Source organism: Simochromis diagramma, unplaced genomic scaffold (genome assembly GCF_900408965.1).
Source record: "Simochromis diagramma unplaced genomic scaffold, fSimDia1.1 OVJJ01000320.1, whole genome shotgun sequence".
NCBI classification, from domain to species: Eukaryota; Metazoa; Chordata; class Actinopteri; order Cichliformes; family Cichlidae; genus Simochromis; species Simochromis diagramma.
Genome location: NW_024386773.1, coordinates 8186803 through 8652018, shown reverse-complemented (window position 1 = coordinate 8652018; position 465216 = coordinate 8186803). Strand labels below are relative to the sequence as shown.

Sequence of the window (465216 nt, the reverse complement as noted above, 5' to 3'; positions counted from 1 at the left end):
AATGGATAAATAAAATTATTCTGGTAGCAAAGTAATAAAAAAGGGAAAAGTGTTCAAAACCTACATCATAATGAGTGACCCAGCTAAAAAAGAAAAGGCAGCTTTATTCAGATTATTTGAGTGTGGCGCCCTCTAGTGCTTCAATTAAGTAATGACATCTAGAGGAACTAGAAATAAAAGGATAGACTGTCAAATGAAAACTATATCCATAAGTCACAATAAAACCCGCAAACATGACTTTTAGAGGTCAACAAAGATCAACACAGTCAAGTGTAATTTATATGTCTTTAAATAGATAGGCTCCATTGTTTCCTGACATTTTAAGGTACTTGCTTAATTTGCATAGTGCAGCTTTAACCTGTGGGCTATGAGCCATAATGGGTCTCAAGCCTACTTCTAGCTGTTCCCTGGATGCTGACATGCCGCAATAGGGTCATGGAGCAAGAGACTTCCTGTCTAATTTAGATCCTGCACTGAAAAGGTTTCCAGCTCCCAATGAAGGGCGTCATTATATCACAGATGGACTGTGTAAAAACATGCATTAAATAATATATTATATCCACCAAAAAATATATTAATAGTAGAGTGAGGATTACGGGTTTTTCTTCTACTTTGAGATCAAAACATTGCTGTAAGGCAAAAAATATATACTGCAGATATCCAGAAATTCTGTTAAAAAATTGTTAATGTAGTTTTTGGATATATTCCAAATAGCAGAAAGAACTCCCTAGAAGAAAGAGGTCCGTGGACAGCAGCCATCTGTCTCAAACAGTTACTCTGAGTGAGTGGAGGGAGCATTGAGGGAAACCACAAGGAAAAGCACTGGATATGTTGGTGAGGCCAGCAACTGCAGACCAAAAATGTGTGGTTACAAAGATACCTGTAGAAAGGTAGCAGGGAGACGTTTGGTTCAAAGCACAGCTGTTCATCCTCATAGTGCAGCTAACATCATTGTATTCTTTGTCTCGTTTCACTATTACATCTTCATTTTATATGTGAGCCTCATTAGACTCCCTGCTTCACCTTTATGAAACCAGACCTTCACAGCTGCTTCAGGCACATAGTCTGCCTCTAATCTCCATGTTGAATTACCACTGTGCCTCCCTTTCATCTATTCCAATTTATTGCTATAACATTCAGCAGGAGGCAATCACCAGATATCTTCTGGCTGAATAATTGGATTCTATCAAAACTTTTTTTTTCTCCATCATCCTCCCCTCTGATCAAGAATAGGAGCAAATCAGCACAGCAGAATGTAAAGTTCATAAAAAACCTGGATGCTTCAGTGATGCAGCATCTGTGACACATCTTGCGGTGTTGCTCTAATTGTGGGTAATGCGCCGAGCACTGCCCGGTCACTGCTACAGGATGTCAAGGGTAGCGCCAAAGGCAATGAAATGGTGAGTCGCTCTTGAAGGGTAGCCTGACTGCCATTTGCTGCAGAGTTTTGGCTATGGTCCCAGAAGGTTTAATAAGCGTAATGGTGAAACTGGCCGTCACAACAGTGTCCTGTCGTTGCTTTTCATTAACAAATGTTGCACCAGTAAATCAGCTGGATAGACTGTCTGAGCACACTTTTCATTTGCCAAAGATTTAGGCTGTTAAGGAGGAATGAGAAGTGGATACTGTTATGCGCAAACAAACACATTCCTCCTCATTTCTTTTAAACATTTACAGGTACTGTTTGGGGAAATTGGTGCCTCTGGAAATTGTGTATTTTTATGCTTCTCCCCGACCACACAGTACGTGGATTTTTCTGGAGGAAACTGCAGAGGAAGGCTGTCCAGCTACCATATTTCAAATTAAGATGGCAGAATGAGATTTCATTTAGTCAGTTTCATTATTTTAAAACCAAGATACTAAATAGATATGTGAAAAGTAAAAAAAAAGAAAACAAAAACAAAAAAACAGCCGTTTTAAAGCGTATGGTATATCACAAAACCTTAAAGAGATGGCCAGTAGACAAGTATACAGTAATATGCTGTCAAACCAAACTAGACATTTCTCTGCTGGCATCCTGCTGCATTAAAGCTCTACATATATCACCTTGACTCACTGACCTTTGCACTTTTTGTTGTTGAATACTATCTCCCATGTGAATGACACAGTTATGTGTCTCATCCTACTTTCTAAATTATTTACCAGTTACATGTTGGGTGCTTCTGTAGAGTGGGTGAACTACTTTGCCATTTCTGCTTCACATTAACTGCTTCAGAAAAAAACAACAAACTTCCCATCTGTGTTCTGCTCGCCTCTATACTGCAGCAAAAACAGCCCAAGTCACTCCCCCTCTCCCATCCTCTCTCTCCCTTTCACCTCCTCCCCCTTTTCCTCTATCCTCTCCGCTCACACCTCACTGCACTCAGGTCCCCATACAGTTCCTGCAGCAGGGAGGTACAACACCTTAAATCGAGCTCTGTTTTGAGAGGCACTGCAGACTGCTGGTTTCCACGTTCACCCTTCTTTTCATCACTCATCGATCCCCCTGTTTTTATACTCCCTCCTGCTCCTCTCTTTGTCCCCCCCTTTCTGGTTTTCCTCCTGCGTCTAATTCTCAAAGCTCAGCAGTCCCTGTCTGCTTGTACTGAGGGAAAAAGTGATAGAGTGAGGAAGAAAAGAGGAGGAGCACAGCTATTAGTGTGCCAAAGAAAATCTAGACCCCTCCCTATCCAACTGATGACGAGGAGAGGTTTTATTGAGTTGCTCCTTAGCCAATGAGCACGCAGTGCCGGGAAATACAGCAGTGGACCTGCACCGGCTCTGATGCTTGTGCTTATTTCACTGTGTTAGAACAATGTTAATGAGTGTATCCTCTCCTCCCTGCCCGATCTGAGCACGCATTAGCAACAAACTGAGTCTCGTTTATGTGTGTCTTCTAGGACAGAAACCTCCCCCAGGTGACACTGGGACCTGCTACTACTTTTTTTTCTTTTTTTGCAATGTATTTCAAGGGTGGGATGAGTCAAAGGGCAGACTATTAAGACTTCTCTCATCTCTTTAAGAACATATCTGACCCTGTTTTCCGCTCTCCTTGGTTAGGAGGAAGCACATCTCTCTGCAAGGTAAGCTGCATTTTCCCTCTATGTCCAAGCATTCTGTTACTGGTTCTTTTGCTGTGTGGCAAGTTGTCACAGAGGCACCTAGCCTCATTACACACATCCTGGATGAATGTAGAAAAAAAAAGCCCTGCACAGAGAAAAAGAGAGAATAAATGGCTCAGGGGTAATTAGAGCAGACAGTCTTAGCACTTCTCCTTTTAATGCAGGGTCTCGTATTAGAGAATCTGCTATAGTGGAACTTTTAAAGCATGCCAGTAAGTCCCTTAATGACTGGTGCGTAGCATCATGTAGCGCTGCAGTATAATGTTACATAATAAACAAAGCACGTATGAGTGAGATAGAACTTGAGAACTGAATTTTATTTCACTGTTAAACAAATATTAATTGACTTTCATTGGCTGATTATGACAAAGATGATTATAAACTGATTAACAGTGAGCGATGATTGATTTTTAGTGCGCAAACATTAAATTGTTATATGTAACAGATTTTCATTTGTTTCATTTTTTTTCATTTTCTCACTGTTTTGTTTTTGTTTCTGTTATATTATTGGTTTGTTTTAGTGTGCGAATGCTCTATAGGGATGATGGTACTCAGTTTAATGTTATACAGTAAAAATACACTGGGAGTGTGTGCAAAGTCAAATTTGCTGAGCCAGCAAGAGTGAAGGGCCCACATAGAGTCTGCAGAGCTCAGTGTTTCAAATGAATCTGAGTCATCTTATTAGTACTTAGATTGGTGAATTTAAGTACTCCATTGCAGCCTTTTCTTTAAAAAAGATTAGATTTGCTTGGCTGAAGGTGATTGAAGGTAAAGCTCTCTGCATTACAGCCTCTGATGGATACTGAGTTAGGAGGCACATTCTTCATGTCTCATCTCCAATATCTGTTTTTTCTGTTTTCTTTTTTAGTTTCTAATCAATTAAAAGTGACTCACGTTTTGCTGCAGAAGAGGGGGAATACTCTCTTTTGCATCGTTTGTTCCTGGGCTGATTATGATGCAAAGGTGTGAACAGGTCAGGTGATGCTGTAGTCTCTTTACTCCCCAGGGATATTATGAGTACATGACAGGAACACTCCTCAGAGTGTGTGCCAAATGAGGATTTTCTTTATGCATTAGCAGAGATGAATCAGTGCATGTGCAGGTGCAATATGTTAGCAGCTGCATACATATGGCGCATTTTGTGCTGCAATAGATGCTTAACAGAGTAACATCTTGTTTTTTGGTTTTTTGTTTGGTGATTTTTTTTTAAAACATGTAAACAGTATACCGAAAGCTGCATGAAACAAAATCAAGCAAAATATCACATTAACATTTGCTGATTAACTGTACATATCTTAAAAGCAGTGGAAGACATGTACTCTTGTTTAATCCTAAGCATTCTCAATAAAATATGCATTGCTTTTTATCCAGTTTCCTTAATGAAACCTCAATAACAACACTAAATATATTTCTGATTACACAGAATTTATACACCATGTAAAATAAAAAATATAATCGCATATAGTTTTGGCAACTTTATGACTTTACAGCCACACATCAATGCTGATTGCAAAATCTGAATAAACCTGGAAAACGAAATCTTGTAACTTTTATTATCCCAAGAAGTCTGTTTTTAATTTACTCTTTCAATATCAACTCCATTGATTTAAATCTGCACATGCATATTTCTGCTTTCATAATCATAATAACATTATTTTAGTTTTATTCAAATTGCATGATGCTTTTAAGATGTATTTTGTAGACCCTTTGTTATCCATGGACATTACATTTATATGCACCACTGACATCACATGTCATTTTTTTTCTATTCTCATCTTATTTCCACCCAGCTCTGTCATTCCATTGTTTTAAAAGCATTTAGACATTTGTCTCTTACACACCTGCATTGTTATTTTTTCTGTTCAGTTTATTAATTGTACAGTTCTTATCATAAACTATAAAAACTGGAAGATGGTCAATGATTTCATTTACCAGTTATCAAATATCAGCTATGCCAGTTAGAAGCTCTATCTTCATATATCATGGATGCATATATATCAGTACTGTGGCCTAACAGAGTCTAGAGTTCTTCTTCTTCTTCTTTTAAATAAACACAAATGACTAAATATTGATTTGTTTGCTTTCTCATATATTTTATACATCTCATCTGTAGGACTTTTAAGATGGTCCAGATGAAGTTGCTATGGTGACTAATCAAAAAAGAGTGACAGATTTTGAGATTAACAACAAGACTCCAAAGTTGTACGACACATTAAAAAATGGTTCAACTACATCAGTTGAGTCATTTCTAAAATGTCTAAAGAATCTTTGGACTATGAGAAGAAGAGGATAACATCAGTGTGTATTGTTTTGCACTGCACAGTTTTTGTTGCTGAAGTAGCAAAGAAGCTGCATACAAAGAGGACACACAAGGACTTGGTGTGTTGTGATGAAATCAGTATGGCATTTCACTGGGGGGGTGTCCAGCTGTAATTTGATGGACGTAACGTATCTATTAAATGGTTAAGTGTTCAGTGTGATTTCCTAGTGACAGTGTTTTGATCTTTTTTTTGTTTGAATATCAAATCAGTCTTACAGAATTTATCATAATTTCACACAAAATGAGGTAGCCCACTGGCATTTGTTGTTCCCAATAACATGTATCACAACAATGTTGGTTATTGTTTTAATTTTTCCCAGAGTATCACATGGGCTCCAACTTTGCAGATTAGTATGAAATGTTTGTCCTCAGTTATTGGATTACTATGGCATTCAAGTTGGCACCATCATGAGGAAAAGATCTACACTGTCCAAAATTTACTTTGTGACTAATTACTACAAATCCACCAAATATTAGAACGCAACTATCCTACTGATGGTTTCTATTTGAGGCCTTGTCTCACTTTTTAATGCTGATAGCAAATGGGATGCTAACCATGTAATTATGAACATTTCTGATAAATTTTGTCTTTGCAGTTCGTAGACTAAGTGATTTGCAATAAATAAATATATGATGGCTAAAAGTAATGCCATGACTTTTTCATGTCAGTATGCTGATGTTAGCATTAAGTTCCCAGCTGCTGTTAACATACTTTTATTGGCCCATTTCCACTCTTACCCGTACACACTCTTCCTCCACCACATTAAGTGCTTTTCAGGCCAAATAGCCTCAAATTAAAGTGTGATATGAAGCACTCCAAGAGCAGGTCTGCACCAATGGAAACTTATCAACCAGACTCAGTTAAGGAGTAGCGTTAATTGTCCAAACAAAATAGAAATTTTCTATAGGTTGGTAAATGGTTTTAAAAATTGCTTCATGCTTTATTCATTTTTAAATGTTTTTATTATGCTAATAATAAAGAACATGAAAGAAAAAAAATAATTAAAAAGCTGCAGCATTAAAAAAAAATATTGCCTGTCTGAATATAACTGGAACAGAATTTTTTCTTTTTTAGAATAGTTTAACATGATCTTAATTTTGCTGTATCCTAACTGGAGCTCCATTAGAGAAAGGTTGTGGGATCTTAAAACATGCTTCTATATTTCTGCCTTATCTCTTAATTCAGAGGACTCTTTAAAAGACACAACTCCACATGGAATTATAATTATCATACAGTGGGAGGTTGTAGGGGAATTAAAATATCCTTAATTAAATATATTAAAATATTAAAATAATATGGTTTTAAATTTGCACGTTTTTTAATTAATTTTTTTTTTTATTCGAATGACCCTACTGGTCTATAACCAAATAAACCAAACAAACCATATTTCGCTGCATGCCATAGCAACCTAATGACTGAGTAAAAGTGAAATTACCTAAACCAGAATATCACTAATGTTGTATTCCTGATTATAGACAGTTGTTTGTAGTCAGCTCCTGATACTCTGAGTTTCCACATTACATTTCCAGGTTTGCATGCCTGGGGCACTTCTGCTGCTTGATGGTTCATGAAATGGGAGGCTGTTCTGCAGTCTATAATCCCCCTCCTGTCAACCTATATCCTCATTCACAGCCTGTCAGGTGCATCAGTGTACATGAAGCACACTCAGAATGATGTTTTTCATTTACAGATAGCGACTTTTGTGTGTGTGTATGTGTAGAGTGCACATGGACCATTTACTGGTACAGTGAATATAAAGAGTGCCATGTCACAGCATGACCTTTGATGATTTTTTTTCATGTTGATAGGCAGCATTTTCACAGCATTTAAGTTAAGAGGAATGTTTTCCAGATATTGCTGTAGTTTTGCTGTGAAAGCTGCTGAATCAGTGTCTTTGCTGGTGCTGCAGTATATTTCCAGTTGAATTCCATCAGTTTAACAGATAACTGCTCAGGGATAATAGGCGAATGACTGGTCTGTAAGGATCTGTTCTGTGTGTCAATACACAGCGCCAATACTGAATCTGACTTCTTTTACTTGAACTTTCAGTCCGCTGGCAACACGGTCAAGAATACATCAGCTTCTTGTGGTCAGTTTAGGCGCTCAAATCAAGCTAAGCCAATCGATGCAGTAACAATGTAGAATACTGCAAGGAATGCAAAAAAGTAGCTCACAGCAGGGCATCCTTTTGTCAAACAAGATATTTATTATTTTTACTGCATTTACTATGGTCTGCTGGTCATTCAGTCTTACACTGGCCAGATGCAAAAGTCTGGAGCATTGCTGGAGCATTACCTCTACTATATCTATTACACTAAATATCTGATCATGCGAAAAAACAGAAGAATAAAAATGATCCTCATGTCTTTTCACATATTGAGGCAGAGTGCAGACCTGTTTGTGAGGATTTGCTGATGAGAATTTTTTTTAATGATGCCAGTTTGTCTTATCCTCTCTCAGCATCAAACCCTTGACAGATCTGGAAATTTGGTGGAGCAGAAAATGGGGGATGTTAAGATTGATATATGATGGTCTTTAAAGATATTCAGATCTTTTAGATTTTAGCAGACTTATATATCCTGTAAATATCATCCTGCAAAAATGGAAGCTCTGTTATGTATGTTTTTGAGGAAGAATAAGTGGGGAAATTATTGCTCTTTGTTTAATTAGCGAGAGTCTACAATGAAATCTGATGTAAAATGGTTTTGAGGCTAGAGGAAATGTAGAGAAGTCAGATGGATCATATAATTAGCTGCTTACTGAACTAGTGCTCCTCCTGGCTTCTCTTTACTCAGCACTGATTTGTCTTGTTGTCCCAGATCTATGCATTTGGACAACTCATCCTTCACTGGTGGTGGTGTGGTGTATTCTCTCTCTTTTTCTTCCTTCTTAGTCTCTAAATGGCGCGCCCCTCCTCCCTTCTACTCACAGCCTATATGTACTAGCGTAAAGTGCAGCATTTGATCCAGCTTAAACAATCTTAAATCTCAAACAATTGGAGCTAGAGATTGTGTGCTTGTTAGTTGTGATGATGGTCTCAGTTTTCCTTATGTACACACTGAATTTTTGTGCATTCATGGCACTTAAGCAATGAGAACTTACAGATCCAGTCTTAGATGGGCCGGACTTCCATCTAAAACACACGAGTCCTGTCTTGTATTCAACCATGTCCATGGACTTTTATTTTTGACTTTCTGTTTCCACTCAATATTTGTTCCAGTTAAAGACACCAAAATGACCCAGTTGAGTTTAGAAAATGTTTACAATGTAGATGCTAATACAAACTTTTTCTGTAACAGTCTCCTTCATCGTTTTCTTTAACACAGTGAAAAGTTTACATAAGGGCGACCACACCAACAGAAAACATTCAACTATGATTTTAATTTCTCCACAAGATTACACGCAGGCCCTCTATGGTTGGTTTCACACTGGACCAGCTGGAGGGCGGCTCAGCTGTGATCTGGTACTATGTTGTTAGCTGTACCTGACTTAAAATTCCCAAAAAAAGCAGATAAAGACAGATGTGTTGAAAAGGATCTAAAACACAGACCAGAGAATATGGCCAGCAAGGCTACAGATTATGACCACTTTGTCAATATTTGTACTATACTTGATTAATACCAGTTTTATATTGGCTTGCACAAAGAAGAGTGTTGGGATGTTGTCACTTTTAGGTGTGAGACTATTTTTTGAATGAAAAAACATACAAACAAGCAACTGAGTGCAAAACTTGCTGCTATGAGCTTTATAAAATTTCCAGAATATCATCAAAGACAAAAATAACTATAACAGTAGAAATACTATCCATCTGACTTATCTGATATATAAAAACTAACTTCTATATAAACCTATCAACTGAGTTGAAATATGGTCCTGAAACCCATTAAACTCTACTCTGCAATCTGTATCATGTAGCTTCCTTGTTTTCTAACTTCTTTAAAGAAAATAATCTATATTTTCTTTAAATGGCTTAAACTTACAAATGATTACATTTCATTATAACTAGGACATTAAGTGTAGATACAGCAATACTCTGTACTTTAAGTCTTCTATTTATTGTCCCCCACTGGGTATAATGGAGAGATGTTAAATTTAGATCATTTAATTTGGATCTTTACTGGGGCATTCCTTATCATTTGCCACGTAGCATTTGTCACCACCAGTTTTTCCATTATTTATTTATATTCTTACTTTTGAACTGAAAACAGCTTCCTGTTGCAGCTGTAACAATGCTGTAAAAGTGGTGAAAGAAGAGAAAAAGTTGCAGAAAGTTAAGAAAAGAAATGCTGCAGACTCTGGTGATAATTTTCAAAGTCTGTGAAATGTGAAAAGGCTTTTCAGTGACCCCTTTTATATTGTCACAGAGTTGTTTTTTTATTTTATTTTATTTTATTTTATTCATATTTACAGTTCAATATATGCTTAAAGTTCAGGTAAAACATGTCTTTATTTTTCTATGAAAAAAATGGAGATAGTGGGTTTATTGACACCTTTACTGACCTAACCATATTAGTGTCTGTAAAAGTATTATCAGTCAGAATTTCAATCATAATGCATTATCTACTCACAGTGGACACCATCAAAACAAAAGAAAGGAACTCAAAAGAACTAAAAAAAAAAAAAAGTATATTACTTAAATGTTTAACAGACAAACTTCCATAACAAGGCTTTACAAATTGCCCCTCCCAACTGAAGATCTGCAATCATTTTTTTGTCTATCATTTTTCTTTTATCCCCCAATAACTTCCCATCACAGAGAAATAGTCTGTGGGCGTGATAGTTGCAGTAGTTTGCCTGTAAGCTAATATACATGGATGCACACAGGGGAAATTTAGTGGAAAGATGCTTTGTGGTTAATAGCTTCTGTTAGCTTTGCCCATGTGAATAGAATTATTTTCCACTAGTAAGTGGATGGTAATATACTGCATTATAAAATGTGCCTTCTATTTATTCCGGACAGCCAAACTTGAAGTTTGATTTTGTTTGGCTGTTGCTGTTTAATCATTCAAAGGACACGTATATCTGTGAAGGTTCTCAGTCATCCAGGTCATTGTAGTCTAAGGAGCGTAGAAAAAGAAAAGTGTCTGGACTTCTTTAACCTCCTAAGACTCTTTCATGGCATGCATTTTTAATTTTTCTTTGCTATTTTGGTTGATTGCGACCTGATGAATTTAAAAACAAAGAATTGCCAGATTTTTTTTTTTTTTTAACCGAATTTTTGTTTCTGAGAAAAATTAGATCCACATATGAGGACATTCATTTTAAATTTTGATAGAACAGTGGCAGTATAATGCCCTTGTAAGCGTATATCAGGCCCTTGTAGAGGAAAAAATAAGTGTTTTGGTCCAGACATCCCAAAATGTGATGTCCACATATGTGGATGCCAGGTCCTAGGAGGTTAAACTTTAAACTTAAAGAAGTCCAGACGCTTTTCTTTTTCCAAGCTCCTTAGACTACGATGACCTGGATGACTGAGAACCTTCACAGACATATTGCCGTGCACTTTGGGAAGAATTCAAAGGACACACACATTTTTCCCAGAGATCAATTAGCTGTCCTCTCATTCAGCACCTTTATACCACACATATCCAACATTGTTTGGTTTAATTGCTCCCATGCTGAGTTTACTGTGCCGACATTTCTTTCATTAGAGCAAAAATAAACAAGTGGACATTTATTAATCACTGCTGAAAAAGTTGTTGTCCAGTGGGTGACCAGAAAGACTCCAAAGACATTTTTAAAAGCCCCAATAGAAAAGAAATCATAATAAAATAAAATAAAAATAATAAAATGAGTCATGGCTGAATTTTTCTCAGCTATATCAGTTTCTGTGTCCTGTTAAAGTGTACACTCACTTTATCATGAAAATTTCACTATCACAGTTTGAACATTTGAAGAAAGTGGTTATTATTAATCTTAATAGTTATGAGAACTGAAAATGCCTGCTGTGAAAATGTGCTGTTCTGATAACTTTGTACATAGATAAAAACAAAACACAGCCATTCTAGAAATTGGTACAGTCTTTGTGTTGTTTTCAGTCCTCCATTGTCAGTGTCCCCAAATCCACAAGAAACGTGTGGATCTGCCTTTGTTTGGGCCACATTTTATCGTACTGCTAGAAAATGCCAAGTACTTAGATCCTCCACAAATGTCAAATATGTATATGAAGCACAGGTGTAATTTATAATGTTTATGATGGCTGCTTTCCAGCAAATTGTGTTTGCAATCTATTGACTGCAAATAAATACTATGACTTGAACGTTCAAGCCAAAAAGGGGAAAACATGTTAAAGTATTTTGCAGACGGTCTTCTACTTGTTCTCTCTATCTGCAAACTTTGTAAAATCAGCTCAAGTGATTTCACTGGAGTGATGGAATACACACTGATATACTCTGTGCCATCTTTGCTTGATTATCATGACCTGCATTGCCATATGTAAGAAAATCAGTAAGTAAAGTCTAGAGACTCACAGTCCACTCATTTTCTCTTACACTTCCTAATCTATTCTCACTTCTGCATTGGCATGGACAAACAGGGCTTAATCTTTATCACATTATAGTCAGGTTTTCCACATCTCTGTGTGTGTGTGTATCTCAAACTTTTATTATTCTTGTTAGAACATGGTGTTAGCAGGACCTGCTGCCTATATGTGAAGCAGAGGAAAAATCAGCATGAATGAATCAAGGGGACCTTAAAATGTAAATGAGTTATTGTTAGACCTAGTCTTGTTCTCATGCAATATGTCAAAGTCAAAATGTCTGTCATAAACAGGGTCTGTACGAGTTGTGACGGCTGTGTAAATGGTAAATGACCTGTATTTATATAGCGCTTTACTAGTCCCTAAGGACCCCAAAGCGCTTTACACATCCAGTCATCCACCCATTCACACACTGGTGATGGCAAGCTACATTGTAGCCACAGCCACCCTGGGGCGCACTGACAGAGGCGAGGCTGCCGGACACTGGCGCCACCGGGCCCTCTGACCACCACCAGTAGGCAACGGGTGAAGTGTCTTGCCCAAGGACACAACGACTGAGACTGTCCAAGCCGGGGCTCGAACCGGCAACCTTCTGATTACAAGACGAACTCCCAACTCTTGAGCCACGATCGCCCATATTTAGACTGTTGTGTTGACAGTCTAAATATATGGTGCATACCCTAATAGCAACATTCCCGTTTCAAGTCTAGCTTCTGGCCTGCTTAATTATTTGGCTTTAAGACTTTGCCCAGCAGCCCTTTTGTTTTATTAATAAAGTGACTTTTTGTAACAAATTCATAAAAGTGCCCCAGTTTTCATCATCTTTTTTCACTTGCTCATGTTGACATTGATGGAGTTGTCAAGGCTTGCCCATCTTTCACTTAGATGAATGACATCATTCCAGCTACTCGGTGTAAAGTGTACACATACACGCGCACACACACGCACACGCACACACGCGCACACACACGCACACACACACACACACGCACACGCGCACACACGCGCACACACACACACACTGTCCCCATGCTGACCAACTGCTACTTCTGAGACACCCAAACACTGCAAGTGATATACAGAGCCAACTACAAGCATATGGTCTTTTCTGTTTATTGTTGCCTGTGCTGCAGTAATGACTGGCCAGAAGATGATGAGTGTGTGTGTGTGTGTGAGTGATAGAGAGAGAGAGAGAGGGAGAGAGGGAGCAGGATACAACGTATGCATGTGTGTATGAGTGGTACACAGAGACATGGCTAGAAGGAAAAATGCCACGACGACAGGCATAAAAGATGAAAGAAATTAGGAAACAAGAAACAAGGCAGGAAGTGGAGGAAGAGAGTTGCTAGCTGACTATTGGACAATCTGCCTTCTAGCTTCGTATTTCTCCATTACACCCCTGCATTGCAGCACTCCCTGCAGGAGCTGGAGAGGTGCAGTTTTTTCCACATCGTCTCTGCTGCCTCAGAGGAGATAAGTCATCTCAACAAAAATGTCCCAGCACAACTCAGCACGGGGAACACGTTGTCAGCAGCTGCCCTCTGCATATGTTTACTATGTGAGGCTTTGATAGTAGCTGTGTTGCTCTTATTGACCTCCTAATGTTGCACAGTGCTCAGGCCTGACTCATCCACTAGAGAGCAGGGATGGAGAGGGAGGGAAAAGTTTATTCATTCACAGGTGCTCATAAAAGAATGCAAGAACCAGGGAGAAGCTGAGTATCCCACAATGCAGTGGGAATTTCCGTAAACCATACTGTAAAAGCACAGTTTTTTGGGGAGGGGTTAAGGGCAGAGTGAGAATTTTGCAACAATCTAGTCACACTAACTGAAAAATATACTGTAACAATTTTAATAAATCTTTAACACCTATTTTAACATATAGCTTTAAAAAAATCCATCCACGATCTTTTAATCTGACTGGTATTATCTTATTGATTGAGCATTTTGTTTTTGTTTCATTGTTTGTTTTGGTTATTTTGCGGCCATCTTGCGATTTCTATTTCTTCATGTCTATGGGAGCTCTAATGCTAATATGCTGCTAATATCAAAAATAAATAATTTATTAAAAATAAATTTCATAAGAATAAAAAAGCAAAACAGTCACTGACTTCTCAGAAGAGGTTTTTACAGCTTACTCATATTTTTCCTGGTTTCGTTAAATTGCTCTGCCACGAGGTGTCAGGCCATATCGGGTCACTCCAGGGAACAACCAGAAATCAAGTAAGAAAAAAATAGAAGGACAACAGGCATATCAGTTTCATGAAGGAGCCCCATGCAATCTAGGGCCAGGCAAAAGAGTGTCTTAAATAAATAATTAAAGATGAGATAATAAAATAAGATATACTTTATCGTGAAGAAAAAATAGATTGTATAACATCTAACAGTCTGTTCATTTACAATCTCCTTTATTACAATGGCTTAACTTAAAAACCTTAAAAAGTGCAGACATCACTACTTAAGCAGTAGTAACTTAAATGCCCTATATCTTAAAATATCTTACACAAATCCATGAATTGGCCATATAACCCACCTAACCTCACCCAAGCTGCTTATTTTCTTCAAAGCCAGATCATTTCTGCTCCCATGGCCCCACTGCACAGCCATTTCACTCTACCAATCCATTAACTTCTAATTAAAGCATTAAGCTTTTAAGATGAATGCAGCATTTTTTAATTCACTCCTAGAGCGAAAATGTTAAAATAGTCTTTTGAAGGATAAGTCTTTTGATATTACGAGAAAATCACAAAAAAAAAAATCAGGAGAAAACATTAAGGCCTATTCAAGCATAATACCGTGGTGACTTATCCACAGTTTAATATTCTATCTAAAAAGAGGAACACTGTGTCATTTTTTTCCATAGCTAAATGCATTTAGCAGATCAAAACTGACCCTGCAAAGCAGAGAAGACAAATGTCTCTGGGCATAACTTTGCAGTTCTCAGAAAGAAAAAAAAAAAGAATATGCTCTGTGATGCAGCAGTTTTATATGAGATTCCTGCCCTCCTCTGGTAGAAGCAGCTAAATGCAATGCAACCTGACATACTGCAAGAATAGCCACATCAAGCCAGGCATCTAACAGATGACAGCTGAACTTAAGCCTTTAGAAAGGTATTTCCCCAAGGAGAGCACTGAAAGAAAAAGGTTTTCAGGCAAAAGCAAGAAAAAAAAAAAGGTTAAATGCCAGAATTGCAAAGAGTTCAAACATGTACAAACTGCTTTAGGGATGTTGAACATTTGAAACACATTTATCACGCAAGGTCGGCTACAGGCACCTAAAGTTTAATTTTTAAACCTCATATGTTTAGTTCTGCATCTGCGTAGGTCTCTGGCTCAAACAGCACGTTTCATTATGTAATAGTTTTAGCTCAATACAGTGGGATATGTTTTGTTTGTATTGTAACTCGAGAAGATACTTTTGTTATCTCCTCACTTCTAATCATCACTGACAAGTCTCCTGAGGGATCAGTGAACACCGGACAAATAGGAGGAATCACTCTTTGTTTCAATTGTTCACTCTGAATGACTTAACAGAGATGGTTTATTCAGACGGTTAAATCATACTTCTGAGATCAGTTGTTAGCAACCATTTAATTGCATGGAGTAGATCTGATTTATAAAACAACAACAAGCAAATAAAAAAACTGCACCGCCTTAAGACTTTTTCGGCTGTCCTAGTGCATACTTTTGCTTTTTATTCCTAACTTGTGCAGGCTGTGGCTTTATTAACATGAACCTCACCCTAGAGTCTGTGCATATTGATCTTTTACAACTGCCCTCCAATACTAGACCGTAGAGTGGCATGCTGCAATCAGCTGTGTGAGCAGCATCACAAATGAGGCTGGGGGAATGAGAAAGATGGAGAGAAAGAGGTAAAGAGGTTGCGTACATAAGTACATTGAACAGAGAGACAGAGAGGGTGTAGGGAAATATGTGATGGGAGGGTGGAAAATGGGGGCGATGGTGTGCATTGGACAGAGGAGGAGGAGGAAGAGGAGGGGGAGGAGGAGGGGTGTAGTGCTGCAGTGGAGAGAAGTGAGAGGAGACTGCAGTCTCTGCTTATGGGAGAGATCAGACTATGTTACCACAGCTCTGAGGAACTGTAACCCAAACACTTATTGATTGGATGGGCCACCCCACGAGGGGAATACCACATTTGACTGGTGAGTTTTGTCTTGAAGATCTTTGTAGATTAAAAATGAGTTAAGGTGCACAACTGGACCACAGTTATCTTAGAGGAATCTTCTCTGCATTTTAAACTGGGTAAACCATACCAACCAAACTGCTTTGGTTGCACTGTATTCTCCGGACCTGATCCTACTTATGAATGAGGATGTGTCAGAGCCTGTTTTTTGTGACTGAGTGATATCGGCCAGTGGTGAGCTGCCGAAATCCTAGGGAGATAAGGACTGAGTGCTAATGGCACAGAGGTAGAAGGTAGGCTAAAATAAGAGGGGAAGGTATGGGCATATGGTATTCTATTTCCATTCAGTCGCTTCTCTCATCACTGCTCTTCTCAGAGGAGACAGAATTAACTTAGGGAAGTTCGGGTAGTGGAGAAAATCATATCTGACTTAATGTTAGGATTTTTTTTTAACATTGCAGTCTCAGATGTGCTTCATTTTAGGGGTGAGGATGGGTTTAGAGACAAATGAAAGATATGGGGAGGCGATGAATAAAATGTTTTTGAAGAACCTTTGCTGGAGCAAAAACTTTATTCATAACCATTATACATTTCAGCTCAGTGGCAGCAGTCTGCATTCGTATCATGTCATGCCCACCACTTGGGCAGTGACTTGACACTGGCCTTGAGCCAACTGGTTATTTGATTGGTTGGTCACTTCAGCTATAGACGTTATCAGTATTGCTTAGCAACAATGATGTGCTTGCCCACAGCACATAGACCACCACTGTATGTGAACAGTGCACAGTCTACCTTACAGCAATAGAAAGTCTGTGCTACAGTGCACATGTTGAGATGCAATACTTATCGATCTGTGGGCTGCAAATCAATTAAGATTGGGTTTTATCATCATTATGTTTGCCATATTCTGACAGTTCACTTTTACTTTGAGGTACTGATATCCTTAGCTGCGGACCACTTCCTTTGATAATGACACATAAACTCGCTGTAGCAAATCTCTGTATGACTGGAGGGACTTTTGTGGATACAGTTGAATACTGTAAATGGTGATATCTATAGAAAAAAACATTAACATCTAGCTACTGTGCATTTATTTAGTGTTTTTAGACTATGATAGTTCTGTATGTGCATCTACTATTTGCATAGCTGAGAACAGCTAGCAATGAGCCACAATGGCTGAGACTCCTGAAGCAATTAATCACAGATGACCAGACCTCTTCTTTGTGCAAGCATTTCTCTAACCAGGTGTTGCAAAGAATTGTGGGGAGCTACCGTATAGTTCAAGAAAGACAATAAACTGGATTCACGTTATATGAGGAGGACATGTATGTACATTTTACAGCAATAAAAGTTTGATGATAATTACAGTAGAAACACTGTAAAATAACAGTGTAATAGCAAGCAAACAGCTGATAAAAAGCTGATAGTATCGTACTTTAAAGCTTACACAATAAAAAGTACCATTTTTTTTAGTTATTACATCTTTTATAGTAAGAAACTCGTGCAGATCACAGTAGATCAACTGAAAAAAAGGTGTAACGCTAGCAAACTTAGTTGCCAGTACTAATTCTATACTTGTCTTACATCCATAGCATGGATATAAAACATTATACCTAATGTGCTTAGCAATTTAAAAAAATATGTAAATCATGTTACATTTTCCTTAGTTGCTTGAACACATCTTAATTCCATGACCTTTTCTCTTAAATTGCTTTATTTCTTTGAATTCTTTACCCTGGAGTGAAAAACAAATAAACGTGGAAACATTAGCAGAGTGACAAAACGAATAAAAGGATGTCAAGCTGCCAGTTATTCTTAAGCACTATGCTGAGTTTGTGGGGCTCATGAAAGAGTAAAGGCAGCATCAAAATCATATTATTTAGTTTTAAAAAAACATATCAGTCAGAGCAGCAGCTCCTAGAAATATATCACACTGTGGTAAATAAGTAGTCTTACTGACACAATTTAAACCATTATGCTCCTGAGATATACGTAGTAATCAAATAAATGACTAAATGCAGTAGGAAACAATCCTGTCCCAGCACTATAATACAGTTATTCATAGTTAATTAAAACTAAAGCAGGTGTTTTCAAATTCATTTAGCGATCTGCAGCACTTTGACAAACAGCAAGCTTCAATTAGACCAGAGCATTGACATTTGTGCTCAGCAGTAAATGTTAGTGTTGTTGCTGCCACCAGCAGTCATGCAAAGAGCAAACAGAGAATACATAACATAATGCTCACTTGGGGCTGAGAGTTAAATTGGAGTTGTCATCTGTTAAAAGAGGGCCCTTCTGAGAAGACACTCATTTTATTAGAGTATGTTGGGAAGTGAAACTGATTTAGATGACTGCCTTCTTATGCTATTTAAAGTCACAGCTTAGATCTCCAGCTACCTCTAACCTGTTAAACATCAGTCTATAAAATTTCAGAATCTATTTTAAGATTGACCTTAAAACATTTGAACTCTTAAGGTGGAACCTTCAACTATTTATTGGTCTGATCATTGATTAGTCGGTTATAAATAATAAAAATAAATACAGATTAGTTGGTTGGAAGAAGAAAACCCCTATTACCAAAACTATTCAGTCATTTACCTTCAAATGACTGAACTTGAGTGACATACATTCTTCATCCATAGGGTTGTGTGATGGCGGCCCAACATTTGCAGCTAGAACAGCTTAAACTCTTCTGAGAAGGCTTTACACAAGTTTTACGAGTCTGATTTTTGTGGGAATTTTTGCCCATTATTCCAGAAGTGTATTTGTGAGATCAGACACTGATATTGGACAAGAAGGCTTGGCTCGAAATGTGAACTCTAATTCATCTCAGTGGTATTTTATTGGGCTGAGATCAAGGCTCTGTGCAGGCAAGTAAAGTTCTTCATCCATAATTCCCTTTCCACCAAACTTTATACTTGACACAATGCAGTTGGACAAGTATCGTTCTCCTGCCAACCATCAAACCCAGACTCACCCATCGGGTTGCCAGACAGAGAAGCGTGATTCGTCATGTCAGGGAAGGTGTTTCTGGTATTTTTCCAGAAAAATAGAAGCTTAGATATGGTTCTGTCACATATAATAAGGTCTATCTTAAGGACCTCTAAAGCTCACTCATCATATATATTTTAAGTAACAATACTGTGCGGTTTGACAAGCAACTGACATTTGCTAATTTTGAGTTAGCAGCTGTTTTCTTCTGGTTCAAGCAGTCATTGGGTTCAAGTCATTAAGATAAACTAATTATTCATCTTTAATGTCTCTCTTTATACTTACCTGACAAAATGATGCTGTTTATGTATTGATTATTCTATAAAATCATTTAACAATTGTGCCATCATGTACATGTACAGATACTCACGTATGCTTTAATTTTGGATAACTTTTTAGACTCTCCTTTAGGTCTGGAAGATCATTGTGTTTGAAGGTGGAGGTGTAATCATCTCAGGTCACAGTTTCACACACACACTAAATTCTCATATCATCAGCAACATCAAGGGCTTTCAACTTCTGTGACTTGTGTGATGAGGGTGATGAGTCCCAGATGAAGCATTGTTTTCATACTCCCCATCTTTCACAGAGTTGAGTTGCAGCTCTCAAGGTCATCATCACTCAAACATAAAATTAAAAATTATAATGGAAAGCTGAGGCAAGTCAGAATAAAATCAATTTAGCAGCTTTCTGGAGTTTTAGATTACTAACCAGTAGGGGTGCAACGATACTCGTATTGATATTGAACCGTTGGATACAGTGCTTTCGGTTCGGTAGGCATGTGTATCAAACAATACAAAATTTTTGATTTATTTTATCAACTTTTCTTCTGACGATGCTGTCTGTGTTGAGCGCTCAGTGGATCTGTGTTCGACTACTCCGCCCGCCTAGGCTGCACTGTCGAGTGCAGATCCACTGAGCGCAGGGCAAGCTAGCAAGACAGAAGCTAAGCTCGTTGCAACATGGCAACTGCCTCAACGCTACCCGAAATTGAACCTCTCCCACCCTCATTCAGATCTAACGTTTGGAACTATCTTGGTTTTCATGTGAAGCATGACCCTGATGGTAAGCGCATCCTGGACAAAAGTAAAACAGTATGTCGGATGTGCCACGCAATGCTCAATTGGTGGGAACTAGTGCATTAGGGCAGTTAGCTTGTTGACGCTGTCCAGCCCCACGCATGGGGCGATCCACGGTAACTCGTTAACGGAGATTTGCCGAGTTATGGCGTTAATGTCATTTTAACAAGATTAACGCTGACAGCACTAGTGGAAACACAGCGAATATGATTGCACATTTACGCCGATATCATCCTAGTGCAAAGACAAGTGGAAGCAGACAAAAACAACAATCACACATGCTACAAACTTTACCTGAGTCATTTAGACAGCGTTAGCACATGATTCTCCTTATGGGGACCTGATATGTTTAATATGCTGCTGAGAATATAGCCCAGAAGAAGCGTATAGTATAGCTTTTATTTTGGAAAGAGACATTTCTCTGTAATAAACTCTTTTTTTCCAAAGATGAGTGATTCCTCGATCAGATAGATTTTTTATTTTTTATTTTGTTGTTTCAGCAACATTAAATTTAAAAACTACTTTTGACTTAAATATATATTTATAATTTTAATAAATGACAAATTAAAAAGGCATGAACATTTTTTTGTATTGAAAAAATATCAAACCGTGACACCAAAGGATCTAACCAAACCGTGAATTTTGTGTATCGTTGCACCCCTAGTGAATAGGTAACCTAATGTATTTACCACCCCTCTTAAGAAGTTACTTCAATCTTTTGCCTCTGTTGTTGGTGCAGATGGCTAAATTTGATTGATGTTCCATTATGACTTCCTGAGTCATAATGAGTTTCAATATTTCAATAGTTTTTCAATATTTTTCACTTTCTTTGACAAATCTTCCATGATACCACTAAAGCAATTTTTGTTGCTTCATATCCGATCTCTTTGTGTTTCAGGGACGCTGTGCCTAGTCTTTGACAATGAAGTTCAACTTGTTCAGACGGCCACAGGCCATGGCAGCGGCCGAGCCCACCAGTGCCCCCACCATGACCATGGCTCCCACCTCAGCTGCCATGTCCACCTCAGCACCAGAAACTTCTGGCTCGAACAATACAGAGATCAGCAAGAATGACATGTTTGAGGAGATCAAGAGCAAATTCTTGAATGAAATTGATAAAATCCCATGTAAGTAATGCTGCAGAGCTTTTTACATCATTCCAAGCATTACAAAACATTAACATTTGGCAAACACCAAAGTTCCATTCAAACTCAACTTTTCCTCGTTTATTTTGAAATCAACAGTGCCTCCATGGGCTTTGATTGCCATTGCTGTAGTGGCAGCATTGCTAATCCTCACCTGCTGTTTCTGCATAATCAAAAAATGTTGCTGCAAGAAGAAGAAGAACAAGAAAGGAAAGAAGGGAAAGGATGGCTTCAACATGAAGAACATGCAGGGTGGTGAGGTATGATGCCTCGCGCTTCCTACATGCTAAAGAGTCAAGGTTATAAGATGCATTGGTGAAATTTTGTCGCTTCTTGTCAACAATAATTTATTATTCAAGTTGTTATTATTTATTATGATAGTTATTGCCCAGATTTTAACAATGTTGCTAACTAAATCTGATCTTTTACCAGCAGCTTTTTTAGCCCAGGCTGTAGAGGACACAAGGAGAGCTCTCTTCCCCTCAATTTGTGTTGTTGTTGTTGTTGTGGTTGTTTAAACGTGTGCTCCATTGTGCTCCATGGTGAAAAACGGCACACTTTATTGCAATGTGGCAAAGAATGAGCAGAGAATGTTTCGTCAACTTACAAAACAAAGCTTATCATATTAAAAGGTAATGAATGAAAGGATGAGGCCTGCAGAAAGATCAGGAAGTTGTGAATCAAAGTGCTATAAAGTTAAGGATAAATTCTTAATTTGATGGGCTAAACAGCTTATATTAACATAGACTGCCCCTGTGCTCCACTGACAGTTAATTAAAGCAATCAACTGCTTGTGTCCACAATGTGAAATTATCGCCCTGAGCCTAAAACAAGCGTGTCATTTCTCATCATGATTGTGGTGGTGGTGGTGTTGATTGCCTCTCTTTTTGAAGTGTGTTTGGTGTCTTGTGAGTTGAATCTCTTCCTCTCTCTGCTCTCCTCCTTTTCCGCTTTGTGTCTGTCTTGTGTGTGCCTCGTGTTTCTTGACTGTGGTGGACTCCTGCTCTACGGTAGGTGGATAGCTCATGTCGATGCTCTCTGGCCCCCAGGGCGGAGGGGGGTTTCATGGAATGAAAGTTGTAGCTTCCTTTGCTATTTTTTCTTTCTTTCTTTTTTTAATTTCCTCCCCATTATTTTGTAGTTTTTTGGTATGATAGCTTGAGAATGTAACAATGGAAAGCTATGATGTGCTCCATAAACCCCAGAGAGGAGAGTCTAACCATCTAACACATTGTTCTTGGGACAATGTTACTGTAAATCACACCAATATGGAAAGTATTGGATTAAAATATGATATGCAAGACTGTTAACACTGTTAATCTGTGCATGTGATAAAGGGCATGGCTGGTTGTTTGGGAGACATGGAAACGGTGATGATAAAACTGCATGGTGAGCCAAATATTTGCAAATCTCTTCGTTTTATGGTAATACTCAAGGAGGAGGTAGGATGTGACGACACTGGATGACCCAAAGAAAAGATTACAAAGTCAAGATCAGCTAAGTTACTTAATAAGAAAAATCATATTGAAGCAGTAAGGCTCTAACAAAATTCAAATAGCTGGCTGTGCCCTTTAATCCTGATTTAGTTTTGTAATAATGGTGAGGTGAAAGGAGAAACATTTATTTTGCCACATTAATTTAAAGAGATGCAGGTAAACAAATTTGAAGTCTTAAAAATAAATCCTATAAAATAAGATACATCCCCTTGCCCTGAATATTATGTCATATTTTTTATTGATTAATATGCATTTGTTCCTGCTGTTGTAAGCTAGTTCCTTAGGGGTCTATCCAAACCTATATCTCCTCGCTCATTTGTTAAGATCTAATGCCTTTAACAACAAGAAATTATTCTTATTTTCAGTTTCACTATTAGGACGTGGCATTTATTACCCTTCTTAGTGGAACTAGCATGCAATGCCTCCACTGATTCTGGCTGTCACTGTACTGCTGAAGCATGTCAGATTTAAGGACTTGCCCACTGATCCACAAACACTGAGACAATCATTTCTACAGTTTCTTAAAAAAAAGTAGGGATACCGATTACAGGCAGCTATGTCCTTGTAAATGATAAATTCCTGGTTTTTATCATCAGGTGCTGTGCAGGTAAGCAGTAACCAAAACATGTATCTCCCACATAAAAACTCCTGGAGCTCCAGTGTCTGTGGCATGCTGGCTGTTATGGGGAACCCTGTATCCTGACTTTTTGTACTCTTACCTTTAACATAGCTTTTTGTTTTGTTACCTTTACACTGCAGAAACATCAGGATGACGATGATGATGAGGGAGAGACTGGACTGACAGAGGAAGAGAAAGAGGAAGAGGAGAAAGAGCAGGAGAAACTGGGGAAGCTGCAATACTCTATAGATTATGACTTTGAGAATACAAAGGTCTGTGGTTATCACATTTTGTGAACTACAAAAAAAAGCTCTAGAAATAATTAACAATTTTGGAGGGAGTTTTTCATGTTTTCTGCTATATTTAAATTACCCATTTGAAATGTTTTAGTGTTTAAAGACATCCATCCATCCATCTTCATCCGCTTATCCGAGGTCGGGTCGCGGGGGTAGCAGCCTAAGCAAAGAGGTCCAGACCTCCCTCTCCCCAGCCACCTCCTCCAGCTTGTCCGGGGGAATACCAAGGCGTTCCCAGGCCAGCCGAGAGATATAATCTCTCCAGCGTGTCCTGGGTCTGCCCCGGGGCCTCCTCCCGGTGGGACATGCCTGGAACACCTCGCCCAGGAGGCGCCCAGGGGGCATCCTTGCCAGATGCCCGAACCACCTCAGCTGGCTCCTTTCGATGTGGAGCAGCAGCTGCTCTACTCTGAGCCCCTCCCGGATGGCCGAACTTCTCACCCTATCTCTAAGGGAGAGGCCAGCCACCCTTCGGAGGAAGCTCATTTCCGCCGCTTGTATCCGCGATCTCGTTCTTTCGGTCACTACCCACAGCTCGTGGCCATAGGTGAGGGTAGGGACGTAGATCGACCGGTAAATTGAGAGCTTCGCTTTTACACTCAGCTCCCTCTTCACCACGACTGACCGGTGCAGCGTCCGCATTACTGCAGCCGCAGCCCCAATCCGTCTGTCGATCTCCGGCTCCCTTCTCCCATCACTCGCGAACAAGACCCCGAGATACTTGAACTCCTCCACTTGGGGCAGGAACTCATCCCCGACCCGGAGTGGGCACTCCACCCTTTTCCGGCTGAGAACCATGGCCTCAGATTTGGAGGTGCTGATCCTCATTCCCGCTGCGTCACACTCGGCTGCGAACCGCTCCAGTGCGAGCTGGAGGCCCTCACCCGATGAAGCCAACAGAACCACATCATCCGCAAAAATCAGAGATGAGATTCTGAGGCCACCAAAGCGAAAGCCCTCCGCCACTTGGCTGTGCCTAGAAATCCTGTCCATAAAAATTATGAACAGAACCGGAGACAAAGGGCAGCCCTGGCGGAGCCCATCACCCACCGGGAACGAGTCCGACTTATTGCCGGCAATGCGAACCAAGCTCTTACAACGGTTGTATAGGGATTGAATGGCCCGTAGCAATGGGCCAGACACCCCATACTCCCGCAACACCTCCCACAGGACACCCCGAGGGACACGGTCGAATGCCTTCTCCAGGTCCACAAAACACATGTAGACTGGTTGGGCAAACTCCCATGCACCCTCAAGTATCCTGGAGAGGATAAAGAGCTGGTCCAGTGTTCCGCGACCAGGACGAAAACCGCATTGTTCCTCCTGTATCCGAGGTTCGACTAGCGGACGAACTCTCCTCTCCAGCACCCTGGCATAGACTTTCCCAGGGAGGCTGAGGAGTGTGATCCCCCTGTAGTTGGAACACACCCTCCGGTCCCCCTTCTTAAAGATGGGGACCACCACCCCGGTCTGCCAGTCCACAGGCACTGCCCCTGATCTCCACGCAACATTGCAGAGACGTGTCAACCAAGACAGCCCTACAACGTCCAGCGCCTTCAGGAACTCGGGGCGGACCTCATCAACACCAGGGGCTCTGCCACCAAGGAGTTGTTTAACTGCCTCAGTGACCTCGCCCCCGGAAATTGGCGGGTCATACCCCTCATCCCCAGACTCTGCTTCCTCCTCGGAAGACGTGTCAGTGGGATTAAGGAGGTCCTCGAAGTATTCCTTCCACCGCCCGACAATTTTTCTCAGTCGACGTCAACAGCGCTCCGCCAGCACTATACACAGCGCAGGTAGAGCACCGCTTTCCCCTCCTGAGACGCCTGACGGTTTGCCAGAATCTCTTCGAGGCAGTCCGAAAGTCTTTTTCCATGGCCTCTCCGAACTCCTCCCACACCCGAGTTTTTGCTTCAGCCACTGCCCGAGCCGCATTCCGCTTGGCCTGTCGATACCTGTCGGCTGCCTCCGGAGTCCCACAGGCTAACCAAGCCCGATAGGCCTCCTTCTTCAGCCTGGTGGCTCCCTTCACCTCTGGTGTCCACCATTTGGTTCGGGGATTACCACCACGGCAGGCACCAACCACCTTGCGGCCGCAGCTCAATGCAGCAGCTTCGGCAATGGAGACGCTGAACATGGTCCATTCGGACTCAATGTCCCCAGTCTCCCTCGGAATGCTGTTGAAGCTCTGCCGGAGGTGTGCGTTGAAGATCTCGCGGACTGGGGCCTCTGCTAGACGTTCCCAGCACACCCTCACTACGCGTTTAGGTGCACCAGGTCTGTCCAGCGTCCTCCCCCGCCACCTGATCCAACTCACCACCAGGTGGTGATCAGTTGACAGCTCAGCCCCTCTCTTTACCCGAGTGTCCAGAACATATGGTCGCAGGTCTGGTGATACGATTACAAAATCGATCATCGACCTACGGCCTAGAGCATCCTGGTGCCACGTGCACTTATGAACACTCTTATGTTCGAACAGGGTGTTCGTTATGGCCAAACTGTGATTAGCACAGAAGTCCAATAACAAAGCACCGCTCGGGTTCAGATCAGGGAGGCCGTTCCTCCCAATCACGCCCCTCCAGGTCTCGCTGTCGTTACCCCACGTGAGCATTGAAGTCTCCCAGCAGGACAACAGAGTCTCCAGGTGGAGCACCTTCCAGCACCCCCCCCCAGGGACTCTAAGAAGGCTGGGTACTCCGAACTGCCACCCGGCGCATAAGCGCAGATGACAGTCAGGACCCGTTCCCCGACCCTAAGGCGCAGGGAGCAAACCCTCTCGTCCACCGGGAAAAACCCCAACGTACCGGCAGCAAGCCGAGGGGATATAAGAATACCCACCCCAGCCCGCCGCCTCTCACCAGGGGCAACTCCAGACTGAGACAGAGTCCAGCCCCTCTCCAGGAGACTGGTTCCAGAGCCCAGACAATGCGTAGAGGTGAGCCCAACTATATCTAGCCGGTACCTCTCAACCTCACGCACCAACTCAGGCTCCTTCCCCACCAGAGAGGTGACATTCCATGTCCCTATTGCCAGTCTTGGCAGCCGGGGGTCGGTCCGCCAGGGCCTCCGCTCCTGGCCGCCACCCGGCTCACAATGCACCCGACCCCTATGGCGCCTCCTGCGGGTGGTGGGCCTGCGGGAGGATGGGCCCATGTCTCCTCTTCGGGCTGTGCCCGGCCGGGCCCCATGGACTAAGGCCCGGCCACCAGACGCTCGCCCTCGGGCACCCTCCCCGGGTCTGGCTCCAGGGCGGGGCCCCGGTAACCCTATCCCGGGCAGGGTAAACTGTTCCCTCGATATTCTCTTCATGGGGGTCTTCTGAATCGCTCTTTGTCTGGTCCCTCACCCAGGACCAGTTTGTCATGGGAGACCCTACCAGGGGGCAAAAGCCCCCAGACAACATAGCCCCTGGGATCCCTGGGACACACAAACCCCTCCACCACGATAAGGTAGCGATTCAAGGAGGAGTGTTTAAAGACATGTTTAAATTAAATAGGTAGATGACCCAATTCATGTCATCTTCAGTATGGAACTCGCTGTAGTAGCTTGGTTCTGTGCAAAGATAATAAAAAAATGTAAAGTTATAGTAATTAAATGAATGCTTTTTCTTGTTTATTTAACCCGAAGTGCAAAGAAAAAACAAGCTTTTTCTTTCATGGGTGTCATGAATGAAACATTTTCTTTACCTGGGAGATGCATAGTAGCAATAATACCACATAATGCCTCTGTGCTGAGTAATCCGGCTCATAATAAGGGACTCTAAAGGTGCCAAAACACTAAAGCAAACATTTTAATTGAAAGATAATACCTTAAGATTTCTCTAGTTCATTACTTACATTAATCCAATTCCCAGAAAGCTGAAACTGTTCGTCTGGACAGTGTTTTTAGTGGGAGAAACATTTTTTCACTCATCCAGGTCACTTCTTCAGTCGCATTCTTCCCACCGCCACCCATGAGCGGTATCAACTTTCTGGGATTTCCTTACCTGGATCCATCAAGACATTAATCAAATATTTGTATTTATTTATTTTTTGTAAAGTATTCTGAAATTTCACATTCAATTATGCAAATTAGGCGTCATTGCCAGTTTTGAAAACTTTTCTGGAACAGATATCTGAACATTGGTAAGAGTGAGATCAATGAGACTCGGAATTCTTCTTTCATTCTTTTGACGTATTAAAGTTTTTACAAAGGGGATATTGGATGGCTGTTTTTTTATTACTCCATAAATCAGAAATTACTGTCAGCAGCCAGAAAAAGAGTAATTTTCCATGACATTTTGAGGAATAGAGAGTTCCCTAATTCAGGCTTTGAATGTGAACAAACACCAAATATAAACTTCACAATTTTAATAGCAACAAAACAGGACAGTTAAGTTGATGTTACTCAAGGTTACATTTACATACTATACAAAACCTGAACAGGAGTATGCAGAAGATGAACATTGTCAGTAAGACCACAGTTATTTTTAGGGCTGAAAAGACAAAAGAGGCTAAACCTTAAAAGGGTAACTTGTTATTGTGGCTTGAGGTAAATAAAAAGACATTTATCTAACCGTGGTACTTCCAGCAGCTTAACTGATTACTCGACAGCATATGAGCAAACCTTCATGTGCTCAATTAAAATGCCAATAATTCACTAGATATGAAACACAGTAGAGGGTGAAATGGCTGTACTTTAAATGTATCTGTAAAATATAGACAGCTAAAATCTGTATTTTCTAGCACACGGTGTAATACATTTTTTAGAAGTTACCACACTGTGACAATTGGATGACACTGAGGAAAAGCTTCTGACATCCAGTATGTCTCCAGTCAGCTGAGACGCTTGTGGTGATGGATTGCGAGGCTTATATAACCAGTCTGAGGCAGTGACCCTCAAAGAAAAGTTGCATTTTTGCCTGATAAAATTCTGTTTTCACTGCTCCTGTTGCTTACATACACCCTCATTTTCTCCACACAGCTGACAATTGGTATCCTTCAAGCTGCAGATCTCATGTCCATGGACTCAGGTGGAACCTCAGACCCTTATGTTAAAGTCCTGCTCTTCCCTGACAAGAAGAAGAAGTTTGACACCAAAGTGCACAAAAAAACACTGAACCCTGTCTTCAATGAGACATTTGTTTTCAAGGTGAGTCTTGTTCTTATATGAAAACATGCAGCTGTAAAAAAAAAATAAAAGAAAAAAAGAAACATAAATCTTATTTGAGCAAGTTGTTTTTTTTTTTTTTAAATAACACAAATCATTATTGCAGCCTTTTATGTATGAAACTGACAGTATGTCAGGTTTGTCTGGCTCTGTGTGTGTACCCACTGGCCTATGCAGCCTACATGCTGCTCTTAGCTGCTCCTAGCTAATAAGCCCCGCTGGGACTTTGCAAGTCTCTCTGGGTCAAGCTGCAGGCGATACCAGTCTCCAAAATGTTAAAACTGCAGCAGAAAAATATCTTATTGTACAGGCTGCCCTTTATTGCCATCTCCAAATGCCTCCCATGAGAATTTCACTGTCAGATTTATTGTTTCTCCATCAAAATTTATTCCAGATATTTTCTTTCTTTTTAAAACAGAAGATGCTTTTTTTTAAATTTCATGGATACCTATGCAGTTTGTAGTAGAGGTGTCCTCATCTTCATTTTCACATAGATTTCTGTGGATTGGGGTGTAATAACTTATTTTTCCTAATATGTTTGTTGTTTGCATTTGAGAAAATAACCGTGCATTTCATTTAGTGCTTTTAGGGCGTATTATTTGTCTGGTTTCTCAGATTATTTTCTCTGATAATTTATAACTTAACATTTTTAGTTCACTTAGTTTTTTCCATTTAGTTTTGATTATTGACTGTTTTCTGTATAGCAGCTGCTAAACACTATAAATTTGTAAGTAAGTATTTGTATCATTTAATGAAGGTTTTTTTCAGTGGGACTAACTCGCCCTTTTCAAGAAATCCGGAGGCAGTTTATGTGAAGTTTAATGACATTAAAAATAAACCTATTTATCCTGTGACACAGATAAATACAATCGATAAGTGACATTGTGTTTCTTGGTCAGGTACCCTATGAGGAGCTTGGTGGAAAGACCTTGGTGATGTCTGTTTATGACTATGACCGATTTTCTAAACATGATGTCATTGGAGAGGTAAAGCTGCCCATGAACACCATTGACCTTGGACGGCCTATTGAGGAGTGGCGGGATCTCGAGAGTGCTGATCAAGAGGAGGTGCTTATTGAACTGATTCATTCTGTGCTTTTTAAATAATAGACCATTGAGATTCTAAACTTTCTGGGTGTCAACCCTAAGAAAAAGCCCCAAACCAATTATGAATTGATGCTACTATCAAGTATTGTCTGTTTAGACAGAGATCAATTATATCTTATTTTTCTGAGCCACAATGCTCCATTGTTGACCAAAAATCAATTAAGAACACATTCAGCTGCACCATTGCACCAGCTTACATGTTCCTTCATTATGATAAATGGTTCCACTATAGTTTGTTTCTCGTTAGTCTTTCATGCTGCTGCCCTGAATACTTATTTGAGCACTAACTGTGTATCAATTCAGGTTTAAACACAGTTAAATGTAGTTCACCAAAAAATTCTCCCTCTTTATTTATTTGCATTTAATTTTACTTGAAAACTACAGCAGGGCTGAGGGGCTTGATGTCGACTCGGTTGGAGGAGTCAGCAAGATTTTTATGACACTGGTTGATCATCCTATCTTTAATATTCAGAAATAATTCAGCTCATTGATTAGTTCGCATTTCTTAAAAGATGGAATTTCATAACAGTGCACAAACATTCAGACACATATAGAAATCAAAAATTTTATTTATGTCAGTGGAGCAACAAATTTCTCTCCTTGCATTTCTACACCTGCGAACAATGATGCTGAAATAGTTTGCTTGAATAATTAAGTAAACTATCTCACTTTTTTAAATTTATCACAACTGATTACACACATAACCTGCTAGTATCTCTAGTCTTTTCCAGTGTCTTTTTCGAGGTTATCCCTGCCCCCAGTCATCAAAGTAGATTTTCAAAGTCTAAAAGCTCAGAGCGATCATAAATCCAGATAGAGGGGTTTTATTCCAAATAATGTCACTGTTGCAGCAACAAAAAACCCTCAGTTTCAGTCTAAGAGTATAAATCTTGATAAATAAAAGCTATGTTTTGCACCCACCCATCACAGAAAATGCAATTTATGAACATCTGATGAGTATGTGTGCTTGTCATTTCTGTGTCTCTTACTGCTCAGCCTGAGAAACTTGGAGATATCTGCATCTCCCTTCGTTATGTCCCCACTGCTGGAAAACTCACTGTCTGCATCCTGGAGGCAAAGAATCTGAAGAAGATGGACGCCTGCGGTTTATCTGGTAGAAAAAAACCCACATAATACTCTCTTCCTTTGGCACATGCAAGAAAATTCAATTTGAAGAGAAAATTCAAAGAAAAACCATTTAAAATACAAACAAACAAACAAATTAAGAAACACTAAAGGTTGTGTCATTGACAGAATAAGTTTTTCTCTTTTGTTCATCATATTCATGTTTTTTCCAGATCCTTATGTAAAGATCCAGCTGCTCCAGGGTGGTAAGCGTCTGAAGAAAAAGAAGACTACAGTGAAGAAGAACACCCTAAACCCATATTACAATGAATCATTCAGCTTTGAAATCCCCCTGGAACAGATGCAGGTACAGTACAAGTCATACAACACCTTTTGGACTTCACTGATATGTTATAATAGCTCATGAATGAATCTCCACTGCAGTTTGAATGATGAAATGCCCAGAAAACAGATAATTGATTTAATTTTCTCTTGCTGCCTTCTCAGAAAATCTTGGTGGCAGTCACAGTGTTTGATTATGACAAGATAGGTAAGAATGATGCCATTGGAAAAATCTTCGTGGGCAGTAAGGCTACTGGCTTAGGTCTGAAGCACTGGTCTGACATGCTGGCTAATCCACGCCGTCCCATTGCCCAGTGGCACCCATTGCAGCCAGAGGAGGAAATTGATGGCCAGCTGGCATCCTTGAATGCAAAGAAGTAACACATCTCACCAACCAGCTAATGCACTAACTCAGAAATCCAATCTTCATCCCTACTTTGCATGAATTTCATGACTTCACACATGACTATTTGTCAAAAGTCCTGCTCAAAAAAAATATATTAAAAAAAAAGACATTGTAGAATATCTGAAACTCTTTTTGAGCATCACATTTCCCACATTAATGTATGCTGAGAAGAATGGTGTTGAGTTACCGGGTGACTGGTTAATGAACGATCGACTTTTAGTCTTTCCTTCATTTGAAGAATCTCATTCTTAGGGTGCTGACACTGAATGGAAGTATTGGTGAAGACAATGCTGGATATATATAAAAAAAAAGGCTTTAGTTTAGTTTATAGAGCATGCTTTACTTACCCCCCCACTGCTCTGCGTGCATCACGCCCAGTATTGTGTCTTGCTAATAACTGTGCTTTAACTTGCAATAGAAAGTACTCTAATTTGGGGTTATTTCCTGCATAAAGTTTGTCTTAAGTCTATCAATGCGAAGAGATTCAAGTGCAGATGATTCAGGTTGAGATCAATGAAAGCAACAATCAATTCTGGAATATGTATGACATTTTTCTTGATTTTATCAGCTCACATATGAGATGGTGCAAACAGTGCAGCAGAACCATATAGCAGGGATGATGCAGTTGTCTGACTTAAGTTGCTTGTTTTGTGTTGCCACGAAGGCCCATCTATGCATTTAGCTTCAACCCACATTTCTGTGTCTTCAGACAGGTGTAATGTAAGACAGGAATACAAGGGTGCCTTCCTGATATGACACTTTGAGAAGTAGTGCAGGTTTTATTGTTTATTTTAAAGTGGTTGAATATTGTTCAAAATGTGTCAGGGACACTGTGAATGTGCCATTTGAAATCTGGCTATGTTGACCACTTGGATGTAAAACCTTACTTATCCATTGTAGAAGTAAGGCACTAAAAAGGATTACCAATGATGCTGAAAACAGTACTGACTATGCTTCTTTGATTTCTGTTGTTTAGTAAAAGACAGTGCCATTTTGGTTATTATGTTTTGACATTCATTAAAACGATTCCACGTCATTGGCTGATGTTGTAGTTCTACTGTAATTCACTTCAATATTTCTGTAGTTTCTGCTGAAACAACATGAGGATTTCTGTCAAAGACGAAATGTTTTTATAGATTATTGAATTTGAAATGTAAGATGTAGCTTTGATTTTTAAAAGGAAGTATTAATGAGGTTTGTAGAATCTAAACATAGCAACTGTATCATCAAACATATACAATACACACATCCTGGACCATCTGCTTGAACCAAAAAGAGCTGCAGAATAGAGCATGTATCATGCCTCGCAGTATTTTGTCTTGTTTGAATCACTCGGTCGGGACACAAGCTTTTTGATCCTGGAGACAAAGTGCTGCAATATGGTGATGTTGAAACTTGTAGGCAAATTATTAGTGTAATGTTTAGTGGCTTGGAAGCAAAAAAGGACACAAAGAATTGATTATTATAAGGGAATGACTGAGGATAGAACATTTAAAATGTTGACATTTAAATTCCACTGAATTTACCAATGACCTGATCTTATTCCTGTAGCAGCTCCTCTTAACTGAAGAATCATGACTGTCCCCATATTGGTTTCTTTGAGTTAAATGTAGACATATGTAGGATTAAAATTGTCATTTATTGCAGGAACCTTAAAAAACCCCAAAAATAGCTTTAGAAAATGGATGACACTTTCTCTAATCACACGTGATGACAACCTGAACCTGAAAAATCTTCCGAATTTACTGGGAGGGAAAAGAGTCAGTATCACTTTCTTATAATTCAAATCATTGTAACTGAAATCATTATTAATGACAACTAATTTCTGGCTTCAAATACTGTCTAGAGCCTCTCTGTTGTTGAGTTTCACTGCTTACGTAGGTAATTTTGGATTCTGAACTGGCCATGAATTGATGGAACTGGACGCATGTCCAGGGTTTTACCCCATCTCTTGTGGATTATCTCCAGGGATTGGCTCCAGCCCACTCATCCACTCAACCCTAGTTGATACATCGATGTTATCAGTGAATTCTAAGTGAGACAAAATCAGGGAATCTGTGTTTTGTGAATTACTTTCTTTAAATCAAAAAATCCAAAATCAGATCTTGGGAGGCCAACACATTAAAATATTTTCTCAGAATTTCAGAAACTGGAAAAAATTAACTCATAGAAACTTGTGTCTACATTTAGTGCTTTTAAATGTCAACATAGATTTTTCAGGACATTTTTATAAGGGGGCAGTTTGTTTAAAAAAAATGTTAAGGCAGCCGTTCGTTTGCATCCACGTCGCCAGCAGAAGTATCCAATGGTGAGCAGCGGCACATTGACAGGTTCATCCACAGTACTTCTTTACAATTGTTAACATATGCATCCCGCAAAATTTGTTAATAGGCTACAGCATGTATTTACAAGATGATGTAAATAGCGGCATGTTTTAAAGAGGAACCATAATTATATTGTGTATGTGTGTTTGTGTTCTGTGTCATTTTTATAATAAAACAGAGTATAAAAAAGGATGCACTGACTGCAAAGTGTATGAATTTCTGCTGAATGTATGTCTGAACAATCCATGTTTGGCTTACCAGACTCCATGAATGCCTAAGTTAAAAACACAGCTGATTTTAGTGTCACATGGAAATCCATTGCGTTTTCATCAAACTGCATGATCGTCTGATTTTCCGTCATTGTTTTTATGTCTCTATGCTAGTGTGTTTTTTTTCCTCAGGCTACAAGTCATGTGATAATTGTTCGTTTCTGAGTGTATTAATACATAATCAGTTAATTGTATATATTTCAAAACAGGAGAATACTTGTTGTCTCCTTAATTTTCTATCTCAGTGTACCTAAGTGTTTCCTTCATGTACTCCTGCCAGACGGGTGTCAAGTCTTAGTTAATCAAATGTCAGTGCCGTACATTAGCTAACTGACTTGTAGCCCCTTTTTCGTCACACTTCATTAAATTGTACCTCCTCATCTTCTTGCTTTTCAAGCAAATTATCTTTTATTTAAATTGTAGGATAAATTAAACTGAATTCAGTTGTAAATTCATTATTCAGTAGTGTTTTCTTTGCTTCATAAGTAATTAAATATTATTACAGCATACCAGATTATTGATGCTGTTCTTTTAAGTAGCTACCATCTAACAATCAAGCAATCAATTTTTTTTTCATTACAAATGCCACTGTATGAACTGATATACTTTAACTAAGGGATTACAATAGGATGAGCTGGTGTTGTGTCGCTTGTGCATGCTCTGAGATACTGACGCTGTCTACCACATCATTTACAATGTGGGCCTTCATTTTTCTGCTTTTTGAGTCATTATCATTTACGTTTAGATAAAGCCTTATTTATAAGATGGAGTGCATGGAGATGAACGCGCCTAATCCTCTCTGCACTCTATCTTTCACTTTAAGACTGTGTTTCTGGTTTCGAGGAGATGAGCTGAATACAGAGGATTAATGTCTAATTCCAATATCTTTTTTGTGGAGAAGCACCTCATTACATCCTTTAGTACACTGTGTGTCAGCACATCCTCTACTCTTTGATATAGAACTTATATTTTACATGTGCTAGTTTATGTATTTTCAACAGGAGTTTAGAGCCGGCATTCGTTAAATGGTCTTCTGTTAAGGTATGTTAGCACTTCTCTGCGATGCAGGCAACAAAATCCCTGTCTTCCTGGGTCTCACAAGCTGTCTTGGGCACAGAGCAGACCCAAACAGTGCAGATTCAACATTCAACATTCGAAATGCAATACTGCCAACCTGCTGCTTCGGTAATGGTTCCTTTACAGTCATGATCCTGTTAAGTCAACATAGCCATATAACAGAACATCCAAAGACAGTCCAGCTCGCTTATATATTCACTTACCCAGCAACATAGACAAGGGAAATGCTTGAATGTCGTTCGTCATTCTTGTTTTGTCTTGTTGTAGAGGTGTGTCAATAGTTGTGCCTTTTTGTGAACTGCATGATTTAATTCTGTACAGAATCCATGTTTTTCCAGCAGAAAAGCAAACAAAAAAGACCAAAAAAGTTGTACTCATACATCATTCTGTGTAGAACTGAAGTACTCAAGGGAACCAAAATATGAGGATGTGATCAGAGCATATCTCTGTGTTGTTCATATGTAATAATAGGAAATAAAGGCATTTTAAGTAGCTTTGTCCCATGTGTTGTGTGAATGGATGTAGAGGATGCATTTCCACTTATGGTCAGCGGGTGGCGTCGCATGCATAAAATAAATGCCAAGAAACAGCTTAGTAGCTGAGTGTGACACATAGACGACAGCCCAGCGTTAAAAAAATGTAAAAAGACACAGTTTTATGCCTTTAAATAAAGGATATCATATTCACCATTTACTGATAAAGTCCATGTGATTTGATCAAAATCACCACAACTCCTACTTAATTGACGCTAATATGACAGATTAATAAGTGCATGAGATTGAGGCGATATTTTACAAGAAAGTTAAATTTGTTTTGACACTTTTATAGGGAAAACATAGATAAATACATAATTTTTTTAAACATTTTTTTCTATTTAAACTTGTAAGCCAAAGAACGTGTTACTTGCAATATCATCAGTCAAGGTAAAGCTCTTAAATCAGAGATGACACTCCTGCGTTCCTAAAAAATGTTTCTCATCCATCACCCACTGTCCCTGATAGTTCAGAGCCCATTTTCATGATCTGCATATGGAATAGGCCAACTATTGCTGTTTCCATGGCAATGCTTCTTTGGAAATACCTGCAATATTTTGTCCATTTTTGTGAAAGTGTCTACTCAGTAACAAAATTTCATATACTGTTTACTTGAAGACAATTTACTCACGTAAAGACAGTAATAAGAAACACGTAAACTGGCATTTGCCTTTATTTAGAAATATTTAGTGAGTTTACATTTTAAAATTTAAATTGATGTATTGTGCATTTACAGTTGGACAAATGTGTCTTCTTATATGTGAACAGGAGGATGGAAAATCAGTATTAAATCAACATCTCTTTCATCTTTCTAAACAATCAGTAGAAAGGGCTCAGTTTAATACATTCTGCTGACCAATGTACATATCTTTTCAGAGGATGGACTTATGCTTTCAGAAATTTAAAGGATACAGATTAAAATATGACTTCTTGAATCCTTTCTTCTTCTTCCCTCCTGTCTGCTTCCCTTCTCACTTGGAGAGTTTGGTGATGACACGGATTAAAGCCCCATTCTCATCCTTTAGTCTCTGGTTTTCCATCTTAAGCTCTGCTTTAATCTGAGGGAAAAGAGAGCATAAAAACATAAGGGTGGACAGAGTATCTAAAAAGTCCTACAACTCGTCCCAGGTAGAGCACTTCTGCTTACAGTGGCTAGTATAAGGATTTGCTTGTTCTTAATTTGTAGTTTAAAAGTAAGTTCATATTTTGGTAGTGTCTTCATGGGCTACACACCAAGGACTGGTTTTTATTTCTTTCATGTCAGCAATCTTTTCAGCCTTCACATCAAATGGGAGGTAGCAGATTCAGAGTACAACAGACCACCCGCAGAACACATGCTAATCTACCTCTTAAAACAAAGGCATAACCTTGGATTCTTGCAAAACCACAAGTAAACATTTTTTTGCTATAAACAATATTTACTTTGAGTACAAAATTTGTTTCACTAGATTTGATCGACAGTGACCACAACACCCCGTAACTGTCATAACATTTACATACAATATTAATAAATACAATGAATCTTGATCTGTGCAGAGACCACTTTTTAAAAGTTGTGCATAACACAGGAGAGAGAAACACAGGGATACAGAACGGTGTCTTCTAAGAGAAAAAAAATTCTTGCTCACAAAGTGGACAGTAACAAGGTCCTGCTTAAAGTGAAACTCAATACAAGTTTGCTGGTGTTTATAAATGATAGACGTAGCTTCAGGGTCTGAAAAGTGAAAGCAATGCAAAAGTGCCTTAAACCTACAGTCTGTCTTATCACCAGCATGAGATGGTTCCTGCATGTTCAGTTGTATAGTAATCTATGGGAAAAATGTTTTTTGGCTCCTTTGAGCTATGGCCAGGGTAAACACTCTCCTGTGGTCTTAGTCGCTACTTTTAAGTTCTCTTTTTAGATTCTGGACCCCATTCAAGTCAAATAGGATGGAAAAAACCAGGTATGCTGCAGAGAGGACCTACCTTGTGACTCATAGTTTGCTACTATATATGTGTTCAGTTCTTCTTGGTTTCTCAATCTGATCCATGGCCCGAGGCTTCTAAACCTATTTCTAACCAAACCTGATATCATACTGACTACGGTATGTCCATGTTTTATCTGCATTCTATGAAGGTTTCTGGTTCCTACTCTTATTAGTAACTGGTACAGAAAGAAAACTGGCCTAAAGAATAAAGGACAGACTGATCTTTATTAAACAAATACAATAATGTGTTCATACACACCGACAGACAGATGCTTTTAGACCAGTTTTGAATAATTTCTCTGTTGTAAAGGTATATTTTTAGACCAGCATCTTTGTTTAGGTCTCTCATTCACAGACAACAAGAGGTTTTTGTTTGCATTCACTTGTGCAGAACACAGCAGACATTTGTGGGCTTTACGCTGCAGATGAATACTGATTGCTCAGTCGCTGCAGTGCTCACACATTCCACAGCCAGCAGAGCATAATGGTGACAAATGATGTCAGCTAAAGCCACTGAAGACAAAACAGCTGAGACCACAGCACCAAGTTACAACCAAACACTTACTGTATATTCTCAAAAGAGACTTAATGTTCAAATTCAGTTTTAAGGCATTTATAAAACATTTACCTTCAGTTGTTCTTCCATATCTGATATCCTCTTTTTAAGGCTCCAGCTTTCCTTTAAGTATAATCATTAAAGGTAATTAAAATAAATGAGTAAAAATGCTTAAAAAACACTTCTCCTCTTGAGTCCATACCTTTTTTTCTGCTTCTAGCACATTGGCCCCACAGTCATCCTGTCTCCCCTTCTGCAGCAAAGAGAGATTACTATGAGAAAAGATTGCAATTTATGGAAAGAGCCTGGTTCTGCAGTCTCTGTTATCAATGTCTCATATTTATGTAAAAAGAATGGACTGTTGCCCTTTTCAAACAAATGGTTGATTTCTTTCTCAGTAGTGTTTCTGGATCATTACTTCACCCTTGCTTAGAGTACCTGTGCTCTCTCCAGCTGGTCTTGCATCATGGTGAGTTCCTGTTTACTTGTTTCCAGTCGGGACTTGAGCCTTTGATTTGTTGCCAGTGCCTTTTCATACATCTACAAAATACCCACATGTTAGGATTTCCACCACCAAACACTGCCACCAGGACACATTTTTGTGGTAGTTTCAGTTTTCATCATTTGCCATCAGGGTCAGATTTCTTCCTTAAAATATCTTGACAGACATTAGATGTTTGCTTCAACAAGTTTTGGATGAATCACTCATGGCACTTGTGTTTGTCAAGATAAGCTGTGCTATCTTTGGTGATCATATTACTTTCATAAAGCGACATAGAACCCATTAGCATCGTAGTATCTGTCCCCTTGAATATGTGATTCTGATTCATTTTCATATAATTTCATATGAATAAACTATTTTTCTCATCTGACAACATTAAAAAAATGCAGTGGTATTAAATTTACATACTTAATTTCTATTTGAAATTAGATTTGATTATTATCAGCAGTAGCTCCCATTCTATTCATCATTTTCATTAAATCCAAATGTTACAAATTATTGAGCCCACTGTATCTTCTGTGTGTTCTTTTTATTTTTGTTCTTTTATTACAGTACATAAGCATCTACAGTACTGTCAAAAAGTAGCACTCAGAATCTACATATTACAAATCTATAACAGTCGTGTATATTTGTATTTAAGGTGTATCGCATACCTTTTTATAATCATTATTTGCTGTCTCTTCTTGTGCCTTTTTCCTTGCAGATAGTCTGTTCTCTCTTTGTAAAAAGTAGGACTCAGCATGGTTTGTTGATGTGTCATTGGAGACATCAGATGATCCAGATGATCCCAATCTGAAGACACAGGCGATGTATTAACTATTAATTCAGATTTAGCACACTCTTTGCCCAATTGAATGGATATACTCCTGTCAGTAATGGATAGATTCCTGTTTTTGCTGTCATTCTGGTAATACGTGGTAATGCCTTTCTTACTGATGGTGTAAATCAAATTAGAAGAACCTTACCTAGACAGCCTCTCATGCTGAAATGAGAAGAAAATGTTTTAGAAAGGGGTGCAATCTGACCAAAGTTTAAAAAAAGAAAATACAGTATGACAACCACACTAAGCACTTTTAAAAACATTCCTGATTATCTTAACCAAGATATCAGCTGTGCTTAACCCCAACTTAACCCCTTACATTGCATAAGGAACCATTTCAACCCCATTTTTCAGCAAATGCACAAACATTTTCTTCTGCATAAGACTGTTACACTAAAATAAAGGTAATTTGGACTCAGAGTATGTTTTATTTCATGCGCAATGTCAACAAATATAGATACAGACTATATTATCAATATTCATGCAATTGCATGTCTGGGTTTCTGGAAAATTACTTGTTCAAGAATTATCTTGAAAGGGACTTTTAGTGGGGAAAAAAAGGTTTATGGCAGTCTGAAATTCTCAGCCAAGTTAAAGGGGGGGAGAGGAAATGATTCCTTAAATAAACTGACAAGCACAGATAGCTAAAACACATCCAAAAAAGGTAATAACTACTGCACCGACTACTGCTTACCTCTAACTTAGGAAATAATTTCCTTAGGAGATGACAAAGTATAGGATAATACATCAACTTATAAGGTTAGTAAATATAATAAAGTATGAAATATAAGGACTATATATATGGTACAAAGTCTTCCACACCAGTTCTGCTGAGTTGACAGTTGACATCCAGTGACTGGGAAGGCCATAGCATATTTTTTTAAAGTTTGTTTCCTTTTGTGATTTGAAATTTTAAAGTTAAGACCACTAGCAACAATAAGAAGAAAAAAGTGGATGTAAAATGTACACTTGTGCTGCCACATTCAACTGTAGTGAAACTGTAGACTGTATCTAAACAATGGACTTAGCTTTCTGTTCTGAAGACTATAGCCATTGTAAAAGTCCCTTGAGCCTCTATTCTTCCGTGGCCAGCAACTGGCAGTGCCTATGATGCAAATAGAAGTCAGACTCTATAGAAAACATCCACTGGCTCCTCTGATCCATGAGCTCAACAAACACTATTCTGCCCCCTGAATAGTCTCTAGCACTTGCTTGAAATATGTTTACCATTACTGCAAAACATTGAGGCTCAAATAGAGAATTGTTGAGAATAGGCATATCTTGTCTGATAAGGTAGGTCTTTCTCTGGGGAGCATGTTGTTATGTTGTCCCCGTGCCTGCATGTGTTTTTGTACTGACACTCAGGCTTTCTCTCAAGATATGTATTTGTGGTTTATCTGTTCATTTTAAATTGGCCATAAACATGAGGTAGATAAAGTACTTAGATTATATTTGCTTGTAGCTCGTAGCTTGTAGTCCAAAGCACTTTGAGTGGTCAGTAAGACTATAAAACATCACATGAGTTCCACTCCATTTCCATTTCCTACAAGCGCCATCAGTTAAATGTCACTCATGAAATTTGGTTTCAAAACAGCTAGCAGTGGCAAACATGCTCAGCTAGAAGTTTCACTGCAGGACCAGTTATAGAGGATGTCACAGTGGCTATATCCAGCTTTATCTACAATCTGTGAGTGTAACTCAGCACCATAGAGTATAGGAAATAAAGCTGTTTTTTAACATGTGTTTACTGCTTTTTTGTGTATTTTAACTCAGATTGCTCTTGTTATCTAATGCTAGTTTCTGTGTCTGAATTCAACCAAATAGCAGGAGGAAATGAAAAATAAACAGAGAGCCAAGGCAAAACTAAACAGTCATTTTAGAAAAAGGTCAGACTGGAGTCTTCGTTTCAACAGTTGGATGTGTTTGCAAATGCTGTTTCTTTTGCTCTCCATGCTGACTGCTTACTTGCATGCACCCAAACCTGCTAAATCATCGGTCAATAGCACTCAGACTACAAGCAGCCTATAAACAGAAACATTGTCACTACCAAACATTATGTCCCTTGCCTACAGATTATGGATATCCATATAAAGAATTTCTTTATTAAAATTAGTAGGAACAAATTAGCAACACTATTATGTGCTTGGAGGACTTCTTGGATACTTGTTATTGTTATACTTCAAAAATTTGTCTGCAATAGGTATAATCTGGTAAGATTTTATCATTTGATTAGCAAACGTTATGGCACAAACATCCTAACCTTAGAGAGCAAAAGAAAATATATGCCCAAGTCCTGTGGTGACATTAGCATTTAGCTGAAAGCACCGCTGTTCCTAAATACAGCCTTGTAAAGATACTCGCATGGCTGCCCACTTTTGTGTGATGTGAGAGATTAAAAGGCAAGAAAGCAAAATACAGCCTCCAGTAGACAAAAATAGCTTTGCCATGTTTCTTTTCTAAACCCACCTTTTAATCCTCAAGTGTGCTTTCTGTTTATTCTTCATAAGAAAAGCTCTTACTGTAACTCTTTTAGTGCAAACAATACGTTTGTTTAAAGCTTGTAAAAGTAATGATCTTGCTTTTTGCCTGTACTTCTGCATTTTGTCTTTTAGAAAATTCAAACAGAGAATTGACTTGTTAATATAAGACAGTCCACACAGTTACAGTTTACACTGCATCTTTATTCTTTCAGAGACCTTTGGTAGAGACTGTAGTATAAACTTCAGCCAAAAAGCAGATATGTATCCTTTGCCTGAGGGCTACATGTCACGTGAAACTGATAAAGTGAGCTAAATTCTCTAAAGAAGAGACGGGGTTTTAAGTTGAAGGCACATTGTGTAAACACAGTGATACGCTTCACTTCAGACATTTATGGGACCTTTAAAGAGATGACATCTAGTCATGTCTGCAAACCCTGCCATGCTATGTAAATGACAATGAACAATATACTGTATTCAGACCTGGAAAAAGCTCGGATTTATATTAAGCAGTATCGCACAGAAACAGATGCTGATCAAAAAGTTTTTGTGTCTTTGTCTCATGAAGGACTGACTCCATCTGAAATCTGTCCTCCAGCCTTCCCAGATTCTGTGAGGGACTTTTTGTCTAATGACCAGCTATTCCCAAATGGAAAATATGAGCTTCCCTTAGGACTAGCAGAGAGATAAACATCCATAAATACTGGGTTCCCACAAGTCAGTCCTCCAAGCACTCTGTCCCTCTTTCCTTCTGTTCCTCTTCATCCTGTCTTTCATCCCCCCTGCTCTGTCTCTCTTTCTCTCTATTTTTCTCTTGCCTCCTCCTCCTCCTTTCTTCCTGTTGCCCTTTCTCTCACAAACTTTTCTCTGCGTCACACCATATATTTTTCTCAAGAGGTTCTTGGTTTGCATAAACAGATAAGACTAACTGCTTATTACAACATTTCCTTCAAGTTTTCTGCTCCCTTGCTCACGAACATCAATGTGTAGCTTTATTTATCAGTTTATGTGTTACTATGGTCATTTGAACTATCCCCATATACAGTAATGAACAATATAAAACTGCACATTCTCCACATGGTTTATTACAAGTATCTAACAATCTAACTGCACAGACCCTAGAGTGCAATAAAATAAGTAATCCCAAAGATAAGCTATTCGAACTTAAAGGAAAACACACGATTTATTTAGAATGTAAAAATAGCACATTATTGGGTAAATATAACACTTTGGGCTGTATTGGACTAAATTACCACAAAATCACCTCTGCAGTGATAGAATGTCAAACTGGACTACCAAAATAAAACATTGTAATCATGTTGCAGAAACAGTTGAAGACACATGAAGTCCAGCATATTTTGAGAAATTCTACTTCCCTAATTTTTCCTAATTGTACTGCATAAATCATACAAAATGATTAGCTAATGCCACACAATTATGTCCAAAAAACAAAACAGACCAAAAAAATAGAATTGGATTGAAGGCAGTGATGAGTTATGTGTGTTCTAATGCTCAGAAATACCTCTGTGGCTTGTTTTCAACACATTTCTTCGACAATGACCGAACCTCAAAGTTAATGTTTTCCTTTTATGGCATTTCCTGCCACTAAACAAACACTTAAAAGATTAAAGACAATCAGGCCTTACCCGCAGGCTCTTAGTAGTGGCAACAGAAGAAACTGGACAAGAGTCAGAGAGCTGCTTTCTGATGCGTGACGGATCTTTGTTGTGAGAGGGTAGAGATGACATCGCTCCTGGGCAGCTGGAACCACTGCATGCAGCAGTATTGTCGTCAGAAGTATGTCCAATTTTTTTTATGTTCTTCTTAAACGAAAGAGAAGTAGAGAGATATGTATTTTTTTATCCAGTAAGATTAAAATCAGATTTGTTTTTTCTTTGGTTAAAGGACAATCCAAGCGTCTTCTTCACGTGATAGTGAGACATTGCATATCAGAAGAGAGTGAAACAATTGCACAAGTGTGAGATAGTGGGGGGAAGTGGTGGGAGAGGGGAGTAGGCGGGCTGCAATGTGTGTGCGTGTGCATGCGTGTGTGTGTGTGTGTGTACCAAAGGATTTATAGCAGCATTGTGTAAAGGAATTAACAAACCAGAGTAAAAATTACAAATACAAATACAATAAAAAGTCATATTAATAGTGTTTTAAAATGAATATACATTATTCTCTTTTTTTAAGAAAAGCCTGTTTTGTATATTATGGTGTAACTTTGATGTAATGTAAATTCTGTAAATGTGATGCTGTACGTAATGCAAAGGGAAGTAAAATTATTTCAAGGCAAAGAAGTATTTTTTTTCCTTGTGAATTAAAATGTGATTTACTATAGAGTCCTTTAAGCAAAAGGGAACCAAGGTTTTTACATTAAAATAAATAAATAAATGAAAACCTACCAGTTTAAATAACTAGTGGAAGACACATCTGAATGTACAGTAGTAAAGGAAGGAAAAGTAATAATAAAAACATATAGGGTGCCTGGCCATGGAGACATGTGTATACTATGTCTTACAGTATATTCTGTCGTTAAAGGTTAATCTTTTGACCGAGCGCCAAGTTGCATGTGTCTGTGGTTACATTAGTTGCAATGCAGTGTAACCAGCTCAAAGGCAGTTTTTGGCATTCATTTATCTAAAAAGGGTACATTTTCTGTGAGTTATTACCAAATAATGCACTGCTGTAAATGTGTGCCAGTGGTAAAGACACACTCAGCATTATGAGAGGTGAAAGTTTTAGGAATCTTAGTCATACCAAACTAGGGCTTGGTTTTATTTCTTTTTTCAGCCTCAATCAGTGTACACATCATCTCCATGTACTCTAATCACATTAAAAATCGAATAATTCTACAAATTTAAATTTTTACAGGAATGCTGATGGGAGCACATCGTACATGATGTAACTGCAACTAAAGAAGAATTCTGGATTATTCTATTTATTTCATGTTGGACAACAGCGAGACAGTACAGTTTACATAAAGTGCAACATCCTAACAATGTAGGAGTCAGTCACTCACTTAAAAAGGGCTTGCTGTGGCCTTTTAATCAGTTTCAGTTCAAAGACCAAGGAAAGATGACAGTAGTCCACTTAACATGAGAAATCTGAGGTATCTGAGGTTACATTTAACAGTAACTTGTAAATTGGCTACAAAAATAAAAGAATAAATAAAGATTAACGGCACATATCCACTAGTTACAAAGGTTTTGTTTTCTCCATATCCCCTTTATTCAGTATGCTTCATCATCATATGGCAGTAACCAGGCACCACCTGCTGGCAGAAAACAGTACCTTTCACAAAAGAACTTGACACTGAGAGAACTGTGTAAAGTGATTTCCCGTTTTTAAATTGCTATAACTGACTTGTTGGCCTATAATATGTGAAACATATGTTAAATGCATCCCTCACGAATGATATCAAGTCATCTTGAGCCACAAACATGACATTCTTGTCATAAGGTAGAACCCACAATATGGGAACCTGACATTTATGTATCCTTTATTTATCCAGTTAAAAAGTCTAATTGACATTAAAAATGTATTTTTTTAAAGAGAAATCGGACCAAGAGGATAGCAGAAATATAACCCCTTTGTAAATCCTGTTCACTAAAGTCTATTTAGTAATATAAGTAAAGACATTATAAAAAGCACATGGAAACATCAAGATTGGACACATTCACAGGGCTTCATCAAACCGTCATTAGGTATTAACAAACTAAAATGTGTTGAAAAGAACGGACACTGCAAAGCAAAGAAAAACACTGCTCCTGTAAACAGGCACTAGCTATCGTCTAGTAGCTTGAAGACCCAAATACTGTCAATACACACCTCAGCTTAGGCCTCTACAGGCTTGGCGTTCTGACTCAGACGCCCAAGCTCACCACAGCACTGAAGCTGCTCAGTGAGCAGCTCTTCAACAACTTTTACTGTTGGGTGGCTAATTGCTGAGTGAACCCAGCTGTGCACTGGCTACTCGGGGGAACTGGATGGCGGCCAAAGTCAGGTGAGAAGGAAAAGGGGACACACAACAAGTTTGCTAGGGCCGTAACAGTTACACGTTTATCTATGAAGTGAAACTGCAATGCTTCCATTATTTTATTTATATCTTGGTGCCTTGTTTTTAAACTCGTGTATATGACGTGCATGCGTGTGTGTGTTTTAATGCAACTTCCGAAGGATAGCGCTAAATGAAATAAGTAACTATATAAGTACTTAATGTTAATTAAGAGTCCGGTTGATTAGAGGCGATAAAGTTAGATAATTTGTGCTTCTGTGATCTCCATCACCTGCTGGAGGTATTGTTGTTGTAAAGACAGTTTCTTAAGATTGTGCTGATGTTACACATACATCCCTCTTCTCAGAGGCCTGACTGTAAAGGTACAAAGGACCAACACTAGCATTCACCACACTAGTTTCTCCAACAGGTGGAAGCTGCTTCTTGTTGCGGCCGGTATGATTTTTACTTCACAGTAGAAACAGCAAAGGGAATTAACCAGAGTTGGGTGTCTTCTGTGAACTAAATTCACTTAATAGCACTTTTTTTACTCTGCTGGAGCACTCAAAGTGCATTATACAACTTGCCTCATTCACACAGACACTTTTTTTCTATGCCTTTTTCTACTTGAGTGCTTTCTTTCTAACCTTCACACACATTCATACTCCAATGGATGCATCAGAGATCAACTTGGAATTAGGATCTTGCTCAAGGATATTTGGCATGCCACCAACCTTCCAATTAGTAGATGACCTGCTCTACCTCCTGAGCTACAGCAACATATGTTTTCCCTGATATCGCTTCTATTTGTAAACATAGATCTACCTATAAGTCATAAGCCTAAATAGCTTAATTACCACTAAATTACTACAAAATATGATTTTGAGGAATGTTTGAAACTACACATTTACATGGTCAATAAAAGAGGAAAGAGCTTGACTTGTAACATTTTGCTGCAGTTCAAACACTAATATATTAATACTAAAGCCTTTTGATTTTAAACATATAAAAGACTGCATTTCCATCTTACTTCATGTTTTCTGTACCTGGAAATATTTCCATCTCTCTGCCATCTGATGTGACTGTCTTTAACTCTGTTATTGTAGCATTCAGGTGTCACACTGCACATTCACCTCAAGAGAGAGCTGTTTCATCATAATTCATACTAGTTGCAGTACACAGTTAACCTGGATATTTTGTGATTTGCGGAAAATAAATAAATGTAATCTTAAGATACTAGCAATGGCACTAAACATTTGTGTTGAAATGTTCAAACTGTCTTTCTTTCAAAATGCTTTGGATCCCTTTCCAGAATTTTAAAAAAGAGCAATTTTTAAACTATTTTTGCAACATCTACCATTTAAACAAAAATGACCACATTTTCCATTACATTTTATTTATTGGTTATATTATTTCCACATAGGTGTTTGTTCAGCTTCTTCCCAGGAGCTGTGGCTTGTCTTCACTCTGCAAAAAAAGCAATATTGCTCTAAGGTTATTTAATCTACATACTGCAAACTCAAATGTTACAACAGGCAATCAAATTAGTAAAAACTTTATGATTGTTAAACCTTGTGAATACCTCTGACATTCAGCGTCATTGATGATTCCGCAGTGCCCAGTTTGTTCTGTATGGCAACTTTGTATTCCCCGTTGTCTTTGGGTCCCACTCTCAATATAAGCAAGGAGCAGACTCCACATACATTTGTGATGTGGTAGTTGGTGTTTGTGTTGAGGCTGATATTGTTCCAGTACCACGTAACACGTGGAGCTGGATCACCCTTAATGGCACAGCTCATGTAGCATTCATAACCTTGTGGGGCTGTACGCCTCTTCAGGGGAACAATAAATGAGGGAGGAGAATCGAAGATCCGGTGTTTTATCTCTGGCCTGTTTACTTGGAACTTTTCTGAAACAAAGAATTACAAAAAGTAATTATATTTTAACAAAAATAATAATTAAGTAGGGGAGACTGGGACACTTATGATAAGGGATGGTTAGTATTAATTAGTGACATTTAAACATTATGTTGATTTCAAATCTGATTTCTTAGATTGAAGTAAAGGTTGTGATAAATGTGTGTTATGCATTTATCTTTAATAACCATGGGTAATGAGCAGACACATTTAAGCTCACAGATGAGTCCATATTTATAGCTATCATCCACTTTCTTACTGTCAGTTTTGCCGTCTGTTATTGGCTGCCTGTGCATATTTTATTCTCGCTCACTCAGAGACCCCTGTTTCTTTCTTTGCTATTTTGTATTGAATACAGAAAAGGGCTTATTTAGTTTCTTAATTGACTGATCTGATTAATATTTTTATACATTTGTGGCTCAAGCCCCAGTCTAACAATGAATGAACGTCAGGGAAATCTAATAGTTTACTGTTTAAAGAAATCATCACTTTCTTGAGAACCTAGCTTAGCTTAGGAACAGTGATTTAGTTTGCCAGTTTGCAAAATGATTGCGAGTTTTGTATTGTTTTCATGATTAAACTTGAAACAAACCTTTTTCCTTTTTGGTTTCAAACGCAGGGGACTCGGAAGGTGGAGAAAGGCCCATGTCATTTTTAGCAAACACCCTGAAGTGATACTGCCGTCCAGGTAAAATGTTGACAACTGTGAATTTGTTGTTAAAGAGGTTGTCTGCCACTGTTCTCCAAGTCCGTTTGAAGGAGTCCCTCTTTGATACCATGTAGTGCAGCCTGTCATCCCTTTTCTCATCTGGAGAGGGAGTCCAGGACAGTGTCACTGTTCCTGGGATATTCTGTTCCAGCTCCACTGGACCTGGAGGTTTAGGATCATCTGGAGAAAAATTTAGAGATTTAAAAATACTGTTTACTGATATAGCAGGGCTAGGTTACCGGATAGGCTTTGAATTAGAACGATTTTCATTCAAGTAAAACTCCTAACACAGGTACAGCTAGCTGCAGCAATAAGCGTAGCTTGGGGAAAAAGGGATTTCTTGAAATAGGCAAAGTAAAAGGCAGAGAGAAAATTGGACTGGAGTATTTTGTTACAGTCACAGGATTATGGCTTTAAGCATTCCCTTATCTACAGTGTTGCATACCTTTAATGTGATCTTAAAGTAGTACAACCTATGTGGTACATTAAGTTATAAATACATGTATTCTGTTCCTACTTTAATCACATTGTATTTGCTAAAACATATGTTTCCATGGTAGTATGAATACAAATAGAATCCAGGTCACCAAATTAAGTTATTATTCTGTACTGCAATTACCATGCAACTGTTTCCAGCCAACTTACAGGATAAGTAGATTTCATAGTTTTACTATATGGTCTTATTTAGCCTAACAATGACAAACCATTGCTATGGCTCTTGGACAGTTACCTGTAACTCTGATTTCAACATTGAAGCTTTCCTGGCCAACCATGTTCTTGACAGTAATGGTATAAATGCCAGTGTCCGTCCTCTCAGATGTAGGAATTAAGAGTTGAGATCCTTTATCAGAGTTGGTAATGGTTACATGCTTTGGTACTGGAATACCATCCTTTAACCAAAATATTTCAGGCATGGGAGACGCCTGTAGATGACAGCATAGGAGTCAAATTAATATATTGCTATATTAACTAACAGCATTGATTAGATTCTCACACAGTGAACAGAGTAAAAGCCTGTGGAATAATACCTCAAAGTTGATGTTGAGGCGAACAGTGTTTCCAGATTTCACCACCACAAAGGTCTTCATGTTGCGGTCTTTAAACTTTGGTTTGACTGTGAGGGATAGATTTAGAATACAATACAATTAAATTTGTAATTCATAAAGCTGCTGAGGGAGTTCTGTATTTTGAATCTCTCTGTACTGTATTGTGAGGACATGCTCTGTGTATAGTTGACACAAAGGGTATAATTAACCTTAATTCCATTGTTAGACCTCCCGTTTTTAGTCATAATTCAACTACACAGAAATCCTGTACTAGTAGTGAGAATAAAACTAACAATTAATAAGATGTTAAATGCACTCATTAGTTTTTCTTTTACAATTCTTCTTTGAGTTTGAACTACAGATTTAAATTGCTATGCTTGGTGATATGATGCATTTGAAGTGCAGTTTTTTTGTCCATGCTGGGCTTTATAATCCTATCAGATGTGTTTTCAGTCATAACCTGTCTTGTCACAACAATTCTCACCCGCCGTCTCGTATATCTACAGATATTAAATGGGTGTATAGCACACAAACATTATTTTTTGACAGCTGTAAGCTTTTTCGAGACAATTGTTCCTCTCTGTAGGTGTGTTGTATTAGAAGAAAAACTGCATATTTTCTTTGGCATTTTGTGAAAAATAAATATAAATATATCTCATTTTAGAAATAACCAATAACCAAACTATAAAAACTGCATTTCTTACCAGGAGGAGGCATAGCAATGATATAATTATCAAAGCTCTGAGGTTCTCCATCACCTCCATAATTGGTGGCAATTACTCTCACCCAGTATGTGGCCATTGCCTTAAGGCCAAGCACAGTGTAGGATGTTAGAGTAATTGGGGTGGTATTACAGCGGGTCCATTCAAGGCTCTCTATTGGTCTGATCTCCACATAATACCCTTGGGCTTCATCTTCTACCCCTTGCACTTCCTTAGGTTTAGTCCAAGCCAGCGAAAATGTCGTGTAATTGGAAGATGTTAATTTAAGGTCTGTGACTTTGCCTGGGGGTTCTGCAATAACAGTAAGGTGAGAGTGAAGCTTTTATATTACACGACAGAGAGAATTATATTTACTTTAAAGAATGACTTTCATGACTGAAAAATCCCCCCAAATACAGTAAAACATAAGTCTGTGTGATTAACTTACTCATTGGATCTCTTGCAATAACTGTGTCACATGGAATGCTGGGATCTCCAGCACCAGACAGGTTGACAGCTGACACTCTAAATTCATATGCTGCTCCTTCAAATACGTCTTTAACTGCATACTTTGTATCTATAGACAATGGAAGGAGCAATTATATCAATACAAATCTGCACTGATGTGTGCAGGTACATCACAAGCATTTATTTTTACTCTTGAGCTAAATGTCCTGCACCTCAGCATTTAAGTTGTATACCTATAATTGGCCCCTTTTGATTTACAAGGCTCCAGTAATTGGTGCCTTTCTTGTTCTTTTCCAAATTGTATCCCACTATTTTGGTTCCTCCAGTGTCACATGGAGGACTCCATGCCAGATTAATGCAGTCTTTAAAGGCACTGACCACTTTGGGTACAGCTGGTGGTCCAGGATAACCTGCGGGGGATATATGACAGAGAAAAATGAAAGTGAAAGTGAGTTAATTAATCAATGTTGCCATGCCATGTTTCTCAACATTACTTTTATTATTTCCGTCATCCATAATTAGCAGGTGGCTGAAAACTAAAGAATGTGTAAATGGAAGGGTATTTATTAGACACATAAATTCAGAGACAGTGTTTTAATATATTTAACATAGCTTTGTATATATTCTTTATGGATTTCTTTTAACTTCTCCCAAAACATTTTATTAGCGGCTAGTCAGGGTTTTACTGCAATAAACAAAGTGTTTCCACCTGGATACTAAAAAGACATGCCTTGTAATACTTCCTTCTAAACTGAACAAAGAAAAAGTAATGAAGAAGAAGGCATTAACTGAAAACTTACGTAATACACCAGCTGGTATGTCCTCTGTCTGCAGGTAGTCACTGATACCTTCTGCAGTCTTTGCTCTGATCCGGTAGCAGTATCTCCTTCCAGGGTCCACATCTGAATCTTTGAAACTTGGGCTGTTGCCGGGTATCTCACCAAGACTTGTCCATTTATTTCGCCCTACTTGTTGTCGCTCTATGATGTAGTTTGCAATCGGACATCCGCCATTGTCTTTTGGTGGTTTCCATTTGAATTCAACAGATGTCACAGCACTTTCCATAATGTCCACAGGCCCTTGTGGAGGGGTTGGTTTGTCTGTTGACAACATGACAAGAAATGCGTCAGAGGCATTTATCTTTGCACATTCTACATTTTGCCATACCGTTTTTGTTCAAATAGCAACCAGGGCATTTTTTAAAATGTACTTAAGTTGCTTAAGGCAACAGGCCTTTATTTTACGCACGGTCATTTTACAAGCAGTCTTTTAAGATAATAAATGGATATTTTCATGTTGAAAGCCTCAATCCAGTACACTTCTGTTGGCCATGCTGGAATTCATGCATTATGGTAATTAGACTGTAGTGAATAATTGCACAGGTTTCTCTGTAGACAGGCTCTGCTCTTAAAGCAATATCTCCATTCTTGCATGGGGATGGGCCTCAAACCAGCTACCAACTAAATTATTCACTATTCACAGCACTACGAACAATATAATTTGTGCTTTATTTACTTAATTTATAAAGTAAATAAAGCACAACATAAGCAAACAAACTGTAAAGATAATAGAGAACCAACTTAGAACAGGTCATTATGCCAGATAATATGTAACAATTAAGCTAATGTCTGTAATTTTTGCTATTACAAAGTCATAATTTCCTAAACATACTCCACTAATTGCTGTATTCATCTCCGGAAAATTAAAAGCATTATCATTTCAGTGGCGATAAAAGCCTTTATTTATTTATTAATAGGGCTTTTTTGTGAAACATTTGCCAGTATACCACTTGTACGCTCAAGTAGAAAACATTATTTTTCCACAGCCTGTTTATGTCTAACATGTCCTCGGCTGTTATCACAGAAACTGCCAGATTATATCTGAGGAAAACTCACCCAGTACAATAAGTTTGGATATTGCCTCTGTTGTACCAAATTCATTTTTTATTTTGATTTTCACCTCTCCACTGTCTTTTCTTTGACACTTAATAAGGCGTAGTTGACTCTCAGAATCAGACGTTTCAATCTTCACATTGAGGGCTGGCAGCAGCTCATCGTCATTCTTGTACCACTGTATAGTCATTGGTGCTTGGCCTGAGAATGGCAGCTTCCATTCAGCATTTTCGCCTGCCTTTATAATGACTGGCTTTGTGAAATTTCCTAGTGCATCAGGGTCCATTTTTGGTGGATCTTTAGTATAGGAGAGACGGGAAAAAGTGTTTTATTTAAACATTGAGAACTTTTTTTAAAAGTGTTATTATATTATTTGTAGTGCTGTCGGTGTTAATCTTGTTAAAATGTCGTCAACGCCATAACCGCGTTGACACTGTGCAGCCCCCCTCTGTTAGCGGTAACTCGCTAACAGAGATTTGCCGTGTTAATGCGCTTTTGGTGTTAACGTCATTTTAACGAGATTAACACTGACAGCACTAATTATTTGATATGTTTTGCCGTGCTACAGCCATGTTACTCATTTTATTCTGACCTTGAATATTAAGTGTTGCTTCTGATTTACGTCCTTCAGCTTCAAAGCGGTACACAGCTGCATCATCTTTTTTACAGCAATCAACTATCAGCCTGTGAAAGGCTCCATCTTTGATAATTGTTACCCCATCTTCATTTGTTAGCTAGACAAATAAGTAAATAAACAGTGATTAACTATATAAAATGTTAGTTATTTGTAGAAAAAGAACAAAGTCGTAGTTATAGTAATTTCATATACAGTGAATTGTGGCAATTTGTTACACTCCTGTTTTACTCCTTTGACTTACCAGTTTCCCATTTTTGTACCAGCGCCCCTCTGACGTCTCACTGCTTAGTTTGCAAGACATCTCCACCCGTTCTCCAATATTGGCATTCGTATCTGATAGCCCACTGATAAATTGAACACCTCGATCTACATGTAAAAAATGCAAAATGTAAAAAATAATCACGTTATATAACAAATTATGTTTTGATTATTTTTAAAATGACACATCAGTAGCAAATTACAATAGAGATAAAACTGAAAGCACATAAGCGCACACTTTAATTTAAAAATCCTTATCATTACAGTATGCACTTTCTTGTGGACAGCAGATGGGATTGGGAAATATATATGATGATTATCTTTCACTAAAAATTGAACCACATTCACTTTTGTCCATTTTCTCCCTCTGGAATAGAAATGATACTTAAGCCTCAAACGTTATATCTGATCGAACCTCATCCTGAAACACTGATTGAAAATGGGCTGATATTGCCAAGTTACAAGTATTTGCAGACGCTAACCCTTGAGAATAGCTGAGCTGAACAGCTGAGCTAAAGCTTTGACATTATAATAATCTGTAATCTGAGAATACATTATTCAGTCTTTAAACCATGTTGTAAGGAGTTTTACCTAAGACAGTGTCAGGAACCAAAGGCCCAGTTCGTGATTGCTTCTTCTTACTCGCATCATCTTTTGTATCCTTATCATCTTCTTCGCTTCTTAAGTGGTTCTTATCATCTCCATCAGTTCCATCACCATCCCTGTCACCAGAACCATCGCCAATTTTACCACTGGAACCATCCCCAGCCCCTAAACCATCTCTTCCATCACCCCCATCTTTCGCATCTCCGAGTGTGTCTGCAGCTTTCTTTTCAGCAAGTGCTCGATCGACTGCCTCCAAGTCATCTTTCTCTTTTGAAATCTTTGCCTTGTCCAAGCCTTGGTTAGACAGGTTATCATGTCCAATGGTTTTGGTTCCCTTGCGACCTTTCCGACCATGTGGATCCTCTGAGTTACAGTTGACACACATAGAGAGAACAAATCAGTTATTTCAGTCAAAAGGTTTGACTAAAATGTAAATGATGAGCAAAACAGGTTCAATAATATCATGACTATCAAACATTCAAGACTATTTTTCTTAGTATTACACCATTTGCATTTTTATTTATTATTGTGCTTTGTGAGTACAAAAAAGAAAAATGTCCCACCTTCCACCATGAGAGAGGCCCTGCTGGAAGCAATACCAGCAATGGCATAATATGCTCCCTTATCTGCAATTTCACAATCTTTTACTCTTAATGTGTGAGTTAGTTTGTCCTCTGAGACAGTGATCTCATATTTGTCCCCATGTTCAAGTGAGGAGTCTTCTCTTGACCAAGTAATTCTGTTGAGTGGTGTTGACAAAACGCACTGAAATACAGCGTCCTCACTTTCAACAGCCTTAGCATCCTTAATCTTGTCTACAAACTCCACTGCAGGCACTAAGAGAGGAAAAAAGGTAGATTTTGAAACCCAAGATGATCTCATTTCCAAAATATAAATGTACTTGATTTGTTTTATAAACTTTAAGAGTAGTTTCACTTGCCTCTGAAGTCAGTTGTAAGAACATTTGCCTCTTCGACATCAACCTGGTAAAATCCAGCATCTTCTGGCTGAGGGTCTTTAATGCTAAAAATATAATTTGTTCCTTTTTTCCTAAGGCTATGTTTTGAATTTTCATCATCTGCATAAGGAACCATTACGCCATCCTTTTGAGACAGAAGTAGTAACATTATTATTTATGTATTTATTTTCATTATTAAATTATTATTTAGCAAGTTTAATTAAAAATTATTATTATTTTTGCTGTTTTAGAATGCTTTTAAATTCACCTTGTATAAGTTAACTGCACTATTGGGATCCCATAGCTGCATGTCAAATCCAAATTCAGCTTTTCCGTTTGGTTTCACTTCAATTTGTTTCACATTTTCCAGCTGCTCTACAACCTATAAAGGAAAGATAACAAGTTTTATCTAATGTATGTGTTTGCAAGTGTTGTTTTAAACTTTACTGCTTAAATAATCACGTTTTGAAAAAATGGAAGGAAGGAATTAAATCAGAAACATTTAAAATAACCAAGCAGACTTTAGCAGGATGAACTACCGGGGTTTAAAGTAAAGCTCAAGATGCAAGTCAACCTTCTTCCTTGTTTAAACTCAGTAACGTTGGTTCAGGATACAAAATCCAGAATTCATGTGTAACTGTTAATTTATACAGTACCTTTGCCTGTTCGTCTGCCCTTTCCTTCTTCATCTGGTTCAATCTCTTCAACATCCACCGAAAGTCAGTAACCCCAAATTCCAAGCAGATTTTTTCATAATCTTTCTTTGGTGCACTTATAAGCAGTTCCCAGAGTTTAGGATCAATTTCTCCCTCTTTCTGTGGTGGGAGTTGCTTTTTCCTAGTGACAACAACACTAAAAAAGGGCATTGGAGGCCATTACAACACGCAGAACACATTTTGAATAATTTGACTTTGATGCGAACTTACGTTTTCTTGAGCATTGATCTAAAATCCTGTGGTTCCTGCTGACTTCCTGAAAGACATTTTGACTTAAATTTAAAATAAAATTCTGCCATCTGGACACTTTTTTCACTTTGTGGTATTTTTTTCCAAATCTAATTGTGAAGGATTCTTATAAGGCTCTGTCAATTTTTTGTTTAAATTTTACTATTTTGCAATAAAAAAGAAACAAATTTTTGCTACCGAAGTAAAATTTTGCAAAGAATAAATATGCTAAAAGTCTGTAATTCTAAAAAGAAACTTGTGGATTGGACGCTATTAGAAAGAGTAAACCAGTTCATGTTAAAGTATGCTTTCTTACCTCCCTGGCTCTTCTTCTTGAAGCCGGCTTCATACATGCATGAAAACAACAATAGAACAAGAAGTCATTAATTACCAGACGTGGTATATTGTAAAGTTGTTTAACTCAGTTTTTATTGTTAACTATAAAGCTCACCTGCAATGACATTGAGAGTGGTGGTGCAGACAGCTTTTCCGTATTCATTGGTGGCAAAGCACTTGTAAGTGTCTGCTTGGTCTGGATTGATGTTGATTATCTGACAAAAAATGATTCTCACGTGAAATATGTAAATATTTGACAACAGTGGAATCAATATCTGAGTCTATCTCCCAAAAAAATGTAAACTTGGTTATGGAGCTTTAGCACCATATGTCATGGTTTGGGGTCTGTGACCAAGCTTTTTGGGTTTTCCTTTTGGTTCATGACCCTTTGCTTTATTTATTTCTTCTTTATTTCATTATGAAGATGTTTTAAGTTCGAGTTTATTATCAGTCTGTCATGTCTTCTGTGTATTTTCCCCCAGTTGTGTCTGTGTTTGGTCTCGCTCCCTCTCTTCCTCGCTTCCATGTTTCCCTCTTGTTGTCTCCTCCCTTCATCTTCCCAGTCCGTCTTGTTCCTATGTGCGTTCTTTCCTCCTGTGTCAAGTGCGTGTCTCAGTCTGCATCCTAGTGTGTTTCCTATTTTATTTTGACAGTCTCTCGTCCCGTGTTCAGTGTGTTTAGTGTTGCTTCCCCTGTGTGGTTATGTCTATTTCTCCCAGCCATGTTTCTGTTTCCACTCTCCTTAATCACCCTCTGTTTTTTCTTTGTACCCTGTCAGGTTGCCTGCATTTCACGCTCCATGTTCCAGGTTTCCATGTCCAGGTCTCATTTTCCGTAATCCCTGTGTTTAGTGTTTAGCTTTAGTTCGCTAAGTTTAGTTTATTAGTTAAGTCTTGGTTAAGTTTTCGTTTGACTTCTATTTGTATTTTCATTCAGCCTAAATAAAAGGCTCCCCTTTTGTTTAAACCCACTCATGTTTTCAAGTGTCCACGTTTGGGTCCTTATCCTCTCGCCACACAGTCTGCAGCTGCAGGCCCGTGACACCTACAATTACTACAAGTTTACCTCAATCTAAAAGTAAATGCATATTGTACACTTAGAGTTACAACTGTTGTTTTAATTGTTAATGAATATTCAAAAAAAGAATTTCATGACTTCAAAAATGTTTAGCTTGAAAAATTAAAGTTGGCAAATGATCATTAGCCCAATCCTTTTATTTTGTTCTTACCTCAAGAATGTGTTCTCGAGCTCTTTCATCATATCTAGTCTTGTACTTTTCTGGGTCATCTATTTCACCTTTATTACGCCCCCATGTCACAGTTGGTGCTGGCTCTCCACTAACCATAGCTTTGAAAAAGGTTTTTTTACCTGAAATAATCAAATCATGACAGTGATGCAGGTGTTAATAATTATGCTCTATGGTTATTGTCGGTTTCACTGGCTATGGTTGTTTTTCTACCTTCTTGGACAGTCACAGCAATTGGTTTGCGGGTAAAGTCGGGGGTCGATTTCCCTGGTGGCAGTTGCTCCACAGTCTGAGTGATCATAACCCCAGGAACCCTGGACCTTTTCTTGATAGCCACTGTCAAGGGAAGGTTTAGTGTTTAACAGCATAGCTGGTTGATGCTATGAATGTAAACATGAACAGGAAGCCCGCTACCAACAGAAAAACATAGATGTTACAAATGCATGTGTCTGCAGAGTATATATTATTTAGAACAGTTGCAGTTTCACACTGGAATTTCACAAGAGGTCACCATTTCCTTACTTTTCTTAACGTTACAGCTAGGTCATGGCAAGATCTTGAAATATGTTAAACTCTATTGACTAAGCTGAAGTTTGGATTAAATTCTACACATTTTTTTTGTTGTTTAATTAATTTAATGTATTAATTTAATGTAATTTTTTGGTTAAATGCTTAATTTATGTATAGATTTTTGGAGGACTTTGATTTTAAAATTAGACGGTTTTAACCTGTCAGCATGATACTTTTTCATTTCTTTTTATTTCTTTTTATTTTAACCAAAAAAGTGACATAAACCAGCAGGAATGCACGGAAAAACATAAATGCTGGGAAATTGTTATTGAAAAAATTGCAATAAAAATTATGTCTTGGACAAGTTGTAAGTGTGTCTATTTAAGAAGTCATTATAGAGTTGTAAAGTCAGTAGATCAAAACTAAGTTTTAGGATCTGTCACTGTATTGAACACTAACTGTGTTCTTTGTGAGAACAAAAAAGACACATAGCATATTATTCAGGGTTTTCTGTTTGTTTTTTTGCTCTTATCCAAAATTCCAATCATATAGACATGTTATAGAGCACTAAGTTTATTTAACTTATTGCTGGTTTTAGATAAATGCATGGTGTTCAGCTCAGCTGCATTAAGTACTCTGGGGCTTGTACATTTAGTATGTGTTTACTACTACATTTATATTAACATAATTCAGCATATATAATCCAATCTGTCTGAGCGTCATTGTAATATATTTTTGAAATATATTATATTAAACCAGAGTTAAATATGGAGATACCAATCATATTCAGATTTATTCAGCGAGGAGGAAATAAAAAAACAAAACAAAACTAAAAAACAAATCTGATCAGACATGGAGTATCCAGGGATAACTTCTTTGGTCATGCCTTCTGTGAGTCACTTTGAGATTGTCTACTCTGCATATTTTTTTTCTGTGGCCTTAACATAGTTTGAGGGCATTTATTTAATATTCATCAAACTGTATGTGTAATCTGTCAAGGGGTTGATGCACATGCTTATATCATCTGGACACAAGCAAGATTCTTATGACCTTGTTACTGAAGCATTGATTTAGACATAATCTAGCAGGAGAGCATTTTTGCTTTTTTTCTGCATAGCAATTACTACATGAAGAATTTTTTGGATTTTTGGCAGCAGGAACCTTGGCAGGAACACATTCGGTAAGAATTTGTTGACTGTATAAAGTAGATATTCCTGCTGTAAACCCAGCTAAACCATATGCTTACTTTTTATAATGTCCATTCATTTATTATTTTATTTTCATCTTTACAAGTAAAATCACAGTGAACGTGTATGTCAGTTTGTTTCAATACTGTAGACTCTGCAGATTATCCTCCTTGTGAAGAAGAAAACTAAAATATCTCATTTATGAGGCATCCTTTTTGATTTAATAATCCCTAAAATGTCTTTAGAGCTAGATAGGAGTCCAGCTGTGATGTAAACGGGTTATTATAGAGCCATAGGCCCTGGGCAGTGGACACCCCCCCCCCCCCCCACACACACACACACACACACAAACACAAATTATTCAGTGTGAGAATAGCAGACTGTACGGCAGTGCAGAAAGAATTATTAATCCTAATTGTTATTCATATAATTTTTCCAAAATTAAATATGTGTCATAACCATAGGGAATTCTGCATTAAACAGTAAATGCATAGCATTGGAGCGAACACAAAAATGGTCAGTTCAGTTCAGATACAGGTGACAATGAAGAATGACACCATGTTAAACATCAAAAGAGATAAATATATGCATAAAATAACGATAGACATCATTTACACGATTCTCCAGTTTTTTAGTGGATTTGCCTGCAGTTGCCATGAGAGAAAGTGTGCTCCGAGTCTTTTTTTTGCAACATTTGTTTTCTCAGTTCATTTTTATCCTGGATAGAAGCAGAAATGCCTGCTCTCTGTTATAGCTACCCACAGGCAGAATCAGCAACGACTGCAGCACAACAGTAATATTTGAAAACATTTATTGCAGTCTGTAGTTTAGAATTATCTTGAGTAATCCAGCTGGGGTTTTATTATCTCCAGGCTTGATGAATGATCTAAACTGAATTAGCTGATCACCCAAGGTGTGATGTAGGTCAGATGGATGTGCAGCCTACAAAATGTTGTAAGAACAGTGAGCTTGTCAACTGTGAAACACTGGTATACTACAAAGCTGGCCCATTAATGATTTCAGTCTCATCTGGCTCTGTTTTATTAGGGAATAGCTGTTCATAGTTTGTATTTGTATGTTTCACATTAGCAAGTCAACGAGAGTTAAGAAGTCTGATCCTGAATGATAGTTAATCCTACTTACGGGTACAAATAAAGGAACCTAAACCTCCATCCCTTTACTTCCCATGGTAGACTTGCTAGACTCAGCAGCTGTCGCTGTTTTTATAGAAGCTAGAAATATATAATATAATATATAATATCACATTTTTCATACTTACCGAAGGCTTTTGGGTCCTGGTTTGTTTTTGAACTCATGGCGATGTTTGATTGTTGATTATCAGATCAGAGGTGCGATCCTTGTGTGGCTAAAGTACAAAGAAAGACTGTCACTGTTAACTAATGCTGTCATTATAATCAAAGCTGATTTCATTAGTATTAAAAAGCCTTACATCTACTCACCAGCCACTTCATTACACTTCATTCGTTACACCTGTTCAACTGCTTGTTAATGGAAATATCTAATCAGCCAATCACATAGCAGGAAGCCAGTGCATTTAGGTATGTTGAAATGGTCAAGACAACCAAGTGAAGTTCAAACTAAGCATCAGAATGGGGAAAAAGGGTGACTGAAGTGACTTTGAATATGGCACGATTGTTGGTACCAGACACGCTGGTCTGAGTGTTTCAGAAATTATTTACAGAGAATGGTTCAAAAAAGAGAAAAGTGACCTTCGGTTTTCTAGGTGAAAATGCCTTTTGATGCTAGAGGTCAGAGGAGAATGGCCAGAGTGTTTCAAACAATTGAACATTGTATAAAAACACCCCATCCTTGCTGAGTATTGTCACTGAGCATATCCAGCCATTTATGGCCACCGTGTACACATCTTTTGGAAGCTACTTCTAGCCAGCTGTCGTGTCACAAAGCTTAAATGATTTCAAACTGGTTTCTTAAACATGACAATGAGTTCACTGTACTTAAATAGCTTCCACAGTCACCATATCTCAATCCAGCAGAGCAGGTTTAGGATGTGGTGGAATAGGAGATTTGCATGGATTTGCACCAACTCTGTGATGCTATCGTGTCAACATGAGCCAAACTCAGTTCTAGCAAGATGTAACTAATGATGTAATGGCTGAGTGGATGTTATGTTTTATGCATTTTATACAAATTTAGCCTTGAATAATAATGAAAGAAAATTGCTGCATGTTGACATGATAAAAAAGGTCCAGTTTTCAGTACTCATACTTCATATTGTCCATATATGACCAAATTCATCCTTTATGTATTTTATTATGTTTCCCTTATATCTACATAATCAGCAGTTTGCAGGAAACTCGAACAAAGTTTTGTTTATCAGTTATTTGTTTATCTATTTATTTTTTGCAGGTAAGTAGTTTCTTTAGCTGAGATTATTAAATACATTTCATAAAGGAAACATCTAGAAGAAAATATATTATTTCTTTACTGCAGCAAAAATCTTAATATTTTTTTTTCTTTTGCAGTCAGTTATAGTCAGTCTCACTTAACCATTCTTTTCTAGTAGCTGCTAGTGTTGCAAGAATCAAGGGCACCTAGAAACAGAGCCATGGGCAACTAGAGTTTGAGAAATCCTGCCTTCAAGCATCTTCTCATGTATCATTAAACTGGGAATTCCTTGACTTCCTTGACTTCCTTGACTTCCTTGACGCGTGACTTGTGCAGACAGTTGGAGACATGCTGGGACACTGTAAATGGGGAATGTGAAATCCCACCTAGTGACTCACTCCACCCAACTGCCCGTGGAGTCAGGTGGCTGTGCCAACAATTTAACTGCTCAGGATCCAAACATAGAAGAGAGCTCAGTGTGTTTATATCAAAGTGATAAGGCGATGAAGTAACCTGTATATCTTTTTTTTTTTTATTTTTTATGCCATCAATACTTAAAACTGCTCTTTAGCTTTATAATACTCCTTAGGGATATCTCTATGTAGGCTCTTAGTCATCCAGGTCATATTAGCTTCAAAAGAAAATGACTGCACTTCTTTAAGTCTAATTTAAAACTAAACTCCAGGTTCAGTACACTGAACTTTTCTTAAGTGAAAAGTGGAACCTTAAATAACAGTGGATAGTAAACCAAAGATATGTTTTGTATAGGTTATTTTTAATCTTTAAGTTAGTTCAGTAATTATTTTAATGGCTATAGAGCTGAGAGGCTTTTAATTAGAACAAAATGGACCTTATATCAAGATTATGGCCATAAGGCTTTTTTATGCAGTGTTTTATTTTTAGGACCATAAAAGAGACAATGAAAATGTGGAAAAAAAAAAAGCATATCTGACCTTCATCTACAACCTAGAAAAAAAGCTTAAGCTTTGATGTGTCACAGTGTCTGTAGTTCAGACCTAGTTTATAGGTTCAGTCTTTTGTAAGTCATGAGAAGCCAAATGGGAAAGTCACACAGTTAAATGTCATTCATTGTTGAGATCTTAAATGTTTGGACTGATCTCAAAAGGTCAATTAATGTTTCTCCTTTTCATAGAATTGTTGTAGAAATTAAGGTTGTACTACCACACAAGAAGATAACATTGCAGAAAGATATCACTTTGATATAGCAATTTTGGTAATATACAACCAAGTCATAAAATCTCCAGGATCTTTGTCTTCTGTTTTTTCTGTTTTCAGTATTATTTGACTTCTATAGCAACTGAAAATGTCTTGATGATTTTCTTTATTAAATTATGTTTGGGAAATTATTATAGGTGTAAATTTACAGGATAATCATTTACTAGAACTAGACTGCACTTTCAGTCCTAATATAGGTCTTATCAAATAATACCTTTTTGGTGTGCCATAGTTATAAAATAGCACTAAAAGTCTTACCGAATTTGCTTGGTTGTCAAAAGCACTGCATAAGAATTTCAGTCAAACCTCATGTTTAAAATATTAGTTTAGCAGTTCTTTTGGGACACTCATTAAAATTACTAACACACATTTTTTCTAATAACATAAGTTGTACTCACTTTTTGTTTTTTGTCGTCTCTGATCAGTTATCCGCCTTCAACTTGTGCTCTTCTCACTACCCAATATTTCAAAGGGGACACTCCTTTTTGTTCGGTGATAAACGTTTGGAGCACATAGAAACCCTTACATGGATAGTTGGTAAAAATCCATATTACAACGCTGGTAAAGGCTCGAGGCTCATCTTACGCATCTCTATGAAAGCGATCACCTTGCAGTTGTCACTGGAAATACATTATGACTGTTCATTCAATCTGGCATTGGAGATTCTGAGTCAACACTTTTCAAACGTTACTGTTGAGAACATAAAAATCCCATCAGCACTGTATATTAATATGAAGATTTAAATTGCACCAGATTGCACCATTTCAAATAAAACTAAGATGGATTCCAGCATATTCTCATTAATTACAATTACATTAGGAATGGTTATTACCATACTCCATGGTTCAAGGTTCAGACTTATAATGCCTATAATTTCATTTTATAGGCAAACTATCTAACTTAAAGGTTTTGACTGGCAGCTTCACGAGGTCTATAGTAATATGATCACTGTACTATGGACTTTATTGGTCAATAAACATTAACATGAGACATTTTATTTGGTAAAATAATCTCTAATTGAAATGAACAGATTGACTGTTCCAATAGGCCGCTAAATGTATCAGCAGAAATTCTCACAGCATGCCTTTGGTATTTGGGAGGTCACACTGTGTCTGCTTTGGCATTATAGAAAGGTGGTTGCTCGTGGTGTTGGTGGTATGTTGGACTCTGTGTACTGAGCAGTGGTTAGCAGTCAGAGGTTAAACAAGCATGGCATATCAGCGCAGTTAGAATAGTTACTCTGACCTTTTTAAAGTAAATGACTCAACTGCAAGAAAACTCTGATGACATCAGGAATATCACCACTGAGCTGACAATGGAAGGAAATGCGGTAAGGACTTTTACATAATCTAGTAGACATTTACACAATTTCCTTAGGGATTAATACAGTATTCTGATTGTGAGACTGTGTTAATATAAGATCATTGCTGCATTATTTTACTCTATTCAGTAACTATACACTGCTAAATGAACAGGTTAGATCTAGTACAGTAACTATTCTGATTGTCAACATGGACTTCTTTCATAGTAGCTTTACAACACTAGATAAAATGCAAATCGATGTCTTTTTATTTAGATCTACATGAATAAGTATGTAAAGGAAATGGATATGTGGGAATGAAATAAAATGCTCACTTGGATCATAGGTGCTTGATGTAGAACTGTGACGTGCATGTTGTCATGGGCTCATAAATTGGAGCCATGTGGTGCTTGAAACCCATGCAATGCTTTGTATCAGTGAAAAATAGAAAAAGTTCTCAATAAAACAAGAATAAGTGAGAAGGCAGAACACTGAGTACACATCAGTTTGTTGATTTATTGCGGTTACAATTTGACAGATGTTTTTATACTGAAGATTGCCACTTCACTCATTTTAATAGTTATTATTACCAGTGACAGGGTAACAATTGTAGATATTGCACTTCAGACACATCAAATGAGTTTGCATTAAAGCTCTTTTTTTTTTCTTCCCACACTTTGTATTGAAAGTATACTATTTCTGTTATATAGCAAACCAAAAAATTCATTTTATTTCTGTATTTTCCACAGGATCTCAGTAAGAAGAAAAGCTCCACAAAGGTTTGTTGCCAATTAATCTGTTCAGGAAAAAAAGCAAAACAATTATAAGAATAAACCCTTCATCACAAACTACAAAAATATAATAATAATCTTAAATAAAGCTTACCTCTGACAAAAATTTTAGCGGAACACTCTGCCTTGCCAAAAGAGTTAACTGCGACTACCTTATATTCCCCACTGTCCTTTGGCCGAACTCGGAGAATATACAGGGAGCAGACACCAAAAGAGTTGGTGATGTAGTAATTATTTTCTGAGTTGATGCAGATGTCATTCAGGTACCAGGATACAGCTGGGGCGGGATATCCTCTAACGGCACATGTCATAAAGAGTTGGTAACCTTTAGGTGGTGTGTGGACTTTCAGAGGGACCAAGATAGATGGAGGTCTCTCAAAGGAGACCTCTGTGGAAATAATTCCATTTGAAGTTACTGGAACTTAAAGAGAAGGAGCGTTCAAAGTTAGTATTTAAAGTCAGATTTTAATAATGTCAATAAAGGTCCAAGAATATTTGCAAAATTCCTTCGTACTAATCATATTTCAAATAGCAGCATTATAACAGTTTTACATATCCAGTGCAACCCTGAACTTTTCTTGATATGTGGTAGAGCTCAATGTGAGAATACATATCCTGTCAGCTCCCTAATGCAGTCTGTGCCTGTTTGTCTGGGAAATGTCAGTGTGAGCGAATGTAAGAATAATAATAATCATCTGGAGAATTTACAGTGACGCTGAAGAAGTTGTCATAATATGGCGTCCCACACATGATGCAGCTAAACAAAGCCTTTATATTGTGTGCTAAATTTGAGAAAGGACAACATCATAACTGTGATGACTCTGCCCAGTCTGCCTGATGTGTGCTTTTGAGGTTGGCAGGGAATGAGGTAAGGTAGTTTCTGAGCAGGAGCGCAACTGTTGGCTAATTGTTTTAAAGTGCATGGTAGCTATTGTTCTCTCTTGTCCCACCAGGTGAACATATGTTTTGCTTAAGTTTTATTTTGTTTTCTTTTTAAAGATGCAGGACTTTTGTTTTAGTTTAGAAAAATATATTTAATTAAATTAAACTCCTTTATCTATTAGGCTCAGGAAGCATAAGTATACATTGGCATATTTAATAAAATGTATCCCATTCTTTTAAGAAAACTGACAAAACACATCACACAAACAAATCAGAATAATGCAATCATTAACCAAGACATAGCAATAAAGAGAATGATGAGATGATTTCTGTTTTAAAAAAATGTATATACTGTACTTTTAGTTCTTAATACAGTGTATTGTCCACTTTTAACTTGCTGTCTTTTATAATATGTTGGCCTGGGTTAGCCAGGCAGGTTTTAAATACACGAGGAAAACCTCAGAATCATTCTAACAGTTTGATTGTTCTTGATTGTTCAAATTATGGTACCTCTTACATTATTATTATTATTAATGTAGGGTGTGCCTACAGTGATGACACTAGATTTTAAATGACACAAAATGTATTTCATGAAAATGTTTGTTTCTGACAAATTAGCTGTTATGGTCACTGGAAAGCACCTAAATTATCAAACTAATGCACCCTATAGTTTAGTTCACCGTTATGGCATAATCAAAATAACTAACCCACCTTTATTGATGTTGGTGCCCCATGTAGGTGACGGAGATGGATCTGACAGTCCCATATCATTCTTGGCATAGATTCGAAAATGATACTCTGTCCCAGGAAGTATGTTGCTAGCTGTGTATGTGTTAGTGAATAGACGGTCTGCTATAGTTTTCCAAACTCTGTTGAGGGAGTCATGTTGAGAAACAATGTAGTACAGGCGGTCATCAAGCTCCTGGTCTGGTGAGGGAGCCCATGATATCACTAGCTTCCCATGTACTGTTTGCTCTAGTTCCACAGGCCCTGGAACCTTGGGTTCATCTAGCAAAAAACAGAATAAGTTACAGAAAGTGGGATAATTATTTTGCTAATACTCTGGTTCAGTTCGGCAAATTGAATAACAATATAGTGTATTATATATTTCACAAAGTTCAGAAACTAGTAGTGATACAACCTGTTTTACATTAATCATAGGCTGATATCTATGTCCTTACCTGTGACTCTAAGGTCAATGTCAAATGAAGCCTCACCCACAGAGTTTTTGGCTTTAATAGTGTAGATGGCTGAATCCGAGCGCTTTGAATTGGGAATAACAAGCTGAGATGTTCCCTCTGTATTTATGATATTAATCCACGCAGATATTTTCTCGTCATCCTTCAGCCAAGTGATCTGAGGTGGAGGTTCAGCCTGAAGATATCAATATCAGATAAATTACCTTAAATGTGAGGCAAATCCTCCCTTGTCATGCTGTGGTGAACTTACAACTCAAAAAATATGACAAGGGAAGTAAATGCAGAAAATACTGGCACGACAGATTTAAGAGTTATTAAGGGATGAAAAAATACTTGGAAACCTGATTTTAGGTTCATTCATACCTCAAAGCAAATTTTGATACGAGCAGAATTTCCTGCTCTGACAACAATGAAGTCCTCTGGATCCTTAAAACAAGGTCTCACTGGATATAAAACACATAAAACATTCAAATTCATGCAGGAAAAAAAAATCACTGCTCTGGATAACTAAGGTAATCATTTATATTCACACTGAAGCATGTCACGACTTACTGTTGGGATTCTTTGCACACACCATCGCAGATGGAGGGCTTGGATCTCCAGATCCTGACTCATTGATTGCTGTAACCCTGAACTCGTACTCTGAACCCTCAGAGATATCTTTGACTGCATACTTTATGTCTGGAAAAATATGATTAATGTCAAGATAAAAGAGTCAATTTTCTTTAAAGAAAGGTGCTAATTGTTCTTTAGGAGTAGAAATTATTTTTGTTTTACAAACCTTCAATAGGTTCATTAACTGCATTTAGGGGAATCCACTGATTTGTGTCCTTCTTCCGTTTCTCTACTTGGTACCCAATGATCGGCACTCCTTTATCATCCCCTGGAGGGGTCCAGGTCAAGTTGATACAGGTTTTTGAGGCACTTACCACTTTAGGAGCACCAGGAGGACCGGCGAGTACTAAAAAATAGTGAGAAGTCTAATTAATTAAATACTCTCATCATTAATAATTAGGACATACTTAAATTAATCAAAGACATTTGCAAGCAGTTTCTCTTAAAGAGAGCATAAATTCCAGCCATGATAAAATGTTAGACTGCTATAGTAGCTGTTCCAGTGATAAAGTATTTAACGCAATCACAAAAGCTACATGAAGGCATTTTCATTTGGATTTGCTGAGAAACACTAAACACGACTTCATTTTTCTACACTCACTCATTATGCCAGCCATTATGCTTTCAGCTGTCTCCAGGGCATCACTAATACCCTCAGGGTTTTCTGCATAGATGCGATAGTTGTATTTCTTTCCATGTGTCACATTCCTGTCCCTGAAGGAGGTCTTGTCCGCTGAGACGTCTCCAAGTTTTGTCCACAGACTCTGTCCTGTCTGCTGCCGTTCTATAATGTAGTTGGTTACAGCAGAGCCGCCGTCGTCTTTGGGAGGGTCCCATTTAATCTCAATTATTGATGAGGTAGTTTCAACAGTCTTCACTGGACCCTCTGGTGGACCGGGTCGATCTAGATATCGTGTTAAATTTTAAACATAAGTATGGGAGTTAACAAATATTAGAAAGTTTATTGATTTACCCTTTAGAAAATCTCATTTTCACATATATTTATCTTTGTTTCCATACCAAGCACAATAAGCTTAGATGTGGCCTCTATGGCTCCAAATGGGTTTTTCAGCTGGATCTTTATTTCCCCTGTGTCTATCCGCAGGCAGTCTCTGAACAACAGGCGGCTGTGATTGCGCTCCCTCACAATCTTAACTCCTCCTCCATCTTTCAGCTCAGTGCCATCCTTGAACCAGTTGACCTCCAAAGACTCCTGAGGAGGAAAGGGCATCTTGAAAGCAGCATTTTGTCCCGCTCTTACTATCACAGGTTTAGAGAACTTGTGAAGGTCATCTGGATCAAACTCAGGTACATCTATGAAACACAAAGCACAAGTCCATTTTAAAGATCTGTGACTGTTTTGCCATTTAATAGAAGTGTAACAGCGAGAGAAAGTATATTATACCTCCAACTGTAACCTTCCCTTGTGTGCTGTGTTCCCCTGATGTAAACTGATAAATTCCAGAGCTGTCATCACTGCAGCTTTTAATTCTTAGCTCATGAGAATTTCCATCTTTGGTTATGGTGATCCCAGCACCTGAGTTTAACTAAAAAGGAAATTAAAAAAGCAAAGGCAAAGTACCTGATATGGCAATTTTGTTAACACAATTTGTTATATAAAATTAGTTAATGTTAGAAACATACTGTAGGTAGAGTTTTCTTGTTTTTCATAATACTGACTTATTCCAAATGCTATCTAAAATTGAAAAATATAGATTTAATAATACTTATTCATTGGCTTTACCTGCTTTCCATCTTTGAACCAGGTGCCATCACTGTCAATGTTCATCTTCACTTGCAATTCAGCTGATTTTCCTCGAAGGGCATAAATATTAGAAAGTCCAGAGGTAATTCCAGGCTTTGTCTTTAAAACTGCATGCATATTGAATAAAAACAGAAAACATACAGTATTTAAACGTTTCGTTTTTATTAATTTCAGTAAATAGCTGTTCAAATGAAGGTGAGAACTTTCTAGATGTTTTGGAAGGTTTTTCTGTAATTCTTCAATAGTTTAACAAGTTTGTGAAACAAACAAGTGGCCACATCTGGGGATGGCTGCAGTTACTGGCTCTAAAGACAAGAAAGTCCCTATAGACTCCCAACTTAAAATCCACTTTAGGCCTGAGTCTGTATAAGTCTGTATAACACAGACTGAAAATCACCAGTGAACCCCTGGTAACCACCAGTTGTTAGGGAAAATGTGTATTCCCTGACCAGCTTGTGAATAGTTGCTGCTAGATGAAATCACTCACAAAAGGGCTGCTGTACCAGATACCTTTTTGGAAATACTTTGGTTGCTAACAGATTCCTACGGTTGCCTATTGTTTATAGTAACTGTCTGCAAACACTAATGCTAAATAATCAGCAAGCGGTACTGAAAAACTTGAAAAAGTGCAACAGAAACTATAAGAAATATATGACCAGTGTACTTGTCAACAAGGGTTCCTCCACCAAGTTCTAAGTTTTTTTTGTTTTTTTTCTTGGGTATCAAATACTTATTTCACTCAATGAGTTCCAGACCGAGGGTGATTGGAGGCCATTTTTCTTCAATTTCCTAATAATTGCACCAACAGTTGTCACATTCTTACCAAGCTTCTTGTTGATGGTCTCATGGCACATTCTAGCCTTTAGCAGGTTTTATTGATTCACTGATTGAGTTGTAAGGGACCAAATATTATTTCGCTCAATGACATGAAAATCAGTTTATAACTTTTATGTCATTCCTTTTGGTTTTTTGGTTTTTTTGTGTGTTTTTTTTTTTTCCCCCCCTCTGGATTTTTGGTTGATATTCCGTCTAATTAAAATCTATCTGCATAAAAAAAGTAAGCAGGGTTTCGAATAAAACATACATTGATGTTAATGTGTTATTTTTTACACTTCTGTTAAAGTTGTGTAAGCTACTATGTAGATATTTTATTAGTCTTTCTATATTGTTAGTACTGTAGTGCTTTTTCAGTTTTAAATATCTGGCATGCCTGCATATGCAAGTGGTTGATTTAGCATTTCACTACCACTGGTTTCCTCAGGTGAGTGGCCTGATGGCAATAACAACAATAAGTGATTTAAACTTGTCTGTGGCAGCTTCTCGTTTTGATGTTTCACCTATGTGCGATCACAGACAGTATGACAATGCTATTATTATTATTCTGTGTTTATTGATGATTTCAATGACTTGCAACTCAGTTTCAGTACTTTTATTTTGTCATAATAAGAATAATGATTTTACAACATCAAAAAAAGGTAAAATCAGCTAAAATCTATCCTTGAAGAGGTAGTTACATAATGAACTGATTACATTATGAAGTTCAGCCAAAAAGTGATAGTGACCTCACTAGCAGTTTTATATTTATATTTTGGCAAATGTTTACATAAATAATACTTTTAAATAGTTAGATGTAAGAAGGAATTTAGGTCTCAAAGTAATTTTAGGATCTTACCAGTGGTTGTTGCCTCCACAACTGGTGGATGTGAACCTGTCATTGTTGGTTCATTTACCACTCCTCATCAACCATAAAAAAACAAGTCAGAGGTTGATAGATTAACACATTATAATTACCCACATAATAACAAAAGTTGACTAACCACATAAACAACATAATATTCATATGAAAAGGTGCATCACACTTATCTAAAATGACATTTTCTCTCTTGGTTAATGTGGTTAATGTTCATTTAAAACCACTTCTGGGCATTCTTACTTGGTTTGGAAGCTGCAGATCCAGCCACAACTGGAGTGTCCGTGGGTGCAGCAGGTGGAGGTGCAGCCTCTTCAGAAGCTTTCATTTGCTCTTTTCTTTCCTCTTTCTCCTTTTCTAGTTTTGCTTGTTGCTCTTTGGCAATTTTCTGTAAATCCTGCCCAGATCCCCCTGCCCTTGTTGTTTTCCTTGCTGTCTTTTTACCCTTTTGTGCATCTTTATCAGCTGAATTGGGAAAGACAATTAGATTTGTGACAGTGTGCACATACAAAAATGTATTTTATGTCATGAACTCAATAATAGATTAAATTAATCTAATCTTTCAAAAAATATTGTCAGTTAATTATATCATATATTATAAAATAGCCTTTTGGTGGGAGATAATATACCTTCAATGACAAGCCAAGCACTGCAAGATTTTATCCCTGCACAGGCACAATAAATTCCTTTATCTGCCACCATGCAGTCTTTAACCAGCAGCCTGTGAATGAGCTTGTCTTCTGAAACCTCAATGTCATATTTATCTCCCTGTTCCAGTGGCATATTTTTGCCAAACCACAAAATCTTGGCAAAGGGGTTTGACAAGACGCACTCAAATATGGCATCTTCTCTCTCTTTTGCCTTTACTTCCTGAATCTTCACCAAGAAATCCACCATGGGGACTAAAAAAATAAGACATTTGTTTATTATACTACATTATACATGAATTTATTTCAACATCCTTCATTTTGTTGTGTCATGTGCAATTGTAAAAATGCTTACTTTTAAAATCAGTGGAAAACATATTGACATCCTCGACATCCAACTGGTACAGCCCGGCATCCTCTGGCATTAGGTCTCTCATGCTGAAAATGTACTTTTTTCCAATTTTCTTAAGGCTGTGCTTGAGCTTATCACCCAGTTCTTTTGAGTAAGGGATCATTTCACCATCCTGTGGAGTGTGTATATACATAGATTGTTATTTTCATATGTTTTTGTACTTGCATAGCACAATGTAGCTGCAAGACAATAACAAAACAAAAAGTCTTATTTGATTAAATATTGATAACATTATAACAGGATTTCATCAAAAAAAAGTAAAAACTCATTAACAAAGCTGCATATCTAATGTTTAAACATAAAAAATGTATTCAAAGGTTGTTATCTGGTATATATCATCTAATTATCTTGATGTATCTTTGCAAGCACTGGTCATATTATGGCTGTGGTATTTTGGGGTGGTCCTAGATAATGACTCTATTCATTGTTTTCTACTATTAATGGTTTAGTAGCGTTAGGACTTCATTCTATCACTTACCTTGTACAGGAATATAGAGCTGCTTTGTTCAATGAGGTCCATGTCTATCTCAAAGGATGCAGTGCCATCTGCATTGACCTGAATAGGTCTCAGATTAGAGAGGCTTTTGATGAACTGGGACAAAAACAGAGGAAGTAATAAAAGGAAAGCAAACAGACATTTTTTTGCAACTAAATAGCTTTATTTATTTTTTCAAGAATAAACTTATAAACAAATTTAAGCTTGTATAGTCAACATCAAGCCTCATAAAGGAAGTAAAAAAAAAATCATGAACCGAATCACAGACCTGTGCTTGTTCTTCCTCCCTTTCTTTCTTCATTTCGTTTAATTTCTTGAGCATCCAACGATAGTTAGTTACCCCAAACTCTGCACAGATTCTCTCATAATCTTTCTTGTCAGCGCTAAGTAAAAGCTCCCAAAATTTTGGATCCATTTCTCCCTCTTTTTTCTCAGGTTGCTCAGATTTGGGACGAACCTTGCTGGAAATGGATATAGTAAACAATTTGTAAATCTATATATGACGCATGGTGATCAGTAGACTACCTCAATCCTACCTTTTCCTTTTTAGAACAGTCTTAAAATCCCCTTCTATTGCATCAGCTGCTTGCTTTTGGGCTTTGTCTTTTTTAAAACCCACTAGAAAGTAAAAAAAAAAGGATAATACATTATCAACTATGTAGGAAAAAGTGAAATGACAGAAATAGCCTTGAGCGGAGAAGTAACAAAGTATCAAATTTGGCAGAATCTGCATGCAGACTCAAATACGTGCAGATTTAATAACTCTATGATTGCTTTCATCACACTATCTCCATATCTATACAAAGCAATTAGTCCTTACCTTCAATCACATTTAAAACAACTGTGACCATGGCTTGTCCATATTCATTTGTGGCGAAGCATTTGTAGGTATCTGCTTGATCTGGGGCAACATTTGGCATCTGGACAGTAAAAGATATACTGAGTGTAATGGACCTAGATAATTAACAACCAAATGTGTTAAATTTCATTTTGATCTAATGTATCACAATTCGTGGTGTGGAAGTCAATAATGTGGTTATTATTGAAATTTGTATAACTGTACTTTTTGTAACAAATATTATTTACCTTTGATGTAATCAAATATCTTTGTCTTCTAGATTGTCTTTACATTATCTGCTTCTCCTTTATGTGAACATGTTGCTTTAGTTTTACTGTATCACTTGCCTCAAATGTATGCTCATTGGAAGGGGAATCGTATTTACTCTGGTACCGGGAAGTATCAGACACATCTCCGTTATTTCTGCTCCATGTTACAGTTGGTGTTGGGTCTCCAATGACAATAGCTTTAAAGAAAGCAAATTTCCCTGTAAAAAAAAGAAAAGAAAAAGAAAAAGACAGGGTCACTCCCTGGAGACAGTGAAGAGATCCAAATATATACGGTGACATTTAGTATGGATATTAAATTGAAATGGGTGAACAGTACCTGTTAATGCATTCACATTACAGAGGCAAAAAGATCATTTGTGTTATGCAGAATAGATTTGGTAACATTGTCACTTCTGCAGATGTTTAGTCACGGTTTTGCAATTCTACTGACACAGGCTTCTTGCTTTTGAAAGGCAGAGACTTTTTCTTTGGGCAAATTGAATTGATCTAATCCATTTAGCAGAATCACATATTTCCTTGGGATGTTTTTCCCCTGAATATTAATGTTTAAAATTATTATTTTTTTTGCTATGAAACATACCCTCTTGGATGGTCAAAGCAATTGGCTTGCGGGTGAAGTCTGGATGGCTCTTTCCCTCTGGCAGCGTCTCGATAAACTGTGTAATCATCACTCCAGGGACCTTAGATTTTTTCTTGATCCCAACTGTCAAGAATTGGAAAATGAAATGTCAGTGGCAATACAAGTGACACTCGGAGCAAGGAAAAGGATGAAAATCATAGCCGTAATTGTATTCACTGTCAAAATCTTTTGTTTTGTAAGCAAGCCCCCTTAAACCATTGCTGAAAACACATTCTATTACTTGATATTTTAAAATGTTAATGTTACTCACCTTATCACCACTCTGAGTTATATACTAAATGTAGCGTTTGTGTTTCAGTCAGATTTACCTCTTTTACATCTTCTGTATGAATCCATATTTAAAATTCAGCCTGAGAACAGATATTTAGTAATACATACATATTCACACAAATTACATGCATATCAAGAAATTCATTGCATATGAATTCTTGATGCCTTCATGAGCAGTAGGTAGATAAATGGCTAACATTTTTTTTCTGTTGCTTTCTTTACCTTCTTTACCACTGTAGTTCTCTGCAGCAGGAGCTCATAAGGCATATGTTAAGAAGAATGTACTGCATGGATCAGCATAGTAGTAACATTGGATTCGACTTAAAAGTTTAACTGACCCCAAAAAAAAACAAGCAAGCAAACAAAATAAATAAATTGACCTGCAGAATATTTAATGAATAGTTATGCTATATAACTATTTAAAAAGTAGTAACAATATATAATCTGCACTGTAATGGTTACAGTACACATTTCCTATTCTATATTGCTACAGCTTATCAATGAACGTGTGCTTGCTTAAACCTGTAATATTGTCTGCCTGATGTATGGTATAGTCTTAGTAATAGGAGGAATGTAATAGACAATGTACACTCATGACTAGCAGATAAATTCAGAATTATGCAAATATACCTAATTTAATAATTTTCTCTCTAGAGTCATAGTACTTATTTCATTTGGTTAACACTTGCATGTTGCAGATTGATGTTAAAATTAGAATAATAAAGCAAAAATCATTCGTTTAAATTTGTACAGACAGTGTTTTGCTAGTCGAGTATTCTGTAGTGCTGTAGACAGTTATATGTAGTGCTCACCTTGGCCAGCGGCTGTCCCGTCTGTCGCTTTTGATTTTCTAATCATCTTGGGTCTTTTGATTCCTGAATGGATTCAGCAAGAATTGGGGAGAAAAGTTAATTTATTTAGGAAACATAACACAATATTTTCAGTGTACTAATTTATTAAAATAGCAGGAGCATTTTTTAGTTTTGTATTACTGGATTATTGAGTATTATTAAGTATTATTGAAAGAAATTGTTTAAAGATTCAGTTGAAACTGAGACTCAAAAGTTATCTGGCACCGAACAGCTTAAGAGAGGCGTTGCGAGATGTGACCAACCTTTCATTAAATCATTATGTGCAGGAAAGTTTGGCCATGTTTGAAAATGTTCTTCTTTAGAAACTACAAAATTGTGAGTTTTTTGTTTTTGTTTTTTTCTGGGGGACTGATTAGTTGAGGACAAATTCAAAACAAAGAAGGGTTAAAAATGTAGAACCTGTTATGAGAGTTCTTAAGGGAAATACTGTGACTGGTGACAAATTCAGACTGTTAATACACGGCAAAAGACACAGAACATGGACATCTGTTTTTGCATGTCGTCTAACTCTTGCCCTATGCCAAGAGTAATTAAAGTAAGGAAATCAACTTTTTAAGAATAGCTGAGGGGAAAAGCCCATATTTCTTACCTCACTTTATGACATTATTGTGCAAACTATTATTAATTTGTAGTTTTCTTCTTGTGTCGTTAAGATACAGCAAGCTGACGTGTTGTTTAAATGATTACATGCTTAGCAAATTCACATTTTTATGATCTTAAAGATCCATTCACAGCAGGGATCTCTACATGGCTTTCATTACCCACATGATTGCTATACTTAGAATGACAAATGTCACTTGACTAAAATAGACTGAACATTAATTTTAATGGATTCAGTGTTGCTGGGGCTTAAGGGGATTTGCAGAAATGTTAATATTTCGTTAGAACATTAATGCATAATTGCAGGAATTAGATATTTTTATCAGTGCTGGTTTTAAGAAAGATGAGATTGTATGAAATGATACGAAAACTAACAAATTCTGTCAATAAATCCTTTTATAACCATCACTCTGGTTGAAATAAATGATAAGCTGATGTATTTATTTATTACTTTTATGGGTTTTTTCTTTTTTTTTTGTTTTTTTGGATTTTTTGTTTTTGTTTCCATATGTTGAGAAACATCAGCTTGATAGATTTTATAATGACAGGAAGAGATCTGGGATTATATACTGTTTAGTATTGTATGCTGAGATTGTCAAAGCTGTCAGTCAAAACAAAGTCTGATAGGGAAAAGAAAATAAGAGAAAAAAGGAAAAGAAAAACTGTACATGACTATAGGTTTAAACATGAAAACATTGCTTGGATCTCTAATTTTATATACTGTAAAAAATATCATTTGACAGAGAAATGCTAATGTTCCCAAATGTTAAATGTTCCCTCTTACACTTTAGCAGTTTCATCATCACACCTACATATACTGTAGTTTTTAGTTTGGTGGAGAGGGAATTTTTACAGAATTTGTAAATTCCTGTTGCTAGTGTTATGAAATGAGTTGCTTTGAGTGGATGTGAGTCACAGTCGATGAAAATTTGTTTCCTAAAACTCAGTGTTTCCAGAGCACTTTAGTTCGACCCATTTCCTGTGTCCCAGGACCAGTTAAAAGTTCTGTGGGCTGCGTTGAACTTTATGTCCAAATGAAATAACCTGTTTGATGTGTCAGTGCACAATGCAGTACACAGTACAGAGCTAATGTTCTGAATCATTGATCTAACAGCAGGGAAGGGTGTAAGACGTCTGCAGCCGTTATGTCAAAATCCACCAAACTGTGTAAAGCTCTTTCACATATGTGTGAACAAGAAAATAAACTGTTTCTGAATGCCTGAGTAACTTGACTAATCATCATAATTTTTCAGTCTGTATAGCTCTACATTGTTGCTGATTAATTAGATACACTGACTTTATATTTCAGATGCGTGCGACATCTTTCATTCTCATGTATAGTATTTGCACAAACCTAGCACATCCCGGTATATACATGTGATATTCTAGGGTTTCAGCGCTTCATGGCTGTTGGAAGATGAGAAAACTGGACTGTCATATGATAGGTCACATGCCACATAAAACTGTGAACATCCCATCTTGCACATCTTAATATGCTTGTAAATCACTTTTGACAGGATAATGTCAAACTGAGGTGAAACTTTTTCAGTCTAGCAAATTAAATCACTATAGATTACCACATTTTCTATCTATGGGCACCAAACGGATAACCTTCATAATCAGTCCTTTTTAATTTTTGGTGCATTTACTTATGATTATAGCAGTAACTAAATGGTGAAAAGCCTTTAACTATTTTAAAGTATTCAGTAAATATAACAGAAAATGGTTATTGCTAAGCACACTGTTGTATTCTTGTATTCTTAGGATAAATGGGATGAGATTAAGCCCGTAACTTCAGCTCCCATTATGGTTGTTCTGCAAAGTTCTTTTTTATGGTCAGAAAAGCCTTTGAGATTTAGATTTTTTTTTACTTTTTTTGCTCTAGAAATTATTTTTTTGTGTACTTGGCTTCCAACACACGCCTTACACAACCAGTTTAGGACTCCTTGCTGTGTGAGTTGTTTTTATAGGATATAATATCACCTTTGCTGATGTTAACTTGTCGATGTTAATGCCACCAGCTGCTTCTCTGACTGGAGATGAAATACAGTACGGGATAGTATACTCAGAGACTGAGAGCATCATAAAGATGATTAAAAGGGAGACACCGTGAGGGGCATATTCACAAAGCATGTGGCTATCTACGGAGATGACGCTGATGCCAGTAGCTTAGAGTGCCAGGTTTGCTTAAATTGAATTTTTCCAGAATTTCACCATAAGCTATTTTGTATTTTTATGCAGCTCATTTATCTATTTAAATCTTCATTTAAAACTTTTAGGGGCCATAAATTGACAAACTGATGGATGAAAAATTAATAGAGCAGATTAGAGTAACTATTCATGAAGAAAAATTAAAGTTAGGAGTTTTAAAAAAATAACATGCTCTCAAAAGGATGTTTCTTGGTTTTAGGTATGGCTGTGATATTTTTTCTACGTGCACGAACATAGGGCAAAGTTATGAGTAGTAAGGATTTTTTGCCAACTGGCTACAATTATATACAAGATCTGGAAATCACATAAAGTTCATTTTATTTGAACTCATGTAAGCAGTTACGTTTGTATACTGACGTGCATTATTGTTGCATTTTCAACATTTTTGAAAAACCTTTTGAAATGCATATTTAATGAAACATAGGAGCTGAGTAATTAGAAAACAACTTCACTGTACTTAAATAATGTGAATGATGGAAAATTAAACCACTTTCATGCGCACAACAAAGAACTTTTATTAAGTCAGCTCAGTTGTGTTTATAGGCAAATACTTTGCACAGTTTATCACATGGACTTACTGTTATCTTTAAGATTTAATATGGCCCAGAACTGAGTGTTAAAAACTAGAGCCATGTCTTAATACTTAACACCTTCATCTAAGACTGGTGATGTATATAAGATGAATGATGAACTCACCACAGTACTCCTGTGATCCTGTTCAGTGGTGCTGCTTCCCTGGCTGATATTCGAGTGTTGCCTTCCTGGTCTACAAGCTATTAAATCCTTACAGGAATGCCAGTGACTCTGCGACAAGCTCCCACGTTGTCAGACACAGTGCCTGCCAAGAAAGGGGATTGCTTTTTTGTTTTTGGCATAAATCACAACCTCTAGATAGGAAGACTGAAAGCCAAGGCTGCCTGCAAGCCTTGTGCTGAGATGACCATAACTGGGACTTCTTGTTGACAAATACATAAGCTTCCTCAGGACATATACTGTGAATGACACACCTAAAAATGAATCTTGTTATGATCACACATACCACTTTTACAAGACTTTACATTTTACATTCTCCCTGTTTCAGTTCCCTTATTCTGTCTCTTTCACACATTGTTACAGATCATTTAGAAATACTCAACTAAGCAAGTGTGTACACTAGTGTTAAAGTCTTCAGCCACCCCCATTACTTTATACTTAGCTTAAAAAATGGGAAATACAACTGTGACCACTACAGCCTTCTTACATGCAGCTGACAGCCTCACACCATCTAGTATATATTCTTCAGTATTTGAATGGGCTTAATTAGCCACATGACTTGGTAGTAATGCTCTGAGAGGACTATAGGTGAGCTTTCTTCTGGGATGGTTGAACTAAAAGGGCCAAATTATAACAAATATGCATGGAAAAACAATAATATATACCAAACTCTTTATATACGTTGCTGCACGGGAAAGGTGCGGGTCACTGACAGATTTTTTTTTCCCTCCTCATCTTTTGCCCCGAGAACCTTCTAGTGGACCCTGTGCTCTCTGTCTGGCACCATGGAGCCTGATTGGCATTTGCCATAGAATACCAGAACTGGCAGGTCCACCTCATACTGTTTACAGACATAAAAGGGTGTGGAGAAGCTGTTGAGAACATGCTGCCTGTAACATCATTCAGCATGACCTGTTTGAGAGTGGGTCAGTCATGGTCTGGGAAGTCATACTGTATCCTTTCAGGGATGCAAAGACCTCTACAGATCTGGATTTTTGGGGTGTCTTTGATTTCAGACCCCCATAGATTGATAATTCAGTGCAGTAAATTATGTAGGATCTTTTCATTTCTAATACATTACCCATTCCATAATGGGGGTCGGGATTCCTGCGATGAAGGTGATTCCTTTTAATTGAGCAGTGTATTAACCTACAAGGACAGCTTTTCTGTTCTGCTGTCATTAAAATTTCTTCTTTTTCTTTTTTAAATGAATCAGCTTTGAAAGGGTGGGAAATCCTCTGAGGAATTAAAGTACGGCTCTTTCCAAAGCAACTTTTCTTGAGCACAGGACAGCAATCATTCCCACGAATTAAGACTGTATTATTTCCATTGTTTCTGTATTTAGTAACAATGCAATTCTACATAGTTGAACTACACTGTTACCTCCAATTGATGTTATTTTATACATCCAAAAGAATGTTTAACAGGGTAATTTTGTATTGACCAAGAATTGTAAAACTACTTTTAACACATCACAGAAAATTAAAAAATGTATTTACTTTATTAGTAGAAATATCTTTTCTGTTTAACGCACTTACCACCTTGGGGCTGTTTACTTACATGTTAGGAGTCATTCAGACTTATCATGGACTTATCATTGTTGGCACTTTAGACCACTGCCCAGTTATTGTGGTACCATAATAACAGAGTTATGCTCAGTCTGAGCATGAACGTGTGTGTGTGTGTGTGTGTGTGTGTGTGTGTGTGTGTGTGTGTGTTCAAGATGTTTAATAAAAGTCGGATGTGTGACACAAGAACTATGAGGTTCTCAGACAGTGAAAGCTGATATGAGAGGCTTGATGGGCTTGACGGCATTTATTGCAAAAGGTCACAAAAGTCAAAAGCTTCAAATTCTACCCTCCAAAACAATGATGAAACAAGCTAAAATTGCACAAAGCAGTATAGTCTGAACTAAGGTAGTGTGTTATCTGTGTGTTACCATCACTTTTCAAAGGTTTTCTCCCTTTTTCGTTTAAATGCACAATACGTCAGTATACTTAGTATAATAGAACTACAGTTAAATGGCTGAAAGATGAATCATTTATGGCATATATTTCTATGTTCTCAAATGAGTGCTTATTTTAGGTTGTTAAATTAAGGGTATGCTTTTGTTCCTTACTGCATTACTACAGAGAATTTCTATATACCATTGGTATGTGGTTATAGGCTTCCAAATGTCAAAGCCTAATACAGGAAACTCCTACTAATGATGTGTGCCACTAATAATAGGATACAGTGTGGCTACTGATAATGTTTGTATGTCTTAGCACTTTATAAAAGATGCATAGTTATTTCACAGTTGTACTTTGTCATCCACATGAAATTGTATCACTTGTGACTTTCCTTAGCAACTTGCAACACCAGAGTAAAAGATAAATTTGAAGCCAGGCATGTATTTTCACACAGTATACACAGGTTTGTAGGAAAACTGAATGTTTTTGCCGTAAACAGTGTTTAAAAAACACATCTAATGTTATTGGTGGTTTAAAATAGCATATCTATATTGTCTTTGTTTTAAAATCCCATCCCACACCCACTCACATGCTGGGACATTTCACCTCAGGAAATCCCATGATAGGGTGAGGCTAGGTTTCACAGCGGGTTCACCCGAAGCCTTGGTTGATTATGACCCACACCCGTTTTCACACCTTGGCTCGTGTGATTAGGTGGAGGATCAATAGGGGATCCATGCCCCCCTTGGGGGACACTCCCATAGGGCTTAAAAAAATCTGGGTCTCCACCATCTGCTCTTAGAGCTGAAGAAGCTTCTTGAATGAGAGGTGAAATGTCTTGAAGAAAATTAAAGAAGTCCGGATGCTTTTCTTACAAAGCTCTTTAGATTGTTTGTGGGGGTTTTCACACCACTTTTGTTCAAATGCAGCATTTTGCGATGTTCTAGACTTCAAGTTTCTCAAGCGTATTAAATGAAAGTATTAAAACAATCCTTATATTATAATTGTAGCACAATTATTATTTTTTTGCACAGTGAACTCTGAGCCAATGTTTAAACATGAAAATCTAAAAAAGAATATTGGTAAACTATAAAAGATAAAAGCCTGAAATATTTACTGATCTGTCTTACCATCAGAATGAATCAGAATCTTTAATTTGGAACAAATACAATGAAAAATGTCTAAATACTGATTAGATAAAATTTGAAAAAAAAAAAAACACACAAAAAAAAATAACTTCACATTGCAAAAAAAGTTTCATGATTGGAGATGGAATGACGCAGATCTTGAAAATAAAAGAAAACATTAATATATTGAACTAAATTGTTCAGAGTACTATCAGGACTACTAATATTTTTGTTTTGTAGTTGTAGTTTGTAGTTTGTAGTGTGACAGTTGAATGAAAAATTGCATTTTCTTCATTTTTGTGTCTAAGAATTTCATGTTAAAAAGTATTTTACTTGCTTTATTTTACAATATTGTGTAATTCAACAAGATATCATTCAGAAGTTGACTTTTGCAATTTCAAGTTTTTGATGTATGTATCCTCAAATATGGGACTTTCAGTAGTGCTGATATAACCAATATTTAGACATTTTTGATACATTTGTCCGAAATTACAGATTCACATTGATGGTAAGAAAACACAGTAAAGATTCAAGCTATTATCTTTAATGCTTTTTGAAATATTCATGGTCAAGCATTGCCTTAGATTTCAGTGTGTGAAAAATGGGTCATTTATTTATTTGTATACTGGCTACGGATACTGACTACAGAAAGAAGCAATCATCACCCACCTCCTTTACATGGATGACATCAAGCTGTATCCCAATAGTGAACGAGACATCAATTCACTGAGCCAGACCACCAGGATATATACAGCAACGACATTGACATTTGAATTGGAGAAGTGTAGTCAGATGATAACGAAGAGAGGGAAGATAGTCAGAACTGAGGGGATTGAACTACCAGAAGGCAACATTGCAGACATAGAGGATAACTACAAGTACCAGGGGATCCCACAGGCAAATGGGAAGCATGAAGAGGCCGCTAGGAAAGCTTCAACCACCAAGTACCTGCAGAGGGTGAGTCAAATCCTGAGAAGTGAACGGTAAGAACAAGATCCAGGCTATCAACACCTACACCCTGCCTGTGATTAGGTACCCTGCTGGGATAATAACCTGGCCAAAGGAGGAAATAGAAGCCACTGACATCAACACAAGGAAGCTCCTGACCATGCATGGAGGGTTTCACCCAAGTCCAGCACCCTGATGCTGTATGCTTAGCGGAAGGAAGGAAGCCGAGGACTGGTGAGTGTCAATGCCACATTCCAGGGTGAGACAACGAACATCCACGAGTACATCAGGAAGAAGGCCACGACTGACCGCATGCTCAGTGAATACCTCAAGCAGCAGAAACCCAAAAAAGAGGAACAAGAGGAGGAACTGTCATGGAAGGACAAGCCCTGGACGGTATGTTCAACTGGCAGATGGAGGAAGTGGCTGACATCCACAAATCCTACCAGTGGCTGGACAAAGCTGGACTGAAAGATGTCTCAGAGGCACTAATCATGGCAGCACAGGAACAAGCTTTGAGCACAAGATCCATTTATACTGGTGTCCATCACACCAGGCAAGACCCCAGGTGTAAAGATGCCACTGAGCTAATCCAGCACATAACATCAGGGTGCAAGATGCTAGCAGGTAGGGCATACATAGAACATCATAACCAAGTGGCTGGCATAGTATTCAGAAACATATGTGGCCTGGCAGGTCTCCTGCCATCCCCTTGACATCAGAGACTGGCTGTGTGCACTATGTCCAGTATCTCTGGGTAAAGAGCTGTAAGCCATATCATCCTTCAAGCCTTCACTATAAATCTGTATAACACTGCCCACAGTTCCTAAGTGCTGACATGGTAAGGGAACAGTCTTGTAGTGTCGTCTTCTTGGGATGCTCAGTTTATGGCCTATCTTTGACATTCCCCATTATTTGAAACTTGGCCTTCAATTTGGATGCAGCCATCCAAAGGATGCAGGATGAACATTGTTATTGCTGACCACAAACTCCTGTCCCACTTTTTTGAACTGAGATTTGGTCTGTGTTATTTCGTTCATCCTGCTCAGTCACAAGCAGCCAGAAAAACAGTTTCAGTGTGTGAGTAGGATAGACTTTGAGTACTCTAATTTCACAAGTTCTAGATTTAGTTAAAAAAATAAATATCAAAAGTCAAACAAGAGAATGCTAAAAGGGTGCTGGGGTAACATTTCAATATCAAAGTCTGAAATGCTATCAGCTTTATTTTTATTTATTTATTTATTTATTTATTATATATTTTATCTTGCAAAATCTGTCAACAACCTATTTTTGTTGTAATCAGCAAAAGAAATGTCACAGTTAAAATATTTTTTCTTGTATGGCAACATTTTGCTATTGATGATATATAACTGTGCTTGCTTTGTATTTATATTTAAATGAACCTGAAATGTGCTTTCTTTCTTGCTCATGTAGTTTCCTTAGCATCCAGCAAAAATCAGTAGTTCAGAACAGATGCTCGTGTAATCTTTCTTGCCTGCACTCATAAACAGTTTGCAAAACTTGCCATTGATTTGTGGCTTTGTCTTTGTTTTCAATGTCAGCCATCCAAAAAGAGGAAAAAATGTCTTAGAAAATAAAATTGTATCTAAAAACATAAACCTGTCAAACCAAAACAGAACAACATTTCACCTGCTGTTGTACCTGCATGGTTCTGTTCTGCATAACTGAAATTGAGGGCATTTGCATTGTTATGTAGCAGAAGACGTAGCACCATACTTACAAATGAATGTAGAAAGAAAAATAAGATTTAGATTATAGATACTTTTGGCAATGTGTTTGCATATTTAGAAGATTCAAATTGATTGTTCTCATGTAATGTCAACAATATGCTGTATCACACTGTATCTCAGGGAAAAAGCAATGTCAAAGCTGCTGTTCTCAATATATTTATGCTCAGTCTTCCTTCATTTATATGGTTCAATAGTCCAATGACAGTATATTTGATAGCTACTTAAGCTTTCTCTATTAAATTTAATTAAAATTAATCATCTGGGCTCTGTCAGTTAATAAAAGGCCTACATATTTAATGGGTTTGTATGCTTGGTGTACTGTTGTGAAGCCATATTTATTAGAGTTGGCTTTTGAACGCTGTTATAAGTGAACTGATTGATTTATAACATGGACGTGCATATCATGTAATTTTCCCTTTTCTGTTTGAAAGAATTTTAAAGTTTCAGAAAAAAGGTGTAAAAATCTAAAGAGCAACATGGTAAATATAAGCATATAAATGAGTGAGCTTGTTCTGTGTAGTTTATCTGGTTCTTTTCTCTCATGAATACTATTAACCATAAATTTAGTCAATTTCTCTCCATAATGACATTAGCATGAGTAGCAATATGTTTGTTTGTTTTTCACAATTATGCTTTTATTAAATGGTGAATATAAATAACAGCAATGTGGTTAGTCTATAATAAATGAATAAATAAATAAATAATCTCTTAACAAACTGACTTGCCCAAATGAGATGGAGCCCAATCTATATACTAATGTTTTAAAGGATTTTAAACGAAAAAGGGGCAAACCCCAGAGTCAATAACTAAATTTAATACAAAGACACATATCACACAGAAAGCTCAAGAAATCTTAAATGTGAAAATAAGTTGGCAGCATTAAACCTTATTCTGTATCTGATTTATATGGTTGTGAAATATAATTAGTAATACTAGAGTTTTTCAATTGTGTGTTTGTGGACACGATCATCACAGTGTTCTTGGTCATTTTACTTACCGTATTTTCAATTTCCATTGTCTGTTGTCAGCTAGGTTTCAGATGATTCTTGAGTCTGGGCTTTCTTTTTGAGATGCAGTAAAGCCTTTTAAAGACCCTCAGAACAACCTTTAACCACTGTTTTTTTACTTTTGTTTGTTACCATAGTTCTTGGAGGTTACTGACATAAGCCTTGGTATTGGATTCCTATAAGTTCTTAAAAAGGTGACAGCAGATAAATTGCAGCATTAAGGCTCACTAATATAATCCTCAAAACTGGAAAGTCAACTTTAAAATGGCAGCAGGGTGCTTCTGTGCGGTCTTATAGGATCTGATACAGAGGGTTGTAGTGCCACTTGGCATTGTCTGATCTTACATGTAGGCTATCTGATATGTATCTGAACATATAAGAAAAGGAATACATTTTTACATTTTTACTTGTTCATCAAAACAAAGCAAGATAAACCTCATTCTAAAATTAAGGTACCAATGAGCGACAGTTATTTTATTGCAGGTTTAGGCTGAGCATGAATATGAGCAGATTTAGCATTTATATTAATTTCAGTGTTTGAAACTGAGCTGTGTCACCCTGCATTCAGAATTTATGTATGGCTCAGGGTTTACCTAAGCCTCTAGTTCTTATTGACTCTAAACTTGGAATGATGGCTGAGCCTTTCAAAATATGCTTAAAAATGTAATATAAGAAACACTAGACATAAGTTATTATTCAGAAAGTTTCATGAATGTGAACAACACACATGAATTTCAATACTTGTCTGCTATGCCGAGGCTTGACCCAGGGCCACAATAGTCTATAGTAACAAAAATCTGTCTGATACATTTTTATTATTATTTTCAGGTCAAAGTGACTTGCAGGTCACATTAAAAATTCATGTCACGATGCTGTTTGAAATGTTTATTTATATCAAACTCACACAATTTTCATATTGATGTCATTTTATGACAGCAGTGTCATTGTAATGTAAATATCCTGTCAGTTCATATATCTTCTCATATTAGTTTTATTCTGGGGTCTTCTACAAACACCTACTATACAAGCCAAAGATCCTTGCATCTAAAATTCTGTTAAGACACAAGTAAGTTGTTTCATCACCTTCAGACTAATGGCAACTAATCTAATAACAATCAGTGCTGTGCAGAGATAAAAACTGTATATAGTTTTCACAGTTATATTTCAGTATTTTATTTCATTACTGCTATACCCTTGAAATCAAAATAGACACATGTTTGTAACTTTTATTTAAGCAATTTTTGCAGGCCTAAGGCTTTATTGTTACTTTGACTTTAGATGATTTTTTTTGAATTTGTGAATCAAATAAGGAAGGCATCACTAGCATAATTTAAAAAACAACAACAAAGGTTTCATTCATGACAGTTCTCACTTAACTGCAAACAATGTGGCATTATCATGAGCTTGATTTATGCTGGCATTATAAAGGAATTCTGCCATCTTCGGTGTGTCCAATTATTCTGTGAAGAAAAGGTAAAGCAAAAATAAACACATTCTGGAAAGAAACTGTTCGAAACTGGTGAGAGCAGCCTGAAGTAAGCATTTTGCCCACAGGAATTATTTTTCCTTTATTATTTAAAACATGAAGAGATGATTTACATCATACTAGTATATACATCTGATATACTGAGATATATATATATATATATATATATATATATATATCAGTATATTACACTCATTATGACAGCAAATGAGGAAAGGCATAAAATGTCTCTTTGAAAGGCTTACCTCTGACTGTGAGTTTAGTTGCAGACTCTGCCCTTCCCAAAGAGTTTTCTGCAACAACCTTGTACTCCCCGGTGTCTTTCGAGCCAACCCTCAATATGAGCAGAGAGCATACTCCACAGGTGTTGGAGATTAGGTAGTTAGTGTTTGTATTCAGACTGACACTGTCGCGGAGCCATGTGACATGAGGTGTTGGATCCCCTTTTATAGCACAAGTCATATAGCATTCATACCCTTCAGGAGCTGTGTGGGTTTTCAGTGGGACAATGAACTTGGGAGGACACAGCAGATTGCACGTCTTTGATTCTGGCATTTTCACAGTGAACTTTTCTGGAAGAAAGGAAACATGCAGTGCATTCTAATTGTATTCATCTAACATTAGAAAATGTGTCAATACTGTCTTGATGATGGCGCTACAACAGAATAGGGCTGGGCCATATTATACCGTTCACGGTAATACCGGTATAATGTTAGGCAACGACAGGAAAATGAAATATCGCGATAGAATACTAGTACAACGCGCATGCGCAGTGCCTTTGTTTTCATACGCACATGGCCGATTGTTGAGTGAAACAGATGAACCAGAATTGGTTTGTAAAAATGGTGCAACTTCAGTGATGTGGAACTGGTTTGGTGTTTGTCCGTCAGATACACGACAAAGCACATTTTTTTGCAGAACATGCAAGCGGCCATCGTTATTGTTGTATTTGTCGGACTAAGATGCTCTTAAATCTGGGAGTAATCTGGGTCCTAAACTCCGTATTCTTCAGGTCAAACAAACACTGCAGCATCACTGAGAGTTAAAAACTGTCTAAATTCTTTCATCTTTAATAAAACAATCAGCATTGCTGCTTTGCCAGGTGTAACTATGAAGTTTAACTTCCAGGCATCCATGAAAACAAAATTTATTACATTTAACGGAGTTAGAAGTTAGCAGGAAGCTATCGGAAGTTAGCTCGCTAGTTTCGCTAGTTACCTAAGCATGATATTGCATGTTCTGACTGAGAGATTTCTGAAAAAATTCAAACGTACAGCTCTGCTATCACTTCCAACATAAATGACGACAGGAAACTAAACAGCAGTGACGTTTGTAGGGTTACTGAAGTTGGGCTAGCTGGTATATAATGATGTGCCACGAGATCGCTAGCGACACAGCTATGTTAGCATAACATAAACAGTGAAGCTGGAGGACGAACACTAACACTTTTCCATTTATAAAAGTTAACGTTAAGGTTCCTGATAGTTAGAGACAAATGCAATCGCATGGCAGGATGCTGTAAATGGACCAAACTTCAGTCAGGAAAACAACTGAGATAATCCATCCACAATACAGGGTTAGTCATTAATATACTGCAACAACATGGGAATAGAGCAGCTGCCAGAGAATTCAACATTAATGAATCAATGGTACGGAAGTGGAGGAAGCAAGAATCTGACTGCTTTGTTTCGCTTAATGTGCCTTATAATCCCGTGCACCTTATGGTCCGAAAAATACGTACTGCACACTGCAGTTTAATGTTGCAAAGCACCTCTTTTTAACTTCAGTGGATATTATACATGGTTATGCTCAGGATATGTCAGCCCATTTCTACTGGAGATGCCTTTTGGTTAAACTTTCAGCAAGGAATTTGCATTTGCACTGTTACATTTTTATAAAGCTTTAATGTACATAAAAACCAGCTTTTTGTTTAAGTGAAAATAAATGGAAGGTTGTCTTTTTGCGCTAGTAATGTTGTGGAGTTGTATTTTGTCTCGCATCAATTATATCGTCAGTTATATCGTTATCGCAAATTTTCAAATATATATCGTGATAAATATTTTTGGCCATATCGCCCTGCTCTACAACACAATTATTAGAAAATGAAAGGAGATACTAGTCCTGTTCGTGTACTAGAGTTTGTCATAATCATACAGCAAAGCAAAAGGGAAACAAGGTTAAAACTCTAGTTTTAAATATCAGTGGATAAGTCATAAAAACAAATACAGATAAATACAGCAATGCATACCCATTGTCCACATTTTATTTATATATATATATATATATATATATATATATATATATATATATATATATATGGCCCTATAACGTCAGTGCAAATTAAGTAAAATAGATATTGTCACAAACAGTTAAACTTTATTTTGTAGCTAAAGAGTCATTTAGTTGTTAATATTTAATACTAGATTTTCTTAAAGCTGTACTCTTAAAAATTGCAGTTCTTCTTCAAACTACCATGTCTTCCAAAAGGACAGGCATAACCATGTGCATACCTTTTTTGGCAGGAATCAGCCACTTGGGCGATTCAGAGGGTTTGGAGGAGCCCATGTCGTTCTTTGCATAGACTCTGAACTGGTATTCTCGTCCTGGCATTATGTTACATGCTGTGAATCTGTTGTTGAAGATTCGATCTGCAATGGTGTTCCATGTTCTTTTGCTTGAATCACGCTTGGTCACCATGTAGTGCAGCCTGTCATCACGTTTCTCATCTGGAGATGCTGTCCATGAAATAGTCACAGTACCATGCACATTTTCATCTAACTCCACAGGACCTGGAGGCTTGGGCTCATCTGGAGTTAAAAAGAAAGTTTAGTTTTTTCTTTTGTCCACAGCATATGAAATGGAAGTTTTACAATAAATACAAGATTATACCAAACACACCTGTGACTCTAATTTCAATGCTGATTGTTTCTTGCCCAACAATGTTCTTGACAATGATTGTATAGACTCCAGTATCTGAGCGCTCAGCAGAAGGAATGAGAATCTGGGATGTACCCTCTGCATTACTGATGGTCACTTTTTTAGACACTGGCACGCCATCTTTTAGCCAGATTACATCTGGCCAAGGAGAGGCCTAGAAAGAATACAAAGATGTAATTTTCTTAGTTTGTAAGAAGATAAAATAAGATCCCTATATGTCTGTTGTCACAAATATAGTAATCAAGTTATTACCTCAAAGTTAATGTTGAATCGTGCTGAATTTCCTGCTCTCACCACCATAAAACTCTTAATTTTGGCATCAGTGAATCGGGGCCTCACTATGTAAACAGCAGGATGAAAGTTTGTCAGAACAAAATTTAATACTGGGTAAAAGTTACAGGAAGACAAATCTCGCAAGTAGGCTTTGGTGGTAATAATTTGGCACAGAAGATGATATTTATACAAGGAGCAATTCAAATGTACCATGAGCAGTGGAGACACTGGGTGCATTGATGCTCAAGGAAACTACCTCAGATTTTAATCTGGTATGTATTGCCAAATATTGTGGTTGTACCTTTTATGCTGGTTATTAGATTTCTGAAGTATGCAAAATTCTGGTAATTTCAAGTAATTGAAACTATATACTTAACTTGAGTCAAGCATTGCTTAGTGGAAACAAAACAAAGAATAATTACTGAATTTATCATTATTATGTTGCTTTGTAATCATGACATTAAATATAACATTTGGAAATTTTCTCACCAGGAGGAGGCATAGAGATATGGTAGTTATCCAGTTCCTGTGGCTCTCCATGACCTCCTTCATTGATAGCAATGACTCTTACCCAGTACATAGCCATTGACTTCATGCCTTTTACTGTATAAGACGTCATGGTTATTGCATTTAAATTACAGCGATCCCACTCTGTGTTTTCTGCAAGCCTGATCTCCACAAAATATCCCTTTGCTTCATCTTCAACCCCCTCAATGTCCTTGGGTTTTGTCCAAGACAAGGACATGGTTGTGTAAGTGGAATCTGTCACTTTGAAGTCACTGACTTTACCAGGAGGTTCTGTAAAATATGATTCAAAGACAAACATTATTTTTACACAAAGCTAAATATAGTCTAAAAATGCCAACCGTATCAGTTTCCACCTACTTTTAGGGTCTCTGGCAAACACGAATTCTGAAGGGGAGCTGAATTCACCGGCTCCAGAGTTATTGATCGCAGACACACGGAATTCATACTCCATGCCCTCAACTACATCTTTCACAGCAAATTGCTTCCCTGTAAGGGAAAAATTTGAATTGCAGCAATAAATCATTAGGACATCACTGTTGTGCTGTCAAGTTATTCTAACATAAACAAACAGAAACTGGCTGTGAATAAGAAACCTCTAATCATCTCATTGGGTGGATTGACAGGGCCCCATAAGTTGCTGCCCTTCTTGCGTTTTTCAAGGTTGTATCCCAGAATACTGGTTCCTCCAGTATCAGCAGGGGGAGACCAGGAGAGAGTGATACAGTCTTTGAAGGCACTGACAACCTTGGGTGCTGATGGAGGTCCAGGGTATGCTGTATACAGAAAAGAGTGGGACTAGTACGTTTTTCATTTATATTTTTTTGTCTAAAGGTTCATTAAAAAAAGGTTGTCTACTTTTGAGGAACTCTGAGAATGACACAAAAGCTGAACAATAACTTTATTTCATTAGAAACCATAGTGGTCAGTTGGAATTAAAATATATTCTTTGCATTCTCTTCAGTTATTTAGCTACCTTAAATTAGAAGTCTTGCCACATGAGAAATTAGCACAGCAAAATGTTTCCATTCATTCTCTTGAAATGTACACAGCTAGATTTATTACATTGTTAATGAAAGCTTCTGCCTGACTTTTAGTTGTCAGTTTTTTTTTTCCTAATTCAACAAAGATTTGAATAGAAAAAAAATGTATATGGGAAAATGAAAATAAGGTTGTTCAATTTATTGTCATAAAGTAAGTTTGCATAGTTTATTTAAAATAAAATAAACAGTGAGTGTCCTATCTCGCAGCTGTCTGCAGACCATTCCCATTTTCAATTGAAAAAAATTGAGGAAAGTCAATTTTATGGTGAAGCACTGGAGGAAAAACACAAAAAAACAAGTACCTGAGTTTTTCAATAAAAGGTTTTCTTTTTTTACCTGTAAGATTTGCCTTTTGAATGTTGATGACCAGATCGTTAATACAGTGGTATTTTGAGAAGATGGCATTTAAATAATTGTTATCTTAGTTCACCTTTTGTACCAGCTTGAATGTCCTCTGTTTCCATCAGTTCACTGATGCCCATTTCAGTCTCCACTCTGAGGCGATAGCAATACCTTCGGCCATGGTCTACATCTGTGTCCCTGTACTTGGCCTCAGGACCAATTGGCCCCAACTTCTTCCAGGTGTTACGGCCAACTTGTTGTCGTTCAAGGATATAGTTTAATATCTTGCAGCCACCACTGTCTTTTGGGGGTCTCCACTTGAATTCAACTGCAGAGGAGGCGGCTTCAACAATCTCTAGAGGTCCCATTGGAGGAGTAGGTTTATCTGTTTGAAGAGAAAGTACCATACAGAATATTCATCTGTGCAGAACCAAGATTTTTAAGTGTATTAAATCCAGTGTCTTATGCAAAAGTGCTATACACACACACCCAGTACAGCAAGTTGGCTGAGAGCCTCCATAGTGCCAAACTCATTTTTGAGTTTAATCTTGATTTCACCACTATCTTTACGCTGAAGCTTCAATAGCAGTAGACGGCTAGACCCCTCTGAATGCTCTATCTTGATGTTTGCCTCCTCCGAAAGCTCTTCGCCCTCACGGTACCACTGAATTTTTATAGGTTCCCGTCCAATAAAAGCCAAGTTGAATGTAGCTTTGTGTCCTTTTTTCACAGTGACAGGAGTTTTGAATGCTTCCAGATCTTCAGCATTAAATCGTGGTGGATCTAGAATGAGTCATAAAAAAACAAAAACATATTTCAAGCACTGTTATGCTTTGTAGTTACTGTATGTACAATAAATAAACTTATTTTGCACTGCTCTTAAAAATTATTTTTCATCATGAACTAAACACACTGCTTAATGAATGATGCAAACCTTGTGAGCAAGAAAATAGCTATTGCAATACTAATGTTTTTACCTTCAACGGCAATCTCAGCCTCTGTCTTACGCCCGTCTGCTTCAAATTTATATTTCCCTGCAAATTCTTCTGTGACTTTATGAATTTTCAGTCTGTGAAATGTTCCATCCTTTGAAATAGTTAACCCCTCAGATGACTTAATCTGGAATAATAACAAAATAAAAATGCAGACATAAGTGTACAAATTAGGTTTTGACTGCTAGTGAAAATTGTTTTCTTTAAAAAATAACTTTCACTGAACTACCACAGGCAATCCCTCAACATGTTTGTACTGTCTGCTCATATTTGCCATATTAAATCATGTGCTTTTTAAAGAACCTATTTTAACATTTCGATGCATTCTCAATCATCCAGGAAAGTAAATCTCCAAAAAGTTGATTCTGTTCACCTGGACGTAGCGGAGAAACATTTCGTCACTCATCCAAGTGACTTCTTCAGTCTCAGCTGACTGCAGGTTTCCCCAATCTTATGAACAGTACATTTGCGTAATGACTGAAACCAGCCCACTGAAGGAACAATGGGCTGTGAGGTCAGTTCCTTAATCTTAATTATGCAAATTCTCATGACCATTGATCAACAACCACTGACCAAAACCCACTGATCAATGGCCATGAGTACCATTCACAGAGAGTTGGGGAATGGCTGCAATCACAGCATTGTAAGATGGCGAAAGATGTACCCTTAGGCCCCCTCCTCGATTCAGAGATGGTCTTTTCCTTTTCACGTAAATGGCCTCCTTGACTCCGTGCTCAAACCAGCGTTCCTCCCTGTCCAGGATGTGTACATCCTCATCCTTGAAAGAGTGTCCACTGGCCTGTAGGTGTGAATAGACTGCAGAGTCCTGACCTGACGATGTAGCTCTTCTGTGTTGCGTCATCCGCTTCGCCAGAGGTTGTTTGGTTTCCCCGATGTATAAATCCTGGCAATCCTCCTGGCACTTAACAGCGTACACTATGTTACTCTGTTTGTGTCGGGGGACCCGATCCTTGGGGTGGACCAGTTTTTGGCGCAGCGTGTTTTGGGGTTTAAAAGCCACAGAGACCCGGTGTTTAGAAAAAATGCATCTCAACTGCCCCACTCTTTCAAGGATGAGGATGTACACATCTTGGACAGGGAGGAACGCTGGTTTGAGCGTGGAGTCAAGGAGGCCATTTATGTGAAAAGGGAAAGACCATCTCTGAATCGAGGAGGGGGCCTAAGGGTACATCTTTCGCCATCTTACAATGCTGTGATTGCAGCCATTCCCCAACTCTCTGTGAATGGTACTCATGGCCATTGATCAGTGGTCTTTGATCAGTGGGTTTTGGTCAGTGGTTGTTGATCAATGGTCATGAGAATTTGCATAATTAAGATTAAGGAATTGACCTCCCAGCCCATTGTTCATTCAGTGGGCTGGTTTCAGTCCTTATGCAAATGCACTGTTTATAAGATTGGGGAAACCTGCAGTCAGCTGAGACTGAAGAAGTCACTTGGATGAGTGACGAAATGTTTCTCCCACAAAACGCTACGTCCAGATGAACAGAATCAACTTTTTGGAGAGACTATTTTAACATTGCACTCAGCAACAAACAAATCCTAACAAAAAAGTAACTTCAAGGGTCAAATTGCATTATATTTCTTCATGTCAATATACAGTGTTGTGGGACTAGAGTTTGAGACCCCTGATATAGCGCTTTGTTCTGTAATAATATCTGCCTGTCATCCATGGCCAAAATACAATGTCTTTAGATAGTGGGATGAAGCCAGAGTACCCAGAGGAAACCCATGCAGATAAAGTCTAAATGCAACATGAACAGATTTAAGACCATGAGCTTACCTCTTCCCCATCTTTGTACCAGACTCCCACACAGTCTTCACTGCTCACTTTACACTCCAGCTCTGCCGCTTCTCCAATAATGGCTTTGCAGTCAGAAAGCCCAGCATGAAAGTGAACTCCTGGGTCTGAAGATTTATCAAACATTAAGTTAGTAATTGCAAATACAGTTTCTTTTATTTCATTTTTGTAATTGTACATTTAGAATTTTAGTGATTTGAAGATTTCCATTCATGCATGCAGGAATGCAATTGTGGACATACTTACCTATTTTATTTTTTACTAATAAAAAACAAGTTTTTATGAGAGAAATTTCAGATTTGTAGTAGCTGTTTAATCCAAGTTGGTAAATGATGCAATAAGAGTGGGTTTTTGGGGAAAAAAATTACTTGATGAAGATCTTTTTATTTTTTTTTTTTAAATTTGTAGCTTGTCTCATATGGCATTGGTTTTCGTCAGCTCAAGCCAACTCTTGGCACAGCTCAGGAATGTCTTCACAGAGTCGTCCATTTGTATCTGTTCACTTAATTAGTCTTGGAAAAAAGAAAGATTTACTATTAAGATGTCCCACTTGGGATTGACCTTCTTGGTCAGTGAAGGAGTATGTCATTTTTGCTGGCATAAATTCAGCATCAAGTGAAATATGGAAAAAAAAAACACACCCATGAATCTGGTTTAGGACATAGTCATCCTCCAAGGTCAGTCCAAGTTGTCTTCCATCTTCCAGTTACGTAAGAGTGCAACTACACAAAGTATTTAAGTGACCAGTTAAAAAATAAATTACTCCAAAGCACTGATTCATCCTGAATTAACTTTTAAAATGAAAAGCAAGATTGTTAACACAGAAAGCACACAAAGCACAGATGCATAAAAATCACATACACACACCACACCCAACCTTCAAATACATACAAAGACACATGTAGACGCAAATAAACAAATTGTTGGCAGCTAATCCACCTGTAGGTCAAAAAAATAAAATTAAAATTATATAAGTAATAATATAAGTTCTGTTACCTAAAAAATATGTGAAAGTAGTTTTAACAATTCTGGGACAATTAAGCTAAAAAAGCATTAGTGTATCAAATTTAATTGATGTTTCCTAAATAAATGCATGCTCAAAGTTAAATCCACTTGTCCTGACCTGTAATCATTGTAGGAGGTAATTTATCCAATTAGACATTAAATCTGCTCTTCTTCTTAATGATCACACACTTCTATTAAGTCCCAAGCCACTGGAAATGTCATCAGCTCATCGTATGACTTCCAGTGAGATTGCTTCCCATGCAGCAGTTAATATAGCACCTGTAATCTTACCACCAAGTGTCTCGTCAAACAGTCAGCCTTGCTGTGCACTGCCTGAACGTTTGCCAGCTGCTGCTGGCTCATCATCATCTGCACCCTCACCATTTTCAGGAGATTCATCACTGCCTGCTGATGGTCCAGTGCCATTATCACCATTGGTATCTCTTGCTTCTCAGTTTTTTGCTTTTCAAGTTTAAGGGACATCACCATAAATACCATCAATCCAGTATTTCTCATTTGCTGTTGGTTAAGCCTTACAAATAACATTGATAAAGTCAGTAATAATAACAAATATTTACATAGATAATAAAAACAAACAGCAATCGGTACAACAGAGTGGTGGAAAAGATGATCTCTAACTTGGATAGTATTTCTTGGTATATGTGAAAAATAAATAGATGAAATAACCAAAAGCAGTAATACATGTGATAAAAGTGCTGATCCTTTTTAAATTTTCTAGTGCTTCAAAAAGTGGACAGTTCATGATTAGATATGTGAAGTTGTTTGGGTTTTAATAATCTTTCCTATTTGCCTACTAAATAGAAGACCTCAAATGATTCAAACATGACATTTATACAGCATAAAAACAAACATGAAAGCACAATACACATAAAACACAAATACAGATGACTTTCCATATATGTGAAAGCTTTAAAAGAGAGTTTAAAATGTAAAAACATATATGCTAGTTTTCAAGACAAGACACAAAAACAAAGAAAAGCAGGCATAATATACAACAGTTTTTTTTCTAATTTATTAACTAGAGGTTTTCATTGTTTCTGGACTGAAAACCATGTGATCTGTAAATACATGGTTGCACTACAGATGACTCATTAAATGACATTATATTTGAATGTTGGATTGTCAAGAAGCAGTAAACTTAACCCTTTAGCTTGTTTAACATCCCAGTGTTCTTACTTACTGAGGTTTAACAGGACACTTCTGGAATTTGGTATTATTATTATTATTATTTTTAATCCACTTCGTGGGGCTTAATTTTGCAGTTGACATAGCAGAGTACTGAAAAACTTTGTAAGATATCAGCTACTGCTTACGCACCTGAATCTAAACTGAAGTATTTAGAATTCCCTACAGGTGTAATGATAGCGATTTTCATTCCCAATGACTTATTTGTCAATAAACTACAGCATGCAACCTTTACGTTGCTTACCAATAAAAGGTTCTTCAAATGCCACATTTACCTTTTTTCAGCGTTTTTCTTTTTCACAGGAAACCACAAGTCTCCTCGTTGATTTGTGGTTTCCTCATCATTTATATTTCTAATTATTTTATAGCACTTTTATACAGAATAGACTGCTAGTAATATTAACAGCGTAAATGAAAAGTTGTGTAATACAATACAAATTAAATAAATTGAAAGAGAATAAAAATGGTCAACTCTTTTTTTATTATATAATTCTGTGTGTAGTGCAGTACAGTATTAACAACTTACCTATTACTGTATCTGGAACCAGAGGACCAGCTCTCACACGTTTTCTGCGTTTTCCTCCTTTACCTCCCCCCTCTCCTCCTATACCCCCTTCTCCTCCCTCTCCTCCTTCTCCTTCCTCTCCTCCTCCTCCTTCACATCCTTCTTCTCCCCACTCCCCCTCAAATTCTTCATCAGAATCTTCAAATGAATCATATTCATCTTCTCCTTCACCGCCACCGACTCCTACTCCAGCTGCGCCTTGAACTCCACCTTTTCCAATGGCTGCAGCTCCATGTCCACCTTCTTGTCCACCAGCACTGGCACCACCATCAACTCCAGTGCCTGCACCCCCTGCACTTCCTGCACCAATACCACTGGTACCACCAGCACCTGCAACTGCAGCAGCACCACCAGGACCACCTGTCCCGCCAGCACCAGCTGCACCCCCGGCACCAACAGCACCACCAGCACCCCCGGCACCAACAGTTCCATCAGCACCACCAGCACCGGCAGCCCCACCAACACCAGCAGCACCCCCGGCACCAACAGTTCCATCAGCACCACCAGCACCGGCAGCCCCACCAACACCAGCAGCACCCCCGGCACCACCAGTTCCATCAGCACCACCAGCACCGGCAGCCCCACCAACACCAGCAGCACCCTTGGCACCAACAGTTCCATCAGCAGAGGCCGTGCCACTTCCAGCACCGGCTCCTTTTTTCGCACTTTTCCTTGGAGCTCTGTCTTTACCAGCTGCTGCCCTTTTAGCTCTTGCCGCAGCCTTAGCTTTAGCTTTGGCTTCAGCAGCTGCCTTTTTAGCTGCTTCTTCATCCTCTTGGGCTGCTGCTCCAGCGGCTTCTTTCTCGGCTTGGGCTTTCTTTGCAAGTTCCAGTTTTTCTTCCAATTCTTTCTGATATTTTTCTTGCTGCTCCTTTGCTATTTTCAACAGCTCCTCTTCGTTGCTACCTCCAGCCATGGTGGTTTTCCGAGCCACCTTTTTGCCCTTACTTGCAGGATCTTTGTCAGCTATGAAAAACATATCAGATATATTTGTAACTTGCAGCTGGTTTTGGAAAAATTTTGGAATATTCAATTTTTTAATGTGAATTTTGTGATTTTTTTTAATTATATATATCTATATATATATATATATATATATATATATATATATATATATATATATATATATATACACGTGTGTGTGTGTGTGTGTGTCTGTGTGTGTGTGTGTGTGTGCATAATTCTCACCTTGAACTATAAGCCAAGCGTTGCAAGATTTTATTCCTGCCACAGCAGCATAGATACCGGCATCCAAAGGCATGCAGTCCCGCACAATCAATTTGTGGATGAGCTTATCCTCAGATGTAGTAATTTCATGTTTTTCACTATTTGACAGCAGAGCACTTTTGCCATACCATTTGATCTCGTTCATGGGTGCAGTTAGGACACATTGAAAGAGGGCGTCCTCTCGTTCTTCTGCCTTGACTTCTTGTATTTTGACAGCAAATTCGACTGGAGTTACTGAAAGGTTTTAAAAAGACACAAAAGAATCAGAGAAAAACGCAATCCATTATCTAAACTGCTTACCCTGTTCAAGAACTCTTTCATCAGAGCTGCCCGAACTTAATGAGTTACATTAATTTAAGCTATAAGTACATTTCAATCAAATGGAAAAACATGATTTATAGTTAACAATTGTATAAATAACAATAAAAGAAGCTGAATAGACCTAAACCTTATCTAATCTTAATACCTGGATTAAAGACAGACCTTTAAAATCAGTGGAGAACACATTGACACCCTCAACATCCACTGAGTAGAGTCCAGCATCTTCTACTCCTAGTTTTTTGATTTTGAATATGTATTTTTTGCCAACTTGTTTCAAACTATGTTTCTGCTCATCAGCCTCATCTTTGGAAAATGGAACCATGACACCATCCTGCAGAATTTAAAGATGTATTAACATTTTGATAATACGTTTAAAAAGAAAGAAGCAAGACAAAACGTAATGAGCAGTTAATTTCTTACCTTGTACAGGTACAGTTTACTGCTAGGATCCTTGAGGTCCATATCCAACTCAATTGTTGCATAATCATCATCTGTGACCTCAATAGGCTTTAAACTGCTGATATGTGTGACAAACTATGGCAGAGATATATCAAAAATTATATAAAATGGTCAAGCGACAGTATACAATACAGCAAATTTAAAGAAAACATTATAGGCCTCTCTGGATAAAAGCAGTTTTGTTGGAGAGGCTTTTGATTAAATAAAAGAATGCCAGAGTTCTGTACCTCTGCGACCTCCTCTTCTCGTTCTTTTTTCATTTCATTAAGTTTCTTTAGCATGCCACGGAAGTTTGTGATACCATAGTCAGCACAGATACGCTCATAGTCTTTCTTGTCTGCACTGAGCAGAATTTCCCAGACCTTCTCCTCTGTCTCCATTGGCTTCTGCTCACGTGTTCCATCTGGATTACTGTATTGACAAGCAGCATTAAGTTAGAATTCACAGCTGTAAAGAATACAAAAAGTAAGAATAGTTCACAAGCTATAAAAAAGCTCACCGTTTTTTTAGTGTCTTTCTGAAGTCAACTGTATCTGCGGAACAATAAAAAAACAAACTTAAAACACAAATTTGTCAGTCAATATAGAAATATCATAAATGTGGGAGGCTCTGACCAAAGGAGGCTCTAGAAACTAAACCACAGCATAGCTTCATAATGGCAAGCGTCTGGGGGCTGAGGTTAATATTTTCAGAAAAAGAGTCACTGATGTCTTAAGTGGCAGTGCATAGTAAAACTGTGCTGATGTGACAGACAGATTTTTCCAAATAATTCAAATCACTAAGTAAAATGTCAGCTTGCAATTAAAATTAATGGGCAAATTGTGTAGGAGAAAAAGTGAACCACTCTATCATACTAAATATTGGTAGATTTAAAGAAAGCCCATCAATATCCATTTAACTTATCTTGCCAAGTTCCCCAAATGTCTTCTGTAAAATCTAATAGATGTTTTCTGAATTACATTTATAGTTTGGTTGTAATGCAGTTTGCTTATTTTCTAGAAAATGTTTCAGAAGCGCAGTAATGCATAACTTGTCCTGGTCTGATAACAAACAATTCAATTCAGTTTTATTTATACAGTGCCAAATCACAACAACAGTTCCCTCAAGGCCCTTTATATAGTAAGGTACACCCTAAAACAGGGGTGGGCAACTCCAGACCTCGAGTGCCGGTGTCCTGCAGGTTTTAGATGTGTCCTTGATCCAACACAGCTGATTCAAATTGCTAAATTACCTCCTCTGTCTTGAAGTTCTCGAGAGGCCTGGTAATAAACTAATCATTTGATTCAGGTGTGTTGACCCAGGGTGAGATCTAAAACCTGCAGGACCCCTGCCCTACAATAATACATACAGAGAAAAACCCAACAATCATATGACCCTCTATTGGGGGCGACCATGGCTCAGGCGGTTGGGAAGCGTATCTGTAACTGGAAGGTCGCCGGTTCGATCCCCGGGCTCTCTGTCCTGGTCGTTGTGTCCTTGGGCAAGACACTTTACCCTACCGCCTACTGGTGTTGGCCAGAGGGGCCGATGGCCCGATATGGCAGCCTCGCTTCTGTCAGTCTGCCCCAGGGCAGCTGTGGCTACAACCGTAGCTTGCCTCCACCAGTGTGTGAATGTGAGAGTGAATGAATAGTGGCATTGTAAAGCGCTTTGGGTGCCTTGAAAAGCGCTATATAAATCCAATCCATTATTATTGCAGGGGTAGGCAACTCCAGGCCTCGAGTGCCGGTGTCCTGCAGGTTTTAGATCCCACCCTGGGTTAACACACCTGAATCAAATGATTAGTTCATTACCAGACCTCTGGAGAACTTCAAGAAATGCTGAGGAGTCATTTAGCCCTTTAAATCAGCTGTGATGGATCATGGACACATCTAAAACCTCCAGAACACCGGCACTCGAGGCCTGGAGTTGCCTACCCCCTGCTCTATTGAGCAAGCAATTTGGCGACAGTGGGAACAAAAAAAACTCCCTTTTAACAGGAAGAACCATTTAGTGAAGGAAACACTAAATGCTTCTAAGAAAACATTTCAAGGTCATACAACACCAAGTGTTTATGAGCTCTTACCTTCGACTTGTGCCTTTTGGAGTTCTTTGGTCTTGGAAAATCCAACTGTGAACAGTAAAACATAATTATTTATTTATTAGTTTTGTTTTTAATTCATCATAAAGATACCAGGTGCTCATGAAGATATGTAATTCAGCTTTAACACATCTGAAAGAGACAGTATTTCAGAGAATAAAAGTCTTACCTTCAATAACATTTAAAACAACAGTGCAAATAGCCCTTCCATATTCATTTGTTGCAAAACACTTGTAGGTGTCAGCATCTTCTGGAGAAACTTTAGGGAACTAATGAAGCACAGAGCTGATGTCATTTTTATTATGTTTGACTGCATATTAAGTGTTGTTATTTATTTCAGCTCACAATCACTTGTACCTTGAAAGTGCTATTGTGGAGCTTACCTCAATGGTGTGTTCGTGGGTTGCCTCATCATATTTTTGTAGGCACACAGAAGGATGAAAAAGTATTTCTCCATTTGCTCTACTCCATGTCACAGTAGGGGTTGGGGTTCCTACTATTATGGCTTTAAAGAATGCAAATTTACCTATAATAGAAAAAGTTGAGGATTGTTTAGTATTGAAAAAATAACTTAATAAATGGAAATGTTCCAGATACAAATGTTACAGAACATGTTAATACATTAAATTAAGAAATTCTAAAATGATTTCTGTTGCCACTGCCACTGAGTGTGCAGAAATGATAGGTTTGAGGCTTTTCCTAGTTTTCTTCATTTTTATGATATTTATTTCAACCCAATATTACAGGAGATGTTTGGCCATAATGCACAACACCATGTCTGGCAAAATCCAAACAAGGCATTTCAGCATAAACGCCTCATACAAACTGGCAAGCATGGTGGTGTAGGGATGATGATTTGATCTTGTTTTGCAACCACAGGTCCTGGGCATCTTGTAGTTACTGACAGTGACATAGTGTAGTATGTCATGTGTTTTTATTCAACTAAAAAAAACAAAACCCTCCCAGTACATAAAACCGCAGTGGTCAATAGCATTCAGTAACCCAGATAAGAACATGCAGCACCCCTTTTCTTCAAAACTGGATTAAGAGCTTCTCAAAAACCTGATCACATGCATCTAAAAAGTTTCACTGGAATTTATCTTTGTCATCTGTTTAATAGATACTTTTGTTAGTGACTTCAGTTTAATTACATCACCAGAACAATTAGGACTTCCCAGTATTTGTCAGTAATACTTGTGTAGATTTAAGGTGTAGGTCAGTGTGCAGCACATTTTTTTGTATTGTATTGTGAAGCATTTGAGACATGACATGAGACTTACCCTCTTGAATAGTTAGAGCAATCGGTTTGCGGGTGAAATCTGGAGTTGCCATTCCCTCTGGAAGTTCCTCCATAAACTGTGTTATCATGACACCAGGCACTTTTGACTTCTTCCTGATGCCTAACCAAATCAAGGCATATTAGGCAATTAGGCAACCCTAATATTTCAAAGCAGACCAGATATATACAAATTTGTGTGATCCAGACTGAGGATAATAGATCACTTAAAATGTTAAAAAAGCAACTCTATAAGTCTAAAAAAAAAGTCATATTTTGATCGAAAAAATAACCAGCACATTTAAAGAAATTAAAAACCCAGACCAGAAAAGAGGAAAGAGGTCAGGGTCAATTGCAAACACAGTCACATTCTGACATATGAATCAAGTATGTGTGAAGAGAGTGCATATTCTGATGTTAAAATGCCACAATACACGCTCAAATTTCAACTGCTGCATGACAAAATGGCTAAGAAAAGCTGCATTTTATAAGATTATCTACCCTTTTTTCTTTACAAACTGCAGGTGCTTATTCTAAGGGAAGGAATAATACTTTAACAGTCAGCTTATTTGGGAATGAAATATGTCAGCTATCAGCTGGGATAGTTTCATATTGCTGAAGGTTTGTTGAACTTGCTCCCACAGTTTATCCAATTCCTAGTGCTGTTTAAGTAGGATAAAAGCCACTTACATAGAGAAAGGTGAACAATCATAAACCGTTAATTACAATGAATGTATAACTGAGATATTTAATTAGGTTTTTTAAGTAACTTTGTGAAAGAAGACAGAGTTGCCTATAACAATTTAACAAACCTATGGGCATTTGAAGTAGTTGTAGTAGTAAGTGTGTAGTGTTTAGTGATATTAGCATGTGCCATATTTATGGGCTTGAGTCTCAGACAAATATTTGTGTGAGTCTCAAGCCCAGTAAGATCATAGTTGGTGCTATTATAACAATAAAATCAGTCTTTTAGCATAAAATCAGCACTTTGGTCATGTGGAATAGGTTATGCTTGTGATTAAGAGTTTTTTCTTCTCAGTCTATTTCAATTTAATGCATACATACTCTTAAAAAAACACATTTATAATTTACTAAAACACTTACAGCTTTAGTTGTATTATTCTCAGCACAGTTTATTCTAAATTTGTGAGTATGAGAAAAGATAAAACTGAACAAAAAGGTTGAGGTTAGCTCATGCATTCTGTATTTTAAAATATGTGTCAACAGAATCAGACATGGATCTACATCCATGTGCTGTACTATTAGAGTATTCATATGAACTAACCCTCAGCAATATCGGAGACTTCATCACTGATTGCTGTTCAGAAGGATAAAGCTGGCCCAGGGATCCCTGGTCTTTAATTATTTTCACCTTGCGTGAAAGACCTGCAATAGGCAGAATATTAGCTACAAAATATTTATATTTTTATTAAAGATTGTGAGAGCAGAATGCCCCACCCAGCATTTTGCAGTCTGAAGCACACTGTTAAATTAGTTAGTTAAATTAAATAAGTTAAATTGCTTGCAGCAGGAGTTACTGAATAGTATATATGGTTTGTATGTTGCATGGTGATGATAACGTTACACTGGTGTTGCTGCTGTTAGCAAGCTGGATGTTCACACTGTGGAAATTTTAGGATGATGCAATAATAAAAACAACATGTGTGCATGAAAATGTTGATCAGCTTTTCAAAATAAGACAGTGATTAGAATGACATGAAAGCCAAGCATTGATATCATAGGTCAATTTGCAGATAACATTTAAAAATAATTAGCATAAATGTGGTACGAAAAGGTTTAATTCAGTTCTGTCATTCTGAAGTAGATTGAACAAGACGTATGTTCTTGATTAAAAACAGGGTCTTTCGTAAGTCGAAGCACCCATCGCGCCTTTTGAGTGAAAGATAAGCTATAGGCTAATTGCTAACTGCAACGACGGAAGCGCAAGTACGAAAGCCAAGGGGGTTGTCACATGATTGGGAAGGCATTGTGGGCATTGTAGGCATTGTGGGCTCAGCCAATCAGAGCCAGCGGATTTTGTTACGTGGGCATTTTGCCGTAACACGGGCAGAAATATTGCCGTTAAGTTCCTTCGTAACTTTTTTTCGTAATTTTTCGTTAAATGGGGTATTCGTAAGTCGGGGTTCCACTGTATATTATATCTGAGTTGTCTTACATCTACTTTTCTCAACATCACATCCCTGATATCTTGGGGTTTTTTTTTACTTAAATGATTGCTGTCACTGAAAATTTGCACTACCGTCGCAGTGGAAGTGTCCCTGTTTTGTTTGAATTGTCTATCAAACACAGATGCGACAGAATAAATTTTCCTTTTGTGTGTTTTTTGCATCTTCATCACTTGCAATGAACCTCTTTTTGGAATGAATTAGTAATAATGATAATAACTGTACCATCTGTTGTTAGAGTCTTTGTCCCTCAGTGTTTGCTTAAAAGCTGGCAAACAATCTACTTTTAAAACTTAAGTAGTTATACCCTGCACCCTTACACCCTGCAAATGAATGCAGGAGGATAATGCATTTATCTCCTTAATGTCGTTCTCCTTTTACCTTGTTTCTTTTTTTCTCTTTTTTTAAATGAATATTTTTCCCTTTTTGTGTCTTTGTGTCTCATAAGGCTCTTGTTATTTGAATGATGTTTCATACACTTGGCTTTCCTCAGCAAACAACTGTACAAAAGAATGAATGATATGAATGAATAATGAGTCTATTCAGGTAGACTGTCAAAACCTGCTCACTCTCCAGTTTGTTCTTATTTTTGTCAGATGTTTGTGTTCTCAACAGTACAGTTTCAACCTTTTCGTCAGATTAGACTGACAGGACTGAATAATGTATTTTCTTTTTCATTTGTAGATCAGTAGTGCTGAACTGTTTTTATTTGATACTGTCCTACTGTAGTTAAACTCTATAGTGCATTTTTTGTTTATGTTTATTTTTTTTTAAAACCTCAACTAATAAAAACCCTGGAAAATGCTCTCTAATCCTCCAAATTATTTGTTAATTTATTGTTAAATCCCCCTGTGTCTCACAGGAAAATGGCTTTGCATACGTTTTATCTTGTGAAAAAGCTCTGATGAAAAAACATTTTGCTTTATTTTTGTTTAATTTGCAGTGTAGAGACGTTTAAAGATGTTTAACTACACATTTAATCTCTTAGATATCTTAAAACAAGATCAAGAAGTGCAATTTCAATAGCACATCTCAGTGTTTCTTTTTACTGAAAACTATTTTGAAATGTAATTGTTTATTTATTACTTAACTACTTTGGTGTAGCATGACTGGCTGTGGGGGAGGTCTTTATCATCAGGAAAAGCTGTAAAACATATAAAAAATACAGTTAAAGGCCCACAGATGTTGGCCTGCTTCATATTTTCTAAAGCTGTCCAGCGGGCCGATTTGACAGGCCGATTCTCACACCTGTGATCTGAAGATTGAGTCATTAATGTCTGGTTTCACATGCAAAATAAGTACAAATAAATATGTGCAACTTTAAACGCAACTATGAGAAAGGATTTGTTGTGCTATTATTGGATTAATTAAGATGTCATACTAGAGGTTATAGGAAGATTGAGTGAGGATGATTGTAGTACAACTGAGTACACTTTGAAATTTAGATTTAATTTAGTGTAAAATTGGTGTTGTTACTAGGGTTGCATTTAAACTATATGACATGACATCACCACGACATCACTAAATACTGCAGCAGAATAAGTGACTCATTGTGCTTATCGATGTAAAACTTGTTAGCTGTTTTGGTACCGCAAAGTTTCTTAAGAGTCAGGGTCAGAGTTGGTCAGGTCTGCTGAGTAGAACAGGCCACTAAACGCCATTGCACTAGTCACAGTGTATAAATTGTGAGGTTTGCGGTAGAATATGAGTTTTATTTTTATTTATTTATTTTATACCTTAGACTGAGTAATGAAATAATACATTATAGGCCCAAAAGTCCCAGGCCACTTACATATTTACACCTATTGGAGCTACTTGGCCATAGGAAACCATGCCGACAGTCTCCTGTTGCACAGTTTTTGTGCTGAAGTTAACACCAGAGGAGGTTTGTAAATCTGCATCTTTACATGGTCTATAGCAGAGCTGAAGAAATTTCATGAACTCTTTTGTTACAGTGTTGTGCCATACAGTATTACAGTAGGTCTTTCTCTTCCACTCATTGTAAAGGTGGACTGCAGGTGCGTGATTTTATATTCCTCTAGCAATGGGATTAAAACTCTTAAATTCAAAGATAGATTAAAGGTTGTTACCCAGTGCTTTTGTCTGTCGTGTATAAGACATTAAATGATGCTGTGAACTGTCATTTTAGCTGGTTACCTTGACATTTCACAGTTGAGCAGGAATACAAAGGTCAAAATATTTAAGAGGGTACAGAATGGTCCAAATTAAAGGAAAGTACTCAGATATAATTTACTGGTAATCTTTCTACTTATACCAAAATGCACGCCATATGCAGTTTAAAAGTAATTACAATGTAATTATGTTAAAGCTTGATGAAATTTGCACTTTTTAAGGGTCCTTAGAAAGTGCAAAAATCTATCTAATGTGACAGGTGCCAAGTTGCATTAGATAGATTTTAGGAGACATTATGCCATTCCTGTAGAGCAAGTTCACTTATTTAGACTGAACTGTGCCAGCATATTGTACAAGGTTACTTTGCATTTGAATACATCTTTAAAAGTGGCATTTTTTTTTTCTTGAAATTACAAGCTACAGTCAACAGATGGCAATCAACCGCAGTGCCCTCTAGCAACAGCCTGCAGACACTATTCATATGAGGGGTTTGAAAATGTCACAATGAAATGCATCTGTTGTGACACTGAAAGTCATATCATCCATTCTGGATGACACCTTTCAATGAATGATGAAGATCATATCATACATGCAACTCACCCATCATGGAATCATGCATTTACAAAGATGAATCGTTCAGGTAATTCGATTTTTTTTGTTTTGTTTTTTGTCTTTCGCTCGCATACCTTTGTCGTCTGGGTGAACTCCCTCAGAACCTTTTTTTCAGAACCGCCGACTTAACACGTAATGTGAAAGTGGGAGAGGGAACAGGACAGGTAAATATTAATCCTGACAAAAGCACCATGTTGGGTTGGAACTTCGACAGGATTATAACATATAATAGACATAAAACACCACAATATACAGTATATTCCCAGGAATCAAAAGCACAAACAGACAGACTTGAGCAGACCCAAATATTTAGAGACACATTGCACATCAAATCATTAGTCACAGACAAAAAATAAGACAGAGGTTAGCAATGTGTTGTTACAGGAAGCATGTAAATGCTGTACTGTACAACTGATGATTAGACATAGCTTCACACTTTCTTACGCATTTTCTCATGGTAGACATCTCAGGATGTTTCCTGTGCAGTGCTTGAGAGAAATTATGTATAAATAGAAAAGCAATTTGTGGAAAGATGATTTCAAATAAGCCTTCATTTTGTCTTCTATCAAACAGAGACACAATTTCATTTTCAGCTCCCTCTTTATTTGTGGCAGCTTCAAGTGTGTGTTGAATTAATCTTCGATGATCTTGTTTTGATCTTCCATGTCCCCAACGGTTGCATTGCCAGCATTGCTTCTCAGATGAATCCTGAGTATTCTTTGTCTTTGGTCATGAAGAAAGCTTTTTTAAACATGATGAGAGCTTGTTTGCATCTTCTCTTGTGTTGTCAGTGATGCCGCTGATCATTTCTTTGATCGACATCTTCATTCGAGTGGAGAAGCTAGTGACCGAAAAATGACTTCTCTTCTTAGACAGAAAAAAAGAAGAAAAATAGCATCTGTTTTCTCATTGCCACACAAAATCTCGATATCTTGCAGGGATCTTGTATCGACTGCTTCCACTGAAGAAAATAGGCAGCTGTATTGTTTATCTTCTTTTTAAGTTGTTGGTGATGGCCTTCATATTACACATTTTATTGTAATTTTATTCTTTAAATACCATTTGGCATGTCATTTTTACCTGTTGCTTTCTTGTCTTAATTATTCTTGAATGCAGTGTCACACAGCTCTTTAGTTTTAATAAAGTTTAGTTGTTTGCTGTCTGTGAGGAGGATCCTGTTCTTGTGTGTCACTGCAATAATAGAACGTACAGGGTGACAAGGCTGCAATACTAACCGTTGACTGGCTTCTTTACTTACCCGCCTGCCCAGTGGCAGTCTGATCGGTCACCTTTGACTTCTTCGACATCTTGGTTTTCTCTTGAGCTCTGCTGATTCAGAAGGCTCTGCACTAAAAGACAGAATAGGAAATCTAAAATGTACTGCACAAGTGTGGCTCAAATCAAATCCCTGATATAAGACATTTGTGTCAGAGTTTGAGGTGTTAGTCTTTTAATTTTGGGATTGTTTTCTTTTTGAAAATTTAAGCAGACGCCATTTAAAAGTTTTAATAGAGTAATGTAGTGCTTTTGAAGCAGACTGTTCTAATTACTTTTCCAGTGGCACTAAGTGATCATCAGCACCCGTTCAGCCAACGTCATTTACAGTGAATGTCAGACTTAACATGGGATTATTCTGTGTCTCAGGATTCCTTTGCATACATTTGTTAATTAACCGAGGTGCTCAATGAAACCTCATATAAACATGGAGAAGATTTGGAATTAGATTGATAATGCTGCACACTGTACAGCAATAATTACATGATCACCCAGTTAATGACAATAACTTACATGCCAGTTTGAAATTTATAATTTTACAGACATTATACTGCAAACATTTTTAAACATTTTACTGTTCTTAGAAGAGTTCTGGGATCTTCTGTACAATTCTGGACGAAGTCAGTGACAAGGATCAAATGAAATTCAAAGGAAATTCTTTATATTTAATTGCTGAGGATATATGCTTATGACTGTGTCATGCTGCAAAATGATTTGAGGATAATTAATTTGGTGTGTGTGTGTGAAAATATACATCAAAGTTTTCCGTAGTACTACATTTAGTGGGATTTCTTGAGCAACAAGGGTTTCACTGGCTCAGAGTCACACCACCGTGGTCAATACATCACCTTTTTTTTTTTTAGCTCCGTAAGTGTTTGAAAGCTGAGGAGATGAAGCTATAAAGGAAAATTGTTTTTCCATCTTGACTGAAACATTGTTTCAGATGCTCAAAAGTTAAGTTTCTTTGTTGTTTTGGGGTTGTTGTTTTTTTTTTAGAACATCAGGTGCAACACAACACTTTACAAATTAGCATTCGTCACAGTTCTAAAAGGTCATGCATATGGATTTATGCCATTACTATTTTTTGTTCTTGTAAAATTTGAACCAAAGAGTCATGTTAAGACGTCTTAACTTCCTCATTGGACAGAGATTCACAGTGGGTGTGGTTACTTATGGGTAAATAATATTATTGTCATTACTTTGTAGCTCAACATGGATTTTTAGAAGATAACGTTGATGTGAAGAGGTAAGTCTTGTTCACATATATATGTATATATATATATATATATATATATATATATATATATATATATGTGTGTGTGTGTGTGTGTGTGTGTGTGTGTGTGTGTATGTTACCCCTGGTTCAGGATCTGTTTGAACAGTTTTTAGTGTTTAAAACATGGTTTAGTTCCTGTGTCACACTCTACTAATGAAGAAACAGACATAACCAAAATGCTCATGACTTTGAAATGTTGCTTATGTAATTCTTAAATTTATGCTTTCTTTGTTATCCTGCTTGTTCAATGTTGGTCTTACAGAAATTCAGGCATTCAGAAAGCATGTGTGCTTGAACCTATATGAACTCCTCTAATCATTTGAAGGTTGTTAGGCTGGGTGAATTGAAAGCTGGTGTGTGGTGGATATGGGTGATCTATTGAGATGATCTTTTGAGAGACTGACATGTCCACACTCAGCTAATCTGTGCCCATGCACTCATTCAAGTAGCTAAGAATAAGTAATAAATATTGAAATTAAAGCTGAAATGTATTTATATATATATATATATATATATATATATATATATATATTTTTTTTTTTTTTGGACAATTTGGATGTCAAATAATCTCCATCTCCACAAATAACTGTTTTATTTATAGTTGTGCACATGCTCTAGCATATGTTAAAAAGGTTCTGGGCTCCAGCAGTGATCTTGGCACTTGGTCTGTCTTGAGAATGAACAACACATATGGTAAAGGGAAAACAGCACGAAAAAGGAGACATCTTGCAAAAGGCAACGCTCTCATCTTCTCTTCCACTTAATAGTTGTTGCTGTGCTAGCTCTTATCATTTACTGTTTTGCTGCGGCTTGCATCTGTTTTTTATTTTTATTTTGACTTGTGGGGGAGGGGATATTCTAGACATTTTTTTTATTATCAATGCATTCCAGACTAAATCTGTCTTAGTCACTGTCCCAGAGATTCACGGATTTGTGCTGCAGGCTGCATTTCATTAAATGTTGTTACTTAAAAAAAATAAACAAAAGGAAAAAAAAAAAAAAACACGCTTCAAAAAATCATTACATATAACCAGTATGTCGGCAGGCTGGCTGTCACTGCAGGCAAGATAACAAGCCGCCACGGCTGAAATTAGAGATGGACTATCTGAAATGCTGGGCCACTGCTACAGAAAAGTATTGGTTGTTGTTGCCTCATATGTTTTCCTGTATACTTCACTACTGTACTTATTCATTATTATGTTCTTCATTTTAATTAAAAGTGGTAAAAATAGCACTGATATATTTATGATGATTGTTTTTTTTATTATGTAAGGAAATCTATGTATTTCTTTTGCTTACAATACTGAAATGATCTCTTTCTATGTTACCAACATGAAATGGAGTCTGAAACATATAGAAATTTGTAAAGAAGACTCTTGAGAAATTTGAGAAACAGCAGACAACTAGACTGCACCCAATACGTAGGAGCGCATGTGACACCTACTGCAGATGACTGCACCGCTGACTACATATTCTGGAAATGGCATCTGGTAGCTTCTCAAATGTCCCTCACTGCACTTTTCTACACATCACTGACTGCAGCTGAGTGCACAAGATGCACAGCTGAAGTCACTTTCTAACACAAAACTGAGTCTGATGACATGTCTTTTAGTGTCCAAGTGTTAGTGGTACTATTTGAGCCTCCCAGTGGATTTGTTTATATGTTCGGTATTCAAAACATGTAAGAAATACTTAGCCTACATGTAATATGTATGTTGTAATGAGTCTGCTGGTCTTTGTCTATTTAAGCTACTAACTACACTGAATACAGCATTTTGCTTTGTTTTTTCAATCTTTAAATGCAAGAGAGATGCACCGTATGTGCTCAGTGTTAGGAGGATTTGTACATTGTGAACTGTAGCCCTGTGAATTCATTTAATGTAAAAAGAAATCCAGTTCTCTGCCAAAATGCAACCCACTCCCTCTATGCAGCTTCTTGAATCTTAGGTCACATATTGATTTGATACCTCCTTCTAAACTTAGTCATCACCAAACAACCTCACAGCTCTGACCATACTGCTATGATGAGCTTCCCAGATTTAAAGCTATGAAATTCAAACTGAGAAGCCTACATGCCTTGCTTAAGCGATTTCATGCAGCAACATCAATTCTGTCCTCTTTGTAATTAAATCATGTCCTGTAAGTTTTAATGTATGTCTGAATTATTAATATGATAGCAAACCCTGCATGCACTGTAATTTTAGAAACTGAAATCAGATACCACATTCGTGACTTATAAGCACTTTTAAGCCTCAAGCTCAGTCTTTGGATAGGAAAATAGAAACATCTCTTCATGTCTCATGCATTTACACATTAGCTTTTCTATTGCAACGTTAAGCACCTGTTTACAAAGTACTGACATCTTTCTGATATAAACAGTGATGGTAGACATTGTATTTATGCAGATTGCGCTCCCAGCTGCAGACTTACAGAGGATAGGCTTTTGCAATTCATTTCTACATTTACTTATCCAGCCTTCATTTTTGAGGGCCACCTACCTGCTCTCAGTCCTCTTAACACTCTTCCCTTTCAGACAGCAGCCTGGTCACACTGTGCCTTCTCCTAATTTTTTCAGTGTAATAGATCCTTCCAGCAGTGTGCAAGTCTGAGCTCAATGCTCCTCTACTGCCCGGACCCAGTGACTGCCAAAAGCTGTTTAGGCTTTTTTGTATTAGTCGTGACCCCAAAGACATTGGAGGTTGAGTGGGTGGTGAAGTAGGGAGGTAATGTGAAGGGGTGGGGGGGTGGCAGCAGGTTGCACCTATTAAAGAATTTTTTTTTGTTAATCCAGTTTCTTTTTTTGTTTTGAAGCCTGAATCTTTCCCTCTCTTTCTGTCTCTTTCTAAAATGTGTGTTTATACAACCAGCATATAAAATGATGGACAAAAAATTAATCGTCATACCATTCAACACAATTTAATTATAAACTAAGCCCAAATATCACCTGGAAAGGGACGTTGCAAAACATTAAACAAAACTACACATTTTCAGTGCAGAGATGATGTCCTGTCATCTAGTGCATTATAACTTCATAACCTAACTTTGGCATTCATCAGAAGCAATCCATTCTTGACTGCTGGGACATAATAATTATCACCCTGTCAACTTTTATTAACAAAATAGGGAGTAGCTAAATGGCAACTGGAGTAGAAATACGTATTCATGATCATCTTAAATGGGTAAAGTATGATATCCAGAGAGGGTTGTTTTCAAAATCTTCATAGCAGTTGGCACATTAGAGTTGATAAGCATCATCATGTAATATCTAACAACAGGTTTGCCATTAATGTGTTGTTGTTGTTTATCTTTCCTATTTAGGCCAAGTTTAAAGGCTGCAGCTATAAATGCTTTTGCATCATGTCTTTTAATACACACTAGGATATTGCAGACTGAATGTCATGTTTAGAGTTGTGGTATTATTTTAAGATTTGCTCTAGAACTTGCCAGACACTGTCTACAGAGGATTAAATAAAGAGATGATGTGTATTGTAGGTGTGTCATATTGTCCCCTCCCATTGGGTGTTCTGCCAATCACCAGGCAGCTGTTGAAACTTGCTCATGGGTGTTGACGACTATTAGTAACCGCAACAAAAACATCCTTACCGGAAATACATACATACTAATACCATAATGAATTTAATGATTTAAAAATTCTAATATTCAAAAGTAGTTACGCCAAAAAATTTTAACACATGACAATATTTCCTTAAGCTTCCTGCCTTGACAGCAGACTTTGACTAAAAATAACTAAAGGTCTCCAGGCAAAATATACTAATATATAGGCCCACCACTATTTAACTTATGCTTAAGTAAATATATAGTTCATTGTAAAAATAAGAGAAAACCTATTCCAGAAAATAATTCCACTACAGAATAATCCTGCATGAGGATTTAATTTGTCATAGAGGGAGCAGTAACTTACTTGCTTCTACATATTCTACATACAATCATAAACACTTAATAAACATACATACATTTGCATCAGATACTTAAGAGGTTTATGCGTTCACTCACATGGAAAAACAATACCACCGGCATAATTTATTGGCTGAGGTTAGACATGTCACTGGGTCAGGTCGAAGTCTGGAAAGGTCTGATGAAGACCACAAAAACTGCCTCTTGCTGTTTTTGGATGCTGTCAGCCAGCAAAAACAGTATTAGTTAATAGCAGTAGACTCTTTCAGAAAACAAATTATGCACCGTGCGACAGTGCAAAAAATGTTCAGAATTGATTTGAGGAATATGACATTCAACAGATGTGGTGTCAATGCTCTTATGGAGCCACTTTTGCCTTCTGTTCCTTTGAAACTATTTTGACAAGTTAGAAAACAAAAAATTATTTACTGTTATATTACACTGGATAGGATAATTCCCTGAGAAAGAAAGTCACGACAAAAGAACATCAGACATTAGCAGCCTGCAACGACTCTGAATCACCTGGGAATTTCTCGGAGTGCATCTTCTCATATGTACTAATATCAGTGATTCCAACTTTGGGCCTTGCAGTTTTATGACTCTGTGCCAGCTTTTGTGGCATAAGGACGCCTTAAGAGGTCTTTTGGAGTTCATGCCTCAGTGGTTCAGAGCTGTTTTGTCAGCACAAAGGGGAGCTACACGGTGTGAGGCTGCTGGTCTCAATGTTGTGGCTGGTTGGTATATAGATCAAACGTACTGGTTTGGTCTAGTTATTTAAATTTGACTTTTTTAACAACTTTTTTTTTTAACTCCAAGTAAAACACATCGCTATACAGTGCCTAAAATTTTTATTGAATCCATATTAAATTAAAAGGATGCCCCCCAGGTCATATATTAGATTTAAATTATTCTACATTATATAAAACTTCAGTAGCTTTTGAAAATATTCAGAAGGAGAATCTCTGATTATATAAATTGTGTTTTCTCAAAAGTGTCAAAAAGAAAGCAAGGGGACATAAATAAATAAATGTATTTAGTTTTTCCCAGTGTTATATAGGCCATGCTTTGCAAGTGACCTATGGATTCCATTGCAGGCATAACCTAAATATTTCAATTCATTCATTCATTCAGGTCAGTTTAATGGCTGAAATGTCTAGATTTTATAAATGCATCAACAACAACAACATCATGTTTCTGTGTTAAAGGATATATTTACATTTTCCCATTAAAGCCTGTTTTTAAACAATAGTCAGGCATCCATAAGAATCTTGAATCAGCTTATTTTAATATGAACATTTCTCATCTTGACACTTTAAATGAAAGAATTACAAAAATGCTTTTAGTCAAAGAGATGAAGAATAAAATCCACTGTGCTGATTCACGTGTCAAATAATCCATTGTATAAATCTATCATAAGCCATTATGATGCAGCAGTGTGATTTAGATAACTGAAGGTGTCTCTGTGCTAAACTGCAATGGAATGGACGGTGCCACAAAGGGAGAATTTTACATCAGAAAAAATGAAAGAAAGAAAGAAAAAAACCTCAGAGCTGCAGTATGATTTTATTATTAGTATTGGTGACATGCCTGCAAACTGGTGCTTTACAGCAGTGTGCGTCTGTTTCTAATGGTCTGCCTGATAATTCACACTCCACTACTTTGTCTCCTTTCCACTCCATTTACCAAACATATCTACCTATTCTTTGATATTCCTGTCCTTCCTTTGAATCTCTTCTTGCATGCAACATTTTATCCTCCTTTTAATCTTTTACATTTTATCTTGTAAACAAATAAATCAGTGTTGATCCATTTCTTGTCGTTGATTTGTCTTTTGAATGATTCATTGGTTTGTTAGCTTGCATGTTTTTGTGAACTGCAATAGACAGACTTCAAAGTTTTTTTTCCCAGTAAGCAGTCCAGTAAGCAGTATGGGTCAACAACTAGCCTTCATGTGACTAGTTTTACGTGGATAATTTTAATAGCGTTGGAACGTTTTGGAACTACAGGGAGTGCACCAGGAAAAGGTGCGATCTGGAAAGGTGATGGCCCCAATTCTTAAAAGAGGTAAGTGGCTGATGAGGTCTCTCCCTGTGTCAGATTCAATGCCCTGCCAGCTTTGCTACACCAAACCTAGGACTGTGGCCAGAGCAGCTTGTAGTGTATGAATCAAAAAACATTATTAATACCTTTTGTTGTGAGAGTACTTGTAAACATGAAAGGCTTTTCTGGTTTTGTCCAGTTTTGTGCTCTTACTGTGTGAATATAGCTTTGTATCTGTCATTTTGATTCTCAATTTTTGGCACAGTTGAATACATTGAAAAAGTGAGATGTATGTATTTACAACTTTAAATGAAATGATCACACAAGTTTGTGTTGAGAAATGTATTAAGATTTAGCCTCACTTCAAACCACTTTCACGTTCAACCAGAGAAGAGGAAGAAGAAGCTAAACGTCTTACTTTAAATCCAAAATAATTGAATTCATGCCTTTTACACTTTCCCAACCCTAAAGTGGTGCTCATCTTGTCCCCGTCACAGACTCAACAACATGGAAAACCCCATTTTGGTTTAAGTATACTTTCAAAGTACTACTTTACTGAAAATATACTAAGAGACATTGACCAGGCATCTGCTCTTAGCAAACTCCTCATCGCATCCAGAGAACTTGAGGTCTGCACAGTACATAGCATTACCTCTACTTGACTGCCAATGAGATGCGTACACTCAGTAAATTAGTGGTACAGGTTTTGTATGCAATTTTGATACCTATGAGTACTCAGCCTTGTATTGTTTAATCACTGTAATCTGTTTCTGTCATTCAGGCTGTAAATTTTTGTATCATTCTTGTAACTGTGTAAATTGTTAAATCTATGAGGATAGAGGAAGGTGCAGTTGTATGGCTCTAGTATTGTCCAGTTAACAGATGGTTGAGCAGACATAGAACACATGTATGAGAGATGATACTGTTTTCATACATGTTAATTGACAATTTAGCAGGAATGGGAAATGGGCACATATGGCATGTCACCGTTGCGAGTTGCGAGCTGATGTTAATCTGTCAGGAAAGCACCGTGAGTTCAAGTAGGATCACAAGGATGTGTGATTAAGCATAAAGTTTAATCTAATCCAATTGGATATGAATTAGGTGTGCGTAAGTCAGGCTGTGGCAATTATGTATTACATCTTTCTTAAAGGAATACACAATTGCCACAGCTTGTACATTGTGTTTAAAGCTAATGTGCTTTTTGATCTTGTATGAGATCCCAGTGTATTATACTCCTAATTAACACAAATATCAAATCAGCCAGATGTGTTCAAGACTACCTGTTGAAGTTCAGCAGAATGCGGATGAAAGGTGATTTAAGTGACTTTGAATGTGTCATTGATGATGGTTCCAGACAGGGCAGTCTGAGTATTTCAGAAACTGCTGATCTACTGATTTTTCTGCACAAAAGAGAAAATATCCAGGCAGCGGCAGTTTTATAAGTAAAAATGTCTTGTAAACACTCTTTACACTACTCTTCTCGGAATAGACACGCTGAACCTTGATGGGGATGGGCTACAGCTGTATAAGACCACATTGGGTACCATCACTGTCAGGAGAAAAATGAGAACATTTTACATCGCACAATAGAACATTGGAATTATGTTTCCTGGTCTGATGATGCTTGATTTCCACTACAAGAATCAAATTGGTTCGGTTACAACCCAGTAATAGCAAAGTGTATCTGGTCTAAGTAAGAGTATAGATTGATCTGGCATTTCTAGGTGATATCAGGATTGTTTACCATATTTGTATTTGTAATCAAGTCAGTATGACCTTGTTCTTCAGAAAACATAAAACCAAACCTCTTGGAGTGTAGTTATATGTAGTTATTTAATTTATTCATATATGTCGTTCTTTATGCAACTTGGATGGATGTCATGCTCATTGATTTGGACTGAGTAGGCCACAGTCTTTTAGAACTAAAATTCTTTGAGGTCATCTGACTTGAGGCATGATCAGAGGCTCCTTTAGCATGACAGAGTTAGGTAGGGGTCGAGGTTAGTGTGACCTATCTGGAATTCTCTGTTCATCATGTGTCTTGGCTGCTGAAGAACGGTTTGGGATAACTGACATGTCTCTGTTTGTAGTCAAGGAACAATCTGTTCTTAAAATGTTAAAAACAAAAGGACAAAGTGTCTAAATCTTTTTTTTTTCCCCATTTCATTTCATTTCCTTCCTCTTTGTATTTGCTTGGTCACTATCTCATCCGTGAACTTTCAAATCCTGCTCCCTCTTCCCTTGCCCATCTCTCCCTTTTGGTTGTGGTAATAAACCCATAGACGTTTCTGTCATGCAACACTTTTGGCACTCATAAAGGTGCCACCTGTTGCTAGTGCATACCAGGACACTTGATGATACTAGTTAGGATACTGCAAACTTGGCGATACTCATTTACTGCCACCACCCAGTATCCTTTTAGGGTAGCATTAGTTGAGTCAGTGATGCAAGTACTCCACTGTGCAGATATTCACTCTGAGAAATAGTAAGGATATTGATCAGCAGTTTGATACCAATGCACTTTACATCATGCGCTTCATGTTAAAGACTGCAGTCAAAGATTAAAAATAGGGCATTGTCTTTCATTTTTGTAGCACATTCATTCCACATTGAAGAAGATACTGTGAAATGTAGAATAGAAGACAAGAAACATGAAAGGATTTCCTGTGTGCTATAATTCTTAATATGGCCTATCTTTATGTTGGCTTTATAAGAACCTCTAGCAGTTGAATGACTTATTATATAAGAAGCATTTTTAGTGCAACTACAGTGCACAAGTATGTAACTATCGCTCATTTCTCTATGTTTTACTTCCAAAGCCAGATGTTCTTGTAATTTTTTTCAAAATCGCCTTGAGCAGTAATTCTCTGGGCTTTCTGAAGGACTTTCAAAGCAAACATAACAGACAGCTTGGGAAAGAACCAGTTTTGAATTGTATTGTTAGGCACATTCTTACTGGCAGGGTGTCCCAAAAAATGCATAATTTGTTCCAATTTCTTTTGTTTAATCTATGAAAAATGCCAAGGATAACACAGTTTGACAGTCATAAAATAGTAATTTTGCAACAACAAAGGGGTTAGCAAAGAACAATTAGCTGAAAAGTTGGCATATCTTGGCTCCTACCTCAAAGCACACTGTGCGCTCTCGATCTTGCATGCTGCACAATAATGTTTAATATTTAGTATTTACTTTTTTCTTTTTTCTTTCTCAACAGGTGATCCAGGTGATTGATATATGTATTTTTTTTTTGTCTGCTTATTTTGTTGGTTTTTGTTTTTTGCCCTTTATCCCCGTCCCTGACTTGTGGTAGTAACCTCAGAATGATGCTGCTTAATCATACCTTATGTCATGGTAGGGGGGTTGGGTTGTTGACCCAGTGTTCTGTGTTTTGGACCTTTTGTGTTTTGGAGCTTTACCAAACTACTGAAATTGTAGAGTTTTGTAATCCCTGGTAATTTCTCTGCTATATTATTAGAGGTCTCTAGTTTAGTTTTAAGTTACTTGATGGTTATCAGCTTATAGTCCCACTCCCTTTTTTCTGGTCTCTGTGTTTTGTTCCCTGTCTGTCATGTCTCTCGCCCTCTCTGTCGCTCGTCCCTGTTTCGTCTCTGTGCTCTGCCTCCATGTTCTTCTCCCTGTGTTTCCTTTGTCTCCCCCAGTCTGTCATGTGTTTCCATGTTTGTTTACCCCTGTCGTAGTGTCAAGTCTGCATGTCCTTGTCTTAGTTTTGGTGTGTGTGCTACTCCCTGTTTTATTTAGACAGTCCCTAAACTCTTGTGCATTGTGTTCAGTTTCGCTTCCGCTGTCTCAGTATGCCTGATTTGGGTTAGTCTACTTTTCTGAGTCTACTTTTGCCTTTTGTTTTCTTGTTTGTTTTTTCTCTCAGCCTAAATACTTTTGTTAAATAACACTTTTTGTTAAATAAACCTTATTTCCCATTCTTCTTTGTTTGAAAGTAAAAATGTAACTTAGTTAACCATCATGATTACCTGTAAACACCTGTGATAGTTTTAGCAAAATAACCAAAATTACACATTTTTGCTACATTTCATAGTAATATTTCCAACACTTGAAAACCTAGGACCAAAAAAATAGCATTATATTATATTACATCACTGGGAAGTAATGTATTTTTTGGACCATAAGGCACACTGGTTTATAAGGCGTACTGTCGATGAACTGGTCTGTTTTCATACATAAGGTGGACCGGATTATAAGGTGCATTAAGTGAAACAAAACAGTCAGATAAGTCAAACTTTACTCAACCCATTCTTCTTGTTTCCTCCACTTCCATACCATTGATTCATTAATGTTGAATTCTCTCACAGCTGCTCTATTTTCATGTTGCAGTATATTAATGACTAACCTCGTAATGTGGATGGATTATCTCAGTTGTTCTCCTGTCTGAAGTTTGTTGTTTGGTCTGTTTACAGCATCCTATCATGCGATTGCATTTGTCCCTAACCCTCGGGAACACTCACATTAACTTTTATCAAGTGGAAAAAAGTTAGCATTCATCCTCCAGCTTCACTGTGTTTATGTTACATCTAACATAGCTGTGTCACTAACGATCACGTAGCACATCATTATATACCTGCTAGTCCAACTTCAGTAACCCTACAAACGTCACTGCTGTTTAGTTTTCTGTCTTCATTTATGTTGGAAGTAGGGTTGCCAACCGTCCCTTAAAAAACGGAATCGTCCCGTATTTAGAAACAAAAGTACACGTCCCGTATTGAGCTAATAAGGGACGCACTTTGTCCCGTAATACAGTGAGAATCAAAAGTAGTCTATAACTTTTAATGGAATTAACACTTTGTTTGAAAACATAATTCCCAGCCCCTCTCCTGCTTTGTGACCAATGAGCTGACAGCACACTTGTGACAATTCGAGTATGACAATTCAGATTACCGCTCATCTCATTGGTCGAGGAAAGGTCGCTTACGAAGAAAATACCGGAAGACAACAGATGACCACAACAACAAGCATGGCCAACAGGAAAACAAACGCTGACACTGCGGTGCAAGTCTCGGACGACAGTACACCTAAAGCTGGGCAGACACTGTGCGATTTTTTTCAGTCACGTTATTCAGCTCCTGCTCAAACTGCACGATTGACTTGCAGGGGTTAGAAGCTCGTAGGTCACGATGCTCTGATGCGACCTGAGAGCTCACCCTGTGCGTCCATAAAATGAAGGTTATAGCAGAAAATCTGTCGCTCGCTCTCTCTCTCTGTTCTGTCTTTCACTCACACAGACACGCACACCACCACCATCAACTTTGCTAAATTGCTAATGAAAAACATTAATCAGGCAGCTGTGATTGAGCAGCAATGTAAATCCAACTATTTTCACGGTTGTTGTGGTCGTGATAATTTTGTGATGCCACATCGAAAATGCTTGGATGAGCTTTCCAAAGTTCTACAAGTTGTGCCTCCATCGCTTGTGGATAGTGCACACGCTGCACTGCTGTGCTATTCTGTCTTTTTCACCGACGTTTACGTGTTTGCGCGTGAACAGTGTGAGCGGCTGCGGTGACACCCTCACGACCAAGCGATTGATGATCGGGAGCTGGTCGTGAGGTGTTAATCACTTCTCTTTACCCCACGTATACTACACGACGCACGATGAAGGCCAAAATCGGTCCGATCACCAAAACGGTCGCACGACTCAAAAATCGGCTCAAAATGGGCCTAAAACAGTGTAAGCCCAGCATTAGAGCAGCAATGTTTGTTCCCCTCAGAGAAAGGGAAGAATGGGAAAAGGAAAACACCTGGCTGGAAAAAGTTAATATGGGCATGTGCAGTGAATATCAGCGCTATGTGGCCAGAAGTGTGATAATATAACTTATTTTGTGTAATAAACAACTGCAAGGATAGATTATTACAACAAATAGATGACTAATACATAAAAGTAATACATAGATGAATAATGATGATGAGTTATGATGCGTAATCATAGGAACAAGCGGTATACAAACAGGAGCAGCTGATTAGCATTAGAAAAGCTGAAATAATACCTCAACCGAAGCCAATTGTACTAAATGCACTATATGTGCACTGTTACAAGAATGTTTTTCTTTCTATTGTTTTCTATTGTTTTAAGTTAAGCAGGACAGAGTTATTTTAAAGAAAGATTTACTTATATTCTCAAAAGTTAAGCATGACAGGCTTCTGTTTAAGAAAGAGACCTGTTTTATTGTGTTAATGTTGTCATTTTGAGCTAAAAATAAATGGCTAAATGATCATTTGTTTCACATGTGTTCATATCACAAAGAATATGCATCTGCTTAAATCAACTTCAAGTCAAATGGTTAAAAAATAATTTCACACACAAAAAAAGAGCTAGAAAATTCACCACACTGGGAAGGGTGAAGACAACTGGGTCGCCCGGCCCTGGCCACAGGTGTCCCTTATTTATTTTTCAGGGAGTTGGCAACCCTAGTTGGAAGTGATAGCAGAAAGAGGTTTTAATTTTTTCAGAAATCTCTCAGTTAGAACATGGTATATCATGTTTAGGTGGAAACTAGCGAGCTAACTTCCTGCTAACTTCTAACTCCGTTAAATTTAATAAATTATGTTTTCATGGATGCCTGGATGTTAAACTTAATTGTTACACCTGGTAAAACAGCAATGCTGATCATTTGATTAAAGATGAAAGAATTTAGACAGTTTTTAACTCTCAGTGATGCTGCAGTGTTCGTTTGACTTTGGGACCTGAAGCTGAAAGAGTTTTGGACCCAGATTACTCCTTACTACGGTAGCCATAATGCTCCGACAGTCCATCAAGCGGTGCAGCTTGTAGCTTACCAAAGTTGTACTAAAAGATTTTTTGACAGATTTTTGAGATTATAAGGAGCACTGTCAATTTTTGAGAAAATTAAAGGATTTTAAGTGTGCCTTATAGTGTGGAAGATACGGTAAACGCTTTATATACAGCTGTACAGACTGAATGTTTAATAGATGACTGTTTAAATTATAGTTCACAAAAGATTTTCATTTTTAGATTTACAAAGTGTGATGACAGAGCCACAGCACCATCATCTCACCATAATATCTGTGTAAGAAATTACCAAATGCTTACATTCTGACCATGTGACAGTTTACAGTTGTATTTTACTACTAACTACTAAATGTTTCTCTAAAAATTTATTTGAGTTTAAATTTATAATAATATAGATTGTAATATATAATAATGTAGATTTAAAATGTTTTAAATGCATCAAATGTCCTCTTGTCCAACCAGTTTTTTTTAAACTGTATTTTAGTAAATACATGAAATCTGTCAGAAGTGCACATTATCCAATCAAATTTATAAATTGATTATTTAGTAGCTTAATTCCATACTAAATTTCTATGGTTTAGTATTTGAAAAGAACATATTTGTGGACATAAAACATTTTGTAATTTATTGATGTTAACCTTTACTTACAACATCTCAATGATCCTCGTTCAAGTCTTTTCTAAATCAGCTTCTTTTGACTCTGCAACGAGTAATGCATGTCTGTGATCTGAAATGACTCACAATTTTATTCCTTTTCTCTTTCAGTCATTTGGTAGGTTTTAAAAAATGTGCTTTGTGGTTAATGTTAAAGCATTCCACATGAAATCGTAAGCTTTGGATCTTTTAATGTAAGCTCTGTTGCTCAGCAACTGTCATAATTGCAATGTATTTGTAATTATAAATCTGTTGTACAATGACAATAAAGGGCTTCTATTCTATATATCTGGTTTCCAGTGACAAATAAAGTCATACAAGTTTTTTTTTTTTTTTTTTTTTTTAAGCGAAAAGCTACAGTTTACATATTCTTAAATTCCAGATTTCTGTTATTAATGTGCAGATGTCCAGATGTTATTGATGTTCATTTGCTAGAGGTCCAGTCACAATCTCATAAAAATTCAGTTAAACCTTGGCCATAAAAGTGGTAAATTAGCGCCAATAAAAGCTTATGACAACACTGATGCAGCATGCTGGTACTTGATCTCGTCCTGAGACATCCTGAGACTTTAAAATGGGAAAAAAGATCCAGAGAGAATCACTAGAATGAGTATTAAAGAAAATATATCCAACACTTCAACAAAACAGTTTTGTAAATACAGTATTCTTCACACTCTTCAAACAGAAATGGCTCAATGCACATAGACATGACATAATATACAATGTTTAATTAGATACTTTCACAGTAACAGTTTAATTTATGGTCAGTTTTCAGACTGCATTCTCTGCTCGAGGGTGTAGCTGGGGTGGAGGGTCTTTTTTCTGTTCTGAACAGTTTTGTTTTGTTTTGTTTTGTTTTTTCACTGAATATTGCAAAGAGTATAATGTTAAAGCTCTTATATTTGAAGGTTTGATCTTGATCTTTGTAAAGGTGAACTTGAAACAAGACATGAGATTTATTTATCCTTCTTAATAGATTAAAACAGAATTATGACCAGGTTTTTTTTTTTTTTATTAGTGGCTGTACCTTGTTTTTCAGTGTTGTGCATAATGAACTGGGGTTATATGGAGCACTTTTCTACCGTACTGTACTGGCAGTGGGAGGTCTATCTAATGCAGGGGTGTTGAACTCCAGGCCTCGAGGGTCTGCAGGTTTTAGATGTGTCCTTGATCCAACACAGCTGATTTAAATGCCAAACAACCTCCTCAACATGTCTTGAAGTTCTCCAGAGACCTGGTAATGAGCTAGTCATTTGATTCAGGTGTGTTGACCCAGAGTGATATCTAAAACCTGCAGGACACCGGCCCTCGAGGGCTGGAGTTCAACACCCCTGGTCTAAAGTCTTTAAACTTCAAGTGATTTGGTCTGGCATCTGTTACTACATCTCCCTATCGTTCTGTCACCCTCCCTTTTGACTGATTCCCTGACTCCCGACTCCTTTTAAAAAGTCCTACATCTAGGTGGTAATAATGAAGTAATGATCTTCTATCGGTTTATTCATCCATCTGTCCATTTTCTTAAGTGCTTTTCCAGTTTTAGTGTGATATAGGGCAGAAGTTATATAGGCTTTTTTTTTTTTTTAAATCTAACTAAATAACCCACATGCTCATATAATCAGTGTTTCCTCACTGACCTGCAATTTCTTAGCAGTCGATTACAGAGTATCTTTGAGGTTAATCTTTGAGATCTTGATGATTTTTTATCATCAGCTGGAATAGCCTGACTGTCACCAGTTTCCCCCTGTCCTCTCCTGCCCAGCAGATGATGGATGATTCTGTGGTCCAAAGCATCTGACCCATTTCGACCTGACTCTGCAACAGTAAACAGAGGCCCTTTTCGACATTTGAGCCACAAGCACATTCTTACATGAATGGTTTTATCATTTTTCTGTACCCCCAGTATTTCTATGAGATGCTGCAGCAAACTGTTTATAGATAGACTTAAATCGATACCCTTCACCTAAATGAACATGGACATGAGGTGTTTGTTCACATCCTATATCTATATCCAGTTCATGAAAGCCTTTGCACACTTGAAATATATGTGTAAGTTTGTGCCAGAAGCAACACAATTTTTAATTACTATAGGAAAAGTAGCTAGTGTGATTTGGTAATTGGTAATGAGTGTGACTGATTAAACACAAAAGATTATCAATTACAGAAAACAAAAAAGCCATGACACTGAACACATAGCGATAACATTCTCTGAGCAATGCTCTTTATTTACATCTAAATGAAAAACATAAAAAGCCTGACCCACTTAGATTCAAATACACATATTTTCTCCATGTTCATCTCAATTTGATTTTTCTTCTTAAAAACAGAATGTAAGAGACCTTCTTCCAACAGCAAAGCATAAGGATCACTGGAGCTGTAAGTCTTAAACTAACTAGGCAGGCCCTTATCTACTGGCAAGTAAAGCCGCAATCACTGGTGTTTTTATCAGATATACAGTGGGGCAAAAAAGTATTTAGTCAGCCACCGATTGTGCAAGTTCCCCCACCTAAAATGATGACAGAGGTCAGTAATTTGCACCAGAGGTACACTTCAACTGTGAGAGACAGAATGTGAAAAAAAAATCCATGAATCCACATGGTAGGATTTGTAAAGAATTTATTCGTAAATCAGGGTGGAAAATAAGTATTTGGTCAATAACAAAAATACAACTCAATACTTTGTAACATAACCTTTGTTGGCAATAACAGAGGTCAAACGTTTACTATAGGTCTTTACCAGGTTTGCACACACAGTAGCTGGTATTTTGGCCCATTCCTCCATGCAGATCTTCTCGAGAGCAGTGATGTTTTGGGGCTGTCGCCGAGCAACACGGACTTTCAACTCCCGCCACAGATTTTCTATGGGGTTGAGGTCTGGAGACTGGCTAGGCCACTCCAGGACTTTCAAATGCCTCTTACGGAGCCACTCCTTTGTTGCCCGGGCGGTGTGTTTTGGATCATTGTCATGTTGGAAGACCCAGCCTCGTTTCATCTTCAAAGTTCTCACTGATGGAAGGAGGTTTTGGCTCAAAATCTCACGATACATGGCCCCATTCATTCTGTCCTTAACACGGATCAGTCGTCCTGTCCCCTTGGCAGAAAAACAGCCCCATAGCATGATGTTTCCACCCCCATGCTTCACAGTAGGTATGGTGTTCTTGGGATGCAACTCAGTATTCTTCTTCCTCCAAACACGACGAGTTGAGTTTATACCAAAAAGTTCTACTTTGGTTTCATCTGACCACATGACATTCTCCCAATCCTCTGCTGTATCATTCATGTGCTCTCTGGCAAACTTCAGACGGGCCTGGACATGCACTGGCTTCAGCAGCGGAACACGTCTGGCACTGCGGGATTTGATTCCCTGCCGTTGTAGTGTGTTACTGATGGTGACCTTTGTTACTTTGGTCCCAGCTCTCTGCAGGTCATTCACCAGGTCCCCCCGTGTGATTCTGGGATCTTTGCTCACCGTTCTCATGATCATTTTGACCCCACGGGATGAGATCTTGCGTGGAGCCCCAGATGGAGGGAGATTATCAGTGGTCTTGTATGTCTTCCATTTTCTGATGATTGCTCCCACAGTTGATTTTTTCACACCAAGCTGCTTGCCTATTGTAGATTCACTCTTCCCAGTCTGGTGCAGGTCTACAATACTTTTCCTGGTGTCCTTCGAAAGCTCTTTGGTCTTGGCCATGGCGGCGTTTGGAGTCTGACTGTTTGAGGCTGTGGACAGGTGTCTTTTATACAGATGATGAGTTCAAACAGGTGCCATTCATACAGGTAACGAGTGGGGGACAGAAAAGCTTCTTACAGAAGACGTTACAGGTCTGTGAGAGCCAGAGATTTTCCTTGTTTGAGGTGACCAAATACTTATTTTCCACCCTGATTTATGAATAAATTCTTTACAAATCCTACCATGTGAATTCATGGATTTTTTTTTTTTCACATTCTGTCTCTCACAGTTGAAGTGTACCTCTGGTGCAAATTACTGACCTCTGTCATCATTTTAGGTGGGGGAACTTGCACAATCGGTGGCTGACTAAATACTTTTTTGCCCCACTGTATTATGATGACTTAATATCCACATAGATGCTCATATTATCACCTTTCTGTCAAACATATTTTAGTGAAATGTGAAACCATCTGTCACTGTCAAAAAGAACTGATATTTTGATTGAGAAAAAACACTTAGCATTATGGATACTAATGGCACTCACTCATTTTTAGAATCAGAACCATCTTTATTTGGTCATTTGGCCATGTTTGTGCACACAGACAAGGAATTTGACTCTTATTTATATATATTTATATATAAATATGAAGAGAAAATGAAAGCAATAAATATACAGAGAGTTACAGAGATTCTTAAACTATAAAAACTGTAACAAACTACAAATGGGTGTGAGTGATAGATAAAAAATAGGCTGAACATGGATGAACCTTATTAATCTAATTTAATTGTCTCAATTTTTATGTTTTTTTTTTAAGCTGATTCTTTCTTTATTCTAAACAGATGCAGGTACATAGAAGAAATGTAGATTGTCTTTTATTACAGATAATTATCTATAATAGTTTTTCTTTTTTGTAAAAAAGTTTAATCAGTTGCACTCACTACAATCAGTAAAGCTAATCTTAGAGGCCAGGTGGATCAGAGCATCCTGTTGTTCTGGAGTAGGTGAAAATTAGTTCTTGTGGCTTTCTCTTGTGTGGTTTCATCAACTGCATATTCATATAAACTAAGGCAAAGTCTGTGTCTGTAGTATTTACTGTAGCATTCCATTCACTGTGCTCATGTTAAGATACTTCATTAAACATAATGTTGAAAAAGGGAATTAGTATGTTGCTTTTCTTAGCCTATGAAACATGCATCCATCAGCACCCGATGAAGGCCAGGGGCATGTTCTGGTGTTTACCGTGTGGCCAGCGGGGTTTAAAATAGTTCTTGGGAAACTGATCGTCAGCGCTGAGCAGCCATGAAATCCACATAGATCATATTTCTACTTAGTGTTGGAATGTGGTGGCAAGACATAAACGGCCCCATCAGCTTTGTGAAATCACATTATGGACTCACTGTTTAAACAGTCATTTAAACTGAAAAAAACTAGTCATTTCCAATGCAGATTCCAACATCCAGAGCTTAACATGATTCCTTGACATATTTGTCATTGTTATAGTGTGGACAATGCTGCCACTAGATGGTGTTGTTACGCTTTACTGTGAGGACAGGCTTCCCTCACAACAGGGTGTGAATTTAACACATTTTAATCAATTAAAAATCAAAAGCCGAGGAGTCATGTGGCACAACTGGTCAGAATGTTTATACCCTGAATTACAATGCAGTTTTGAAGCTTGAATTCCATTTTGTTGCTGCAGTTAGTGTGACCATGTAATACTGATTGCAGTATAAAATCCCCTTAGATGATAAATAGTGTCTTAGTAATATATATATTCCTAATAGAAAGACCTCCACTTAATCTTTTTTTTGTTATGTCCACCTAACCATTTCTCATTTGGATAACATACTGGAGGTGGCACTGAATGACAGTTTATGAATTCTGTTCATATAAAATCAGAATATGGAAAGCTGTCTCAGAAATGACAGAATGATATTATCCATAGACACGAAGTTACGGTTAACTAGACCAAAGCAATCATTTAAATGTTAAATCTGATTTGTGCCTTTGAAACACCTTTGCCAAAGTGTGGAAAAATCTTTGACAGCTGCAGGATGAAAGGATTTTATTTATTTACTTATTCCTTTTTTCCCCTCCAAAAGATCTCGAGGCTAAATTTCAAGCATGAAGCTTCAAAGTGGGAGGTCACCCAGGAACAGGATAAAGCTACTAGTAAAAATGGTTTTTAAAAGGGCTCAGGTGTAGTCGTGCATCCACCTTAATGTGAGAGCCAACAATAGCATGATTCATAGCCGCAACATGAAATACCCTACAGCACACTTTTAAGAAGATTAGCATATTATTCTTTTCGGAGAAAATGATTTCAAGCATCAAACCTCCAAATTGCTTCTTTGTAAAAGCAAGCATTGAATAGGAATACTCCAGGAGTATTTCTCTTCACCACAGCAGGTTTTGGTTATGTATTCTGAAACCCAGGAAAGTACTTCTAACTTCTCTTCAGTCTTGCAAATGTTGTTAAATATGCCCAATCATCCAGAGACCATTATACTGCCACAAGTACAAATTTTATGTGACTATAGGCAAAAGTATCTCTTAAAGAATCATTCATAATGAAAATATCATATTAAAGTACATTTGAATCTAACTTGAATTTAGCAGTATATTTATTGAGAATCAATATACATTATTTCTACTGATAATATAACTCTGCCTACCATGTGCGTGCATTAAAAGCAGCGACTATACCATTTGTCAGATATTTTGAGCCAAACAGTGACACCTTCTTGACTTTTAAGGATGGCCAAGTCAGTGACATAACTGCAATTCCAAATGATGTCTCTCTTGGTAAATACCAGGCTGCAGGCTACAAGACTAAAAACTGGCCATAATCCAAGCCTGGCAGAACACCACCAAGGACCAAATGTCAGCTGTCCTCACCAGAAAACAGCAGCACTGGCGATCAGTTTTAAAAAAAATGAAACCACAGATAATTGTGTTCTTGAAAAGAAAACTATTTAATCATGACATCATTAGAACCTTGCAGATATCCACTGAAATCCAGGGTAGGGAGATGAAAGTTTTTGACTCTGGAGACTGCTGTTTTCATCTTTTCTCCTACCAGCAGTCAAAGTTGGTAGGAGACAGTTTGCCTGTCATGTTCGAATAGGTGTATAAACAGAGTTTTCTCTCATTGTGTGTTTATACACCACTTTGCATTTAATCATTAGTTATTATTAAAATCTGTCTCTCTTCCACTGTGTTTCTTTTGTTCAATCTCCCTCTCTTTATCTCTTACCAGTCACAACAGACGGCTGCCGCTCCCTGGAGCCTGGAAGTTTCTTCCTGTTTAAAGGGAGTTTTTCCTTCCCGCTGACACCAAGTGTGCACTTATGGAGAATTAGCTAATTGTTGACAGATTGTTGATTGTTGTAATTTGGCACTATATTAATAAAACTGAATTGAATTGAATACCATTAAGATATTGTGAATACAATATAATTTAAATGAATAGTGGATCATTAATACTATTTGTACAAGGTGAATAATAATTATTACCTTAATATAATCATTAAACTATTAAGTATGCCTTTATTACTTTTTAAAAATGCAGCTCATATAAAACACACACCCTGCCACACAGTCTGCATACTTTGTATATTTGACTGAAGTAGACAAAAACATTCTATTTGTGTGAACAGCTCACAAATATTAACATAACATTAAGCAATGATCAATACATTCCTATAAAATAAATGTACCTTTTTCCATCATGTCTTTAGCAGCAGTTTAGTTACCCCTGTGCTAAATTAGCCCCACAGGATGTTTATCTAGATGCACATCAACTCTTAATAGGGTGGAAATGCATGTTAATTGCCATTCTTTATAGCTGATTTTCTGTGAATTACATCAATATTTATGGAAAATGTGAATGGAAAGTATATTCACGTCACTAATTTCAATACATTATTAAATATAAGTCAGTGTATCAGATTCACGGCTACTGCACGGCTGCAAGAAAATGCATATAGGATGACCTTGTTTGTGCATATCCATTAAAGGATGGTAAATGTTCATCATAGTGTAGTGATGGGATACTAGAACTGAGCTTGTTAGCCTGCCTGATACCCACCTACACTGACAGACAAACCATTTTTGTATTGTGCTTTTTGGTATATATCACAGCCAAACCCAAGCACCAGCAAATAAGCTCAGGCAAAGCAGTAATTTTTCATATGATGCTTTGCCATTATATATATCTCTGTCTTGGTCACCATAAGTCTTAGTTATAGTAGCTGTTTAAGAACTGCAGTGTTACCAGAGACAGGAGCGATAACTCCAATGTAATAATGGACCTCTGCACAGCCACGATGACAGACGAGCCCCTGTTGTGGGAATATATTCTTTTTTACACACTCCTTTCTTTAAAGGACCTTCTTGTTGAAAACCTCATGTGTGAGAAAACTCAAGAGTGAAATCCTCCACACAGCTACTCTATGTCTGAGCTGACCAAGGCTGTAACTATGCAGAATAATTTATTGTCTCTTAGTACTGGAGAATTCTCTGCAAATATATTTCTTTCACCAGTGGTGAGCACATCTAACTGAAGTGCCAGAATCAAAGCCATGCTGGCAGCTCTCAGGCTAACAACGTTGGTCTAGATTTAAATATCAATATTTATACATTTTGTACAGATATTCATGGTGATCATAATGGTCCCTTGACTTTTCATCTAGCACAAGCCAGTAGTAGGTACTCATAGTGTGTGCAGCATACGTTCTTATTTTTTCACCATATTAGTGACAGTAGTAGAATTTGTTTTCTTTACGAGGGCTAAGCTATAGTGCACCTTTAATGGGAACAAGGCAAAATCATGATTGAGTGGATATGCAGCATTAACATATCTTGCTAATAATCTATGCACTTTTGCATAGTTTAATATCATGGTACTTACTGCTCACCAATATCATAGTGTCTTTAACTACACTAATACTGAAACTAACAGGCCCATAACCCCATGCTGTAGTTAGCTAATATTAATCCAGTACTAGCAAATTAGATATTTAATAAATGTTTAAGTCATGTGTTTCGCCTTCAAACAACAAAACTGCTGACCCGTCCATATTTTCAATATGCATAACCTTTGTCCATCCATGTATTCCTGTTAAAACAAAATCTCCATATGGCTTTAAACATTTCCTAGTCATATTATAAACATTTTCCTTTTTTGAGAAGTGACATTAAAAACTGAGTTGGTGTTTTCCAGCATGCTTGAACAGTACTTTGCCTTAAACTACGTTTACTCTAAAGTTATGACTGCTAAATAGACAATAATGCAAACAAAAAACATTAAAAAAAATCAAACACACTTTAAAGCACACTTTAAAACAATAAAAACAATTACTGGTTAAAACTAATAAGCTAACACTAGCATGCTAAACCAAGTTGCTAAAAATGGTTAATATTACATCTGCTAGCCATCATCGATTGTAATAGTTGTAATCATGTAACTTCACTGGTATATACAATCCTATGCCAGCATAGGCTTACTGTGGACTTACTGCCAAAAAAAATTCTAACTAATAAGACTGTAACTTAAATTTTCCTTTCTGTGCAAATAGTTTCGAACGTTAGACCAGCTGTCATCACTAAACTTTTCAATTTCATTATAACTGGTCACATTCTGTATCTATCATTCTTTAAGTATGCTGCTACTGAAATTGGGCCTCTACTAATATAATGTTTCCTTCTTAAGTCATTTCTTTTTCTCTGTTGTGGCCATGATATTTGGCGCTCAACATCCTTATCCTTTGCTAGGGGAAATAGTGGTCATCATTTAGGCTAATATCTTAAGGTCCCCATCTCTGGCTCTGCAGAATGCCATCCATCTGCCGATGAGCTACCTCATGAGCCTCATAGTAATATTCCTGTGAGATACTTACCCATCTCTGCTTCTTCATATGGATCAGGTGAAGACACAGGTTAACTTTTGTTACTTGAGCCATGATACCAGTTGAGCAGATCAGGCATGTAAATCATGCCTGCTGGTTATGGATTTGTATCACAGCTTAATCAACTTGCTGTTAGTCTGAAATAACCATACAGCTGGTTACAAAAACATTTATACCAGTTACTATTTTCTAATTCAGTTTTGACCAAACTGGACTTTGGCAAAGGAAGTCTGCTTTTTTCTAAAGTATGATGGACCGGCTGCTTAGGAGGGTAAAGACTGTTTGCGGAAGAAATTAGACAGGAAGGTAAAGCCACAGACATAGTTGTATTTTTTATGTGGAGTAGAATTGCTCAGTTATTTCTTTCTGCTGTCTGGGCTTTTTCCTGGCTGTGGAAACAGCCAATAAGAAGTAAAAAAAAACAAGTCTGATTGTGCTGTATTTCACCTTCCATCATAATAGCCATTTATCCTCCAGTCTGGCTGATCCAGCTTCAAACCTCCCTCACTGTAACTATATAGGAAAAAACAAACAAACAAAAAAACCCCAATAAAAATAGCAATAGGTCACTAAACTTCACTAAAAAGGTGTGTGGAGAGTATGATCAGCTAAACGTTTACATGCATTTTAGATGTTATATTGCATCTCCACGTCTGTTCAGTGCAAGTAGGTGTGAATGACAAGTGTAGCCTCAAGGTCAGGGGGTAAGGAACCACAATATTATGTTATTGTAGAATACACTGAAAACGTCTCCCCAGGCTTTTCACTTGTCACACTGTATGAGCGGCAGCGCTTCATTTTTTTTAAAAGCTCCTCCAGCAAAAAAAGAAAAGGAGCAAAAGTATAACATTAATAAAGAAACTCCCCTAAATCCAGGTTTCCTGTGGATGATTCTCCCACAAGGAACTGACTGTGACTCATTACTCAACAATGACATTGGCTGTACTGCTAACACAGACATCTCATTGTACATAGAAATCAAGAGGCTAAAACCTCAACTGTGCCAGCCCTTTCATCATCACTCACATTTCTTCTCCTTTACCTGTTATCAGCATGCTAGTGTCATGTTACCAGTATGCTGTACATGCAGTTTCTCTTTCATTTTGTTTAACTACAGCAAATGTATCGTAAAGCCAGACTATGGAACTGCGAGTTTCAGTAGGTTTGTTAGTCAATATTAAAACTAAAGTTCTATTTCAAGTATTTAAACCAGGGCCCTTCATCCATCCAACTTCCTCCATTCATTAGCTTATTACTTGCTAATTTTAATTCTACAAGAATTGCCAATAAACATGTTGAAGAGATCCCCTACGGTCTTAATCCTTTTAAATATGAGTATTACTTAATTTGTGTATGAAGGGGGAAACAGTAAACCCTTTCTATTCTCCTGGATATGAATGAAATAAAGTATCATCCATTTTTATAGGTCCTTAAAGTAGAAAAAGAGAATCTAGTTACAAATGAATGAAAAGCAAATTAAATGAGTGAGTCATTGATGTGATCCACTGGTGCAGCAATAACTGCAGGTTACTGTTTCCAGCAACTAACCTCAGATGAACCACTTTCATGCTGTCCACCAACTTACTGGGTTAAGGTCAGGACTTTGACTCAGACTTGATTGTGTAAAATGTTTTCTTTATTCTTCCTCAAGCATTTTTTGGCAGAACAATGTGAAAACTGAGGATTATTGTTCTTCTGCATGACTCACTTTTTGTTGAGATATTTATACTGATGTTTTTTTCATTTTTTTAATAGAATTCTCTGATATAATTTAGAATTAATTGTACCACCACAATGTTTTTTTTCCTCTCTCCAAATGTAACACTTCTAATTTAAACTAAAAGGTTCTATTTTGTTTATGTTATTATATTCCATGTTAATGTTATTCTATGCTAATGCCTAGTGTATCATATTAGATATATGAGGGGGGGGTTTTTTGGTTTGTTTTGTTTTTTAGCTTTTGTGACTTCACAATATCTTCATGTTTGTTCCCCCCGAAAATTCAAAATAATCTAAATAAGCAATACATTGCAAAAAAAGAGCTGGATGTAGCAAATATGATACAAATTAAAACTGATATATATAAGTTAACAGTTATTATTATTAATTTTTTAAAGATTCAAAACTACCATTTCAAAAAAAAAAAAATACAACTTTCTGGTAATTTTTTCATGGTTCAGGCTTTTAGGGTTAATTTGTATACACACTGGTGCCTGTAAATTGTTGGAGTCCAAACTCCAAGATGGTACCCTTTCCAACCTAATGAGTACCAACAACTTTTTTTCTGAGATATCTACTTTTCCTGCCACAATATACTTCCAAAATCTTGAGTTATGAAATTTTGATTTATTTATTTATTTTTTTAGATTATCTGTCTATAAATGCCCACTGCTCACTGCTGTGAAAGCAAAAAAATTGCAGTCAAGGATTTGCAATAGCTGGCAATGAGTCTTTCGCATCACTCTGGAGGGGCGTTGGCTGGCTGTTTTTGAAGAATTGTTTTAGTTCAGTCACACTGGACGGTTTTCCAGCATTGACAGCTTGTTTAAAGGGTTCAAATGGGTAATTGTGTACATGTAAAATAAAGGTCCCCACTTGCCCTGCGAGGTGGTCTTTATCCTTCATCCTTGGGTTTGCGCCGTATCTTTGCTGTTCCTTGGAGTGCCATGATTAGTGCCTCTGTGCTGTCTTTCAATCCAGCTTTATCTAGCCACTGGTAGGATTTCTGGATGTCAGCCAGTTCTTCAATCTGCCGGTGATGCATGCCATGCAAGGGCCTGTTGTGCTCCTCTTCTTTCTCAGGTTTTTTGCTGCCTGAGGTATTCACTAAGCACATGGTCAGTTGTAGCCATCTTCCATGCATGCTAAGGAGTTTCCTTGTGTCGATGTCAGTGGCTCCTCTGTCTCCTCCTTTGGCCAGCTTATTATCCCAGCAGGGTATCTGATCACTGGTAGGGCATAGATGTTGATTGCCTGGATCTTTAGGACTTGCCTTACCCTCTGCAGGTATGTGGTCGTTGCAGCTTTCCTGGCAGTTTCATCGTGGTTCCAATCTGCCTGTATGATTCCAAGGTACTTGTAGCTGTCATCTACAAGTCATCTACAATCTTCCCTTGTAGTAGTACAATCTCCTCAGTTCTGAATACCTTCCCTGTCTTTGTTACCATTGAACTACACTTCTCCAGACAGAATGACATTCTGATGTTGTTGTTTTATATTCTAGTGGTGTGAACCAGTGAATCTATGTCTCGTTCACTCCTGACTTACAGCTTAATGTCATCTATTTAGAGGAGGTGGCTGACAACACATCCCCATCAAATTCCTGATGACAGCTGTTATGGTCCTGTTGAGGTTGTTGAATTGAAGGCACTCCAGGATCCATATGTGGGACATTGAGTCACAGGCTTTCAATCCAGGTGGGGCACAGGTTGGTAAGCCTGATCTTGCCGTTTCTGGTGACTGCTTTATCTACCAGTAGCTGATGTTTCACCCCTCTGGTGTGCCTGCCAAGGCCTTTCTGTGCTATGTATTGATATGAGCCTGTTCATCTTAGCTGCTATGATGCCTGACAGGAGCTTCCATGTGGTACTCAGGCAGGTTATTGGTCAGTAGTTTATGGGATCTGTCTCTTCTGGGGATCCTTGGGGATCAGGACTGTCTGACATTCAGTTAGCCATTCCGGGTGTCTCTCTTTCATTAGCAGCTGGTTCATTTGTGCTGCCAGACGCTCACGGAGTCCAGTCAGCTTCTTTAACCAGTAGGTGTGAATCATGTTGGGGCCTGGTGCTGTCTAACTCTTCATACTGTAGACCTTTTCTTCTATGTCTGCCACTGTGATCCTTAGACTAAAAAAATCAGGAAGGGAGCAAATACTTTGTACTTCAGATCAACAGAATATAACATTTCATCTCATGAGATATTATTAGGGTTCTATTTATTTGGGTTCTGTTTATGAACTTTTTCCCTACTGGTTTTCTCTATATCTATTCTAGTTTTAGAAGTTGTGTGTAAAGATGTCACACAGAAATAGAAAAGAAATGCTCAACAGTTTATAAAAAGAACCCTTTTATTTTTTAATTTAGAGCCAGTCAAGTAGTACACTCAACAACATGATACACCAGTTATGACAATAGTTTGATGGCTCTCATTCCCACCTCATCAGATATGAACACTTTTTAAGGATCCCTTGACATCTCATGTACCAGTATACTGTATAGGCGTAATCATAATTCCACCTCAGTCCACGTTTCATATTTTTTTAAATACAAGATCTCCTTATAAACCCATAGAAGTTATTTTTACTGCCTAAACCTAATCAATTAATTTGGGTGCCGTAACTTAACGACCAAACAGGATACCAACTGTGTTCTCCTATCTGAGAACCATTTATGACACCTCTCCAGCATCCTAATGCAGACTTTTCCTCTGTGGTGTACAATACTGCTGCAGCTGGTGCATGAAGGCATCCAAGCCAAATGACACCTTGTACATATTTCTGCAATGCCAGCAGTATCTGAAACAATGTGTATTTGACACTCTGAGCTGAGAACACATTATTATAAAATATAAAAATAAAATTGGAAGTAATACCATTGAATACTTTTAGATTTTAAAAGATATAATTTTAAAAGATCAAAACACGACAACCTGCTAACAATAAGACCTCAAATATCATGTAAAGGAAACTCTTTCCATGTAAAAAGACTATTTAGTGTTGATAATAATACTTTTTCACATGATAATACTTTTCTAGTCTATAGATATAATGCATCAGTTGCTTTTTAATTATTATTTCCAGAAACACATAACTTATAGTGCATGTATACTTCTGAAATATTGACTAGGAGAAAAAAAAATACCAGCATGACTGCATGAAGTTATCATGTTTGTTGCAAATACAATATTGGAGCCACAAATAAAAGGATGTCAAAAACTTACCAAAAGACACAGGTTAATATTCATCAGCGAGACTTAATAAGGTATGAATTCTTTTGTTTTTGATTTTGCTGATTCATCATCATCATTATTTGATCAAAAGCCTCTCCATCACTGTGTTTTATTTAGCACCCCTGCTTAACAATAAACTTGTAAAACTCTGCACTACTAATTGCCACCACAGCGATACTAATCAGAGGGGCATGTGTTGTTTTTCAACAAGGTAGGTGTTTTATTTTTTTAACAGCACAGAGAAAATACTTCTCCCTAGGGATCCAACCACCACAGCTACCTGTGTACTCCATCCTTCCTGCTGAATACGAATTTCAGTGCCTTCATGAAGGGCAATTTGACAGTAATTTGTAAGGAAAGGGACAGTATTAGTCATTCGAATCACCCACCTATGTCTGTGGATTATGAGTCATGAGTCCATCTGATGAGGTTCATTCATTTCACTGTACATGTAAAACGAAGCTACATCTTCCTCTTGTGATGTTTGTTCCTTGTCAGTGTCTTCCGTCATTAGAGCAGGATAAAAGCAGTTTGTCAGCTTCAAGGACTCTTGATTATACTAAAATAAAAGCAGCAGGAAACCTCGCCAGAGACCTAACAGACTGAGCAGTGAATTTCTTTACCCAAGCATCTGCAGTCTGGAAAACAACAGTACCTTTTAAGCGTCACTCAGAGTCTTTTGTCAGATAATATGAGTAGGTCATACATTTTCACAAACAAAATGTTCTTTGTAAAGTAACTAACAAGAATCATTGAGGTTTTAGGACATCTTGAAGTGTTGTAGCCCTTACCTGCTTCTGTTTAAAGCCTGCTCACTTAAGTATATAGTTCCATGAAACCGATTCCATGATAAATGTATATTCTATTCCTTTTAAGCAATTCTTAAGAGTTTTAAGCAATGAAAAGAGGTTAAATTATCTAATGAAAGTTGTAGGTTTTTCTTGTAAAAGCAAAAGTGCTGCTTATTGTAGTTGTCAGATAATATACCATTAATCCTTACAACTATTGAAAACATAGTCATTTTTCAGTTATGATGGGAGGTTAAAATATCCAGCCACAGCGCACTGACTCACTAATCTGTTTACAGGTAGAATATGTCTAAACACAGGTATTGATTTATCTGTACTCTAAAACCTTTGATTGAAAAGTGACAGAGTATAGACTCTTACCCAGTTGTGGTTTAATCTTTTCTCCTATCAGCACTAAGCATACATGTTGTAGAAGCAGCCAGACACACAGTTTATCAACTGTCCTTCAATTACTGTATCAGTCAGCAGGTCGCGCATGTCAGAACCCAGTGGATTAAGAGTATGTTGTAGAGCAGTGGTCCCCAACCCCCGGGCCTCGGACCGGTACCGGTCCGTGAATCGTTTGGTACCGGGCCTCGAGAGTTGAGGCTCAGGTGTGAAATGTATAGTTTTCAGGGTTTTTATCGGTTTTCAGCGTTATTTTGTTATCGTTTTTATCATTTACTCGGTTTTCCTGGGTCTTTTCACGTGTGTTATGAATAAATTTTCTTTTTTTCGGTACCGGTACTAGTTTTATTTTGTTGTATTTATCCGCGACACCTTAAAGGCCGGTCCATGAAAATATTGTCGGGCATAAACCGGTCAGTGGCGCAAAAAAGGTTGGGGACCGCTGTTGTAGAGGCAAAAAGGAGGGCACAAAATAAGAACTCAGGGAAAACAGAAGTGGAAAACAGAACTATCTGTTCTGAGGTTCTTAACACGTATTCCCTGTACTACCTCTTAAGCAAGTCTATAGGAGGTAATATCTATTGGCAGTGCAATTTTCAGACTGAAACCAGACAGAGAGAGTGTCCAGGAAAACACGTGTCAGTTGTCACACCTTATAAGACTGAGTGGAGTGATCGTTAGTGATTATCTACTCTGCCTAAAGACTCACACATATGCAGAGCAACTTCCAAGACTTGTTTCCTTGAGTGCTCTCAACAATTCTTTAGAGTGCATGCTATGAATTGCTCCACAGTTTTCTTTGGAGTCTTTTGCACCGCTTAAGAATTTGTATCAGAAATTTTTGAAAGGCTGATTATCGTTGCCCTGAAAGCTGTTACTAGCATTAGTTTGGACAGTACAAGCATTTTCCATAGAATTATGTCTTCATTACTTATGAATGCAGCTTCCCTGTCTACCGACATGGGAAGCTGCATTCATAAGTAATGAACAGAATAAGTAATGTACAGAATATTACACTTCTGTAATATTACAGATGTGTAATATTACACATCTGGTGCTAACACATTCAATTCATTCAATATATTTAGACATTCATTCAATATATTCATGGTAAGACTGAACACCTTTAAAATGGGAGTCGCAGGTTTGATTCCTGACCAGGGCTTCTGTATCCAGTAAGGGTTCTAGCCTAGACCCCCCGTGCTAACCAAGCCTACCTGTCACATGAGGCATTGAGGAACCAGGACACTCTGATGAGAAGTGGGCTACTGGAATAAGATGGCATCTGTGGGCAAGAGATGAAAATAGGGCGCTGTTGGAATGCTACTATGCAGTTGTAATTGGAGCACCGAATCCCAGGCTAGGCGAGTGGCTCCAGCAAATCCCAAGAACAACATTCGACATTCCCATCCAGAAGAGTGCAGTCCTAGGTATAGCTCCCAGGCCTCTGATAGAGGACCTGAGCTTGAAGGACAGAAAGCCCACAGGGGGTGAGAGGACATAGAGAAAGAGAGAAGAGAGAGCCTGTTAATAACAAGACTTTTAAGACTATGGGCTTTTCTTTTCAAGGTTGAGCTTTCTACTTACTCTTTGCCACAGCGCACTGACTCAGCATAGAACTAAAATGACACAGGAGTAAAATCAATCCTTATTTTCTCAGAGAGAAAGTTAACCAGCGAATTTTCCATATATGTTTAATTATTCCAAACTACTGTCTCCCACTTTAATCTAACTGAAAATATCAATATCAATGCATACTCAATGGACTGGTTTGTACAATGATTGGTCTGAACTGTTAAAGAGATAATATTCCCACTTTATTCAGTTTTTGTTATGTTTTGTGCTCATCAGTAAATATTAAAACACAAATGCACTAAGCTTAAGTGGTTAACATTGTAAACCAGCCTCCTGCTACCTATCAAAAATGTCATATCACTTTTTCAGATGGGGAGCAATAACAGAGATGTTCGGCGTAATGTCTTATTAGTGCAGTTATCAATATTTCAAGCATAAAACGTATCTTAAATATGGTATTAGGTTTCCTTGTGCCACTTTGTTTGTCAGGGTTCATTGTTTAGGATTCCCCAAACAAATCATCCTAATCCCTCAGACACCGTGCAGATGGTGGTTAATAATTAGGAGGCTGAAATATGTCACTTTTATGAGCATTGTATTTGGCTCCACATAGTACAGAAACCAGACTGCACCCTGTTATTTCTCACACCCAATTGGCTATCACTGAGGACTGGTGTGATTAAGTTGTTGATGAAAGAAGTATTTAGTGTACTGTGAATGTGCCCACCAGATTTCTGACTTTGACTCAGCCAGTAGCTAAATCAGCTCCCTGTTTGTGTCTGTGTTTTGATTGGTGTATTACACAGTCAGGTCAAGTATTGAAATATACAATTTCAACAGGTTTTCCTCCACCGCCACAATGGATTTGAAATTACAAAATTGAGATGTCAAGTCGAATCAAGTCAAAGTTTATTTATATAGCACATTCTAAAAAAAAACTAGTGTACATCAAAGTGCTTCACAATAAAACCACAGTGCGGGCAGAATAAAGAACAAATAGTACAATTATACTTAAAATTGCATTTACATGGTGTAGTGCAGGCCGAATGAAAGTCAAACTAATTTGTTTCAAAAGCTAAGTTAAACAAGTGTGTTTTTAAACGGGATTTGAACGATTGAATTGATTCCGAAGTACGGATTTCGACTGGGAGATTATTCCAGAGTCTAGGGGCAGCGATGGCGATGGTCACCTCTGGTTTTACCATTTAGAAATCACAGCCACTGGCTCAAAAGCAACTGGACAATGAATTGAATTCATTACTGAAGTCCAATAGCTGAATTTGCATTTGGCACCTGTTCATGGAAACTCTCAGTATTCAGTCCAAGGAGCTATTGATGAAGTGACAGCATCATCAGTTTGTTAGATTCTTAAAATGACTTCTACAACTAAAGTAGGTCAAGAAAAAACTCTTGGCTACATCTAGTTAAATGAAGAGCACTCTTTAAGGGTGAAGAGCTCTCTTCCATTCCACAGCCCATTGGCTGTCTTCCCAGGTTAGTGTGTGTGTGCCTTTGAAGAGGCCTGTACCTAATTCATAAAAAAGGGAGAGGATAACTGGCACATGCACAACAGGTGTCCCAATCACCTCACCTGGCACTGTTCCTAAATCACTCTGCCCCGTGTCTCCTCCTGCAGCCCCCAGTGAGTGTCCCAGGCAGTAATAGTGTACGGTATCATAGGACACTCTTTCTCGACTGTAGCCTGATTCCACACTCTGACCGTTTCTGGCTGATATTCATGCTGGAACAAAATGGCCCTGAGCCCTGTGTTTGAAGCATGAATCTGCGAGACAAAGAGGAGAGAAGCAAGGAGCGCTGAGTGGAGATTGTTTCACTCTCAAATTCCACCTGGCATTGCTCTGGCCTCTGGAACAAATTTGGATGAGAGCAAAGTGAGTTTCATCCGCCTAAGAGACCACCTGTTGGCTGCCCATGTGGTACCCCAGATACTGTACCTCTCTCCATCGATCCACATACTTCTTCAGGTTAGTGATAAGCCCAGACTCCAATACCATGGCCACCTGCTGCACACGCCAGGTGAGCAGTAGATGATGACATTGTCCACACAGGTAGCAGCATAACACGCTGCACCCTGTCCGTGAGGTACCTAAAAAGCATAAAGAAACGGAAAGTAAGTGTATCAAGTTGGTATATTGAATAGAGTAGGATATACCAACTTCCCTAGACTCTGAGGAGAAGGAACTCTTCCAGGAACCCTTGGTTAACTTCCAGGAGCTTTTTTGATCAGGGGCATGGGATAAGCATAAAACCATGACACTTCACTCGCTTAACATTTTTAATGACATGAATAGTTGGGTATAAGCTATAGCAGACACTATGAGCTCATCACCCCCATTTCCAGCATTGCTTTCAGATCCTACAGAACTTCTGTTCTGGTAACCCATGGGTCATGACAGAACCATCACACCCAGGCAAGTTTCAGCATTATGTTGTATGAGACTGGTGCAACCTGGTAGGTTTTGTAGCCTAACAACTGTTCCCTGAACCATTTTGTGGGATTGATGGAATTTGGCACCTCTGGCCCAAAGTCAACTATGTTATTTATTGGGTTTTCCAAATAGACAGACTCTGTCTCTCCCTATGCTTTCAAGATGTCCAGAGCGCCAGAAAACCTTGTGTTACTGCTGAGCACAGCACCTACCACATCTTACTGGTGTAACCTGCTGGTTGTGATGTGACCCTCACACGTTGTCTTACCAGTTGATCTGTACCCAGCAAATCTGTACCCATAATCAGAGCACAGGGTGGGAGTTAATCATGATCTTAAATTCTGTGCATTTTGACCTTACATTAAATAAATGTCTAAACAGGAGCAAGATTATTTAGATGGATGAAGCCAAGACTGACTTGTACCCAAATAGTGAGAAATGAAGAATTTGAAGTAAAGGAAGGCTCATAATCCAAAGTACACAATGTCATTTGTCAAAAATGGTAAAGGCAATGTTATGGCATGGCCAATATAACTGGGTCATTGCTGTATGATGTTGTGACTGCTGATAGAAGCAGCAGGATGAATTTTGAAGTGTATAGAGCTATACTGTCTGGTCAGATCTAGACAAATGCCACAATGTTGATTGGATGCTGCTCCACAGTACAGATGCATAATGACCCAGAGCATGCCCTGAAAACAAAACAAGTGCATCTTAGTGTTTGAAAGTGAATGATCTTAAATATAAGAGTATTAGAGTGTGACTTCCATTTACTGAAGATGAAAGTGAAAGCAAAAAGAACCACAAATATTCAGCACTTGAAGGCAGCATCCACATGTCCATTATCTACATAAAATAGAAATGCATCCTACAAAAAAAAGTATGTTTAGAATTATATTTATTTGTTTTTTAACCTTTTGAATTAAAGCTGAAAGTTTAGTCTTCAACTCCTTTAAAAACCATCATAATGATGCATGGAGGCATACTATAAAAAATCACCTCCTTGTTCTAATACTTTGAACTGACTTTTTATTTATTACGTTTCAGATGTTTTCTTTAACAACCTTATTTTGTTCAGTTATAATATATTCCCAAGTAAAAAACATGGGGAAAAAAGACATTTGTATATTTTATTTTAATATTTTTTGTTGCCAAGATTGTGAGAGCACAGAGTAAAGCCTTAAGGCGACAAGTGAAGTAAGAGAGAAAGAGGCACTTTGTGCACTCATCAAGACTTAAAACTCAGAGCGATTAAGTTGAATAAGGCTTGATGAGGCCCTATATCATACCCTCTACATCAGAGGGACATTGTGACTAATAGCATTTGTCACAGACTGTTGAACATACATTTGGAGACTTTGGAGGCCCAGTGGTGAATTTCAATTTTTTGCCTTGAGTCAAAAAGCAGTAGTGTCACCATGTTTATAGTTTTCACTGGGAAAAAATACTGTCTCAGTTGTTATTCCCAAAACTATATGAACCTTAAGTTTGAAATTTGCATTACAAAGTAAAAAAATGTAAAGTTAAAGCTTTCATCTTTGTTTAGTTTGTGGTCCATTTAGATATGTAGCTGTGCCCTTAAGAGGAGGTCATGAAATTGCAATTACTATTACATGACATTAATGAGTATAATTTGAGAAATCTGTCCATCTGGCCACTTGTCAGTTGTCTATCTTGATAGCCATACATCAGACTGCTTTAATGTAATTTCATTCAATGTCATTTATATGAGGAAGTGCATCCTCATAGCTATTCTCGCTTCAAAATACTAACTTAATGACAGCCTACATGTGACATGCTCAGAGGCTTTTCAAAGAAAATGGGTTTCCCCTGAAATATGTGTGAATATGGTTTTATTTGCTTTGCTAGTATTCTCTCACGCATAACTCAAAAAGCTAAAATAGCACACTCATACACTTGTATGTACTTTTTTAAAATTATGAAATGGAGATGTAACAATAATGTGTGATGGTGTGAAAAGAGTCAGTCATACAGGTACAGGGGCAATAAAGGTAATTGTCACCTGAATCCGCAGCCCTGCTTAGTGTTATAAAACTTTACAGGGAGTTGTATCTCATTATATTCCGGGTTTTTACCGTTTTCGTTCACCCTTATGGTGTCGTCTTCGGCTGGAGCCAGGCAGCTGGTGTAAATGATAAAGTACTGAAAATCTGCTGCACATGAGTTTAAAACTCTTTGCTGAACACACTGGAATATTTAGCAGAGCCGGGTTATTTAAGTTGATTATTGAAATTAAAGTTATTAAACTAATGCTGCTCTGTAACTGCTGAGTTAGTAAATAAACAGCCTCGAGTAAAAAGTTTTTTGCAAGAAAACACAAGGCAGTAATTTAGTAATATTAGGTGCTTGTTTCTGAAGTCCTATAATGGGTAAAAGAGGATGGTATTGCAGACTTTAGTGTGTAGAATATTCTACTTTAAAAGATCAACATGTATCAAATTTGCAAAAAGGCTTTTTGGCTTGAAGAGTGATAGCACAAAGTCATTTTAAGCATAGTTGTATTTATAGGAAAAACAGGCTGTGGATCTAATATTAATCTCAATAGAACATTTAATAACCAAATCAATCCAGGGGAATTACAGTTCCTGTGATAGCAAAGTGAGTCTCAAAGAGATAAACATTCCCTTGTAGCTCATAATCCTTATAGTTTGTTGCCAACCTGCCTCCGTGGAAATTGAGCAAATATCCTGGTTATTAATTCTTGTTTGTAGCGAGAAAATCTTTCTGAATATAATCAGAGCCGGTGTTTCTTAAATTGGAGAATATTTGTAAAAATATGAGTGGTCATATTAGAAGACCCTTGCCCTACTATCTGCCTGGAAGGTTGAACTATATTAAAAATGGGCCCATATTTCCTCTTATGTTGGACTCTCTGACAATATATTACAATATGAGCTCCCATCTTCTCCGTGACCAGACACCAATGTTTGCTTATAAAACTAGAAAGCTTTTTTACCCTATGTATCACATTTTCATACAGTGTCATTCAGTATTAATGCAGTGAAGGGCTTTGAATGGTTTGCAATAAATCATGATTTTTAACAGCTTTAGGGATTGAGTTCACCTCTATCTAGACTTGACCTACTTCTTAGCAAAGTCCACACAAAGTTGTTCCAGAGTCCCTCGTGAGATGAAAGATAAATGTGGATCTTCTCGGAGTACTCATTGTCCACTTTGTCATTCCATTAGTTATACACAGACAATCACCATTATAGTCCAGCCCCCATTATTTATTAACCATTTTAAGTCACATTCTGCTTCATTATTTTATTGTATAACATCACACATTAGTCTCATCTTTAGGATGTTTCTCTTTGAATTACCTGCTACCTATTATAGTCTCAGATATCACAAGTACAACATGTGATGAAATAAAATATGTAAAACAAACTTGAGACAGTTCAGAAGTCCAAGTAAAATGTGAAAAATCTGGAAAACAGCTAGTTAGTCAGTTCCCTTACTTGTGACTGACTCAGGTGTTCTTGCTCGACCATAATCATTTAATTTTCTTTGCACTGACTCATGGATTAATTGTTGAATTCCTTTAGTTTCACCGTAGCTATGATTATTTCACTCACAGCCACTAAAGTCAGAGGAAGATTATTTCCATCTGCACCAATGTACCTTTGATGACATTGCTCACTTCTGGGACCTTGTTGCTTATTCATAAAGTCATGGCAAAAAGTGCAACCTCTTTCATTTCGAAGGTTTTATGTATCAAGACATGATAAAAAATCATTTGAATCTTAGAGAAGCAAATGTTTCTCCTGCTCAATCTCAGAAACATTATAAAGCCATTTCCAAACAATTTCAAGACCATCATTCTATAGTAAAAAAGATTATTCACAAATGGAAAACATTCAATACAATTGCCAGTCTTACCAGGAGCGGACATCTCAGCAAATCCACTCAAGGTCAGTACACAGAGAAATGACAAAAACCCCAAGAAGTAAATCTCAGATTCTTCAGGACTCAGTTAGCATGTCAAATGTTAAAATTCATTATAGTATGTGTGGCGTGTTTGGAAGTGTTGCCAGTAGAAAGATTTTTCTCTCTGAAAAGAACGTAGCAGCACACCTTAGGTTTGTAAAGGTTAATGGTTACGGCTAATAAAGGTTATCTTATCTTAAAGTTACACCTGGAAAAACCACAAGATTTCTGAAACAATGTCCTTTAGACTGATAAGACCAAAGTGGAAAAATTAAGCCATAGAGAACAGTGCTGCATTTGGTGTAAACTAAACAGAATGTATCAGTGCAAACACTTAATGCCAGTTGTCAACCATTGTGGTCGAGGAGTGATGATTTACAGCCTGACCTGAACATCTTGCAGTCATTAAGTTGACTATGAACTCCTCTGCATACCAACGTATTCCAGAGTCAAGTGTGCGGCCATCTGTCAGGCACCTAAAGCTTGGGTGAAATTGGGTCATACAACAGGGGAATGATCCCCAGCACACCAGCAAATCTACAACAGAATTACTTCAGAAGAAAAGATGTAGGTGTACAAGCCATTGAATCTTGGGGTGCACAATGTTTGTATTTTTAGTATATTTTTGTGAAATATTAACATGATGTAATATGTCGTGTTATTGTGCACCTGAGATTGTATTTACCTCATTTAAAGTCTAGTAAGATCTGGATGACTTTTTTATGTATTGTTATAGACTTTGGTTTTTTTTTTTTTCACATGACTGGATGTTGAAAGCAAAGGATGGTCCATCCAATGTGTCGATAGAAAGCCAGAGGTTAGAGGAGCACCAGCAAGGCCACAGCATAGAACAGTCTGGGCATCTTTGAAAACAGATTTGACAATGATTAAGTCGGACATAGCAGGAAAGGAGGAGCTGGGTTGGAGGTAGGCTACAAAGCGGGATGCAGCTGCACCACAACTGTGGGCAGGCTAAAGCAGCTTCAATAGTATTTGAAATTTGCCACTTGGATGCATAGAACTGCATCAGCTGAGCCATAAGCTGATGCTGTCTGGCACTAGGATCATCATGGCTGTTGGAATTACAGCTAGGTTTGACTTTGCATCATTTGAGAACAGCCACAATGCTCAATTTGTCAAACTTTCTATGTTTAGATTAGGTTTGGCTCAAGAACCATGACTAAAATACTTGAACGCTTGCAAAAGATTCATATATAAAAGCAGACACACTTTACAGTGTTTGCACTCTTAAAACACTTTATTTAAACCACAATTTAAAAAAATAATGTCCTCTCCACGGATTGAAGATAAAATCAATACCAATTGCTCAACAATGTCTACACCTGGATTTTTAGGTTTAAGTTTTTGAAATAATAACTTCCTTCCTGCCGTTAGTTACTGCTAGTAACACTTGCTCAGCAGAAGAAGAGAGGTACAACAAAAGAGTTAGAGTGCTCAGAGGTTTAAACAACAAAAGATAAAAATCTATGTTCTCTAGTGAGTCAGTTGAATTTTACCAAGTATTAAGCTTTACTGTGCCCTACTTTTTCAAATGTACAGTAACATAGTTAACATTTGAGTGCTTGTAATAAGGTGTTCTTTTGTGTCAGTGACCTGCTGTCAGTGGCCTGCTATTTTGTCAGTTACAAGACTGATATCAAAAATTCAGCCCACTATTCTTCTTGAGTCATTTTGTGTCTTAATACAATACATGTGTGCAGCTAAAGTCGTATTTAACAGCTTTTATTTATAGCTAATAACAATTTAGGCCTATCTCCTACCCCTAATTCAAGATGCAATGCTATAAAATGACACTTTGTAAAATGACATGCAAAAACTAGACCACTACCAAATGACATGTAAAATGTGGAAAAGTGGCTTTCTCAATAGTCTGCAATTACTTGATGTGTTCCACAGTTTGAGTTCCATCTGGAGGCATATACTACCAAGCAAGATTAAAGGGTTAGTCAGATATTTTGACCCTAAAGCCAGAGTTCTCAATGCACAAAGATGGCTCTCTTTTTATCTGGGCAGATCTGAGTAGAGCCCCGATACTAATAATATAGCCTTTTTTGAAACAGAGTTTAAAAATTTTGAAGGTTATACGCATATCCACTATTGAGATGCACTAAACAACCATCCAGGGACCAGAATCACTTGTAGACTCACAGCCACATGCTAACATGTCAGTAGGTTCCTCATCTACACAGAGGTGGACACAAAAAGTTTACCGGGAACTCCTCCTCCTGGTTAACTTTGTTCAACAGCACAACAATGTTGTTAAAAACAGAATCAGATACTTAAATTGCCTTTCTCCAGTTCTACATGGAAATTTTAAAGAGGATGAAAAAGAAAAAAATGTCTAAAGCTTAAGCTATCTAGAGCTCAGAACCACCCACAAACCAGCAGCTTCAGGATGAGCAAAGGATCAAGGCATTTCTAGTGACGACGAGTAACACAGAAAAAGTTATTAACATACTGTGAATGATGTAAGTAACTGATGTTACTAGAAGAAAACTCAAATGACTCTTCAAACATGCCTTTTTATGGATCTCAAGCAGAAAGCCTGAGTTTAAAAAGTTCATTCTACCCATTATCCCATCTCATGGGTTTTTATGCAAATCATAAAAAAAAACCCTGGTTGTGTCAGAGTGAGCAAGTAGTAGTGTAAAACTTTAATAACATAATGACTGTCTTTTTCTTTTAAACTACTGATCATGGCTTGTAGTATTAAAACTATATGTTTTGCTCCAGAGGGTTTTCACTGTGGCAAAGGAGGTATTATCAGTCAGTGTGATAACAACCCAGGGGTCCAAATCCTTGAAGCTAACTCAGGGATTTAAATATAACTAAAACTATAAACAAAAACAGAAATTAGATTGTAAACTGCACTGGACCATGACGCAGGCTATAATGAAGAACCCTGAAGGAATTTCATGACAGTTAATCCAGTAGTTGGTAATGGTGGACTAATTTATAATGTTATGACACCACCGTGGTAATAGCGATCATACATACTGGTATGGCATTTCAGAAAATTCAGTTCAAATAAATAAATACAGGACATATTCAGGTGCACAGAAAGAGAAATGACAGGTTAGAAATATAAATTCTGTTGTTGTGAAATATGAATAGAAGCATTAAATATTAACAAAATACATTAAATTTTAAAAGAACGTCATGTCAGTGCTGCCACATTTCTGAATCAGCATAAACATACAATATATTCCTGTCATTGTTTGTATAATCAAAATCTAGATTTGGACAGTGAAACGACTCTCTGACAGAATACCTAAGAAGATGTATTTAACAGACAGCACTGTGCGTTTGAGGTCGACTGAGCTAAAAGGAGAGAGTGAAGTGGTGCATAGCAAATGAAAGCATTATTGGTGGTGAATATGAGACCCAGGCTGCGGTAAACTAGGCTCTGCATTCTACTGTCACAGCCTTTCCCTGTTCTTTTTAGGATGGCCTAGTTTCATTGTAAAGACTTTACCCACCTCCTCACACTTTTTTTTTTCTCCCCAGAGGAAAACACATTACCACAGTGTCTCTCTTTAACCTGGGGAGCTCTACTTACAGCACTTGTCTGGTTCTTCATCTTCCCTGGGGCTCAATTAGAAATATTGTTCAATGGACTCCACAGTCAAGATGATGACGTGTTGAGCGTTACAGGGGAGTGTGTTTTCTTTAAAACCTTAACCTCTGACTTGAAATTGCAAATGATATCTTCATGTCCCAATGAAATCAGTAAAATAAGCAAGTAAAGCAAGTAAAATAATGCTTCTGGCAGAGTGGAATGAATTAATGAAACTTGGTTGGCATTTCTAGTCAAGTACTGGCTGTCAGAGCAGTGTGGTATTTTTCTTTTCTCTAATTTCTTTATTCTTTATTTACAATATGCAAATCTAGCATTAATGCTGATAACATATCCACAATTTTTTTTAGTCACATTTTTGCCATTGCAGAGAGAATGGAAATAAAGTAACTTTCTGAAGCATTAAACAAAAAGTGAAATGATGGTGCAGCACATGCATCAGTGCAGTCTTGGTTACAATGTTGCATGCAACACACTACAAAAACAAAAAAACTGCAGTGTAACACATTTTGGTGAGTATATTCAACGTTTTGCTTTTATACAGTGACCGCATTATCAGAACATTACTCCTTTGATTGCGCAGTAACTGCAGGATATTCATGAGGTACTGTTTCCTAGCAACATAGCGTATGCACTGTGTACTGTATGAGCTATAGTAGCATGTCTGTGATCACTAAGACAAAAGATGAATGAAATGTTAGGGGAATGTTTAAAGAAATGGGACAGACAGCTTTTCAAACATTTCCAGTTTATTTTTGTTAAACACTGGTATTTTTTTTTTTTTTTAATACACGCATTCATTTCTGTTTCTGTCCACAGTGAATTGGTTGAGCCTCTTCGACTGACGCTGCCTCTAGATCAGGCTTTTTACAGCAAAGCAGCCCCTGTCAGTGTTGCATTTGTGATGGTATACAATAGCATAGCTGCACAGCTGAGAGAGCCCAGTCACGGGACCCCAGAGAGAAAGCATCACTGCATTGCTTCTCTCAAATCCTGCTGTATATTGGTGCTCAATTCGAGACAAATGTGCTCCTGCGCTCATTCTGTCACCTGAGGGCAGTTGTATTGTATTATTCTGAGGTACACACGGGAGCGGACTAGTGAATAAACATTTTATTGGCTCAGCTATTCATACTTGCATGAGGATTGTCTCAGCTTTGGCCCTTCACTTCCCATCCACTGCAGTCAGATCCAGTTTAAATGCTTAATGAAATGTTTTTGATGACTAAAACCAAATTATATTACTTTTGCAGTACTTTTGAGAGCAAAGACAGATGGCTTGCATTTACACATTTTAAAGACTTGACATGGTTCAATTGGAAGTGAGGCAAGATGATTTCAAGAACATAAGAAAGCATTATTGCTTGCTCTATGATCCAGTAGTCAAATGGTGGGGTTTGCATAGACGCTGTGTTAATATTTTTCTCTATTGTGTGAGTAGCATTGAAATTCATTTATTCCACTATTCTAAAGCAGCTGTCTTTTTTACTAAGATCACGTAATGCTGAGGAGAGATCTATATTCAAAACGGAAGCTTACTTTCTTGATTTTGCTGTCACTTTTCATATCATGAGACCACCTCATCAGAGATGTAGTTGTACATTTCTAGTGTCATACTGGTTCATATGTGTATCATTAGCCTGTGTTGATAACCCCCTCAATGCTTATCTGAGTATTTGTATCTCCCTGTCTGCAATAACACAGTTGAGCAGATTGCACTGAATCGCTCGACAGTTGTGTCGATATGGCCACCCACACGATTTATTTTCTTGAGTGTATTTTGCTGCTGTGCTGCCGAACAACATCTCAAGTTGTCCCAAATATTGTTCTTTCAGAGTCAGACGCATTGAAGCAAGGACAGGCCAGCTGTTGGCAGAATAACACATTCACACTCGCATGTCTCCTGCAAAGTTGGGACGAAAGTCCATAGTTTCAGACACCCAAGTCTTTGATGGGCTGATTTGATTCTGATTGCACCATCATTTGAAATAGTCATTAAACTAGGTTTATTTCTTTTTGTCTTTTGTATCAATCATGAATTCAGCTATTATAAGTTCTATTAGTCAGACATTATATATCATCCACATAACTATCTCTCTAATAAACACTTTGACTGTCTCAACAAAGGTTAAATCTGTCTACTTCGAGTTTGGTGGATTTGTTGTTGAGAACCAGAATAAGTGTTGAGTTCAGTTGTTTGGTGCTGAGTGCTGATCTTATTTTTGGGCTGTATTCTACTGGAACTCAGTGGTTAGAGCATTTAACTCCTGCTGCAAGATATCATTGCCACTGGCAAATGTTTGATGTCAGGAATATTTTGTTACCTCAAAGATAATGTCACAGTTAGTTCACTTAAGTGTACTTATCTATTTGCTTCTTACTGTATTAATTATATGTATTAGGATGACATTTGTTAAAGTAGTCTGATGGGGTGAGCCAGAGACAATCATTATCTTGACACCATTATGACATTGGATCAAAATAACTTGTTATGGTCCTGGGTCTGTGACCCAGTGTTTGATTTATATTCTTTGTTTTAGTTGTATTACTCATTCTGTTTACTTGCCTCCCCTATGTCCATGTTCAGTGTGTAGTCTGTCCTGTCTTTCATGAATGTTAATTCTGTCGCCATGTTTGTTCATCTGTTTTCCAGTCGTGTCTCTCACCTCTTCTGTTTCCTGTATTCAGTCAGTCCGTCTTAGTGTGTGTCCCATGTTTCTGTTTTTACTTTGATAGTCTCCTGTCCTGTGTGCATTACGTTCAGTCTTGTTTCTGTGCCGTTAATCTGATTAGCTCCAGCTGTGTTTCCCTCCTGTTTCCCATCCCTTCGTTATCCTCTGTGTATTTAACTCCTCTGTATGCTGTCACGTTTTCCACATTGCTGTGTGTTTCCCCGAGCTCCTCAGTTTTGCTCATTACTCTTAGTTTTCTCCTAGCTCCTAGTTTCTTAGTTCAGTTTCCCAGGTTCCAGTTTAAGTTTTGTTTCCTTGTTTTAGTGTTTGGTCCTACAGCAATAAAAGCTGCCTTCCTTAGTTAATACCTTTGTGTTCAAGTCCTGCATTTGGGTCCTACCTCTGCTTGCTCATAGCACATCCATGACATCATCAGTCAACAATTACGTTACTGTATTTGATGCAGTAATGTAGTTGTTCAAACATACATTTACAATAACACATATAGCTCAAGATTGCTCTGGTGGCAGGCATTGCAAAAGTCCAATTTTGTTTGCTTTTCTTAGAAAACACAAAATATAAAAATGTAGATCTGATTGTCTGCAGTTGGCTGCGTTTTATGGAATATTACTGCCACCACTTGCTGATAAGCAGAACAGAATCAAAAAGGAGAGATCCACTTTCAGACACATACATATTGCAAACTGTGTTTTGGTGCTAAATATGTAAAATCATTTATGTCATGAACTGATAAACTAATGCAATTCTCACCATATTGTTGGTTTGAATTTAGCAGTATATCAGGATTAGTGATAATGATTCCAAACAGCATGTAGTGTACCACTGATTCATTATGATCACCTCCCATTTGCTGTGCCCTTCTTCAGCTGTTTCACATTAAAAGTTTGCAAACTGAAGTTTTTACCATTTAGAAGATACTGCAGTTTTTGAATTGAATGGTTGTTTTATCAGTTTTAGTTTAAATGTATGGATTTACTGAGGTCTGGTATAGGGTGTCAAGTTATGTAGATCAGATCAATCTTATTACATACCTGCACTGTTGGTGAAGTTAAATGAATTGTAATAAACATTTGGACAGTGTATGCTTATATCTTGTGTTTTTAAAAGCATGAGAGATGTACAAACATGTCTTGTGATCTACTTTTCGGATCATCTCCAGTAGTCATTAGAAAACCTACTGAGATGGAGGACTGATTTTTGATGGGTTTTCTTCCAGATCTATTAATAATGATGATTCTAATAATGTGCTGATAATGTACTGAAATGCGTCATTTTTCTGTGCTCTGTTTCTTCTTGCTCTTGCTATGCAATGACTGTTATTTTCCAAGCCTTTTGTTGTATTGTGGGCTCACACTATCAGGGAGGCGTGGAGAAGATGATAGATGCAGAGAGCTTTCTGCATGCAAAAGCCTTGGATGCAAGTAGGGGCTCCCCATTCATTTAAAATAATTTCATGTTTCCTTCCACCAACTCTGTGTCCTTCCAGCACTATTATCAGAGCAATTGTGGCAACGTGTTATTCAGAGGATGGCACCCATTGTCTTATTTTCTTCAGGGCGGACAAACACTTTACATTGGGAACAAAGTACAGACTCACTCACACAGAAGTGCTGTCAATCATTTAGCTAGGGATATTGTAAGTTTGCAAATGTATCATTTTCTCTCTCTTTTTTTTTTTAAACTCAAGCAACATATGTACAAGACCAGACAGGAACCGTTAATGATAACCTGTTGAAAAACTGAACAAAGACAAAAAATAATAAACAAACCAATTTTCAACTTTCTTGAATTACAGAAATGTGAAAATGGACAATGTTTTAAAACATTTTTAATAGAAATAAAATTTTGTATAAAAAAAAAAACTAAACATGCTTCACACACTTCATTAGTTTTCATGAGGTTTAACAAATACATAGCTAGCCAGGCACTGTATCCTTTTGTATTTTTTCCCCAATTTTAAGATATGTCAGGACATAAAGCAGACATCATCAGTCTATTTAATAACATACATTAACTTACCATTTAATTTGGTCAGCACTCACATTTTATTCTGCAACACAAATGGTGTTGAAAGTAATACAGAGGGAGGCATGAAAAGCAGCATTGAATTCACAACACAAATGACCCCACAATATTTTCCCCAAGACAATAGAGGGCTTTTATACTGCACGGAGCCAACCCTTAATCTGTTCTGCCAACTCGGAGAGATTGATAGAAATATTGTATAGTTTTGCAATTAGAATTTCATTTGCTAAAATGCCTTACAACTTCCTGACACCTCCTCCTTATCACAAGAGTGCCTGAAGAGGACATGATTTTTTTTTTTGTAGCTGGTCCATTATGGATATCACCTTCAGGGTATATTGCATGATCCTCTCAAGGGCATACTTCATCTTAATTCCCCTACTAATGGATCTGTACAGCTAAGCTTTACCCTTACACTATGAATGTGTGAGAATAGCTGGTGGCAGTGGTGGTAGGGTCATCCTGGATAACAGCTCACAGTGAGATCTCCTGGCTAAAACACTGTTTATTTTAACCATGAGCCACTGTTTCAAAGCACATACAGATATGCAGAGGGCAGTGGCAGCCTTGGGCTAGCTGGTAATACAAATCATGGCCTTACTGTAGCACAGATAAACAATCACTCACTAGACCTTCACCATTTGAGAACAGTTTTTAACGTACAATAGGCCCAAACAATTTTTAACAACACTGCAACAGAGTTTAAACGCATTCCTTTTTTTTCCCTTTTGTTTTTTTAAACAACACAACACAGGATGTTAAAACTGGCATGCTCAAAATCAGCAGAGACCATTTTATATGTGTAGTCATTCTTATTAACTCATCGGCAACTTGGAAGAGGAAATCAAAATACATGGAGTCTGGTAAAGATCTGTTGCATTGTTGTGACGATCAATATTTCCAGTCATTTGACTCACGAGACCAGAACACATTTAGAAATAAAAACAAACACAAGCCCCTCTCAGAGATCCATAGACCATGTTTGCATGCCTTTTTGGTGTTGATTAATCCCTTGTGATGCCTTGAGGATTTGAAGATTAATTATAATTCACAAAACTGGCAAACGACATTAAGAACCTGAACATATTCTTACTCGTAGTTCAGTTTCAGTCAGTGCTGCGAAAGATGACGGAGAAGTCTTTAAAAGAGGGCATAGCTGAAATGTAAACACAGAAAAGGAAAGCTCCATCCTTCAGTCTATAGGCCTCTGCCATGCAAATATTTTCATTTTTCTTTTATGTATGTATTCTTCTGAGGCAGACCAAAGATGGAACCTTAAAATTGTGCTGTTATCTGTTCTGGTCCCAAGTTTTGTCCATCCCTGCATCTCATGTGCTCTTTCCACACAATGCCGCGTCCTTGTGCAATATTTCTCTGATCTCCACCCGGAAAAAAGACATATCTATTTAATTTATTTGACTTTATTTATTTTTGCCGGATGCTTGAAATTCCACTGCATGTTTTGTTTTCTTTGCTGGGACGGAAATCCTGAATCGTGATAACAACCTTTGTCCTTCAGATTGCATGGTTGCTGTAGCTGATGTAGGTTTGCTTTGTTGAAAACGCTGAAAGAGACGAAATGAGAAGGAAGAGTCAGAGTTTAATACAGTTGAGGTAAAGTTTGCAACCTAAGAAAGGGAGCTGATTTGGGCATGAAGCTCTTTTTGTTTAGCTCTCTTCCTGTAGCAACAAGAGTAAGAAACTGCTACACAGGGCTGAAAAAAAATGTGTTTAGTTCCTGATTGGTAATGATATTCTGATCCTATTAAAAATTCCCTAGTTCTCAGGTCATGTTATTCCCCTCAGCATGTGCCAAATGTAACTATTACCTTTAGCTACCACCACCATTTTTTCCCCTCACAGCTATCAGGAGTTAACTTTCCAGCTGTCTCCCCGGACCATGTTAGCTGATTCTCTGAGTGGGAGCAGATAAATCCTGACATATCGCCACTAGATCTCAGCATTGGGGGGAGCTGGCCCAGACAGGAATTTTTCAATTTCATCAAGCCATATATCCACACTGGCGATGACAATGACAAATGGCGCTCATTCAAATAGCCATACACTGTATAGCCCCTGTAAACGGTAACCCCATCAGGATAATTTGCTGCTGGCTATCAATTCAGCGTCTCTGCCTTCTCGACACTTATTTTAACAAAAGACCCTTTTAACCATCCACACAAACATGAAGCAAGAATGGAATTAATGCTGCTCTGTTTGGATGCATGTAGTTTTTGTGACTGGCCTCACACCATTGTGCTATTGTTACTGCAGAGCATTGTGATAAGTTTTACATTGATTTCTGGTTTTGTGCTAACAGTAAATATATGTCAGCTATTTTATTCTCCTATGAAAGGAAACAGCTGTCAATACCTGTGGTTTTGACCACAGACTGATAAAAACCTTTTCCAGCTTAAGGCAAGAAGAGTGTTTTGAATGCCACTTGAGTAATTCTGCTGACTCAATTGCTGAGGTCATTATTTACCTCACTAATATAAATCCACAGTGCGTCACAGGAGTGCCAAGCATTGAGATTAGGAGGCATACACAGTGATTCAGCTGCTTTATAAAAGATAGTCACACCTTTCTTGTTTTTTTAACAATGTGTGCAAATGCTAGGCTTTGATTAGTGATTCAATAATTTATCTATTGAATATTATTTCAGTTTATATATAGCATGTCAGTAAATAGTAATGAATGCAGATAGATTTCCCAGTCCGATGGCTTCATTTTACAGGATAGAGCAAGTAAATATTTGCATTATAATGAATTATAAGCAATGGTTGCATGACAAAAATCAACAGTTTAAGTCAGAGATAAACTGAAAATTATTAGAAACCCAGTTCCACACAAGAACTGGAACGCTATATAAAATATAAATAAAGCAGAATTCAAACAGATAGAAATAGAAAACACAAAGATTACACTGAGAGTTTTTAATATTTGATGAATTAGCTCATTTTCCAATTAGTTGGCAGTAACATGTCTCAAAGTTTGAACAGGGATAACAAAATGTTAGAAAAGTGTTATTGCACTACGAGAACTACTGGAGGGATATTTTGCGATTGATTGGGTTAACTGGCAACAAGACAGTAATATGATTGGCTATAAAAAAAGAGCACTTCAGAGAGACAGCCTTTCTCAGAAGTAAGGATGGGTAGACATTTATCAGTCTGCAAAAAGATCTACAAGTTGTAGAACAATTTTCAGAATAATTAGTTTGTTATTCATTATTATACAGGGTGGGCCATTTATATGGATACACCGTAATAACATGGGAATGGTTGGTGATATTAAAGTCCTGTTTGTGGCACATTAGTATATGTGAGGGGGCAAACTCCTCAAGATGGGTGGTGACCATGGTGGCCATTTAGAAGTCGGCCATCTTGGATACAACTTTTGTTTTTTCAATAGGAAGAGGGCCATGTGACACATCAAACTTATTGGTAATGTCACAAGAAAAACAATGGTGTGCTTGGTTTCAACATAACTTTATTCTTTCATGAGTTATTTACAAGTTTCTCTTTGTTCACAGCCATTGACATGTCGAAGAGGTTAACACGTGAGGAGCGGATCGAAATTGTGTTGATATCTGGTGAACGCAGTAACCGGGTCATTGCAGCATTTTTCAATGCAAGACACCCTACGAGACCACCCATCTCCCATGCTACAGTTAGCAAACTGCTTGCTAAGTTTCGTGAAGCTGGTTCAGTGTTGGATTTGCCAAAATGTGAACGCAAGAAAACTGTCACTAATGAAGAAACATCAGTGGCTGTCCTAGCTTCATTCAGCAAGAGCCCACAGCGTAGCACTCGCCACATGTCACTGGAGAGTGGCATTAGTCGAACATCCCTTTGGCGGATATCAACTACTCACAAATGGCACCCTTACAAACTCCAGCTACACTGCAGCATCTCAGCGAGGCTGACCCAGATCGGCGCACAGAATTTGTAGGATGGGCAAAACAAAAATTGGAACAGGACCCTCAGTTCACGCAGAAGATTTTGTTCAGTGATGAGGCAAACTTTGATGTGAATGGTGAAGTTAACAAACAAAACCACCACTATTGGTCTGACACTAACCCACATTGGATGGATCCCTCCAAGACTGTTGGAACAAAAAAAGTGATGGTTGGGTGTGGTATATGGGGTACAACGATAGTGGGTCCATTCTTCATCAATGGAAACCTCAAGGCCACTGGATATTTGAAATTGCTACATGATGATGTGTTTCCCTCTTTATGCACTGAAGCTGGCACGTTCCCTGAGTTTTTCCAGCAAGATGGTGCACCACCACATTATGGGTGCCAGGTCCGAGCATTCCTAGATGAACAGTTTCCTGGAAAGTGGATTGGCCGTCGTGGGCCAGTTGAATCGCCCCCAAGGTCTCCCGATCTGACCCCCTTAGACTTTTATCTTTGGGGTCATCTGAAGGCAATTGTCTATGGTGTGAAGATACGAGATGTGCAGCACCTGAAACTATGGACACTGGATGTCTGTGCTGGCATTTCTCCTGCGGTGTTGCTATCAGTGTGTGAAGAGTGGGAGAAGAGGGTTGCATTGACAATCCAACACAATGGGCAGCGCATTGAACACATTTTATAAGTGGTCAGAAACTTGTAAATAACTCATGAAAGAATAAAGTTACGTTGGAACCAAGCACACCATTGTTTTTCTTGTGACATTACCAATAAGTTTGATGTGTCACATGGCCCTCTTCCTATTGAAAAAACAAAAGTTGTATCCAAGATGGCCGACTTCTAAATGGCCACCATGGTCACCACCCATCTTGAGGAGTTTGCCCCCTCACATATACTAATGTGCCACAAACAGGACTTTAATATCACCAACCATTCCCATGTTATTACGGTGTATCCATATAAATGGCCCACCCTGTAGAATAATGGCTTTCAGAATAAAGACTTTGACTAACTCAACACCTATAGTACATTTTAAATAATATCACAAAATGATTTTGAGAATCTGAATAAAGGGACAAAGGTCAGGTCTATGAACACAATTTGCTGTGCCATCCACAAATGAAGGTTAAAGTTCTACAGTATGATGATTAGAAGAAACCATATGTAAAAATGATCCAGAAAAAACGTTGTCTTCTCTGGGCCACAGCTCATCTGGACTGAGGCAAAATGGAAAACTGTTCTATGATAAGATGAATAAAAAATATATAATAAAGAATTTCAAAAATGTAAAAACACGGACATAGACAAGAATGGAACAACATTCCTCTCCCAGAATTGCAGCAACTGGTGTTCTTCAGTTCCCTCATATTTACAGACTGTTTTTAACAGAAGGGAATGCCACACAGTGGTAAACACAGCTCTGTCCTAACCTTTTTTGAGACTTGCATGCTTCTAACTGGGCTGCACAGTTTGCATTAGCAGTTATCGACTCCGTGTTGGTTTCATACTGCAATTTTGTTACAACATGATCAATACAATTTTTCCCAAAACACATTTAAAAGTGAAACAATCAAATTGTATCAAATTTTAAGATGTGGTAAAGTCATCTTCATCTTTTTAGAGAAGGCCTAAAATTTAGACGATTGGACTTGAAGACTTTTATAAGGACGTGTGTTACCCTCGTTTACTTGTTATTTTAGGAATAGTTTGACATTTTGGAAAACATTCACTTTAATAAAAAAAAAAGAAGAAGATTGATGCCAGTAATAAAATCATACCTCAATGTTTTACAGGCGTTTTAGTTCCATTGCTGGACTCCAGAATATGCTTTCTAATCCATTCCTTTGTGACTTCATTCTCACACACATAATTGTGATTCCTGTAATGCTTCTTGAAAAACAATTTCCACAGCCTCACCACCAAATGAATAACAGTGTCACATTTACTAGATTCAATGAAGTGTTAAATAACATGCTATACATTTGTTAATAAGGGTTTTTTTTTTTTTTTCACACTGCATCCTATCATTGCATCAATTTGTTTTACAGACACGGAAGGACAAAACATTCCTGAACTTAAGCCAGCAGGTTTCTAGTCAAAGCTTTCCTCATTTGCATTTTTGCTCTTACACTGTGTTTCGAGGCTTTCGCACAGCTCGGTCTTGGCTTCTCCGTTGGGTCTGAGTCCAGCCTTGGGGTTGAACTTGTTGGACATGGTGGCAGCAGTAACCACAGCCTTGAGGGTCCGTGTGCGCTTAGGCACATTCTGCTCAGGGTGGAAAAGAACCACATAGACCTTGGGCATGTAGAGCAACCCGAGGGACACTGAAGCACTCAGGCTCACAGAGATCGTCAGCGTGGTTGTTTGGATGTACATCTGCAAGAGGCAAAAACCAAAAATGAATGATACAAACAGTTTAACACTGTTTTGCATTACCGATTTTTCTGTGTGGGCAGTGGCATGTACAGTACAAGAGACATCTGCTGTGCATCATTATAATTAGAGTATTCAATGACCCATGTGCTGGTCAAGGAGTTTTTAAATGAGTATCTACTTTGTCCAGTAGAAGCTGCAAAGCTATCTAATGAAAATGATGTGTTAAACTTGTTTTAAATCAGCATCCTATCTGCTTTTATGGTGTATGTGTGCTGCGCCAGCCAGGGCCACAGTGTTTACTTAATTTTCTGCCATTCTAGTTTTAATATGACTATCACGTCCACCCTGAACACAGATTGGATCTTTTTCTGACTCATAATAAGCAGGCCCATAATAAAGAAACAAGCTCATGAAAATTTTACACATGGTCAAATCCTCCAAATTATGGGGGAGGGCAACAGAGTACCATCCTCATTCATTCCATTTAATTGTTTTCAGAACTGCAGCAAATTAATGAGTCATCTTTAAAGATGCAATAAGGTAGAAGAAAAGCTTATGCAATTTCTAAACATCATACTGTTGTGACTGATTGAGGAATGAGTTTACAATTGGCTAATACTGGGATACACACACACACACACACACACTATCTATCTATAATTGATGGATCGAGATAGATAGATAGATAGCTATAGAGGTATATAGAGAAAGGTATATAGAGCGAGATATAGACAAAATATATAAAATTTAATTTTTACATATATATAAAATTGAAAGTTCTTGAGTTTTGTTTGGATAGAAATTAAATTGTGCTTGCTGTAATTTACTACACCTGTGTAACACACAACAAGAATCTAATTATGATCATTTACCTGGTGTAACTACATAAATGTATGAATACTGTCAAGTCCAGATAATGAGAGATTTTGTTGTTCCTTCAAATCCACCAAAATTGTTCCTAATGCATCAAAATTGATGGTGAGGCTTAAAATAATGTAATGGGTTATAACCTGCTGTGGGTGTAAGATTTAATATATTTACTCTGAGGATGACAGGTGCGAGTAGTAACAACAACAACAAGAAAGACTGAAACGAGAGCAGGTTTTTCATTCTTTGGTTACCATAATCACTGATTTACAAAGATAATTAAACCACAGTCGACTACAGTATTCAAATGAACAAACATTTCCAACAAATCAGAATCTGTTATTTTTTGCAGGAACGATATTCGAATCAGACGATAAATCCTCTCATGCATAGATTTTTACTCACTAGTATTTTATATGTTGGTACTTTAAGAGTCAATCTTTCAAGTCAAGTTTTTCCTCATCAGGTCTCTGCTATTTTCTGATTCAACAAAAGTAACAGCTTCTCATACGTGACCTCTATTTTAATATGTTGTGTGTTTTTATTATTTTGACTCTCCACAGTGCTTTCCCTATATACTCAGCCAACCCTCTTTCCATGTGAGACTGCTGGCTGAAGAGAAGAAGGAAGAATGGAGTCAGTATTATAGAGAGACAGCTGCAGCGCTCCCCTCCCAGCTGTGGGGAGTATTAACCAGTGAACTGCTCAGGGCTTGGTTCACTGCTGCCTCAGGGACGGACTGTTGAACCCAAGCTGTTCATCACATAAACAGAACATAAAAGTGTTCTGCTGCTTTTCACCCAGGAATAATATCATCTTAAAATCCATCCTCTCGGTCACTGATTATATACCGGCACAGAATAAATAAGAACAGTAAAATGACTTTAAATCTGAGAACATTTAAAGTCTGTGTCAGAATAACATTTTTTTAAAAATTGAAAATTATATTCTCAATCATTTCAGTTTTGGTCTGTAAAATTAATGCAACAAGGAACAAAAGACACTTAAATCATCTTTGATGTCCATACTAAAAGAAGTCAATTATCCTATGTCAGAGCTATAAAAACTTGCTTTATTTGTGGCTCAACTAATCAACTTATCAACGCAGTTCCAATAATAACTACTATGATTATGTAACTGCACCATATCTCACTGTAAATTAGGTCACGTTCAAGAACAAATATTGTTATTATCATTTAATCTAATGTAACCTTAGGTAAGGTTATTTTAAATTTTGAATATTATGTCAGCAGTGATATAAATCAAGACAATCAGTAAGCTGTCACATTGTAGAGGCTAAGAATAGAATATAAGTGGATTTAATGCCAAATAGTACAGTGTGCAAGAATAATAGTTTAAGTTATATTTTACATTTAATGGTGGTGATAATATACATTGGCCACTTAATTAGGTACAACTGTTCAGCTGCTCGTTAACACAGATATCTAATTAGCCAAACAGCAGCAACTCAAGGCAAGGTATGTAGAGATGATCAAGATGACCTACTTAAGTTTAAATGGAGTAATGTTTGTATTTTTGTAGGGTCTCTACAATAATACTGCTGTTGTGAATTGGTGCTATATAAATAAAATTGAACAGAATGGGGAAGAAAGGTGATTTGAAGGACAGCTAGTCAGCTAAGAACAGGGAACTGAGGCTACAGTTTCTAAAATTAGACAATACACGATTGCAGAAATGTTCCCTGGTTTTAAGAGTCTTGACTTCTACAGCAAAACATTCAGGTGGTAGCGTCAGAATTTGACATAAACATGGCTCCATTCTGTCTTATTACAACAGCTCAGTCTGGTGGTTGTGCAATGGCATGGGGGATATTTTCTTGTCATGCTTTGGGCTTCTTAGTACCAAGTTAGCAATACATCACAGCTCTGCCCGAGTATTTTTGCTGACCATGTCTATCCCTTTATGACCAAAGTGTACCCATCTTGTGATAGCTGCTTCCAGCAGCATAACAAACCATGTCATAAAGCTGAAATCATCTCAAATTGGTTTCTTGAACATGACAATGAGTTCCCTGTACTCCAGAGGCCTCCATGGTCACCAATCAATCTCAGAGCACCTTTGGTATGTGGTGGAACAGCAGAGTTACAGCATGGATGTGCAGCTAACAAATCTTCAGTAACTGAGTATCTTTTCAATATGGACCAAAATCCAAGAGGAATGTTTCCAGCACCTTGGTACATCTGTAGCAAGAATAACTGAGGCACTTGAAGACAAAAGCGGTCCAACTCAGGACTAGCATGTGTACCTAATGAAGTGACTAGTTAGTGCATGAACTGTTTTCTTTTTTAAAATAAACAATTATTTGTTAATTTTACATTTTGAATCAATTGTAACAGCATTATAGACAAAGTGATAGATTTTATAGTAACTGGTACCTTCTTATAGATGAACAATGGAAAAACAAATCAGCACATTTTATAAACTAATCTCAGTCCTGCCTGTTTGTTGGTCTATGTTATAATAATATGTATATAATGTAATATGTTAGATGAAAGGAAATTATTGCCTTGACCTTACTTGAAATCAATATATTATTGTTTGGTATTTCATCAGATAACATGTGCCATGAGAAAAGAAACTTTCATCCCCTCTCTATTGCCTCATTGATGTTAGCTTACAAATGGAGTCCTGTTTTCAATGTCAGAGCACGTCCAATATTCAGTCCATTAATTTGTTTCCTCCTGATTGAAATGCACCTGAGCATTCAATGACTGGAGCAACTTGGAAGAGAAATGAAGAGAGATACCATATATCTCACACACATATCATCACACTGCCATTAGCATAGCTTGCCTTAGGCAAAACATAACATAGAAGAAGTACTCATAGTCGCATTAATGACTGAACTAGATGGAAAGAAGTCATGGAGCTATCAGTACCTGGAGGATCAGTGATGGGAAGAGTCCTGGAAATATTTACTCAAGTAAAAATGTACTTGTGTACAACAGTACTCCAATAAAACGTAGGTGAAATAATGGTATTATTAGTAAACATGGCTGTATTACACAAAAGAGGAAGCTGAAGAGCAAGGGTCACCTCCAGAATTTTTTTAATAGGTGTGGTCATATGGGGGCCAGTAAAAATATTGGCTGGGGAAATTGTGGGGGACATACAAAGTAACACAATGGGGCTCACTGGGGGCCCAGCAAATTGTTGTGGTAAAGAAAAGTAAAGAAAATTTGTTATATGGTGATAATAAGTCCAGTGAGCCACACCGAGCCTAAAGCAAGTAAATGTAGAGATAAAGCTCATAAACTGACATTTTAAAGCAAAAAAGGAAGCTGCAAAATGTTTACGCACAAATACTATATGAAACTGAATACAGTGCTTCGTGTAACAGCAGTTAGGCTGCTGGTGTATCTGCTGAATTTGCTCTTTAGTCTCAGATCCTCTGTTCCTCTAAAAAAAAGAAGAAAAAAAATCATAACAGAAATGATAAGGTCATATTTAAATGTGGATTTCCTATTTACTCCTACACAGCTCAACTTCTGTCAAGCCAGAGAACAAGCAAATGCAGCATTAACTGAGCAACAATGGTAATGCATCCTAAATAAGCAAACGTAGCAAGCCAAAGTTTGTTAGATCGCCAGGCTAACACAAACTTAAAACATTAACAATCTGCTATACCCATGACCTTTGAACTGAAGTCGTTACAGTTAATTAACATACAATACTTTTGCAGAAGAGGTAGTATGTAGAGTTTTTGTAAGAGAGGGCCTCTACATGGTTGTGAAAACACTGCATAATGAAGCTGTGTTGCCTTGGGCGTGAAGATGTATTAGACCATTAGATTTTTGTTTTTTTTTTTGTTGGTAACTCTGCAATTGATTTTCACATAAAAAATACACATGAAGATAACCAATAACGATAATCTACTGTCTTACAGTAATCATAGGAATTGTATTTCATTATTTTCATTCCTGCAGAAGTGATAAAACAATTCCACACCCTGGCCTACGGTGAGTAGAGCAAAACTGAGTAAAAACATCTGTGATAACTCATAACATTAATTTGACAGCTAATAAACGTGAACATACTGCATTTTCAATTCAACCCAAGAGAGTCTCTGAGGCAGGATGCAAACAATCAAATTTATTTAAACTTGCATAATTCCCTCACTATATTAAGGCACTTTTTTTTCTCAGCATGCTATGGAAGTACTGAGCAGAGGAGTTTGCTGCAATTGCACTCTAATTAAGCCAATAAACAAATAGAAGCCTTAGGGGACACAATAATATAGCTTCGTTGGCAGATTGTCATTTATAAAGATCACAATTCTTTGGCCTTGATTAGCTTCACGGCCTATCCACCCATTATCAAAGCACCCAGAGGTCAACAGAGGGCTGCAGTGCTTTAGGCCTAATAAAAGTAACAACTGCTCTCTGAAGTCCAAGATGTTGCTTAGCTTCCTCTGCTTCGTAGCATCAATCTTCATTATTTATTACAGAGCCTGAGGGGCATTACTGTGAATAACGCTGTTTATCTTACGACTGGGAAAAGACAAAGGGAGAAATGGAAAGGAACATGGAATGGGTGGTAGCAGGTATGAACACAGATTACACTGTGTAACACAAAAAAATAACAAAAAACCCCACTCCTGACTCTGGTCTGGTTGAACTGAAACTCCCACTTCTTTGTCTGACTACCACTTTAACAGCAGTTTTTTTGTTTTTTTGTCCTAACGGTGCCAATAGTGAGATGGAGACTTCATACAGAAATAAACAACACCACTCAGTTAATCAGACGATTCATGCACTGTAATGGCAGGACCTCTTTGTGTGGGCTGATTGAATTTAAACTGAGCCCATTGTGCTGTAGCCTCATTCCCATGCATGCTATTGTCTGCTGCCCCTCCTCCTGCCTATATCTTTGAGACAGCCGCTGATTTAGACAGTTTCTCCAGGTAAGCAGGTGTCACATCTATTCCTGAAGGTAGCATAAACACTCCATAGATAGACCAGATGTCCTCGTCTAAATGACAGAGAAAGCTTCCTATGGCATTCGTTGCATGTGTCTTGGCACCAGATGACAAATAAATGACGGTGCTTGTAATGCTGAGGCAGAGGCCTGCTGTAAACGGGTGATGAGTGCGTACACAGCTAGATAAGGTAAATCGAGACCCAAAGGAAGTGGAGCATTTAATTGCTCTGAAAGACTCGTCAATGTGGGCTGTGAAGCTTTGTGCAGCCTGACATTTACAGTACAATGATTATGAGGTGTGTTTGCTTTGACATGTTAATTCCTTAAATAAGATCATTGTTTATATAACATCTCAGCAAATCAGTCACAGGCTTTATTTAAAAAAATAAAACAAGAAGAAGAAAATCTGGCACAGCAAAACTAGCTAACTTTCCTGCTCAACCAACAAGTTTTCCAAAATGTAATGTTTGTTCAACAGGTGAGAAATTTTATTTGTCCACACTTCCTAAAATGGTTCTAAATCTGCTTAATGATCTAACTTCCTATATTTATTCCTGTTATCCTTTTCTTCATTTCTAAATATATATATATATATTGTTAAAATGATGAGTGGTCATATTATACATGACCAAATTCATAACCAATGAGGAGAGCATGCTGAGTCTTTCTGCTGTTGGTTCTGTGCAGTATGATGCCAATGAGAGCGTGTATCCTTAGGACAGTCATCTCAGGTACACAGCTGCTGTTCAGATCTTCTATTTATGAGGAGCAGTAAATAAGAGCAAAGTTGGCTGTAAGTGAGAGTAAGAAAAAGGCTCAAGCTGCTTGCTTTAGGGCTGGAGAAACTGTGTGCACCAACATTCCATGTAGATAAAGATTTTTTGAACCATCAAACTACCCTAACAGAGTAAAAATATGGAGTTAGAAATGGGCATAACAAGTTTCCTTTAAGGTCTTATTGGCTTTGAGCACATTCATCAGAAACAGTGACATGTAAATGGCAACTATGTCTCTGTTTTCATGGTAACAGAAGAGCACCATTGGGGGCATATCCTGTCCGTTTCTCTTCGCTTCAGCTTTTCAGTTTAACTCAAGCCACCTGTAAAGGCTCTGACCACTCTGCAGTGGTAGAGTGCTGTTACAGATCATCTAGAGTTGAGGTAATGGTGGATATTTGTTTGCCCTGATGAGGCAAATTGCACTAAGTGCACTAAGACCTGGAAGATAGTCAACAATCTTATGATGGCTAGAAGTGCAATCAAGCCCATGACCATCCCTACATTTGCAATTTTAGAGTATTTAGGGTGTCAATTTAAATAGAATAGAGGACCAACACTGCAAGTGTACAAGAACAAGATGATTATTCTTTTTTTCTTTTCTTTTTGCTGAGTTTTGTGCACAAAAATATTCCCGAGATTTTCAAGCAGTCTTCATTCAGACTGTGTGCTGTGTATAAACTGTGGAGTGGTTTTCTAGGAGAGTACATGGCAACAGAATCGAAAAAAACATTCTCAAGGACGGAACTTTAATTGGGGGAAAAAAAAACCCTTTACTCCAACTCAGTGTAAAGCAGGAGGTCATTGAACAAAATACTCTCCATCATGGACTATCCATCCTAACTCTCTGCAGTACACACTACAAAGACAGAAGAAGGCATTTTCCAACACGCTCATTTAGGCCCTATGTCACAGAAAATCATCAATTTTGCTGCTATTGCAATGATATTACTGTTCTGACTGACTGTTACTGACTATTTTGAAAAAAATCATCATGGTTCTGATATTATTATTGTTGTTGTTGTTGTTATTAATACCCTTAAATTTAGCTAGAAGTACTGTATACAGCAAATTTGAACAAGAGAATTTCAACTACATGCATATCTGTATTCAGCATGTTTGGGACTCACACCGAATGCGATAGACGCGACCAAAAAGCGCCAGACGCCCCTAGCTGGTCACGTGCACATTCGCACCTCGACGCACGACCAACGCGAATTGGCTGCACTTCAAAACATGCAATTTTCACGCACGTGAAGCGGAAATGTGGGAGGAAATAGTGCCAGATGGCAGCTGTCGATTTAGCCTTTGAAGAGAGAGTCTCCCTTCTCTATTGACTGTGGAGAGCAGAACAGCGGCATAAAGGACATCCTCGCTGTACCTGGGTCCATCAGGTCCTCCAGAAGCGTGAGCAGTTTGGTGAGTTTCACCACTTGCTCCAGGAGCTGCGTCTGGATGACGGACGCTTTCAGCGGTACCACCATCTTTCCCTCGCCCAGTTTGAGGAGCTGCTGTCCCGCGTCAGTCCAAGCATCGCCCACCTAAACACTTGTCCGTCTGCCTGCGGTTAGTAAAAGTGTTTAAAACGGCAGTCCTTTATCGATACCTGTGCTAATATATGCTCATTTGAAGTCCCAGTGACTTCCCCACAACGGCTCTTTTAAGAGCCACCCACAAACCTCTAAAGAGCGTTCCTGCCTTTTCTTCTTTAAAAATTTCCTTAATAAATTACTTTGCATGTATACCTGATGCTCTGGTCGCGTCTATCGCGTTCAGTGTGAATGCACCGTAAAAATAATTTAGGGTGTCATTTGTCTTCAAGGTATTGGTATCTCTTCGGCTACATCCACACTAATCAATCAATCAATCAAGGCTTTATTCGCTACGTGCAGGTAGCCCTGCAGTGAAATAGGACCCCCCCCCCCCCGACCTTACACACACAACACTGACATCACATGGGGATAAAGGTCGGAGATCGGTAGCGTTACAGAAAAAAAACACAGAAATATACACTACAATGGGAAAATACAAGAGGAAAAATAGAGACCTCTACTCATGCTGGGCTCCTGGGAGGACAGCATGAGAACAGGAAACAAAAAAACTCCTCCGCACAAAAAAGCACATAAATGTCCACAGCACAACATTATGGAACACGTGACAAGCCACAGGGTCGGGTGGGGGGTGAGGAGTAATCCGAAGCAAACACAGCAGCCATCCTAATGTGTTTTCGTTTGAAAACACATCATTTTCTCTCCGTTTTGACCTTCCGTCCACACTGAGATGGCACTTTCCCTCAAGGAAAACGCAGTGTTTTGAAACACTCTCAAAAACGCATACATTTGAAAACGGTGCTTTTGCGTTGCATTGTGGACAGCAAAAACTGAGACTTTTTGAAAACGATGACACATTTTAGTCATGTGATGCAATTCCAGTGACCAGTTAAATTAAGATAGCAGAGGGCATTATACAGCGGTTGCTTTGTTTGCTCTCAAATTTTCTGTACGTTTTTGTCCATGACAGGTTAAACCACAATAAATAGCGATAGCATACACGTGGTGTGTGTGTAGTTGTCTGTCTCTTAAAACGCCAGTGATTTTCCTACAGTTTGAAATGTCATGCGATCTAGTGAATTTCATGAGTCCAGCAACTAACCACTCTTACTAGATTGTATCATGTCATCTCAACAAGAACAAATTAAGTTGTTGAATTTCATACAGATCCTACATGATTTAATTACGTTCAACCTAGAAACATGAAATTATTTTTGTTCAAATTACAAGTTAGACTTTTGTAAATGTAACAACCAGTCGAGACTGAAGAAGTCACTTCGATGAGTGACGAAACGTTTCTCCCACAAAACGCTACGTCCAGATGAACAGAATCAACTTTTGGAGCTACACGCAAGATGCTTACATAAATCCAAGAGATGGCCAATCCCTTTTCCCCTCCACTGTGTAAATGCTTCAGATAGCTTTTCTTCAAATTCTTAATTCTCACTGGCTTTTCCAACTTGGTACTCGCAGCAACAACTCCACCTCATCGTTAGTCCGTTTAAAAAACTTGGTGCTTTTCCTCAACATTTTGCCGCGACGTTTCAAAGGGCCGGAAAGTAAATAAACAACAGACAGAAATGAGGCAGATCGAATCGTCTTGCGTTTCACGCATGTGCAGTATTGGAACATAAGCGGTTTTGGCCGTTTCAGTGTGGACTGACAACTCTGTGAAAACAACTGAAAACGACAGTGTGGACGCGAGGCGTTTCCAGACGAAAACGCCTTTTCAAATCTATCCAGGCTAGTGTGGATGTAGCCTTCGTTACAAGAAACCAATGTTTCCATGTTCTGTGGACATTCATCTGCTTTGACCTCTGCCTTCTTAAGACTTTTATGTATTTTTCTACAGCAATATCTTAATACTGGCTCTTGCTCTCAAGGGACAAAACTCATTCTGATTCATTAAGTTACATCCGGTCTTTGTTCCCATTATTTCTAAGTGCTTGGTAAAAAAAAAAAAAAAAAGAAACCAAAAAAACATTTGCAGTAGCAGTATGCTGTGTGGTCTGACAAAGCTATAAACCATATTGGAGAGTAACTTAAATTAAGTTTTTCAGACTCAACACTCAACAGCCCTTTTGGGTTATATATTAAATATGATTATTCTCTCTCAAATGAGGAAAGAAAAAAATGTAGGACATTTCCCTGAAGCTAAACTTCCATTTTGTGTTCCATTTTGTGCTTTACCTTAACATAGCTCAGGGCCAAAGTAAAAGTTTTCTAAATGATAAAAGTAAAACTGTCCTCCAGCCATAGTGTGTATAGTTTTCCACAGGAAATAATAATTAATAAGTGACTCATGTAATTTAGATCAAGAAAAGTGTTTTATATTAAGACTGGGTGAGAAAAGTTTTCAGGGTTTGTAAATTAAATTCATCTGAGGTAAGGAACAAAAAGTAGGACTTCACATACCCTTCAAAGATTTTTTTTTTTCACTTCTATTTTACTATTCAAAGCCAGGCTAGCTAATGGATTACCTCATCCTCTAAAAAAGCTGTCCAATCTCTCTGTGATTGTATAATTCTCTTTCATCTTCAGAGAGAGGAGATGGAATGATTAAACAAAGAACTCGCTGATCTCCGTGGCTGGTGTTGACATGCGACTTCAGATGTGCAACACTCACATTAAAAAATAATGTGGGCTTTGCACTTGGACCAATTCTTCTTTACTATGTATGCTACGTGTATGATAATGAAAAATGTATAGTGACGACAGCTGATGGTTGTTTTTCCCCTCTGACTATATTGATGAAATGTAACATTAATCAAGCAATATGTGTGAAACTCAACTGGTCTCTCAGTTTTCAGCATCTAAATGCTGTTGTCTGCACTTTTTCTGTTCACGCTAGTTAACATTTGGGGTAAGAGAAAGCCTGTAGCTTGGACTTCATAGTATTAATGCAACATGCAGCATATGAAAATAAGTCATTGTACTGCCAATCACATAATGCATAAATATAATACAATTGGCTACAGTCATATGCAGATTTTCTGCAATGCCGCAAACTACAGAAATTGGGAGGGGGCGGGGTGTGCTGTGAACCACAATACACACTTTTCTTCCCACCAAGCTAACTATCACAGCCAGTTTCCAGGCCAGCATTTTGATGTATTGTTTTGTTTAATCCCAAATGGAAGAAGGTAAGGATTAATTTGTTGCATCTGTCAGACCCATGCTGGCACTGCTGATAGTGTCCGTGCCAGTTTTAGAGCTTTTTTGTTTTTTTGCCTCACCACTGCCCTCTCTTGTAGCCATCGAGACCCTTTTGTTACACTGCCAAAACACCTCTTTCAACTGCATCAACACATTGCTATTGTGTCATTGTTGTACCCCTTTGGCTTTGTCCCCAGACTTTCTCCTCTGAATGTGAGGTCCAAGCCCAACCTTCATTTCCATGTCCCATTTGGATCCCTCTTGACCTCAGTGCTCCTGCTGAACACAGTCCAGGTCTATGGTTCAAGAGGTCGGGCACATTGATTTGACATGGGAATAAGAGTGTGAGCTTGTGTTTATGTAAACAGCTCATGGTTCCCTAATGCACTGTGGCATACAGCTGTCGCATATATGTGAGTCACAGGCTTGTGAGTTGCCTTCAGAGTTATTACAGAAACATTTACATTACTTTATGTGTACATGTTGCAGATTCTGTATTCACAAGCATACTCTTTTTAAGTTCTTGGTTTTTATAATTACTGGTACTTCACAAAATGTTTAAAAATTACAGAACAGCAGTAAGGAAAACTGAATAGAACCATAATTTAGCCTTTTCATTATATTAAGTAGATACATATTTAACATTCAAACAGCACTTTAATTCAGCAGACTTGGTGGATCTAATTATAAATGCTTAATACTGCAGGAAGGCTTAACCCAATGGTCACCCCACCACCCACAAGAGGTTGAATAACTGGATAGAGCAGTAGAGAAAATCTTTTCTATAATCTTTGTTTCATGTCTTTCTTGATAATTGCGATATTCTAATAAAGCAAGATAAAGACAATTGTTAAAGGAAAATAGGGAAACCAGGTAATACTGGTTGAAGTCAGTCTGTAAACCTGCTATGGGTTTGTTATGATAAGACTACTTCTGCTTTACATGGTCACCAGCGTACAATTATTTGTGAGGTTATTTTTGTCTTCTAAGTAAATGTCAAGAAATATGAATGCCAAAAGCCACGCTAATAGGTGTTAAAGATAGTTTTGTGTAGCTGCATGTCTAAGCATTTCTTAAAAGAAACTGACAGGCAAAAAATACAAATTGCACTACAGTATTAGCTGTAAGCTTACCTTTTCTGTTGATTGTGATGTGCCAAAGAAGATTGGGATGAATGCTAGCCAAATAATGCAGGTGGTGTACATAGTAAAACCAATTGGTTTGGCCTCATTGAAGGTCTCCGGCACCCCTCTGGTTTTAATGGCATACACTGTGCAGGTGACCATGAGCAGCATACTATAGCCAAGCAGGCAGATGAGGGACAGGTCAGAGATGTCACACTTGAGCACACCACGAGCCATCGCTGGGTTAGAGGTTCTCTGGTCCTCATAGTCAATAATAGCTTTGGAGGGATCCACAACAAACCAGATGCACACCCCGACCAGCTGCACCGAGGCTAGGGTGAACGTGATGACTAGCTGTGAGGCTGGAGAAATGAACTTTGGCGCGCTCACAGACATACTACCCTGCTCGAAGATGCGGTAAATACGATTGGTTTTGGTAAGCAGAGCAGCATAACTAATGCTCATCCCCAGACCCAAGAAGATCCGACGAAGGGAGCAGATTACGACATCAGGGGCAGAGATCATCAGGAACGTTGTGGCATAGCAGAGAAAAATGCCAGTTAGCAGGACATAGCTTAGCTCCCGGCCTGATGCTTTCACAATTGGAGTGTCATTGTAGCGAACGAATGTGACCACCACAAACAAAGTGGCCATGATGCCAATGACTGCAACAAACACAGGGATGACTGCCCACGGAGAGCTCCACTCCAGCTTAACAATGGGGATTGGAACACAGCCTGTGTGATTCTCATTGGGCCTCAAATCAAAGTGACACATCTTACACGTGTAGGTGTCTGCCTGGTATTGATAGCCATCGCAGCGTTCGCAGTGCCAACAGCAAGGGATGCCCTTCACAATCTTCTTGCGCTCACCAGGGCGACAGGCCTGGCTGCAGATTGAGGAAGGGATCTGACGGACACCACCGGGCCACTGCATTGAACGAACCTATGAGGGAGGCAGAGGAATGTGGAAAGGGATGAATGGACAGATAGAGAGAGAGAGAGAAGAAACATCTGAGAAAAGATTTTTAGTGTACAAAGCTCACTGAATTGCATACAGCTGAGATAGGTACAAAAGGGTGCTTTATTGATCCAAAATGGTCATCAGAAGCTCTGGAAGCCAAGGAGAATTCATGTTTTTATTTGGGTGAGAAGTTGAAAAAAGGCAAACTATTCAAGTATTCCTCATACATTCAGCAAAATTTTTCAGTGGTAAGTCAACTTTTCTGAAGGGCAAGTCTGAGAGGAAAAGAGAATCGCAATGTTTGTGCTGCAGTGAACTAATGGCACAATTCCTGTTTTTTTTTTTTTGGCTTTGGCAATTTTTTGTGTTAAAAATTAATCAATCAAAGTAGAAAGAGATGTCTCATTTCAAAATATTATTCCCCTTTGTGGATTTTACAGTTTCCTAAGCATACTTTGGAGGATAAATTAAATTCATCATTTGAAACAAGGTCTGCTCCCTTTAATGTTATCGGTTTTATTTAATTGTGCCAGTTCATTCAAAGGCAGTAAATTTGTCTTTAAATGTGTATTTAATTGAGAACTCAAATAACACTAATTAAATACTGCTGGCTTTCAAAATGAGACCTGGAACATTTTACAGTAGGTGCCTACAAATACCTTACCTTTCTCTTTTTCTTTCAGCACATGTTGTTGAAAGAGGTGAAGAAGACAAAGCTCCCCTCAGCCGGCCTCATGTGTTCAATTGAACTCATTTGCCTGCCCAAGGCCCCCTCTTCATTTTGTGAAAACATAATTTGTTTGAGTCCTTTATGTAATTTACTGTTATAATACTGTTACTTCATCACACTGCCTGCCCACAGTATTGTTTTTGGAAGTCAGTGATGCCGTCTGCTATCTGATATTAAATATGTCTGTCCGTAAGCTCCCATGGCTTTCTTTTCATCACAGTCCATTCTGTTAATCATTTAAAGTGCCCCCTGGATATTTACACCTTTGAAGATAGAACTGAGCACTGTGAAATGGTTTAGAGGGGTTAGAGATCTAACATGCAGCTGCAGAGCTGAAGTAACCTTTCGGAGGATTTTCATTGCAAACACTGACACAAACATAAGTTGTAGGGGACACAGAATAGAAAATGCCAGTGCTCACATTCAGATGGAGTTGATCCGCCCAGTGACCAATAATTTTGTACTCGGCTGTTCGGTTTCTGATCTGGTATTGGTAGATCTCATAGCGTCCAGGGGCATCTCCATTTTCATTGAAGAGCACTGGGTTGCCAGCTATGCCTGAGTGAGAGAACAAAAATATTTATCATCATTATCTGTTTTTTTGTGTTCTGTGTGTGCTTTTTACAATTTTTCAGTTCTTGTGCTCATGGGTGATTTTATAGTGTACAATAATTCATCAATATGTGGAAAGTAAGGGTGTGGAGGAGGTGGAGATCCATCAAAGACCACCAAAGTTCTGAATGAGCCATCCAGTCTCGGATTACTGACCACATTTCCACTGAGTTCAGTAACTGAAAGCAATGGTGACTTCTGTTTTTAGCTTTTGGCTAGTTGACAGTTGCTTCCACTACATTTCTACTTGGCTGTAGGTGGGATTAAGTGTAAATACATAACGATCCTGCACATGTAGCTACCAGAGAATGGAAATTGAGACAAATGTTATTTTTCCATTGTAGTTTGCACTGGCTAAAAGTGGTAGGACAGACATGTCAACATGCAAACTTCTTAAACACAACAAAACAGAATCTGAAAGAACCAAGTAAAGTGAAGACAGCAGTGTGTGTTTATCGGAGTTCTCATCTTAAACATAATCAAATTTTCCAGTTTCCTAAGCTTATCAATCTTGGCAATTAAACCCATATATGGTAGAATAAATAAAAAATACATAAGAATCTGACAATTAATTAGAATTTTCATGGTTCTCTTTTATCACTTTGTTTTGTTTCTGTGTGTGTGTGTTTTGTTTTTTTTAAGAAAAATCCATTATCAGTGCATCGCACACAAGAAACCTTAAGAGCCCACCTTCTTCTTACAGCAAACTGGCTGTAAACAGTTGGAGTTGAGCAGGAAGTTCAGAGATAGAGTACTGAGCGCATTTTGTACTGATTTTTCTGTCAACTAAGGTGGGCTATAATTTATCTTTGCAATAATGACTCTAAATAATATTCCTGTGTTCCTGTTTTATGATAAGTATGTTAATCACAGTATGGTATTCATAGAATGGTCTTTCTTGGCCAGGGAATGACGTAAATGCTTCTTTTTATTTTATTTTATTTTAATTTAGGCCACTTGTGGTTTAACATTAAGTCTCCCAAAGACAATTAAAATCTCAGTTAAGACGAAAAAGGTAAACCTGGCCAATTGCTGCTGATGGATTTTCTGCTGATGAGAATTTTTTTTGTCCTTGCTCTTTGTTTCAATTCTGGGGAAGCAGCACCGTAATCCACATCTCGATGAGTCAGCCCTGTTGGATTACGGCATTACTGTTTTACTCAGCCTTGTGACAATGCCGCCCACATCACAAAGCAGTTACTGATCATGGGAGGATTACAGTGACTTTATGAACCACAGAGGCAGTTTTTATATAAAAATATTAAGAACATCGACAGTGTTAGTAAGCTATGACATTTTTGTTCAGAGATTTTAATCATGCAAAGCTTGTTTTATTTTCACTAATGACCAGCGGAATTTAAAAAAGATTAAAGCTATCTGCCTTCCAGTGTCATGGTTGTCTGCCTACGCTGTCATGGTTGAACACATAACCTCAAGCCAAAGCCTTAAAAGCTTGGATATAGACTATAAGATCAAGCGCTCCTATGGACACCTTCAGTGAAAGAGGAAAACGGACCATGAATGTCACTGGCAGCTTTAAGAGAATGATACGGCAATGCGTCTGATATAGTTGTATGTAAAGCCTTGTGGGCCTTTTGGTTATGCTTGCTTTGCAAATTAAATCCTTTCATAGACTGACTGATCTCTTATTGAGTCTCTGAGCAACTGTTAATCTTCTCTTTTATGCACATATACAAAAACAAAGCAGTTTTGCAGTGATTTTATTTATATATTATTTTGTAATAACATTTAAATGGACTATTCTTTATTTTTCTGTTGGGTCATTATAAATATAAAAACAATGATGTTGGTTTTAGTATGTATGTGGGACACACAAGTAACTCTCTAATAGAGACAGGGTGCATTAAGCCCCAAATTCCTTGTGCTACATTGACTTTGAATAGCATGGAGCAATGTGGTTAGATGCACTAAAAGAGACATCAGCAAGAACAGTGTTTGTACAGTTGAATACTTTTGGATCTTGACAACTAAAGCATTTTCACACCATGTAATTTTTAATATTGGAAATCTGGAGAATTCAAGAAACTAATGTGAGGAGTCAAATGTGAGGAATATGAAGTCCAGCGAAAAACTAAGAGTAAGAAGCAGCTGGGTGCTAATCAAAGCAGTTGATTAACTGATCGTCAGCAAGTGTGACCAACTGTATAAAAGCTTCATAACAGTACAATTAGAAAAAGACTGAGCAAGTATTTCTTAATAAGAAGGAGAAAAAGGGGAAAAAGTCTTTTCTCTATAAAGAACACAGCAGCACAGCTTAAATATGTAAAGCTGAACCTAATCAACCCATAAGACTTGTGAAGCAATGTCCTTTAGACAGGTGGGTCCATAGTAGAGATGGTTGGCCATAATGTACAGCGCACACTTGCTGAAAACCAAACACATATCAGAACAAACACTTCATGCTAGCTGTCAAGCACGGTGGTGATAATACAGGGTTGTTTTTGAGCCACAGGACCTGTGCACCTTGCAGTCACTAGGTCAACTGAACTCATCTATATGTGAAAATATTCCAGAGTCAAATGCGAGGTCATTTTTCTGACAGCTAAAGCTTATTGAAAAATGGGCCAAACAAAAGCACAATGACTACAAGCACACAAGCAAATCTACAACAGGATGGGTGGAAAAGAAAAGAATCAAGGTGTTGACCCAGTCAAAAGCTCCCAATTCAACCTGACTGAAACGCTGTGGTGGGCTCTTGAGAAACATTTGTATAAACAAGTGCCTGCAAACCAAAATCAACTTAAGCAATGTTCTACAGATATTGTAAAGATGTTGTACAGTAATTTTACAGAGATTACTTATTGCTGATGAAGTTGGTTCCACAAGTTATTTAATCATGTGGTGTACTTTTCTTTTCAAATGACTATAAATTACCTTGCTATCACATGATATAACACTAGCTTACTAAATGCTAACTAGACATAGCTTTTCTAGAATAATGCAGTATGGGGGGCCAAATACTTTGGGACTGGAACAGGATATCAACAAAATTTAACAAAATATTGGCCACTTATTTTTCTATAATGAAACAAAATTAAAGCAAAATGGGGAAATACAATCTTAAGTGTGCAGGAAGGTAGTTTATTTTGCGGCACCATGGTCAGTTTTCAGTTGCAGCTAAGAAATTAGATTTATCAACCCGTAAACTGCTTGTCTAAATAGTCAACTCTCAAGTCCAGGAAAGATTTATTTGCACAGAGGACTGTTCCATGGCTCCATTGTGCTGTGAACTAATGTGGTAGTGTAGCCTGGGGGTAGCACAAGTGTGTACCTCAGGCTGCTCGTTTGGGGTTAATGAGGTGCTTGTAATTATATGTAATATTCAATGATTTTGACCTCTTTCTCTCTTGCACTGTTGTGACAATCCCGAGTAAATGTATACATAAACTCCTTAATAATTGCCATGATATGATCATTAATCCAGCATGTGCTTGTTCTGCATCGATGCACAACCAGAACACCTCAGTGAATGACAACAACATGACAGCTGGTCATTAACTCTTAATGACCTGTACCCGGACACAATGTCGAATTTGGCATGGATCCGCTTTCACTCTTTAAGCCATTCAGTCACAGGCATGACCTTTACATGATTGCTCAGTCATAGCATATATACACATTCACTATCTGCAAGTACTCTCAAACTGGCCCTAAAATGTTCTGAAAGCATGCAAGTGGTTGCTTTTAAAAACCCTATAATATGTGAAAATGTATATATTCAAATCACCACAACGCATCTGGGTTTTGGATCTGCTAAGAGAGTGTAGATATTTTAAAACACTGCAAATTGTCACATAAAAGCCAGTATTTAAATATTACCCAACACAAACAAATGAAGGACATGCAAAAAGCATCAGAGGAGTGAAAAAACAGTAATGTTAGAGCTAGCATGGTAAATTTAGCATAATGTGGAATCTCACAGCACTATTTTCATCAGTGCAACAGCAGCTATATCACACTAAACATTTTCTCTTTATAAAACAGAAACACAGCTTTCATTTAGTCGGTCTCTGCCTTATTTGGGAGCACCATAAAATACTGTCAATACAACCTGACGTGCAGCTGTAAAAGCATGAATATACCTTTTGAGCTTTCAATGTGCTGCAAGTGTTGCTTATGTTGTATTGACTCATTTAATCTAGGCTCAGAAAGATGCAAAAAGACCCAAAAACACTCACTAGAATAATAAGTGAATGAAAACAGTGCTTTCATATGGAATGATGAGAAGTGTTTTTGAATCCTACTTCAAAACTTTCCCAATGAAAAGTCATCAGTGTAAAGCAACTTCAGAGATTCTCTTCACGAGCATAGAGGTCTCTCCCTCTGTCTGTGTTTCCGAGCAACATCTGCCAGCTTTTCACTGCCACACCCCGCTGCTCTAAAACTGGTTTGTTCAGTTTATCGTCTTCTGCTGACTCAGCAGTTCTAGCCAGAAAAACACAAGTAAACACTGCACTTCCAATGCGTAACAAATTATTTAGGGCTGATGAAGAGACAAAATTGTGTTATGTGGCCATGTACTGACACTGCCTTACAAACAAGAACACAGAAAAGCCACTCTCGTCTGAAAAGCAGTTCAGCTATAGTACAACTAAGGTGCGTGCACAGGAACACTCTCAAAGGACTTTAAATGTGTTTCCATTGGCTGACAAAGCTCCACCGCACTCTCCATCTTTCCAGAGGAGAAACACAGTCTGACAGTAGCTCCTCATGCCTGGTTAGCTCTGACTACGAGCTCTTTGACGCTGTCCACACTACACTGAGTGGTGGTCAGTCATTCTCTCTGTGTTTCCACATTACCTGCAACACACCATAGCCACGAGGTCACACCTCCTACAGTCACCCTGAATACGATTTTAAAATGAGAGCGGTTCATCAAACGGTTACAAGCACTACCATTAAAGAAGGCCTATTTCTGGTAGAATTAAAGTTGTTTCAAATAAAGATAAATAACAACCCCAGCTGGTATTTCAACATTTTCTTTACTGTTATAGCTTCTGTATTAGACACAGACTCTGTAAACAACAGGATGTACTGCTCATCTGAGGGGACAGAAGTTGATAGTAGAGAATGATAAATAGATCTTTTTTTAAGATAATGTCTGTTCCTATAAGATATGGGGGGGGATCTTTTGTCAATAACATGATTGAGTATGATGCCGAATACAAAAACCCCCCAGACATACTGCACATGCAAAAAAATATGTCAGTATAGAATTAGCTTTTGTGCTATGCAACAATGAAGATCTTGCACATCCTTGAGAAGAAAGAGAAGTGTGGAAAAATGGAAAAACCTGAGAGCGTGCCTTTATTCCACACTCATAACTGCTGTCCCTGGTGAGAAAGACAGTGGAAAGGCCACTGCTTTTCAGTCAGAGGTAGAACAAAAACACCTCCCCCTGATGTGATTGCAAGAGCCATGAAACACTGACAGGAAGCCCCATTCAACTGTGGCCCACTGAAGTCTCAACAACCATTAGATACATGCATTGCTGAGAAGGAGCAAGAAAAGGAAAGCTCTAAAGTGTCAAACAGTGGATAAAGATAGATTGAAGGTGTTTGATTCTTTCGCTTTGTGGGCTGCAGCTCCAGCTGCTACTGAATGAACCAATAATCAGCACTTGTGAAGTTGGTGATTTACAAAAGAGGAAACACAGTTACATCCCCAGATACATCTGTGTGGGAAAATACAAAAGAATAAAAGCTTTTTCGAGAAAGCACAGACACCACAGACCAATAGAAATAAATGTTTTTTGACTTTTCTTTTAATATTTTCTAAAAGGTTATCTGTCATCAGCTACTGTGTCCCTTGTTGAGCCCATGACAGTCTGCTCAGATATTGATGCATTTATGTATTTTCCTGGCACATGAGGAGCAGGTTTAGTACATCTTTGTATTTAAAGGAACTTGTTGACCTTTACCAGTTTCAACATCTGTAATGTAAGACAGAGTGCATTTGAGCTGTGTATGGACTTAACTATGCAGGTCTGCAGAGGAAGAAATTAGAATTATTTTTAGAAGATATCTGCTGAAACTGCTTACAATAAACAGAAATGTGTAACAATAGATTCTTGCTGGCTAGTCCTCAAGAATGATTCATCACAACAAAGAATGACCTACTTTCACATACATTTCTGTCAATTTGTAGGAAGAAGCAGGACAACTGCTCAGTGTATTTACTGCTGAGTAACATGCTAATATCCCAACACAGAGATAAATATTATCTTTGAAGTTTTTGTACACTGGCCAGTAAGTACAGTCTCAGCTGTTGGGCTGTTTTATGTCTCTGGACAAGTTCAATATACTACTGTGAGCTGATGCAATTAGATGAAGTGTAGCGTAACCTCAAGGCAACCCCTCTGGTCTGATGGTGTGAATATAGTCTCCCTGCTAAGAACAAAATTCAGCTCAAAAGTGCTTACTGCACAGGAGTTTTCTGTCCCTGCTCACAGGCTAAAACCCTGTTGAAACCAATTTTTACAGAGAGCATCTCTCAATCATTACTTTACAAACAGCCCAATTAAATAAATGTTTGAAATGATTGTGGATGCACTTATAATCAGTGTTGGTCAAGTTACTTGAAAAAAGTAATCAGTAACTAATTACAGGTGTGCCACGGTCAGTGGAAGAATCCGCGAGTTTCTCTGTGAGTTTCCCATTACGTCGTAGCTACTCGGCGCTTGCTTGGAAGTTTAGGGGTTTTTTTCGCTGTAAAAAGAAGTTTTCTTCCCACGCACAACGGACACTAATGTTTTTGTCACTTTTTATGGAATCAAACTCAAAGTAAGGTCAGTACTTCCACGCTTTAAACGCCGCACGCTCATATTCTCTCCCACAATCGATGTTATCCATTGTTGCTCTGCACACAGCTGTTGTCACTAACGGCGCACTCGCTTACGTCACTGTCATGAGACATTCTCGCAAAAAAAAATCATGGTTTTAGTAACGCAGTAACGCAGCGTTCCTACGGGAAAGTAACAGTAATCTAATTACTGTTTTTGCAATAGTAATCCCTTACTTTACTAGTTACTTGAAAAAAGGAATCAGATTACAGTAACGCGTTACTGCCCATCTCTGCTTATAATGCACACACATTACTAACATGCTATTCCATCATACAGTTCTTATATATTCAATATGTCAATTTTAATTCAATGTCTTGTTTCCCATGGTCGAAAATGTCATTTCTTGTAGGAGCATCCAAACATCAGCTCTAAAAGGGAGAAACAGAAGTTGCATTAAATTCAAGAGTGGTTGCCTTTGAACCTCCAGGCTTACTGGTCTATATACAGCATATGAAATTGGACACATCACTGTCTAGACAATGACATAAACATGATTTGTCTAGACAGAAACTATCAGAACCTGTTTGTCTGGGATGAAAAGAAAACTACAGAAGCTGTTTTACATCAGATCACGAGAACCACTTTCAACAACATACTGCATGTTGCAAGTTGTTTTTATCTAACATTATTGGCTCCTGAGCAGCTCAGCTGGTGTGGAGCAGTGCTAAGGGCACCTGATTTACTACTAAGCCAGGAGATTGTAATCAATACTTTACATCAATATATCATAAATAGGGTGAAAAGAGCTGAACTGATGCTAAAAATTGTGTTGAGGAATTATGTAATAAGATTTTAAAAAGGTTGCTCTTGTGCAAAACTCTTGAATCACTCCTCATTTCTTACTGTATTTCCCAGAGGAGAAGACCTTGTACTCCAGATATCAAGATATACTGTATTTAAGACAAAGACAGAGTGTCTACAATTCTAATGATCCTGAATTCTCTTAGGCAAGCTGCCTTGAAGTTGTCCTCAGGAATTGCCTGCCGTTTGTTCTCTTTCAACATGAACCCACACTGCTTCAACAATTCTGAGATCCGGGCTCTAGGGAGACTAATCCACGAGTGATAACGTCCATTGTATGTGTTATCTATCAAAGTATTGCATTGGCAGCGTGTTTTGAATCATTATTATGCTGAAAAAGGTTTCAAGCATAAACGTTGTGTAGATGGTGATATTCATGAAAACTTTGCTTGTAATTTTATTTATATATGCATGGTAAATGGTAAATGGCCTGTATTTGTATAGCGCTTTTACTAGTCCCCCCTAGGGACCCCAAAGCGCTTTACACACCCAGTCATCCACCCATTCACACACTGGTGGAGGCAAGCTACAGTTGTAGCCACAGCTGCCCTGGGGTACACTGACAGAAGCGAGGCTGCCATATTGCGCCATCGGCCCTTCTGGCCAACACCAGTAGGCGGTAGGTGAAGTGTCTTGCCCAAGGACACAACGACCGAGACTGTCCGAGCCGGGGCTCGAACCGGCAACCTTCCGATTACAAGGCGAACTCCACACTCTTGAGCCACGATCGCCCAGATGTTCGAAATAGACAGATAAATGGTAAAAATGGTAAATGGCCTGTATTTGTATAGCGCTTTACTAGTCCCTAAGGACCCCAAAGCACTTTACACATCCAGTCATCCACCCATTCACACACACATTCACACACAGGTGATGGCAAGCTACACTGTAGCCACAGCCACCCTGGGGCGCACTGACAGAGGCGAGGCTGCCGAACACTGGCGCCACCGGGCCCTCTGACCAGAAAAGCTATAGAAAATAGAAAAGTAGAAATAAATAGAAAAGTTTATCTAAAAATTAAGTCACTGCCAATCAAATTGCTTGGTGGATCAAAATCTGACCTGCATTTATCATTCCATTAATTTTGACAGGATCCCCAACACCATTTACTGAAATGCACTACCAAACCATGACAGAACCTTCACCATCTTCTATAGATAGCTGCAGACACTCAGTGATGTATCTCTCTCCTAACCTCATACATATTGATAACGATTTAGTTTAAAAATATTACATTTGGATGCATCCCTCCATAAGACTTTTAGACACTGATTTCCAGTCCAGTTCTTGTGTGACTTGACATGCGTCAGCCTTTTCTCCCTGTTTCTCCTCCTTAAGAAAGCCTTCTTGATAGCCACTCTTCCACTAAGACCATTTCTGATTAGGCTTCGGTGAAAAAAATAGATGGATCAACTCAAGGGCCAGATGCGTTTCTCAGGTCCTGTGTCACATCTTTGTTGGATTTTTTCCCCCAATTTGTTAAGGACACAAGTTTCAGATACAGTGCAACTGTTGTAGATCAATTTTCTTTAGGCTGACCACTTCTTTTGTCATCTATTTGTCCAATTTCCCCCTTTTTTTTAAGGACACACTACAAACCATGCCAAGTTTTCAGCTAATGACTCCTTTTCAGTGCTTGAATGATTTTAATATGACTAAAAAAAAGCAGACAATGTAAAAAAAAAAAGCTAAAAAAAAAAAACCCCCAAAAACCTCACACTTTGATAGACCTCAAGAACACCTGGAGAACTATTGCTCAAAATCACTTTAACGAATTACAAGAAAATCTGTTTCCTTGAAAGTAAAACAATTTTAAAAAAGAAAAGAGGGGTGACTTGAAACATTTGCACAGTACTATATTTGCGAAAGTAAAAACTACATTTTACTGAATACTGTACACAGTCCTGCTTTGGTAATAATGCCGCAGGCATGGTGCTTGTTGCCTAAAAACCACTGACTCCTGCTGAAGTATTACAAGGAACTAGCTTTATGTCCATCAGTGGCATAATTGTGCTCAGTTATGATTTCAATTCATCAACTATGGCATTGTAATAGTGGTAGCAGATTTCAGGAGTTTACACTGCTTTACTCTAACAAGCAACATTTTGGCCCAGATAACTCAGCACAGAAGTCAGTAGTGATTACTGACACCACTTAAGTAAAAGCTTTTTAGGCCAATAAAAAAAAAAAGTGTCCCCATTTATTGCCACACTTAGGGTCTATGTGGCAATCTAATAGTGCTCTAGTGCTATTTTTTATAAGTAGGTTGTTTCAAGCTTGTAAACATGGATTTAACAATGCATCTAAAACTGACTTTGGGCAATGCAGCTAAAGACTATGTCATAACCCCAAAATGTTGACTGTATGTTCAAAAGCAGGTTTAATGATACCAAAACCTGCACAATCACCCAATCGAATTATTTTTAAATAAAAAATATAAATTTACTTCCCAAATGTGAATTAAACATTAAATTGACATTCTGCCAATGTAATAACTAGATATTAAAATGACAAATTAGCTTGAAGAGCATGAGTTCAAATGAATAATTTATCTGTACAAACACTGCATACTCAAGTCTCTATGAAAGAATTATAATTGCGTTGAACAGCTTTGCTTTAAAAAGGCTGTCTATATAATGAAACTCTGGATCACTGCTCTTTGTGTGAAAGCAGTCAATTATTAATATGCCAGTCATGAATGTGAACTTGACTGATAACTGGGTTTAATGTAACGCTACATAAAGAGTTGGGAAATAGGTCATACAGTAGAGGGGGGAAAGTAAGTTGTGTGCTGGGTCGGGAGCCATAAATGGCATCTCAATGTAAGACAATGTTCTTCAAACTGTATGGTTGTGTCTGAAAAAAAATAATTCTAATAATGTGAAAGTCAAGTACTTATCATTTTAACCCTCAAACACAGACCTCGGATGGCCATTGAACCTCTATAAGCAATGTATGTTTGTAATCCTACATTGCTTGCATCTTTCACAGCACACATTTTCAACCTTAAAACTTCACATTTAACATGAAAAATGTGAAGTTTGTAGGAAATGTGCATTGCGTTTCCTACAAACTCAGTGGGAAATATATAGCAGTCATATATAAAATATTGTTCTGCGATTGAAAGAAGAGAAGAATCATCTCTTTTTAGCATTCACAGCCTCACAGACCTTTTATCCAAAGACTTCAAACCTGGATTGATCTGTCCATTCTCTCCATACCACTTTTTTTCTTCTTTTTTTAACCATTTATAAGCGGGCGGTTGAGGACCACTAAAGCATTTGTTTCTCAAAAAACACCTGCTTCTCAAAACCCTTTCAGCTCTGCCACAAGGGTTTTTCAAAAAGGCTTTTCGAATTACCAGTTAGCCTTTTAACATAAAAACTTGCATTTGGTAACAGAATGTGCCACTTAAATACGAGAATGACAGCTGCCAAAAAGGGCCATGTAACACGTGATGTAACCCATCACTGATTCATAAAAATTATTCTAATAAACTTTAATTGACATAAGATGTTGTCAATACCAAACGAATACCAAATGACCCTAAAAGTGTATATTTGAGTGTCTATAACTGACCTGAAAAGTTGAGACGACGAATATGCTTCAGCAGATGAGTGCCATTTATGGGGTCCATTTTAGCGCAGAGACCAACCTTGCCCGGGCACAGCTCCTTGTGCATGTTGTGCAAGGCATGAGCCATTGCATAGACGGCATCAATAACAAACTGTACCTTTCCTTCCTGCTCATATTGCGAGTCCTTTCCGATTCGCTCCTGATCTGAAAGACATAGACAGATGCATGTGTGTGGTTTTATAAGTATTAATTGGTTAAAAGAATTCATGAAATAATTCAAATCATGGTAAGTGATATATGTAATGATCTGCAGTCATTCATTTGGTTTGGTCACCATGTCAAGGACAAGGTTGAGTCCAGTATTAGTATCCATGTAGTCAAGCAATCATGTTTGAGACAGAAAAAAGATTTTACAAGTAGATTTAAACGACTCAATCAGGCAAAAAATCTGTAGCTCTATCAGCCACATCATGCAATTAAGAAAATTGTATTCATTTAAAGGCATGAGTGGTTTCCATGAGTGGATCCAGCTTAAAGAATTATCTACTTGTGAGTTTGTCTCTGACACTTGTTTAAAGAAGGCCGATGATAAAGTTGCATATTCAGTGCCTGTTCTAGACAATTAATATGCACAATTATAGCAAAAAAAAAAAAAATCCATCTTGAAACTAATTTATAAAGTAACTTGATGAAGATACTACTGATGTGTGCCAATAGTCAGGAAAACTTATCTTCTCAACACTTGTCTTCTGTGTCATCCCCACTCTGGATGGCAGCTTTTAGATAAGACAATTGTGTTCACGCTACTTGGAATGAGCTAAACCTTTTAAACGAAGGGTGTGGCATCAGTCCAAAAGACAGAAGAAAATGCATTGCTCCTCAGTGAGTCTTATTTTTTATGTACTGAATGGTGTTGCCTCTTGCAATTAGCTAGAAAGTAAATATCTGGATCGCTGCAGAGGACCAAATCAATTCTAATATCTGGAGTGCAAGGTCTTCTCCTCTGGGAAATCTCATCTGTTAAAAATGAAGAGTCTTTCTTATATCTTCTGAAGGAGTAGTAGAGTTCCCTCTGTGTGATTTTCGTAAGCATTATGTTTTGGGCCTCCATGTCTATTCTACAAATTTTAAAAATATGCCTCATGCTATTTTTCATTAGTTGCTTTAAACAGTTCTTCCAATTTGATCAATTTTTTGTATTCCTTACCTTCTTGACTGAGTGTCCAACTCTGAATTCAGTATTTATTGCCTGGTTCAATTTAGAAGACCCAAAGAAGCAGGAAATAGAGACATCCATTCACAGGACAGGGATAATCCCCTTATGGGCTCAATGTAATAGCTCGTGATAGGAGTTTATTAATCCTGGCTCAGGTTGTTCCAGAGGTTTTTTGTGATTGTTAATTGCTGTGAGGAGGTGGGGTCTAAGGAGATACAACGTGCCAATCCTAACTTCGGCTGTCTGCTCACATGCCTGAAGTCTTAAAGCTGTTTCTATGTAAATCTCCTGTATGTGCATTAGCCATTATTAAAAGCAGGTGTGTTCAATTAAGATTTACAATAGACTAATTACTAGGGATAAGCTAATGATAGAGCTGCATAGAATTCAATTAGGCTTTGCAAGTTAATAAGCACACAGCAGGGAATGAGCTGCTGATACTCACACAATAATTGCCATACTGTTGGTTGAAAAAAAATACTTGATGCTATAGAGCTTCTTAACTTACTTCCATATTTTTCAGTATATTTCAGTAAGTAATTTGGTTAAATTCTAGGTTAATGCATTAGTAAACTAGAGTCTTTTTAAACATGACAAAAAGTAAGTTAAACCAATTTTGCCACAGGACAGAGAGTAACTAAATCAAAACCTAAGCCATGCCAAAACCTGACTCTATTTAAAAGTAGAGTTTACTGTAACGCAGTGAATGATTTTCAAAAACAAAAATGGACAGACCTGCATTATACTAAACACCTCTTAATCTTTTAAATCAGGTGTTTTCAGTCTCATTGCCACAGACCAAGCACCAAGGATGTAGTCAGTTTTTCTAAACATTTGTGAAAGAATAGGTTGTTTTAAAGAGCTCACTGAATCCGAATGTAGTACTCTAATAGGATGCCACAAATACAACAAGTTAAAGTCACAAAATTTCTTAAACATGAAAAATAACCTTTTTTTTTTTTTATATAAAACATTGGCATTGGTTGAAAATTCCACAGTTGGTGCCTCCCCTTCATATAATTGTTCAAACAAATACGGCTTAATAACAAGAAAGACATTATACTGTCAGAACCGATGTGAACTAATGAACTACAAATGAGCAATATCAATATTAAAAGCCACCTTAACAAACCTCAACAATATACAGGCTAGAACTGTTTTTGTGACTATGTGGTTATCTGATACTTTTGGACATGCCGATATACAGCTTTCACAAGTAAACTTTTTCCTAAATATTATCATGCAACAACTATCCTCTTGAGGTGCAAGCTATTTTCGGCAGCTACTTCAATCCGAGAGAGTGCTAGCCTCCAAATCAGCAAAGGTCTCCTTCTGTTAGCCATCTTTCATTTGCTAGATCTCCAGCTCCTCACTGCAGACCAAAGGGGTTTTAAGTCTCAGATTATCTCATGAGCTTTTGAAAATGCATGAATTATTGTTGGAGGTTACGGCTCAGTAATTAAGGGCCACAGGGCCTTGATTGGACAGAGATTGTCACAGTTTGGCCGCCATGCTTATGCCGTGGGGAATCCTGTGAGCCAGAGTGGGTGTGAGAGTGATATTTCTCTCTCAGTCTTGGCAGGCCACCCACACTAACTTTGTATTGTCTCTTCTCCATAAGACAGTTTCCCTTTTTCCTTCTGTCTCTCTTTGTAGCTAACTCCTCATTGGCATTTTGGCACTCTCGCACAACTTTTCCAAGCTGGCGTTTTGCTTTCAGAGAAATCCTTTTAGATTAAGCAAAGCAGAAGCTGAGTGTGGGTGTCTTCCACTGAGGTGAAACACAAGACATTATGTGACAGACAGTGTGGGCACAAAACCTTTGACCTATTTTTCAGCTTACGACCGGCTGCAGGTCATCCAATCCACTGAGGCAATCGGACCATCTTTTAAGTTAATGTGACGCTGCTGACATGTGTCACGCACCTTCATTTCACATTTTCTGTGAATTTTCCTATACGTGATTGTAGAGCTAAAGTCTCAATTCATGTCGGACTAAAAATATGCTGTTGTGTGTATGTTTTCGGTCAAACAGAAATAGTAATTTAAACTATATTAAAAAAATATCAAAAATGATAACAAATATGATATCACATTAAAAAAACTGTTATTGGATTAATACTCAAAAAAGAAACAATTTTACATTTTGTGGCACTAGATTGTCAATGTAAAAATTGGTTATTGAAGCAAATAATTAAAATGCAACTTCAAGCAAATGTAATTTCAATATTAACACTGATTTAAAAAAATAATAATTTTACAACTATACTGTATTAATGTTCAATAAACATGTCACAGCTGGTTTTATCACCCACAAAGCCATTGATAAGTCACAACAATGTAATAAACAACAGTGTAACCAACAAATGGTACCTTTTGAGCCCCTCAGAACCAACTGAACAATGTTTAAACCCCACAGCCTTCCTGAATATTGTCTGTGTTTATCCCTTTTTGACCACAGTCTACCCATCTTCTGATGGCTGCTTGCAGTTGGATAATGTTCCATGTCACAAAGCTCATCTCAAACGGGTCTCTTGAACATGACAAAGAATCCATTGTCCTCAAAATGCCTCCAGAGTCTCTAGATCTAATCTAATAGTGAGCTGCATTGGGATGTGGTGAAACAAAGATTTGCTGGATGGTTGTGCAGTTGACAAATCTGGAGCAACTGTGTGATGCTATTATGTCAATATGGACCAGAATCTCAGAGCAATGTTTCCTGTCACCTTATTGAATATGAAGAATTAGGGCAGTTCTCGAGGCAAACCCAGTCCAACTGGATTGGGGTTGGGCTGGATTAGGCTGAAGTGGAGTCCAACTCAGGTGCACCTATTAAAGTGGCCAATTAGTGTATATGTAAATAACCTATTTGGTTACATCATATTAGCAAACAGATTTGAAAACCTACCCCAGTCAAATTTCTAACTAATTAAATGTAATCGCTATTTACTGGTTAATAGTTGTATTAGTTGTATTGTCTTTTTCATGTTCTCACGCTTGGAATCAACTCAAGGGTAGGCTTTAAATTTTAAACTATTTAAACTCTCCATCACACCACTGATCAGAGATTTTCTGCTTCCTAAAATAATTTAATCTATTTCCACAATGAATTCAATTACTTTTTACAAAATCCTTTCTGTAATAAACTGGCAAGCTGTCCAATATATTCCCCATCTCTTACCCAGAGAAGGCTGAAAACCCCCCTAGTCACCCTGGAACGCTGTTTAGGGTGAGCAGTATAAAAATAGATTGTTGGATGTGAGAGCACATGCTCGGTTTATCTGCATTACTTTCTCTGTGCTGTTCTGCTCACATCGTTAATACAGAGGCGAAACACACAGCCAGCGAAATGGGTCCCTGCTCTACCTCCCCTCTCCTCTCAACATTAATCAATATCAGTTTTACATCTCCTTCATTCCCAGATAAAAGACAAGTCTCACTTTTTTTCTTCAGTCACTCATGCCCTCCTTATCCTTTGATCACACTAAGCAGTCTAACCCTCTCAGGACACTGATAATTCTGCAGCATGCCCCATGTGGTTTTTGCACAGCTGCCACAGGGACACTGCAAAGCTCCCCACCAGTGAAGAGGCAGCTCAAGTGTCATACTTTAACCTCAAACAAATTCTGTGAGACTCTCACTCCCTGTGAAGCAGAGCTGATAGGGAAGTTTAATACTAAAATGTCTGTAATGAGCGAGACAAGTGATAGAAGAACAGCTACTTAGTGTGAGATGCAGGTGCCTATACAACACTCACTCCTAGTATAGAGATAAACTTAACGATGTCAATGTGGGTATTTTCAGAGCTATTAATTTAGCTTCTGCAGCAACTGAAGGCTAAAAATATTTCTAGTGCATAATCATTGAGAGTACAAATAATCATTAAAGATCATCATTGGTTTTAATGTTTTATTGGTAGATAACAATCATTATATGTTTGCTTCATTTGCTCTTTTTCCTTGTCTCGTTGTGGCACACTTCCTCATAACAGTTTTTCCCCATTTATAGTTTTGGTTTCATTGATTGAATCCATCTTGCAGATAAAACACACATTTACATTTTGAAGCAGAGCATCTTTATTTTTAAGGATTAAACTGGAGATTCTCTATAGATTTATAAATTCAGCAAATCCCATAACATAAAACAGAGCTTTGATATCTCTGATCAAAAACTAAACTAACCTTGATCTCTACAGTGATGAATTCAGTAACTTTGTTATAGTGTGTGTGTGTCTGGGGGAGTGAGAGGTCGCTGCAAGGGTCACTGCAAATAAGTACAGGGCTGAGTGATCACCTTTACTTTGATGAAAATTTCTATCCTGATCAGAGCGGTTCCTTCTGATAATGCATGAAGGGTCACCTCAGGGAAATCTTGGACCAGTACTCATAACCTTTATCAGAATGCAAAGTTAAGGAATATCTTTGGGAAAATTGTGTTAGAGAATAGATTTCCAGAGACCTGCCAAATAAGTACCAAGGTGTATTAAGCCTGTTTTGGTTGCAGAAAATAACCCAACAAAATAAGCCACATTAATGCTTCCTTGCTTCATTATAATAAACTCTGTTGCTGTAATTGCTCAAAAATGCAGTACCCAGCTATTTTAGGAAATGATTTGGCCTTTTTTTTTTTCTTTTCAAAAAACAAAACAAAAACAATGCGACCTGACGAGTTTTAAAGGTCTGCATCATCTACAAGAAACACAAGGACTATGGAGTGCCACAGACAGAGCTGGAAAGTCAGACAGTATTAATAAACAGTTTGACATTTTGTTTTGTTTTGGTCTGCACAGGATTTTGTGACATTAAGAAATATTTAGATTACCAACTGGCTTATCTTCTATAACTTGGGAGGGAGGAAACAGGGTGGTTTGTTTATTTGCAATTTTTACCACAAAACACTAATTCAAAACATATAATGTAAATCTTCCCCCAGACCCATGTGTTAATATCAATCTAGATCGGTATTCAACATTCAGTATTAAACTACTGCAGATATTTCAAGACACAAAGAAGAATAAATGGAAATACATTTGATCCCAAACATAAACAATGTGCCATGTTTTCCATCTCACTTATATAAGGAAATGAAAACATGGTATGAGTGTTGGCCATGGTGTTGATCAGACTGCAGACTCCCAGAGGGTCACTGGAGTTATCTAGTTTTTTTGTTCTTGGCAACATTTCCTCTTGGGGGGGTGGGCAGGTCAGTGTAGCCAATCAGTAGACAAATTGATCCATCAGTACTATCTTATCCACCTGAGTGATGCCCTGAATGTAACCCTCTGTGTTATCTCTTTAGAATACTCTGTGTTGGGTTTTATTGCCTGTGAACACAGCACCAGCTGTTGGTTCTGCAGCTCACCCCTTGAGTAAAAGTATGTCTCTGGTGTATTTTGTTTGTACTGTTTCACCAGGGCTGTTTCAGTTATTTATTGTTTTACCAACCCTGCCCTTTATCTACAAATAAATAAACATTAAGATTCTCTAGAGTCTCAGCACAGGGGTCCTTGTCTTTTATCATTACATGTTATTATACACATTAGTACAGCAGAGGTAAGTGGGATGATCATCCACAATCACGCGTAATTGCATGTCAACATGCCCATTTACACCGTACGTCAGAATTGCTTTGCTTTGGTGTAGTTGTTATGACTTGTTATGCTCAACAAAGGAAGAAAAGCACGTTTTACTGTACCTCCACTGTCAGTGGTTGAAGAAAATTTGGAAACATTAAGGTAAAAGATGCAAAATAAGTCAATTCAACATTTGCTATACAAAGTAATGTATAGCGATTTAGTAGTATATCAGGTAGAGTCCAACTGCTATATTACAAAACAAATATTATTATTTGTCAGTATATTTGTGTTGCCATTTATACCAACTGATAAATGATGTGAAGACGAGATGGGAGAAACACCCTTCAACCATATCCTGAGTGTTGCATTACATAGTTTGTCCACCAGGGGGCATACTGCAACTTCCCTGTTGCCAAAAGGTGTGGCCACAAACACAACAACCAGCTGAGTAGAGCATAATTAATTAACCTAGGACTTGTTGTGATGATAAGTTTATTTATAAAACTGCACTGTTATATTATCTTAGTAATAACTTAAATAGCTTCACATGAAAAAATATGGACTGATATAATGGGATTTTTAAATTGCTTAATATCGATATCAGTCTTGAGAATCCTGTATCAGCTGGGCTCTCATATCAAGTATATTTTTCAGAGAGTTAATTGAGAAACTGTTTAGAGGTAATATATCTAAATGGGAATGTCTCCTCTGGCAGTTAACTACCTGACAAATCAGAGTTCTTCATCACATTTAGAAAAGTAAGCTGTAAATTTTGCACTGCCATAAAGTCCTCTTGACTGAGTGGTCTATTACAGTCACTTCAAATTTTACCATGCAATAAATAGCATGGTAAAATCTTTGGAAATCTTTTAAAAAATAAATAAATAAATAAAATTAGTCTATATTATTCATGTTATATCGTAGGGTAATGCACAGCTGTGACCGATGCATATAGCATTGTAAGACAACGTACAACCATCTTAAAAATCTAATTTAGTCATGCTGTAAATCCCACCTCCACAAAGCCTGCTGGTTTGGAGCATTTTGTGATTTATGGCACTACTGAAGTGCACTAAGAGGGATTCCCCCCTCCCTGCAACAAAATCAGTTTGTTTGTTTTTTGCAACCAAAAATTGCCAGAAGAAAAAGTAAAGCTGGTTCCTCATAAGAACTAAATATAAAAAAATGAAAAGAATAAAGACAATGAAGAGTGTAACATTAACCTGTGGCCTCACAACAGCTGAACTGAGTGAAGATAGCATGCATTTTCAACACAAATTCCATCATTAGTAAGAGAATCATGTACTCCTATTTTCCGCCACCCATTCAAGCAGTGTACTGTATTTTGTTTTGTTTTTTTCTGCTGCTGCAGTCCCGATGAGTGCTGTCAACCTAACGAGGCACTTCATGGGGTTTTTTTTTTGGTTTTTTTTAACATTAAAAGCCATCTAGATCTATAAATTTTGAATTAGCATTAACTGAAGGGCTGAAGAAATAAGAAATAAAAGCAAAGTAAACTTTGCCAGTCAGGTCACTATTTCAGAAAATGACTGTGCTCACATTCATAAATGTTACTGTACATGTGAAACTGTGCAATGCGCCGACTCCAAATCCTGCCCAGATTCTGTCTTTGATGTTTTTCTTTCTCTTAGTCATAATGCTGCAGCATGTGAAACTCAGCCCAGCCACTGATGTGTGGATTACCGCCATGTAAAGCCAGTGTGGAAGTATTGTACGCACGCTGTCACGACACAGTCTTGTTTATAAATACTAGTGTATGTGTGGAAACTGGTGTATGTAGATTGGGGATATACACATCTGGCTCCAGGGCAGAGTGGTGGCTCGGTGGTTAGTGCTTTCACCGTACAGCAACTAGATTGTTACTTTTATTTTCTTTGATTTCTTGGAGTTTGCATGGTTTCCGCCTGAAGACAAACTGCTCATTCTTAACTGTAAATTCAAGAGAGGGATTTTTTAAACGTTGTGTTCTCTAATTGTGTGCTGATCTATTTTTCTGTCAATGCTGTATGCCCCCCAAATTATTCCTCATTCCCAACTATGTTATGAAGCATAATACGATTGTTTTTATGACTTCTTTATCTGCTGTATATTTTGTGTCCTCACAGTGAGCTGTCTCGATTCAGTATATGTTTATTTCAGAGGCAAGTGGGGGCTATATGAAATTACAATAATTCAATCAAATTCAACTTTATTTTTATTACCAAAAGAATGACACAGAGCACTATTATATCCAGCTTTCCACGATCCTCTAAAGCACAATACTGTCACATTTTAAGAATAAAGAGAATATGCAAGTAATTTGTAAGCGTAAATTTATCGTCAGATTGAATAATTCAAATCTGGGCATTTGAGTGTTAATTTTTTAGGTTGTTGAAAAGCCATTGAGTCATCACTTGGACTCTTCTTTTAGAGGAAAGAACTGATCCTAACAGTCCAGTTGTGATGATCTGCCTTTAATGGCAATACTAGCTACCTGTAATTAAGAAGATATGGATTATTACTGCATGAAATCTGCAACAATTCTGCAGTGTTTGGCTGTAATGATGGTCATTATCATACAAATCTTATTTGTGTCTCTGGTGTCTTCTCTGTTGCATTGTTACATTTTCCAGCAGACTTCAGTGTTATGCTGTAGTTATTAATTAGTCATTTTGCTACTGTGCATACGTTAGGGAGAAATATTTCCATTAATTGATGTCACTCGAGGGTTGAGGCTATACGTGGCAATTTTCAAACTTGGGAGATTCTCAAGGGATCACTAAGACCTGACAGTCGAGAGCTGTGTTCTTGCTTGCTGGGCTGCATACAGCAACTCTTACTTGAGTTTTTCCCCACCAATAACACACCTAATTCTTCTTCTTTTTTTTCACCTGTTCCTTTTATGGGTCACCACAACAAATCCTTGCCTTCATGCCACCCCTATCCCTTGCATCCTCTTCTGTCACACTAACCCTCTGCATATCCTCCTTCATGACTTCCATGAATCTTTCCTGTGATATCCCACTTTTACTCATCCCTGGCAGCTCAATTTTTAACATCCTTTGTCTGGTATATCCACTTTCTCTCTTCTGATATACTCATTCTGGGTACGTCCAACAAAAAATCTTAACATCTTGAACTCACCTCCACCTCCAGCTCAGCCTCCTATCCTTCCATTTGTGTCACCGTCTACAAACCATATATCATAAGAGGCCATCTTGCAAAACTTCCCTTTCAACTCTTACTGCTATCCTACTGTCACAAATCACTCCTGACACTTGTGTCCACCAAACCTGTAGTGTCTTCTTCCTCTCTCGGATAGTTGATAATTGCATACTTGTCCATTTTCACTTCCTCTGCTCCGTGTAGATTCCCTGTTACATCTATCATTTACACAAATGTATTCTGCCTTGCTTCTACTTTCATTTCTCTTGTCTCCAAAGCATACCTCCACCTCTCCAGGCTCTCTTCCACCTGCTCCATGCTCTCATTACAGATCACAGCATTGCCTGTGATCATCCTCCTCCACAGAGACGTGTGCCTGACCTCATCTGTCAAACTGCCCATCACCACTGGAAAAAAAGGAGCTCAAAACCAACATGTCCTGCACCATCCTCACATACTTCGCTGCCATTCCTGGCTTTCTCATGCAGTATACCACTTTGCTTTCTCTAGACCACAAATACACTATGAAACTCCTTCTGACCTTCGCTACACTCCTCCATCAACACTCTAAGTCAAACACTGGAACTGTGCTCTTTTCTCCACATGAAGCCATACTGCTGTTTGCACCTATCACCTATCTTCTTAACCCAGTGGTTCTTAACCTGGGTTCGATCGAACCCTAGGGGTTCGGTGAGTCAGTCTCAGGGGTTCGGCAGAGCCTCCACCTTGACATGCACGGCTCATTTTGTGCACCAGTAAAAAACATATCTATGGCTTGAATTTAAAAAAAAAATAAAATCATATTTTATTTTTCACTAAAGAGGGGTTCAGTGACTGCACATATGAAACTGGTGGGGTTCGGTACCTCCAACAAGGTTAAGAACCACTGTCTTAACCTAACTTCAGCAGCTCTTTTCCATATCTTCATGATCTGGCTCGCCAACTTTATCTCTCTGTAGTTACTACAGCTCTGCACATCACCCTTGTTCCTGAAAAGCACCAGTAAACTTCCTCTCTATTGCTCAGGCATCCTCTCACTGTCCAAGATTTTATTAAACAATCTGGTTAAAAAGTCTCACAGTAGTCCTGTCAGCTTTCTTCATCAGCCCGACTACTTTCCATGTTTTCTTTGCTAATCTCTTCCTTTAAATACTTTCCTGCAGTAACATTTATGAATGTGACCACCATTGCGTCACTCTGTCTTCTTTACTCTGTCCAGAGAATAGGACAAATGCCCTCATGGCAGCATCTGTGCAACATTTCTACCATTTAATCCTTGCCTATGTCTTCACTCACTTCCACTTCTTGTTTCCACTTGTGTTTCAGATTGCTTCTTCTGTATAAGATGTAGTGCACCTATGTGTACGTCCTTGCATTCTTATACATCCCTTTGTGTTCCTTCTTCATGTTCACCATAGTCATTTCCATCCTTTTTGCAAAATCCACAACCATCTGTCCTTTTGCATTTCTCTCCTTAACACTATACGTACCCAACACCTCCTCATCACCTCTGTTCCCTTCACCTACATGTCCACTGAAGTCTCATCCAATAACCTCATTACCAATCACCTCCAGTGTTTCTGTCCTTGCTTCCCTTCCACCTGGTCTCTTGCACAAACAATATACCTTCCTTCTCTCCAGCACATGAACTAGCTCTTTCCCCTACAGAGTCCCTGCTCTCACCTCCCCACTTAGACCTTCCCTTCTCTCTTGCTACCTACAAACACGCCTCCCCCCTTTCTTTGTCTTCACCCAACAGTAACACCGTTTCCGCAGTTATTGTTAACTCTAGCCCTGACTGATCTGGTATAGAAATCGCATGTGGAAACCTCAATAATCTGCTTGTTTGATTTTAACACCTGATACCCTTTCTCATGTAACCTTCTCCATTTACCTGGGGCTTGGGACTGGCTATAGAAATAAGCTGGGTTCCAAAAGTGAATCTAATTATCACCTTAGTTTCTTTTGCTTTTTGATTTTCCAAAATAAATCTATTACTTTTAAAGATGCTATAATTGATATTATTTAGGGTTTAAAACAGTGCAAGTTTGTTTTCTTTGAAAAGAAAAAGAAAAAACAGCGAGAAATATCGAATGTGGAACAACGTAGAACGTAAAAGTCTTTTGTCTGAGCCTGTAGAGAATTATAGCCGGAATATACTCCTCCCTTCAGCTTTGCAGAGCTTTATAATCAACTTCAGATCATCGTTTAGGTGTCTAGCCAACAATTTCAATGTTTTGTTGCACTCTTATTGCTCTCTCAACTTTTTGCAGCCATACCAAGTAGCTGCTTTTAGCAAAAAAAACCAACTTTAAAATCAACAGCGAGCTGCCTGCATCAGACACGGTTGGTGACTAGCTGTTGAGCATAATGGAGTATTTAGCAGTTAGAAAAGGTAATGCAGTAACAAGGCGTGAATGCTAATAAGAGCTGATCACCAGATATGCTATAAATCCTATATTAAATTAATCAGCTTATAACTACTGCATTGTATAGAACTTTGGTTTTGGATTTTTCTTTGGGGAGGGGGGTTCATTTAACTTAGTACGGTTTAGTTTTTACCCTGTTGCAGTTTTCAAGATAGGGCAGAAGTGGGGTGACTGTAAGCAAAATTTCAATTTTGTTATATGTTTTACTACTTAATAGAGGTTTAAATCATGATAAAATATGCAGTGACTTTTCCCACCAAGAGAGATTGTGCTATCTACAGCTGTATAAAGTATGGCATTAAGCCCGAAGCTTTAAGCATGCAGCCGAGCTAAACCATTCACTTGTTATAGCTGTGTGGATAAACACACTAGACTCAGCAGAAATATAGAGCAGCAATGAAATGAGCTGTGAGATGAACTGTGATTTTGAAGACTGAATATATAGCGGTTCCACTTTTAATAGGTGGGCAATGCTGTCAAAACACTTTCCCCATGAGCCGAATGTGTCACCTCCCTCATGATACATCAAAAGAGGAATGTTTTCATGTTGGGTAAAAGTTTAAACAAAAAGAACACAGAATAGCTTTTTCTCAACAGGAGAATATCTTACTTGTGCACTTCTTGAGCCCGGACCCTTTCTTCACCGCATGACGGCTGAGTTTGCAGTTGAAGTTGTTCTCCCAGAATTCAGCGAACCAGATATTCCTTCTGTTGTTTTCCAGCGTTCGACTGATGAAGTAACGATCAAACCCTAAACAGATCAGTCGGTTCATTGTCAGTGATGCGGTCATTCTCAGTGTAAGCAACGCTATATGAGAACCGTAGCTGTCATGTGTTCTAGAGTATATGACAGCAATAATTCAATATCGTGTGCACATTCACTTTGCTTCTTTTTTGTTTTTTATTTGACTGAGCTTTTTTACATCTTTGATGATTAAATGAGTGTTGAAGTCATTACAAATAACGTAGTCTTCTGAAAGAGTAAAAGATAAATAGTTTTGTTTTACTTGCATGGAAATAATAAATCACTGATATGTGCACATGATTTTAGAAGGCAGGGAGATCAGATGCTTGCATAATGTCCATCTCTGTACCTCTGATGGACTGACGCTTGGGCAAGATGGTGACTGCTCCCTCTGCCATCTCCTCCTGCTGCACAACCGGAGAGATCTTTGAGCCCCAGCTGTCTGAACCCACCCAGATAAAATGACCTGTCTGGTTGGCCTTTTTCGCTGCATGGAGCAGCCGCCTGCGAAGGTGAGAAAACAGATGTTGCCACAGATAAGGTCAGCATCCCAACCAGCTCCACTTTGATTTTGTTGTGCAATTCATTACACAGTAGTCTGGCAGACCCGCACTGAAACGGCTGTGTTCCCACAAGTTTGCATGCTGTCTGCTGTAGTCATGTTTTCCTAATCTTCAAAAGAAGTGTTAATCTATTACCAGGTTATACCTGATATCATCTTCATTGGCAAAAAGTATGACGACTCTGGCATTTGGATTTTCTCTGAGTCGCCGGATGACCTTGTCGAACTCTCCTTGCTTGGGCTCCCGGGGAATTTTGACAGACTGGGAGATGCACACACCGCCTAGAAAAACAAATATAGAGACATAAAATAATATGTCAGAGAACTCTCAGACACACAAACATATGATTAAAACATCAATGATCAACCAGTACCGTACTTAATTGAGTGGTCTGAAATTTACGTAATAGCAAACGTGAAATTAATATGAAATTAAATGTTGTATGTTGCTGAATAAAGCGCGGTGGCTATTAAGTGAGAAACAAACTGTCTTTTAGAGTTTATTAAAGTAACATTATTTTCACTTACTAGCAGCTCTGACCAGGAAAATATTCTTTGCATTTTTGTGGGATAGGAGAAATTATCTTAATTATCAATAATTGAAAGTTCTGCTCACCCATACTATTTGTTGATTCAGAGGATAGGTTTAAAATGTATGCAAAGTATATGACAGCATGAACATTGTCATGAATTTCCATATTTTAATAGTCAATAAAAAAAAGTTTATCTAAATTTATTGAAATATACAGTTTCACTTTTACCTGAACACTGTTGCTACCAGACAGAACGAACACTGAGATTACATGTTACTGTACAAAAAATTGCAACATCTGAAAATCAAAAACAACCTCTGTCAGGTAAGGTAGCGTGAGAGTCTACCAGTACTTTACACACTTTTATATAATTCCCACTGAAAATTAAATAACGCTCATTCATGGACAAAACAGGTTTTCGTGTGCTGTTAATGCTTGTTAACAATAAAGCTTACTGTGTGTGCTATTCTTCTTCAAACTGTTTTGTTCAAGACTTCACTTGGACAGGTATAAATGTTCTTAAGTCTGTTTAAGTTATGCTGAAAGCCTGAACCTCAGAGTTTATGCACCAAATGAACAAGGTAATGTTTGTTCATTGTAATGCATACAATGGACCTTTATGCGACGGGACAGCTTTGCAGCTCTGATTTGTTTTCTGCCATGTTAGGTCCGGCCATGCTGGTTAGCATGACAGCACAAAACACTGGCACAAAAGGCTTTTTTTGAAAGCTTTGTTTCTCCACCGCTGCAGGCATGTTGTGAAGGTTGTGGTTATGTTGGCCTATCCGGTCTCTGTAATAAAACACTGAAATATTATAGGAAGTATGTTCTTTACCCATTAGACAAAGCGGAGTTAGAGAACCTACAAAAGGAAAAAAATACACTTTGAGTCCTTGCAAAGGCAACAGAGAAAGAGGATGCTGACATGTGTTTTATGCCACTCAAGTGAGTTTTCCTGGGCTTCTCCAACAGGATTTCTTGGGTGAAATTTAGAGCGCCTCAGAGTGCCATGTTTGTCTGAACGATTGTTTCTGAGCTTCCTGCAGCTCTACGGACAGCAGGGACACTGCCAGAGGATTGCTTTGCACATACTTTACACTGTTTATCGTACACAGAAACACAATGTTTAGAAGCCAGAAAGAGTGAGCGGGTCATAACTACTTAAACAACTGCAAAAGCAGTGTGTCTTATTTTTTAACTGTCACAAGTTGCTCTCCAAACTAGTAAAAATGAGAGTACTAGAATGCCGAATGAGTCTTATTTTTACTACACCTACATATATTTAGTTAAGGTGTGTGCACTTTGTAAAAGTCTATAGCCTAGACTCCTGCCATTTGGTGGTCTTCTGCTCTGATGCCCAGCCTAATGAGGGGGCAGCTAAACCTGTCCCCATTTAGCTGTCTAAAAAAGTTTTGAAGTCTGAGACAGAGTCCCTGTGTTGGATGAAACTGTCTTCTCCTTCCTCACCTGTCAGTGAACCTCATTAAGTTTGAGAAGGTCAGACAAATCCTTGGCTCAGTCCTCAGACATGCAAAGATTTAAAATGTTGTCAGCAAAAAACCTGCAGGGAATGGTATATAAAGAAGCTCCAAAAGGGATAACAGCATCAGCCAATGATCAGCAGTCTTTTCCTAATTTAATTTATTTTTTTCTTTTACAGCACAACTTGGAGCACATATATGTACTTGTATTGGTACTTCTTAAATAAGTGTTCGTAAAACTTTTGAGTATAAAAACCGAAATAAGGCAGCAGGATAACTCAATCCTGTAAAAACACAACCAAGCAGAGCTGTTTTTACTTGTGAGTCTCCCCTGTGCGTCATCATTTTATACATCCCACATCAACATGTAAGGGAAACAGAAAGGAAAAGAAAGGAAAGGAAAAGTCAATATTAAACACTTTAATTAGATATTGAGCCAAAGCATGCCACTAGCAGACCATCAGTGCATTTTGACATTGATTGTTCATTCTTCCACCATCTGGTGTTTTGATGATGGGGGTGAGGACGTTCTCTGGCACAAAGGTGTTGAAGATCTAGTGATTAGCAAGGGCACAGCATGTGAATCATCATCACACCATTTAGTTATCGCTCATAGCCTACGTATTCGATTCTCATCCTGGAAGAGATCACTCCTGTTGCAGCAGAAATATTGCCTGAAACAGGTGAACACTCAGAACAACATTGCACTGTTTTTTCAATTACCCTTCTCACTAATGGTATCAGTGAATTCAAACCGTGTCCCATTTTTTTCAGCTTGCCAACTGTCTCTATAGCGCATTTCTTTATTCTTTTTTTGCAAAATGTTGGTTTCACAGGTATTGCACATACCCTTTCGGGAAAATCCATTGGTCCAATAAAACACTGAAAACATTAAATGTCATACCTTTTGAATTTGTGCAAATATTTTGAATCAGTCAGACAGACTGACACATCTACAGCTTTTTTTTTTTATTGCAGTGGTCCCTGGAAATATGCCATGCAGGGATATTTTTATGCATTTTTCATGCATTTAATGAAATGCCAAAAAACCCTCACTTTATCCAGATGTTCTGTGAATTGATTTGTCACCAAAAGCAGTATGCTTAAAAGAGAGGATTATTTCTGTAACAATCTGCGTCACCCACACTCTTATATTCACTACTTTTCTTTTGCAGTTATTCCTCTGTGTAGCTTTTTTCTTACTATCTATTTTTCCTCCGGCTAAGGGAAACAGTTATCCATGACCACAACACTTGAGCTATATAAATCACTAAACAAATCACAAAGACCAACAGCGATTCGGTGGAGGAAATATTCATTACGAGCATTCCATTTTTGATCCTAAAAGAGATGTTTAGCATGGATAAAAATAACACTTTAACTGTCTTAATGCTTCAGATCATCCTTTAGTTTATGGTAGATATGCTGCAGGATGTGTGTGTCTTGACTGCAGTCATGAGAGCATTTCATCACTTCAACCATTTATGTGTGATGACCCACTTGTCCATTTCACTCAAACAGGCTCCTTTATTGGTCATTCTGGGCATTTACCAAAATGGATGGGTTTAGATAACTGACAAGCATTCAAGGCGAGCATCTCTTTGCAGTTTCTCACCTGCCACAGCAGAGGACCACCGCAGTGCTATCCTAACAATGTGTTCACTTAAATTAATGGAAACTAATAGTGACAAATAGCTGCTGTGGTGTCAGGCCAACCACAGCCACGCAGTCGGTCTCTGTCACAATAACTGAGCCACCGTTTCTTACTTTTCTCTTTCTGTTTTTATTTATAGTGAGATGCTTTCCAATGAACACAGACATGCGCAACATGCTGTTAGTGAGATAAACACAAATCTTCAAAGAAAATCTCAACAAAAAGTCAAGATATCAACAACCACAGCGTTTATTGCATTTGAACTATGTGAACACTGGATTCTATCATCACAAATCAGATTAAATCACAGCACCACAGAATGGACACTTCATGAACAAATAACCAAGAATTAGATTTATACTGCAGGGAGAGGCTATTTCTTCTTATTCTTTTTTTTTTTTTTTTAAATTGTAAAGAAGACATGCTAGGCTGTCAAAAGTGAAGTGATTTATGGATTTTAATGGCATAAATTCATCAGAAGACAAGTCAGGCAGTCAAGCTGCAGCTTTCTTTTCCTAATAATCTGACATCATTTACTATAGTATATGTTCACTTAGATATCTTGACTTTCCACATCATGAACAAGTGCAGCATTTTTTCTTATTCATTTATTTAATTTTATTTTCGGTGCTTATTATCTGTGCTTTCTAATATTTGCAGTCTTAGCTGACCAGATCACAAAGACAAGAATGCATAAAAATCCCAGCTGTAATAAATCGCTACAATCAAAGTCATTATACTAATGACATAATCAAATTTACATTTAAAGATCAGGCCATTATAATGACTCCTGTTGGCTTGCTTGTTAAATCTGACAAGTTGTTTCTTCCAAGCAATTCTCTTGTACTAGGTTCTTTTCTTTTTTCACATCACAAGGTGTCATTCTGATAGGGAAAGAAAACAAGGAAAACATCTTCATTGTTTTGTCAATATATAGTGTCAAACTAAGGGAAAACATGTTGAAGATATATGACAAGCTAATTAACACGTAAAAATACAGATGGGCAATAGATGGAAATTAAAACTTAGTGAACACTATTATTATTAAACGTCTAACTCTTTTGGAGACAAATAGTATTGAGAAACACTCGTCATTTCCAGAGACGCGTGGTCACTGGTGTATTTTCAGTGTTTCTTCAAGTGTGATATGTGACCTACTATATTTATTCAGCTATTTTTTTTTTATTCATTGTGTTACATGTTGTTAATATGACAAAGATCATTTAATTTCATTTGCTTTTAGTTTGTGAATTTGGTTTGATTTCCCAAAGTGACAGTAATAAATATTTTTTAGGACTCGCACTATGTCGCTGCAGTTCTGTTCAGCCCTACGGGGTGTTTACTGTCTTTCAGCTCACTGGTTTTTTTTGTTTTGTTTTGTTTTGTTTTTTTACATCCCACAGATTTAATGATTTGAGTGCCATCAGTTTTTTTTTCTGTCTGCAAAGAGTTTGTATGTTAATGTTGATCCATCTGTGCTGAATGTGTAAACAGAAAACAGCTTGCTGCCAACTTTTAGAAACTGACAAAATGTTAGAGTTGTGTTTTAAGATTGTACATTTGGTCGCAAGTTAGAGGAACAAACTGAACTTTCAAATTTACCGTCATGTTTGATTTGCACGCTGTACTGACTTTATTTATCTTACAGTGCTATAAAGACACTGATCTTGTAAGCTGTACACTCTTTAGAAACTTTGATCATGTAAAAATACCAATATATCTGAGTCTGATGTGTGGAGACTTATTTTTTTTTTAAAAATCAGTTGGTTTAAGTTTCTGTTTAAGTTACTTAAGAAAATCATACGAATTCATAGGAAATATGATAACAAATTCACAGGAAGCTTTCAATTACACTAATTGCCCTCTTTGTCAATGATAAGTTAATGATAACGATAGTCAGGTAGGTAATTTGTTTCTTGTGATGACCACTTGCACAACATACTACATGCATACATCCAATGTTCCCTCTAATTTTTCATGTGTCTGAGCGAACACACAAACTCCCTGAGCGGTCCCTTGGACCACTGTGAGCAACAGCAGACGTGTGCACTGTGGTCACGCCAGCATCGAATCCATCCAAGTTACATGGTTTATTAAAATTATCAAATTACAGCGTTTATGTTAGACTACTTTTAATTAACTGCTTTATCCCACTTACAATGAAAATTAAAAAAAAAAAATCTTGTTCATGACCTGTGTAGTATGTTAACACTATTGGAAGTAAAAATAACTTGAACTCCAATTTTGAAAACAAAACTTTCTTTTTTTTTTTTTATAAAGCTCTGACTTGTATTATGAGTCTGTGGTCTGGGAGAGAGTCCTGCAACTTTCTGTCTGCAAAATACAGTAAATAATGACCAATGTTTGCCAATTAATTATATAGTTACTTCTTCAGAAAAGTAACTGAGTTATGCAAACAACAAAGTTTTTTGCAGCTGTCTACCTAAAAATGCAGCCAAGGCGTTTTTTAAATAAACATTTCAAACTATTTACAGAACAATCAGCTGTTCTGCATCAAGTTTGATGCCACACAAATTATTTGTGCCACTCCAAAAAATAATTTCTGTCCACTATGAGATAAAGGAGAACAACAGCCTGATACCTGCAGGCCTTACAACAGGAGATGTATCACTCCTGCAACACCTGTAACACTCAGCAGTCGCCTCATTGTTCTGACACACACAACAAAACTATTGACTACACTACACACTAACACTAAATTTGCGCTAAACCAAGCCATTAACCATGTTACTTACTGTATGTAGTTTCAGATGTCTCAGATTTGTCATCACGACTACTTTGGATTGCTCAGGTATGCCTGTATAATCCAAACCCCAGGACTGTTTAAACACTTTTCTATTCCTTGTCACTTGGATTTTGTTTTGTTTCCTCAGGATACAACCATTTCTTGAAATTTCATCATTTTTCTTTGTCTGGTGCACAGTGACATATGGTGCTCGTAAGATTTTTTAGATTGTCTCAATATTTCAGTCTTGTACCTTTGATTTGAAGATTTCACAACAATGGCAGGTTTGGTTTTGTTATCCCTGCATGCAAGGGTGTAACAGGTAAACATTTTCTCTTTCTCTCAGCAAATATTATTACTGCTAGGAAATTGAAAAACTTGTTGACTTCCTAGAGTATGCATCTTCACCTGGTTGATCATCGACTGCAACTCTGGCATAGCTGCAAGGATTAGTATCTTGCCCAGGAATGATAATGTCATCAGAATGAGAAAATAGTTCCAACTCATCAATCCTTTAACCTCTAACTGTGGCCTTCAGGTCATGAACGTTTCAGCACCATTAGGCCAATGAGGTTAAGAATAACAACATTGTTTATAGTATAATTTAGTACAGTGATCTTGACTTTTTGGAGAAAAAAAAATTGTGAAAGACAAAAATGTATTAAATCACCATCCTGCAACAACTAAGCCATCATTTGTGGAATTTCTGTATTTCCCATTTAAATCTAAGAGGTTCTGGCTCTTTTGGATTCTGACTGTAAAGAGTTAACTTGAAATTGTGTATATGTGCACAGCAACAGATTTGCTATTTTCACCAATTTACTGTATTAGACCTAATTGCTGTATTATCACAAACAGATTGCAAGTAATTGCCAGCATGCCCTAATTCAACTACAAACTGATAGCAGACTGATACCGTCTTATTCCCATTTTTTTTGCCATCTTGATGCACCAAGATCATTTTGAAGACAGCGACTGACCGCGAGTGGTCACAAGCCTGTTCTTGATTTTCAGTGAACCATTTCAAGTCAATGAGATTACAAGTGCTTTGCACATCCTCACAATCATTTTAGTAACGTCACCAACCATTATTTTCCTAGTGTGATTGTAGCATAGTATATGCCCGTGAAGATTTTCATTTTTTTTTTTTAATTTCTAAATCATCAAGATCCGATGTTATTTAAGTATCCCCTTCAGTTTTTGAGTAGTATGTTTTGATGCTCAAAATGAGCAACTGCATATATGAATGAATGTCTACGATGGACTGGTCATTTATATAAACCGAGCCCTGATTGCAGACATTTACAAAAATTCTACATTTAACTCTGAAATGTATTTATTGTTATATGCATGAGAAAATAAGGGGAAAATACAGATTTAACTTGCAGCATGATGACTCTTCTATTTAATGTATGCCATTTTTTCTTAAAATAAAAAGACTACCGAGATGCAGACTCAACAAAGGACAAAATGTCACAATTTTATCCTGCCTTTATTCTGCAGAAAACTGCACGGCTTTGTATTGTAATATTGTCGGCAGTGAACAACCACTGAAAAATCCAGGATTAATTTTTAAGGATAGACCTACATGAGCTGACAAAGGCTTTCTACTTAAACAGAATTTTTACATTAGCAACAGCTCATTTGCATGTCATGGCTTTCATGTATTAATCTGAGGTAAAACATACTGTAATTCCCTGCTTAAGTCACTACTTGTACAAACTGTGGTGAGCTTGCTAACCTTGCAGCAGTCCTATATATAAAAAAAAACAACTGCTTTTTAATTCTACTACAAACTCTCTCTTCCTGCTCTCTTCCCAAATTTGAATGCATTATGTAAAGAACTCTTTGTCAGTGAAGTTATTTCACAAAAATAAATCAGGTAGGACACAGACGTCCTCACAGTAAACATAGATAGCACTGAATCCCAAATAGTCATCAGACATTGCTGGATTAACGAGGAATAGAGAAAGTAATCTCACAGAGGTCAGCCCTGAATGGATTCATATTGTATGTAGACTTATGATATAACAGTTGCAGAAAAATACATTTAAAAAGACAAATGTGAACTTTTCACTATTATAATGTTCTCGAGAGCTGCACTGTGGTTTTACAAATGAAATGTGAAAAGCAGAAAAGTCAGAAAAGTTCAAGGAAGAGGGAACTGACAAAATATTCAAAGAAGAAAACCAGATCCCGAGAAACACAGTTTGATGCTAGAAACTAACTCTGCTTGTGATGACTTTACCTTTCTGCTGCATTTACAATACAAAAGCAATTCTGCTGCATTTGCTGTTGGCATAGTTTGCATGAGGAGGTTGTTTTCATAGATATGTGAGATTTGAAATAATTTCTCTACAAATTATTCTCTTTTCTTGCCAAGTGCACACTGTGTAACTTAAACTGCTGTGTGTGACTGATGTGCCTGAAGAAAAAGAAATATATATATATATATATGGCCCACTGATGGGATTTGTTTTTCCAAAATGAATTTCCAAAACATTTTTTTCCAAATGCATCTCCTACAACTGTGCCTGGTTGTATACTATAATCTTTTATGATGGGCCCATGCTCAGTTCCTGTTCAATTAAACCAACAAAATACAATACTATTAGGTCTGAAAACACAATTTGTTGTTTTTCTGCTCTACTGAATTCCCAAGTTGTACATCTATCCCCTGTTATTTGTTCACCACACATGTCTTTCTGTGTGTTTAGTCTGAGGAGTCACTCAAGGAAGTAATTATTGTGTGGAAAACACAATCTTGATTTCTTTTTTAAAGCTTTAGATGCTTTTGACTTTAAAGTGCTACTTCATTTTTATGCTTTTCAAGCATATCAAGCAAGTCTCAGACTTCAGTTTGAAATATTGTGTTAAAACAATTGAGAGCAAATACACCGCACCAGTCAAATACCAGTCTTGCACAAACAGAAATAACCACTTCCATTACAGTCAATGATGTGCAACATATACTGTAAAATGATATGCTGAAAGAGCAACATTTGATGGACAATGAAAGTAAAAATACTTGAAGAATAATTCAGAAACTGCAAGAGTTTGTATCTTTGAATTGAGCTACTGAGCTGTCTTTTATTTGGCTCTCTTCCTCCCTGAATCTGGTTCTGCTGGAGATTTCTTCCTATTAAAAGGGAGTTTTTCCTTCCCACTGTTGCCAAAATGCTTGCTCATAGGGGGTCATATGATTGTTGGTGTTTTCCCTGTTTTCTTCGTGTCATTGTAGGGTGTTTACCTTACAATACAAAGCATCTTGAGGCAACTGTTGTTGTAATTCGGCAGTACAGTAGAACCCCGGCTTATGAAGACCCCATTTAATGAAAAATTCAAGTTACGAAGGCACTTAACGGCAATATTTCTGCCCGTGGTACAGCAAAATGCCCGCGTAACAAAATAGATAAAATAGAAAATTTTAAAAATTAAATTAAATTCCATAATGTAATGTACATTTACACGTACGTATGTATGCATGCATACGTATGCTTTCTTCAACCCCAGCCACCTCCTCCTCCACCAAAAACTTCGTCTTCAGCCAGCATCGCCTCACTCAAAAGGCGATGGAAAAAGGTGCTTCGACTTACGAAAATTTTGACTTACGAAAGACCCTCTGGAACAAATTAATTTTGTAAGTCGGGGTTCCACTGTATATAAATAAAATTTAATTGAATTATATGTATTAGTAGGGTTACGCTAACCCATGCCACAAGGCAACCTCTGGTCTAGACTTTCACCAAAGATGAAGCTAGTGATTAGTTTTCTAGGAACATCCAGGTAAAGCAAAAACATTTTTTTGAAAAAGGTGGAAATTTTACTAGTTTGAACTTTTTAAACTCTCACAATCTGATAATCAGCAACTACACTAAACACTGACATGCAACACACAGAAATGAACATAGTACAAGTGGAAAAACAGTTTTTAGTTTTATGGGCTTTATTTTTATACCACATATATCACACTATATAAAGTTGCAATCATCAGTGTTTATATTATGATATGTAAAGTGAAAAATATATTTTCAGATGCAAAACCAAGTGGTCTAGTTTGCAAGTGTATATCATTTTAGCATCTTAAGCTCATTATTCTGGTCTCATTTCACATTATTATTATTACTAAAAATGACTCTTGTAGACACTTTAAAGGGGAATAGTTATTAAAATGTTATTACTTCCAATCTCATACTTTTATTCTTAGACGCCAACAGAAGTCTTTTATCATTTAAACATCAACATAGTCCTTTTATTTATGTTATACTTGTCCTTAGCATATGCTCTGTCTCAAACGAGCTCATTTAACTCCTCTTAATTTAAGTCTACCCTTTAAATCAGCTTTCTTAGGATTGGCTGCCCTCCTAAACATAAAGACTGAAAGCATGAGGCTGACTGTGCTCACAGTCAGAGCCCGGTGCTTGAGCTCTCCAAACCTGAGCTTTCTGCTCACAGAGATTACCTGTCCATATGCTGTATTTATGCTAATTATTTTAATTTTTGGCTATGTTTAATTTAAGCATCCACCATTGTAAAATTATGCCTAACAGTGAGAAAAGACATAATTGGTGTCCTTTAAAGCTAGTACACTGCTTCTCTTTACAGGAAAAGTAAATACACATTTTAAGTATCAAACTTTTAATTTGGTGCCTTTTTTAAAACTAATTGCTGCTTTTACATATTTCACTGGTTTCTTTAAAAATTCTCAGTTTTAGTGAATTGCAGCTGTAGACAGACAGAAAAAAAAAACATTTCCTGAAATAAGTAATTTGCTGAAGCACAAAGGATGGGTGACAGCCAGCATCAGGCCTTTTGACAAGTAAGTGTGAAAATTGTTGAGGGCTAACAGAATAGCTGATGCTTTCAGTTTTGCACTTTATCACTCATCAATGGCTTCTCCTATTTAAAAAAAAGAAAAGAAACAGAAACAAAAAACATAAAAATGACTTCCTGAAAAACAGAGTGAGTACAGTTAGTCAACACATTTTAAAACAATCTATTTTAGCACATATATATTTAATTTCAGATATCAAATATATCCTGAAAAGATTTTCAAATTTTTTCTTAATCCAGACATTTTGGCAAATATGTCCAGTTACAAGTGCATCAGAGAGAAAAAAAGAATAATTTCTTTCATCTCTGCCATTATCACAAACAAAAAAAAAAAGAAAAAGATTTTAAAAAGTGTTCATATTGTGTTTTCAGCAGTACTGGCAGACAAACTATAGAAGAAGCGATTCTACAGAGATTACTGATTAAGTTAGTGGTGAGCCAAAATGAGCTAAAGTCTAAACCTGTCTATTTGAAAAGTTGACCTTTAGTTGGTATCGCCTCCATCAAGCTATTCACCATAATGCTTTTCAACATTAGAACAGAGTGCCACAATGAATCATCCTTCAATGTTTGAGCAACACTGGATGGAGGTGGTGTCTGCCATATTACATTTAAGTTAAAAAAAATAATTATAGAGCTCTGCAATTCAGGCCAGCGAGTCTTCACCTCTGATATATCATCACAGATATCCCATCAACAGATGGATTGACACAGGCTTTTCACTAAGATCCCTCTTTCAATTGCAAGAAAAAGAAAAAAGAAGAAATGACAAGGCTGCATAATAGCCTGTATTTTATTTTTCACTTCTCTTCAAAAGTAAGGGCAGTGGTTTTAATCAAAACAATTGACTTCTGTCTGACCTCTTTCCTTTGAGTACAGTCCAGGAACGCCTTAGGCTGGGCTGAATCCACACCGTGCCATATGAAAAGGAGGCCTTTAGAATGTAGCCTACCTAATTGACTTTGTAATAGTGTCATAGTTCACTGCCACCAAATTGACTGAGTTTTCAAGCATGCTTTGGCTACAATGACCCCTGAAAAATGACAAAAGGGCCTCCCAGTGCAACTCCAAATTTATCACTAGCAACAAAAGGCTGACAATCTAAAACTGAACAGCAATGTGATTATTTACAATTGGTCATTTTGAGTAATTAGTTTAACATGTCGCATTTCCTCTCCACTAAATCTGCTTTGCTTAATGTTCTTTCATTTGGATATTTGACCTGCTGGGGAAGATTAGAAGACATTAAAAGGCTATTTTAATACACTACTCTTTCAAATGTTAATAAATGACATATTTTTGAGAATGCATATTGATGTATTTTGTGTAAAATCACACCACAGATTTTACTCAGATTTACTCAGATCAACAAAGTCTGTATCAGAGATATGGATAGGTTTAAAAAACAAAACTAATTCATTAAAAAAAAAAAAGAATGGTTATAGTATTTCCAATTACTGTATATAAAATCTCCAGGACTTTTAGAGAGACTCAAAATTAGAGAAAAGAACTGTATGTAGAATCATATTAGGTGTCACCACCAAGAATGTGATGTTATATTGGCCCGAGTTTTAGCAGGCATCTATTTTAAGCAAAATCATTCTGATTTATGGATATAATTTTGCCTGTCCTAGTTAGTGACTAGTGGGACGACACAGCAGAGCATTAGCATGAGGTGAAGAGAAAACAAGTTTTCAAATGAATACTTTTGAATATCAGATTTGTAAGGCCACACTGCAGAGAGTTCAATTTCAATATATAGTGCCAAATCACAACAGCTACCTCAAGGCTCCACAGAAAGCCAAAAGATTAATAAACATATTCTATTTTTTGTGGTTAAAAAAATGCACTCACTTTTTTTCTTTCATTCAAACTGAAACAGACAACTGAAATATTCCTCTCGTTCCTGTCTGGATAGCCTGGGCCTCTTACAGAGATTTTGTTTTTCACACCTTTGACCTGCACTGTGCAAAAAGAACTCCTGCTTACCTTCAAAAGGTGCTAATTAAATGGGGTGAGGGGGGATACAGGCACCATATGGAGGAGGCTCCTACTGCTTTAGAATTTTCACTTAACTGCTCTTTCTCTATGTTTCTATGGAAAGGAGGTCATCTGACTGACAATGATTAGTTAACAGGTCTTCACAGCCCAGTGCTACTTTATAAATCAGCTGTATTGGATGACACATGACTCACTCACGAATCTGACTACGCTGGTTTGTCTTGTAAAATTGTGAATTACTTCACAGGAGAAAAGAGCAATTTGATGTTTCACTGAGAGCGAATTCAGAAACTATTTGTATACTTTTATGCTTAATATTTTATTGGTGCTATTGTACGAGGTACTGTGAGTGTGAAGGGAGCTGCAATACTATGGGAAGCCTCTTATGAGAGAAATGCTAAGCCGCCAGAAATGATACATAGCTGCTCCAGAGTATTTTTGCAACATAATTGACGTGCCACAAGCATAATTTCCCATCATTAGAGGAACCTGTTGCCTGGGAGCATAGGGGCTTTCGAGGAGGAAAATCCAAGCCCTTAAGCTGCCAGGCCTGAAAGATAACAGGGCTGCAGCAGCACAAATGCAGAGATTTGGGGGAATATGTGGACAACAAACAAACACATTTTGCAATTCATTATACTGGGTGGTAGAAATTGTATCAACCATTCTGTCACATATAATGAATGCAGACCTGGAGGAACACTGTCATATAAAATCTGCAAAGCAGTAAAAAATAAGTGCAACCTCAAGACTGATTTGTGGAGCAAAGTGTTTTTGAAATGGCCTAATAATAAGACCAGGTCCATCTTTTCAAAAACTCTTCAATCCCAACTCCCATCAGCTTTTTGCTCTTCAAACTAGCTCCAAAACTGCTGGAGGAGATGAATAACCTCTGTTTATTTGCCATGATCACCTCCTTATTAATTAAACACTGACAGAATAAAACAATGGGATCAGATGTTTTCATCTTCTAATTGATTGATTGATTTGCCTGCTTTTTATCACCCCATGAGAAGTTTTTTATGATGTAATGCCAAGACTGTTTCAGTTGATTTATAGAATGCTGCTTCAGCGGGTGCGCTGATGTGGGAAGGTGATATAAACATCATTTGTGAATTCATGTAGTACAAAAGTCTGCTGAGGAAACTGACAAAAAATATGAAAAAAAAAAATAGGCAAGTGTTTTGTTTTGCTAATTTGATGTTGCTGTGGAGTCCCTATAGAAAAGGCATAAATGTGGGCTGTAAAAAAAAACCTCGCACATTTTCAATATGTTTATAAATATCAACAATCTGAAGCTGCAAAAGACTGACTGCCCAGTGTGGGAGTTGTTTACAAGATTTTGTTGTTATTGTTGCTGGATCATGGAAGCATTGAGAGCTTTCAGCCTGGAGGATGAGCTATTGTTGAGGATTTTTCCATCCTTCTGAGAGCTACATATCTACTTCTGCCTTTGGGATAATCGTTGTTCATGAAATGAATTTTGCTAAGAATACTTTTTATTAAAGAGTTGTTTGTCATTTTTGGTTAGGACTCTGAGGAAGTTTCTGACAGAGGTTTATGATGTGAAGCAATAAACAGCTTAGTTTCTCTCCCTGGAGGCAAAAAGTATAAACATAAATTCTCTCAAACAAGTCTTTTGGTTTACATTATTGTTAAAGACTGTGGGATTTTCACATTAAAGGATGCTATTATAAACATTTTACACTCATATTTAATAAATGTTTATTTTGATATGTTTGCTTGTTAAGTTCACAGCTGTTCAACAATGTTATTACAAGGTACCAGGTTAAGTGTTCATGAAATCGTGGAAATTGGTGTCCCCAAATGATCAAGTGGGACTGATGAATGAAAACATACACTCTTAGCTACAACTGAAAGTGTGATTAAATCTCTGTAGGACGTCTTTTGAAAGTTGGACAGAAATTATCAATCAGATAAATATGGAATTAAACTTTAAAATACAACTAAAATAACAGAATAGTACACAGAGTGATTTTTAGAAGCTAGCAATGTTCTGCTTGGAGGGAATTCTGTCTGGGAAGGTTGATTTAAATCTGCAGTTAACTGTTTCATTTTTTTTTTATTGCCCAAAATAATCTGACCCTTCTTTGCACTCCTTAAAATTATTCCATTGTAGCAAAAACAACTCAATTGTTAGAAGATCTTCTCTAGTGAAATCCTCTAGATGCTGATCAGGACGTTCTGTGAAAACCTGATCCTTCTTTATCCTCGTCTATTGAAATGTTTTAGGATTTACAGTAACAATGTGTGGATACTAGGGAAAGCTGTTAAATGTGCCAGCAAGGAACTGAGCAGAACAGTAGATGTCAATTTTACCACAGAATATCCACAAACGCATGTTGGCAACTCCTTTACCCCAACGAGAAGAGCGCTTTAAAGTGATTGTGCCAGCAACAAAAGGGGACCTTTTACATTAAGAGTTTAACGTAGACAGTCTCTGAGAATTTTCTGGGTTATCCTGGATTACCAGCTCAGTGAGGGACGCTATTCAGGTCGCCAGTGATTACACTCAGACAGCCAGACTATTTTGATTTGTAGCCATGCTTGCAATGTTGTCTTAGGGATTGTAGGATGATCTAAAGGGTCAGTCAGTCAATCCAAAACTTGACACTTGTACTGACATATAATAAGATATGTGGAGATCTATGGCTAGTACTTTTTTTCTCTGCATTGTATTCAGATAATGGATCCTAAACAGTAGCTTTGTCATTCACTGGTTTTGTACTCAACTTTGAAGCTTTGAAGGAAAGAGGTCCAACATATGAACTTGAAACAGTGGATGAGGCTCAGCAGTGAATCTCAACCCTAATGGACAGTGTTGGACATCATTGCACCCACATCCCTAACTAACTAACTTTATTAAAAACAACAAACAGACAAACACTATTCAGAATTGCTATGTGATTTTAAAACGGGAAACTATGGGGATTGACACACAGTCTCAAGTGGCACCAAGAGGAACTGCAGTTTTTGCACAGTGGCTCATGATTTTTCTCCTGGCCACCAAATTTATACTGGATACTGAATACTAAAAGAAATTGTTTTGCTTTTTTTCTGAGCAGATTGGAGGTCAGATAAACACAAAGCAGTATTGTTTTTCCTCACAGCTCAGATGTGTAAAATTAATAGCCAAATGTTCAGCACTGGAAATAAGTATTACTCCTAAAATCCAATTTTAGGGCTGTTTTCAACTGAAGAACATCTTGGTCAGCTGAAATACCCCCCCCCCCCCCCCCCCCCCCTTTAGCCAAATTGATTGCAGAGTTTACTCCACCTTCCTTTCTATTGCTGTTTTTTGTTGTTGTTACTGTTGTTGTTGTTTTTTTGTTTTTTTTGTTTGTTTTAGATCAGCAATTTAAAAAAAAAGAGTATTTGCAGCACATGGAGATACTTTTACCCTGGTTCTCTTGAGCTGAAATAATATGAAACTTGGAGTGGATCAGCAGCTCACCTGCTCATTTGTTTCCAAATTTAACAAAATAGACACAGCTGGTCACCTTTGCACAAGAATTATGAAGGCATGAAACCCATCAGTAATCTTACCGAAAGAGAGATGGTGGTACTATTTTCTCTGTGTGCAAGTAACTTGGCTTAATAATGTACAACTCACTGTGCTTATCTGTGTGTTTCATGTGGACGAGTCAGCACGGCAGAGTATGATATTCTACTAAAATAAACAAAGACAGAACTTGTTTACATTCCTTGAATGTCCTCGTTAAGTGTCAGCTTGTCCTCCAACAAACAATTACAGAGCATTTCTTAGTTATTCATGATTAAAGGACAGCCTCAAAGTCCTTTTACTTTTCAATTGTTTTTGATAAACAGCTGCTGTACACACAGATCTTAAGAGAGAACATTAAAACAAAGAAGTCTGTGTTGTCACTCAAACAGAAATAAATAAATAAATAAACAAACAAATAAATCCCCAAAACAGGATTTTAGGATTCAGTGTTTTGTGTGCAGAAAGGAAAAATATTTCACACACACTGTGATGTTGTTAAGTGCTCAGCTGCACCAAACCAATTTTGCATCAAAGTAGTAAGATGAAAAGAATTCAAAGCGACAGTGATATAATTTTCACTGAAATCTCATGCTGCAACCTTCTCTCTGCATTCCTGATTCTGCACAATTCAGAAATGTTTTCTTCTGACAAAATGTCAATAAATATGTTTAATATAAATTGTGTTATACACAAATGAACGCAGCAGTCTTTATCCTTTATAAAGCCTGACCTTCAGTTCATTATAATTAATCATCTGAAAAGTGTTTGTACTAGTTTTGTGCTGACATCCTTTTTATTATTAATTAACTACAAAACATGTTTTGCATATTTTATTCTTTTGCATGGTCACAAGAGGGTTTTTTCTTTTTTGAAAGCATAACAACACTTTGCAGTGTGTCTGAAAACATGGTCCCTCAACATTTAACAATACTTTGTGCACGTGCGTGCATGTGTGTGTGTGTGTGTGTGCGTGCGTGCGTGCATATGTGTGTGTACTTTTCATGAATATATTCACCATAAGAACATGTACAGGTTCACATTTAAGACAAATGCATTCATAAAAATAAATATATTGTTTCAAATATGCACTGATGAGGCAAAAAAACCTTAGGACCACTCGCAGGTGGTATTCAATAAGCAATAATTATCTCATAAGAATGACACATCAATGTCTTTGATACATCAGACATTAAGTGGACAGTCATCTCTCGCCTGTGTTGGATGCCAGGGATGACAAGGTGTTGGGGTATAAAAAGATCTGCTGTTAATGTGTGAAAAACATAAGTATCCATCTTCAGAGGTCTTGTAGAGCTCATGCCGTGATGGCTCTTTTGTGTACTATGTGAGTATAAAGTCACTTTACCATCTGCAATGGCCCCACGTGCTGTGATCCAAACACACCTTCATAGTTTCACAAGCAAATTTCTGTGTGAATGTGCATTTTATTGTATAAATTTGTTTTCCTACAAGTTGTAATTGAATGAGCATGTCTCTGTAGTCTGTATTTACAGCATTATTGCTTGTCTAAAATGCTGCTCTTCTCTTTTTTTCTGCACTGTAGGGTTTTCCTTGGGAATTCTTTTATCTGAATCCAGGGCCTAATGATGCCAAGGATGTTGTACAGATTTCAAAGTCGTTCAAAGGCTGATTCATGATTTTGGCCGGCATAAATAAACTCATTTGACTTCAGGTATGCAGACCTTCACACATTTGCACATGGGAGCTGTCCAATACCTCCACAGTGCATCTTTGCTGAATCAACTTCACAAGCGCTGGAATGGCTTTATAGCACGCCAGCAGCTTTATATTCATTTTACTATAATGTTATACTTGCCTTACCTACAGGGCTAAAGAACCTGGCTTCAGTGCCTTGCTCAGGCACATGCTGACAGTAGTTAAAAAGTCAATCAAGCCCCCTACAGCCTCTTCTAGCTCAAGTAGGTCTTCGAACTGGGAAACTTTCTGCTAGCCAGATCCGTTAACCTTGAGGCTACTGCTGTACCTCACTTGATTAATTAATTTATTTCTTTTGCACTTCACATCAGCAACTGCCCTCAGCTAGAGACATCTCACTCATTCCTTACAGACAAAATTGCGCTAATTTCTTATGCTATAAACAATGTGAATAAAGTTAGATAATGATGAGACCTTAATTTGCCAGGGGCCTCGGGGTTCCCTACTGGAAGATTTTTTTTAATGTTTTCCTAAAGTCATGGCATATCAACCACTCAGGCAGCCCAGTTTATTTTCATTTGTGTTTAGTATGCATAAAGTTGCAAATATAAATATTATGACTGAAGGGGATTAGTGGATGAGCATTGTATTCAAAGATAACTTGGATTAACTAACGAGCAAAACAGATTTTCAGAGGCTTTGTTAAAAACTGGGAATGTGCAATGTCTTCCTAAATATTGGTTAAACTGACTAATTTATGAAGCCAGCATTGCTCTTTGGACATAACATGCACAATGCCATCCTCCTTAAAAATGTAATTCTTTTAGTACACTTTACCATTCCATTCATTTATCCATTTACAAATTGTTTTGCATGTTCTCCACACAAACTAACTTGACAGCAACTGAAAAAGAAGTGGGAATTGCCCTTTATAAACAACAACAACAACAACAGATTTCGTCTTCACATGCAGAGACAACGATTCCACTTCCACACGGAGATCTGACTATTTCACGCCTGCTCTATCTTTCAAGCCTTGTCAAGAATTCTGTGGAGAATTCACAGATGAGTGCACACATTGTTCATCTCACAGTCGTACAATAAAAGGACACTTGATGGAAAAATACAGGCCAAACATAAAATGAATAACACATGACTCCAATTATGCCAAATAATGTGAATGAAAGCAGGTTCTTATGCTATGAAAGATATGTGAATCAAAGAGCCACAGTTTTACTTTATCATGTTATCTTCCGTTTTTAATTAAAGTCTTTGCCTTGTGTGCTTTGTCAAATGATTGGAGTGACAGTGTTAGTGCACTAAATGAATACAGTTTTTTAGGCTGCTAAATATATTCTTGCATCATTTTTCTGCTGCAGGTACAGCAGATTTACTGGAGTCTCAGACAAGCGAATGCCTTGCATTGCAGCAAGAAGATGACTGTAAAAGAAAGAAGCAGGAGGATCACTCCTAGATCTCTGCTCTGCTATTCATGTCAGTACACTTCAGAGCTTTCGGTTCAAATATGGTAATCTTAGATGTGGTTAGCCGGCCTGTGGGGGAGACTTTGTCAAGCAGGGCTACGATTTCAAGTCTCTGGGTCAGTGCAGTGGGAGCTCTATTAAAGTGGGCTAATCCTACGGGCATAGTAACGTACCTTAAGGCAAGTGCCACGCTCTAATCTGTGCAGAGACAGAAAAGCTGATAACTTCCTACATTCTTTCCATTTTTCTTGTCTTTTGAAATTCATACATTATTCTATTATGGGTTTATGCCATTGCTTTTACTCAGTGTCATATAGATTTAACTACACTGTTTAAATACATTTTTATTCACATCTCTTCTTCTATATTAATAATAAATCCCTCTAATATTTTTTGTCTCTGAACTCTAAAATAGCACACCTTTTGTCTTTTTTTTTTTATTCATCCATTACCAGCGCTGAGCAGTTTTATTTGACAGCAGGAAAAATGGATTTGTTCATTTTCTTTACACCGGCATATTTGACTGAACATACTCCCTATTCTTTAGAGCTGCCACATCCTGTACAAACAATTCATCTGCCATGAAAAGCACCATGTGTTTTTCTTTGCTGTCTGATGTCGTAGATGACAAGTTTTGTAGACCGAGCAGGAAAGCTTTTTACAAAGGGGAAATTTCCTGACTACCACCAAGATTGGATACACCTATTGGTTGAAACACTCGTTGCCTTATGGCTGTATCCAGTGTGACTGATGCATTTGTCAGTCACAAAACAGGAAGACATACCTTTTAAAATGCAAGAAAGAAAACTGCATTGAGCTGCAGCCAGTAGGCGAGTGAAAGAAAGTGAATTAAACTACGCCATGCACAATCACTTTTGCCTGCCTTTAGACTTTGACCCATTCTGAATCATTTGTATATCTTGGCAGCTTGGTCTCATAATTGATGCCATTCATTACATGATTGAGGGGGGCGTTTTGATGAGGTGAGTGGAGGTAACTAGACCATTGCTGAGAGCAACTTACACTGTGATGATTGATAGGAAGCCAGCTGCATAAACACTGACGTGCTGGTTGCCCAAATGCAAGTCAGTGTTATTCTCTTTCCCAGCTAGGGGCAAAGCCATTAATAAACCCTGCAAATGATGATAGCTGTTGTATTGATTCTAGTTTGCACTCTCTACTCCACCAGCCCGTCTCTTTTTCAATACTTTGCCTCAGTAAACACAGGCATCAGAACTGTTGACCCGGGTTGTCTCTGCCATTGATCACCCTGCTGATGTTGGGACACCACATTCTCTGTTTGCATGGTAGCTCAATTTATTCACAAAGCTTGCAGATGGCACAAAATGGATCAATACAACAGGAAAAATGGAAGTATGAGATTAAAACTCATAAATGTTTTCCTGACAAATGAGGTAATATCAATCCTTGCTCCTCTGCAACAGATTAACCTGTATTTTCCAAGAAATCAAGACTGTGGTATTTTACCAAACAGAAACCTGGAGAGAAATGCTGCACTGCGCCTCATGATCACAGTATAACATCTGTTTGTTTACCAAAAAAACAAAACAAAACAGTAAGGACTAAACAGCTTTATTTTGATCACTTCCTCATCAGGCTGACAATAGAACAAATGCATAATGAATTTGTAGAGTTGCAGCAGTTCCCTCACTCCTAGCTGATCAAACAAATGCTTCTCTCTCATTCTGCAAACACTTCCCTTTTTCCACCCTTCAAATCCGCTCCTACTTTCTCTCACCCACACGTCACTCCCTTCTTCTTCCTCTCCCCCTCTCAACTAACTGCCTTGTCATATCTAATGGAAATGACACGCCCTGAGACGAAGTGACATTATGTCAAAAATTTATCCTGCGATTACTGCCAGGCTAAATCATTCTTGCTTTATTTCTCATTCTGAATTAAAATAGGAACACTCTCACAGAGACACCATAACTGCAACGAGGCTCCAGTGTAATGTCTTCAATAACACTTCCACTATTTCAATTTTGCTGAGAAAGTTCAAAGCCTCTGTGCCTCTTAAGTGAGTTTGAAGCCTGTTGAAGAAAAAGAGCAAAATTGTGTTAAACTTTTAGATGCCAACAAAGGGTGTCGGTTTTTTTCTACTTCAATGAAATGGCTGCCTCCTCTCACACTTGCTTTTATAGAATTACCTCAAGCTCCTGCAGTTTGTCCTGGTGATTTATGGGCAATTTTGCATTTTGAGGAAGCTGTGAAAAGTCTCTTTTTTAAGTCTAGGTTACTTTAGTTCTCTCTGGGTGACAAATATAGGCAAAATATTCCAAATTTCTAAATGCTTGGTAGGGCAAAAATGCCAGCCATATTAATGTGTTACCATCTCAATCCCATGATGTGTTTATAACCCCAAAGATGATGGTTTCAAACCACGTGATTTGGGGAAAACCCATACCTAGAATATATTAATGCAATACCTTTTTTCAGCTGTTGTCACAAAATCTAATGCTTCTGGTCAGAAATAACTATAATTCCTCGGATGTTCCCTTCAATCAGTTCTAGATGTTTCGCCTTGCCCAGACATTTTCCCGATTTCATCAGGGCTAATGGGACAATTGGAATCCTATTTGTGTCTCACTGTGCTGCCTATTACCTTATGGAAATCCTGCTCAAAATACAGCATCACTTATTTCTTTACGCTAAATCAAATTCAGTTTCCACCATCAAGGTTATTTCAGCATGCTGTGTATGGAGATTGCTTGTGCCTAACAGTCAGTGGTTGGTTCATGCCAATGTTTTCCTATCACATGAGGTACCAAAGCCTCTATTCATCCCCCTCCCCCTTGTGACAATGGTACCCCTGACTCGCTAGCACAAGGGTGCTTTTCTCATTTATTCAAAATTGACCTTTCAAGGTCCTTGTGCAGAGATGAAATGTTGTTTAATCCCCCAGCAGATGAAGAATACAGTTTCAAGAACTTGTTAGAGTTTTAAGATCACAGTAAACAGTGTAAAACAACACCATTTTGACAGAAACAGGACAAAATATTGTTTTCGCTGCTTAAAGGGACCAAGGGCTCACTTAGCAGCTCAACATGCATCAGCGAGTTACTCACAGCAATATTACTTTTCACTGTCTTTAATTATTAAATATAAATATAGGTCACACAAATGATTATTTACACCCAATGGCAAACTAAAATGTTAGGTTTGGTTTTATATGAATTATGCAGCACAATCATTATTTAAATCTGCGTGGCTAAAAAGAAAATAGAGAAAGCATAGCTATATATTTGGTGTGGATGAAAGATGGAATCAATCAGTTCCAAGCATATTTCAATTAATGACTCTTAAAGGTCATCCCAATCTCCAGAGAGCAAAGGTGCAACTGTCTTACATCTTTTCACCTTTACAGTGAAGTGCATTACAGAACGCGATTCTAATGATATGGTAAATAAAAAAAACTTTGACATCATCTAGTTTGCTGTGCATCCCGTAGTTGCACAGCCATCACAATGTTTCAACACTATTGTCAATTTAGAAAGAATGTTGCAACTATGCAAGTTAGCCAGAGCAGTAATTAGCTCTCAGGGGAGCCAGAAAAAGACTACAGCAACAATATTATCTTGTTTAACATCAGTTCACCCTGCTAGAATGCATCCTCAGGCACAGCCTCCAACTTCAGAAAAAGGCTCAGACTCTTATCTGACCTATACGTGCTTTCTATTTGTAAAGATTTTATATATGTAACTTTATTATATCATGAACCACATCTAGCAATAAAAGAAGCCATTTTTAACATTAATATTTTACATTGTAAACAGTTTGGTCCTGTTAACTCCTTCATGTATTAGCTAGTTACCTCATGCATTTCTAGGTTAGCAGAAAAGCTAGTTTGCCTCCTTGCTGAATTGTATCAGCAAAGCCATTCTTCCAGAATCAGTGTCGGTGGACAATTACAGGTTCATCCAAAGCACCATGGGACAGTTCTATGGATTTAAAAGCTCACTGCCTTAAAGCAGGATTTCTTCATTTACTCCTCTGGCTCAAAAAAAAAAAAGTCTGATTGTATAGAAATCGCACTTGTCAGTCTCCAGTTTCAAATCTTATTTAATGAAAAACAATGTCTGTTTTCTAAATTATAGCCCTTTGCAGAGGAAAAAAAAGATAATAAAATGATGAAGGTTTAATGGAGGTCTAACTTGTGATGGATAATTCACAAGAGTATGAGCATGTGGACACTTCATAACCAGGGCTTACACATCAATGGGAGGAAATCAGGACAGGATGATAGATTCCATCTTTAATATACAGTCTATACTATATTGCCTGACAGGAAGAACTACAGCAAGAGGGGAGTGTGTCGTAATTAAAATACCACTTGCACTCGCTCTATCTGGTTTGTCTTGTAACACAATGCATCATTGCTGATGACCTCATAACACTCTTAACTAACAAGACCTAACGGTGACAAATGTTTCAACAATCACACTCTGTCTACATACGATTCAACCACCAAGCCTTTTCTTTCCACAAAAAACAGCTCACTGATTTACACCAAAGAACGCACAATACTGTAACATAAACAGAACAGGTTCACGGTTTTCATCTAAAGCTTCTGTTTTTGTGTGAGGATGTTTATCAGGATGAAGATTCAAGCTAGATGAGAAGCTGACTAAACAACGTCTTCCACCAGCTCGTTAGGAAGAAACCTGAAAGAACAATAGTTCTGAAGGAAACTGTACTGGCAGATGTATCTGTGTTTCTTTGTCATACAAGGCTCCGTGCTGTGTAAAGAAAGTTTACAGAGTTGTGAAGCAAAGTCTGATCAAACACAGATACTATAAAGACACATAAAATGATTTTGTCATTTCTGAGGTCATGAAAGCCTCGTCAGCTATGCTGTTGTTAAGTGAGATGTTAAGATGTCAGCGTCGATAAATAGACGCAACTGCCAAAAACACGACATCCATTAATTGACTTCCTTCCCGCAAACTGTGCTGAGATGCACCTTGACCGCTTTCTGTTTATTTTAGATTTGTGTAATTATATTATTCTCGTCTCTCCCTAAGCTAAATTTTATTGCTGCTGTAATGAGCACATTTCCCCAAAGGGATCAATAACTCTCAAGTCAAACTAATCTAAAGACACTGCTCTACTGTGCCACTGGCTGCATGCGCCCAGTAATCTAGATGCCAAGTGTGCCAACCAGCAACTATATAAAAACAACGCATATATAAAATGGAGAGAAAGTAAAAATGAAATGAATTAACCTTGATAAAAGGCTGATAAAATCATAAAATACATCTTTCCTTATAGGAACAACATATAAATTAATTAATAATAACCATTGCTCTCACAGAAATAGTGCAGCTTAGATAAGGCGAAACTACAGGAAATAAAAAGCTGTATTTCCTGTAAACATGTGCGAATAGGACAAACAATCAAGTTTGGAGTCAGTACAATAATTCTTAGGATTTGTCTGTGTTTTGTCTGGTACAATGTTGGGTTGGTTGCCTGGCATATAAAAGGCAATGTAATGCATTTATTACACAAATATTTTCACATGGTTTTGTGTGAAATCATGAAATTACTCTGTAAGCTCTTGTATTTGTACAGAAACACTGCATACTCATTCTTCCATGAGTTCACTGGAAAATGTCCAAAGCTCTTTGTTGTACAGACAATGCATGCGTGTATTAGGCATTAGTGTAATCTAACTCTGTGTTTGAGTGACTGTATATGTTTGAGTGAGTGCCAGAGAAAACTTGTGGTACCAGGTTTGGTCACACTGCAATACCACTGAGGAAATGTTGGCTAAGGAGTGCAGCAATGCACACATGAATTGAAATAAAGTAACAGGGTTCATTATACAAAATTATGTATTTGTTTACATTATTTATGATATCCAATATTTATGCTTTAAGGAAAATGACCTCTGGTGGCTCAACAGCTTTGAACTAGTGTCTGCACAGTAAACAGTTTTGTGAAATGCAAGTTCTTTTCCTAATTTTAACTCAGTTGTTTTTTTCTCAGTTGTTGCTGAAACATAACCAAACCACGAGTTAGAACGAGTGAGTAAAAGAAAAGGTTCAAGTAAATAAACTGGAGTCCAGTCTCTCAATGAACAGTAAAATGTGTCCATGCCACTTTCATTCCACCTAATGTGACCTTTGTCTGACCTTTAAAAGCATTTGTTTCAGGAATGCTTACATGGGTCATTTCAGGCGGTACTGTAGCAACAAATGATTTAGTTGAAGGACCTGTTGTTTTTTTGTACATTACTCTTCATACTTTACTCTCTGAATAAGACACTACAAATGTCACAGGTCTTATAAGAGGCAGACGGAATATTAATGTCGGACATGATTTTTACCTAATCTTTGAAAAGAGGAGCTCTGTGCCCTTAGTGTGTCTAGAGATATGCTGAGTCATTACATTCCTTCAAGTGAAGCTCCTCTATTAAGTGAACTCTGAGTGACCTCTGTAACCTAACCTAAGGAAAAAAAATCTCCATAGTAACATCCATAGGATCGAATCAGGGCAACTGCATACAACATCACTATCTTAATGAGCTTCTTAATGGCAGTTTTTGATCAAAGTGGGAATTCAAATATGTTTATTATTTTTACATTTAGTAATGTTTTTATCAATGTTGTTGCCAATACTCACCTCTTGTTTTTCTAAATGGACTGAGCAATTAGTACATTTTAGAAATCCTCTCTGGGTTTGATATTTTTCAGTTAAATGCTAATGCAAACCACTACATCAGCAAATAAATATAGCTGTGTAAAAAAATAATTCCACCCTGATTAAAGCTAAAACGATTATATTGTAGGTAAATAAGATTTAAGATTTTAATTACTTGATATCATTTTTATGTTACAAAAAATTATGTTACAATTTTTTGATGATTTTTTTTTTTTGATGATTTTTTGCTTAATTTGGTTCATGCATTGACCAGGGTAAAGAGCACCAGGGAAAGTAAGGAAACTGGCTTTGGAGGCATCTTTTAATAAAACTATTGGACAACATTACTGGTTTTTGTGAACGCCAAAAATTGATGGAAATGTTTTCTACTTCGTAATTAGGCACATCTGTTCAATTGCTTTTTAACACAGGTTGTGGGGAATATGTTCTTGGCTCCTTTGTGCCTGTAACTGAGCATTGTTCAAATGTGATGGCTAACCTGTATATTGTTGATGACCATGTTCCTTTAACACCACAATGTACCCATCTTTTGATGGATGTTTCCAGGAAGGTAACATGCCATGTCACAAAGCTCACATCATCTCAAACTGGTTTCTTGAACATGACAATGAGTTCATTGTACTCAATGGCTTTCAAAGTCTCTAGATCTCAACCCAATAGAGCACCTTTTGGATGTGATGGAACATTAAAGCAATTCGGAAGTGTCTAATCAATATTTGCAATGTTAGTGCATTTTTCTCGCACAGTAAGAACTAAATTGAGCAACTTTGGTAACATTTGAAGTTTTAAAATCTTTTTACATTTTTTTATTTAAATATGAGCCTTCAAAAATTGAAACACGGCATGATTGCACAGCAGTGACCAACATATCAAACGTGGTTGATTATTGTGTATTTACCATCTATGTATATGTATGTATTTTTTGTCACTTTAAACTAAGTTAAGATTGCAACACAAGATATCATGTTGCTTCAGAAACTGTCATGGAATCGTTACACTACTGTAATGTAATGTGTAAGCCTATTCTAGTGACGATAATATGAAGCCATTAGAAAGTGCTTAGTGGAAGCTGAGAAAATCTTATCCCCCTGACAAAAGTGCTATTGATATGTTCTTATGAGAAGGAGCTGTCTGGATTATCTGCAGAATTGTAATCCAGATTAGTTGCCTGAGCTGTCTAATTTAAATTATTGTTTTATGTTGCGTAATTGAAATCTGTCTTCTTCTCATAAGTTTGGAATGATGGTCTTAAATAAGTAGACAGACAAATTTAAGTCTCCTTGAAAGTTAAAATCAGTTATATGTCCATTTTTTGTCTAGCTTTATCCAGAATTTTTCATGTACATAGTTATTAGGAAAATTTTGCCACACTCATCTTATATTCTTGGGGGGGGGGGGGTATCCTTCTTGTACACCAACCTGATTATCTCCTGTTGCTGGGTGCAATGCTAAAGCTATTGAATGTCACTTAAATGTCATTCTGTATTTTTCTGACAACCAAACAGACTACCAACTAGAAGCAAATTTGATGCTCATAGTTTCAAGTCAGTAACCTCATTTTATTGTTTTTGGTGTCCATGTAATTATTCATATACTAACCTTATCTATAAAAATTCACACAACAACCTCTTTTGTGGCCAATTTGTGCCACATCCCCCGGGTAGTTCAGGCTAAAATAAACTCCACTTTCCCCCATAACCTCCCCCACACCCTAATCCATTGCTTTTTTCCCCCTGCACTTTTGATTGAATCTGCGTCATGTATTTCTCCATTTTTGTCTTTGTTTTAAATATGTATTAATGTGCATTGACATTATAAAGTACAAGCTGCCACAGAAAAAGCAGAAAGGGAATGATGTCACATGAAATCATTTGGTCAGCTAACATTTCTATAGGGTATTACTTAAGATCGAAGTTCAAATAGCACTTGGCTAAGGAAATTGGCTTTTATAGTGTCTTTGCATTAAGAGCAATATGTAACCATTACGTCCCTGACAGAGAGGGAGAAAAGATGGAGAGAGAACTGCTAGAGAAGAAGAGTGATGATTATTTAGCCTTTCGTTTTGCCTAATTAAGCAATGACAAGTAATTGTTCAAAGAAATTGCAAGAGGACATATCTGAGGCACTCAGGGGTCATTTGCGTTATGTCAAATAATAAATAAAGACATAACTGGCTGACACATCACACACGGGTGTGAACTAGAGATTAAAAGGCCATACAGATAGAAACAGGGACATCGCTGTGTGTGCTGTGATCTCTTCCCTGGGTGACTGCGGTCATTTAGAATGCAGATGTTCACAAGTCTGTCTGTTGCTCTGGGTGGAGCCGTGCTTCTATCTTATCCTGTTACACAGTCTACAATACTTTCCAGTTTCTTTACCTTGCAGCTTTCATGATATTCTTCAAAGAATGCATCAAATATTTATAAAGCAGTAAGAAGAAAGCGTGATCTAGCTTATTCCCCTATGCCATAAAACTCCATTGTTGTTACACTATTGTGTTGAGTGGTGCATTACTGCATTACGATAAACACAAGCCCTATGCATCTTAAGGCTTGCTCTAATGCACAAACTTATTATCAAAATTCAGTACTAGTGCACCACATATGGTACTGTGCAAAAGTCTTGAGTCACCCCATATCTCTTCATATTTTGCTTAGTTTGTACATTTCTTATCAGCATGAAAATCAATATTTGGAATGAGCATCTTTATTCTATAAAACAACCTGAACTCTCTTAGGCAAGCTTCCTTGTAATTTCTTTAAGCAATGTGATGGCAAATTTTTAATGATTCTGGTCTTCCGTGTGTTAAGCTGATGATGAAAAGTTTTGACTGTATTGTGTGACAATGGTGGCTAGATAACATGTGCTTGGATGATTCATGGTCCAGCACAAGGACTAGGATGAAAATGAGTGAAGAAGCTGCCAATATCCAAAGGACTTTGAAAGACCTTCGAAAACCCTGGAGAACTATTTTTCAAGACCACTTTGAAAATTGCAAGAAAGTCTGGGTACTCCGAAGCAAAATATAAGGAAAGGCAGCTCAAGATGTTTTCACAGTGCTACATGTATTAATCTTTAAATAATACTGTAACTCAGACCTGCAAAGTTGTGCACAAACACCCGGTTGGTGTTTTAATATTTTCATGGGATTTGTTATTTATGACATAAATATAAAGCCTCACCAACCTTAATATTTAAATGTGAACTGCTTTTAACCTGAAAGATCATTTCAGTAAGAATCAGTTAATAAAACATAATTATGCATTTTCCCCATGTGTTGAGTTCATACTTTGTTTTCGCTCACTAGGCATAACAATCAGCCCATTCTAAAATTGTCTGTTCCCTGGATCTACAAATAAACCACCCAGGAGCAATGCAGAGTTGTTTGTGCTCCCCTTTTCTTCTTCTTCATTTTACATTCTCCACATGGGCTTATTCAGCCCAACTCTGTGGCTAACACTTGTAATCCTCATCACATGGGGGTAGCAGTTACTCCATTAGCAGGGTTTCTTATGTTGATGTCAGACAGGCCATTGGTTTGCAAGGGAAATCTTGTTAGGGTTCTTATTGACATTGTGTTTCATTAACTTGATTAATGACATCTATTGGGGCATGCTCCATAGTAATCAACGTCTCTGCAGAGAAGGGCAGTCTTCAGCCAGAGATGAGCTTCTACTGCCCAGAACTGACTGGTCTTTCTGTCTCCTGTTTGTTTCCTAAAGTCTGCACTTGGAAAGAATCGCACATTCATAAATACGAAAGTAGTAAGCAATAAGAGACCATTAAGTAGACCCCGGATGACCATTAGGAAGTTTCCATTTCAGAAACTATGTGCGTTTCATAAAATAGGTCCTTTGAAATTGAAGAATAAAGCATCCGGTGGCTGCATCAGCTCCACGTAAGATGTTCCAAATTATCTGGTGGTATTAGAACTTACTATGTCCTCATTGTACTGCTCTTTGCTTTGATGTCTTTAGTAATTTAATATAACATATTCATTGCCAGCAGAGAAAACCTCTGCTAGAATGTAGCAGTAAAATACAAGGTGAAAAAAGGGGATTTTTCCAACATTAGGTGTAACTAATACACATATTAAAATTTAGTATGGCAGGAAAAAAATATTTATGTCAATTGCTGTTTGACAAAAATACCAGGTTGTCTTACTACAGGGTAGGCCATTTATATGGATACACCGTAATAACATGGGAATTGTTGGTGATATTAAAGTCCTGTTTGTGGCACATTAGTATATGTGAGGGGGCAAACTCCTCAAGATGGGTGGTGACCATGGTGGCCATTTAGAAGTCGGCCATCTTGGATACAACTTTTGTTTTTTCAATAGGAAGAGGGCCATGTGACACATCAAACTTATTGGTAATGTCACAAGAAAAACAATGGTGTGCTTGGTTTCAACGTAACTTTATTCTTTCATGAGTTATTTACAAGTTTCTCTTTGTTCACAGCCATTGACATGTCAAAGAGGTTAACACGTGAGGAGCGGATCGAAATCGTGTTGATATCTGGTGAACGCAGTAACCGGGTCATTGCAGCAGATTTCAATGCAAGACACCCTACGAGACCACCCATCTCCCACGCTACAGTTAGCAAACTGCTTGCTAAGTTTCGTGAAACTGGTTCAGTGTTGGATTTGCCAAAATGTGAACGCAAGAAAACTGTCACTAATGAAGAAACATCAGTGGCTGTCCTAGCTTCATTCAGCAAGAGCCCACAGCGTAGCACTCGCCGCATGTCACTGGAAAAGTAGTGGCATTAGTCGAACATCCCTTTGGCGGATATTAGCTACTCACAAATGGCACCCTTACAAACTCCAGCTACACTGCAGCATCTCAACGAGGATGACCCAGATCGGCGCACAGAATTTGCAGAATGGGCAAAACAAAAATTGGAACAGGACCCTCAGTTCACGCAGAAGATTTTGTTCAGTGATGAGGCAAACTTTGATGTGAATGGTGAAGTTAACAAACAAAACCACCACTATTGGTCTGACACTAACCCACATTGGGTGGATCCCTCCAAGACTGTTGGACCAACAAAAGTGATGGTTTGGTGTGGTATATGGGGTACAACGATAGTGGGTCCATTCTTCATCAATGGAAACCTCAAGTCCACTGGATATTTGAAATTGCTACATGATGATATGTTTCCCTCTTTATGCACTGAAGCTGGGACGTTCCCTGAGTTTTTCCAGCAAGATGGTGCACCACCACATTATGGGTGCCAGGTCAGAGCATTCCTAGATGAACAGTTTCCTGGAAAGTGGATTGGTCATCGTGGGCCAGTTGAATGGCCCCCAAGGTCTCCCGATCTGACCCCCTTAGACTTTTATCTTTGGGGTCATCTGAAGGCAATTGTCTATGGTGTGAAGATACGAGACTTGCAGCACCTGAAACTATGGACACTGGATGCCTGTGCTGGCATTTCTCCTGCGGTGTTGCTATCAGTGTGTGAAGAGTGGGAGAAGAGGGTTGCATTGACAATCCAACACAATAGGCAGCGCATTGAACACATTTTATAAGTGGTCAGAAACTTGTAAATAACTCATGAAAGCCGGGTACACACCGGCTCACTCCTTGGCGGCTGCTTATCGGGGCCTGGAGCCTGGGGCTCGCTCGGGCCACTTCGGAGGTGGGGTGCCCCCGGCCTCTCGGCCTGGGGCTTGGTCACTCAGGCACAGCTGGCTGCCGGCGGAGCTCACGGGCGCGTCACTGCAACTCCCCCTGGCTTCTGCTCCGCAGCTGCTGAGTGAGCCCTCATCTGGGACTCTCCTCAGCTCTTACTGGGACAGTGGCGCGGCTGCCCCTCTGTTGGTCTTCCTTGGTCTCTTGTGTTCTGGGGGCCTCTGGATGTCTGGAGTTTTGATCTCCTCCATACCTGCTTCATGCCCTGGAGGACGGGGCTGTGGCTCCCCACACTCCCTAGCAGATCGTTACATGGAGAAACCTTTGGAATGCAAGCATGCTGATCCACACAGGTATGCACACAGGTGTACACACGGGTGTTCACAGACGCGGACTACAGCTTTCTTGGCTGCTGCCTCAAAGCACATTGTGCGCTGTCTATCTTGCGTGCTGCACAATATCGTTTATTATTTAGTATCTACTGATATCTACTGCTAGCTAGTTTATTGTGATGGTGCCATTTTTTTTATTTATTATGTTGCTCTTTGTTGTTTGCTTTCTCTTCTGTTTTTTTTCTCCATACAGGTGACCCAGGAGTTTTGTTCTTTTTTTTTTCTTTTTTTTTTTCTTCCCCCCCTTCTCACCGTCTCTTCTCCCATTTGGTTTTCTTTCTCTCCCTCTCTTTCTTTCATTCTTTCTCCCTGTCCTATCCTCCAGTCATGTCTGTCCCGTTTGTAGCAACTGAAAATAAAATAAATTCATAATTATAATAAAGGTCAATCAAATGGACCAATATGGCAAGGCCATGACGATCCACTTGGTAAAATAAATCCGCTTGGCATCTTTCTTGGCCTTAAGACAACAATTCTGATGGCTATAGATCCAAACGGGACACAAAAAAAAAAAAAAAAAAAAAAAAAAAACTCATGAAAGAATAAAGTTACGTTGAAACCAAGCACACCATTGTTTTTCTTGTGACATTACCAATAAGTTTGATGTGTCACATGGCCCTCTTCCTATTGAAAAAACAAAAGTTGTATCCAAGATGGCCGACTTCTAAATGGCCACCATGGTCACTACCCATCTTGAGGAGTTTGCCCCCTCACATATACTAATGTGCCACAAACAGGACTTTAATATCACCAACCATTCCCATGTTATTACGGTGTATCCATATAAATGGCCCACCCTGTACTTCCACCAGCATACTTTTTGCCTGTCCTGTCCACAATCCTCTGTGCCATTTACAACTAAGCAACTAAGTGCATCAAAAGTTCAACATTACGATGAAGTAGTGAGTCCCAAATGTATACATCCTCCATGCAGTATTACATAGTTTAAAAGGGCATAGTGAAGGTAAAAATAAAAAGTATGTGATTTGGAAAGCTTTCTTTTTTTAAACAAAACAAGTAACTGCTTTTCGTGTCCATGTATCCTACCACAGCTCTTACAACCATCCCTTCAGGGTGGGTCACATCCTGGGTCAGTATATGGGAGATGAGAAGCTTCTCATCTCAGACACTACACAGAAATAAACACTGAAGGCCACTGATTCCCAGCTCGAGGCACTTTTTGCCAGAGAAGAGGGATACAAAAGCAGAGATCAAAAAACCCCACCTGGAATTCATATTTACCTTTCATCATCTGCTTTTTACCCACATTGTACTCAGTCTTATTTGCTGGCTCTCTTAAGGGAAAGCTGTTCTGGTGAAGCTCCAAGCATGTGGCTCCTGGGCTGCTGCTATGGGAGCTGAGTCAGATAATTTGCCCGTTCAGGTTATTTTCTTTATTCAGCTCATGACAGTGGTACATGGCAAAGTAGGAGAACAAGTGCAGCAATGAATTAGCAGAATACTTCAAATCCACAGTCACAGGGATTTGCTCACATAATATTGTGAAAGCACACAGTTTCAATTAAGAGCTCAAACTAAATTGTAGCAGCTAATATCTATGATTGTTCTGAGTAATTTATATAGATTAGTGTGTTTAGAGAGATATGTACTGAGCTTGAACAAACCCCAAAAGAATTTGTGTTGATAATACAGTTAAAGTCTGATCCATTTTATTGTAGATAAAAAAAATAACTAAACATATTATAATAATGCTATTTATCTAAAACAAAATAGCCTTAACGTTTTGGCAGTGAAACTTATGAAATGCTTATGACTGTTATTTAATATAACAAAGAAATGAAAAAATATTTTTAAAAAGAAATATAGTCTATGAAAACCAAAATTTTTGCTGCTGCCAAAAACATTTGGCCATGACTTTAGTTCAACATCACTTTTTAGTTTGTTTAATTCTGAATCCTCTACTTTAACTTTATGGCCTTCTTCATTTTGATATGTTAGAAGCCAAAAGTGACAAAAGGGTGGACTGCGAAATAGATCGGATGGACATAACATGGCCACATATTTAAGTAATTGCATTAAAAATGTTCCAGAAGGCAGCCAACATAAATGAAACTTAACCTTGAGACCTAAAACATTTTACTAAGAAACTGACACCCTGTGAAGTTCTCACATATGGAGAAATAAGCTCTTTGTATTAAGCTGTACCTATACTTTTTAAGGTAAGCCATTTTACATTGGACTTTATAAGGAATAAACTGCTGTTGAAGACAGCCTCAACTGGTCATTCCAGGTACTACAGTTCCCTTACAATGTAAAGCACCTTGAGGCAGCTGTTGATGTGATTTGGTGCTATATAAATAAAATGGAATTGAACTGAAAATCTGTGTGGGTATGAAACATTTTACAGAGTTGTTTGGCTTTAATAAACTTTAGTGTAGATTACTGTGATTGGCATTGTGTATGGGTGCATTGTTAGGTGTATATTCTAGATGTTAATTAGCAACTTCTACATATGACTGATATTGTCTCTATAGCATCACTCTTGTAAAACTGAATGGTGCTTCAAAGCCATTCATATCATAATTATATGCATGGTAACAACAAACAGATGTACTCTGTGGTATTCAAGTAGACCTCTGCATATGCAAGTTCTGGGTTGAAATCTAACATTTGACCTCAGTGGCTGACTTTTGCTAGCTGTGTCACTGAGATATATCATTCATCAGTGCAGCAAGCTCAAATAGGTGACACCTTCCCACATTGGTGTGCAAGTTATGCAGTAATGATGTACAGGGCCAAGTGTACTCACCATCCTCCCGAGACTTCTGAATGAAAGCATCAACACCGCTCTCTCCATAGTTCCCCTCTGAGGCCACTGTGGAAACATAGTTCCAGCGCATATACTTCACAATATCTACCATGGCCTGGGCCTGGTAGGTATCAGGAGGCACCACTCGGGAGAAGAAGTCATAGCGGGTGTTGTCACTTAGCTCTGGAGCTGTGGAGGCATAGCTCACCTGGGGTATCTGCACAAAAAGAAGTAATAATAAAATAAGCTTGAAGGAGCTTCTAGTCAAAGGAGTTGTGGGATTGAAGTGAACAGTATCAAGGCAAAGCAATGCACACTTACTTGTGTGTGCTTTTCAACTACAAGGGAATCAAAGTGCTTTACATAAGACATAAAAGGCATTAGGACAAGATATAAAAGAAGCTCAAAGCTATACAGTAATAGCAGACACAGATAGGATTTAAAAAGAGTACAATAAAAAAAAACACAATAAAAGTAAGTGACATATTTAAAGAATAAACAATTTAATTTAATAAAGGGCACTTGCCCTAGAGTTTATAGACAAGTTTATTGTACATAAAAACTGAATACTGCTTATCCACTTTTAGTTTTGACTAAGGGACAGTAAACAGACCTTCAGCAGAACAGGAATGTATTGTAGCCTGAACCATTCAGTGCTAAGTAGAATCATTTCACAGCCACTCATTTAAAACGAGGAATCAATACAAATGTGTGAAAACTCAAGTCATATCAGCCACTTGATCTTGGTCTCAATGTAACAGCAATGTTCTGAATAAAAATGGTAAATGGTCTGTATTTGTATAGCGCTTTACTTGGTCCTAAGAACCCCAAAGCGCTTTACACTATACACAATCATCCACCCATTCACACACTGGTGATAGCAAGCTACAGTGTAGTCACAGCCACCCTGGGGCGCACTGACAGAGGCGAGGCTGCCGGACACTGGCGCCACCGGGCCCTCTGACCACCACCAGTAGGCAACGGGTGAAGTGTCTTGCCCAAGAACACAACGACCGAGACTGTCGGAGCCGGGGCTCGAACCGGCAACCTTCCGAATACAAGACGAACGCCCAACTCTTGAGCCACGATCGCGGCTCAATATGTTGATGCAACTTTCTAGATATAGTAGTCTGGCATGAATCATTTTGTTTGTCATGCATCCTTATGATAGTAGCCCGATTTTGTGAATGTCTTCATGTAGTCATTGAAATTGAAGCACCAATACACCATTTTTTTCCATTACCAATTGGAGCTGAGATTCAAGTTATTCGATTCGAGCTATTTCTCTTTAGACAGTTATCAAACAACACCCTGCTGATCCATTTATAATACCCAGCATCACTACTCCCTTATGCTACCGTAGGCTGGCCAGAATATAAATTGAGATCACGAGTATGTCACACATTTCAGCATGGGTCACTTGCTGGTATATTTGTGTACCACAGAATGTCCATGCTTGGCTCTAGCTTCTACAGCTAAGCATGATAGAAAATGATATAAAAATAAATAACTGAAGTATTGTACATGGGGTACAGTGTATAAGGTTTTATAAGCATTAGATGTGCAAGATGCTAATTTTTCTGCTCCAACTCGATCAAAGATTTCACTGATGTGTGCACCAAGAAAAACAATACACACACACACACAAAAAAAAAATAAATAAAACATATAGGTGAGCTAAAGCAAGAAGCTTTTCTTGAGTGACCATAATTTTATATAAGACTTACTCTTAGCTGGTGTTGTGTTTCTCAACACAAGAGGCTGTTTTCAGGGATTTCACCATGTCAGTTGTTGTGATAGATAAACTGTGTTTGTGTAAATGGAATTTTTCATTCCTATGGGTCACACTGAACAAAACAGACAGACGGCAGAGGTGTTTCCTGGTAATGATACACAGTGTGCCTTTTTGATGAGGATCTGTCGTCATGTTTTTGTGTCTCTGAACAAAATGAGGAGAAGGTGCACTCAGTGAAACATGAGCCTAATGAAAACAGCACTGTTTCCCTCCAGATACTTCTTTGCAACATGCAGCATTTCATTATCACTGACAGACCTGTAGGCGCACACACACACACAGATAACCCTTGAAATGAAAACATCTGACTTAAAGGCAATGTCCTCCCAACATGATGAACACCAGAGTGGCCTAACGCCCTTCTTTACATTACAGTATATCAATAAAAACGAAGAACTTGTCTCCACTCACCAGTGGCTGCAGATCAACCTTGGCATTGTAAATACAAATACATATTCGACAAACAAAAAACAAACAAACAAACAAAAAAAACATAGGTACGGCATGTTCATGGGTAGTTAGTAAGAAGAATCTGAAAGGTGAAACTAGTAAGTATGCATTATGATTTATGTTTGAAAATGCCTTAGCTATTGGGATAGTATGTGCCATGCACCCCTTGCCTTGAAATGTGATCATGCAAAACTGGTCAGCCAGGAATCAACCTGTTAAACTTCCAATTAGTAGATGACTTGTTCTATCTCCTGTGCAGGTCCTCTATTAAGTTCAGTCAAAATTTTGTAAAAACTTCACACGCTGAACTAAACTAAAGATAAATCCTTTGGGAGCTAAAAATTGAAGCAGTTTATCAACCTGCTTACCTGCATCACATCATAATCAGAACACATCGTGACCTCTATGACAATTAGCTTTGGTGTTTTTGTTCTCTTTTCTGCTTTAATTCTACTACTATGACAATTAGCTTATGTTGCATTGTTTCATTTTAGATTTTCCTTTATTTCCTAATTCATTTGTGTTCATGTTTCAGGTTGGATAATGGGTGAAACATGGTAGAGGCAATATCACCTTCTTGAATCCTTCTCAACAGCAGAAAAACAAAAACTGGTCAGAAGTGGGGGGAATAAAAATGCAACCAACTACATTGCAACAGGAAACAAAAAGAAGGTAAGATAACTGTGCAGTGGCTTTAGGGGAAGTCATGACTATTTGTGAATGGCCCAGCCAAAGTATAAACTTTAACTTCACAGAACATCTGTAGGGAGACCTGAAGACAGCAGTTCTCTGAAGCTTTCACAGGCTCTGCCAGGAGGAATGGGATAAACTGTCCAAATCCAGGTTTGCAAAGCCTGTAGAGACTTACCCAAGCAGACTGCTAGTGTAAGCTGTAACTGCTGCAACGCTGGTTACTTTTATCATGGGTTCTTAAGTCTGAACTGACAGAGAAGGAAAAAATCCAATATTATAGACTTAAAATTGTTAAAACAATACTGAATACTTTCTAAAGCGATGGCATGTGTACATTTTTGTATTGCGAAACTAAAAAAAACACAAAAACGTTGAATATGTGACGCTCATCTGAGGCCAAATTTGAGGTGAAGAGGGTTGGTTTCTTTAAAAGCTATCAAAAGAAACACAGCAGGCCAAAAACACATGTTGGTACATGGCGTTTGTTTGTGGTCTTTTCAGTCCCATCTACAGCAGCCTTATTCATGCATGTCTAAGATACCTTAGCTTGGTTTGAAATCTATTCTTGAGGATAGGTTAGAGGCCAGACTCAACGAGGTACTTCGCTTTTGTACCAGTACTTTAAAATGATTCCCTGAGCAAGCACTTGTGAGGGAAAACATGAAATAATGGAATATGTTATAATGGAACAGAGTGTATTCATAGACTGGAATCTTTGAAAGCTTACTTTGTCAACCATAATATATTACTGATCAAACTTATGTGGGGATAAAAAACGACACAAAAGTCTCCTTGGAAACAGTCATTATTATTATTATTATTATTATTATTATTATTATACTGCAGTTACTTTTCCTTTTAAATAAGAAAACAGTTCAGTAAAATTAACCCTCATCTGTGTAGGTGTAGTTATGTTGTTTATTTGTTATTGAAATAACAAACCAATTAATTTCATATTTCCTTTTCTTGCTCCAACTCATATAACATCTCCCAGATAGACAAGTAGATGGACAGACAAATGGAGAAAAAATAGAAACCCTCTGAACCAGTAACATGAACCTGCACTACATCAAAAACATCAAGGGTTTGTTCAAATTATATCGACAAAATACATCCTGGGTGGCCTGCTGAATATGGGAAAGCTCATAAGTATGCACATCACGATGAATGGATTAAGATCTAAAGAATCTCATTATTTACCTTGCATCTGAAATGAACAAAGGTGCATTTTAGGTGCATTGTTATTTGAAGGAGGAAATAAATCACAAGTGAATAAGCATACTTGCTTGCTTGGCATGTGACTTTCTCAGCTTTGACACCCAACGTGTTCTCTCCCGAGAACTCTGCAGAGTGCAAAGCTGTTTAATTGTTGTGACTATTAACTGGTATATTCAGAGACCAGAAATAGCAGATTTCTGTCACACCATGTCACTCTGACAATCTGTCAGTTTCTGTTTTACTGGCTTGTTGCTTGTCGCTAACAAAGATGTGTAAAGGTTTTCATCTTGACCAGGATTTTTTCACAATTTCCCTTATTAACCTGAACTTGCACTCTTAGCATTAAGCACCTGAGTTTGTGAAAGCAGTGGGAAAGCTAGCTGTGAATGTGATAGAACTTAATGATTTCAGTGTGATTCACATCCCAGCGACACATGGTAATCTGACTATAAAAAGAAAGTCTGCCTGCAGAAACTGCACCTACTATTGAGTTGAATGTCAGTCCTCTAGAATTCATTGCAAAACAAAAAACACATGACATATTATATAAATATGTATGTAAATAACAATTTTAGGCTTAGATATTTAGTTGGACTACACCTGCAGATAGGCATCTTATCCTAAATTACTTGATTTAGAATTTAGACTCTTACCTATTTAGGTCAAGACTTTGGATAGCAACATTTTCAAACATCCTAACATTACCTCAGATCCTAAGTGCTACGCTAAAATTATAATCTGGCAGAGAAAATTGGTGTTTCCTCCCTTTATGTTTTCCAGCATCATTTAAGACCTTTTAGTGACTGTGTGGTGCCATATTTATCTCAACTGTTTGCTTTGTTGAGCATCCTGTTGAGATGAGGAGCAACTTAATGATGATAATATTGGGACCCGAGGTGTAGGTGCAGTATTTTTCTGAGCAAATGATGCTGGCATGCAAAGTAGCTGACTATATTTGCATCTGTAATTCAGACACCTGACAGATCCTTGCAACCCGCAGTGTGGCCCAAATGCAGAGCATCTGTTTCAATCACGCTGCATATGGAAAAAATAGATGGAAAGACATAGTTTAGCTGTACTACTTGGCATTCTAATTTTCTATCTGAAGAATGCTGACTTTCAACATTGCATGAGCTCAATTTTTGTGATCTATGGTATGAGTGCAGACATATAGACTACAAAGTCAATAGCATAATTAATCTAGTAGAAAATAAGTATTTTTCATATTACATATCATTTATAAAACAACAAAAAAAATCTGTAATTGAAATAGCAACATTTTTATCATCAGTTCCAGATACACTGTGGAGTTTTTTGCTGTGGTACCATTATGGAGTACTTCAATTTGACTTCTGTTTGAGTTTAGTTTATCTTGTTCCTACACATAATAGCACACAAGTGCGCACACAGAGGTGATGTGATACACAGTCCTGACAATGATTTTAGATTATTCCACAGAACAGCTTTACCAGCAGTGGTAGGGCATCAAGATGTGCAGTAATGTGTAACTAAAGGCAGAGGAAAAGCTAGCTGGTAAACATAGGTATATTTTTTTTAATGAAGATTTTAAATGTAAAAACTGGAAAATGAAAAGAAAAATGCTCTCCAAATGTCTAATGTTTGAGGCCTCGTGGATACACACTATGCATTTTGCAGTGTATCACTGCCTATAAATATTTAGTTACAAACCAAATCTTTTTAGTCTAGACTACTACAGTCAACAGAAGATTGCTTTTTTCTATATGTACTAATTTAAATTTGGTAGTAACTCTCTCTTAAGGGATTTTGAATATATGCCTCACATGTGCCTATGTGGAAAGCTGGAGGTAGGGAAGTGCTCCAGGAAAGGCAGCACAGAACAGAACAAGTATCAGTGACAATGTGACACTATTTAGATCAAGAGATCATTTTTTTGCTCTTAAAGCATTTACTCTATATTGGCTAAGTGACATTTTGTAAGGACATATTGTGTACTTTGTCTTTTGGTTCCTCATGACAGACATACAGCTCTCCATAGCAGGATTGTTGCAAAATGAAACAACGTTAAATTCCTCATCTGATTAGCTGATATTTTTCAGCACATTTACAAAAAGCATGCTCAATTTTAACTTGTGTTAAGCAACATAATGAAGATTGAACAGTTCTAGTATTAACGTAAACTTAAACAGACATAATAATTGCACGCTTGAAAAGACTGAACACTTCGAAGTCTGCTTTTGTACTCGACGAACAGTGGGCTCCACCATTGTTTCGCTCTTTGTCAGAGAAAGCAAAGCTTGCAGTGCAACAGCTCCTCACTCTTACACAGCAGGAGCTTTGTGTGTTGACTGCAGCACAGCAAAGGCTGCATTATACCTAAGTGTCAGTGGGTAAAACAGCAGTGTGCTCACTACATTCAGGCAGAGATAATGCCTGCAGTTTTCTGCTCCAGCTTCATGCAGATTAAATTTACACAAAATTACAAGATCTAATTTGCATTGTTTAACTATAAAATGGCCACTTAGTATGGGACTAGGATGTGAAGAAAAACAATATCTATAATGTTTTGATTTGCACGCTGAAATCTGCACAGATCCAGACAATTGTGTAACTGTTTCAGTGGCGTAGCTCCTTAATTCAATTTAGGGCCAGAAAAGAAATTTGGGCTTGGACAGCGGCTGCAAACATAAAGAGGACTCAGTTAAATTTTCAGTGAGGGATGTGGGTCAACTCTTTGAGTCAAACGCACCACTTCAGTATCCAGGCTTTCTCCGTAATTGCTATCAGCTGCTGTTGACACTGAGGGGAGATTAAAGTTTCACTTTGTTACTGTCAGGGTAAGTGGAGCAGCAAATAGCTGAGCCTTCTGAATAGAAAACCAATTCCTGTATAATGAAATAACAAAACATATTTTCACCGCTGAGGGAATGAACAACAACGTAGCACTGGATACAACAGGGATATTTGGCTATGATTCAGACTGATGCATTAGTATATAAAGGGACAGTATATTAGTGGGAATTATTTCATTATCGCCATTATTTTCTTAGACTTGCTTATTCTGATACACTGTCTAGCTATAATGGGTTTAATTGAGCCAAAATGGTAAACTGTGACTCCAAATAATGCTACTTAATTTCAGCCGTGCAGTGTCACCGTACTGTCAAATGTTCAGTCCCAAGAGACTGGTGATAAAAACTCAGAGCATGCTTTAGACCTTTTCATAATATTTCCATCTCTCAGATTTGACCTTTAATATTTTGACATTCGACTGAATTGAGAGAAGCCAAAGCCAATAACACCGAGCTCATCCTGCTTTGTCTTCCACAGGGACTGACATCACCATGCTTCAATCATGCAGATCACTCTGGGGAGCCCAAGTCTCTCTGCTGCCTACCTCAGCTTTAGTCAAGTTATGGTGACTTCTCAAAAAGAATTTGTGAACTGAGACGAACCTGTTGGTGATGTGACTGTTTCAGGTGAGGCAGTAGTTTCAAGATGTTTGTCCTCAAACATCAAAAGAAGTCTTGCCTACAAGAAAAAAATTAGTTCATGCATTTTTTTTTCTTGTAGGCAAGACTATTCTTGTTAATTATTAGCCCACTGTCTCAGAAAAGCCTTCAGTTTAGTTCACTTCAGCATTAACGGGGACGAGTAAGAGATCATATCTCCCCATATCACTGGCTCCATGTTAAATCCAGAAATTAATTCTAAATCCTTTATTTCATATACAAAATTCTGAATTAGCAGACCCCATTATATGCTTAAGAAGACCATATTATCCCAATAGAGCACTTTGTTCTCAAAGGCCAGGCTTACTTGTGGTATAATAGCCGAGGGCTTGCTCACAGGGGATGAAGTGAGATTCTCTAATGCTGCGTGATCTTTACTAACATAAAGCACTAGAAAGACATGACTATTACTGTGAAATGGCACTAAATGAAATCAACAAAATTCAGTTGAACTGGGAAAAAAATACTATGTTCCAAAGATGCCAAAAATACAGTAAAACTGGTTTCATTTATGAAATGCTGTCCAGCAAGTTTGATTATATAAACCAAATGTTACACTTTCATGTTTAGTATTAGCTGACAAAGTTTGATGATTTGTGATAACGGCAGCCAGTTTCAATTGTTTTGTATCTTTCCTTTTGCGGGAATGGTATACAGTTGGTAGAAGCAGTGAAAATGGATGCTTAATGACTGAGTAACTGTTTACACAGTGAAACAGTTATAATTTTAAACACCGTAATGAAATATGTAAAACAGTCTTACCAAATTTCCATAAAAATTGCAAGGGCTCCTAGCTGTGAAAGAGGTTTGGTTTTGCTGCACACATGATTTTAATGTAGAACTGAAAATGCAATGCTCAAACATATACAGCATTATTCAATCTGAAAGTATAGGGATGTGACTTTTGACCCACTTGGTCTAAGAACTAAAAGTCAGACAAACTTGACAAATGGATGTGAGTTTATCTTATGAGAGGCAAGGCTGCAAAAGGAAAGAACTCTAAAATCAAAAACATGGATGTTAAAATGCAAAAGGTGAATTTGACTACCACACATGACACACATGAGAATGCCAAATAGTTGAAAAATGCTAGTTTGCACACTTGGGGTATGTGGGTGTTTGGTGTATGCACGGTTGAAAGATTTGCCAGTTATTGATTTTTCCACCATATTTCTGCTTTGAATGCTCAGATTAGCTCAACAAGATCACTTCGATTTTGTCTGCAATTGATGAGACAAATGACCTCACTGAGTGGGATATTTTGTTTATTTATAATAAACAAAATGTCAAAGACATTTTGAAAAAAAAAGGCACATTTGTCTGTAAAAGAAAAGCTAAAGGTTATTTTTTATTTACTTATGGTTTCATATATGATAACAGTTTCTTGGACGAATTCCAGTTTGTTAGTTTTTTTTTTTTTTTTGAAAAGTTCCTAAAAGAAAATCTGCTTTGTGATGTAAGAAAAACTGAACTTGGAGAACTTTTAAATGTTATTTAAACCTGTGGCAGAACCTCATAATGAGCTGTTCATTTTTTTTCCCCAGTGTATGAAGGAGGAAGTCAATTAACCCCAACAATAATGGCGACTAAATCAAGTTGTCACAGTGCAGAAACATTTAATACTGTTTATTGTTTCAGAACGTAAGTGGATGTTGTTTCTGTTTATGGCAGTCGGTGATAATGTATCAGTGCTACAGCCAGCATATGTACTCCAGCTTAAAATATTGCCCGTACATACTGTATGGTTTAAAGCAGCTGAATGCATGTACTTTGCTTTGCTAGTCTGAGAAGTTTGCCTTTAGGGCTTTCTGGCAGATGGCTCTCCTTCCTTTTATATTATTTTCAATTTTCAGAGGCATTTTGGGGCAGGTATACACAACAAAACAAGATTTGTTTTAAAAATCATTAAGGTGGAAACAAGCCTTTGCATTGTACAAATCTTAGAGAACCTTTTATAAATGTACATATTTTAGAAGATTAAATAGATAGAAACTGTTTTTAATGGATTTTTAAATGTGATTCAAAATTTTAGAAAATGCAAAAAAAGACAGACTAATATTCTCTAATACATTCAGGACGCCGTACTTGTTTCTTTCATGGTTACTGCATTTTAATCCTACTTAAGTCCAGATTTACACTGGTAAAAGCAACTTTTCAGCTTATGATTTGAAAACCTAAAATGAATTTGTATTGTTTGGTACACAACATTTAAAATGCAGAAATGTCCATCATCAAGAAAAATGTCTGATTCCTCCCAGTCATGAATAATTAGAATCTGACCTCTCTCTCCTTCTTGTGTTCCTGTGCTCTTCTGTACTGCTTCCAGCTGTCCTGCTATCTTTATAATTTTCCACAGGCTACTTCACAACTGCATCTGCATTTTCATGATATACCTAAAAATATGTACAGTGAGCAACAAATTCTGTGTAAAATTGCCCCAACTTTCACGTCTCTTAAAGATCATTGCTGATAATAATAGCTGGATGTTATGCTTACAACTCAGAGACCAAACAGCAGTTTTCAGTCCACAATGTCCAAGCACAAGGGTGGTGCATCAGGTCAGGAGCATGTTTGGGCACAAGCCTGACAAGGGGTGTGCACTCTGAACTATTCCCTAAGGGTCAAGCTGCCAACTCATTTAACTTGAGCGGGTCACCATTTTGACACAAATGGTGGAAGCAAGCAGATAGTGATGTCTACAAAGCAAGACATGATTAACAGAAAGATCTTAAATTGATTAGTATAAGTCTTTAATTTTCTGATCATCAGGTCTTCTATTTGAGTATGACATTCAGTACTCTTTTCATCTTAGTTTGCATGCATGATCCAATGCAGTAAAATGTCTCTTTTATCAAGATAAATTCAAAGCAAAAACACAACACATTCAATCACATTGTGACACCTACCAAAAAAAGCCCTTACAGTTAATGTTAACATGAAGAATCAAATTGCAAAGTGAGGTAGTGCGTGCTGAAAGTGCAAACTCTGTCACGATGCTCCAAGTTTCTTTAGAGCACTTCTCATCTGTGCTAAACATAGCACCCCCCCCATCTGTTAAAGACCTTATGACACAGTGTGTGAGGAATCGACTCTCTGCTATCTGGGTCTCTATCTCTCTGCTCTGCTTTCTGTGTGCTCCAAAGACGGCACCTCGAGTGACCCTTTATTCAAGCTGCTGAAGCTTGTAGAAAACACAACCGGGTCTTTCGATGACACATAAGAGGACTGACTGCTGTTTTAGTGAGCCAAAAACAACAAGACTCTCAATCCAGGACAAGAAGGACTTCCTCAAAAAAAAAAACTACAGCATGATCTCTACCTGTAATCAGTGATGTGAACACTGAGTGGAGAGGATGAGGATATCTCAAATCTGACCACAGAGGATGCTTTACACCAAAGCATTTTGGCAGCTCAGTATGTCACAGTCACTCCTGGTATAGACCTACAGATCCATCATTGAAAACATCCTCACACCATCCATCACTGACTGATATGGTTCTGCCCCCCACCGTTCCTAGGGAAGCGTGTCATTCAAACCACTGAGGAGGCTATCGAGTGTTGACTGCACTGCATTACACACACACACACACACACACACACGCACACACACACAATAATGATGTGTGAAAAGGCAAAGATTTCCTCCAACCCTGCCAACTGGGATAGCCACCTGTTCGACCCATTGGGTTTAGTTAAATCACCTGCCACTAAGAGTGTTTCCTTGCAAAAGCAAACATTCTCATATGGAAAAATGAGTCAAAACTACAAGATTACAGAGTAGTGCTTTCATTTTTTATTGATTTAATTTTACGGAAAGAACATCTTAAACTTACAAAGGCAGACTTTTTGTTAGACTAGAAGTTGGTGTCATCAGTGGCTCTCAGCTTTCTTTGTGCTTCACCACCAAATAGACAGCACTCACAAAATTAATCTTTTTTTTTCATATTCATGAAAACAAATTCTTACAACAGCGGTCCCCAACCCCCGGGCCTCGGACCGGTACCGGTCCGTGAGTCGTTTGGTACCGGGCCGCGAGAGTTGAGGCTCAGGTGTGAAATGTATGGTTTTCAGGGTTTTTATCGGTTTTCAGCGTTATTTTGTTATCGTTTTTATCGTTTACTGTGCTTTCCTGGGTCTTTTCACGTGTGTTATGAATAAATTTTCTTTTTTTCTGTACCGGTACTAGTTTTATTTTGTTGTATTTATCCGCGACACCTTAAAGGCCGGTCCATGAAAATATTGTCGGGCATAAACTGGTCCGTGGCGCAAAAAAGGTTGGGGACCGCTGTCTTACAATTTTGTGTCAGTAAACACAAATTTGTATGTAATGTATTTCAATAGGAAATATATTTCATATGAGAAGCATGTACTTTTTGTATCTTTGTAGAGAAAGCAGGGAAGTGTTACTATGGGAACCAGGAGCAGCAATGTTGTATTTTAACACAAATTAAGACATTTTTATAAACATAAACAAGCGGGGTTTTTTGCCCAGCTCTAACCTAGTTGTGTTTAATGCCTAAACCTAATCAAGCAACACTTTTGTATTGAATTATGATCTTACAAATCATACAAATGATGTGTGAAAATCTGTGAAATGTATATATGGACTGATATAGCCTGATTAAAAGTTGTGTTCACGGACATGAAAGTGTGAAATTCATGTTGAAAAACAAAAAACAACATTTTTAATTTAGGTCCAGTCACAGAAAGCTAATGAGTAGCTAACACTCAACACACAAGGGAGAACTGCTTTTGTTTTTGTTTCTATCACAGATATATTTCCATAATGAATTAATTAAATTTTGTAAAGTAAATAAATAAACCTATTGTGTAATTTGTTTTACTTCTATGTACAACTCTCTCTCGTCTACCCCATTTACATCAATACAATATAAATGATATAAAAACAAGAAAGTTCTGGCATAATCCAAAACAACTCGGTACCACCACATCCACCAATACAAGCAGCACTCAAACAATAAGTATTTAAATGTATAGTAATAAAGGAAGGATTTACTTGCAGGGCTTATGCATCAGACTGCATTAGTTTTAACAAGAGCCACAAACGCTGGTTATAAAAATGCACTTAAATGCAGCGTGGTTCCTTCTGCAATATTGTGTGTTAAATTTATCACCAGGCATCAAATTTTTTCCAAACATTTTGTTCTTCTACTTTTTTTTCTTTATTCTCGGGATTTGCTGTTTTACATTAATGTGAGCTGAATATGTGAATATTTTGGGACCATCATCCAGATAAAAAGGTCACTTTTTGCAGTAAGTCACATTCGATGCATCCCTAAAACTAAACCCAAGAACACTTTTTGTACAAAAATAGAAACCACATACTTCCAAGTGCATCCACCAAAATTTAAACTTTTTGCAATCTCCTGAGCAAATGTTGCAATTCTGGAAACTAAAGAAACATTTGTTTTGGAACAGATTAAGGGGTGGGAGGGTTTGTGCTGTGAAACTACAAAATTCTCACTCTTCAATTTAAGCGAGAGCTGGGGTTCTCAAAGTTTTGATTATCGAGTGCCGATTTAGGGTTCCACTACCAGTTTATTATTGAGTGCTGCAATAAAAAAAATACATGTTAAAAGTACAAAGTTAGTATTTCCTTCCATCTTTTAAACTGGTTTACATCAGTGTTAGATAGATGACGGTTACATTTCTTGACATCAGCTTTGCTGGTCTTGTTCTGTGCTATTATAGGATGACATTAATGGTGGATGGATTAAATGTACAGTTGTTCCTGCCATCCTCGTGCTCAGGGCCTCCCACTGTGACTTTGTGATTCTATATCAAACTGTTTTTAAACCTCTTGTTATGTCACAGGTAGCCAGAGTAATCCCACCACCTGCCCCGTGTATACATATTTTTTGCAGTTTTAGTTTGCATTGTAGCTGATTAAGATGAAGGATCGGAAGCATGCTATGGCAAAAAATATACTTTCACTTTATCAGGTAAGTTATGCATTAATATCACTTTGAAACATCCTATTAAAGGCTCACTTGTATAACAGGAGGTCCTTTCCCTTAAGGAATCATGATCACAAGCCACAGTACCAACTCTCACATCTCTAGCGGCAGCCATTACTGACACTATATAGGCAGAGTAAGGAAATTTTAAAAATTCATTAGGTAGAATTAGGAGTAGGTGGTCATGAATAATAAACATTTTATCTTTATCTTTTAGCTTTTAAAACAGCTTTCTGGAGGACTGAGTGTGCTGTAAGAAAAGATGGAGTTAGAGAAATCTAAACAACTTTGGGTGAATAAAAGGTCGCAGATTTGTTTAAAATAGACTAATGTCAAAACCGACCATGATATTCAGTCTTAAATAATTTAGCGGGTTATTTCACGAGGTCCGGGTGGTTTCGATTTAGTTTTACTGCCTCAGAGTGAAAATTCAAAAGAAAAAAAGAATACAAGAGGAAGAAAGGTCAGTAGTGTCATGAGGTTAAAAGTTTGACATATTGAATTTTGGTGTCTGCACTTGTAAGTATGTAAACCACAAAGACAATGAGCAACAACTCAAAAAATGTTAAAGTGTTGAACCAACTAATAAAAACTAAAATGATTACGTTTTTCTTTTTCCCTTTTTTATTTTAAGTGATGATTCAGACCATATAATCTAAGATGCATGGTTCGAATTTAGTACTAATTCAACATTAGTAGTGCGTTTTTAGTTAAAAAAAAAAAAAAAAAGTTCTAAAAGTGAGAGCAGAGATGGAATGAGAAACATTAAGAACACTCTGGTCCATTTAGGTGTCAGAGAAAGCCATTACTGCAAGTCAGTGTGTGCACTGAAATTAGCCAAACTAAATCTGAAACATCAAACATCATTAATACTAAATACAAATTTGCTTTTCCTGGAATTACATGTCAAAACTTCTGCAGTAGAAAAGCTTTATAAAAGTGAGAAGGAGGTAAACGATTGCTAGGAATTAAAAGGTGACATTGCAGAGTGGACGGTTTCTTCACGCAAGTGCTCCTCTTCACAGGGACCACTACTTGATTTTATATGGCAGAGCAAAAAAAAAAGAACTGAAAACAGTCTTGAATAAGTTTCATCAGGCTCCAATATTTCTGCTGCAAATCAAAATAAATTCAAGCACATCCCTGTGTCTTGTTTCAAAGTTCGAAAGATTTATTTCCTTCCAAAGAATCTCCTTTTTGCACAGCTGATCATGTATCACAAACACTTAAGCAACCAACAAAACATGAATGTGGCTCTAGCATGATGACAAAAAGCCACAAACACAAAAGAAGCCACATGGTGCTTACAGAGGTTCACACGTCCACTGAAACATTTGAATGCATCTACCATATGGTGGTAGAAACACACATATATGTCTTCCGCCACCTCATCAACTTGGCAGCTAATGAGTGAAGTTTTAGGGATGGATTTGGCTAGATGAAAGACGAAACTAAGCCCCTTAATGATGAATGGTGGTGCCACACTTTTGAAGATAAATCAAGACAGAGGTTTTTTGTTTTTTTTCCACTATATTTTTTTGGCTTCGAATTACCAACTGGCTTCTAGCAAAATGGTATATCATGTAGTGTGATGACACTCCAGACTCATATAAAAATGACTGATACATCACAACAATTGGCAGAAGTGATTCATCATTTTTTTAAATAAAGGGAAAATGATGGAAAGCATCCCGCGGTCAGGTCTCTTTCTCTGCTGTGTGCTTTAAAATGCCCCAAGATAAAGCCTCACAATCCAATAAAAAGCCACTTAATAACAAAGATACAGAATGTCCTCATAAAGACCCCAAGATATCATCAATATCCAACCATCAAAGTTATTGCACTGCAGAGGATGGAGTGGCAAAGAAGAGGCAAGCCGTTTACCTTGGCCCTGAATTATTTTTCTTAAACCGTGAAGACCGCAAAGCAGTACACAGTGTCACATTCGCTGACCCTTAAAAAGGGCTTTTACTTGTATGTCATCCTTCAGTCCGTGACTTTACACACACGATCTTGAATAGACTGATCAGAACTGGCAGGTTATATGCTGTGCTTCTGTCTGCTCTTTTGGGGGGGGGTTATTTATTCTTGATGGCTTATATCTGAACATTTTTGTTCCTGTTTTCAACATGAAGTTACCCACACAACAGACACATATATATATAAAAAATAGAAGAGAACGGCTATATTTGTTTATTTAAAATTCTGTGCGATTTCTTGTTCTTTAATGTTGACATGCTGTGTTCCTGAACAAACATAAAATGCCACAGTCTTCCTTTGCCTCAAACATTAAAAAGGGCAAAAAGTCAAAATATTGTGTTCAAAGCACCTCTGCTGCATATTCCCAGTAAACTTCAAATGCACACGACATATTTATGCAGAGCGTGTGCTGTATAGGAACAGCGTGTCGTGGTCCAATTAAAGATTTTTTCAATCTCTTTCACACATATTTTTTGAAATTAAACATGGTGGTGAAGATGACATGGAGAGTTTGCAATTATAAGTATTTCAAAGCAACATCAGTCTTACTTCACTATTGGTCAATAAGCCATTATGGTCCTCTGCTAAAGTGATTAGATATGCACGACTTCTCATGATTCATTAGTCTGCCCTCCTGTTTTGTGGGACATTCAAAGTTTTCAGACTGTGTCTTTAATCTAAGTTCATAAATGAGTACCTATGGTGCATCAAATGATGACAAGGAAGGTCAAATTTAATAAAACCCAAAACAGGAATTATTAGAAAAAGACAACTTGATGCCTTTCTTTGGACCTATGTTACCATTTCATGATGCAGCATGTAAAAAAGTAGGCTCAAGTCTAATTTTGTAAAACTTTTTTATGCTTTCTAAAATTTCAACATTTCTAGATTTCTTGAATGATTTGTCTTTTTTTAAGTTCTGTAAATGTTAAACTCGAAGATGTAAATGGTTTGGTGAGTCATAGCACTTTTCTACTCTGAGCACTCAAAGTGCTTTCTACTGCAAGTCTCATTCACCCATTGACACACCCATTGACACAGCACTTTATTATTTGTATTCTCATTGCAATTTGTGGTTCAGTATCTCACTAGAGGATGCCTTGACATGCTGACAGGAAGAGCCAGTGATCGAACCACTGACCTTCCAATTAGTGGACGACCCGCTCAACTTCCTGACCCACACACCTTAAACTGCCTATCAAACTATTTGTTATTTGAATTATTGTAGTGAAGTAACAATGCAAATAAACAGTCACTTGTGGTAAATATGATTACATGAATAAACAAATAAAAACTTCACAAAGTTTACAAGAAACCAGCAATCGATCACATTGCACATAGTGTTTTCACCACCGGCTACAGTGTGTTGTTTATTTGCACTTTACAAATCAGAAACGGTTCATTAAACCACATTTTTTGCAAATAGTTTTGAGAAAAATTTCTAGAAAGTGAAATTAAGATAAGAAACATTAGAAATATTGGAAAGCCAAGCTGCTCTGAGCTGTTTTTCCCCATCTGGGATTGTCAGTCAGCATCTTTGGCCGGACTTTTTCCTTGCTCTGACATATAGGCTACCTTTATTTAAACACTGGACTAAACGTATGTGTAGTATACATTTTTATTGTAACAAACTCAAAGAGGGTTATAAAACTATTGCCCTTTGACTGTAGACATTGTTTTAGGGTCTTTCAGCACTTTGCTTTTATTATGGGGCCTGTTCCTGTTCTATTTTGATTTACTCTCTCTGCTATATGAGGTCATTTTGTGAAATAGCTCCAAGTACCTTCACAGAATCAAACACTAACTGGGCAAATTTAATAACTAGTTGATGCACTAAACACCGGCTTGTTGGTAGCACAAGCTGTTATCGCATATAGTGTTATTAAATTTTAGATAAGTGATCTTTAGAATGTGTGCAATTGTGTAAGGTATATGCTTAATAATCACTATTTTAGACCAAACCTTTACCTTGCTGAGCCACTTTGGTGCCTAAATATAACCAAGGCCTGAGTGAAAAACACCTGCAAGTGGTGCTAGACAACTTTGCACATCCAATCTCTCAACTGACAGTTGGGTGTGTTTGTGTCACCTCAACCCCACCTGCCTCCCAATATGGTCCTTAAAAGGACTTGTGATTAATGCACTGAAGCATTTACAGCTAAAAGAGCAGATATTTCCCCCATGTGCACTTTTTTCATTCATCATGCCGTTGCTGTCATTTATGGTAGTTTCTTTCCTCTGCTCTCAGTTTTACGCCTGCTGTGTGTGTCTCACAGTGGAAGCCACTGCCCTCCCCATACAAAAAGCAAAGAAAAGACCAGAAAATGATAATGATAATAAAAATGTTAGAGACAATTCATTATCAAAGGGCAATTCATTATGTTGTTGCATGTGCAAAAAGGTTCCCTATGTAAAATGATACCTGGACCCTCAAAGAAGTAAACCTGTGGAAAAAAGGAGATATATAACCCTTTTAGTGTTGCAAATCTATTTCACCTTTTGTCATTATACACAATAATTATTATTATTGTAACAATAACGCAGGTCATTATTGACATACCTAGAATTCCCACACATTTTGAAACCCAGGGTATATTGCATAAATGGAGAAGAGAAGCCTCAGTTAACAGCTTTCCTATATATAGAATTGTCTTCTATAGCAGCAGTCCCCAACCCCCGGGCCTCGGACCGGTACCGGTCCGTGAGTCGTTTGGTACCGGGCCACGAGAATAGAGGCTCAGGTGTGAAATGTATGGTTTTCAGGGTTTTTAATCGGTTTTCAGCGTTATTTTGTTAAGGTTTTTATCATTAACTCGGTTTTCCTGGGTCTTTTCACGTGTGTTATGAATAAATCTTCTATTTTTCAGTACCGGTACAACTTTTATTTTGTTGTATTTATCAACGACTCCTTAAAGGCCTGTCCGTGAAAATATTGTCGGGCATAAACCGGTCCGTGGCGCAAAAAAGGTTGGGGACCGCTGTTCTATAGTTTGGGATACCACAAAAGCTTTGATTTATTTAAATCTTGATCAAATATATATTTACAAAGAATCCTTTATTCTGTATGTGAGAATAAAGGTAATAAATAGGAGTTTATACACAAACACTGAACCACAGACTGTGTTAACCACACACTGACTCTAATAGAGGTGCTTTTCACCTTAACAATGAAAATAAATAGCTTCAAATGAATCTCATATAAACAGTCATTGAGTCTCTTTGTCATGATTTGCGGTGTGACTGAACTCATGTATGGAGGTACTCAGGAAAATAGTTATTTTCTTCTTCTGTGTGGTCACTGTAATAAATTATGATTACAAACACAATGGCAGGAAAACTGACCTGTTTTTGCTCTATAGGGATACTGAAAGGCACTGCTTGCTAAAAGGTTGGGCACACAACTGCCTTGGCCCAGGCCAGCGGGGGACTGATGAAGACTGACGTACTTTAAACTTCAGCAGTAAGCAAAGTTTGCAATGACAGTTGGAGAAACCTGGCGTTGCTAAATCCATCAATCTTTGTAGATCCTACAACGTAACTTAAGTCTTCAACGTAGTTGCTGGCGTTTATACTTGTGCTAGTGAAAAATATATTAACTACCATGTGACAACGTCCCGGTCAATCAGTGGGGCTGAGGCCAGAGAAACTTAAATAATGGAACTTTCACCAGAACCACATTTTTGGTTTTTCTTACTCTGATTTTTAACATTAGTTATATTAGCTAGCAGAAGTGTGCCCAGCTCTGTTAGCCATTGTAGCAGGCTGAAAGAACGTAGATGTTTGCAGCTAGCATTAACACTTATAATAAACTTGCCCTCCCATTTCTAGAGTAAGGTTTTACCTGTCATTTTATAGGACATCAGTAGAATAAGTGGATTAACCACCAGCTAACTTGAACAATACTTGTTTGTACTGTTGAAAGCAGTATCCATTCAAGGTAAATGAGAAGTTGTGAATGCTAACTTCTGAAATTTAGAAGTCTATTCTAAATTGCTACAATGTATGTGTAGTTTGGTGCATGTATTTCATTGTATTTTCCACATTTGTAATGTAGGTCTGTTAGCTTTTGATACTGAAAACTATATTTTTTCATTATAAAAAATCTAAGCAGCCAGTGCAGGTTCTAGCACCTAAGTTAAATCCTTGTCTTGGAACTTGGACCAACAGACTAGATTTGCCACTGTACAGACTAAAGCTATAACATAGCATCTGCATTTCACATTATGAGGGCAAGGAGCTTAAATGAATTTCCTTATTTGCATTCAATCACAAAAACCCAGTGGAGAGCAGACGACTACATCTAAACCACCACCTGCACTTCAAAGTGCAGTCTTTTTTATTCACCATGATTTAATTGTTTAATTCATCACAAACGAATTAAAATAAGAAGAAAAAACACAATACTGACCATTCAAAAGTAAAGATCACCTCTTACAGGTACAGGGGAAGATTCAAATATTAAAGCTTTCTTTCTTTCTTTATTTCCCTCTTTACATGAGTTGGAGAGCTGCTAGCTATTAATAGTGAATAAATTCACAGTGCAATAATAAAAATTCTTAACATGATTCTCATTAGTATGCAAGGTGCTGATGGCAGCAGCTCTGCATTTGTTAACAATATCCACATAGTTTGCAAAGCCAAGGAAAATGAAGTAAAAAGACCCAGACTATTGGAGGGACACTTCCAGGCTTCTGTCTCTTTTCTTTTATAGTTCAGATATAATCAGACTCACAGCCAGCTTTTGCCTTGATTGTGATCAGGATTACGTGACAAGGAGTATTGTAGCTTCAGACAAAAATGATACCAACAAAAGTCTCAGTTCTAGAGGATGTTAACTTTTGGGTGAGTCGAAGAATAACCTAAAATATCAAACACCATATATTTTAAATTACAACTGACAGTAAGATCTGTTTCCTTTTCTTGAGGAAATGTACGTAGAGGGAGTAAAAGCTGGATAGGCATAACTAAGCTGTCAAACTAAAAGCTTATTATCTTCATTAAGTGCCCAGATGACAGTTATCACCAGCCCAATTATCCATACCACATATCTGTCAACCTACTGGAGAACCTGTCTGCAAACCGCAAGAAGCATAGCTCCCACATTGCAATTCATAAAGTTGCTTAGTCCAATCTCCAACCTAAAGATCAGTGTTCCCTGTCAGCTCAGAATGAACTCTGCATAGTCTTCCTACCAGCTCTGCCCCTGTTGCTTTCCTTGTGTTGTTTAATGAATAAACGACTCAATTATTAATGATCTTGGGGTTCCTTAATTATTAAAATGTGCCTGTAGTTGAAACCAGTACGAGGGTTAATGCGAGTGATATAGTGGCTTTGCAAAAACAAAAAACAAAACCAACTCTTCCTTAATCGGGATGATTAGCTCTGGATGCCCACTGTTCAGGCTCTGGTGTGACAAAAGGGAATGGATTTGAGAGAGAAAAAACAGCACAGGCACAAAGTAATATAGAGCAGACTGTACACAACACATAATGCCATTCATAATACACACAATCATCTGATTATGAAGTAATTACAAAGAAGCTGTCTATGCATTGCAATACTGCTGTACTGGCGGCCACATTTTTCTAGTAGTATTGTAGTTATTTTTAGCCAGTGGTACCTTTTTCTGGTAAGGAGGCGGATGCTTGCTGCTTTTGCTAATTGGCATTTTGGCAGCATTACGAGTCAGCAGGCAGCTTCTCAATTACTGGGTACTTTTCTCTAACAAACCTGCAAGTACAACAGTCTCTTCAGTTTGCCTTAAGCTATTAAAAACAATTGCATACATATATATATACACACACACACACACATCTCTCTCTCTCTCTCTCTCCCCCTCATATTCATATATATATATATATATATATATATATATATATATATATATATATATATATATATATATATATATATATATATATATATTTCCCTCTCCAAAATACCATCTTTTTGTCACTTCAATTCTGGGATATGCAATTAATAGTTGCATAACCAAAATAACCTAAATAGAAAAATTTTACAAAACAACGCAGGTTCTCAGGTAAAGAAAAGCTATTCTGAAAATAAAACCCAAAGTTCCTTGAGTTCCAGCTAAATACCCAAATTTACAACAGAAATAAGAATATTTATAGCCTGGCCCCAAAAAGCAAATTTCAAAAATAAATGGGTAATGTTGTAGATATACAAGCTAACAATCTCTTAGCTTATATGGTAGAAGATGAATTGCCACTAAAGCAACAATCCATATAGTCTCCCTCTTCTGACATCCTAAGACTCTGTTGCACATCAAGGCTTGTGGAGACTGAGTATTTCAAAAAAGGTGCAGCAGAACACCAGCAAGGAGCAGCAACAATAGAAAACAGTTGCTTTTGAATGGTGGATCAGGAGATTTGTTAGATTTATCATGCTCTCAACATGGCCCCTTTCGACTTGAAATACACAAGTCCTTTGATTGCTACAGCCTCCCTGACATGAGCTTTCAATCAGACCCTTTGAGAGCAATTCCCTGGCCAGGCTTTGTCATCTATATTTCCACAACTGTTTGGAGCCCTGATTTTTGAGGAGATTTCAAAAGGCGATCAGTTTTACCTCTCCTGACCTCCACTTGTCTCCAGAGATGAAGACATATCCGGTCCTTGTCAAATAGGATGTGTGCACTCAATTATACATAAAACTATTGTTATACGAACTCCCTTAGAGTTTCATGGCAGGATCAAATCAAAGGGTTGTTTTTATAGTGTTTTGATGTTTAAATGAAACATTGGGAAAACTGTCTCTTAGTCTAATATACAGGATAGGCAACAATTAAATGAGCTTGTAGACATTTACCTTTTGCACAGTTATTTGTTTAATCTTCGTCTAATGCATTTTCAGTAATTGACTAATTTCTTTGGGTCCATGTGCAGAGGGAGATGGAGAATAGGGTTAAAGAACAATGAAAAGCTGCAAAAGAAAAAGAAATGGGAAGAAGCATGAAGTCAGCAGAGGCATGTTTAAGGTAGATAAGGTGAAACCAATTGACGGATCCTGCTCTTTCCCAGTGGCAACAGACATTTTATTGGCAAGTCAGTAAGATAGTCTCCCCTGACCCAAGAATAAGCTAGAGAATTGCAACAGCTGGAAAAAATGCTATTGGTCACAGCAAGTCATTGAAAATGGAGGTCTCAGAGCTGTGAGTGTCTCCCATGAAATCCTGCTTTTCATCTTTTGAAAGGTGTGGCATATTTCTAATGAGATCCTTCTATCACCCTCCAAGTGAGAATTCACAAAGTAAATAAAATATTCAGACCTAATGTAAACTTGCTCCCTTTAAGCCTGCATACAATTATCAAGATGTGACTGCAAAATGCTTGACATTTGCTTGACTTTATGGACTTTGACTAGATATATCACAAAAATACTTGCATGTAGCTCATCGTGAACCTTTGAAAATACGGTTAAAAACAAAACATTTCTTTGGACGTCAAAGAGGCAGACCTCGTGCTGTGGAGGGAAACATTGTATCATACATGTGTTAGATGCTACAACCGACAGCTTGGTGAAAGGGGAGGGGGGTGACGAAATGTGTCACTTCAACCCTAAAACAGTCCTGGGATGCTGTCCCTGGACACTTCGGTTCTGGCACGTGCTCCTTGATCAGTAGGCTCCAGCAGCCAGGCACATAGCGCAAGAAAGGATTGGCAGTTCACAGCTAGCTTTCAGGACCAGTTGGATAAATGATTAAAACAGCATGATGGGCAGCTTTGTTACACAGACGGGGTCATGGAGGGCTGGCAAGTCACTCCTTGACAGGACGAAGAAGCGGGGGGGGGGGGAATACCCACGACTAATTAGATCTGGCAGGCAGTAGAAAGTGACTAATAATGTAATCTATTCATAATCATGATGCTAGGATGACTACTGAATTTGGCATGTAGCAATGGAAACAGCCACGTCTACGAAGAATGAAGTACGGCCACAGAGACTTGAAAACACAGAAGCCACGCAGCAAGAGATACTTCTGATGATGATGGAGTAAGGGCTGCAACTAACAATTTTTACAATTTCATCATCAGCTGTTGTCAAAGCATCTTTAATCTGATAACATTCGCCAAATTGTTTTATTGTATTTTTACCCATCTGACACAAATCAACACACTTCTACTGTAACAAAAGAATCAGTGTATAATACTTCATTGGTTAGATTTCTATTGACAAAAAAGCTTAAAAAAAGCTGGATTCATTAGTTATTAACTTTCTGATATTATATTTCACAAACTAGTTAGCACCTTACTGTGGAGACAGCACTTGAGTCTGTGCCACCATCTGCTCAGCCGAGATGTTTCCCTGCTAGATGATGCAGACAGTGGTGAGAGCAGAGTAAACAGCTGAGTCAGAGTCGCTCTGCTGGACAAACCATTTAATGACAGCATTTGTAACATACCCCAGGCATCTTTTTCTGCAATATGTTTGTTTACAACAAAGTTTCCATATCAGTGAACATCAGACGTCATTCATGCTGATATTCATTCCTGTTACAGGCCAAAACTATCTGATATTACCAGCCACTGAATCCACGACCAAGTTATCAATTAACTGGTTAAATTTCATTTTAATTCATTAGTAAAATACATTTTCAGACTGGTTACCATCATAAATTTGAGGAGATGAATCCAAGACTGTGTAATTTCTACTCTGCGTGGCTCATAAATAAAACCTAATTACGCTATCTAATTATGCAGACTGCCTCTCAATCTTGCCATCTTTGACCCATCCCCCTGCACTGTCTTTCATTTTCGCCACAATCTGGTTGACCTTTCCCCTGTGTGCTTTTATTGTCTCTTCTCACTAATGTGATGAAGACGAAGGAACCTCTGAGATTGTCAGATGCAACACAACAAAATACATCTAAACCTCGAGATAGTGTGACTTATCCAATATATAATTTCATATCCTAAATCAGCTCTGGGTTTGTTCATTAATATTGGGTTCTGTTCCTGCCAGGAAGTTATAATTTTCATAATCTCATTAGTGATTGCGCCACAGATCGTGGGGGTGTGGGGTAAGCGATTATAATTGTACAAGTGGAGAAGCCAGCTTATGATAAACATGTTCATCAATAATGGCTTTAAGCAAACTGGCTCAGGGTACAAGTCTAATTTTGCAGCAAATGTAGTTTTTTGGGTTTTTTTTAATAAAAATTAATTAAATTGGGACAATGTGTATAAATGTTGTAAGAACACCCTCAATTTGCCATGATTTAGTATTACAAGAGGAACAATTATCAAAATGAGCACTGTAGTGCAGAGTGGCCACGAAGTTCAAAATGGAGCAAATGAGGGCATTTCTATTCCTTTTTTACTCATTTAGATTACATAACCTTAAGAAGAGTTTAAATGAGACACAGCATCAACAGGCAGGACCATGAGAGGGTTTCTCCTAGTTATTCTGTCTGAATGATTAGTGTAGGTGGGCAGGCAAACACTAAAGGTCCATGCCAAAGGTAAAACTGATTAGTGAGGGTAAACAATATCATTTGTGATAAGCAGCTCTTTCACTTCATGGTGTCACTAATGACCAGAAAATTAATTCACAACTGTTTTTCCAGCCGTAAGTGTTTCCAAGGACAAATTGTAATTATAGACACCATTTGTTATTTTGCTATTTTATTCTTAACTCAGTGCATATGTGTGTGCGTGAGAGAGTTTAGATTTAATAAGGTAAAATCAGAAGATTGAGCGTAACAGTGCTATTTTTGCTTCTGTGTTTTAAAATATGGAAGCTCACGAGGGAGAATTTGATGCTTGTATTCCCTTCATCAGCTGCTGATCTTTCCTCTACTTGTATATGAGAGCACATTAACTTTTCATGAGGATGAATTCAAGGGTAAAAAGCATGCAGCATGTGAACTACAAAGGGTTTTTTTTATTATTATTATAATTATTATAAAACCACAAATGTCACATCAAAATTTTATCAGTAAGGCAGAGTAGTTCAGGAATTGTACATAAATGCTGGAGTTCTGGTTTGTTTTTCACAGCAATGGTCATTCAGTATTATCAGTATTACATGGACCTGCAGGGGAAATTCAGATTCAAATGACTGGCAGGGACTTATGCAGGTGCCTGATGTTTATCATGCCTTTTTTTTTTTGGCTTGTCTTTTATGAGATTGCAAAATAAAACTGATTATTACGTTTTCTTCGTCCTGTTTTAATATGAGTAACTGCTAAAACACATAATCGCAACACAAACAGGGGAAAGATCAACCAAATACAGTGCTTAATCATCTGTCTTTTAAACTGATACTAATGTCCACATTTATATCATTATAACAATTCTGCAGTCTGTCTGTTTTGCTTTCCAACACAAGCCAGGAACATGGAAGCGGACCAGGATCCTCCTTATAAGATGGACCAGGACTTCTTGAAAAAGACCAAAACAAACTCTAATACGATTTGCTTGTGTCATTTGCCAGAAATACAGCATGAATTCAAAAGCTGAACTCGCATATGTACCTTGAATTTAATTTCAGTATCAGCTATCGGCTTGATTTTCCCATACCTGATTGCGTGGCAGTTATATTCTGTAGATGAGCCACCCATTACACTCCTACAGCACAAGAAAGTCTGGTAAATTAAACAGGCTATAGTTTAAAGAACTTAAGTGTCTTTACACTAACTTATGAATCATTCAAGCATAAAAAGAAGATGAACCAGTGTTGTATCTCTGTATGACAGCCTAGCAAAGAACCAATTTTAAATTGCATTGGTTGCAAAAATAGATCATTTGCTCCCATTTCTTTAGCTGAATTTATAAAAAGTGCCAAAGACAACACAGTTTGACAGGGATAAAATAGTGTTTTGTACCAGTAAGCTGATTCCCAAAGAGCTATTAGCCAAAAACGTGACAAAACTTAAAATGGTGTTCTGTGTATTCTTGAAGAATTCTGGAAAAATGGATTTAAATCCACCATGCAATAACATCTGGAAACCATCAGTGACTTTATTTGTCAACATGACAATGATCCCAAACACACTGCCAATGCAAGAAAAGCATACCTGGATAGAAAAACAGTGGAACACTATTGGTCATTGATTGGCCTCCCCAGAGCCTGGACATTGCTGAAGTAGTGTGGGAACATCTTGGCAGAGAATGGAAGAAAAGAGAGCCAATATCCAAAGAAGAAGAACTGTGAATGTCCTTGAAGAAGCCCTACCAAATATTGACTAGCTAGTAATAACTGCAAAAACTCTATACTGTATTTCATGTCAATAAATTGCTTAGACTTTTCCCCATTTCTCTGGTGCTTACATTGAAACAGGTACTCAAATACTAACTAAAATATGTATGTAAACAGCATATAAAAATGTAGTCCTAGTTTGACATTAGATAAAGATGCATTTTTCAAAAAGTACAATTCAGACAACAGACACACCATCTTCAGCTCTTCAATATCATCATTCCAGAGACTAGTACAAGGTAGTACAAGGTTTATATTTATTTGAATTAATCTGCCATCTACGTGTATGCAAACACAATGCACTGCAAACTGTTGTTCCTCATTCAAGTAGACACACTTACAAATCAGTTCTGTGTAAACATAGCTGTCCTTCATTGTGTTTACTTTCTTCATTTTGGCTGCCTGACTATCAAGACAAGAAAGCTGACTGCTGGAAATGCAACCTGTGAGCTCTCTGGTGTGGAGCTCAGCACAAGGATAACATAGTGAGGGACAGGGTTTAGACAGCTTACGTGTAAAAAAAGGGGAAAAAAAGACAACCCTGCCCAACACTTACACCACCTTCTATATGCATTCACAGTTCCTTTAGAGGTATTGTAACATGCACAGCAGCAGCAAGTGCCAGGACCTTCCCAGATAATGTCTTGCTCATATAGTCCATCATGCATTTTCCTGGGAGTGAAATATAGCTTCTGTACAGTAACTATAGCTCATAAATATGTTATAACATGCCCATTTACCATTCTGTTTCTGCACGGTTTTCAGTATGTGCCAATTAATCCTGCTCACAAACAAACCTTATTTTTCTTACTTCTTTGTGCACTGAACAGACAAGATGATTCTATTCCTACTTATCCTGGTTTGGTTGCCGCAAATCTCAATAAATAACAAACAATGCGTGACTTTTTTTTTTTCTTTCTCTGCACCAAATGAACTAAACAGCATGTGCTTGTTTGACAAAAACACCAGTGCTTTGTGCCAGAGTTCACTGTATGAATAATATGACAAGACATAAACTGTAGTCTGGAAAACCTTTTATATGAAGACCTCATGAACACTTGTATATACTGTAGAGTCTTGAAGGATTCCATTTTCATAAATTACATACAGCTTGGATAAGCTCAGCAGCAAGGCCAGCTCCAGAAAGATATTTAATACCAGCCTTGCAACCCCCTAAAATGGTTGCTCCTGTGTGCTGTACTTACAAATCTCATTACAGTTCATACAGCCTTTTGGTTCATAAAGCAACACCCACCAGCTCCAGTAGGCCATCTCAAGAGACTAGACTGGGAGAATTAGAGAGAGGCACTTAGCTCTGCTTACTCTACGCCCTTCACTGTCAAATCCCAGTTCTTTTGAGAGCATACTGTGAAAAGATCAGATGACATAATGTGACGACCATAAGACTGAAAGGCTCTTTTTTTGATTCTCATCTGACAAACTCAATAAAGGCATCGCTATTTCATAATTACGAACAGAAGCTTGTCAGGAAAGAGAGACTTATGGAAGACTAGCTTTCATTCTACGAGTTGGTGTAAATAAAGATGACGTGCTGAATACTTAAGAGGCAGGTACGTTTCATGCTATGTCATGACCATATAGCGACATGCAGTTTTACTTAAATGCCTTTCTCAGAGAGTGACCACATCCTGCTTTTGCAGACCTGCTGCTGCTTTGACAGTAGTGGCTGCAGGGCAGGGCCATTGATCCAAGGCCTGAATGCTCGAAATGGAAAAGATCAATCAAAAGCAAAAGGGTTATCAAATTGTATGAAATCTAATAATATGACTCGCACAAAGAGAGCTCTCTGCACCAGTGTACCCATCGATCCCTTTTTTTCAACTTGCTGTTTCAATTAGACAGCTCTTATCAATGGCTTGCCCATATAGAATAATACCAGCCTAAATAGATCAGTATCTTTTATGTGCTGTCCAATATTACAAATATGTCCAATATTGTGAACACGGCCACCTGGGATATAAATCTTTGCACAATATTGTAGTCTGTGTGTCAAATTGTGACACAAACCGTTCGCTCGCCAGGGCAGAAACATAAATATTGGCAAGTGAGAACTTTCCATTTGGCTGTAGTGTCCCCTGTTGCAACATCAAAGATTTCTCGTGTTATTCGCAGAGAGATGGGGACCTTTACAGGTTTTGACAGCTACCTCACATAGAAGTCAGGTAGCAAAAAGATTTATTTTGGAGGTAAAGATTTGTCTTCTTGTCTTATTTGGGTCTTTTTAGCATAGGTATCCATTTGTTACAGAGTAGACATTTTGAAAGCAATGGTCCCCAAAGAATATGTAATGGCATCATCTCTTCTCCCACATAAGAAAATGCTGTGCACTTCAACAAGCAAAGCTAACAGACAAAATGAGAAAGTGTAGTGCCATTGCCTTCCTCAATTATTCTGTCTCTGATGAAGTTTTTTTGTTTTTTATTGTGTGTGGTTTCACCAAAAGCATTTATTTTCCTTCTTAAAATCCGCTATTACAGCTTTGGAATTCATGGCTGTGAAGATAGCCTTATGTAAATCCCCATTTAATGTGACCTTCTTTTCCTTTCATGAAACAGGGATGAGTCACCAAAAAGGGCGGCTCAAATTCCATTACCAAGGAGGCTTTGGGCATGAGCTAAAAAGTGAAAGCATGGCAACACACAGTCAAAAAGAGTCCCAAAATAATTAGGTTGACTTGGACAACAAAAATGTGAAAATGAGGTACTTCTGTGAAAAAGGAAAACATAATATTCATGACACTTTTTGCCAGCTGATTAATGAGACGTGCCCAGCAGCTGTTTTTTTTTCTCCCTTTGGTCAAAAATGAATTTGCTAACATTTGGCACAAATTTACTGGTGGATTTGACTCCGCTAGCGACAACCCCCACACCACCCACCACCCCCCACCCCACAAACCTCAACATCTCTTCTCTCCCCTGTTATTATTTCAAGTTAATTTTATTCTTTCACCTCCCTAACTTGCTATTGTTCCCTTGATTCCCCAAACACACAGTCGAGAATATCCATCTTGTTTAATTCATTTCCCTTTTACAGGGAATATCTGGTGCAGCCACTTATTCACTCCTCTCTCAATTGGCTTTGCTCACCTCTCCTGGCTCTATCATTTTAAGGCCAAACATGTAGCAGCAAAGTTATCAGCTCAGCAGGGTGTGGTTAAAATAGACCATGACTATCTGTATTAGAGAGGAAACTGGCTTAACATCGGCCCGTTAGCTGTTCGCGTCTTTCATGACTCTGGCTTATCAGCCTGCTGTGACATGTAACCCCTGTGATAAGTGTGACCACAAAACAGCATTACAAGAAGACATTACAAGACTTCATTTATTGCCTCGTTTCATACTTCAATCGCTCAATTTGATTTAGGCACCCTTGTCTTTGGAGAATCAAGGTAAACGGTTTAAGAGTGAAAGGTCGTATTTCACAAAGCACAAAAGCGCTGCAATTATAGTTTTAATCAGCTGAGGTTAGCTGGAGGAACATAAAGCAACATGTGATATTCGGTATGACGTAATTTGAGCAGAAGTCATCTTCATAGTTTGTCTCTGACAGTTGATCAGATACTGCCACTTGCTGATTTTCTGCATCCTTAACATTATCTTGTAACTGCAGAGGTAGCCGCATTCAAAGGAAAAAGTGAGAATTTACTCTTTTAATGTTTTACGATTCTTTAAATTTACCGCATGATTTTGATTAAAAAGACGCAAGGGAAAAGAGCCAGCCTCCCAATGTCCACTTTAACAAGCAACTACAACAAAAGTCAGCCTTCACATTCTCACACATTTAGGGGAGCTGCTGGTTGTGGAAGAAAATAGGGGAGAAAATACGTTTGAAGTTTGGGTGTAAGGGGCAGTCTGCACCCAAGGGGCTGTGACCAGCCCCACTGAGTCCGTAATATACATATAAGCATGCAAACATTCATTCAGATATTCCTCTTCTTTGTAGTAATGCTGACATATGAGACCATTGTTTGTCACTGTCATATTCTCAGAGCCTCAGCTCAAGGGAGCATCCATGTGCAGTCGGCACTCATGCATTTTTCATGAATACCCACTGGAGTTCCTTTGAAAGACTACGTTCTATAGTCGCCATCAGAGTTCTGTTTCTGTGCCTGTAATATGTGGTAGAGGGGAGAAAATTGCATTGGCCCCTGATAAAGGCCACAGAAGATGAATACAGCCGACAGAAGCAGAACCCTTTAAAGTGGGGCAGATTAATTAAAGTAAGTATGACAAAGCCTCCAAACCTATCATAAATAGAGGGGAAAAAATCATCATTGGAGGTTTATCATCTTTTTTCAAATATAATCACTCCGCATCTTTTAGTGGCGTATTTCAAATAATAACCTTGGTGACACACCAGACTTTTATTATTTCACAGCAGAAGCTATGGTTCAACAAATGCTATCAATCTCTGGAAGTCTGCATTAGACACCCGCTTCACGGTTTGGCCCCTCAGAGACTCCCGGGTTGAATGGGACACAGTCAGCAGAAGAAAGTGAGGACAACAAAATGGGAGTGAACTCATTCAGCCACCAAGAACCTCATCAACTACAAGATGAAAAATACTGTGAAATAGAAAGGGGATGGGGGAGGTGTATGGCTTAAGAGGGAAGGACAATAACAAAAAAAGAATATGTTCAAAATTGAGGCCATAAAAATGAGAAAGAAAAATGGGGGCAATGATGTAGGAGTAAAGAACAAGTGGGATTTTTCTTGTCTTAAAAAGTTAAACTCTACATACTTTTTACTCCCACAGGTTCGGATACATGCTGTAGGAAGGGGACGCTTAATTAACTTCATCTTGTTCACCTCTCAGCTCAATTTTTAAAAAATAAGCTCTTCTTGCAAAAACATCAAAAATACAATTATATGCTACACTTATTCCTGACGATTCAATTATCATGAAACATAAAAAGTCTTAATTTCACAGACTGAACAATTTTAAACAGCTCCACTGGTTAAATGCTATATGCCGTACAAAAACCAGCCAAATTAGGTTCTTGAGAGTGTCATACCCGTCAGCAAAACATTTGAAAAAAAGTTCTCCTCTGACTTTTAGACCTGTAGCTGAGTAACTTGCAGCACACAGGCTTTCAGGGCTGTAAGCGACAGATAGCATTCCCCCTCAGATCATTTTCTCTAATGTCAGAGGTAGCCTGTGTTAGGAGCGACTAGAGGAAAATCTCCCTCCTCTGCATGACATCACACATAGATTTGATTTACCGTTGCGTACATCTGCAGGAAAGTGATAAACATGTCTCCTTCCAGCTATTCAGGGGTTTCTTTCTCTTGTCCTTATGACAGGGAATTAAAAGGGACATGGAGAATGAGGAAACTTCTCACAACTTAGTGTGAAAAACACATTAAACTTGGTTTGGGTTTTAAAGCTTAGTGATGCTCTATGATGCCTGTGAAGCTATCAGTTTAAATTTCATAATTTATGTAAGTCAGTATTGAAAACATCCACAAAGAAGACAAGACAGCGAGTTTTTTTTTCCTCCTCTTTTACTCAGGAGTCTCATATAAAAAATAAAAAACTCCTTTGTAAAACAAACTTGATTACACCGAAATGTTCAAATGAATTTCTATGCTGGCAAAGTGTAACTACAGCTGATTAAAATGATATTAATTCAGAGATAAATATTAAACAATTTAATTTTTAATTATGAAAACATCAAAATTTTATGTTTTCTGTGATGAGTGGAATATTACATTCAGTTTTATTTCTATATAAGATCATATATATGCATTTATACAGCCTATAAAATCATTTATATTACACTGCTGCAGGCTATTCAGGTCATTACAAAATAAATTCGCATTCACAAGCTTACAAAAAGATTATGGACAATAATTATTTGATCAGTTGATTTTAAAACAAACAATAACAATGTGTTTGAAGTGCAGACTCTTGCATTAACTGTTCAGGAATTACAGCCATTATTTACAATGCCCCATTTTCAAAGATTAAAACCTTGCATTTGGTAGGGAACTCTTAAAATATGTCCATAGTGATGTCTATGCAAGGAAGGAGGTCATCCAAAAACTTTAGGAGTGGCAAAACCAACAGTCTGGTACAGCAGCCAGTTCAGCAACACCAAAAGGCCCTGAAGACCCTAAAAAACAACTAAACTGTACGACAACAGAATTATTTTAGGTTTAACAAAATAACTTTATAACATCTAACCAAGTTAAGAACATTCTCAAGGAGGTAGGCACATCAATGTCAAGGTCAACAATAGGGATGGGTATCGAAAACCGGTTCTTGTTGAGAACCGGTTCCCACTGTTTCAATCCCTTGGAATTGTTTGCCATTTTTGCAAACGATTCCCTTATCGATTCCAGTCGCCCCGAATGACGTCACCACGTTGCAGAGCGTCATTTACCTGGCAGGAAACACTGTGCGTAAGCGGCTCAAACGCTCAGAAGTTTGGTTATACTTTACGAGAACGGATAACAACAGGGCAACTTGCAATACTTGAAAAGTAGATATTTCATTTAAGGGAGGAAACACTACAAATATGCAAAAGCATTTGCTCACAAAACACACGATAACCTTAAATGAATGTCGTGTTTTTAATTCCGCTCCGGACTCGTGAATCTCAACCGAGCAGTAGCGGTAACGTTTGCACGTCCTCTCCCGTTAATGCGGCAGGTAAATAAGCAACTAACAGTGCATATTATGTTAGCGCGATCTGCCTTATTACAAAACCTGCCATTACTGTGCATTTAGGTGACCGTGATGAGAGAGACAGACAGAGTCTGGCTGGCTCAGATGCTGGCAGTTGTCGCTGCAGTCTACCGGTAGCGTCTCCTTTCAGGCCGGGATAGACGAATGTCACCGAGCAGTGACTAAGTTTGTGGTAAAAGGCTTGCACCCGTTTGCCACAGCAGATGCCCCCAATTTTAGGTAAGTGAATGTGTTTAATTGTAGGCAGGGACATTACTGAATATACTCGTGTAATTGCTACAGAATAATTTATGTTATACTTTGTTATTGCTACAGAAGAATATTTATTTTATTGTTTTACATTTACAATTTTTTTCCTAGGGACCCTGTGACACCCCATTGAAGAGCCGTAGGCTGTGGATCTCTTCAGATCTCACTGTTGGGTTTGTAAGGCCATGTTACTCCTAAATTTCTATCTTGTTCAAAGAGAAGATATAAAACAAAGTTCTAAGCTAATCGACCTTAGTGTTCTCCTTTTTTAAAAAGAATCGATAAGAAAATCGATAAGAGAATCGATAAAGAATCGAATCGTTAAACAGAATCGAAAATGGAATCGGAATCGTGAAAAACTTATCAATACCCATCCCTAGTCAACAATCAAGAGACACCTTCATGAATGTAAATTAAGAGCCAAATTAGAGTTATTTAAAGACACCCTGCCCAATTCTTGAAAACAAATAAACAACAGAAATCTTTGAACTAGAAGATTAACTTGTACCAAAATGACTGTGTAAGAGAACAGTATGGGTAAGGAAAAAATAGTTCACGATCTATACCATACACCATTATCTGTTAAACAGTGTGGAAGCAATGTTATGTTATGGGCGTCTATGAATGTCAATTTGATTCAGTTCATTTCAATCGTAGTTATAAAGCTGTGTTCATTGAAGATGTGAAAGCTGCTAAAAAAAATAGCAGGATGAATTCTAAAGTGTATTGTTATACTTGTGGCTCAGATTCAGCTAAATGCTGCAAAACTGATCTGACAGTGCCTCACAGTGCAAATGGGTAATGACTGAAAGCATACTATGAAAGCTTCCAAAAGTTCCTCAACACAACGCTATGGGATATCCCTCAATGGCCAAGTCAGTCACCTGATCTCAACCCAATAGAACATGATTTTTAGTTACTGAAGACAAAACTGAGTGTCGTTTCCCATATGGAAAAGAAATAGTAAAAACTTATATGTGATTACTCATGAAAGTGAAGTGGCCAATTTTGTGTGACGTTTTGGGTGTTTTAAACATTATACTTTCCAGCACAGAGATGATTACTTACTAAACAGTGCAACCTTTCTTTCTACTTCTTTATTCTTATAGACTGCTGTGATTTTGAGTTAAATGTAATCTACCAAATTAACCAACTCTTAAAGACTGAGCAAGCTTGTGTGGCATAGGTTTTTGTTGGAGATGATCATAACGATTAGGGTGTATATATTCTCATGAATGACTAATCAGAGAGTCCCTAATTGTCAATTAGGTAAATGGGATTCAGTTCTGGAGTAAGAGTGATTTTGTTTTTTCATAAAGAATAAAAATATCTGTTATAGGCAGTCTAAATATGTGAATCAAGTCAAGTATCTCATCTCCCAAAAAGTTTGTCTTTTTATGGTTGTCTAGCTGCTAATTACCCCCACTGCATATAGTAGTTTCTGACGACATGTAATATTTGCAATTAGAATTACATTAACACATCCTTTTTTATGTCATTAACCAGTGTTTTTTTGTCTTTTGTCTAATACTTATCAGTTATGACATCATTCCTCTGGGTACCAGCATTGCCAAAACAATATCTGGTAGGGGAAAAAACACAAGCAGTCACAGCCAAACCGATCATACCACATTTTTCTGAAATCCTGGATCAGCTTTGAAAAAAGAAAATTCTGTTTCTCAATAATATCCATCAGTTACACCAATTGCTATAGGGAAGTTATAAAAGCATGTTTCCACAGTTAATGAGTAATCATTTCAAATAATAGGATTATGTTTTTGTCATAATCAAGCTGCCCAAGTGGTTGTAAAGCCTGTCAGATTTCAAAAACTGACTTAGTGAATGCAATGTTATAGAAGAAATGCCTAAAGCTATAAAACAAATACCATGGATATAATAAAACATTTAGAGATGATTGCACCCACAACCAGTGTGTAGTACAGATCCAAGATGTGGTTAAAATAAACAGCTGAACAACTGATGAAATAAAATCTCTGGCCACTTTCTTAGGTACATTGTGCTAGTACAGGGTTGGACTCCCTTTTGCCTTCAGAACTGCTTTAATTCTGCATGGCACAGATTCAGATTTAACAAGGTTATAGAAAATATTCCTCAGAAATCTTGGTGTGTATTGACATGATAGCATTAGACAGTTCCTGCAGATTTGCTGCATGCAAATCAATGATGAGAATCTCCCGTTCTACCACATCCCAAATCTGCTCTATTGGATTGAGATGTGATAACTGTGGAGGTTATTTGAGTGCTATGAACTCAGGGTCATGTTCATGTTTGAGATGATTTGAAGTTTGTGACATGGTGCATTATCCTGCTGGAAGCAGCCATCAGTGGATGGGTACATGGTCAGTAAAAGATGGACAGGGTCAGCAACAATACTCAGGTAAGCTGCGGCAATTAAACAATGCTTAAGTGGTACTAAGGGACCTGAAATGTACCAAGAATATTGCTCTTCTGCTGCTGTTGCCAATCTGCTTCAAGGTTTTATGTGTTGTGCATTCAGAGATGCTCTTGTGTACACTTTGGTTGTAACAAGTGATTATTTGAGTTACTGTTGCTTTCCCACAAGCTCAAAGCAGTCTGGACATTCTCCTCTGACCTCTGATCAACAAGGCATTTTCACTCAGAGTACTTCTGTTCACTGGAAATGTTCTCTTTTTTGGACCAGAGGTGGTTGTGTGGGGAAAATCCAGTAGATCAGCAGTTTCTAAAATATTCAGATCAATCTGACTGGCACCAACAAACATGGCACATTTGAAGTCTCTTAACTCACCTTTCTTGCCCATTCTGATGCTCAGCCTAACACCTGTTCCCATAGTGCGTCTGTCACGTAATCCTTTCGCTCTTCATATTCCTCTAAATGGCTGGTGCAGCATTATCTAAGCAGTTCACAGCCCAACAGTTGTACTATAATACATACTGACATTTACCTCAACATCTACTATATTTAGCGCACTTACACTGTGTTTTAGAAGTGTGCACAGTTGCACACCTTGTTGCGTCACCCTGCACCGCTCTTCTGGAGGCTTTCTGCTTGCTGTGCAGCGTGTGTGTTTGACAGCTTGCTGAAACAAAATACATTTGATGCACAAGTGTTTGCAACCTTCAATTAACACCTGGGAAACATGAAGGCGATAAAAGTAGATAGGGATTTTTCATGAAGACAAGGATAATCTAGTTTAGGAAAACTTTGATCTTACTTTTGCAGTTTTGGCAAAGTGTTTTGTCAGTAATATTAGCATCTGCTCAATGTCATAACTGTTTACTAAAGTAAAGGCATACTTTTATCTGCATATACTCAAGAGTATAGGAAAAGAAACAAGCTTATATAAAGCTCATCTACTGCAATGTGCCTTCCATTATTCTACCACAATATACAGTGAAGTGAAAAAGTGTTTACCCCTGCAAACACTTTATAAAGCCTTTTCTGAAGCTGTGGGATTCCAGCAAACCACCATCAGAGTCATTATCCACAAATGGAAAAAAGACAGAACAGTGCTGAACCTTCCCAGGAGTGGCCAGCCGACCAAAAACACCACAAGAGCACAGCGACAACTCATCCAAGAGATCACAAAAGACCAAACATCCAAAGAACATGACTACACCATAAGAAAGAGACTGGGCAAGAATGGCCTATATGGCAGAGTTCCAAGATCAAAACCACTACTGAGCAAAACTAACATAAAGGCTCGACTCAGTTTTGCCAGAAAACACTTTGATGATCCCAAAGACTTTTGAGAAAATACAGATGAGACAAAAGCTGAACTTTTTGGAGGGTGTGGGTCCCATTACATCTGGTGTAAAAGTAACACAGCAATTCAGAAAAAGAACATCATACCAACAATAAAATATTGTAGTGGTAGCAATTCCACCACTGAGTGGCTTAAGAAAGCCAAAAGAAAGACTTTAGAGGCACATAGTCAAAGCCCTGACCTGAATCGGTTGAGTTGCTGTGGCATGACCTTAAAAAGGGCTTTCATGCTTGAAAACCCTCCAATGTGGTTGAATTACAACAATTCTGCAAAGATGATTGGGCCAAAATTCCTCCACAGGAATCGTAAATACATTGCAACATATCGTAAATACCTGATTGCAGTGGTTGCTCCCATGGGTGACCTAAACAGTTATTAGGTTTAGGGGACAGTCACTTTTTCACAGAGGGCCATGAGGCATTGGATTTTTTTCCCCTTAATCATAAACACCTTCATTTAGAAACTGTATTTTGTATTTACTTGTTTTCTCTTTGTCTAATATTTAAATTTGTTTGGTGATCTGAACATTTAATTGTGACAAACATACAAAAAAAAAATAGGAAATCAGGAAGAGGCAAACACTTTTCACACCACTGTATTGTTGTCTAAGTAAATAAATATTAAAACATTTCAACATATCCCCTCTTAAACAAAAGCTGGATAATTAAACAAGAAAAGCTTTAATATTAACTGTGACACCATCACTGCATCACCCATAGTGGTTAACTGATTAACTACTACAGGGTTATTCTCAACTCAAAATGGCTCTCTGGGGAGTTATATTGCCCAAAAGTGAACCATAATTTTTCCATGTACAATAAACATAATGACTTTACCTTATTTGACCGATATCTGTAGACTTCCTCTCATTTTTACCATTAGCCCTTACTGTGGATTGCACACAAATCCATTGGCAGGTCATTGGAATTAGAAAAAGGAATTAAACTAAAAAGACAAAGTAAAATGGGTGAACAAAGGAGGCACTGTCCAAAAGATATATCTCAATAAAAAATTCTGAGATTATTGCACCTACACCAGAAGACGTCCACGATGTGAAACCTTATTAGAACAAGGCTGGATGCCCTTTTGCCTTCTGCCTTTTTTTTTTTTTTTTTTCAGTCGAGCCTGTAAACATTCTTAAGAGATTTTGGTCCATGTTGACATGATAGCATCACACAGTTGCTGCAGATTTATCAGCATTACTTTTACATTCATGATAAGAATCCTCAATTCAAATTCATGCCAAAGGTGCTCTGTGGGATTGAGATCTAGTGACTGTGGAGAACATTTGCGTTAGAGATTATTTGATATTTGTGACAGAAGAAATCGAGACTTGGACCACATCTAATTTGTCTAATTTTGGTGGGCCCATGTGAACTATGGCCTCAGTTTACTGTCTTTAGCTGACAGTGGCACCAAGTGGCACCTGGTGTGGTCTTCTGCTGCTGTAGCCCAAATGCTTTAAGGCTGGTGGACATGTTATGCATTCAGAGATGCTCTTTTACAAAACCTGGTTGTAATGACTGATTATCTTCCTATCAGTTTGAAGCACTCTGGCCACTTTCTTCTGACTTCTGATAATAAGACCTCTTTGCTCACTGGATGTTTTATCTTTTTTTGACCAATCCGTGTTAACCGTATAGATGGTTGTGTGGGAAAATTCCAGTACATCAGCAGCTTCTGAAATATTCAAACCAGCTCATCTGGCACCACCAACAATGCCACATTCAAAGTCACTAAAATCACCTTTCTACCTGATTCTGATGCTTGGTCAGAAGCTCAATGAGTCATCGTAACAATGTCTACGTGACCATATGCAGGCATATGATTGCCAGCATGGGATGCATGCTTTGAAGGACAAATCAGATCTTTTGCATTTTATGGGTAAGAGTTGTGCATAGTTGTACTGAGTAAAATATAAGCTGCAGAATTAAACATTTTAGACACCACAGTGAGCAAAAGTAATGATTCCTTTAAAGTACTCCATGTCAAATAAAACTATTTTATTATCATTACCACGGAGTCCCCTTTTAAACATCTGGCATAAAGCACGTCCCATTGTTAAACTAAACCTACACAACAAACGTGTGACATTTCAGCACATAGAATTTGCAAATAGTTCACCCTGAGTTTAAACGTAATTCCAGTTAATTTGTTATGCGTTATTGACATTAAGGGGCCTAATACTTAGTATCATTATAAACCTTGGGTAAAGAAAGGGTGGATAATTCAATTTAATTTGGGAAACAATGACGGCCTTTGCTTCCACCTTCTGTTCTATTGAATGCTTGAAGATTCTACACGAGGACATCGCCAGTGAGGCTGCTCCAGCCACAAAAAGAGCTTGACATCAATTCATCCATTATCCATCCACTATCCACACTGAAATATTGTGAAAGACCCTGATCAGCAATGGCATTGTGGTTTTCTACTCAAGAATGTTAGTCATGTATAATACATGTGGTTAAGAACATAATTTCTGAGAATAAATAAGATAAAAATATCCTTCAAGTGTCACTTGAATAACCATTATTCCTATATATTAGCACCAATAATATCTTACAGCTATCCATCTATCTATCTATACATATTATATATAAAGCTCTTTTTATAGACCAAGCTGAACTGAACATGACTAAAATAATGTAATATCAGTGAAGTGCCCCATTCAGATACCCGTTATGCATCATCATCAGAGTCATAAATCTAATGAGGCACGATAACTTGTAGCCATTTTTGTGCAGCTGCATGAACACTTTTGACGATTGTGAGAATATTTACCTGAAATGCATTAATTCCTTCCACTTCCCACCCAAATGCTATTCATGCAGTCAGGTCATTTACATTTTTACAGAAGGCAGCAGATTTCTTTTTTCTTTCCACAGCTTTGCATTTGCTGGTATTTAGAGCAGTTCTGTAAGGTTTTGTCTTCATTGTAGAAGAGCCCACAGTTATTTATGAAATAAAATTCAAAACTTTGGATTTGAAGGGTGGGAAAGTATGTATCCTTTATGCTGAACTGAAAGAGTTCAGCTTTACATTGTACAGTAAAATAACTGTATCAGTAAGTGTTTCCTCTCCATGTCTTATGGTACATTTGTGGTCTTTGGAATCTTTTTTCCATCTTTCCACTCACTGAAGAATTTTAAGTTCTCAGAAGTTTGTAGCTGCCTGCGCGCTGACACTCAGCAATTTTCTGATTTATTCATTCTAATTGAATCATATGTTTAGATTATGTCAGCGGAAAATCTGTTGCCTTCTACAAGCCGTGGAATATGATTAGAAGTTGTAAGAGGAATCGTGATCAATAAAAAAAAAAAAAAATTATAACATTAAAAACATATTTGGGTTTACACAGATGAGAGTGTCAGTCACTACAACAATGGTGCAGTTTGCTGCTCTTTAAAACTAGTCCCTGACAAGTGTGCCCAACAATGCAAAAAACAAAACAAAACAAAAAAATATTAATGAATTAACATGTTTTTGTGGGAGTGCACAGTAGTAGACTCATACAGGGTGTTTAGTAATAATTCTACTCCATCTGGTATGTTGATACCTTAAGGTTGTTTGCTGCTGTTGCATTTTCTTGTTATACTTTTTTCCCCACAATATATAAATGTACTTTGTCAAAGGCTAATGCTCATATTAAACATGTACAAAGTTTAAAATATTAAAGGTTAGAAGGTGTACAAGTTCTCCATGTGAACCCAAATCTCACAAAACGTCCAGACTGCTCTAAATGCTCAATTTAAGACAGATTTTCCTAGAGAGGACATATCCTAAATGTGGTAAGCACAGACACCCCACTCTCCTGTAGTTTAAATCTTTTATTTGAAAGAAGAATAAAAGAATGCGGGTGATCTTAAAGGGAAATGAGCCAAAAGTGAGCTAGTTTCAGATGGTGGATGAATGACACTACCACAAGGCCCAATTTAAGTTAAATAGGACTATTTTAGGACTGCTATGACTACTATGACCCAACAACCTACTTAAGTAGAGACCAAAACCAAGATTGCCAACATTTGGCAATCAGTATAATAGACACCCTCAAGCAAGATGTGGTAAGATGTATGGCAGCATTTACATTGATGTTGTGATACATAATCCCTGGCACGTTATTGTGCCAATGTTTGAAGCTCTAGTTCTTAGTGGCACGATCCAACTCACACAACTACTCCCCACTGCTACCTACACATAACCGGGCAAACAGTAAATTTAAGCCGTAAAAGGTGTATATTAACTTTAACTTGAGAAGTGATTCCCTTCAAAGCTGCTAGACTCCACTGACAAAAAAATATATATATTATTTTTGTAGAACACAGGAATTTCTGGTCTGATTAGCAACTTCTATATTTTGTAAGGTAAAATTGCAATGCAAGTCTGGTGGCTTTAAAGATAAAATGCCCTTTGACTCCCAGTCAGAAAGGGTTGTCTGCCAGACAGGTAAGGCATTGAAAACATAAATATGGCTTTACCTGAATTGATAATCCAGCTTGGGGCCATGCACACCGCTATAGGTAATGCACTGGCAATGGGTAAGTACCTCATATAACCTAGGGTGACCAACCGTCCTCTTTTCCCCGGACATGTCCACTTTTTAAGTTCCGTCCGGGAAGTCCTGGGGGATTTTCGAGATTGAAGAAAATGTTCGGGTTTTCCTACAGAGGACCCATATGTGTGACGTCATCCCCGAGCTGCGGTTTTGTGAGTTGTTGTTCTGCGCTCACAGACCAGACAGACAGTGGGCAGCAGCGCGTCTGGTGATGTTTAAAAGATGCCAAAGCACAAATGCAGCTTTTCAGAAAAACTGCAAAATATATTTCCCTCGTACCGTCCCGGTACTGGTAAGTTTTCTTATATGAGGCCTTATTTCTATACCATAATTTAATTCCAGAGGTTTTTAAGTAATTTTTTCCCCTTATTTTCTTGTAAAAGCCTATATGACATTTTTTGTTTTACCATTCATTAACCGCACAGAGAAGGCATTGTTTAAATATGTTAAAATTTTCTTATTTTCTTTAAGCAAACAGTATTATTAAAGTTCTTCATGACTGGGCCAAGTGTCCGTTTTTTTGGAAATCAAAATATGGTCACCATAATATAATCCCACTTCAGATAAAATGAACGGAGTGAAAATAGCTTAACTGGTGAAATGGTTAATCTGTCAAATATCAGAATAAAATCTGTCAAGTTTTCAAGTTTTCCTGAAAAATATAATAGCTGCTAACTCAGAACCCTACTGCTTTTAAAGATGACCCATATTTTTTTTTTTTGAATAATTTGCATTGTATGTCATTCTCTTCAGCCTTTTCTAATAAAAGTGTTTGTTATGTCACACACGTGCTTTTTAAGAGAACGTTAACCCATTTTGAAGAAAACTAACACATACTGTTGCCATTATTTGGCATATTATTTTTGCCATTCAGCTTAACAATACAGAGACAATTGATTTTTATGATTTTTGGTCCACATCGCCCAGCTTAGCCATCAAAGTGACAGCTGAGCTGTGACAGTAACCGTGGTTGAGACAGTGAGAAAAGCAGCGAGTGATGAGTTTAACAGCTTGTTCAAAAAAAACAAAATGGATTTTGTTGAAAGACAACAGCTGCACTCACTTTGTTTATTGAAGGCTGACAATATTGTCGAAAAAGGACTCATTTCTCTCACAAAATGAAGGCGTAAACAGTGCTATCCCATGCTAATGGTGATTGGCATTTTTCTTTAGTGCTAATAAATTGATAAATAAATAAGAGCTTAGTATAAAATTGACAATGGAACCAAATACAAACCCATTATGCTATTAGGGCACCCAAAACCCAATTCATTTTCTATGATATAAAAAAAAATGCAAGATTGCCATTTCTGCAGCGGTTTGCAGTAAGGTTTATATCTTCCAGCTGACTGAGGCTTTTCTGTGTAGAGTTAGAATTACATGTTGTCCCTGTGGATTCTCATTGGGCATCCTGGCTTCTTCCAAAATACTTTTTTTTTTTTTTTTTTTTTTTTAAATTGGTGACTCTAAATTGGCCGCAAGTGTAAACGGTTGTCTGTCTCTCTGGTAGAAATGTGAGAGACAGGTGACCTGTCCAGGATTGTCCCTGCCTCTCACCCTGCGGCAGGTGGGATATAATAAGCACATAAGAAAATGGATTGATGGACATAACAATTATGATTATTCTGTAAGAAACAAGATGCATGAAGATTCATGAAAAAAATGCAGTTTAATTGTATTAAAGCAACATTAATCAAAATCAAATTGTGGGAAACTTCAAGGTTCCTATTCTAAATACTCCCAGCCACATGGGGCAAATACTGCCTGAGCTGAAGCAACTCAAAAGATACTGGCCAGAACTGATCAGACGGGCACACTCTGTGAATACTTAATATTCACTACAAGTTAATTGCTTCACTGATGCTATTTTGTCCCCACAGAGGCTGGCATTGAATACAACGAGAGAAGCAACTGAAATAGAGGCGGCTGTCTTTATACAAATTCCAGTTTGTTGAAATTAGGCATCAAGAAATAATTGTTTAAAGCATGTGCAATTTATGATTACTCATATTACAAAGTCCATGCTAATAGAAAGGTTTGAAGGTTTATCTGTTGGTATATTTTCTAGTGTGTGTTTTTTTAAACAAAAACAAACACTTTTATAAAGACACCCTTTCTATTTCCATTTTTTCCTCCAGCAGGGACATTTTATTCATTTCATTCCAATATTAACACTTGAGTGTGACACAAGGCTGTCTCGGGGTAGTTTCCACCATGTGTACATTATATCAGCACAGGCTGGCAAGGCTTGACTGGGGCCCGCATGCAGGAAATGCAGCATCTCAGCCAGAGGCAGTTTTCATGGGAGTATGTGTTCCCAGATCTCTTCATCATCTAGAGCGTGGTAGACGTGTGTGTAATGGTCTTTCTCATGCCTCACTGCAGACTGTCTTCAGTCTGAGAAAACTACATACAGATTTGGATGACGGGAGGGTTGACAAACACTCCTTTACAATTCCTGGCTGGTCCAGTGGCCTTTTCACTAATAGATGCCCAGGCTGTACCTAAGCACGTACGCATGTACCCATATCCCTCATGTGTGTGTGTGTGTATACTGGAGTATATGCACAAAGAAAGAGGCTCACAGAGTAAGTTTGGAGCTTTTCTTCACTGTTTGGCATCTGTCAACTTCAGAGTCAGGGTCACAATCAGTATGGGACAAGCCAAATTGCAAGTTGTCCAAGATGTCTTGAAAATAAGCGTGCCTAAAAAAAATCACTCACTCAACCATTCCCTATCAGGATTGGGAGAAACACTGGCTCTTTTATGTTTAGAGTTTGATAAGTCCAATTTCATGAGTTTCAGATGTCTCCTTGAAAAAAAGTGCCATAACAAGATTCGACTTCTCTCTTCACTATGGTCAATCTTACAGCATCTTGGCAATCGATCTGTGCTGCTCAGCCAAGCTGCTTGATAAGAAGTGCTCAGACTTCCCATAGACAACTGATTACATTTTGTGGCCAATGCCCACAGAACATGGTCTCTTTCTTGCTTGGCATCAGTCTATTACAGCCATCATCAGTAAGCAGCTGTAATCACCAACATAGGTGTTGTGGGAACGATAAGGATGTAAAGAGCCACCAAAGACAGGTTCTGAACACTGAAGATCAATACATCAACTAACAACATCGACCTCATGCCTGTCAACAGTATTAGGAAAAGGTGTGACATGGAGCTCTCAAGATAAACTGTCATATGTGACTATGAGTGTTTCAACTATACCAGGATGTTTCTCTATCTAAAGCACTTGATGCACACCAGGCTGCTGACCACCAGACAGAGTTTGGCATTATGAAAGCTTACCGAAAAGATTTTTTTGCAACGGTTACGCTAGCTAATGCATGATTATTAGCCTACTGTTACCATCTGAACAAATGAACAACTATTTGTTTATAAAACTCCACCATTTCCCAAAGAATTTGGTTATTTGAGGCAATAGTTAGGTGCAAAAGGAGGTGTTATTCATTTTAAATTAATCATTTAACTAGACTATTTGTAAAAACAAATAACAGCACAGGGATTAATGTAGCTGCCTCTCCAGTAAATGAACAAAATCAGACTGCACAATGTTAGACTGCAGCTGTAGTCGCTGTTCTCCTGTGCAGCTTCAGTGAGTTCATTGTAGCAGTACATGTACCAGTTATCCACATGTTCAGGTTCTGAGTTTGCTGACCTCATAGCTCATCTCTGCTTCTTCTGCTCATCTCCAGAGCAGAAGAACTATCGACCGCAACTATGTTTCCTCACAGTGGAGACCGAGTCTGACCGACTGAAACGTGGATACATAAAAGACCATTTCTTTCTCTAAAAGATACAATACACTGGATCTATGCCCTAGGGCTACTTATTGGACCTCAAACTCACCATGTTTACTTTTTGTGGACCAGAAATGTACAAAGGTGGAGTCTTTAAAAAAAAAAAAAAAAAAAAAGTGCTCAAAAGACTCTTATAAAACCTTATTTCATAAGTATGCCTCTACTACTTCCATAGGTTCTGCTAAACAAATGCATTTGACTAACTGGATCATCAGCAAGTGTGAGCACCTCTAAAAAGCAGAATGCCAAGGAAGAGAGGCAGCAGCAATGATCCGAAGCAACTGTTGCTGCCCATCAATCTGGAAAGGGTTAGAAGGTCACTTCCAAACAATTCTAAATCTAAAATTCCTTAGTGAAGAGGATTATTCACAAATGGAAAATATTCAAAACACTTGCTTCCCAGGAGTCGACATAACAATAAATTCACCCAAAGGTCAGTACACACAAAACTCTGAGAAACTGCAAAAAATCCAAGAGTTGCAAGATTGACTCTTCTCTAAAACCTGGACACTTTGCAATCATTGAGTTAACAGTGAGTCTCTTTGTATGCCAAAGTATTCTAGAGTCAAATGTGAGGTCATCTGTCCAACCGCTAAAGCATGTGCAAAGCTGGGACAATGATCCCAAGCACAGCAGCATTAAACGAATGTGTTGCAATGGCCCAGACCTCAAACTGATTGAATTGATATGGTGCGACCTAAAGAGAGCTGTGTATAAATGAATGCCCCTAAAACCTCCATGAACTGAAGCAGCATTCTAAAGAGTGGGATAACATTCCTCCACAATATGATACTGATAAAGTCATACAGGCTTCTGGGCCTGGGGCTCGCTCACTCTGGCACAGCTGGCTGCCGGCGGAGCTCACGGGCACATCACTGCAACCCCCCCTGGCTTCTGCTCTGCGGCTGCTGAGTGACCCCTCATCTGGGGCTCTCCTCAGCTCTTTCTGGGAGAGTGGCACGGTTGCCACTCCATTGGTCTTCCTTGGTCTCTTGTGCTCTCAGGGTCTCTGGATGTCTGGAGCCTGGATCTCCTCCATGCCTGCTTCATGCCCTGGAGGACGGGGTTATGGCTCCCCACACCCTCTAGCAGATCATTACATGAAGGAACCTTTTAAATACAAGCGCGCTCATGCTCACAGGTGTACACACGGGTGCTCACACACACAAACTACACCCTTTTTGGCTCCTACCTCAAAGCACACTGTGCGCTGTCGATCCTACGTGCTGCACAATAATGTTTAATATTTACTGTTATATTCCCATAGATCATCGCGATGATGTTGTTTATTATATTGCTCTCTTTTTTTGCTTGTTTTCTCTTTTTTCTTTCTCAACAGGTGATCCGGGCGATTGATATATGTATTTTTTGTCTGTTTGTTTTGTTTGCTTTTGTTTTTTGCCCTTTATCACCGTTCCTCTTCCCCGCTGTTTTTATTTCCCTCTTTCTTTCTCCCTTTCTTTCCCCCAGTCATGTCTGTCCCGTGTGTAGCAATAAAAACAAAGGTCAATCAAATGGGCCAATACGGCAAGGCTGGGATGGTCCATTTGGCAAAGTAAATCCATTAGGCATCTTTCTTGGCCTTTAGACAATAATTCTGATGGCAAAAGAACCAAACGGGACAGGAGGGGGAAAAAAAAAAAAAGATAAAGTCATACAGAAAACCGTTACTTCAAGTCACTGATCCTAAAGCTGATTTTACAAAACAAGTGTTTTTTGTTTTGTTTTTACATTTTTTTTACCCTACTCTTTGAGTCAAATCTGAAAAGAAAAGAAAGAAAAAAAAAACATTCTAAAGACTTTTCCAAAAGTGACCCAAAATACATAAAAATAAAAATATTTAACAATTGTATATTTTAATATAGGAGCTACAGATTTGTGTACATTGAGGCTGCTCCATGCCAAATTTGAAAAACTTCTGTTCAGATATATAATCCACCAGTGGGGGCAAATCAAGGAAAGTTGAGGTTTTAGGGAATCTTATCTTGATCACTCTCTGTGTGCGTTTGTTTTAGTGTGCGTCTTTTATGAATCTGTGGTGACAGAGTTCAAGGGGAGCCTTGACACTGTCACAAGTGCTCTCTGTGTTCCCAGTTTTTCACACATTTGCCCAGATTCCTACAGAGAAAGGCAGCTGCTGGTGTTCGAATGGCCCTTTGTGAATCTTGAAACAATGAAGAAGTACCAGAGAACAGGTATGATCTATGGATCTATTGTGCACTTAAGGAATAAAGGTAATACAGAGGTCTGAGGGTGCCTTTATTCAGATACAATGTCTGTAACAGGGCAGTACGGTGGTGAAAAGTTTATAAAACCTAAATTTTGTAGAAGGTTTGTAAGACCTAAAAAAATGTATTTTAAAAAATACACTTTTATTGCGCTCTGAACCAATGAAAGATGTATCATCCATTTCTTAATGTCAGATAGGCTACTTATACGCTCTAAAGAGAGATGTAGTTCAGAATTCAGTGTAGACAGTTATTAAGAGGGAATTCTTGGTCTGAGTTAGCATCTCTCACTCTCTTTGCCTCACAAAAAGCTTTGTGGGGGACGTGTGTGACATGTTAGCAATATGTGAAATAGTAAGTGAAGCCATGGTTTTGTAAACTAAGGCGTTTAAAACATTATTAACTTTTTTCTTTTTTCAAAAAAAAGTTTCTACACTGCTATTTTGTTAGATATTTATAATGTATGATTTTTAAGAACATTTTGAAATGAAGCATTTTGGTTTGTGTTTTGGTGAAACCACTTTTCTGCTTTTGTCTGATTTTCCCTAATTTTTCAAAACAACTTTTGTAACATTGAGTAGAAGTGGGTTCTCTTTGGTTGATATGAGCATGGCTGATGAGCTTTGGAAAAGCTACAGTAAATCTTTTACTCCGTCTTGGTGTATGCTCAATTATCCAGGTAAGTAAATCCCAGTTGAGTCTGTTCATCTGAATGTAGCGTTTTCAACTCTGTGAATGGTACTCACGGCCATTGATCAACAACTACTGATCAAAGCCCACTGATCAAAGACCATTGATCATTGATCAAAGACCATTGCTCAATTGCCATGAGTACTATTCACAGAGAGTTGGGGAATGGCTGCAATCACAGCATTGTAAGATGGGGCCTAAGATGTACATCTTAGGCCCCAAATATGGACTTTCTTTTTTAACTTAAATGGCCTCCTTGACTCCGCGCTCAAACCAGCGTTCCTCCCTGTCCAGGATGTGTACATCCTCATCACTTAAAGAGTGTCCACTGGCCTGTAGGTGTAAACCGGCTGCGGAGTCCTGGCCTGACAAGTTAGCTCTTCTGTGTTGTGTCATCCGCTTAGCCAGAGGTTCCCAAAACTTTTTCTGAAAATGCTACATCCAGATGAACAGAATCAACTTTTTGAGATTTCCTTACCTGAATGATTGAGCATGCAGTAAGACAATTAGCCAGAGGTTGCTTGCTTTCCCCGATGTATAAATCATGGCAATCCTTCTGGCACCTAACAGCGAACACTACATTACTCTGTTTGTGCTGGGGGGACCTGATCCTTGGGGTAGATCAGTTTTTGGCGCAACGTGTTTGGGGTTTGAAAGCCACAAAGATGCAGTGTTTAGAATGGGTCTCAGCTGTTCCGATACTCCTGACACATAAGAGATCACAGTTTTCGCTTAGGCAGCAGAGCTGCAAAATGTATTCTTTATAAAGTTGGGTAAACTTGTAATCGGCTGAGACTGAAGAAGTTACTTGGATGAGTGATGAAATGTTTCAATGAAAACTACATCCAGATGAAAAGAATCACCTTTTTGTGCCTTCTAATTTTTTTTAACCTTAAAAGCAAGGAACAATAATGTTTTAAAGGTTGGATAGCAATTTAAGCTTGGTAATTATTTTTATTATCCAATATGTACAAAACAATAAAGTGGATTATTTCTAGTAACTAAGAAAAGTAGACAGTATTCATATCTGAAAACCAGGGTTTGTTTTTTATTTTTTATCATTTTAAAATTTAAGAGAAAATTTTAAAAAACAAACAAACAAACTTTCGTCTCCTTAACAGGAACCTTAATCGCATTAATACAGTGTCATTATCAAAAAATAATTTGTATTGCAAATGAATATAAAGTCACATTTTATACAAATGGTGTTGAATTCTGGGGAATCTGTCAGACAGAAGGTAGAGAGGCTCTGCTAATCCAAAGGTCAGTAGGTTCGATCTCTGGGTGACTGTGGCTTGTAGTGCGAACGATTTAAGTGGTGTACAATACTAGAAAAGCACTGAATAGACTTCAGTCTATTTACCATTCCATTTAAATACATTGAATTTTGTACTACAACGCAACATAGGGCTTAAAACAAACTGTGTTTATTTAAAATTTGCATTGAAACATTTATGGCAACCACTGGCAGAAGAATGTAATCAAAAAAAATGTAATCAACGCATGCACTGAACTGTCTATAGAAGCTGTGGTAAACTGAGAAATTTCTATGCATTTTTCTTTCTTTGGGTTAAGGTTAGGTTCTCCTTTCTTGTCGAAAATGCAAATTATCCTGAGACCTGAAGGACTGCGGGAAAATAGTTTTAATTGCAACTGCTTATCCCTATGAAGGGTCCTTTGAGGAAAAGAGTTGGCATTAAGCATAAGGCAGTCACAAGGTTTGCACAAAAAACTGACAGACAGTCCCAACTATGGGCAATTTAGAAACTCCTTACTGACCTGCATGTGTTTGAACAGCAGGAGGAAACTGGAGCATCAGGAAGAAGCTCACTCTAGCATAAGCTGAGCACACGGAAACCAGGCAATAAGAAGTGGAATGCAGTTATCCACACAGTATAAAACACTAAATACCTTTACCAGTTAAATTTGCCTGAAAATAAGGTTGAAAATTCTCATGTTTAGACTGTGTGCACGATTACATCTTTTGCATAAGTTAAAAAGTCTAAAAAAAATAAAACCAACAGTATACTGTAAAAAAAAAAAAAATTCAGACAAGTAAAAAGTTTAAATATATGTATAAATACCTGAATACAATGATAAACCAAATATATAGACAGAGTACACAAAAGAAAAAAATTCAAACCTAGTTTTTAATGGACTGAAATTCCCACAGCTACAGTGTGAACATTTCACTTTCATGCTGAAAAATTATTCAGGCTCAACAGTGTAAATCACTCTTGAGCTCTGACACTCTTATTAGCAAAGCTCAGAGTACAAAACACTTAGGAACCTGCTTACCATTTTTCGTCAGTTTAAAAATCAAAAACTCGAAGGCACTCTCTTTTAAATAACAATTAATTGCCTTTTTTGTTTGGCACAGTTATGTTTAACCTAAAAACCTCTGTCAGGGAGTTAATACTCTAACTCCTTTGGTGTTGGGGTGTTTGTTTGTTGGTCTGTTTTTGTGTTTTGAGTTTTTTGAGTCTATAGATGCGTATCCTTGTATCCTCCGTGTATCCTCCTACTCAAATGTTTTTCAAGGCTGCATCAACTCTTACTATCTATTGTTAATTCTATGACTCAAATTGATGATGATGTTTGTGTTAAAAACACAGCAGACTGAGTCTTCGTCCTTGCCACTAACTCCCCCAGAGTCTGAAGCTTACAAGAGTCAGCTGATCATATCAAGACACGCAATGCTCAGATAAACTGCAAAAAACCCAAGAGCTACATCTCAGACTACAGGCTTCAGTCAGCATGTAAAATGTTAAAGTTCATGACAGTACATTTAGAAAGAGACTAAACAAGTATGGCTTATTTGGAAGGGTTGCCATGAGAAAGCCACTTTTCTATAAAAAAAAAAAAAAAAAAAAAAAAAAAAGCATGGCAGCAAAGTTGCATCTGAATAGACATCTGGAACAAAATCCTTTGGACACATGAGACCAAAGTGGAGATGTTTGGTGGAAGCCAAACACACGCAGTTCAGCACCAACACCTTATACCAGCTGTCAGCCACAGTAGTGGAGGGTTGCTGAACTTCTTGGGAGCCAGAGAACCTGGACACTTTGCAGTCACTGAGTCAACCATGAACTCCTCTGTATACAAAACGTATTCTGCTCAGCTCAACTCAACTTGGTTGTTAGGGTTTTCTATTATGTGGTAGAACCTGGTACCAGGTACATGAGTCATGAAAGCAGCTCCTTCTCAAAAATCAAAAATGTCAGTTCTGAAACCCAGCAATGAGGGAAATGGCAGCACAAAAATCAACGCTGTGGTTCCCGAATAAGACAACAAAACTAAAGACCGAGCAGCAGGTATGCCATTGTATCAACGTCCTCCATTACTGTGTTGTGTTTGTGTTGCATACAAATAACATCATGGGACTTTTCGGCTACATTTCAATAACAACCCTACACACATCGAGGATGTACTCAACTGTAATTAAAAATGACCGAAACAGGTCAGAGTTGAGCTGACCCAAGCCAAGTAGATACTAGTGGAAAAGCGGCATCAATAAACCGAAGCAATGTTGTAATGAAGAGTGGGCCAAAGTTCCTCCACAACAACGTGAGAGACTGATAAAGTCATACAGAAAATAATTACTTCAAGATACTGCTGGTTAAAGGTGGTTCTACAAGCTCCTGAATCCTGAGGTGGACTTAGTATTTTTAAGGGTTTGCACAGACTGTGTTTGCTTGCTTTTATATAACCTAAGTTCAAAAAGATAGAAAGACATTGGCAGTTCTTCTGTTTAATTAGACTACTTTCTTCTACATCATCATCATTAAGGACACTTCCAGATCACTTTACCTTCATGAATTCAGTAAGGGTTTCCAGTAAAAGACATGCAACAGTGGCTTAAGTCCAAATAATGGACTTCTATCCAGCATCAACTGAGATAGTTTGGTTTTTAATTCAAGAAAAAATTACTTGCGTGAATTTTCACATAAAATTTACAAATAACAGAATATAACTCCCCCCACCCCACCCCCACCACACACACACACACACACACACACACCAAACTACAAATAATAATACCAAATAAACACTAACAGCTATTTTATTCAGCAGATATTAACTTTAACAGTAATGGCTGTTACTGCTGGAGATATCGTGATGTGCAGAGCTTTCACATTTTTATTCCTAATTATAAATTCCATTAAAATTCAAATGTTCAATCTGTAATGACTCCAGCAGGGTGCATTCATAAGTTGTCTTTTATATTTGATGTGCCATTTCCCTTTATATAAACTAAACAAGTTCTTTTATTAACAAGAACTTAAAAAGAGGAACTTAATGAGCTGTGAGCAAGTAATCATTACAAAAAACAAATAAATAAACAAATGAAAATTAGCGAATACATTCAAGATTATTTTTTTTATTATTTGGCTCCACAAATTGAAAAATTGTGTACAAAAGGTAAGATTTGAAAATGCAACTGCAAATGGTAACAGTGCCACTAGACGAAATGTCACTAAATGCTGATAATCACACTTATGAAGCCGTTTTTTCTCTTCAAATAGCCAAACATATTTGAGGTTTGGACACTTATTCAGAGCTGTGTTGGCTTGCTACTGAAATGAAGCAGCAAAGAAGTTAAAGAGTTAAATGTCAGTTTAGGATGAGACTATATGGGTGCCATAAGACCAACAATTTTAAATATGTTTTTTGCTGTACTAGTAAGTAGTTTTTTTGTTTTGTTTTTGTTTTGTTTTTTTTAAAAAAGCAATTGCATAAAGCAAGCATTCTGCCGTTTTCTATTCTAGCATTTTCTTGTCCTTTCTTTTCCTTTTTTAGGAAACCTTCATCAGTGGATTCTGTGAACTGAAAACTTGCTTTCTGCTAATGGTACATTGAATTGTGAGGGAACAGAGACAATTTTCAAGCTGTTTGTTTTCATGTTTGTGCAAAAACATATGGCTATTATAAGAGAATCTTCATATAACCAAATAGAAATATGCAAACAAACAGCCTGTGAAATACATATGTACTCGTGTTCAAACACAGCCACCCGCAGACACACACACACACACAGAAACACAATTGTTGTTGGCATGTAAAGAACACTGGCAGATGGTAGAAGGTCTGGATCTTGATTCTAGATGGACGTTTATCAACTCTTGAAGATACAGAAATTATGTTACGGCTGATTTGCATTGAGAATGAGTTGCTTGTATTTGGCGACATGAGATCAGAGTCATGGCAAAATATAATTATAGTGTAAAACAATATGATTATACAAGATAACACAACATCTAGTTCCCCGAAACCCTACAGAGCCGGCAAACACCTGCCGTAAATAATTTGTGTTTAATGCAGGAAAAACAAGCTGCAAAGGGAAATACAACATACCATAACAAATGGTAATAAGGAGTATAATCAATAATTGCTGCTGATTTAAAAGTTATTTAAATCACTTCTCTGAGAAATCCAATCTATATTAATATAAAATGTATGTCTCATGGCCTTGTGCATCTTTAAAACTTCTTTCTTTTCTTTTTTTTTTAAGATGATGAATGAGTCACCATGAATCAATGCAATGCTTACTCACAGAGAAGCAAAACAACACAAGCAAGAAATCAGGCAGTAAAAAAGATTGCACTCAAAAAAACAGAACGCTAAGACCTGAATCTGAAAATAACTTGTGCAACATTTTTGCATGGAGACTGCATGTCATAAAACCACATCATCATTTGTTGCATGGTATTTTTTAGATTATATTAACATCATATATTTAAAAATTTATCTTTATTTTTTGCTTGTGTCATGTTCAGGGTAAACCAGCTTGTTTAATTTATCAAGGAAATGATCAAAAAACAAAACTCACACTAGCAAATATCAGAAGTAATATCAGAAGAAGAAGAGAAGCAGAGAAGCTCCAAATGCAGCTCAGTTAGAGAGTCTCTACTGTGTTGTGCCATAATCTACTGCCAGGCTAGTTCGTCTTTGTCTCTGCTTAGAACATCACTGTGTATGTGTTGCTTTTATTGTATAGTCCAGTGTGTGCGTAAAGCCTGGCCAGTACAGAGACAAGTAAGATGAGGATAAAATGTCTCAAGCTGACAATTACTGTACTCCATACTGTAAAAACCTTTCAAATACACATTAAAACAACAGGGGAAAATATCTATCAGATCTGCATTGGAGAAAAATACAGGGGCCCACAGAGCAACCCACCCTACACCATTTTTTTTTTGTTAAAACTTCAGTATAATTTCTAATATAGTACTATATGGATAAAAGTATTGGGAATCACCTCTAGGGTTCCGTTCTGCCATGATGGGCCATCTGTGTCTTATCGCCAGAGAGATTGATCTCTCCTCTTCAAATTCTTAATGTTTGAATTCAGATGTTTTAAGTCCAGTTGCCTCCTAGAAGAATAACTGCGCCCTTGGAACTTGAGTTTCTATGGCCAAGCAGCTCCTGTAGCGTAACACGTAGGTGGCCTTGCATTACTTCCCATATAATGTGAATAAACACAGCTTCATTTTGCCTGTGTTCCATTTTTATTCAGAATATTTGCCTCTTTCTTTTGAGTCTCGCGTCACACAAAGTGATCTTTTCCCATTTTAATCTTTTCTCTGATTCTACATCCTTTGAACTCAGTAATTAAACTATACCACAGCAGATTTAAAAGAGGACAAGATTTATTTATTTTTTTTATTTTTTTTTAAATGCTTTATTCAGCATTTTCAGCTAGTTATTTAAGGTTATATTTCTTTCATTTAAGGGAACACAAACAAAAACATCTACATAAGACCTGGATGTGAAGAAAGAACAAGTGTTTTCTTATGGTATCAAACTACCCTCTAGATTCATACAGCTTACAAGACCTGCAGAAAATGATTCTTTGTCGGATCTGTGAAATCTGGGCCATTCAGTGAAAGACTAAAATTTTGGGGGGTCTGATTTAGGATTGGACCAAATCAGGACAAAAAAAAAAAAAAAAATATCCACAAAATGCCCCTCTCATGTTGAGCCAGACAGAGCCTTGCACTGTAGGTGCAGGCAGAGGCTGCATGAGCAGAATGAAATTACATGGATGATGCCGAAGCCTCTCTGGCAGTCAAAGCACAATGTGTTTCCAAGTCAAATAACATCTGGCTGACCAAAATCAAAAATTGAGACAGATCAATAAAGTTACTATATGTATATTGCATATAAAAGAATGGAGAAGAAAGTGATGGCCTCATAGGTCAGCATTTTGTTAATGGAGTAGTTTGATGACAGAGAGAAAAAAGAAGGATAGGGATGGAAAAAGCATAGGAAAATAGAGAAAATGGAAAAATACCACCTGTGAGAACGTAGCAGGATTATTATCTGCAGTTTCTGCAATGACTTACAGTACTTGGGCCAAAATGGCTCACATTTTGAAATAATAATGTAACAAAGCCCTATACCATCTTTACATCTGTACTGTGCCATCCCCTTAAATCTCTTTAAATTGATGTGTCCAGGTTTCTGTCTAATTAAAAATGTAATCTATTTTCCTTGGAACTATGCCCCCCACCACCACATATATATATAAGGTAAAAAGTATTTTTTGTTGTCAATAACATCCAACAGAACATAAAATGAAACCTGCCTCTGCAAATGCTAAAACTCTGATTTTTTGTCTGACTTAAGTCTAAACATGTCACCTTCTTGCATGAACTGAAGTACATGCACAGCAATGAAGCAGTTGGTGCAAACAATCATGTTGTCACTGGCTCACTGAATGAGTGGGCTTGGTCGAAGTGAGATGCTTCAATGAGCTGATACTAGTAAATCTTGATTTAGCTGTCATCCCCCAAATGAGCTGCTAAATCAATTTTGGCACAGGGCCGTCATTGTGCTGTGTCACTGGAAGGTTTATAGGGGAATAAAAACCATCAGAACAAGGTGAGACGAAGCATGAAATTTCATGACCCATTTTTTTCCCCATGTTTTAAGAGTTCGCTGCAAGGGCTACAACAGGGTCAAAATTCAAAGAAATGTATCAGATACCGAATGATTGATGACCGTATCCAGTGTCATTAAAAGTGTGAGCAATCACACTGATAAAATGAAATAAATAGGATAACCAATTTCATCCAGACAGTGATAAAACATGATGTACAGAAAATGAATAACGTGTATTATAAAATGAAACTATTCGTGTTTTAATTCAAGGCCTGTCAGTTTTTTTATAAGTGCAGAAATACATGGACTGAAATATATTACAGTGCTGAAGGTTTTGGACTTTTTCCTACCGCTAATGTAATTCTGTCTGGGTACAAAATCTAAATTAACACCAAAAGTATGCATTTAAATTTGGAGATTTGATTAAATTTTCTATAGAAGCTCTACTCGGGTTATTGCTTCATTCCAAATGAATACAAGCCCAACGGCGGAAAGATAAAAAGCTGCTCAAATAATGTGTTTTGAAAAGCTGGCAAAGACTGGGAGGATTTTACAGGAAATCATTTTAAACTTAATGTCCAACAAAGTGTCTGTGTTACCCCACCACCACCCCGCCCTTTCTTTCAGTGTTTAATAATGGTGTGTATTTAAAAAAATAAAAAATAAAAAGTTACAAATCCCAGATAAAACACTACTGATGAACTGCCTAATTTGAAATCCAGGCTTTTGTTTTGTGACTCAGGACTGGACAGTGGATCAAACCTTATGCTTAATTAAAATTTTGAAGATAAAATGATTATTGCACCGTATTAATTTAAGCAATGCTCTATTTCTTTCTTTCTTTCTCTTTCTTTCTTTCTTTCTTTCTTGCAGAGGTCACCCAACCTCTGTAAATGCTCAAACCTTACAGTTTAGTTCAGCTTGAGCCAAGATGAGGAAAAGAGGGCACCCACAGAACTCTGTATTGGAGCCATCAGTCTTTTATTCATAGACCTGTGTGGATCAGTAGCTGCCATTTAAAGACAGGCTTCACGCTTGAAAATACCCTCTAATCTGGGCCTTATTCCAACCCAGATGAACATACATCTTCCACCACTTCTGTTTCATTGGTTTTCAATTGAATTATATTTAACGGTCAAAGAAAATTTAGGTTTGGAAATAGTTCAAAAATAAAAGTTTCTCCCAACATCGAGACGTAGCTTCACTGTCCATGAGTACCACCTCAGTGTCATTTTAGGAACAAGGTGAATCTAGAACTTGAATACAATAACTGCTTTTTGATACTTTTTTACTTATTCTTAGAGCAAAAATCATGCTCGTCTTTTATGCTGTGTATAACTTCCGGTTCTGACAAGTAAAGCCAGCGCGTAAGTTTCTTAAACTTGCTTTTTTTTTTATTTTAGAAGGCCACTAGGGGGCGATAGCTATGGTTGCTAAAATGGCCCACTTGACCTCTGCAAACACTGTTTATGTCCTCAGTGCGCAGCTCGGTGTGCGTTTGGATCCCTCACCACCGTCACATCTGGTTTAGGATGTAACGATAGCATCAAGATGATGAGTGCAAAAAATCTTGAAGCTTCAGAACAGCAAACCAGTGAGTGATGTCACGGATTTTGTATTTAGCAGTCATACTACAACAATCAAAACAAATTTTCTAAAAAAGTAAAATAAATCAAGGCATTTTTTTTTATTGCAACAATAATCTAATATTGTAGGTATTAATATATTATTTCTGGTTTAAAATCTTTTTTTTTTCCTTGTATAAGTTTAAACAAAATAATGTAGGTCCCAATCAAATTTTTCATTTCATTTGCACATGCTCTCTTTCTAATCAAAGAGGAAATAAAACAAAACAAAACAAAACAAAAAAAAAAAACACAAATGACCATACCAGCATAACATTAACAGATTTTGCCAAACTGGTCCGAAGCCAAAATGAGCTCAGGAGCAAAGGATCAACTGGGGGGAAATAAGCATTAACTTGCTAAAAGAGGCTACAACAAAGCAGATGGTGAACACCACTGGGAGAAAGGGATGTGGTGGAGCTTTGACCACATAACAGCTGCAGAATGTATCAGCTCGCTCATTCAGGGAACCACGATAGAGACAGCTAATGATAGCTGCCACCCTCTTCGTGGTTTCTTTTGTGACTAGGTTTCAACATGGACATACTCTGAATGAGACTGACACCGATAGCTTTTACCTTACAAGCCACCACATAATTGTAGCTTCACTATAAGTGATATTCTTTTCTCCCAAGTGCACAAGTACACACTCAGAAATGAGTCATGGTAGCCAAAGAAGCCAGTAAAAAGCAAACATTAGCAGCATCAGACTGAAATTTGATTTTTAAAGTATGGCTTTTATTCTCCTTCAAAAACACCACCCACTCTGTATTTTTATAAAACAAAAATAAGCTAGAATCACTACTTAAATTTGAGATATATTGGTTTACTTTTTAGGATCACAGGCTCTATAGAGTAACTGACAGCATTTTTTAATCTGATCTGCCTAACAATGCACTTTTCAGCATAGATCTTCTTATTCACATGCTTATGATTCATGGGTATATGATTAGCAATCATCCACCATAAATCATGGGAAATATTAATAATATTTGGTGTTCTTTCCTTCCAATCTCCCCCAAACTAATAAAAATAATTTGCTTTACTTTTGAGTTTTTAAAGCATTTAATCTGCAAAGGTGCAGCCTAACAAGATTCACTAAAAAGGTCAGAAGTACTTACTGTCCTAATGCCTTATTTTGTGCTTCTTGTTTTTTTTTTTTCCTGAGACCTTTACAGTTTAGAAAATGCTCCCACAATGTGGAGTTGCATAAACACAGGTCAGTTTTTATGTTTCCAATACGAAACTTTAAAAAGAAAAGAAAATAACATTAGGGCGTGAACTAAATTTCAGAGATAATGCAACATTGAGTGGGATGCTGAAGTGAAGGCTTGTGTTTTCTTGCATGAAAAATCTTCTACTTTTCTTCCTCGAAATGGATATTTTTTTACTCTTCTCTGAACCCTTTTACTGCTGAAACTAACCATTAAGTGAATGCGAGATGCTTTGTCCAGCCAGCGCTAAACTGTAATGTTAGAGCAACAAAAAGCCAGCAAAATGCTTTCCAGTGAGCATTAAAGGCTTGACGGTTCTGAGCATCTTATTCCTGGGTCAATGTGTCTCTGTTTTGCTACTCATGTGTACCACAGAACAGATCAAATGAAATTTAGAAAACTACTTTGTTTTCACTGAACGAGAGCCAAGCTTCTGCTGTGGTTGAATTTAAAATAATATCCCTGTCAGTACCTCCTGCTGATTGGGAAGGACAGACCTGGTAGTGTAATCTGTGACATGAGTCAACACATTATGAACACTTCTGCTGCGTAAATGAATAATGCAATCATCTGACATGGCTTTTCTGTGATCACAAATTATCTTTTTCCCCAAATGCTTGTCAAAGCAGCTCCCTCTTCTGTGAAATGCACTAAAATCTTCTTGAGCTGCAGCTCCTGGTCCCCATGTACCGTTACATAAGGTTCAAGTAAAATATTCATCAGCTGCTCTGGATCACATCTGTATGCAGCTGAGTGCTGAGGAAACACTTTTCAGAAAACCTGCTAACTACACCAGGGTGGCTGCTGCTGCCTTTAAAGTGGTTTGTGTGCAAATGCGCGTGATTACTTTTGTACGAGACTGTTTCTTTGTGTGAAGCATTTATATAGCTGGTATATTTGAGTGCTGCAATTTTGCACATGGTTTATGTATGTAGATATGCACACAGATGCATAAGCATGTGTACAAGTTGGTTTTACTTCACCAGTATGCTGAGTTGGTAGTTGTGTACATACTTTGCCTTCTTTTAAATCAAGCATTTATGCCTAGCAACAAAGCTAGTAGACACAGTCTTCCCTGAACTCCTTCCACTTATTATTATTATAATAAGTAGACTTTTTTTTTTTTTTCTTTGGGGGAAGTGCGTGGGGGGGGGGGGGGGGGTCTTGGTGGCAAGGAGGAAGTTAAAACTTTCTGAGCCCATCAGCGGCTCCATCAGGGCCAGCAGAACGGGCTGGCATTTGGCTGACCTATGGATCCCTGGGAAGCTATAACTCAAAGCCTTGGCCTAAATGACCACACACTGCTCCGCGTTAATGGTTTGCTGTTAAATTTGTGTAACTGTAACAGTTTAGTTCAGTCTCTTTTTTTTTTGGAGTGTTGCAACAGTCTTTGATTGATTTATCACTGTGATTTGATTGATTTTCAGAAGAGCGATTAAAAAGTGATAGTATTGAAGACGGACTGGCTTGCTGTCAGTCTAGTGCTGCTTTCTCACCCTCCATTTGTCTGCATATAAAAAAAAAAAAGCAGAAGAGGGGAATGCATTGCTTATATGCATTGAGGATAAAGAGATAGGAGATCAGAGACATTCAGATTAAATATGCAAGGACAACGCTTACATGCATTAATGAAGAAGCAATGAGCACTGTGCTAATGACGAAGGATTTGAGGCTCCCATGCGAGAAAGGGATCAGGAACGCACTGCAGGAGATGCTCATTACTGTGGCCCACACCGACTCTTACCTGTGTGAGTGCACATATAGGCATACTTTATGAGATGGAGACAGAGAGAAATGTAAAGTTCATGCACAGGGTTCTGTGTGCTAGAGTATATTTTCTACTGGTGTGTACTGAACATATCCGTTTGGAGATGCACAAACCTATACACAGACTTTAACAAAAACATTTACACACATTAAAACATATAAAAGAATGCACGAGACCTTGGCGTGTGTGAGGAAATGCGTGTGTGCCATCACACTGGGTTCACACTGATTAATGCTGGGGGCCTCGAGGAGGAGGATACATCCCATGTGGTTTGTAACACTCTGGAATCAGGGAGCTTATCAAATAACACAGACTTCAGGCTGTTGCTGTGGAGTATTAGATTAACTAATACATAAATAAGCATAAAAAACAAAATAAAAGCCTCATATCCATCTCAGCTAAATCTAGAGCCGTAGCTAAATCTAAGCATTCCAGGTCATTTGCATTGCATTTTATTTAGTGATGTGAATACTACTTTTCATTTTCCACTTTACATATTTTTGATTTTTAAAATTACTCAACCTATCTGGAAGTATGAGTGGTGCTATAGTATTAATGGCTTCTGTCCAGATACACTGCAGTGCAGCACACCTACACACCAGCTACCCCACACCAAACTCCTACAGTATATATCAGCTTTCATGCTTTACTTCACATCTCACTTTTTTTTCCCTTTTTTTTTTGGGCTTCACTCACATCACCTGTAAAATGAACACATTTTCACAGGCAATGAAATAAAAAAAGAAACATGTCCTAATCATAGTCCAGTTATAATAAAAAATAAAAAAAAAAAGAAAAGAAAAGAAAAGAAAAATCACACAGCGGAGCATCTCTCCCGCATACCGCTGGCGAATGACATCACACTGGAAGGTAGCAGATAAAGCACTGAGTCTGGTCTGGTTCAGCGGTTGTCTAGGATTCGGTACTGGTAATGAGAACACTGATTGGTTGAGCAAGGGGGAGAAAAGAAGTATAGAAACACATTGTACATCATGCTCCTTTGGCTTTCATTTACATCATCCAACAGTGCAGCTAATGATTATTTTTCATTTCATTTTCATTCATTCATTCACATCCATCAGCCAATTATTTTCTAAATTATGTCGCAAATAGTAAAAATGCCCCCGGAGTTTCCCAGAGCCCAAGGTAACAAATTCAAATTGCCTCCCCTCCGACCCTCAAAACTACACTCCAGAACCTGAGATACTGAATTCATACATCAAATAAGACAAAGAAGAGTAGCAAAATAAAACAAAGCAAAAATACATGAATTCACAAAGCTTTGAATTAAGCATTTGGCTTAAAAATGACAAACTACTAATCATTAATAAACTAATGAATGAATGAATGAAAAATGAACATATGGTAGGCTGATCAACTCTTTATTTCACCAACACCCTTTGATATTTTCATGACATTTATATACAGTACTGTGCAAAAGTTTTAGGCAGGTTTGGAAAAATGCTGTAAACAAAGAATGCTTTCAGAAATATAAATGATTGTTTATTGGCCCCAAATGTATTCTGCAGCAGCACAATGACCCCAAACATAAAGCCAAAGTCATTAAGAACTATCTTCAGCGTAAAGAAGAACAAGAAGTGGCTCCCACAGAGCCCTGATCTCAACATCATCGAGTGTGTCTGGGATTAGATGAAGAGAGAAGGATGTGAGGAAGCCCACATCCACAGAAGATCTGTGGTTAGTTCTCCAAGATGTTTGGAACAACTGACCAGCCGAGTTGCTTCAAAAACTGTCTGCAAGTGTACCTAGAAGAACTGATGCTGTTTTAAAGGCAAAATATGGTCACACCAAATATTGATTTGATTTAGATTTCTCTTTTGTTCATTCACTGCATTTTGTTGATTGATGAAAATAAATGATTAACACTTCCATTTTTAAAAGCATTCTTTGTTTACAGCATTTTTTCCTCACCTGCCTAAAACTTTTGCACAGTACTGTATGTAAGCGTGCAGTGTTTAATAAAGAGCTGAAACAAAAGCAACTTGGTTGCCAGTACAGAAACGTGCACGAGATAAAGGGTCTCAGTTAGCTGGGTTGGCAGCATACACTGTATATAAAAGATGGAAGTAACCACTGTTACATCACATAATATTCTGGACTCCACAGTTTGAAGCATTAGTATTAGCATTTTGGTTTCCACCATGTTGATTTTCTGGAGCCTGAGGTTGCCATGTTTGGACAAGAGGATAGACTTCTAAGTTACGAACTAACGCTAGTGTGTTTGGTCAGCTGCCAGAAATTCCACAGGTGCAGCACACCTGAATTACAGTGCTGTCTGTAAAGTAATTACATCTCTAATTGCCAAGTGATGTCAACCACACAAAGACTGTCTGTCACCCACATTAGAGGAGGCACAATCTAGTAGACAGCAAATGGCTGCAGGTGCCACCACATCTGTGAAATGAAGCAGCCATGCTGCAAACTTAACGTGCACTTTAACCAGTATCCAAATGAACATGTTATTTAAAAAAAGAAAAATTGTAGTTGTTATAAAAAAGATACAATATCCATAAACATGCTTTTTACCACGTTTAAAAGTGGGAGTCTATGGGGACTGACTGGCTTTTGTGGCCACTCTAGGAAGAGGAGTTTTTGACACTTTGTATTAGCTTCACTTTTCAGCCTCGGAGGCAGCTACTAGGACTCTTATATATAACAGAAGTTTAAATAAAAAGGCTGGTTTCAAAATATACTTGGGCAGCCCTCAATATACCCACGTGTCCTGCCTGAGTAAAATCTATGTGTGGCTTGCTGTGCTTTCATCTGGTGTTGTGTACAGTGATACAGCACTGAAAAAAATGTCCAGCGGTGTGCTTCGAGTTGAATCTGCAGCTCCTCATCTAACATTTTAGATACTGACGTTTTAAAAGAATTGTTGACAGCAAACACCTGTTCTGTTGAAGTGTCCTTGGGCAAACACTGAATCAGCTGAAAGAATGTTTTTGAGTGTGATTGAGTTCCCCTTTGACCTTGCAGCATAAGCAAGAAAAGGACAGTAATAGACACAAATTTCCATGCAAGATCAAGGTGAAGGTAAAATCTGGAGTCAGGGTCTTGTATAAATATTAAAATATTTTTTTAGCCCCAAGTTTGTGTGAGAAAAAAGTTCCTGGTTTTAATTATCACTGAATTTAAATCAGCCACTACCTCATCTCACTGAAAGTGATTTGTCTAATATTTTTGCAAAAAGGTGTAATTACCCATGAAACCTTTTCAAACATGACAGTACTTTTAAAAAACTAGTTCTTTTTAGTCAAAAAAGGTTTGTTATTTTTGTAGTGAGCCAAGCGTTAAATAGCAATCATACCTTTGGTAAAGTGAAAAAGAACTATTATGACTGTCATGGCTGACTGGGGTGATAATAAAATCTGTATTGAATAATTTATCAAATGTCCAAATGTCCACGAAGAGAACATTTTTTTCTGTAGTGTAAACAAATGTAAACACTATTGTGATCAAGGGAAAGGCTATAGGCCAAAAATGAAATCAAATCCTATTAATCACTTTTGTATTGTGACAGGCAATACCTCTCACTGCTTAGCAACCAGCTCCTCCAGGGCACCAGCCGGGATGAGATTTACCCAGGCATCTCCTCACTGAAGTTATGAAATTGGTCTTTGTGTGGCAGCAGATATCGAACACTTATTGTTCTCTCACATTGTTCAGCGGCTTGTACTGTTTTCCATCCGGTGTTATTAATTATTCAAACAAATACAGTATCTACGTGCTTCACTGAAGCAAAAGCATATGTATTTTTCAGGCTAATACATCATTTGGAATCCCTTTTTTTGTGCAATTCGCACATCCCAACAAACCAAGCTAATAAGTAATGATAATCTTACCTTAAACAGGCGTAATATATTGGCCACCATGATGGAAACAGAGCTGGAGGAGGCTCCAATAACACCTACAACCCTCTCAGGTTTGGTGATAATGGGCGCCCCCCCACCGAGACATTTGACATCTGTGCCGTCCTTCTCGATCAGAGCCTGCACGAAGGTGAGAGACTGCTCCAAGGCGTGAGTGTCCCTTGAGCAGGTGTCCAGGATTCGTGCTCCCAGTGTGATGTTGGGCAGTAGATTATTGTCATTATTGATGCGGTCAAGGGCAAAGAGCATGGCCTCCAGTCTATGTATACCCTTCTCCTTCTTCAGCTCCCCACACGGCTTTCCATCGTGCCCTCTGGCGTGCACTGGGAAGAGCCCACCTAAGGAGATATCCCCATCGATGCGAATAGAGTTCAAATGTGTGTGTCCTGGCCCTTTGGGTTTGGCCGCCTGAGCGGGCTTAAGGGAGGTGTAAAGAAGCAGCAGCAGCAGCAACAGAGGAGGAATCAGGCCGTTTCTTTGAGAGCCGGTCCGTTCCGGTCTACACACCAGGGGCTGAAACATGACCACGGCCCAAGCACACATCCACAGTGTACAACCAAACCCAGCAATTGGAAAACAGCAAAAGCCAGGTATTACTTTATGATGGCCAGAGGGTTAATTGCAGTACCTCTTGAAGCAGTTGGCACTGAAAAGGCTTGCTCTCATGCCTCTCCTTTCTCCCAGGCATTCAATTAAAGTAGAATATGAGCTTGGCTCTTTCACAGGATGTAATCCTGTTCTCGTCTCCTCCCTCACTCTCTCACTCCATCTTCTGACCACAGTGGTGGGCAGTTGCTCTTGTGTTTGCTGTTATTCACAGACATGCCTATGGAGATCTTTCACTTGGGGCATTAAAAAGAACAAAGGTGAACGATAAGCTTTCCTTCTGTCTCTCCTTCCCTCTCTCTGTGTCTCTTTCCTCTCCACCTCAATCAGAAGTTTTTAATCTCCCCTGTTCCCCTGGGCAGGGATTTGGTATATGTCAGAGCCCTCAGGCCTGCTTAGGTCCACAGTCTTCAGAGTGAATTCCTGAAAGATGAAAAAGAGTAGAGAAGTGAGACATAGCACAGAGAAAACAGGGGCAAAAAAGCACAGGGATTTGTATTGGTCTAAGATTTTTAATACTTTTTTCCTCAACCTTTTTACTGCAGTATTATTATGCGGAAATGAAGAGACAGTTCTGGTCCAGAACTAATTTCTTTCTCTCACACAGCCTGCCTCCGTTTACCAGTCTGCTTTCAGTGGGTTGCCATGGACTCTCAAGGTTGAGAAGGCCGCGAGTCTGATCCCACATGCTTCATTTTCACCTATCAACCATGTCAGCAACACATTCAGCCACAATCACAATGCTGTGACATTCTCAGACTATCATATTTCCCATTTCTCTGTCAATTTTCCATCAAATTGACAAATTGAAAAAGTACTGACATTTTTATGGTTCCACTAACATAAGACTGCGCTGACAGCATTGGTGGTAGTAATGAGGCTGCTGGTCTGTGGCAGTACTTTGCTCAGAAATTAGTATTTATCAGTCTATCAGCATTTCCACCATGATATATACGTCTTCAAATCTTATCATTAAAAATACAAGAGTTTAAAGAAACGTCCAAGGGGCTGAATAAGCTTCTCATATAGAAGATTTCCCTTTGTGCCTAAAGAACCACTTCAGCATTACCTGGATATTTCTGCTTACAGCAGGCAAAACCAACTCCATATAGATTCAGTATAATATAACAAAATTCATATGTGGGCCTCAGAGTCACTTAAGTATTTCTAAGCAACAGGTTTATGGGCTGAGTTTGAAACTAACTATGAAGAGCCACTTTTATGTCCAACATCTGTCTTAAAGGAGACAATGGATGTTGAATATGGAGCTGTCAGGGAGAAGGAAAACACAAGGACCACGGAGACGATTGATAGATAGAGTAAAAAAGAATATACGGAAGGCTGCTGTGACAGAGGAGGATGTTAGGGATAGGGTGAGATTGAGGCATATCATCTGCTGTGGTGAGCAGCCAAAAGAGGAAGATGGTCTACCTTAAAGGGGAACAATGTCATATTTCTTTTTATCCTTGGAGTGTATGAAAGCGAAGAAGCCATTTCTAGTTCCCGTCCCCCTCCCTTTAAACTACCTTTCTTCTGATTGGCTGCCCCTCACAAAATAAGATTTTTTTTTTTTGACCAGCATGTGGGTGGCACGTCTGTGTGCACAGCTAGAGTCGTTTGCCTGAGAGAATCGTATCAGGTATATCTGCTCACACTGACATCATATAGATAGCTATAGATTAAAAAGAAGAGGGGGAAAATTGCTAAGCAGAACATTTAGAGCAGTCAACCAAAAAACATGTAGAAACAGCACTCCGAGTCATTAAAACCTTATTTTCTTGTTATATCAAACTGCTTTTTTTTTTTTTGTTTTGCTGCTATGAGTGCTGTTAGATGATGTTACGAGATTCTTTGCAAATTCAGGTGTCGTAAACAAGCTCATTGGTTACATTTGAATTTAAATTTGAAGACGGATTTTTAATTTCTAAGTTGATTCCTGTGACGCACATCTGGTCATCACTACCCTGCACTATTATTTCTGCCCTCCTCCTTTTTCTGCCTGAGATAAAAAGTACACACATGCCCGACACACAAAATATGCCACTATAAACCATCTTGTATCTACAAGTCTACACCCTTCTCATTCCTGAAGTTGTAATAACTTCTGAAGGAACAATCACCCTGCACACAGTCACAAAATACAGCTGTAGACATTGGTTTTCCAGCAGAGTGGGTTGAGGCCTTGCATCGGCAACGGCGGAGATTCATTGAGAGCACATTGGAAGTGACAAGGTCCTTTGAATACACCCAACTATCTCCTACTGAGTGAGAAGTAATTTTTCAGAGTTGATTCACTGCAGGTCCACTTAAACTGCTGCAGGGCAGATGACAACTGGAAAGCCAGCCAACTCACCTTAGCCCCCATAATCAAACGCAAACCATGCAGCAGCACATCTGACATTAAAGCAAACACTAAGATTGAGGCGGGGAGTGCTGCTGCCAGCATAGCATGGTACAGATAGTCTAAAAAATAAATAAAATAAAATACAGGTGTAAACATTGAACAGTTCAAATAAGAAACGGTTCTGCAAGGCTGCAGATTTGAAGATAGATGTCATCAAACTTCTGCTTGAACAGAAGAAAAGCTGGTTGGGTGACAGCTCCTATGTCTTATTCAGACTGAAGAAAGCCAGTTAATCTGTAGAAGTAGCTCATGTGCAACTGAAGGAAGAAGATCTTCTATCTCACAAGATTACATGAAGTATTATCTTGTTAATCAGCTTGTGTTGTCTTGTTACAGATTAATATCTTATGGTGTTTCATCTTTAGCCACAGTGCAGACAATTCTTTCTGATATTTGAGAGATCTCAGGGCATTCAGGGTGGGCTGTCTTAGAATTAATCATCTCAGACGCAATCACCATTCAGCCAAAACTATGAATTCTGTTTTAATGAAGCATTGAGGTTACAACAAACCACTTGTCAGACTTCAATTCAGCACGATAAGTAGTGACGTAGAATCTCACAGAAAGCACAATCAGTGTTTTTACTGTGTGGCTTATAAAAACATCTGGAATATACTCCATGTAATGCACAAAATCTATGTTCTGCCTTTATTTTATGGAATTCCGCTGTTTTCATTTTCAGAAAAACAAACGTACTGAATGAAAGTACAAAATGTTTACACATTCACAGATGAGCTCTTAATAGCATACCTCAAAAACCATACGAAGCACAGACTTATGCAAAACAACCAAAATGTTTACCAGCTAGAAAATGTCAAAGACAGCTGCAGGAATTACTGGAGATTCATATCAGAGAACAACCTTTCCTCAGGTGCAAAAGCATATTTCAGAGCAGACTATGTATTCATTTCAAAAGGCCATCAACCTTCAGGCAAATCAGTGTGTAATGTTAAACGGCCTTGCAAGCGACAGTGGAAGCAGTAACTCCTTAATACTGATAAACCCAAAAATGTTAGCAATAATATATTTTCAAGAATTTCAACTTCTTGCATTAACCCTACACAAACAAGATGGTCAGTTATATATATATATACAGGGTTCAATTTAAAGAGAGTTCTAATGGAAATATTCTAAAAAAAACAACAACAAAAAACAAATAATCTGACTTTAAGTGGGAACAGGAAGGAATGAGATGGTGCTGATTTCACACTGTAATCTAAATTAGCCTCTATACCATAACATTTGTCCTGCAATGTCTGTTATCACAACTAGACCTGGTTGTGGAAAACCATGTTATTTTTTCTGAGATATGATTATTAACAAACACAGGAGAGTTTTCGTCATTGAAGCTTTTTAAGAAACAGGAAATAGGCTGACAGATGAATGGCACATTTGTCGAGTTTGTTCTATCAATCCCATACTCCCACTTTCTCCCGTTAGGCTCTTGAAATGGTCAGAATGATTTTCTCTGACAGCTACCTACCACTTCTCACACTGTTTTTTGAGCTCCTCATCATCTTGGCTGTCAGATTTGCTCCCTGTTCGCTTCTGCAGTAAAACGTATCAGATGAAGTCATGAAAATTTATCTTTGCAAGGGATGAAGAGTCATGTCAGAAGTGGGTGTGGCTTAAAAGCAAAAACCTGTTGAAGTTAAAACTTGGCGTTGAAATGCTGACCACAAACAGCGTTTACCAAAATTTTTACTGTCAATGCTGATAATTTAATTTAATGTACTCTCAATGGGAACAAAATGGCATGAATTAACACACTAAAAGATGTTTTGTTATGACTGTGCCAAAAAGGTGTGCTTTGATTTTAAAAAGCCAGGTTTCTACTAGAGATGGACCGATCCGATATTACGCATCGGTCCGATACTGACCTAAATTACTGGATCGGATATCGGAGAGAAATAAAAAAATGCAATCCGATCCGAGGTATCACAAAATCACCTCACAAAAAGCGCTTTTTGGCGTAACCCAGCTCAGCGCATCGGAGCAGTATCATATGATAGAGGGGCTGTTGTCTGCAAGACCTGTCTGTCTGGTGGAGCATTTGGAGCCACATTTCATCTCGGAGAAAACTATCCCAGAGAAGTAAAGCAAGTTCGTAAGTTCATCTCTGAATGTTTGCATCGTATTTCCACGTTAAGCTTAACAACTGATATATGGAGCCACAACTGGACTGGCCATCGGAGTTCCATATTGAGGTGAAAAGGAAGCGATTTGCCCCGTACTTCAGCTAGAATGAAAACAAGACACAAAGCTGGAGTTATTCTGTCCTTGCTGCAAAGCTGACTCTTCTCTCATTCTCTCCCCCTCCCTCCCCTGTTGCTACTTTAATCATGAAACTGATCAATGATCAGCTGGTCGGCTTTTTTCTCGTCAGTCCCGTCTTTCTTGTTTGTTTATCGCCCACTTTGCGCTAGAAAGAGGAAACCAGCGGATAAACAACAGCAGCACGTTTAAGCTTGATAAGCCGTTGTTAGAACTGATTTAATATTAATTTCTAGTATCAGCTGCTGTTTGCTGGAGCCACGGCAGTAAAAACTGCTGGTCATGATATCGGTTTGGTTATCTGGTGAGAGGGAAACATGAAGATGAACCTTACTGAATCATCAGAGCTGAACAGGTGATGGAGAAACAGGTTTACCTTTTAGGTGACATGAATGAGTTGAACGGAAGTTATGAACTGTTTCTGAGAGACAAATAACACCAGGATCTTTTTTTTTTTTTTTTTTAAAAAGGTTCCTTCATGTAATGATCTGCTAGAGGGTGTGGGGGGGGGGCCACAGCCCCGTCCTCCAGGGCATGAAGCAGGTAGGGAGGAGATATTAAACGACCTAACTAATAGGGTTGCCAACTCCCAGCAAAAAAAAAAAAACAAGCGCGTCCATGCTCACAGGTGTACACACGGGTGATCACACCCACAAACTACACCCTTTTTGGCTCCTACCTCAAAGCACACTGTGTTCTGTTGATCTTATGTGCTGCACAATAATGTTTAATATTTAGTATTTACTGTCATATTCCCATATATCATTGTGATGTTATTTATTCTATTACTCTTGTTCTCTTCTGCTTGTTTTCTTTTTTCTTTCTCAACAGGTGATCCAGGTGATCGATAGATGCATTTTTTTTTTCCTGCCCATTCTGTTGGTTTTTGTTTTTTGCCCTTCTCCCCCATCCCTCTTCTCAGCTGTTTCTCTTTCCCCTCTTTCTTTCTCCCCTTCTTTCCTCCAGTCAAGTCTGTCCCGTATTCAACAAGTGAAAATAAAATAAACAATAAAAGGTGAATCAAATGGACCATTATGGCAAGGCTGGGATGGTCAATTTGGTAAAGTAAATCCGTTGGGCATCTTTCTTTGCCTTTAGACAATAATTCTGATGGCAAAAGAGCCAAACGGGACAGGCAAAAAAAAAAAAAAAAAAAAAAAAAAAAAAAAAAAAAAAAAAAAGGTTGTTTAATATTTCTGCTAAGTACTCTTTAAAATACCAGAATAGGGAGGACGGTGTAGGTTTATAGATATTTATAAAAAAACAGTTGTATTGATTACAAAATACACTATATCGGATTCATATCGGTATCGGACATAAAAAAGTGGTATCGTGCCATCTCTAGTTTCTACTCAGAAACACAGTCGCTGGCCATTTAAATTGCAGCTGCACATCAGCCGTCCTCTCTCATGAAGCAGAGGGTAAAGACAGAAAGAGACTCAGGTTATATACTTAAAAACTGAACTTCATTTTCAAAAAAAACCAAGAAGGTTCACAATATTCTATCAGTGCCTGTCTGCTGTATTCTTGCTGATATCCTAGAGTAGATGGGGATGACAGAAATATATACACAGATTTGACGAGGTTAGGAAACATTAAGACCAATAATGTCACAGTGGCACGCTCTCCTTTGAAAACAAAAAAGTAAAAACAACCCGATGTTGAATATCTTGTTTTCACATTCAACCCCATCTTTTAGAACCTGATTTCCAGAAAGCTGTTTTGTATTCAAGCCAGTCTTGGAAATACTAAAGCCACTGGAAGAGATCTGCAACACACCAGACTTTGGTTACTGAGCGAAACAATGCTGAAGACAGCCTGCGTTCGCTTAAAAATAAATAAATAAAACGTTTTCGCTTCGCTCGCCTCAACATGCCTACCCTTACAAATGCAATCCACCTGAGAAAAAAAATAAATAAGTGGTGTTCTCTTTGAAGCAAACAAATGTGTTCTGCAGATCTGCCCTTACTCCTTTAAATTCCCTCATAATATTTATCACTTTACATTAGAAATCACACCGCTAGTGCAAGTATTTTACATTCTAATCAGTGCTGTGAAAGGAACATTATAAATATGAACAAGGGTATAGCTGAGATAAATAATAATTTATTCTAAAACGATTATTCCCCTCTTTATCTTCAGAGACCTGAGCAGCTGCTGGATGGCCAAGTGAGCCAGGGAAAGTTTGAGAAATGCTGCAGCTCTCCTCTCACAGATGGGCAGGATGGGTTCTCTAATTGACACTCCAGCATGTTGATGCTGCACAGCAGATCAATAGGAAGGTAGAAGTAGGCTGCCCTGAGGAAAATGAATGAAGAGAGGAGGGCTTAGCTGCACACAAGGAGTTGAGAGCTTGGAAGAGGCTGTCACTATGTTTCTAATGAAAGAAAAAAAAAAAAAAAATTACTGAAATAAGCCTTAAAAGGACATATTGATCAGGTGAATCAAACTTAAAAGTGGAATGGGGAAAATAATTATTTCTTGAACTGAAAAAGAAAAGAAATTGCCATACAATTCGTGCACAACACTAGGGTGAGCTAGGCCATCTGTCATTGAGCTGATTTTTAGCACCCCAATACAGTAATTCCAGTACTGTTACAACAGAAAACACTGAGTGATTATTTTTACCTGCATCTACTATCTTCTTGTATATTATAGAGTTCAGTTTTGTGCTGGATTTTCTTTTTTTAGTCAATAATGAGTGTTAGTGCTGCATCGAGCACATTTGTTCTCACTAAATATAAACTCATCAGAAATATTTTAATGGAGACATTCATCAAAAATAATTTATGACTCATCGTGTACTCATTGTTATATAACAGCAAATTTGATTCTCTTTAAAGACAAACCTTATTTCTTAGTGCCCCAAACTTTGGAACTATAAAGCATAACCATTAATGCGCTCAAAACAATGCAAACTCTTTTGTTCCACAGGTTTCAGATAAGGAATTTATTGAGAAGTATAGACACAATTCCAGCTCTGCACAAAGTTACTACTAAAGTATATTTGCATAATATTGATAATAAAACTCTTCAAGCCTTCAAACGCCTCCATGCAGAACTACAGAACGGGTCTTGATGACAAGAGTTTTTATTGCCAGCTGTCAAACTACGCATCTGAGACAAAGAGCAATCTTGATATTCGTTAGTGTCATCCTTTACAATAGAGAGAAGCCTCATTCAGATCTGTGCAGCCTGAATGTGAGGTTTATTCTCTCTTGAGTGTGTCAAGTTTCTAAGCAGCAGTGCCTCAGCCAAGCCATGCAGTTAATACCGACAGCTTCCAATATAGGTGTTAATTTGCCTAATTAGAAAAAAACAAAAAAAGTTTGGCTCAATCTGCCTACATACTTATTCCAGTTTACCATAATTATTGTTTACAAAAGTGGCCCAAGGTATAAATACTCCTGAAGAGTCAGGATGCACAATTTCCACAGTAATTATTCAAACAGCTTTTTACCTACTGATATCATCTTTTCAATTCTCAGGAGAAAAAAAAAAAAAATCAGCAGGGAGTGTGTATATTGCAAAAATAATTAGAGTATCAGTCAGGGTTGGCCGAAATGTTGAAATTTTCCAGCTGGCCACTGTCAGCCCAGAAGCATGCATCTGCAAATATTTTTCGAGATGTATATGTGTGTGTGTGAAGCAAAACACCCCACTCTAACTGCATGCACATGCATGCTCACATCTAAAATGAATAAAATACTATATGCGACAGATTTGTTTTGAATTGTAAAAACCGCAAAGCCAAAAACAATACATATACCCTAAAAACCCATCAGATAAAGGATTCCTTCTAGTCTCCAAATGAAAGAATTACAGCTTTATATACAGTTTGCTGTTTAAATGATTAGGTTGGACAAGCTGTGAGCTCAGAAATGCAGTGGAAACTTCATAAATCATTATAAGGTAGCTAGCTTGCTTTGCCTTGGCTCTTGGATAGCGTGTGAGCTCAGAAATCCATCAGAGACACGAGGCGACGTCTACACTGGTGCTTCACTTTATAGTACTTAGCATCTGCCAAACAATGTCAGGTCTCCAGACTCTAAATTCTCTAATCTTTTATGAGGAGAATATTTATCAGTGTCTGTCTACAACGCTCTAGTTCAACACAACAAAGAAGAAAGACTTCAAATTATGGCACAATTTGGCAGTCGCGCTACTTGTAGAAAGGGGCAGACTACTGAATTACCAAAAATAAAATGACAAAAACAATTCTAAAGAAAAATAAATTCTTTGAACAGCAAGTTTCTTTTTTCTTTTTAAATCTGTCTTGGTTTTTCCACCAGACTTCCATTTGCAGAATCCTGCACAATCGTTACTCCCCCCTTCAGTTCTGGCAAACCAATCATTACTGGCTGATGAAAAGTGCATCACTACCAGTGCACTTCTGTGCCACTGTCTGCACAGACATTGTTTGAACATGTTTGGCAAGGACCTGAATGTAAGATGTTGTCCCCTTACATGTAAAACTGCAGCTTTATTTACCACTTATGATTTAAAGTAGGATGTCACTGTGTAAAAATATTCAACCTGTTTAGGTACTATGTGTGAGGTTTTATTGGGGACTTTGTTTAAATGCATGTGAGATGGATTTGGGCTCCAATTTGAATTTGACCTTCATGTTGATTCTGCATTGTGACTTTCAGACATGATTCCTCAAAAGAAGACGTGGTGACCTTATTATTACCTACTCTGGTCAGTGGTTTTAAATCAGCTTATATATGTAAATAATTTTTCACCACCTCCACACCATTAATAATTGAGCCTACTGTTCGTTCACAAACTCACAAGTTCTCATGCAATTTAAATTCCATCTAGAGTGAAACCTTTACTTTTTAAAGTTTCATAGTTTTTTCCCCCCTTCAGTTCCATTTTATCAGCTCAGTATGAAGCTCAGCTTTTGTGTGAAAATGGAAGAAGTCAAAAATGTTACCGCCAATAAATAGAGAAGACATGAAGGAATAAATTAAAGTTATCAAAAGAGCTACACCCTGCAAAGCCCACTGATTGGCTGCTGTAATGAAAGATAACGGTAGATACTGCTGTTCTCTTCAGGGTCCAATTTCTAACCTGTGTCTATTTACATTTTGGTAACATTAAAAGCAAGAAAAATTAGTAATCAGTGCATGTTTTTTGCTGATAAATAACAGTAAATGATTTTTCTAGTAATCATCTGATCACTTGATCCGCTGCTACATATTACTGAAAAATGAATCAATTAACTTGTTACACTGATGGAATCATGTCCAGTATTATGTATGGATTTGGTACATCACTACCAAAGTGGTCCAATGGGAAAGACTATTTTACAGACAGGAAAATGACTAAAATGATCCCAATTTCTTTCCCTCGACATCTGATGTGTTTTGTCACTGTTAGATATGAAGAGAGATGGGAGCTTGAATATTTTATCTCCGGGGCGCATTAATTACAGAAACAGCAAAATGCAGTTGACAGTTGTGATTTATTTAGAACCCTGAGATATGTGGTAAATCTTGCTAAGACATGATATTATGCAATAGCTGACTGTGGTCGTTTGATTTCCCTTCGCTGAGAACCCTCAGGAAACCAGGGTGTAATTTATCTCTTGAAATATCAACTTTATGACAACCGCACAAGAGAGCCGCTCCATTTCTGTGCCAGCTACAGAAATTTTAGAACATGCAAACAAGGCTTATTAACACGAGGCCGTCGCTGTGTTTTCCCCAAACACAGCGAATGCAATGTGTTGTTTTGGAGATCCTGGAAGACATTTGGAAGTCAAAGTTGAAAACAGAGGGGGGGAGAAGTGGGCCATCCCTAAATTTTTTTGTTTACTTGCGCTGGATGTTTTTTGGTGCAGGCTAATGGAGGGCTAAAGGCCACTGAGCCACATCTAGCAAGAGATAAATGGACTGAAATGTGAGAAGAAGCCCTGATTCTCCTATCCCAGAAGACTGGTGGGAGAAATATAATGCTGCTTGAATAAGTTGAAGACGCTATGCGAAAGGGAGAAATTGTTGACTTCCTGTTCGCTGACTGACTGATTCAATGACTATTATCTTGCTCTAACAATGAAATACACACCTCCACAATCCTCAAGTTCTCACCCTTATGGTTCACAGTGTCTTATCCTCCAATACATTCTTTAGCCTCTCGTCTTAGGGAAGGGGGAAAAAAAACAAAAAAAAAAAAAAAAAAAAACAGGGGGGGCCATTTCTGCTTAGTATTCATCACCATTATATTTCCCTATAAAGCTTTCAGTTCCTACCAGCCATCACATGCATATCTGGGGGCCTGAATTGAATACGATTCAGAAGGCAGGCTTGAATCTTGAATCTACAGGTTAAAATATATCCAAACACCTTGGTCTCTCAAAGCCTCAGGCACTGAAGGCTGCTCATTCTTACGCACTATGTGAGCCTGGTTAATGGCCCAGTAAAAAGATGGTATGAGGTGAACCATCTCCAGCCTCCTGTTGACACTAAGCGGCTCTTGGTAATGATGCCTACCATACTTCATCTTGTGGGTCAAATACACTCGCTTTTCAACTTTGTATTTTAGACTATAATGTACCAAAGCTTCATATTTACAGAGCGTGAATGTGAAAAGAGACTATAGAGCATGTCCTAGAAAGTGTGTGTGCATGTCCTAGAAAGTGTGTGCGTGAGAATAGCATGGGGGTGGTGGGGGTCACAGTCGATACTGAAGGCAGGTACTTCTCAGACACCCTGATTGATTTACTGTATCTGTTGGGCTAGACCTGCCTGCCTGTCAGGATTAAGGAATTATGTCTTATCAAACCTCTTCCCCTGACAGACCCAATTCCAACTGAATTACTTGAAGCAGCAACATATGGAAAACTAGGGCATATCTGTAAGAATGAGTGTTTTGCAAGTATAGTGTCTGCTCGTTAGATTTTTCAAGATAATGGGAACAAAGCGATGTGCAGTCACACAAACTTTAAGGGCACGAGATACAGCCGCTGTTCAGTTCATCTGGTCTTAAGTCTGTTTGCCGAATCCAAATCCTACCAGGTCTCTTTACATAAATTGCAAGAGAAATAGAAAAATGCAACACAAATTTCATGCAGAGCCATCACCTTCAATCCCCCAGAGAAAATTGTATGAACAATTTTAATCTATAGCAGCTAATACAAAATACATAAGGCCCAGGGACTCTAGAGAGTAAAAGCCTGAATTGGAAGGCCTCCCTTCTGAGTACAAGCTCATAATCTCCACCACATGCAGCGTGAGAAACGTAGTCTTTCAGTGTATCTCAGAGAAGATGGCTGATTATGTGAAAATTTAAGTCTCTGCACCTCGTGCTTTCTTGGAAACACATAAGTGGCCCTGCAAACAAGCAAAAACCACAGAGTCAACAGGGGACACAAGCTAACAAAGAGCACCATATATCCCCAATGTTAACAACAGGACAGTGTTTTTACTGTAATTTCTGCAACACAGCACAAAATAAGCTGGAAGGAAGAGACTGCACAACCAACAGTAAAATCTATCCTCAGTTAAGCTTTCACAACCTTGCTTTATTACAGCTTTCCTGAATTGTTAAAACACTAACTCGCATTTTCTGAAGCAAATTCTCAATGTCCTAAACTAATCAATCCCTCTTTTGGCAAAACGTTAAACTGTTTTCACCTAATTAGATGCAATTTGCAATTCTCCTTTAACCTTTTTGTAAAACTCTAAGTACATCCCCACTCACTAAAACACATTCTGCACAGTGATTCCGTTATGAAGCATAATGGTAACCACAGGAAGCAAAAGTTAAATTACAGCACAGATGCCATTTCTTAAACACAGAATTGTTCGCACTTGTTGCTAAGGATGATAAACCTGAAGCCCGAAACTGAGGCAGTTCAGAACCCACAGCCAGCAACGTTGAGCTGAATGTTGAAAATATCTGTGAATGGAAACTGTGAGGTAGAGGAGAAAGAGCAAAATCATTTCAGTAATTTCAGAAGAAATTTGACCCGCTGCAACAGACCACATTTGTAAAGTAATAGAAGAACTGTTTAGTATGAGACTGTGTTTCTCACACTATGATTTACTCATATGAAAAAGAAACGTACTCATCGGTCACTGGTATGCCTGTTCAACTGCTCATTAAAATATCTATTCAGTTAAATACATGGCAGCAACTCAATGCATCTAGGCACCCAGGTGTGGTCAAGATGACTTGCTAACACTCAAACCAAGCATGAGAAAGGTGATTTATGTGACTTTGAAGTTGGCATGATTGTTGGTGCCAGACAGGTTGTTTTGAGTGTTTTAGGAAATGCATAATCATCTCCAGTGTTTACGGAGAATGCTTTGAAAAAGTGAACATTTCCAGTGAGAGGCAGCTCTCTGGGCAGAAATTCCTTGTTGATGCCAGAGGTATCAGAGTAGAATGTCCAGTCTGCTTCAAGCTGACGGAGAGGAAACAGTAACTCAAATAACCACTGAACACAAAACACATTGAAGAAACTGTTGAAGCAGATGGGGTACAGTAGAGGAAGACCCCAGTAGGTGCCACTCCTGGCAGTTCAAAACAACAAACAGAGGCTAAAATTTGGACAGACTGACCAACACTGAGTGATGGAAGATTGCCAAAACGTTACCTGGTCTGATGAGTCTTGATTTCCTCACAAACATTTAGGTAGCAGAGTCAAAATTTGGCATAAACATAAAAGCATGGATGATGCCTTGTATCAATAGTTCAGGCTGGCGATTGTGAATTGGTGTCTGAGATATTTTCTTGGCACACTTTGGACCCCTTAGTACCAATTAAGCAGTGTTAAAACTGGTTTTGTGTTTAAGGTTTTGAGAAAATGCAAGAAATTAATTGTTAAATGTTCAAATTAAAAATATTATCAATACAGTTTTTAGACATAAGTGTGTGTGGGGGGGGGGGGGGGTGTTTGTTTTTAAACTAAACTTCAACTTATTTTGGACTTTTGGATGAAAAGCTACCCAATTTCCTGATCACGTACAGTGGGGCAAAAAAGTATTTAGTCAGCCACCGATTGTGCAAGTTCCCCCACCTAAAATGATGACAGAGGTCAGTAATTTGCACCAGAGGTACACTTCAACTGTGAGAGACAGAATGTGAAAAAAAAAAAATCCATGAATCCACATGGTAGGATTTGTAAAGAATTTATTCGTAAATCAGGGTGGAAAATAAGTATTTGGTCAATAACAAAAATACAACTCAATACTTTGTAACATAACCTTTGTTGGCAATAACAGAGGTCAAACGTGTACTATAGGTCTTTACCAGGTTTGCACACACAGTAGCTGGTATTTTGGCCCATTCCTCCATGCAGATCTTCTCGAGAGCAGTGATGTTTTGGGGCTGTCGCCGAGCAACACGGACTTTCAACTCCCGCCACAGATTTTCTATGGGGTTGAGGTCTGGAGACTGGCTAGGCCACTCCAGGACTTTCAAATGCTTCTTACGGAGCCACTCCTTTGTTGCCCGGGCGGTGTGTTTTGGATCATTGTCATGTTGGAAGACCCAGCCTCGTTTCATCTTCAAAGTTCTCACTGATGGAAGGAGGTTTTGGCTCAAAATCTCACGATACATGGCCCCATTCATTCTGTCCTTAACACGGATCAGTCGTCCTGTCCCCTTGGCAGAAAAACAGCCCCATAGCATGATGTTTCCATCCCCATGCTTCACAGTAGGTATGGTGTTCTTGGGATGCAACTCAGTATTCTTCTTCCTCCAAACACGACGAGTTGAGTTTCTACCAAAAAGTTCTACTTTGGTTTCATCTGACCACATGACATTCTCCCAATCCTCTGCTGTATCATCCATGTGCTCTCTGGCAAACTTCAGACGGGCCTGGACATGCACTGGCTTCTGCAGCGGAACACGTCTGGCACTGCAGGATTTGATTCCCTGCCGTTGTAGTGTGTTACTGATGGTGACCTTTGTTACTTTGGTCCCAGCTCTCTGCAGGTCATTCACCAGGTCCCCCCGTGTGGTTCTGGGATCTTTGCTCACCGTTCTCATGATCATTTTGACCCCACGGGATGAGATCTTGCGTGGAGCCCCAGATCGAGGGAGATTATCAGTGGTCTTGTATGTCTTCCATTTTCTGATGATTGCTCCCACAGTTGATTTTTTCACACCAAGCTGCTTGCCTATTGTAGATTCACTCTTCCCAGTCTGGTGCAGGTCTACAATACTTTTCCTGGTGTCCTTCGAAAGCTCTTTGGTCTTGGCCATGGCGGCGTTTGGAGTCTGACTGTTTGAGGCTGTGGACAGGTGTCTTTTATACAGATGATGAGTTCAAACAGGTGCCATTCATACAGGTAACGAGTGGGGGACAGAAAAGCTTCTTACAGAAGACGTTACAGGTCTGTGAGAGCCAGAGATTTTCCTTGTTTGAGGTGACCAAATACTTATTTTCCACCCTGATTTACGAATAAATTCTTTACAAATCCTACCATGTGAATTCATGGATTTTTTTTTTTCACATTCTGTCTCTCACAGTTGAAGTGTACCTCTGGTGCAAATTACTGACCTCTGTCATCATTTTAAGTGGGGGAACTTGCACAATCGGTGGCTGACTAAATACTTTTTTGCCCCACTGTAAATGCAAAACAATCTTTTCATAAATAGTAAAATAACAGCTTCAGTCATTATAAATGCTGAAACAACAGCCTAAATCCTCAATGTAAAACCAGCCATAATTTAGCCATGCTCTTTTCATCCACGTCCAGCATTGTTTGGGTCATTTTCAATACAGTAAACCCAATTTAGAGCATCTTAAAAGCAAAGCAAAGATGGAATAACATGAAAATGATGCACTGAAGAGGTGACCTGACCACTCATTCATCCACCTTAATGAGCTCCATCCTGGAGCTTTGTGGGTACACAGCACTGTCAGCATGTAGCCTTCTGTCAGCCTCTGTACACATGACTGTTAACAAATCCAGCCCAACAAGGGAACTGCACAATTAAGCAATACAGGCTGCACAGCACTAACAACAGCCCACTTTATACACAGCGCTACACTAGGCTGCCATCAGTAAATCCAACAAACAAAAAAAGAAAAAAGACAATGACTCACCGATTATTTTATTGGAAAGACTCACCAGGTACCTTAAGAGAAAACATTCATCTTTTTTCCTTATTTCCTTCTCTGCCTTCTTAGATCCAGATTTAAAGTACCCAGAGTTCCCAATGAATGCAACTTAAGACAAAAATTTTAGGAAGCAGCCCAGACCTGAATGCTAAAATAAAAATGAAGCCATCAACCTCCCAAGTGCTGCAGCCTGGCGTTAAGCAAACATATAAAGTTAGGTAGCCTTAAGCTTTGATTCTGTCTTTTGTAACTTTCCATTTAATTTACCATAATTAGCTTGCTTGAACTCACTACATTTGCTTCGCTTTTTATTTTAGGTTCACGGTTTCAGCTGTAATTGGAAAAATGTGTTTTTAATTAAAATGTGCACCTGGCTTCTTTTGGCTTGACTGCACGGTTTTAAATAGCCGTGAATGGGTATTAAATGTGGGTTGCTGTAGAGGGCGCTCTTTCCCCCAAACAGAAATCAATAACATTTACAAAAGGACAAAGAGGCAGTTTTTTGTGTTGTTTTGTTTTGTTTTGTTTTTTTATATAGGGATTAAACTCTGCAAGGAGTGAAACTAAAGCACCATTTTTTGTCTTAGTTTGCTACTTCCTTTTTTTATTTAACGTTGCCTTATCTTTACTGATGTTGTATACATGGCATGTGTTATTTTTCTTACACTCTTGCATGCCATTGTGATTTTTCAGCAGCCTTTTCTTCATGATCTTATCTTATATCTTATCTTTAATGCTTATTGTTAAGATTTTTCTTCTCCCCTAATAGCAAAGATTCATACAGCTGCGAAATTTTTCAGAAGCAAACTTTATTTTTACGTTAATAAGAATAATTAGTTAGGAGTCAACTTTTTTTTTTGACTTTGAGTGAAATGACTGGACAATGCTGACACGTGTCCAGAACCATAATGAAATGTCTGCCTTTTGTTTACACATTCTTCTTTTCAGTTTAATTCAGGTTTATTTATATTGTGCCAAATCACAGCAACGGACGCCTCAAGGCGCTTTGTACCGTGAGACCCTGCAGTAAGGTACTGTATTGTGCCTTTGGGTATGCAACACAGGATTATAGCTAAATAAATGAGAAAATGAGTCTTGTTTCGTGCACACTGATAGTGTCCACACAAAACATGTAATTGTTCTCTGTGTCTAATTCGAATCAATTTTACACTTGCTCTGTCAGACTAGAATTCATCACCACGATCCCATTGATGCAGCCATCCTCCTTTTCTGAATGTCCACTGACCAGTGCTCATCAATTTGCAAACCTCTAATTTTGAAATCACAGACCCTCTCGTATGTAATGGCTACTGTGAAAATGTGTCTGTTTTTGTTTGTAGGCTTGAAGGCTCATTTTAATCATCTTTTCATCATGCATACAGACAAGCTTTTTTATGCATACTTACTATATTTATGCTTTCAGCATGAGATTGGACACCCGTTCACTAACCTGAAAAGACACCTTTCACTATGACCCATCTTCTCTGACTTTCTTTGATGATGTGAGTATGAATTTTATTTTTCTGTTTTTCAGGAACAGAGTTCCCATTATCCAAATGCTTGTATGAATTAGAAGCATACATTCTCTGTAGTGCAACAACCTGCAGGTCCTTTGAGACCTGCAGCAGATGTTGACAGTACGGGCACTCCTTCCGGAGCTGCAAGTGAGAGTAGCCATTCACCACGAAATGCACAGGCAGGCAGAATGTAGGCTGGAAAGCCTTCTGTTCATCAGCTTCAGCTTACCATAAGTGCAGCAAAATTGTACCTGGCAACTGTGTCTAAGTCATAGCTGATGTTTTTGTTACAGCGGAACAGCTTTGGCAGTCTTTGACAGGGTTTGTCAATAAAGACTAAGAAATTGTTTATTGAAATGTCACAGAAAGTCGCCTATAGACCCAAGCTCAATTCAAGCTTAGTAAAAATTGAGACTGTGAATGTTGGGTATAGCAGCAAAAAGTCCAGTATGAAAAGAAGCAGGAGCGCATAGATCTGACTAAAGTAAGTATATAACATTATTTGATCTGTAAGGGGAGATGATTGGATAAGATAAATGGTATTGCTTGAGAGGAGATAAAAAAGAAATCCTTGCCAAATACCCCAATACAATGTGAGATAGCAGTGACCTTAAATGTGATCACTACCTTGCATTGTTTGAGAAAGAATATGAAAACATTGTGGCAGGAATTTGTGTCAGACAGTAATACTAGTTTCAGCATTTGTCAGAATGAGTAATGAAAAATTGGTGAATCATCTGTTGTGCTGTAAGCAGCTATTCACAACTGAACCCTGCTAATAAACCTGAAGTCAAATAATACTGCTGTAGCAGAGACTATGCTGACAAAGAGAAGAGTAGGAGGCCAGCCTAACAAATTCCAGTGCATCTTTTTGGACGTGAGACAAACAGATCAAAGAAAGAACAAACACCAGACCTTCCCTGCATATCAGCCAACAAGTGAGCATAATGTGCAAATGTCTGAACTGCACAGCCTATAGGTCTTTACAAGTGTGTAATTGCTATGTGACACTTTTGAAGACAGCACGACAATGCAATATCAAATAAGAGTATCTGAATGAAAAAGAAGGGGGCCATTGTTCGAGGAGAAAGATGTCTCTTCTAGAAAATAATACCGCCTCTCTGTCTGCATTCATGTCACAGTTCAAACATCAGTTTACACTGCCATGCCTTCACAAGTTGCCCTGAACACTGTAACAAGTCTTCAGGGGGCAGGAGAGAAGGATGTCACTGACAATTTTGCAGAGCATGAAGCTCGACTGCTAATGAGATTTCTTTTTCTACCAGCAGCAAATATAAGTAGTCATTTCCTGCACAAAGACCACTTCTTAAAAAGAAAAAAAAAGAGAACATGGCAATGATGCTCCTTAAGATTTCATTTGTGCTCTTGTTATGTACTAAACTAAATCAGCTCATATTAATTCTCCATTTTATTATTGTTATCGTTGTGGGTTTTTTTACTTTATGCATTGTGTAATATTGCTAATTTGTGGCATTGTTTTGTTTTGCATTATGCAGCCTTTAGAGTGCCCCTGTGAAACACTTTCAATAATTTCCACTATTACTCAGAACATTTTTGGGTAATGGGCGCTCTTTTGATGCTGTTCACAGCCTCATCCCACAGTACGACGTGGACATCTCCACTGACCACTTAAGCAGGTGCTAATTAACTGACACAACCTTGGAAACCAATTTGTGATTATTTTCATTTCACATTCATAACCCATTACGTCTAACAAAGATATGTTCAGAAATACATTTGGAAGATGGTCCTATTTTGTCTGCATCTGAAGTAATAACTAAACAAGAAAATGACTGTGCCTGGAAATGAATTTCATTTTGAAAAGTTAGCGCCACTTACTACATTCAATTTGCAGCAATGAGTGTAAGTATTAAACTATACAAGCACGTCAACTCAAGCCCTGCATTCACATGCAACACAACAATGCTTGTGAGCATGAAAACTGCCTCTTGCAAAGTGTGGCTGATGAGATATGCATATATTCATGAACAGGTGTAATGTGTTCTGAAAAAAATAGAACTTGAAATGGCCTTTCAGCACAAAGTAGGAGCAACTGCGAATTATCAATGTTCCTGTTCATATGCGTGCAATAACATTATGCTAAAGATAAAAAGACAACAATACAAAAATATTGGGACTAATGTGAAGGATTATGTATTTCAATCACATACAAATCAACACAGTAATAAACTTGATTTGATGCATAACCGTGAGATAAACAACAATGAAATTAAGTATGTTAAAGTATTTAAAGTATAAATGAATTGGATTTATTAGCATAAATATAAGCTTAATGGGGATTTTTAAACTATGCTGTGCAAAAGGATTACAAATTAGAACAAAATTTAAATAGAATTTTGAACATTAAAAAAACAAAACATAAGCATATTTGAGTGACTTGTCAATATCAATACACAATCCAGTGACAACAGGCATCTGAATGGTCTTTAAAATTTTCTTTTGAATGACTGCCCTGACTTCATAAAGCCATATAGACAATAACCTTCTGTGTCTGAACACAGCTGTCCAGGGCTCCTTTGAGAAAAGCTTTGAGAAAGGTGGCAGAGCACATACACCTTTGGTAAAAGAAAGGTCAGCGTCTAATGTTTCAGAACTGTAGCACTACTATTAAAGAACTTTTATATAACATAAGGTTGCCTGTATATTATATTTATCTCACATACTATTGAATAAAATTAGAAAAGAGATGCCTAATTGCCCAGAGCCTGGGTAGCAGGTCTAAAGCTTTCCTTGGATACATTTGAAATATCCTCACATTGATGTTTCTCTGCAAAAATGTTAACCATGTTCAAAATTCAATGATACAAAATACAGGGGAGGCTGATGTCATTAGTGACCTGTTTTGAATGTTATCAGCTCACTTCATAAATGGCCATTATCAGCTGTTATCAGTCCAATACTTATCACATGTACGAGGGCTCTTTCCACTTATTTGCAGGATCAATGGAAAATTATAACACCTTCCACTGGGGAGAAGTTCCTCCGTAATGAGTGGAGTGTCTCCACTGGCAGGAGTGGTGCTGACATTGGTCACACATGAGCCAGGAGATTAAGAAATATCTTTTTGACTTGAATGATTTGAATCACATTTTGCTATTGAAATTGCTTACTTCTTATTGGTTGATTTTAGGCTGTTTGGTTCAGTATAAAATACTATAAAAAAAAAATAAAAAAAAGACAAAACACAAAGAAAAACCTACAACCTTCAGAGAAAGTGATGCAGCAGTTTAGCGCTGCACTGTAAGCTGGTCCTGGATTTGAATCCACCAGCAGGCCTCTTTGGGTGGGATTTGCATGTTTGCCTTGTTTGTTTATGGCTTCTGCCTGGGTATTCCAGGTTGTTGCTCTTTTGAAGCCTAACCATGCTAGATTAATTGGTAATTCTTAATTGGCCATAGGAATGAATGTGAGCGTGTCTCTCCTGCAGAAGGCGGTCAACCACTCCAGGGTGTACCTCATCTTTGGCCCTATGACAGCTGGGGTAAGCAGAAGAAAATGAATGGACAATCTTTAGTAAGCAAGCAACGTGTTTCCAAGCTGAATTTTGTCATTTACCACATGCCGTTCTATATGCACTTCATCACAGAACAGCTAAAGGTTTTTCTAGACTTATAAGCTGAGCTGATTTCTGTTTATCACTGATTACAGTGGACGATAACTGAATACCAAGTTTCCGTGGGAGAGGGTGCCCGCTGGCCATATCTATGTAACTGATTAAAACTGCTGATGGCCATTCAATTCAATTTCAAGTGAAAATACTGAACTTTCAGTTCAAAAAAATGTTTGAATATTTGTGCCAAGTTTTGCAACATTTTCCTGGATGAGTAAAAAAAAAAAAAAACCTTGGTTGGCAACAAGACTGAACATCACAGGATCACCTGCGTCATTAGGATTTTTCTCTCCACAGACAACATCAATACAAAATTTCAGTATATTTACAGTGAGTTGAGCTGTTGTTTAATTCTGAACAAAACTGATAGATCATCAATCAAACCCGGAGTCCCATCATAAAACCTTTCACGTTCTGCATGCATTAAAATAATAACGCATCTTACTAATATTTCAACTAGAGCAACACTGCAGTTAAGCTGATTATGCAAGTCTCACTCTGTGCATATAATGTATCACAATAATGCAGTTTACATGTCATAGGAGAACACTACTTAGGCATACATTTCTCAGACTTCCCATTAAGACAATGCCTAACATGTCTCAAAATAGCTCTGTGAATGCCAGTAAGAGCTCAACCTATGCTTTCTCTAATACTAATGATCCTAACAAGCACGGAACTGTGTACACAACTTTACTCATGTTACACTTGTAAATCGCTTTATTTTTGCATTTTTCATGCCAGGCATGATCTATGGTGATGACACTGCCATCAATCCAATGGTGTAATTGCACAGTAAACACTAATTGTGACAGGTGAATGTAAACTTCACAATACATGTATCCCATTTTACATTTGTGACAATCTCACCTTTTTTTATCCTTAACATAATCTTACAATAAATGCAAAGTTTCTTATCACAAAAAAAGAGGAACATTATTTTGGGCAACACTGAAATTTGCATCTCAACAATGACTACTGTGGAGACGGGAAAAAGGAAACAAGGATGTCTTGTTTGACATCTGTGCATTTTTTTCAGGGTTATGTAATTACAGGTGTCCTTCTACCTTTATATTTTAGGTTAAAAAATTATCATTTGGGATTTCAAAGCTCTTACTAGACAAGGGTAATATGTTAATGTGGTCATTTTAAATTCTTTTCATCTTCTTTTGTGCTGTTTTCAGATTCTCTGGTAATAAAGTGATATCAGGTACGCCCCCGTGTTTCTTGCCTTCTTTTCCATGGTGCACCTTCAAAGCCTATAAACTATCCAGCTGGACAACAAAGGAAGAAGGGGGGAAAAAATCAATGTAATTGAACACTGTGTGGCCACTGAGATAGCGAGGGTAGATACAATCCTCTACTGTAAAATAACACGCATTATCATCATCCTGCACTTAGATGAACCAGCAGAGACAAAGCAGAAACTGTACAAATTCCAGCCTCTGGAGTGCTAGGATTGTTGATATAGTTTCAGGGTATGAAACCTGTATAAAGGAAAGGAAAAGGAAAAGCCAAGGACGGATTGCTCTTTTTTCTGCCATCCTAGTTGTCATGGAGGTAGTAGTAACATGTTGTAATGTCAGGGTTTGATGTTGCTCATTAGGCCAGTAATGATTTGTGGATGGATTGTAGGTGTGGGAGCTGTGTCTCGTTTGAAGCCATATGCTGGCAGCCAGGGTACTTCAGACACTAGTGTTTACTGGGAGATCCAAGCTATTTTATTGCTTCTAATGTCATAATTTACATTCAGCTAGAGGACTCTAATGGATCCAATGCTCCACATCTTCCCTCTTTGTTCAGCTGAACAATCAAAATGTGGGAAATGGAAATAAGTTTTAATCTTTTTGACCTTGCAGCTCAATATAATTGTTTTATGATGGTATTATTAGCAGATGTTGCAGTTGTTGTATTTTACTGTTATAATAATTATTAGCTTTGTATATCATATATATATTTATAGTTTGGACACCCGATGAAAAAGCTTTTATATTATTTTGCCTGTGATGACATCCTGGCAGGGATTTGCTTTTACACCAGGCAGTATGACTCTTTACCTCCCTAAGAGATAACAAACATCTGTCAAAAATGATCAGCACTGTGACATAGTGATGGCAAAGACAGTCGATATTTAAGCTGCAGTGTTATATATACATATATATTGACAAAGAGGGTTCTGCTTTGCATTTTGAAGCTACAGCACATCAAATTTCCATTTAAAAACACATTTGTGTTTGGAGGCTGCAAGCCAGTGCCCCCTCAAAAGTAAATGAGACCACACTGATTAATTCTGGTGCCCATGGAAGTAAACTATATATATATACATACATTTAAGGGGGGGAAATGTATCATAATCAGCAAAAAGCTATCGCAGTGACCAGGGGAAAATAGTCTCTGCAATATTTCTTTTGCCAGATATGAGCTCCTGTCCCTATAAAGCAATTACAGATGAGTCAGTATTGCTTATCAAGCCATGTTTTCTAAGTACTGGGCTTAAAGTTGCCAAAAATATTTTGCAGCCACTGCCACAGATGGTTAATGATTTATACAATGTTAAATTATTTCAACAGCTGATGTTTTAAAATTCTTCACCTAATAACAAAGCTCTTGGGGTCAAGCAATCACAGTTGACGTTTCTGTGCGTTCACACTAGGCTCGCTTTCCCTGCATTTGATTAAAATGCAGTTGAAAGCAATATACTGTAAAATGAAAATTGTGTATAAACAGGGCAGCATCAGCAACCCCAGAAAACAGCATCCTATATCTAAAGCTGTGCAGCTTTTAACTGCTTTACCAAAGCGGCTTCTGTATTGGCATCTTCAGTGTAGCCTGCCAGCTCCAATGCGCATGGGATTTGCCAAACTAAAAATTCAACCGTCTTGAACCCAGCACTCACTATTATTACAAAAATAAATTTGCTATCTCAAGACACAGTTAGTATGGGTTCTAATGGGGCTTTTTTCAATGTACCCAATTAGTGCTTAGACATGCAGCAGCCAAAGCTTCATTAGTGGACAGCAGTCAGGCAGCCAAATCAAATCCATTCGCACTTTACACAACTGAGTTGAGCTATAACCTTATTCTAGATTTAACAATAACTACTCATTTTTACTGACTCCTATCTCATCATCTGTTTAATAACCTTTAACAAGGAGAAAAGTTACATGTAAAGCGGTCCCATCCACCTCGTGTATTTTTTTATGCTTGCTAGGTTGACATGACTTGTTAAAAACAAGCTAAAACTAAAGCTGTATGTAGGCAGACAGACTACTATCTGCCACTTATCTTCAAATTTCACAGTAAATCCTTGTAAATGTTGCTACAGGCTGAGACAGCAGCCACCTCCACTTTTACTAGTTGTGCTATCTGCATGCAAAGGAGTGTGGGGTGGGATATTTCCCCCATACCAGACAATCAATCTATCAATATTGCAATGTTTTGCCCCCTAGAAATCTGTGTTTTTAATTGCACCAAAGCTCCACAATCTGTGGACTCTAATTTGGAACGATTAGTCTTTTTGCAATAAATCCAAATATCATACGTTACCTGCAGTTGTGACAAGATCCAAACTATTTTCGTGGGAGTGCTTTAATCCAAGCAGCCACCTTTTTGTGTGCCTCTAATTGCAGGTCCTATGGGTTTTTTAATGTACATCATGGCGACATACAGGAGTTCTTGGCATATAAAACAGTATAGAGTTTGGGCCCCAAGGCTCCCTCTTCCAGCCATTCTCTTTGACATTAAGACCGGAACATGCTCTCTCACAGTGAAACCCCAGCTTCCTCTTTTTAATGAAAGGTGTTCATCATCACCTTGTCAGCAACAGTGTGTGACTAGGACAGGTTGATGCCACTTAGTCTCCCTAAGGGGAGTATGCGCTGTCAAGCAGAATTTGCAGTCCTGCCATTTTACTTTGACAGACGAACCAACCTGGACAGGTCTGGAGAGCAGGGCCACATAATGGGCCCTCCAGTTGTCTTACCCTTAAAAAACTGAATTGGATGACATTTGTGTCTTATTTGAGTCCATAGCTGCATCTTGTTCTGCTGTGCTAGTCATTCTGTGTTTACACCAACAGATGAATCAGAGCATTACTTTCACCATCATTCATCGCCCACGCCATCACATCCCGATCCTTGAAAAGCTCTTAAAGGTTACTGTGGCAGAGATGACCGGTCTCTCCCTTGGCTGCTACAAGCGAGTGCCTTCGCAGTGGCCCAGTTACCCTGCCCGGCTGAGCCCTGATCGCAGGCGTAAGGGGTGGGGTGGGGGTGATACCCTAATGCTAACTGACATCCTGAGAAGCTGTGATTGCTTTGAGGGCTTTGTGGGCAGTGGAGGGTGTGGGTGGCAATGGAAGGATAGAGGCCATGTCTCACAAGGACCTTTAACAACCTTTTAAAAGCTCTAAGAAGGCTGCCCTGACGCCAGCCATTCACAGGAGAAAATTGCTGACAGTGCTAAAGGGGAGAGGGCGGTGGGGAAGAGGAGAGCAGCAGTATGCAGCAGTTCCTGGAATGCTTTTGAGTTCATCACATTGTCCTGTGATCCCTGCAATGATCTAGGCACACCACAACCCAATCGGCCTCGCTGTATTCACTGTGTAATTACAAGCATGTTCACTAAATAATTCACTAGGAGCAACCGCTGAAAAAACATCCAGCACTCATGGAATGCACTTCTGTGAGCTTTTCCACTGCAGCCTATTACACCACTTTAGTCTCGGTTAGGTCAGCCCGGCCACTGAGGTAGAAACATCCTGCATTGCAATCCTTTGACCTAGCCCCACTCTCAGCAAGTTCACAGAGTGCTGTTTGACCTGAAGGTTTGGCTAAATTGGCTAATACCATGCTGTGTGCCAGTGAATCCTCTCTTTCTGTGGACAATCATCCATCGCCAGATGAAAAAAAAGACATTATCCAAAAAGAACGCTGAAGTCCTGGGAAGCTTTATTACTCTCATTTCTTCAATAACTCCCTCAGACTTCCAGTTGTGCACCATATTTCATCTCAGCGCTGAAGAATGACTTTTCTGACAGTGAACATGAGAAATGCAAGAGACTCAATGGGCACGGCTGGAGGGGGGGCAGCCTACCCACAGAAGATCACAGCAGTGGCAATGAATGCATCAGAAAACACTGCTGTAGGCGAGCATAAGTCAACAGCGCCTAATGTGAGCCTTTGGTATGCATGATGTTAAATAGATTGTGAAAATGCTCTTTTCATGACTAAGATGGAGCTTTTCATTAATCCTAGAGCTGAACCTGCCTCCGCAAAACAACGAGCATCCCTCGCGGGAAAGACAAAACACCCACGGTGGGCTACAGGGATCTCAGAAGAGCTCTCATACAGCTCATGGACACACTCTCTTTGCATCCACCCCCTTAGTCTTACGTGCAATTGTGATTTGCATGTTTGTAGATCTATCTAATCTCTCATATCTGTAGCATGTGGTCATAAGTATCTCTGTAGCATTTTCTCCATGTGTCAGTGAGCATCTGTGTGCATGCCTTTCAACGTGATGTACATATGCTTTTGTGCTCTGTGTGCAAAGTGTAGGTGGATGTGGTTGAGACAGATATTCAGAGAACTTAAATCATTTTTTTGCCTTTTATGTGTGTGTGCACAGCAGTTGGTCAGAAGAGATATAGGGTTTTGATTTTATTTTAGGAAGCTCCTGTTAATGATAGCCCACGTGTTGAGGATTAAAGCAATAGCACAGCGCTTCAGTGAATATTCACATGTGTGAATGCTGATAAGTCTGATCAAGCTATTTTCCCATTTGCTCAGATATATCGGGAATAACACAAACCACACCTTGCACAGATCCCTATTTACTTGTACCTTAACTTCTACATTTCTTATTGCATGCCCCCCTTTTTTAGTTAAATGTTCCATAAATTAAGTATGTGTGTGCAATTTGTAAATAGCACGTGCACATACGACGCTAATTTGAAAGCTAAATAGCAGGATCTGACTTGCAACAGTGTAAATGTATCACAAAAATTGAGATATGCCAGTTCTCCTTTGTGTTCCTGCATGTGTAACTGCATCAATGACAGCAAGTTTCACTTTAATATGTCGGTGCCACTGATAGCAGTAAATGGTGCAATGCAGATTTAAAATAAAAAAGGCTTCATTGTCAAGCTGTCATCATGTCATGCTTTGATAAAAAGAAGGCAGAGGTAGTTTAATCAGCCGTTGCAAAGTTAAATGAATAACCACAGGACATCAGAGGATTCAGCCTTCGCCTTAGTGCCCATAGACACTAATGCTAGGGCACGTCAGCCATACAGGAGCTATAGCGATCCCTTCATGTTCTGTCGAAACACCGGAACCTGCAACACACTAATCTCATCATAGCAAGCCGAGCAATCTATTTCAGAGTAGAGCCATATTTTTGAATCAAACACCTTCCTCTCAACTGGCAGAGTGTGACTGTGTGAACCGGAGTTATCCCCGGGTAACGGCCCAGGCATCCATTTGTAATGCAGATGTCTGAACCAATAATTGAAGCCACTTTATCAACACCTGTGCTGATAAGTGATGGCTTTGTAGACAGCTGGTGCAGAAAAGGCCATAGAAGAAACAACATAAAACATGAAAATCTGCATCTACTGACATTATTTCCAGTTTTTTTTCCCCCCTCACTGCAGAGAAGCAAAGAGGGTGGCTAAAAGTAGTTCATCTGCAAGACTTCATTATAGGCTGGAGTTCCCACCTCAGCTGAAAACCACTCAGCAAGCATGTCACCTTAAGTGTGTTGAATGGTTAGTCTGAGCATTCTAAAGTTTAATATACCATTCAGATTTGTTCCCATGATAAAGAGTAAATCACTTGGAGAGACATTTTATTGTACCATGAGCATCCTAACATCTGTGTGTACACTGGGTTCTTTCAGCATAAATCCTAGTGGGGTGTTATTATCACTAAAATGGATCTTATTTGGTCGACACTCCAATAGCTAGGACAAAAGAGGCATTTTAGACGTACAAAAGGAGCATTTAAACCATATGGTTTTGCATGCAATTTATTTTTTGTGCAGTTTGCTGTGAAATACACTAACAATTAAAGAAGGCAATCAAAATGTTGTAGCAAAGTAAATCTTGTGGGTGGGACCTATACTGAAAAACTGTAAGACACAATTCTCTTGGCTAATCTTAACAGGTTGGTAAGATTGCAACTGAGGTAATACATGAGAGGGAGAGTGCAAGGAGGAGACAGAAACTCAATATGCAGTTATTAATAAAATTAACTTTTATCAAAGTTTAAAATGCTTTAAACATACTTAAAAGAATATTTATAAAATAGACCCATTACAACCCATTGCCTATTAAAGACTGTTAAATAAAAGCAATCTACATGCAGCAGTTCAAACCCAACATTCTTGTTTATTATGTTGAAGGAAGTGATGTGAAAACATGCCTATGAATTGATTTTCTGTCTTTGCTCTCGTGTCTTCTCCATGGATGGACTCTCATTTGCTAACAAGCTGTCAATCTGATCAAGAGAGATGTGTCTTACATCTTTCAGTGTTAAGTTGCATAACAATCAAAACTTTGGGGTTTGAAAAATGTTTAGGCTCACATTTTAATACAAATGCATTTACTTGAAATGAAACATTTATCATTTTGCTCTCATATCTGTTTACACCCTGGAGCGGTCTGCAATCTCTCACAGAGAGACAGATAACCATTGACACCTACTGCCACTTTAGAATCACCAATTAACCGAAAAGGTTCTTTGGACTGTGGAAATAAACCGGGGTACCCAGAGTGAACCCATGCAGAGACAGGGATAACATGCAAAGCCTGCCCCTATAAAGACAGCATTACTGCAGTGTAAATCCTCACTTTTGATGTTTTAATCGTGATTCTGATGACAGATATAAGTTCAAACTTGAAGAAACAATTAATGAAAATGATGAAACAATTACTAACCTGCCAAATTTATCAGAGACACATTAACTGACAGCATGTTTAATTCGTTTTTTCTAGTCATAGGTTCAAGTAAGTCAGTTACATGACTTTCAGCTAAAGCTGTGACCTTTTTATTGAATCTAAGTGTTTTTTGTGCCTGACCAAACCTTATCTAAAGTAAAACCACATTATTACATTTCATCTGGATTTCTGCAGTAAGTAGAAACCGTTTTGGAAGGTCGGTACATAATGAGATTATATCGCAAATCAAAAAGTTTGTCTCTGTTGATTTCTGTCATAGAAGATGTCAAACTTTGCAATTTAAAAATCTGTAATGTTATTTACTGAAAAAAATAACATTAGAAAATTAAACAGTCATTTTGTAAAGTCCAAAAATCTTAGTTTTTCATTATTTGGCTGCTTTTTCCTTCATTTTCAATCCAGAAAATTTTCAAAGGAATGTTCCTTTTTTTTTTTTCTTTTTGATAAGCTGCTTAACACTGATCTATGAATCATTCAAGCAGTGAAAAGACACCTAGCTCAATGGATGAATCAGTGTTTATGAACCAAATTTGGGAAAACTGAGCGAGTGGACAAAAGATAAAGTGCTAAAATGCTGATGAGCAAAATTTGAAAGTGGATATGGTCTTTCAGACTGGGGATTTATGCTTCAGTGGGAAATTTACATCATCCCTACACTGTAACTGCAAACTCTTCTGAAACTCTCTTTATTGCCCATACCTCAAGTGTAACCCTCCCTAAATATGAAACTAAACGTTGGGTCGACACAGCCCACAACTGTTTGATTGGCCTGTGCTTTACCACTGATTCCTCATGTGCAATATTCTATTTCTATTGTCTGGTTATTAAAAAACACCGGGACACAACCACAAGATAATTAACATATAATGCACCAACACAAGTTTAAATGAGGGCAACAACTGTGGTCACTTACATAAGTGGCTCTAGAAAGATTCCCAGCAGTCCATCTACTGTTCACCAAAGCCTCATCCGACATTGTTTCAGTAGAATTGCAGCTGTAAAGAAGTCATCATTAAGGAAGGAAAATTGGGAGAAATTTTCCTTCCTGCGGTATGCCCAGTTACACAAAAAACTATGTTCTGGAGTAATGCAATCAAATTTCTAGATCAAATGATCATCAGTGTACACAGAGGATGCAAGAAGAGTTTAATGCACAACCAGTAAAACACAGTCGATGCCTATAATGGTTTGGAACTGCATTTCAGACAGTGGTAGTGAGGAAAATGATCGTCAAATTGATGGAATTATTAATGCAAAAAGGTGCTGTCAGATTGTGATCCAATAACACCATCTAGAAAGTGTCTGATTGGCATCGTCTTTTCCACATGGCAATGATCCCAAATATACTGCCAGGGAGGTAAAAGCATATCTTGGTAGAACAATACACAGTGGCAGTTTAAGTCATTCACTGGACTCTTTAAAGCCCATACCTCAAGTCCGTAGTCTGGTATCTTTTATGACAGAAAAGAAAACAAACAAAACTAATATCCAAAGAAGAGCGTTGACTATCCTTCAGGAATTCTGAAGAAGTATTCCTGAAGAAATAAAAAAAATAAAAGAAAGCTTCCATAAGAGAGTGGTTATAGCGAAGTGTTCAAAGGTGGTTAGAGCAAATACTGACCCTGTTTTTGCTTAATATACTATATTTGCATGCATGTCTGCAAGTTTCAATAAACAGCTGCACTTATTTTCCATTTTTCTAGCAAAATATAAAGAAAGTAGAAATGGTTTGAGACTTTTGCACAATACTGTAAATGGCAGAAATTCAGTTGTGCAATTAGCAGTATAAATAAAGCAGCGCATGAGATGTATGACTGTGAATCAGGTGTATGAGTAGGCAGTGATTCTTAGCATTTTCATCAAATCATAAACCTTTGCTTCCTTTAGGCTGGCTAGGCAGCAGCATGTGTCCCTCATTTGCTTGGTTGCAAACCAATTTGTTATCTACAAATACCAGAGATTGGGATTTGAGGTAATGTGGTTTGTGACTTGAGCTCTATTTCTGTGGGTAGGAGCCATGCAGCCTCTTTGTAAGCTATGCCGGTCTCAACAGCGAGCAGCAAATTTCTGGAGAGAGGCCTGTTTCTGCTCAGAGCATACACGCTCCCACATCAGTGTCTGTACAAAGAAGACTTGAGTTTATGGTTTATGTGTTCTTGTGTGTTAGATGGGTAAATAAGCAACTACTGCCAAAACATTCACCTTTTGTAAGGCGATGTGTTAACAGCTTAAGCTGCCCCAAATATAGACAAAAATAATTTACTGCAGATTTAAGGGGCAACTCAGGGGGCATTTATGCCTCCTGCTTGGCTTGGGGCATTTCTGCATGGTGTTTGTATGTCCTCCCTGTGATGTGTGGGTTTCCTTCAGTTCTTCCAGTTTCGTCCCACACTCCAAAAACAAGGGTTTGCTCCAGGTACCCCAGTTTTTCCCACAGTCCCATGAGGCTTGTTTGGTTAACTGGTAATTCTAAGTTGCCTAGAGGCATGAATGCACGTCTGTTATTCTGTGTTAGCCCTGTGACGGACTAGCGACCTGTCCAGAGCGTAATCCACATTGGCCTTCCCATGACCCTGAAGTGGATACGTTTTTAAAAGATGGATGGATGGATGGATGGATGATGTAAGAATTTAACGCTTTTAAAGCTTTAAAAAAAACCAAAAAAAAAACCAACACATTCTAAATAATAAATGATGGATTCACAACTTCAAACATAACAGAGAGAAAAATGCACCATGAACAACCTGAAAGCTGATCATCTGAGAAGAGGGTTCGAGAAAACAAATGGGTTAGGATATTGTCTACATGCAGAGTATGAAGATTAGTGCAGAATGATCATAGTGGACTCTAGCCTCTATTGCCTCACCCACATTCAGAGGTGGAAAGAAAACTAAACGAGCTATGTTGGCAAATTTTACTCAGGCCATTCTAGCTCAACTGAAATAAGAGCGCCGATCTATGTGTCGATACATATCTCTATGCGTCTGTGTATCTACCACGTAAAGCGCATTCAATGAGGTGAAGAAGAACAATGAAGTATCCTTTCTGAACAGTTTGTATGTTACCAAAGCTTCTTTTTCTATTATTTTATTATGCGGGTGCAGTACAGGAGAAGCACTGATATCAGCAAACATTACACAACCATCCATGAATAGCAGGAAAAGAAATCACAGATGATGGTTGGGGAAAATAGGAGGTAGAAACTCGTAACATCAGCACTGTCACAGCACTCATTCTCAGCCAAGGCTCTCATATCTGGTGTCGTTGTCATTGTTACTCCTTGAATGAGAAAAAGAAGGAAAAAAGAAGCTTGACACAAAAGTCAGCAGCTCTCTTTTGCAGCAGCGGTAATTTCATGTCAAGAAAAGAATGCATTCAGGTGCAGTCTCTTCATATGCATTATATTGGAACTGCACATGTGAGGAACAGCAGGAGGCAAATGAGGACGGGAGGTCGTTTGGATAATCGTGGAGGGACGCCAATGGGAGCTAAAGGCAGCTACGGGTGGGATGGAGCTAAGACTAAGGGAAATACTGGGACACTTCTGTCTTTGTTTTGTGGATTTACTTGGTAAGGTGTGATTGTTGAACAACTCACTGCTGACCTATTTATTTCCTAAACTGCTGACCTAATAATAATAAAGCCAGTGACTTCATTTCCATTCTTGTTTAAGTTAAAACTCAATTAAAATCTGAACACATTCTGAAACAAGAAAATGCACACAAAGGGGGGGAAAGGCTTAAGATCTGAAGAACTATGATTTGGCCATGTCAAAAATAGGTGTATCTTTAATTTCAGCAACAATGCTACTACTTATGATAATTTCCTTATTTGTAAAATATTGTCAGGTAGTAGTGTTGATTGTATTTTGAGTCCCTAAAAATCTGGCTTCAAATATTTGGTATTTCTCTGTAACATTAAATGAAGGTTTAGAGGGGAGGAAACAGTCTGTATTTCTATTATATGTCCACCTACTTCATCTGCTACAGCTACAGCTTTTGCTTTACACACTGTTTCTCTACAGGCTTTGTTTCAAAGAATGGCTTTTGATGACAGCCACAGAAGAAGAGTTACAATGCTACAGTCATTTCCAGAAAATATAGACCTGCAGGTGCAAGGCTACAACAAGCTCTCCAACAACTTCTCGAACATGTGATTGTACCTGTGATCTTGGCTCTCCTTTACTCCAAATGCACTATTTTTCCACCACTGCCTTTTGGTCTGTCGAGGCCACTTATGGAGGAAGTAAAAGTGAAAGTGAAGAAGTGACACCTTTCCTCTTCTGTGATGTAGGTCCAGTGTTCCCTGTATGACTGTTGAATACTCTTGCACGAAGGAGCTACTCCTGTTTTTTTGGCAGACACAAAATCTCACATGGTTTTCCAACCAACACTGGAAAAAGGGTTTCAAATGTAAAAAAAAAATAATAATAATTTTGGCTACTTATGCACACAGCAAATAATAAAATGGGTCCAAAAACTGTTTATTTTTAGTTTAACTTCAGTGGATGGGTGCTTTTGTTATCAGTATCAAGTCTTATTTTGTCCATCTATCATTTATTTATTTATGACTGGCATGATCATATCTAGATTAATGTGCAATATGATATAAAGTAAAAAATTGATCGAACAAAAGGACTCCAGCATGTAGGAAACATTAAATGGGCTTGAGGAAAGGTGAATGTAACTCGATGACAGATTCGCAGGCAGGAGGCAAGATGCTCTCGAACCCTAGTGTAAGATAATGTGCATAATCCACTGCAGGGATGTTAAGTGCACTCATTTCACACTCCATTTCACACAACGCTGCCCTAGGAAGAATCTGTGTGTATGATGACTCAGGAAATACACAACATCACTCTTCTGCATCTTTCTCGTGTTGTTTCTCTCCATTGTTAATAATCTGGAGTCAAATCACTTTTCCACGCTATTGTAGAATAAATTATGTGTCAGGAATGTAATAAGTACCAAAGCCATGTTATGCATGAAATACACACGAGTTAATGGAAGCCAGCGTTTCCTCAAAAATTACTTCAAAAGATGCATTATGGACATTAAAACGGTCTAATTTCCACCTGTGGCTTTATTCAGAATTTACAATCTAACAGACAATTGAAATGGTACCACCTAAAGGGAAAACAGTGTCTGTTCATATATATATGATAGCCTGTTATGAGGATAAACATTTCATTTCCATCCATCAGCCCTAAGTGTGGGGAATCTCCATCACTGCTGTCAGAAGTCCATTAAAATAGCTTGCTCATCATACCTTAAATATGATATGAAATTAATCCATTAATTAATAGTTTGTACAAAATGAAACATTTTAGCACACTATAAATGTATAATGCATGTAAAAAAAAAACTGTCCTTAGAGAGATAAAATTGAGTCCACTAATTGCAGGAAGTTTAAGTGAAAAGCTGACAAATTCTCAACTATGAGAATGGCCGTAGTGTTTCTTAATGCACTGAGAGAAAATATTCAATATTCTGAGTATCTATGAAAGCATGCTTACATAATGTGAATGCAACACGAGGGCATAAATCAGTGCAGGGATTTTTAACTTGGCTGTTTTAGTTCACACACTTATCCGTATATTTAGTCATCTGTTTCATTTCACATTAAACGACCTACTATTTATTTCACATATAAAATGCCGTGTTTGTACTGTAGCCAAGTTTCCCATATCCCTCCAATCTTTACTATGGAATTGTTTGGAAAACCTCCCTGGTGAGCAGATGGTGCCTGCCGGGAGGAGAATAAAGCTAAAACCTGGGCTCTATACACTGCACACACATTTCCCCATTTCCAGGCAAGCTTTTGTAAAAAAGGGAACAACAGAGGTCTAGTGGGAATTTAACCATGGGTCTGTTTTGGTAAACACGTTTGTTTATTGGAGCCTTTCTCTATGCAGCAGCTACAGTAAACACCGTGGATACTGGAGAATGGAGAAGAGCATCAAGCCCCCACTTGCTGGAATGATTTCAGTCACTTTGATCATCATGGTTTCCATCACGAATGTGACGTGTTCATTATTTGACCCCTTTGTCAACGGAACAAAAAGACAGAGAAGCATTTGAATTTACTGGGAAAGCTTATCTACGTATGCTGGTGAATTCTGTATTATTAAGCAGAGAATGAGGCAATGCTACAGTATGTTCTTATGGCTGCTTACGCTCTCGTCCACACTGTATTGAAGAGAACTTAGCAGCAGGCAAACCAGGGGTCTTACGCTGAGTCTGCACTTGCTAAACTAACTCAGAGGACATGATAAGCCAGGCAAAGCTTGGAAAAGTAAATCTGAGGCTGTTTGAATAAGCCCTGCACCTCTCTGTCAGCTACAATCAGCGCACAGAGTATTCGTCCCAATCTCTCTCTGGGGGAGATTTCTTAAGCACGCTTTGTTGCTAGATCCAGGTAGGCTATCAGTCACTGCAGTAGTGAAGAACATGCCAACCAGAATAACCCCAACATAAGACATAAAATCCATCTCATGGGACCTCAGAGGCTGGACGAGAACAAATTAAAAAATCTCTCTTTTGCTGAGTCACTCTCTTTAGATAATTACCCACTGATATGAAGAATATTTCCCCACTTGGCTGTAAGTTCAGAGGGAATGCAGACAATGGCATATTTGGCCGTAATCATAGCAGCCCCCCACCATCAATTGAAGCTAAGAGAGTAAGATAGCACAGAGCTAATCTTTGGCTCAACAAAAAGGCCCAAGGGGGCAGCACAAAATAGAAGCAGTATTAAAAAAATTTGCTCCTGGCATGAACCTTCACTGCCTCTCCAAGCCCTTTATTAAAAGGCCAACAACAGACAAAAAACCGTGCAGGTAAATCAAGCTTAATATGCATCCCTAATAACCAGGAAAGAAAGCCTTAAAGTGCAGCCCATGCATGCCTAAATAATCTATTAAAGTTTGCTCTGGGGTATAGTACAGCAGCAGTCTCACATCAGCTGGTCTACTACTGTCTCCACTCTCCCTTCCACTGCCAGGAGGCTGCACATCTGCACAGCACAGTGACTGACAGTCGATGGTTCACACACCGTTTACCCCACCCCCGACACACTCTCACAAAACACCACCCAGCCGGGGTGCTCCCCTGCGTGACTCAACTTGTTTCAGGGCTGAGAGGGAGACACTGGGGGAGAGGTGGGGATGAGACAAATGTGGGGGAGCTGGGAAGGATGAAGCGGTTGTTTGCATGCTGCTGTGTTGCTGCCTTTCAGAGTTAAACTGGGTTTTGCTTGAATTGAAGAGAGGATTTATCCATGGTTTCGGTCTAATCTGCGCTTTCAAAGCTGCAACTATATTTATATTAAAACCCCGCAGCTCCAGTAGTTTCGATATTGAGTCATTCTTTTATCATATTTTTGCGAGACTTCAGGCGCCTCTGCAGCGCAGCGAGATACAGGGCTCCACACAAAACGCTGCGCCTTAACGCGTAAAAACAATCAATGCACTTACAGTCCAGGGCGTTGCACTCCCTTTTACAGCCAGCACATATATTTACTTTTCTAAACTACAACCGTGTGAATCATCAATTGAAGTATTATACAGCTCTGAAATGTACATGACAAATGTTTTGTGTGCACCCCCAGATATCTATCATGGGTCCTCGTTGCCAGCGCTCTGCGTTCACACTAGTTAGTATCAAGTAATTTTAAGTCACGACGTTAACAAACATTTGATTGTCATAGATGGCCCATTTTGCGGCTCGGGCGGCTGTTCTTACCCCTTTCTCCTGTCCACGAAGAAGCCTTTCATAAGAAGTGACCCATATCCACGGCAAAATCGCATCTTGTTGGGCGCATCAATTTGTAGAGAGAAGATTTCCCGAGCTTCAAAGAAAGCGTCTAAACATTCTTTCTGAATAGTATCCAGCGGGAATGTACACTCGTTTGGAGGCTCCGTCAATCTCCCCAAATCATTTCGAGCGCTGTCCTCGGAAAAGTGGCGCTGAAAGTCTCAAGTCCTAACTTTAGGCTGTGTGCGAAGGGAAAATAAAAGACACGTCCAGTAGAGCTACTCACTAATACAGCTCCTGCGAAAAGCGGATCTGATTTTTACGGGATAAAAGAGCGGAGAAGCGCATACCCCACACCCGAGGCGAGAGCACTTTCTCATTGACAGAGGGAAGACTACATGCGCCCCTTGCACTGGATGTGAATGATGTTAAATGCATCGCAGCACACCGCCTTTATCAGGAAAGAAATGCACCATCAGTGAACGACGGGGAAAAAAAGGTGTGAATGTCTGATTAAAGCATATAAAGCTACCAGCGCTTTGGCTGGAGTGTGACATACAGGCTGTGCATCAATTTGTTTAATTTTAACGTCCATTTGGCCGCCTGCTGCTTCACCCCTCAGCACACCCAGACCTCAGTGTCGAGGATTGTGTTTATCTTCGTCTATATAGTGAGCAACAAGAAACACAGAAAACCACTCTGTCTACCCCTACTGCCAGTCAAATCTGATTTAGTTGATATTTTTGTTTGTTTGCTTGTTTGTTTGTTTGTTTTTTTAATAAAATATCTCAGTATTGAAGTTGTAAGGCTCATTTCACGCGTACCAAATCCTTTTGGACTAATTAAACAAGTCACAACAATTCTGTTTTATCCGACTGATATTTTTCTGTCAGATATAATGAATTCCTGTGACTGTGAGATCGCTTGCAATCAATGCAATTTTCACGGCGACAGCAGCAGAGATGGTATAAATGATTCAAATGTGACGCTTTTGGGTCGGCTTGCACGTTACAGGTGCTGTTGCGCAGCCTATGCAGTATGTTGAATCTCAAAGGTTTGGGATGCTGTGCGTAGACCATGACGAAGATATCAAGTCCAATCACCGAGTGAGAAAACTCAATCTAGATACTGGGTGTGTGTTGTGTGTCCGTGTGCGTGTTTCCCTGACTGACAGCAGCCACGCTCTGCAGCACATTTATGAAATTATGTCCAAGGGCATACCAATATATGTCCCAGATTATCCAGCAAAAATGCGAGAAATTAGTTTTAAACTAGGCATGGGATGTTATTATTTGAGACTTGAATGCGATTGATGCACCCATTTTTTGGCTATTAACCTTCAAACGTCTAACGTGTGCTGTGAAGTGACAAAGGACTTCCTCATCGATCAGTTCAACGGTGGCATCGGTGCATCTTGCAGTCCTGATTGATTAATTTTCCAAGATGTCCAATAGGAGGCTCCCGGTGATTATTTGGCCTTTGCCTCGAGTATATGCGCAGCTGCTCTTTCTGCCTCCCTGATCACAGGGCAGGGGGGGTGGAGGCTTTCACAGGTCTGAGTGGGTCACACCTGTGGAGTGTTGGACGTACTCCACCACATCAAGGGAAGGTGGAAGGGATTGTGCCTGTATAGGGAGAGAGAGAGAGAGACTTGGAGGCTGAGGCAGTGGGGGTCCTTGGTGGTGGTGGTGGTGTGTGTGTGTGTGTGTGTGTGCGCGCGCGCGCGCGTGTGTGTGTGTCATGTCTCTCAGGGCCTTGGAGGCAGCTTAGCCTCTGAATATTCATCCACACCTCTGCTGGAGCAAATTCCAGCTACATGCCTAGACTGAGTGAAAGTCTTGTGAGCTGTAGTGGGACCTTGTAAGTCATGCAAAAAATAAGAAAAGAAAAAAAATCACAGATCTAACTTGTGCACATTATTGAACAGAGTGTTTTACATCTTTTTATTACTCCACAAAGCATTGACTCCCTTCCATCTGTCAGCTCCTCAAACCGGTGTTCTATTTCTGTTTAGCATAGTTGGCATAATAAGTGAATTATTTAGCTGTGGAGAATGGCTACAAAAGTTATTTCCACCAGGAGACCCATTTCTGCTTTGCTTTCTGCTGCAGTAGACCGGGTCTTGTCGAACGCGCTTGCTCTGAGGATAACATGTTATGGAACTGAGTCCTCCCCATCCCTCTGCGCAAGACAACTCTGGAGAATTACTTGTTTCAATTAGGTATGGGGCGGAGAGAATTTAAGCCATGTTAATTCCAGTCACTAGTGAAAATCCCAGTCAAAGAGACTAGCCACTCAAGCATAATCGCCTTCCCCCAGACATCTCTCATTTCATGGACCCATTAGGGAAATTAATCAAAATGTAAATTGTGAGGTCACAAGATTTCACTTTATTGACGGTGTTCAGTAAAGGCCAAAACTTCACTACTTGATTTAGAGGAATCCTCTTCTTATGACAACTCCGAGCTGGTTTGGCTTTTGCCCATTCACTCATTCAGTGATCTAGATAATTTGGCTTTAAATAGCTTTTTTTTCTTCTTAATAACAAAAGCTGGATTAATCTCAGTGAGGATGAGCTGCCTTAAAAGTTTTCAAAGACAAATGATGATGTGTGGAAGAATAAGGAGGAGGAGATGACACAGATGCTCCCCATTCAAATAAATAATCTAATTGTTGGAACAGAATCTGATGTTTGTGTCACATCTTTTCATCAGCGTCTGTGTCATCGAATATTGAACTCTGAGGACATACAGACTGTTCGCTAACATCTGATTATCTAAAATTGAGACTGTCTGACACGCCCACAAGTGGCAAGACAAAGGAATGAGTCAGTTTGTCACTCTTGTTTAAAGCAATATTTTGCAACGAAATGGTGAAACAGGCCAGCCGGGGCAGACAGACAAGCCATATGCTTTATGTGAGTGAAATATTTTTGTCGTGTTGCTGGCTGGCTGACAGTTGTCGCAGCTGTAACCTTTGAACTCCAAGAGCCTTTTTTATATAAGAGACTGGCTGCAGTCCAAATTGGCCGAGGATGTGCACACAGAAAAACAGATTTGATCTGTAGATTACCGCGAAACACTTAGACAGCTGCATTAGATTACTGCATGTATAGAGATGCCTTGTGAGTAATAGAAAATACAGTTAATAAGAGTGTTTTAGCATAGATCGAGAAACAGTGGCCAAAAATACCAAAGCCATCAAAGCTATAAAAATACAGAGCAGTGCTGTCTGTAGGTTTAGTGATGTTGCTTTCTCTGTCTTTTGATGACTCTTTAGCTCTTTATTAAAGTAAATTATCATACATCAAATAATTAATTGAGAACTTATTTAGCAATTAATGTTTAGTATTACATGCTGATAATATTCATATTAGTTTTCAAATGAAAGTGATTTAACCTTATATTATGATACTATACACATGAGCTCATCTCTCTTGGCTGTTAAATAAATTAGGTATTGAATATCACTGGATATATGAGCTTGGGCTTTCTCTAACTGGCATAATAGCAGCCCCTGGTGGTTATGTCATTTAACATGCACTCAAACCTCAACTCAAAAAAGAGTGGTTTACCATAATTTGGATATAATATTGAAGTGAGACATATACACTCTTTTCCATCAGACATCAGTCAAATTAGATAACTATAGCTCAGTCAGGCCTTTTATTAAATGGATCATAGCAGAAGAGAAGATGAACAAGTAGTGATACGTATTTAATATTTAGATTTTTAGACACTTTTCCAGATAGTCCTTTTTTTTCTTTCTTTTTTTTGCTGAGCATTCAATTAAAGAAAACTAAAGCGCAATATCTGATGGGCTGTGATATAAGTAATGATTTTATATGTTACCAACCTTTTCAGCAATAATTCTTTGCAGACAGAGGACAATGCTACTTTAAGCCCAGAAAAACACAACCCAGTAAATTGGTTCTCCTGTGTGTGAAGCCGAGCACAATCTATTCTGGCCTTGGGCAAGACAACACAATCTCCTGCTTGTTTGGTCATTAACGTGCATATTTACCAGATGAAAAAAAAGGTACTTGAAAGGTTAATGTTGCCAATATCTTTGGAGTCTTCGATTAAACAGACCTCAGCAGCTACAGCCTTTGGTTGTATGGCATCTTCTGAGATTGCAATATTAAGAGATATAGCACTAAAGCTGAATTTCCCTGCTCATTTACTTTTGACACAGTTGAGCTTAGGTTCTGACTGCTGGGTCTACTGCTAGCACTAATGTAACAACTAGGCTGATGAGCTTTTACACTCATTCTTTGTTCTAAAAATAAAAATGTGGAGTGTAGCAACTGCCAGCATTCACACATAAATGTGCAAATGCATAATAAAAAGTTCCAGTGGTTTCAAACTGGCTAAATGTATATGTAAATGTATGCACTGAGACTTAATGTCTCAACTATTTAAAACTGTAGCTACATTTTAGTCAGTTTCTGGAAAAGACCTGTGGGTGAAAGAGACTAAGGACCCAAAACAAGACACAAAAGGGTAAAAGTCAAAAGTACAGGTTGTACCAAACTAGGTAGACAAATAAAGTTAAAAGTGTGCCAGCCGAACACAGACAAGGACACGAACAATGTACCATGGAGACAGATTAGCAGAGTGGGAAGAGGTGACCAAAGAGGTGCAACAGGTGACAGAACAGAAGATCAGGTGGAAGAGGTTGGTCTGATGAGAACAGATCATGAGAAAACAGCTATGCTCAGTAAATGATTGAATCAGTCAAAAACTTCCACCCAAGTAAGTTCCACCCAGACATAAGCACATTGTGTTGAAAAAAGATGATATGCGGTAGATAATTTAAAAAAACAAAAACAAATGGATGGATGAATGGATGAATGGAATTCTTATTTTAAAACATTGATTTGTTTTTAGACTATATGCGACTACTTAAAAAAATGCAGTCTCTCTTGTGGCTCTTTCATACATAGTGGTCACTGCATTGGACAGCTTTTCAAAAGCTATTTTCTTGGGCATGAATGGTTTTGATGTGTCTGCATATCAGCCATTTCAGTTGGCAGTGTTTCACACACACACACACACACACACACACACACACACACACACACACACACACACACACACACACACACACACACACAGGTAGTCGCCTGGTGAGAAACAAAGTATACGTAAAAATGCAAGCATCCAAGACAGCCGACAGTGTCCTCTGTCTCGCAGCTGATCATGTGTCCATGGATGTCATGCATCACTAGTTATCATTCAACTAAAAACTGTGGATGCTATCAATTTTATTGTTGTGCAAACAAACAGCAAAATGTTCTCAGTTCTTTAGATTGTTCTGCAGTTTCTTTCTTTTAGCTATTTGTATGCAACATATGGTGTGTTTACAACAAAGTCATATTTGTACTAATTACTATTATGTGACTAGCCTTTTAATTGTCATCTTTTGAGATCAGGTGGACCCAAGTCACTGAAGCAAATAGTACAGTTCTTTGAAGATGTATGCACATGGAAAAGCAAGTACCAAAACAAAGGATGTCCCAATCAAAACTTTAAAGAAAAAAGAAGAATTATATTATATCATGTTATATATTATATTTTTCAGAATTACGGGCAATATATCCACTGTATGTATAATACAGACAAAGATGCTGATGAGTACAAAAGATTTACAGCATTTGCATTGCTGTAAATTGCTTTTTTTCCCCTTCCTAAAAGTTTATACTTTTTAATTAATTTTCAAAGTTGTCACAAAGTACAGGTTGTCAAAATGATTCTTAAAAAGCCTTTTTAACACATAACTGTAATAAGCAAATCAGCAAGTTTAGTTATATTAACTGAAACTGGAACAATACCTGTGAGAGTGAAGCTTAAGATCTGTATCAAAGTCTGCAAGGACCCAGATTTAATGTCCTACATAATTATACGGAGGTTTCACTGTAAGATCTGAGACTATAGCTGTTCAGGTGTTGGATTATATGAGCAGCAGCAGTTGGAGCCCATTAATATAAAGGTAACAGTATTTAATTTAGGTTAGCTACTGTGTTCTATAGTTTGTTTTTCTTTTTTTAATACAGTGTGCTTTAATATGCCTTAACTCTGATTAATTTTCATCATTATCAACTGAAAATTAATATCCTTGATTTGGAGTTCATCACTTGTTAGGTTTTGATTTTCAGTATGTGTCACTTTTAATTTAAGCACACATATGGTACCAGTGACACAACGTAGAAGATAAACATCAAAGTCATGTTTCCTTTCATGAAAATTCAAACAAAAAAAAGATCTATATTTAGAAAGGGAAAAAAGGGGGAAAGGAACATAGTAAGAATTCTTCCTTAAAATACGCATGGATCAGATCATATGGTCTAGGAATAAGAGCTCCCTTATGAACGATTTTTTAAAAATGTATTAATTAATTAAAAAAGAAATGCTGCAGTACTGCAAGAGGTGAGCGCCCTCTTCTGGACAGGGCAGAAACTGTAACACCGCCCCTATGTGTGAATGGTTCATCAGAGACTTCCAAAGAGAATTGGTTGCCGTAGCAACAGCAGATCGTAATAGTGCAGCCTCTTGAGTGTGACCCTACACAGATATGTTTAATTGTGTAAGACCTGCTTTCCTCATCCCGAAGAGAGAGAGAGAGGCGGCATAGAAAGTATATATTTCATTCTGTGCAAACAACCGTGACTCTTTGCAACATGTGTTGTTTATTTTCTGTTGGGTTCATAAATCTTATGGATTCCTTGGAAGTTGGCAGATGCTTGGAGAAAGTGAAATCAAGATAGCTGAAACCCGAAATTTAATTCACTGAGAAAAATCGTCAATTGAAACCATCAAAACTTCACCCGTCGCTTGGTGTCTGGGTTGTATCTCCTGGTGTTGGACCCTCAGAAGGATTTCTCAACCGGATTCCTGTTTTAAAATTTAGTTTTTAAAATTTACTCATACATTTCAAAGCCTGTCTGGGTTTCACTCCAAACTACGTAGAAGAAATATTCATTTGTTAAAAAAAATATTCATTTGTTAAAAAAACAAATGGATGGATGGATGGATCGAATATAAGCCAGTTTGTAGTCTTACACCCTCAATCCTTAAGATACATTTGATAATCTTCAAATCACTTCCTAATGTAGAATTTCATAGACTTGGTTTTATATGATGCTTTTTGACCTTGTGTTTTATAGTCTTTTATGCCTGTTTATGGTATTTCAGTTGTCTTGTTTATTATGTCTGTTTCCTTTTTATTCTTTCACTAGATTTTGTTAATTATTGTCATTTTCTGTTCCGCATCTATTATAATTCTTTGGAGTTGTTTTAAATGTAATTTTTTTTTAATGTTTTTAGCATAAATGTATCTGACTTTTATGCCCATAATGTGAAGCTTTCTGTCTGAATTTATCTTTTCAGTAATCTCCTTTTCCTTTTCTGTCAGTGCTTCTCTGAAACTGTTATATGACATTTTATAGAGCAGGGAGGTTGTGAATTAATTGAGAAAGTGGTTAGCAGAATGGAAGATTAATGAATGACTTGATAAAGAAATAAAGAGATTAGTTAGTCTAGCAGACAAGGCTGATATAATATAGATTTTTGTAGAGAGAAAAAAAATCTACAACAAACAAAAAATTCTGTGGCCCCACACGTCTGTGTGTTTTCCTTGCACACTGAAAATCATCTGCTAGTAGTCAACAACAATGATGCTGAATGTGCATAATTACAGTATCATGAAGCCTTTTCTCAACAACTGAGAATGTGCTGACCCAACTCCTGCTCCTAGAAAACATTTTTTTTAATTGTTATTTTATTTTAATTACATTTATATGTTAATGTTGCATAATTTACATTAGCCCGAGGCAACACATCTAATTACATTTTTCTTTCTTCCATCTTGTAATGTATTTTAATAGCTACACACAGGAGGTGGTGGACACAATATTATGAACACCTACTGTGCCGTACAATTAGTTTCACTTTTAGGGGACTCAAGCTTTTCACTTTTTTCCCCAATAATTAATGGGGGATGTGTTTAAATAAAAATATGATACAAGTAGGACCAAATACAGGTGGCATGGTGGCCTGATGGCTAGCACTGTCACCCACACAGCAATTAGGTTCTGGTTTGAATCCAGGTTTGGGCCCTTGTCTGTGAAGTTTGCATCTTCTTCCCGTGTTTGCATGAGCTCCCATAGTCCAAAGACATATTTCGGGTTAGGAGATTCTAAATTGGCTATAGATGTAAAGGGTTAGGGTTGTGAACATGAACTGTCTGTCTCTGTGTGTTAGTCCTGCAACAGACTGGCAATTTGTGCAGCGTCTCTCAGCCTATGAGGGTTTAATAAACGCTCCAGCCCTGTGGCAACCCTTAATTAGATAAGTGGAAGAAATGGACAAATGGGTCCAAATACAAGCAACCTGTTGCTTAGTTATAGCCTCCTCTTCACAACCTAATGTATTTCCATGTTTAAACCTTTTAAAAGGCGTCCTTGCTCAGTGTTACATATTTTCAAATAATTAGATGTATAAAAATGTAAGCGTTAAGCCTGAGTTATTCTTATTTTACAGAGATTCAATACCATAATTTCATACTAGTTTTTGATTAGCTTTGTTTGTGTTTGTTTTTCTTCTTGATTATGTCATCGAAGCAAGACCTGCCCTTTAATGAAGAGCAATCTGAGATGTGCTGAGAAGAAGGTAAGAGCCACTTCAAATGTCAACATCTGTGGGTAGAAAACTGAGAAGTTAGTGAATTGAATAAGGAGAAAATGCGTTGCGTTGATTACTGGTGGGAAACTGAGTTATTGCAGCTATGACAAAAGCAATGAAATGACAACTTGAACAATCAATAGAAAAGCCTTGAATAAGAGCTTTTGTAAGAAATCAGCATGCTGAGGATTTGTGTGAGTTTGGTGGAAATCATGATGTGCCAGTCAGCTTAAAATAACTTCAACATTTGCCCCTTTTTTTCTTTTCTGGTTTGGTTTATTGTTTTTATTTGCAGACCTGACTAATTTAATAATAATAATAATAATAATAATAATAATAATAATGTATACTTTATTGATCCTCGTGGGGAAATTATGCTCTCTGCATTTAACCCATTCACTCAGTGAAGCAGTGGGCAGCCACTAATCAGGCGCCCGGGAAGCAGTGTGTAGGGATGGTACCTTGCTCAGGGGTACCTCAGGGTAGCTGTTCAGTAGGGGGCAACCACACTACCTACTGAGCTATCCCTGCCCCGATTTTCCACACAGAAAACATTTCAACTGACACTAAAGAGTTTTCATTCATGTCCGCTTAACTGAGCTTTATTATTCCATGAACTTTGAACTGTTTGAACTGTTTTTTGTTTGTTTGTTTTTTGTGGTGGTGGTTTCTTGTTATTTCTTTACACACATCATAAAGTACTGTAAATTAACTTGTTTGCTTGTATGACAGCTGAGATTCATGTCTGTGCTTTTTGTGTTTGTTTGTGAAATTGAGACATTCAACAATAAAGCATTTTTGTTTTATTGTTTGCTGTGGCCCACTCCTTCGCACTGCAGTTACATCAGATTCATCCTCTGTTGTTAAGGACAGGGTTTTGTTGTGTGGTTGGTAAGTTTATGTAACAAATTCAATTTAAAATTCAATTTGGAGTTCCCACAATTAAGTCGCTGCAATAATGAGATTAAACTGATTATTTAGGGACCTGAACAGGTTTGTAAGACTGTGACTCATTGTTTGTTCATTTATAATAATGCAAATGCAGAGCAAGGTGCTTTTTTAGCAACATCGAAAAGCCCAGACCATCCAATGCTGTTTCCTAAATTGGACTTATAAGACATATTTATATGTCTTATCCAAGTTATAACAATGCAGAAAACCCTGATAAGATTCAAACTTTGGTCGACCTTTCCTGGAAAGCAAAGATAAAGATTCAGAAATGTCTTTGTGATCTAACTGAGGGCACAAAAGTGTTCTTTCTGATCGATACGCTATTTGCTTCTATGTTGATTTAGTATGCACTGTTAGAGCCACAGCCTGCTCTGCAGATATGGGGCATTAGATAGTACTAGATGAAGAATAAAAGAAGATTAGTGGAGGACTTTCAAATGTATTTTTTTAACCTGTATAAAAAGAGACCCAAGGCCATTACAGTGTATAATTATAGTTTATAATGTATTATTAGAAAATGTGTTTTGACAAGCATCTGAGCAATTAAATACTAAAACTCCCAAGTAGGGATAACAAGGTTGAAAATCAACATGATAGTAGACTATCCACCTTAATTAAAATATAATTTTATTATAGGTCAATCCAGTTTTACGCTTAATAATTTATTAACAATTTCTATTATTTAGGTATTTTTGCAGCTATTTTCCATTTGAAGTATATTAGGATTTGACAAAAATACATTTGAAGACTTACTTGAATTTTGTGTTTGCCTAAAAACAGCTTTTCTCACGTTATATGCTTACATTGTCGGATCTATTTTGAGGGCCATTCCTGCGCTGTCCATTACCTGCGGTGCTGAAACTGATGAATTAACCTGGTGTCTCTTTTTCTAATGTGAGCAGCAAACTAATTTGATTACGCTAAATACGATGTTTCCCCAAATAAAAAAGTCATATAAATTAATATCGGCATCAGATAAGTAGACCGGGCCATCTAGTTGGAGCCTCAAGTGCCAGTTCCCTTTACCGGCTCACTCCAGTCAGAGCGTGGTGCTGCGTTTTCCCCCCACGCTTCGTTGCCCTAATTCTTCAACCCTTGATAGGTAAATTTCTTACGCTCGCCAAGCTATTAATGGTTAAACTACGTCGTGGGCGTAGCGGCTCCTTGTAATGGCGACCGTGCCGTAGATGTTCCCAGGTTTGTGAAAATGAAGCGAAGAAGAAGTTATTTCTTTTAAGTAAAACGCCGAGGTTCCCCGTAGGAGGACTTTGCGTCTACAACCATCGTCTTTATAAGTGGCAAATATAGCTGTACTTTTGAACTTTTACGCTCCCGAAATGATGAAGCTCAAGTCAAACCAAACCCGGACGTACGACGGGGATGGCTACAAGAAGCGGGCCGCTTGCCTGTGCTTCAGGAGCGAGAGCGAGGAGGAGGTGAGTTCGGTGATGTGAACTGTCTGGAGGGCCAAGCTAATATTAGCATCCGTAGGTTTTATCCAGCCTTTTCTGTTGTGTGTAGATCGAGACGTTTATCAACACGGCTTTGGTTTTATCCCAGCTGGAAAATGATTTATTTTATTCTCGTGTCGACTCCCGACGTTTTGATTATTCACTATTTTTTAGCTGGTACTTACTCGAGTGTTATGTAAGCCTCTTTAGCAGTGCAGATAGCAGCCTCGGTTATGACCAGACTTACTAGCTCCGCGCTAATGCTAACGTTAGCTTGCTAACTACCCGGGTTGCTGCCGTGGGCAGCCGGCTATCGGCCAGCAACCACAGCCCACAGTACAGGCTGTGGTGAGTGCTGACTCTATCACTACCAGCTGTCGGATGGACAGAGAATATTTAGTATTTAAAGCGACAGCTAAGATATGTATCTGCTCGCGTTACAGATAGTTTGGCGAGCTAAGTGTATTGTGTTAATGCAACTGGTATTACTAGCCAAACATTGTACTGCTATGTAGCTAGTAGCTATCCTAGTTTAAGCCAGAAGATGACTCTGGCAGTGATAGCCGGCTTGTATCACTTGTGTATTTTGATTAGTTTGTTTGCGAAATTGACACTGTTGATATTTGGAGCACCAGCTTAATGGAAGCGTCGAGCCCTGTGTGCATATTTTACAACATCGCTTATTAATGCTATTTGTGTATTTATCGCTCCTATCTAGCCGTATCAGAAAAAGCGAAAACGTGTTGTGGATTACTTGAGCTCAGTCGCGATTTGGGACGCTCACGTACAGTCAAAAGGAGACACAAAGATGTCTTTGTACTTACATTTTTCTAGGGGAGGAGATGGGACCAAACCAATTCCTCATTTTGGTTAAAGTAAAGGCCAGACTGTGTAGACAGGGGTTGTTGATTACAGGAAACGTATCAGCATTACCAGCACCAAAGTGGAAACTTTTACCTAAGACTGTAGATTATTTGACTGGCAGCCAGGGGTTCCACAGCTCATCTCCACTAAGAACCCAACATCTAAACTAGTTCACTAGCTATGATTTATTGACAGTAATAAAAGTATTAGTTATCTTAAACCCAATGGGTTATCATTTCCATTTTTCTTGAGTTGTATTTTTCGATGTCCCAGTTGATATTATGTGAACAGTAACTCAGAGTTGGACTGTCATACCTGACCAGTATTGTATGGGGTGTTTTGCAGGTGCTACTGGTGAGCAGTAGTCGACATCCTGACAAGTGGATAGTTCCTGGAGGGGGAATGGAGCCCGAAGAGGAGCCCAATGTTGCAGCAGCTCGAGAAGTGTGTGAAGAGGTTGGTTGTGTCACTCAATATTGTTATATCTTATTTAAGCCTGTAGTATGATGGCCTTTTCTCTTTGGTTTTCCAAGTGACAGATGTTGTCTCTATGTATACTGCGTACTGGGAACCTTAACGTGATCCTTTTCAGAAATGTCAGTAGCTGGAAATATAATTCTCAGAAAGTGTGGCAAATTTGTTTGAGTATAGACTCATAAGATGTATTGTATTACAGTTCTGTTAACTTGTCTGTATTTAACACTGAGCCTGATACCTTGTTCTCAAAATCCATTTTGTCAATGCAGTCATCCTGTTTGCATGGACAGTAAGAGAGAGAGCCTAGCAACATGTAAGCTGTATCATAGCATCATGTTACAAAGCAGTCTTTAGGTGTCAAAGGAGGTCACACAGAGATTGAACACTGGCTGCACAGCAGTTTGACTGCAGTACAGTCAAGTCACACAAACGCAAAAAATGACAACAATTGAGTTTTATTGTTTGTAAGTTTCTCGTAGCTATATATATTAGTATACAGTAGTGGTCACATTACAAGGGCAGCTTGGAGGACACAACATGTTGTTTTTGTTGTTCTGTATTGGGGTGGATGGGTAGTAATTAGTAAACAGTTCTGAAGCTAATTGGAAATCAATATCCTATTTATACTGCCTACGCCTGTTTGTTAAATCAGGTATTCTTCCACTCTGCATGCTGTTCATCCTTTGGATATTTTGATCAGAATGGACACAGGGCACATAAGACACTGAATCTCACCCGGCGGTTGGCTCCTAGTGGGCCGCTGACCTTATAAAGCCTATCCTCTCTGTGTGATCCGTCACACTGATGGATGCTGATATCATCCCTTATCCTGGCTCCTGCTGATTGGTAGCTTTGGTGGTTGCAGGACACTTAGGCCTGCCAGCAAATTTCCACAGGGTCAAAAGCAATGTCACATCACTGCTCAGGCTCCTTATGTGCTAAAAGGCTACATTCAGAAACTCTGTGGTGACTGAGTGCTGCTTGATACATCACCAACTACACTGGCTTTCTAAGCCTTTTATTGGACGATGGTGTAATAGGACATATCCTAATCCTGGTGAGCCTGTTCTGATCACCGTATGAGTGATAAGTGATTGCTTATGCTTATTGGTTTGGAGTATCTCCAGGGATGAGAGTGAAGACAAGGCATGCAGTAGCAAGCCAAAATTTACAGAGGGTTTCTTTGTTAGACTGTTCACTATCTCTGTTAATCCTTGTATCTTGGAGATGCACCCCGACCCTGCAACCTGAAGACGCATTGCATAACTGGTAACGAAGTCTCAGCTGTACATCCTCTTCCCAAGTGTTGCCCAGTAGTCTTGTGTTACATGAATGCCAGAGCTGGGAGACTTTTTCCATCTCATAAAAACAAACAGGTTGACTTTTGGCCTATTACTTAATCCCTGGCTCGTCTTTGGAGTTTCTAGTGGTGTGCCTGCTCTTTACCATATGATCAAGCTGAAGGCCTTAGGAGTGCAATTGGTACAGTGTGTGGAGTCAACATTTATTTATAGAGTGAAACTGGAAACTGAGGAAGAAGCTGCAGAGATGTCAGTGAGAGGCCTGGTGCTGTATCAAAACCTGACCTACTGTTAACCTCTGGGAGTTAAAATCTTGGAGATGATTTTTGGTGTTAAAATTTTCTCAACAATATTAAGCTCTCAGAGACCTTAAAGTTTCTCTATGACAGAAAGGTTGTGACATTTATATGGCTCTGATTTTAGGATTGTGAGAAAAGGTATAATAACTTGCAAAGTTTTTATTCATCTGCTTTTTTCCCTGACCTTTTACATGACAAAACTAAAAACGATTTTGAGAGAGAGGCTGTCAAAAAGTGCCAAAAGTTGAGAGAGGGTTATTTTTCAGATGTATAATAAGTCAATTTTAAAAATCAGTTGATCAGTAAATCAGGAACCTTTTCCCCCACTAATCTGGCACTTTCCAAGAAAACTGTGGCTTCAGCCTCTGAAAAATGTTTTTCTGTTTTTGTTGAATATTATGTTTTATGTAGTTTAGTGTTTTTGACTAGTAGTTGGACATCCGAGACTGGGCTCTGACAGATTGTGAATTTGTTTTTTCCTCACTATATTATTGTTTTGTTTTTGTTTATTTTGTCAGTTGCTTGATTAATGTTAAACATTTTGTCAGAAGAAATCAATGACAATTATCAATGCGTTTAATAGTAATTTCATTGCTGTAGAAGTAATTTATGTCCAGTCATTATGAGGGGGGAACCTGACATTGACCTACTTTGTGAATTGATCCCTTTTTTAGTGATGTTAGCTTTTTCAGCTAGGAGAGTGTTTTCCAAGTGGTGCACCAATTCTTTTTGTTTTTGTTTGTGAGGATCATAAATTTTTGCAGTTTAGAACTACAAAAAAAAAAAAAAAAAAACGAGAGCCAAATCCCTGGCAATTTGCATATATGGGAGCCTAATAGGGGGAAAATATAGTGCTTTGTTTTGTGGGAAAACAAAGTTTACAGTTAAGGGGAGATGGGTGAAAAATACCTGTCATATGACTTCTGCTGGACCAGCAATGTCAACGACTGTTAGCCCAAGTGTGTTATCTGTTGGGCGAAGTTGGGTAATGATAACATGGTATCTAAAGAGAAACTTGGAAACCAATCCCTTCTAGGAAAAAATAAAACAAACTGGTTTTGAAGTTGAGGCAGCAAAAACCTTGTTTTTGTTTTGCTTTGTTTTTTCTCTACTTTTTTTCTTTTTTTGGCTTGTGTTAAAGCTAAAGGAGGCAAGATATATGCTAGTGGCTCCTGACACTGTTGGACAGCTGTCAAAAGCATGCTTTACAGTGTAATCAAAAGAAGAACAACATGTCATATGACATACAGTCATATGAAAAGAGTTTTCATCGGACTAAGCAGTCCTGCGATAAACTGAAGTACGCTCAGCAATAAGTACACAGCAGCAAGTAATCATTTTCTGTTTGACTTTGTCAGTTTCACATTATTGTCGAGGAATTTGGTCCCACTCTTCTTTACAAAGTTTTTTCACCTCATTGAGGTTTGCGGGTATTTTCTATGCACAGATCTCTTATGATTCTGTCACGTTGAGGTCCCGACTTCGACTGTTCCATTGCAACACCTTGAGTCCTTTCTTTGTAAATTTGTTGTAGATCTGCTGGTATTCTTTGGATCATTGTCCTGTTGCATGACCCAATTTTGGCCAAGTTTTAGGCATTGTTATTCAAATTCAAATTCAAAAATTCAAATTCAAATTCAAATTTTTATTTGTCACACACACACACAACCATACACAGTATGACATGGGGGTGAAATGCTTGTAGCTGTACAATGCCCGACCATTAAATGACAGAAGAAAAGTTTTACAATATTTACAATTTACAGTTTACTACAAAAATTTACAAATTAACTTAGGAATTTACAGTAAAGAATGTGCAAATAGCAGAAGAGATTATAAAGATAAGGATTATAAATTATAGGAATTATAGGATTATAGGAAATGTGTGGTGGTGCGTGTGGTGACGTGTGTGAGAGTCCAGTCTTATAGTGACGTGTTTGGGAGAGTCCAGTCCTACACCTGGTTCAGGCCCCGAATAGCCTGGGGGAAGAAGCTCCTCCTCATTCTCTCTGTTTTGGCCTTAAGGGAGCGGAAGCGCTTCCCAGACCTCAACAGTGAGAAGAGTCCATTGTTGGGATGGATTGGATTGTTGGATTGTTAGTGGTATCAGAGGTTTGTGCTGATATCTTGTGTTTGGGTTTTATCCAAATGTGGCGTTTTGTATTATGGTAATAAAAATCTTCACTTTGGTCTCATCTGTTGAAAGGATATTGTTCCACAAGTGTGTGGTTTGTTCATATGCAACTTTGTAAACCTAAACCCAAGTTGTGTTGCCATGTTCTTTTTACAGAGATTAAGCTTTCTCCTGGCAACCCTTCCAAACAACCCATACTTGTTCAAACTTCTTCACACTTGCATACCCACTTAATTAGTAGCACCTGGCTTCTGCTTACCCTCTTAATTCCTTTGGAGGCAGTAAGGGTGTACTTCGATTTTCACAAGACTCACATGACTGTATTTTGTAGGAATGTGCACAATCAGTTGACTGGACAGTTGAACATTGCTGCCCTGGCTTGTCAGCAGTGAAAATTTCTGTCAGTGAGGCTAATATGTCTTTAATGTGCAACACTCAGCCGAAGCAAAAGACAACGTGCAACACTAGTGCCAGTGGACACTAAACAGCAATGTGGACTCCCAAGTTTGTGAATGAGATAACTTGAGAACAAAGCAATGTAGGATATTCAAATTGATGCCATAGGTATGTGCTAAAAATCTTGGATGAGATTGAATATGTTACCTTGATCTCAAGGGCAAGGTCATAGGTCAAATTTTCAGACAATCTTGTAAATGCCATAACTCAAAGGAAGTCAAATTTTCAAATGGATACGATAAGTGTATCTACTAAAAATCTCTCTTGCCTATTAAGTTAGTGTACAAGAACATCCCCGATTGTTTTTGTTTTACAGCCCTAAATAATGTGCCTCGTTGCAGGAAAGTGCATGCAGAACATGACTTCAGTCTTTGTATATGCTGTATATTGTTTTTATTTTGTGGACGCAAAAACCACAATCCAGGATTTAGATGGAGTGAATGTGTGGGGATAAACACAATCTCATGATGTAATGTAATCCAGTGCACAACAAACACAATTTCCAATTACCGTACAAATTAAATCAGCTCTATTTGAAACTATTTCAACTAAACACTATGAGGTTCAAATGGGTGTTTATTGTTAGGCTGTTGGAGTGCATTCAATTATACAAGTGTTTTTGCGTAGACCTCAATCTCTTCATATTGAACGAAAAGCCTTTAATCATCTGTTGTGACTTCATCCTGTGACAGTATTTACTGAGCATTTCATCATTTTTCATTCATTTTACAGGCTGGTGTGAAGGGGACTTTAGGTCGCTTGGTGGGAATATTTGAGGTGAGCTGCTGTGTGTTGACTTTTTTGGGGGGGTGTCTTCAAGTGTCACCTTACTGTTTGGTTAATTATGCAAATGTTTTCTTCCACAGAACCAGGAGAGAAAACACAGGACCTATGTGTATGTTCTTATTGTAACGGAGGTGCTGGAGGACTGGGAGGACTCAGTCAACATTGGTAAAGCACTGTTTGTTTACTTGTCAGAATGGGGATCATACGGACAAAGTTCTCAGGCAGTCACATGCTTGACTGTAGCTTTTTTTTTTTTTTTTTTTTTTTTTGTTTGCCTGGCCTTACTGATATTACAGTTTTTAGTGTGTGTTTACTGGGGAAGATTATAAAACCAGCTTTGTTCCTGCCCTTGTGATTTTCACTTTAGCTGTGTGTACAGTACTAATAATCAGTCAAAACCCATTTTTCATAATGACTTTTTTTTTCCCCCCGTGTGTTGTTTTTTTTCTTGCATGTTAACCTTCTCCACAATGCTTTCTTTTTCTGCAAAACAGGGAGAAAAAGGGAATGGTTTAAAATAGACGATGCCATACAAGTGTTGCAGTGTCACAAGCCTGTGCAGGCCACCTACTTTGAGGCTCTCCAGGAGAGTTGTCTGACCAGTAATGGAACTCCACTGGTGACCACGATAGGTGGGGACCTCTCCCCTACCTACAGCATCAATCAGAGCTCTGTTTCTGGGATCAGATAACTAAAACCACAACTCTGAATACCCCAGGAGCTTTCGCCACCACCTGCGCTCTTACTTGTGTTATTTCTCTTCTCTTCTCTTCTCTTCTCTTCTCTTCTCTTCTCTTCTCTTCTCTTCTCTTCTCTTCTCTCTTTCTTTCTTTTGTCTCAGTAACATGGTTTGCCTTGCCAACTCCTTTGTGCCAGAAATCTGGCGCAGACTCAACAAGTGTTGGATGAATAGTCCAAAACACTTTGTAAATGTAAATGTAATTTTTGACCCCTCTTCTTTTTTGTTTTTGTTTTTACTGACAACTGCATGAAGTGTCCCCTCATTCCCTTTTCCTTAACACACCCTTAGCGTGGTGTTTATTGAATGCAAGAACTACTTTTTACTGTTGTAATGTAAAAGTGTATACTTAGTGCTTAAGCTGAAGGCTTTTGGTGGTCTTTTTAATGTCTCCATCTCTTTTTTGTTTGTTTATTTTTCTGTGAATGAATGTGCCCATAATAAGTGTACTCCCTCCCCTGTTTTAAGGATAGGAAAAATTGTATCTGAACGAAAAGAATTGTGGGAAGTGACTTGTCTTGCATGAGCGCTATTGTTGTTGCGTTTCACTCACTCGAGTGACCTGATGCTGACTGTGTGACAGACAGGGTAAGGTCTTTTGGCTTTTCTTCACTCTTCTCCCTGTTGTAGTTGTTCTTGTTATGTTTTTTTGTGGTTTTGTTTTGTGTTTTTTTTTTTTTTAACCTGAAGGATACGGCCCCTTAATTTCAATATTCTTTCCATTTCTGTTTTCAGCTGTGTTTCTTTCCTATTTGGGAAGCTAGCCAAGCACTACAGGTTTCAATTTCAGAGCATGCATATATGCATATATGTATATGCGCTGCACAGTGACTGAAAGAATGTCAGCAGACAATGTAAAAACCATCTTTGTCCTCACTCTTTTCTTTTTGATCCCTTTTTGTTTTCTTTGTTAAAACGCTTTCATGTGACTGACTACAGAGTCTTCCTCCAAACACTGAGAGGGTGGAAATAGTAGATTTCAGAATCATGGACTTGTGTAATTTCAAAGTGCAGCACATATCACTTAAGTTATTAAAACAATTTCCATATTTTACTCCTCACATTCAGTTTGGTTAAAAGCAATTGTTTACATTGTGTTTGTAACATAGTACAGATGAATTTAACGGGCACTTTTCATTATGGTCATGACTTTTTTTTTTTTTTTTTTTTTTAAAAACCTTCCCTCCTTAGTATTTATTCTGCATCCCCCAAAATACTCAAAACACCTGCTTGACATTAAACTGATGTCAAACTGATTTTGGCAAGATGCAGAACAAACAAGCCTTGTACAGTTTGAGACCTTGTTTTTAACATGTAAAATGCTTTTTGGATACTTTTTTTTTTTTTTTTTCTCCTCTCTAACGTTTGGCAAAAGTCTCTTTAGCTCAGCTGCGTCACTTGGCTGCGATGTGGCGTGAAGCAGCTGGCTCAATACTGTGAAACTGGAGGCGCTGTAGATAGCATGTAAGAGGTTTTTATTGTAAATTGTTTATTTCTGTATAGATCAAAGATGAGAATACAAATGACAAAACACCTCTTACACATCTGTGAGTGCTACATGTCATTTCAATTGAGGCTGGAAAACCTGATTGAACTCACTGCGTTGGCTTTAAAGCTGTGAGGAATTTTCTCTTGAGATAGCATTCAGTACATCAGAGGCTAAAGAACAAGGAATGTGGCTGTGGGTGAGATTAAAGAGCCTATTTATAATAGAAAATTGTAACAACCTTAATGTTTTTATTTTAGACCAAAATTAATTGGTAATGGCAAGGATTTTTTTTTTCTTTTTTTTTTGTTTATCATCTTTAGTCAAACTATGAAATGAAGTATAACTGCATTCTGAGTTGGAGAGCCTGGAGTCTTTTCCTCCTCTGTACCACTAGGTTTAATCAGTGAATTTTCCCCTAGAGGGTTTCTTTCATTGATCTCCCCACTTTGGTGTTCTGCCTTTTTTTTCCCACATTGATAAATTTGGAAAAATTTGCATAAGCAAATCTGATACATTTCACCTTCCAAGTTTATAGGACACAAAATTTGCACATCCAACAAACATTTGCATTTGTTTGGAGTTGTCTTTTTCTAACTGGTGAATTTCATTCAGTTCTGTTTTTCCTTTTATTAATCTTTTGTTTGCTCTCCCTTATCTCTTTCTGACTAGTTTTTAACCCCGCCACTACTTTCACCAGCTGGCTGTTTACTCTGTTTTTGCTAAGCAGCTGCAGCTGAAAACTATGCTACAACTGCATAAATGCAGGCAATGTGGGACTGCAGGCTGGAAAACCACAAGAAGGAGCTAAAAGATGCTGAATAATAGTGTAAAGTTGAGTTTAAGTACATAGGCAAAAGGTCTTTGATTCTTGCATAAGAGAAACAGTTTACATTAAAAAAAATCATGTTAACAAAAAACTGATTATAGCCACATTAAAGTATTTGATGCCCATAGATTTAAAAAGATTTCATTAGGGTTTGTTGGAAGACTTGGCAGTACTTATGTATTTAACAATGAATATGCACAGAAAACTCCAGTCTTATGATTCACAATCTGATGAGAAACCCTTTGATAGGAAATGAGAACTGAAAGCAAGCGGAGCAAAGTTTATCTAGACAAAGAGCAGGGTGGCTTTTAGTGGTGGACTGAGTCTTTTCTTCCATGTTTATGATTATGGTGGAAATCACCACATGCTAGCACAGCTGCTAACACTGCCCTGCAATAATCCAGGAACTCAGATCTCTTCTGAATGACAGTTAAGGTGAAAAGGGTCTAAAGTCTCCTCCAGCCTGAGACTTTGGACTGTTTTTACTGCTGTTTTAGAAAGGTGTGGTGGTCAAAGTCTTGCTTTATGATGCTCTACCTGGCACTTGAAATGAGATTTTGTGTTGATTAGACTTTTTAGTCATCATCTAAAGGTACAATTAAATAGAAACTGGATGAAACTACATATGGCAGAAAACAAAAGCCTAATAAACTATGGCTCTCTAGTTTGATGCGGGTGACAGGTACTGTCAAAATGAATGTGAGGAGGATTTCCACAAGTAAACAGCCAGTCATTTTTAATTATTAATAACCACTTATTCCTTATCCTGTGTTTTGTTTTGTTTTGTCTTCTCTTGTTACTGACAACCTGATGTCTTGTATATAGGTAACACAGCAATCTGATAGCCAGAGAATGCGCTTTGGTCCTAAAGGATTATTGTAATTTTTTTTTTTTTTTTTAACCCTTCTTACTAAAATTCAAACAGTTTCTGTCACAAATTGACTGATTTAGGTTGGAGTGCTAGCGGGAAATTTGGAAGTAAAGGTTTTCACTTGAATTCCACATTAGACTGATGGTATCATTAGATGGTACAAACACATTCACCCTTTCTTGGACTTCTTGGCTATAAAATTGCCTCTTTAAAATAATGACGCTTCCTAACTTGAAACCACTGGAGCTTCAGATAAAGTCACTTCATTTAATTTACCAAAGTGGACGGTTTATTAATGTGTTGCTATGTCAGTTAGTTGGGCCCCATCTTGTGGCCAAAGCAAAAGAATAAAACAAAGCACATCACTTAGCAGCTGAGGATTTGTAACATTCAGTTTTCCTTTAGCACAATGATGACCGTTTCACCTGCTAAACGACTGGAAAAATATGTTAATTAAAAAAAAAAAAAAAAAAAGACAGCTGCCATCTCTGAAAAACAACCAAACAAACTCTGAATTTGATAACTTCACTTTTGAACCGTTGACCTCAGCCTTGAAGTTGCATATCTGTATTTGTGTTCAAGGTCTATGTGTCACTGGAATTTTTTTTTTTTTCCTCTTTTGTCATTTGGGACTGTGGAATAAGACCAGTGTGAGAAGACTGAAGATTGTAATATAAATGTGCCAACAAATAAACACCAGTATTTCACATTCAGGCTGGTGTGTGTGTGTTCAATACGTCTCCAAGTGTGCTCTTTGTAGAGTATGTAGGTATTTACAACAACTGAAATATTGTAACTCTGTAGCCAACTCACCCATCAGTTTGTTTTAACTCTTGAGGCTCATGTGCAAAAAGAGTTAGGTCTACTTTCAAGATGTCAGCAGCAGGACATCTCAAGACTATCAAGACTTTCTTTCATTAGATAAATCTGATGAGCAGATTTGTCAAGTCAAATTTGTGTTGAAACATCATAGAAATGCCAGATAAAATTAAAAGATAAGCTGGTTAACATTTTGAGTCTTCAGTAGCAGCTACAACCTAATTGGGTTTCTCATGGTCAAGTATAGTTCCTGACGTATTCAGTAGTGCAGTAGTATCAGGGTAGATTGACATCCTTTCCAAGGTTGGTAGTACTTTTTGTCAACATAGGAAAATCAATCCATCCATTTTCTTCCACTTATCCAATTTAGGGTCGCACTACACCCTGGATAGGGTACCAGTCCATCACGCACAAGAGCCCAGATCCATCTTTGCTTTCAGGAAAACTATGAGAGTCAATGTTAAAAACTTTAAAAAGAAATTTTCCTCAGTGTAAAAAGGTTCTGTTGGGTTAATTATAACTTTGGCAAAAAGGCCCAATTTAGTATGCAGGTGAGTCATTGAGTCCTAGATCATTTCAACTTGACGCTACCATAACCACTTAATGTTTTCTGTGTGGACTAACAGTGAGGGAGATAACTGTAAAAATGACCCTCCACACAATTTACCCACCAGACTAACTTCCTGCCAAAAACAAAGGCATTTGTTTTTCATTTGACACCATCTCAGTCTCACTGTGGCACCTCTCTTGACACACTCATTAATTATCAAAGTATTTTAAGACTCAATTAATCCTGAGCTGGTCCACCATCACATTGCTCAAATTTATAACCAACATATGTGGACTTTCGCCTGCTCATCTTACAAAATACTTTAAGAAGAAAAGCACAAACAGACCGAGTTGTATTTGGATTTTCTTTATTGTACACAAAGAGAGAGTGAAATTTACTGAGGCTGCTGTCCTCTGCCGCGTCCAAAGCCACCTCTCTGCAACAGAAAAATGTTGTCAGTCGACCAACATGTTCAATACAAGAATCTACAAGTTCAAGTTTTCCAGCTGCACTGTATAAACCACATTTAGCTTTCTGACATTCCTTTTTAAAACCCATGTAAAACCGCACCCACAAATTTAGGGAGGAGTGCCTTTGTTGTTCTGCTGTAGAAAACAATTCTTATAACAGAAAAACATTCAAGATCAAGACAAGGTTTTTGTTGCCAGCCCATTTCTCAAAATACCCGCATGAAACAAAGGAAATGTACTTACGAACTGGAACTCTGTGGCAGCTCCAGCACCGGCCTCTGCCTTCTTGTCAGCACCAGCTAAAGGAGAAGTTATGAGTTAAGAGGTCAGCCAGTAACTTTCAGAAATGTCAAACTTGTTAAAACTTCACCATAACATGTCAAATATATACCAAAATTAGACGGGGTGGGGTGGGGCAGTAATAATAATTTTTACTGTTGTTTTCTTTGCAGATGTTTTTGATAAACAAGTTTAAAGTTCACACCAGCAAATTGCCTTCTGAACATCAGAATGATGTGATGGGAGCTTCATATGCCTCATTTTTAAAATCCAAATCCTCCACATACATTGATTTTTGTCTTTGTCATATAAGCTCAATCCTTTCAATAATATATATTTGATAACATGTCATTACCCATGTTATGATTTCATCTGAATCATTGTGATCATTTTGTTGTAGAACAGTTTTCTAAAGGAAACATGATTTAGATTCTCACCTAAGAACATATTTAACATGTCATTTACTTTTGTTTTGGCACAAGCACTACTGGTTTGGAAACAGGTTGTGATTTGGCTTAAAACAAACCATTTTACAACATTACATTTACCATTAACGTTTAACATTTTCCAGGGCATTGGTTTCTACCGCCATCTAAAGGTGACATAGCCAGTGTAAAGTTTTTACATGCAGTGATTCAGACAGCCACTAGAGGCCCTCCAACTGTAAAATTTTATACAAATCTACTCAAAGTTTATCGAGGTACTCGGATGTCTGCAGATGCCTGTACTTTTTGGAGGCAGGTAATTTCAGAGCTTTGTGCGGTTACAACTATTGGTGTTAATATCTGCGTGACCAGCCTATAAGAATGAGGACTGAGGTGCTCATTCAGACAAGAGTAGACAAACTATAGGAACATGTGATGGGTCACATCACTGCATTTTCACATTTCACTCTGAAAAATCAAGACATTTTATTAATGCATAACACCACCGTATGATTTAATGATCCAAAATTACCATTTTAGTTTGCATCATTCATGTAAACTTCACAAGACCACATGAGCAACTCATAATGTGACTAGTGTAGTTGGTGTTATACGTACGGGGCGCGGCAGATCGCCTGTAAGCATCTCTGTCAGCCTCCCCACGGTTAAGGCGGGCGGGCCTCTCTCCTTCCACTCCTGCAGGTAAAAAGATGACAAAACATTAAGCTCCAGTTTTCCTGGCTTTCCAAAAGAGGAAATTCAATAGGCTTTAAAATTCTTTAATTTTAATGCTAAAAATTCTCACTAGATATAAGTCTTTGGACTCTGGGGTCCCTCTTTTGAGTTTATTAATGAACTACTTAAATTTGTATGCTTTACAACACCCTCTAACAGCAAGAGGAGACCATAACATTTTATGTGGCACTTAATTGCTGAAACCTCTTTAGCATATTTTCATAAGATCCAATTGAAGATGCCAATTGAAAGTGCAACTTCAGCTTCAACGAAAGGCAAGGAAATTATGAAATGAGATTGTTACGATCTAGTTCAGAAGTCAATCAAAAAATTTTCATTGATAAAGAGAAAAAAATAAACCTTATTTAGAACAGATCACACTCAGGATCCAGAACATCTAAAACAATCTGCTGAAGTTTAGATTAGCAACTTTGATTTCTGGAAAACTGTGTTTGAGCACCAGATTTTGAGTTCACAATCAGCTTCAATATAATTTATAACCTCAGGAAGCATTAACATATTAAATACTATTACTAGTATTTCTGGCTTCAGGAAATGAAAAATCAAAACTTATTAGAAACAAGCATGTATGATAGATGTTTTACCCTTGGGCCTGGGCCTTGCGGTCTCAGGGCGGGTCTGGCGGCGCAGGGTGGCGGGCACGATCTCAGGGGGAAGGTGGAGGAAGTCTCTCAGGTACTGGATGCCCTCATTGGTGAGGTACCAGTAGAAATGGCGCCAGGCAAATTGCTCCTTGACGTACCCACAGGACTTCAGAGACTGCACGGAAAAGCACAATTACCACATTATACTGACTACCACAATAAATCAGTACAAAATCTAGGTTGGTATGGCAGCACTATGCAGAAAGTATCTTTAGGCTTCTTGCTCAGGTAAGTGCACAGAAAGCAAGTAAGTGCACAACAGTGCTAACCACCACACACCATACTGCCCTACAATCATTCCAAAAGATAAAATGAACTCCGATGCAATAAATTCTGAGCCGACACCAACACCCATGTGAAAAATGTTTGAAAGAGCAAATAATCAGCCACCCAACTTTACGAAACCTGAAAGGGCACAAAAGATACACATCAGTAATATCCTACTGTAAATGCCATTTGCCATGAGTGTGACGGCAGTAAAAATCAGCTAAATGTTACATCCTCTGTGAAAGCCAAAGAAAAATAAATAAATAAAAAATAAACAGATACATGCTGATTTTTTCCCCACATACAACAGTGGACCAAATCAAACAGTCTATTAAAAACAGGTGGGGCACACACAAAGAGGGGACAGATCCTGACATTTTGTTTCCATTATGGCAGGCATTGCATAAAACACTGGGATGTGAGCGCCATGCACAAGGTGGCGATGGCATCAGCCACTTGTATACATTACACAGTAAACTCAAAATAAAATCGAGGACTCATAGGTGTACCAGATGACCACATGCCACAGAACTAAATGCAGCAGCCTAGGTTCGCCTTCAAGCCAAGTCCTTTTTTCTGCATGCATTCCCTTACTTCCTCTCTTCTTAACGGCTCTATATTATAAATATAAAAAGAAAAGTCTAAATCTGCACTCACTCCCGCTCTTCTGGGAGGATAGGAAGAGAGTCCCAAACTAGAGTATCCTGAATTTGCCTCGGGTTTAGCCACCCCAATCTGGACCACACCTAAACAAAAATCTTCCCTAAGAGGTGTAACAACAACATGCCCAAACCATCTAAATTGGCTCCTTTTGATGCAGAGGAGCTTCACTTCAGAATTAACTGCTGAAAAGAAATATAATTCTCATCCCTTAACTTTCTCTAACCCAAACATGTAAGGGGGACATTGTCCAGTACAGCATGGTACTGTACAAACTACTAAACAACTTTTACAAGTACACAACCAGGACTTGATATCTGGACTGACAAATGACATCTTCCCACTTAAAAACACAAACCCAGAACTCCTAAGTGATGCTCAAAACACATTCATGATCACTTTGTCACATTCCCCCACTTTCTTCTGCCCACGAGCCCATTTACAGTCACTACATCTCAGTTAATTCTAGTCTTGGTGAGAACTTTACAAGCTGGACCTTCGTTCTTTCTCACCTGCATCGCTTTCATCACGTGAAGGTTGGGTACATTCTTGTCAGCAAGCTCAGGATGCTTGGCTAGGTGGACGTCTTTCTTGGCCACCATGACTCCCTCCTTGAAGAGGAGCTCGTAGATAGCAATGCGGTTCTTCTTGGGCATCAGCATCTGCATTAAGAGACAACGTGCATCAGATCCCTGGAACTCAACCCATACTTACAGCAGCCTCAATAATAGCATGCTAACTGGCTAGCGTGCTAAGACACATCTAGTAATGAAAATCAAATCGCTGAAGAGACAATCAGCGGACGCTTTAATAATTCGACACATTCACATCAACAGCCACTCTGTTTTATAGAGATTAAAAGCTAATAGAGCTTTTAGACCGCGTCACAGGAGAAAAATGGCAACCGTTCGTGAACGCCGAAGCCGGGGTTACTTCTCTACTTCTAAGCCGAATATCAACGACTGAGAGGCGTTTAAGGCTAAAATACGCATATGTCTCCATTTATAATTTTAATAATAATGAAAAAACGATTATTTTTATTTCACAAAATCTGAGATGGTGAAGATATATTTGGATTATTGCGCCGGGTCTCACTTTACCTTTCCACTTGTTAAGGGACCGGAGCCGGAAGGAAAGTTTCTCTTCGATCAGGAAGGTTTATGCTGTGGCGCGGGCCGGCTGGAAAGGCTCGCCCTCTGCTGGTGTGGAGGGGAAACGTATCATGTGTTCAATATGTAGCTGCAAAGTTTGGGGTCATCCTTTAAAACCAGCTGCACGAGCTGATCAGCGACTTCTTCTTAGTTTAAAAAAGACGTGAAGGGTATTTCAAAACTCAACAAAATCATCCACTAGTGCTCTGTGCTTCTTCTCCTTCTGTATGACTTTGTTTATTTGTAATATTAATATTACAAATAATGAATAAATAAATAAATAAATACAGTGATTTTTTTTTTACACAGCAGTGATTCAAAGGCTTCAGAAACATGGACCCTGGGTAGCAAGATGCAGCCCTCCAAGAAAAGAAAGTTACTCCTGCAGAAAATCTTCATATCTACCTGGAATACTTTTAAATATGCATAAGAGCAGACAGACCTTTTTTTTACTGAAGGGATGTGGCATTTAAAAATCAAAACAAAACAATAACCCCAAGAAATGTGTTGTATGCAGTCCATTTATTTGCATGGAAGCTTCTTTCAGAATAAAGAAGTAAAAATCTCGGGGTATTTTCCCAACCTGACTCGAAATACATTTGGTCTGTTTCATACATACATACATACATACTTTTCCTTTAAGAGTAAACAGTATTATGGGCTATTTCTACTCCATTTTTACTTTATTTTTACACAGACTACACACAGTCACAGTGTGTTAACACACAGGCAATGAAGTATATTCAGTATAATATATAGCAAATAATTAGAATTTTTTTCAGTTGAGTTACATCAAAAAGCTTGGTATAAATGAATGATAATTTTGTGGCAGTCATGTCTGCAAGAGTGAGTAATCAAAGAAGAAATAAAAATAAGATTATTTAGATAACAGCAATTTGCCACTGTCCAAAAATACTTGTTCTTAGTACAGTGAAAAATAGAAAACATGTGCTTTCAGCTTCTCTAATACAAGGATTTCATCTTATACATATTTGACACAGTTTCCTGGAAACTTTGTAATAATAATAACAACAACAATAACAATAATAATGATAATGATGATAATAATAATAATAGGAAGAAGAAAATTGGGCATTTATTTTGAAAGACCTTCCCGGAAAACAACCCCTCCGTTACGGTTGGTTTGATTTGAGCCGTCTCACCCTCCCCCATCTGGCGGCTCCTCTCAGCGGCGCGTTTACCGGCGACAGAAAGGAGGCAGTCTCGGGTGATGAACGGAATTATTACATTTTGAGAGCTCAAAGGAAGCTGGATTATCAATTCGTATAAATTCGTAAGTTATTCTTGATTTCTTTCATAACCGTGTGTCTGCTATCAACAGCTAGCCACCGGCGGTTGATTTTTATGATGAAGTAGCTTAATTCAGAGCAAATATTACTGCTGTCGGCGATAACGAGGCAGCAAGCGACCGCGACGATTGCCAACGAGATTCAATTAAAGTCCACAGATTTAAAAGTTATTTTTTTTATAAAAGAAATACAAGTCTGCCTAAGATTTGTTATTATTTGCCTCCCTTATCTGTGCCTAAAACCCGCAGTTTGTATCTAACACCGCTGCTCTGTTCTGCTGCTTCATGACACTTATTCATATAAAAATGAGCAAAGATCAGCACATCTACAATCTGAGTCCTTAGTAGGAGTTTCTGTGAAGAAAGTGCATGAAGCATTGGAGAGCCGGCCGGCAGCAGCCTGTGCGGGCTACTGCAGAGGGCAGGGAGGGACGTCTGAAGTAAAAAGCTTGTCCTTGGGCAAAAGCCCGTGCTTCCTCCAGACCAGCACATTTCTTTGATTTATCGCTGGAGATCAGCTGGTGGTAAATCAGGCCAGACAGGGCTGCTGACCTCCCCCTGAGCAGAGTCTCTCATCTCTAAGTGTTAGTGAGCTCTGTCCACGGTTCTGAACTCAGATCTTTGGTAGGCTCTGCTGTACAGACAGACCGTGAGAGATCAGACCACTGGAGACTGTGCATCTAGAATGCAAAAGGGAAAAAGTTGTGTAAGAACCATAGATTAAAATGTGCATCATACATCAATTTAATGTGCAATTAAAAAAAGAAACACTCAAAGAACAGTTTTGCCTTTTTTCACTTCCTGTGGTTCTGAAGGCAGCTATTAGAAACCTTCTCAGTTTGATCTTGCAAACTTCAAAGTCTGTCATTTTACCAGGAGGACTAACAGTTACATAAACATGTTCATACTGTAAGGATAAAAGTGCTGTATAAATGTGTGCGTGATTGGCTGAATGAGACTTACCAAAAGTAGAGAAGTGCCCGAATTGAGTAGAAAGGCACTGTGGAAGTACCACTCCATTTACTATATGCTTTAATATCTGGCTGAACAGTTGTGTATTAAACTGACAACTGGGGTTGCCTGCAGCTCTTCTAATCCATTACCAGAAAGATGTCGAGGGTGTACTGCTAATTTGATTTTGAACTTCCTGAAGTAATTATTTCCCAAAATACTCTTTTAAAGTCACTTTTATTTTATTTTTTTACAAAAAAAACCCCACTTCTTCTACATTACAGAAAGCTTACTGTGTACATGTGGGTAGATGTCCTTTGCTATATGTTAACCTGGTGAGTTAATTAACCAATAATTAGGTGACAACAGTGTCAATTATTTATTAATTATACACATTATTTGTCAATTTGAGGATCTGATGTTTTATCTTCTCCATAATTGTAAACACTTGAGATCTGACAGTTAAAAGTTGGATAAAACACCGCATTTGTGACACTTTTCTGGAGAATTGATGAAATTGTGCTTTTTTTTATTTTTGTTTTTTACAAATAAACATTTAAAGATTAAACCTTAATTCTTTTCCAAGCACAGTCTTGTCCATCCAGTGGACTGAGCTTTGCTTTGAGTCTATAAGCTTATTCAAAATCCTTTGCCTCTCATGTTGTTTACTATAAGGAAGTCTTTGCAGCTCATTTCTCATCATCAAACTGGGTGAAATTTCTTGACACTAAAAAGTGTTATTTATATTTATTTTGTTTTATTCTTTTTTATTTGAAATTACTTTTCTCTTATTAAGATGTGTATTTTGTCCTTTTTTATTCTATTCTTCTAGCAGTTGTACCAAGGAAATTTCCCACATTTTGGAAAAATAAAGTGTATTGTCTATAAACTTATTATGTGAATATTAGGAAGGTTTATTCAGCTACGATGACTGGAGCAGTAATGAAAATACTAAAGACATGATAGCAGCTCAGTCCATTTAGGCATGTAGACACTGGGATTTTTTCACAACCTTTAACTTTAAGCTGAAAGGAGAGCACTTATTATAACCAAGGTATGCAGAAGAGCGTCTCTGAGTGCACGACACATTGAACTTTGAAGCAGATGGGCTGCAAAGCAGAAGACCACGCTAGGTGCCACAGATGTTGGATAAGAACAGCAAACTAAGGTTATAATTTGCATGGGCTCACCAACATCAGATAACAGAAGACTGGAAAAACCTTGTCTCATCTGATGAGTCTTAATTTTTAGCGTCAGAATTTGGAGCAGAGCACCTTTGCTATTTGGAGAAATGGAAGATCCTCATTGTCTATTTGCAGCCAACAAAACTGCACGAACTGTGTGATGCAATCATCTCAATATGGATCAAAATGTCTGAGGAATGTTTCCACCACCTTTTTGGGTCTATACCAAGAAGAGTTAAGGCAGTTCTGCTGGCAAAATGAGATCCAATTGAGTACTAACAAGGTGTAGTTAATGAAGTTGCCAGCAAGTGTAATATATCATGAATTGATGCTTCACCACAACAGTGGGGTCTGCCCCACAGTTTGAGGACCACAAACTTAAAGAGGGAGGCCTGAGTGCACACATGTTAAAGAGCTTTCATTTGAGTGCCAGCTTGGATTAGTTTATCTGAAAAATTAGTGACACTCATTTGATTTGCTGCTGGTGGTTCAGCCCCTCTCCATTTTTGTAGGAAGGGTGACAGATGAAGTATCTCTGTTAACGTAATCAATTAGACTAAAACCTAGCCCGTCTTTGCTTTTTGTATGAATAATTAGGGATATGTCATTCCCAGTGGGAATAGACACAACAGTTTGCTTCCAGTTGTCATTTGTACTTTCCATGATTGGCACGTCACATCTGGTGCACCCCGCCGATGTTAGACGATTGGAAGAAAGCAATTAGGCTTGAGTATTTCTTTCTATGTGTCCCTTTAGCCTTTGTAACCTAGAATATGGCTTCAGACATCCTAAGCTACTCCATCTATGTCTGGCTTTGGATGAATGCAATTAAAATTTTAATTTCATCTTAGTTGCTCTGAGAATTACCCCAACATTAAAACAGATGAGTGCTTTTGCTGCATGTTTTGAAAACTGCTGTGCGTTTGGACAAACTCTCCAGGTAATAATTTCCGTCGCTGAATGGAAGGGATCCACTTATAGCTATCTCAATATATTTTTAGTGGCTCAGGCTTTTAGGTAAACGGTTGAGAGAGCAGGGCCTTCGATTCTGCTGTGAACTAGAAGGTAATTGGTGTCTCAGATAGGATCCTCACTGGGGATCGTGAGAGAAAGCAGGGCTGTTTTGGAAACCCTTAAAGGTTTGCATCCTCCATCCTTTAGAGCTGAAGTGACACATGAAATGATGTAGTTTTCACTTAGCTTCTCCTTAAATACCTGTAGATGAGTTGTGTTGTTTTGTGATCCAGTTGTTTTCGTGTAGTGTGGTTTCAACCAGAAAAAGAGTAGAAAAAGAATCTGCAGAAAAGTACAATTTTTCTTGTTTTTTTCTGCTGCTGTTCCAATAGTAAGATGGATTAGGCTCGTGTCTGCTATCTGGATCTCTTTTAAGACTAAGTTTTGAGCTTTGGTCAAAGCTGACTTTGTTCATGATTTTCCTGTAGACCGACTAATCAGTCAACAAATCTGTTCAGCTTAATAGATGTTTTAAATGCAGCATCTGTCTGTACATATGTGGTTTGGTATGAACCTCTCAGATCCCCCTTAAAAGCAAACCAGTAATTAAAGCCAAATCTATTGTATTTATTTACATGGGTAATATGTTAATGACTCATTTTCTGTTTCAAAATTGTCTGCCCAGCCACTGCTTGTGTTTAGGTACTGTCTGACTTCACTGCACTGTGCCTTTAGATTCTTAATCAGCACAGTCTGACAGTGACTGTGCAGTGCAGATCAGCTCCTAGCACAATCCAGACATCATATTTATACTCGTATAATAATAATAATAATAATAATGGATTGGATTTATATAGCGCTTTTCAAGGCACCCAAAGCGCTTTACAATACCACTATTCATTCACTCTCACATTCACACACTGGTGGAGGCAAGCCACAGTTGTAGCCACAGCTGCCCTGGGGCAGACTGACAGAAGCGAGGCTGCCATATCGCGCCATCGGCCCCTCTGGCCAACACCAGTAGGCAAGTAGGGTAAAGTGTCTTGCCCAAGGACACAACGACCAGGACAGAGAGCCCAGGGATCGAACCGGCGACCTTCCGGTTACAGATGCGATTCCCAACCCCCTGAGCCACGGTCGCCCCGTATAAATTCAGTTCTTCAGCTGCTCTTTCATTACCATGAACTAGAAGTGCTTGATAAACAGACATGTTAGAAGCAAACTATTGTAGACATTACCTTTTCTCAGTTTTGATTTTTTTTCCCTTTTGTGAGAAAAGGTATTTTAAAGGTAAATGGGTGATTTCATAGGTTTATATTCTGTTTTTTGTGTATGTTTTTTTTTAACCTGACTCAGCCTTTCCCCCCAGAGGTTTAAAGTGCTACAGACCAAACAGTTAATGGGAAAAAAAATTAATTACATGCAGCCCAAGACTAAACATTTAATTTAAAAAGGCAATGAGGAAAATAATACTTAGTTGCAGTCTTTATGAAAATCTGTATTTCAAACTGGGGCTCAGGGCCCTGAAAGTTGTCCCAAGTTAAATGGATCTAAAAATAATTATAGACAAAAGCAAATATTTTTCTTGTTTTTCCTCAAATTCTAATTCATTCGCAAATTGTTTTTACCCATTAGGGCAGTACAGTCTTTCAGTCAGATGCCTCTGAAATGTAATAATTTCATCAGGCACAGTATTTTTCCCGAGAAGACATTCTTTAGCTGTAGTTTACCACAACTCAGGTTTTTGTGAGTGTCAGTGAGAGCTTCACTGAGCAAATGCACTTGGATAAGTTGATGTGATATGTGTCACGTGATGTGCATGCCTCTATTTACTGGAGTGTAATATATCAGTGCGTATCTCTGGGGCATCTTTATTGTAGGTGTTATGTTACAAAAGGACCTCACAGCTTTAGGGGAACAAGAAGAAGCTATTAGAGGTTGTTGGCTGGAGGTTTGCTTCGGTCCTCTGAGGTTCCGGCCATCAGATTTATAGCATCAGTGAAGAGCTTAAGAGTCAAATGAGAAGGAAGGAAGAGGGCTTGATGTTGCCATAGTGACTGGGTTTGTGAAAGATGGGGTCTGTGTTTGTGTATGAAAATATATGCGTGTTTGTATGGATTAGAACTGCACCAGTTAATTTAATGACTTAAAATGTCAGAAGATACGTTTACATTAAAAAAAATAAATGAAGCCTCTGAATTGGTGTTTTTTTTGTCCAAACACTAACACATATTTACATATAATAAACATCCTGTTGTAGTGATGTAGGTCATCATGTAAAATCATCAAAGCAGAACAATAGCTAAGATATTGTCAGATGTTCCAAGGTCAAAAACGAGCTTTAAACTGGCTTACTGAAAGACCCAGAAATACTCAATTCAGTGTTTTTCCAGCGTCAAAAGGGTTTTATGATAGAGAAAGCTTAACAGTACTGAACTGTCTTCTGATAATATTTTTATTAGATTAACTCTAAACCTAAGTGTTTCTTCGGCTTGTCATAAAGTGTCAATGCGCTGCACTGTGCGCGTTTGAAAAGGACGTTTCTTTCTTCTGCATGGAAAAAGTTAATTAATTAATTAAACCTACACGTTGTGTTCATAAACCATATGTGCACTGCAGAACCGAATTTGAATATAAAAGATTCCAACTTGACTGCCCCAAAGTTGCCGGTTGAACAGCAGCCGGCATAGTTTGCCCTCACCTGATTGTATCACTGATGGTGTATCCTCTGAGTTGCTCTCACTTCTAGCTGCGTGAAACGTTTATTCATGAGATCAACAGCAGAGGCTTTTGTGTGTGCATCTCATAGCTTTTAGCAGCTGCACTGAATCAGTAACTTCCATTTTCCTGCCCAGCATCAGCTTTGCTCAGTCCAGGCTTCAGTGTGTGTGTGTGTGTGTGGTTCACACTTTAACCCCAGCAGCTGAACTAGGGGTCTTCAATAAAAAGCTCACACTGCCTCTCTGCTGTGGATGATGAAAAAAAAAGATTATTCATTGCAAAAAACTGGTATGGAGAGCACTGGGGTCCTCAAAACCTGTCCTGGATTATTGATTGAATTCTTTGAAAGAAAACTGGCTCAGCTCTGAACACTTAATGGCGTTTAAAACCACAAGGTTGGACATAATATTTTTCACTGCTTGTCATCAAAACATTATACAGAATTAAAGAGGAACTAGCTCGTGGGTATTATAATGAAAGTAAATGTACTGTGACTTTCATTCTAGCCAGACTTTACTAGGCTGCTTTTATGTCTTCAATGAATCAATAAAACCAAAGTATTCAAAGAGTTTTACCAGTGCCTCACACACGTCCATGCCCCAGCACAATAATAAAACAGAAATTGTCAAATCACAGCAGGAAAAAAAAGACTGCATTACAAGATTGTGTTTTTTGTACAGGGGCATAGAGCCAGACCTCTAGCCCTTTCAGTTTTTATTTGCCAGCACACTGGTCATAAATTACTTTGTGCAATTATGGGATATAACACTGGGGTCAAACAGAGCAGTCGCCCCCTGGGAAAAGCACAAGTAGATGACCCACAGATGGCACGTACAGAGGAGATGAGTGCCTGTCTGTGTGGATAGGCAGTTAGCTTTCTTTGATTCTGGGGTCCCCGCATGTTGTTATCTGCTGCTGTTTATGGCTGATGTTTTAACACTGCTCTGTCTGTTGTTGAAGCACGTAAGCACACCTGCTTGCTCTGAGTCCTCTTATTCACAGCATCACACTAAATAACAGAAGAGCTATTTAGAATTTTCCTAAAATGTGTTGCGGCACTCATTATCATTCAGTTTTTTTCATGCACCATTCTAAAAGAAATGTTATGGCTCAGACTGCAGCGTTCACATCAGCAAATCTGTATTGATTGAGTGGATGCAGCGCAGCTGAAATGTTACCCTGATGTTGACTCATCCCTGTCTGTGCTCCGCAGATCAGGCTTTATCTGACCACCCGTGTGACTGTCTCCTCCCTTTGTCCTTTCTGCCCGTTTTAATCCCTGTGACGAGTAATTTTACGCCTTCCCTCTATCAGTCGGCCTTCCTTTAGATATGCAGTATCAGTTGTGCCTGGTTACAAGGTGCCTTTTAAGGAACGACAGTCTCCACCCTCTCTCGCGTTCAGCTAATTATTGATGGCGTAATGTGTCTTCTCAGGCATACGTCAAAGTTCACTCTTGCAGTGTGTGTTTGTAAAAGGCGTGGTAGACTGCAGGATGTGTCAGAGTTGCAGGTAAACAGACACTGTCTCTCAGTGTCAGGTGTCAGTTCTGTCAGAATTTCTCGAGGCAACGCTGTCAAGGACTGAGAGGCCACAAAGACGATAAACCAGGTTCAGTAGCCACTATGATCTGCACTGATGTGTCTGAATGTCTGCTTTTAGTCTGCTGCGTGTGTGTATTTAATGTGAAATTGCAGTGGAGGGTTTTGTTTTGTGGTTTTTTATGACTGATCCTGTGCCACACTTTAATTATGAATGGGCATTATTTTGCATGCCTTCAAATACCATTTTATTAGTAGCATTAAAGACCAATGTAACCTGTGACGTTGTCAGACAACAGTTTTAAATAAATGTTCATACTTCATACATTATGCAATTCAACTACCAACATTTTGTTCATACATTTATGTTTATTACTATTTGGTACTTGTGACTAATGTAACCTATGGCCAAAGTGTCTGGTAAGCTGCCTTTTTTCTGACTGTGTAACTGCTGCAGGTATTTCAGACTCCACACAGTCACCTCTGGATTCACAAAAGTCTCTGCAATTTTTTCTGTATAATGCCTGCAGCTAGACTTTGATCTGTAGTGCCACTGTAAGTATTCACAGTGGCTTCTTAGTGATATAACCACAGACGATTTCATTATTAAATTAGGGGAACAGACAGAATAATAGCACGAATAAGGTGTTTCCAGCTACTGCATGAGTCATGTCTGCTTTTGTTTATTTTCTGGCTCTGTTGATGACCATCTGTAGCTATATTTCATTTGTGGATAAGTAACCTTAGAGTTAGTAAACACCTTTTTTCTCCTACTCGTCAATTAGATGTTTAACTGCTAACAATCTGTTTGCATCCTACTGATCATACCTGAAATGTACACCTACTTTTCTTTTCCTTATTTCCTGTGATGTATATTGTTATAAAGGTGGCTTGTCCTATAAAACATGGCTAGAATTTTGAATAATGAAACCAAATGTTTAGGCTTTAGGTGGTCTGGACCATTCTTTTTCTTCTGCTCTAGGCTCTGTGTGATGTTAGTGTGAATTAACATCCTTAAAATGGTTAATCCTTAATATCTAGGATGCCCCGGTCTGGTTGAGTAGAGGAGCTCTCAAACCTGATGCTCCAATCTTCTGTTTGGGCCAGGGCATCAGTCAGCTGAAAACTGGCTTAAAAGAAAGGTAGCCTTAAAGAGAGTGGAGATAGAACTGCTTGTTTTAGACAGATGCTCAACTGAGGGGCTTCACAAAGAATAGTATGACATAGCTATGAATTATTTTCATAAAAACAAGTTTGGTGCAGGCCAAGAATGAAAATATAGAAGAAATTAACATAATGCATGTGGCTTCAAAACTAGGCCTAGAAGATTTGAGCTGACAGACTGCCTTGTTCTCGTTGATTTCAAGTTCATTCTTTTAGAACTCTTTAGGTTTGGAGTCTGTTTTGCTACGGTATAAACACTGTTTTTTTTTTTCCATTTGTTTGACTGAGTAAAGAATTTTGTAACATATTTGTACCGGGGAATGGTAAAACAGTCACTCAGGAGAAGTGCCTCTCGTCAAGGCTTATTTTGTTCTAACAGCAGCTGTTAAGGGAGGCAAGAGGCATCCAGATTCTCTTTGATCATACACATTTTATTTACTTGCAGACTTCGTGTTTTCAGCTGAGACATCGGCTGTGATTCCAGAGTATTTTGCAGAGCTGGAGTCATGTTGTTTGTAGAGTAAAGTTTGTACTAGGATTCAAATCTAACTTTCTTCAAGATGTAAAATACTTTTACATGTAAATGTTATGTGTAGGCCCGTTGGAGTGCACCTGTATTATATTGATCTTTTTGTCTTTACAGTGATGTGAGATCACAGAGTTTCTCCATGTGAGGTGGGGTTGTTCATCTCGTCTAACTGTTTACACAGCAGTGTGAATAATTGATGAATGTGTTTCTATTTATAGAACTTGAATGTGATGAGGGCAGCATGAACAGGTTGGTTCTGAGGGAAGAAAAAGAGTTGAATTTGAATAATGTGGACTGTACACGAGCTGAGAGGGGCAGAGGATGTGTGTTAGAGTGTATTAAAATTTCACATAGTGGACATCATTATTTGATCTTTGTCTAACTGGCTTCATAAGGCAAGGTGCAGTGTTGCTAACCTTTTGTCAGCTTTCTTTTGTTAATTTTGTCAGCTTTTTGTAACAAATCAAGAGTCTCACATATACAGACTGTGAGGAACTGAGTAGTTGGCCTACATTACATATTACACACATATTTTTATATACATAAAAAATTAAAATGACTACAAAACTTAAAAACTGAGTTTCAGCATCAACAGAAATGAGCTAACAAGACATTCGAGGGGGATCAAGTAAGACTATTGTAAAGAATAACTAAGCAAACAATTAGCAAAAATATGAAGAAGTGAACAAACTGCCCTTCCAACCCCAGTGCCAGAATAACACAGTGCAATCCAATTAACAGCAAACACCAATTAGGCAGCTCTTTTGCAGCTGGGGCTCACTAGCCTGCCATCTCTAACTGTAACCACCCAGCAGCTGATAAACAAAAAAATAATAATTAATGTTCAGTTATATGCTTAACTTTTGTTCTGAATTCCTTGTTAATTATTAAATATTTTATAGCTGCCTTGTTAGTAGCAGAGGAATGCTCTCTGGCCATCATACAAATTCCCAGCAGCTTACGTCAGTCTATCTCAGGGTCACCTACACACTTAGTATCATTGTAATCTCCCTATGACATAATCAATACTTGCCTTTTACTGCAGTCTACTGAAGGAATTAATGCCGTAATAAAATTAAGCTTTTTTTCTTTTTTACTTCTGAAGGATTTGTTTTAAATCTTGAAAGAGTTTGGTCCTTCCTAGTTCTGTAGCTTTTCCTTCTGATCTTCCCTCCCTCCTTTTGTTTAGAAATCAGAACTAACTTTGACGTTGCATCATCTTCTCAGCCTTTGTGAAGCTATGAAGCCTTTGTGTGGGTCGTGGAGCGTACTGTGATCACCCATTTTAAATGTCAACAACAGATCACACGGACAATTTATGATTAATGCCTTGCTGAACTAGCGTAGGAGTAGCGTTATGAACTGTGATTTAATCATTTTTTTTAAATATAAGTCCATTTATTGAAATACAGAAACAGAAAAACAGCTCTACAAAATGTGACATTGATTCATCTGTAGGTTGCAATTTCATACCTGTTAATCTCTTATCTTGAACACAACTTGATCGGGAACGGGTTGGGTCTGCCTTGTAAGTTATAGTGAAGTACTCAAGTAAGAAGCTTCCTTGTACAGACCTTTAATCATCCTGTGTGTTTAGTCGAGCTTTTCAGGTTCTTTGGTATATATTGATCTCCTTCTCTGTTAATTTAGTATTAGTATATCCTGTATTAATATATGCTTTTAGACTGATTTATAGACGTTGCCTTTTGCCTTACTTCCATTTCTGTGTATGACCACTGTGTGGTCGGATTTTTGACTATGCTTTCCCTCTCCTTGCCCTGTATTTGCATCCTCCCCTTGCAACCTGGTTAGTTAGACACAGGTTTTTCTTACAATTGGACATTGAGAGTCAGTAGCATCACAGTCATAGCAGTTGCACTTTTGCGTGCCTGAATCTTTTTTTCTGTTTCTACACTGTGTACAGACTCGCTTAACAACACGATGCTGAAGACCTCCGTAGGTGAACATTTTTTTTCTTTTACACAGAAAACTGATCAGAAATCAATAAAGAATCAGACTTGTAGACCTGATAATTGCATTGGTGTCACTGAAATCGTATCGATATGCATACGTATCTGGGACAATCTAAACAAGCTAGGCCCACTTAAAGACCCAAGACCTCAACACCATCTGATAGAACCTGAGAGTAACAGTGTCTGTATTAACAGTGATTAAATCATATATGATTATGATATATATGATTAAACCATATAGAACCAGGGCTCGCAAAATTTCAAAATCCCTGGTAGCCCTTCGAGCAGGCACTCTTCAGTTTTTGGTAGCCCAAAATAAATTTAAGTAGCCCGAATAAAAAAAAAAAGAGGACAATTTTTTGATTGATGTTTTGTTTCCTTTACAATATTATACATGGAAACAAAAAAATCAATCTAAAAATATTCAAAACACAAATTACAACAAAAAATTACAATCATCAACTCAAATATTTGGTCCTAATTGAACAGAAAGTTCTATGAACTTGCAAGAACTGTGTAGAATATGAATGTCAGATCCTGAATTTGAAATTTCCACTGAAATCACAGGTAAGAGGCAAGTGGAACCAAGATCTAGGACATTTGCTTTTTGAAGTTTGTAAAGACTGCTAAATTTTGCCAATGGTAGTTCACTCTTTGCAACATAGTACGCTGTTCTAAACTGATTTTCAGGTTTATTTTTAGTATGTTATTTGCAATTGGTGTTTGTTCTGGGAAAGATACTGCAGAGTGAGCAATAATGCATTTCTTGCATTTCTCATGGGTTCTGATGGGGTCTTTCTTAAAATGACTGGTTCCAGTATCAAAGGCGCTTGTCGACTCAGAAATCGAGGGAAACTCACAACACACCCGGCAGAACATGATGTTATTTAGCTCGTCATATTCCAGCCACATAAATTCTTTTGTCCATGAAGCCAAAAAAGCTGCGCTTTCCTTTTGCCTCGTAGTCTCATTTGTCATAACTTTTCCGTTTTGTGGTAGGCTTTTCTTTGGCTGTCCCTTCTTCTCCCTGACCTGTCTTGTTTGGCTCTAAAGAACTAAAATACCTGCGTAAATCCATCTGCTTTTACACACATACTTACATAACGATCAGCGATTCTCTGCGCAATCAACCTCTATCACATGTTTAAGCTTGCTGCAGGAGATTTCATTTGTCATGTTTGATAGTAAGCTAACGATTGATAAGATGATGCCAGAGGAATTGGTGCGCAATTAATCTGTGACTTACCAATCAGTGCTGCTGCTCTCTATACACAGTTTGCGCCATCGCAAAGTGAAAGTGAAAGCAAAAAACAAGCACAAATTTAAACGCGATTTCAATGTGTCACATATTGACAGTGGCTCATTGATGCCGATGACATAATTACTCAGCTACATTTGCGAAAGAATGCAAAAGCATTGACATATCTTTCCTTCCTATGATAGCCCGACGGGCAAGGCTGAGGTGGATTTTGGTAGCCCGACTGGAAAAATTTTGCGAGCCCTGAGAACTGTGGTGGAGCTTGGTTGCAAAGAGGCTTGCAGATTCACAGCAACTGTTAGCAGGATAAAGCAGCTTAAATACTTTATAATTGTCAGTTGTATATTCTGAAGGGTTTCAGTTGATGAGGGCTGGCGGGGAGATCAAGTGATCTGCCACATTTGCTGTAGAAGCTGACTTTGTAAGCTTCGTAAGCTTGACTTATGCCACACTACAAAGCTCCTCCAGTATTGGTCTAAAGAAATGTGACTTTAAGTTTCTGCCTGTACTAAATCTGAAAAAAGTCCAATTATCAACTTCAATAATAATTTTATAGTTGTTTCATGCTTTTATACAATCATATAGATGTCTCTCTTTTGCTGAATAGTCTTATTTTAACATGACCAGTCAAAGGTTACCTAAACACAATCTTTGTATGCATTTTATTTAACAATATGATCACTGAACACCTCACACACCAAAGTAAAGCATCCCCAGTGCTCAGCCCTGCAGCCTGTCTCCCCCCACCCTGCGTTTTCTCTTCCTCTTCTCTGTCCTCTGCTACTCTGTCTGAGCCATTCAGGCACAACACCATAGGATTATCTCTCTCTCAGTGAGGCAGGCACACACGTAAAGTTTGCTGATCATATCAGAGATTTGAGTTCTCGGCTCCTGTTTTCCTGCTATGCACACTGATGCACCGTGGCTTTGTCAGACAGAGAGGACGGCAGGCAGCACTGAGCAATAATAAACAGATACGAGGGGTGGAGAGGAAGAGAGGGGCTGCCTTCTGGAGAAGCCCACGTGTCTTTTTTTTCTCCTAGCCATTAGCCGCTGTTGATGGAGGACTCGGGGTAAGCTTTTGTTGCTTCTTGGTGGGCTGCGCTCTCTTACTCTTGGGGTCTTTTGACAGCCTTTGTCTGGGGGTTTTACTCTTTTGATGCGTTGATGCCACTGGCTTTTCACCCTGGAAATTGTAATGCTTTTTGATGATTATGCACTTGCAGTGGAGGGATAGGAATTCCTGATGCTCTTCCTTGTTTTTTGAGGATGCGGATCCAAGATTGCAGGTTATACTTGGGAAAAAGTCAAGAGTTAAACAAAGCAGCGTGATGGTAATTCATTTTGGAGGTTGCCGCCACTGTTTGAGGTTGTATATGCATGTGCGGGTCGGTATGAATGCATTGTTTCTGCTCACAATGAATAACTCATTGCATGATTTTACTTCAATTTAGATACAGTCATATTTATATAATAATGTCTGTGTCGCCTTTATCGCTACTTGACTTTAATGAAAAGTGGGAGAAGCTGGTCAGCGGTTGTTTTCCCGCACTGCGATCTGCCTTTATGCACGCGAAGCAAAGGGCTATCCACAACAAAAGCCCCTCTCGGCATGTAGCTAATGGATTAACCAGGCATGATAAACACCCACTTCTTTACCCCACTCCCCACGCTGCATTGCTGCCCAGTTTGTTTTGCCCAGATTTGCCAGGTTACATCATAGCAGAAATTCCCCTTGATTATTTGTTTATTTATGGAGTAGTAAGCTCTGGGGGGTGGGGGTGTCCAACCAATTTCCTCCCTCACTTCATCTCGGCTTTTTATTGTCAAAGGTGTCACTCCATCCTTTTCTCCATGGTTGACCCAAATAACCACGCAGCTTCTGCCCCTCCCCCTGACTTCTTATCAAAACACATCACTGGTGCTTCTCTTTCCATTGTTTCATATTCTTCTCTGAGGCATCAAACATTTTGCTCTTAATAGCTTTTGCATCGTTTTTGTTGTTTAATGCAACAGTAATCTGTCTGCTAATATATTGAGCTTTCCCAAAACAGGTTTTAATTTGGTTTCCATATTCACAGTGCGTGGTGTGTGGAACAAAATGACGTAAATAATTTAACATGTCAAGAAAAGTGCTTTGTCTTGCCAATCATTACATGTTGCTACTCTCATTTGTCTGTGATCAGTAACCATTTAGATTTGCATAAACACTGGAAGCAGGTGGAAACAGCCAGCCTGCTCTTGCCAAAACACATTAGCCATCCACATAATATATCAGGTTTGTGTAATCCTTACAAGGCAAAATGTAAATATTACAAGCTGTGGTTTCATGCAGAGTTAGAGGTAGGACTGTTTCTTTGCTTTTTACCTGGCAATCGTACACAGCCCCCTCGTGAAACAATAACCTTAAACAAACATAATAGAATTTGTTTTAGATGGAGCCAAAGTTAGCTATGGATTTTCCCTTTTGCACTGTTTCACCCGGTTTCCAATCTACTTCGCAAAGCCAAGTCATTAGATTTATGTTTAGCAAGAGTCATTAAAGCAGCGTTGATTTATATCCATATAGATCTATGTATATATAACTCAGAGAAAGAGAGAAAATGAGAATATTTCTCAAAATGTTCGTTTAACATACAAAGTTTGTCATTCCTGACAGATTCGCTGGTCCATTTCTCTGCATTCCTGGTTAGTCCCTACAAAATACATGTAAAAATAAATTGCTCCATATTTAACAGCCAGTGCATCAATACAGTGTCACAGAGGAAATTAGATTCTCTGACTGTAACATGACTTGTCTGGGGATGTTTTGTCTTCCCACAGTGGCTGTAGATGACATTTTACTTGCATTTCATGTTCATATCATTTGCATTTTATCTTGATCAGCATTCCAAATATTGTGGTTTGTTTGTAGGTCTTGTTTCATATGCAGACATTCACATCTTGCTACATATATTTATTAAAAGGGAAGCCCCTGTGTCTCTGATGCTTGCAAATATCTAAAGAAAATTAAGTTTGGAATGTTTTGATCAATATGTAGTGGAACAAACTAGCAGCCCTATGCCTACGCAAGCAGTCTGGTTTCTCCCAGAGGAGATTATCCTGCAGTTATTGCTACAACGGCTAATCCAGGATTCTGTTTTATGTGCTTCCTTTTGTTCAGACTGAAGTGTTTTAAACGATTGTCTGTAAAACTGAAACTTACCAAATTCCCAACCCTATGCGGTTACAATTACAAGAAGGCTAAAAGAGTGCCAATCAGGACTGATGAGTTTGTGTTTGGCAACCTACCCAAAAAAACAGCAAAGCGATGTCATTTTTGTTGGTACCTTCTCAAACATGGGAATTTCTCATTACACAAGCTGTCAGTTAGTGTACAAGTAATAATAATAATAATAATAATAACAATAATAATAATGGATTGCATTTATATAGCGCTTTTCGGGGCCCTCAAAGCGCTGTACAATTCCACTATTCATTCACTCTCACATTCACACACTGGTGGAGGCAAGCTACAGTTGTAGCCACACAAGTGTATAAGTATAGTAGTGTAGAAGTATTACAAATGTCATGAATCGCTGTGCGGCAGGCAGGAGTTGGACCCAAAATGTAGGACTCACAGACTCAGGGGATGAACTCAAAATTACAGCTTTATTTGCTGGTCACAGAAAACGAGCATGCAAAACTAAACTGGGAAAACATAAACTCACACTTTGCAGCGAGGCACACGAGGAAACACACAGCTTGAGGGACGACACGACACTGACTCAGAGAAACACAGGGTTTAAATACACTGGGAAGTAACGAGGGGAATGAGACACAGAAGGAGGGCACAGCTGGGAGAAATCAGGACTGACGAGGCAAGCAAAGCAGGACGCATTCACATAAGACACGGACCTTCAAGGTAAAACAGGAAGTATCACACAGAGACGCGAACTTGACACAGTGGAGACAGCAACTAAGAAACACAGAGACATAAACCATAAGGCAGAGGTCTAAGAACCAAAATACACAGAGGGAAATACTAAGCTTGGAACACAAGAAACTAGACTTGAGGGAGTAACAAAAGACCAACCATGAGAACATAATGCACACTGCAGAGTGACAGAAAACAAGAAACTCAAACATGCAAAGACACACACTTACACAGAACAGAGGGGGCACAGAGAAACATGAAGGGCAAGGGATCAAAACTAGAAACGATAGAATAACTCACAAGTACAATAATACAAAAAATCACAAAGAACTAAAAACGCTGGGTCAGGAGACACAGGACCCTGACAACAAAAGTAAACTGAGTAGTTCTAAGGCACATTTATTGAAATATTAAAGATATATTTCCAAAACGAGATAGAGGTAGCTGCTGCAAAACACTCTAATTAACCTAATAAATGCCCCAGACCTTCAGTTTAACAACAAAACAACAAGTTCCTTTGATCATCAAATAGTCATGTTTTTTAGTTTGCATGAAAGGAAGTGTGTTCATTGTCTTTTAATTCCCTAAAAGTATTGCCTTTCATATTTTCTGACTAATAAAAGTGGATATTCTTTAAATGTACTGTAGTAGTCACACACCACAGTGCAACATAGGAAACTACAGTAAACACAAAAAAATTACAAAGCACTGAAACAACAACAATGTAGCATAAAAATATATGTACAGTTTAAACAGTGTGTATACATCTTGCACTGTTAGAGCTTTTTGTCGTCAAGCCTTTCTTGCACTTTAGCTGGGGAGTAATTAATGTTTATGCCACAACCAGATGCACTCTCCTGCATCTCCCTGTGTTCTGTTTTCTTGCCCCTTTCAACACGTCACCACACATCGACATTCCTTTCCCCCGTTTCATAGGCAGTCTCTTGCACCCACAAAATGTCTATCTGAGCATTTTAAATACATTTCACATTACTCATATCATGACTTACACCTGTAGGCTCTCCAGATTTTGCAGACTAGATGGCCGGTTCTGCTTGTGCACAATGAAAAAAGCACTTTCTGTCGTGTAGAAGTGACAAAACATTGTAGATAAAAGCCATAAGTCTTAATCCAACTGATAATCTGAAATATGTGTTTCTGTCTGAAATTGATCTATAACCTTAGTATGGTTCATTACCTGAAGCCATAGATTCTCAGAGTTTTTCTCAAAATCCTCACATACCATACAAAAGTGACCAAGATCGGATTTGAAAATATCAGATTTGTGCCGTTCACACTGTCATACCATGATCGGATATGGGTCGCATAGGGTCGAAAAAGTCTGATTTGATGCGCTTTCGCCTGCAGTGTGAACGTAGCCCTATTATCAGGCCCTATTATTTTGTTGTGAAACACTTGATGTTTTTTTTTTTCTTGAAAGGTGCTATAGAAGTTAATTTTATTTACTTACTTATATTGCTGGTTCACGACTTTAATTCCATCCAGTGGTATGCTGTGTGGCAGTTTGACAGTGTAGTCTTTCTGAAACTGCAATTTGTATTGTGTACTGAACCTGGTGGGTGTGAGGCATGAGCTTAAATACCGTTAGGCAGTCTGTGTGCTTAGTAATTATGCTGAGGTTTTGTAATCTGGTGAATATAGATATAAATATTCGATATTTTCAGACAAATAGAAAATCTTGTGCCATCACTAGTAGCCACAACTGATTAACTTCTGCAGCAGGTGTTCCAGTAAGGCCGTGGGATAATATTAAGTGACCATAATGAGTGAAGATTACCCTGCAATTTTACAGCAGTGTTCTGATAATAGCCGCCTGAGTCTATGCCACTGAAAATTAATAGCTAGTCATTAAATCTATTGACAGAGTAATCTCACGAGAGCAGGTAGAAAATAGCTGGAAGCATTCAGGCTATAAGGGTAAGACTGCATTTGAGTTCACCTGATATCAGCATGTATAACGTAACCTGCTTGATTGACTAACCTTTGATGTCCCTTGATGCCAGTCTCTATTTTCCTTTGGTTTGTACGTTGTATTAAAGTTTATTAGCATATTATTGTAGTTTTTGTGGCAGCACCTTTTATTACAGTAGTAGCTGAGTAACAAAGCAGAAAAAATTACATAATAATGTGGTAATTTCTGAGTTATTACAATGCAATTACAAAGTAATAACAGTTAATATCAAGCAATATCATGGTAGCAACAGTGGTTACAGTTGAGTAATATTACACTCAAACTAGGGCTGGGCGATATGGCCTAAAATCCATATCGCGGTATAATTTGAAGTACGTGCAATAACGATATATATCGCGATATATTCTTTTCTTCTGTATAATGTATTTTCGACACTATAAGGCACACTTAAAATCCTTTAATTTTCTCAAAAATCGAGAGTGTGCCTATGAATTCTGGTTGTGCTTACTGACCTCAAACCGATTTTGGCATGCAGAAATCTGCTAAAAAATGTTTTAGTACAACTTTGGTAAGCCGCACTGCTTGATGGATTGTCAGAGCATTACGGCTGCCGTAGTGAGGAGCTTTGCGGAGTAATCTGGGTCCAAAACTTTGTCCGCTTCAGGTCCCAAAGTCAAACGAACACTGAGAGTTAAAAACTGTCTAAATTCTTTCATCTTTAATAAAATCATCAGCGTTGCTGCTTTACCAGGTGTAACAATTAAGTTTAACATCCATGCATCCATGAAAACAGAATTTATTAAATTTAACCGAAGTTAGAAGTTAACAGGAAGTTAGCTCGCTGGTTTCCACCTAAACATGACAGGTCAGGGACAAATGCAATCGCATAGCAGGATGCTATACACGGGGCAAACTTCAGTCAGGAGAACAACTGAGATTATTCATCCACAATACGAGGTTAGTTATTAATATACTGCAACAACATGGGAATAGAACAGCTGCGAGAGAATTCAACATTAATGAATCAATGTTACGGAAGTGGAGGAAGCGCAGTTTTTGGCTTTCCCCGTATTTCAAAAGTACTTCATCTCTTTGCTATGACTGTTGCCCGGCATAATTTGCAGATGATAATGGTTGTAGCCGCTGCGACACTTTCGGCCAAAACAGGCGCAGCTTGATGACATCATCAACATGCGCTATCGCGGTAGCGCGGTATAGTCAAAATCTCTATCGTTGGTCAAATTTATATAGTTTATATCGCCCACCCCTTACTCAAACTGATGTAACTGGATAATAAGGGGGGTAATAATGTGGAAATAAAGGCATCCGAGTGATAGTAATAGTTTAGTAATAGTAATTAGTAATAGTAGGGTAATACCTTGGTAACAACATGATAACCTGCTAGAAATAAGAAGGTAATCTTCACATTTTTATACAGAGTTTAAATTGTAATAACCTCGTAATAATAATGTAATTTTGACCAATTTTTTAGCATATTGGATAGTATTACTATATTATATTTATTGAATTTATTCTACCATAGATTCCCAACACCCTGCTGGTTTTAAAAGCAATAATGTAAATATTATGCTGCAAAATTCAAACCCACCTGTTACTCCATGTTAACAACCTTTTAAAACAAACTTAATGAACAGGACCACCTTTCACAGCATATTTTATATCTGGATGACAACACATAACATGGTAAAAACATTTCAGGTAGGAAGGAAAGTGATCATGGAATGCATATTTCAAATGTCCAGTATACAAAAATAGGATCTCATCCATGTTCTCCCGCTTATCCAATTCAGGTTTGTAGGGGGGCTGCGCCGTCTTCTTCACTGATCTCTAACCGTCCAAAGATCCAGCCTCTCTTGCAGCAAGTAGCACCAGACTGCCCACTTGCATACTGTAAATGAGAAGTTTTGAAAGAAGAATAATGTTAAAGCAAGCATGATGTAATTGGCAGGTCTTTGAGCAACCATTTCAGAGATACGGATTGCCTTATTAAAAAGAAGAAAAAAAAGAAAAAATCCACTATTATAATTTGTGTATACAGTAAAATAATTAATTTCAGCTTTTTTTCTTTTCTGCCCAAAATAGTATATTGGAACACATTTGAATATTTAATGTGTATTATTAGAAATAAACCACAGCAAAATTCACTAGGGATGGATAGCTATATTCTGAGTACACCACACCTCTAACACTCTCGCCTAAACTGTTGAAACTGGAGTACTTAATTTTTGGGTGAATACTTTAAGTAACAGTATAACTAACCACATCTAGTTCTTTATCAGTATTTTCAATAATTGTCAGCTATTTTGAGAAACCTTACTTTTATGCAACCTTAGTTTTTATTCTGTTAGTCAAATAAGCTAATAGGATATGGTTTAAGTTAATAAGTACACGGTCCCAAATATAACTATAACTATAAAATCACCGACATTACCTTCTTATTTCTAGCAGGTTATCATATTGTTACCAAGATATTATGCTACTATTACTAATTGGTTTTGCTTTAGACAATGTTTTTTAGTGAATCTCACTGCAGATGCTGGATTTGTTCTAATCGGATTTATAAATTCTAAAAGAGTTGTGAACTGAGTTTTTATGTGTCTCACACATCAGAGGGTTTTACATTCCTCTGCGCTTGTCTTGTCTTACAGTGCATAAGGAGAGTTATTTTGCTGCAGACTACCACAGCCTAAAGCCACCCTGCCAAATCGGGGACCATGTCTGGAGCCTACGATGAGTGCGCCAGTCTGGAGGAGACCACAGACAGTTTCTGGGAGGTGAGACAGCTAGGAGCAACATTTGACAGATTAAACTTAGCTGGGAAGTGACACGACCTAGTAATGAACTCTCAGTAAACCTACTTTATCTGAGAGAAAGATACAGGGCCTCATTTGTCAGCCGTTTGGAGATTTGCACGTAAATCAGGCAAGTACTTGCCACTGCGCATAGCAACAGATTTATCGACCGGGCTGGATCACTGAGCTGCGGGTGCCTCAAACTCAGATCAGAAAATGACGCACACATTTCCTCAGCATGACAAATTACTCTATGTTGGTGCCATTATTTCCGATTGACTCGATTTATCAAGCCACATCTTGTATTATGGCACAGTTAAAATGAAAGGAAAAACAGAAATATTTCATTGTTGGCCCAACCTGTGCTCTCAAAGTGTAAGAACTCCTCACCAGTAGTCTTTTCTTTTTGTCCTGTGTATCTTTGTGGACAAGTCACCTTAAACAGCTGTTCCTCAGGAGGTAGACCAAGTCCGCCATTAATCAGGTGTTTCAAACCCAACTCCTCCACTGTGCACGCGGGAGTGCTCTTGAACCACTTCGAGTGGTCCATTAGACTAGAAAAGTGGTGCATAAATGCCAGCCCATTTACCCGTTTGATTGCTAAACTGTGATCCTGATGAGACATCAAGCTGAAATGTGTCACCATATATTAAAATGCTCATCAGAAAATGAAGGAAAAGAAATACAAATAAAATCAGCACAAGAACTAAAATAAAAATGCTTAGCTTATAAACCAAATGTGTCTTTAGCTGCCTTTTAAAACAATCCACAGAAAGAGCAAAACCTCCGGGGTGCAGGCAGAGCCTGCCGCGGGCCTCAAAGGTTTGATCAGCCCAGGCACTTAGGGCATGAGGGGACGGTTTGTTGAGTTGTGGTTATCTTTGTTAAATGGAAAATACATGGGCCTTTTTCACATGAAACATAGCAAGAGCATGTACACACAGTAATGAATGAGTACCTACCTACACTGACTCTTTGGACTAATAAACACAAATTAAAGGTAAATACAGTTCACTTTACCATAAAATGTTGCAAACAAGAGCAATGAAGGGGTTAGATGAGGGGTGAAAAGATAAAAGCTCCCTGGCACTGTACATTAATCTTGGACGACCTGTCAATGCAAGTGGAATTTGACCAGCATATTTATAAAGAAGCTGATGAGGGAAGAGGAAAAGGTGAGTCAGTGGGTGTGGGATATCAGATGAACAAACTGCGGTTAATGCAGGGCAGAATCGGAAATAACAGGAGGGTTACGCTGAGTTCAGAAAACACTATTTCAGGGGGCTTTTTCTAAATGGTAGCATTCCAAGCTGTGATTGGCTCATCGTCCATGTCTATCAGCCAAGTCAGAGTAAGATTTTACAATCTCTGAATTTGGCACCAGTATAGACAAAGGCAGTCCAAACGATGGATTAATAGAGATGGGATGAGGATGAGTTATCTGTGGGACAAATCACCTTATTCCAGATCATGCCAGTGAAAAAGGTACTGTGTTTATTGGTCCCAACAGGTTGATAGTTTATCACTGTAGATCAGTCTTACTTTGTTTGATTAATCTGTTGTTTTCTGTATATGAAAAATAGGAAATTTCCAGCACAACTTCCTATGGTCTCTTTGTTGCTTATTTCATCTGTCTGTCAGATCAAAGATTTTCAGTGTACCATCTGCTAAGTTGAAGGATTGCACCATTTTGTCAAAACTGAAATGCTGGAAGTAGGCGATTTTCTGCATAGAATGGCGTAAATATTAATGGTTTATCAAGGATTAAATTTCTGCTTGTCTGTTGTTTCAATTGCAGTTTGTTGTTCTAGGTTTTTCCCACAAGATTACATCAGCTGCAACCTTTCCTGAGCAAAAACAGCCCTGAGTAATTTGAGAAACTAGTGCCAAGAAGCTCATTTATTATATATGAGAGGTGGTGACTCAGGTGAGGTGGTGAGGTAGCAATTTGCTGGTGAAATTATTCACCTCATCAGTACAGACTGTCCTGTTGCTTTATGTTCAGATGCAGGAGTTTGTTTGATGAATGTACTCAGGAGGTGCTTTAGACAGAAGACTTCATATATTCGGGTTTTATAATCGATCTCCTCTCAGACTCGGTTCAGTTTTATCCTCATCATGTCTCTTCATGTTCGGGAGTCAGGTGGAGGAGCAGAGGTATTTGCTTCCAGCACATAGTCACTTTATCACAGTCAGCCACTGCATTACTGCTGTGGAGCTGCTGCAGTGCTGCCTGCTGATCGCTGACTCAGCTCACTGCTGCTCCAGCAGAGGCCTGGTCTGGAATGCAATCATTTGCTCCCCCCAGCTGCTTTCATTTAGTTCCGATTTGAGGCTTGTTGGGTGTTGCTTTCAAGGTGTATTAAGCGTAAACATCTAGTGCCTGTTCAGCAAAGATGCAGTCCTGCTAAAAGTGTAAAATGAAGCCAGTAAACTGGGGTTCAGCCTCTGTGTAGCTCTCTCTCTCTCACAGGGGCTCTGTCTCTCGGCAGAGCTCTCCATGAGGTTGCTGCTCCTGCATCCATGGAGAGTTGTACATTATATGACATTAACCCATCCCCTGCTTTCATTGCATAACTTTGCACAGCAGCAGCAGCCATTTCCCTGCTGATCCTTCCTGCTTCACCGACAGGCTTTTGGGGTTATTTTTCAAGGTTCACCAAATAACAGTAGAAGTACACAGGTCATTTAAATCCATTATCACTTTAATACCAATCCTTTATATAGCTTTAGCTAGAACCAGAAAAGACCCATATTTTAGGAGATAGTCTGAGACAACAAAATTTTCTTGTTTTGTAATATATATATATTTAGGCATTTATTCAAATGTGTACAGTTGACATGACAGCAAATAACCGTGTGGCATTGGTCCACAGTTGCAAGTAGTTTTAGTGAAAAGTAGTTTTTACAAACAAAGGGGGTATCTGAAAACTATCTGAAGTCACAGAGTATGGGTCCTAATAACCCAGTGATACTCTGCTATGGGAATTCTGATGTCCTGATTTGAACATTTTAGGACACATTTAAGTTAAAGGAGACTTATTGTGCAAATTTCAAACACGTTTTTATTCTTGGACCCTACCAGAGTGACTTTGCATAAAATGCAGTTTAGAATAATCTTTATTTATCATATACTCGGCCTTTGTGCAGCCCTTCAGTTCACCTTGTGACTGAAACAAGCTATTTTAGCTCCCCTCCCTTTAAGTCAACTTTTGTCCGATTGGCTGGGACGTGTGTGGGGTTACTATGCTCAAGGCCAGTGGACCGTCCTTGATCAGCTGTGTTTGTCATCATCCACTTCAGGCTCACTTCAGATAAGTCTAATCAGTGAACCAAATCAGTAAACTAAAGAGCACTGAGGTGGACAAACAAGTTTGACTGAGGATGTTTTAAGCCAGCAAACAGTTTGTGTCACTTGCTATGTGGTTAACTGACAAGTTTGTGTAAAAAGGATTACTGGACTAACAGTCTATTTATTGTGATACCTAAAAGATGTCTGCAGCCTTTTTTGACTAGCAGCTTTTCATAGAAAGCTGTTGGTCTGAACTGATTATAAATTAACTACATCTCACAGCTTAAAGCCTTAGGTGATGAATTTTCTTCCAAGAACTTCGATGAGGCAGAACACGAATATTTTAAGAACATAATCATTAGTGATCCCCACAGCAGATGGCTGTTCCTCCCCGAGCCCACTTCTTCCTGTTCAAAAAAAGAGTTTTTCCTTCCCACTGCCATCAAGTACTTGCTCTGTTACAACAAAATTAAATGCCATCAGGCAACAGTTGGGATTTGGTTGTGTATAAATACTGGGTGAGTAACCTGAATGTCACTGTGATGTTTATTTGTTTTTATATAAGGTTGGGAACTACAAACGCACGGTGAAGCGGATTGATGATGGTCATCGGCTCTGCAATGATCTGATGAACTGCATCCAAGAGCGTGCCAAAATTGAGAAATCCTACGCACAGCAACTGACCGAGTGGTCCAAGAGATGGAAGCAGCTGGTAGACAAAGGTGAGAGATCATTTTACCCAATTCCAAAAAACATTGGATACTTTGTAAAAATAAAAACAGAATGCAAAGATTTGCAGTTCTGATGAAGCCATATTTTATTTAAGACAGAGCACAGAAAACGTATCAAGTGTTTAAATTGATAAAATGTGCATTTTGATAATATCTGATTTTATATAAAATGATGTTATGTACTGTAAACGGGAGATATTCAAAATCTTTGCGATTTTATGTTGAGGGCCATTATTCTGACGTTGTTTCATAATTTGTGAATGTAGTTTTTTTGCAAACTGATGAATCGATGCCAATCTTTAATTCTATGAAACTCTGCCTCGCAGAGGTATTTTTTTTATTTCCATTAATAAAAGCCATTTATACTCATGTTACTGATCTGCTGTTAGTTACTCCAACTGTTTTTTAGTACCAGATACCTTTCCAGCCTTTTGCTGAGACAAGTTGTTGCCAACAAATTCAAAATCAGCTATTATTATTCATGAAATAGTGAAATGTCGCAGTTTAAGCTTTTGATATTTTTTGTTCTATTGTGAATAAAATATGGGCTTATGAGATTTTAAAATCATTGTCATTGCATTATGTTTTAATTGACATTTTACACAGAGTTGGGTTTGTATTTCATATTAACATGGAGATACATTACTAGTCTTTTTTTACAAATTGCCTTCAAAGTGCAGTAAAGAGAAAGACATCTTTTGCATTTAATATGGGAACAGTTTTCCTCAATACCCATTTATAGATTTTAGGGAATAGACCGATCCTTCCTCTAGGCTTCTGCTCTCAGTGTCGTCTTTCACCCCCCAGATCTGAGTCCATGTCAAATAAAGTTTTGATACTTTACCCACACTTCCTTCTTTCACTAGGGCCTCAGTACGGCACAGTAGAACGAGCTTGGATGGCGATGATGACAGAGGCCGAGAACGTGAGCGAGCTCCATCAGGACATAAAGAACTACCTGATCAATGAGGACTTTGAGAAAGTGAAGAACTGGCAGAAAGACTCGTACCACAAACAAATGATGGGTGGATTCAAGGAAACCAAAGAGGCAGAGGAAGGCTTCAAGAAGGCTCAGAAACCATGGGCCAAAAAGCTGAAAGAGGTGAGGGAGTGTGGACTTTACCAGGACTCGTTTTAAATCTTCAAAGTCTGATTACATACTGCTTTCTTCTGTTTATGTTGAATTTCCTTCTTCAGCTCGAGGCTGCCAAGAAAACATACCACATGACCTGCAAAGAGGAGAAGCTGGCTACCACCAGAGAGGCCAACATCAAGGGAGAGTCATCTGTGGCAGCTGATCAGCAGAAGAAACTCCATGAGAAAGTGGACAAATGTAAACAGGACTCACAGAAGGTGAGAACATCAGCTGCCGCTGCTCCAGCATCATTATGCAAAAGATATTTTCTGCAATAATGCCAAAGGCAAATAAGGCTATTTTAAGGCTGTCTGGTTGGAGCCAGTGCAGCATTGTTAATATGTGACAGTATGCCACTCCTTCAGTCAGTAACTCTCATTCACTGCTCTTGACATGGACTCTAGTCTCATTTTACTGCCTCAGTGCTGGAACATTTGATACTGTTCTCTCAAGATTAGTCCGTTTCAAATTGACTCCATAAATGAAACTTATATGAACACGTGGAATACGTGTGTTATTAAAACAATGGTCACCCCAAGCCATTTTGATCTTATTACAGACTGAAATATAAATAATTGTAATCATTTTTTAAAAGCAGCTCAGTCACATTATCTGTTTTTTTTTTGGTGTTTTTTTTTTTTTTGGGGGGGGGGGGGGGGGGGGGGTGGAGCTTAAAACAGGAGACAGGAGAAAGCTGACATTAGTTAGAGACTGGTTCTTTGGCACCAGAAGTAGAAGAACTTCTGGAGCAGAACCATTTCAGTTAAACAGAATTAAACTGACATTGTACCACTAATCTAGAACCAGTGTTATTAATTTCAACTAACAAATAGGCTAATGCCAGTGCTCAAAAATGGCTGGACCTAAAGTTTGAAACACTGATATAACTGCCTCTAGGAGGTGCTGCATCAAAACATTCACAGGGTCATTTACAGATGCAGCCTTCTTCTCGTGGTACCAGCCACTACTTCCATTCATATAATGGTTCAGGTGCCGTGATAAAGCAACCAATTGTGTGTGTGGTGATTGTAAGGGAGCAATGTCAATAGGGATATGATTTTTTTTAACTGTTTTTGGACATCAGTAGAGTAGTATGCCACAGACATATAAGCCAAAATCAATCAATCAATAAGCAGGATACTTTCTTTGTTCTTTTTGGTTATTTGTCCATGACAAGAAACAATTTCTGATCAGTCAAATTTTATTTGTAACCTTCCCTGAACCTCATGCTAGGTAACGTTGCTAAATGTGCTTCAGAAGTGACTGAGGACAGGAAAATATAATAAAACAAGCAGATAATATACACAGATAAGCAATTTAACCTAAGTAAAAAAAATAAAAAAAACATTGCAGAGAGTGTGATACGATATGATAAAATTAACAACAATTAAAAAGCAGGCAAGTTGAAACCACAGGCTGCATGTTGGATAAATGGAGAAATGGATGGATGGATGGATAGTCGCTAATTTCTAAGTAAAACTAAAAAGTAAAAATTAAGAGGCATAAATACTTGAATCAAGAAATAAGAATAAAAGTACAAATTAGATCAAATAAAAACAGTACATGAAATAAGGTGATGAGGTAAGTTTAAACATTTTAACACTTCCAGCTGCTCTCAGGTCATCTGGCAGTCTGATGCCATGGTTCAGCGGTGCCAAGGGTACTTTGCAACGATTAGCATATTAATGCCAGAGGTTTATACATGGAAGCATGAGACCGTGAAGAGCTTTGCTTCTGGAATGATTCTTTAATCATGTAATGTCCGTGTGTGTGGCAACACAGGCTAAGGAGAAGTATGAGAAGGCTCTGGATGAGCTGAGTAAATGCACCCCTTCATACATGGAGAACATGGAGCAGGTGTTCGACCAGTGCCAGCAGTTTGAAGAGAAGAGGCTGAGTTTCCTCAGGGAGGTGCTGCTGGATGTCAAACGCCACCTCAACCTCACAGAGAACCAAAGGTCTGACATGACTGAAAGTGTTACGATAACAAGACAGCAATCATGTAAACATTACCCATTCACCAAATCCCCACTCTCTGTTCACAGTTATGCTACAGTGTACAGAGAGCTTGAACGCACCATCACATCAGCCAGCCCACAAGAAGATCTGAAGTGGTTCAGCAACGCTCACGGCCCCGGCATGCACATGAACTGGCCACAGTTTGAGGTAATTAAACACTAGAACAGGCTGCACGTGTTATAATGATTTATAAAGCAGTATATGGATGAAGCAGGGTGTTAAATATTTATTACATATTAGAAAAAACAATACTATTTATAGTTATGTTTATATTCAGCATATCCCTGAATATATATGAGATGTATATGATTAATATGAAATCCAACTCTAAATCTATTAAATCCAAATCTAAACCGTTTTTCCATCTTTTTTCTGTTTTGTTTTTTTGCAGGAATACAACCCAGACCTTGTCCATAACATCTCTAAGAAAGAAAAGTCAAAGAAAGGAAATGATGTAGTCATGCTGACTCATGTTACAACAGCAGGAGACCACGCTGTAGACCGAGGAAGGTAACAGCTTACCAGTTATCAGTGCTTTAATGCATATCCTAATCCACATCATCCTCTGAGTGCCTTTTGTATTGTTTGTGGAAAAAATTTCTTTCAGTGTAAGCAGCTACGATAAAAACCAGCCGTACACAGCCTCCACAGAGTGGTCAGATGAGGACCAGACAGCCCCGAACTCAGGCAACGACACCAACGGAGGGATGAACCCCTTCGATGAAGATGTGGGCACAGGTGTGAGAGTGAGAGCGCTGTATGACTATGATGGCCAAGAGCAGGACGAGCTCAGCTTCCGAGTTGGTGAGTGAGACAAAATGGTTAATGTTATGAAAACCACTGGAAAAGCTTTTGAGGATCCTGCGTGACGCCGCGAGTTTTTATTTTATCTGAGATCAGCAGTGTTTATGTATTTTTATTGCACATTGGCGTTGTTTCTCAGACTCTCTTCCTCTGTTAAAGGTGATGAGCTGACGAAACTGGAGGATGAGGATGATCAGGGCTGGTGTAAAGGTCGCCTGGACAACGGCAAGCTCGGTCTTTACCCAGCCAATTACGTGGAGACAATTTAGAAGTTCCAGCTGAGGACGTTTCCTCATCAAACCCAGACTGAACCGTCCGGTCATAACTGCACATTGCCAGAGACCTGAAATCAAATCAAAGCCTTCTCTTCCTGTCAGGCACAGTGAGCTGTCTTCATCTCTGCACTCATGGTGGAGAAGACTGACAGCTCAATCTGTTCAGGATCACTTCACCTCCAGATACTGCAACTGAAGCAAAATATTATTGTGTCTTTCGTGTGTAGCTGTGTTTGACACCGGTTGTGACGCTAACACGCCATACAAGATGTTCTCTCATTGTATTATTGATGTGGTAACGTCAGCTGTGCCTGGATAGCGAGAATGAGCTGTGCGTTGCGCATTTCATGTATATATTTTTTTAACAGTCGGGATGCTTGTACAGTTTTTTTCCTCACTGAGGACAGTGTTTTCGTTCTTAGTATTTACACATTTAGCCTTTGAGGAATAATTTGACATTTTGGGAAATGCGCATGTTCGCTTTCGTCCTGACTGACAAGATGAGAAGATTTATGCTGCTTGAATGTGAGTCTGAAAACAGCTCGTTGTTCAAACTCAAAAAAGATAGGTATATCTTTTGGCTAAAATCTCAGCAAATTAGATATATAGTTATGTTACAGTCACACTAGGGAAAGCAGTGGTTTAAGCCTCCCAAAAGGTTTTGCGACTGCAGTGAACTTGTGATCTTGTCGCCTTTGAAGTGGTTGTTTTAAAGACCAGATTCAGATTGATTGCAACATTGTTGCAGTGTGGTTGGATTTATTAATTAGATGATAGTTATTTGTAAAATTCACTAAACTTTCTCAGAGTGACTGCAGTCAGTCTGAGTCTGACTGTGAAGTCAGGTTGCCTCCATCATTCAACCTGTGCAGTCTACATGCAATCGAAAGTGGCCAGCTACTGGAGTTGGCGGCGTTGCATACAACCAGTTGGTCACTGTACTTTCAATTGGTTTCTGACACCTGAAAAATGAAATGCAACCACCAGGCAACCGCTGCTTTTTCCTAGTCAAAAGTAGGTTGCTGTCCTGTTTTTACTCTAGTGTGACTGAACCCTTGGCAACTGTCAGCAATTGCAACCACTCTGTCAACCTTTGCCCCTTTACTCCACAAATACTCTCTTCTCTGGTGGAAGTTAGTTCTTCCAAATTGCATCTTTTTAAGTTGGAACAAAGTGAAGGCTACAAACATAAAGTGTTCATCTCAGCTTAGTGCTTTTTAACAACATACTAATGGCTGTTTCAGTGGTTACTGCTCTCCTGGAATTAACACTAGCTACCTTGGTTAGCAGGTTAACCTGTTGCTTACCTATAAAAACCTGAGAAAAACTAGAATCCAGTCTTCTTCGACAGGCTATTAGTGCACTTAACCACATAGTGAGCCATGTTCAACAGATAATTTCATGAAATGCTCCAAAAGGCACCAAGAGATGCCACCTAACAAACAGCTGGATAGTATGAATTTAAGCCCTTATATGATTTAAAGGCTTGAGCAATATAGAAGCAGTGGCTTCATATTTCACCCGTGAAAGTTTACAATGGTTTAAACACACAGCTTATACATGCAATACGTCCAGTTCCTCAAACCACAGACAAAAAAAGTAAAAGCTACTTTCGGCTGGCTTGTCACAAGGGGTCGCCACAGCAGGCTGCTCTGTAAGCATGATTTGGCAGATTTTACGCAACCTCGAAGAGGATTTGTTTCTCTGGCTGGAATCAAACCAGCTGCAATAGCACAAGAGGTTATTTAGAGGTTTTGAGTTAATGTAGAATACAAACACGAGAGATGTGTCAATCTTCTCATCTTACTGTTTGCAAGAAAGCGAGAAGCATATTTTCCCAGAATGCTGAACTGATTCTTTAATGCCTTGACTTGTTTTCGTGCTCCACTCTGCAGCATGTCTCTGAATTAGCATTTTGAAACCAGATAAAAGACTGCTCCCCATCAGTACAAAAACACACACGCACACCACAGCCACTCTAAGCCGAGCTTGTCTTTGAAATGGAAATATGTGCTCTACCAGACACTGCGAGGATTGTTTACATTAACCTCCGCTGTCCCGCCCTTCAACAGCAGTGTGTCTGTTTAAGACTTTTACCTTCCACCAAGTTTCTCTTAATCTACGTGTGTTAATAACGTCAACAGCACGAGCTAAAACCTGTCTGGAGATATAAAGCTGCAGCTGTTTTGTGCGGAGATTTGAGTGAATGTGAGTGTTTTGGCATTATCAGCTCCGTGATTAGGTGCATGCTGATGCTCTCACACACTGCTTGCTCATCTTGTCTGAACTGAAGCAGTGCATGGCCTTTATGAGTTTCCACCAAATTATCAACTGAATTTTGATTAAATTAATACTCCTAGGCTGTCGGCATTATTAGCACCTGTGCAGACTGTATTCAGTTTTGTGTCTTTCTGTTTAAATATTTTGAATTCAGAGTGTGTGTGTGGCCCCGCGATACGTGGTTTCGATTGCTTTACTACTGGTGAAGACTGCTCTCTTGTCAGTGAGGAAGGCAGGTGTTCTTTTACTGATGCAGCTAGAGAAAGCTCCAATGTGAAAAGCGGAAAGAGGATCCGTCTCTGAAATATTGATGAGACAGTCGCCTTTTCTGCTGCATGAACTAAATTCATTTCCACGGGATCCAGAAGGGAAATGTCTCTTGTTGTCGTATTAATGCCTCTGTGTGCTATTTTTTTAAGCGTTGCCTCTGTTAACACTGGATTCAGAGCGAAATATGTACTGCCTTACCAAAATCTACCATCTTGCCACTCCAAAAACTCTCAGCCGCCGCCTTCAATGAAGTGAAAGAGAGCTCATCACCAGAGAATCTGACTCCAGCTTATGAAGATCACTTTACACCAACATGACACACAGACGCTCTTTGACTGATTGAAGATTATATAAATTTAAACACTACAGCATCTTTACTGTCTCAATGTATCATTATATTTGAAGCTGAATGGGACTATTTACAAGTTTAATGAAAAGGAAAAAGGAAAAGCTACAGCTGCAGCATCCACTGTGAAACTCCTGAAGGACGGGAAAGCATATTTTAAAACGCTCAAGCACCTCCAACTCCTCTTTTTGTCTCTCTGTTTAGTGCTCATGCTGCGAATTAGAGGGCTTTCTTGATTTTTTCTTTTTTCATTTAGCATAGTGCTGTAATTTTCCAACTGTAGTGCCTGTTCAAGCAAAAATAAAAGATGTCATCGGAAAACTGAGGCACACACAGAGTCTGAGTCAAAGATTCATCGCAAAGGTTAGATTCATCGCCGGACCAAAACAAGTGATGCTGCACATAAACATGGATATTATGGTGCAATTTGATATGAATGAGAAAGCGGAAATACCCTGCAGGGAAAGGTCTAGTATTCAAAGTGACGTGGCATTATAGAGAGGTATAAAGGTTAAATTGTCTAGTGTGCAGAAAAATGGCCTCTGTTAGCATAAAGAGATTGATTACTGTGAATGTGGAAATTAAAGTTTAGCCACTTTGAACAAAAATTATATGTTGGTGTTAAAGCGTCATGTTTTTATACTCTATCTGGCTGTCAGATGAATTAAGGAGAGGACAAAATTACAGGTTGGCTTCACACCAATTATTTGTTTTGGGAGATCCTCAAACCATTTATGATCAGTCATCACAAATACTTTATTTTCGTGGCATGCAGTGTACCTGGGTATTGTTGCCGACCACGTCAAACCCTTTGTGACCACAGTGTGGTCAGCTGTGATGAACAAAGTGGGATTCTTAGTTTTCTGCTTTTGCATTGTCGACACACGGTAAAAAAAAAAAAAAAAATCCAAACCAAAAGGGGAAAAAATCAAAATATCTTTAATGGGAGGGGCTCGTTTATAAACCGCAACTAGCAGTGTATTTAATAATGATTTTCATCATTTAATATGATTTCACAAAAAATCTGCAGCCTGCCACAAGAGGGCAGCATAACCCAAGACTCACTAAAGATGTTCCAACAAATAGTCATAGAACATATATTCTAATTTTCATATATCCAACAAAAGCAGCAGTGAAAAAAACAAAAAGTAAAACAGCACTTCAAAGCCAAGTGATTCATGATGTAGAGGAAAGTAGTTGTTTGTCGCTTGTTTATTCTGCAATCACTTACACAGCACTTTCTAGTCTTAATGACAACATTATGCTCCAAGCCATATTTGGCCTTTTCATATATATTCATGCAGCACTTTTGTCTGTGTTATTAAACTCTTCATCCACCTTGCATTAAACCTATGGCCAAGTCCGAATCACCAGTTAACCTAAAGTAATCTATATCACTGTGGGGAGAGCTCGGAGTGCCCAGAGGAAATCAATGCAGACTCCACACTGAAGGGACAGGAGATGAGAACATTCAAACACAGAGCCCTCTTAATGTCAGGCAAAGGTGCTAACCACTGCGCCGAAGTCAGTTCGCTGATGGAGCTACTGATCAAATTTGTGGTTATACTTTTTCACAATACAGATGTCACATGACTTACAGGGAAATTCAGCAATGGAAAACAAACCTGTTACAAAACTAGTCTCTGTCTTTTGTGGTTGGGTGGATGTTTCTTTCTTCTCACTGGCAGCTGGCTAAACAGACAACAGCACATCTTATTGGTAGTCCTAACACCTACCAAACACTGACACGTTTTGCTATAGGTTTATCTTGTATTTGATCTTCTATCTTGTCAGAAGGGTTAAAAAAAAATACTGTAATTTTCTGAAGCTTTACATTACCTATATGTCACTTCAGCATGGTGAAGATGACTAAAGTAATCACAGATATCACACAGTCATAGCTTTTGACTGAAAGGATGACATCGTAATTCCACTTAAGCCTTTTAAAACATGTGTCCCTATGTGTCAAACTACCCAGAGGGAAACATGGATCAAGAGGCTCATGAGCCTATCCCAACATGTATACAACACGTTGGGATAGGCTCGCCTCTTATTCATCAAAAGAACCGCTTTTCGTATACAACAGTAAACTGGTCCGCATAGCTCCGGGCCACCTCGTTTTGGCAGATGTTCTCCCTCTGACTCGCTGCAAGATTGAGTGCAATTGTGAAATCTCTCAAAACCTGTTGGACTTCTCGAGAGCACAGTTGGAGGTGGGAAAAGTTAACATGACAGTAAGGACATGAACCGGAAAAGAATATACAGAAAAAGTAATTAGATGATAAGAGTTGAGCCTTTTAGGAACATCACAAAGCTGATTTTACATTCACTTCATTTACTTAGACACAGCAAACAGATCCAGTCAACAACAAAGAAAAGTTTGAACAAAAAGTTCTGATCCCACAGATGTTTGCTTAGACCAGACCTTCCCAAAGTGTGAAAAGGGAAAAAACAACGCTTGGACACTGCTAGCACGGGGCGCCCACACAAACGCAAAGCAGGAGATGAAGCATCGCTGAATATGTTTCCAAACCAACTTCATTCTAAGCCAAAGACTAGAAAATATGGTGAAGCATATCTTCCCTTTGGCTTCACCTGCACAAGTGCCAAGGTAGGTCTCCCCTGCAGAATTGGTTTTCCCTGCGTCGAGAGCAGGTGCTGGGCTCTTCAAATCACTGACAAACAGTATCCCACATTCTTGATTTTTAGTTCACAAACACTTGTTGTAATAAATAACTACTCCTGACATTTTGGAAATATTAGCTCTTTATACAGTAAAGCATAGCTGGACTGGCCATCGGGCATACCGGGCATTTGCCCGGTGGGCCGCTGGCGATTTTTTGTTTTTATGGGCCGATGGATTTTTTTTTTTTTTAGGAAGGGTATATATAATGAAAGGTGTTGGATTGGCTAATTGGTCATGATCGACTCTGGGCTGGACCTATTACAGCCGAGGAGGCCGGATGCACCCTCCCCCTTGTTTAGCAATCACGTGATTTTCGCGCAAGGCATGCCGGGAACTCGTGGCAAAACAATCCAAGTACCGCATCAAATGCAAGAATTTGCAGCACCGTAAAACGTTCATTCTCCGGTTCCAATACCTTCTTGTTTTTCTTTGCCGCACAAAAAAGGAATGTACAAAACAAAAGGAGAGCAGTGCAGGTCCGTACAAAGACAGACTCGACAAAAAGACAAAGAAAAGATACGAGGAAAAAATCAAAGGAGTGAAAGGGTCAGACCCTTACGGGCACACAGAGTGGACAAAAGACGTTAGTGTGCTGCCCAACTTTCACCACGCTCAGATTTATAATTATACGGTTCTTGGAGTGAGTGCATTCACTCATGAAGTTTTTAGTAACTTCAGGTCACTGCAACGAGCCCAGGTACAGTTTACCGACGGATGGGTACAGGGCCTTGAAATGCACCGTGTTGAACGAAAGACCATGGTACGAACAAAGGTAAGTTTACCAGTCTCACATATCGTCGTCATAAATACACATTCGTTAACCGTTTATTAATATAACCTTTGAGCTCAACCGTAATTAATTAGTAGTGGAAATAATTTCTGGTAGCATTACAGAAATGTAGCAGTGACAATAATATTGTATGTTGTAATCGCACTGGACAATTAGTGATACAAAACAACTGTTTTATCCTGTGAATAAAAATATATGTTTTTGTCAATGTACCATGGTAATAACAGAAGCGAAACGTAATATTGTGTCAGGACAATTCACTATTTATGCACAATAAATAAAGGAGCATAGCGCGACAATTTCTGTTCAGCGCCAGACTTGCTTGTAACCTATATCACCAATTATGTTAAGAAAAATGACGTATTAACTACTACAAAACTGACCTTTGTGGGAATGCTTGGAGCAGACTAACATGTGAGCTGGAGTGTTCTGGGACGTTATATTTGGTATATCCAGACCATCCGTCAGCTCTTACTTCAGAAACATGGCTTAAAAAATTTCTCTTCAACGAAGTAATCCGATAAAAAAAAAAACGATCTCTTTACCCGTCGGCTTCCCGTGACCGGCTATTGCAGTTAATAATACAACAGCTTCTTGCCCTTTTTTGAGTTTCTTTTTATCGCTGTGCGCTAGTACCTCTTGCCACAAGTTCCCAGAATCCTTTGCGGTTTTACCCCTGAATGACGTCACATATTCAATCTTTATCCTGGTGGGCCGTCTCTAGTCAAAATGCCCGGGCCGATTTTTTGTCCCAGTTCCAGCCTTGCAGTAAAGTTACAGTGGGATACAAATAATATCAGGCTGATCCTGCCAGGATTTGTTCCCTCGGTTCAAATCATGGACAAACAGTATCCCACAGTTGTTCATGTTTTTAAACCCATTTTGCACAGAGAGGCATTTTTTGAAAAATGTATTGATAGCAATGTTGAATATTATTACACAGGGAAAAAACAACTACATGTAAAATAATTACACCGTGACGCCTCTGCCTTTCTAAATAGAGGGACAGTAACTGCGTGTGTATGTAAGCGTGTAAAACCTGAAGATAGAGACAAAATACTGTTAATCTATCTGCCATTCTGCAATTCCTCTCATGTAAACAATAACTTGGCGCACAGCGTGACGTGGAAAAAGGCACCTTTAACATTGTGTGATGAACTCTGTATTCCTCTCCACACATAAACCCCCAAAAGGAGTTTTAAAAAAATCTCCGTTTTCGGTGATTCCAAACGCCGTTTACGTGTGGACGAAACAGCTGCGTTTTCAAAATCACCCGTGTACGTGGGGACGCAGCGTAAAAGAGTTAGTAGTTTATTTTATTACTACCTGCAGATTACTTGTATTTGCTTAATTGTTTATTAAATGTTTGAGGTGTGAAATAAACCGCAATGGAGCAAAATATGGGTGTGTGTGTGGTTGGAGGATGTGTTTGTGCGTGCGTGCGCGCGCGCGGAGGGGGGGGGCGAATATTTTTCTTGTAAAACAAAGGGGGGCCCAGCAAAAAAAGTTTGGGAACTAGATGTGTTAAACTGGTGTGAAAGAGCTAAATCAGAGTACATGGAACTAACATAAACTTCAAGTAGATGTTCACATGAACATAGTTGTGGGGTGGAGCAGCTTTTAGTCTCCTGTGAATTTGTATCAGACAGAAGTGATGTGTGCCCTCTAGAGAGTTTACAGGTATGTGTGTGCTAACACAACGCAGAGGAGGAGAGACATCAAGAATGATGTCAGAGCAGATATCGTTGCTGTCAATCAATTTGGGAGGGCTTGTAAGGCCGTTTCAAAACAATTTGTTCTTTTTTCTACAGTAAAAAATTGCTTTCGGCTGCTCATCGAGTCACAAGGGGTCATCGTGGTATGTAGCTCCAAATATTTGATTTGGTAGATTTTGACACGGTTCCTGATGCAACCCCCCCACCCCTCCCCCAGCCACCCAGGGATTTGTATCCCCTCCCACTGAATGAAAAAGAAATCAAATCAAATTCAAGTCTGAAAAGTGAAGTCATCAAAGGGCGAGTTCTTTGGTTGACCTTAATAAAAACAAAAAAAAAACAAAACAAAACCTTTTCTCGTAACAATCTGGGTTCAGTCACTAGTTTCACATCCTGCTGAATAAAATATGAAATGTATCTTGCAATGCCCGATCATTCTCAGAGTCAGTGAGGAGGATAATCAAGGATATGCTTATTGGGTAAAGGCCTACCAAAGCTGATGACTAATACAGAAGCTGCCTGTAAATAAACGGTATTTCATTACTGCTTCTTATTTAGGCGATATTGCACTTTCAGAAAAACATTAAGAATAATAAACTTGCAAATGAGACCTATTAAATATTTATTGGCTATATCTAATAATATGTGTGTGTGTGTGATGTTCACATTCAGGCACTCAAGCAGCTACTCTCTGTAAGCAGAGCCTGTGAGTTAAAGAGACAATATTGGCAACAGGAATGTCATTGATCACCACATGTAAGCACATTTGCATAGCTTATGTGTGCAAAATGAATCATCTGTGTTATGACATATGGACATTGTGTCTCTGGGGGTTTGAACATCATTGAAAGGTTCTGGCAGAGACCAAGTATGAAATTGTATGGGGGAGTTGCTTGGCCTTTTTAGTGTTCTACTAGTGTTTTACTTAAGTGTAAATTAATTATTTATGTCTGGTGTTGGTGACAGCTTTCATTATAGTTTATAATATAAGACATTTTTACATCGCTTTTGTGAAAAAAGGAAACATGATACAAGCAAAGTGAGACTCATTAGCAGGTGTTTCCCAATTAGTGATTGTTGCTGGTGGAAACCACGAGAACTGTGTAGATGTAATGCCTGGCAAATTCATTTGTAGATTAAACAAAAGCAGGACTGCACCATATCTGCTGCCATGGGCCTAGCCTGGTTTTTATCAACCATTTGGCCAGTCATCACACATCTATGTTCTGGTAAAGAAAACTCAGAAAAATTACACATTGTTTTTTAAGTGCTCTAAGGAAGGCTAAGTTCATGTGCTACATTCCTGTTCCCTCAGGAGCAACAGAAAGCATCTGGCATGAGCAGGGTGACCCGGTGTCCTACTGTATTGCACATTTCGTTTTTCTCTCTTGGCTCTAGTTTAATTTGCTCCTGTTTGCAAAGTCAACATGTGAGTCACAAGGCACCTTTGGCTCAAAACACTGCCAATCTGTGGAAGAGCAGTTAACTGTTTTTACAGTTATTGGGACATAAAAGGGGAGAGAGGGGTGTAAGAATACAAGAAAAACAAAAAACAGCTGCATCAATACTTTGGGACCATGTGCAGCTTTAGCTCAAGCCGCATCTTGTCCTTCACAAATGTATTCTTTGTGCCACATTAGTTTGTAGAGATCGGCTTCCCAGGACCGTTTTGAAGGGTAGGTTTTTGTGCAGAACCCAAAGATATACTATAAGTATAAAGAAATACTCGCCACAGCCACAATCTTTTCACCCTGCTGCCGTCCGCAACAACAGAACAAACTGCTACTAAAACTCCAGTGCAGCTCCCTTATGTGAGATTATTAAACTCTGTGTCCAGACTTTATGGCAAGAATAACATGCTAAACTTTTGAAATTTTCATTTCAAAAGTTTACCTACAGTTTTGTTGTCATGGTGCAGTTGAATTATTTTTTTATCTTGACTTTTTTGATTGTTTAACAGGTGCAGCAGTAAGTTGACACTGAGATCGTGACATCGTTTGACAATTGAGCATTTAAAAACAAAAGTTAACCCGTGACTCGCAGCGGTTTCTAGTGGTTGCCTGGGACCTCTCTGTGTTTCATTTGCATGTTCGCCCTGTACTTGCCTAACTTTATAAGTAAAAAAAACCCAACTTATTAAAAGTGCATCATGGGTTATCATAATAGAACCAGCAAAATGTTCGTTCAGCTTATTTTTCACTTCATATTTTTGCCCTGCTAGTCTAGGTCCCAGCTAAAGAGGCTCTGTGTTTGAGGATATACTACTGAGTTAACTGGTGATCCTAACTTGGCTGCAGGTGTGAATGAGTATGACTAGTTGGTGACAGACTGGCAATCTGTCCAGGGTGTTCTCTGATCCTATGACAGCTGGGAGCTCCAGCCCTCTGCCATCCAAAGTTGCATAAACAACTAATAAAACAGAATGAAAAAAAAAAGAGTTTTAATAATTTATCCCGTGTTTCAAGTTGCCAACCAGTGCAATGACTGAACAAAATCATTTCATATTCCAGGAATGATGAATTTGTGCAACATGTCACATCAATTCTCAGGTAAAACTTTATTTTTATTGCATATTTTGTCTCCATTTGTATATGATTATTCATTTCAAGTCTTTTTGGTTTATTCAATTTTGAAAACTTTGGGTTTCAAAGACTCACAGCATTAATTGCAGTATACAGCTGTGTAAATGGACCAGGCAGGGTAAACTATATAAAGGTATTCAAAGAGGAATGCATCACACTTTAGAAGTTATACATTAGAAAACAAACATATATACAAGGGTCCCTATTACACTTCCACAGCAGGATTTGAGGCAATTCCTAAAAAGAGGAAGTCCATTTCTCAGGTGCTTCAAGATGAGATAAGAAGAGTTTCCTGTTCAGACAAAGCCAGTGCAGCTGTAGACGCTTTTACCGAAGAGCCATCAGTTGTAACGCTTTGATTTGAGCTCAAGATATTTGGAAATCACAATAGGGAAACATAAACAGGCAGATCATGCAAATAATAAGGCAGTTCATGTACTGTTTTTCTGTTTTGCTTTGTCTTTGTTTTTTTATTCTGTTCTCTTTTTAATTTTGCAGCAGGAAAAAGCCTCAACAGCTACACTGTTTTTGTCTCTTCCTGGCTGGCTTTGCACAGATAAGACTGCAGCAGCTGCCAGCTGTTACTTCAGTGTTGGCAGTCAGGTGTGTACCATCGGGGTAATTCAGTGCACATGTTCCATGTCACCTTTTCATCTCAGGAATTAGGTGTTCAGGTGCATGGTGACACAATTTGTCTTTGTAATTTTCCGAGTTCCCATCTCATCATTCTCTGCCTTCTCCTCCCACTTTGCTTGCAGTCTCATACTGGGTGAACAAACTGGTAGACCAGTCTCTGAGACACGTCGGGCTTGCGGATGATGCCTTTCTTGTAGTACTGACGTATGGAACGGCTCAGCTTGTCGTAGTTCATTGCAGGTCGATTCTTTCGTTGTCCCCACAGTCTCGCCACGTGAGCAGAGTCTTCGATTTTGAAAATACCTGGTGGGAATCAAAAGCAGTTATTACCACACAACACAACACGTGCAAAACAGTGGATGATTACACTTTATGTGCACACATAAAAAGTCCGCCACTTGGACTCTTATTTCATTTGCTTTTTGCCTTTCAGGCATCAACAAACCCAATAAGCGCAACCCTGACATACATCCGGCATTCATTCCATTGCAGTTTCACTTTAAATACGTTTTAACGGTGTATTCTTATTGTGTGTGGCTGATTTTTATTGTGTAGTGTTTGTACCAATTTGTACCATTGCACTACAGGTTGTGAAAAAAAGGAGGGAGGCCTGCACACTCTTAGGTTCTGATTTAAATCTGCCTTAAAATAAGAACAGTGAATGAAATAACTATATTTGTTCTATTTACTAATTTTGCACACACATAGCCCCTTTATATAGTGTTGTCCTACAATTATTACTTTTAAATTGTAATAATGCAAATTTATTGAAACATTTTACTCTCATTCAAAATTTCCTGTTTGTTTTTTGATTTTTAAACTTAATGTGTCAAGATTTTGGAGCTTCAAAGCAGTATGATGAGCCCATAAAACAGTAGATGAACTAATAAGAGATAAAAGCAGTTGCAGCAAAAATTGAAATGTAAAAAAAATGTATTTTGTTTTAAGCTGAAGAATAAAAGAAGAAAGCACTTAAATTGTAATAGCACAATGTCATACACATTCTTCTGCTTTTATTTAAAAACACCAGGTAAATTAAGTTTTATTCATGTGTTCAAGGACTAAATAGAGCAAATAAAGAATAACTGAAATGAAAATGAAAGTACCCTTTTCTTTATTGAGCCAGCGAATGCAACGTCCATAGTTGTGGGGTTTGAGCAGGAGCTCTCTGAGAAACTGCCACAGATGAATAGGTTGACCTGAGCAAGATGAATCTGCCTCAGACCAAAGCTCCTCACTGCCTGCACAGCAAAACAAAACCATTCAGTCCTTAGGGTCGTTGTGCATTGTTTCAATGAAAAAGCTCTGTACCGTGAGGGACCAAAAGATCAAGGAGCCCTTTAATCAGGACTTTTAAAATACACAATGCAAAAGCCTGATTTTTCACTGAAATTCTGCAGCATATAGTTATTGCCGTCTATGTAAAATACAGTGTTAAAATTATACTGTGCGTTGGATTTTTTGTGTGAATGCAACTTGCATGACAGCTAATGCAAACATAAGAATCTTACCTGTAGTTTTAGTGTCTCCAATGGAAAACCGCTCTTTCATCCATGCAGCTGGAAAGTAAACAGATGCAGAAGTTCAAGCTAAGAAAAGGCTAGAACTTCAAATAATCCCACCCAAACACACATGAACGCAGTAATAAAATTTGCACCCGCTCAAAAGTTCACAGCAGCCAAATATCCGATAATAAAATCATCACAGGGGGTGCAGCAGGTTGCACATGTTGAACGTGTTAAATAAATATTACCTGACTTCCATATGTCCAGGTGAGCGTGCAGCGTGTCTCCACACTGCGGGGAACGCTGGCGAAACTCATCCTCGCTCATGGCGCACAGATCCTTTCCCGTCAGCTCCTGGAAGGCCTTTCCCGCATGGGGCAATCTGTAGAGATGTTCAGTCCAGAGCAGCCACTTCTGGACATTCCCAGTGTTCCACTCTATCGGATCTGCAGGCGGAAATAGATATGAAATCAGTGAGAAAACTTCCAGCTGCCAATGCAATAAATGACCTTATCTTGGACCATTTCTTTAGTGACACTAATGTCATATGGATCAAGATAAGTCATTTATATATCAATATTGTTTTCACCTTTACCCTGTCTGTATTTTGTTTGCCTTTGACTCATAATAAATCTGCTGAAACCACAAGATAATCAAGCTTTTATGCCACAACAGTTTTAATCAGTAGAACAGACGATTGGGGATTGCTTAGGTTTATAACAGCTAGAAGCCATACAATACATGAAAAACGCTTCCTCTGTTTGCTTTATGAGCAGGAGAGGCCTCGCCCTTAAGACTGTGTACACGTCTACTGGCAGGCAAGAACCATCACTATTACAATCCAGGAGTACCTTTGCAAAGGTCAGGATTAAACAGATCCTGGAGCAGGCAAACACAGCTTTGCGTCAGTAAGGATATGATTTAGGAGTTCTGTCATCTTGTGTCCACACAAATATGTGTTGATTTTGCGAGTAAGATCCAGTAGCTTAAGTATCTGAATCAATACTTCTATATTTGCAAATACAGAGAAACACTTCAGCATTTTGGGGGAGATGAAATATGTTTTGTTTAAGGTCAGTTTCTTTGTCAGTTATACGCTGTAATACACTCGCCACAGCTGCAGGTGTGCTGGAAAGCAGCCTACCTGGGGTGATGTTGAGCAGTTTGCAGGCTGTTTCAATGTCCTTCAGTACTTCTCCCACAACCATGCTCTGCACCTGCTCCAGGGATCGCTCCTCCTCCTGCCCCTCCAGGCCAGGAGAGATCCCCTGTTCCTGGCTATCAATGACCGGGCACTGCTCCGGTTCCTCCCGGGGTTCTACGCGGTTCATGGGTAAAGCTAGTGCTGAAGAGGCCTCTGAAACTTTCACCAGCCAAGTAGCATCTTCTGTGAGGAGCATGTCGAAGCAGGAGAGGTAGACGCCTGGCATGCCCCGCTCCAGGGCTTCCACATTTGGTTTAGTTTCCCCCATCTCCCAGGGGTCTTCGCAGCCTCTGCTTTGCTCCAGGATGGAGAGGGAGTCCTCTGTCATCCCAATCCGAGACCCATACGATGTGGTTTCTGGTACGCTGCCCACTGGGTTTGACATAACTGGTCCTGAGAGAGAGAGAGAGAAAAAGAAACACAAAAAGCCACATTAAACTTCTATGCTGTGAACTGCAAATGAAGTGAGACGTGATTTAAAAGTTTGTAACTATTCGGCGCAGCATAAAATCTGAAAGATCTCTCTGTCACATAAGCCCATGGTAACAGGTGTGCATGCCACTTAAATCTGCAGCAGACATTAGTTCATTTTAAGTAATTTAATCAAAAAAATATGCAAAAAAAAAAATCACGATTTAAGTCATGGTTACCTTTTCAAACAGTTCCTCTCCTTTGTTTCTCAAGATACTAAAATGACAGCTGCTTTAGTTTTGCAATGATCTCCATCAGAGTTGTGCATGAATGTGCAGAGAACCGAGGTTAGACTGTGCTGGTGTAGGCTCTATAAGAAGCTCTATAAGTCTAATGGAGATACTGACCCTCAAAACAGTTAAAACACACACAGCGCTGACAGGCGTGGGGCAAAATGGATCTGACTGAGTCTCTTATTTGAGGGTCACTGGCCCAGAATGATTCGTTTCATGGGGGTAGGTGACTTGTATTGAGACCCGAAACAGCTCTGCTGTCTGCCCGGGCTTTCAAGGTGCCGTCTCTGCAGCCCTCTGTCTCCACTGTCAGCTGGAGATTTTAATCAAATCGAAGTTAGATAATGTGGAGAGAAGAGCGTGCATAAAATCTGCCCAGCCAAAATGTCTGTTTTATGAAGAGCAGGCTTTATGAAAACAGCCCTTTAATAGGAGGTGGCCTTTAAAAGTGTACACTTATGAAGGTTTGTAAGCTGTAGCACAAGTGTAATCTTGATTATGACACCCATAATGCTTACCTGCCACAGCTGGTAAATGGGAGGACATAGCAGCAGGTTATCAGCAGCTGTGGCTGATGCCACAGTAAAGGAAGTAAACTCCCACAGAGTACATGTTCAGGGAGAGTCACCATGTAAATTGTCAAAGTGCAAACAATTAAAGTCTCGTAAAATTTGCAAAAGTGATATATAGCATCCACCGAGTCAAAACCAACAATAAGGGTAACTTTGAAATAAACCACAAAGACATGAGAGCTCTCGAAAGAAAAAGAATCCATTAGTTTGCAAAGCTTTAACAAACGTGAATTTCTCAGCCGTGCTGCACTGACCGCGGTCTTATCTGTTTTGTTGTTTATGCTGTTTGTACCTTTTGATTTTTTTCCTGCTCTTGTTCTTGTTAAAATGCTTTTACTTGGCATTATCAGTTCTCTTATTTTAAATAGATTTTTGTTGTTCCGTGTAAGGTTTTCCCAGTTTAACCTGTCGTCATTTTATCACCACACACACACAATACGAGCTCAGAAACTATTCTCTCCTTCCATTATCAAAATAAACCAACTCAGTGGAGAATTATTGTCTGTTATGTGGGATTTCAGATTACACACTACCTGAAGCTGCTGTATGAACAGGTCTCCCATTGAGGTCAGGCGCATCAGCCTGCAATAGGAAAACCTGGATTGCGTGGCTTTAATCACCTAAAAAGAAATGTAAAATCTGAACAAGCTAAAACTGTATTTCCACTGTTGCCAAACACAACTGAATGAAATTTCAACTGCAAAAAGAAAACAAAACCCCCTTCTAGCTCTTGGACCTCAGCATGCCATTGATAAATAGCCTCCACAGTCTTCCTTTTATCTCTAAACTTCTCGTAAATATCACCCACAATGCCTTTTACTCCATCAGTCTGTCAGATTAAAAGCCACTGGTATCCAAGCCTGCTGCTGTGTGTCAACTCTGCTCTGTAACAGCTTGCGCTAAGCCCATTAGCAAAGCAAATTTAGCCATATTACCTTCTTCCAAAAGGAAGCGGGGACACCAGAGAAAGACACAAACACCCACCCCTGCAGAGAGGGATTAAGGCCCTGACTGATCTCTAAATGAGTTTGGTCAAGACGCTGATATTCATTTCAGGAGCATTAGAGCTTGCTCCATTTACTCAGCAAAGTCAGCCTTGGAATCAGAAGGAATGGGACTCCATCCATGCTGGCGCCCTCCCTGGGAACCATATTTTTTCCACCTGCTTGGTCTTATTTAACATAAATACGGTGATTATGTGAGGTGAAGTTTGTATCACTGTCTTAACTTTTGTATGGTTATAGCTGCGCAAAGATTTTTTTTTTTTTTTTTTTTAATCCAAATTGCCCTTTGCCCAACCTTTGGGTCCTATTTTTATGTGGAAAAATTCTTTTCCTAAAATGAAAGTGGTGAAATTTCCAAACCAGTGGAGCCAATCTAGGTAAATATTAACCTGCGAGCCAATTCAGCATTGTTGAACAGTTTTGTGAAAGAAGACAGGTAAGTGTTTAATTTATAGTTAATGAGTAGTGATTAAAACAACTCTAAATGTCCGGTCTTGTTTAACTTGGATGAATCCGTTCAAGCACCAAAAAAAGAGAAAAGGTCAGCGATTAGATCTGATGCCATCTATCAAGGCATAATCAAAACACACTGAGTGTTATGCTGGTAGCGTTTCAGTCTGGTATTAGAGAAGCGTATACAGCCAAGAGTGACTGTTTGCCATGTGACACCCCCCCCCCCCCCCTTTTTTTTTCCCCCCTGTTCCTCATGGGAAATTTGGTCCTGCTCATGAAGTCATTGTTCAGAGAAAAACGGAAGGAATTTCATCTTCTTCTTACTTAATATGACTGTTGCTCTGAAAAAAACGCCTGCTGGTTGGAAGAGGAGATTTAGATCTGCAGATTGCTCCCTTAGGGGATTTTTTATTGCAGCAGTGACATGTGCAGGTGCTCTGTTCACGTTATAAATTAGCTTCAGTTTATGTGCTTATTTTATGAAATGCAATAAAGGTTTATTTCGTGTGCTTGTACTTACATTGCCTTATAATACTGATCCCATTAAACTCTGTTTTTAACAAATTTTTCCAACCACCAACACTGCTAGGGGATGTATGGTGATTCATATCTGCTGTTAGTCAGGTGTGCAGGCATTAAGCCAATATCAAAGGAAAATGGCTTTGATGTTGGTCTAAATTAATCTTGACAAAGAGTCTACTTAGAGCTAATTATGCTGGTAATAAACCTCATTTAATTGGGGTTGGACCTAAAGATTGGAAAACTTGAAAATGGGATAAAAAAAATAAACCTGTCACTGTTCTAGCAAAGACAGATATAAGGGCAGGCGTTACGTGGCCTCGGGCGTTTTCTTGAGCGCTGGGTTTAAATTGTGAATCATCACAAGATTAAAGAAAAAAACAAACAAACAAGCAAAAAAAAAACAACAGTTTTTTAAATGTTAAACACAAGGATGACCCTTTTCATCAGCTGCCTTACAAAGTGTGATGATATATGTTATTTGAGACACAACTCGTAACTTTATCAGATCATAGCACACGCTGGCAAACAGGCACTCTGGTTAACCTTTAAATGCTAGAAATAAAACTTAAAAACAAAACAAACAAAGAAAAAAATACAGAAACTATCAGACAATTTCACACTTGACCCAACATAACTGAAATCCTGCAAGTCTGAGGGAAATGGGCTGTGAAGCCACTGAAGAGAAAAACATGTAAGAAGGAACAAGGAACAAATCTCTATGTATAACAGAGCATATGTAGAGGATTTGGTTCAACCATCAACTTGTTTTTTCTAGATGCAACTAGTTCATATTTGCATATGACCAGTTCATGGGAACATGAATCTTTTACTTTTTGTTTATTTAATGAAATTTTTTAACTTGTGTGAGTTTGAAACTTATTGCAAATCTGAAATAGCTGTCAGCAAACTGTCAGCGTGCTTCTTTAGAAGAGAATCCCGGATCATTTTCAGTCTCCCGAGCGATCAGAGGCAGCAGATTGTTCATGAGAAGCCAGGTCTCACCCTCCTGATGGAAGTGAAAAAGGAGCTAGGGTTTGTTCACTCTTTACACAGTCATCACTGTTACCTTTCACGTGTACTGATTGCAAAGCTATGAAATTGTGTGCCATTATTTCTGTGTTTATATGATATGATATCTGTTTCAAAGCTTTAAAAACACTTTTGACTTCAGACCGACAACCGGGAAAGAACTACTATTTGATTGTGTAAAAACCTGCCCCAGTATTTCACACCAAACCTCCTGAATCAAGTAACCAAGTATTGCATGAAATTATCAGGAGATGTGGTTTATATATTTTGATAAAGGGAGAATAGCAAATTTTGGGGGGGGGAATAGAAAGGTCTTTTCTGTTTTTCTTACCCCACTGTTTGTACAATGTTATTACGTGTGATTATCTGTGCTATCTTGTTATCTGTGCCATGAATTAAAAAGAGATGTTAAGATTTATATAGATTCTACATTTAAACTGTGGCTTTAAACACAGACAAAAATAATTTCATACACTTCTATACTAACAAGGTCACAAGGCCTCTGAGAAATAATCGATTAGCTTGGCATGAAAAGGAATATAAATGCACCTGTACCCTTGGAAGAAACAGAGCAGACAATCCTTCTGTTATTCCTCTTTGGAATTTCTCTTCTCTCTGTCTCAGGTAGTTGCAGTCGTATTTGATTTCCACCTTTGAGTAAAACCACAGTGAAATCCCCCGTCTCATCCCGCAATGACAGCAGAAAGAAATCTGTTGGGTTTTTTGTGTTTTGTGTGCTGTGGTTTATGGCATCTAACTGACAACAGCATTTTATCTGACCACATTTTGCATATTTCCTTTCTGAACGGAAACTTTCAGATTTGCATGAGATTTATGAAAGAAGAAGAACAGGTCTCAGTCTCTTTTTTCCTTTTATATTTGACTGGGTATTTATTTATTTGCTTAATCTAACCTGCAGTTGGTTCAGGAATGTTTGAATGTTTCTCTTTAATATTTTTACTCTTAACTTTCATATTATGAACAGGGAATGTATTTAATAATTAAACCTTTCCCTTTAATAACTGTTGCTTTTTAACAGAGTCAAAATCTCTGGACTTCACTAATTAGGTTACACGACCTGTTCAAGACTACTAAGAAAACTATAGACACACACACATATATATCTCAGATATACAGCTTATGTCCTATAAATAATGGGCCTATAATAAGATTATGCTACAGAAACATCCAAGACCCTGTTTAAGAGAGCAACGTCTTACCCCAGCAATGATGCTCTGATGTTCTTGAGTCAATGACTTGACTGGATGCTGGCAGATGCAGTGCTGTTTCCAGCCAGTGGCTGGTTGCTGCCTGAAGGTGAGGCGCAACAGGCAGCGGGCAACCTTCAGTCGGCTTCTTGCTGGTGACTGTCACTGAGCCCCAAACCCAGGTCTCCTCAAATCTTCTCAGGCTTTTTTGTTTGTTTGGTTGGTTGGTTTTTGGTTTTGGCAGAATTATACTTAACCTGAAAGTCACAGCCTAAAACACAACTGCACACTTAGTTCAAGTGGAAGCACCTGCTACGGGTGTGTTCAAAGTGAAGCCAAGAGGACTAGTGGCTGGGTGAGTGAGTGCAAAGGAATTCCACCTCCATTGACTGCAATTTATATTTATAAGGCAGCCATGTTTACTTATGCAGACAACTCTCTCTCTCTCTCTCTCTCTCTCTCTCTCTCTCTCTCTCTCTCTCTCTCTCTCTCTCTGTGTGTGTGTGTGTGTGTGTGTGTGTGTGTGTGTGTGTGTGTGTGTGTGTGTGTGTGTGTGTGTGTGTGTGTGTGTCTTTGCTGATTAGCTCAGACCTCCTCAAACACTGCAAGCCAACCTTAGTGTTTAGGTGAGAGAGAATTCAAAGTGATCAGATTAAATAAATAAAAATTGCTGTTTAAAGTAAGTGATTATGTAGCCAAATACAAAATTTTAGTTAGGAATACTTTTCTTATCACGTTTCCATGTGTTGCTGGTTTTTGTTTGTACTCCTACTTTTTACTTCACTACCGTTTGAAGACTATAATTACAAACTTACCATTTTTATGCCGTTTATGTTAAAAATAGGAAACATATTATTATTGATGTCTGAGCTGTGAGTAGTAACTTCTCACATAGTGACAGTCATTGGCTTCTGTTACCCATGACTTCAGTGAGCACTTTCCTGAATGCAAGCTCAAAAGCTGACTGAAAACAACATGCTGTTCGTTTTGTACATTGTAGTCCTGATTGTCATCACAAGGAAGTTAGAGCTGGAGGTAAGTGATAAGTCGCCAACATAAGTGCACCATGCATGCCAGATTCACGCCTCACTTGTGACATCTAGTTTTAAACAGCGATGACAATGAGAGGAAAAATACTGGGCTCTAGGTTTCAAAACCAGACTTTGCAGAACATGGTAGCTATGCCGATCTTTGATATAAAGTATATTAGCAAACCCCTGTCCCCAGTATGGATGATAATAAACAGCTGCTTCTTCTCAAAAATCTAATAATGCCATATTTAATGACTCATTGTTTTCTACAGCACTGCTGTTATTGGTTATGCTGTAAGAACATTTTTAATCTAATATGGTAGTCACCACGAATTAAGTGAGATTTTAAATGTGTGTCACTTTAACGAAAACCACTAATCTGCGTATTTCCATCACTGTCTACTCAAGAACATGGAAGGAGATGCTGTTTAAACAAAAACATTAATTACTAAACACTTAAGATAATAATGTTTGTATATACCATTAAAGTCACAGTTTGATGTTAACATGTTAGCGTTCCGGTGTGCCCACATACAAAGCTGGTGTAATATTTCATTTTGCTTCTAAAATGATTTCCGTGTAAGAACCCCAAGAGAAACCATAGACTCTTTTCTATGTTAAGAATATTTGCACAGGCATCCACTGAAGTAATATGATGCTTCAGCAGAATGAAATTTAATATTACCTACAGTTAGTGTTTGTTTGTGTTTCGCCACTGAGCTGCAAAAAGGGAGATATTGAATAGTAAAATAATTCTGGCTTACGCATTTGTCTAACTCAGACTGCTCTTCACTACATGTCTGGTTTTTCCATTTGAATAACTATTTGCAAAAAATTACTGATGCTTTCCTCCCAAAACCTACTTTCTTTGAGACGTGGTCTTCTTGTGGCTTGTTTAAAAGGAATGAATACATAAAGTGGTTTTAGCTGTCATATGGGAGGGTTGCGCCTAAAAAATACGAACCTGTTGAGAATTAGCTGAATAACCTCTCAAAAGCAGATTTACTTTGTATTATTATTACTGCCCCCATAAGCAGCAGTTTAAAGATTCTGCACATTAACACCATTGTTGCGTGGACATGACATCACTCTTACTCACCTGAGTTTATTTGCAAGTCATTCTTCTTTTTTAATGCCATGTTGTAATTTATAATCCAGTTAAACTTTGTTTTTCTCAACAATTTACTTATTATTCCTTTGTGATAATGTGCTTAGTTTCAACAGTGGTTTCTCAGCTAAGATATCATGAAACCCAAATAATTCATAACACCTGTGTGGGTGTGCCGGGCTTTCACAATATAACCGACAGAGCTGGAGGTCATTTTTTAACTGCTGAATACTGTTTATCATTACCATCACGTTTTTCCCCCCTTACTATTATATTATTAAATGGCAATCACCAAAGTACAGTCACTTGAAAAAGAAGGTACACCTGTTTTATTTCTTACATTAGGTAAAACCTTAGAGGAACTACGACATATGACATACTAAACTGTCTTATTTAACAAAGACTAAGCTAAAATACAAAAGCAGTTAGTAAAAGCCTCAGTAAAGCCTTACTGCTTCCATTAGAATTAAGAGGGTAAGTAGCAGCCAGTTGCTGATAATCACATTCACATGATTAACTGACGATCAGCAAGTGTGAGCACCTCCATAAAAGCAGAAATGTTGGCAGTTTGCTGGTGTGGGACATTCAGATGTCTGTTAACACAGTGCTGAGGGGGAAAGGTTTTAGCAGTGAGCATAAACAAACATCTCTTACTTCCCATCAATCCAAGAAGGGTTATAAGGTAATTTCCAAACAATTTGACCTCCGTCATTCTGCACTGAGAGAGATTATTCGCAAGTGGAAAAGAATCAAATCACATGACTCTCTTCCCAGGTTTGGACGTAAAAGCAAATTTAACCCAAGATCAGATCATGCAACAATCAGAGAAACTGCAAAAAGCCCAGGAGCTATATCTCAGAATCTGCAGGACTCACTTGCTAAATGTTAAAGACAGTACAATCAGAAAAAGACTGAACAAGTATGAGTTGTTTGGAGAGGCTGTCAGAAGAAAGCGTTTTCTCTCTCTAAAGAACATGACAGCACAGCTTTGGTGTGCATAGTTGCATCAGAATAAACTACAAGGTTTCTGTAAAATGTCCTTTGGGTAGAAATAACCAAAATGCAGATGAAAATGCACCACAAAGAGCTCATACCAAGTAGGGATGGTAATTGATAAGAATTTAGCAATTTCAATTCTATTATCAATATCACTTATCGATTCTCATTGGGTTCGCATTGCCTCCACTTTGAAAGCCACCACCATCGCTAAGGAGCACGTCAGACATTACATTCATGCAAATTAACTGCATGTACAAAGTAATGCATTGCACATACTACACAGAACAGTTTTCTTAAAAGTACTGGAGTAATTAATTACTCCCAGGAGAAAGTAACTACTCTTTACATTAATTGACAATGTATTGTCTCATTATTACCATTAAACAATATAAACATATAAGCTACAATCCCACTGGTCAACACAAATTCCTATCCTAATGAGGAACACATACGATCTTTCTCTTAGTATTTAGGGATGAAGCCGACAGCACAAAGCAAAGATGGAAACCAGCACAAAGAGACTTCTAGGCGCTCACCACAGTGATTCTGCTTTAGAAACATGAACAGGTAGAAAAAGCAGCTGCAGCCTGACTGCTTATCAATTTGCTACCTGTTGAGGTTCAGGGTCTGGCTGCTGGGCAGGGGTCGGCATTCACTCAGGTTTGGCATTACTTTGGCTTCTTGGATGGCTTAACATTAGCATGCTGTCTGTGCAGGTGCTTGCAAAGAGCTGAAGTTGTGTTAGCAACATAAAGTGATTGTTTCTGTCCTGGATGCAGTTTGCACTTAACCACCCCACTCTCTTCCTTTTGTGCAATAAAAATAAAAGTAATAAAAGTGTCCATTATCCACTCTGCAGACTGCCGCAGGAACTGAAATCAGCTGTGCGCAGGTGCAAGTGGAACCGATAAGCGGGATCAATGACAGACTAACAATTCCAAGTAATTGAACTACTGCTGGCCCAGAGTAGTGCAGGCCTTAAAATTCACTAAGTAGCTACATATGGAGCAATCATATTTTTGTATTTTATGACAGTCCCAGATGTAAATCATGATCCAGGGAACTCCATAAACACTATATTTAAGTTCAAACCTAGATCTTTTTTTTTTCATGAACACAAATCAGTGCATTAAATTATCCATTTCACAATTTGAAGTGACACTGCATTGCATTTACTACATACTGCTGAATAGCAACATCAACAACTTCTCTGAACAAATAAATAACCTGGTGAAGTTAGTCCCCTTTTGTTTCCTACTGCACAGACAAGATAAACAAATAAAAAATAAATAAAATGTTTTCATATGGATGACTGCATGGACTCTGTTTTTATAGTTCATGCATAGAAAAAACACAAGGTGAAACAATCCCCCAAATAATTCCTATTTTTATTACTTGACAGCTATGTGTTAAATGTTAACATTGCACAGGTTTTATTAAGCTTTTACATAATACTTTGCACTAATATGAGTATTTTATGATTTCTTATGCAAATCCTGGCTTGAAAATAATATTAGCACACTTGTCGTACCTTGACCCGAAAAGGCTCCCAAAATATTGTCAGAGAAATATGAAATATAGACATTTCACACAGAAAAGGTTTTGCAGCAACATAGACAACAAAAGTGATATTATGAACATCAATAACAATTGCAGAAAACAAACATATATTCCCAAACTGTACTTACCTGAAGCACCATATCGCTGCTTTTAAACATGCACTTAATTTATTTAGAATCGGTGAATCTCAACCAAAATTCAGAAAACTCTTTGTGTAATTGTGTTTGCTTTAACTGCAAAGTGACTGTAATTAAAAATAAAACCTCTTTCTGCTGGAGGAGTGCTTTGTGTAATTTTAGCCTGTTTGAACAATGTGGATCTGTCAAAACCATAGAAACAGGTGTTTGTGAAAGGGCATTCAATGAAAGCTTGTTATTAGCAGAACAGTGGTAACCCACAACAATAAAAGTACTACTTTATATCTAATCTTTCCCAACTAATCTTGCTTTTAATTTATCGTCGCTAAATGGCCCGTCCTCTGATAGCACCCAGGAAATTCTAAAGATTCCTGTTCTTTTTCAATCCCCGAACACATTTTCTATTCTTTGATTCAGAATGCAAGAGCTCTGAGTTTGATATGGTGAGCCAAACAGTTTGAATGGATTGATTGTGAGATATCGAGAGGGTGTGCACAAACTGCGTCAAGGCTTCTCAGCAACCAAGTGTTTGTAGACACACCAAATCAAACTGTGAGAGATGACAGCCACCATTCATAAGACAGCTCACTTTGAAACTAAATAAGAACGTGTGCATTTGTGCATGGGCATAAATGTGCAAACGTGCATTTAATTACCTAGTATACGAGTGCAAACCTGTGTATGCACACGATAATACAAAGCTGCATTTTACTAATTAAAAACTGGCTTATAGTTGAAGTTAAATTTGCAACATTATTCTAAAAGATAACATTTTTTTAAAAAATCTTTCATTAAATGGAAATGATTGGAGATTTGCAGGAAGAAAAATATTTGTTTGCTTTTGGCTTTGCCCACATCCATTCCATGAGCAAAATTTGCATGGCAGTTTCTCTAACTAGCATTTGCTTTTTTCCTTGGCTCTAGAACAATATTCTCATGGTTGAAAGACAACGAGCTAAAAGAAACTAACAGACTAAATGTCAAACACAAAGCCACAATCGGTCCATGATGATCTTGATATGACTAATGATTGTGCAGGTGTCCTTACTGTAAACAGGTGCCAATGACCCACCTAAGTTGTCTTAGCAGTGTCAATAAACCCCTGTAGTTGGCCTCAGTGTAATCTTTGTTGCATGAATTTGCTTCATACTGTCATGAATACAAAGTCAGTTGTCTTTTAACTGTGTGGGAGCTTAGTAAGCTGAAAAACAAATTTCACATTGGAAAAATGAAGCATCCCGAAGCCTCATTATTAGTGTATGGGCTTATTTAGTGACTACTTCTTACAAATAGAGAGATTTATTCACCGAGCTACGCAGTAAATCTCTAGACACTTCCTAGAGATCTACTGCGAACTGGCAGCCTGCCAAGGTGCTGTGCAGCCTGTAAATTACTTGGACCTGCAGGGACATGCCTGATGCTGACTTTGTGCAAAACCCAACTGATTTAAGATGATTTGGTGTGGAACGTTATGTAATCATTTCATTATAGAAGTGTAAGAGCTATTAATGAGAAAGAACACAATGGACATGCTTTGGTGGAAGTGTATCAAGGCCTTTAAATTCTTCAGGCAGGCCTAAAGTTTTTGCAAAATACATTAGCTGCAGTGAGAAGATGAAATGAAATTAACAACAGGTTCATTTGAGGGGCAGCAATGAGACAACCATGAAAACAGGACTGGTTTTACAAGTGGAGGTCGCTGGCATTATTTTCCCTCCTCATCTTCTCTGTCTGTTTTTTTTTTTTTTTTCACTGGTTTTGTGTTTGGCTAGTGTTGGTTTCACTATTGGCAACATCAGGCGATACTTGGATCCTACAGAGGTTGCACAGTTAGTCCAACTCCTCCAGCCTGGCATATCAATGTGTGCCATTGCCAGAGATTCCTCCTCCATGCACTGTGGCCTAAGGACCCAACTCCCTAAGTTGGCCCTGTGCACACTGTCTAGCACTGTGGAACCCAACTGGCATTGCCATAGAATACCAGAATTGGCAGGTTCACCAATGGTACCATGTGCTTTTCATAGTTCAGAGATGCCAGTAACATTGCTCATCACATTTGGGGGTGGATCAATGATAATCTGATGAGACATTACCATGAACAGAGACATAGGCCTTTATGTGCTAGGCAACAAAACCCTGACTGCCATTAGGTATCACAATGAAATCCAGAAATTGATACCACATCTCGACGTGTTGTATTGGATTTAGGCCACCACGCTTTCCTGACCTAAATCCAGTACAACACCTCTGGGATGATTCCGTCTGTTTGATGCTGTAAGGTTAGACTGTCCAGAAGCTCAGTCCAGAAGTGGGAGGCAATCCCCCAGGACACCTTCCATTGTCTCATAAGGACATTTATCAGGAATGGACAGGAAAGGACATGGCTCAAGCAGGCATGAGCCATGCAAACTACTGAATACAATTTTGAATTGCTGCAATAAAATGTCAGCAAAGCATTTACCATCTTGTCTGGTTTTCACATTCGTTTTCAGGGTGTCTTTGAGTTCAGCCCTCTGTTAGTTGATCAAACAACTTCAAACAATTTCTTTCATAGCCAACACCGTAAAAGAGCAATTCTTAATTATACATTTCATTTTAAACCTTCATAATCACACTGACCCTTCGCTCATCAAAACACCAATGTGACAGTATATAAAATGTTCAGGTGTAGGCTTCATAATGGTATGGTGATGGGGTTGTTAGTTTAAAAAGTTGTGTATTAGCCATTACTTTTTTCCTTAAAAGTATGACTTACATGACAGTACATTACATTACTATCAAAGTGTTTTGATAGTAATGGATAGTAAAGTGATTTGTTACACTACTTGATACATTACTTTCTCATTACTCCGTAGAATAAACTGAAATGCAAATCCATATCATAATGAGGACATACATGCAATCTTTCTATGGTGTTAAAACACAAAACAAAGTTGATAACCAGCCTAAACAGACTTCACAATGATTCTTCTGCACAAACATGTATTAGTAGAAATGCAAACCTAACCTCTCATCACTTACTCGGTTACCTGTTGAACATCATGCTCTGGCTGCTGGGCTAGGGTCAGCATGAACTCAGCTTTCTAGCTTTGGGTTAGCATGCTGTCTGTTCTGTCTGACCTGTCTCTGCAGATGCTTGCAAAAACTGGATTTTAGAGGCAACAATTAATCTATTTTTTAAGTTGAATAACAGTCAGCTGTTAGTGGTAATATAACAAAGTGGATTCTATTGAGAACAGCAGCAACTCAGTCAGGAAATGGCCACAAAAAAAATCACAATTTCCTACCAAGTCAATTGCTACAGACCTCCAAACTTTGTGTGGCCTTCAGATTAGCTTAAGAACAGTGTGCAGAACTCTATATAGAATGGGTTTCCTAATTTAATGTGTTTACTAGAAAGAGATAGCATATTTCTCCTAGTTTGGCTTCTCTTGATTGGCTCAATGCAGAATCTAATTTAAAATCCTGCTCCTCACATACAAGGTCTTGAATAACCAGGCCCCATCTTACCTTAATGACCTTATAGTACCACATCACCTCATTAGAGCTCTTACACTGCAGGCTTACTTGTGGTTCCTAGCATATTTAAAAGTCGAATAGCATAGCATAGCATCTTTATTTATAACGCAGTTTACATCCAACAATGTTGGCCAAAGTGCTACAAATATAAAACAAGAGAAAACAGTTAAATTACATATAGAATACCTTAAAAATAAAAAAATAATATGATTAATAACAAACAGATTAAGAGACATCAACAAGTCCTGCTGTGCTGAAAGCCAAGGTAAATAAAGATGTTTTAAGACATGATTTAAAAACAGATAAGGAAGGTGCCTGTCTAACATGTAAAGGCAACTCATTCCACAATTTTGGTGCTGCCACAGCAAATGCCCGATCCCCTCTGAGCTTACGATTAGTCCTGGGCACACTCAGGAGGAGCTGGTCTGCCGACCTGAGGGACCGGGAAGGTATGTATGGATGAAGAAGCTCAGAGAGGTACAGAGGGGCAGCATTGGACAAACATTTAAAAACAAATAAAAGCAGCTTAAAATGGATCCTAAAATGCACGGGGAGCCAATGAAATGAATATATAACTGGGGTGATATGCTCGCATCTACGAGTGCCAGTTAAAAGACGTGCAACAGCATTCTGAACTAGCTGCAGTCGAAAAGCAGAAGATCGCCTCACCCCATAATAAAGAGAATTACAGTAATCCAGCCGAACAGTTAGAAAGGCATGGATTACTGTTTCAAACTGCTGTCATGCAAGAAAGTGCTTAATTTTGGCCAGTTGCCTCAGATGAAAGAAACTAGACCTTACAACCGACCAGATCTGGCTTTCAAGCTTAAGTTCAAGATCCATTTTAAAACCCAGATTTACAATCTCTGGTTTACAGAATGATTTCAGGGATTACAAATCAACACATGGAACACCAGTGGTGGCAGGTCTGAACACCATTACTTCAGCTTTAGAATCAAAGAAAGTTTAGCGCCAACCACGACTTGATGTCCTCCAGACATGTTTACAGGCGATTTACAGACAACCCATCTTTCTTTTTAAGAGGAACATAAAACTGGCAGTTATCTGCATAACGGTGAAAAGAGAGTCCATGTCTCCTAATAATTGAGCCCAAGGAAAGTAAATAAAGCGAAAACAGGATAGGGCCCAGAATGGAATCCTGTTGTACTCCATGACACAACGGAGCACAGGAGGACTCACTAAGCGAACTGAAAAGGTTCAATCTGTTAAGTAAGACCTGAACCATTTCAGAGCCACACCTGTTATACACACTGCTCCAAACGTGAGATTAAAATTTCCTGGTTTACGGTGTCAGATGCAGCAGTTAAATCGAGTAAGATAAGAATGGCACTTTCACCAGAATCACATGATAAAAATATATAATTAAAAATTCTTAAAAGTGCTGATTCAGTGCTATGTATTGCTTTAAAACCAGATTGGAAAATCTCCTGGACATTTTGTGAATTCAAGTACGGGATCAATTGGTTACATACTACTTTTTCCAAGACTTTAGATTAAAAGGGCAGCTTAGATATTGGTCTAAAGTTTTCAACAGCGTTTGTATCTAGCCCAGGTTTCTTAAGAAGTGGTTGCATCTGGCACAATTGCATCTTTGAAATTCTTTGGAACCACACCTGAGGTAAGGCTGCTATTTAAAATGGTTAAAATAGTTGAACCTATGGTAGAAAAAAAGCACGGGTTTCATCGTTCAACCAGGGTTCAAACTTAGTCTTAGGATGCCTGATTTTTATAGGGGCAACAATATCCAAGGCAGTCTGGCAAGTGGTATGAAACCAAGAAGTGAGTTCCTCTACGTTTTGGAGTGTCTCAGGAATGGAGATTTGATTATAGGTGGAGAACCGTGCTGCAGTGAAAGAATTTAACAAACGAGATGGCTGAGCAGGGACGTGCCCCCTGAATTCATTTCTAGATAAAGAAATGTCAAACAGAACCGGCATATGATTAGAGAAAACAGGGTCAGAGACTTTCAGATTAGAAACAGGCAATGTGTGCACTAAAACCAGATCGACAGTGTGGCCACACTGTTGTGTGGGTGCAGACACACATCGAACTAAATTAAAAGAATCAGTAAGATTCAAAAAGTCTTTAACCTGGGGCTTTTCTGGACAGCATAAGTGAATATTAAGACCCCTGACAATACAAAAGGAGTCATAGTTTATCGTGACTGCAGCAAATTCCTTTATAAAGTCCTTACTGTATTTTGGGGCCCTGTATATTATTGTGCACAGAATGGGAGGCAAATACTTTCCTCCCATGATGCATTGAGTGTTTCTTCTTTATTCACCTTTTTCACTTTTTCACATGTGTTTATACACATCTTTGCATTTAATTCTGAGTTATTGATAATCTCTGGCTCTCTTCCATAGCATGTCTTTGTCTTCATCCACTCACCCCCAAATGGTTGCAGCAAATGGCCCCCCCCTCCCTGAGCCTGGTTGTGTTGGAGGTTTCCTGTTAAGAGGGAGGTTTTCCTTCCCACTGTCACCAAAACACTTGCACACAAAGGGTCATATGATTGTCGGGGTTTTCTCTCTTTTCTTTTTATTATTGCAGGGTCTTTAACTTACAATATAATGCGCAAAAGGAGAACAGTACTTGTCTGACTGCATTGTGCCAAGTGTAAATTTTGGTGGAGGGTGCACTTATAGAATGTGGTTATTTTTCAGGACTTGAATCCACCCCCTTAGTACTAGTGAAAGGAACTTTTAATGCTTCATCATACCAAGACATTTTGGACAACTTCATGCTCCAAATTTTGTGAAAAAATTGGGGATGGCCCCTTTGTTTTCCACCATGACTGTGGACCAGTGCACAAAGCAAGTGCCCTAATGAAATTCTGGAAGAATGGTCGAAAGCCTTCCTTGGAGAGCTGGAGCTGTTATAGCAGCAAAGGGTGGACCGACATCATATTAAACTCTACGGATTAAGAATGGGATGTCACTCAAGTTCTTACGCATGTGAAGGCAGACAAATGAATACTTTTCGCAATATAGTGTATATGCAGGAGTTTGCAGAGAGTTTTTGCGGCATCTTGGTGAATTAAGTGGAGGAAATATATTTTAGCTGATTAATGTTTCACTCTGTTATCCAGGTAGTTGCTAAAATTGTCTGTGAAGTACACAGTGCATGTGGATTTTTTTTCACTGAAAATAGCGGCCTGCTAGAGCCAAAGTCATTCAATCAGTGTAGAATGAAGAAAAATAACAAATTAGCAGCCTAGCAGTTCATCACTTCAAGCAACAGTAATCATGTCATGGAGTAATCATGGTTTTATAATATTAATAAGATTGAGAATAAAGATAAGTAGTTTCAGTATATCAGCCCTTCTCTTTTCCCTCACCCCAATTAATCAGGGTGAGGGAAAAGAGGTTGGTTGGTTTTTGCACCTGAGCCTAGTTCTGCCAGAGGTTTCTTCTTTTGAAAAGGGATATTTTCCTTCCCAAAGCGCTTGCTTATAGAGACCGTGTGATTATTGAAGTTCCTTTCTAATACTGCAGGGCCTTTATCTTACAATATTAGGTGCCTTGAGGTGACTGTAGCTGCCAGCAGATGCAATATAAAGAAAATTCAACTGAACTGAAATGAATCATGTCCAGGTCAGAACCATACAACGAGCTATGTTATCAAAAAACTGTTATCAAAAAACTGAAAACTGTTTCTCTTTTTCTTATTAAGTTCTTTACACATTCTGTAAATGTAAAGTTGTTAATTTTCATTGTTTTAAGTTAATATCATTTAAATTAAATTTGCTGGAATAGAGTGGAGTGCTGAAGCTTAGCTTCAAACATTTTCTCAGGTCGATTTCTCAGTCACCTTTTCTTATTATGTTATCAGATGTAAAGTTCCACTGAAAACTAACAGTACTCAGGTCATACATCATGCAAATGCAAATTGACAGGTTTTGCCGTCTTTGTTGTGAAAATGTTTAAATAATTACATTCTGATGAATTCCAAACTGAAAACAATTTTGTTTCCGTCAGCGTTAGAACTGTAATGACTATCACTGATGGAGACGAGAGCAGGATCACTTCCTGCTTCAGGGAAAAAAATTTGCATTAGTATACATATATCCGTGTTTGAAGGCGACTCGTGCTAAGGGAATGTTTACTTAAAAGGACTTATTTTGACTTGTTTTTGTTTTGTTTTGTTTTTTAAGCAGAAACTGAGGGGGAAAAGGGGCATTCAGGAAGTTATAACCGTTTGCGGATCAGGACATGTAACATAAAGTTTATGTATATAAGATGCCCAGGTGCTGTCTTCTTGTTAAACACACTCGCTGCTCTCTGGCTCTCTTCTGTCTCAGGCTTGGAATTTATTAGCTGTTCTTCATATGAGATTGAAGAGCCTTTCAGCCTGTTGCAGCAATGCTTTGAAATACTCTACCACTCCAGCTCTGTTTATAATGATTAATCCGAGTTTTCGTTTTACAGGCTTTGTGACAAGATGTCTGTGAAAAGCGCTTGTAATTAAACGTTACTTACATGATATTTACTTCCTTGGTGCTGAAATACTGTGTTTGGTTTTCACCAAACGTGATGCTGTGCATTATGGCCAAACATCTCCACTTTGGACTCATCTATCTAAACGACATTGTTCCAGAAATCTTGTGGTTAGTTCATGTGGAAAACAAAGATGTGTTGCTCTTTTTAGAGAGAAAAGGTCAAGTCTTCCAAACAAGCCGTACTGGTTCAGTGTTTTTCTAATTGCATTGTCATGAACTTTAACTTTTAACATGCTTAATGACGCCTTAGTATTGCTAGGTCTTGTTTTTTTGTTTGTTTGTTTGTTTTTTAAATATATTGTATTTTCTCTGAGCATTGCTGTGTCTGACCTTTAGGAGAATTTTCTGGAACTTCCAGTTCGCCTTGTAATCGGAAGGTTGCCGGTTCGAGCCCCGGCTTGGACAGTCTCGGTCGTTGTGTCCTTGGGCAAGACACTTCACCCGTTGCCTACTGGTGGTGGTCAGAGGGCCCGGTGGCGCCAGTGTCCGGCAGCCTCGCCTCTGTCAGTGCGCCCCAGGGTGGCTGTGGTTACAATGTAGCTTGCCATCACCAGTGTGTGAATGTGTGTGAATGGGTGGATGACTGGATGTGTAAAGCGCTTTGGGGTCCTTAGGGACTAGTAAAGCGCTATATAAATACAGGCCATTTACCATTTCCACCCCTAAAGATTATCATCTAAACTGAACATTTTTCACAATTGAATAAATCTTTGTTATTCTGGAATGACAGACCAAATTGTTTAGGAATGGTCTTACGTTTGTAAGACTGTAAGACCATTAGTAAGTCCTGATTATTTGGCAGCAACAACTGTGTTAACACACACCTGAATGTCAGCAAAGCTGCAAATTTCTCCTGTTATAGAGGTGGTCTTCTGGATGTTCACTTACTCAAGTGCATTTTGTTTATTTACAGTGGGATGCAAAAGTTTGGGAAACCTTGTTAATAGTCATTATTTTCCTGTATAAATCGTTGGTTGTTACAATAAAAAAATGTCAGTTAAATATATCATATAGGAGACACACACAGTGAAATGAAGTTTATTGGATTTACAGAAAGTGTGCAATAATTGTTTAAACAAAATCAGGCAGGTGCATAAATTTGGGCACCACAAAAAAAGAAATGAAATCAATATTTAGTAGATCCGCTTTTTGCAGAAATTACAGCCTCTGAACGCCTCCTGTAGGTTCCAATGAGAGTCTGGATTGTGGTTGAAGGTATTTTGGACCATTTCTCTTTACAAAACATCTCTAGTTCATTCAGGTTTGATGGCTTCCGAGCATGGACAGCTCTCTTTAACTCACCTCACAGATTTTCAATTATATTCAGGTCTGGGGACTGAGATGGCTGTTCCAGAACGTTGTACTTGTTCCTCTGCATGAATGCCTTAGTGGATTTTGAGCAGTGTTTCGTGTCATTGTCTTGAAAGATCCAGCCCCGGCGCAGCTTCAGCTTTGTCACTGATTCCTGGACATTGGTCTCCAGAATCTGCTGATACTGAGTGGAATCCATGTGTCCCTCAACTTTGACAAGATTCCCAGTCCCTGCACTGGCCACACAGCCCCACAGCATGATGGAACCACCACCATATTTTACTGTAAGTAGCAGGTGTTTTTCTTGGGATGCTGTGTTCTTTTTCCTCCATGCATAACGCCCCTTGTTATGCCCAAATAACTCAATTTTAGTTTCTTCAGTCCACAGCATCTTATTCCAGAATGAAGCTGGCTTGTCCAAATGTGCTTTAGCAAACCTCAAGCGGCTCTGTTTGTGCTGGAGAAAAGGCTTCTCTGCATCACTCTCACATACAGCATCTCCTTGTGTAAAGTGCGCCGAATGGTTGAACGATGCACAGTGACTCCATATGCTGCAAGATGATGTTGTAGGTCTTTGGTGCTGGTCTGTGGGTTGACTGACTTATCTCACCATTCGTCGCTTCTGTCTATCCGAGATTTTTATTCGAGCCTTAACTTGAACTGAGCCTGTGGTCTTCCATTTTCTCAATATGTTCCTAACTGTGGAAACAGACAGCTTAAATCTCTGAGACATCTTTCTGTATCCTTCCCCTAAACCATGATGGTGAACAATCTTTGTCTTCAGGTCATTTGAGAGTTGTTTTGAGACCCCCATGGTGCTACTCTTCAGAGAAAATGTAGGTCAGGTGTTACTGAGCTTACCAAGCCAATTTGAGTTCCAATAATTAGTTCTAAAGGTTTTGGAATCAATAAAATGATAACAGTGCCCAAATTTATGCACCTGCTTGATTTTGTTTAAACAATTATTGCACACCTTCTGTAAATCCAACAAACTTCATTTCACTTCTCAAATATCACTGTGTGTGTCTCCTATATGATATATTTAACTGACATTTTTTATTGTAACAACCAACGATTTATACAGGAAAATAATGACTATTAACAAGGTTGCCCAAACTTTTGCATCCCACTGTATGTAACACCTGGGTTTTACTTGCCTTCTTTAGTCCTATGGAATCAGTACTGGTTTGTCTAGGTTTTAACTCACTGCTGCTTCATTTTAGCTTAATTTTTGTTAAATAAATAAAGACAAGATCTAATGTGTTATGCGTTGTTGTTCATCTGAGGTTGTATTTTCCTTATTCTTGACAATTTTTATTCTGTCCTGACACCTTGTTAAAATAACTGACGTTACTCACTGTGCCCGTTTGTACACTGCTCAAAAAAATAAAGGGAACACAAAAACAAGACATCCCAGATCTGAATTAATGAAATATTCTTATTAAATACTCTGGTCTTTACATACTTGAATGTACTGACAGCAAATCGCACAAAAATTATCAATGGAAATCAAATTTAGCAACCCACAGAGGTCTAGATTTGGAGTCACACTCAAAATTAAAGTGGAAAAAACACACTACATGTGGATCCAAATTTGATGTAATGCCCTTAAAACAAGTCAAAATGAGGCTCAGTAGTGTGTGTGGCCTCCACGTGCCTGTTTGACCTCCCTAAAATGCCTGGGCATGCTCTTGATGAGATCGCAGATGGTCTCCTGAGGGATCTCCTCCCAGAAATGGACTAAAGCATCCGCCAACTCCTGGACAGTCTGTGGTGCAACGTGGAGTTGGTGGATGGAGCAAGACATGATGTCCCAGATGTGCCTAATTGGACTCAGGTCTGCAGGGTCAGGTCAGTCCATAGCATCAATGCCTTCGTCTTGCAGGAACTGCTGACACACTCCAGCCACATGAGATCTAGCATTGTCCTGGATTAGAAGGAACCCTGGGCCAACCGCACAAACATATGAGCTGTGTCCAAATTCATGGGCTGCATCCTCCTGAGGACCCGGCCTTCGCGGTCTACGTGGGCCGGGTCCTCAGAAGGTCGGGTAGGCCGGAAGTAAACAGGCTGGGGAAATTGGACGATCTAGCCTTCTGATTAGCGTCACCGCTGTCTCGGTGGAGTTTAATAAACTCGACCGTCTGCTCCTTGCTATCTAAAATATAACAGGACACTGGCGTAAATTCTCGACCATCTCACACTTCTGTTTAATCATTTTTCTATTTGACGTATATTCAACTGTGTAAAAACCAAAGAAGAGCCCACCCGGGGGATTAGTAAAGTTTTATTTTATCTAATCTAATAACTTTAATCTCAGCCAAACCGATTTACTCATGAACAAATAAAACACTGAAAAAAAGACAAACAATAACATTTTTAGGTTGTCTAAGTGACTTATTTATTACATTTAACCTGAGTAGCAAAAGTCCGATGTGATCTGAAAATGATGTGCCGGGAGTTGGGCCGTTCTCGGCGGCTTCAGTGACCCTCGAGCTCTCGGCTAGCTATCGAGCTGGTGGGTAACAGACGTCTCCGAAAACGTCGAAGCACTTTTGCAAATATGCGATATCTTGATAAACCGAGCAGATATTTCAAGTTTACACACCCACATTCTCGCCTGAAAATATGTTAAAAGTTTATTTTGTGACCCAGAAAGACTAGTAAGAGTAATTTTAAAACTTAGTTGCGGCCGCCATTGCCAGAAACTGGAGTTTGGCTGGGCCGCGCTATGAATTCTGGGATATGGTGGGCCACAAAGGACACACCCGACCCATCCTTCAAATTCGGGGAAAAGGAAGACACATTTGTCGGCTGCATTCGGAGGAGTCTACAAATTTGGACAGCCTTCGGCGCGTTGCTGTGACGTAATCGGTCTACAAATGCGTCCTCAGGAGGATGCAGCCCATGAATTTGGACACAGCTATGGTCTCACAAGGGGTCTAAGGATCTTATCTCGGTACCTAATGGCAGTCAATCTACCTCTGGCGAGCACGTGGAGGGCTGTGTGGCCCCCCCAGAGAAATGCCACTCCACACCATTACTGACCCACTGCCAAACCGGTCATGCTGGAGGATGTTGCAGGCAGCAGAACATTCTCCGCAGTGTCTCCAGACTCTGTCACATGTGCTCAGTGTGAACCCGTTTTCATGTGTGAAGAGCACTGGGCGCCAGTGGCAAAGCTGCCAATCTTGGTATTCTCTGGCAAATGCCAAACATCCTGCAGGGTGTTGGGCTGTAAGCACAACCCCCACCTGTGGACATCGGGCCCTCATGCCACCCTAATGGATTCTGTTTCTGACCGTTTGAGCAGACACATACATATTTGTGGCCTGCTGGAGGTCATTTTGCAGGGCTCTGGCAGTACTCTTCCTGTTCCTCCTTGCACAACGGTAGCAGTCCTACTGCTGGGTTGTTGCCCTCCTACGGCCTCCTTCACATCTCCTGATGTACCAACCTGTCTCCTGGTAGTGCCTCCATGCTCTGGAAACTACGCTGACAGACACAGCAAACGTTCTTGCCACAGCTCGCATTCATGTGCCATCCTGGATGAGCTGCACTACCTGAGCCACGTGTGTGGGTTGTAGTCTGTCTCAAGCTACCACTAGAGTGAAATCACCCCCAGCATTCAAAAGTGACCAAAACATCAGCCAGAAAGCACAGGTACTGAGAAGTGGTCTGTGGTCACCAGTCCTTGATTGGGGACGTCTCGCTAATTGCCTATAATTTCCACCTGTTGTCTATTCCATTTGCACAACAGCATGTGAAATTGATTGTTAATCAGTGTTGCTTCCTAAGTGGACAGTTTGATATCACAGAAGTGTGATTGACTTTGAGTTACATTGCGTTATTTAAGTGTTCCCTTTATTTTTTGAGCAGTGTATTTTGGCAGAGCATGTGCAATCAGTTTATCAGAGCTGAAAACAGGAGCAGCATTAGAAGTGACCCAACACAGAAAAGTTAGCACTGGAAAAATAAAACAATTATTTTAAAGAGATTTCAAATGTTCTCCTTCTCATAAAGTGTCCTTTGTTATAAAATCCATCTTATAAAAATGCTGATTTCAGTACAGTGTCTGAGACACAACGCCTGGTTTCTCATGTATTTAAAAATTATATGTTTAAATCTGCAGCTGCAGGATAATAAGAGGCTACATGACATTTTTCAAGTGAGCAAATTTTCTTGTAAGGCAGTACTGTTTAACTTCAGGAAATGCTTTCCCACTATTTACTTTTCGTAGTTCCCGATGCTCAAGACTTACCATCATTTAAAGTTGCCTGTCATTTATAACGCCTGCAGTGCTCCCCACCCACACAAATAAAATCTGTAATCTAATCACATTGATAGCTCCAAAGGCAGCAAATTCCCCATTAACCAGATGGTGTTTGAAAACATATGGCAGCTTCCTGTCCCTAACGCTGACTCTCTCTCTCTCTTTTTATTGTACTAAAAATGCAAGAGTTGTACTTTAAACCTTTTATTTTATATTAAATGGCTGACTTTGAGGGCTCTCGTCACATGTCACGTGTCACTGACAAGAGATCCCCAGGAAAAACTGCAGCAAGCTATTCTTCTTTAAACATTTTATATAAATTTGAGTTGTAAACATACCGTCCTAAACATAAATATGACAAATTAAAACATTATCTATAAACACAGACATTTTTTCAACATTAACTTAAAACCAAGTCAGTAAAATGTATTCCATTTTAATTATTTTAATATTAAATTAAAGTTTTCAAGACAAAAACATTATCTGTCACATCTGACTTTCATTCTTTCACTAAAACAGTTGAAGCCTCACATTAAAGACCTCGTTGACCTAATAGAAATGACAGGCAGTTATCCCAAAAAAAGGAAAATAGAAAAACAGTGACTCAAGCACAATGAGAGATGATAGACATGATGGGATGTTTGCTGAATTAACGCTGCAAAAGTCAATATTTGTCCTCAGTCACCCTGGCACACAAGACACATTCAAACAATTGCCTCAGTGCTGGCTTGCCTGAATGCACATGGACATCTCGCCTTCCCACACATAAACACACACACCTTGATATACTGCCAAAATAATAGATACAGACATAGACATATCACACCTTATCAACATATCTTATCACCATAAGACTAGCGGCTGTCATATGAGGCTTTCGTGCAAAAAGACTTACTGCTTCCATAGGAATTAAGATGATATCAGTAGTCATGTGCTGCTAGCTGATGAACGGCAAGTGTGAGCAAGACCTGCAAGACTTCTATTAAAAAAAAGCAATGTTGGCAATTCACATGTCTTAAGCATTCACATATATGATAACACAATGTCACATTCACAGCAAATTTATCCCAAGATCAGACCGTGCGCATTTAGAGAAAATGCAAAAAGATCCAAGAGCTGCATGCAGACTCCAGTTATGTTAACTGTTAGAGTTCATGACAGTACAACGAGAAAAAAACCCTGAACAATTATGGCTTGTTTGGAAGTTTTGCCTTCTCTCTAAAAATAACACGGCAGCACAGGTCAAAATTAAAAATAAAAAAATAAAAAACAATGAAAAAAATAGAACACCTAATAACTCTGCCAATACATGCACACCATCTATCTTGAAGATGGGTGTGGCCCCAAAATACACTGGCATCAAAGCCTGACAGCTCAACCACGATGACTGACAGATGTGCTGACATTGGCAGCTGTAGGTGCTGGCGCATCCCTGGTGTTAATTAGAATCACTGATCTGCACCTGTTTACCATGTGCGTGCAAATGGTGCCTTTTATAGAACTTTTAATGAAACACAATGTGGCTCTGTGTGTGACACAGATCATCCAAGAGGTTTTGGTTTTGTGGTTGAAATTTTATTACTATTTAATAATTTGCTTGGCATTAATTAAAGAACGCGTGTCTATGTGTTGTACTTTTTGTGTTAATGGATGCAGCTTGCTAACAAACCTTAAAACTCCACACGTTCATCCAAGTACAGTAAGCTGTGGCTAAAACTCATTTTGAAGATCTGAAGTGGGACTTTGCGTGATGTTACTGTGGCTACACAATGCATCTTTTGTGCTGTCGATGGATGTGAAACTGTAGCTCAACGATTACATGATACTGTTTGTGTTGGGTGTAGCTTAAGGTTAAAGCGGCAGCTGGAGTATAGAGTGATTTTATGCAAAGATGGCATTTACTTTGACCCCATGAAAAAAACAAACACTGAAGTCATTGTTTCAGTGTTAATTTAATCATACAAATGCTTAATTATAGTTACAGGAGGAAAAAAAAACAACTTAATTTTGACAATTTCTCTTCAGATAAATGTGCTATCTTAGGACTATGTAAACTTTCATCTCATCCACTCACTCTGCCACCCATCTCAAGTCCAAACATAGTCACAAACTAAAACTAAAGAATGGATCCAGCAGTATTTTCTCACCATTTTTCTCTTCCTCACACACACACACACAAGCAAGCCAACAAGAAGGAAGCTCACGCATGCACGCACACATGCACGCACACACGAAAAGAAGGAAAAGACAGACGTGAATAATCGAAGCAGTGCAGAACAGTGTATACTGTTTGGGAGGAGGACTGTCAGATGACTCAATACAAACAGAGAAGAGCTGCAACACAGAATGCTGGTGAATTTTAAAGATAAACATACATTATAATAGAAGAAACAATCCCCTTGATAATTAACCATCAAAAGTTGTTTAAAGGACTTTAAAATCAAAATATTAAAAGTTTCTAATAATCCTGTTTGAACACTTCCTTATAAAAACTGTAACACTATAATGGCGTTCTATGGACCACCCATTTTATTTTTAGGCCAAAAAGATACACAGAAAAAAAAAAAAAAAAAACATGGACATAATGAAGGTAGCAAAGCTGAAGTAGAAATTCAGGTGTAACAGCAGACAAACTCATTCATGTGATCAGAAGAGAAAAACAAACAAACCCCCAAAAAAACATACAATAACCTTCACGGTCAACATCAGACACTGGTGCAGGAATGAAACTAGTGTTTAACATTGAAACCTTTCATTTCAGGATATATAAAAACAAAAACCTGAAGCTGTGAGGAATACACAAATCAATATTTTGAGGAGGGGGGAATGCTGGTGTCACGATCCACAATAAGCCAAAGAAAACCTTAACTGACCCTCAGTGCTAACAATGCTGATAACAAACATCTACATTCTTCAGACAATCTGCTAGGCTCACACTACAACTCATCACCTTTCCCCCCTCATTCAGTATACTCAGCACTCATGACAAGTCTGGTGTAGTTTGGTCTTCTGATTTTTAGCACCACCTGCTGGCTATGAATGGGAATTATTAGATCTGCAGCACAGACAAAAAGACAAAATAAATAACATCTGGGACATTTTTGATGCGTGAATTTTTGGTGCAGAATCACTCAAAAATACTTCTGAGGTACACACTTATTAAAGCTCTCTCAGTAATGATGTGCATGTGTCAAGTCATCCTTTCCCCAAGTAGTATACACCATTTATGTCAGTTCAATCCAAAGAGAAACCATTAACATTTACACGCACCAGGCAGGCACATACATACATACATAGACATGGACTCAGATACTACAGTCATTCACCAGGCAAAATAGATTTAGATGGCTTTATCAACCTTTCCTCACAACTCACATATTCAAGCTTACTCACATCCATTTGCGCTTCAGCCTCCATTAAAAGCGAAACCCACCCTAAACAAAACAAAACAAAAATAATAATAATAAAATAAACTCCACCCTTGTCCCATGCAGTTTCAATTATGCACCTGCAGACTATGCAGCGGATGATGCCACCCGTTAGTGTCTGGTCTCTCTGGATTTTGTCTTTGGAAGAAACTGGGTTCCTACACAAGAATGACAAATATTTATATGCAGAAGGGCAGGAAGTCTTAGCTTTTAATAGTCTATGTAAACTTGGATAATAAGACTTGTTTCTTTAGATATTTTGTCAGACGACACAAGTCAAATGCATGTTGTCTGACTTGAATTGAATGGCATCCTGGATTCACAAAGTCCAACCCTGCTTAGTTTGAAGTTAACTGCAGTAACGAGAGAAAACGGCTTCTGTTGGAAGCATCCAAGCCATCTTACAGTGCAAATCTGTATGACAGCAGAACATAAAATCTCCAAATTATCAAGAGTGAGTGCTAAACTCAAATCAAGGACTGCAAAGAAAAGGGAAAAAAAGTGACTGAATGTGGAGCAATCAGTCTAACAAGCCAAGTCGTAGCAGGGGGGAAAGTGTGTTGCTGCAATGTAGTAACTGCTGGAGTCATATTGGAGTTTTGAGAATTTCAAGTTTCCAGCTTGTGAATTTCTTAAAATTTGAATTACAAATGGAAATGTGTGATTTTTCTGGAGCTTTAACCAAACAAATACGGACGACTCACTTTAGCCAAAGTCAGATATTCAATGTTGCCAAAGCCAAAATTAAAGTGCCCCTATTGTGCTTTCTCCTTCCCTCCAGTGTGTTACATATCTTCTGCGCATGGAAATAGTTTGCAGAGTTAAAAAGGCCAAACTGAATTATTCCAACTCCAAAAAAAAGCTGTCCTCATTTACACATTTCACACATGTAATAGTGACACAAACACAGCACAGTACAGGACTAATCAGCCATTTTTCACAAGGCTAAAAATCCTTGTGTTTTAACAGCAACGATCAACATTATCATAGCTAGCAGACAACAGCTGTGCTGATGAGTCAAAGTAAAAGGCAGAAGCGATACAATGTATTTCTAACAGTTTTAAAAACCTTTTGTTAGCAGTCAACAGCTTTCAGACGGTTTCCTCACTTGTCATGAGAGGGGCCTCAAAAAGCTGTGAGCGTGCCAAAAATCTGAACATTATTTTGAACACTGAAATCATGTAAAACAATTCAGACTGTAAATGAGCATAACAGGGGCACTTTAGACATAGTGTTACATTTTAAACATGGCATCACCATATCCATTACTACCAGTTGTCTGGTGACGTAAAATTGGTTGATGATGGGAAAGATTCCCATCTCTCTCATACATGAATGCAACTTTGAGGCTTACATTTTTGTACGCACTTAAGTGATGATTTTCCAGAGCTGGCAAAGACCTGTGCATGTTTTCTTTCTTTCCTTTCTTATGTGTAGTTTTCTGCTTCTGTGTTTTACCTAAAGGAGTTTGAAACTTCTGCACATTTAGATTTTTTACATTTTTTTGAGGGGGGATGGTGAATAAAAGATAACACCTTTTTCGAAACACTGTAAAACCTCAACATGAATGACCATTAGAATTTCCTGTACTACTCTAACATATTTAAAAAAAAAATATTTCTAGACCTGGGTAGGAACCCAAAAGAGAGAAAGCATTCAACTGCCCATGGGAATACCAAACTGTTTAGGGTGACTTTCACTTTAACTAGGCACGTTTTTACCACGTAAATAAAAAATAGTCAGGTGTATCTATTCGTAAAGGTTTATAGCACTCTTAAATGAAGCATTCACACATGCGAGTCCAGGTGTTGATGTCAGGTGGGATGTTTCACGGCAGCTGATGTAATCCATCACCTCACTGTCCTCTGTGTTTCTGTGGAAAGGGTCACGGGTTGTTTTTGGAAGAGGGTTGTCATGAGTCAATATAAAACAACTGTTCCTCTCCCCCCTCCAACTCCTCTGTGTTTAAGGACTCCCAGGGTGCTAAGCTCTTCATTCACCGTGGGGGAGAGGGGTCTTTGTCATTCTAGCTCTGTCCAAATGGGTAGGGTCCCTGTGGGGGGGAAGACAAAAAAAAAAAAAAATGAGAGAAAGCCTTTTGGTTTAGTTTCTATTACAACACAAAGGGGAAAGAAAAGCATAAGCTCCACCATGTCTGTGTTTATCTTCAGTTTCAGGGCGGTAATAAAAGGTGACAAAACCAAACCGCAGTCTTCTTTGGAATTAATGCATCGCTTAAAAAGCCACAAAAGATTCACACAGCTAGTTGACTCTAATTATTCCAGTGTAACAAACCCTGAAAAGGTTGAGAGGTCAAACTGTGAACAAAGCTTTGCCTATGAAAAGAACTGGATCACACCTCTTAACCTTTGAATTCGGATATTTGCATTTCTACAGGTGTATAAGATGATGGACGTAGCCATGCAGTGTGCCTTTACGAGCATTTATAAAATAATGGGTTGTTCTAAAGAGCTTACTAAATTTGAGTGTGGTACTGTAACAGGATGCCACCACTGCAACAAGTCGGCTCATGCAAATTTCTTCCCTCCTAGATAGTCCATGATCGGCTTTAAGTGGAAAGTGGAAGCATTGCGGAACCACAGCGCTTCAGCCATGTGCATAAAAGTCGCCAGCTCTCTGCTGACCCAGAAAGTGCAGACGCCAAAACTTCCACTGGCATAAACATCAGCATAATAACTGCGTGCATGGAGCTTCGTGGCATGGACGATCACCACTGAGGGAGTTTAACAACGCTGTAACACAGAGGTTTACACGTGTCACAAATAATTACCTGTCAGCCAAACTGTAGCAACAATGCATATCATCTCCGATTTTAACAGGATGTTTAGCCACACTAGAATTGCAATTACAGTAATTAAGAATAAAAGTAAGAACTTAACAAGAAATGAGGAGCTCGCTTTGCTTTTCTCTGATACTTACCACAAACACTGCAAGAAAATACAAAACCTGGCCAAAAGTAAAACTCTATAGCATTCCCAGTTGAAAAAGTGGGGCTTTTCATTCCTTTGGAATGTTCAGGCCTTCCACTGTAATTAAAAAAATATATATTTAAGTGAGGTTTATTTACTCAAATTTAAAAGGGGAAAGGGAAAGGGGTTTTGCCTTTGACCATTTGCAGACCAACCGCTGATTTGAATGTAGCTACCGCCAAAACACACACACACACACAAAAAACCCTACTTTGTCTGTAAAATTAGAACATTTTTTTTATATATTCAAACTTTGTTCTGCATCATCAGACGATTGCGCAATATGCTTCGCCAAACTGTACCGTAAGACTAAAATGGATTAAGTCACAGGAACTCTTTTCTGTTTTAAGTAATCCATCTCAAGTTACAACTAATTAGAATAAAGTTTTAAACCCTGAGGCTCGTCTAACTGTCCACAACCTGATATGCCGACAGCTGCAGAGCAGACTGCCAAGAAGACGGTTAGTGTCTAACCACAATCCCCCGAGTAAAGATATCTAATCATCTAATTACTCACGTGAACTTTCCTTTGGCAACATTTTACTCAGTGCGAAGTATATGTAGGTGAATTGAATATATTAAATTTGTGTTAAAATGTGTGCAAATATGTGTAGTCCCAAGAGGAAGAAAATGATAAATGCAATTATCACATTCATGCCCATAAAAAGAGAGAGAGGAAAAAAAGACATCTGATACTTGGGACCGGCTTCACAGGTTAAGTGGAACTAAACTAAACACTGATAATGTAATAGAATTTAATTTTACAGAGAAATAATGACCATTATCGCTTCTTCTTTTTTTTTTGTATAAAGAAAAAAATCCACGTAGCATTGCTGAAAGAAGGTTTCAGTCTCGCAATTCAGCACTGATATGATTTCCACATCTCCTTCTTGGTGGGACAGCGTCAGAGCTGAAAGCAGCACGTAAAGGTTACTTAGTGCTTTGTTTAAATGGATCAAGTTTAAGAGCTCTAATGTGCAGCTGTCACGTTATAAATAAACAGCGACATGGAGGGTACACGAGTGGTAAAATAAATAACTTACAAATTCCAGAGATTAATCTTTTTCTTGCCAGCTCTTATTTGCAACGCCAGTGTTGCATTTTTCCATTATATTCTTTGTTATAATCTCTAGTGAGCACAGGCAGAATCCAAACATGTGTTAACAAAGAAAGCTGATAACTGCCACTGTGATACCTGTCAGGGGTTTGAGGTATATGAAACAGATGCAAAGACAGCCTGGCAATGTCGAACACTTCGTAAGCTACACCCTATAGAGCCATAGAACTGCATAAAGCTCAATATTTAAACATTTTGTACAAGTCAAAACAACTGCTCATCTGCTGCCCATCACCTGTAGAACAGAGAATGTAGTTTTTACAAAAACTTGCATATGGTACTTAAAAGTATAAAGGAGTGAATGTAGTGATGTAGGTTTAAAGGTGAGAGCAGATCTGTGATGAGTTCATTTTTACATATACATACCTGTCCATAAGTTACCACAGAAAGATTAGTTTGGAGACCATTTGACGCCCTATTTACAGCATTATGAGACAGTCCATTCTGATCTTGCTGGATTGGCTCTTGTGTGCGTTCCCAGGCTCCACCTGGATCTCTGAAGCTGTTGTCAGTGGCATCATGCTTGTTCTTCTGTGGTGAGGCAAAAGGGTTGAAGTCTCCCTGCACATTGCGCTGGGGCTGAGTGTTGAATTCTGTCTCGAAGGAAGATAGCTGCTGGGTCACTCCAAGAAGACCTCCAACTTCTACACTAAGAATCACCCATATTACATCTGTGGAGATAACAAACAAGCACAAAAGTGACCTGACTGTGTAAGACTCAAATGTTTTGCCAGTTTGACAACTTTCTTAGTGTTAAATTGCCATTAAGGGAATATGTAGAATCACAATTGCTTTTATTACCAAGCTTGTACACAAACAGGAATTTGTTGCTGTGTGTTGGTGCCAAGAAAACAAACAAACAAACAAACAAAAAAAAGAGTATGCAGCTAGTAAGGTTTTTAACGGGTAACTTTTCTGCTCTTTTCCAACTGTTTATATGGATTTATGTGTACTCTTTTAGAGCATTTTTGCATGCTTTACAGCTGGTGAAACACTGGTTTTTGGAGGTTATCCCCTAAAGCATGCACTGCATTGCTGTTTTGAAGCTTTTAGAAAATAATTACTGAAACTATTATCTTCCACTTTGTATTGTGACCTCTTCCAACACTAACACTGTTACCAGCAATGTAACTAATGGTGCTGACATAATTGCATAATTTCCTTAGGGATTAATAAAGTTTTCTGATTCTGATAACAACAACAAGGGAGAGGTAGATGTAAGCACAGGAGTGCATGATGAGGAAGGAGATAAGGGACTGCTGTGAACAGGTTTCACAGGCTGAGGTGTGATTATCTACAGCTGAGGGTGATGTTGATTCTCTGCTGGGCATTTGTGGAGCCCCCCAGGTGACCTTCTGTCAGAAACATGCAGATTTCACTCCCTTCCCCCTTCACTTTAAACCAGCTTTCTTCTGATTGTCTGTCCCTCTAAAACAAAAGACTGAGATAGCGGGTGGGACCTCTGCTCACAGCCAGAGCTACATGACTGAGACAACAATATGAAGTAGGTTTGTTACAAGTCTCAAATGAAGGCTTAAACCACGGGCATCCTCAACATTGTCTGGTGTCTGGTTTCTGGTTAAAGCCTGACAGTCTGATGAAAATTTGTTGTTCGTCTTATTTTATGAGAAACTGAAGTATAAACTAAGGCAGTTCAATTATGGCAAAAGTCATAATCATGGGGGGTGAGGAACAGTGTTAGGCCTTGACCAGTGGGCAATTTTTGTAAAGCCAGTCTCCGGTAGCTATTGGTTCCTGCCAACCTGCCTCCACTGTGGGAAGTCTGCCGGCACAGATGGAGGCCAAGAGGGCACAGAGTGACAGTGAGCTCACGTGGCTCAGAGACCTGCAAAGCAGTCACAGAGGCGAGAAAAAACCAAAGCCGACAGCAAATTGTCGCACACTGTTGAAAGTGGGCTGAGTGAAAGACCGTCGGATCTGCAGAAACAGGGAGCCACACACAACTGATAATCCTGCAGTTTTTGACTACAAAAGCTTGAGTCTTACTTCCTCTAGATTGATGTCTCTTAATGATCTTTTCTGAAGCTGCAGTAAAAAGCGACTGACTTTAAGTTATTAGGATGAGTAAAGAACACAGCGATGAAGAAAAGGGGAGCCTAATGTATTACAGAGTACCTAAACAAGACCTTTGTTCTGAACGTGAAAGCAAAATACTAACAGTTATATTATAATGTTGTTTTTAATCATCACAGGAACCGAAAATTGTAAATGAGATTTAAATCTGATTAATTATCTTGGCTTAGTATGAACTGAAATTATTATTTACTATTATTAGTCATAGGTCTCATAAATGTACTTGATAGTTAATCAAAGTAGTAGTGGTTCTTACCTCCATAAAATAATCCAGTGGCAGTACACATCTTCCACTGGCCCTGGTACATGCCAGGAGTTGTGGGACTTCGCATCTGCACACTCACATCTGATATTTCCTGGGGATCTAGCGACTTCACCATAACTGTGTTTACATGCCCAAACTGATCGCCTCCAATGTACTTGAGACAAACGCCCGGTGGCCACGACTCTGCACCTACAAGACACCAAGAAGAATTCATTCAAAATACATCTCAACAAAATCCATGAACATGTTACAGATTTATAAAGACTATCTACATGTATACAATGTGAAGGTGTAAATGTAAAGCCCATATACCTGTGTTTTGTATCCTCCAGGTCTTAGTGAACAGCGTATCTGGAGGGACAGACTCTCCTTCCCCAATTGTCACATCCTCAACAAAGGACATAGATGGGGTGTTGACATTGGGACTTTCAAAGTCATAATATGCACCAATAGCAGCCTGCAGATTCCTGTTCCAATGCAAAAGAAGGAGCATAGAGTTAATACACATCAGCAATACCTATCGATCCTGGTTATTAATCTTGAAATCATAGTGCTGAAGTATAAAGTAAAATTTGTCCAAGTGTTTTTGTTTGTCTTTGCAAAGCCTGCCCTACTTTTACAATTAGCATTATTTGTAACATATTTGCCAGATCAGCTTGTCTTCATAACATATTTGACTACTTCAACATGCACCTTCTGAGTACAGTACGGTTAAAAAGTATCTGCCTTTTCTGATTTCTTATGTTTTGGATATTACACTTACATGTTTTCAGATCAAACAAATTTTAATTAGTCAAAAAGAACAAATACATTTTAAATGATGATTTCATTTATTAAGGGGGGGCTATCCAAACTAAAATTCCTCCAAGAACATCATCTAAGGAACTGCAGGCCACACTTGGCTCACGTAATGTCAGAGTGTATGACTCAACAAAAAACAGAGACTGGGCAAAAACACTTCTGACCAAAAATGGATTCTTATATGGCGCTTTTCTACTCTTCCAGAGCACAAAGCGCTTTGTATAGCATGCCTCATTCACACACTCCTATTCATTTTTCTATGCTTAAGTGCTTTCTATCTAAATTTTACACACATTCATACTCTGATGCATCCATTCTAGTATGCATAGTTAGTATCTTGCCCACAGATATCTGGCATGCAGACTGGAGCTGCCAGGGACCAAACCACCAACTTTCCAATTATTAGATGACCTGCTCTACCTACTGAGCTACCAAAAAAATCCCCACAAAGGCTTGCCAAATGCACCTGATGATCCCCAAAACAGAAAATATTCAGTGGAATGATGAGACTGGTTCAGTTTTTTCAGTCAGTTTTTTGGAAAGTTTATATCTGGCATAAACTAACACAATATTTGATAAGAAATAACATCACACCAATAGTCAATCATGGTGGTGGTAGTATAATGGCCTTGGGCTGCTTTGCTGCTTCAGGAGCTGGACGACTTGCCATTATTGATGAAATCGTGAATTCCAATCTATACTAGAAAAACCTGAAGCCATCGGTTTTTTTGTCCTGAAGCAAAAGCACACTCAGGTTATGCAGCAGGACAACAACAAAATATCAGAAAGATCAAAATAAATAAGATAAAAAGAAAACAAATGTTTTGGAGTGGCTTAGTTAAAGTCTGAATTTAAATCTGATTAAGATGCTTTGGCATAACCTTAAACAGGCTGCTCATGATCGAAAAGCCTCTAATGTGGCTGAATTAAAGAGTGGGCCATAATTCCTCCACAGCTGTGTAAAAGACTCATTGCCAGTTACTGCAGACTCTTGATTGTAGTTCTTACTGCCAAGGGTGGCAAAACTAGTTATTAGGTTTGTCTCAGATAGGTTTGGATAACTTTTTCCCCCTTAATTAAACTGTCATATAAAAACTGTATTTTGTATTAACTCAGATTATCTTTGTCTACTCACATTTTTTGCTGATCTGAAGCATGTAAGTGTGAAAAATACACAACAAAAAGAAGTAAAAACAAAGTTGTACAGTCCTACATAGTCATCTTAGTGGCACTTCTCTTAGTTTAGCTTTGCCAGTAAGAGAGAAATAAGGCTGCCTGGTTTAGTGGGTTGCTGAGCCATTGCTCATATACTAGCCATAAATTCATGTTTACTTAGAACTTCCAAATCTTGGATTCAGAGGACAGATTCAAACAACTGCCGCGCAATGATGCCTTCTTTCCATTATGACCTCCTAAGCTCCATTCCCCTATACAGAAGCTATGTGAAAACAAGTTTTATCTTTCAAAATTGATCCAATCAAGGGCATCAATCGCTGACAAACTAAAGAACGTGAGCATAGCTGGCCAGGAGCACAAAGGCGTTGTGATCAAGACCACTTGTTGTCGGCCGCTGATAGATCACGACTGGTTACGTCATCAGAATAACGTGAAGTGAGCGACGCTGCCTTGAGTTTTGGCTTCCCGATGAGCACGGTTTAACTGGCTCTGTGCGCTGTTATGTAACATGGCTGACGATCCGGGAGCGAGAGTTCCCTGTGCTTAAATTAGCCTGCTAGCTATTTGGTTCCTCAGTGACTTCACCTTACTGTTTCCTCTGCGGTCACGGCAAACTTTACCGTTTCACTTCCGTTTGCCAGTGATGATAGCTTGGAGTTAACAGCCATCCCATAGAATGGGAATGGTGATGGTGATGTGATTTCTCTTCAGGGCTCAACATCACCTCCATAGCGCTCTATTTTGTACAATTTTTTATCTATGTAGGCTAACAAGCTAATTATAAAGCTAGGTTAGCGTCATACTCCTGTCCTCCCCACAGCGGGCCCTCCAATCCCCGCACTCACCAGTTGGTCATGTCCAGGAAGAAGGCGCAGCCGGCAGGGTTGAGCTGAAAGCCCAGCAGCCTCTGAAACTCCGAAATAAGGACGTCCTTGTCCGTGGTGCCCATGCAGCTGAACTTCTGCATGAGCTCCGCGTCCACGTCCATGTCCGTGCCCTCCATGGGTGCCAGGTGTCCCGTGGCGGAGACGGGGGTGGTACGGGGGTCCTCTCTCAATTGAGTCCGAGGCCTTGTTCAGCCATAACAACCAGTTCAACAACAACAACCGTTAATGCGCATGGCACAACTAGGGGGACGATGTTTGACGTTGCAACAGCGCGCTCGTCGACCTCCGCCAATCACTTGGTGGGCGTCGACGTCATCTGTTGCTATTTGTAGCCACCTTTTCATTGGTTTATCAATGAAATCTGTTTCCCATCTATCTGTTCAGTGTAAAATATGAACAGTATGACTACCGATGAACATGAAAACAGCACTGAATATATTAATTACACATATAAAACTATTTCAGAATTATCAAAACTCACATTTTTTTAAAGATGTACTTTTCCTTAACCTTTCTATGAAGTGATTATGCTTGAAAGCAAAATTCAACATACAAGAAAGAAATATATAAATCAATAACGATCTGTATATATCATTTACATATATCAGATTTTCACAGTTTAACAATATACCTCATGTACCTAATCTTTTATCTATTCACATAATCATTTTTTATGTATCGATGTCATGCTTCAAAATCCCTATTTTTCAATTTTATAAATGGTAAATGAATACAAAGTTTTAAAAACCTTGCGTTGTTCATTATCAATATAGGGGGTTATATGAATATAGTGCTTTTGACAACATTTCCTGTCCAGTGTCTTGGGAGAAATTAACACATTTATTTTATTTATGTTGGGGTTTTTATGTTTTTGTTTTGAACAACACTGAATCTACTACAAACATGTAAATGGTGCCCTTTATCTGCACCACCTTCTTTTTTTTAACTGGATTGCAAAATATAATTGTTTTATTATTGGTACAAATAATATGGTGGGTTCAAAAAATGTAATTAGTTTGTTTGTTTGAAAGTTGCTGATTTTTGGTTGTAATTACGTATGTAATTACGTCATTTACATGCAGGGGGTAGTATGTACTGCCTAACAGTAATGGAAATCACTAAATGTCAAAAATGTATTATTGTACTTATTATTATTATTGTTGTTGTTGTTATTATTATTATTATCATTGTACTTTTCATCTACTGTTTTTAAATCACAACTAACTTGTGAGTTCATCATTAACTAAAGAAAAAGCACAAACAACACAAACAAAATTCAATTCATGTCATTTGCAGTTAACAAACTACTAAATCTAATATATGGTTTTAGAAACTGGGTTAACAAGTTAAAGCCAATACATGCCACATACATGCTAATTTCTGACTTAAGCAATGGCTGTGATAACAACTAAATGCCAACAGAAGAAAGAAAACCATGTAATTTTCCATAACACGATTTTAGGCGGAACTAAATTTGTGTAGGTCTCCATATCTTGTCGGAACGCTTATTGGGAGCACCGGCGTCGCGCTTTCTGGTGGAGGTTGCTGTGAAACATGCCGAAGTAGGTTCACATAAAATTTGTTTTTACTGATAAGTCTTTTACCTATTTCGTTTAACAGCATTGGTGTGCGTTTGTATTTAAATTAAGTAAGAATTGGTGGTAAGAAAAACCCTGGAGACTAATAACCGGGGTATGCTCAGACCGAGGCTGTAAGCTGTCTGGGCTCTGGCTATTTGCTGGAGCGAAAGCCAACATAAACGTTTACCAGCAAATATCGACAGATAGTGAAGTCATGGGTCTGTGATATTGAATAGATCAGTCTCTCAGTGGTTTCTATTGAGGCTAACGTAACTTGGGTAATACGCTTAACAAATATCTAAACTACAGAGCAATTCTCTGTTTTGTTCGAGTTTTCTCGCGGTTCCTAATGGTCCAACAAACAAATGTGTATTTAGTTCAAACTTTTCATTGTTTTTTCGCGCAAAATTACAGTGGTGTTTGCCTTTTTTTTTTAAATTCAGAAAATATTTACATGTAGAAATGTGGTCTGGTATTAGATTAAAGATCTTGTTGACACATATTAACATTATTTTACTTCCAAGGGTAATAGAGGGAGACCAGCTGCAAAGCTCTCCATAACAAATAAGTGAGACTATTAAGATTATCATCACTTTTTGGCATGCATTTTCCTCATCATAAAATCACTTTTTTAAATGATACTTTTCAATTTTATATTAACTAAAATTAGTGAGTCATCTGGCCCGAAAATATCATATCTATTTCTGAAAAATAAGAATAATGTAAACATTTCTTGCATGACCACAGAAGTATACATGCTATGCTTTGTGAAAGGTAAATATTTCCTTTTCATGTAGGGCATCTCAAAATCTAGCTGGACATTTTCTAACACCTGCATGGAGCATATGTTACTTAAAAATGCATTCTCCTTTACAACACACTTCTAATATACAAAAGGATATATTAGAGGGAATATTTTGTGTAGTGGTGATTTGAGCTGACATGTGACATGGTGTTACCCTGTTGGAAAACTGGTTTTTAAAGGGCTGGACATTACTCAGGTACACCATGTTGTTTAAAAGTTGATTCATTTTATTTGGATGCAGCATTTTCAGTGGGTGAATAGTTTAATTTCTCATACATGCTTTTCCAACTGAAAAATGTTATGTACAGATGAACTCAATAAACCTTATGGGATTTCCTTACCTGGATTATTGACCATCAAACCGTGAACCGCTGATACAAGGCAGGATGGATCCAGCATTTCATGCTGCTTCCACCAGTCTCTGACCATTCAAATATCACAACAGAAGTAGCGACTCGTCAGACCAGAAAACATATTTTCAATCTTTTGTCTGCCAAGGCAACGATTTGGTGTGAATTGTTGCCTCATTTTCCTGTTCTTAGCAGACTTTAGTGACACCCAGTATGGTCTTCTTTTGCTGTAGTCCATCTGCTTCAAGGTTTGATGTGCTGAGCATCCCAAGAAAATCAAACCCGCGTGCCTGGCACCAAAAACCATGTCATGTATAATATAAAACTTAACCAAGTCTACATGACAAAATGCACTGAGTTGGTTCCATGTGATTAGCCTATTAAATTTATCTACTTTGTTTGCATTGTTGAGCAGACATAAAGTGGCCAGTGAGTGTATAAGAGTACCAGCTCTATGTTGTTGATATTAGGGGTGGGTTTAAACAATTGATTTCTCTGATTCAAATCAATTATAGTTTGAATAATGCAATATCTATTCATTAAATCCTAATTGGATTTTTAAATTAGAGCAGGGCGATATGACCAAAAATATTTATCACGATATACATTTGAAAATTTGCGATAACGATATAACTGACGATATATTTGACACTAGACAAAATACTTTACAACTCCACAACTTTATTAGTGCAAAAAAAAAACCATCAACGTATTTTCACTTAAACAAGCAGCTGTTTTTTATGTGCATTAAAGTTATATAAAAATTTAACAGTGCAAATGCAAATTCCTTGCTGACAGTTTAACCAAAAGGTATTTCCAGTGGAAATTGGCTGACATATCCTCAGCATAACCATGTATAATATCCACAAAACTTAAAAAGAGGTTATACACACACAATACGGTAATATTATGTTGAAGTACAGTACGTATCACTCCGCGAGGCTCCTGCCTACGATGGCCGTAATGCTTCGACAGTCCATCAAGTGGTGCGGGTTTGTAGCTTAGCAAAGTCGTACTAAAACATTTGACAGATTTTCCAGCACCATGTACCACATAAAATCGTTTCAAGGTCAGTAAACACAACCAGAATTCATACATAAGGCACACAGGATTATAAGGGGCACTGCCGATTTTCAGAAAAATCAAAGGATTTATTTTAAGTGTGTCATATTTTCCAAAAAACACAGTAATAACGACGGCCCACTAGCATGCGCTACCAAATACAGAGCTTTGTTGTGTATCTGACGGACGAAAGCTAAACCAGTTCCACACCACTGAAGTTGCAGCATTTTTAAAACCAATTCTGGTTCATCCGTTTCAATGATCCGCGTTCGCCCTTCTCATTCTCCGTCACCGGCACTCTTTTTCCTCCATGTGCATATGTAAACAAAGGCACTGTGCATGTGCGTTTTACCCATATTCTATCGCGATATTTCATTTTCTTATCGTTGCCCGACATTATACCGGTATTACCATGAATGGTATGATATGGCCCAGCCCTATTTTAAATATACATGTATTTTGCCAGAAACACCAGGATTTCAGGTTAAAGCTCACCAAACTATTTAAAAAAAAAAAAAAAAAAACAAAAAACGGCAAACAGCTAAAATGGCAAATGAGAGCAGGTAAACTGATTCAGCAAAAAGATGTAAACACAAAGCGCGTTTGTTTGTTTTTATTTTATTTATTGACCTCTGGCAAGAAAGCCAAATTTTTGCTCCCCAACTGGGTCTAGACTGGGTCTAGAGAATATTTTAAATTCAGGGAATTTAAAATAGAAAGTAGCTCGTCCACAGAAGGACTGGTAGCTCCCCTTACGATAAGGGTTCAGATCGCGCGAACAGGTGTGAAATGTGTGTATTTAGTTAGTTTGTTTGTTTGCTTGTTTTAATCAATTTTAAATCATGCTTTTTATTTGTTTTTGTTTCTAATGTCTCTGTAAAGCACTTTGAATCACCTTGTTGTTGAATTGTGCTATACAAATAAATTTGCCTTGCCTTGCCTCTTCAGCACTGAAGAAATTAAACCTTTACAAATTATGCAAAATTTCAAAACGCTTAGCTGCGTCTCTTATAAAACCGCTGTAACTTTACCTTCAAAAGCATAAGGTAATGTTCATATGTTGATTCATGGTTTTTGTCTGTTGTTGATCTACTGCAGAATATTTTTAAAGGTGTCATCTGCTATAAAATGCCAGGACAGGAAAATCTCCTTCATGTTCTTCTGTATTTTATCCTCCGTTACTTTGACACAAAGGCAAGTCTCACAAGTGTCAGCTTTAGTTTTTATACATAGATATAGAAATATGGATATGTACTGATAAATGATCAGAATTATAATATTTCCGATTGGTCATATTTAAAAGGTCTGGATTTAAAAAAAAAAAAAAAAAAAAAAAAAAAAACTAAAAAGTTAACCTCTGATTTTTTTGTTTTTTTTCATTCTCAGGTTTTACTGTGACTACTGTGATACCTACCTTACACATGATTCGGTAAGTTTTGTTTGTATCATATCAAATTGTTGAAAGGCATTAGCGTGTGGCGTGTGTGTGTCTTTTCTGTTCCAGTTAAATATCTCATGGTTTTACTCTGTTTCTGTTTAAGCCGTCAGTGAGGAAAACCCACTGCAGTGGCCGAAAGCACAAAGAAAATGTGAAAGATTACTACCAGAAATGGATGGAGGAGCAAGCACAGAGTCTGATTGATAAAACAAGTAAGAATATTATTGTCTGAATGTCTTGTGTCAAGAATAAAATTACTACAGGCTTTGGTTTGAGGTAAGATTAGGAAGCTTGAGTCATAGTCTCCTGATGACAAAACATGTTTTGATCAGGGGAGAAACTCTGTTCTGACTCTGAGCTCTTTTGGATACAGATCACTTGTCCAACAAGCCTATCTTAAATGTGAAAATGCCCTCTAGTGGCAGCATCAGTGATGTTTTTATTTGCTTGTACAGTGGTCCGTCGTTTATCGCGGGAGTTGCGTTCTAAAAATAACCTGCGATAGGTGAAATCCGCGAAGTAGCCAACTTTATTTTTTACTGTTATTATAGATGTTTTAAGGCTGTAAAACCCCTCACTACACACACTTTTCTCAGACAGGCAAGAAGATTTTCACACTTTTCTCTCTTGTTTAAACACCCTCCAAGTTCAAATCTTCGTAGAAAAATAAGTCCAGTATTATATTATAATCCGAAAAATACGGTAACTTCTACCTTCCTTTAGCATGTCCAGAAGTCCAACTTTTTGTGCGATGGTGAGCATCTTCCTCTGCCTTTGACTAGGGCTGCTCAATTAATCGAATTTTAATCACGATTACGATCTGGGCTTTCAACGATCATTAAAAATGACTGAGCCGATTATTAGCACCTTCCCCGTGCTTTACTCTCGCGCTGCTCCGTGTGGCAAATCGAGCGCACCTCTCTGCATTTCGAACACGCATCACAACAATTAAGAGGACCCGAGGGAAGCTCGGAAAACTAAGCAGAAGTTATTTGGAGAGGAGAGTGACTGCCGTTGGTTGAAAAGAGAGGTAAAAAAAACTTCAGTGGTGTGGAAACATTATGGGTTCGCGGAGTCAGACGTGGATCAAGTAGACATAGTGTGTAAACTTTGCTACGGTGTCATAGCTGCACCACAGAGCAACACTGCAAAGTTCACTAAACATAGATGTTTACATTTTTCATTTATTTCTTATATTGCAAACATTTGCACTGTTATCAGTATTTGCACACTATTTTATATTAAGTCATTATTCAATACATTGTTATTGTTAACGCTTTAAAGCCGGTCAGAGCGGCACGCTCCGTTTTGCGTAACTATTTTTAAATCCCTGTAGAACCGGAACCGGGTAAGCTAGCGCAATAATTTGTTTTGCATATGAAACCGGAGGAGTTGTACTTACATCTTATGCCATCAGCTTGTCCTAGGTCATGGTTTCCTTCCACATAAAGCTTTGGAAAAATTGCATAAAAGGGCTTGCAGGAACAAAAACATAATATTCCAGAAACACGCTTTGCCGATCCGATCAGCTGTTCGTAACACTTCCCACATTGAAAAGACGTCAACGCGAACTATCGCATGTCTGCCATTTCCTGCCCGAAACCGGAAGTGACGTCATTTTCGCGGAAAATGTAGTTTTTTACTTGTAGGCCTTAAAAGCCTATACTGGTGTTTTTATAAGTCATGTTTGACTCTATACTTTTCTGAATAGTTTCTGGGATGCTTAGAACTCGAATTGCACTGCTGGAAATAGTTTATTTTGATGCACATGCTGTTTTCTTTGCAAATTTGCATCACAGGATTGTTTTTCGTTTTTCCTGCAGTATATAAAAATTGCTGTATCTCCAAAATAAAACTATGAAGACACTCAAAATAAATTTCCTGTTGTTGTAAACTATTCTTTGCAATTTTTTTGTATTTAAAGTTTTGAGGGATAAACCTCTTAAATTTCTCCAAGCAGAAATATATGTAAAAAAACAAAAACGATTTTAAGGGGTTTTTTTGTAGTTTTTTGCAATTAATGTAGTTACTATGGACTTAATGCATACATATTATTAAAATATGGGCTATAACAGTTGTATTGATGTATAGCAACTTGAAATGCTCCCAAAAATGGCACTACAACATGTAAAAAAATAATATAAGCTCTGGCGTACTTGGTTCTATGGTAGGTCTTAAAGGGTTAAATAAATATCGTCAAATAATCGAGATCTCAATTTCAGTGAAAATAATCGTGATTATCATTTTTGCCATAATCGAGCAGCCCTACCTTTGACGGTGCAAAACGTTTCGTCGACATTGTTGTGCTTGTTGGGGAGAAAACTTACAAACATATAGTACAGCACTTCAGAGTCACACTGCTAGCGATCGAAGATTTATTTAAATTTGACAAGCTGAACACATTCTGTACTGGACAGGTGACACGGCATGGCGGAGATTGTTTGACGATTGTCTACAGCCGATCAGGACGCAGAACACAATGCACTGTAATTTTTTTTTTAAAAAGCATGCAAAATTGCACAAAAAAAAATCCGCAAAACGTGAACTGCGTTATAGCGAGGGACCACTGTACAGCAAACCGTCTATATGCTTAATGTGGGCACCGCATGCTCTTTCTTTTCCATATTTAGTAAGCTGGTTTAGAGGCAGACAGTAAAAGCCTGTTACATATCCCACACGGGCATGCTTTTGCACTCATGTAGGATATCCAAGTTCTCTGCTTAACCAGTGGGCTCTATACACCAGCTTACTTGGGCCTCTGAGATTACATACCACTAATCCATATATAAAATGCAAAGCTCATGAGTGTTTTTGTCCACTGTGGAGGAATCTGTTGTTTTACAGACTAAGCTCTTCTTTGTGGCTTTTAAACATGACACATGATTTAGTTTTTTGAAGTCACTTTTATGTTACTTCCTCTCCCATTTAAAAAGATCCCATTTGTTGGACTCCATATGTAGAGCATTGCACTGAAGTTAGATTGGGATCTGTACAGGATTCATAATCTTCATGAAAAATGTCTTTTTTTGTGTGTTTTTAATTTTGTCTTTTCTGCCAACAGCGGCCGCATTTCAACAGGGAAAGATTCCTCCCACACCGTTCCCAGGTGGCCCTCCCCCAGGTGAGTCCATCTTTACACTTGGTACTAATTTAATTAACCAACCATAACATGGACACTGGCTTTTTATAAATTCATAACCATATGGGAAATTTTGTTAACATTTTCTTTTTAATTGGAGGTTGAATGAAGTGCATTTCACTAGACTAACAAGAAGCCATACATGTGGAGCTTTAGCAGTCATATCCACAGGATAACTAACAATTAATTTGCATGAATAAAGCATCTCATGACTTAAAAAAATAAATATTCAGTATTTTTATATATACAGTATATATATTTCCTGAAAGCTGGATTTATGACTCAGGTTGGGATTGCTTAAACGTGTATTAAGTCCAGACTATGTGCCAATTATTAGCGTTTTAAAGCTTTTAAATAAGAGCCTTTGTATTCAGCATCTAAACTTATTACATGCATCTAGCGTGTATGCTAGAGATGCATCTGACCCTGTGAGATCAGACAAAAGCACACATTCCTTAAGTAATGTCCGATTGAGTTCATATGTAACTAGTGCCTGTAAAGTTGAGTAAATTCACTTTAAGGTGCTTCTTGGGTAGCGCTTGCAGGAGGCACAACGTGATGTGCCTCCTGCAAGTGCTATCCAAGAAGCACCTTTTGCTTATATTAATGTATTATTGCCAGTAGTGAGAATGCATCTGAAGCAGATTGTCTCTTGTTGTGTGTTTATGTGCAAGGAAGGGCAACTACGAGCAATTTCTCAGTGTTGCGTGAAAATAAATTAAGATGAAATTGAGCTACGATGTGAGTCACTGATTTGCTGATATATGGTAAACATATGTTGAGTCACCCCCACTCTAACTGACTGTGGCAACTCTAATCACATAAATTAATAAATAAATAGTTAATTAATGTTTATTAATCTTGTGGTTGCAAGATGTTAAGAGGCCGTACACCATCATCCACCACTGCAGCCCTAACAGACAGCAGCAGCTCTTTCTCTGTTAGTGTAGGTTGAAAACAAGCAAAGTGGGAGGTAAAAGGAATGATGGTTGAATACACTGGTGTGGTTCTGCAGTACTTTAACCTAGAAATAAACAGTTGCATGTTTGGTTTACTTCCAACACGGCAGTGTGTAACCATATTCTGCACAGTTATGTGCAGATTAGCCTGCAAGGAAAGATGGCTACTGGTGCTAGCACTAACATTAGCATAGGCAAACTGTTAGGTGTTATGCAGTGTAAAGTACCGCACTTATCAGTGAGATTTAAAAACCCTGAATTTAATACTGAATAATGTCATTATTAGTTATTAAATGCTGCTTAAATACACATCCAGTATTTTTAACATGTTTAACCTCATCCATAAGCTGGTACTCTATTTTGGCTGTATGCTGAGTGTTGTCTTTTAGAAAAGTTGACTAATCTATTTTCCCCCCCACCAGGAAGCACCTCGCTTCAATTATTTTATGATTTCCAGGAGTGAGAATGCATCTAAGTGAACGGTCGCCTGCTGTGGTGCTACAGGGAAACTCTTTAAAATTTCCCAACATTGAGCTCATGCGTGAAAATGAATTAAGGGGAACAACAAAACTGACAATCACAAGTTTGCAGATTTATTGATCAAAGAGAAGGAGAAAAAAAAAAACAAGGTCAAAGATAATGATGATAAAACTGCAACCAATAAAACGATCCCTTAGAGCTGTAGTGAGCATAAGCTTTGTCTGTTGTTGGATATTTGTTTTCTCTTGTTGGTCAAATATCACTGTAAATGAGGCTCTTTGCATATACTGTGATTCACTCTATGGGATTTTGACATGTAAATTTCTGTGCACTTGTACAGAGTCTTAACATTAATTGTGCACTGGCATTTTTCTGTCTCAAATGCAGCTGGTCCTCCTCGTCCAGGCATGCTACCAACACCCCCAATGGGAGGTCCTCCAATGATGCCTATGATGGGGCCTCCACCACATGGCATGATGCCCGGTGGGCCTGGTAAGAAACATTTTTCCTTAATTTTTTTTTCTTTTTTTTAAACCCCAACAGTTGCTGTTGTTTTAACTTCTGTTTCTTTTAAATCTTACTGCCAATACTACAGCATTGTAAATAAGGATGTGCTATAAATGCCTCGCCGGTTAAGTAAAGGTGTCATTAAACTTGTTGCACCATCTTGTGATAAAATTTGGTATTACCTGAAGGTGTGGCCTGGCCCTAGTTCCATTTTTAATTGATATTTATTCAACATGATACAGAAACATTTGAACATAGTCAAGTCATTTGAAAAGTTTGTTAAACAAGGTTGTGTTCATAAGCAATGACCACACATGCAGATGAAGCTGTTGACCACACAGGGTTATTTGAATATTTATTTATTATTATATTGTGTGTGAATTCTCTTTCCTGATTGGCAGCCTTTCTTTTGCTTTTATATCACTGTAAAATCAATATCTTTTGAATCAGCTTTGGCAAAATTAAAATATCTTAAGCAATCACACATTTCTGTGCCTTGGTGGCCCGATGAGACAAAAGACAAGGAGGCTATTTGAAAAAGTCTGTCAGCGCACTGATGTGGGCGTTTGGGTAAACTGGTGTAATGAATAATACCTAAAGCTGCGTATGCCATCACCATTACATCTAGGAGGCATGAGGCCACCAATGGGAGGACCCATGCAGATGATGCCAGGACCACCAAACATGATGCGTCATCCTCGACCGATGATGATGCCGCCGGTGAGGCCGGGCATGATGAGACCAGACAGATAAGGCTGAGTGGACTTTGTGCTTTGTTTGTTTCCATGAAGAGCCGCTGTGTACGGAGGACGCTTGGCTTAAACTCTTTATTTTTTTATTTTTTTTTTTAAGCCTGCTCAGCCTGTCTTCAACCTTGAACATACATTTAAATTATGTCATTTCTGTATAAATACTTCATTTCCTGGTATTTATGACAATATCCATACAAATCTTGTCATTTCGAAGTGTATGATTGGAAGAACTTTTTTTTTTTTTTCACTGATATTCAACGAACACATAAGAGAAGCAGGTTTGATTTGACAATGTTCATCACTAAGGTTTTGCTTTGTTTTAGATTTTAAATGTTTTTGTACTTTGTTACAATGGTTGGAGGAATAAAATGTTGATTTAAAAACCTGTTTCCTTGTAATTATTTAAACCTTTATGTTCAGACTCTAAGCCAAGCCAGTATTAAAGCATTTACTTTATCAATCAAAAATTTTAATGAAACTCGTAATGTTGCCTCTGTACAACACCACTGTTGATTGTAAGTCAGTCACAATCTAACCATTTCTGTAGTATTAACTGATGTGACTTTAACTGATGTGTGATTTTCAGAGGCTCAATTTGATTGGACAAAACAATCATTTTTGATATAGGCGATGCTTTTAATACCATGAAAATCATTTGCAGTCAGTGACTAGTTGAAATCTACAGCTCATGGACATCACTAAATGCTGTTACTTGCCAGGCCTGGCAGAGCATCACATTCAGTTGCTTCTTGCTTGTGATGTTTTCTCTGCCTTCAGTTTTGTTGTCAGTGAATGAAAGCCGTGCGCTACTGGGTTGAAATCAAGCGATGGATTTGGACATAGAACAATATCCAATTTCTTTGGGTTACTTTTGCAGTGCGCTTTGTGTCATACATGGGAGTGAAACGCTGGTTTGTTTGAATCAGGGTAGTAAGTATATCTCTGTACACTGCAGAATTCATCCTGCTGTGTCAATCAGCAGTCACAACATAAAACACTGGTAACTAGATGCTCATCTGTTTCACGGATGCAGCATGCTTCCGATAATGAGATGTTCCTTTTCCAGTCATTCTGAAAATTGCAAAGATTTTGGACATGATACACTTTCCTCCTCAAGAGTTTTCTTTACTTGCAAGATGTCACTAGATTAGATGTTGTGAAGTTGTTTTTATTAACCAAGGAATAAAACTTGCAATCATCCTTGTGGTCTTTCAAGCTTTTTGGTGGTCCTGAGCTGGCCAGTTCTTTCAGTCTTAAGACTATAACAGTCTGTGGATTTGACCGCTAATTTTCCTCTGATAGGTTTATGTTGGATTATATTTGGTTTTTCAGCTTCACTTACATTGACATCTTTTTGGACATCGCAGTCAGAGTTGAATAGCTACCAAAAGCAAGTTGAACACTTGGAATCAAGATCCACATCTTTTATCTTCAAGGCACAGGCCTCACCTTGCTTTGAAACTGCTCTTGAGCCAATTGCCCAATTACTAATCAGAAATATTGCCTTAATATTTCAGCTTCAATATTTCAGACTCTGTGCTTATAATTTTAATTTGTACAGCATACATTTTTTGCAGAAAATATTTAAAACTTTATACGACAGGAATCAAGGCAATTCACAGTATCTGTACACCATAACACAAAGATAGTGAAGAATGTGGAGCATTTAGGAGCTAAAAAGTAGATCAATTCAGTTCAATATGTTTTTCTTTTCACTAAAGAGTTTTATTCACAACAGTCACCTCGAGGTGCTTAATAATGTGAGGAAAGACCCTACAATAACACAGAGAAACCCCAACAATCAGACCACCTCCTATGATCAAGCACGTTGGCGACAGTGGGAAGGATAAACTCTGTTTCAACAGGAAGAAACGAAGCCAGGCTCAGGGAGGGGCTCAGAGTTAGAGATTATTAGTAACTCACAATTAAATACAGAGAGGTGTATAAACATATGCTACAAAAGGAGCGAGAGAAGAAAGAAAAGTGCATCACAGAAATTCCCCAGTTGCCTAAGTCTAATCCAGCGTAACTAAGAGAGGATTCCAGGTCCCCTGATCCAGATTTAACTATATGCTTTATCGAAAAGCAAAGTTTTGAGCCTAATCTTAAAAGTAGAGAAGGTCTGTCTCTTGAATCCAAGCTGGAAGCTGGTTCCGGGGAAGAGGAGCCTAAAAGCTGAAGGCTCTGCCTCCCATTCTACTTTTAAATACCATAGGAAACAGAGGTAAGCCCGCAGTCTGAGAGCAAAGTGCTCTATTGGGGTGATACGAAAGCAGCTGGGCAGCAGTGCAACTCAAATGTATTTTTAATGTTTATTTGAAAAGGGACAATGCACATTAATTAACGTGAGCACTTGGGTCCATCATTTAAATGCCCCAGATGTAGCCATACACAGTAATTATCATCTGCAGTCCCTGATGGGTTGATGGTATTTCTAAAAAGTAACAGAAAGCCAAAAATGCAAAAACATCTTTGCATAGATAAGTGCAGCTGAAGCATTTGGATTAGACAAAGATTAAAGACCACTAATATAGCTCACATGCCAAAAACCCCTGTAATTAAACACTAATTTAGAATATGGCAATGTTGTTTTATACATTTGGAAAAGGAGTTGACAGATTTTTATTTCCTGAATGTTTCAGTCAACCCTTTGCTAACGGGTTTGGCATATGAACTCAAGTAGGTGACACAGAGCCGGTATATCTGCCTAGATATTGCTTTTAAAATTAAACTGTGTCTTTGAAATTAAAGCTCATAGTTGGCAGCTGAATGTTGTTTTGAGCTGCTGACAGAATTACATGGTGTGGATTGTGTGTGTGTTCAAAAATGGATTTGACACAGCATCGCTCAAAAGAAAAAAAGTGTTTGCTTCTGCTCTCAAAAGAGGAAAAGCGGAAAACTAGAATGCAATTATTGCGACTGTAATACACTCTGAACTCTACCTGCTCGTGTCCCGGTTTGTTATTCGACGCAAACATTTAGACAATTTTAAACCAGAAATTGTAGAAAGAAGTTTCAAGGTTTGCCCCTCCCGTACTTGGTTCATCCTACATGCGAGGGGCACGTTGTCTCAGCCTGCAGGTATTAATGTGTTGGTTAATGTGTTAGCCTCTCTCAGCATTGCAAGCAGAGAAACACAACAGATGGATATTTCTAATATTGTTTCACAAGACAAATGAGAAAGTTCACCCACCCTCATTAGTTTACTCAGTCAAGCACGTTTGAAGAATTACAGCTCTTACATAAGAATCTGCAGCAGCTAGTGAATCATTATCTCAGCTGACATTTGTATCTTCCACGCCTTGCAAGAATTCACTTCTGTCCTCTAGCTGGGCTCTAACCTCCCTATCCGTTAACACAAACCTCTGCCCATAGTTATGAAATTTTCTCAACAGATGGAGCTAGAGAGTCGTAATGCTTTCCAATTAGAGCCAAGACACTGGAATGATGTGCAGTGACTGATTTTTGTGCTTCCATGGACTGTCAAATTTCTTTGTATCTCACACTCCCAGAGGACATTTATGTGGCTTTATGGTTTAGGAAATTTCTAGGCCACGTACAAAAAAGAAACAAATTTGTTGGGGGGCAATAGCCATATGCTTCACGCTGCGTTTGCCAATTTATAGACTTGCAGAGCAGAGGGAAGGCACTGCAAAGACAATCCAAACTGTTACAGTGCTGTGCACCACATCAGATAACTTTTGGGAGCTGTCAGTTATGCATGGTGTAAATTGTAATCTTCAAAGAGACTCTGATAGGTTACATGCATTCTTTAGGACACTCTAAAGGATAGATTTCATTAAGTGTCCTATAAACATTCACTCTCCACATCAGTGAGACAGAAATAAAACCATGTTAATGCACATTTTATGCATATGTCGAGCATAGGCGGATGCCCCTGTGTCATCTGAAATCCACAGACTCTTTATGAATATTCAATCCAGCCATGAAGTGGAGCGTTGCCCTGAAGGGGAGGAAGTGGAGTGGCGAAAAGTGTTTATGATTAGAGCTCAGGAGTTGAGGAAATCATGAGAAATATGTATTATAATGAAATCTACAGAAGCAAAGCAGCTCGTGAGCATCCACTGCATTGTCGGGTTGAGTGAAATTAGGCCCTGAAAAAAACATTTATGCAGAGATATTTTCAACAATGCAGGCAAAGGGAGCTTTGGGAGAAAGTATTCCCTTGATGTTTCCATCACTGGAGCTCTGTTTTGCACTATAAAACACTATCATATACACTCACTGACCACTTTGTTCGGTACAACTTGCCAGCACCAGGTTGGACCCTTTTCGCCTTTAGAACATATGTCAGGGAGTGAATCTCCCAGGGTATCAGATTTCACATTTTTAATTCATATATAACACACAACACTGCTCATTAAGAAATAAATCTGAAAGTGAAATTTTTACTTTGGTTTTAACAAATTCAGCTAGTGTTGGGTGTTTTTGTGGAACACACTTTAAACACACAGTTTAAATCTATGTAGCTTTGGAGTTAGATTCCTATCTGCTCCATACCGCATGTCAAACTATCCTTAAGCCAGATACTGAACCCCAAGTTGCTCTCTCATGGGTTCATCGAAGTGTGAATGTTAGATTGAAAGCAAAAAGAAGTGCTTGTAAGAATGTGTGTGAATGAGGCCTGTTGTATAAAGACCTTTCAGTGCTGAAGTAGAGTAGAAAAGCACTATATGAGAACCAGTCCACTTTAAACCAAAACAATGAGATGAAAGGTGCTGCAGAGCTCTGCAAAGCTTCACAGTGTTGGGTTATAGTTCTCTGTGGGTTCATTGCAACAAACTTATTAATGTAAGGATGTTTGATTTATCTTGGTTAAATGTAACTAACTTAACTTTATATTCTTTTGATGTTTGCTAACTCTTCTCATCTTTTTCCGTTTTTTACAGTGTAGCTCACATTCACCTTTTTGATATTCCTGTCACAAGTCAACGCATTAATGT

The 465216-nt window shown here is 38.2% G+C and overlaps 12 protein-coding genes and 1 long non-coding RNA gene across 24 annotated transcripts; 5 read left to right on the top strand and 8 right to left on the bottom strand.

Annotated features, from left to right (window-relative positions):
- Nucleotides 1-2717: 2717 nt before the first annotated feature.
- On the top strand, nt 2718-33398 carry LOC120718101 (synaptotagmin-2). 5 transcript variants are annotated; one of them, XM_040006470.1, is made up of 10 exons: nt 2718-2897; nt 3040-3062; nt 21011-21239; nt 21357-21517; nt 23513-23644; nt 28631-28798; nt 29716-29883; nt 30919-31036; nt 31221-31354; nt 31495-33398. In XM_040006470.1, exons 3-10 carry the CDS (start codon nt 21035-21037, stop codon nt 31708-31710), a joined length of 1302 nt encoding a protein of 433 aa, XP_039862404.1. In that variant the 5' UTR covers nt 2718-2897; nt 3040-3062; nt 21011-21034; the 3' UTR covers nt 31711-33398. The 5 variants fall into 5 exon arrangements, with proteins under 5 accessions (XP_039862404.1, XP_039862389.1, XP_039862382.1 ...); XM_040006455.1 differs by having other exon boundaries at nt 3003-3062; XM_040006448.1 differs by having other exon boundaries at nt 2718-3062.
- A 1024-nt stretch (nt 33399-34422) lies between these two features.
- Nucleotides 34423-44253, bottom strand: LOC120718126 (protein phosphatase 1 regulatory subunit 12B-like). 2 transcript variants are annotated; one of them, XM_040006482.1, is made up of 7 exons: nt 43907-44252; nt 39929-39945; nt 39617-39755; nt 38900-39001; nt 38664-38714; nt 38534-38584; nt 34423-36996 (listed from the first exon to the last, which is right to left on the bottom strand). In XM_040006482.1, exons 1-7 carry the CDS (start codon nt 44006-44008, stop codon nt 36910-36912), a joined length of 549 nt encoding a protein of 182 aa, XP_039862416.1. In that variant the 5' UTR covers nt 44009-44252; the 3' UTR covers nt 34423-36909. The 2 variants fall into 2 exon arrangements, with proteins under 2 accessions (XP_039862416.1, XP_039862422.1); XM_040006488.1 differs by lacking the exon at nt 38534-38584 and having other exon boundaries at nt 43907-44253.
- Nucleotides 44254-45881: 1628 nt separating this feature from the next.
- Nucleotides 45882-167182, top strand: LOC120718097. Its single transcript, XR_005692372.1, has 3 exons — nt 45882-46266; nt 48793-48861; nt 164501-167182. It is a non-coding gene; the product is annotated as an uncharacterized LOC120718097 (long non-coding RNA).
- Nucleotides 47571-61037, bottom strand: LOC120718092 (immunoglobulin-like and fibronectin type III domain-containing protein 1). Its single transcript, XM_040006428.1, has 23 exons — nt 60951-61037; nt 58188-58310; nt 57957-58096; nt 56844-56943; nt 56709-56735; nt 56375-56420; nt 56105-56300; nt 55717-55830; nt 55431-55593; nt 55054-55326; nt 54476-54853; nt 53868-53992; nt 53582-53723; nt 52993-53286; nt 51898-52197; nt 51331-51507; nt 51078-51206; nt 50633-50941; nt 49911-49996; nt 49613-49805; nt 48766-49062; nt 47840-48166; nt 47571-47724 (listed from the first exon to the last, which is right to left on the bottom strand). The coding sequence occupies exons 1-23, from the start codon at nt 60985-60987 to the stop codon at nt 47720-47722; spliced, it is 3981 nt and encodes a 1326-aa protein (XP_039862362.1). The 5' UTR covers nt 60988-61037; the 3' UTR covers nt 47571-47719.
- igfn1.4 (immunoglobulin like and fibronectin type III domain containing 1, tandem duplicate 4) lies at nt 65077-79574 on the bottom strand. Its single transcript, XM_040006387.1, has 23 exons — nt 79489-79574; nt 75922-75984; nt 74780-74902; nt 74257-74396; nt 73892-73991; nt 73608-73689; nt 73340-73532; nt 73054-73167; nt 72519-72687; nt 72146-72418; nt 71760-71981; nt 71499-71561; nt 69806-69933; nt 69467-69608; nt 69082-69375; nt 68663-68965; nt 68228-68407; nt 67999-68127; nt 67810-67889; nt 67429-67621; nt 66959-67255; nt 65460-65786; nt 65077-65370 (listed from the first exon to the last, which is right to left on the bottom strand). The coding sequence occupies exons 2-23, from the start codon at nt 75965-75967 to the stop codon at nt 65366-65368; spliced, it is 3603 nt and encodes a 1200-aa protein (XP_039862321.1). The 5' UTR covers nt 75968-75984; nt 79489-79574; the 3' UTR covers nt 65077-65365.
- Nucleotides 87201-114072, bottom strand: igfn1.1 (immunoglobulin like and fibronectin type III domain containing 1, tandem duplicate 1). Of its 3 annotated transcripts, none has more exons than XM_040006377.1 (24): nt 113867-114070; nt 105172-110166; nt 103891-104010; nt 102994-103136; nt 102780-102879; nt 102596-102640; nt 101030-101063; nt 100758-100941; nt 100492-100605; nt 100234-100402; nt 99712-99984; nt 98485-99489; nt 95730-95854; nt 93914-94055; nt 93426-93719; nt 93025-93321; nt 92148-92327; nt 91912-92040; nt 91516-91824; nt 91006-91091; nt 90715-90907; nt 90327-90623; nt 88062-88388; nt 87201-87790 (listed from the first exon to the last, which is right to left on the bottom strand). In XM_040006377.1, the coding sequence occupies exons 3-24, from the start codon at nt 103976-103978 to the stop codon at nt 87786-87788; spliced, it is 4539 nt and encodes a 1512-aa protein (XP_039862311.1). In that variant the 5' UTR covers nt 103979-104010; nt 105172-110166; nt 113867-114070; the 3' UTR covers nt 87201-87785. The 3 variants fall into 3 exon arrangements, with proteins under 3 accessions (XP_039862311.1, XP_039862308.1, XP_039862316.1); XM_040006374.1 differs by having other exon boundaries at nt 110076-110166; XM_040006382.1 differs by lacking the exon at nt 87201-87790 and having other exon boundaries at nt 88183-88390; nt 90328-90623; nt 110076-110166; nt 113867-114072.
- LOC120718077 (metabotropic glutamate receptor 4-like) lies at nt 157500-342238 on the bottom strand. 4 transcript variants are annotated; one of them, XR_005692370.1, is made up of 12 exons: nt 340597-342238; nt 303335-304390; nt 238144-238360; nt 202870-203005; nt 202511-202665; nt 202027-202167; nt 189035-189235; nt 177599-177735; nt 175494-176429; nt 162824-163070; nt 162473-162584; nt 157500-158340 (listed from the first exon to the last, which is right to left on the bottom strand). XR_005692370.1 is itself a non-coding variant. In XM_040006400.1 (11 exons), the coding sequence occupies exons 2-11, from the start codon at nt 303902-303904 to the stop codon at nt 158291-158293; spliced, it is 2790 nt and encodes a 929-aa protein (XP_039862334.1). In that variant the 5' UTR covers nt 303905-304390; nt 340597-342231; the 3' UTR covers nt 157500-158290. The 4 variants fall into 4 exon arrangements, 3 of the variants coding, with proteins under 3 accessions (XP_039862334.1, XP_039862340.1, XP_039862347.1); XM_040006400.1 differs by lacking the exon at nt 162473-162584 and having other exon boundaries at nt 340597-342231; XM_040006406.1 differs by lacking the exons at nt 162473-162584; nt 340597-342238 and adding an exon at nt 319711-323414.
- A 9084-nt stretch (nt 342239-351322) lies between these two features.
- Nucleotides 351323-362644, top strand: nudt3b (nudix (nucleoside diphosphate linked moiety X)-type motif 3b). Its single transcript, XM_040006353.1, has 5 exons — nt 351323-351676; nt 352901-353011; nt 357955-357999; nt 358089-358173; nt 358503-362644. Exons 1-5 carry the CDS (start codon nt 351578-351580, stop codon nt 358697-358699), a joined length of 537 nt encoding a protein of 178 aa, XP_039862287.1. The 5' UTR covers nt 351323-351577; the 3' UTR covers nt 358700-362644.
- Nucleotides 362645-363652: 1008 nt separating this feature from the next.
- Nucleotides 363653-368032, bottom strand: rps10 (ribosomal protein S10). Its single transcript, XM_040006361.1, has 6 exons — nt 367904-368032; nt 367316-367465; nt 365817-365991; nt 365095-365172; nt 364016-364071; nt 363653-363738 (listed from the first exon to the last, which is right to left on the bottom strand). Exons 2-6 carry the CDS (start codon nt 367463-367465, stop codon nt 363697-363699), a joined length of 501 nt encoding a protein of 166 aa, XP_039862295.1. The 5' UTR covers nt 367904-368032; the 3' UTR covers nt 363653-363696.
- Nucleotides 368033-369077: 1045 nt separating this feature from the next.
- Nucleotides 369078-401734, top strand: pacsin1b (protein kinase C and casein kinase substrate in neurons 1b). Its single transcript, XM_040006340.1, has 10 exons — nt 369078-369248; nt 390057-390182; nt 394058-394214; nt 395090-395325; nt 395421-395576; nt 397141-397316; nt 397404-397524; nt 397769-397887; nt 397985-398181; nt 398341-401734. The coding sequence occupies exons 2-10, from the start codon at nt 390123-390125 to the stop codon at nt 398448-398450; spliced, it is 1332 nt and encodes a 443-aa protein (XP_039862274.1). The 5' UTR covers nt 369078-369248; nt 390057-390122; the 3' UTR covers nt 398451-401734.
- A 7342-nt stretch (nt 401735-409076) lies between these two features.
- On the bottom strand, nt 409077-418362 carry LOC120718017 (SAM pointed domain-containing Ets transcription factor). 2 transcript variants are annotated; one of them, XM_040006324.1, is made up of 6 exons: nt 417975-418362; nt 412411-412863; nt 411515-411712; nt 411273-411320; nt 410868-411002; nt 409077-410064 (listed from the first exon to the last, which is right to left on the bottom strand). In XM_040006324.1, exons 2-6 carry the CDS (start codon nt 412853-412855, stop codon nt 409886-409888), a joined length of 1005 nt encoding a protein of 334 aa, XP_039862258.1. In that variant the 5' UTR covers nt 412856-412863; nt 417975-418362; the 3' UTR covers nt 409077-409885. The 2 variants fall into 2 exon arrangements, with proteins under 2 accessions (XP_039862258.1, XP_039862264.1); XM_040006330.1 differs by lacking the exon at nt 417975-418362 and adding an exon at nt 417310-417968.
- Nucleotides 418363-438355: 19993 nt separating this feature from the next.
- ilrun (inflammation and lipid regulator with UBA-like and NBR1-like domains) lies at nt 438356-449460 on the bottom strand. Its single transcript, XM_040006313.1, has 5 exons — nt 449139-449460; nt 446629-446783; nt 446308-446505; nt 444324-444628; nt 438356-441903 (listed from the first exon to the last, which is right to left on the bottom strand). Exons 1-5 carry the CDS (start codon nt 449294-449296, stop codon nt 441877-441879), a joined length of 843 nt encoding a protein of 280 aa, XP_039862247.1. The 5' UTR covers nt 449297-449460; the 3' UTR covers nt 438356-441876.
- A 1194-nt stretch (nt 449461-450654) lies between these two features.
- On the top strand, nt 450655-460635 carry snrpc (small nuclear ribonucleoprotein polypeptide C). Its single transcript, XM_040006302.1, has 6 exons — nt 450655-450742; nt 454364-454406; nt 454519-454627; nt 457477-457536; nt 459381-459485; nt 460129-460635. Exons 1-6 carry the CDS (start codon nt 450735-450737, stop codon nt 460251-460253), a joined length of 450 nt encoding a protein of 149 aa, XP_039862236.1. The 5' UTR covers nt 450655-450734; the 3' UTR covers nt 460254-460635.
- The last annotated feature ends 4581 nt before the right edge of the window (nt 460636-465216 follow it).

Bases quoted from the DNA above. Each gene is read 5' to 3' on its own strand.
- LOC120718126 (XM_040006482.1), bottom strand. From the start codon at position 44,008: ATGTCATCTCTACCCTCTCACAACAAAGATCCGTCACGCATCAGAAAG. The intron at 39,002-39,616 runs GTATGCGATACA...GGTATTTTGTAG, and splicing joins CAAATAATGATTATAAAAAG to ATGTATGAAAAGGCACTGGC. The intron at 38,585-38,663 runs GTATGGACTCAA...TTATACTTAAAG, and splicing joins TGCTAGAAGCAGAAAAAAAG to GAAAGCTGGAGCCTTAAAAA.
- pacsin1b (XM_040006340.1), top strand. From the start codon at position 390,123: ATGTCTGGAGCCTACGATGAGTGCGCCAGTCTGGAGGAGACCACAGAC. The intron at 395,326-395,420 runs GTGAGGGAGTGT...TTCCTTCTTCAG, and splicing joins GGGCCAAAAAGCTGAAAGAG to CTCGAGGCTGCCAAGAAAAC. The intron at 397,888-397,984 runs GTAACAGCTTAC...AATTTCTTTCAG, and splicing joins CACGCTGTAGACCGAGGAAG to TGTAAGCAGCTACGATAAAA.
- igfn1.4 (XM_040006387.1), bottom strand. From the start codon at position 75,967: ATGATTAGAAAATCAAAAGCGACAGACGGGACAGCCGCTGGCCAAG. The intron at 73,690-73,891 runs GTAAGGACTAAT...TTTACTTTCTAG, and splicing joins TGTTTTAAATGTGATTGAAG to TGGGTTTTAAAAAAGACAAA. The intron at 73,168-73,339 runs GTCTGTGATTCG...TTTTTGTCCCAG, and splicing joins GGGAGGAAGAACAAGCACAG to TTCATCAAAAGCCTCTCTAA.
- LOC120718017 (XM_040006324.1), bottom strand. From the start codon at position 412,855: ATGTCAAACCCAGTGGGCAGCGTACCAGAAACCACATCGTATGGGTCT. The intron at 411,321-411,514 runs GTAATATTTATT...TTTACTTTCCAG, and splicing joins CCTGGACATATGGAAGTCAG to CTGCATGGATGAAAGAGCGG. The intron at 410,065-410,867 runs GTACTTTCATTT...GATTCCCACCAG, and splicing joins CTGGCTCAATAAAGAAAAGG to GTATTTTCAAAATCGAAGAC.
- igfn1.1 (XM_040006374.1), bottom strand. From the start codon at position 110,124: ATGTCGAAGAAGTCAAAGGTGACCGATCAGACTGCCACTGGGCAGGCG. The intron at 102,641-102,779 runs GTAAGACTTTTA...TACTGTTCACAG, and splicing joins TGTTTTAAATGTTATTGAAG to TTGGATTTTCCAAGACCAAA. The intron at 101,064-102,595 runs GTAAGAGCTCAT...ATTGTTCCGCAG, and splicing joins CCAAAAGGCACAAGTCGAAG to ATACAGTTGACTTCAGAAAG.
- snrpc (XM_040006302.1), top strand. The intron at 457,537-459,380 runs GTGAGTCCATCT...TCTCAAATGCAG, and splicing joins CCCAGGTGGCCCTCCCCCAG to CTGGTCCTCCTCGTCCAGGC. The intron at 459,486-460,128 runs GTAAGAAACATT...CATTACATCTAG, and splicing joins CATGATGCCCGGTGGGCCTG to GAGGCATGAGGCCACCAATG.
- LOC120718092 (XM_040006428.1), bottom strand. From the start codon at position 60,987: ATGAGTTCAAAAACAAACCAGGACCCAAAAGCCTTCG. The intron at 54,854-55,053 runs GTGGGACATTTT...ACTGTAACTCAG, and splicing joins GGCCTCTCTCATGGTGGAAG to AGGATCCACATGGTCGGAAA. The intron at 53,724-53,867 runs GTAAGTCAAAGG...TTATTTGTCTAG, and splicing joins GGTACAAAAATGGGAAACTG to CTAACAAATGAAGATGGGGT.
- nudt3b (XM_040006353.1), top strand. From the start codon at position 351,578: ATGATGAAGCTCAAGTCAAACCAAACCCGGACGTACGACGGGGATGGC. The intron at 351,677-352,900 runs GTGAGTTCGGTG...GGTGTTTTGCAG, and splicing joins GGAGCGAGAGCGAGGAGGAG to GTGCTACTGGTGAGCAGTAG. The intron at 358,174-358,502 runs GTAAAGCACTGT...TCTGCAAAACAG, and splicing joins GGAGGACTCAGTCAACATTG to GGAGAAAAAGGGAATGGTTT.
- LOC120718101 (XM_040006470.1), top strand. From the start codon at position 21,035: ATGAAGTTCAACTTGTTCAGACGGCCACAGGCCATGGCAGCGGCCGAG. The intron at 23,645-28,630 runs GTCTGTGGTTAT...TTCTCCACACAG, and splicing joins ATGACTTTGAGAATACAAAG to CTGACAATTGGTATCCTTCA. The intron at 31,355-31,494 runs GTACAGTACAAG...CTGCCTTCTCAG, and splicing joins TCCCCCTGGAACAGATGCAG to AAAATCTTGGTGGCAGTCAC.
- ilrun (XM_040006313.1), bottom strand. From the start codon at position 449,296: ATGGAGGGCACGGACATGGACGTGGACGCGGAGCTCATGCAGAAGTTC. The intron at 446,506-446,628 runs GTATATGGGCTT...GGTGTCTTGTAG, and splicing joins CTGGAGGATACAAAACACAG to GTGCAGAGTCGTGGCCACCG. The intron at 441,904-444,323 runs GTATGTATATGT...TCCCCCCCACAG, and splicing joins CTGTGGTAACTTATGGACAG to GGACCCTACCCATTTGGACA.
- rps10 (XM_040006361.1), bottom strand. From the start codon at position 367,465: ATGCTGATGCCCAAGAAGAACCGCATTGCTATCTACGAGCTCCTCTTC. The intron at 365,992-367,315 runs GTGAGAAAGAAC...TTTTCCGTGCAG, and splicing joins ACGTGATGAAAGCGATGCAG to TCTCTGAAGTCCTGTGGGTA. The intron at 364,072-365,094 runs GTACGTATAACA...CTTCTCCTTTAG, and splicing joins CAGGCGATCTGCCGCGCCCC to CTGGTGCTGACAAGAAGGCA.
- LOC120718077 (XM_040006400.1), bottom strand. From the start codon at position 303,904: ATGTGTGCTTGGGCCGTGGTCATGTTTCAGCCCCTGGTGTGTAGACCG. The intron at 238,361-303,334 runs GTAAGATTATCA...CTTTTTGTGCAG, and splicing joins ATATATTACGCCTGTTTAAG to ATACCCCAGGTGAGCTATGC. The intron at 177,736-189,034 runs GTCAGTTATAGA...TCTCTCACTCAG, and splicing joins TCGTCGTCTCAACTTTTCAG to GCATAGCTGGCAACCCAGTG.